The sequence below is a fragment of the Lissotriton helveticus genome, chromosome 12 (genome assembly GCF_964261635.1).
Source record: "Lissotriton helveticus chromosome 12, aLisHel1.1, whole genome shotgun sequence".
Taxonomy (NCBI): Eukaryota; Metazoa; Chordata; class Amphibia; order Caudata; family Salamandridae; genus Lissotriton; species Lissotriton helveticus.
This window is the reverse complement of record NC_136073.1, coordinates 370,226,618-370,746,772: the sequence shown is the minus strand read 5'-3', so window position 1 is coordinate 370,746,772 and position 520,155 is coordinate 370,226,618. Positions and strand designations below refer to the sequence as shown.

General features: G+C 47.5%; 2 protein-coding genes across 3 annotated transcripts; both read right to left on the bottom strand.

Moving 5' to 3' along the window:
- Positions 1-49,563: 49,563 nt before the first annotated feature.
- LOC144799914 (acyl-coenzyme A diphosphatase NUDT19-like) lies at positions 49,564-220,174 on the bottom strand. The gene is made up of 3 exons (XM_078671531.1): positions 219,326-220,174; positions 84,352-84,559; positions 49,564-49,841 (listed from the first exon to the last, which is right to left on the bottom strand). Exons 1-3 carry the CDS (start codon positions 220,058-220,060, stop codon positions 49,624-49,626), a joined length of 1,161 nt encoding a protein of 386 aa, XP_078527657.1. The 5' UTR covers positions 220,061-220,174; the 3' UTR covers positions 49,564-49,623.
- Positions 220,069-464,839, bottom strand: LOC144799915 (acyl-coenzyme A diphosphatase NUDT19-like). Of its 2 annotated transcripts, XM_078671532.1 has the most exons (5): positions 464,630-464,839; positions 447,902-448,271; positions 418,394-418,525; positions 229,285-230,136; positions 220,069-220,177 (listed from the first exon to the last, which is right to left on the bottom strand). In XM_078671532.1, the coding sequence occupies exons 4-5, from the start codon at positions 230,017-230,019 to the stop codon at positions 220,103-220,105; spliced, it is 810 nt and encodes a 269-aa protein (XP_078527658.1). In that variant the 5' UTR covers positions 230,020-230,136; positions 418,394-418,525; positions 447,902-448,271; positions 464,630-464,839; the 3' UTR covers positions 220,069-220,102. The 2 variants fall into 2 exon arrangements, with proteins under 2 accessions (XP_078527658.1, XP_078527659.1); XM_078671533.1 differs by lacking the exons at positions 418,394-418,525; positions 447,902-448,271; positions 464,630-464,839 and adding an exon at positions 238,330-238,396.
- Positions 464,840-520,155: the final 55,316 nt, after the last annotated feature.

The window sequence follows — 520,155 nt, the reverse complement described above, 5'->3', positions numbered from 1 at the left end:
TTTTGATGTCGAATCAATAGATTTTGGGCCCTGCCTGTCACGAGTACTTGACACACCCACGCAAGTGAGGTACCATTTTTCTCTGAAGACTTTGGGGAAAGCTGGGTGGGTGGAATTTTGTGAATCCACGCAGATGCCAGAAGTTTCCACCACGGAAATGTGAGGAACATGTGTTTTTTAAACATTTTTTAGGTTTGCAAGGGAATCTGGGTACCAGAAACTGGTGAGAGCCAGTCAAGTCGCCCCATCCTTGATTCAATCAATCAATCAATCAAGCATTTATATAGCGCACTACTCACCCCGGAGGGTCTCAAGGCGCTTGGGGAAGGGGGGTCCGCTACTGCTCGAACAGCCAGGTCTTGAGCTGCTTTCTGAAGGCGAGGTGGTCTTGGGTCAGGCGGAGGTGGGTCCGGAGGGAGTTCCAGGTCTTGGCGGCCAGGTAGGAGAAGGACCTTCCTCCTGTGGTGGCTCTTCGGATGCGGGGGACGGCGGCGAGGGCGTGGTTGGTCGATCGAAGCTGGCGTGTGGGAGTGTAGAAGTTGAGGCGGCTGTTGAGGTATCTTGGGCCTTGGTTGTGTAGGGCCTTGTGTGCGTGGGTGAGGAGACGGAAGGTGATTCTTTTGTTGACCGGGAGCCAGTGCAGGTCTCTCAGGTGTCCGGAGATGTGGCTGTGTCGGGGGATGTCGAGGATGAGTCTTGCTGAGGCGTTCTAGATCTGCTGGAGTCTCCTCTGGAGTTAGGCGGTGGTTCCGGCGTAGAGGGAGTTGCCGTAGTCCAGTCGGCTGGTGACGAGGGCTTGGGTGACCGTCTTCCTGGTCTCGGTGGGGATCCACCGGAAGATCTTCTGTAGCATGCGCAAGATGTTGAAGCACGCCGAGGAGACGGCGTTGACTTGTCTGGTCATGGAGAGGGAGGAGTCCAGGATGAAGCCCAGGTTGCGTGCGTGGTCTGTGGGTTTGGGTGCGCCGCCCAAGGCGGTGGGCCACCAGGAGTCGTCCCAGGCGGAGGGTGAAGAGCCCAGGATGAGGACTTCCGTCTTGTCTGAGTTCAGTTTCAGGCGGCTGTTCATCATCCACTCGGCTACGTCTGTCATCCCTTCGTGTAGGTTGGCTCTGGCGGTGGCGGGGTCGTTGGTGAGGGAGAGGATCAGCTGGGTGTCGTCGGCGTAAGAGATGATGTTGAGGTTGTGTTGGCGTGCGATGGTCGCGAGGGGGCTCATGTAGACGTTGAAGAGGGTGGGGCTGAGCGAGGAGCCTTGAGGACGCCGCAGATGACTTCGGTGGCTTCTGATCTGAACGGGGGGAGGCGGACTCTCTGTGTCCTTCCGGCGAGGAAGGAGATGATCCATTCAAGTGCCTTCTCTTGGATTCCAACGTTGCTGAGGCGCTGCACTAGGGTGCAGTGGCAGACAGTGTCGAATGCCGCGGAGAGGTCCAGGAGGATGAGGGCCGCAGTTTCCCCGTTGTCGAGCAGGGCTCGGATGTCATCGGTGGCTGCGATGAGGGCGGTCTCGGTGCTGTGGTTGGCCTGGAAGCCGGACTGCGAGAGGTCGAGGGATCCGTTCGTCTCGAGGAAGGCGGCCAGCTGCTTGTTGACGGTCTTCTCGATGACTTTGGCCGGGAACGGGAGGAGCGAGATGGGGCGGTAGTTTTTGAGTTCGGTGGGGTCCGCTGATGGTTTCTTCAGTAGGGCGCTGAGTTTGGCGTGCTTCCAGCTCTCTGGGAAGGTAGCTGTGTCGAAGGAGGTGTTGATGATGTCCCGCAGGTGGGGTGCGATGACAGCGTCGGCCTTGTTGAAGACGTGGTGAGGGCAGGGGTCGGTTGGGGATACGGAGTGGATGGAGTTCATCGTGCGGATGGTGTCTTCGGTGGTGATCGGGGTCCAGGCGCGGAGGGTGGTGGTGTGGGTCGTTGGTGCGGTCATAGGGTGCGTCGGTTATGTGTTGAAGCTGTTGTGTATGTCTGCGATCTTGTTGTGGAAGTAGGAGGCGAGGGAGTTGCAGAGGTCTTGCGATGGGGTGATGTCGTTGTTTCCTGCGTTGGGATTGGAGAGCTCTTTGACGATGTTGAAGAGTTCCTTGCTATTGTGTGCTTTGTTGTCCAGTCGTTCCTTGAATGCGGTTTTCTTGGTGGTCTGGATCAGTTGGTGGTGTTTTCGGGTTGCGAGCTTGAGGGCGGTCATGTTGTCTGGTGTAGGGTCTCTGCGTAAGGCTCGCTCGAGGGCACGGCAGTTCTTCTTGGAGCTCTTGAGTTCGTCGGTGAACCAAGGTGCTTTCTTACTGCCGGGTTTGCTGGGCGGGGTCCTCAGTGGGGCGAGGTCGTCTGCGCAGTTGCTGATCCACTTCGTGAGGTTGTTGGCGGCATGGCTGGGGTTCGCAGAGCTGGCGGGGGGGTCTTGGCTCAGGGCTGCGGCGAGCTGGTCGGCTGTGATCTTGTTCCAGTTTCTGCGTGCGACCTGTTGCTGGTGGTGGTGGATCGTGTTCTTTTCGAAGCTGAAGTGTACGCAGCTGTGGTCCGTCCAGTGGAGTCCGGTGGCGTGGCTGAAGGTGATGTGCTTGCTGGATGAGAAGATGGGGTCGAGTGTGTGTCCGGCGTAGTGGGTGGGGGAGGTCACCAGCTGCTTGAGACCGAGGTTGTCGAGGTTGTCCAGCAGGGTGGTGGTGTTGCGGTCGTTGTTCTCCAGGTGAAAGTTGAGGTCCCCGAGGAGGATGTAGTCAGCGGAGGGGAGGGTGTGCGGGCTTATGAAGTTGGCGATGTCTTCGTTGAATTGTGTGCGTGGTCCCGGAGGTCTGTAGATGAGGGTGCCTCTGAGGGTGGTCTTGGGGTCGGTGTGGCTCTGGAAGTGCAGGTGTTCGGCGGCAGTGAGGGTGTCGTCGGTGTTGGTCGTGATGCGGATGGAGTTCTTGTGGACGATGGCGATGCCTCCTCCATCTGGTTGACGCGGTCCCTCCGGGTGATCTTGTATCCATCCGGGATGGCGATGGCGATGTCGGGCGCTGAGGAGGCGTTCATCCAGGTTTCCGTGAGGAAGGCGATGTCTGGGGATGTAGTGTCGATCAGGTTCCAGAGTTGGACGGCGTGTCTGTGGACGGAGCGAGTGTTGAGCAGGATGCACTGCAGGTGGTTGCTGCTAGAGCTCGGTTTGGCGGGTGCTGGTGCAGTGCAGGTCCGGCTGCAGGCGAATTTGCAGGAGTGGCAGCTGAAGGGTCCGTGAGTGCGTCTCGGGTGGCTCGGTAGCAGCCGGGGATCCTGCCGGCGTTGAGTGCGTTGAGTTCGGGTGCGTCGTAGGTCCGATGGGTGGGGTGTCCTCTGCGGGGGCCAGGGGGTCTGGCGCGGTCCAGGCGCGGACGGGCGCAGACGGGCTTACCTTAGGCGCACCTTCGGCGCTCATTCGGTGCTCCCGCTGCGCGCGTCCACTGCGCGGTCACTGGGCAGGAGGGGGGCGGAGTCGCCGGAGGTCTGTGGCGGGAAGGAGGTCCGCGGGCGGCTCAGCGGTGGCTGGGTCGTCCGGCTGAAAGAGAACAGCACACAGGTAGGGGGAGGGCAGCAAATGGGGGGAAAAAGGATTAACACAGAAGGCAAAACGAAGGCAGCAGATGGGAGAAAGGATTAACACAGAAGGCAAAACGAAGGCAGCAGATGGGGGAAAGGATTAACACAGAAGGTAAAACGAAGGCAGCAGAGCACAGGCAGTCAGCGGGCAGGAGCAGCGGTGTGTGGGGGCGACCTCGCCTGGAGCAGGCTCAGCGGTCGCGGATTCCCCTGGGTGTCTAGTTTTAAAAAATGTATAGGTTTGCTAGGTGGTTTCCCTAGGTGCCGAAAGAGCTAGGGTTCAAAATCTACAGCTAGGCACTTTGCAAAAAAAGGTCAGTTTTCACTGTGAAAATGTGGTGGGTCCACGTTGTGTTTTGGGCCGTTTACTGTCACAGGCACTAGGCCTACCCAGACAAGTAAGGTACCATTTTTCTAGGAAGACTTTGGGGAACGCAGGCTGGGTGGAATTTGTGGATTTAACCAGATTCCAGAACTTTCCACCACAGAAATGTGAGGGAAATGTGTTTTTTTTAAACAATCTTTTAGGTTTGCAAGGGATTCTGGGTACCAGAACCTGGTGAGAGCCAGTCAAGTCACCCAATCCTAGATTTCCCTGGGAGTCTAGTTTTCAAAAATGTATAGGTTTCCTAGATTTCCCTAGGTGCCGGCAGAGCTAGTGATAGAGCGCGCAGGTCACCCGACTATAATTTTACCATAGTTACATTTGGGCCCATAAATTTCAAATACCATTTATTAGACGGGTAACCTACACTCTACTACCAGTAATCCAATTCCTATCTATTTCGGATGCCTTAGACTTACCACTCCTTGTCACCGGTATCTATGACCATTGTGGATCAGGGAGCTAGCTGCAAGATAAGCAGTCAACAGAAATACCATAACATTTAATATTTGCACTCATGTAATAACCACAGTCTCAGGAAGTTTTGAAAACCTTTATCTATTCTTCATCAAAGGAGACAAGCCAAAAGTTCACAGCAAGCAAGCTGTCAATAACCAGAACCATGAAGAGCGTATAACCATGTAAAAGGAATATAACGCCAACCATTTAAAAGTCTGAAGGGAAGGTCAGAAAAAGGAGCATACTTGAAATAAACGTTTTTGGAATCAGACTGAAAATGATGTTTTCTAAAGGACAGAGAAAATAAGGAACATGCTAGAATGTCACCGTTTATTGTTTCCTACAGGATGGGTAAGAAAAGGGAACATGAAACAATAATGACGAAAACCGAGTTCACCATGTAACTATAAGATGGGTAAGATATTTGAACACGCTAATAATTCAGAATGACCACTTTAGTACAATAAAGGGAGGGTAAAGAAAAGGAACATCTATTTATTCAGAGACAGTACTTTAGTATCCAACTATAAGGTAGGGGAAAAATGGAACATGCTAATAAAGGCACTTTCACGACTTCAGTATTTTGTCACAAGGGAAGGAAAAAGAAAGGAACATATGCAATTATAACTTTAGCAAGATTTCAGGAAGGGGTAAAGGAAAAAAGGACGCAAGTGTGTTTTCCTCACAGATTTATATTTACCTAGAACGGCGTGGAGACCAACCCTGGCCACGGGTCAGTTAAAGACAGAAGAAACCCAAAAGCGGTTGCCAGTAGGACAGCAGGTGCAGTATGGAAAACCAGGACAGGGAAACCAGTTTTGGATCAGAACCGGACCACCAAAGTTGAGACCAGCACCCTCAGTTCAGTTGCAACGCCTGCGCTACTCCCTCTCTGCAGCTATCAGTCAGAACCCCGATTGGGTTATCGAATTCCCCAGCAAAGTGCTTCGCCAGCACTTAAGGTTTCCAAAACCCCGATTGGGTCTGTGAGTCTGTCTGACAGAGTGCTCCGCAGCACCTCTGTTTCTCGATCAGCTATTGAGTGCGTTGGGTCAGTGACAGGTCAGCTATTCGGACAAGTCGGACAAATTCTCTAGCTAAACCTAGGCTAGTTATACTGTTTTCGGGTCAGTGTACCACCCCCCAAATGTTGCAAGTGTAAGGATCCCCAATTTTGATTGGGAAAAAGAAAGGACAGGTCATCACACCTCCTAGGATTTGACTTTCTCAAGCCTCTCATTAGAATTTTTAATACCCGCCCACCGAATTTCAGGTTCACATGATGACTTCAGTTTGTGAAACAATGGACAGTCTATTGACAAATACATTGTTGTCTTTTGACTTCTTCTTAGTAGGGTCAAGCGAGAGTTCCCAGGCACATCTTGGCTGGTGCTTCTGTCTGGCTGGCGTTCAATGACACAGAGTTCATCCTCTGGGTGTGGACTGTGATGCGCAGAAAGGATTTTCAAAATGGAGTATTTCCGTCAATCATGCCCAAGGATTATGATACATGAAAGGTAAATAGAAACAGTTTTAGAACACAGAAAAAAATTAATGCACTGTATACCATGAATCTATATACTACTCCCATTACTTTATAATAACTATAGCTTTAGTTATTAATGCAGAACGAACAGTATAGCAAAAGCAATGCAAGTTTCAGGCATGTGAGAACATAAAGCAGCCATCTTAGTTCGACTGCGCAAGTGCAAAGAGTTTCCCACCAGAACTGCGAGTACGTCACGTCACATGGATATGACCGACGCATGCGCAGAAGAAATTCCCGCGTAGCAGCAGCCATCTTAAGTAGCAAGCGTATTAGGATTAGTAAACACATAAGCAAGCGTCACTGGGACACCCAAAATGTCAGAATAAAGAGTAAATAATAAGACAAACAGATTGATTAATAAATTAAAGTTATTCGAGGTTCATGATTACAAGCAAGGCGCTTTACGTGCGAATCCTTGCTCCATCAGTCCCCTCTTTAATGATATTTTATATCATCACAAATTAATGAAACCAGATGCCAACTTCTCACATTTTACCCATTTTACCCAGTTCAATTTAAAACATTCTGTTTAGCTTTTTCTCAGTATCTTTATTAGGATGAGAATTTTTCACCCTTTTATAAATTTGATTATTTAATTCTTCTAATTCAAGCTCATCAACATTTCTTTTCACTCCTCGCTTACTCACAGTATATTTCTTTTTTTGTTTTCGACATTTGCAGCAAATTATTATTATGAACACTACTAAACCTATTCCCCCTATTGGCATCAGTATTTTGCTCACAAGACTTTTACCTAGGTTAGACAACCAACTACCTACAGCGGAGAGACCATCAGTAAGTCTCTTCCAGGCACTGTCAACCTCAAGTGGTTTAAGCTCTTTATCCAAATTTGTAATGTTTCTCACATACCCTTTAATTTCCACACTTTTGTCTGGAATGTAAGTGCAACAATGTTGCGCTTTCAACATTCTGCAGACTCCGTCCTCTTTTGCCAATAATGTATCAAGTAATTTACAACAAGGGGTGGTGATGGACAGAGTCTCTGAATTAAGCAGAGTACTCTCACCCAGTCAAGAGATCAGGGCTAGATCCAACACCGTTTTTTAGCTCATTGCACCATCCCAGTTTCAGAACCTGGCTGTATGCAAATTAGTCTGTCCCTGGCCCAGTGCATCATGGGAACAGGGCAGACCAGACTACAAAAGCCAATTCTTACACTGGGAAGGAAACAAGCTTCCGGGGACCGGTTTCTGGCATTTCAGCCGTCTTCGGCCCGGCTTGCTTGAATCCTGATGGTGCAATGAGCAAGGGACTCATGTCTGAGTATACCCTTCCACGCTTAGGGTGGACAAAAATATTTACAACAAGGGGTGGTGAGGGACAGAGTCTCTGAATTAAGCAGAAACTTTCTCTTCTTTTCTCTACCATGTTTAGAAACATCTTCTCTTTTTCGTGTAATGAACAGGTCAAGTTATCTTTGTGCGTCATCTATATTTATTTTACCTACAGTTAGAAAATATTCACTCATGTATTTTGCTACATCTCTAGTTGTATGTACAGGGTTCAGGTTTCAGCGCACAGGAAGTTCAGATACTATCACATCAAAGTTTGAGTAGTAATATTGTAAAGGTCCGCTTCTATAGAATAAACTAGTTAGAATACTACAGGAAATTCCATAGGTTAAGGGCAAGTGGTGATATGTCACACCTTCAGCTACAGACGTGGGCAGCTTCATGCAGACATAGCAATCATCTATTTCCATAGCTTCTACATAATGTACTAACAGGTTTGCAAATACATTTAAATGGGTTTTATTCTTGATTTTGTTATAATGGCATTCTTCCTCATCTGATGCTTCTAAATCTACCTTGGTTTGCTTAAGGCTAAGTGTCTTTTCTGGTGCATCTATTCTTTGTGGTGTATTTCTAGTGTCTGATTCTACAGTGTCCATTGGTAAGTGATTATTTGGGTAGATGCTCGGGTCTTTACTCATCATAGAAGGAATAGCTAGTGTTAGTCCTATCCAAAGTATCAGTACTATTGCTACACTACATAAAGATACTTGGCAGCATGTTTTTAAACAACCTTGTCTCGGTCTACACATTCACAGAAGAATCAGACATTTTGTTTTTTTTCACAACAGATTTTATTGAATAGTCAAGCAAGGCAATGAATGTGGTACCCCACAGTCAGGAGAAACCACCAAGCATTTGAATACATTACATATAGCAGGATCTGAATCCGCACTAGACACATTTCAAATCGCATTTATTCGGAACTACCCCCCACCCCTTCCCTTCCCCAACTTCCCACCACCCTCAACCAGTCCCACCCCACAGTCCCTCCCTAACCCCGTGCACATGTGAAGAGGTAACAGCATTAAGTGAGTATAGAGTAGTCGGTATGGCGCTAGACACCGGCCCACGCAATGGGGGAAGCCTAGGGTTCTTCCTCGGGTTCAACTGGGGGGTCCAGTGGCAAGTCCCTATACTCGGCCCATCTTTTCCATATCCTAATTTGCTTGCGGGGGCACCCTCGTGCTTCAAAGATCGGGCGCTCCAGACCCATACAAAAGTCCAATCCTGCCTTCCAAACACACAGAGGAGGAGCCCGTTCGTCCTTCCAAGCCCGCGCCAGGTCTCTCTTGGCTAGTACCAGCCCCAACAGCAGTAGATGGCGCTTATAACCATTCCCTCCCACTCCCTCAAGGATATGAAGCAAACCTAATCGATGGGTGCGGGGCAGGTCCCATCTTAGCACTTCAGACAAGCAACACCACACACCTCTCCAAAAGCCAGTAATTCTAGGACACAGCCACACCGTATGAAGCAGTGAGCCCACCTCCATCCCACAACGCAGGCATTCCGGCGATTCAATTAGTCCAGCTTTCCAGAGGCGCTCACGGGTAAAATAAGCCCTGTGGAGGATTTTAAATTGGATGAACCTGAGCCTCATCGCGATAGCAGTCCCTCGTGGGGACTCCAGGGCCTCCCGCCAATCGTCTTCGTCTAGGGGACCAACATCCGCCTCCCAGGCCGTCCGCAGGGGAAGAAGGTCGGAGGCGCAGTGGGTGACCATCGTTTGGTATATTCGGGACACTTTTTTGTCTCCGAGATCCCCCATGAACAACTTCGCTTCAATAGGGCTAAATTCGGGGTAGCGATTCTAAGTCGGCAATGTAAGGTGTGAGCGCATGCCGAAGCTGCAGATAACGGAAAAACTGAGTCCGCGGCAGGTGGAACTCCTTACTAAGGTCCTGGAATGACTTAAGAGCCGCTCCAGACATCACATCGCCCAGCGACGAGATCCCGATTGCGTCCCAGCCACCGAAACCCGACAGGGAGGCCAGCGCAGGCAGTCTGCCATTACGCGACAGCGGAGTTTCGGCAGTCAGCTTACCCCACCAGCCCATGCGTCGCAACGCCTGACGCCAAACGAGGAAAACCGTCTTCGTGACACTGGGCAATCCCCGCCGCAGCCGGGCAGAGTAGAGGAGCATGTGGAGAGTGTTGTCGCCCATCAGTACGCGCTCTAGAGCATATGCCGGGTCGCCCCTATCACCGTACCACCAGTCATTAAGGATGAGCAGGTGAGCTGCTTGATAGTAGGACATGAGGTCCGAGGTGGCGAGTCCTCCACAGTACGTGGATAGGAAGCACGTGCGCAACACCACCCTGGCAGAGCCCCCAGCCCACAGGAACCGCCCCAAGACCGAGTTCACCCGACGAAACCACGAGGCTGGGACCGAATGGGGATAGTTTTGCAATTGGTATAGAAGGCGTGGAAGCGCCACCATCTTGAAGATGGCGGACCGGCCAAAGATGTTAAGAGGCATCCGGGACCATGTTTTAACGTCGGCCTGCACCCGCTCCCAAACCGGCAGCACAGAACGTTCCCACGTGAGGGTCGCTGACTCGGACAGGAACACTCCCAGGTATTGCAGGCCATCGGTCGCCACTCGTAGGTCCAGTGTCCAAGGGTCCGATACTGTACCACCTCCCAGGACCCACAAGGTGGATTTACCTAGGTTCAGGTATAAGCCCGAGACTTTGCCAAAGACCCGCATTATTTCCAATACTCGCGGCCCGGAGCGACGCAGGTCTGTAAGGAAGAAAAGGACGTCATCCGCGTATAGCGCAATCCTATCAGAGAGGCCCTGGGGCCACACAAATCCTCGCATTTGCGCGTCTATACGTACCCAGGCGGCCAACGGTTCCATAGCAAGGGCAAAGAGATATGGGGACAGAGGGCATCCCTGTCGGGTACCCCGGCCAACGCGGAAGGTCTCTGACACTGCCCCGGCAACCCGCACAGCGGCCGTGATATCCGTATATAGCAGCCTAACATAGGATATAAAAACAGGGCCCAGGTTGAGACGGGGCAGGAGGTGCGAACAGGTATGTCCAGCTCACCGAGTCGAACGCCTTATTGATATCAGCAAGCAGCAAAGCAGCCCGCTCGCCCGTGGCCCCCATAGCTTCGATCGCGGCCCACGCACGCCGAACATTGTGGCGTGTAGCCCTACCAGGCATAAAGCCCGATTGATCGGGGTGTACTAGTTCCGCTATATATGGAAGCAACTGATTCGCCAGGGCCTTGGCCAGTATTTTGGCTTCAATGTTGAGTAACGAGATGGGGCGATATGAGTCGTGCTTATCAGGGGGCCTACCCGGTTTCGGAAAAACCACAATCTCAGCATGACGCCAATCAGGCGGCAACCTGCCCTGAGTACGCGCCGCTTCCAGTGCACGCCGAAAGTGGGGCCCCAATTGCGTGTGAAATTTCTTATAAAATTCACAGGGATAGCTGCTCGGCCCAGGGGCCTTACCTGCATTAAGCTGTCCCAGGGCTTCCCCAAGTTCCTCCGCCGTGAGGGGAGCATCCAGGGATTTCCTGGCCTCATCAGATACCATTTTAGGGGGCAGGTTATCAATGAATTTAGCCACTTCCTCTCCCGACAGGCTATCACACGGGGCATATTGCATTCCAAAGTAGGCGGCAAAGCTCGCTGCTAGGCCGACAGGGTCCGTGATAGCCGCTCCATCCTCAGCAAGAAGACCGGGCAGTGTGCCGGGTTTAATGCTATACTGGCACAGTCTATAGAGCATAGAGCTCGACTTGTCACCCCACTGGCAAATCCGGCTCCGCGTGGCCAGCCACGCCTGTTTGGCCTCGTCCAGTAGGACTGACGCGTAGGATTGCTGTGCCTGGAGAAGTAGTCGCACACCAACCTCATCACCTCCCTCCCGACTCTGCCGCTCCAGTGTCTCCACCCGTGCCGCAGCCGCCACGATCGCCTCACGACGCCCACGGCGAGCCGCAGTGGTCCAAGCAATATCCACCCCTCGCACCGTGGGCTTCAAAGCCTCCCACACCACTACCGCGTCAATGTCCTCAACAAGGTTCTCCCGCCAGTAGTGATCAATGGCCTCCCGGAGGTGTTTAACATAACTAGGCTGCTGAAGATGCCACGAGGACATTCTCCATCTAAAGGGCTGGCGTTTCCTAACGAGTTCTATGTTGATCGATACTGGGGAATGATCAGACAGTCCCCTAGGCAAAATCTCCACCGCACGCACCCTGCACATGCACACCCGGGGAACAAACATGTAGTCCAAACGGGAAAAGGAACCATGCACCGCAGACACAAACGTATATTCACGCGCAGTAGGGTGCATATGTCGCCAAGCATCAATCCAGCCCATTCCATCACACACAGCTCGCAGCCTAGTAGAGGGAGGGGAGGGGGGGAAAGGGGGTGTCAGCCCGCCCAGCCCCCGGCGCCCCCTGCGGTCCATACATACATCCATCACTTCATTCCAGTCTCCCCCGACCACCGCCAGGGACTCCGGGATATCCCCCCACACCTGGAAAAGTCTCTCAGCTAGGGCCCATTGCAGGGGGGGGGGCATAGACACTCCCAAGGACCACGGGCTCCGTACCCACCCTGCCTCTGACAAACAAATAACGACCCTGCGGGTCAGCCCACATCTTCTCGTGTATGTACGCCACCCTACGATGGATTAGAACAGCCACTCCTCTGGACCCCCTGGTAAAGCCAGCATGGTACACCTGCTGATAGCCCAATTGCTGCAGGCTGAGCGCCTTCGACCCCATCATATGAGTCTCCTGAAGCAGAAGCACATCTGCAGCGGCTCTTTTCCCCCAGCGCAAGACCGCCCCACGTTTCACCTTGTCCAACATCCCCCTTACATTCCACGTAACAACTCGTAGGGACTCCACAGGGAGTTTGTGTATAGTATCAGCCATAGTCAGATGGAGTCCACCAGGAAGGCCCACTGCGTCCACACCACCCACCACTCAACAACATCCGCATCCTCATAGAAAGCATGTGCATCCCCCCCCCCACCACCCCAAAACCCAGAAACTTCAGGGACAGCAACTGCCGGTCCCCCCTTAACTGCCCATTCCCCCAACCCCCCCCCTACACCTCACAGAACCATGAAGCATCTGTCGCGGCATGGGAAGTCCCAAGCCCAAAACAGGGGGCCCAAGACCTGCCATGCCAATGGATCCCAACACCCTTAAACCCATCATCGCAACCCCCCCGCCAAAAACAAACTCCTACAGAGGTAGGAGAGGGACAGCCCCCAATCGGCTGTTCCCAAGCCTGTTTCCACTACCCCACTCAACTCAACGAACACAGTCTCGAGAAGATACTGAGGCATCAGGAAGGCATCCAGTGCGCCGGGCCACCGCCCCTACTTCACCCTTCCCCGGGAGCCACACCATCCAACCAGGAGCACAGAGTACCTGAAAGTAGCAATGTCACTTCCCAGAAAGGTCCGAGTCTTCGGTTCTGTCGCCTCGCTGCGCACCAGAGGCAGAGGCCGATCGCTTCCGCGATCTAGATCTCCGGTGTCTCTTACTCTTGGTCGGGTTATCTCTGCGTTCCGGTGAGGAACCCCTCGAGGACCCCGGATTCAATCCCGGCTGGGCATGTGGCCGGAGCGCCACCGTTTCATCCGTCCAGCGAAACAAATCCTCCGGAGTATCAAAAAACAATGTCTTGGACTGGAAAATTACTCTCAGACGAGCAGGGTATAGCAGGGAGTATTGGAGACCCAGACCACGGAGCTTCGCCTTAGCATTCATGAAGGACTGTCGCCTCTGCTGCACGAGTTTGGTATAGTCAGGGAACACCATGATCTTGTGGTTTTCATAGAGGATGGCATCCTTGGACCTTGCTTCCCTCAGAATAACATCGCGATCGTGGTAGTTCAATAGCCGAGCGATCACCGCCCTGGGCCGCTCACCCTCCGGCGGCCTCTGGGTCAAGGCGCGATGTGCGCGTTCAATGATGAAGCATGAGGACAGGCTCTCCGGAGGCATCCAGCTCAGCAGCCACTGGGTAAGGAACTGTTCCATGTTCCCCTTCTCACAGCGTTCCGGAAAACCAACAAATCGGAGGTTGTTGCGGCGGGCACGACCTTCTGCATCCTCAGCCCTAAGCGCCAGATTCTTCTGCACCGACTCCACCACCGCCAGTCGTTTCTTCAAGGACCCAACATCGTCCTCCACCACAGAGATTCTGGATTCCGCCTCGGTAATCCACGCCACCGCGTTCCGCAGGTCTTGGCGGATCAGGGTAACGTCTGCGCCCACTGCGCCGATTTTGGCGTCCAGCATATCCCTAGATTGGGTGATGGCGGCCATGAGCGCGGTATTGTCTGGGGGGGGTGGTTGTTGTTGACCCCCACCCGACGGGCCCGGACCTCCAGCTGGTCCCGTGAATTTGTCAATGGTCGGTTGCTTGGTTTGGCTGCCGCCTCCACCCCGGGTCATGATCGCCACCTGCCCACGGGCCACCAACAGTCAACACCGGCGTGGCAAAATGGGGTCTCCCACGTCCTTCGTCTAGCCCAATGGGGACCCCTCCAGCCGAGCACGTCCCACCACCAGAAGCGGGCAGCCGGACACTCCTCTCCGGTCACAGTTCAGGTAAGGCAGAGCAGGCCCGGGAATCACCCCCACGCCACCCGTGGCCCGCAAGTCTGTCGAATGGGCTCGTCCGCCCTCTTTGCACCCGTGGGCCTACCGCCACTGCCAGCAATGTCCGGGGGTCCAGAGGGGGGCACCCACGACGTGCCGCCCGCCGCAGGGTCCGCCAACCGCCGCACTGCTGTGTACTGGACCTCGAGTGTAGAGAGGCAGTGGCGAGGCGTCCTCCAATCTCGGGAGCGGCAACCGCCCACCGCTAACCCCGGGCGGGAGCCGCGAAACTCGAGGCCCCCGGCTCCGCCGGTCACGCTAGGCCCCAGCAGCCAGTGGAGCGAGCCGTGCCCCTCTAATGTTATGGCGCCGTGGCTAGGCACCCGGGGGGACCGTATCCGCCCTCACCTGTCCCGCCGGGTCAATTCAGCACTGGGAAGCCGGCCGCGCCACACGGGTGTCTCCCGGACGGGGAGCGCCAAAATCCAGGTCCCGGCTTCAGCCACGCACTAGGCCGCACACTCCTCCCTGCCTCCCCGCCGTGACCAAGGCGCCAGAGTCTTCGGCGGCCGCACCGGGAGATGTCCGGTGCCCTCTGCTGTAATCGCCTCACTCGGGGTGTGTCTTAGAGGCTCGGGGACAGGATAACTGGACGGATGGATCTCGGGCAAGCGGGAGCTCTAGGAAGCTGCGACCGCCATTGCCGCTCTCGTAGCCACGCCCCGAAGAATCAGACATTTTGACTCAAAAGAAGCTTCGACCCCTCTTTGTAACTGCACAGCTTGTTTACTTGGGGCAACTTTTCAAGTGGGTTTCGCTTCTTCACTGGTCTGGTCAGCAATCAATTCTTCATCACTTTCGTCACCTATCTCCAAATTTTCAAAGTCTTCCAACACAAAGTACGTCCATTCAGGACTCTGATATTTGTTATTCAGTCTTTTTATTCGGGCACTTCGTCTCCTAGCTTGTATCTCAGACGGACCAGCTTGACTTGAGACTTCGTTTACTTGCTCAGGTTCTTCATTAATTGTCTTTAGTCGCAGTCTCAGTCTCCTGACAAATCTAGGTACTGCATCTCCTTTTCTGAGTCTTTTAACTGGTACTGTGTTTTGACTTTCTTCAAACGCTCTTTTATTTTCGTTCAGTTGTAGCACATCTGCTTCAAGATCGTCATTTGTATTTTTCCCTGACTGACTAGGTCCAGATCTTTCATCAGTTTCTTCTGCGAGGTCACTAAACTGGCCTTGTTCAGGTGTATGCTGATTTTGGCTTTGGTTGTTTCGATTTCTTCTTCCTGAACACAATTGTCTAGTCCTATCTGATCCTGTTCAAGCACTTCGAACTTTTGATTTTCTTCCGTTTGAACTTCCTTCCTAATTTCTATCTGTCCCTCCTCTGGCTCAGGAGTTCTTGGTGGAGTGTCAATTACCTGTTCTCTCCCTATCTGGTCCTCCTCAGAATCAGATTTGACTTGGATTTCGATGATCTTAGTATCTTCCTCTTCACCTGTCTCGTCCTACCTATCCCACTGTCTATTTAAATAGATTTGCCTTCTAGGATCTATGGTCAGGTCGATTATTGGGAACCAATCATCTTGACTGGAGCTTGGTTGTTCTTCTTCAGCTACTTCAGGACCGATCTCTTGGGACCCCTCAGCTGCACAACCTTCAGCCTCAGTTTCTTCAGGTTTGGTCACTTTCTTCGTGTGGCTGGCATGGATCCAGCGAGAATTACTTGTCGTGGCTTTCCCCACCTTGGTGCAAGACAATTTTTCCGAGTATGTTTCTTTATTACGACCCAGTCACCTGGATTCAGGTCATGTGCTGGAGTCATTGGTCTGGCGACAGCGTCTTCACCAACCTGGTGAGAGATAGAACGCACTTGGTCAGCCAGTTCTTTGCAGTATTCTAGTACCAAATCATCAGATATGCTTATTAGTTTGTATCCTGGTACCCATGCTTGCCGCATTGCTCTTCCCATTAGTATCTCATGGGGACTCAAGCCCGTGTTCTGGTCTGGAATACTTCTGAGTCCCATCAACACAAGTGGCAAAGCATCAGGCCATTCCAATTGAGTGTATTTACACATTTTTCCCAATCTTGCTTTATTTGTGCCATTCAGTTGTTCTACCACTCCAGAAGCCTCTGGGCGATACGCACAGTGCAGTTTTTGCGTGATTTTGAAAGCTTCACAAATCTGTTTTATTATTTCACTTTGGAAATGCCCTCCTCTATCTGATTCAATTGTGACTGGAAAACCGTACCTAGGTATGAGTTCCCTAAGTAATAGTTTGCCTACCGTGATGCTATCATTTCTACGTGCAGGGTAAGCTTCCACCCATTTTGAAAATAGGCAGACAATGACAAGAATGTACTTCATTCCTCGACAAGGGAGTAACTGAATAAAGTCAAGTTGTAGTCGTATGAAAGGGCCTTCTGCCTTCCCAATCTTCCCTGGCAAAACTACAGTTTTCTTTCCTGGGTTAAATTGCTGACAAACCAAGCACCTTTGGCAGAGTGCCTCTGCTATGTTCCTGAATTTCGAGTGGAACCATGTCTGTCTAAAGATGCGAATCATGGCATCTCTTCCTATATGGGTATCAACCTAGCCATAGGAGCAAGCAGACAGTCTGGCAACACAGGCATACCATCAAGGTCAACAATGACACCATCTTCATCCCTTTTCTGACAACCAAATTTTCTCCAATCCTTCTTTTCTTTTCTTTTGCCTCTGCTGCTCCCTGTAAATCTCTCACTTCCTCCCATGTATTTATTCCTTCTAGCCTTCTAGCATCATAAGTTGGCAGCTGTTTCCGTTTCCCCCAACATTTTTATTAATAGCCATTTTGTATTTTGCACAATGCTGGGCTAACTGGTCAGCATATCGATTACCTGCTATCACTGTGTCATTTCCAGATTTGTGAGCAGCACACTTGACCACAGCCAATTCTTTTGGTAACTGGATTGATTGCAGTAAATCCTGTACATATTTTCCATTTCTGATAGGGGTGCCTGAAGAAGTCAGGAACTTCCTTTGCATCCTTAATTGGCCAAAGTCATGCACAACCCCATAACCATACTGGCTATCAGTGTATATGGTTATTTTCGAGTTTTTTAGGTCTCGGAACTGAGAACAGATTGCGAAGCAATCTGTCGTTCCGAGACTCTATTGTAATCATTCTCGGTTTCAAGGAGTCAAGGGAGACAGACAATTGAGGTGCACGCGCAACCTTGGAACTGGGATCAGGTCGCGCGCGCTTCCTGTCTCCCATGGCTCCTTGGAAGCAGACTCACACGCACACACACACACACACACACATACAGCCCCCCTGCCGCGCATACACACATACAGGCGCCCCCCGCCGCCGCCGCGCATACACACACAGAACCCCCCCTTACACACACAAATCTCCTACCTCGTCTCGGCTTGTCATCGCGCTCCCTTGCCCCCGCTCCTCTGGTGCGCGCGCACCACTGGTTTCTATTCCCGCGTCGGCCGGTTTCGATTCCGTGCTCGTGCTTGTTTTCTCCAGTATTTGCGAGATATCTTGTACCTTAAACATACTCATTTGCAGCTACGAATTTGCGTGCTTCGTGTCTTGTTCTTAACTCGCGCTGCACGAACCCCTGGTAAACTTTGCCAGAGTAATAGATGCAATATTTTAGTACTCCCCCCGTTTCATTTAGGAAATGAGTTGAGCAGCTCCTGTTCGGTCTTTCACTGCAGTAGCTCACAGTCTGCTGCTGCTCCTTTCATTCATTTGCTGTTGCGGCTTCGATATTCTGAATCAGTGTTGCTCCCTGCTGTGGATATGGAGATGCCCCAGAATGCCCAGGTGAGCTCAAGCCCCTTGCAGGGTCTCATCTGCTGGCTTCGCCCTTTTGACTGCGTATCGGTGAGGTGCAGGGACATAAATTTTGTTCGCGAGAAATGCGTTGCGACTCGAAACGTGACATAAACCTATGAGTTTAAAGGGGTAAGGAAAGTTACAACAAAAATTAGGTGCCCGCAGTATTGTGTGCATATCGTTGTATATGACAGTTCCGACCTTGTACGCATCTTTTGGGTCCCCTCACCTATCTTTTTGTATTTATTATTTGTAATGTTAATAAGCACAAGCCAGTTTTTGACTAGTGGGGTGAAACTTAACTTAAATATGTGCTCTGACAAGAATGTTCACCATATTTTCGATTTGTAATCCGGTGGTTTGCTTAGTTGCACTCTGCTCTGATTTGCAAGGGAGGTAAACGGGAGAAGCTGGGTTTCCCGCCAGTCCTGTTAGGAAGTGTTGACGGTGAAGTGGATGAGCACGTGTGCTGCAGAGAGCGCTCCAGGGCCAGCATTTTTTCCACTGTTACACTCGCGCTGTTTGCAGACCGATTTTTGAAAGTTCGTCAGTTGGGCTTTTTGGTAACACCTGGAGCCGTAGAATATTATAATATGAGAAGACCTGACAATAAGAGGGTAAAACATGTTGGAACCATCAGTGATTTTATGCGGTAGGTGGCACAGTGGTCGAAGTGGGTAAAAAAAAGTAAGGAACTGTGGGCGGAGACTCTAAGGGTGGGGATAACCCTAGGATTGGATCAGTGGGCGGAGTCAGAGGTGTGGCCAGAATGTGCAAAACATCCCAATTTTTTGTATTTGGCATTTCACTGACCAGTTACAGCTTATTGTGTTATTTAATTCAACCAATGGATACACTTGATAATTTAAGGTTTAATATGAGTTATTGGCATTTAAATACATTAACAAAGTTGGATCTATTTCCAATCACACAATGTCTCAAATATGCTTAAAAGTGGAATCACGAGCCATTTGTCTGCGAGCTATACAGTTTGTCATATGCACTTCTCCCTTCTTCCGCAAGAGCAGTTCAAACATGAATGGCAAAATATCCTAGTTTACAAATGTTTTCTATATAATTATGGCTCTGCCATATTTGCCACATAATATATCATCCACTGCATAATCTTACAGTTTTACCTAATCATTTTTGTAGCTCAAACAGATAAAAAGTTACAAAAAAAGTGACTTGTGTTGCTGCAAGTGCGTCTTTTTCAGGTATGCGGAAGCACTTAAAGTAATTCCACTTGGGGAAATGTCTCCGATGCAAAAAAAAAAAACCCAAGCCGTGACATTTGGAACAGGTCTCATTCATTTCACTTGTCTCAGTTACTGTAAACGATCGTGCACAGGACAGTCTCATCCACTGGCAAAAGCGCAGAGATACCCCTTCGGGGGTTTATTCAGGCGCTATAAAAGCACATAAATAAATAAATAAACATTGCAAGCTGTGAGCAGGAACGCCTTGCTCGTGTGCGCATCCGGGGAGCTTGGTAGCACGTCACGCAAGAAATCCTTCCAGAAGCAGCAACGGCTTTTCATTTTGAGTTCCCACTAACATCAGGTGTCAGTGGACATCTTTGAAAGGTCTCAGTTTTGCCGTCAACTGATCCCATTGTCACGAGCTTGCCTTTCAACCAGTATCTTTAGTGCTGAAATCGGGAATTGCTGAAAATTGTCTTCTTGGCACGTGGCAAGTTAACAGATATGCTCTACCTTCAAAATGTCACTGTGCACATAAATCAGATTTTTGCGTGGAATTTCGTGAGCAAAAAAAAAAGAAATGCCATTTTCCAGCGAAATCGTGCATGGTTGTGCCACTTGGCTCCAACTTGTGAGTGTGCCACATTATTCAGTTCAGATGATTGTTTTCAGGTATGTGGTTCATGGGAAGCAAAGCAAGCCTGCATCTCGAGAATGCGTTGTCAAGTTGTCCCTTATCATGTAAGAATAGAATGATCCTGATCTGTTTAGTAATTTGCATTAGTCAACTATGTGGGTGTTAAACTGCAGAGATCAAACCACTGGAACATCTGATGGTAGGTGGGGGTAATTTTAGGTTGTCAAATGAGCTTTAGGACTGGAGCAACAGTATCCTGGACACAAAGAACTATGTGGTGACCCCATATTCAAAAGTTTTACCTATGTCTTGGTTCTGGTTGGGCTGCGTGGAGGTTGACTGGTGTGGAAGTTTTTAATGGGCATATAACATTTTACAGATTTTTTTCTTCCAAAAACTACTGGGCGAGAAGAGAGGTATTTGAGGGGTCATGTTTTGCATTCGTTGAGAGATGATGCCTGCAATGCAAGGTCTAAGGTGACTCTTATGACGCTGGAGTGACATTTTGTGAAGGAGCACGCTGTGGTTAAAAATGTGATATGTAAATTAAGCAGTATCTGAATGGGTGTCAGGAAAGAGGATTTCACAGCTTCAGTTCTTAAATTTCAAGTTAATATCAATACATCAAAGTCACATAAATACAACACATATTGCATTACAAATGCTATAGTTTTCAGGTGTGTGGTTCATGGGAAGCGAAGCAAGCCTGCACCTCGAGAATGCGTTGTCAAGTTGTCCCTTATCATGTAAGAATAGAATGATCCTGATCTGTTTAGTAATTTGCATTTTGGGATTTGTAGTCCACTACGTGGGTGTTAAACTGCAGAGATCAAACCACTGGAACATCTGATGGTAGGTGGGGGTAATTTTAGGTTGTCAAATGAGCTTTAGGACTGGAGCAACAGTATCCTGGACACAAAGAACTATGTGGTGACCCCATATTCGATAGTTTTACCTATGTCTTGCATTACAAATGCTATAGGTGTCACATTTGCAAAAGTTATAACTATTGGCATTGTCATACTCCATGCCAATAACTCAAATTTTAATGCTGCGAGACCTATTGCATTGTAAATGCTTGTTCCAAACTTGCAAGCTCTTGTCAAAGCAACCAATTCAGCTACTTGTGCAGACGTGACTCCATGTAAATAGGATGCTTCCACTGGACCTCCCACTGTGCATACTGAATAAGCAGCGCTTAGTCCTCTTTCCTCATGTCTCAGGCACGAGCCATCTACAAATAGTTCATAATCTTCATCAGTTAAGGGTGCTTCCTTTATGTCTGGGCGTGGTTTTGTACTAAACTCAGTCAAATCAACGCAGTCATGTTCCACTTTGTCTCTCACTTCTGCTGAAAATGAATTAGGCAGGAAGGTAGCTGGATTTAGAATATTACATCAGGCAATGGTCACGTTTCCTGCACCTACAAGGATTCTCTCATACATAGTCAGTCGACTAGGTGTGAGATACTGGGTTTTAGTTCTTGTCAGTAAAATCACAACAGAATGTGGAACATATACTGTCACAGGATGTCCCATAACAATGGACTCACTTTGTTCAAGACTCATGCATGTTGCAGCTACAGCGTTCAGGCATCTGGGCAATCCAGCTGCCACTGGGTCCAATGTGGAAGAAAAATATGCCACTGGACGTCGGGTTAAACCATGAATTTGGGTCAGGACTGAAAGTGCACAATAGTCTCGTGTGTCACAGAGCAGTGCAAATTCTTTTGAGTAGTCAGGCATTCCCAATGCAGGAGCAGTACACAGACACTCTCGCAATTTTACAAAAGCAGTCATGCTTTCGTCAGCTCATTCCACAGGATCTTTTGCTCCTTTCTTTGTCATCTTTATCAATGGTCTTGCTAGAACTGCAAATCCCACAATCCACTGCCTACAGTATCCTACAACTCCAAGAAACATTCTGATTTCTTTCTGGGTATTGGGCAATTCCATGTTTTGAATTATTCTGATTCTTTCCGTGGTAACTTTCCTGACACCTCTCTCTATCTGGTGCCCCAGATATTTCACAGATGAGGTGCAAAACTGCAGTTTTTCAGGTGATACTTTATGTCCTCCTTCACCTAAATGGTTCAGCAAGGCAATTGTGTCAGTAACACAGTCTTTTCGACTCTTAGACGACACCAAGAGGTCGTCTATATATTGCACCAGGACTGATTTTCCGGGCAATATCAGAGATTCAGGACATTTTTTCAGAATCTGATTAAAAATCGAAGGACTCTCCGTGTACCCCTGAGGAACACGATTCCAGACATATGCATGACTGTCGAATTCAAATGAGAAAATAAATTTGCTGTCTGGATGTAATGGAATTGAAAAGAATGCATGACATAGGTCAATGACGGTAAACCATCCAGCATTCCATTGTATTTGGTATATAATCACTGCAGGGTTTGGCACGACCGGACAGCAAGGAACGACAATTTTATTAACCTTGCGCAGGTCCTGTACGACCCTGTACTTTCCACTCGGTTTCTTTATGCCAATTATCGGCGAGTTACAAGGACTGCTCAATACCTCTTGCAAAATGCCTGCTTCTAGCAATCGTTTGATTTCGATAGCAACTCCTGCCTTGACTTCTGCACTCATTTTATACTGTTTAGTATTTGGGTAGACTGCATCTTCTTTTATTGCTATTTTAATTGGGTCAACATTTGCCATTAATCCTACATCCTTTCCAGTAAAATCCCATACATCCGGTTTCACTTTCTGTTGGAGTTCTTCAGGTAAGTCTTGTATTGTCAGTCTTTTAATTTCTGAGTTGGGTCTTGCTAACATTAATTTGTAAATTCCATCTTCATCTGGGGTCTGAATTTCGACGCCATTTGGAGTGCAAAAGATAGTGCAGTTCATCTTGCCCAGCAAATCTCGTCCTAGTAGGTTTACAGGACTGGAATCACAAACAACAAATCTATGCATCTCTTTAAAATTCCCAATTTTAATCTCCATAGGTTATGTAACTGGGGTACTAATTAGCTGATTAGAAACGCCCACTACTTGGATCGCTTCTCCCGAGAGGGGTAGGTTTGGAACGTCTGCTGTTCTCACAGTAGAACGGGTAGCACCAGTATCTAACAGAAAGGTGACGTCATTTCCTTCAACCTTTCCTTCAATGTATGGCCCTGACTGGTCCACCGGCAAGGAGGCGCCAAGCACGCACTCCTTGTCCTGAGCCCTCAGGCACCGTCAGTAGGTGTCGTCACAGAGAAATGTGTCATTTAACAGAAATTGTGAAGTTGCTGCATTTCTATCCTCCCTTCGTTCCCAAACTTTGGTGTCTTCTCCCTGTTGTGCTTTGCTCCTATAATTTGGCCTAGGTGCATGAGGCAACTGATTCTGTTCTACCTGCTGCTGGGTATTCCGTGCTGTCTCATTCTGCGTCTGTGGATTTAAATCATTAATTTGCACATTACCATTCTGCACAGCCTTACACTCGTCTCTCCAGTGCCCTATTTTCCCGCACCTGTGACAGGGGAATTTCTTCCTTGCCTCTTCTCGGCTCATTTTTACTCTCGGCTTTCCCCCACCCCAGGGCCCTGACTCTGATTATTAGTCATTTTATTCAGCTGCTGTTCTTGGTGCTCTGCTAATTTTACCTGTGCCCACATGACCTTTTCCTTTAACTCTTTCCGTTTATCTTCCAGCTCATCTTCGCAGTATTTAGCATACTTCAGGACTTCATCAATTGGTTTAGCTTGCCAGCAAATTTTATTGTCCATGATCCAATGTGAAATCTCAGGCCTTAACCCTAACACAAACCGATATATGAAGTGGGTCATGTCCTTCATCTCAATATTATCCAGGCCACTGTATGTCTTGAACACCTGTAACAGTCGTCCATAGTATGAATGCACAGTTTCATCTGTATTCTGAGTAGTTCTGTCTATTCGGGTCCAATCAGTTTCCTTTGCAGGCACCTTTCCTTTCAGATACAACATTACCTGTTGGACTTCCTCATCACATCCCCTGAAGGAGCCCCTGTCTTTGGGTCTCTAGGGAACTCTTCACTAGGCCAATCAACAGCGGTTTTACATTCTGTCCATAAATCTACAGGAACTACAATGTCAAAGAAACCATCTAGATCTTTCAGGAGACACTTCTGAACTTTCACAAATCTCTCGACCTGTCTGTACCATTCTACAGGTTTTTCTCGTAATTTTGGGAAGTCATTCGTAAAGGACACAATATCCTGTCGGGACCATGGAACATGTACATATCCTCCTCCTGGCACTTCTCGCATAGGATATAATTTTTCCACCTTTTCTTTTTCTTTTAAAACATATTCAGATGTCATTTGTTTTGATCTACTATCTTCCTTTTTCTTGGCCCACCGGGCTTTCCATTTTTCTAAATCTCCCCATTTTTGTAACGGGTTTAGCAATTCTCTGATCTGTACCTTTTTTCCTGACACATTCATGTTCTCTAAATCTTTGTCTGAGAATTCTGCTCTATAGGATTTTTGCAACACTTTCGATCGGCTAATGTTTATTCCCATGCTAGCTGCAGTGTCCATTAATTTCTCATGGTACACTCTGGTATTTCGGGTAAGACTTTTACAAATGAATAACAACTCTTCTTCACTAAGGGTGTTTAGTCTGTCCAAACCCACATTCCCAGCCATCAGTTCCTCCAATTCTATTCTCAGTTTGTATATGTCTAATGGTTTTGGCTGAAGATTTGGTTTCTCTAGTTCTCAAGTCCATCTGTCAATTTCTTCAGGAGTCACCACTGTGGTACTTCTCGTACCAGAAGATGACTCAATTTGCACCTCTCTAAATTAAAAGGAGTGTTCTTTCTCTGTGAACTCCCTTCTGGTTCCCTTATTGGTAAATCCATCAAGGAAATCACAGATTCACATTCACTTGCCTGATCATCTACTATTAAGGGCTCTTTTCTTGGCTGTACTACAGATGGGGTTATAATTGGAGTTTTTGGACTAGTTTGCTTATCCCCGTACAAAGGAACAACTGGGCCGATAGTTACCAGAATTGTCAGAGCTTCAGGACTGGTATTTAATTGGGAGATTTTCTGAATTAGTTCTGTTCTTTGTTTAACCAAAGTCTCTCGTTCTCTATCCTGCAGTACCTTATCCATGGAGGTTTCATGGACTATCTGCGGAATCAAAGGAGGGTTATAATTCGGGGCACTTGGATTTGTCGTACTCGGTCCTTCACCATAATTAGGTTTCAGGATTGGAATTATCGTACTTAGGGATCTGGGTTCCTCATTATAAGGTGATGGATTCTTCATTAACAAATCCTCCAGATAATCATCGTCTGAATCACCACTGGTCATGAAATACTTTGTTTTCTCCTTCCTTTTCCCTCCCATGGGCTCTTCTACTGTTATTACAGGGTACAGTCCTTCTACCATCATGTTCTGTCTCCATTCTTTCATTCTTTTCTCTCGGGTCTCTTTCTGTACCTTCGGATAACATTTAGCTAACCCTTTATCAATTCGGGGTCTATCCCGCTCAAAAGCCTCTATTTCCCATTCTTCTAATGCCTCATATTGTGTTAGTCTAGGTATGGGATGTAAATCATTCATTCGGGTTCTCAGATTGAACAGAATTCTGCCATTAAATGTACCTTCTAAGGGAAATGCTAAAATTCCGTCATCTTTAGTATATTCCACCCACTTCTCTAACCATGCACAAGCATGGTAGCCTCTGTCAAACAACATAAATGATGCGGGAGTATTAGGTGGTGGAATAATTACTCCTTCTCTAGTTTTGATGGGCTTGTCTTTCTTGAAATAATTCTTTACTCTGTCTACAAGAGTATTTTTTCTCTTGCTTCCGTACATAATGTTTGGTCTACCTGTTCTCCACTGATCCCTCACAAACCTTGATATCTTGGATCAGGTCGAGTCTCGGGATGAGTTCGATACCACATATACTTTGTCACAAATTACTCTATTTACAAAATCACTCCCAATACAAATGCGTCTTTTATTTTTCTGCAACCAACCAAATGCGCGATTTCAAACAATTTCAACCAATGGGTGCACGGCTTTTCTCGTGAGACGAGTTCCCACGCTCCTGTGCTCACCCCTCCTTTACAATGCTATCTCAGCTACACACCCGCTGTCTCGACCAATACCAGCGCGGCTCTGAGTGACGTCAGTGCAGCTCCGCAACTGACTCCCTCCTTCACAAGGTAAGGAAAAGTTCAATTTCAACCCTTTAAAGTGCAAGTGCTCTGTTTAATTTACAACGCAAAACATTCCCCACTGTACTCGAGTGTCTAGAAAGAAAAGATTTGTTTCACTGCAAGTAAATCCCTTCAGTTTACTTTTCATGTACTGCGGATAGATCCCTTCTGCCTATCCTTCACACAAGCATTAGAGAACCTGCTACTCCTTCGACTCATCCACTCTGGGCTATATACTAAGCCAAACGTTTCACCAGTGAACCCTTTTGCTATCAATCAAGCTCAGACGAACCTGCTACTCCTTCCGTGTGACCCTTACTAGGTGATATCACAATAGAAGTTTTGCCAGCGAAGTCTTTGCTATCATTTATTCATACCTTCGTACAGAAAACCCTAATTAGTGCTTCCAGTTCTGCCCAACCTGCACTAACTTTCCTCAAGTAAGTGACCTCGCTGCGACGTGGCTTCTATTCTACCACTCGCTATTCTGCCCCCGGGGATTCCAGACAAACATATAACAATCACTAACGAGGTTTATTAGTACATAAATCAATATAGCAGCATATCAGAGAAAAAATTTAAAACAGTTTACCTATCTACTTATCTTTAACTAGTCCCTAACCATGCCTCTGCTACCAAAAAATTACTGATAGAGCGTGCAGGTCACCCGACTATAATTTTACCATAGTTATATTTGGGCCCATAAATTTCAATTACCATTTATTAGACGGGTAACCTACACTCTACTACCAGTAATCCAATTCCTATCTATTTCCGATACCTTAGACTTACCACTCCTTGTCACCGGTATCTAAGACCACTGTGGATCACGGAGCTAGCTGCAAGATGAGCAGTCAACAGAAATACCATAACATTTAATATTTGCACTCATGTAATAACCACAGACTCGGGAAGTTTTGAAAACCTTTATCTATTCTTCATCAAAGGAGACAAGACAAAAGTTCACAGCAAGCAAGCTGTCAATAACCAGAATCATGAAGAGCGTATAACCATGTAAAAGGAATATAACGCCAACCATTTAAAAGTCTGAAGGGAAGGTCAGAAAAAGGAGCATACTGGAAATAAACGTTCTTGGAATCAGACTGAAAATTATGTTTTCTAAAGGACGGGGAAAATAAGGAACATGCTAGAATGTCACCATTTATTGTTTCCTACAGGATGGGTAAGAAAAGGGAACATGAAACAATAATGACGAAAACCGAGTTCACCATGTAACTATAAGATGGGTAAGAAATTTGAACACGCTAATAATTCAGAATGACCACTTTAGTACAATAAAGGGAGGGTAAAGAAAAGGAACATCTATTTATTCAGAGACAGTACTTTAGTATCCAACTATAAGGTAGGGGAAAAATGGAACATGCTAATAAAGGCACTTTCACGACTTCAGTATTTTGTCACAAGGGAAGGAAAAAGAAAGGAACACATGCAATTATAACTTTATCAAGATTTCAGTAAGGGGTAAAGGAAAAAAGGACGCAAGTGTGTTTTCCTCACAGATTTATATTTACCTAGAACGGTGTGGAGACCAACCCTGGCCACGGGTCAGTTAAAGACAGAAGAAACCCAAAGGAAAGCAATTGCCAGTAGGCCAGCAGGTGCAGTATGGAAAACCAGGACAGGGAAACCAGATTTGGATCAGAACTGGACCACCAAAGTTGAGACCAGCACCCGCAGTTCAGTTGCAACGCCTGCGCTACTCCCTCTCTGCAGCTATCAGTCAGAACCCCGATTGGGTTATCGAATTCCCCAGCAAAGTGCTTCGCCAGCACTTAAAGTTCCCAAAACCCCGATTGGGTCTGTGAGTCTGTCTGACAGAGTGCTCCGCAGCTCCTCTGTTTCTCGATCAGCTATTGAGTGCGTTGGGTCAGCTATTCGGACAAGTCGGACACATTCTCTAGCTAAACCTAGGCTAGTTATACTGTTTTCGGGTCAGTGTACCACCCCCCAAATATTGCAAGTGTAAGGATCCCCAATTTCGATTGGGCAAAAGAAAGGACAGGTCATCACACCTCCTAGGATTTGACTTTCTCAAGCCCCTCATTAGAATTTTTAATACCCGCCCACCGAATTTCAGGTTCACATGATGACTTCAGTTTGTGAAACAATGGACAGTCTATTGACAAATACATTGTAGTCTTTTGACTTCTTCTTAGTAGGGTCAAGCGTGAGTTCCCAGGCACATCTTGGCTGGTGCTTCTGTCTGGCTGGCGTTCAATGACACAGAGTTCATCCTCTGGTTGTGGACTGTCATGCGCAGAAAGGATTTTCAAAATGGAGTATTTCCGTCAATCATGCCCAAGGATTACGATACATGAAAGGTAAATAGAAATAGTTTTAGAACACAGAAAAAACTGAATGCACTGTATACCATGAATCTATATACTACTCCCATTACTTTATAATAACTATAGCTTTAGTTATTAATGCAGAACGAACAGTATAGCAAAAGCAGCAATGCAAGTTTCAGACAAGTGAGACCATAAAGCAGCCATCTTAGTTCTTCTGCGCAAGTGCAAAGAGTTTCCCACCAGAACTGCGAGTACGTCACGTCACTTGGATATGACCGACGCATGTGCAGAAGAAATTCCCGCGTAGCAGCAGCCATCTTAAGTAGCAAGCGTATTAGGATTAGTAAACACATAAGCAAGCGTCACTGGGACACCTAAAATGTCAGAATAAAGGGTAAATTAATAAGACAAACAGATTGATTAATAAATTAAAGTTATTCGAGGTTCATGATTACAAGCAAGGCGCTTTACATGCGAATCCTTGCTCCATCACTAGGGTTAAAAAACTACAGCTAGGCACTTTGCACAAAAAGGTCAGTTTTCACTCTGAAAATGTGGTGTGTCCACGTTGCGTTTTGGGCCGTTTACTGTCACGGGCACTAGGCCTACCCACACAAGTGAGGTACCATATTTCTAGGAAGACTTTGGGGAACGCAGGTTGGGTGAAATTTGTGGATTCATGCAGATTCCAGAACTTTCCACCACAGAAATGTGAGGGAAATGTTTTTTTTTAAAACAATTTAGTAAGTTTGCAAGGGATTCTGGGTACCAGAAACTGGTGGGAGCCAGTCAAGTCACTCCATCTTGGATTCCCCTGGGTGTCTAGTTTTAAAAAATGTATAGGTTTGCTAGGTGGTTTCCCTAGGTGCCGGCAGAGCTAGGGGTCAAAATCTACAGCTTGGCACTTTGCAAAAAAAGGTTAGTTTTCACTGTGAAAATGTGGTGTGTCCACGTTGCGTTTTGGGCCGTTTACTGTCGCGGGCACTAGGCCTACCCACACAAGTGAGGTACCATTTTTATAGGAAGGCTTTGGGGAACGCAGGCTGGGTGGAATTTGTGGATTCACGCAGATTCCAGAACTTTCCACCACAGAAATGTGAGGAAAATGTGTTTTTTTACAATCTTTTATGTTTGCAAGGGATTCTGGGTACCAGAACCTGGTGGGAGCCAGTCAAGTCACCCCATCCTGGATTCCCCTGGGAGTTTAGTTTTCAAAAATGTATAGGTTTGCTAGGTTTCCTTAGGTGCCAGCAGAGCTAGGGTTCAAAATCTACAGCTAGGCACTTTGCAAAAAAAGGTCAGTTTTCATTGTGAAAATGTGGTGTGTCCACATTGCGTTTTGGGCCGTTTACTGTCACGGGCCCTAGGCCTACCCACACAAGTGAGGTACCATTTTTCAAGGAAGGCTTTGAGGGACGCAGGCTGGGTGGAATTTGTGGATTCACGCAGATTCCAGAACTTTCCACCACAGAAATGTGAGGAAAATGTGTTTATTTTACAATCTTTTAGGTTTGCAAGGGATTCTGGGTACCAGAACCTGGTGAGAGCCAGTCAAGTCACCCCATCCTGGATTCCCCTGTGAGTCTAGTTTTCAAAAATGTATAGGTTTGCTAGGTTTCCCTAGGTGCCGGCAGAGCTAGGGTTAAAAAACTACAGCTAGGCACTTTGCAAAAAAAGGGTCAGTTTTCATTGTAAAAATAAAGTGTGTCCACGTTGCATTTTGAGCCGTTTTCCTGTCGTGGGCACTAGGCCTACCCACACAACTGAGGTATGCTTTTTATAGGGAGACTAAGGGTAACACAGAATTGTAGAGCAACTGTTATTACCTCTTGACTTTCAGTGCATTTCTGCCTTCCAAATGAAAGACACTGTGTAAAAAAAGAAGTCATTTTGAAAAATGACTTATAATTCTCATGCTAGTATGGGTACTACCAATTTCGGAAATGTGCAAATATCTACTGTTTCTAAACTCTATAGTTTGTTCCAATTTAAGAAATACATAGGTGTCTTTCATACCGATTTTTCCATTTATATATTTTCCCAAAGCAATTTCTATATACCCAGTACATAATAAAAAACCATTGCAATACTCTGCTCAGCTATTGGCTCTGGGTTCGTTAAGTTCTTGGTGAACCTATTTGTCTTATATATCCCCTATTTCCAGAAAGGTCCAACAGATGTAACGGTATATTGCTTTCAAATAGTTGTCATAATTAAGAGAAGTTACAGGTGAAAACGTTTACACAAATGGCTGTTTTTTTTAACAAATTTTCAATTTATCCTATATTCAACTGCTAGTTTCTACAAAGAAACCTTGAAGTATCTACACAAATGACTCCTTGTTGAATTCAGAATTGTGTCTACTTTTCTAAAATGTATAGCTTTCCAGGATCCATTATTGCTTTCATACCCATTTGTACCATTAACTGGAAAAAGGTTGAAAGCACATAAAATAGCAAAAATGGGCTTTGTCCCAGAAAAATGCCAAAACTGTGTAAAAAAAATGTTCGTTTTCTGTCAAAAGTCTGCTAGTCCCTAAACGCTGGGAAGATGGTGATTTCAGAACCACAATCCATTTTTTGATACCATTTGCGGGGAAAAACTGATGTTTTCATCTCTAACTCTTTTTTTCCATTTTTCCCCCCAAAAACATTTAGCTGTATTTTGGCTAATTTCTGGGTCCCCTTAATGGGAATCCACAAACCCTGAGTACCTTTAGAATCCCCATGATATTGGAAAGAAAGGACACAAATTTGGCGTGGATACCTTATATGGTCAAAAAGTTACAAGGGCTTAAGCGCGAACTACCCCAAATAGCCAAAAAAAGGCTTAGCACAGGGTGGGAAAAGGCCTAGCAGTGAAGGGGTTAAAGATAAATTGTAACAAAACAATGCCTCTCAGACCATGGATCGATGGTTATTTCATCAGTGGAAATCTCACAAAATTATCTTCACTTTTGTTCAGTTAATGAACCCTGCTTACTTATGTGGTCCTTGTGGAAAATTACTAGCGTTTTCGCTTTTCAAAATGAATATATACAACTCAAAGAGTTATACCAAATCATTACTTATATACCATGTGGATTGACTAATTCAAACAATGAAATGGAACAATAACATACATATTTACTTATTGGACGAAGATAATACATTGGTAAAGACAGAACATAAATGTAAATCACACAAAAAAATAGTTGATGCATTCTACACAGTAAACATACTAGACATTACATACATTTCACCAAGAAGACATACTGTACAATAAATAAGCCCTATGGACTGTGCCAATTATTCCATGTAATGGATCTTCTATGCCCTACTGAGTTTTGATGTCGGGACCTCTCAGCTTTATGTCCTCAATCCTACTCTGGTGTGGGGTCATATACAAAGCGTGTACGGAACATGCAACTTAACACGAGAACTGGTAAATAATCTAAAACTGACAGAGAGGATAACCTCGCAAAGCCAGGCACAAAAAGCTTGTAAGCAGATCCTACTTTCCTACAAGGGATCTACACATATGACCCATTGCTAAATTCTGAATTTTGCCTACTTTTCAGAACTATATAGCTTTTAAGGATAATGCATGGGTTTCACACTGGTTTCCACCAAAAACTGGAAATAGATTGAAAGCATAAAAAATAGGAACAAGCATTTGCAATACAATCGGTCTCGCATTTGTGAAAGTTAGAGCTATTGGTTTCGTAAACAACAACATTTTTACTTATGTTTTTTTGTTTGCAAGCATTTAACACTGCTGTTCCGTAACCTGATCAATGAAAGTCATTTTATAGAAGGAGCATATACGGGTGCTCTAATGACCTTCTTGCACAGATAAGCGCTTTCACTTAGCGATTCTACAGACTAAGAAAAAAGCTTACATCAGCACAACATTTAATCAGAGCAGAAGTAGTTAAATGGTTTTATATTCTGGAGACAGGAAGTTTCCCTTTACCCAGTATAAGGGAACCCCTGAAGTTCCTGGCATGCACCACACTGAAGCTAGTGGGTTCCCACATTCCTTATGAAGTAATGGGCACAATGGACCCCTTTGGTGCTATCGGTCCTTGTTATTGGGAAATTTACTGCAGAAGCACAGTGTTTTAAGAATCTCTTTTGGTGGACGTAACCCTGACCCTCTTGCATTCTTTTCGGTGTCTCTTTCTATGTCCCACTGTATTATGCTATGGCGCCACTGATTGCATGCGCCGCACTGTTGCATGGTGGATACACCCATGATGTGGGGAACTCAACTGAGAAGTACAGGGATGGAAAACGTCGACGTTGGACCTGTGGTACCCAGTAGTGCCCCGTAAGAAGGATGGCCTGTCTACGCTATGGCATAGTATAGAAATCCTGCTAACATCCTAATGTATTCTGGAAGTAGTAATTCTAAACTAAAACACCTGAAAAATTGTTTGTAAACCAAAGGCAGAATACTGAAGCATTGCGTCCTTCCTAACATGGAGTTTTCTGGTAACCTTACAAGCAGAGCAAGTCAAAATTCCCTTGAAAGAATGTTTACCTTGAGAGTAGCGTAGTTTACATTTCAAACACACACAAAATCACAAAACACCGGGACAATGGAAGAGCGGAAAACTGTGTGTGGATACTTAATTTCAATACCCACCACCTGGAAATAAAAACTAACGAGGGACAGAGGGTGAACTGGGAGATATTTCCTTACCTAATTGACGATTCAGTGGGAACAAAGCGTGTACGGAACATGCAATTTAACACGAGAACTGGTAAATAATCTGAAACTGACAGAGAGGATAACCTCGCAAAGCCAGGCTCAAATACAGTAACTAGCCAAGTTTAGAAAAGACTCAGTTACATGAAGACCACAAGGGAATGCATCAATGCAGACCAGCCAAAACAAATATTAGACCACACTGGAGGTTTTGCCTGACCCCAGCTGCAGGACTGGCAGCACCAGTTACAAGCAGCAAAGGCACATGGCCGCTGTTCTTAAGGATAAAGCACTGCAGCAGTTGGGCTGATTATAATAAAAAAATGCAAGTGCAGTGTCTGTGAAGTGGACACCGTGCTGATAGACAAGCTTGACACTTCATAAATATTTGATAAATAGGGACTTAATACCAATCCAAGTATTAGAGAAAGAGTGGCAATCACATGAGAGAGACACAATTAACGCAGTTTCAAACCATTTTTTATATATATTTCAAATGACAAAAGTAATGAAATAGTTTTGACTACGACATATCATACAATATACAAAGTGCAATGTGTCCCCAGTGATTTGTGAAGTAACCAAAGATCAACATGTGTACAATAAGGTGAACTATATATACTATATATATATACGATGGAACGTAAATAAAAAAAAGAGTAAGACCACATGTAAGGGGGCAGTCTGCTGGGAGTGTCCAAAACACCAAAAGGGGGCCTAATTAAGCATGTTGGCCAAACAAAAGCAGGTATGAAGGACACGAACAGGCACAAATGGAAAAGATGTGAGGTGCTTCAAGCCACAGTGTAGATTACAGCGTGCCTCACAAAGCAGTGCATGTGCTGCCAAGGCTCGACCTAAAAATGAGCTACCTCTTAGAAAAATGTCAAACCAGTGGTAAAACAAATTGTTTTTGATTCAGCTCTGCAAGGTCCTAAAATCTGGAAAGATGGTGACTTTAGCACAGCAAACAGTTTGTTGATAAATTTTTTAGGGGAAGAAACAGACACTTATCCAGAGCACCTTTTCTTATTTTTCCCTCTAAAACTCAAAAGTTGGTTACCTTTTGGCTATTTTCTCGGTCCCTTACAGGGTAATCCACAAACCCTGGGCACCTTTAGAATCCCCAAGATGTTGGTAAAAAAGGACGCAAATTACGCATGAATACCTTATGTGGACAAAAAGTTATGGAGGCCTAAGCACAAAATGTCCCAAATAGACAAAAATGGGCTCAGCGCTGGTGGGGAAAAAAGCCCAGCAGTTAAGGGGTTAATTTATGCTGTACAATATCATTGTGTTATTCCAAAGTGAATGTCAATGCATTTTCACTTTTAAAAAAAAGAAGACAAGTGGTATGATCAGCATTTTTAATGTTTAAAGTCTGCTTCACCAGGAAATATTTTTGGATGACCAGGTGTCCATTAGTTCCTTGATTTTTAAAAGGGTCTTCTATCCATTATGTTTAATAGAGTATTTTAAGTGGTAGCATTTCTGTTTTATCTCAATTCAAACAGTAACCTGAGGGCTCAAAGTATTCTCACATTATCTCTAAAACGGTAGGAATAGATTTGTCTGTGCTAGCAGTGACCACTAAAATGTCATCAGTCTACGCTACAGTTGTGACAGTGCAAGATTTAAAACTGATGGCAGTAATATCTGGATGATTCTTTATTTATTTATTTATTTTAAACTTTATATTTGGTTATGCAAAGAACATAAACATTCCCCCCCAATTGCGGCATCATACAAGAACTGTTGCATACAGAACGATAACCTCATTAAGGCACATTAGGGACACAGATATCGCTGAGCGAATCGGACATTGGGACTACAAGAAGAACGAGACATTACAATCATGACAGATCAGCAGTGAACATGAGGTATCAGCCGAGTGCAAATGACAACCCAGATCTACCCGTCCCCATCACCCTCTCCCTCCCCGTCAGTCCCCGACCCCTCAGGTGTGAACAGTTCTGCACTAGTCCCCTCAGAGTCACTCAAGGTCAGACCAGCTGTGCACATTGCTCGCCATGCCAACAGGTCCTCCTGCAGTCTCTCATTCCTGCGCGTACATTGCATATGAGTCTCCTCCGCCAGAGACCACTCCCGATCATCCCTCAACCATGCGGAAATCTCTGGGGCCTTCCGCCCCATCCAGGTGATGACCACCCTACGCCGCGCCAGAACCAACATAAGCTGTAATAGTTTGTAGGGGATTTTCCGTTCCCTGGGCCGGGGAACCAGAGCCAACAGACAGTGGAGCGGGGTCAACTCTATTCCAAGGCCGGTGGCGGCTGCTATACGTCCCACCACCGCCGTCCAGAAACTTTGCACTAAAGCACAATCCCAGGCCAAATGTAGGAACCCTGCCCCCTCAGCTCCGCACCTGGGACAAGTGTCCTCCCTATCCGGTGAAAAGCGCTGCAAGGAGACCGGTGTCATATAAGTGCGGTGCATAAAATTAAAGTGTGTGAGCTTAAAACATGCATTACATGACACTTTACGGGTAAGACCCCCTATACGCTTGCGTTGCCCGGCCTCCAGGGTCTCCCCCAGATATGTTTCCCATGCACTCCACGCAGGCTGAACCGGCGGCTCTGAGTCTTGACGCAGTGCGGAGTAAAGCAAGGAAATCAGCCTACGACCCCTACCACAGGAGAGAATGATGTTCAATGTATGTGAAGTCTGAGGCGTCTCCGGGAATCGGGGCCATAGCTCCCTCGCCGCCTCCTGTATGCCGCGGTAATGCAAATATTGTGTCCCCCCCAACCCAAATGCCTCCACAGCCTCCTCATAGGAGTCAAATGAGTCGCCCGGATAAAGATCAGCCAAGGTATCGTAGCCTCCAGCTCTCCAGTCCCTAAAGGACATGTGCTCCTCCATAACTACAATGGGCGCCAAGATCCAAACCGGCAACTCCCTATGAAAGGGGGCCCGTCGCAGTACTCGTTCCACAAACCTCTGCCAAATTGCAGCCGTGTGACGCACCACATACGGTAGGGTCACATCCGCTCCCCTCCCCCTCATCAACACCATCTGCAACATCCGTTCGGTGGCATTCCTGGCCAAAAGCTGCATTTCCCACCCATCCACACCCGCAAACCACCTCGATGCCGGCAACAGTTGCGCTGCGTAGTAATACAAATCAAACCTGGGAGCCTCCAGGCCACCTTCCTCCCAGCTCCGAACCAGGGTGTGTAGCGCAACCCGGCTACGTCGTTCTGCCCAAAGCAGTGACGTTAGCAAGGTATTGAGGGTGCAAAATATTCACGGCGGGATAGGGCAGAGTGAATTCTGGAGGGCATATAGCGTCCTGGGAAGCATCACCATCTTAGCGACAGCGAACCGTCCCATAAGGGAGAGCGGCAATGTATTCCAAAAGGTCACTGAGCTCTGTAAGGACGTAAGTATCCGACCGATGTTACAAGCCAGTACCTGTGAGTCCGTCGGGGCTACCTGAATTCCCAAATACCTAAAGGCCTCCTGTTCCCAGCGCAGTCCAAGGTCTGGGAGGTCCGCCGCCGGTCCATCCCCATAACCCGCCAGAGGAAATATGAAGGACTTGTTACGATTGATCCGCAAACCCAAGGCCTCCCCAAAGCGGTCGAGGTGGCGCAACAGTACGGGTAACGATTCGTCCGGCGCCCTCAGATAGAAGAGAGCATCATCCGCATACAAGGAGATCACGTTACACGTGTCCCCCACCAGGATGCCCCAGTGTGCCATCTCTGCGCGGACCTTGACCGCCAAAGGCTCTATAGCCAACGCAAAGAGGAGCGGCGAGAGGGGACACCCCGGCCGCGTCCCCCGACCTAGCCGCCATTCCACCGAACGCCCTGCACCCAACCGCACCCTGGCACAGGGAGCTGTATACAACACGCGGACTCAATGACAAAAATTGGGGCCCATGCCCACCACTCGGAGGACCTCCAGGAGGTAGCCCCAATCAACCGTATCGAACGCCTTGGCGATATCGATAGACACTATAACCAACGGCTCCTCCCGATTTCATGCAGAATATGATTCAACCGCCGCAAGTTCATGGCGGTATTGCGTCCCGGAATGAACCCACATTGATCCGAGTGTATCAAACGCGCCATGTGCGGTGCTAACGGGCTGCCAAAGGTTTTGTCAAAATCTTAACATCGGTGTTAATCATGGTAATAGGTCTATACGCCGCCGGGTCACATTTATCACCCCCAGGTTTTAAAATCATGCAGACCTCACCCTGGTCCATGGTAGGCGGTAGAACACCACTCTCAAACGCCTCAACATATACCTGCAACAGGCTAGGGGCAACTGTATCAGCATATGCTTGATAAAATTCCGGGGGGAAACCATCGCTCCCCGGAGCCTTAGCTCTCGGGAGACTGGCGATAGCAGCCCGCACCTCTCCCAACGTCAATGCTGCATCTAAGTCCTCCACTGCGTCCCTAGACAGTGTTTGCAAGGCTAAGTCCTGCAGATACGGCAGGTATGAGTGTTCAGAGACTGCGGGGTCGGCCGCATACACCGTCCGCAAGTGGGACTGGAGTACCCGGAGTATGGCCTCCTCGGAGTGCACCGTGTGACCCTCCACATCCCACAGCGCCACTATCCTCTCTGGGGCAAACTCCCGCCGCAAAACCCAAGCCAGCATCCGACCCGCCTTATCACCCTCCCGATGAAGCGCTGTCTAAATTGGCCCAAAGTGTACTTATCGAGCCGATCTAGGATGTCGTGCACACAGGCTCGAGCCGCCCGTTCCGCCTCCTGCTGTGCCTCATCTGGGTCCAACCATGTTTGCTGGTGCAACAAGTCACCCTCAGCGTCCTGGAGTTCCCGAAGCAGCTGCTTCCTAACTCCATAAGCGAGGCCCACACACTCGCCCCTAATGAACGCCTTCAGGGCATCCCACTTAGTGAAGTAGGCAATGGACCCCTCCTGCCAGTTCACCTCTAGGTAACTGTTGAGTGCATTCTGAACAGAGTCCCTTGCCATCGGATCCTGTAATATATCCCCCGGGCATCCGCCAGGGTCGAGGGCGGGCGGGCGGGCCGCCCCGCCCACGTCACCATGCACGTCACCGGGGAGTGGTCAGAGAGAAAGCGAGCCTGATGTGTAATTGCCAACGAGATGGAAGCATCAACATTGGCGACCAAAATCCTATCCAACCTGCTATGCGTGTTATGAGTGGGGGAGAAACATGTATAGAGCTTCAGGGTCGGATGTCGCTGGCGCCATAAATCCACCACCCCCAGGTTCCCCATCACCTCACTGAGCTGCTTCATCATGTGCGGCTTCGTGCCCGCGCGGGGAGGGTGACGATCCAGTACGGGATCCAGGACGCAGTTAAAATCCCCCATCCAAAACAGAGGGGCCTCCAGGTCTGGGACCAGCACCTCCTAAAGTGATAGGAAGAAGCCAGGGTCATCTACGTTAGGAGCATAGGAAGTCAAAAGCGTGAGGTCTCTCCCATCAAGTTTTGCCCTCAAAAGCAAGTATCTGCCCTGTATATCCGCCTCCATGTACTGAATGGCAAATGGGACTCCGGGCGCTACCCAAATAAGTACCCCCCTAGCATAGGAGGAGAAGGAAGAGTGAAACAATTGGCCTTGCCACTTTCTCCCCAATTTACGAGAACCTTCATCGTCCAAGTGAGTCTCATGGAGGCACGCAATGGAGACTCCGTGTCTACGGAGGAATGAAAGGACTCTATGCCGTTTGGCGCACGTGCCCAGCCCCCTCACGTTCCACGTTAAAAACTTGTACCCCACGACCAATCGCCAGGCCCCTCCAGGGCCCCATCATCACATCCTGTAATCCTCCCAATTCGTGCCCGCACTGTAATACAACTGATGCCAGTACCAAACACCCCCAGCAAACTCCCCCAACGTCCCCCCTTCCCCCCTCCCACGAGCAATATTCCTGCAACAACTAAACATGCTGAAATGCCCTTCCCCCGCTGGTGCCAGGACGTACACAGCAACCCCATCCCTGCAATTGTAGCAACCACCCCAACAATACTGAGGAACAAACCCCCCCCAGGCATCCCCCGGCACATTCAGCCCCCTGAACACATTCCGCGCCCCTCAGACTCTCAAATACGAAGGGCGTGCGACCCGCACCCTCTCCCGCCCCCTAGGTCCCCCCCGCACACACCCAGACCATACCAACACAGCATCCAAAACTCTGAAAAAGGCAAAAAAAACACAGCTCAAAGGTCCAGCTAACATGCAAGGATATGTCCCTCAGGGCGGATCTCCTCCGCAGCGGCCCCAGCAGCAAGGGTCTCCGGCACTGTGTCCACCGTGGGCGGTAGGGCATCCAGCTGCGGCGGCAGCGTGTCCGGCACCAACACCTCATCTCGCGGGCTGTCCGCTCTCGCCGCCGGGAAGTCCTCAGCCCCCGTGGATTCCATGCGGAGGGCCCCATCGTCCCCCACCGTGACTCTTCGTCCCTCAGCATCACCAGAGGTGCCATTGGACCGCCGCCGCCTGGAGCACCACTTCTTCACCGGCCTTGTCCCCCAAACAGCTCTGGTGCGACCCCTTTCCTCAGGGGGGATTGCATCGCCCCTGATTTCAAGCCACTCCCAGACCTCCTCTGGCCGTTCGAAGAAATGGGCCTTGCCTTGGGAGAGGACCTTAAGTTTGGCGGGGTACAATAACATATATTGGAGGCCCATGTCCCGCAACTTTGGCTTAACCACCAAAAAGGATTTGCGCTGTTCCTGGACTTGACGTGTATAGTCCAGATAAACAGAGACCTTAGAGTTTTCGAACGTGAGGTCCGCCGCTTCCCTTGCCGCCCTCAGGATACAGTCTCTGTTGCGATAATTAAAACTTTTAGCGATGATGGCTCGTGGCGGGACACCAGGCCGCGGCGGTGGAATCAGCGCTCTATGGGCATGTTCGATCACAAAGACCTCCGATAGCCCTGTCGGGCACAGCGTGGTGCGGATCTAATGTTCCAAGAAGCGTTCCGCATTTCCCATCTCTGCCCGTTCCGGAATGCCCAGGACTCTGATGTTGCTGCGGCGCGCCCGTCCTTCGGCATCCTCCGCCCTTCGCTCTAGCTCCCCCGTGGTGGCCGAGAGCTGTGTCACCGTCTGTTTAACCTTTTCAGTGCGACCGCGTTTCCCCCTCCGGTGCTGGGCCCTAATAGAAACGGGCGTGGTCATGACGGAACGGTTCCGTCATGAGCACAGCTCAACCGTAGCTCATGACGGAACCGTTCCGTCATGAGCATGTAAGGGGTTAAGAGAAGCCACCTCCTCCTGTAACTGAGCTATGTTCCCCTCCGCCTCAGTAACTTTATCGGTGACCTTGCGGAGGTCTGCTCTCAACAGATTAACGTCTATGGACACTGTCTCAATCTGCCGTTCAAGGGCAGTGTGGGATCCCTGAATGGCCTTCAGCAGTTCCGCCCTGGAGGCTCGGAGAATCCACCGGACACCCGCACCTCGTCCTCCTGGCCGGTCTGGCGGGTGATACGTTGCGACGGGAGGCGTGGGGTTGTGTACTGGGTGATGGTGTTGGGCTGCGAGGAGCGGGCCGTCCTGTCCTTCCGCATCATAACTGCCCCACGGAGCCCTCTCAGGTGTCCCTCCCAACAGCGCCCTTCCAGCAAGTCTCAAATCGGCACGGGCCCTGCGCAGTTCAGGGAGGGGGACTACCGGGTCCTGCAGGGCACTGGACGTGCCACAAACACCAACACGCAGGGGCGGGAGCCACGGGTAGACAGTTCACTCACCACCTCAGCCCTATTTGAGACCAGCAGGGATGCCACAAGCACCACCGGGAGGGGACTCACAGGCCAGAGTCCGTGCCTGCAGTCGCTACCCGCCCGATCTCCAGCAGCCACTCCAGTTCAGGGCGGCTCCACTGCACCGTCGTCCAGAGGAGTGTCAGCAATGGACTCAGGGCCCCGGGGAGAGCCCCTACGCAGCTCCAGCCCCCGGCTCGCGGGGTCCGCCATGCAGGATCTCCTACGGCCCCCGCTGTGCTCCCAGGCACATCACGCTCGCCACCAGATCGCCCTGTGGCGCGCCTCTCAACCCCACAGTGCCTCCCCGCACTTCCAACAACCAGGGGAGGTGGGCGTCCACTGCACTCAGGGGGCAACGGGGAGCCGGTTCAGCAGGCGGCCTTCGACGTCAGCAGGGGACCCCACTCCACTCCGCACCCACCTTTCAATCTCGGCGTTCCCTCGGCGGCGGCTTCAGTCCTCCCTGCAGGTCACTTCTCGTCGGGGGCAGCGGACATCCGGCCTCGCGGGCGGCCCCCGACGGCAGTAGGGGCCCTCGCTCTGCCTCACACTCTCCGGGCCTGTGCGTCGCTCCCCCGGCGGCCGTTCCAGGCCCTACCGCCGTCCGCCGCGCCGCCGCGCCGCCGCGCACTAGGGTCCGCCAGGATCCGGACTCCAAGTCCACAAGCTCTCGGGCCCGGGGACGCTCACACTCGATCCGCCGTGGTCCCGGAAGCAGCAGGGGTCCCCGAAGGCGCTCGGCAGCGGCCCGCTAGTTAGGCCGCGTCCCCGGCCTCCCGTAAACTGGGCACCGGCGTCCGCAGTTCAAGCGCCTCTCGCAGCCTCCATCCGTTAGATCTCCTCATTCTCGGCACCGGAGTGTGCCCCTAGACATCGGGCCTCCAGACCCACTAGCTTCGCCGTCAATCGGGCACAGGATCCGTGCTAAAACAGGATTTTTGGGCTAGGCTGGCCGGGAGATGCAGGAGCTCACGTCCTGTCGGCCATGTTGCGTAGCCACGCCCCCCATCTGGATGATTATTGATGTATTTTAGCAGGGTGTAAATAGCAAAGAGGAAAAGCAACTAAGAGAGTGAACGCCATTGCTGAGCACCTTTACCTAGTTGGAAAGGTTCAGATAGAATGCTGGTTGTTCTTATTCTTGCAAGGGGACAGGTGTATTTTTTAAAATTGATGGCCAAATGAAAAATGGTGAAAAGTTGCATTCAGATAAGACCAAAAGACCTGGTTGAAGGCCTTTTCCATCTACGGCTATTTCAGGTGTGGTTAAGATAATTGCTTGAGTCCTATCTGGCAGAAGGTGCATGTATTGTCGCTTGTCATTTAGACTTTGGCAATTACTTTCTCCAGCCTTCCCGCTAGAATTTTAGTATTTAATTTTGACTTCCCGATTTATCAGCAAGATGGGTCTATAGTTATTCGCCTGAGACAGGTGTTTCAATCTTTAGGAAGGAAGTACAAATATTTTTGTTTTCGCAGCTGCTCCCTTCACTTCCCCACTGTTAGCTGAGTGTTGTAACACCATTTCTAGTGGCTCAATGATAACGTCCCAGAAGATTTCATTACATCCAATAGGGTTGTCCATCTGGCCCTGCGGCTTTGCCCCCTGGAATAGATGAGGGCTCTTTGAGAATTTCTAACCTCTTTATGTGACTGTTGAGGGATTCTTTGTCCACAGCTTAGAGTTTATTGACAATGATTTTGTTTAGAAAAGCGGAGCAACATTCTGCACTGATTTTCATATTATAGTTACATGTAGATGTTTGCAGTAATCTTTGACTACATTGGCAATGTCTTTATGGTGTCAGTTTAAGATGCTGGATGCATCTTTGATGGCAGGGACTAAGGAACTATTCTTTTTCAATTTTAGGTAAAATGCTAGCATTTTACTACTTTGTCACTTTTCGGGCTTGTTCTCATATGTCTGCTCTCTTACGCAGAGTTCTGTTGTAATGTTATTTAATAATCATTTAATAATTTCAAGGTCTTACCTTTTAGAGCACCAAGTAGGGATTCCAATATTTTAATCTCCTTCACAAGGCTGTCTAATTTCTCATTGCTTTATTTTTATGGCCACTAAGTTAATCATTATGCATGTACATTTTTAAACAACTAAAAGAAGGACCGAGAAGTTACTAGAGCACATTTTGTCCTTTAGGAATATCTGAATGGCTTCCCTTGTTTGCCTTGTTTTATATGAGCTTTAGGTTTATATGCCAACATCTCACAAGTGGTCGGCCAGTCAACTTGGACATTGAGATGCAAGCTTGATTGGAGATTAGAATTTGATCTTTGACCCTGAAACATTCAGTAGATGGGCAGAGTCAATGAGGAGATAGTCAGTTATGGAATAGCTCCGGTGGGGTAAGGAAGAGAAAGCAACAGCCATGTGTACCATTTACTGGTCACAAAATACTTGTTAACATTTGTTACCAATATTTTTGCGACCAGTAAAGAATTTTGAGAACCAACCTATGTACTAGGAGGTTGGTTTGTAAAATTCTGAATCAAACCTATTTCATGCCTATTAATGAGGGAGGTCGCAAATTCTGAGTCACTTCGATTGGGAATGGTGGCATCATGGAGTCAGCAGGCCACTGTGTCTGTAATTGCTTTTTAATAAAGCTAATTTGTTTTTAAAATACAACCCATTTTTCTTAAAATAAACAGGATTGCATTTAAAAAGATGTTTTATTAAAACGTTTATTGAAGAGGAGGCAGTGGGCCCCTGGACCACTGCCTCCTCCTAAACAAACTTTTTTGTATCACAAAGGCGGTGAGGTCCTCAGTTGACCCCTTCAATATTGCAAATGGGTTACCATCTCTTTTAAGGTATCAGCAAAAAATCTATCATTTGCAACTAGATTTTCATTGCATAACATTGAAACATTAAATACCTAATTCAGTTTTTGGAAGGGACTCCTACAACATGCTCCTTCCAGATACCAAATCCATATCCATTCGGATTTCCATTTCAGGAGGCCAAAAACTTTTCCAACTCTTAAAATGGGATAAGTAGCGATGGAGCCCCTGGCGGCGCGCATCCGTCAGGACCCCCTCATTCGGGGCTGAGCCTGGGATCTAAGCCAAATCGACAAGATAGCTCTATATGCGGACGACGTTCTGCTCTACCTGGCAGACCCGGACTGTTCTGGCCCTAGATGCCTAGAGGCTCTCTCGGTATTTGAACGGGTCTCGGGGCTCCGGCTTAACCCGACGAAATCAACCTTGGTCCCTTTATACCCATCTCGGGTGTGCTTTGATTGGGAGGCGGTGATTCCCCTCCGGAGGCACTCAGTCAAATACTTGGGCGTATGGGTTACCCTCCTGCCTGAGCTTGAATGGGCTTTGAATGTCGCACCCCTGGTCGTGCGGATGAAGACAGACCTTAAGAACTGGCAGACCCTTCCCCTCAACCCACTGGGCAGGAGTGCGCTTTATAAAATGATGATCCTCCCCCGCTTCCTTTACACCTTACAAAACATCACTATCCACCTCCCAGGTAGCTGGTTCCGGGAATTAGACGGCGCTCTCACACAGTTTCTGTGGGGGGGAGGGTGGGCGCGAATGTCCCTGGCACACTGTCGTATTCCCCCTTTTGATGGAGGTATGGGGGTTACCAACCTTCACCTCTACTACCTGGCCACGAGACTCATCGTGATCCACGATTGGTTTGCGGGCGGTTGTGCCGTCCCAGCTTACCGGTTGGAGCTCAGAACAATAGAGTTTGCGCCGATCCAGGGGTTCCTATATGGTTGCCTGGTGCCACAGACCCTACCCTCAGTCACAAGGTCAGTGCTCATGGGATCGGAAGCTTACTAGACAAACGCCATTGTGCAGTGGGGCTTGGTTGCTGGAAGTCTCGTCTTTGAGAGGGTTCCACCGCTGGGATCTTGTGGGGATCTCGCTGCTGGGGGACGTGTGGGTGGGAGACCACATTAGATCCTTTGCTGACCTACAACAACGTCACGTCCTTCTTCATTCCCAATTCTATAAATACCTACAACTTAGACATGCTCTCCGTGCACACATTCCATCCGCCACCTCTCTCCCAGAATTCAGCCCCCTGGAGACTCAGGTGATGATGGGGAACCTGGGAAAGGGGGGGGGGGGGTCCCGAATATACCAGTCACTAGTGAATAACGGCCCTGCATCCCTGGACCGCATTCGGGAGCGTTGGGAGGGGTGGGCTTGATGCTGGGACTTTTCGACGGACTGGACGGCTCAAGGGCGGACAAGCACTTTCTGGGGACGGCATTAGCAGTGGCCAAAAAAGACATAGCGGCGCTTTGGTCCCAAGCAGAGACGCCAACCGTGCGGAGATGGAGGAAGGGGGTAGATTGGTTCGGTGTACAAGAGGAATCCCTCTTTGAAGCCCGGGGTTGCCCTGAGCTATTCGGTAGGGTGTGGGGCAAGTGGTTTGGTTTACTGCCAGCGTGAGGGCCTGATTCTTGTTGTACAACTGCACTGTATGGGGTTACCACACCCAATCAGGAGGGGTCATCTTTACCTTAATCGAATGTGTATGACAAAATATATTTTAACTGTGATGCTTGGTTTGCTGCCAATGATTTTGATTGTTCTTAAAAATGCCAATAAAATTGATTATCAAACAAATGGGATAAGTAAATAAGAAAAAGCATTTTACTGGTTGCAAATGCTGAATCGGAGTGTTTGCAACCATTAAAGTGCCTTGTACACCTGCTTCCTAACTTTCTCCGGGTAGGGCTATGAAGTTTCCAGGCGTGTTCTAGTCTATGGGATTCACAATGTATTAACACTGCTTATATTACTGTTACCATGGGACTCCCACCATGCCAATAGGCAATATTTAAGCAAGTGAATCTATGAAAGATATCAATACTGTAGAACCACAGTGTACAGCAAGTAACTTGTTTTTTATTCAGTATTGTATCTTTAATAGATTCACACGCTTGAATCAGACTAGTAAGCACTACCAAATAAATAATGGAGGTGGGTAAGGCAAACCATCCCACCATTATACAAAATAATACAGCAAGATTTAAAACCATTAGCATGAATTTAACACAAAGACCTGACAAATACACCTTGACAAAGCCACAATAAAGTTAAAAGACAGAAACATGATAAGCAATAATGCAAATGAACATAATCAAAAGTGGCAAACTTAAGAAAAAAAGCCTGTCCAACTGCCACATCTGCCTTTCTCAGAGAATCCAAGCAGTAGTTCTTCGTGAAGGTGTGGGCTTCAACCCACGTCGCTGTCCTGCAAATGGTCTGGCAACGATACACTTGCAAACAGGGCTGAAGAACTGTTAGTTTTGGCATAGAATGAGCCTTCACCTTGCAGAAAATGGTCGTCCTGCTTTCTCGTGACAGAAGGTGATGGTTGCAGACACCCAGCTACCAATACTTGCCAGTGACACAGATTTCCCTTTTCTTGGTGGAGCAAAAGAAATCAGGACTTGATCAGATTTCTTGAAAGCCTTTGTTCTATTGAGATAGAACTTGAGACAACATCTGAAGTCCAGAGAATGCAGGGATTCCTCTGCTGCCGAAGATGGCTTACTGAAGAATGTTGGCAATATGATGGGTTCATTGAGGTGAAAAGATGTTGGCACCTTTGGGATGAACTAAGGGTTAGTTCGCAAAATTACCCTATCATCCCGAAACTGTAGATATGGCTTGTAAATCCTCAAAGCTTGAATTTCACCTATTCTCCTAGCAGAGGTGAGCGCCAGAAGAAAAGCCACTTACCAGGAAACAAATTTCAAGTCAGCCTTATGAATTGGTTAGAAAAGAGCTCTCATGAGCTGAGATAATACTGTGTTGAGCTGCCATATCACAGGAATGGGTTTCACTGGAGAGTAGACTCGAAATAGGTCCTTCATGAATTCCTTAACCAGTCTGTTGGACTATAATGAAAGTTATCCTGTGTGCCTCCTGATTCTGGATATAGTAGCCAGATAGACCTAAATTGATGAGTGAGTCAGTCCTGATTTTGGTAGCTGCAGCAGATAAGGGGGTATCTGTTCAGGAGTGGAGGCGAGTGGATGCAGAGAATGAGAGCCACACTAGGAGCAAAATCTCCTCCATTTTGAGGAGTAACATATAGTTGTGGATTCAGCACAAGAGTGCCAGAGAATAGATCAGCTATCATCAAAAAGATTTAGTGTCCCAAACTCTATGTCATGAGGAGCAAGGCTGACAAGTTGAGTGATCATGTCTGTGGATGCACAACTTGCCCCTCGTTTATTGACAGAAGATCTGATGGTTGGAATGGAAAATGTGTGCACTTCGATAGGCCAAGAAGCTTAGTGAATCAATACTGCCTTGGCCATGCTAGGTCTATGAGAATGAGACTGCAAGGTTCCTGCTTCATTTTGTGGCTGACTTTTGGAATGAGAAAGAATGGAGGAAAAGCAAATGTGAAAATCCATGTAATCAGAACAATGTGCAGCTCCTCCCTAGCCACCTTGTCAGGAAGACCCACTCCTCTCACACAAAACCTTCTTTGTTCCCATGTCTGGAGGCAATACACAATCCATAATAGCAAAGTCATTCACAGTCATGTGACTCAGGAAACTGGTAAAAAGGCACAGTTGTTTTGGCCACGAAAAGGGACATTTTCTAAAAGTGGCCTTTTCAAAATTGTAATCTGACTTCTCCACTAAATAAAAGTTTAAATTACAATAATTTGAGTGGAAACCACATTTCTTTATCTGGCCCCAAACTGAAACTAGCACGTATTAACCCAGTGTAAGTCTATGAGACACATAGCTGCACAGCAGTAAAAAACATCTTGTTCACTGGAGAAAGCACAACCACTGTGCCACTGGATAGCGGGGCAAAGGGCACAGAGTCCTAATGCCAGCAAAAGTGAGTTCAGAACAACACAGATGCCAATACTGGACTAAACTTACCAACTTTTACCAAAGACCTTTATGAATAAAACATACCGGTCTGTTTTTTGAATTACGTCACTAAAGGATTTATTCACTTTTTCGCAATCATAACACTTTTTACGAAAATTGAGGATTTTTTGTGCATAAAGATACAATTAGATACAAATGACATAAAAATTCTATACACACAATTCTATTATGTACAAATTTACAACAGACCCACTCACAACTGTGGCCATCACATACACACCTCACTTAACCTCACACTTCTTCCACTCGCACACAACACCCCTTAGGGGACAAACAAAAAACGGACCAATGTCAAAAAATCAATAAACAAAGGATGAAGCAGTTTTTTCTTAGTACATTCTATTCCTTGGATTGTATGGCTTTCTCATACAATCTTAATTTCATCACAAACTTTGTAAGTATTTTATATATGGTCACTGCAACTGTACCTGCTTCCTGCCTCTCTTTGCCTACAGTTTTCTCCGGGGCAAATGTATACCCGGTAAAACAGGAGCCAGTCTTTTTTTATATGTGGAAATTTGGGGTCCGGAAACACCAGAAAACGCGTTGCTCCCTAGAGTGGTGGAGTGATGTTAACAGGACAGAGGTAAGACTAATGCTCTTGGTATCTCATTAATAGATCCTAAGAAATTACAATGATTTTGTGTTTCAGGATATATTTTTTTCTGCTACTAATAAAATTTGTCTCTGTTGCCTTTCAAAAATGTTTGTCTGTTAATACAGTCAAACATGATTATTAACAGAGAAAGCAATAAAATGGGAAGTCTAAAATATGCACGCTATGCATGGCTTTCATAGGTAGTCACTATTGTTTACACAAGATTCTAAATCTGGTAACTCACTGACGTAGAAACATTGAAAAACAAAACATGTTAACCACTGCACTCTCAGCCATTCCTTCAGGTGGGTAGTCATGTTCCACACAAAAGTATTTTCCGTGATATGCACGATCATGTCACCTTTGTAATTCCTTCTCCTTGTATTCCCTTCATATCCAGATACCTTCTGTCTTTTAATATACAACTCCATTGGCAAGGAACAATTCCTGAATCACATTTCTTAGATTCCTGCATTATTCAGGGCAATTCTTGTTATTTTAGCCCACAGGATACTATAACACTCTGGGTTATTTGTCTTAAATATGTAAGGATTTTTTCTTTCTCGTTTGGGCATATCTTTCTAATCTGGATCACGTACAGCATGATATCGATGGCAATTAAACCTGTGACACTCTTTTTTTAAATCTTTGGTGGCATGCAATTCTTGGTATTTGGGACTATACTCTGTACTGCGAACAGATGCGAAGCAATTCATCTTTTTAATTACTTTTCATATAAAATATTACTGTTGAAGGAACCACATGTATTGTTTTTGCATTTACAGATATCAAGAATTTAAGCTTGTGGGTGCTGAAACATGCGTAGATACCATCTGGTTGCGAGCCACGTTTTTTCTGGTGTCGTCTTAACCCATACACCATTTGGGTTTCAGAATCACCCTCAACTTTCCATGCTGCACCCACAACACACCACACCTGAAGGATCTCCACTGGCTAACCATTCACAGACTAGCACAATTCAAACTTCTCACCCACACTTTCAAGGCACTATATAACACTTCTCCAGCATACCTCAACATTCGCATCTGCTTTCACAAACCTTCCAGACACCTCTACTTATTTAGACTCCTACTTGCACTAATCCCACATATACAGAAAACCAGGCTGTCGAGCCTTCTCCTACATCGATCCTAAAGCATGGAATGCCTTGCTTCTACATATAAGAGTCTACTAACTTCTTGAATTTGGCAAGTAGATGAAGACCTGGCTTCTTGAGTAGTTCCACTAGGCCTTAGGTGTGCCTAAACTCAACTGCTCAATGCCAGGATACCCTCTCAGGTGATAGTGCGCTCTAGAAATCTGCATAACATTCAAAACATATAATTATAGCTGGGCAAAAAGTGGATTACAGGGATATTTCTCACCTCAGGGTTCTGAGTAACATCATAGACAACAAGAGTTTCGCTCTCGTTTTCTGTTTGATGTCACTCAGAAATCCTAGATAAAAAACATGGTCATAATTCACTGTCACCAATCTATAAATCTTTATGTTAACCGTACAGGTATGAACCTTGCTATGAAACACTGCTCTAGTCTGAACAATAATCTAAACAAAAGATTATCAGAATAAGTTATCTTGCTTTAATCCTTAAATGCAGGTGTGCATTGATCTGACTGATTATAATTGACTACAACATTCTGTACGGTTGTTCAAGTTGACAGTAAGAGGGTGGATATGTTTGTATTTTGGCTCAATGTTCACATAGATATTCATAGTGTGACGGTCCAGATGTTCAGATCTGTGAAGCCTACTCCCGCTTTTCAGTAAAACATCTGGGGACAGAACAAATTCCTTCTTGCCCGTCGGATCTGGTTCTTCTGGATACAGCTCGTCTCCTGTGGAAAAACACAATACAACGCTTTAGCTCACCTTTTTTACTTTTTAATTGTAATCGTGAAAAATGGTCATTTAAATTTCAGGTTGTGTGAGCTAGACAACGTTATTATTTCCCAAATATGCTGCTTGTAAGCAACATAACGGAGGACTCTGAATTATGCAGGAATATACAATTGATTGTGTGCCCATGTAACATTTAAAAATGGGTGGCCGTAACAAATTACAGTTGTAGCATTCAGAATGCCTGATGATGTAATTTCAGACTCCTTTTTATCCACCCTGAAAAATGTCGGAACTGGATCAAACTTAAGAATTTGCTAAACAAGTAGCAGTCCAGGTTTCCTGTGTTTAGTGTAGGTTTTCTAACAGGAGTTTTTATGAGTAGTTTAAATTTAAGTAAAATATAGATCATGGAGGGTTATTGTTTTACCACGGGGCTACTGCTAGGAGGACACTGAGGATCTGGAGCAGGGGGTATCAAGTTGGGGAGGAGGTATTTAGTGTAGGCTCCAGAGGGCTAGTGAGTGGGTTTGGTTGAGGGATATTCATGCTGTTGATTGTGTGTTGCTATTTTGGGGTTGCCAGGTGCTTACGGATGTGGGCTATTTGTAACAAGTATATATTTAGGGTGGCATAAATGGCTTGTGATGAAGATGCTTGACTTCTGAAGATTTTACACCTATGCATTGTTAGATACCATACCGTATTTAAGAATTAAATGTGATCAAATAAAAATATATATTTTGGCAGGAATATTAGCTGATTAGACAAGATGGCAATCAACTGTACGGCTTAAGTCTATTAGAAGCCAAGTTAGCCGGCATTGAGAAAATATACCCACAATCTAAGGACAAGACTTTGTTGGTACAGGATTGTACTCTGCCTCATGTACAGTCGCGTTCCTCTGCCCTGAATGACTGATTGCACGTATCTGCTATGACGATTTGTAATTTATGGCTCTAGCACCACATTAATCTTTTGTGTGTACAGAGGTCTAGACATGTCCTATGACCCGGTAGGGTGTACCAAAGGTGCCCTTGTTGCATTGACAGTGGACTACTGTCCCTGTCATTAATTTGCTACATAGAGCCGTGGGACAGCATACTGTGTTTTGTGAATCTATAGTTGTGACAAGACCTTTGTATCTGTGTCACTGAAGTGAAGGATGTGTGTAAAGTGCTGCTTCCCTGTGCTAACACTAATCCTAGTGCTAACATTCCAAGTGAACTCTGGGCATGTTTATGTGTGTGCCTTGCATGTACCTGCATTGTGCGTATGAGCAATTCAGATTAAAGGGAAGCCCTTGTAATCTATTTAGGATTCCCTAAGCCTGGCCTTGTGCACAAGATGGAGTTGAAGTTGTTTTCTCTGACAGTGGAATTGTATTTCTGGCATTCCTGAAGTTGGAGGGAGGTAGAGTACCAACTTCCCCAGAGAAGAATGTTGGCCGTTACCTTATTTTTTAATATTCTGTGAAGGGCGAGGATGAGATACTTTAATAGGAACATATGTAAAATCCTCTGTATGTATTTCAAACTGGCCTTTCTGTCTCTGTTTACATTACTGAGCAGAGATCATCTAGGAAGGTCTAGGCTACTTTTTAATGAATTTTCATTTTGCATTTGCTGTTTTAACTATGTACGTATATCCCTGATATAGAGCTATATAGAGCTATATTATTACTCAGCACACATACAACACGTGGAAAAATAAGCATCAGAGACGGACAACTGGGAGAAATGCCTGCTAAGAGGGACATGTGCAGACACACCTCTACTGGAACTAGTGATAAAGGAGGCTAGGGTCGAAGTGAAATATCCACAGGGTCCTTCGGTGCCCTCCCTCATCTTGGGTTCAAGGGGTATGGGCGTTAAAGCCATTCTGAAAGATCAGCAAGAATATGTTGAGTGTATAGTGGCAGACAGGACCATGTCAGCTACTGGGAGACCTGTATCCTGGGGAGCAATTAATATTCTATCTGGAGGTACAGGAGAAATTCTCTGTGGGGTAGGGCCAAGACCTACAATATGAAAAACTTGCATGGATACCAGAGACATGTGGACTGAGTTTCCGGAGGCTCCCCTCCGCACCGAGACCCATCAGGTGATTGTTAGTGTGGAAGAGGATGGACCCTTGGTGTCCTGGATGAACAAAGCCCTTACGGCAGACTGACCTGGGAAAGAGATAGCTAGATCCGCACTGAGAGTAGATAGCAGACAGCGACTGGAAGGTGACCTGCGCCTTGATAAAGTGGGTTTTTGGCAAAGCGAGATTCAAACGAATCCATTTCAATTATGTATATTGTACTTAGCTCACCCTGATTAAATTAAGATGATTATATGCTAGTCTCTCGGCAGCTTATCAGTGATGTGGATGGGGGCTACTTTTATTCACATACCCTGGTATTGAGATGCAGTGTAGTTTATTGGAGGGGAGGTGGCGATGCAACTCCAAAGAGCGTCAAGGATTACCCTTGATGTTGCCCTGAGGCAGTGCCTCCTGGGAATCATGAGAAAACCACAACATCTGAAGATGCAGTTCCGATTTCTCACTAGCTTAGCTACTAGCAAAAGGGCGCTTATCCATGGGGTTGGGGTGGCTGGGAACTAGGGGCCAGATGTAGATAGCTTTGGCTTTACGATTCCCAAATAGCAAATTTTGTGATTCGCACACTCCCATATACTAATGTGTCTTTGACTCATTTTGAGATTCTCAGTGAGTTGCAAATAGACCTACCTCGTTAATATTAATGGGGTAGGTCGCAATTTGCAACCCATTGGGAATTGCTAAAATCACTGGGATGGTGGCCTGCTGGGGTCAGCAGACCACCATGTCTGTGATTGGTTTTAAATAAAGCAATGTTTTTTTTAATGCAGGCCTTTTCCTTAAAGGAAAACAGGATGCGTTTCAAAAACAAAAAGTTTTCTTTTCATTTTTTAAGAGTAGGAAAGGGTCCGTAGGATCATTGCCTTCTCCTAAAAAATGTTTTAACAACCATTCACAACGGGTAAGGGCCTTTCCCGTTTGTGAATGGGTTACCACCTACTTGAAGTAGGTTGTAAACTGTGACTGTTTTGCAAACACATTTTTGTCCCAAAACAATCACATTGTGAGTCGCTTTTAGGAAGGAATGCCCTTAACACGCGACCTTCCAAATACCGAATCGCAAACCCATTTAGTGATTCGGTAATAGGTTACCAAATTGCAAAATAGGGCTTTGTACATAGACAAAAAGCTTTTTTTCTGGTCATAAACGGGCCGGAGGATACTCTATTCCTCTTATGCCCTAGTAGGTGGCATTGTGCAGCTCTGCATCTGGGCCATCTAATCCTGAAAAAAGACATTGGGGCGACAATATAACTGTCAGCTCCATGCATCAATGTCAGTTTCTTTCTAATATCTATCCAGATGTGGAGCCATTACTAACCAGATTGCGCTAGTGTGCACATCTCTACTTGGAATCTTTTTAGCATGGACCAATGGAATACATTCCACAGAACAGGGAGAACGGTGGGTCAGTGAGGAATCTGCCATTAGAATATCCACCATAAAGAGGGTTACCAATGGTAATAACTTGCTCTTCTGATTCTCCTCCATCCTGACCCCCCGAAACATGAAGTGTCTATGCTGTACAAACATACCCAGGCCCCCCCTTCACCCCCGACGCTCAGAGCGCGTAGTGACTGGGATAGGGATCTTGACGAGCCCTTGTCGGATGAGCAATGGGGAGACAGCTGCTCACACACGAACGTAGTCACGGGTAACACGCGTCTCAGGCTTGCGCATTATAAATTCTTGCACCGACTCTACCATACCCCCGCTAAACTACTCCGCTTTGGCCTGCGGGATAACGACAGATGCTTGAGGTGTGGTACCGAGGGGGCGGATTTCCTCCACTTGGCCTGGTCGTGCCCGGCTGTAGCAGCATATTGGGTAGAAATATTTAAGGCACTGTCCGATATGGTCGGCGTGGACGTCGCGCCGTGCCCCAAGATCGCTTTGTTAGGTCTTTCACCTCCAACGATCAAGGTGCATCGGAAGTTTTTTGCGCTGGGCTTCCTATTGGCCAAAAGACATGTGGCGTGCCGCTGGGGTAGGGGTCGCGCACCCAAATTTAAGGTATGGCTTTATACGATGTCGACATGGCAAGAACATTTACACACATATGCCGATCTATTACCACCGAAGTCGCGTCCTAAAGACCTCTGGTCCCCCCTGACCACGTATCTCCTTTCACTGCAGGAGACAGACTACCCTCGGACTGGTGGAGATGAGGATGGTGACTAGGCGTGCCCATTCTCTAAGTCCGGACTGTGCCCTGACGCCTCAATTAATGCTGCCTTAGTCCATAGCACTAGCTTTTCTGCAAAGAAGGTGGTATACTGATGTTGGGCAGAAAGTGCCTGTAGCTCACTCATGCAACGTGCTCACAATAAAGAACACTGTCTTCAGGGTCAACCTCAAGGGACAACTGTGTATCAGTTTAAATGGGGTGCGCTTTACAAATATTAGATACAAATTTAGAACACATTAGAGCATCACAAAATGTTGTGGTGGGAACATGTGGGACAGCCCTTTCAAGAAACAAGGAGTTACTGGGCCAACAAAAGGGAAAAAGGATGTCAAATAACCGTGCTTACTGGAGCTAAATATGCATAGAAGCACATCACACAACAAACTTCTCCCAGTGTCTCACACAGATTATTGTCGCTGCCAAAATGGCATTTACAACCTCAGAAGGAAGGTCAAAAGCAGTTTACTCTAGCCTCTCAACCTCACAACATGGAATTGTTAGTTGTGCAGGCTCGGTTGCAGGACCTTGCCCTGCTGCTTCAAAAGAAGAGGCAGCATGATTGGAGGACAGATGCTCATGGGCAGAAGTTCTGGGTGCCATACTTCCCTGGCACAATCTAGAACCACTAGAATGACTTCGGGTGATATTCAAAACGTTGGGCAGAAGAGGTAAATTTTATAATGTGTTCAAGAGTTCAGAGCTCCTGACTAACCAAAACACATCTTCAAGGAAGAACTGCCTTGGGAACTCCAACCCGGAAAAGTTTGGACACTGCTCATTCTTTGTGATGGCAAAAAGGTATAGCTTGTGTTCCCTTCATTCTAGGAAGATGCCCTGTGCCACCTCATTTTGTAGCCACCATACATGATCTGCTTGGCAACGCTGGACGAGCTTTTCCACTCTGGATTTTAAAGATCCTGCCAAGTGTTGTACGACCTATAGAGGATCTTGAACTTGTCCTTCTTAAGAAAAAACTTCATAGTAGGGCGAAGGTCTAAAATAGGATTAAGTCCTCTGTCTTTCTTCAGCATCAGAAAGTTACGGAAGTGGCAGCCATTCACGACCTCGGATGCCAGAACCCTCTCTTTGGCTCCCTTCTCCAAGAGAGTGAACATGTTGTTGAAGAACAGAGAAGTGGTCCTCCGAGAGCCATTGTGACATAGGCAGCATGTCTGGAGGAGTGGACAGGAAGGGGAGTGTTAATATTGAAAAATACGATGTTGATGTACACCATGATAAATGTACTTATAACAACGAACTTGCATCGCTGTTGTCGAATCCACCCGCTGTGACCTCCGTATCAACCCTGAATAAGAACTATGTGGTCATACAGGTCATGCCACCTAGGCCTGAAGCGACTGATTGACAGATCACAGGTGGGGTGATACGTAACCCTTACACAACTGCACAAACAAGAAAACCCAGATAGATCCCACAGATAGACAGCGACACCAACTGGTGCTGAAGGTCTTATACATTTTGGCTGAGTAGCGGTATGGGCCTGGGTCTTTTAAGCTCTTAAGAGTTTGTATTGCAGTATTGATTTCCTCTATGGAGATCAGTTTGTTTATAGCTAGGCAGTCCTCTTCTGATAGCTTAGGTAGGTGGCAGGTCGGTTGATATCAATTAATTGCCTCAGGTGAGGCGGGGGTATTCGAATTGAAGAGGTTGGCATAGAAGGTTTTGAAGGTGTCAATGATACCTTGGGTTGATGATGTAATCACACCGTTGGTATTATTTATTGTGGCTATGAAATTCTTGTTTTTGGTATATTTTAGGTAATTGGCCAAGGGTTTCCCTGTTTTTTTACTGTTACAGAGTTTAACCGCGTTCATTACATCAACCTATTTACGCGGCTCTTGCTAAGAATTTGTATGTGCTCGTACTGGACTGAGCGGAGTTTGTTTAGGACTGCAGATCCTTTGATATGTCTGAGCTGTGAGTTTAAGGTATGTATCTCTGTCTCCAATGCCTTTTTGAGTTTGACTTTGCTTGTTTTTGTAGTCTTAGCTGGCGATCTTCTGATAAGAATGCTTTGCACTGTATGGTGTTTAGCATTGCCCCCAAAAAAGGTATCACTTGGAGAGGATGCAACTGTGATTTGCTTACGTTGAGCGTCAGACCTAAACTTCAAAAGAGATGTAGGCATTTTGTGATAGCCTTTTTTTTAATCTGTTCCGAACGACCCTTGAGCAACCAGTCGTCGAGGTGGGGAAACACTTGTATTGCCAGAGACCTCAGGGTTGCAGAGACTGGTGCTAGGCATTTCGTGAAAATCCTTGGTGCTGATTTCAGTCCGAACGGGAACACCTTGAACTGAAAGTGGACGCCAGCCACTGTGAATCGTAGGTATTTGCGATGTTTGGGATGTATAGGGATATGGAAGTATGCGTCTTCCAAGTCCAGAGAAGCCATAAGGTCCCCTTCGTTGAGACAGCTTAACACTTCGGCAAGCGAGAGTAGAAACCTTTCCCCTTCTGCCACACTGGAACTTTTTCTATCGCATTCTTGTGGAGCATGTTTAAGGCTTCTTTGAAAAGTAAGTGAAGACGAGGAGGACCCTTGGGCGGGGTCGTAGGTGGTTTCTTTGTGAATTCCAAAGGGTGACCCTTGTGTACTAGGTCGAGGACCCACTGACCTGACGTGATCCATTGCCATTGATGCAAGAAGGGTGCGATCTTTACGCCCACAGGGAGGGGGGAAAAATTGACTGGGGTCCTGCTGGACTCATTGTTTTCTATTTGAGTCACGGCCTTGATTGTTCGACCATCTTCATCCGCCACGACGAGAGAAACTACCAGATGAAACTTGTCTGTAAGATGATTGGTAGTAAGGTTGTTTGTATTGCGATTGATACTGCCTGTTCTGCTGATTGTGATAACCTCCCCTAAAGGAAAAACCACGGCCTCTGGTTCCTCAGAAAGAACCTCGTTTGTACTGGAGAGCACCCAACGATTTAGCAGTATCTGTATCAGTCTTGATAGCCAGCAAGCCTTCATCTATATGCTTCCCAAATAATGGATCGCCGTCATAGGCCATATCCAGTATCTTGGTTTGCACCTCTGGCCTAAACGATGTTGCCTTAAGCCATCCCTGGCGTCTAATTACCGCAGCACCTGCAAGTTGCCTGAAATTGGTATTAGCGAGGTCTAGAGCGCAGTTGATAATTTCGGACGCAGCTCATTCACCTTCCAACACAATTTTCCTTGCCTCTTGCCGACGATCTTCAGGGATGAGGTCTATGAACTCTGACAAATCCAACCACATCTGGCGGTCGTACCGTGCCAAGATTGCCAGGGAATTTGCTGCTTTGATGGAAGATGCAGCATTAGTGGAAAATGTATTTCCTATCAGATCCAATCTTCTACCATCCTTATCAGGCAGAGTTGAAATTGGGGTGGCCGGATTCTTCGATCTCTGCTGAGCAGCTTGTGATATGACTGAATCCGGGCGTGGATGACCTATAAGGCAAGATGGAGTATCTGGAAGTGTCCGGTATTTCTTCTCAATCCGTGAAAGCACCGCAGGTATGGAGGCAGGCGCTTTCATTATTTTAAGACCTTCATTCCAAATGTAGTCTATAAATGTAATAGCTCTTGTTATTTTTCTATAACCCTCTGTAAAATCCTGCAAAAAACAGTCAGATTGTTCAATAGCGACTGGCAATTCGAATTTTGTTGCGGCCCGTTGCATGATGTTGTGAAAGCCGCCGATATCCTCAGGAGGAGAATCCGATGGTTGAGGAATAGGAGGCGAGGGCATGGTAATGATGTAGTCATCCCAGGGGTCCCCATCACCATTGTTGTCGGGTAATTCACCTTCCTCCCTTCCTTCCTCGTCCGAGGATGAAATATCTTGGTGCCCCTGTGGTGCTGTTCCAGAGGGCTGCCTTGGGGAAGTTGGAACCTCCGCCGGAGGTAGTGGTGCTGGTATGACAGCCGGTGAAGGAGGCAAAACGGGAATAGTCGGTTCTGAAGGAAACCTTTGCCGATAATCAGCCAACATGGCCTGTAGGTTTTGTATCAAAGAAGGAGGAAGATGAAGGGGGCGTGGCTAAGCACGCAATGGAGACAGACGCACTAGGGTAGAGCTCCGGCCCGAGCTCCCCTTCCCCAGGCCATTACTCCGTCATACTTATCCGCCAACAGCTGAAACTTCAGGCGAGGTGCTACTGGGCTGCCGAACACCACCCTGCTGATTTTGGGGCTGATCGGGAGCTCCCGGCCACACCGCGGTCTTCCGGGGCCTCTCCGCCGCACATCCAGCCGCCTGGCCGGCGGGTACATCTAGGCGAGGCCGGGGCTTGTGTTTGCGAGCTGGGCCCCGAGGCGCGGCCTGGTGGGCGGAGTGGCCGCGACTGCCTTGGGGCGCCGAGCTCAGCTGAGGCGCTCGCCGCTGTGACCCGTGGGAGCCCGGACATTGGCACCAATATCCAGCTGCCGCCCACCCTGGGAGCCCCGTGCACCAGAACACTTGTGCCCCGGAACGAGGTGCATGCCTGGCGCCGCAGGCGGCGGGCGCAATGTCGGCGGGCCAGTCTACTAGAGGCCACGGCTTGTGTCTGCTGGCTAGGCCCAGAGGCGTGGCCTGGTAGGCGTGGTGCACGCTTTTGGCTGCAGGCGCTGAGTCTGCGAGGTGAGACCGCCGCTGCGGCCCGGAACTACGCTGTATTTGGGCTCCGAACTAGGCCGCCCCCCATCCTGAAGGCCCTGCGATCTGCAAGCGCTGTGCCCCTGCATGAGGTGCCGACCCGGGACACCCGCCATTGGTCGCTGCGGGGCGGAGCCGCCAGCTGGCGCGGTTTGCGGTGAGGAGCGGATGAGGCGCTGTCTGCGTGGGGTTTATGCGGCGATGCCGCTGAATGCACGTCCCATGGCTGCCCTGGGGAACTGACTCTGGCCCATTGACGTTGCCTGGGCCGCCGTGGTTGGAATCCATTGCCCGGAGCAGAGTATTTCCTCGACGGGCCCTGGGTGCAGGCGCAGTGGCCCTCCAACCCTGGTTTCCCGTCGGCCGGAGGCAAGAGGCTGAGGAGAGACGCAACAGCCATTTCAGGTGAAACACTTTTCTCCGCGACCCCCCCGCACCTGTGCGCCTCTCCACTTGCGCTACCTGAGCTGCCTGCTGGGGTCCCGCCAGCCGCTGGAGGTTGTTGTTAAGGGCGCAAGCTTCTCACCCACCACGCTGCTCATGTCTGGGGGTATTAGGACACGGACTGGCACAGGAGGCGCGCAATTGAAGGGGAAAATGGACAAGCTCCCGAAACCTGCGGACGCCGACCAGATGGCGGCTAAGCTCGACACCATGCTGGCTGCTATGGAAAGATTGGAGGAATCAGTCCAACTCACCCGCACCTCTCTGGAGACTAAAATAGACAGTGTCGCAATTGATCTCACGCACCTGCGCGCCGATCATAAGAAATTGGCGGAACGCACCACTACTTTGGAGGGAGTTGTGGCAGATCTTGAGCCTCGGGTCACCCAGACTGATAAGCAGGTACGGGATCTCCTTAATAGGGTCAAATTCTTAGAGGACCGCGCTGAGGATGCGGAAGGGCGGGCACGGAGAAATAACGTGAGAATCGTAGGTGTGCCGGAGCGGTGGGATGGGAAGGAGTCTGCGACGCATATGGAGGACTGGCTGAAGGCCCTACTACCAGAGGGCGCGCTATCGCCTCACTTTGTCGTGGAGCGGGCACACCGCGTGCCGACGAGGCAGCTTCCTACAGGGTCTAATCCTAGACCGCTGCTCCTTCGGATTTTGAACTATCGTGACCGCGATTCCATCTTGCGTGAAACCAGGCAGCTTCAAGACGTCTGCATTGACAGAATAATGTTCTTCCCCGATTACACGATCCAGGTTCAGTGCCAGAGGCACTCCTTCTTTGCCGTAAAACAGCGCCTATGCCAGCTGGACCTCAAGTATTCCCTCCTTTTCCCAGCTAGACTGAGAGTGGTAGCGAAGGACAAAACGCACTTCTTTGCCTGCCCAGAGGAAGTTGAGACTTGGCTGGACGGTGGAGTGGCCACGGCGTCCCAGTGGGTGTCGGGGCCCTCAGCAATGCAACGCATTCGTGGACCGCGACGACGACGCAGGAACAGGTCGTCGCCGGCCCGTCGGGACGGGCGGCGGCAGATATCAGTCCACCTGCGGAACTTATTCATCATGAACAGCAGGATGCTCTCCGAATGGTAGCGGAACTTAGCTGCTCCCCAACCACAGATACTGCTCCGGATGCCAGCCCCCGAGACTTGCCTAGCGATGATGAGGCTATTTATGGGCTGCCCGACTCCCAGATGTCCACGGAACAGCCAGATGTCACACCACAGACGGCGGACTTGCTTCATTGATTGGATGGCCACATCATCTGGCCTAGTGCGCCTGATCTGCGGCGTCTTGGTCGCCTTGTATCCCCGAGTTCCTGTCGGGCCTCGGCCCTGACGGCACCCGGAACATGGTCACCTTCTAGACGCTTGGCCATTGACGCAAGGCGCAGTGAGTATTGACTTTTGGTGCTTGACCTTTAGCGGGACATTATGCTGGTGGAGACTTTCTGACGACCCTGTCTGCTGGGGCCCAGCTGATGTCGTCTCAGCTGGATGGGGAATGACAGGGCCTGATTGACCTTCCGGGTGGCGCCTCAGTCTGGGTGAGATATGTGCGGCGAGCCGTGCAGCTATTGGCTGGAACACTTCATATTAGCTGTGCCTGATTCTTGATGCCTGGGGGAAGTGAAACCTCCTTTGCTTACCCAGCTGTTGTGATAACACAGCCGTGCCTATTGCACAGCGACCCCCCTGAACTCAAATGTTAACTATCTCATTAGAGAGTTTGGACGGCGGCATGTTCAGCAGTCGACCTTTTGGCATTTTTCACTTGTTCTGTTTTTTATGGCTTATTGCATTGTTTGGACCGCTAATTTTTTGTTATTTTGTACATTTATTGCAAGCAATTATGGATGTGTCTTTGGTAATCCACTGTGGGGGAGCGCGGGGAGTGCAGGAGCGGTGGCCCATTGTGGGGTGGTGGCAGGGTGCGGGTAGGGGGGTTCCTTAAAGTGATAAAATGTCAGCGATAAAAATATGTACGTGGAATATACGAGGCATGCACACACCATCACGCAGTTACCAGATTTATTCCAACCTCAAACACCATCATGTCCATATCGCACTCCTACAGGAGACGCTTCTGAATGGTGCGGAGGCACAAACATTACGCCGCAGGTGGCGAGGGCAACTCTATGCCACGGGATACTCATCCTACGCCCGAGGGGCGCTGTTATGGGTGAGGCCCAGGACTCCTTTTGCAGTCTCACATTCCCGCATAGACCCGAAGGGTAGATTTGTAATCGTTCATGGTAGGCTGGATGGGCAGCCGGTGGTTTTGGCTTCACTGTATGCCCCTAACACGGACCAGGGAGGTTTCTTTGCGCAGCTCTCTGCAGACTTGGCACCTTGGCATGGGATCCCCTGGGTGTTGGGAGGCGATTATAATTGTATTCTTGACATTGCATTGGACCGTTCTTTTCCGCCCCTGGCTGGCACTCCTGTACAAGGGGCTATGAAAGTCTTCGTAAACTGGGCCTCACAGTGGGATCTGCATGATGCTTGGCGGTGTCGTAACCCGACCACTAAGATGTACTCCTATTAGTCAGGTGCGCACACATTGCATGTACGGTTGGATCGATATATGTTGTCAAGCGAACTGCTCCCCCATATTACTGACACTTATTACATGGGCCGCACTCACTCTGAACACAACCCACACGTACTGGAGCTGGCGTGGGAACGTCCGCACCCGCCTATACCCACTTGGAGGCTGCAACCAGATCTGCTCCTTGACGCTCCTTTTCGAAACTCCCTAAATGCACACACTGCTCACTACTTTGAAGAAAACACTGGCACAGCATCCACCCGCCAAATAGAGTGGGACGCATTCAAAGTGGTGATCAGGGGACATTGTCTGGGCACACAGGCTAATATGCGGAAACAATTGGAGGGGGAACTGACACAGGTTGAAGCAGACCTGCTTCAAAGGGAGCAGGAGGCGATGGAGGGCGGTGACGAGCCACTGCTAGAGACTCGCGCAGCACATGCACGTTTGCTGGACAGGCTATGTCATCTCAATTACGCGGCCCATTCGGCGCGCACACATCATCTAGGTGACAAACCCAGAAAACTGTTGGCCTAGCTGATCAAACGGGAAGACCGGGCGACGCTTGCGGCAGCGATACGCACCGGTCACGGTGAGGTGGTTTATACGCAAAGCAGTATTCACGTGGCTTACGTTGACCACTACAGCACACTATATTGCTCTCGGCTGCAGGTCCCCCTTGCTGATATCACTGAATATCTCTTAGCTATACCAACGCCAGGGTTAGACGACGTACACCGGGATGACTTGGAGGCCCCACTCACGCCTGATGAGCTGCGCACAGGCATTTTTGCCCTATCTAATGTCAAGTCCCCAAGCCCGGACGGGCTACCTGCTGAGTTCTTTAAGGCCTGCTCAGATATATTGATCCCTGAACTGTTAAAAATGTACACGGCGGCTGCCGAGGACTCCTCCCTTCCCCCCACGCTGAATGAAGCCACTCTCATCTCCCTCCCGAAGCCCGGTAGAGACTGCACGCACTTGGGCTCGTATCGACCGCTAGCCCTCCTGAACACTGATTAAAAGATACTCGCTTCCACACTGGCTCAGCGTATGGCCCCCTTGGTACCCACCCTTGTGCATGGCGACCAAAATGGTTTTGTGCCAATACGTAGCACCTCTCATAATATCCGGCGGCTGTTCAGAATGCAAGGTTATGCTACGCTGCAGTGGCCCCGATCAGGGTGTCTAGTGCTAGATCTAGAGAAGGCCTTCGACTCTATGGAGTGGCCTTATCTCATGGCAGTATTGCGGAAATATGATCTTGGAGACGACTACGTGGACATGGTGGGTTTATTGTACCGGAAACCCACAGTGTGAGTGCGCACTGGTAGACTGCTGTCTGACGTCATGCGAGTCAAAAGGGGCACTAGACAGGGATGTCCCCTATCCCTGTTACTTTTCTCGTTGGCAATGGAACCTCTTGCGGCACTATTAAGAACCCAGGGTGCAGAGTGGGGGATCCCATTAGCGGATGGTCTACATGCGGTCTCTTTACATGCAGACGATCTCCTCTTGTATGTCAGAGACCTGACCTGCTTGCCACTGACACTGTCAGACACCTTTCGCACTTTTGAGGCTATGTCGGGCTTCGGGTTAACTGGGCCAAATTTGGAGTGTATTCCTTCAGCCCGGATACGCGGGAGTGTGAGGTCAGCATTAACAATGAACGGCTCACTTGGTATCCCACTACGTTCCGGTATCTCGGTATCTACATCTACAGAACCCTGGCTGATGTACTGGAGGGCAACGTGGTGCGAGCTATCTCCTCCTTACAGGCACAGATGCCTTTTTGGAAGACTCTTCCCCTCAATGTACCTAGCCGTGTTACACTGACAAAAATGATAGTCTTACCGAGGCTGCTGTATTATTATTCTAACATCCCAATGTATGCCCCGGCTCGGATATTTCGGGAGCTGGAAACTTCGATTAGAAACCTTATATGGAATGCTGAGAGACCTCGAGTAGCTCTAAAGAAACTCTATGCGCCTACAGACGCTGGAGGCCTTGCAGTTCCCAATCAGGAACTTTATTATCTAGCGGCGCAGCTGCAATGGGTAACCGGATGGCTGAGTGGGAAGAACCTGTGCGATACTGCCACGGACGTTACTATCTTGACCCACACGCAGGTCCATACCTTGTTCCACCCCTTGACCAAAACCCCCTACCTGACGCAGTTACACCTGGTAGTTGCCCGCAAATGCTATGTACGTAGCTTGAAACTCACCCACGCTGTGAAGCCCTATGCCCCGGTACTCCCACTGTTGGGAACGCCCCGGGACGGCGGGGTGGTAGTGGAGGCCGCGCTGGAGCGATGGATACAGGCTGGGGTGGACATAATGGGAGATTTGTATGTAGACGGTGCCCTGGTTCCCTTTGAGACACTTGCCACGGACACAGGCCTTCCAGCCAGGGCAGTTTCTCTTACATGCATCTCTCATACGCACGTTCGTGCGGGCTTGGGGCGACATCTCTGAGGAGTGGCAGACACATCTCTTGGTGCAGTACTTACATGTCATGGGTAATGGTTCCCATGTGGTCCATTGGCTGGCGCAAGCTCTATTGACACACACGCAGTGTACCTCCCAACCGCTGCGGGATACGTTGGCAGCAGATAGGGGAAAGGAGTGGACAGATAAGGAGTGGACAGTAGTGCTAGCCGGCCCCATTAACATTCCGCGCAACTCCCGCTTCAAACTAATTCAGTTTTACATCTTACATCGTGCGTATTTGTCACCAGATAAAATTAATCAGTACTTTGCAGTCAACACTTCCGCATGTCCGAGATGCTCACTGCTCGGTGCAGATCTCCTCCACATGCTCTGGACCTGTCCCCACATACAAACATACTGGCACACAGTGACGTCTCTGTTAGCGAGGGGTGTGGGCGAGTACCTGCAGCACACGTGGGAGACATATCTACTAGGCCTATACAAAAAAACGAAACATAACAAGGTCCCTTCTAGGTTCTGGGATCTCGGGCTTATCACAGCCAAGAGACTCCTCACTATGCGCTGGAAGTGTAGCAAACCCCCACATGCTAGACACTGGTGTGCCTCTTTTGATAATTGGGCGAGAGCGGAAAGCACTACCCTTCACAGGGAGGAGACGGCGGGGCTGAGACAGTTCCCCATAGCGCAGCTTTGGGATGACACCCTGAGGTTTTTCCGTCAGGCGTGTCTTGATCAGGGAGTTACTTAGACACTTTCCCCTATGGACCCAGTCTAGGCAGCGGGTGGGATGGAGAGCTGCACACCCCGGCGGTTGCTTCATGTCTGGTACCTGCCTGAGGCGTATCGTGACTGCACCGAGTGGTGCCGCTCCCGTCCCGCGCGACAGTGACCCTACCCCCCCTCAGCATAGAGGGCCTGATGCCTATTGCCCATGACGGGTTGACTCCCCCCTCCTATTGAGAGACCTATACCACGTTTGACTCCTGCCTCCCCGACCCCCACACTAGCCTCTCCCTGGTGCCGAAGACACATATCCATGGATCCACACGGATGCACTTCTTGCTTCCTTATTTCTTTGCTTTTTCTTTTCCTTCTCAGTTTTATAGTCCTTCATTTCTTTTCTTCAATCTTTTTCCCCTCTCCCCTGTTGGTCAAGTTTCAGTGTCACGATAGTTCTTTCGCTCGACATGCTTGTTAAGATGTTTTGAATATAGTATTATTAGTCCATTGTTTTTACTTCCACCATCTACTTACGGGACCACCTTGGGCGGCACGCCCCATGCCTGTTGTTGGATTGGGGCTGAAGGAGATACGTATTTGATGGGCAATGCCACTTTATGTCCTGTCCACGGACCCCGGGTTACGTTCATACCTGAACAACGCGGCTGTGCACTCTCTAAAGCCTTTCTACCACACATATCATCTTCATATGTTCAGGTTATGCCTCGGGGATTATTATGATTTCTCGTTGCCTAATGTATTGTCCCTTTTCATTACGGGCCTATTGCTTCGTAGGAATGTGATTTATCCTTGAGTATAACATGCCCTTCGAGAATGTTGATTTCTTTTTTTTCACTTGCCTTATAGGACATGATGCGTGACCAATGTCACAAAATGCACTGTCTTTGTACGATTAAGGGGTGGTTTGTTGCGTTTTATGTTTATTATGATGGCATGTACTGTGAATATGCACTGAAAACTAATAAAAGATATTCAAACAAAAAATTTTTTTTTTAAAAAGGAGGAAGATGACTGGTCTCTCCTTGATGTGAAGCCCTTTTGGGATGCCTGTGATAAGGGGTAGAGAGATCTTTTTAATAGAAATGCTCTTGGTAATATTCTTCGTCGTCCTCATCTTGGTATTTTATTTGTAGTTCTGAGGGATGGTGAGCTATGCCAAAAGGACCCTCCTCATCTTCCTTCTCAGACTCATCATCTTCCACATACGTCTACAAAATATGTGATGGCAATATTGGAGAAATATTGCTGTAGTCATGTCTGTGGTAGGTTTTCAACTGGAAGTGAGTATAGGAAATAGGCATCGTCTGAGACACTGGAGGAATAGCTGATGACCAACCCTTCGTCGATGGACTTTTTGTCATCAAAGGACTCTTTGTCGTTGACGGGCCGTCTTAGTCAACGCTGTCGTCGGCGACGGGGTCGTTGATGGTGTTGTCGTCGACAGAATCTTCGTCGACGTGGTCGCCGATGGGGTCGTCGTCGACGGAGTCGATGCCGGCGGTGTTGTCGTCAACAAACTCTTCGTCGACGGTGGCGTCGCCGTCGACGGGGTCTTCGTCGACGATGTCTTCGATGTCGACGGGCTCTTCGTTGACGAGGGAACGGTCGTTGATGAAGTCATCGTTGATGTTGTCGTCGACGGAGGTTTAGATGAGGAACTTTTAGTAGACGATTCCTTGGTCACAGAAGATCTTTTTGACGCAGATATTTTAGAAGACACAATAGGTGAGGTAATAGCCATGGTAGAGACCCTAGATGAAGAAAGAGGAGAAGCAGAGGTCACAGATAACGTATGAGAAGACACCAGAGAGTCTTGACCTGGGCTTTACTCTTGGTTCTGGTAGTTGTAGGCCTGGAAATCTCAGAGGACGGAGACAAGGCTGATCCAGAAGGAGAAATGGGAGATCTCCTTGACTGGTCAGAAGCTCCATGAGAGGATTTTTGGTGCTTCCTTCCCTCCGACGAAGAGCTGTCACGGGAGCTAGCTCTCTTGCTAGATGTTGAGGCCTTGTCATCCTCCTCAGCTGATGAGGATTTGAGCCATAAAAGTACCCTTGCTTCCCTGTCGCTGATGGTTTTGGCAGGAAAGGTACGACATATTCTACAACCCTTAACAACATGGTTAGGATGTAGACAGTAGATGCAGTCCTTGTGCTGATCATCTACATAGACCCTCTTCTTATCACAGGTCATGCAGGCGGGCTCTATAAAGAGCTTTCTTGTCTGACATCTTGAAGGAAAATATGAAGAAAACTGAGTAGGCACTCAGGGAGACTCCCTTCCACATAACGTGCGGTGAAAATCTGAGGAGAACTGCCTCTGCTGGGAAGGTTGTAGAGGGTGCTGGCAGCTGATTGGTTGGAACTATTTTTTAGTTCTTTTTCATATAATGAGGTATATAGGCTACTAAGTTTTGGGCCTTCTGGGCCTATTTTCTTTTAGCCTACTACTTTTCTTACTAAGGCACTGCTTTTGTATGTATATATATTTTTACCGTGGGACTCCCGCCTCAGCGACGGGGAATGATTCAGGCATGTGAATCTATGAAAGATACCCCAATACTGGATAACTTAACAAACCATCCCTAGCCCACCCTCCACCAAACCCTAGAAATGCACCAGTGTGCATTTGTCCACCCTTCATGTAATAGGGACTTCTTGGGCCACAAGCAGGCCAGTCCCAAACCGAATGGATAGCTACCAAGTTCTTCATAACAATGTAGTAGACAATTGGTTATGAACAAGGAAACGAGAACTTAAGCATGCTATTGGGTGCAGGTCACAGCACCAAACGACTCGGAGTACTGACTGGTAAAGGGACCTGATGTGGTTCTGATGGGTATAGGACTGGTATTGCGATGTGTCTTACTTTTGCAGGGATCAGGTAGTCGGCCCCTCGGACGCAGTAATATGTATATCCCACCTAGGTGTAAGCAGAGGGTATCGGGATAAGTTATGGAAGGACTGGGGAACCAATCATTCTGCTAATTACTTAGATCAGTGAATCTGCATTTAACCGCAACTGCCCGTTGGTGATATTGAATGTGCTTAGTGCCTTGAACGCATTGTATGTAATCCTAGTCCTCCCTTTGTAGAACTGGCATAACATCCTTCAGGGCAAGCCGAGAGACAAGGTATGCCATCTTGATTGAAATGTAATACATGCAGAAGAAGGACATATTGCCTTTTTTTAATAGGATGAGTTAAGGTCTCAAAGTGATAGTTTCTATAAGTTTTTTAAAAAGTGCAAAGAGCTATTGCAGTCGGAGGTCCAGGAGAGGAGGAGAGGACGTGGTGTTACAGCCAGAGCTGCGGACTATGGAGCTGGGAGACCGGGTTTGATTTTCAGCACTGGCACAACATCCTGTGATCTTGGGCAAATCATGTAACCTCCCTGTTCCTCCAAAAACAAACGTCCTTGTGTAAAGTGACTGATGCTGACGTAAAGCACTTTATTAATACATTTGGGTGGTGTTTGCGCTATATAAAACTCATTAAAAAAGAAAAGAGAAAGAGAGATGGAGACCTGAGCACATTAACTGAACACATGAACACTGTATGGAGGGCTCCAAGACTAAGAAAATATTGGTCCAAAAATGAGGTCAGTGGATGTTTACAAGTACTTGGTCCATGCTCTGGGTGAAGGACCAAACACAGGAAAGGCATCGATGCCTTGGACAAATGGGGACAAAGGATTTGAGAGCAATCATGGAGCAAGCAAATGGAAAGCCCACAGATAGAACAATACACGCCTCTTCCAGACAGAGCATGCGCTATCTAGCCGAAAACACTGTATAGAGATTAAATTTGCAGAATTCAATGTATGGAATTATGAAAATGGGTTCTGACCAGTGTTGGAATAAAAATCATGCTTGAGCATTGTTTTACGTAAGTTAGCATTCGCGGCGCCATTTTGTGTAGGACGCCATTTTATATTATGAACTGAGTCGCACTTAACTTTGGGCGACTCTGGGCTGAGAGAGGGTTTCTTACTTCGCATGGCACCAAGGTTCAGCATGGGCACCTCATATTGAGGCTTTTGTCGGCTTTAAGGAATTGGCTGTAGTAAAGTGTAATGCCCACCGGAAAGTCACTGTTGGTGTAGGTAGAGCTTTTGCTGATCAGAAAGTTAAGGAAACAGCCAGGACTATAATAAAAAGAATGTTTGTAGCAGGTCCTGCTAGGTGGGTGCCTGAAGTTACCATGTTTGAGGAAACACTTGAGAATGTGAAAAAAATACAGAGTTAGGCCACAATAGAGGAATTGGCAATGTGGCAAGAAAGTACAGCACAATTGAATGATGAGGGATGTTGGATTGATAAATCAGGGAAGCAAAGATGGATGTTCTTCCTGTAGTCACAATGGCCCATGGGCCAGCCCATATTAGTGCTAAGTGTATTTGCAAGTTGTTAGATCCTGTATGGCATAATGACAACATTTGAACGACAGCTGACATTTAGTGAAGTACAGTATGGTGTGCATGATGCACAATCCTGGGGAGGGCACCCCTACGCCACCTTGTAATTTTGCACTACCCACTTTCCCTTTTACGGTCCTCCAGGTGGACTATATAGATTTAGACTGGTGCAATAATTTGAAGTATGTTTTGGTGGTGGTCTGTGCTTTTAGTAAATGGGTTGAGGCTTATCCCACCAAAGATAATACAGCTGCTATGACTGCAAAGGTACTCCTGAAGGAGTTCTTTCCTCATTTTGGCTTATCCCATTCGATTTGGAGTGATAACGGAAGTCACTTTAATGCCACGGTAATTCAGTTAATTTGTGATTGTTTGGACATAAAACAGAAGTTTTGTGCTGGCAGTCATCCACAGTCAGCAGGTTTGGTTGAGAAGTACAATGGTACTCTCAAGCTTAAATTAGTGAAGATACAGGAGACAGTGGCCAGATGCTTTACAATTGGCTCTTTGGCAACAAGTATACACAAAAGAGGGAGCGATCCTACTTGCCAAGAGACAGGGTACCACAGGTAAAAGGAAGAGAAAACTCTCTTGGAATCAAAGTTAATCTACGTTGAACTAAAAATATTTAAGCACCCAAAATCATCAAATAGGCAATTTCACAATTTGCATATACATTACTCTCTGAACCCCAAACAACTGTAATGCACATAAAGGGCAGGCAACTCAAAAATCCATATTAATTTTTTTTTATTTATTAATGTACATTAATTGCATTTTGAAAACAAAACAAATTTAATTTACAATAAAAACATGATTCATAAAATACATCAATTTGAAACGTCAACAAGCAAAAACATTAGGAGACAAACAAACATTGAGAGACAAAAAAAGGTGCAAAGTGATCAATGCATCAGAATGCGGTTGCTCCAAAAAAGGAATCACTAAATGATAATTTCATCAGTCCACTATGTCATAATTTAATTGGATTTAGAATGGCTCCTTGAATGCAACCCAACACCAAAAGAAGCGTCAACGTTTATAGACTGCATACCCATTGTCACTTGTTAATTAGACATATACTTGTCCAGCCCACTTTATAGAGGTAAAGGGTGAGTTTAGTATGGGATATCCTGGCCCTTGTCTATATTACAGAAAGCCACGAGGAAAGGGGTACCCACATACTGTGAGAACCTGTATATGAAAGAGCGGAACATTACCTTAGTGGGCTGGCACTACCAAGAACTAATGGTTACACGAAAAGCTGGATATTACCCTGCATGCTGCCCAATAATTAACAGTACTGATGCATTTTTGTATGTCAATTGTTCTGGAGTAATACTGTTCAAGAATACAATGCCTCTAGTGAAAAAGTTCTGGAGTAATACTGTTCAAGAATACAATGCCTCTAGTGAAAAAGAAGGATCATAACACATCCTGAATGAACACCAGATATGCCCCTGTAGATTATCAAGGCCCACTATATGCACACCCAGAACTTTATTTTTTGTCCAATGGCACATATTCAAATGTTCATAATGGCACAGATGATGTTGCTTTAGGAATGGTGCTTCACCTGGGCGTACCATGTAAGTACGGTAAGCCTAGTGTAAGATGGGTAAAAAGAACATTAACTGCAGAGTTTTGCAACAGAGTGACAGATTGGGAAGTAAATAATTAAATCAATGGTATCACCTTAGGGTATATTCTTTCTTCCATTATTACCTTTGGTGGTACTGCAATGGCCAGGGGTGAAAGAGCTAGAGAATATTTTGGATGTAAGCTGTATTTATTGTCTAACTCTACAGTAGCAGCTTTGCGCGATATCACCACCCAATTGGAAAGTATGCGGATATATTCTGAACAGACTTGATATGCTGTTGATTTCATTCTAGCTAAGAGTGGTGGTGTGTGCTGTGTAGTAGGAGACCAGTGTGTAGTCTGGATCACTGAAATGGAAAAGAATATTAACCAGCACATTTGGACTTCTTGGAAAATGTTAAAGGAATGGAAAGTGGAAACTGGAGTTGGTCACTTTTTGTTGGGTGGGGCTGGATTCTTGAAAAGTTGATTTATTTCATTGTGATTCTGATTTCTTGTTGTGTTCTAGTCTAGTGTCTCCCTTTATGTTGCTCTTATTGCACCACTCATCTTGCTCCTAAGAGAATATCAATTCATGATACTAATGCAACAATTATGATTCCGAAGGAAGTTGATGACCTCATGCAAATAGAGGAGGGTATTTTTGAGACTTCTTCTCTCCTTACTACTTCCCTTCCCGAAGCTATGGAGTGCACCTAGAAATGTAGTCATGATTCGATTCGATTCGATAAGCTTTATTTGGTTCGTATAAAAACAACCATAAAAGCACATTGAGAAAATACATCATCATACAAATGTATACAGCTGTGTACAAGGTTAATAAACCATTAGAAACAACAATTAAAATATCATGCTCTTTCTTGCATTAATTGATTTGAGTATAAAAGTTGCCGTAAAGAAACAAATATCCGGTTCCTGCATTGTAAAAAGCAACCTCATCGCTGCATCCGCATTAAAAGTACCATATTTTAAAAACAGTGGTTTTAAAAAAGCAGTGCGAAAATTCTTATAAAAATCACATATAAGAAGAAAGTGCAAAGTGCTTTGTTTTGTATGGCCGTCACAAGGGCATGGACCGGCCGGGTGCTGTTTTAGATTTGGGAAAGCTACCAAATGATGCACTAGCCTGAAACTTAATCTAGTGAGAACATACCTATGTGAAATTCTTGTTACCTGGCTTAAATATGTCTGGAATCTTTTAAAAACTGAATAACTATTATAAAACATACATGTTGTTAATTGCCCGCTGTGGCTCATGCGCCTCTTTAGTCTATATGACAAAAACATATTCCTCATTACTGTTTTGGGCAACTCAGCTACAGCGTTAGGGTCATCCAGAATATTTAAATCAAAAACTTCCTTGTAGCTATGTATAATATACTTTAACCACGGTATCATAAGGTAGTTATCCAGTTCAAGGCAATCTTTAATTATTAATCTATTAAAAGCAGTCTCTTTTTTGCCATATGGATTTCCAGATCAGTAAGGGCCTTAAAGCTATCAGGTCCGACAGATAGCCAATCCCAGTTTCCCTATGTATTAACTCTGTAGGTGCTGAAGTTGGTAAACAGAGTAGTTTTTTGATAAACTTGTTTTCCTCCACTTGTAAACTACAATCGGGGTAATATCCCCACACCCCAGCACCATAGAGTGCGATAGAAACGCATCTAGACTGAAAAATCTGCGTCATGTCGCTAATACGTCTGTCTCCTAACTTGGCTGCAATTCTGAAGACTCCATGGACACTTTTTGCCATCTTTGCCCGGACATTTAATATCTCTTGGGACCAGGTTCTGTCTCTGGCAAAGGTGATCCCTAAATAGCAAAACTTGTCCACTTGTTGGACTTTCTGTCCATCTATAAAAAAGGAGTAGGATTTTTTACGGTTACTGCCACATACCATAGTATAGGTTTTACTCTTATTGATATGCAACTTCCTATCGGTTATAAAATCTGCGAACCTATCTATCAGCCGCTGAAGGCCAATCGGGGTCCTGGATAGTAGCACGGCGTTGTCTGCATAAAGCAGAACTGGTACTTCTATGCCGTTTGCCTGTGGGGCATCTGATGTAACTAATTTAAGCATTGCGTCCACCTCATTGATAAAAAGAGTAAAAAGCAGAGGGTCAAGGACGCAGCCCTGTCTGATGCCACATCTGACATTAAATTTGGGCGTACATTCCCCTCTAGTCCTGTACCGTACAGACGTTTGTAATCTTTCATACAGCCGAGCCAAAAAGTAGATTATTGACTCAGGAGCCCCAAGCTCTAGTAAGATTCGCCATAGGATCGAATGGTCCACTAAATCAAACGCGCTGCCTAAATCCGCAAACAAAGTGGTACAAAAAAGGGTGGTGATGGACGGAGCATCTGAACCAATCAAACACTCACACCCAGTCAACAGATCTGGGTTTAATCCATCACCGTTCTTTAGCCCACTCTGCCACCCCAGTTGAGGCATGGCCATATGCAAATCAGTCTGACCCTGTGCCTCATGGGAACAGCCCAGCCCGAACTGCCAAGCCATGCCCTCCCTGGACCGGAAACAAGCTTCCTAGGACCGGATTCTGGCATTTCAGCCGTCTTCAGCCAGGCTTGTTTGAATCCAGTGGCAAAGTGAACAAGGGACTCACGTCTGAGCATACCCTGCCAACTTATGGCAAACAAAGCGGTACAAAAGGGGGTGGTGATGGACAGAGCATCTGAACCAATCAAACACTCACACCCAGTCAACAGATCTGGGTTTAATCCATCACCGTTCTTTAGCCCACTCTGCCACTCCAGTTCAAACATGGCCATATGCAAATCAGTCTGACCCTGTGCCTCATGGGAACAGCCCAGCCCGAACTGCCAAGCCATGCCTTCCCTGGACCGGAAACAAGCTTCCTAGGACCGGTTTCTGGCATTTCAGCCGTCTTCAGCCAGGCTTGCTTGAATCCAGTGGTAAAGTGAGCAAGGGACTCACGTCTGAGCATACCCTGCCAACTTATGGCGAACAAAGCGGTACGAAAGGGGGTGGTGATGGACGGAGCATCTGAAACAATCAAACACTCACACCTGTTCAACAGATCTGGGTTTAATCCATCACCGTTCTTTAGCCCACTCTGCCACCCCAGTTCAGACATGGCCATATGCAAATCAGTCTGACCCTGTGCCTCATGGGAACAGCCCAGCCCGAACTGCCAAGCCATGCCTTCCCTGGACCGGAAACAAGCTTCCTAGGACAGGTTTCTGGCATTTCAGCCGTCTTCAGCCTGGCTTGCTTGAATCCAGTGGCAAAGTGAGCAAGGGATTCACGTCTGAGCATACCCTGCCAACTTATGGCGAACAAAGCGGTACAAAAGGGCGTGGTGATAGACGGAGCATCTGAACCAATCAAACACTCACATCCAGTCAACAGATCTGGGTTTAATCCATCACCGTTCTTTAGCCCACTCTGCCACCCCAGTTCAGACATGGCCATATGCAAATCCGCGAAGCAAAGGTAGAGGGAACCTTGCTTCGCGTAAGTATATTTCCCAACTAATAAATCTAAGTTTATACACTGTTCAAGTGTGCCTCGCCCTTTCCTAAAACCGTATTGAGTATTAGCTAAAATCCTGTTTACCTCTGCCCACTCTTCTAGTCTAACTAACAAAATCCTACTCATAATTTTAATGGAGGAGTCTAGAAGCGAAATTGGGCGGTAATTTTTGGCAACCGATTTATCCCCCTTCTTAAAAATGGGGATAATAATAGATTCTCTCCATGTAGGAGGAACTTCATTATTTACGGCGGCATTAAAGACAATAGTTAATAAGGGGCCCCACAGAGCTGGAACAGCTTTATAAACATCAATTGGGACCCCATCTGGGCCCTGGGCCTTACCTCCACTTCTTCTAGAGTAATATTTAGTGGTTCTACGGGCCAGGTACTAGTGTTGATAGAATTAATGCTTGGACAATGGCTAGCTTTAAAAATACCAGAGAAATGGGTTACCAGGCCTCACTACTTACATGAGACATTAACTCCGGGACCATATAATTTTTTAAAAAGGGGGAATTAACTGTTGCCCAAAACAATTGGCAGTTAGAGGTATCAGCCGCCTGGGTGAGTTTATCCCAGGCCTCCTGTTGCAACTCTCTTTTCCTCTGCTTAAGAGCAAGGTTATAGTCTGCTCTTAGTTTAATTATTAGCATCTGATTCCTAGGTCTACTTATCAGTGCGTGTTTTAACTGGGAAAGGGAAGAGGTGCAAGCATGATCAAACCAACCCTTGTTATGTGTGGATTCCCCATTACCGACCTTTGTAAAAATGGCATCGATTGAATGATTAATTTTGCTAAAATTCTTTAGGACCAATGCAGACTCACAATTAATATTCAAACTGTCATATATCTCAGCAAAACAATCCATAACAATATTCTTTATGACCTTATCCGCATGCACCCCTTTCCATTTTATTCTGGTACCATTGGGTCTGTGCGGTTCAATATTACCCACTTTTCTTATTGTATTTACAGATTTAGTTTCCCAGATTGCAGCTATCAAAATAATACAATTATGGTCGCTGAGTAAAGATTCTTCAATCCTGGGAGCATTACACAGGGGGATAATATTGGAGGATACTAAGATGTGATCGATAATTGAATTCGTGTTCCTACCAGTGAAAGTGGGGATCACATTTCCACAAGTATCTCTTGCACATTGCAAGAGTTCCAAGTCATAATCTGCCATAAATTTGTTTAATGACTCGCCATATAAATTGTGGGGGAAATGAAAATCATCTTCTCCTGCATCCCTTCTTACCCCACAGACCCATGTGGTAGACATAGGGCATATGGGGATGTTAAAGTCTCCAAGCCAAATGAAATAAAAAATAAAATGTTCCTCTATGCTTAACTTATCAATAGCATTCTCCAGATCCTTAATAACTTTACATCGAGTGTTATCAAAGATGTTGTTATAGAAATTAATTAAGAGTACATCCCGGGCATGTTTTGATAAATCCATAGAATTTGCGAACAAGACCCGATGTGCATGTGCCTTTTTACTTCTATTGGTAAGCTCTTTGATATAAGGGTTAAAAGGCCCCCCTTTGCTCTACCTGCCACAGATCCTTGTGCTGGTAGATTATACGAGGCAAACCCCTCATAGCTAACCAATTTGGTACACCAGGTTTCTTGAAAACAGATGATGTCATGGGATCTAATAAAGTCCGTCCAACCCAACTTTTCCCCCTTAGAAGCCAGCCCAGCTATGTTCCAGCTGGCTATAGAAAGTCCTTTAGTAGTACATATAACTTTTGGCTCTATCAATTGGACAGTATTTTCTTCAGGGGGCGCCCCATTATTTTGGCTAAAATGCCTTTAGCCCCCTGGTATTATAACATGCTGTAAATTGACCGAAACCACAACACCCTGTTCCTCACTATTTTCCCCTTCTGTATCACCAGACCTATAATCAGCCGCCGTATTAATTATAAGGCGGTCCGGGGCCTGTCAATCGTTCACATCAAGAATACTAAGTGCTTGGAATCGATTAGACACGGGTACCTCATACAGGGGTTGTAGTGATAAAGCCCTTCTGGTTATATGTTGGTCCGGAGTTGTCCCTCTGGAGGGTGCATGCTTCAGCTGACTATAGAAGAATCCGAGCGGGCGTAGAGAAGCACCCTGTTCAATAGTTGGTAGAGTTGCTGCTCTAATCAGGGAGGTACTAGCATAGTGGGGATTATTAAAATTATTAATAACACAGTCACCCCGTATATTCTTTTCTAGTGGACCTATCCTGTTGACCCTTCTAGTTGTAAGGATCTGGTTAGCATGATTCACTGGAAACCCACAGTGGAGGTTAAGCCAGTGCACCGTTTTATTTTTAAGTGAATCATGGGTTTCCGTTAAGGTCGGATTCAGGACGGGTACATTTGTCAGGACCGCCACATATGGTGAACAGTCAGGGGGTAGATTTATTGTATCGCTGCGTTTCCCCTCCATAGGTATGTTCTCTGGCTGTGTATTAATCTTCTGTGTGTACTCCTTTCTGCCAGTAATTTGTTTACTATCGCCCCCAGAGTCGGTCATCGGCCGCCTAACGGCGCCGGATACCTCTTTCGGTGAGGTTACTACACATATATCTTTGGGGCATTCCTTAAATGTATCTTTCCTTATTTTAAGTAACTCATTATGGAGCATTAATTCCCCGCCTAACCTGGTGACTTCTCCGTTAAGTAGATCTAATTTATCATAGAGTGGTTTAAGATATATGTCAATTTTTGCAGCCAGGACGTTTATAATCTGGTTAACCTGTATATCATTTAAAACACCAGGGTTGATGTTAACTAATCGCTCACCTGTAATGGGGGCAGGAGTAGATTTAGATCCCTTACCAGCACTAATCATCCTCTGTTTAGACTGAGGCTTCCTGCATCCCCTTTTTGCCCTAGAGGCGAGTGCCTCACTAGCAGACAAACTAGGGGTAACTACAGGCTCTAGACACAATGGTGTTGATGCTACCTCACCACTCGCCTTAATGGGTGTAAGACCTGGGCTAGAGGAATGGCTAAGCTCTATAGGGGGTTCAATCAGAGGTACAGGGGCTGTGGTCGACATACTACCTAAATCTAATGATAGCCGGCGTTCAGCGCTATCAATTTCGACATTGATAACACTCACTGCTTTTACGAGATAAGTATCAATCGTTGCACCCGCTAGCTCAACAGTAGTTTTTTTTCGTTTACGCTTTGACATTATTCTAAAATATCGTATTAAACAGTACGAACCAACGAACCGCAAACACAAAGCCTATTCAGTAAATTAAGAGTTTTTAAAACAATTCAACAAAATTCTTCAGGACTATAAAGGGTCCTTTGCCGAAGGGGAGTTACTTGAATATGATGGGCACAACGGCTACTCACTGTCTCTGTCTCTGCAGCTTGCCCCTTACAGCACACCTGTTTTGTGACTAAAACCAAGAGATGGGTCCCAGCCCAGCCTCGAACAATCTCGGACGGGCTCAGATGGGCCCGCCCTTGGCCCGGGCTTCTCCCGGCGCGCGTCCCGCGGGGCGGGAGCAACTGGTTGGTTAAATCCTCTCGGTGAAATGGAGGGAGGGGCAGCAACTCGCGCTCGACTCCGCTGGCTCCTGGGGCGTGTGGTCCTTCTCCTTGGCAGCCCCGCTGTCAGCGCGAGCATTTTTTAAGTCTCCCGGTAAGGTGGAGGGAGGGGCAGCAACTCTCGCTCGGCCCCGCTAGCTCCTGGGGCGTGTGGTCCTTCTCCTTGGCAGCCCCGCTGTCATTCATTGAACCATAAGTCTTATCTTGCTATGACACACAATTGCTTAGGAGGGTCTGTTGGAATAGAAATCATGCTTTTGCATTGTTTTACGTAAGTTAGCATTCGCTGTGCCATTTTGGGTACAGGTGCCATTTTGTATTACGATCAAAACCAATCCTTTGCCACTTCCAAGAAACAGCCTTCTCTAAGTTATGTTTCTTCAGAGCTGAGTTTTGCTACACTAATGAATATACTGTTCTGATTAGCGCATACCTTTCCTTTGATGTAAGCCTTCTCCCACATGTCTAGTGGCGGGCACAGGCAGAGTGACCTTGACACGTAGATAAGGTGTGCCTGGCCTCAGAATAAAAACGTACTCCTTTGTAATTTACTGCCCAGCTGCATCTTTCTGGAAAATGTCATGGTGGGCGTGCTTTCATTGGTTTTGAAATGTACATAATGTATTGTTATGCTTGCTAATGTTAGTTCTTCTACAGCATTCCTAAGAGACTGGGCAGACTGGGCTCCGCTTGAGTGTATCTGAATAAACATCTATTGGTTTGTATTCCCTACTGTCTGACCGACTCTTCATTTGTATGGAAGGCTGAGAGGTGGTAGTCAGTGGCGGTGGGTCCATTGGGGGCGTTGCCCCAGTAGCACGGTCACATTTAGAATGTAATCGTTCTTCTTCTAACGCTAATTGCCGCAATCAGGACTCCATATTGGAATTACCGTCAGAAGTAAAACACGCCACTGACGCTGAAGGGGGCGGGGCTGCAGCAGCATTCTCAGGTTGAGTGACAGCGGCACGCAATAGTGCGCATGTTCGTTTTTGGGCTGATCATTTTTACAATCAGCCCGGAAATGCGCACTAGCCTTCCCCTTAAGAGACTGAGGGTTGCTTCATGCGCAGCCCCCGGTCTCCTAATGGGCAGGGAGTATCCCTGCCCTCAGCCAATCCTAAGGCTGCTGGAGCAGCGTCTGGATTGGCTGAGAGGGGTGACCAGCCAGACACTCACCCAGAAGACGATAGGCGTCAACGCACCGGACCCCTGCCCAGGAGCAGACAGCAGAGGCGGTCAAGACCCGCCCGGTCAGGTAAGTTTACGTTTTTTTTTTTTTAAAACAACCTACATCCCCGCACGAGTATTGCGAGCTACGTTTTAAAATGATCATTAATCCCTTCCCCCGCGCACACTCTCCCCCCCATTCACCCTCCACCGTTTGTTACTGGTGGCCGCCACTAGTGGTATTGTGGTGTCTCATTTTTTTCTGGTGGGAAAGTATGAGGTGAGGTTTGTCAGTACTCAGTAGGTGTCCCCGCTTCAGAAATATGAGTGCATGAAGATGTTATTCTTGTTAACACCCGCTGCCAGTGAAGTGTTTCACAAGCGGGTGTCGTGTGTTCTCGTTCTATGGTGTTTTCTGTGATGTTATTCTTCAGGTGCAGTTCGAAAGTGCTGCTCATTTAAACTAACAAAGCGATACAAAAGTCAACTGATCTGGGTTTAATCCATCACCATTCTTTAGCCCACTCAGCCACCCCATTTCAGACATGGCTATATGCAAATCAGTCTGACCCTGTGCCTCATGGGAACAGTCCAGCCCGAACTGCCAAGCCATGTCTTCCATGGACCGGAAACAAGCATCCTGGGACCGGTTTCGGATTCATAATCCTCATCAGCCAGGCTATCTTGAATCCAGTGGCCAAGTGAGCAAGGGACTCACGTCTGAGCATACCCTGCCACACTTAGGGCGAATAAAGCGATACAAAAGGGTGGGAAAGTATGAGGTGAGTTTTGTCAGTACTCAGTAGGTGTCCCCGCTTCAGAAATATGAGTGCATGAAGATGTTATTCTTGTTGACACCCGCTGCCAGTGAAGTGTTTCACAAGCGGGTGTCGTGTGTTCTCGTTCTATGGTGTTTTCTGTGATGTTATTCTTCACGTGCAGTTCGAAAGTGCTGCTCATTTAAACGAGACACTGCATGTTCTACTCTGGGGTTTGTTTGTGTACCCTGCACCTGCTGGGGTATCAGAAAAAGCAATTGATATGTTTCAAACATCCTTAATATCTGCACCTGCAAACAATCAGCGCACAGCGCAGCACTTCAGGGATAGGTGCGTGTGGATTATACAACTTTCATCTGGCGGTCTTTGATTTCACACTGCAATTAAACAGATCTGTTCAAAGAAACTGACCTTTGGGGAGGAGGTTTTACACCGATGTGATGATGTTTACACAGAGGGCCTTTGAAATGTTGATGGTGGTGGATTTTAAATCGCACCACATAGCGCACCTCTGAGTCAAACGAATATATGTCATGTATGTGCGAAGAGAGATCTGGGAGCAGAGCCCTTAGCCGATCACCCCATCGTGTTTATAATGGTAGGCGGGCGCGCTGTAAACCCATGAAGAGAAATGCATTGGCTGTTAAAACGTGTGAATAGTATACTTGTGTCTGTGAGAGCGAAAGGAGTAGAGGGGAAGACAGCGCGACAGAGATTTCTGTGTGTGCACGCATGCAAGAGTGGCTCTGTATGTGTGTTGGCGTGGGAACGAGAGGTGATAATTCTGTCTGTATACGTGAGTGTATAAGAAGCAGAGAGAGGGGCCGTGTGGAGGGGGGGTTGGGCGAGAGATAGAGCGAACGAATACCTATGTGGTTTGTGTGAAAGAGAGAGAGACAGAAGGGGGGGGGGGACTATATGCGTGACCCTGTGTGTAATGTATAAATGAGGGATATTTATAAAACACATACATTCTATCAACTTTTAGTATAACATTCTACTTTTAAATTACTTCATGCCATCAGAAAATGCCCATCTGCAAACGTCACAGTGCCAGAAAATATACATATCAGTTAATGTGCTGTCAAGCTTGACAGGGTAACCAATCGCACTCCTTGAGGAGGTTCAGTCCCTCCAATCTTTTCAACTTGTGTTCATGGATGCAATACTCTTTGAGTAAACCAAAGTAAACGAATAGTTATCCATATTTATTCATCTGTTCAAAAATGTTCTCGAAGTCATGCTGTTACATCACAGCCATGTGAAGGTTCAACAATATTGGACAGAGTGCCACACCACCTACATCCGCTTAGAAAATATACATATAACATCACCAGCTACTACTTCAGCACATAGGCCTTCGGAAATCGTGTTGTTCAGAGAAGGTACACAATCAAATGCAGTTGTTATGCGCACAACACGTTACGCACATATCCTCAATGTATGCATAGAGATCTATTCAAAAGTTGCTAGTTTAAGGCAGAGTTGCTGTGAATGTCATCGCAGTAGTCACATGCCTGCTAGTAATGGCGCTGAGTGTTTGTGCAGAGCTGAACGAGGCAGATGAGCTAGCGGTGAAATCACCTCCAGTAATTGTAGATGTATTGAAATGCCCTGAATGTGGTAAGCCTTGCAGCATCTAGCAGAGGCACCTGTGTTTATTTAGTGAGCTTACACTCCTGTTGACTCGCATGGTAACGCTAGATCCCTGTAGATATTTTTTAATTTGAGCTGGAGGCGGTTTAAAATTATTTAATCAGTTGCGTTTAGTATGTTTGCGTTGCAGAGCTCTCGAGGTTCCCAGTTCCACGAGTTTTATTCTGGTGTTTGCAGTGCTCTTCACCCCATTATACTGGAACTGCAAATCCCACAATGCAAAGAAACAAATCTGGCCTGGATGTGCTACTTACATGGACTTAGGAAATGCGGGTGCTGTCAGTACTACTTGATCTGTTCGCCCTGCTTTAAACCCAGGACTGCAAGTACCAGAATGCAGTGCAAGGAACTGGACCGGAAGACCCGCTTCCCAACTATGATGGGGCTTGTTGAGTTCAGGTGCCAGGAGCCGGTTGCCTTCTGAACGGACCTGGGTTTGGTGTTGGGGTGAAGGCAGGAAAAGGCCATTTGAATATAGGTTTTGATCTTGCAGGGCTCTGTCTGGTCCGTTTTGTGTGTCTTTCTTTTGTTTGTGCCTGAGGTGCGTTGGCCTACTTCTTCTGCCTACTTTTTGCTTGCGGTGCTCTGGCCTGGTTTGTAGGTTTTTGTGGTGCGCTGCCCCGCTTTTGCTGTGACTTGCAGCGCATTGACTGTCCTTTAATTAGACACACTACACCGCCCTTAACAAACGCAGTTAAGTTCTTGCTGTAAGCAGGCGGGCGGGCCCACCTACGGTTAAGAAGGGTCTCACCCGCTCTTCCTTTTTCAAAATTTTCCCTGAACCCCCCCTTAGGTGGTTCAGGCTCGCGGGCTACGCTCGCTCGCCAAAGTGAAATGCGACAATTTTTTACGCCTCACCACTTTCAAAATGTCACCAGCCGTCACTGGTGGTAGTGAGTGACCAGGGTGACCCTAATCGGGACAATGTTTAATTACGCGGATGACCTCCAGCTAATCTTCAACCTATCCCATTCATCTTCATCTGCCCTGAACGTCCAGACAGTAATGACGTTCATTCATGACTGGATGAACTGCAACCACCTCAAACTCAACACGGACAAGACCGAGCTGGTTCTGACCGGAGGTGGTTGCAGTCCATGGTCCCCCTCTTTTTGGCCCCCTTCCCTTGGTGTTCCCCCACTCCCTGTGCCTAAAGTAAAAACCCTGGGGATTTTTCTCAATTCTCAACTCACTGTCCATTCACAAGTTAGTTTCGTGGTTTCCTCTTGGTTTTTTTTCCCTTAGAATAATTAGGAAAGTTTCCCGTTTTTTTTCTACCTCTGCTTTAAAAGTAATTGTGTTGGCCATGGTATTGTCTCGTATAGACTATGGTAACATAGTCTATAATGGGGCCCCCGCCTACCCGATCCATCGTTTGCAACTGGTGCAGAATCAGGCGGCTCGCCTGATCCATGGCCTGCCCAAATACCATCGGGTCAGTATACATTGTACTTTGAAATTATCTCTAGGTACTTTGCCAGAGTCTCTGACGAATGGTAGGTTCTTGCTCCCTGAAAAACCAACTACAGGGCAGGCTACATGGCTGGATACATTTTCTGTCGACCATTGTACCCTAAACTTTGATAAGCGAGCACCAATGTAGTACTTAGAGAATATTTCCATTATGTGGTGATAAATAAACCGAAACATATAGTTCATGGACTTTAATTGTGAATGTTCACTGGGGCTCTAGTAATGGCACTGCACCTGCATGGAGTTCCCATACTGGCTGAGGATCAAAGTACAGTCTTTTGCTCAAGCATGGATTTTCCTGGGTGCACATCTCGATCAAATGCAGGCATGATAATTACTCTCTGTTTTCTGTTTGGGGTAGTAGGTCTCATCTTCGACCCTCACCTCCCAAATTATCTTTTTAAATACATCTTGGTAGTGCTGGAGACCTTTGGCATTGCCTGCCGGAACTGTTTTTTTCCTTTTCAAGTCTGGTGTGAGCCATAACCTATTGATTTTATCAAAATTATAAGTAGAAGATACTTATAGGGGCTTTCAGACAGTCCTCTTCCACTCGTCTGTTCTTGAAACAATCCTATTTTTACTCGAACCACTGCAGCATTCAGGATGGAGAAGTGGGTCAGCGTACTTCAGTCACTGACTAACTTCCAAATGAGTGACAGGACTCATCTCTTTCACAAGGAGACCATCCTCAAACAAAGTAATTCCCTTCAGGAACTACTCTAGCAATGTGTGCTTTCTGAGATCAAATAAATATTGTTGTTTACAGACCTTTTATTTGTTATAGTGCCAAAGGCGAGGCAGCTCCCGAACAATAAAGTCGTACAATTACAAAAACCATGATAAAGCAAGCATTGTTAAAGCCAGAGCAAGAGTCTAGAACTGGCTACCACTGAACACAATAGCTTTTGTCTTTGCCAATGCTTGGTTGAATATTTGTAGCAGCTAGTACGTTAAGATCAACTTTCATTGGTACTAATGGAAGTTAAATTCAGATGTGCAATCCTCATGTTGAAGGCTCTCTTACTGTAGGCATCAACACTGGACTCCCCAGCGCCACATCCAGATTTTTAAAAGCTTAGGCAACTGAGAAAGGAAAATGTTACTTTTCTGCAGTACTTAATACAGGGGTCAATATGAACAGAAAATCATTGTTCTTATACGTAGAATGTTACTGCACCTGGTAAGATCTGTATGTACCGATCTGAAGTAACTATAACAAAAGGCATCCACCGTTCACATCCTTCCAAGGCACGATCAACAGTAAATTGATGCAGTTCACGCAGTGAAGGTAGACGGGCCATTCTGCTTAATTCATAAATCTGGGGCGATGCAACCCATATCTTCTGAGACTGTAGATTTTCAATTATTTCAGTAGGTGTTGACCACTGGAAAGAATAATACGGATGTTAAAAAAATATAATTTTCCAAATCAATCTTATTTATTTAAGTTACAACGACGTGCTATAATGAAAACAACAACAATATTGCATGCAGTAGTACAGTATTTTTGTCAAATGTGCAAAACTGCCAATATTTTTTAGGTCGAGCCTAGGCAGCGCATGCGCTGTCTCTCTGAGACATTCAGTAATTAGTAAATCTAGTGAAACTCCACCTATTGTGCTTGCATTGGTTCGTTCGCTTGTCTGTTAAATTCCTTGTGTGTTGATAGGTTAGTATGTCTGTTAGTTCCTCCTTGTTTGGGTGGGATGCCTCTACAGCACCTCCTAACTACTGTAAACATGCTATTAGTGTGAATAAGTCTTTGTGTTGGAACTCTTTTGTTTAGTTGCTTGCTTAATAGGTTTGCTCTTGGCAGTCAGGTTTGGCGGGGCAATCTATTGCAGTCTCCCCTGGCTTTTATAAAAAGTCGCCACGGGCCTCACAGGCGTGATCGCGGCAGCTGCAGGCAGGCTGTCTGATCCCATATCCTGCCGCTGCCATGGCCCCTCCAGTCTCGTTTACTTAGTTTATGCCATTGCACTTTCCAAATGAATGCTGCACTTTGTTTTTTGAAATATGCTCCCTCCCCACTTCACGGCCGGCAGCAGCTCTTTCATCGCAGTGGATGGGATCCACAAGAGCGATGTGCGTGTGCAGTACCAGCAGCAGCTCTCCCATGGCCTGGTAAGAGCATATTACCTCTTTGTTGCAGAAGTTACAGAGACTGCCAGCGCGACGTGTAAGGCACGGTATTCAGCTGCTCTGAGAACATGCAAACGGGCTCCCTGGGCTACGCTGCCCCCCCCTTCCACCTGCTTGTTTCAGTTCTGGTGTCAACTGCTTTTTAAATTTTTTTTATTTTTTAGCTGTGCTTTCAGGCTCATGGCGACCACGCAGCTTTGTTTACATGTGGCTACCCTTATTTACTTCAACAAAGTTTTTTTTTCATAAAGTGCCGCACTTTAACTTTAATGGCTTTAGTTAAGTTTTGGGAAGAGCTGATCTTCATGCGAACGCTCACTTCTTGGGCTGTAGCTGCCGCCTCCTCCCTCCCTGCTTTTTTCAGTTACAGTCTAACTTCCTGCATCAGGCCACTGTTCCCCCTCCCTCCCCCATCTATGCACTTCGTGCCGTGTGCTTTGTTTTGTTTTTTACCGGACACGGTGTCTGCTTCATGTGTTCACGTTTTTTTTCTCATTATTTGGGGCAGCCCTCACCCTCTGTTAATCTGTCCTCCGCATCTGCAGTACACATGCTACTACCACAATGCCGGTTGCAGCAGTAGGGTCTTCCAATTAAGTGCAGCTAGGAACGAAAAGGAGCGGCCTCCAGGGGTTATGTAATGGATGTGGCAGACCGAGGCAAAAAATAACGAGGTCAAGCGAACAGCATGAGGAGGCTTGGTAACACATATTTGGCTTTAGCGCTGGAAAAACTTTATTTGCGCTGGAAAAACTATATTTACTCTGGAAAACCATCAATTTGGGTTCAAGGTGTGGCTACAGAAGAGAGTAGAGTTGCAAAGGGCGGAGTCAAAGTAGTCTCAGTCAACATACTTTATTTTTGTTTTCATGTTACAGTAAATGTCTCCCGCAAAGGACATCTCATAACATGCAGATGAGCTTCATTTTATGTAGATCGGTAAGTGGGTTATTATTTTCAATAAATAACCTTTTATTAGTACAGAGAACACTAAGCACTGTGTTATATTTTAGATTATGACTGTGGGAGGGCAGGCCGGATAAACAAACGCGGAGGCTGAATATATTTTCCAAAAGTGCTCTTTTTATTGTCAGTGATGGTAGATGGTACGTCCCTGGGTGCTTCTCCCTCCTCTTCTTGTCCGTTCCTGATGAGCTGTTCTGGGAATCACTGGTGGTCGGAACTGGCTCCTCCGTTTTGTCGGTATCACCCTGGAGGCTCATAAGAGAGGAGAGAGAACAGCCGTCAGTCACTGTTGTGGGGAGGGGAAACTGCTAGAGATAAGGATACCGGTCACCACACCCGGCATGCTGAGTTTTAAGGCAAATAGTTGCAGGAAATTCCTCCTGAATAAAACTAGGGATGGGACAAATAGTCCACAGGAAAAGAAAAAGGCAGATAACTATAAACAAACGAATTGTGATGCCAGTATGACGATAAAGGGTGGGCAATATCATAGGGTTGTGACACAGAGCCTCGTATCGGAAGGTGCCTACAGGAAGAATTAGGATGATGGCAGTTTTGCTGATTAGTGCCCCTTTCCCTGCTATCTTTCCTGCCTCCCTCCGCCCTCGTACCCTCCCCTACTTTCCCCGGAGACACAATGACTCACCGGCTCTGCCGCAACTTTCCTGAGTTGCGGCCGCTCTCCAGCCTCCTCTGTGGGGTGCTGTAGGGACTCTATCTATTCGTGGCCCACCACACTCACGGGCCACGGACCACCGGTCAACACACACACAAGGATGGGGACACTCCACTCAGCTTGCCAGGTACGGACCGGAAGTCACGAGCGACTCCGGTCCCTTTATTTATAGCCTTCTGGCCACGCCTGGCCAGAAGGTGCTACATTGTGTGGATGTGTTTCCGGGCCTCAGCCGAGACCCGTGAAACACTAGAGCGCTACATCCCATTCCAACTTGGTTCCTTGTTTAGTCTTGGGACAGGACTGTCAAAAGTCAACACACAAAATCAGCAAGTTTTACACTGGGTCTAGGGTTGGGTCTTAGATGGTAGCTCTCACCTCCCCTGGTTGTTTGTGACCCAGGCTGTGTTCCTCTCATCGGTTCAGGTGCTCGCTCTCTGTCCGTGGTGTGGATGTTTTCGTTGTCTTGCTCCGACCTCTCCGTTTCCTGTGTCTCACTATCTTGTCGGGTGTCCTGGCTCGCTGGGATGCGCTTGAACCAAGATATATTTCGGGTTACTACTTCGTCATTTCTCTGTGCTGTCACGGCCGTACCCTTTGTCGTCTTGATGACCCACGGGTCAACCTCGTAGGGTGTGCGGAACTTGCCTCCCGGTCTTCTGTTTCGCATCAGCGCCGTGTCCCCTGGGCAGAGCTCTCTGTCTCGAGCCCTCCTCCGGTAACTGGCCCTTTCATTGGTCTGTCGCCGTCGTTCTTGGGTGGCCGCTGGTCGGTATGGCGCCACTTTCCAATTGTCCGCCATGGGCAGTCGATCTCTCCTTGGTCCGGCAAACATCAACGACCACGGGGACCTTTGGGTTGTGCTATGTGGGGTGCTCCGATATTCTCGCAGAAACAGCTGCAGTGCTAGCTCTGGGTCCTTGCCCTCCACCATGGCGATTCGTAGGGTTTTGTTGACTGTCCTCATAAAACGCTCGGCCTCCCCATTCGCCTGTGGCCACTGTGGAGTGATTCTGTGATGTTTTATTCCCAGTTCCTTTACAAATTCCTTGAACTCAGCTCCTTGGAATGGCGGGCCATTGTCCGTTTTGATTCTTCGGGGAATGCCAAACAGCGCGAAAGTTTTACTCAGCAGCGGGTGGATGTTTGCGAAGCTTGTGGATGCAGCCAGCTCCACCACGGGGTACTTGGTGTAACTGTCCACCATCACTACTGTCACTCTCCCATCCGGGAAACTACCAAAATCTAGACTGATCCAACTCCATGGAGATGGTGATGGCTCCTCCGTGATGACCGGGGCTGGCGACTCTGGTGTGCTCGTGAGCTGACACGCTCGGCAGTTTTCTACCACGCTGTCTACCTTTTCGTCCATGTAAGGGAACCATACCTTTTCCCTCATTCTCGCCTTCATTCTTCTGGTCCCTTGGTGTCCCTCATGTGCTAACAGGGTTGCTTGGTCTTGGAGTGTCGCTGGGATAACTATCCGCGACCCTCTCAGGATTAGTCCACTGCTGGCCTTGCTCAGTTCGTTGTGCACTCGCCAAATTTGAGACAGTCGGTTTCGGTCAGTTTCACTCCAGTCGCTTACGTTGCGCAGGAAACTTTCCCAGGATCCTGAGTCTAGGGCCGCTGCCACTCTCACCATCGTGGCGTCATGCTCATATTGATTCACAATATCTTCGGCCACCAGTGCACGGGGACACGCCAGCTGTGATATCATGTCTACAAACTCTTCCGTCTGCGATTCCTGTTCATTTCCATTTTCTTCCTTCTCAGAGGGATGTCGCGACAGAAAATCAGCCGGGTTTTTGGCTCCTGGACGATACACCAAGTCCATTTGGTAGTGCTGTGTTTGAATGGCCCATCTCTCAATCCGTGGCGGCGGGTGTGGAGCGGTCCCTCTGAATAACGATAGGAGCGGTTGATGATCGGTGACCATCCTGAAGGGCTGTCCAGCAATGTAGAGATGAAAATGATTGCAGGCCCACTTAACTGCTAACGCCTCTCTCTCTATCTGAGAGTATCTTGCTTCGGTTGCTGTGAGGGCCTTGCTTGCAAAAGCCAACGGGACCCACACCCCCGGTTCTGATTCTTGGGTGAGGAGTGCGCCCAACCCCACGGGGCTGGCGTCCACCAAAATTTCTGTTGCCCTGGCAACGTCGAAATAGGCCATTGTCGTGCTGTCTAGTAACGCTTTCTTGACTTTCTCGAATGCTTCCGCCTCTACTCTCGACCATCTCCACGCCGTTTCTGTCTTCGTCAGGTTTCTTAGCGGTTCAGCAATTGTGGCTAATTGCGGAATGAACCTGGCGCAGTATTGTGCCATCCCCATGAAACTCCTCACCTCTGACGCCGTCACTGGAGCGGGTGCGTTTTTGATTGCTGACGACTTCCTGGGGTCCACCTTGACACCTTCCGCATCGAAGACATAACCAAAAAACTCAATTGACCTTTTGAAGAACTGGCATTTCTCTTTGTTCAAAGTGATTCCGTACTCTGCTAGCCTTCGGAGTGTCAATTTTAGTCGTTTGTGATGCTCCTCACTCGACTTCGCATGTATCAGGATATCATCACTTATGTTCAATACTCCGCTCAACCCGGACAGGATCTCTCTAATAGTGTTCTGAAAGATCTCAGCTGCTGATGTTATTCCAAAGTTGAGTCTTTTGTAACGTCGCAGTCCCAAGTGTGTAGAGAATGTCGTGATGTACCGACTCTCTTCTGCCAGCCGGAGCTGATGATACCCCGCATTAAGATCTAATTTAGAAAACCATTGGGCTCCATTTAAATCGGTCAAAATGTCATCCACTGTAGGCGTGAGATGTCTTTCTCGTTTTATTGCTCTATTCGGCATCCTCATGTCTATGCAGATCCGGATTTTACCAGGTTGTCGGGGCTTCTGTGCAATTACCATAGGAGATACCCACGGGGTTGGCCCCGTTACTTTTTCAATCACGCCTTGTTCTTCAAGGTTTTTCAGCTCCTGTTCCACTGCCGATCGCAGGTGGAATGGAATCCTCCTATGGCGCAGAGCCACCGGTTGTATTGCTTTGTCTATATGTAGCTTGACAGGCGGTCGTTTGATGGTGCCCAGACCGTTGAATAGCGAGGGGAATCTTTGTAGTAGCTCTTCGGTGTGTAGCGCCTTCACTATGTTTGCAAATGCTATCAATTTGAGGTCCTCGGCGGTATGGCTTCCTATGAGTAGATCCGCTTCTCGATCTATTACGTGAAACGTAGTAGTGATCTCCTGTCCCTCTGCTCTTACTTGCACAGTCATCCTTCCCTTGAGGGGTAAAGGTTTCGTGCTCCCATATGTGAGGATGCGTGCTTTTGATGGCAGTAGTTCCGGTCTTGGTCTCAAAGCGTTGTAGTGCTGACACCCCATCACATTGATCGTTGCCCCAGTGTCTATGACACCTGTTACTGTTGATCCATCGATCTGTATTTCGCACTTGGGTTGTGGCCTCCGTCTTCTCTTCAACTCACTGACAAATGAGACATAATAACACTCATCGTCATCATCACTAGACGAATCATCTGGATATTGTGGATGTCGAGGCTGTGGTCTGTTGCCCGTTGCAGCCGATTTCTCACGGGTATCTTCTAGTGTCAGTTGTCTGACTGCTCTGTTTGGAGTTTTCTTCCCTGCCGATTCCCGACCTCTGAACGTTCCTCTGGCACCCGCTCTGCAGACGCTTGCGAAATGGTTCATTCCGCCACACTTGGCGCATGCTTTACCACGTGCCGGACAGCCATTTTGACTGTGTTCCTCATATCCGCATGCTCCACACGGGGCTTGTCGCTGCGTTCGGGTAGGCCATCTTCCTCTGCCCCTGTTGTTGCTGTTTTTCATCGCGTCCACTCTTTCCGTCTTCACCGTCACTTCATGGCTGGTGGATGGGTTTATGGCTTCCTCCATCGCGGTGGCACGAGCATCCGACAGTTCGTGTGATCTGGCGAGCATCAGAATTTCGTCCAGCGTAATGCGCGACTGTCGCAAAATTAGTGTCCTCAAATGCTTACTTCTACAGCCCTGGATCAGCTGCGCCGTCACTTCCTTCGTTTGATCGTCGTCCGGGCAGGTGCTTATCATCTCTCTGAGTCTTGCATGGAACGCATCCATGGTCTCACCTTCACGCTGTTTGGACTGTCTAAATTTGAATCGCTCGTAATGGGGATTCAACTGGGGGTCGAAATGGTCATTCAGCGCTTGTACCGCTGCGTTGTAATCTGTTGCTGCTCCTGTATTTGGTAGATGCGTGAACAACTTGTGGAGTTCATCTCCTCCAAAATGCAGTAAAAGGGAGCGTTTCACCTCCTCGTCCTTCTCACGCGTTGCCGTGAAATAATTGTTCAAGCGGCGTAGCCACATCGCCCATCTCGGTGCAGCGGTGTTTGGCTCAATGTGGGCACTAAATGGCGGCAAGGGGTTGATTTGTGAGTGTGGGGAATGTTGGACGACCGTCCCCACAGCTTGCTGTGCCACTGTTCCTGCCACTGCTGCCAGTTGCGCAGCCTGTGGTGTCCCCCCTGTCGCTCCCCCTTCTTGCCCTGACATGCTGGTGTCTGACTGGTGACGTACTCCCCTTCAGGTCTGATCGTCTTCTATCTGTCGCCTTGCTCCCTGTGTACTACGTGTCCTTTGTTGGCCTCTGCGCCTGTGATACTGTTGACCAAACGTTATTCAGTGAAACCGGAATGGATGGGCCAATGCTTGATTGGAATTATTATTATTTATAATTATTTGTTTCTTTTATTCGTTTTCAAATGTCATTTAATTTTCACACTTCTTTTTTTTTTTTTTGATTGGATGGGCCAATGCTTGATCCACAGTCTGTTTCCAGCTCAGCCGGGCTCTCCCCAGCGATTCAGAGTCTCCTGTCCTCTCAGCGAGGACACACGCCGCACTCGCGGCCTTCAGGGACGTTTTCGCGCCACACAGGCGCCGGGCCGCTTCAGCCGTCTCTTCTGCGCATGCGCGCCTCCCCCGATGCAGACGCAGACCTTCCTAGGCCCAGTGTGCGCACAGGGTGACTCCACAGCGCATGCGCGAGCCACACGAGGCCGCCGAAAACCTTCCCAGGCCCGACACTCGCTCTCCACAGACAGCGCCGGTCCCTGATGCAGCTCCACACACGCTGCTTACCGGCTCAGTTCAGCGCCGCCTTCACTTCCCCGGCACGGCCGGGCCTCCGCAGATCGTCACGAGGCAGGTAGGCGCGACGCGCTTCCAGACGCGCTGCTCCGCCGCAGGGCTCACGGGCTCACCACACCAGTGCCCGCCCTCGTCGCCAGTGTAGGGACTCTATCTATTCGTGGCCCACCAGACTCACGGGCCACGGACCACCGGTCAACACACACACAAGGATGGGGACACTCCACTCAGCTTGCCAGGTACGGACCGGAAGTCACGAGCGACTCCGGTCCCTTTATTTAAAGCCTTCTGGCCACGCCTGGCCAGAAGGTGCTACATTGTGTGGATGTGTTTCCGGGCCTCAGCCGAGACCCGTGAAACACTAGAGCGCTACAGGGTGCCACCACTCCTCGCTCCACTGTTCTTCCGATTCCTCGTCCCCTCGACAGCCGTCCCCGTCTCGTGGCCTTTCCTCCATGCGAAGGCCGTCTTCGTTTACCGTCTTGTCCTCGTCCTGCTTCCCGCAAGGAGCAGCTCCGTTGTTGGTCCAAGACACCCCTCCCTTGTTCTGCCCCTCTTTCATTAGAAGCTGGTAACTGCTTCCGGGGTTGTCGCCTCCCACTTCCTGGTTCGCAAACTGATCCAGCTGTAGGAAGACACGAGAGGTGGGTGTGTTTTGCTGTTTCCTCCCCGCCGTTAAATATGTAAACTGTGGATAGCGGACTCCTAGGGGAGTAGCGCAACTGTTTCGGAGCTCCAGGTTCCCATGGAAAAGTCCGGTCCATGTGTCCGCCTAATCACATCCCCGTTCCCTTGCTGTCTTGCTACTAGGGTTCTGGTCTTGAGGAAATCTAGACAGATAGTCTAGTTTGGTTCCTTTCCAGTGTTTTGTGTGGAACCTGTAGGGTTGTAATGATAGGAACCATCTAAGAACTCTTTGTTGTTCCCTTTATTCCTGGCTAGCCATTCTAGGGGAGCATGATCTGTGTATAAAGTGAATTAACGCCCCTCAAAATAATATCGCAGGGTGTCTATAGCCCATTTGATAGCTAGGGCTTCTTTTTCTATGGTGGCATAGTTTCTTTCCCTAGGGAATAGTTTTCGGCTGATGTACAAAATGGGTTTCTCCCCCTGGTTGGTGTCTTGGGACAATACTGCTCCTAATCCCTGATCTGAAGCATCTGTTTGAAGTATGAAGGGGCGAGAGTAGTCTGGACTAACTAACGACTCACGAGCCAGAAGACCACACGATAGATGCCGCGCATACATTTGCGAAACACTCTTTCTGCTGTATCAATTGGAATCCAGAAAGTCAGCATTGCCAAGATCTATTAGGCAATTTTTAAAACTAGCTACCTTTTGAACGGATGATCCACAAGTGTACACATTAAGAAACAACATTATAATCTTTAATGCCCTGAAGAAGTCCGGTTTCGGACGAAACGCGTTGGCTATTTGATTTGAAAAACTGAATAAAATGATCAAGTCTTAACCCCTTCAGTGCTGCGCGAATTTCGCTGCAGTGCTGAAGGGTCATAAATTACATTGACTCATGACGGAAATGTTCCGTCATCAGCACCGGAGCACCGACGCTGATGACGGAACCGTTCCGTCATGAGCATGGAAGGGGTTAAATCAAAAGAAGTTGTGTCTGGCCTCGCTCTGGGGAAATTGTTGAAAAAAATTCAATACTTGTGATGAATATTGTATAATGTCTATCATGTTATGATATATGCAAATATAATTACTCCACTGCAAAAAACAAAAAGTACAAAACATTGTCATTTTAACATCAACAGCTCTAATTTTAACAAATGTTAGACCTATTGCATTGCATATGCTTGTTTTAGTTGAATTTTGAACAATACCAAAATTGCACTGGGAATGAAAGTCTGTTCCATTTTCTGTTGCTGATACTCATTCTAGGCTCCTAGGATTCACTCATCTTCACAGAGCACCCTGGGTCAGACATTCTCCAAATTGAAATATTATCCCTTAGAATCTGTGTGGTATGAAATTCCCTTGAAGACCCCCAGCATTCATTCATTGTGGTGGTTGGTAGGAGACTATCAGGCAAAGTGCAACTTGGTGTCAGCATAGTTATTAGGCTGGTAAGAGCTTGAAATAACAATGTACTGACCAAAGGATGTAGTTGACATGATACAGCCGATGCTGCCATATGGAAAACATGCTACACTTGGGCTACAATACATAGCTAGGTGGTCACCTACACACTGGTGGGAGGCAGACTGCAGTTATGTTTAGGTCACTGTGTCCACTGAAACACTGTTTTCTCTTTTACTAATACCTTTGAAGCCATGGGACGAATCTGCACAAAAAAGGGCGACCCAATTAGGGTGGGGCATGCCAAGTTCCATGCACAGGTGGAATGGGGCTTACATTAAGTGGGGGTTAAAAAGTGGTGTTTCCAATTTGAACTTTCCTAGGAATTTTTGCTCTCTGTTACAGAAACAAGTAGGTAAAAGGAAATACACCACAGATGGCATGAAGCAAAACCTTACTCAGGAAACAGCATTTTCTTTGTTTGGTGTAAAACCATTTGTGAGAAATAAGTGTCACATAAATTTGTTGGTAGGGCTTCCAAGATTTAATCTGATAGAGACTTCTTGCAGCAGATTCCTTACCCTAGAATTAGCTCCCGGAGTCACACTGGACTTGGCAATTTTTTCGGAAGCAGTACCCCAGCGCAGTGACATCGTCCACACCAGAAGTGACGTGTGTGGCACCTATATAGGCGTCACCCCAGCGCGCTGGGGTCAGTTCTTTCCTTTCCACACCAGTCAGCACAAGTCCGGAGATAGCTACCCCACGCTCCCTTGTAGTCATTTTTTGAACGACCTTTTTTGACTTTTTATAGAAGTCTTTTTATTGAACTTCTCCTGATGTGGCAGGATGTCAGCTAGGATGGCCGACTTCAAGCCCTGCAGTGCCCGTCATCTGTCAACAGCAAATGTCGGTGACGGACCCACACTTAGTTTGCCTCTGGTGCCTCAAGTGCGAAGGCGATACAAAGACCTGCGAAGACTGTCACGCCATGCACCTCAATGCCTTGAGAAGCGCTATCTCAAGTTCCTTGCCGCTTGGCGTGTGATGCTGCAATAGTCTTGATCCTGGTCAAGAGAAAGGTCCTAGGATTGATTGCGGAGCCCAAGATCCTTATTGCACTCAAAGTCATCCTCGGGTAAGTCTCAATATAAGAAGAAGAGTAAGAAATTGAAGAGGACTTCGACCTCGCCCCGTCTGTTGAAGTCATTTGATGAGATGAGAGAGCATTGTCATTCGAGGTCTGGCTCCACGGTTAAGCATGGGCTGGGTCAGCACCTCCCAGAGTTTCCAAGAGGCGGAGCGACCCCTTCACAGGTCATGTACCTCATATTTGGGTGGCCAATTTCTACTGGCGCGCCTTCGGGCCCAGCGAGTTTGGGAGGGGCCCCACTGGTTCTCCGCTAGCGGTTCTGTCCCTGGCTCCAATCGCCCACCTGGGTCCATGGATGATCCGGACCAGTGATGGTCATACTACCTTGACCTTCTCCGGCGCCGGTCCTAATGCCATCGCTCATGGCGCCGCCTGACCCATCCCATCCTCATTCTCATCCCCTAATCCGAAACGGAGCCAGAGGGGGGTCATCTGACGCTGACTGGAGCCATGCCTTCCAGGCCACAGTCTGAGCCCTATTCCTATGGGCTGGGACTCGGGGAGGAGTGGGACGGGTCACTAAACCATGAAGAATACCAGCCGCTAGACTACTACAAGGACTGGTGTGATGATTTGGCGGATGCCAGCTGACTAGACACCTCTCCAGATACTGGCATGGTCTTTTCTCCTACCATGGCTACAGAGGAGGGAGCACCATTTGCTGTGGTGGTGAGAAGGGCGACGAGGTCCTGGACCTTAGCCTACCCTCAGTGGTAGTCAAGGCAAACGTCTTGACAGAGGTGCTTCAGCCGTGAGTGAAGCCCTTCAGAACTGCATCTGCCCTTTAATGAAACCCTCACAGACATCCTCTTGGCACTTGGTCCAAACCCTGCACCAGGGCTCCTGTGAACAGGATGATTGCCCTGTAAATACTGGTGCATTCCCTACCACTCCACAGGACAGGGAGTCCAAGAGGCCTGACACCATAGGAAAAAATAATTTATTCCACCAGCCTGGCACTGCGGTCTGTGAATATCGCATGCCTTTTGGGTCGTTACTCTCACTCACTGTGGGATTCGGTGCTGCAGATGCTCCCCACAGTCTCCGAGGAGGCCCAGGCCACACTTTTCCAAGCTATTGAAGACGGGAGAGATGCAGCCAAGTTCATGATCTGATGTGAGCTGGACATGACCGACTTGCTGGGTAGCGCAGTTTCTTCATCTGTGGCCTTGCGGTGCCACCCCTGGCTGAGAACAATTGTTTTTTCTGGGGATGTCCAAGTGTCGCTTATGGACATACCCTTCGATATCTCCTGTCTCTTCAGAGGGAAGGTGGACTTAGCGCTGGAGCGCTTTAAGGACAGTGTGTCAGGTAGCCAGAGGTCGAGCCATTCCACCCCCTACCAGTGGCTGCACCCTCCAAACCACTTTAGTTTGCCCGCTTTCCTTTATGGGCACCCAGTGGGATGCAGGGTTTGCCGTCACCTGTCCCACTGAAGGTCAATAACATCAGACTGCTGGGTTCTTCAGATTGTCCAAAGGGGCTACTCCCTACCCTCCATGATCTTTTCGCCATCCATTCCACCCACTTGCAAAAAGCTGAGGGAGCACCATCTCTCCTTGCTCCTCCAGGAAGTGATGGCTGTCTTGGCCAAGGGAGCCAAAGAGAGAGGGTGCAGTCTCAAAGGTGAGTCCGCAGGCCCGAACTCTCAAAAAACTGTTGTAACCACTATCACCGGCCCTGGGTTTGGTACCCACGTACTTTTAAAAAATTTGAGAAGAACCAAAAGAAGACAGGCAGAGCATTCTATGGCCCAGTGGCTCATATGGGGGGACCCAAATAGAACCCCCATTCGTTAAAAAAGCAAATGATGACAGTTGAACATAATGATTTGTGGTGATTTTAATGCAAAATGTATTTCCGAGATATTACAGCCTCATTACTAATACCTTTCTATTGTGTGATCGAAGGGGTGAGGAACTGGGAAGGTAGCTTTCAACGTTTTATTTAGAAGCTATTGTGATGCTCTGTACTGGAAATGGTGAAATTAACCTACCATCTTTTTGTAGCAGGGGGTGTGCGACAATAAATTATATTTTATCTTCTCTAAATTTCTTGATCTGTGTAACTGAGGGTTGTGTATGTAAAACCAGCTTTAGTGATCACAACGTGTTATCAATGCTGGCATGCTTGCCCTCACAAAGGATTAAAGCACAATGGAACATGTTCCCTCCACTTTCAGTTCACCACAACGGGTAAAGTCTTTGTTGGCATATGCACATCACAAATGTGCGACTGGTAGCATTAATCCGTCGTAATGTTAGTGCCTTGAAAATTGCCTTTGTAAACTGGCTGGGGCTTCCTGTATTCAACATGGTTTTGAGGAACTATGTACCTATATCAGGACCTTTCTTCTCGAGCCAGGTAGGAATATTAGGGAGGAGTCCAAATGTTTTTTTAACATTTTCTATTCATCAAAAACAAAATAATCGAGGAGGAGCTACGCTAGCAACCAAGATGGCCGCTTAGGCTCCCGGCTCCACCGACCTCCGTCCCCCGCCGGATAATCCTGCTAGAAATCCTGAATTTACACCCTGCCTCCGGGCGTGTGAACTGCCGTGTTGTACTTTGGAGGGATCCCGGGATTTTTACCGGCTTGGTGGACGGAGCTACGTCGAGTTTTAGTTTGGGGCCTACACCAGCTTGTGAGCCGGGGACTCGAGTACTGGCCCAGCCGGGTTCCAGTTGAATAACATCGGCCGTGGGTGATCGATAGGGTCCGGTCCTTGGATCTGGAGAACTTTCTCTGCCCGATTTTGACGGCGGTTGTTTTTCTGGCCTACAATCGATGGATGGTGGACGTGGCACGACTGTGGCTGTGGGCGGGGGTCCCTGACCCGGAGACCCGGTTCCCCGCTGCCGGTGTTTGCCGGATCGGAGTCTTCGCTTGCGGTACCTGAGCCTGGACTGTGGCCTTGGTAAGCCCTCGGTCTCCCTCTGTTACAGTCCGTCCCAAATTTGCCGGCTCCCCGGAGGAAGACCGGTGCCTCTGGGGGACGCGAACATGGTCGACTCGGAACAATATTTGGTGGGATGGACTGAGTCTGAACCATCGATTCGGACTGTACTGGCAGCTATCCGGGCACTACATTCCCATGTGGAATCCATCGTCCAGAAAATGATTGCGGCCATACCTAGACGTGGGCAGGAAGGACTGGACCCTGATTCGTTTCAATATCCTGTTCGGCCTATACAACCCACGGAGGTCCCTGTAACGGCAGTGTGCCCTGTGCCACGAGCGGTGTCGGAGCTTCATGGCAATGTGATGGCCAACGACAGTGTACTCGATGCTCACTATGGTTTGCCAAGCCCACCATCATTGCTTACTGTGTTTGGATCAATGGGTGCTTCCCTTCCGGATTCACTTGGTGGGAACTATCTACGGGACGAAACAGTGTTTTTCCCCTCTCCGACACCTTTACTACGATTGCAGAGACAACGTCGTCGTGAGCTCTTGTCAATGAGGGTCGTCGTTGATACCGACAGAGTTCCCAGTGACTTTAAAACTTTATCTCGCCTCAGAAGGACCTTTACTGAACTGTTTCTGCATTTTGACTATCCTGTGGAGGCGCCAGCCCGTCCGGAAGGGGCTTGCATGACTGATCGGAAGGGTCAAGGATGAGACTGATTGTTGGGGCTTGGCACCATGGGCTTTCTGAAGAGGGATTCGTTAACATTGTATTTACGGGAGGTCGGGTGGTGTTTATTGTTTCCCCGGTTTCGTTTTAATATTGCTTCTTGATAGAGTTGTATGTTTTATTCTGGGGGATCCGTGGTCCTGGCGGGGGGAGGGGGTATCGGGGGCCCGTACTGAGGTGTCCTCCTCCACATTTACTACCTTAGTATTTAGTTGGATGGGGCGACAGGCACACTGCTAGTTGGAGATAGGCGCAAGCCATATGCAGGGGTGCAGGGAGGGAGGAGGGGTGTTCGTCTTGTTCGTGTTTGTAGTTTTTATGTTTGAAATTCTTTAGAATCCTGATATGGGTGGTCTCATTGCGGCGCGCATTTGTGTTTTGGGGTGGATGGGTTCTAGTGGGGGTATTATTAGCATAAGTTAGTCAGTTGTTGCGTAACTCATTATTGTATTCGGGATGCGGCTGTAGCCTCGTACCATTTTACTGCGACGCTCCTCCCTCCTATTCTGGTCTGCTGCTCAATGTTTATCCTGTTTCCGGGGGAGGTGGGGTTAGTGGTGAGCATTTGTCTGATTATCCTGAATGTAGTACGGCCGTATCCCTGACGTGGCTTATGGGTATGCTTTATTGATGGTTCTTCGTCCACTAGGCCCAGTATGTATATTGCTTATCCTTTCATCTCGCGATGTAAATCACCTGTTAATTGTTTTTCTTTTTCTTTGAAAAATAAAAATATATATATAAAAAAAAATAAAAAAAAATAATCGACATTACAAGGCATCATTAGTCATGACATTCTTTAGGCTCGATACAGCTCTTACATTACAGTTAAGGTCTGATGTATTGGTTGGTAACATTATTATGGTGATGGGAGATCTTCCTGGGGTGTCGACACAAGGGGAGTGCAGATATTACCATGATATACATTACAATCAGACCAAATGTGGGACCACTTTTTAGGTCACCCCCTAGACACATACACAGTCTTCACCCGGAATATACACCAATCCATATCCCTTTTCCAAGCTGACACTGCCGGTACCTGTATAGATCCCCACATTTGGGCAATATTTTGCTTTGCCACCATCAACCCCAAAGTGACCTATGCAATCCTTTTGTTGTTAAGGTCCGTCGGCTCCCACACATTCAGGAGACATCGCCTGGCCTCCATGGGAACAGTAAGTGCAAGGACCTCACTAATGGTGTTGTGCATTTTCTTCCAATAGCTCTGGATATGTGGACATTCCCAGAGGATGTGTAGTAATGTGCCTTCACTACCACATCCCCTCCTCCAGTTGCTATTCTCCGCCCTTCCCATTCTCAGCAGACAGGGTCCGGTCATATAGATATGGTGCAATATTTTAAGTTGGACTAGTAGCAATCTGGCTGACATGGCCTCCACCCAGTCTTCATTATCCAATATAAGTCCGTCCCTCTCGCATTTCTCCTGCAGTTGCTGTAGGGGTTCAGCTGAGTTGTTGACCAACTTTTTATAGGTCAGGGAAATGGCTTTCGTAGGCAAGAAGCCATCTAAAACCCTATCCTGCAGGGGTGAGGATTCAGGAGGGTTTTCTCCCCTGTGGAGGCATGACTATAGTGCGTGTCAAACCTGTAGGTATCTGAAGTGATCTGTTGTGGCCAGATCGTGCTCGAGTCCAAATGTTTTGATTCTCATTTCTCCCTGATGAATAGGCAACTTAGGAAAGCACTATTAACCAATGCTAGGATCCCATACAAAGTTGCTTGGGCTCATTCTCAATATAAGCAGCAACATCGTAGGAGGAAGAAAGAGCTAAATGATTAAGATTGATGACATAAATCTTAGAGATCACAAGGTTATTATCTGATGCTTTTTTTTTTTTTGTAAAACAATTTTTATTGCAGATAATAATGCAAACATTACAGGTATTTCTCATGTAAGAGCATGCGGGATCTCAAAATAATCAAGTCTCTGCAATATAATTTTCCACATCATCGCGATTCGTGGTCTGGGGCTGGGTGGTAGTTGTCACACCAATTGCTTCCCCTTCATCACTACTCAATGGCGTATCTGATGATCAACCGCTGTCTGCTTTTAACTTTACTTTCCCCCCTCCACCAACCCCCCCTTCCAGCATCCGGTCCGTTCAAACTGTTAGGTCGGTGGCAATGGAATGTTGCAACCCCCCTCCCCACCTTCCGTACCCTCCCCCCACCCACGGTGGTCAATGGTGTCTCGTGTCTGGGTTGTCGCATGTTGAAGTGTGTTGGTGACCTGCGGAGTCTGGAGATGTCTAAGGAGTGTGTGTGTCCATGGTGGGAGCTATGGCGGGTATCACCTCCCCGGGTTCCCCAGGGTCCTCAGCTTCATCTTCTCCCTCGCTCTCTACTGTGTTATCCCTAAGTGCCTGGACTAGAGTTTCCCAAGCTAGTGCCGCTTCCTGGGCCTTCTCGTCAGGCCCCCGTCGAGCCAGTTGATATCTGATCGTGCTCTCCGCTGCCGCCCATTTCTGGAACTCAGTCAGCCATTTCCTATGTGTCGGCGCTGCTTTCGCTTTCCATCCCCTAGTGAGTTCCCTCTTCGCAAGGAGTAGGCCCATGTCTATAAATTTGCTTGTCAGTTTATTCTTACGTGTGTGCGGAAACCAGTGTAGGAGTGTAGTCGCACTATCGTAGTGTAGCTCCCTCTCTGTGACCGCGTTCATGGTATCGCCCACATCCCTCCAGAAGTCCTGTAAGTGTGGGCAGTCCCTCAGCATGTGCAGTAAGTCTGCGTCCAACCAAGCGCATCTAGGACACGCTGCATCCTCTGCTCCAAAGTATTGCGCTATTTTGTGCGGAGTGAGATAAGCCCTATGAAGGATGTAGAGCTGTATTAACTGGAACCGAGCGTTCCTGGTGCTCTTCTTGGGCCTCTGAACCAACTGGGCCCACGTCGTATCCGGGATCTCCCTCTGCAGGTCAGTCTCCCATTGGGTTTTTAAGCGCGTAAGGGGTCGTAAGGTGCTCTCGAGTATTCTGGAGTGTAGGCACGTGACTGCCTTGACCGTGCCTGCGGCCATCATCACATACTGACACGGTGGCGACGTCGTGGGTTCACACAGTCCCTCGCCCCAGTGCGCTTGGATCCCTCGTACCACCGCCGCGTGTAGCAAATAGTCACCTCTCGGAAGGTCGAATTGTTCCTGTAAGGATTGATACGGCGCGAGTACCCCGTCAGTGAAGAGGTCTCCCACCATCTGTAAGCCAGCCTCCTCCCAACTCTGAAGGCTCGACCAGTCGCCTCCATGCGGCAGTGCCGTGAGCATACCCAGTGGAATTTCGGGTGCGTACGGGTGACCGGTGCCCGCGCGCTTATGCACGCGGTTCCAGCAGAGCCTCAATGTCCGCTCCTCCTGAGATAAGTCTCTGAGTGCTAGCTTCTGCTGCAGGGTGATGTATGCTAGCACATGGCGAGGGGTGCCAGTGTCCCTTTCCTGCTCCGGACCCCGGTATACCCTTGCCACTTCCTGTGTGAGGAATTGCAGCTGGGCGGCCAAATAATAATACTCGAAATCAGGGACCGCGAGTCCGCCCTCGTTCTTCGGGCGGGTCAGGGTCGCCAAGGCTATCCTCCGCCTGCCAGCCCCCCACAGAAAGGACACTACCTGGGATCTTAGCCGTCGAAATACGGCCCTTGGAATCCACACTGGCAAGGTTCGAAAGAAGTACAGTAACCGCGGCAGGGCGATCATTTTTAGCAACGAGACCCGGCCTGTCATTGACAGCGGGAGGGTGGCCCAGAAAAGCATGTTACCCTGCAGTGCTCGGATGCAACGGTTGATATTGCCTTCTAGCAAATCTGCGGGTTCGTGGTAAATGTACACCCCTAGGTAGGGCAAACAGGCCGGCTCCCAGCGGGGCTCGGGACGGGTCATGGGGCACCTCTCCGCTTTCCGGAGGGGAAAGAGGCAAGTCTTCGCCCAGTTCACCTTCAGGCCCGATACATCTCCGAAACGCGCCAACAGGTCTTCCGCCCCCACCACTGCCTCTTCGGCATTCTCCAGGAACAGTAGGAGGTCGTCCGCATATAATGATATGTAATGACGGGTCCCGTCCACCTCCAGTCCTTGGTAGGAGTCACCTTTCCTAGCTAGTGCTGCCAGCGGCTCTATCGCGAGGGCGAACAGCAAGGGAGAGAGTGCACACCCTTGTCTAGTGCCCCTAAGCACTGCATATTTATCCGATATCAACGCTCCTATTCGCACCCTAGCGCCCGCTGACGCATACAGCACCTCCGTCCACCGCACGTACTCATCCCCAATGCCGAAGCTTCGCAGCACTTTGTACAAGTAGCCCCATTCCAGGCTGTCGAAGGCTTTTTCTATGTCGATCGCCATCACCACCGGGGCCTTGGCGGTCGGAGGAGGATCCGCTACGAGCCTCAGCAACCTACGGATGTTGTGAGACGTATTCCTAGTGGGGATAAAGCCCGACTGATCCTTGTGAACCAAGTCTTGCATGTGGGCCATCAGCCTGGTGGCCAGGACAGTGCTCAAGATTTTATAGTCCGTCGTGAGCATCGACAGTGGTCTGTACGATGCCGGGTCAGAGCTGGTCCTATGCGGCTTGAGCAAGGGGATCATGAGCGCCTCGCGCATCGAACAGGGCAATTCCCCCCTCTCTTTCGCCTCGTTATATATGATTTGGAGCCGTGGGGCTAGGATATCAATGTATTTACCATAGAACTCGACGGGCAGGCCGTCCACTCCCGGCGTTTTCCCGCGCGCCATTTTCTTTATGGCCCCCCTAATTTCCGCTAGGTCAATCGGGCCCCCAAGGGCTTCCGCTTGGTCCGGTTCTAGGCACGGCAAGTGTATCTCAGACAACAAGTTCTCTAATATCTCGGTTCGGTCCGCTGGGCTTCCCCTATACAGTCGCTCGTAGTACGCTTTAAAGCATTGTAAAATGTCTGGCTGGGTGTAACACTTGGTGCCGTACGCATCAATCAGGGACAATATTGGAGCAGCACCCCTATTGGGGTTTGCCAACCAGGCTAGGAGCGTCCCCGTCTTATCTCCCTCAGCGAGCGCTTTGGTTAAGTATGTTTTGTGATCAAAACAGCGAAGGCGCTCCACCTCTACCGCCAGCGCTTCCCGCGCCGAGCATACGCTATCCTGCATGTCGGGGTGGTTGGGCCGTCGTTTCTCCACCTCCCGCAAGGCTTGCTCGGCCTTGTCCACATCTTCTACCAGTGTTCGCCGCACCCCCGCGAACTTCCCTATACAATGCCCCCTTACTACCACCTTGAGCGCGTCCCATTCCACCGCCCTGGAAGAGGCCGTCCCCTCATTTTCGGCAAAGTAGTGGGTGATTCTATCTTCCAACGCTCCGCTGAACGGCGGATCGTCCAAAGTGTCCGGATGAAGCCGCCACGTCGGAATTGGTGAAACCACATTCATCCAGGCAAAGGTAAGAAGTAGGGGGTTGTGGTCCGAGATCGTGCGTGCTAGATATTCAGTACGGGCAACCATTGGTAACACCGACTGGGAGCAGAGGAACGTGTCAATGCGCACGTGGAGGTCGTGTATACCCGAATAAAAGGAGTAATCCCTTGCAGTGGGGTGTTGGGCGCGCCATGCATCCGTCAGGTCCCACAGCCCCTGCCAGTTTGATCTGTGTTTTGCCAGTCTGTGAACTGGGGATGCGTGTAGTGGTGGGTGCGACCTATCGAGGGTGGCATCTGCCACGGAGTTGAGATCCCCCCCCAGTAGCACTGAACCTGTTAAATAGGAGGCTAGCTGTTTGGTCAGTCTATTGAAGTACGATGCTTGCTCTACATTTGGCGCATAGGCGCTGCAAAGTGTCAACTGACGCCCCCGAAGCAAACCCTCAACCGCCACATACCTCCCTTCCGGGTCTACTGTGTGCCTAGTAACTTGAAAGGGAACCCCCGCCCGGATCCAAAGAAGTGTTCCCCTGGCAAACGCCGAGTACGTGGTGTGGAATAAGTGCCCCCTCCATCTCCTCTGCAGTGCGGTGCCCTCCTTCTTAGTTAAGTGGGTCTCTTGGAGGAAGGCAATGTGTATCCCCCTGCGAACCAGGTAGGCGTGTACCTTGTGTCTCTTAGTCATGGAATTTAGTCCCCGCACATTCCAGGACACACACTTCAACGAACCCATGTCAGCCATCACCCCAGTCAGCGCAGGTTAGATCAATAAATTTCCGCTTCCGGACACCAGACATCTTCCCACCACTTCCCATCCCCACCCCCCCGCCCAACTTCCCAACCCCAAGTGCACCTCGAGTCACCCCAACTACTCCAGGTCCCCCCTCCCCCAGAACAGGACCCAACTGCGAAGCTGAGGCACCCATCCAAACTAGTGAGCAAACGTGCTCACGTAAACTTGTAGTCCGCAGTAATCACCACGGAGGCCTTATGGGCCCTGTGGTGCGTGAGCTGGCTACTGAACCTCTCAAGCCTCGGTCCCAGGTCCCTCTGCCCCACAATACTCAATGCGACTTATAAAAGGAAAGTCTCACAGTAGTCTGTTCCAATATCCATGGGGGGCGCCGCCTCCAGGTTCTCTTCACTCAGAGGCCGCGGACAGCTGTCAGGGTTCAACGATTTCCCCCGACGTCTGGGGGGTGATCTTCGGGCCCCTAGCCCCCTCCAGTCCCGAGAAGTCAGTGTCCGATCCCGTGGCCAGGGCCTCAGAGGCCGATTCTCTTGCCGAGTGGACCGACGCCGTTCCCGACACCTCTTTAACCGCCTGTAGCGCAGCTCTCCGTTCTTCCTCAGTTTGCGACGTAGAAGGCTTCTTGGATCCCCGGTTGCGCCCCCGGAGTCTTCTCGACCGCCTGATCGCATGATTCTGGTGCTCCTCCTCGGCCCGAAAGCGAGCCCCATCCGTGCCCGCCTTGTAGGTGTCCCACCAGGCCCAGGCATCCGCCGGAGATTCAAAGAACAACGCCTTATCGTCTACTATCACACGTAGCTTGGCCGGGAACAGCAGGGAGTATTGCAGACCCTCGGTACGTAGCTCCTTTTTGATGGTTAGGAAGGAGGCTCGCTGTTTTTGGGTTTCAAATGTATAGTCTGGGAACAGCGTGACGTTACTATTGTCCACTTGAAATGGGCCCGCTTCCCTGGCCCGCTGAAGGAGCCAGTCTCTGTCTTTATAATGGAGCAATTTGATAACCACCGGTCGCGGCGGGAGACCCTGGCGTGGGGGTCGGGAAGGCACGCGGTGCGCCCTCTCAAGTGTGAAGAAGGGAGATAAGCCCTCCGGGGCAACCACGGTTTTGAACCAGTCAGTCAGGTAGCCCACCATGTCCGTGCCTTCTTTTTTTTCCGGCAGGCCAACCAGGCGTACGTTATTCCGCCGACTGCGGTTTTCAGCGTCCTCCGCCCTCTTCTCCAGGGCCTGTATCCGCTCCATCGCTTCCGTGAGTCGTCCCTCCATCGATTTGTGGGCCGGCACGACATCTTGTAGGGCAACTTCCGTGGCCTTGACCCTGTCTTGTAGCTTCGCATGATCTGCGCGCAGGTGCCCCAGCCCCGTCGCTACTTGACCAATATCGTGTTGTAGGGCCTCCTTCGTGGCAGCAATGGCGTCTAGAATCCGGTCCTGCATCAGCTGGAGCTCCGTGGGGGGTTGCGGGGAGTCGTCTGGCGCTTCCGTGGCTGGGCTCCCGTCCCCTTTGGGTCCTCTAGGCTTACCCATCCTGCACTTCCCAGCAATTCAGGGCCCTCCGGGTGGTCCGGCGTCAACGACGTCTCCCGCAGTAGGCCGCTGCTAGCCCCAATGCAGTCTCGCAACCAGCCGTCGTCGGGCGGAGAGCCGGGTCTTTGGGGGTCGTGCGGCAGAGATCAGAATTGGCGCCAGTGAACCGTTATGGCACATCCGCTTCTCCCGGTAGCCAGGCGCCAGGGGTCTGCACTGGGGTCCACCAGCCGGCCCCGCCTGCCGGTCAGCAGTCCGTGGAGCTCCCCTCAGCGGTACAGCAGCGCCACTGACCCGGAGCCACCCTCCACCCAGGGATCACCACCGGGTGCCAGAGGTGGGGTGGAAAGCGTAGGATCCACAGGGCCCCAGCGGGCGTATTTCTCCCTCCGGTCCCGATTCCCCGCTTCCCTCGGGTCTAGGGCCGATTCAATGCCCCTCCGTCGCGGAGACAGTTGCACCCTGCACGGTCGGTCCGGGTTGGGCCACCGCCCAAGCAAGTCGCAGGCCCCGTCGTCGGGCTATAATGTGTCCCCCTGAGCAGGGTCGTGCTTCCTCCGGGCAGCCTCCACTCACAGTGTCCATGGATGGCCCTCCCAAAGCAGGCCTGTAGTGTCACGGCCGCTTCCGGGGGTATTGCGCCGGTGTAGGGCTCAGAGGCGCCCACAGGGATCACAGGCCTCAAAGCCGGGGCCTCGAGTAAGCCCCCTCGCTGTTGTGGGCGGAGCTCCGCTAGAACCCCACTCCCGGGCGGACCTCGCACCGATCACAGGATCTGCCGCCGCTCCAGGGGGCCGCCGCCGCCGCTCTCCACCAGACCCGCACTCCACTGTGCCCCACGCTGTGGCCTCAGGACCTCCGGAGCGGGCACGTCTCTACTCCGCAGTGGCAGCGATGCAGGGAGCCGCCATCTTGTCCCCAGCCGTCTCGGGAACCTCTCACCCCTCAGCGTCCGGTATATTCGGCGTAGCGGCGCTCCGACCCCACCGGAACAGACCTGTGGGTTGGCTCCGGGATCGACCCGATTTCCACGGGGATCCCGGGTCTAAATCAGGATGAAAGGCGGATTACAGGGCTGAGGGTCGGGAGCCTCGCTAGGCTGCGACCGTGTCCATCGGCTGCTAGCCACGCCCCCTTATTATCTGATGCTTAAGCAATGTTAAGTTAAGGGGTACCCAGGAGAATTTAATTTGTAGTTATACAAATCGATGTGAATGGGTTAAGCACTTTGCAGAAATTTACCGAACCCCGCAGATAACATCATGTCACCATGTTTCATTTTACCTTTGGGGGAACTGCCTAAGTTAACATTCGTTGTTGAGGTGCTGGAAGCCACACATCAGAGCCCTAGCTCTAAAGCCCTGGGTCCAGATGGGTTACCCATCGATTTGGTAAAATGTAACACAGACCTTTGGGCTCTGCTTCTCACTAATGTTTTAAAAAAAATTTTTGCGTAAAGATCTGACGCTCATTGTCAAGGTCGATAATTGTGCTGGTGTTTAAGAAGGGCAAGAGGTCAGAACTTAAATGTTACTGCCCTTTCTCTGTGATTGACACTTCAGTTAAGGTCATTGGAAGAGTACATTTTATTAAAATGCATGAAAGGGCCCGGGACCATAGCATTTTAAATCTCAGCTAATATGGGTTCAGGGAGCGGCTGAGCACAGTGGAGCAGTGCCTGAATCTGCATTTATTTGTGGGGAATACACCATGTTATGTTATGTTATGTTATGTTATTTTTATTTGTACCGCGCACAGCTGCCCCAGCAAAGGGGCGTCCTGGCGCTTTGAGAAGGTAAACACAACACAGCATTAAAAGCGGGCAGAAAGGAGAAGAGACACAACAGATGAGCTAAACAAATAAAAAGGTCTTGATAGCCCGTCTAAACTGAAGGAGCTCATCGATGGCCCGGATTTGTGGAGGAAGAGAATTCCACCAGCTCGCTGCCAGGACTCGAAAGGAGCGGCCACCAATTCTGCTCAACTTAAAACGCGGGACCACTGCTAAGTTCTGGCCTAGCGATCTAAGAGTGCGAGAGGGGACATAGGGGATCAGCAGTTTCTCCAAGATTTGTGGGGAAGTACCCTTGAGGATTTTAAATGCAAGGCAGAGAACCTTGAATCTAATCCTCTGCTGCACAGGGAGCCAGTGGAGAGAGCGCAGGGCATTGGACACCGAGCACCGCCTAGGCAGACCTGTCACCAGTCGGGCCGCAGCGTTTTGAACCCGCTGGAGCCGCAGAAATTCTGACTGGTTAACCCCCGCCAGTAGGGAGCTGGCATAGTCCAGCCTGGACAGCACTGATGCTTGGACCACCAGCTGTCTTGTGGGTGCATCAAAGAATTTGAGGATGGGTCGAAGTCCTCTGATGATGCCATAGCAAGAAGCCGCCACCTTCTTGGTATGACAGATGAAACTCAGAGAAGGATCAAGCCACACCCCCAGGTTTTTTATCTCTGCCGCTGGGAGGGGAGTCACACCCAACTCCGGAGGCCACCATTTGTCACCCCACAAAGCCACCTGTTTACCAACCACCATAATCTCCGTCTTCTTGGTGTTTAACTGGAGACAGTTGGAATTCATCCAGTTAGCCACTTCCCGCAGACCATCACAGAACCTGGGAGCCTCCAGGTCTGAGTCCCCACTCAGTGTGACCGCCAGCTGCGTGTCATCTGCGTAAGAGACCATGGTCAGGCCCCACTGCTTGACGACCGCAGCCAACGGTCTCACATACAGATTGAAGAGGGTGGGACTCAGTGATGACCCCTGTGGGACTCCCTGGTCTAACGGGTAGGATGACGACTTACCGGGCGGGATCGCCACCTGGAATGACCTATCCGTAAGGAAGGATCGAAACCAGTGCAAGGCGGAGCCAGAAACGCCCACCTCCTCAAGACGCCGAGTCAGAATCCCGTGCGAGACCGTGTCGAAGGCGGCACTGAGATCTAATAACAGTAGTGCCGCCGTCCGACCGGAATCCAGCACGGAACGCAGATGCTCGACCATCGAGAGAAGGGCCGTCCCCGTTCTGGGTAGGGTCGAGAATGTTAAGCCTACCAAGATGGTCTGTAAGAGTGGCATTCACATGGGCCTCCGCTATTTTCGTGGCCCAAGGGAGAAGGGAGATAGGGCGGTAGCTTTCAGGTTTAAGGGGGTCAAGGGTCGCCTTCTTCAGAATTGGCGTGACTACTGCCTGCTTCCATCTGACGGGAACCACTCCAGAAGAGAGGGACAGGTTGATCAAGGACAGCACCGGGGTACGGCAAACCGGCACCAGGGTCTTGAGTTGGGCCGGTTTCAGTGGGTCTGCCGGAGATCCAGACTTGATTTTGGCGCTGAGAGAGTCAAACACCTCCAGAGATAAGGGGGGTAAGATAGAAAGACATTCCCCCTCACCTAAGGTGCGACCAACCTGCTCTAGCATCAGGGAACCCGTTGGAAAAGTGCGATAGATGGCTTGCACTTTTTCATTGAAGAAAGAGGCCAAACCCTCACAATGTGAGTCCGAGCATATTTCCACTGCAGTTGCTCTCTTCGCCATCAGGTCCTTTAATACTTTGAAAATAAGTTTAGATGGATTGGCAGAATTCTGAAACTGTTGAGCATAAAAGGAAGCGCGAGTTTGACACACTGCCCTGTGGTAGATCTTGACCTTGGCCAGATAACATATCTTCAGATCTGGGTCGTACGACTTCCTCCATAATCTTTCGGCCTGTCTACAGGCCCTCTTAAGAGATGCCAAGGAAGTGTCATACCAAGGACTCGGCTCCTTCCGATGACACTTGGACCAACACATAGGAATCAGAGAATCGAGGGCACCAGATATCCACTCACAGAAGGAGTCGTATCCACAATCAACCTCGGTGAGCGGACCTAAAGGAACCTCCTCGAGCAGATGGTAAAAATCCTCCAGTCTTAATTTGTTCCAGTGTCGTTTAAGAACAAGTCTGTCCTGAGATAGAAAAGGAGAGTCAGACAAAGAGCATGCCGTTTTCACCAGCATGTGGTCTGTCTAGACCAACTGGGAGGAACCAAGAACTCTGAATCCTTCTAGATTTGTGAAGAATGGGTCAAGAGTATGACCACCTCTATGTGTGGGGAAAGTAATCATCTGCGAGAGCTGTAGAGCCTCAAGATCCGCCAGAAAGCTCCTAATAGAGGGTAAAGAAGGGCAGTCCAAATGGAGATTAAGATCTCCCACAACATTAAAATTTGCGCATCCTAGTGCCTCTGTACTAATGTACTCAGGAAGAGCAGCCCTAAAAACAGAGTGACAGCCCGGAGGCCGGTAAATTAATAAACCAGAGAAGGTAAACTGGTGACTAAACGCTATTTTAAATAGGGCACCCTCACACCCCAAAAGTTCAGCGGCTTTCCACTCGCAGGGATAACACCGTTTGGTGGCCATCGCAATGCCTCCACCTCTAGTCGTCCGATTTAAAGTAAAAATAGCATACTCTGGGGGAAAGGCTAGGTTAAATATCGAGGAGTCAGAGTCCTGGAGCCACGTTTCCATTAGAAAAAGCACATCCGGCGAGCCATCAATGAGAAGGTCGTAAACCTCCTGATGGCGCTTTACCACAGATCTGACATTTAAGCTCCAGATACTCAGGTCCCGTTGTCCTACCCTCTTTATAACAGGCCCCAAGGAGCGTATAAGAGAGGGGGGTTCCAATGACCAAGCACCACACCTACAATGATATGGGCCACAAAGCGGGACTACAGGCGAAAACTCGCAATGTGTACATCGGTCCCGAAGGGCCAGTAGATCGGCCCTACTATAAGTTCTCAAAGGTAAAGTCATGATGGCCAGGTCCAGAGTCCTGCCGCGGGCCGCGCCTCCTTAGCGCGGACGGGCGCAGACGGGCGCAGACGGGCGCAGACGGGCAGGACTCTGGCACGACTCAGGCACGCCCACTGTGCGTAACCGCTGCGCGTTGGAGGGAGCTTTAAATAGGCGTCCCTCCACTCAGCCGGAGCGCTAGACCGCTCGTCAGCAACACCCACCCAGAGTGAACACCACTCCAAAATGGCGCCCAAAGTGAACACCACTCCAAGATGGCGCCCAAAGTGAACACCACTCCAAGATGGCGCCCAAAGTGAACACCACTCCAAGATGGCGCCCAAAGCCAATCCCACCCCAGAAACCGGACCCGCCAAAACAGCGGTGAAGGAGCCGATTAGAGTGCAAGTGAGGGGGTTACAATAAATCCTATTAAAATCAGGGCAGAGTACAACTAAGAAGAACACAAATAGTTATAAGGGTAGCTTTAAAAATGATAGCGCGGTATTTAGGCGCATAGCGCGATGCAAAGCGCGAGTACCTTCTCAGGGCAGTCCACAGGGCAGGTCGCCTTAAATAGGCGTCCCTCCACTCAGCCGGAGCGCTAGACCGCTCGTCAGCAACACCCACCCAGAGTGAACACCACTCCAAAATGGCACCCAAAGTGAACACCACTCCAAGATGGCGCCCAAAGTGAACACCACTCCAAGATGGCGCCCAAAGCCAATCCCACCCCAGAAACCGGACCCGCCAAAACAGCGGTGAAGGAGCCGATTAGAGTGCAAGTGAGGGGGTTACAATAAATCCTATTAAAATCAGGGCAGAGCACACTGAACCTGGCCTTAATGTACCTCTCCACTGCTTTTGACTGTGTGAATCATGACAAACTTTGAAGACTGTTGTTAGCCATGGGTTTGGATGAGTCATTGGTCCATTTTCTGAATATCCTGCATGTACATTTAGAGGTTAGGGTCTCTTTTGGTTTGAAGGGAAAGTTGGCTGAACCTTTTGCCCTTTTTAGAAGGGTGCAGAAAGGTAGTGTTCTGGCCTTTATGCTTTTTATAATGTATATCAATAATCTGAACCCATTTTGAAATACAGCTTGTAAGGACATTCCTCACATTGGTGGCCTGACGATTCCTGCATTATTATATGCTGATGATGCATTTCTAATGGCTCACATGCCCATCAAACTCATATTTCAACCGTTTCTCTAAAAATGTGTAAGGTTATTGGTGTGCTTCTTAACAACTACTCTTTTGACAATTTACCAGTCTCAATGTGCTCCTATAGCAAGCTACGTGTGGGTGTTTGGGGATATTCAAATAGACATCCTCTGCAAGTGGAGGAATTTTTTTTTGCAGGCGCAGGTTGCAACTCCCCCTTCCAGTTCATTATACCTTTGCCACAAGGAGCTAGGGTCTACCTATCTGGAAGATGTTATCAAGTCAGCCCTAGTCTTACTAGGATTATCTATTTGGACCAACCTTGAGGCTCCACTGAACAGGGCTGTCATAGAGGACTATCTTTTGCAAGACAAGGGTTTCTCCATCTCTTGTATTGCCAATGTCGCTGCTAGTCTACGCTTTTTATAAACAAAGAAGGGTAAAATGGCAGTAAAACCCCTTTTTGTGGGGAACGGCGAGCTAAAAGGTAGTGCAATTAAAACTCTAAAAGCACAGTGAAGCTCTATCTTAACATAAAAGAAACAGCTGGAATGGAGCCTTATTTGTAAAGGGCACTGGGTAGGTAGGAAAGGTCATTACTCAATTTTAGGCCAGGAACTGTCTGTGATGTGTTACGTTTTCCTCAGGGATTTGGTGATATTACTGTACTGGGAGACTACCCTTGTGAAGGCACTTCTGAACAATTCCAACTCCATTTAAACAAAAACCTGTTTGTAATAACATTATTTAAGCTATACAGGCTGGGCCTATGTGGGGTAGCTTACCAATATTTTCAATTGCAGATTAATGAGGACGTTTGAAACAAGATCGACTTTTTCTTACAAATAGCTGTTCATTCAAGATAAACAACTATGACTAACTGAATCTTTTTATTGGTCATTTCTTCCTTTATTATGGGTTTTATGTCCTGGGACAAATGAACTGGTTGATTTATGAGAACTGTTGCTTTAAGTTGTAACATTTATCTATTTCTAAACTGATGTTTTATACCACTTGACAGATGAAATGTTGTCTGCCATTGTGTTGTAACTTTGTTTTGTATTCTGAAGATGATATACTGTCGACTTTCAAGTACTGTTGATAGGATGTGTTCTATTTATCCTTATTGGAATACTGAATTTTTTATCTTGAATGTACTGTTGAACCCCATGTTGCCCACAGGCTTTGGCGTGAAACCCCATGCCGTGAGCATCTTACTTTATGTTAGAAAAACAATTCACTGAAAAAACAAAGTTTAAAGTGACATTAATAGTTGGGTATGTTACTAATATCTTAATTCGCATTAAAAAAAACATTAGAAATCCACAAAAATAAAACGTACATTTAAAGGGACTTTATAGTTAGATGAAATGTCAGGTAAAACATACTTTTCTAAACAAATAAAACCACAGAAATTCACCAGTTATAGTTCTCACAAATAACTTTAACTCGTGGCCAAAAGTAACTATAACTTGTGTCCTCGCAATGCACTGCTAATTTCCTCACATATAATAGTACTCATGAAGTTCTTTGACATCATGGATAACATTGCTTCAACTTCAAAAATGAAATCATTGACAACACTGTGCATGGCTGGAGCTTGAGTTATAGTTACTTTAGGGCACCAGTTATAGTTACTTGAGATAAACATAACTGGTGAATTTCGGTGGCTTTGTTGACTTCAACAGTATGTTTTAACTGGCATTTTCACCTAACTATAATAACCCTTTAAACTTTGTTGTTTTCAGTGAAAATATATATCATCCAGTGGGGATCACCACTGGGCACTTATAGTTAAGAATGTGAGGAAATGTCTTTTTTGTGTTGCTAATTACTTTGGTGCCGTTTGACAAATATCCAAGAAGCTTTCCAAAATAGTTATAATTTTTGACTAGTTTGCAAATGGAAAGTTTTGGGGTGATATGTAAAGCTGGGGCTGAGAAAAAAAAGAGGGGTTACAAAATGTGTTTTTCCCATTCATTTTTAGAAACAGCTGCAGCCCAAATAGCTGAAGAGATTTACACCAAATTTGGCAGAAAGCTAGATCTTGGTCCAGAAACAGCGTTTTTGTGTAATTCGGTTCAGTAGTTTTGGAAAAATTAGGGCGAAAAAGAATTGTATATATATCACACCATGGAGGATCCGCTGAGCTGACAGATCACATCCTGAGATCTGATTGGCTGCCACCACATTAACCAGAAAGTGGTGGTAGCCATCTTAGGACTCCGGACTTATTTCTGAGTCTTAAACAAAATGCACAAAAAAAAGACATAGGAGGAAGGGCAGGAAAATTGTGACCCACTAGGCCTGGTGGTGGGTTTCAGAGAGGACTGGGCCCAAATATATATTTTTTAATTTTTGCGGCAAATTTGTGGAAGGTTTTGTGCCTCTCAAAAAAAAAACAATGAGTGTCCCAGGGAAGTGGGTGAGAAGGCCTAGCGTTTATTTTAGGCTGATATGTTATTGAAGGGAGGCGGTCCGAGTCAGGAAAGTCCCCGGAGACACCATCCCAAGGGGCCGAGTAACAAATTAAAGGGAGGGGACACTCAGTACCCCTCCCCAAAACTAGAAAAGGGCTTGGGGACCCCCTCCCCCATCCAGACAACCCTTATGGTGATTTTATTTTAGTGGTGTTAGACTACCTTAGAAAGCTCTCGAAGTGGTAGCTGTGGACATCAGCCTTCAGGCATAGTCCAGAAGGAGTGTAAAGTAGCGTGTTTTACCAGAACATAATCTTATTAGTATAGATTAAGTGAAAAAGAACCACACAGTGCATTTATAAAAATATGTATTTATTATGAAACACTAATTAACACATGAAGATATTTCCTATCCCGAGATATACACAATGCGCGCAATACTTTTCAATGAAAATAGGTCAGTAGCACGAATACACAGTGGTCACCAGGGAGAGACCAAACCATACACTAAAATAGAGGTATGCAAACCACGACTCAAGTCAAGACTGTGCCCAGAAGATGCAAAAGTGCTGAGGACCCAAGGAACCACCTGAGGTAAGTAACCAGGAACCCCACTAAGGCTGTATGCAGAGTGTGAAAACACGATTGTGGACCCAATAGAAGTCAATGGGTAAGTCGCTGTTGCAATTGTAAAGAAGAAGGACCCTTCCCAGTGGACCCTGAAGTAACCCAGTGGAAGACAGAAGGTTGGAGGGCCACCCCACCTGTGGATACCCTAGGAATCAGGATACCTACACCAGGGAAGCCGGGTGCGTAGGTGTGAAGTGGCGTCAGAAACCGCCGTCTAACTCAATGGGAGACTCCAGGAAGAGACCACTGCTGGAGAAGGTGAAAGGGTCCGGTGGAACCCAAAGGTGGTTTCAGGATGAGAAGTACCTGCAAACAAAGGGGACCGAGTCTAAGCCACTCAGGAGTGACCAGGAGGCACAGAAGACGAATGCCCCCGATGTCGAGTGTTGCAGGGGAGATGACCGTGACCTTGGAGCTGCCGCTGTGAGGACCAGGCGACGCTGTAGAAAACCAGGAGCCATTCACAAGCTGTCCCACGTCGGATGTCGAGAGTCGAGGGGTTGGTGTCCCTCGAGAACACCAACATGTCTTAGGAACCTCAAACACCATGGAAAGCGAAGAAGGTGCAATTTCGGGACCAGCAAGGTCCAGGTGACTCACCACAAACAGGGGAGCCAGGGCAGGCCCAGAGCAATCAGGGGAACCTGCAGAAATTAAAGTAGACCCTCAAGAGGACCCACAGGCTGGAGGCACTGGAGTCGCAAGAGGACCTCCAGCAGCTTACCAAAGATGCAGGCCCATGATGCAAGTGTTGCTGTGAGGACGAAGATCTTGGTCTGCTTGAGGTTGGGGCTACTTGGATCCTGAAGATCTTGGATGAAGTGAATCAACCTTGTATAGCCCCTCCAGCTTATCTCTGTCCCCTTTCAGGCAACTGTTCAAACTTTGAGGTACCAACAGAAAGCTAACCCTTCTAAATATTTACCAGATTTCGTGCGAATTTATCAAACAGTGACACATTTAGTAGCAAATGAACACATCTTTGACCTCTCTCTTTAAATGTGCACATGTCCCTGACAGACCTCCATGAAATTGAGAACCCCAAGTGTAAGCTAAGCAAGCAAACTATAACTTGCACACCAATTGGAAAGGTTATGACACCACAAAATTCACACCAATAAGTAAAAACACCTAAAAGCACAGTGTAACTAATAATAAATACTCAAAATAATAAATAATACTATGTTCATAGTCATCACTTCACAGTGCTTTAGGGTAATATGATATTCCATCTCATCTTTAAGATTATTTATGACAACTATGAGGAAGTATATTCCTCTATCAGGGAAAGAACTGACGATGAATGTAAAGAATTCTTACGAGATATACACGTACCTCAGCTAACAGAACCTGATAGGGAAATGCTGGAGGGCAACCTAACACTAGATTAAATAAATAGCGCAACCGTGCACTGCAGTCAGGAAAAGCAGCAGGGTCTAACAGCTCATCTGTAGAGCTGTTCAAATGCACTGAGCAAAATAACAGAACACCTGCTGGCTACGCTCACAGAAGCATGGGAGAAGGGGGCTCTTCCCCATGACCAAAGGACAACACTGATAGTGGTCATCCCTAAGGAAGGGAAACCTCCAGCAGACTGCAGCTCCTATAGACCAATCTCCCTACTCCACTACGTGGTGAAAGTGATAGAGCGTGCAGGTCACTCGGCCAACAATTTTACCATACACGTATCGGGCCCATATATTTCAATTCACCATATTTATTAATCGGGCGACCATACACTCTACAATCAGCAACCCTGATTCCTTCCTATTTATTTCTACTGTACCCGACTTACCAATCCACTGTTACGGGTACCTATGATCACAATGGATCAGGGAGCTAGCTGTAAAAGAAAGGCAGCAACACAAATACCAACTTTATATTCTTCTGTATTTTCATAAAGACCACAGACTACGGGGAAGTTTTAAAGATTTTATCTAGATTTCAGTTTCGGAAAGCATGAGATTTATCACAAGCAAACAATCAATAACCAAGATAATAAAGAGCACGTATCCATAAAGGAAATAAATCAAGCTAATCATTTACGAATCTAAAGGAAGGTAATACGAAAAATAGGTTTCAGAGTTTAGACTCAGTATGCTGTCTGAAGGAGGGGAAAAAGAAGGAACATACTAGAATTTCACAGTGAAATATTTCCCCATGAAGAGAAACCCTAGGTAAGGTAAGCATAAACCATACTAATGAAACAGTGAAATTACTTGAATTTACTAAAGGATGGGTAAAGAAAAGGAACATCTATATATCACGAACTAACCAGAATGTACTTGAAGAAATGGGTAAGACAATGTAATATGATAAAATCCTTTTAGTAGTGCGAAAAGCATGGAAAATCAACATGTGCAAATATGTCTTTTATTAAAGCAAAAGACAGAAAAATAGAAAGGTGCAGTATAGTTTCAGCACTATATTTACCTAGAATGGTGTGAAGACCAACCCTGGCCACAGGTCAGTTAAGAACAGGAGGGACCCCAAGGAAAGACCGTCATCAGTAGGACAGCAGGTGCAGAATGGACACCCCAGGACAGGACAGGAAACCCAGATTAGGATTAGGACAGGACCACCAAGGCACGACCAGCACCCGCAGTTTGGAAGAAACGCCTGCGCTCCACCCTCTCTGCAGCTATCAGCCAGAACCCCGATTGGGTTATCGATTTCCCCAGCAAAGTGCTTCGCCAGCTCTTTAAGGTTTTCAGCAAAACCCGTCGAGTCTATGGAAATTACGGACAGAGTGCTCCGCAGCCCTCTGTATTAGTCACCTATTGAGTGCGTTGGGTCAGTGACAGGTCAGCTATTCGGACAAGTCGGACAATTTCTCTAGCTAAACCTAGGCTAGTTATACTGTTTTCGGGTCAGTGTACCACCCCCCAAATGCTGCAAGTGTCAGAATCCCCAATTTCGATTGGTCCCGGAGTAGGATAGGTCAACACACCAATCACATTTCAATTCTACAAGCTTCCATTTTCATATTCTGGGACCGCCTATTGATTTTGGGGTTCCCATGACATGCTCTACGGAATACAATGAACAGAATACAAATGTAACATTTGCAGAACAGTTCAGCTTCTTTTGCTAGGTGAGGGTGCATTTTCCCAGGCACATCTTGGCTGGGACCTCTGGTTGGCACCGCTTCAATGTCACCGGCAGAAGACTGTCATGCGCAGTAAGGTCACTAAATATGGATTCACGAGTGTCTCTCAGACCCTCAAGAACGCGGTACATGAAAAGTAAACGACAACAAATTAAAACACAGAAATAAATGAATACACTGTATACCATGAATAGCTACTCTATACCCCTTACTTTATAATATCTATAGCGTTAGGGTAAATGCCGAACAAACAACTTTGCAAAAGCAGCTTTGCAAGCACAGAGCATATGAGGAGACAAAGCGGCCATTTTAGCTGTATTGCGCATGAGCAAATTTTTCCCACCAGAACTGCGAGTACGTCACGTCACATGAGTGTGACTAACGCATGCGCAGAAAAAACCCCGCCAAGCAGCGGCCATTTTCAGTGGCAAGCGTATTAATGTTAATAAACACATAGGCAAGCTTCACTGGGACACCCAAAATGTCAGAATAACGGGGAAATTAGTAAACCAAACGTGTTGGGTTAATCTATTATATGTTATTCGAGGTTCATGAATTCAAGCAAGTCGCGTAACGTGCGAATCCTTGCTCCATCAATCCCCTCTTTGATGATATTGACTATCATCACAAAACCAATGGAATCAGATGCCAACTTTTTCACACTTTGTTCATTTCAATTTCTTCCAACATTCGATTCAGTTTCTCTTTCATGTCTTTGTTAGGGTGTGAATTCTTCACCCTTTTGTAAATCTGATTATTCAGTTCCTCTAATTCAAGTTCATCCACACTCCGTTTCACGCCTCTTTTGTTCACAGTATATTTCTTTTGGTGTTTGCGACATTTGCAACAGACAAATATAAGGAATACGATAAAACCTACTACTGCAATTGGCATCAGTACCTTTAACAAAAAACCTTTACCTAAATTAGAAAACCAATGACCTACAGCGGAGAGACCATCAGTAAGTCTCTTCCAGGCACTATCAACCTCCAGTGGTTTGAGTTCCTTTTCCAAATTTGTAATGTTCCTCACATACCTTTTGAGTTGCACACTTTTATCTGGTATGTAAGTGCAACAATGTTGCACTTTCAACATTCGGCAGACTCCGCCCTCTTTTGCTAATAAGGTGTCAAGAGCAAGTCTGTTCTGCAAAACCATAGATCTGATCGCAACCATTTCGGTATTGACCATCAGAAGTCCACTAGCGGTGTCAGTAGACAACCGATCCACTATTGTTGACAATTTGCAAATCCTGTGTGTATTCAGAACCACTCCCACTGCAGGTATCAATGCACTAAATATACTACCCATTATTTCACCTACACTTTCTCTTTTACTACGTACTAAACTGTTAGTGTTTTCATTGCTTCCAGCAATTTCATTCACATGGTATATTTTCGGGAAGACAATTCCAAAATAGCAGCTTCCATACCAGTGATCCGGCAATTTGAAATAAGCCTTGTTTCCACATATGAAATAAATCCCGGGAAACACAGGTTCTGACCCATTTTTGAAACCCCAACCTCCAATTACCTTGTAATTGTGTTCACATTGATTGGAACCAATGAAAATGTTATTATAATAACTAGTCTTTTCTCGGTGAAGACAAAGTGTCCCTTTTCTCTCGAAATCCAGCAACAAAGCAGGACTAACCCCACCATCTGAGGTGCTTCCCATGTTTTCAGCCCACTTAGGAGTTCTCTGCTTTTTATCATTCGCTTTCCTTTGGGAACTTTCTCTTCTTCTCTCTGCCATGTTTAAGAACACTTTCTCTTGTTCATGCAATGAACAGGTCAAGTTATCTCTGTATGCTTCACCTAAATCTATGGTACCTATAGTCAGAAAGTATTCTCCCATATAACATGTAACGTCACTTTTGGTATGTACAGGGTTCAGGTTTCCACGTATAGGAAGTTCAGAAAATATCACGTCTGAGTTAGAGTAATAGTACTGTAACGGTCCTCTTTTCTAAAATAAGCTAGCTAAAATGCTACAGGAAATTCCATATGTTAGTGGCAAGTGATGCTAGGTCACTCCCTCAGCTACAGAAGTAGGTAGCTTCATGCAAACGTAACAGTCTTCTATTTCCATGGTTTCTACATAATGCACTAAAAGGCTAGCGAATACGTTCAAATGAGTCTGGTTCTTGATTCAGTGATAATGTAGTCCTTCCTCATCAGATGCTTCTGAGTCTGATTTAGTTTGTTTAATGCTAAGTGCTTTCTCATGTCCTTCTACACTTTGTGATGTCACTTCTTCTGTATTTTTCGTCATAGTCTCTGTAGTGTCAGTATTAGTACTTTTGCTCATCATATAAGGAATAGTAATTGTTAGTCCTATCCATAATATTAACACTAAGACTACACTACATATACATACTTTACAGCATGTTTTACAGCAATTACGTCTAGGTCTTCCATGCACATTTGAATCAGACATTTTTGCTCAAAGAAGTTTTCAACCCCTCTTTGTAACTTTGCACAGGTAGCTTACACTGGGCAATTTCAGGTTGGTTCTTCTTCTTCAGCAGACTGGTCAGCTGTCTGTTCGTCGTCACTTTCGTCAGTTATATCAAGATCCTCAAATGGGAAACATCACTTACAACAAAACTTTTACAACGCACTACCATTACAACGCGTACATTACAACGCAAACCATTACAACGCATTGCGCTGGGGGGCGCTCTAGGATAGGGAATAGGTAAATTTACTATCCAATAACCTTCCCTAGTGTCCACGGGGACTGGAGTTGGAATAGTAAATTAAACTATTCACTATCCAGCACCCAAAAGCGCTATGCGTTGTAATGGTATGCGATGTAAAAACCGCGTTGTAACAGCATGCGTGGTAAAAGCATGCGTTGTAACGTCATACATCCTCCTCAAATTCCTCCAACACTAAGTAAGTCCATTCAGGATCCTGATACTTTTCATTTTGTCTTTTTATTCGATCACTTCTTCGCTTGGAGTTCTCTCCAATTTGCTCTGGTTTACTGGAATTTTGCTTTCTTTGCTCAAGTTTTTCTTCAACTGTTTTCAATCTTAGTCTCAGTCTTTTAATGTATCTTGGTTCTGTTTTCTTTTTCTTGAATCTTTTAGCTGGCACAGTGGTTTGGCTTTCTTCTAATGCTCTTTTATTCTCGTTTTGTTGTGGCACTTCTGCTTCTGTTTCTTCCCTTCCTGTCTGACTAGTCCCAGGTCTTACTTCAGTTTCTTCTGTCTGGTCGCTAAGCTGACCTTGTTCAGGTGTAGACTGGTTTTGACTTATGGATTTTTCAATTTCTGAGTCCTGAACACATTCGTCTATTTCTATCTGATCCTGTTCAAGCACTTCGAACCTTTGATTTACTTCCGCTTGAACTTTCGCCCTTGTTTCTGTCTGTCCCTTTTCAATTTCAGGAGTTCTTGGAGGTGTGTCGATCACCTGTTCTGTCCCTATATGCTCTTCTTCCTCATCAGATTTGACATGGATTTCGATAATCTGATTTTCTCCTCCTATTCCTGTCTCGTCCTCACTATTCCACTCTCTGTCTGCGTAGGTTTGCCTTCTTGTTCTTATGGGATCATCTGTCAGGTCGATTATGGGTATCCACTCGTCTTGACTGGTGCTTGGTTGTTCGTCATCAGCCACTTCAGGACCAACGTCGGGAGACCCCTCAGCTGGACAACCTTCAGCATCAGTTTTCTCGTCTTCGGTCACCCGCTTGGTGTGGCTTGCATGGATCCACTTTGGCACCCCGGCACACTTCACCGCTGTTGTGGTCACCAGAATCACTTGTCTTGGTTTTCCCCACTTCGGTGCAAGGCAACTCGAACGAGTGTGTTTCTTGAGTACAACCCAATCACCTGGAACCAATTTATGGACTGGAGTTGCTGGACTGGCGACGGCGTCTTCCCCAATCTGGCGAGAGATAGAACGCACTTGGTCACCCAGTTGCTTGCAGTACTCAAGTACCAAATCATCAGAAATGCTTATCAGTTTGTGTCCTGGTACCCATGCTTGTCTCATCACTCTTCCCATTAGTATCTCATGGGGACTCAGGCCTGTATTTCGGTCTGGAATACTTCGGATTCCCATCAGAACAAGAGGTAAAGCCTCTATCCAGTTCATGCCAGTAGATTCGCACATCTTCCCTAATCTCAACTTGATAGTGCCATTTACTTGTTCCACCACTCCAGAAGCCTCTGGACGATATGCACAGTGCAGCTTTTGTGTAATTTTGAAGGCTTTACAGAGCTGATCAATCACTTCATTCTGGAAATGCCCCCCTCTATCTGATTCAATTGTGATTGGAACCCCAAACCTAGGTATTAGTTCTCGCAGTAACAACTTGGCTACAGTGATGGCATCATTTTTCTTGGCGGGGTAAGCTTCCACCCATTTTGAAAATAGGCAGACAATGACAAGCACGTATCTCATTCCTTTACAAAGGGGCAACTGAATGAAGTCAATCTGCAATCTTACAAAAGGACCTCCTGACTTCCCAATTTTACCCATTTCAACTACTGTTCTCTTTCCAGCGTTGAACTGCTGACATGTCAAGCACCTCTGGCAGAGTGACTCTGCTACTTTCCTGAACTTCGAGCTGTACCATGTCTGTTGGAAAACACGAATCATGGCATCCCTACCAATGTGTGTATCTCCATGTATAAGTCTGGCCATAGAAGCAAGCAGGCGGTTAGGCAATACAGGCATACCATCAGGGCCCACAATGACACCATCCTCGCCTCTCTGTTGACAACCAAGCTTTCTCCATTGTCCCTTTTCCTTTGGTGTCGCAGCATGCTGCCAATCTCTCAATTCTTCCTATGTAGGCACATCCTCAAACACCATAAGTTGGCAGCTGTTTCCATATCCCCCCTATCTGATGTTAACAGACATACGATGTCTGGCACAATGTTGGGCTACTTTGTCAGCATATTGATTACCTACTGTCACATGGTCGTTACCCGATTTGTGAGCAGCACATTTGACCACTGCCAATTCTTTTGGTAACTGGATTGCGTCCAGTAACTCCTGTACAACCTTTCCATTTCTGATAGGGGTACCTGAAGAAGTCGGAAACTCTCTTTGTAGCCACAATTGGCCAAAGTCATGCACAACCCCATAACCGTACTGACTGTCAGTATATACGGTTACTCTTTTATTTTTTCCCAATTTTACAGGCTCTTGTCAATGCAACCAATTCGGCTACTTGTGCAGACTTCACTCCAAATAGACAGGATGCTTCTATAGTGCGTGATACCGTGACTACAGCATAAGCAGCACTTAGGCCTACAATTTCGTGTCTCAGACATGAGCCATCCACAAACAATTCGTAATCTTCTACAGGCAGGGGCATTTCCTTGATATCTGGACGTGGTTTAGTACTGAACTCAGTTAGGTCAATGCAGTCATGCTCGACCTCTCCCTTCACTTCTGCAATCAGTGAGTCTGGTAATAGGGTAGCTGGATTCAATATGTTACACCTAGTAATGACTACATTTGCAGCACCTACAAGAATCCTCTCATACTTAGTCAGCCGTCTAGGTGTGAGATACTGGGTCTTAGTTCTGGTCAGTAAGATTACAACTGCATGTGGAACATACACAGTTACAGGATGTCCCATAACGATGGATTCACTCTGTTCTAGACTCATGCAAGTTGCAGCTACTGCTTTCAGACATCCAGGTAATCCAGCAGCCACTGGATCCAAGGTAGCAGAAAAATATGCTACTGGACGTCTAGTCAAACCATGCTCTTGGGTTAGGACTGACAGAGCACAATTGTCTCGGGTGTCACAAAACAGTGCAAATTCTTTAGAATAATCAGGCATTCCCAATGCTGGAGCTGTACACAGACATTCTCGTAATTTTGTAAATGCTATCAAGCTTTCCTCATCCCATTCCACTGGGTCCTTTGCTCCTTTCTTCGTCATTTTTATCAAAGGTTTTGCTAGGACTGCAAATCCCACAATCCATTGCCTGCAATAACCTACGACTCCAAGGAACATTCTAACTTCATTCTGAGTATTTGGTAATTGCATGTTTCGAATTATTCTGATTCTTTCTGAAGTAACTTTTCTGACTCCCTTTTCTATCTGGTGCCCCAGATATTTTACTGAGTTGGTACAGAACTGTAGTTTGTCAGGTGATACTTTATGTCCTCCTTCACCTAGATGGTTCAGTAAGGCAATGGTGTCAGTCACACAGTCTTTCTGACTTTTAGACGCCACCAAGAGGTCGTCTATATATTGCACCAAAACTGAGTTTCCCGGTAGAACTAAAGACTCTAGGCACTTTTTCAGAATCTGATTAAAGATTGAGGGGCTTTCTGTGTACCCCTGGGGGACGCGATTCCAAACGAACACGTGACTGTCGAATGCAAATGAGAAAATAAATTTGCTGTCTGGATGCAATGGGATCGAAAAGAATGCATGACATAGGTCAATCACAGTGAACCACTCAGCATCCCAGGGGATCTGATACAGGATTACTGCTGGGTTCGGAACAATAGGGCAGCAGGGAACAACAATTTTGTTTACCTTTCTCAGGTCCTGTACTACCCTATACTTGCCACTAGGTTTCTTGATTCCAATTATGGGTGAGTTACATGGACTACTCAACACTTCTTGTATGATGTTCGTTTCTAGCAATCTTTTTATTTCAATGGCAACTCCTGCTCTCACTTCTGCACTCATTTTGTATGGCTTGGTATTGGGGTAAACTGCATTTTCTTTCATGGCTATTTTGATTGGGTCAACGTTTGCCATCAAGCCTACATCCTTTCCCGTAAAGTCCCATACTTCTGGTTTCACTGTCTGTTGGAGTTCTTCAGGTAAGTCTTGTATAGTCAGTGGTTTAATTTCTGAGTCAGGTCTGATTAACATTAATTTGTATATGCCATCTTCGTCTGGGGTCTGAATTTCGACGCCCTTTGGTGTGCAAAAGATGGTACAGTTCATTTTACACAACAAATCACGTCCCAATAAGTTTACTGGACTGGTATCACAAACCACAAATCTATGCATTTCTTTGAAGTTCCCTATTGTAATCTCCATGGGTTCAGTAACTGGGGTACTAATCAATTGATTAGACACACCCACTACTTGGATTGCTTCTCCCGAGAGGGGTAGGTTTGGAACGTCTGCTGTTCTCACAGTAGAACGGGTAGCACCAGTGTCCAACAGAAAGGTGACATCATTGCCTTCAACCTTTCCTTCAATGTATGGCCCTGACTGGTCTACCGGCAAGGAGGCGCCAAGTACGCACTCCTCGTCCTCCCCCCTCAGGCCCGTCAGTATTGATCGTCACAGAGAAAAGTATCATTCAATAAAAATTGCGAAGTTGCTACATTTCTATCCTCCTTTCCTCCCCAGATTTCTATGTCTTCACCTTGCGGTGTCTTTCCCTTATAGTTCGGTCTAGGTGCACGAGGCAACTGACTCCCTTTTCCCTGTCGCTGGTTCTATTTTGGTTTTTCATTCTGCGTCTGTGGATTTAAATCAGGGGTTTGAGGGTTATTAATCTGTGCGTATGGACACTCGTCTCTCCAGTGCCCTATTTCTCCGCACTGGTGACAGGGGAACTTCTTTTTGGCTTCTTCTCGACTCATTTTCACTCTGGGCTTCCCTCCACCCCCAGAACCTTGATTTTGGGAATTCTTATTCATTTTACCCAATTGCTTTTCCTGCTGTTCCGCTAGTTTTACTTGTGCCCACATGACCTTTTCCTTCAGAGCCTTTCGCTTATCAGCCATCTCGTCTTCACAGTACTTTGCGTACCGTAAGACCTCATCAATCTTCTTTGACTGCCAACAGATTTTATTGTCTTTGATCCACTGGCAAATTTCAGGTCTTAAACCGTTTACAAACCTGTAAATGAAGTGGGTCATATCCTTCATCTCGATATTATCTATACCGCTGTATGTTTTAAACACCTGTAGCAATCTTTCATAAAAGGAATGCACAGTCTCATCCCTTTCCTATGTAGTTCTATCTATTCTGGTCCAATCAGTTTCCTTTGCAGGCACCTTTCCCTTCAGGTGTAACATTACCTGTTCGTATTTTTTTATTACCTCATCGGAAGGAGCTCCTGTAATAGGGTTCCTCGGGTATTCCTCACTAGGCCAACCAATGGCAATTTTACATTCCATCCACTTATCTACGGGAACCACTATGTCGAAAAACCCATCCAGATCTTTCCACAGGCATTTTTGTACCTTTACAAACCTTTCTACCTGTCTGTACCAATCTACAGGTTTCTCTCGTAATTTTGGAAAGTCATTAGTAAACGACACAATATCCTGTCTGGACCATGGAACGTGCACATATTTTCCACCTGGCACTTCTCGCATAGGATATAACTGTTCTGGCTTGTCAGCTTCTTTTAAAACGAACTCGGAAGACGTCTGCTTGCATCTAACCTCATCCTTTTTCTTTGCCCACCTGGCTTTCTACTTTTCTACGTCTCCCCATTTTTGCAACACGGTCAACAATTCTTTGATCTGCGCCTTTTTCACTGACACATTCATATTTTCCAGATCTTTGTCTGAGAACTCAGCTCTATAGGGTTTTTGTAATGGCTTTGATTTTGAAATATCTATTCCCATACTAGCTGCAGTGTCTGTTAATTTCTCATGGAGCATTCTGGTATTACGGGTAAGACTCTTGCAGATGAACAGCAGCTCTACTTCAGAATAAGTATTTAATCTGTCTAACCCCACATTTCCTGCCCTCAGTTCTTCCATTTCTACTCTCAATTTGTAAATATCTAATGGTTTTGTCTGAGGAGTTTGCCTCTCTAGTTCTCGACTCAATCTCTCAATTTCTTCAGGAGTCACCAATGTGACACTTTTGGTACCTGAAGTCGATTCCATTTGAATCTCTCTCGTATTGAAAGGATTATGTCTTTTCTGCAAGCTCCTTCCTGGGTCCCTAATCGGTAAATCCATTAAAGAAACTTCAGATTCACATTCACTCGTCTGATCATCCACAATTAAGGGCTCTTTTCTTGGCTGCACTACAGTTGGGGTAATGATCGGAGTCTTTGGACTCCCCTGTCTATCCCCATAAAAAGGAACAACTGGTCCAATAGTTACTGGGATTGTCAAGGCTTCGGGGCTTGTATTTAACTGGGAAATTTTCTGAATTATTTCAGTTCTTTGTTTGGCTAGAGCCTCTCGCTCTCTTTCCTGCAGTATTCTTTCCAGGCTTATTTCAGGTACTATTTGAGGAGACAGTGTGGGGGCAGTTGGATGCGTCATACTTGGTCCTTCACCATAATTAGGTTTTGGGAACAGGCTTCCTGTGTTTAAGGATTTCGGTTCTTCCTCATAAGGAGGTCTTGGACAAAAATCTCTTTCACCTGAATATCTTGATTCCCCACTAAATGGTGGTCTTAGACAGGTGTCTCTGGCACCTATGGGTCCTAGGCCCTCATTATAGGAAGGTATTTGACAATGGTCTCTTGCGTTTACAGATCTATTCCCTTCCTGACACGGGGGTCGTTGGGAAGTATCCCCTACACTAGAGGATCTGGGTCCTTCATTATAAGGAGGCGGATTTTTCATGAACATATCATCAATTGAATCGTCATCTGAATCCCCACTGGACACCCAATGCTTGGTCTTTTCTGTCTTTTTCTCTCCCGCAGGACCACCCATTGCCATCATTGGATACAGTCCTTCTACAATCATATTCTGTCTCCACTGTTTCATTTTTTTGTCTCGGGTCTCTTGCTTTAATTTCGGATACCATTTGGTTAACCCTTTATCCATTCGGGGCTTATCTCTTTCAAAAACCTCTATCTCCCATTCCTCTAATGCTTCGTACTGCGTCAATCTAGGTCTGGGATGTAAATCATTCATCCTTTGTGTATTCCGCCCAAATTTCCAACCATACACCCTTTATCGAACATCATGAAAGATGCGGGAGTATTAGGTGGCGGAATGACAACACCTTCTCTCGTTTTAATAGGTTTGTCCTTCTTGAAATAATTCTTTACTTTGTTTACAAGGGTCAATTTTCTCTTATTCCCGTACATAATGCTGGTGTTATGACCCTTCCACTGATCGTTTTCAAACCCTAACTGTCTTGGATCAGGTCTAGTCACTGGCCTATACGTATGCCACATATAACTTCCTACAAGCGACTTTGTTTACAAAATCACTCCCAATCCAAATGCGTCTTTTATTTTCGTGCAACCAATCAAGTGCACGGTTTCAAATACTCTCGACCAATGGGTGCGCGGCCTTTTCGCGAGACAGGTTCTGACGCTTCGGCACTCACCTCTCCTTTACAATTCCAGCTCCGCTACACACCCGCTGTGTCGACCAATACCAGCGCGGCACAGAGTGACGTCAGAGCAGCTTCGCAACTGACTCCCTCCTTCACAGGTAACGGAAACTTGATTTCTTTTTTAAAGTGCAAGTGCTTTAGTTATTTAACAACGTAAACACATTCGCCACTGTACTCGAGTGTCTAGAAAGGAAAGATTATGTTTTACTGCAAGTAAACCTCTTCTGTCTACTTTTCATGCGCTACGGATAGATCTCTTCCGCCTACCCTTCACTCAAGCATTAGGGAACCTGCTACTTTTTTTGACTCATCCACTTCTTTTCGGGATATATTCTAAGTCCAAAGTTTCACCAGCGAACCCCTTTGCTATCACTCAAGCTCCGACGAACCTGCTACTCCTTCCGTGTGATCCTGACTAGGTTATACCACAATAGAAGTTTTGCCAGCAAACTCGTTGCTATCATTTATTCAAGCATACATTCAGAAAACCCTAATTAGTGCTTCCAGTTCTGCCTAACCTGCACCAATTTTCCTAGAGCCAATGACCTCAGAGCGAAGTGGATTCTCCTCACCACTCGCTATTCAATTCCCCGGGGATTCCAGACAACATATAACATTCACTAACGAGTAATATTAGTACATTTATCAATATAACAGCAAGAAAAACTATTTAAAACATTTCATAATTTTAAAGCAAAAACATTTCACGTGATTTTCAATTTAGCAGCAATAAATGTTCACAGTCTAGCAGCAATATTTTCACGATTAGCAGCAAATAATTTTTAGCAGCATCCGACCTACCTACCTATCTTAACTAGTCCTACCTAACTTTAACTAGTCCCTAACCATTACCTCTGCTACCAGAAAATTACTGATAGAGCGCGCAGGTCACCCGGCCAACAATTTTACCATACACGTATCGGGCCCATATATTTCAATTCACCATATTTATTAATCGGGCGACCATACACTCTACTATCAGCAACCCTGATTCCTTCCTATTTATTTCTACTGTACACGACTTACCAATCCACTGTTATGGGTACCTATGATCACAATGGATCAGGGAGCTAGCTGTAAAAGAAAGGCAGCAACACAAATACCAACTTTATATTCTTCTGTATTTTCATAAAGACCACAGACTACGGGGAAGTTTTAAAGATTTTATCTAGATTTCAGTTTCGGAAAGCATGAGATTTATTACAAGCAAACAATCAATAACCAAGATAATAAAGAGCACGTATCCATAAAGGAAATACATCAAGCTAATCATTTACGAATCTAAAGGAAGGTAATACGAAAAATAGGTTTCAGAGTTTAGACTCAGTATGCTGTCTGAAGGAGGGGAAAAAGAAGGAACATACTAGAATTTCACAGTTTAATATTTCCCCATGAAGAGAAACCCTAGGTAAGGTAAGCATAAACCATACTAATGAAACAGTGAAATTACTTGAATTTACTAAAGGATGGGTAAAGAAAAAGAACATCTATATATCACGAACTAACCAGAATGTACTTGAAGAAACGGGTAAGACAATGTAATATGATAAAATCCTTTTAGTAGTGCGAAAAGCATGGGAAATCAACATGTGCAAATATGTCTTTTATTAAAGCAAAAGACAGAAAAATAGAAAGGTGCAGTATAGAGTTTCAGCACTATATTTACCTAGAATGGTGTGAAGACCAACCCTGGCCACAGGTCAGTTAAGAACAGGAGGGACCCCAAGGAAAGACCGTCATCAGTAGGACAGCAGGTGCAGAATGGACACCCCAGGACAGGACAGGAAACCCAGATTAGGATTAGGACAGGACCACCAAGGCACGACGAGCACCCGCAGTTTGGAAGAAACGCCTGCGCTCCACCCTCTCTGCAGCTATCAGCCAGAACCCCGATTGGGTTATCGATTTCTCCAGCAAAGTGCTTTGCCAGCACTTTAAGGTTTTCAACAAAACCCGTCGAGTCTATGGAAATTACGGACAGAGTGCTCCGCAGCCCTCTGTATCAGTCACCTATTGAGTGCGTTGGGTCAGTGACAGGTCAGCTATTCGGACAAGTCGGACAATTTCTCTAGCTAAACCTAGGCTAGTTATACTGTTTTCGGGTCAGTGTACCACCCCCCAAATGTTGCAAGTGTCAGAATCCCCAATTTCGACTGGTCCCCAAGTAGGATAGGTCAACACACCAATCACATTTCAATTCTACAAGCTTCCATTTACATATTCTGGGACCGCCTATTGATTTTGGGGTTTCCCATGACATGCTCTACGGAATACAATGAACAGAATACAAATGTAACATTTGCAGAACAGTTCAGCTTCTTTTGCTAGGTGAGGGTCATTTTCCCAGGCACATCTTGGCTGGGACCTCTGGTTGGCACCGCTTCAATGTCACCGGCAGAAGACTGTCATGCGCAGTAAGGTCACTCAATATGGATTCACGAGTGTCTCTCAGACCCTCAAGAACGCGGTACATGAAAAGTAAGCGAAAACAAATTAAAACACAGAAATAAATGAATACACTGTATACCATGAATAGCTACTCTATACCCCTTACTTTATATTATCTATAGCGTTAGGGTAAATGCGGAACAAACAACTTTGCAAAAGCAGCTTTGCAAGCACAGAGCATATGAGGAGACAAAACGGCCATTTTAGCTGTATTGCGCATGAGCAAATCTTTCCCACCAGAACTGCGAGTACGTCACGTCACGTGAGTGTGACTAACGCATGCGCAGAAAAAACCCCGCCAAGCAGCGGCCATTTTCAGTGGCAAGCGTATTAATGTTAATAAACACATAGGCAAGCTTCACTGGGACACCCAAAATGTCGTAATAACGGGGAAATTAGTAAACCAAACGTGTTGGGTTAATCTATTATATGTTATTCGAGGATCATGAATTCAAGCAAGTCGCGTAACGTGCGAATCCTTGCTCCATCAAAAGTACTAGCAAAGATTTTTTCCATACGCCTGGGTAAGGTGATCACCTCTTTGATACATTCAGACCAATCTGTATTTATGTCTCACAGGGGCACCAGACTGAACCTAAGGAGACTGTTTGGGTTTCTCCATATGACGGGGGGCGACAGAACCAGTGGCTCTGCTGTCATTGGATGCCAGGATGGCCTTTGATAGTGTAGAGGGGAATTATCTCTCTGCAGTACTAGGCCACCTGAAGTTCAGAAGAACAAGTTACTTACCTTCAGTAACGCTTTTTCTGGTGGATACAGTATCTGCCTGTGAATTCCTCACCTTATGAATATCCCCCTGCGCCAGCATTCCGGAAATTTTCGTAGATCTCTGCGCCGACGAGGTCGTCACAGCGTCATGGCTCCGCACGCGACTCCATGACGTCACCGGAGCCATAAGAAGACCATGTCGGCGTGATGACGTCAGTTCCACCCATTTTTTCCATGCCACAGAGGCAAAACGGGCCGACCAACCATAGAGACAACGTATACATAGTATACAGAATTCACACAAATACACTGAGTGTATAAAGAAAGAAGAAAGCTTGCACTTCAAACAAGACAATAATACATAAATAGAGGTAACAAAGTCTTGATAACACATAATACATAAAAAAACTAATACCTCATCTTTTATGGTATAAAAGGGTGGACAACGGGGAGGTGGGTGGGTCTGTGAGGAATCCACAGGCAGATACTGTATCCACCAGAAAAAGCGTTACCGAAGGTAAGTAACTTGTTCTTCTGATGGATACATCTGCCTGTGGATTCCTCACCTTATGAATAGAATCCCACAGCGGTACCTCTCCCAGAGGAGGGTGTCCACCCTTCTATACCAAAAAGTCCTGTAAAACAGAGCGCTCGAAATGGCCGTCCCTCCTCACCTCGGAATCCAAGCAGTAATGCTTTGCAAAAGTGTGAAAGGAGGCCCAAGTTGCGGTATTACAAATGTCCAACACAGGAACACCCCTGAACAAGGCAGAAGTAGACGATTTAGCCCTGGTGGAATGAGCTCTAATGCCTACAGGAGGCTCCTTACCAGCCAGGGAAATAGCATACCTTAATGCACAAGTTGATCTTTCCTGACCAAGTGCGCTTGTGCACTGCCTTGCCCTTCATTCGACCAGCATATCCAACAGAGAGCTGGTCATCTGGGGGAAATCCTTTGTCCTGTCGAAATAGAAACTAATCGCCCTCTTTGGGTATAAATGATGGAGTCTCTCCTCCTCCTTGGATGGGTGAAGGGGAGGATAGAAAGTAGGAATAGTAATGGATTGACCTAGCTGGAAGGGCGTCACCACCTTAGGCAGAAAAGCAGCCGTGGTCCTGAGTACCATCCTTTCAGCATGTATGGTCAGAAAAGGCAGCTTTGAACTCAAAGCCTGGAGCTAACTCACCCTCCTGGCCAAAGTGATAGCTACCAGGAAGACCATTTTAAAAGTTAAAAGCCTTAAAGGACAACTATGCATAGGTTTGAATGTGGAACCCATTAAAAAGTTAACACCAGATTCAAATCCCACTGGGGCATAATAAAAGGAGTGGGAGGAAACATGTTTGTCAGCCCTTTAATGAATCTTAAGACTATAGGAGACTTAAATAAAGATGGCTGATCAGGCAAACACAAAAATGCCGACAATGCCGACAAATACCCCTTTACAGTGGCCACAGCACAATCCTGCTGGGCCAAATGAAGAGAAAAACAAAGAACATCAAAAAGATGCGCTTTTAAGGGATCAATAGATTTCTCTCTGCACCACTTAACAAATTTAGACTACCTGTATGAATAGACAGACTTGGTGAAGTGTCGCCTGGCCGATAATATAACATCCACCACGTCAGGCGGGAGAGAAAAAGAATTCAAGTTGCCCCGTTCAATCTCCAGGCATGAAGGTGCAGGCTCTGGAGGTGGGGGTGTAGAACTTGCCCCTCCATCTGAGAGAGGAGGTCTGCCGTGAGAGGGAGACGGAGCGGAGGGTACGACGGGAGGTGAAGAAGATCTGTGTACCACACCCTTCTTGGCCAATTCGGGGCGATCAATATGACTTGGGCCCGGTCTTGGCGAATCTTCCTCAGAACCCGAAGAATCAAGGGTATGGAAGGAAACGTGTAAAGGAGTTGTGAGCTCCAACTCAACTGAAACGCGTCCCTCAACGCTCCCCGCATCAGAAACTGGAGACTGTAGAATGCCAGGCAGTGCGCGTTCTCTAGAGTTGCCAACAAGTCCACCCAAGGAGTTCCCCACGTCTGAAAGATGTGATGAACTTCCTTTGGATGAAGCCTCCACTCGTGGTCGGTGGAGAACTGCCGACTGAGACTGTCCGCACGCACGTTCAGTACCCCGGCCAGATGATTTGCCATCAAGCAAATCCGATGGTCCTGAGCCCAGGACCAGAGTCGCAACGCCGCTCAACAGAGACGGTACAACCCTACTCCTCCCTGCTTGTTGACATACCACATCGCGGCAGTGTTGTCCGTCAGGACCTGAACCGACTGACCGCAAAGGGAAGGGAGAAAGACCTTGAGTGCCAAACGGATAGCCCCGCAATTTCAGAAGGTTGATGTGAAACAACCTTTCCTCTGGAGACCAAAGTCCCTTGATCTCCAGATCCCCCAGATGCGCACCTCACCCTAGGGTAGAGGCATCCGATATCACTGTGGCCACTGATGGAGGAAGATGAATGGGCTTTCCTTGAGACAGATTGCCCTCGACGCTCCACCAAGAAAAATCCGCTGCAGCCTCTCTGGAGATCCTCACAGACTCCCTGAAATCTCAGTTGTGCTGATACCACTGCCTGCGGAAACACCACTGGAGCGCCCTCATGTGCCAGCGCGCATGGATGACCAGCAGGATGCAGGAAGCGAACAGACCGAGCAGGCGAAGGACCTTCAGAACTGGAACAACCGCTCCATTGTAAAACAAAGTAATCATTTCCTGTATGTCGAGAATCCATTGTGGAGGAGGGAATGCTCGACACACAGTGGTATCCAGTACTGCCCCTATGAACAGGTTGCGCTGTGAGGGCACCAGGTGAGACTTGGGTACATTTTTTTAAAAACCCAATTTGTACAACAGCTGGGCTGTAACCTGCAAATGATGACTCACCATCTCTGGAGACTCTGCCTTCAACAGCCAGTCGTCCAGGTAGGGGAAAACTGGAATCCCGACCTCCTGAGATGGGCAGCCACCACTGCCATCACCTTGGTGAAGACTCGAGGTACAGTAGTAAGACCAAACTGGAGGACCGCAAACTGGTAGTGTTGCGATCCAACAGTGAAACAGAGATACTTCCTGTGTGACTTCAGGATTGGGATTTGAAAATACGCATCCTGCAAGTCCAGTCCTCTTGTTGCAGCGCCTGAAGAACCTGCGCTAGAGTGAGCATCTTGAACCTCTCCTGTTTGAGAAACAGATTCAAGATTCTGAGATCCATGATGGGACGTAACCTGCCATCCTTCTTGGGGATCAGGAAATACCGGGAATAGCACCCCTGACCCCTTTCCTGCTCTTGAACCACCTCTATCGCACCTTTTTGCAACAGGGGAGGAACCTCCTTTTGAAGGAGAAGCAAATGATCCTCCGTGCAAAAACCCTGACAAGGAGGGTAAGGAGGAGGGAATTCCCTGAAGGGAAGGGTTTACCCATTTTCCACAAGATCTATAACCCAAAGGTCTGAAGTGATTAACTTCCAATCTTGTTGAAAATGGGTAAGCCGGCCGCCCACAGGACCCACATGATCCAGGATGGCAGATCTAGGGCTGCTTTGCTGCATTGCTGGGAGGGGTAGGGGAGGTAGAAGAGGAGGAGGAAGAGGGATGTCGTCCAGCTCCACGAAAGCGACCTCTGCCTTTACCTCTGTAGGATTTATACAAAGGGTTTTGCTGCTGTTGTTGTTGTTGCTGAGGGTGACGGGAACAAAAGGAAGATTTCCCAAAACCACGGTATCTTCCATACCCTCTGACTGAGACTGCAAACCCAGGGATTTTGCTGTGGCTTTACTGTCCTTACATTTCTGCAACGCAGTCAGCTTTTTCCCCAAAGAGCTTAGAACCGTCAAAGGGAAGATCCAAAAGAGCAGCTTTCACATCTGGTGAAAAACCAGAACTTCTTAACCATGCATGCCTCCTAGTAGCAACAGATGTACCCATCACCCTTGTCACTGAATCCGCAGTGTCCAGACCCGACTGGATTACTTGGCGAGCAGCCGCCTGAGAATCCACCAAGAACTCACTTAAATTGTTCCGATAACTTTGGGAGAATCTGCTTGGCAGAGTCCATAAGGGCGTGAATATATCTTCCCAAAAGACAAGTTACGTTGGTGGATTTCAAGGCCATACTGGCTGAAGAAAAAATTTTCTGTGCAGATTGCTCAAGCTTTTTTGAGTCTCTATCGGCCGGTGCTTGAGGAAAAGAGCCTACCGACTGCTTTGAGCATGAACCCTGAACCACCAAACTTTGGGGTGATGGGTGAGAAGTAAGAAAATCAGGGTCCCCTGGTGCTGGTCTATACCTTCGAGAGACTGGTCTAGAAACTGCGGGAGCAGAAAGAGGATTACTCCAAACTTCTAATATCAGCTCTGTCAGTGCTTCATTGAAGGGTAAAAGAGGTTCCACCACAGATGAAGGGGAATGAAGAACCTCTGTTAGAAGATTAGGTTTATATTCAGCCATGGGAAGCTGCAGGTCCAACAGTTCAGCTGCCTTCTTAATGACAACATGATAAGGAGCTACATCCTTAGAAGTGGAAGCCGTCTGCGACGCAAAATCCCCTTCTGGAGAGACATCCAAACCACTTGCCTCACACAAGTCTTCATCAAGTCCTCAGACTCCTACATTTCTCCTTCCTCCATGTCACCAGCCTGATATTGCTCCTCTTCAATCAGCCTTTGTGCTTCCCTTCTAGAACGCATCTTCGACGGCGCCATCCGTGGCGTTGACGGCTCCGGCAACGGCGTCGAAGGAGGTTCCGTAACAGCAACCTGCGTCGAACGAACCTGGGAAGAAGGGACACCAGATGGAGCCGGGGACTGCTCATACGGCATCTACACCCTCTGCGCGGGTAACTGCCATGACGGCGCCATCGGCATATATGGCATAAAAGGGGCAGAAGGATAATGCTGAGGCACACCAAAATTAAATGCCAACGAGCCCATGGGACCCGAAGGTGCTCCAGAGGGGCATGTGGCTCTGGTAAAAATACCATACATCGCATTCATGAAATGTGACGGATCCGAACCCGGCGTCGGGAAAGAAGGATACTGCGCCGGTTCAACTTCCTTACGAGGAGTCTCTGAAGTCGGATTCACTGGAGTCACAGGTGGAGCCTCAGGAGCAGCAAGAGCGGTACAAAAGGGGGTGGTGATGGACGGAGCATCTGAACCAATCAAACACTCACACCCAGTGAACAGATCTGGGTTTAATCCATCACCGTTCTTTAGCCCACTCTGCCACCCCAGTTCGGACATGGCCATATGCAAATCAGTCTGACCCTGTGCCTCATGGGAACAGTTCAGCCCGAACTGCCAAGCCATGCCTTCCCTGGACCGGACTCAAGCTTCCTAGGACCGGTTTCTGGCATTACAGCCGTCTTCAGCCAGGCTTGCTTGAATTCAGTGGCAAAGTGAGCAAGGGACTCACGTCTGAGCATACCCTGCCAACTTATGGCGAACAAAGCGGTACAAAAGGAGGTGGTGATGGACGGAGCATCTGAACCAATCAAACACTCACACCCAGTCAACAGATCTGGGTTTAATCCATCACCGTTCTTTAGCCCAGTCTGCCTCCCCAGTTCGGACATGGCCATATGCAAATCAGTCTGATCCTGTGCCTCATGGGAACAGTCCAGCCTGAACTGCCAAGCTATGCCTTCCCTGGACCGGACTCAAGCTTCCTAGGACCGGTTTCTGGCATTACAGCCGTCTTCAGCCAGGCTTGCTTGAATCCAGTGGCAAAGTGAGCAAGGGACTCACGTCTGAGCATACCCTGCCAACTTATGGCGAACAAAGCGGTACAAAAGGGGGTGGTGATGGACGGAGCATCTGAACCAATCAAACACTCACACCCAGTCAACAGATCTGGGTTTAATCCATCACCTTTAGCCCACTCTGCCACCCCAGTTCAGACATAGCCATATGCAAATCAGTCTGACCCTGTGCCTCATGGGAACAGTCCAGCCCGAACTGCCAAGCCATGCCTTCCCTGGACCGGACTCAAGCTTCCTAGGACCGGTTTCTGGCATTACAGCCGTCTTCAGCCAGGCTTGCTTGAATCCAGTGGCAAAGTGAGCAAGGGACTCACGTCTGAGCATACCCTGCCAACTTATGGCGAACAAAGCGGTACAAAAGGGGTTGGTGATGGACGGAGCATCTGAACCAATCAAACACTCACACCCAGTCAACAGATCTGGGTTTAATCCATCACCGTTCTTTAGCCCACTCTGCCACCCCAGTTCAGACATAGCCATATGCAAATCAGTCTGACCCTGTGCCTCATGGGAACAGTCCAGCCCGAACTGCCAAGCCATGCCTTCCCTGGACCGGACTCAAGCTTCCTAGGACCAGTTTCTTGCATTACAGCCGTCTTCAGCCAGGCTTGCTTGAATCCAGTGGCAAAGTGAGCAAGGGACTCACGTCTGACCATACCCTGCCAACTTGTGGCGAACAAAGCGGTACAAAAGGGAGTGGTGATGGACGTAGCATCTGAACCAATCAAACACCCAAACAAATTAAATGCCAAAGGGCCCATGGGACCCGAATATGCTCCAGAGGGGCATGTGGCTCTGGTAAAAATACCATACATCGCATTCATGAAATGTGACGGATCCGAACCCGGCGTCGGGAAAGAAGGATACTGCGCCGGTTCGACTTCCTTACGAGGAGTCTCTGAAGTCGGATCCACTGGAGTCTCAGGTGGAGCCTCAGGAGCAGCAGGAGCAGTAGGAGACTCTACTTCTACAGGATTTGAAGCCTCATGCGAAGCCGGAGCATCAACCGGCGCCGGAGACTGTGTCGGAAAACCCACATAAGGAGATCGGACTGGAGACTCAGAAGGCGAAGGAGAAACAAAGTCCTTGACACGACGTCAAGGAGCCGGAGAAGGTGACTTTGAAGCTTGAGTCTTCGACGAACGACGTCGAGACCCATGCCTCTTCGTCTTCTTGTGCCTTCTCTGGGATCCGTGCGAAGTTGACGACCTCGACTTTGATCTTTTACAACCTCTTTTCTCCATTCTTACCTTGGACATGTAGAGTTTAGCCTCCCTTTCCTTCAGCGCCTTCGGGTTCATCTTCCTACAAGAAGAACAACCTATGATGTCGTGATCACTCGAAAGGCACCGAAGACAGTCATCATGCGGGTCAGTGATCAACGTGTGACCTCCGCATTCCTTACAGGGCTTGCAACCCGACTACCTAGGAACAGACATATTTGAAAACAGAAACAATAAAAGTCTTCAAACAAAGTAGCAGTAGAAAGACTAGAGAGTCCCAGTAAAATCTGTTAGCTTGTAGCACGGAAAAAAGGAACTGACGTCATCACGCCAACGTGGTCTTCTTATGACTCCGGTGACGTTATGCGGAGTCGCGTACAGAGCCATGATGATGTGACGACCTCGTCGGCGCAGAGAGCTACGAAAAATTTCCGGAATGCTGGCGCAGGGGGATATTCCTAAGGTGAGGAATCCAAAGGCAGATGTATCCATCAGAAATAAATTTATCAGCAGGGTAAGGCTGTTCTACCACCGGCCGTTGGCAAGCGTACGAGTCAATGACACAGTGTCCTGGGAATTCACCCTGGAGAAAGGAACGGGCACGGCTGCCCCCTCTCACCGCTACTATTCACTCTAGCATTAGAGCCTCTGGCGGCATGGACCCGTCAGGACCCCCTGATATGGGGCATCCCAGTGGTGGGGAGTGGGAGGAACGTATTCCCTTATACGCAGATTACAAGTTATTATATGAACTCAAACTCCAGCAATCAGTGGACAGAATACTTCAGATTTTCCGCATCCGCCTAGACTATTTTTTATTAATTTTTTTAAAAAAATCTTATTTTATTTGAACATTTACAGTGTTACATTAGCTTCACACAGTGTGCAATATTATGAGCTAAATAAAGCTTACACTCAAAGCAATATACAGAGACCATGAACATCACTGCTTGGAACGTTACTGCACTGGAGCCACTCAACCCCAAGCGTCTAATCACTTGTGCTCTTTATACTTAATATACTCATCCCCAATATACATCAACTCCCACGCAACTCAGTTGCAACGTTAATTCTGGTAGGATACAATTGTCAAACAATTAGGATCAAACAAAATCCCCAGCCATGCTCACCCTGCATCGCTCACAGTCAGCAGTGTCCCTCAGACCGTATTGAAGCAGCCTCTCCGGAGTGTAATATACTCTATTGAGGTACTTAAAGTGGATGAGGTGGTGCCTCCCATTTAATGAAATGTGCTGAGTGACTTCGCAGCTATACCGCCAAGTACTATTGTCTAGAACTACCCCTAAGTCGCTCTGCCATTCCAGCCTGGCCTTGGTGAATTGTCTCCTCCTGAATTCTTGCGACATATCATAAATGGTAGATACCATCTTATTGGGAGATGTAAAGCACAGAAGAAAAGAGAGGCATGTTAGTCCAGAAGGCTCCTGAAAGTCATCACCAAGCAGCGTGCGAAGTGTATGCCTGACCCTATAAAAGTGAAACTGTGTGAGTGGCGTCAAATCATGCCCCTCGTCCTCGATCCCGGCCCACCGTCACCCCTCAATTAGATCTCCTTGATGTCTTGCGCATGAAATCCTCAGGAGCAGGGGGCCTCATATTGTTTAAGATAAGCTACTACTTTACGCAACTTCCTGAAGTCGTTGAGGACCCTAACATTCCAAGTAAAAAATGGGATTCTGCTAATATGGACCTGTGTCAACCCGTGCTGTGTCATTTATACCTTGCTCCAGCAATATACACCCATCCCTCCAGCAGCAACAACCTCAATGCTTGAGCCTTATAAATGTTTTGCATGTACACTGTGAAGTCCAAACCAAAAACATAACCCCCACTTAGCATAGATGTTACATTGCCCTCCCTCCCGCTACTCAACATTACACTAGCTAGTGCTATGACAACAAAAAAACAAAACTGGCATCTCGCCATGCAGTGATTAACACACAGAGGCAGATGGTACCGGCAAATGCTCTTAGTTCTCCTGTGAATCCTAACCGTCCAGCCGCTATATTTTTCATGCAGGGGAGACTATCCCCAAAAAACGTGATGGGTTTAAGTAGTCAATAATTCGCCTTCGGAGGAACTCCTGTACAGCTGATCATTAAACAAGCAAGTAATCTTAATGGCATTATTATCGCTATGTAGCTCCAGTTCTACCATTGCAACTACATCCTGACTACCCCAAGGTGCCAGGAGTATCTAGTACACCATATGAACTCCAGGACCTGGCGCTTGCTTCTGCATATCCGACTTGCTGTATTCTTTGAGGGCCTTCTGGGCCTGCCATTCACCATGACCCTAAGCCTGGCCCGATACAGCATAGTGTACTCCAGGTTATGCTCCCGCAACTTGCGCTTCATGGTGTAAATTGTCGTCTTGCCTCTTGCACCCTCAGGGTGAAATCTGGGAAGAGCAAAAGCGAGTAGCCTTCAAACTTGAATACACGCAGCTCCCTTGCTCGCTTTAGCTCAGCCTCCCTGCCCCTATAATTTAGCTGCCTTACTATCACAGGTCTGGGAGGAGCCCCGGGAGGTGGCTTGGGGCCTAAGGAATGATGAGCGCGTTCCACGATGAACATTGTGGAGAATATGTCTTGCCCAAACTGGGTTACCAGCAGCTGTTCCACAAACGCCTCCATATTGGAAGTTGCTATGGATTCGGGAAGGCCAACTATGCAGATATTGTTGCGCCTTGATCTAGCCTCCAAATCCTCTGCCTTGTCTAGCAGTGCAGTGAGGAGCTTCCCTATTTGCTTCTCGTGGTATCAGCTTTCATTTGAGCATCTTCCACTTCAGACACCGGTCTTTCTGACATGTCCAGGTTCTCCACGTGCCTATCGATCCGTTTAGACATGCGATCCATTCGGTAGGATGAGGAATCAATCTTCCCATCGATTGTAGTGAGGATTTTTTGAATGGCCATCAATATTTGGCATATATCACCCCCTAGCTCTTCGGCTGCATCAACCGGTCCTGATGTAGATGAATTCGTACTCTCATCTCTGTGTCTTGATTTAAGCTGTTCAAACTGCAGTTTAGACTGCGTTATGCGGGCTCTCCCCATTACTTTGTTGCTCCAGGCTCACAGACTGTCAGCGACCATGCCAAGGAACCCAACGATTCAGCATGCAGAGTGGATATGTGCCGTCCTTAGCGGTGGGGTGTGGGACAGAGCATCAAACTAACTCTGCTGTTCAGAGACCATAGGCCTGCATCAGGCAGATCCACCCGAACCACACTACTCAATGCAGTGCCTTCTCTTTATGTGGGTGGTGATAGGAGCATGTGGGAAGGGAGTGGGAAAGGGCCATGCTGTGCCCCTCCAATGGGGCAGTGAGCTAAATAACGGTGATGGATCAAGCCCTGATGTTTGGACTGGGTAAGAGTGGTCTGCTTAATTCAGACACTCTGTTCATCACCACCCCCTTTTCTGAATCGTTTTTGGCCACTATAGGTGTGGCAGGGTATACTCAGACATGAGTCCCTTGCTCACTGCTCCATCAGGATTCAAGCAAGCCGGGCCGACGAGGCTGAAATGCCAGAAACCAGTCCCCGGTAGCTTGTCTCCTTTCTGGTGAAGAATTGGCTTGGTAGTTTGGTCTGCCCTGTTCCCATGATGCACTGGGCCAGGGACAGACTAATTTGCATATAGCCAGGTTCTGAGCTGGGATGGGGCAGTGAGCTAAATAACGGTGATGGATCAAGCCCTGATCTTTGGACTGGGTAAGAGTGGTCTGCTTAATTCAGACACTCTGTTCATCACCACCCCCTTTTCTGAATCGTTTTTGGCCACTATAGGTGTGGCAGGGTATACTCAGACATGAGTCCCTTGCTCACTGCTCCATCAGGATTCAAGCAAGCCGGGCCGACGAGGCTGAAATGCCAGAAACCGGTCCCCGGTAGCTTGTCTCCTTTCTGGTGAAGAATTGGCTTGGTAGTTTGGTCTGCCCTGTTCCCATGATGCACTGGGCCAGGGACAGACTAATTTGCATATAGCCAGGTTCTGAGCTGGGATGGGGCAGTGAGCTAAATAACGGTGATGGATCAAGCCCTGATCTTTGGACTGGGTAAGAGTGGTCTGCTTAATTCAGACACTCTGTTCATCACCACCCCCTTTTCTGAATCGTTTTTGGCCACTATAGGTGTGGCAGGGTATACTCAGACATGAGTCCCTTGCTCACTGCTCCATCAGGATTCAAGCAAGCCGGGCCGACGAGGCTGAAATGCCAGAAACCGGTCCCCGGTAGCTTGTCTCCTTTCTGGTGAAGAATTGGCTTGGTAGTTTGGTCTGCCCTGTTCCCATGATGCACTGGGCCAGGGACAGACTAATTTGCATATAGCCAGGTTCTGAGCTGGGATGGGGCAGTGAGCTAAATAACGGTGATGGATCAAGCCCTGATCTTTGGACTGGGTAAGAGTGGTCTGCTTAATTCAGACACTCTGTTCATCACCACCCCCTTTTCTGAATCGTTTTTGGCCACTATAGGTGTGGCAGGGTATACTCAGACATGAGTCCCTTGCTCACTGCTCCATCAGGACTCAAGCAAGCCGGGCCGACGAGGCTGAAATGCCAGAAACCGGTCCCCGGTAGCTTGTCTCCTTTCTGGTGAAGAATTGGCTTGGTAGTTTGGTCTGCCCTGTTCCCATGATGCACTGGACCAGGGACAGACTAATTTGCATATAGCCAGGTTCTGAGCTGGGATGGGGCAGTGAGCTAAATAACGGTGATGGATCAAGCCCTGATCTTTGGACTGGGTAAGAGTGGTCTGCTTAATTCAGACACTCTGTTCATCACCACCCCCTTTTCTGAATCGTTTTTGGCCACTATAGGTGTGGCAGGGTATACTCAGACATGAGTCCCTTGCTCACTGCTCCATCAGGATTCAAGCAAGCCGGGCCGACGAGGCTGAAATGCCAGAAACCGGTCCCCGGTAGCTTGTCTCCTTTCTGGTGAAGAATTGGCTTGGTAGTTTGGTCTGCCCTGTTCCCATGATGCACTGGGCCAGGGACAGACTAATTTGCATATAGCCAGGTTCTGAGCTGGGATGGGGCAGTGAGCTAAATAACGGTGATGGATCAAGCCCTGATCTTTGGACTGGGTAAGAGTGGTCTGCTTAATTCAGACACTCTGTTCATCACCACCCCCTTTTCTGAATCGTTTTTGGCCACTATAGGTGTGGCAGGGTATACTCAGACATGAGTCCCTTGCTCACTGCTCCATCAGGATTCAAGCAAGCCGGGCCGACGAGGCTGAAATGCCAGAAACCGGTCCCCGGTAGCTTGTCTCCTTTCTGGTGAAGAATTGGCTTGGTAGTTTGGTCTGCCCTGTTCCCATGATGCACTGGGCCAGGGACAGACTAATTTGCATATAGCCAGGTTCTGAGCTGGGATGGGGCAGTGAGCTAAATAACGGTGATGGATCAAGCCCTGATCTTTGGACTGGGTAAGAGTGGTCTGCTTAATTCAGACACTCTGTTCATCACCACCCCCTTTTCTGAATCGTTTTTGGCCACTATAGGTGTGGCAGGGTATACTCAGACATGAGTCCCTTGCTCACTGCTCCATCAGGATTCAAGCAAGCCGGGCCGACGAGGCTGAAATGCCAGAAACCGGTCCCCGGTAGCTTGTCTCCTTTCTGGTGAAGAATTGGCTTGGTAGTTTGGTCTGCCCTGTTCCCATGATGCACTGGGCCAGGGACAGACTAATTTGCATATAGCCAGGTTCTGAGCTGGGATGGGGCAGTGAGCTAAATAACGGTGATGGATCAAGCCCTGATCTTTGGACTGGGTAAGAGTGGTCTGCTTAATTCAGACACTCTGTTCATCACCACCCCCTTTTCTGAATCGTTTTTGGCCACTATAGGTGTGGCAGGGTATACTCAGACATGAGTCCCTTGCTCACTGCTCCATCAGGATTCAAGCAAGCCGGGCCGACGAGGCTGAAATGCCAGAAACCGGTCCCCGGTAGCTTGTCTCCTTTCTGGTGAAGAATTGGCTTGGTAGTTTGGTCTGCCCTGTTCCCATGATGCACTGGGCCAGGGACAGACTAATTTGCATATAGCCAGGTTCTGAGCTGGGATGGGGCAGTGAGCTAAATAACGGTGATGGATCAAGCCCTGATCTTTGGACTGGGTAAGAGTGGTCTGCTTAATTCAGACACTCTGTTCATCACCACCCCCTTTTCTGAATCGTTTTTGGCCACTATAGGTGTGGCAGGGTATACTCAGACATGAGTCCCTTGCTCACTGCTCCATCAGGATTCAAGCAAGCCGGGCCGACGAAGCTGAAATGCCAGAAACCGGTCCCCGGTAGCTTGTCTCCTTTCTGGTGAAGAATTGGCTTGGTAGTTTGGTCTGCCCTGTTCCCATGATGCACTGGGCCAGGGACAGACTAATTTGCATATAGCCAGGTTCTGAGCTGGGATGGGGCAGTGAGCTAAATAACGGTGATGGATCAAGCCCTGATCTTTGGACTGGGTAAGAGTGGTCTGCTTAATTCAGACACTCTGTTCATCACCACCCCCTTTTCTGAATCGTTTTTGGCCACTATAGGTGTGGCAGGGTATACTCAGACATGAGTCCCTTGCTCACTGCTCCATCAGGATTCAAGCAAGCCGGGCCGACGAGGCTGAAATGCCAGAAACCGGTCCCCGGTAGCTTGTCTCCTTTCTGGTGAAGAATTGGCTTGGTAGTTTGGTCTGCCCTGTTCCCATGATGCACTGGGCCAGGGACAGACTAATTTGCATATAGCCAGGTTCTGAGCTGGGATGGGGCAGTGAGCTAAATAACGGTGATGGATCAAGCCCTGATCTTTGGACTGGGTAAAGTGGTCTGCTTAATTCAGACACTCTGTTCATCACCACCCCCTTTTCTGAATCGTTTTTGGCCACTATAGGTGTGGCAGGGTATACTCAGACATGAGTCCCTTGCTCACTGCTCCATCAGGATTCAAGCAAGCCGGGCCGACGAGGCTGAAATGCCAGAAACCGGTCCCCGGTAGCTTGTCTCCTTTCTGGTGAAGAATTGGCTTGGTAGTTTGGTCTGCCCTGTTCCCATGATGCACTGGGCCAGGGACAGACTAATTTGCATATAGCCAGGTTCTGAGCTGGGATGGGGCAGTGAGCTAAATAACGGTGATGGATCAAGCCCTGATCTTTGGACTGGGTAAGAGTGGTCTGCTTAATTCAGACACTCTGTTCATCACCACCCCCTTTTCTGAATCGTTTTTGGCCACTATAGGTGTGGCAGGGTATACTCAGACATGAGTCCCTTGCTCACTGCTCCATCAGGATTCAAGCAAGCCGGGCCGACGAGGCTGAAATGCCAGAAACCGGTCCCCGGTAGCTTGTCTCCTTTCTGGTGAAGAATTGGCTTGGTAGTTTGGTCTGCCCTGTTCCTATGATGCACTGGGCCAGGGACAGACTAATTTGCATATAGCCAGGTTCTGAGCTGGGATGGGGCAGTGAGCTAAATAACGGTGATGGATCAAGCCCTGATCTTTGGACTGGGTAAGAGTGGTCTGCTTAATTCAGACACTCTGTTCATCACCACCCCCTTTTCTGAATCGTTTTTGGCCACTATAGGTGTGGCAGGGTATACTCAGACATGAGTCCCTTGCTCACTGCTCCATCAGGATTCAAGCAAGCCAGGCCGACGAGGCTGAAATGCCAGAAACCGGTCCCGGTAGCTTGTCTCCTTTCTGGTGAAGAATTGGCTTGGTAGTTTGGTCTGCCCTGTTCCCATGATGCACTGGGCCAGGGACAGACTAATTTGCATATAGCCAGGTTCTGAGCTGGGATGGGGCAGTGAGCTAAATAACGGTGATGGATCAAGCCCTGATCTTTGGACTGGGTAAGAGTGGTCTGCTTAATTCAGACACTCTGTTCATCACCACCCCCTTTTCTGAATCGTTTTTGGCCACTATAGGTGTGGCAGGGTATACTCAGACATGAGTCCCTTGCTCACTGCTCCATCAGGATTCAAGCAAGCCGGGCCGACGAGGCTGAAATGCCAGAAACGGTCCCCGGTAGCTTGTCTCCTTTCTGGTGAAGAATTGGCTTGGTAGTTTGGTCTGCCCTGTTCCCATGATGCACTGGGCCAGGGACAGACTAATTTGCATATAGCCAGGTTCTGAGCTGGGATGGGGCAGTGAGCTAAATAACGGTGATGGATCAAGCCCTGATCTTTGGACTGGGTAAGAGTGGTCTGCTTAATTCAGACACTCTGTTCATCACCACCCCCTTTTCTGAATCGTTTTTGGCCACTATAGGTGTGGCAGGGTATACTCAGACATGAGTCCCTTGCTCACTGCTCCATCAGGATTCAAGCAAGCCGGGCCGACGAGGCTGAAATGCCAGAAACCGGTCCCCGGTAGCTTGTCTCCTTTCTGGTGAAGAATTGGCTTGGTAGTTTGGTCTGCCCTGTTCCCATGATGCACTGGGCCAGGGACAGACTAATTTGCATATAGCCAGGTTCTGAGCTGGGATGGGGCAGTGAGCTATATAACGGTGATGGATCAAGCCCTGATCTTTGGACTGGGTAAGAGTGGTCTGCTTAATTCAGACACTCTGTTCATCACCACCCCCTTTTCTGAATCGTTTTTGGCCACTATAGGTGTGGCAGGGTATACTCAGACATGAGTCCCTTGCTCACTGCTCCATCAGGATTCAAGCAAGCCGGGCAGACGAGGCTGAAATGCCAGAAACCGGTCCCCGGTAGCTTGTCTCCTTTCTGGTGAAGAATTGGCTTGGTTGTTTGGTCTGCCCTGTTCCCATGATGCACTGGGCCAGGGACAGACTAATTTGCATATAGCCAGGTTCTGAGCTGGGATGGGGCAGTGAGCTAAATAACGGTGATGGATCAAGCCCTGATCTTTGGACTGGGTAAGAGTGGTCTGCTTAATTCAGACACTCTGTTCATCACCACCCCCTTTTCTGAATCGTTTTTGGCCACTATAGGTGTGGCAGGGTATACTCAGAGATGAGTCCCTTGCTCACTGCTCCATCAGGATTCAAGCAAGCCGGGCCGACGAGGCTGAAATGCCAGAAACCGGTCCCCGGTAGCTTGTCTCCTTTCTGGTGAAGAATTGGCTTGGTAGTTTGGTCTGCCCTGTTCCCATGATGCACTGGGCCAGGGACAGACTAATTTGCATATAGCCAGGTTCTGAGCTGGGATGGGGCAGTGAGCTAAATAACGGTGATGGATCAAGCCCTGATCTTTGGACTGGGTAAGAGTGGTCTGCTTAATTCAGACACTCTGTTCATCACCACCCCCTTTTCTGAATCGTTTTTGGCCACTATAGGTGTGGCAGGGTATACTCAGACATGAGTCCCTTGCTCACTGCTCCATCAGGATTCAAGCAAGCCGGGCCGACGAGGCTGAAATGCCAGAAACCGGTCCCCGGTAGCTTGTCTCCTTTCTGGTGAAGAATTGGCTTGGTAGTTTGGTCTGCCCTGTTCCCATGATGCACTGGGCCAGGGGCAGACTAATTTGCATATAGCCAGGTTCTGAGCTGGGATGGGGCAGTGAGCTAAATAACGGTGATGGATCAAGCCCTGATCTTTGGACTGGGTAAGAGTGGTCTGCTTAATTCAGACACTCTGTTCATCACCACCCCCTTTTCTGAATCGTTTTTGGCCACTATAGGTGTGGCAGGGTATACTCAGACATGAGTCCCTTGCTCACTGCTCCATCAGGATTCAAGCAAGCCGGGCCGACGAGGCTGAAATGCCAGAAACCGGTCCCCGGTAGCTTGTCTCCTTTCTGGTGAAGAATTGGCTTGGTAGTTTGGTCTGCCCTGTTCCCATGATGCACTGGGCCAGGGACAGACTAATTTGCATATAGCCAGGTTCTGAGCTGGGATGGGGCAGTGAGCTAAATAACGGTGATGGATCAAGCCCTGATCTTTGGACTGGGTAAGAGTGGTCTGCTTAATTCAGACACTCTGTTCATCACCACCCCCTTTTCTGAATCGTTTTTGGCCACTATAGGTGTGGCAGGGTATACTCAGACATGAGTCCCTTGCTCACTGCTCCATCAGGATTCAAGCAAGCCGGGCCGACGAGGCTGAAATGCCAGAAACCGGTCCCCGGTAGCTTGTCTCCTTTCTGGTGAAGAATTGGCTTGGTAGTTTGGTCTGCCCTGTTCCCATGATGCACTGGGCCAGGGACAGACTAATTTGCATATAGCCAGGTTCTGAGCTGGGATGGGGCAGTGAGCTAAATAACGGTGATGGATCAAGCCCTGATCTTTGGACTGGGTAAGAGTGGTCTGCTTAATTCAGACACTCTGTTCATCACCACCCCCTTTTCTGAATCGTTTTTGGCCACTATAGGTGTGGCAGGGTATACTCAGACATGAGTCCCTTGCTCACTGCTCCATCAGGATTCAAGCAAGCCGGGCCGACGAGGCTGAAATGCCAGAAACCGGTCCCCGGTAGCTTGTCTCCTTTCTGGTGAAGAATTGGCTTGGTAGTTTGGTCTGCCCTGTTCCCATGATGCACTGGGCCAGGGACAGACTAATTTGCATATAGCCAGGTTCTGAGCTGGGATGGGGCAGTGAGCTAAATAACGGTGATGGATCAAGCCCTGATCTTTGGACTGGGTAAAGTGGTCTGCTTAATTCAGACACTCTGTTCATCACCACCCCCTTTTCTGAATCGTTTTTGGCCACTATAGGTGTGGCAGGGTATACTCAGACATGAGTCCCTTGCTCACTGCTCCATCAGGATTCAAGCAAGCCGGGCCGACGAGGCTGAAATGCCAGAAACCGGTCCCCGGTAGCTTGTCTCCTTTCTGGTGAAGAATTGGCTTGGTAGTTTGGTCTGCCCTGTTCCCATGATGCACTGGGCCAGGGACAGACTAATTTGCATATAGCCAGGTTCTGAGCTGGGATGGGGCAGTGAGCTAAATAACGGTGATGGATCAAGCCCTGATCTTTGGACTGGGTAAGAGTGGTCTGCTTAATTCAGACACTCTGTTCATCACCACCCCCTTTTCTGAATCGTTTTTGGCCACTATAGGTGTGGCAGGGTATACTCAGACATGAGTCCCTTGCTCACTGCTCCATCAGGATTCAAGCAAGCCGGGCCGACGAGGCTGAAATGCCAGAAACCGGTCCCCGGTAGCTTGTCTCCTTTCTGGTGAAGAATTGGCTTGGTAGTTTGGTCTGCCCTGTTCCTATGATGCACTGGGCCAGGGACAGACTAATTTGCATATAGCCAGGTTCTGAGCTGGGATGGGGCAGTGAGCTAAATAACGGTGATGGATCAAGCCCTGATCTTTGGACTGGGTAAGAGTGGTCTGCTTAATTCAGACACTCTGTTCATCACCACCCCCTTTTCTGAATCGTTTTTGGCCACTATAGGTGTGGCAGGGTATACTCAGACATGAGTCCCTTGCTCACTGCTCCATCAGGATTCAAGCAAGCCAGGCCGACGAGGCTGAAATGCCAGAAACCGGTCCCGGTAGCTTGTCTCCTTTCTGGTGAAGAATTGGCTTGGTAGTTTGGTCTGCCCTGTTCCCATGATGCACTGGGCCAGGGACAGACTAATTTGCATATAGCCAGGTTCTGAGCTGGGATGGGGCAGTGAGCTAAATAACGGTGATGGATCAAGCCCTGATCTTTGGACTGGGTAAGAGTGGTCTGCTTAATTCAGACACTCTGTTCATCACCACCCCCTTTTCTGAATCGTTTTTGGCCACTATAGGTGTGGCAGGGTATACTCAGACATGAGTCCCTTGCTCACTGCTCCATCAGGATTCAAGCAAGCCGGGCCGACGAGGCTGAAATGCCAGAAACGGTCCCCGGTAGCTTGTCTCCTTTCTGGTGAAGAATTGGCTTGGTAGTTTGGTCTGCCCTGTTCCCATGATGCACTGGGCCAGGGACAGACTAATTTGCATATAGCCAGGTTCTGAGCTGGGATGGGGCAGTGAGCTAAATAACGGTGATGGATCAAGCCCTGATCTTTGGACTGGGTAAGAGTGGTCTGCTTAATTCAGACACTCTGTTCATCACCACCCCCTTTTCTGAATCGTTTTTGGCCACTATAGGTGTGGCAGGGTATACTCAGACATGAGTCCCTTGCTCACTGCTCCATCAGGATTCAAGCAAGCCGGGCCGACGAGGCTGAAATGCCAGAAACCGGTCCCCGGTAGCTTGTCTCCTTTCTGGTGAAGAATTGGCTTGGTAGTTTGGTCTGCCCTGTTCCCATGATGCACTGGGCCAGGGACAGACTAATTTGCATATAGCCAGGTTCTGAGCTGGGATGGGGCAGTGAGCTATATAACGGTGATGGATCAAGCCCTGATCTTTGGACTGGGTAAGAGTGGTCTGCTTAATTCAGACACTCTGTTCATCACCACCCCCTTTTCTGAATCGTTTTTGGCCACTATAGGTGTGGCAGGGTATACTCAGACATGAGTCCCTTGCTCACTGCTCCATCAGGATTCAAGCAAGCCGGGCCGACGAGGCTGAAATGCCAGAAACCGGTCCCCGGTAGCTTGTCTCCTTTCTGGTGAAGAATTGGCTTGGTTGTTTGGTCTGCCCTGTTCCCATGATGCACTGGGCCAGGGACAGACTAATTTGCATATAGCCAGGTTCTGAGCTGGGATGGGGCAGTGAGCTAAATAACGGTGATGGATCAAGCCCTGATCTTTGGACTGGGTAAGAGTGGTCTGCTTAATTCAGACACTCTGTTCATCACCACCCCCTTTTCTGAATCGTTTTTGGCCACTATAGGTGTGGCAGGGTATACTCAGAGATGAGTCCCTTGCTCACTGCTCCATCAGGATTCAAGCAAGCCGGGCCGACGAGGCTGAAATGCCAGAAACCGGTCCCCGGTAGCTTGTCTCCTTTCTGGTGAAGAATTGGCTTGGTAGTTTGGTCTGCCCTGTTCCTATGATGCACTGGGCCAGGGACAGACTAATTTGCATATAGCCAGGTTCTGAGCTGGGATGGGGCAGTGAGCTAAATAACGGTGATGGATCAAGCCCTGATCTTTGGACTGGGTAAAGTGGTCTGCTTAATTCAGACACTCTGTTCATCACCACCCCCTTTTCTGAATCGTTTTTGGCCACTATAGGTGTGGCAGGGTATACTCAGACATGAGTCCCTTGCTCACTGCTCCATCAGGATTCAAGCAAGCCGGGCCGACGAGGCTGAAATGCCAGAAACCGGTCCCCGGTAGCTTGTCTCCTTTCTGGTGAAGAATTGGCTTGGTAGTTTGGTCTGCCCTGTTCCCATGATGCACTGGGCCAGGGACAGACTAATTTGCATATAGCCAGGTTCTGAGCTGGGATGGGGCAGTGAGCTAAATAACGGTGATGGATCAAGCCCTGATCTTTGGACTGGGTAAGAGTGGTCTGCTTAATTCAGACACTCTGTTCATCACCACCCCCTTTTCTGAATCGTTTTTGGCCACTATAGGTGTGGCAGGGTATACTCAGACATGAGTCCCTTGCTCACTGCTCCATCAGGATTCAAGCAAGCCGGGCCGACGAGGCTGAAATGCCAGAAACCGGTCCCCGGTAGCTTGTCTCCTTTCTGGTGAAGAATTGGCTTGGTAGTTTGGTCTGCCCTGTTCCTATGATGCACTGGGCCAGGGACAGACTAATTTGCATATAGCCAGGTTCTGAGCTGGGATGGGGCAGTGAGCTAAATAACGGTGATGGATCAAGCCCTGATCTTTGGACTGGGTAAGAGTGGTCTGCTTAATTCAGACACTCTGTTCATCACCACCCCCTTTTCTGAATCGTTTTTGGCCACTATAGGTGTGGCAGGGTATACTCAGACATGAGTCCCTTGCTCACTGCTCCATCAGGATTCAAGCAAGCCAGGCCGACGAGGCTGAAATGCCAGAAACCGGTCCCGGTAGCTTGTCTCCTTTCTGGTGAAGAATTGGCTTGGTAGTTTGGTCTGCCCTGTTCCCATGATGCACTGGGCCAGGGACAGACTAATTTGCATATAGCCAGGTTCTGAGCTGGGATGGGGCAGTGAGCTAAATAACGGTGATGGATCAAGCCCTGATCTTTGGACTGGGTAAGAGTGGTCTGCTTAATTCAGACACTCTGTTCATCACCACCCCCTTTTCTGAATCGTTTTTGGCCACTATAGGTGTGGCAGGGTATACTCAGACATGAGTCCCTTGCTCACTGCTCCATCAGGATTCAAGCAAGCCGGGCCGACGAGGCTGAAATGCCAGAAACGGTCCCCGGTAGCTTGTCTCCTTTCTGGTGAAGAATTGGCTTGGTAGTTTGGTCTGCCCTGTTCCCATGATGCACTGGGCCAGGGACAGACTAATTTGCATATAGCCAGGTTCTGAGCTGGGATGGGGCAGTGAGCTAAATAACGGTGATGGATCAAGCCCTGATCTTTGGACTGGGTAAGAGTGGTCTGCTTAATTCAGACACTCTGTTCATCACCACCCCCTTTTCTGAATCGTTTTTGGCCACTATAGGTGTGGCAGGGTATACTCAGACATGAGTCCCTTGCTCACTGCTCCATCAGGATTCAAGCAAGCCGGGCCGACGAGGCTGAAATGCCAGAAACCGGTCCCCGGTAGCTTGTCTCCTTTCTGGTGAAGAATTGGCTTGGTAGTTTGGTCTGCCCTGTTCCCATGATGCACTGGGCCAGGGACAGACTAATTTGCATATAGCCAGGTTCTGAGCTGGGATGGGGCAGTGAGCTATATAACGGTGATGGATCAAGCCCTGATCTTTGGACTGGGTAAGAGTGGTCTGCTTAATTCAGACACTCTGTTCATCACCACCCCCTTTTCTGAATCGTTTTTGGCCACTATAGGTGTGGCAGGGTATACTCAGACATGAGTCCCTTGCTCACTGCTCCATCAGGATTCAAGCAAGCCGGGCCGACGAGGCTGAAATGCCAGAAACCGGTCCCCGGTAGCTTGTCTCCTTTCTGGTGAAGAATTGGCTTGGTTGTTTGGTCTGCCCTGTTCCCATGATGCACTGGGCCAGGGACAGACTAATTTGCATATAGCCAGGTTCTGAGCTGGGATGGGGCAGTGAGCTAAATAACGGTGATGGATCAAGCCCTGATCTTTGGACTGGGTAAGAGTGGTCTGCTTAATTCAGACACTCTGTTCATCACCACCCCCTTTTCTGAATCGTTTTTGGCCACTATAGGTGTGGCAGGGTATACTCAGAGATGAGTCCCTTGCTCACTGCTCCATCAGGATTCAAGCAAGCCGGGCCGACGAGGCTGAAATGCCAGAAACCGGTCCCCGGTAGCTTGTCTCCTTTCTGGTGAAGAATTGGCTTGGTAGTTTGGTCTGCCCTGTTCCCATGATGCACTGGGCCAGGGACAGACTAATTTGCATATAGCCAGGTTCTGAGCTGGGATGGGGCAGTGAGCTAAATAACGGTGATGGATCAAGCCCTGATCTTTGGACTGGGTAAGAGTGGTCTGCTTAATTCAGACACTCTGTTCATCACCACCCCCTTTTCTGAATCGTTTTTGGCCACTATAGGTGTGGCAGGGTATACTCAGACATGAGTCCCTTGCTCACTGCTCCATCAGGATTCAAGCAAGCCGGGCCGACGAGGCTGAAATGCCAGAAACCGGTCCCCGGTAGCTTGTCTCCTTTCTGGTGAAGAATTGGCTTGGTAGTTTGGTCTGCCCTGTTCCCATGATGCACTGGGCCAGGGGCAGACTAAATTGCATATAGCCAGGTTCTGAGCTGGGATGGGGCAGTGAGCTAAATAACGGTGATGGATCAAGCCCTGATCTTTGGACTGGGTAAGAGTGGTCTGCTTAATTCAGACACTCTGTTCATCACCACCCCCTTTTCTGAATCGTTTTTGGCCACTATAGGTGTGGCAGGGTATACTCAGACATGAGTCCCTTGCTCACTGCTCCATCAGGATTCAAGCAAGCCGGGCCGACGAGGCTGAAATGCCAGAAACCGGTCCCCGGTAGCTTGTCTCCTTTCTGGTGAAGAATTGGCTTGGTAGTTTGGTCTGCCCTGTTCCCATGATGCACTGGGCCAGGGACAGACTAATTTGCATACAGCCAGGTTCTGAGCTGGGATGGGGCAGTGAGCTAAATAACGGTGATGGATCAAGCCCTGATCTTTGGACTGGGTAAGAGTGGTCTGCTTAATTCAGACACTCTGTTCATCACCACCCCCTTTTCTGAATTGTTTTTGGCCACTATAGGTGTGGCAGGGTATACTCAGACATGAGTCCCTTGCTCACTGCTCCATCAGGATTCAAGCAAGCCGGGCCGACGAGGCTGAAATGCCAGAAACCGGTCCCCGGTAGCTTGTCTCCTTTCTGGTGAAGAATTGGCTTGGTTGTTTGGTCTGCCCTGTTCCCATGATGCACTGGGCCAGGGACAGACTAATTTGCATATAGCCAGGTTCTGAGCTGGGATGGGGCAGTGAGCTAAATAACGGTGATGGATCAAGCCCTGATCTTTGGACTGGGTAAGAGTGGTCTGCTTAATTCAGACACTCTGTTCATCACCACCCCCTTTTCTGAATCGTTTTTGGCCACTATAGGTGTGGCAGGGTATACTCAGACATGAGTCTCTTGCTCACTGCTCCATCAGGATTTAAGCAAGCCGGGCCGACGAGGCTGAAATGCCAGAAACCGGTCCCCGGTAGCTTGTCTCCTTTCTGGTGAAGAATTGGCTTGGTAGTTTGGTCTGCCCTGTTCCCATGATGCACTGGGCCAGGGACAGACTAATTTGCATATAGCCAGGTTCTGAGCTGGGATGGGGCAGTGAGCTAAATAACGGTGATGGATCAAGCCCTGATCTTTGGACTGGGTAAGAGTGGTCTGCTTAATTCAGACACTCTGTTCATCACCACCCCCTTTTCTGAATCGTTTTTGGCCACTATAGGTGTGGCAGGGTATACTCAGACATGAGTCCCTTGCTCACTGCTCCATCAGGTTTCAAGCAAGCCGGGCCGACGAGGCTGAAATGCCAGAAACCGGTCCCCGGTAGCTTGTCTCCTTTCTGGTGAAGAATTGGCTTGGTAGTTTGGTCTGCCCTGTTCCCATGATGCACTGGGCCAGGGACAGACTAATTTGCATATAGCCAGGTTCTGAGCTGGGATGGGGCAGTGAGCTAAATAACGGTGATGGATCAAGCCCTGATCTTTGGACTGGGTAAGAGTGGTCTGCTTAATTCAGACACTCTGTTCATCACCACCCCCTTTTCTGAATCGTTTTTGGCCACTATAGGTGTGGCAGGGTATACTCAGACATGAGTCCCTTGCTCACTGCTCCATCAGGATTCAAGCAAGCCGGGCCGACGAGGCTGAAATGCCAGAAACCGGTCCCCGGTAGCTTGTCTCCTTTCTGGTGAAGAATTGGCTTGGTAGTTTGGTCTGCCCTGTTCCCATGATGCACTGGGCCAGGGACAGACTAATTTGCATATAGCCAGGTTCTGAGCTGGGATGGGGCAGTGAGCTAAATAACGGTGATGGATCAAGCCCTGATCTTTGGACTGGGTAAGAGTGGTCTGCTTAATTCAGACACTCTGTTCATCACCACCCCCTTTTCTGAATCGTTTTTGGCCACTATAGGTGTGGCTGGGTATACTCAGACATGAGTCCCTTGCTCACTGCTCCATCAGGATTCAAGCAAGCCGGGCCGACGAGGCTGAAATGCCAGAAACCGGTCCCCGGTAGCTTGTCTCCTTTCTGGTGAAGAATTGGCTTGGTAGTTTGGTCTGCCCTGTTCCCATGATGCACTGGGCCAGGGGCAGACTAATTTGCATATAGCCAGGTTCTGAGCTGGGATGGGGCAGTGAGCTAAATAACGGTGATGGATCAAGCCCTGATCTTTGGACTGGGTAAGAGTGGTCTGCTTAATTCAGACACTCTGTTCATCACCACCCCCTTTTCTGAATCGTTTTTGGCCACTATAGGTGTGGGAGGGTATACTCAGACATGAGTCCCTTGCTCACTGCTCCATCAGGATTCAAGCAAGCCGGGCCGACGAGGCTGAAATGCCAGAAACCGGTCCCCGGTAGCTTGTCTCCTTTCTGGTGAAGAATTGGCTTGGTAGTTTGGTCTGCCCTGTTCCCATGATGCACTGGGCCAGGGACAGACTAATTTGCATATAGCCAGGTTCTGAGCTGGGATGGGGCAGTGAGCTAAATAACGGTGATGGATCAAGCCCTGATCTTTGGACTGGGTAAGAGTGGTCTGCTTAATTCAGACACTCTGTTCATCACCACCCCCTTTTCTGAATCGTTTTTGGCCACTATAGGTGTGGCAGGGTATACTCAGACATGAGTCCCTTGCTCACTGCTCCATCAGGATTCAAGCAAGCCGGGCCGACGAGGCTGAAATGCCAGAAACCGGTCCCCGGTAGCTTGTCTCCTTTCTGGTGAAGAATTGGCTTGGTAGTTTGGTCTGCCCTGTTCCCATGATGCACTGGGCCAGGGACAGACTAATTTGCATATAGCCAGGTTCTGAGCTGGGATGGGGCAGTGAGCTATATAACGGTGATGGATCAAGCCCTGATCTTTGGACTGGGTAAGAGTGGTCTGCTTAATTCAGACACTCTGTTCATCACCACCCCCTTTTCTGAATCGTTTTTGGCCACTATAGGTGTGGCAGGGTATACTCAGACATGAGTCCCTTGCTCACTGCTCCATCAGGATTCAAGCAAGCCGGGCCGACGAGGCTGAAATGCCAGAAACCGGTCCCCGGTAGCTTGTCTCCTTTCTGGTGAAGAATTGGCTTGGTTGTTTGGTCTGCCCTGTTCCCATGATGCACTGGGCCAGGGACAGACTAATTTGCATATAGCCAGGTTCTGAGCTGGGATGGGGCAGTGAGCTAAATAACGGTGATGGATCAAGCCCTGATCTTTGGACTGGGTAAGAGTGGTCTGCTTAATTCAGACACTCTGTTCATCACCACCCCCTTTTCTGAATCGTTTTTGGCCACTATAGGTGTGGCTGGGTATACTCAGACATGAGTCCCTTGCTCACTGCTCCATCAGGATTCAAGCAAGCCGGGCCGACGAGGCTGAAATGCCAGAAACCGGTCCCCGGTAGCTTGTCTCCTTTCTGGTGAAGAATTGGCTTGGTAGTTTGGTCTGCCCTGTTCCCATGATGCACTGGGCCAGGGGCAGACTAATTTGCATATAGCCAGGTTCTGAGCTGGGATGGGGCAGTGAGCTAAATAACGGTGATGGATCAAGCCCTGATCTTTGGACTGGGTAAGAGTGGTCTGCTTAATTCAGACACTCTGTTCATCACCACCCCCTTTTCTGAATCGTTTTTGGCCACTATAGGTGTGGCAGGGTATACTCAGACATGAGTCCCTTGCTCACTGCTCCATCAGGATTCAAGCAAGCCGGGCCGACGAGGCTGAAATGCCAGAAACCGGTCCCCGGTAGCTTGTCTCCTTTCTGGTGAAGAATTGGCTTGGTAGTTTGGTCTGCCCTGTTCCCATGATGCACTGGGCCAGGGACAGACTAATTTGCATATAGCCAGGTTCTGAGCTGGGATGGGGCAGTGAGCTAAATAACGGTGATGGATCAAGCCCTGATCTTTGGACTGGGTAAGAGTGGTCTGCTTAATTCAGACACTCTGTTCATCACCACCCCCTTTTCTGAATCGTTTTTGGCCACTATAGGTGTGGCTGGGTATACTCAGACATGAGTCCCTTGCTCACTGCTCCATCAGGATTCAAGCAAGCCGGGCCGACGAGGCTGAAATGCCAGAAACCGGTCCCCGGTAGCTTGTCTCCTTTCTGGTGAAGAATTGGCTTGGTAGTTTGGTCTGCCCTGTTCCCATGATGCACTGGGCCAGGGGCAGACTAATTTGCATATAGCCAGGTTCTGAGCTGGGATGGGGCAGTGAGCTAAATAACGGTGATGGATCAAGCCCTGATCTTTGGACTGGGTAAGAGTGGTCTGCTTAATTCAGACACTCTGTTCATCACCACCCCCTTTTCTGAATCGTTTTTGGCCACTATAGGTGTGGCAGGGTATACTCAGACATGAGTCCCTTGCTCACTGCTCCATCAGGATTCAAGCAAGCCGGGCCGACGAGGCTGAAATGCCAGAAACCGGTCCCCGGTAGCTTGTCTCCTTTCTGGTGAAGAATTGGCTTGGTAGTTTGGTCTGCCCTGTTCCCATGATGCACTGGGCCAGGGACAGACTAATTTGCATATAGCCAGGTTCTGAGCTGGGATGGGGCAGTGAGCTAAATAACGGTGATGGATCAAGCCCTGATCTTTGGACTGGGTAAGAGTGGTCTGCTTAATTCAGACACTCTGTTCATCACCACCCCCTTTTCTGAATCGTTTTTGGCCACTATAGGTGTGGCAGGGTATACTCAGACATGAGTCCCTTGCTCACTGCTCCATCAGGATTCAAGCAAGCCGGGCCGACGAGGCTGAAATGCCAGAAACCGGTCCCCGGTAGCTTGTCTCCTTTCTGGTGAAGAATTGGCTTGGTAGTTTGGTCTGCCCTGTTCCCATGATGCACTGGGCCAGGGACAGACTAATTTGCATATAGCCAGGTTCTGAGCTGGGATGGGGCAGTGAGCTATATAACGGTGATGGATCAAGCCCTGATCTTTGGACTGGGTAAGAGTGGTCTGCTTAATTCAGACACTCTGTTCATCACCACCCCCTTTTCTGAATCGTTTTTGGCCACTATAGGTGTGGCAGGGTATACTCAGACATGAGTCCCTTGCTCACTGCTCCATCAGGATTCAAGCAAGCCGGGCCGACGAGGCTGAAATGCCAGAAACCGGTCCCCGGTAGCTTGTCTCCTTTCTGGTGAAGAATTGGCTTGGTTGTTTGGTCTGCCCTGTTCCCATGATGCACTGGGCCAGGGACAGACTAATTTGCATATAGCCAGGTTCTGAGCTGGGATGGGGCAGTGAGCTAAATAACGGTGATGGATCAAGCCCTGATCTTTGGACTGGGTAAGAGTGGTCTGCTTAATTCAGACACTCTGTTCATCACCACCCCCTTTTCTGAATCGTTTTTGGCCACTATAGGTGTGGCAGGGTATACTCAGAGATGAGTCCCTTGCTCACTGCTCCATCAGGATTCAAGCAAGCCGGGCCGACGAGGCTGAAATGCCAGAAACCGGTCCCGGTAGCTTGTCTCCTTTCTGGTGAAGAATTGGCTTGGTAGTTTGGTCTGCCCTGTTCCTATGATGCACTGGGCCAGGGACAGACTAATTTGCATATAGCCAGGTTCTGAGCTGGGATGGGGCAGTGAGCTAAATAACGGTGATGGATCAAGCCCTGATCTTTGGACTGGGTAAAGTGGTCTGCTTAATTCAGACACTCTGTTCATCACCACCCCCTTTTCTGAATCGTTTTTGGCCACTATAGGTGTGGCAGGGTATACTCAGACATGAGTCCCTTGCTCACTGCTCCATCAGGATTCAAGCAAGCCGGGCCGACGAGGCTGAAATGCCAGAAACCGGTCCCCGGTAGCTTGTCTCCTTTCTGGTGAAGAATTGGCTTGGTAGTTTGGTCTGCCCTGTTCCCATGATGCACTGGGCCAGGGACAGACTAATTTGCATATAGCCAGGTTCTGAGCTGGGATGGGGCAGTGAGCTAAATAACGGTGATGGATCAAGCCCTGATCTTTGGACTGGGTAAGAGTGGTCTGCTTAATTCAGACACTCTGTTCATCACCACCCCCTTTTCTGAATCGTTTTTGGCCACTATAGGTGTGGCAGGGTATACTCAGACATGAGTCCCTTGCTCACTGCTCCATCAGGATTCAAGCAAGCCGGGCCGACGAGGCTGAAATGCCAGAAACCGGTCCCCGGTAGCTTGTCTCCTTTCTGGTGAAGAATTGGCTTGGTAGTTTGGTCTGCCCTGTTCCTATGATGCACTGGGCCAGGGACAGACTAATTTGCATATAGCCAGGTTCTGAGCTGGGATGGGGCAGTGAGCTAAATAACGGTGATGGATCAAGCCCTGATCTTTGGACTGGGTAAGAGTGGTCTGCTTAATTCAGACACTCTGTTCATCACCACCCCCTTTTCTGAATCGTTTTTGGCCACTATAGGTGTGGCAGGGTATACTCAGACATGAGTCCCTTGCTCACTGCTCCATCAGGATTCAAGCAAGCCAGGCCGACGAGGCTGAAATGCCAGAAACCGGTCCCGGTAGCTTGTCTCCTTTCTGGTGAAGAATTGGCTTGGTAGTTTGGTCTGCCCTGTTCCCATGATGCACTGGGCCAGGGACAGACTAATTTGCATATAGCCAGGTTCTGAGCTGGGATGGGGCAGTGAGCTAAATAACGGTGATGGATCAAGCCCTGATCTTTGGACTGGGTAAGAGTGGTCTGCTTAATTCAGACACTCTGTTCATCACCACCCCCTTTTCTGAATCGTTTTTGGCCACTATAGGTGTGGCAGGGTATACTCAGACATGAGTCCCTTGCTCACTGCTCCATCAGGATTCAAGCAAGCCGGGCCGACGAGGCTGAAATGCCAGAAACGGTCCCCGGTAGCTTGTCTCCTTTCTGGTGAAGAATTGGCTTGGTAGTTTGGTCTGCCCTGTTCCCATGATGCACTGGGCCAGGGACAGACTAATTTGCATATAGCCAGGTTCTGAGCTGGGATGGGGCAGTGAGCTAAATAACGGTGATGGATCAAGCCCTGATCTTTGGACTGGGTAAGAGTGGTCTGCTTAATTCAGACACTCTGTTCATCACCACCCCCTTTTCTGAATCGTTTTTGGCCACTATAGGTGTGGCAGGGTATACTCAGACATGAGTCCCTTGCTCACTGCTCCATCAGGATTCAAGCAAGCCGGGCCGACGAGGCTGAAATGCCAGAAACCGGTCCCCGGTAGCTTGTCTCCTTTCTGGTGAAGAATTGGCTTGGTAGTTTGGTCTGCCCTGTTCCCATGATGCACTGGGCCAGGGACAGACTAATTTGCATATAGCCAGGTTCTGAGCTGGGATGGGGCAGTGAGCTATATAACGGTGATGGATCAAGCCCTGATCTTTGGACTGGGTAAGAGTGGTCTGCTTAATTCAGACACTCTGTTCATCACCACCCCCTTTTCTGAATCGTTTTTGGCCACTATAGGTGTGGCAGGGTATACTCAGACATGAGTCCCTTGCTCACTGCTCCATCAGGATTCAAGCAAGCCGGGCCGACGAGGCTGAAATGCCAGAAACCGGTCCCCGGTAGCTTGTCTCCTTTCTGGTGAAGAATTGGCTTGGTTGTTTGGTCTGCCCTGTTCCCATGATGCACTGGGCCAGGGACAGACTAATTTGCATATAGCCAGGTTCTGAGCTGGGATGGGGCAGTGAGCTAAATAACGGTGATGGATCAAGCCCTGATCTTTGGACTGGGTAAGAGTGGTCTGCTTAATTCAGACACTCTGTTCATCACCACCCCCTTTTCTGAATCGTTTTTGGCCACTATAGGTGTGGCAGGGTATACTCAGAGATGAGTCCCTTGCTCACTGCTCCATCAGGATTCAAGCAAGCCGGGCCGACGAGGCTGAAATGCCAGAAACCGGTCCCCGGTAGCTTGTCTCCTTTCTGGTGAAGAATTGGCTTGGTAGTTTGGTCTGCCCTGTTCCCATGATGCACTGGGCCAGGGACAGACTAATTTGCATATAGCCAGGTTCTGAGCTGGGATGGGGCAGTGAGCTAAATAACGGTGATGGATCAAGCCCTGATCTTTGGACTGGGTAAGAGTGGTCTGCTTAATTCAGACACTCTGTTCATCACCACCCCCTTTTCTGAATCGTTTTTGGCCACTATAGGTGTGGCAGGGTATACTCAGACATGAGTCCCTTGCTCACTGCTCCATCAGGATTCAAGCAAGCCGGGCCGACGAGGCTGAAATGCCAGAAACCGGTCCCCGGTAGCTTGTCTCCTTTCTGGTGAAGAATTGGCTTGGTAGTTTGGTCTGCCCTGTTCCCATGATGCACTGGGCCAGGGGCAGACTAATTTGCATATAGCCAGGTTCTGAGCTGGGATGGGGCAGTGAGCTAAATAACGGTGATGGATCAAGCCCTGATCTTTGGACTGGGTAAGAGTGGTCTGCTTAATTCAGACACTCTGTTCATCACCACCCCCTTTTCTGAATCGTTTTTGGCCACTATAGGTGTGGCAGGGTATACTCAGACATGAGTCCCTTGCTCACTGCTCCATCAGGATTCAAGCAAGCCGGGCCGACGAGGCTGAAATGCCAGAAACCGGTCCCCGGTAGCTTGTCTCCTTTCTGGTGAAGAATTGGCTTGGTAGTTTGGTCTGCCCTGTTCCCATGATGCACTGGGCCAGGGACAGACTAATTTGCATACAGCCAGGTTCTGAGCTGGGATGGGGCAGTGAGCTAAATAACGGTGATGGATCAAGCCCTGATCTTTGGACTGGGTAAGAGTGGTCTGCTTAATTCAGACACTCTGTTCATCACCACCCCCTTTTCTGAATTGTTTTTGGCCACTATAGGTGTGGCAGGGTATACTCAGACATGAGTCCCTTGCTCACTGCTCCATCAGGATTCAAGCAAGCCGGGCCGACGAGGCTGAAATGCCAGAAACCGGTCCCCGGTAGCTTGTCTCCTTTCTGGTGAAGAATTGGCTTGGTTGTTTGGTCTGCCCTGTTCCCATGATGCACTGGGCCAGGGACAGACTAATTTGCATATAGCCAGGTTCTGAGCTGGGATGGGGCAGTGAGCTAAATAACGGTGATGGATCAAGCCCTGATCTTTGGACTGGGTAAGAGTGGTCTGCTTAATTCAGACACTCTGTTCATCACCACCCCCTTTTCTGAATCGTTTTTGGCCACTATAGGTGTGGCAGGGTATACTCAGACATGAGTCTCTTGCTCACTGCTCCATCAGGATTTAAGCAAGCCGGGCCGACGAGGCTGAAATGCCAGAAACCGGTCCCCGGTAGCTTGTCTCCTTTCTGGTGAAGAATTGGCTTGGTAGTTTGGTCTGCCCTGTTCCCATGATGCACTGGGCCAGGGACAGACTAATTTGCATATAGCCAGGTTCTGAGCTGGGATGGGGCAGTGAGCTAAATAACGGTGATGGATCAAGCCCTGATCTTTGGACTGGGTAAGAGTGGTCTGCTTAATTCAGACACTCTGTTCATCACCACCCCCTTTTCTGAATCGTTTTTGGCCACTATAGGTGTGGCAGGGTATACTCAGACATGAGTCCCTTGCTCACTGCTCCATCAGGTTTCAAGCAAGCCGGGCCGACGAGGCTGAAATGCCAGAAACCGGTCCCCGGTAGCTTGTCTCCTTTCTGGTGAAGAATTGGCTTGGTAGTTTGGTCTGCCCTGTTCCCATGATGCACTGGGCCAGGGACAGACTAATTTGCATATAGCCAGGTTCTGAGCTGGGATGGGGCAGTGAGCTAAATAACGGTGATGGATCAAGCCCTGATCTTTGGACTGGGTAAGAGTGGTCTGCTTAATTCAGACACTCTGTTCATCACCACCCCCTTTTCTGAATCGTTTTTGGCCACTATAGGTGTGGCAGGGTATACTCAGACATGAGTCCCTTGCTCACTGCTCCATCAGGATTCAAGCAAGCCGGGCCGACGAGGCTGAAATGCCAGAAACCGGTCCCCGGTAGCTTGTCTCCTTTCTGGTGAAGAATTGGCTTGGTAGTTTGGTCTGCCCTGTTCCCATGATGCACTGGGCCAGGGACAGACTAATTTGCATATAGCCAGGTTCTGAGCTGGGATGGGGCAGTGAGCTAAATAACGGTGATGGATCAAGCCCTGATCTTTGGACTGGGTAAGAGTGGTCTGCTTAATTCAGACACTCTGTTCATCACCACCCCCTTTTCTGAATCGTTTTTGGCCACTATAGGTGTGGCTGGGTATACTCAGACATGAGTCCCTTGCTCACTGCTCCATCAGGATTCAAGCAAGCCGGGCCGACGAGGCTGAAATGCCAGAAACCGGTCCCCGGTAGCTTGTCTCCTTTCTGGTGAAGAATTGGCTTGGTAGTTTGGTCTGCCCTGTTCCCATGATGCACTGGGCCAGGGGCAGACTAATTTGCATATAGCCAGGTTCTGAGCTGGGATGGGGCAGTGAGCTAAATAACGGTGATGGATCAAGCCCTGATCTTTGGACTGGGTAAGAGTGGTCTGCTTAATTCAGACACTCTGTTCATCACCACCCCCTTTTCTGAATCGTTTTTGGCCACTATAGGTGTGGGAGGGTATACTCAGACATGAGTCCCTTGCTCACTGCTCCATCAGGATTCAAGCAAGCCGGGCCGACGAGGCTGAAATGCCAGAAACCGGTCCCCGGTAGCTTGTCTCCTTTCTGGTGAAGAATTGGCTTGGTAGTTTGGTCTGCCCTGTTCCCATGATGCACTGGGCCAGGGACAGACTAATTTGCATATAGCCAGGTTCTGAGCTGGGATGGGGCAGTGAGCTAAATAACGGTGATGGATCAAGCCCTGATCTTTGGACTGGGTAAGAGTGGTCTGCTTAATTCAGACACTCTGTTCATCACCACCCCCTTTTCTGAATCGTTTTTGGCCACTATAGGTGTGGCAGGGTATACTCAGACATGAGTCCCTTGCTCACTGCTCCATCAGGATTCAAGCAAGCCGGGCCGACGAGGCTGAAATGCCAGAAACCGGTCCCCGGTAGCTTGTCTCCTTTCTGGTGAAGAATTGGCTTGGTAGTTTGGTCTGCCCTGTTCCCATGATGCACTGGGCCAGGGACAGACTAATTTGCATATAGCCAGGTTCTGAGCTGGGATGGGGCAGTGAGCTATATAACGGTGATGGATCAAGCCCTGATCTTTGGACTGGGTAAGAGTGGTCTGCTTAATTCAGACACTCTGTTCATCACCACCCCCTTTTCTGAATCGTTTTTGGCCACTATAGGTGTGGCAGGGTATACTCAGACATGAGTCCCTTGCTCACTGCTCCATCAGGATTCAAGCAAGCCGGGCCGACGAGGCTGAAATGCCAGAAACCGGTCCCCGGTAGCTTGTCTCCTTTCTGGTGAAGAATTGGCTTGGTTGTTTGGTCTGCCCTGTTCCCATGATGCACTGGGCCAGGGACAGACTAATTTGCATATAGCCAGGTTCTGAGCTGGGATGGGGCAGTGAGCTAAATAACGGTGATGGATCAAGCCCTGATCTTTGGACTGGGTAAGAGTGGTCTGCTTAATTCAGACACTCTGTTCATCACCACCCCCTTTTCTGAATCGTTTTTGGCCACTATAGGTGTGGCTGGGTATACTCAGACATGAGTCCCTTGCTCACTGCTCCATCAGGATTCAAGCAAGCCGGGCCGACGAGGCTGAAATGCCAGAAACCGGTCCCCGGTAGCTTGTCTCCTTTCTGGTGAAGAATTGGCTTGGTAGTTTGGTCTGCCCTGTTCCCATGATGCACTGGGCCAGGGGCAGACTAATTTGCATATAGCCAGGTTCTGAGCTGGGATGGGGCAGTGAGCTAAATAACGGTGATGGATCAAGCCCTGATCTTTGGACTGGGTAAGAGTGGTCTGCTTAATTCAGACACTCTGTTCATCACCACCCCCTTTTCTGAATCGTTTTTGGCCACTATAGGTGTGGCAGGGTATACTCAGACATGAGTCCCTTGCTCACTGCTCCATCAGGATTCAAGCAAGCCGGGCCGACGAGGCTGAAATGCCAGAAACCGGTCCCCGGTAGCTTGTCTCCTTTCTGGTGAAGAATTGGCTTGGTAGTTTGGTCTGCCCTGTTCCCATGATGCACTGGGCCAGGGACAGACTAATTTGCATATAGCCAGGTTCTGAGCTGGGATGGGGCAGTGAGCTAAATAACGGTGATGGATCAAGCCCTGATCTTTGGACTGGGTAAGAGTGGTCTGCTTAATTCAGACACTCTGTTCATCACCACCCCCTTTTCTGAATCGTTTTTGGCCACTATAGGTGTGGCTGGGTATACTCAGACATGAGTCCCTTGCTCACTGCTCCATCAGGATTCAAGCAAGCCGGGCCGACGAGGCTGAAATGCCAGAAACCGGTCCCCGGTAGCTTGTCTCCTTTCTGGTGAAGAATTGGCTTGGTAGTTTGGTCTGCCCTGTTCCCATGATGCACTGGGCCAGGGGCAGACTAATTTGCATATAGCCAGGTTCTGAGCTGGGATGGGGCAGTGAGCTAAATAACGGTGATGGATCAAGCCCTGATCTTTGGACTGGGTAAGAGTGGTCTGCTTAATTCAGACACTCTGTTCATCACCACCCCCTTTTCTGAATCGTTTTTGGCCACTATAGGTGTGGCAGGGTATACTCAGACATGAGTCCCTTGCTCACTGCTCCATCAGGATTCAAGCAAGCCGGGCCGACGAGGCTGAAATGCCAGAAACCGGTCCCCGGTAGCTTGTCTCCTTTCTGGTGAAGAATTGGCTTGGTAGTTTGGTCTGCCCTGTTCCCATGATGCACTGGGCCAGGGACAGACTAATTTGCATATAGCCAGGTTCTGAGCTGGGATGGGGCAGTGAGCTAAATAACGGTGATGGATCAAGCCCTGATCTTTGGACTGGGTAAGAGTGGTCTGCTTAATTCAGACACTCTGTTCATCACCACCCCCTTTTCTGAATCGTTTTTGGCCACTATAGGTGTGGCAGGGTATACTCAGACATGAGTCCCTTGCTCACTGCTCCATCAGGATTCAAGCAAGCCGGGCCGACGAGGCTGAAATGCCAGAAACCGGTCCCCGGTAGCTTGTCTCCTTTCTGGTGAAGAATTGGCTTGGTAGTTTGGTCTGCCCTGTTCCCATGATGCACTGGGCCAGGGACAGACTAATTTGCATATAGCCAGGTTCTGAGCTGGGATGGGGCAGTGAGCTATATAACGGTGATGGATCAAGCCCTGATCTTTGGACTGGGTAAGAGTGGTCTGCTTAATTCAGACACTCTGTTCATCACCACCCCCTTTTCTGAATCGTTTTTGGCCACTATAGGTGTGGCAGGGTATACTCAGACATGAGTCCCTTGCTCACTGCTCCATCAGGATTCAAGCAAGCCGGGCCGACGAGGCTGAAATGCCAGAAACCGGTCCCCGGTAGCTTGTCTCCTTTCTGGTGAAGAATTGGCTTGGTAGTTTGGTCTGCCCTGTTCCCATGATGCACTGGGCCAGGGACAGACTAATTTGCATATAGCCAGGTTCTGAGCTGGGATGGGGCAGTGAGCTAAATAACGGTGATGGATCAAGCCCTGATCTTTGGACTGGGTAAAGTGGTCTGCTTAATTCAGACACTCTGTTCATCACCACCCCCTTTTCTGAATCGTTTTTGGCCACTATAGGTGTGGCAGGGTATACTCAGACATGAGTCCCTTGCTCACTGCTCCATCAGGATTCAAGCAAGCCGGGCCGACGAGGCTGAAATGCCAGAAACCGGTCCCCGGTAGCTTGTCTCCTTTCTGGTGAAGAATTGGCTTGGTAGTTTGGTCTGCCCTGTTCCCATGATGCACTGGGCCAGGGACAGACTAATTTGCATATAGCCAGGTTCTGAGCTGGGATGGGGCAGTGAGCTAAATAACGGTGATGGATCAAGCCCTGATCTTTGGACTGGGTAAGAGTGGTCTGCTTAATTCAGACACTCTGTTCATCACCACCCCCTTTTCTGAATCGTTTTTGGCCACTATAGGTGTGGCAGGGTATACTCAGACATGAGTCCCTTGCTCACTGCTCCATCAGGATTCAAGCAAGCCGGGCCGACGAGGCTGAAATGCCAGAAACCGGTCCCCGGTAGCTTGTCTCCTTTCTGGTGAAGAATTGGCTTGGTAGTTTGGTCTGCCCTGTTCCTATGATGCACTGGGCCAGGGACAGACTAATTTGCATATAGCCAGGTTCTGAGCTGGGATGGGGCAGTGAGCTAAATAACGGTGATGGATCAAGCCCTGATCTTTGGACTGGGTAAGAGTGGTCTGCTTAATTCAGACACTCTGTTCATCACCACCCCCTTTTCTGAATCGTTTTTGGCCACTATAGGTGTGGCAGGGTATACTCAGACATGAGTCCCTTGCTCACTGCTCCATCAGGATTCAAGCAAGCCAGGCCGACGAGGCTGAAATGCCAGAAACCGGTCCCGGTAGCTTGTCTCCTTTCTGGTGAAGAATTGGCTTGGTAGTTTGGTCTGCCCTGTTCCCATGATGCACTGGGCCAGGGACAGACTAATTTGCATATAGCCAGGTTCTGAGCTGGGATGGGGCAGTGAGCTAAATAACGGTGATGGATCAAGCCCTGATCTTTGGACTGGGTAAGAGTGGTCTGCTTAATTCAGACACTCTGTTCATCACCACCCCCTTTTCTGAATCGTTTTTGGCCACTATAGGTGTGGCAGGGTATACTCAGACATGAGTCCCTTGCTCACTGCTCCATCAGGATTCAAGCAAGCCGGGCCGACGAGGCTGAAATGCCAGAAACGGTCCCCGGTAGCTTGTCTCCTTTCTGGTGAAGAATTGGCTTGGTAGTTTGGTCTGCCCTGTTCCCATGATGCACTGGGCCAGGGACAGACTAATTTGCATATAGCCAGGTTCTGAGCTGGGATGGGGCAGTGAGCTAAATAACGGTGATGGATCAAGCCCTGATCTTTGGACTGGGTAAGAGTGGTCTGCTTAATTCAGACACTCTGTTCATCACCACCCCCTTTTCTGAATCGTTTTTGGCCACTATAGGTGTGGCTGGGTATACTCAGACATGAGTCCCTTGCTCACTGCTCCATCAGGATTCAAGCAAGCCGGGCCGACGAGGCTGAAATGCCAGAAACCGGTCCCCGGTAGCTTGTCTCCTTTCTGGTGAAGAATTGGCTTGGTAGTTTGGTCTGCCCTGTTCCCATGATGCACTGGGCCAGGGGCAGACTAATTTGCATATAGCCAGGTTCTGAGCTGGGATGGGGCAGTGAGCTAAATAACGGTGATGGATCAAGCCCTGATCTTTGGACTGGGTAAAGTGGTCTGCTTAATTCAGACACTCTGTTCATCACCACCCCCTTTTCTGAATCGTTTTTGGCCACTATAGGTGTGGCAGGGTATACTCAGACATGAGTCCCTTGCTCACTGCTCCATCAGGATTCAAGCAAGCCGGGCCGACGAGGCTGAAATGCCAGAAACCGGTCCCCGGTAGCTTGTCTCCTTTCTGGTGAAGAATTGGCTTGGTAGTTTGGTCTGCCCTGTTCCCATGATGCACTGGGCCAGGGACAGACTAATTTGCATATAGCCAGGTTCTGAGCTGGGATGGGGCAGTGAGCTAAATAACGGTGATGGATCAAGCCCTGATCTTTGGACTGGGTAAGAGTGGTCTGCTTAATTCAGACACTCTGTTCATCACCACCCCATTTTTCTGAATAGTTTTTGGCCACTATAGGTGTGGCAGGGTATACTCAGACATGAGTCCCTTGCTCACTGCTCCATCAGGATTCAAGCAAGCCGGGCCGACGAGGCTGAAATGCCAGAAACCGGTCCCCGGTAGCTTGTCTCCTTTCTGGTGAAGAATTGGCTTGGTAGTTTGGTCTGCCCTGTTCCTATGATGCACTGGGCCAGGGACAGACTAATTTGCATATAGCCAGGTTCTGAGCTGGGATGGGGCAGTGAGCTAAATAACGGTGATGGATCAAGCCCTGATCTTTGGACTGGGTAAGAGTGGTCTGCTTAATTCAGACACTCTGTTCATCACCACCCCCTTTTCTGAATCGTTTTTGGCCACTATAGGTGTGGCAGGGTATACTCAGACATGAGTCCCTTGCTCACTGCTCCATCAGGATTCAAGCAAGCCAGGCCGACGAGGCTGAAATGCCAGAAACCGGTCCCGGTAGCTTGTCTCCTTTCTGGTGAAGAATTGGCTTGGTAGTTTGGTCTGCCCTGTTCCCATGATGCACTGGGCCAGGGACAGACTAATTTGCATATAGCCAGGTTCTGAGCTGGGATGGGGCAGTGAGCTAAATAACGGTGATGGATCAAGCCCTGATCTTTGGACTGGGTAAGAGTGGTCTGCTTAATTCAGACACTCTGTTCATCACCACCCCCTTTTCTGAATCGTTTTTGGCCACTATAGGTGTGGCAGGGTATACTCAGACATGAGTCCCTTGCTCACTGCTCCATCAGGATTCAAGCAAGCCGGGCCGACGAGGCTGAAATGCCAGAAACGGTCCCCGGTAGCTTGTCTCCTTTCTGGTGAAGAATTGGCTTGGTAGTTTGGTCTGCCCTGTTCCCATGATGCACTGGGCCAGGGACAGACTAATTTGCATATAGCCAGGTTCTGAGCTGGGATGGGGCAGTGAGCTAAATAACGGTGATGGATCAAGCCCTGATCTTTGGACTGGGTAAGAGTGGTCTGCTTAATTCAGACACTCTGTTCATCACCACCCCCTTTTCTGAATCGTTTTTGGCCCCTATAGGTGTGGCAGGGTATACTCAGACATGAGTCCCTTGCTCACTGCTCCATCAGGATTCAAGCAAGCCGGGCCGACGAGGCTGAAATGCCAGAAACCGGTCCCCGGTAGCTTGTCTCCTTTCTGGTGAAGAATTGGCTTGGTAGTTTGGTCTGCCCTGTTCCCATGATGCACTGGGCCAGGGACAGACTAATTTGCATATAGCCAGGTTCTGAGCTGGGATGGGGCAGTGAGCTATATAACGGTGATGGATCAAGCCCTGATCTTTGGACTGGGTAAGAGTGGTCTGCTTAATTCAGACACTCTGTTCATCACCACCCCCTTTTCTGAATCGTTTTTGGCCACTATAGGTGTGGCAGGGTATACTCAGACATGAGTCCCTTGCTCACTGCTCCATCAGGATTCAAGCAAGCCGGGCCGACGAGGCTGAAATGCCAGAAACCGGTCCCCGGTAGCTTGTCTCCTTTCTGGTGAAGAATTGGCTTGGTTGTTTGGTCTGCCCTGTTCCCATGATGCACTGGGCCAGGGACAGACTAATTTGCATATAGCCAGGTTCTGAGCTGGGATGGGGCAGTGAGCTAAATAACGGTGATGGATCAAGCCCTGATCTTTGGACTGGGTAAGAGTGGTCTGCTTAATTCAGACACTCTGTTCATCACCACCCCCTTTTCTGAATCGTTTTTGGCCACTATAGGTGTGGCAGGGTATACTCAGAGATGAGTCCCTTGCTCACTGCTCCATCAGGATTCAAGCAAGCCGGGCCGACGAGGCTGAAATGCCAGAAACCGGTCCCCGGTAGCTTGTCTCCTTTCTGGTGAAGAATTGGCTTGGTAGTTTGGTCTGCCCTGTTCCCATGATGCACTGGGCCAGGGACAGACTAATTTGCATATAGCCAGGTTCTGAGCTGGGATGGGGCAGTGAGCTAAATAACGGTGATGGATCAAGCCCTGATCTTTGGACTGGGTAAGAGTGGTCTGCTTAATTCAGACACTCTGTTCATCACCACCCCCTTCTCTGAATCGTTTTTGGCCACTATAGGTGTGGCAGGGTATACTCAGACATGAGTCCCTTGCTCACTGCTCCATCAGGATTCAAGCAAGCCGGGCCGACGAGGCTGAAATGCCAGAAACCGGTCCCCGGTAGCTTGTCTCCTTTCTGGTGAAGAATTGGCTTGGTAGTTTGGTCTGCCCTGTTCCCATGATGCACTGGGCCAGGGGCAGACTAATTTGCATATAGCCAGGTTCTGAGCTGGGATGGGGCAGTGAGCTAAATAACGGTGATGGATCAAGCCCTGATCTTTGGACTGGGTAAGAGTGGTCTGCTTAATTCAGACACTCTGTTCATCACCACCCCCTTTTCTGAATCGTTTTTGGCCACTATAGGTGTGGCAGGGTATACTCAGACATGAGTCCCTTGCTCACTGCTCCATCAGGATTCAAGCAAGCCGGGCCGACGAGGCTGAAATGCCAGAAACCGGTCCCCGGTAGCTTGTCTCCTTTCTGGTGAAGAATTGGCTTGGTAGTTTGGTCTGCCCTGTTCCCATGATGCACTGGGCCAGGGACAGACTAATTTGCATACAGCCAGGTTCTGAGCTGGGATGGGGCAGTGAGCTAAATAACGGTGATGGATCAAGCCCTGATCTTTGGACTGGGTAAGAGTGGTCTGCTTAATTCAGACACTCTGTTCATCACCACCCCCTTTTCTGAATTGTTTTTGGCCACTATAGGTGTGGCAGGGTATACTCAGACATGAGTCCCTTGCTCACTGCTCCATCAGGATTCAAGCAAGCCGGGCCGACGAGGCTGAAATGCCAGAAACCGGTCCCCGGTAGCTTGTCTCCTTTCTGGTGAAGAATTGGCTTGGTTGTTTGGTCTGCCCTGTTCCCATGATGCACTGGGCCAGGGACAGACTAATTTGCATATAGCCAGGTTCTGAGCTGGGATGGGGCAGTGAGCTAAATAACGGTGATGGATCAAGCCCTGATCTTTGGACTGGGTAAGAGTGGTCTGCTTAATTCAGACACTCTGTTCATCACCACCCCCTTTTCTGAATCGTTTTTGGCCACTATAGGTGTGGCAGGGTATACTCAGACATGAGTCTCTTGCTCACTGCTCCATCAGGATTTAAGCAAGCCGGGCCGACGAGGCTGAAATGCCAGAAACCGGTCCCCGGTAGCTTGTCTCCTTTCTGGTGAAGAATTGGCTTGGTAGTTTGGTCTGCCCTGTTCCCATGATGCACTGGGCCAGGGACAGACTAATTTGCATATAGCCAGGTTCTGAGCTGTGATGGGGCAGTGAGCTAAATAACGGTGATGGATCAAGCCCTGATCTTTGGACTGGGTAAGAGTGGTCTGCTTAATTCAGACACTCTGTTCATCACCACCCCCTTTTCTGAATCGTTTTTGGCCACTATAGGTGTGGCAGGGTATACTCAGACATGAGTCCCTTGCTCACTGCTCCATCAGGTTTCAAGCAAGCCGGGCCGACGAGGCTGAAATGCCAGAAACCGGTCCCCGGTAGCTTGTCTCCTTTCTGGTGAAGAATTGGCTTGGTAGTTTGGTCTGCCCTGTTCCCATGATGCACTGGGCCAGGGACAGACTAATTTGCATATAGCCAGGTTCTGAGCTGGGATGGGGCAGTGAGCTAAATAACGGTGATGGATCAAGCCCTGATCTTTGGACTGGGTAAGAGTGGTCTGCTTAATTCAGACACTCTGTTCATCACCACCCCCTTTTTTGAATCGTTTTTGGCCACTATAGGTGTGGCAGGGTATACTCAGACATGAGTCCCTTGCTCACTGCTCCATCAGGATTCAAGCAAGCCGGGCCGACGAGGCTGAAATGCCAGAAACCGGTCCCCGGTAGCTTGTCTCCTTTCTGGTGAAGAATTGGCTTGGTAGTTTGGTCTGCCCTGTTCCCATGATGCACTGGGCCAGGGACAGACTAATTTGCATATAGCCAGGTTCTGAGCTGGGATGGGGCAGTGAGCTAAATAACGGTGATGGATCAAGCCCTGATCTTTGGACTGGGTAAGAGTGGTCTGCTTAATTCAGACACTCTGTTCATCACCACCCCCTTTTCTGAATCGTTTTTGGCCACTATAGGTGTGGCTGGGTATACTCAGACATGAGTCCCTTGCTCACTGCTCCATCAGGATTCAAGCAAGCCGGGCCGACGAGGCTGAAATGCCAGAAACCGGTCCCCGGTAGCTTGTCTCCTTTCTGGTGAAGAATTGGCTTGGTAGTTTGGTCTGCCCTGTTCCCATGATGCACTGGGCCAGGGGCAGACTAATTTGCATATAGCCAGGTTCTGAGCTGGGATGGGGCAGTGAGCTAAATAACGGTGATGGATCAAGCCCTGATCTTTGGACTGGGTAAGAGTGGTCTGCTTAATTCAGACACTCTGTTCATCACCACCCCCTTTTCTGAATCGTTTTTGGCCACTATAGGTGTGGGAGGGTATACTCAGACATGAGTCCCTTGCTCACTGCTCCATCAGGATTCAAGCAAGCCGGGCCGACGAGGCTGAAATGCCAGAAACCGGTCCCCGGTAGCTTGTCTCCTTTCTGGTGAAGAATTGGCTTGGTAGTTTGGTCTGCCCTGTTCCCATGATGCACTGGGCCAGGGACAGACTAATTTGCATATAGCCAGGTTCTGAGCTGGGATGGGGCAGTGAGCTAAATAACGGTGATGGATCAAGCCCTGATCTTTGGACTGGGTAAGAGTGGTCTGCTTAATTCAGACACTCTGTTCATCACCACCCCCTTTTCTGAATCGTTTTTGGCCACTATAGGTGTGGCAGGGTATACTCAGACATGAGTCCCTTGCTCACTGCTCCATCAGGATTCAAGCAAGCCGGGCCGACGAGGCTGAAATGCCAGAAACCGGTCCCCGGTAGCTTGTCTCCTTTCTGGTGAAGAATTGGCTTGGTAGTTTGGTCTGCCCTGTTCCCATGATGCACTGGGCCAGGGACAGACTAATTTGCATATAGCCAGGTTCTGAGCTGGGATGGGGCAGTGAGCTATATAACGGTGATGGATCAAGCCCTGATCTTTGGACTGGGTAAGAGTGGTCTGCTTAATTCAGACACTCTGTTCATCACCACCCCCTTTTCTGAATCGTTTTTGGCCACTATAGGTGTGGCAGGGTATACTCAGACATGAGTCCCTTGCTCACTGCTCCATCAGGATTCAAGCAAGCCGGGCCGACGAGGCTGAAATGCCAGAAACCGGTCCCCGGTAGCTTGTCTCCTTTCTGGTGAAGAATTGGCTTGGTTGTTTGGTCTGCCCTGTTCCCATGATGCACTGGGCCAGGGACAGACTAATTTGCATATAGCCAGGTTCTGAGCTGGGATGGGGCAGTGAGCTAAATAACGGTGATGGATCAAGCCCTGATCTTTGGACTGGGTAAGAGTGGTCTGCTTAATTCAGACACTCTGTTCATCACCACCCCCTTTTCTGAATCGTTTTTGGCCACTATAGGTGTGGCTGGGTATACTCAGACATGAGTCCCTTGCTCACTGCTCCATCAGGATTCAAGCAAGCCGGGCCGACGAGGCTGAAATGCCAGAAACCGGTCCCCGGTAGCTTGTCTCCTTTCTGGTGAAGAATTGGCTTGGTAGTTTGGTCTGCCCTGTTCCCATGATGCACTGGGCCAGGGGCAGACTAATTTGCATATAGCCAGGTTCTGAGCTGGGATGGGGCAGTGAGCTAAATAACGGTGATGGATCAAGCCCTGATCTTTGGACTGGGTAAGAGTGGTCTGCTTAATTCAGACACTCTGTTCATCACCACCCCCTTTTCTGAATCGTTTTTGGCCACTATAGGTGTGGCAGGGTATACTCAGACATGAGTCCCTTGCTCACTGCTCCATCAGGATTCAAGCAAGCCGGGCCGACGAGGCTGAAATGCCAGAAACCGGTCCCCGGTAGCTTGTCTCCTTTCTGGTGAAGAATTGGCTTGGTAGTTTGGTCTGCCCTGTTCCCATGATGCACTGGGCCAGGGACAGACTAATTTGCATATAGCCAGGTTCTGAGCTGGGATGGGGCAGTGAGCTAAATAACGGTGATGGATCAAGCCCTGATCTTTGGACTGGGTAAGAGTGGTCTGCTTAATTCAGACACTCTGTTCATCACCACCCCCTTTTCTGAATCGTTTTTGGCCACTATAGGTGTGGCTGGGTATACTCAGACATGAGTCCCTTGCTCACTGCTCCATCAGGATTCAAGCAAGCCGGGCCGACGAGGCTGAAATGCCAGAAACCGGTCCCCGGTAGCTTGTCTCCTTTCTGGTGAAGAATTGGCTTGGTAGTTTGGTCTGCCCTGTTCCCATGATGCACTGGGCCAGGGGCAGACTAATTTGCATATAGCCAGGTTCTGAGCTGGGATGGGGCAGTGAGCTAAATAACGGTGATGGATCAAGCCCTGATCTTTGGACTGGGTAAGAGTGGTCTGCTTAATTCAGACACTCTGTTCATCACCACCCCCTTTTCTGAATCGTTTTTGGCCACTATAGGTGTGGCAGGGTATACTCAGACATGAGTCCCTTGCTCACTGCTCCATCAGGATTCAAGCAAGCCGGGCCGACGAGGCTGAAATGCCAGAAACCGGTCCCCGGTAGCTTGTCTCCTTTCTGGTGAAGAATTGGCTTGGTAGTTTGGTCTGCCCTGTTCCCATGATGCACTGGGCCAGGGACAGACTAATTTGCATATAGCCAGGTTCTGAGCTGGGATGGGGCAGTGAGCTAAATAACGGTGATGGATCAAGCCCTGATCTTTGGACTGGGTAAGAGTGGTCTGCTTAATTCAGACACTCTGTTCATCACCACCCCCTTTTCTGAATCGTTTTTGGCCACTATAGGTGTGGCAGGGTATACTCAGACATGAGTCCCTTGCTCACTGCTCCATCAGGATTCAAGCAAGCCGGGCCGACGAGGCTGAAATGCCAGAAACCGGTCCCCGGTAGCTTGTCTCCTTTCTGGTGAAGAATTGGCTTGGTAGTTTGGTCTGCCCTGTTCCCATGATGCACTGGGCCAGGGACAGACTAATTTGCATATAGCCAGGTTCTGAGCTGGGATGGGGCAGTGAGCTATATAACGGTGATGGATCAAGCCCTGATCTTTGGACTGGGTAAGAGTGGTCTGCTTAATTCAGACACTCTGTTCATCACCACCCCCTTTTCTGAATCGTTTTTGGCCACTATAGGTGTGGCAGGGTATACTCAGACATGAGTCCCTTGCTCACTGCTCCATCAGGATTCAAGCAAGCCGGGCCGACGAGGCTGAAATGCCAGAAACCGGTCCCCGGTAGCTTGTCTCCTTTCTGGTGAAGAATTGGCTTGGTAGTTTGGTCTGCCCTGTTCCCATGATGCACTGGGCCAGGGACAGACTAATTTGCATATAGCCAGGTTCTGAGCTGGGATGGGGCAGTGAGCTAAATAACGGTGATGGATCAAGCCCTGATCTTTGGACTGGGTAAGAGAGGTCTGCTTAATTCAGACACTCTGTTCATCACCACCCCCTTTTCTGAATCGTTTTTGGCCACTATAGGTGTGGCAGGGTATACTCAGACATGAGTCCCTTGCTCACTGCTCCATCAGGATTCAAGCAAGCCGGGCCGATGAGGCTGAAATGCCAGAAACCGGTCCCCGGTAGCTTGTCTCCTTTCTGGTGAAGAATTGGCTTGGTAGTTTGGTCTGCCCTGTTCCCATGATGCACTGGGCCAGGGACAGACTAATTTGCATATAGCCAGGTTCTGAGCTGGGATGGGGCAGTGAGCTAAATAACGGTGATGGATCAAGCCCTGATCTTTGGACTGGGTAAGAGTGGTCTGCTTAATTCAGACACTCTGTTCATCACCACCCCCTTTTCTGAATCGTTTTTGGCCACTATAGGTGTGGCTGGGTATACTCAGACATGAGTCCCTTGCTCACTGCTCCATCAGGATTCAAGCAAGCCGGGCCGACGAGGCTGAAATGCCAGAAACCGGTCCCCGGTAGCTTGTCTCCTTTCTGGTGAAGAATTGGCTTGGTAGTTTGGTCTGCCCTGTTCCCATGATGCACTGGGCCAGGGGCAGACTAATTTGCATATAGCCAGGTTCTGAGCTGGGATGGGGCAGTGAGCTAAATAACGGTGATGGATCAAGCCCTGATCTTTGGACTGGGTAAGAGTGGTCTGCTTAATTCAGACACTCTGTTCATCACCACCCCCTTTTCTGAATCGTTTTTGGCCACTATAGGTGTGGCAGGGTATACTCAGACATGAGTCCCTTGCTCACTGCTCCATCAGGATTCAAGCAAGCCGGGCCGACGAGGCTGAAATGCCAGAAACCGGTCCCCGGTAGCTTGTCTCCTTTCTGGTGAAGAATTGGCTTGGTAGTTTGGTCTGCCCTGTTCCCATGATGCACTGGGCCAGGGACAGACTAATTTGCATATAGCCAGGTTCTGAGCTGGGATGGGGCAGTGAGCTAAATAACGGTGATGGATCAAGCCCTGATCTTTGGACTGGGTAAGAGTGGTCTGCTTAATTCAGACACTCTGTTCATCACCACCCCCTTTTCTGAATCGTTTTTGGCCACTATAGGTGTGGCAGGGTATACTCAGACATGAGTCCCTTGCTCACTGCTCCATCAGGATTCAAGCAAGCCGGGCCGACGAGGCTGAAATGCCAGAAACCGGTCCCCGGTAGCTTGTCTCCTTTCTGGTGAAGAATTGGCTTGGTAGTTTGGTCTGCCCTGTTCCCATGATGCACTGGGCCAGGGACAGACTAATTTGCATATAGCCAGGTTCTGAGCTGGGATGGGGCAGTGAGCTATATAACGGTGATGGATCAAGCCCTGATCTTTGGACTGGGTAAGAGTGGTCTGCTTAATTCAGACACTCTGTTCATCACCACCCCCTTTTCTGAATCGTTTTTGGCCACTATAGGTGTGGCAGGGTATACTCAGACATGAGTCCCTTGCTCACTGCTCCATCAGGATTCAAGCAAGCCGGGCCGACGAGGCTGAAATGCCAGAAACCGGTCCCCGGTAGCTTGTCTCCTTTCTGGTGAAGAATTGGCTTGGTAGTTTGGTCTGCCCTGTTCCCATGATGCACTGGGCCAGGGACAGACTAATTTGCATATAGCCAGGTTCTGAGCTGGGATGGGGCAGTGAGCTAAATAACGGTGATGGATCAAGCCCTGATCTTTGGACTGGGTAAGAGAGGTCTGCTTAATTCAGACACTCTGTTCATCACCACCCCCTTTTCTGAATCGTTTTTGGCCACTATAGGTGTGGCAGGGTATACTCAGACATGAGTCCCTTGCTCACTGCTCCATCAGGATTCAAGCAAGCCGGGCCGATGAGGCTGAAATGCCAGAAACCGGTCCCCGGTAGCTTGTCTCCTTTCTGGTGAAGAATTGGCTTGGTAGTTTGGTCTGCCCTGTTCCCATGATGCACTGGGCCAGGGACAGACTAATTTGCATATAGCCAGGTTCTGAGCTGGGATGGGGCAGTGAGCTAAATAACGGTGATGGATCAAGCCCTGATCTTTGGACTGGGTAAGAGTGGTCTGCTTAATTCAGACACTCTGTTCATCACCACCCCCTTTTCTGAATCGTTTTTGGCCACTATAGGTGTGGCAGGGTATACTCAGACATGAGTCCCTTGCTCACTGCTCCATCAGGATTCAAGCAAGCCGGACCGACGAGGCTGAAATGCCAGAAACCGGTCCCCGGTAGCTTGTCTCCTTTCTGGTGAAGAATTGGCTTGGTAGTTTGGTCTGCCCTGTTCCCATGATGCACTGGGCCAGGGGCAGACTAATTTGCATATAGCCAGGTTCTGAGCTGGGATGGGGCAGTGAGCTAAATAACGGTGATGGATCAAGCCCTGATCTTTGGACTGGGTAAGAGTGGTCTGCTTAATTCAGACACTCTGTTCATCACCACCCCCTTTTCTGAATCGTGCCCCTCCAATGGAGCACCACTACTGGATCTGCCGCTATGCAAAAGTAGGTCTTGCCCCTCGGCTCCTGCGGATCGTCCAGGGCCGCAGTCCCCTGATCCCAGAGTTAGTATACAGAGCAATCAGCACCCGTTCACTCCAGACGACCCCGAAGGTTCTCAGGCAGAATTTCAGCACCAGCTTTGGTGTCCCAGCACACAGAGCGCTTCATTGCCACCACGCATCAGGCACCGGAATGGCCCACTGTGCTCCTACTCGCCGCTCCCAGTAGCAGCTTTTGAGTGTGCGGCCCGCCGCACTCCCCCGAGGCCTTAGGAGGTTGTGCGCAGCACTCACCATTGAGCAGTTTGTCGCAGGCAGCCCAGCCGACCAGGCGCCGTACCCTTGCTGTGTCCACCGACGTTACCGGGCACTCTGCCGCGGCGAGGCCCTCTTTAGCACTGTGACCTCAGTGGGCCGCACCGCTACTCACAGCTAGGCCGCCAATAAGTGCACCAACGGTAAGCGCCTCTCACTCTGTGATTTGTGATCATAATCATTTGACCTCTCCCACGAATGTAGCTGATTCCTGAAGGATATTTTGACTGGCTTATGGAGCTTGATTAGGCTGTGGCCATCTTGAAGCTAGGGAAGTCTGCCTCGCATCTTCGGAGACTATTCAGGCTACCAGATTAACTGGGACAAATCCCGCCTATTTCCACTGGCGGGGGGTATCCCCAATCTGACCTCCAGATGTAAAGTTCCCATTGAGACTAAACATTTCAAATACTTGGGAATAGTGGTGACTAGAGACCCACAATAATTCCATAACCTAAATCTAATACCCCAACTGGATAGATTCATAAATGAAACAGTGGCAATCGCTTCCCCTCACAATGATGGGCTGAGCAGCCCTATGCAAAATGATGATACTCCCCCAACTCTTATACATTCTACAAAACACGGCCTATGTAATCCCCCATACCTTCTGTTAGAGGGTGGAGGCCGAGCTATGCTCTTTGATTTGGGGTGGTTGCGCCCTACACATAGCGCTTCGCAAGTTGCAGAAAGGAGCCTTTGAGGGCGGTTTAGCCATTCCAGACATTAAAAGCTACTACTGGGCCTTTCAACTGGTCATAGTCAATGACTGGATGTTTGGAGACCGTACAGACCCAGCTTGGAGGGTAGGCAGATTGGCTATGGGAGTAGAGGGGTGTCTTTCATTACTCTACGATACGAGGCAGCCAAGAGAGCTCGCCACCCAGTATGGAGTATGATTAAGATCCCTACGTCAACGCCATTAAAGACCTCTTAACCAACCAAGCCCTGACTCAAGCCTGCTCTCTACCTACCCACTCAAAAGGGGCCATCCTTGACTGGATCATCTCCAAGGAATCCTCAGTCAAGCTTATCTCCATAGACCCTTGCAACTGGTCCGACCACCACTCCATATCCTTCATCTTACCTGGGAAACACAAGTCAAAGACACCGCAACCGGTGATTCCTAAACGCTGGACCAGAGACACTAAGAACCTCGACCTTACAAAACTGGAGGCTCGCTGCAATTCTGACCTCCTCCCCCCTCGCATTTGACCAGGGTCAGCGACCTCAATGATCATTACTCGTCATCTATAGCAAACATTTTGGACGACCTTGCCCCTCTAAAACTAAAAAGAACTCAAATCAAAGACAGAAATCCCTGGTTCACTGGTCCCCTCAACACAGAGAGGCGATCCCTACGGCAATCCGAAAGAATCTGGAGACAACACCCCTCTGCTACACATCTAAAACTGCTCCGCCAGGGGAGAAACTCCTACAACAAACACATACTCAACTAAAAAAAAGAATTCTTCCAATCGGAATTGGAGAATGCCAAGAATAGATCCTGTAAGCTATTTGACCTGGTCAAACACCAATGAAATAAACTGGCCAAAAGACCGAAAGAATCCCCCAAATCCCTAATGTCATAAGAAGAATTCTCCTCTTGCTTTGCAGATAAAATCACGACATTAGGAATTGAACTAAATGCCGCCACTTACTCTCAACCCTTCCCGGACCTGCCCCCCTCTTCCGCACTACTCCTTATGGTCTCTCCTAAAAACCAAGCCCGCTGGACTGACTTCGAATACTATGACGAAGACTCCATCTCCAAAATCCTCTCCTCCTTAAACCCAAACAACCATTTCAATGACCCGCTACCTTCCAACTGCCTCGCTGCTGCCTCCCAATCCATTTTTCCTTGCTGGACTGCAATAATCAACGCCTCCCTCCGGCAGGGTTCGATTTCGGACCCCTTGAAACCCGGCCAAGTCATCCCTATCTTAAAATAACCTTCACTGGACCCAGCCTCTCCTGACAATTTCAGACCTATCTCCAATATCCCGCTATTAGCCAAAGTATTGGAGAAATGAGTACAACAGCAACTAATCCATCACATCAACAACTTCCACCTACTCGATGACTTCCAATCTGGATTCAGACCGGGACACAGCACTGAAACCACTATGCTCCACATTGTTGACAATGCCCTCCAAGCCCTAGACCAAGGCAAAACCTGCCTTCTAATACTCTTAGATCTATCCTCCGCCTTCGATACGGTTAACCATGACAAACTACTCGAACGCCTTAAACTCAGAAAGGGCCTGGATGGTGTGGTCCTGGAATGGTTCAGGTGCTTCCTCCATAACCATTCTCAGAGATTCCTCAACGGCAACCTGTCAGCTCCCACCCCGGTCACGGTTGGAGTCCCCCAAGGCTCAACCCTGTCCCCCACCCTCTTTAATCTTTACTTAGAGCCACTTACCGAAGTTCTTCGCACCGCCAACATCTCTTACCATATGTACGCGGATGATACCCAAATATACATCAATATCTCTTCACTTTAGGAGATCCTCTCTCTTAATGAGACTCTGAAACTGAGTGTCCAATGGCTAGCCGCCAACCAACTCAAACTCAATGCAAAGAAAACTGAATTTCTCCTAATCTCCCCTTCAAAAGCCGGCCCGGAGATTCAGAAGTTGTTCAAGGCCATCACCGCCTAAACTGCCCGCCAACCATTGTGGACTCAGCCAAATCCCTGGGCATAATCCTTGACTGTAACCTGAACATACGAGACCATATCAACTCGATGGCCAAAGCAGCCAGATTCCACCTGAGTTACCTATGGAAGCTGAAACCTTTCATCGATGCTCCTGACCTAAAAATGGCAGTTCAAGCTCTAGTCGTCTCTAGACTGGAATATGGATGTTCCACCCTTACCGGTCTACCCAAGATCTCTTTAGCACCTCTAAAAAGCCTGCCTCAACGCGGCCGCCAGACTACTCACTGGCACCAGAGAATTCGACCACATCTCTTCACACATGAAAGCGTTGAATTGGCTCCCGCTAGAAGCCAGAATCCAGTTGAAACTGGCATGCATTACACACAAGGCCCTATACACTAACTCGCCTACCTATCTGGAACAGAAACTAGTGGTATCTGGAGGAAGCAGAAATTCCCGGTCCGCCAGAAACCTCTTACTCCAACCTGCCTTTTTTCAGAAAAAAAGAACCTACAATGGGGCGTTCACTGGGGCCGCACCAAGAATTTGGAACTCTTTCCCACCGACATCAGAAAAATCTCTTCTCTCGCACGCTTCAATAAGGAGGCCAAAACCTTCCTCATGTGTAAATTCCTCGTCTAATCCCTGCCCTCACCCACCACATTATGCCTGACGAATCTAAGACTATCGCTTCCGGAAGAAGCTAAGACTATTGCCTCCTCCTCCGATCACTAATTATCCTGCATAGAATATGTGGGCCACTGTTTTTACTGTTCTCTAACTATGATTGTAATCATTCACGTGTATCCACTTTCCCCACATCCAACACCCCTGCCCCCGCCAACCTTTTGTATAAGTTCTGTATTTCTCTGCATTTTATGTTGGTTTGTTGACCTTGTATACCATGTAAAGCGCTCTGATACTCTCACGGGTCAAGTTCGCGCTCTATAAAACACTAAAATAATAATTAACAAATATCTAGGTTGGGAGGAAAGGGTCACACAAAAGACCCCTTTATGGAGCAATGCTTGGCTTCCACAGGTTAAAAAATTAGAACATTTTGGCAAGTGGAAACTACTGGGATGAGAGAAACTCAGGGACGTCTGGAGAGACCAAGCCTACATTAAATTTGAAAGGTTACAGCACGAGTATGAAATGGGAAAGGGTGAGTTGTTAAAGTATATACAACTTGGTCATGCCCTCATGACTCGCATTGTTGAAGGTGAAGCACTAGTAGAAGCTTCCCCTTTAGAAGATTGTCTACTCACAGACCCGTTAACCTCCAAAGGGATATCGCTAAAGTACAAAAAAATTATAAATAATTCCCCAGATGTTTTGGGTCCTCTAAAGGCCTCATGGGAGGGCGAGCTGAGACACCTACACACTGATGAATGGGTGGAGGCACTACAGAGCCCTAGGGAGGTGGCATACATTCCTGGTTCAGACTGATACAAATAAAAATAGTACAATGCCAGTGTCGCATCGAATAGGACACTCAGGGACAAGCCTCTGCCAGAGGGGACATGGCCAAGAAGAGACCTTTTATCACATACTATTGGACTGTGCAATCCTACAAGTATATTGGCAAGGAATTGGAAGGGTTATGGCCAGGATAGTGGGCTAGCTGGTCCCAATTGAGCTCAAATGGTTCCTACTACAAATCACTGGAGAGTAGGCATGGTCTCGATACATGAAAATCTGGCTATCCCTGGTGCCAGTGGTGGCAAAGTGAAATTTTGCAAGATGTTGGAGGGTGGTGGCCCCACTAAAAATAGCGGTTTGGAAGTCTGACCTGGACTGGTGCAGTTTAGCGGAGAAAACGATATACTCAAGCAGGGGCTGCCCGCAAAAATGGGAAAAATTGGGAGTAAATGGCAAACATACAGAGGATTGTAAATGAACAGGGTATTACCTAAATAGTATATTTCACATAGCAATAACTAATACATAGCTAAGGTGTAGGGCGAGCAAAGGTTGATTACACAACAGTTATGCAAACTGCCGCTATCCCGGATCAAGGGAAGGGAGGGTGGCTTGAATGGGGAAGGACAAATTGTTGATTATCCTACAAACTAATTTGTATGTTGATTTGTTAACACAATGTAGGGCCGAAATTTCTGGGCCACGACACCTGTGTGTTGAGCATGTATCAATAAAAAGAGTTAGAAAAAAAAGATTATTTATGACATTTGTGATTTCATCTGTCACATCAAGGGTGAGGTCATGAGCATTGCATTTGGTGTGTGAGTTATGGTTTGCTATCATGTTGTGTGAGTTAAGGACAATGGTCCAAACCAGAACTTGGGAATTTCATTGGCGATCGGTTTCAATTTGCAACATAGCTCCAACTTTAAATGTGTTGTTTGTCAGGGAATCTCTTTAGTTTTTTTAGCGTGCATTTAGGTCTTATAACCAAAGTGAACAGTAACTTCACTTTCCTTTTTTAAGTGAATAAACATACATACATGCATGTACATGTATGCACTGACAAAACACATAGTTAGAAAATGAGGTAGTTCTGACTCACGTTGCCTGCCATGTTTTGCTCTTGGTAGTCAATCTTTTATCCGCGGTCGCTTTGTAATGCATGTTTGTTATGAATTTTCTGCATAGTGCGCAATGTGATTTGAGCATGTGTTTGTGTGAAATGAATTTCAGTAGTTTTGCATCTATGAGCCGGAATATACAATTTCTGAGCAGGCATGAAGGAAAGTTTCTGTTCTATTAACAACACATTAGTGAGGCTTTTGCTTAGATCTTTCTCAATTTTTAGCTCAGCAGTCCATATTAACATAAACACTATAACAAACAATAGGACTACCCCATGGACTGTCTAATATACAGAACGTTTCTTACGTCCTGGTGTCACCGTTGACAGGGTTGGCTTCGGTCCTGGGACGTTTTGGACCTGATTATGGTCACCAGGGTCCGCTGGAACCAGGCTCCTCACCGGAGTCCTCATCCTGGTCAGGTTCACCTGACTCCTGCTGTCATTGAGGCTTCTGAGTTGCGCATACCCTTCATCCTCTCTGGGCAGCACATTCATCCTTCTTCATCAAGGAGCCGCATGCAATTTTAAAAATGCCTTCGAAAGTCAATGGTGTCCAAGGGAGAGAGGTAACTACTGTTGTTTTGGCCTAAGCCTAACTAAAAGCCTTTTAAGCTCCCTGGGGTTCTGCGGGCTAGGGGGTTCAGACATGTTTGGGGGCCAGTAACAATACCTGCATGCCCAAGGTTAAAGTGCATTAGAGATTGCTCTGTGTAGTGAAGAGTCAATGGTGTCCCCAAACTCTTCATCAAAGGGGAGCATGAGCTACCCCTTCTCTCTCAAATCCTCCCTGCATGATCCTGTCATGATGTTCACAAGTTGATCACTTTATTATACTCGCCTTAAGTATATATTTATATCTGTGTGGGCAAATATATGCACTCTAATGTTAGGGTTAACTCTGGGTCTACCTCAGGGAGGACCCTGCTCCTCTGATACTCCGAACCACCCTTGGATAAACTGGGATGAACCTAAGCATGCCTGTCTGCATGCCTCAAATTTTCACCCAAACTCTGGTGAGAACCCAACTAATGCTGTTTGAACAGTACCCTGGTATTCTATTGCACTCACTGTGAGTTCACTCTGTTTGTTCAATATGCTTGTACGGGGTATCAGGTGTGGTGCTCTGGGTGCGGTGGCTCTTTGATCTCCCCCGGAACAAGAGGCCAACAAGACACACTGAGCAGTTGACCCTGTTCTTTCTGTGCCCCCTAAAAGGGTTAGCACTTGCCGGACAAAAGCATGCTTCTCTGCCCAATTAAGTTCAGCTGTTGAGTGCAAGCTCAAATATAACGGCTTGTAAACATAATAGCGGTACACAAGGGGGTGGTGATGGACAGAGCATCTGAACCAATCAAACACTCACACCCAGTCAAAAGATCTGGGTTTAACCCATCACCGTTCTTTAGCCCACTCTGCCACCCCAGTTCAGACATGGCTATATGCAAATCAGTCTGACCCTGTGCCTCATGGGAACAGTCCAGCCCGAACTGCCATGCCATGCCTTCCCTGGACCGGAAACAAGCTTCCGAGGACCGGTTTCTGGCATTACAGCCGTCTTCAGCCCGGCTTGCTTGAATCCAGTGGCAAAGTGAGCAAGGGACTGATGTCTGAGCATACCCTGCCACACTTATGGTGGCCAAAAGCGGTACAAAAGGGGGAGGTGATGGACGGAGCATCTGAACCAATCAAACACTCACACCCAGTCAAAAGATCTGGGTTTGACCCATCACCGTTCTTTAGCCCTCTCTGCCACCCCAGTTCAGACATGGCTATATGCAAATCAGTCTGACCCTGTGCCTCATGGGAACAGTCCAGCCCGAACTGCCAAGCCATGCCTTCCCTGGACCGGAAACAAGCTTCCGAGGACCGGTTTCTGGCATTACAGCCGTCTTCAGCCCGGCTTGCTTGAATCCAGTGGCATATGGAGCAAGGGACTCACGTCTGAGCATACCCTGCCACACTTATGGCGGCCAAAAGCGGTACAAAAGGGGGTGGTGATGGACGGAGCATCTGAACCAATCAAACACTCACACCCAGTCAAAAGATCTGAGTTTGACCCATCACCGTTCTTTAGCCCACTCTGCCACCCCAGTTCAGACATGGCTATATGCAAATCAGTCTGACCCTGTGCCTCATGGGAACAGTCCAGCCCGAACTGCCATGCCATGCCTTCCCTGGACCGGAAACAAGCTTCCGAGGACCGGTTTCTGGCATTACAGCCATCTTCAGCCCGGCTTGCTTGAATCCAGTGGCAAAGTGAGCAAGGGAATGATGTCTGAGCATACCCTGCCACACTTATGGCGGCCAAAAGCGGTACAAAAGGGGGTGGTGATGGACGGAGCATCTGAACCAATCAAACACTCACACCCAGTCAAAAGATCTGGGTTTGACCCATCACCGTTCTTTAGCCCACTCTGCCACCCCAGTTCAGACATGGCTATATGCAAATCAGTCTGACCCTGTGCCTCATGGGAACAGTCCAGCCCGAACTGCCAAGCCATGCCTTCCCTGGACCGGAAACAAGCTTCCGAGGACCGGTTTCTGGCATTACAGCCGTCTTCAGCCCGGCTTGCTTGAATCCAGTGGCATAGGGAGCAAGGGACTCACGTCTGAGCATACCCTGCCACACTTATGGCGGCCAAAAGCGGTACAACAGGGGGTGGTGATGGACGGATCATCTGAACCAATCAAACACTCACACCCAGTCAAAAGATCTGAGTTTGACCCATCACCGTTCTTTAGCCACTCTGCAACCCCAGTTCAGACATGGCTATATGCAAATCAGTCTGACCCTGTGCCTCATGGAAACAGTCCAGCCCGAACTGCCAAGCCATGCCTTCCCTGGACCCGAAAAAAGCTTCCGAGGACCGGTTTCTGGCATTACAGCCGTCTTCAGCCCGGCTTGCTTGAATCCAGTGGCAAAGTGAGCAAGGGACTGACGTCTGAGCATACCCTGCCACACTTATGGCGGCCAAAAGCGGTACAAAAGGGGGTGGTGATGGACGGAGCATCTGAACCAATCAAACACTCACACCGAGTCAAAAGATCTGGGTTTGACCCATCACCGTTCTTTAGCCCTCTCTGCCACCCCAGTTCAGACATGGCTATATGCAAATCAGTCTGACCCTGTGCCTCATGGGAACAGTCCAGCCCGAACTGCCAAGCCATGCCTTCCCTGGACCGGAAACAAGCTTCCGAGGACCGGTTTCTGGCATTACAGCCGTCTTCAGCCCGGCTTGCTTGAATCCAGTGGCATAGGGAGCAAGGGACTCACGTCTGAGCATACCCTGCCACACTTATGGCGGCCAAAAGCGGTACAAAAGGGGGTGGTGATGGACGGAGCATCTAAACCAGTCAAACACTCACACCCAGTCAAAAGATCTGAGTTTGACCCATCACCGTTCTTTAGCCCACTCTGCCACCCCAGTTCAGACATGGCTATATGCAAATCAGTCTGACCCTGTGCCTCATGGGAACAGTCCAGCCCGAACTGCCATGCCATGCCTTCCCTGGACCGGAAACAAGCTTCCGAGGACCGGTTTCTGGCATTACAGCCGTCTTCAGCCCGGCTTGCTTGAATCCAGTGGCAAAGTGAGCAAGGGACTGATGTCTGAGCATACCCTGCCACACTTATGGCGGCCAAAAGCGGTACAAAAGGGGGTGGTGATGGACGGAGCATCTGAACCAATCAAACACTCACACCGAGTCAAAAGATCTGGGTTTGACCCATCACCGTTCTTTAGCCCACTCTGCCACCCCAGTTCAGACATGGCTATATGCAAATCAGTCTGACCCTGTGCCTCATGGGAACAGTCCAGCCCGAACTGCCAAGCCATGCCTTCCCTGGACCGGAAACAAGCTTCCGAGGACCAGTTTCTGGCATTACAGCCGTCTTCAGCCCAGCTTGCTTGAATCAAGTGGCAAAGTGAGCAAGGGTCTCACGTCTGAGCATACCCTGCCACACTTATGGCAGCCAAAAGCGTTACAAAAGGGGGTGGTGATGGACGGAGCATCAGAACCAATCAAACACTCACACCCAGTCAAAAGATCTGGGTTTGACCCATCACCGTTCTTTAGCCCACTCTGCCACCCCAGTTCAGACATGGCTATATGCAAGTGAGCTAAAGAATGGTGATCGATTAAACCCAGATCAGTTGACTGGGGGTGAGTGTTTGATTTGTTCAAACGCTCTGTCCATCATCCCCTTTTGTATCGCTTTGTTCGCCCTAAGTGTGGCAGGGTATGCTCAGACGTGAGTCCCTTGCTCACTTGGCCACTGGATTCAAGATAGCCTGGCTGATGAGGATTATGAATCCGAAACCGGTCCCAGGATACTTGTTTCCGGTCCAGGGAAGACATGGCTTGGCAGTTCGTGCTAGACTGTTCCCATGAGGCACAGGGTCAGACTGATTTGCATATGGCCATGTCTGAAGTGGAGTGGCTGAGTGAGCTAAAGAATGGTGATGGATTAAACCCAGATCAGTTGACTGGGGGTGAGTGTTTGATTTGCTCAAAAGCTCCGTCCATCATCCCCTTTTGTATCGCTTTGTTCGCCCTAAGTGTGGCAGGGTATGCTCAGACGTGAGTCCCTTGCTCACTTGGCCACTGGATTCAAGATAGCCTGGCTGATGAGGATTATGAATCCGAAACCGGTCCCAGGATGCTTGTTTCCGGTCCGGGAAAGACATGGCTTGGCAGTTCGGGCTGGACTGGTCCCATGAGGCACAGGGTCAGACTGATTTGCATATGGCCATGTCTGAACTGGGGTGGCTGAGTGAGCTAAAGAATGGTGATGGATTAAACCCAGATCAGTTGACTGGGGGTGAGTGTTTGATTTGCTCAAACGCTCCGTCCATCATCCCCTTTTGTATCGCTGTGTAAACATAATAGGCCACACGCCATAATATCAATAAACTCAAAATAACATTTCAAAATAAAATTGCACGAAGAAAAGCACGTATTTGGCTGTTGAGCAGTGAAGAAAGAGGAAATGCTTTTTCTTGTGTATTGCCTTGTATGCATTTGGAGGACTGTCATTGGTGGACTCTTGATTTCGAGGACTGTGATTGGTGGCCTGTTGACTGTTGCTTGTTATAGTATGTGTAGGAAGCTGGCTTTGAATATACTATACCAAAGTAAGTTATAGTGTGCAAAGAGTCCAGGGAGTCCCCAGATATATAGCAGAGGCTAAATTAGGTAAGTATTTTTTTTAAAGTTTCCAAAACCTTTATTGAAGCATTGCACATGGAATATACATCTGATACGTCATATTGCATAGCATTACATTGCCATTCAGCATCGGTCAAGGCAAAGTTCTCCATAAACATACAACCAACAAATTCCCTCTTCCCGGTCCTCCCTCTCCCCCCAAATTCAAAAAATGTGGCTGGACAAAGTTCTGTACATTTCGGTGCTTCGTGTGTTCATGGACTTTCCGTCTGCCCCTCCTCCTGAAAGTATGGCCAACTTTTATATCAAAGCGAAAAAGGAATGTGCACGGCCCTCCCCCACTCCAAGGAACTACTAGCAATAAATACACTTAGTTTGCTCTCACGCCACATCTTCCTGTGGTTTCTCAGCATGATCATTTCAGACATTCTCTCCCAGCTCAGGGATTCTTCCGATCAGCTCTTCCTCCCCAGTCCCCTGTGCAGCTTTGTTGCCTGTATTTTGTGCAAGGAGATATGACACCAAGGGTCCCCAGATATCTTTGGGGCGGGATTTGAGGGGGAGCTGTTCTGAATAACTATGTAAGTGCTCCTGCCAAGTAGACAAGTCCCTGATCCATTCTTTAAATTTAGGGGCTCTCCCTCGTCCCCACCTGCATGCCACCCTCCTTTTGGCAATCAGTAGCCCCATTGCAAGGAATTTCTTGTGTATAGTCTGTACCGTGTAAGTCAGTCCCAGGAGGCCAGTAAATGGGGACGCTTCACCTGTACCCCAACATCTTCGACATCCCCTCAAAGACCTCTATCCAATATGCCTCCACCCTGGGGCACTGCCACGCCAAGTGTATAAAGTCTGCTCCTTCCCTGCCGCATCCGTTGCATCGATCGTGCTCCCGTAATCGGAAGCGGTGAAGTTTAGCTGGAGTGTTATACAGGCGATGGAGGAATTTGTAGTGTATTAACAGCAAGCGACTGTTGCCGGTGACCGCCTCTGTTTGCAGGCAGCTCTGCTCCCATTGATCATCGGTCAATGCCACCTCCAAGTCCCTGTCCCATTCCGCTCTGGCATGCAAGGGGGCTCCAACTGGAACGTGTCTAACTTGCTTGTAAAGTAGGGAAATAACGTGTGTGGGTGCATCAACCTGTAATAGCATGTGTAGTGGTATGAATATGTCCAGTTCCGCTGGGAACGTTTGGGTAGCCGCCCTGATGTTTTGTCTAAGTCTAGTATACAAAAATGTGTCCATACTGGTAGGAGTGTGGTCTCCGAAACATTGCTCAGCAGTACGAAATTGGGCTCCTATGTATAGGTTGCCCCAGGTAGTATATTGCGGCGCGCGCAACATTTTGCTGCCCAACCCTTCACACGTGACCTGCAGAAGTGGGCTGCGTAGTAACGGCAGTCTAGGGGAGCACATAAGGGAAGTCTTCATCTGACGAGCTATCCAGTTCCAGGCCGTCACGGTGCAATCCACCGTAGATGGGTCTCTACTCCGTTCTTTAACTTGTGTAAATAAGTATCCCTCAGGGGGGACTGGAGCCATATACCCATCTTCCACCACCAGATGCGCCATGAACGGAGGTGGATGCAGCCAGTACACAGCATTATGGGCCTGTGCACAGTAGTAGTACTGCTCGAAGTTGGGGACCTCGTATCCACCCTGGTGATAAGGCAGCATGAGAGTCGCTAAGTTCAACCGAGCCTGCTTCCCTCCCCAAATGAGCCTAATCAGCTGTGTTTTAAGGATACGGAAAAAGAAACTGCCCGGATAATAAGGTGTATTGATGAATAAATAGAGAAATTTAGGGAGGATTGTCATTTTGATGAGAGATATCCGACCTGCCTTCAAAAGGGGTAGCTTCAAAGAGTGGGTGATGTTGTCAGTGATTCTGTCCATGGCCCTACCATAGTTGACACGCATTAGCACATCCTTGTTCCTGGTAACATGTATGCCCAAATACTAAAAATCCTCTGCCTCCCATTGCAGCGGGAAATCTAACTGTGTTGTTCCATCTTATCGGTCAGTGGGAATAGCAGATTTGGTCCATTTAATTTGGACACCCGAAATGGCTCCAAACTTCGTAATTTCCCGCAGCACTGGGTTGAGATTGTCTTGGGGTTTGTGTACATACAAAGTTATGTCATCCGCGTAGAGGGATATTAATAATTGCCTAGCCAGAGCTCTATGTTTGTGGTGTTGTCTTATCTTCGCCGCTAGGGGCTCGATCGCTAGCGCACAGAGGACAGGGGACAAAGGGCACCCCTGCCTCGTGCCTCTGGAGATGGGGAAGTTATCCGATCAGATCCCATTCTGAAGTACTGAGGCCCCCGGGTTAGAGTATAACAGCTTCATCCAGTTAAGAAAGGAATGTGGCATGCCCATATGACCCAGCGTGCCGATGAGATATTCTCATTCGAGGGAGTCAAAGGCTTTGGTGGTGCCAAGAAAGACTGCCACCACCACACTGTTAGGATCAATGCCTTGTATGACTGACAACAAGGTTCTAAGATTATGGGCGGTGGACCTGTTGGGAACAAAGCCCGCCTGGTCAAGCAGGACAAGTTTCTCCATTAATAAGTTGAGGCAAGTACTTTGGCTAACATTTTTGTGTCGCAATTAAGAAGCGACAGCAGCCGGTAGGAGTCACAAGAGGCGGGGTACTTTCCTGGTTTCAACAGAGCAATAATCTGGGCTTCCCTCATGGTCGCCGGCAATGTCCCTACCTCCAGTGCCTCATAATAAACTGCCTTTTAGATGGGAGCTAGAGTAGTCACAAAGGTCTTATAAAACTCCACGGGCAGCCCATCTGTGCCTGGCGCCCGCCCCGACTTCATAGTCATGATGGCTTCAGTAATTTCGTCTTCCTCTAGGTTATGATCCAGGAACTTCCTCTGGGTGTCTCCCAGCCCTGCCAGGGCAGTATCCTCAAAGTAGGACTGCAAATCTAGGGGTGTTCCCCTCTGAGATGTGTAGAGCGTCTTCTAAAAACTCACAAATGTGTGTAATTGCTCCGGCAGGTTTCTATGTATTCGTCCCTCCTCATCGCGCACTTCCACAATGTAGTTTGTTAATCTAGGGGGGCGTACTGCATTTGCCAAGGCTTTCCCCGGCCGGTCTCCCTCCCCGAATACCCATGCTCTATGAGGTTTCCCTCGGAACTGACACTCCTTATCTGTCGCCTCTTCAAATTCTGACATTGTATCACGAAGCGCAGCCATGGTGGCCCCAGTCTCATCTCCCTCCACAAGGTCTTCCTCTAGGGATTTGAGTTCTCTTTCAAGTCTTTGTAATTGTCTACGGAGGTCTTTCAGGATACCCCCCCTTTGGAGATGCACCAGCCACGTACAGTCACCTGAAAGGCCTCCCACACTGTTGTCAAGCTAGACACTGAATTTACATTACGTTAAAAAAATTCCTTTATCTCTTGTTCCAGTTCAGTCTTAAATACCTGGTCTTGGAGGTGTTGGGGATTAAGACGCCAGTATAGATAAGGGGAGTGTTCCACTGGGGGCTACAACTCAACTCTGACCGGCGAGTGGTCTGAATACGTACGGGCCAAGTGGGATGCCTCCCCTACCCAGTGCGCCATACCCACTGTTACCAGCACATAATCCAGCCTAGCCCAGGACCCGTGCACTGCTGAGTAATGTGTTCCCTCACTCAGTGTAGGATGTTTGTATCGCCAAGTGTCCAGTAGCCGGCTGGTGGTTGTGATATCCTGCAAAGTCTTTTGCGACTTAGCGTAGTCGATATGATCAGGGTGGGATCTGTCGGCCCTAGGGCCTATAACAGTGTTGAAGTCCCTCCCCCCATCTCACATAAGTAGGGTCTATCATCTGAATCTTCCCCCACACCTGTGGATCGTCCGTGTTGGGATCATAATAGTTAGCAAACAGAACGTCATGGGAATGTATCCTGGACCCTAATAAACAATACCGCCCATTTACATCCATCTCCTCTCTTCCTTGTACAAAGGGTGTCCCCCTCTTACCCAGTATGGCCACCCCTCTAGAATAGCTTGAGTAAGAGACAAAACAGCGGTGCATGGCCCAGCGGCCCGCAAACTGGTGCTGGCCACTCGGGCCCAAGTGGGTTTCCTGCAGCAGGGCCACATTAATGTGATGTCTGTCCATATAGCTTAGCACTTGTCTCCTCTTCCGTGGGTCACTTAAGCCACGCACATTCCATGATAATACATTGAGTCCTCTTATGTTCGAAGCCCCTTCAGCCATTGTCCCAGCAAGTATTTACGTCCATCATATGACAAACTTGTCCATTATTCACTCTCGCACCAAGGATTACCCCGTAACTCCCCCCGCCTCCCCCACCCACTCCGGCTAAATTAGGTAAGTATTAACAGCACTCTTTGGGGTAGTGTGGGCAAGCAGTTAGGCTTATCCAGAGGGTGTGTTAAGCATTTATTGTATTCACTCAATCAAGGACTGATACACACACTCAGAGCAATCAGGTAAGTATAAAAAAATGTATACTTATGTTTTATTTTAGAACCAAGTACAACTTGGCACAGGTGAGTAAAATATACTTTCTAATGCAAGACTGTTTAATGCAGTTGTGCTTGAAATTACAATTCTTATAGGTTTGTATCACTTTCAAAATGCAGTTGGAATCATACAGTAAGTACTTTTTAGATTACTTTTGAGTTACTTTTGGATTACTTTGAGTACTGGAGGTGTTATGACTAGATACCACACCTTAGGAACTGTACATACAAGGCAAGTACAACTTTTTATACTTTGCAATAGAATCTGCTTTTCTTCATACAACACAGTTCAACATATTTTAGGTCTAAAATCTCTTTACATGGGTTCCTATGGGGAAAAATTGTTAACGGTTTTGAAGGTAAGTACATAACTTACAAGGGTGAGTTTCGGGGGTTAGGACCAAGGTTCCCCATGGTCTAGATGGGAACTCGACTTGCACCACCAGCGGCACTGGGTCAGCTGGGTGCAGAGTGCAGGGGTTAATGGGGCTAATGGGGCCTTCGGTTAGAGACTGATGACGGGCAGGCCACTCGGTTGTGGGAGCCAAGCTCCTGGGGTTAAGGTCAGCACTGCAGGGGCTAATGACCAGCATAAGAGCTGCGCCACCAGTGCTACTCAGGCGACAGGGTGCCGGGTAGAAAACAGACGTCAGTTGGGCCACCCAAGGCTGTAGGGCGTCAGTTGCAGGGGTGTCTTCTGGCGTCAGGTTTCCTTACCAGCTCTGGTCGGGGGGACCCTTCAGGTTGAGGCTGCAGGCATCGTCAGGTGTCTTGTGGGAGGTTGGGGATCACCAGATCAGGATCACTGGAGAGACCTTTTTAAGTCTGGCCGTGGGCGTCGGGTGCAGAATCATGGAGTCGATGGAATCTGGATTCTGGAGGTGAGCTTTTGAGCAAATCTGGTGCTCATGGGAGACAGTCTGTGAGAAGGTCGCAGGGAAGGTCCCTTGGGTTCTGGAGCTGTTGGCTGCTGGACTCGCCAGGGTTCTTGCTGTAGGCAAGTCGTAGACAGGTAGGTAGGACTGGGACCAAGGCAGTTGGTGTCCTCTTCTCCTTCCTGGGTCAGCACGGCTGTTCGGTTCTTCTTCTTTGTTCCTCAAATCTGAAGCAGCAAGGTTCAGGGTCGACCCCAAATACTAAATATAGGGGCGTTTCAGGGGTCTACAGGTCGGGACCAATGGGTCCCTTCCTTGGGGTGGCTGCACCACCTATTATTCTAACCTCCAGTGGGAGTGGGCACGAGCATCTTCCTAATTGTCTGAGTCCCCTCATCTTCAAGCTGGAGGGGACTGAGATGTGTGCTTCACCTTGCCTCCCCTACCTGAGGGGTGGGGTTGGCAAAGGTCGGCACACCTCTCTTCCTAGCTTGGATTTCCTGCTGATTCTCCCACCCAAGTGCGGGCCATAACCGGTGGGAGACAGTTGCTGCGGTACAGTGTCCAAAGGCGGCAGACCTTTAATGCTTCCCCTTTCGTGGTCCCAGCCCATCCTGGGGGAGGAGGCAGGAAACCTCTGCCCAGAATGGGCTTTGCTTCTGGACCCAAAGAGCGGAGGCTCTTTACCCAGGGGTCCATAAACCTGTCTGGTGGTGGCAAATGGTGGGCAGCCATTCAGGAACCACACTAAGACTGGTCGATTTTCAGAGGGCATCTCTAAGATCCCCTCTGAGTGCATTTTCCACTAAATCCCACACTGGCATCATCAGTATGGGTTTCATGTGCTGAGAAATTCCCAGTTTTTATTAAAGCTATTATGGAGCTGGGGAATTCGTAGTGATCAACTCCCAGACCATATACTCTTCATGGCTTTACTACACATACAATGTCTAAGAATGGTCTTAGACACTGTAGAGGTACAGGGCTCATGCCTCTATACCTTCACCTTAGGGCTACTGCACCCTGGTAGAGGGGTGACTTACCTAGGTCTTAGGCAGTGGATTGCTTGCATGGCTCACAGGGATGTGTGCCATGTCGACTCTTCACTTTTCTCTGCACCAAAACATGCAGCCTGCAGTGGCAGTATGAGTGGTTTAAGGTGCAGGGCCTCTAAGGGTGGCACAGTAGGTGCTGCAGCCCTTAGAGACCTTCCCTGGTCACAGTGTCGTTGGTACCCATGGTACCCTTTACAAGGGGCTTACCTGTGGTCAGGGATGTGCCAATCATGGATACCAAGGTACAGTTTTGGAAAAGAACACAGGCCCTGGGATCCTGATTGGCAGGGACCCAGGGCACATCAAGTCAAAGTGCATCAGAAATCTGGCAAAAAGCGGGAGGTTACAGCAACAGAAACCCACTTTCCTACAGTATCGATGTTAATATGGGCTGCTGAGTAATAAAAAAGATATAAGCATAATCTGAGGCTCTGGTCCTGGCATAGAATCATAACTGTTTGTTATTACTTTTTTTTGTGAATGCCACGTTTTTTTTAATGGTGCTCTCAGTTTCTTACCCCTGCTGTGTACTTCATCCATTAGCTAACTTCACTGCGAGTGATGGCATGCTGCCCTTTCTTAAGAGCATATTCTACAACAAATTTGTTCCCTTCAATGCCAGGGACTACTATGGCAATATGTGCTTTTTTCAGTCCAGACAAAAATGTTTCTTTTAGCCAAAGGGCCCTGCAGCTTACCCACCAATGACCTTTTGTAAAACTTCATGAATTTGTTTTGGGGGAGGAGGGGGTTCAACCCACCATGTCGCCATAATTCATTTTTAGCATTTTTCCTTTCCAGGGTGGGGGTGATCGGGTCATGGTCCCCTTCCCCATACCCAGGAAAGTGAAGATAGTTATGGTAAGTGCATTTTAGTATGGCTTATTGTATGCATTTCAAGGTTTTGTAGTTTTACTCTTTTATGTGTTTTTTCAAACCTACTGGCAATTTTGCGACTCCTGAACGTTTTTTCCCTTTTTATTGAGGCAAATGTTGTTGCAGTCTGTAGGAAAGTAAGATCTGCTTTCATGGTAACCCCAATTTTTGCTGGTGTCAGTATGTGTTTTGGTTAGTCTGACTGGGATGCTTCTAATAAGGCCCAAGTCACTATGATTCCTTCCTAAATTTGGCATGGTAAGTACTTATGTACAACCACAATTGGCTACTGGTGTACCCCTATAAGTCCCTAGTATATGGTACTGAGGTACCCAGGACATAGGTACACTAGGGGGCTGCAGCATGTATTGTGTCACTCTGAGATACAACTCAAACTGTGACTACAGGACTGCAATTGCAGCCTGCGTAATCTGGTACTAGCACCACTTACGACAGATATACTTTTTCTTATATCTGAGGTCACTACACTTAAAACCTATAAGTTACCCTTCAGTTGGGTCTTTCAATCCTGGAAGCATGGTGCTGAGTGATAAGTGTGTGGGTGCCCTTGCATGAGCAGGACACCCCTACAAACCCTGAAATCGATTCTCCAGGCTTTGTAAGTGCGGTCCGCCATTTTGATACATATAGTTCCCATTGGTCCTTACACAATGGCTAACTATATAGTGGCTGTGCCGAACCTAGGCACGTTTGGTATCAAACATGTTGGAATCATACGCCAACACCATTACCAGTGTTGGAGGGATGATTCGGTGAACTGAGGGCTCCTTCTGGAAGCTCTCAGTACTACCAGTAACAGCCTTTCAGGGTCTGCTAGCATGCTAGAGCTGCTGCCGACCACAGACACAATGCTGCCTGTTAGAGTGCAGGCAGGTACCACGTCCAGCACAGGAAGTGTACTAACATGGCAGCCCCTTATAATTTTCTGCCACTAATTCACCTATTTACTGGAGATGCTGATTGTAAAGTCAGTACTGCAATTTGTTGTGTGCATTGACTGCTTCCCTCTTTTTATTGATGAGGTGTACCTTGAGAAAATTATGCACAAAACAAATTTGTGGGCCGAACAGTTTCTATGGGTGTCGAGGCACTCTGACATCTCCTTCTAGGGCACAAATGCGGAGCCGCATTTCACATGGGGAGCTGAAAACATTTTTGTACCATACACTGCTTATAGGTATAGTGCACAAATCAATAGTACAGTCTTGTTGGTTTAGTCATACAATTTAGGCAACACCCAGCTTCCTATCGAGCATGCTCACTCACGGATCGCCTTTCAATTCTGTAGCATATGCTGCATTTCACTAAACGTTCTGCAGTACTGCCACTCGACCATGCAGATTGCAACATGTTCAAAAGTTGGTCTGTCATGAAGCATTTGCCCGACAAGTTTCCAGAGGTTTATATACCAGGGAAGAATATACTGAACAACAAGTCATTGATTCTGTACAAAGGACAGCACATACCAGGCAAAAGAGCTTATTACAGCGTCAAGCTGTACATGTTGAGAAAGAGCTCAAATGGTAATATATACAGCTTGAGAGTATATACTGGAAAGGACGCCAGGATAAATCCTACAATTTGCTTTTCCACGCTAGGAATGATTGAAAATACAGTATGGAAGCCTGTGCAATCACTTTTATCTAAGGGTTATAATCTTTATGCGGACAATTTCAATTCAGGAGTCTAGTCATTCGCTAAGATGTACAATGCTGACACTTGCAGTATAACTCAAAGTTGCTTTAAAGGATTCTTGCAGGAGCTTCTTTGTACGAAGGTCCAAAAAAGCTGTGAACTGCAGGCTGCGCAATCATCACAGACAGCAAATATACATGCTCACTACAATTACAATGAGAGCACTTCTCCAGTCTTGTGTAGCTGGGCCTATCGCCCACAACAGGTACAGATGGAAAATTTCACCACATGAATTCAATGTGATCTTCGCATGGTCCTTGGTTTGAACTGTTCTTATCTCAGTTATTAGGCACAGCCACAGCAGAGGATTTTTAATCAGAAAAAGGAATGGGAATGCCAGGTAATAGGAACTTTCAGGATTCCCACAGAATCCGAAACTTTTCCTCACAGAAAGGGCAGAGAATTGGATGATTTTCTAAAAAGATTTCAGTGCATTCCGAGTATGAAAGTGTAATGGGATCCACAAAAATCACTCCATCTTGGTCTCCCGTAGGTGTCCAGCTTTCAGAGATGCCTGGGTTTGGCAGGTTTCACTGGATGGCAGCCAAGCAGAGGCCCAAACATCACAGCTGCCATCATCACCAAAACGGGTCAATTTTCAAAGTAAAAACAAAAGGAGCGCATTCACTTCCAACTCATAAATCATTCACATAACCTTGGTCTGACACAAAGAGTAAGTTAGGAACCTAGTATAAGAAGGAGTATTCCTTTATTAGAACGAAATCCCTCATCCACAAGAGGCGGCATGATTCATTTATGGAGACAACAGGGAGGCGTGTCATTGGTTGGACCACTGACACATAAAAACAGGGTCAGCTGACAGCTGCTGTGTCTTATTACTCTTTTTAATCCTGACCCAGACATACAAGAATAAAGTTGTACACCTGACTTGGATTCATTTTTACTCACACTGTTCAGGCTTTTTTCACATACTGCACACAAAGTTAGCCTCATCTCCCTGTTGTCACAATAGGAATTTCTAAAATATACTAAATCATCTGAAGAGCTCTTCCCGATTAGAGGGTGAGGGAGAATCCCAATTAATAAGCATGCCACCTCTGGTGGGTGAGGGATTTCGCCCTAATAAAGGAATACTCCTTGATAATCTAGGTTCCGAACTTACTCTTTGTGTCGAACCCAGGTATTTCTTGGCTGAATCAATTTTTAAGGTGCTATCCTGTTTTCTTCACCAGACCCAGGCGAAATTGCAAATATGCTAGCTTCAGTTGTGTAATGTCAGGAATTTCACATTATGCTTGCTACGCAAAATTCCCAAATTTAGGCCTTTATACTGTATTGGGTAGTTATGCTGCCATTTACTGCAAAATCATAGCGTAGATTCACTGGAACAAAGTGAACAACCAGAAAGCGAGCAGTTGTTGTTAGAGGGAGTTGTGTGGGCTACTCAGTGTCTTTGGGCTGACCTGACTGGGCGCTGCTTTTGCTGCTTGTGAACGTCGCTGGATTTGGAACTCTTGTCCCCTGGTCGCGGCTCCAGCTACTCGGTTGCTGCTGCTGGACCCCGGACCCGCCCTCACCGCCCACACCGCTGCGGGACTGCGAGGCGCTTTCCACACCTGCAGCCTCTTCCCGCAGCAGCCACGTCCCCCGCCTGGCTTCTGCATAAACTTTCGCAGCACCCGCTGCGCGGGTGCTACTCAGTGTCTTTGTGCTGACCTGACTGGGCGCTGCTTTTGCTGCTTGTGAACGTCGCTGGATTTGGAACTCTTGTCCCCTGGTCGCGGCTCCCGCTACTCGGTTGCTGCTGCTGGACCCCGGACCCGCCCTCACCGCCCACACCGCTGCGGGACTGCGAGGCGCTTTCCACACCTGCAGCCTCTTCCCGCAGCGGCCACGCCCCCCCGCCTGGCTTCTGCATAAACTTGCGCAGCACCCGCTGCGCGGGTGCTACTCAGTGTCTTTGGGCTGACCTGACTGGGCGCTGCTTTTGCTGCTTGTGTACGTCGCTGGATTTGGAACTCTTGTCCCCTGGTCGCGACTCCCGCTACTCGGTTGCTGCTGCTGGACCCCGGACCCGCCCTCACCGCCCACACCGCTGCGGGACTGCGAGGCGCTTTCCACACCTGCAGCCTCTTCCCGCAGCGGCCACGCCCCCCCGCCTGGGAGGATATATTCAGTCTATCCGTCTCGCGCAGCGGGACGCGCGCGGGACTGAGCCCGGGGCGAAGACCGGGCAAAGAGCGGGCCGTTTGGGGCCGGTTGGGGCCGTTTGAGGCCGTTTGAGGCCGTTCGAGTACGGAAGAGTCCGGCCCGGGCATATTTTCAATGCCCGACCCTGCTCTGCTCTAAGTAGGTAGACTACCCTGATCGAATAGAACCTTATAGTTGAACACGTTATGGCATAAGAAACAACATACAGTCTGTGTGGGCCTTTTAGTTTTCTCAATATTCTTTCCACTAGTGTGTGAGACATAATTTAGTTTAGTTGGTCCCACGCAGATATCAACATGCCTTTAAGATCAGGCAAAGAGCGTACAGTCCAAATTCAAACCACCAATGGAGTTGTTTCGGGCCCCCTGGATGCTTTTATTACCCGAGCTACAGGGATTCTGGAAAAGGAAATCGCGATGGTGGAAAAAAGACTTTCTCTCGACCTTGTCAGTGGGAAGCGATCTTCGTTGGGTGGTTTGGCAACTAATACCAGCCCAGGAAAACATGCAGCATTTAATTGCATACAAACCGTCACCACTGAGGCAATAGTTCATATAAACGGCGCGGGGGAGGGCCTTTCTGCACTTTCCCTGGTCAACGTAGATCACAATTTAGATAACACCCAATCAAGTGTGGGGGCTGAAACCCAGGATAGCGGGGAAATCAACCTTAGCTTACAGTCTAGTCACTCATCTCCTAATGCCCTTCATGTCAATAACACTGTATCGAATTTCCCAGTAGAGGTAGACACCTCAGGCTTAGATATAACATCTCGAAAGAGAAAGCAAGACTTGACCCACCGGGGGGGGGTAGAGATTGCAAGATGCCCAAACTAAAAGATACATCTAGCAATGATGCTCCTGTCCTCGAGCACCCCCCAGATATACAAATACCCCCAATCTTTCCTAATGTATTATGCCCTTCCCTTACTTCATTGGGATCCTCTAATACTTGCCCAATGTGTTTTAACAGTGATGAAGTTTTATTGGTAAAAATGGAAGCCATGATCAAAACCCTCCTACTCCCTGTCTTGGAGCGGACAAGGCTTATGACCTCTAAAATAGACACCCTAGAGTCTGTAGTGAGCACAAATCTAGACTTGCTACAAAAGCTAATTAGTCCAGGCTTAGTGGGAGGTATTACTACACAGTTAGCACCTAAGACAACATGTATTAACAACGTATCCATCGGTAAACCCACTAAACCAATACCAACAAGGACAGCCAATAAAAATCCGACAGGGGGGGGAGGCCAATAGTTACCCCTACTAAGGTAACTGATGGTATTCTATCACAGGCTCTTAAGATGAAGGCCACTGATAAATCTAATTCTGTCAGACCTCACATAGCCCGGCCGACTGATCGGGCTAAACCTAACCCCAGCACCCCTCGACTGCGACCATTAGGGCATACATCTAACCATCGAAGCCCTAAAACTTCAATGGCGGGAAATCACACTAGGTACACCATTCCCCGTGCAGACCTTCCCCCGGAGGCAACGCAATATACAATAGTACTAACAGGTGTTGCCCCTCTAAAAGCAGGTAGCAAGGAGTCATATGGGGACTTACGTAACAAGGTGACTTTCTGGCTGAATAAAAACCGCCCCCTGCCACCATCATCGCCAACTGAAATTCTCTTTGTAAGGAGAGTTGATTGGGTTGGCCATGGCACCGAAGATTTGGAGGGTGACTGCATACTAATTTCATTTAAGGATCCCTGGGTGGTTGACACCATTCGAAGAGAAGCTAGGTTTGCTAGACAGGGAGACGTTCAAACTCTGGGGCTAGCATATTTCTATCCCCAAAGACAGGGTTTTCTTCCAACTGGCCCTAACTTTGGGAGACCCTTTGCTAGGAGACATCCCGCAGTCATGACACCACATCCCCAGCAATTCCCATTTCTCTTCAATCACTTTGGCCCCCTTTCTGATCTTGAGGCCATAGATTGACATCATACACCATCTAGGAAGACCAATTCTGTTGAGAATTGTGGGTATGTGGTAATGACATCATGTCAGGAGGTCCATTACCTACATATGAAGTAGATGAGTGTTTGGGAGTACCAGCAACCGAAGAAGCCACTGCTTTAGTGTTTAAGGTTTTAAAAGACGCATGGACGGTGGGGAAGACTTCAGATAACCACAAGAGTATAAAGAGTAGGCTGGGTACTGGGGGTGAACTGGCGTCCACTGTAGTTTTAGCCCCTATGATCCCCACTGTAGCCTGCCCCTCTGAAATACTTAACGTAGCGTCCTGGAATGTTGCCGGGGTTAAGGGCCGTATGCACTCCGAAGACTGGTTGGAGTTCGTGGACACATTTGATATTATCCTATTACAGGAAACTTGGGCACCTGATCCAACCTATAGGTTGGGCTATGTTAACTTTTTTAAACCAGCAATTAGAGGTGGTAAGGGGCGAGCCTCAGGGGGCCTGCTGAACTGGGTGAAGCAGTCACTGGGATATTACCCTACAGAGATACCAGTAGAAAACCCGGACCTCTTGATAATTAAACTGAGCAAGGCTGGCCAACTGGATCTGGTTGTATTCAACATATATGTTCGAGGCTTACCAGGTGGTCGCTGCCCCGCTATGCTAGATGTATTGGACCATAACCTTGCTGGCTTGGGCAGTGAAAATTTTATCATCTTAGCAGGTGATTTAAATTGTACTTTTGAGCCGCTTCATGATATAGGGGACAGCTGGGGATCAGCAGAGGATGCAGCTTGGGACATTCCTGATTTGTTGTCTAATAAAACTGTTAAGGCAAGTGAAGCAGCAGTAAACTGGATGGGTCTTTGTCTAACCCGGGGATTCCGGGCCACCAATGGTCGCACCAAATCAGATCTAGGTGCCAAATACACCTTTGATAATGGCCCAAGGAAAAGCCGGATAGACTATTTTCTGCTAAAGCTGGAACATTGGCCATTGCTGGTGGACATGGAAGTGGTATCCCGCCCTGAAAGTGACCACAATCCCCTGGTACTTAAATTAAAGTTACCGGGAACAAAGAGATTGGAGGGACTTGGTTCCTCACGGACAGGGGATGTGCTTTTGACAAATGATCGGAAAAGGTTAAAATGGTCTAGGTTTGTGGAGGATGAGACCTTACAGGAGAATGTTAACACTGTGGTTTTAAAAATGTGTAATGAAATACTGCCATATGATTCGCCGGGGGGTAGCCCGGAAAACACAAACATGATTATTGACCTCCATGAACTAAATTAAATGTCCCTCGCCAGAAATGGTACAATATAAAGTGTAGGGAGGCCCATAGTCATCTTATTAAGGCAGTTAAATCCCGGAACAGGGATGCAGTTAAAGCAGCTAGGTTGCAATACAGGAAAATACAGTGGGAAGCAAAACGGGAGTGGGAGGATATGTATTGGTCGGACCTTTTGGTTGCCTCCACATCGAATAACCCGAAATTTTTTGGGGATTTAGTAAAGTGGGGGAAGGATCCAGATTCACGCACCCCCTCAAACCCCGTGCCCCCCGAAGCTTGGGTGACTTTCTATTCGGCACAATTTAGTGCTGGTAATACTAATCCCCCACGCACACCGGGTGAGGCGCTTTTGTCATCCATTTGCGTGGAGAAACTTATTTTCTCAGAAATTGAAGTGGAACTAGCACTTGGTTTGACCCAGCGGGGGAAAGCGCCAGGGATGGACCTCATCCCTGCTGATCTGTTTAAAGGTAACCCCGCCATCTGGGTGCCCTATATACCTAAGATTGCTAATGCAATAGCCTAAGGAGCCAGAATTCCCAAGTCATGGAAGGGGGCGGAGATACTCCCAATACACAAAAAAGGAGATAGGTCTAATCCGGGCAATTACCGCCCGATTAGTCTCATTGACTCCATTCAAAAAATCATTGCACGCATGGTTTTGGGCAGGGTTCAAGGTTGGATCGAACTAGAGGACCTACTATCTCCCATGCAGGCGGGCTTCAGATCGGGAACGAGCACCATCGACCAGGTGTTCAGATTTTGTCTGATCTACTGGAAGGTGGTCCTGCTCGGCGGTGGTACCATCTTTGCTGCGTTCATCGATCTGAAGTCCGCCTTCGATCTAGTACCGAGGGACAAACTGTGGGGTGTCTTGAGGGAATTAGGAATACCCTTGGAGCTACTCGATCTAATAGTTAAAATGCATGAAGACAACTATGCTAGGGTGCGGTGGGGTGGCCAGGGACAAGTGACGGAACCTTTTCCCGTAACTCGAGGTGTCCGTCAGGGGTGCGTCCTGGCGCCCACACTCTTCCTTTTATTCATAAATCAGGTAGTCAAATTCTTTGCAGACACCCCCACTGATGCCCCTTTGTTGGCAGGGACAAGGTTGCCTATGCTCATCTTCGCCGATGACACCCTACTCCTCTCAAGAACACGTAGCGGACTACAGCGGGCGTTGGACCGCTTTGAGGAGTTCTGTGTCATTAATGACCTTAAGGTAAACGTGGGCAAAACCAAGTTTATGGTCCTTACAAGGAACCATCCTGTCCGGAGCTCTGTAACCATGAGTGGAGCCAACCTGGAACAAGTCGAGACTATGACATACTTGGGGGTTACTCTTGACCGTCGTCTGGGATGGAAAGATCAAGTCGGTGCTCAACAGCTTAAGCTTGCCCGACTTACTGGTTGTTTATTAAATGAGCAAAAGAGATCAATTACAAAACCGGTTACCCCAGCACTTAAGATTTACGACACCAAGATTAATTCAGCAATCTTATACGGTGCTGACCTTTGGGGTTACATGGATCTCTCTAGTCTATTTAAAACCCAGTGTAAGTTTCTACGGAACTTGATAGGACTACCCCAATCGACCCCTTCAATTCCCCTCTGTTTAGATCTGGGCTGTCTTCCCATTAATGAGATGGCCAGATTTAGATTGGTGGCTTTCTGGAGACGCATATGGACCTCCCCCGATCTCACCCTTTTTGCAAAGGAAGTGGCTGAAGTCAGGTCAATCGGGGGCTCTGGGAGAATCCCTTGGCTTCTAATGGTAAAAAACATTCTAGTAGATATGGGGCTCGAACAGTTGTGGATATCTCCTAGCACTAGCGCTTTTCCCTCCAAACCGGAATTCAAGGCATTGTATTGGGCTTCGCTCCGCCAAATACGTGTTTCAGTCTCCAGCTCCACTAGTCTCACGGGAAGGTTTCTGACCTTCAAGTTGGATCCCTCCCGTGAGTCATATTGGGATGTTATTACTAAACCGCTGGATAAGAAACTCTACCATCAGTTTCGGGTAGGAGCTTTGCCACTAAACACCTTCACAAATAAGTGGACTAATGGTGCTACTGAATTTTGTAGATGGTGTCCATGTCACAAGGAAACCGAGGGCCATTTTTTGTTTGCCTGCCCTAACTACAAAGCAAACTAAATGGCTAAAACCCCTGTTTCAGCGCCTCCCTTTTAGAAAGTCTGTAGAGGCTATTTGGGTTTTAAGAACCAACACCTCTGAGGTGATTGTGGTGAGCCTAGCCAAGTTCCTAGGGTGGGCTTGGATTATCAGGTCAAAAAAGTAGATACATTTTCTGTTAGAGCCTCCGCTGCCCCCACTTTAAGATCAACTGTTTTCCTCCCTCTTCAACATAGAATAACAATGTATTATGTATCCTGTACTAGGAATGGTTTTGTTTAATTGTATTTCTTAAATCCTTTGCATTTTATAAATTTCTGATGCTGTGGACAGGTCTGTCTTTGTATTCCATGTAGTTTAATAATATTAAAAAAAATAAAATAAATTTAAATGTGGTCTTGTTTTGTTTTGTTTTGCTTAGTCCTTTTTACTCCGTCTAGTTATTGTATTAAGTTGATGTTGGGGTATTTTTAAATTATAATTATTTCAAATGTATACTGTTAAGACTATCTGAAAATTTTGGAATTTTTAAAATTATGTTACAATGTGTCTTTTATGATTTTTTAAATCGAAATAAAGACTATAAAACCTGAGTTGTGTGTTCATGCTATTTAGCGTGAAATGCATCATTGTGTCAAAATTGATGCAATGATTCTTTTTACACTAAAATATAGAGCTAATGTATTTTCATTTTGTGTAATTGGGCACACTTTTTTTTTGGACCTTTAGTCTCCAACTTGCATTTTAAGACCTTTCCTTTTGCAGACGATAGGCCCAGCCTAAAATGTGGGGTAGCATTTTTATCAATGTAAGTGTGGGAACAGAGAATAGAGGAACACTTGTTATTATTAAATAAATATCTCTCTATTTTTGCTTTCAAATGTAAGCCAGTCTGCAAGAAAAAAAATACATTTAGCAAAATGCCCTTTGTTTAACATGATAGTATTTGCAACCCCAAATTCAGAGTTGTCCAGATAACCACTATTCCAAAACTCAGTATCTTGAGCACATTTCAGAAATCCTTAGGTTTTTTTCATACCAATTTTTCCTTCATTAGATTTCTACATATGTGTTGATGCATGGTCGGTATACAATGAAAACTCATTAAAGGTGTAGCCCAGTTAATGGCTCAGTGTAGTGCTTTTGGTCAGCCAACAAAAAACAATATACGCCTGCGACCAGAAACAGGTGACGGATGTAATGGTACATTACTTTTGTAAATCGCCCATCAAAGCAAAAAATTACAGATGAAAACATTTTCACCAATTTCAATTTTTTCCTACTGATTTTCATTAATTGTCGATTTAAGTAATTCATTTCTATGGGAAAACCAATAGCATTTAAACAAATGACCACTAACTGAATTCAGAATTGTGTCTACTTTTCAGAAATTTAGCTTTCTGGGTTTAATAATGAGTTTCACGCCTGTTTTCACCCATAGCCGCAAGTAGATCAAAACCACAGAAAATCAATTACCACTTAGAAAAATGCAAAAACTGTGGTAACATTTGTTTTTAATAGGCGGCTTAGTCCTGAATACCGGAAGAGAGTGATCTTAGCACTGAAAACCTTTTGTTATTGTTTTGAGAAAAGAAAAAAAGGAAATCACAGCTCTTTTTCCCCCCATATTTCTAAAAAAGCTACATTTTGCTCACTTACTTCAGTTTCTTGTCTTTTCTTTTTCCAAGCCATCTGACACAGTGTGTGCACAATGTTAACAGTATACTGACTAACTTTGGACCTTTTTAAATGTTAAAAAGTGGCACCCAACGGAATGGGGAGGTGGGAGGGTGGTGAGGAATCTCCAGATAGAGTATTCACCAAAAAGGGCATTACTGAAGGTAAGTAACTTGTCCTTTCAATGGCTACATCCAACTGCTGATTCAAGGCAACAGCGGTACAAAAAGGGGGTGGTGATGGACGGAGCATCTGAACCAATCAAACACTCACACCCAGCCTAAAGATCTGGGTTTAATCCATCACCCTTCTTTAGCCCACTCTGCCACCCCAGTTGAGACATGGCCATATGCAAATCAGTCTGACCCTGTGCCTCATGGGAACAGCCCAGCCCTAACTGCCAAGCCATGCCTTCCCTGGACCGGAAACAAGCTTCCAGCAGTTCGGGCTGGACTGTTCCCATGAGCACAGGGTCAGACTGATTTGCATATAGCCATGTCTGAACTGGGGTGGCAGAGTGGGCTAAAGAACGGTGATGGATCAAACCCAGATCTTTTGACTGGGTGGGAGTGTTTGATTGGTTCTGATGCTCCGTCCATCACCACCCCCTTTTGTACCGCTTTTGGCCACCATAAGTGTGGCAGGGTATGCTCAGACGTGAGTCCCTTGCTCACTTTGCCACTGGATTCAAGCAAGCCGGGCTGAAGACGGCTGGAATGCCAGAAACCGGTCCTCGGAAGCTTGTTTCCGGTCCAGGGAAGGCATGGCTTGGCAGTTCGGGCTGGACTGTTCCCATGAGGCACAGGGTCAGACTGATTTGCATATAGCCATGTCTGAACTGGGGTGGCAGAGTGGGCTAAAGAACGGTGATGGATCAAACCCAGATCTTTTGACTGGGTGTGAGTGTTTGATTGGTTCTGATGCTCCGTCCATCACCACCCCCTTTTGTACCGCTTTTGGCCGCCATAAGTGTGGCAGGGTATGCTCAGACGTGAGTCCCTTGCTCACTTTGCCACTGGATTCAAGCAAGCCGGGCTGAAGACGGCTGGAATGCCAGAAACCGGTCCTCGGAAGCTTGTTTCCGGTCCAGGGAAGGCATGGCTTGGCAGTTCGGGCTAGACTGTTCCCATGAGGCAAAGGGTCAGACTGATTTTCATATAGCCATGTCTGAACTGGGGTGGCAGAGTGGGCTAAAGGACGGTGATGGATCAAACCCAGATCTTTTGACTGGGTGTGAGTGTTTGATTGGTTCTGATGCTCCGTCCATCACCACCCCCTTTTGTACCGCTTTTAGCCGCCATAAGTGTGGCAGGGTATGCTCAGACGTGAGTCCCTTGCTCACTTTGTCACTGGATTCAAGCAAGCCGGGCTGAAGACGGCTGGAATGCCAGAAACCGGTCCTCGGAAGCTTGTTTCCGGTCCAGGGAAGGCATGGCTTGGCAGTTCGGGCTGGACTGTTCCCATGAGGCACAGGGTCAGACTGATTTGCATATAGCCATGTCTGAACTGGGGTGGCAGAGTGGGCTAAAGAACAGTGATGGATCTAACCCATATCTTTTGACTGGGTGTGAGTGTTTGATTGGTTCTGATGCTCCGTCCATCACCACCCCCTTTTGTACCGCTTTTGGCCGCCATAAGTGTGGCAGGGTATGCTCAGACGTGAGTCCCTTGCTCACTTTGGCACTGGATTCAAGCAAGCCGGGCTGAAGACGGCTGGAATGCCAGAAACCGGTCCTCGGAAGCTTGTTTCCGGTCCAGGGAAGGCATGGCTTGGCAGTTCGGGCTGGACTGTTCCCATGAGGCACAGGGTCAGACTGATTTGCATATAGCCATGTCTGAACTGGGGTGGCAGAGTGGGCTAAAGAACGGTGATGGATCAAACCCAGATCTTTTGACTGGGTGTGAGTGTTTGATTGGTTCTGATGCTCCGTCCATCACCACCCCCTTTTGTACCGCTTTTGGCCGCCATAAGTGTGGCAGGGTATGCTCAGACGTGAGTCCCTTGCTCACTTTGCCACTGGATTCAAGCAAGCCGGGCTGAAGACGGCTGGAATGCCAGAAACCAGTCCTCGGAAGCTTGTTTCCGGTCCAGGGTAGGCATGGCTTGGCAGTTCGGGCTGGACTGTTCCCATGAGGCACAGGGTCAGACTGATTTGCATATAGCCATGTCTGAACTGGGGTGGCAGAGTGAGCTAAAGAACGGTGATGGATCAAACCCATATCTTTTGACTGGGTGTGAGTGTTTGATTGGTTCTGATGCTCCGTCCATCACCACCCCCTTTTGTACTGATTCAAGGCAACAGAGCAAGTGAGAAAAGTGATTAAAAAACGTTATTAGGGCGACACTGGGCTTAAAAATAGCATTGTACTGTGGGAATGATCAAACCCGCTTGTGTGTCACAGAGGTCAACATGTTTAAGACTATGACCCAAACGGTGTTGGGGCTTTCTTCAGGACATAGGAGTGCTGCTGCTCAATGTGCTCAACACAGAAAACCATCCAGTGATCTCATGTACCATCAGAGGGTGAAGGATCACTGGCAGTACCTGTGGAAGACATGCAGATAGCGCAGAAACATGTCGACCTCTGTGACACACAAACGGGTTTAATCATTTCTGTAGCGCCATGCTGTTTTTAATCCTAGCCCAAGGTCGCCCTAATAAAGTTTTTTGTGAATCCCGTAGTTGGTTTTATTCACTTCTTTAATTTGATCTGCTGCCTTTACCACTCCTAGCTCCACAATTGGGTATTCAGTATATACTTCTCTTAGCACAAAAACATCCCAGAGCGCCTACCTCTCAGTGAGGGGATTGTAGCCCGTATCGTGACTAGGCATTGAAAAGGCAGTCCTTTCACAAAGTTACTTTCACATATGTCTGGTTATTTGTGGATAGTGTGACTAACCGTTGGGTACTTTGAAGAACTATCCTATCATTAAAGACTATGTCTTAGGTACGCTGGAGGACTGGAACCTAACATAGCCCTGGAAAATGTGCTATTTCCTGACCATAATGTAGGGAGTGACTGTAACGAGAAAGCCTGACCGTCTTAATGAGGATTTAGGGAACAAATAATATAGCTGTCTACAAGAAAATGATGTTTGTTCTTCTAGGGTTGATAGTTAAGCTGATAGCTAATGATTTCTCCGTTGCCCTGAAATCAGCCTCTTGGTGCTCAGCCAACCAGGAGTTAGCCCTAAGTCCCATATGGTCAGTCCAGCCCCACCTACGTTTGAATCCTGCTTATATGGAATGAGGGAAATTGCCAATACCGCAAGCGGCAGCTGTCATTGTGCTAATGTGGAGGCTCTGCTGTTAAAAAGTACAGCTATCTCCCTGGCTCCTCAGCCTATTACTGCTGGGTGCCTCCGCATCACACTGTGAGCCAGACTGTGTTCAGCTATTATTCACTAAAAGAAATATTACCCTCATTTGGGCCATGAAAAATCTTCCTGAGTGGCTGGTGACAAGCTGGGATATAAAAATCGGCAAAAATGCTTGTCAAAAGATGACAAACAATAGTTGCACTACGTGACTATGATAACAGTTCTTGTTTGTTATATATATATAAATATGTGTTACTAGAAAATAGGGAGGTGACAGTGGCCTATACAGAATGCTAGCACATACACAGTATTCGGGAAGTAAGTTAATCAAACAAACAGTAAAGTGTGCTCAATGGAACAAATAACGCCACGTCACCCCAATAGTGTACGGTATATAGAAGAAAACTTCCCGATATACCAAAAATATGAATTGAATGTACAGAGCACCATGAATTAATTAGTAAACAGTCCTTCAATTTGACAGGTCCAAATTCGTACAGCGAGATCCAAAACAATGAAGTTGATACAAGAGATAGATGGTTCCAGTTGTTATAATAAATTCTTCACTTTCTTGCACAAACTGGTATGCGAAACAGCCACAAACTGATATGGAAAACAGACGACACGTGTTTCATCGTATTCTATGACTTTTTCTAGGCTTTGATAAATCGTCACTGCCGGAATACAAGTAGCATATCCAACTTATGTAAGTAGTTAAAATCTTGATCCTCTGAGCCCTGAGGACCAAAGGAGACAGAGGACCTGTAGAAATTCACTCCTCATGCAGACTAGCACAGTACGTGTCTACGATGCTCAATGCAGTAAAATGTATCCAAGGGCAGGACTTGAACAAAAACGTCAGTAACGTAGCTGTCTGCCCATAATACAACCTAGCCCTGATAAGCCTAGGTCTTGGACTTTGGCAGATGCCAAGTCTGGGTGTACACGTTTACTATTTAATTGGTGGTGCTCTGGCCATTCAATTCATATATATATGCTGAATAGTATTCACACATATGAAAAAGTAACATTCCACCATAAGTATGGCAGCAGGGCCGGACTGGCTACAGGGCAGTTGTGTGTGCTGCCGTGCTGGGGGCTAATTTCGTTGATGGGGACCTGCGTGTGCAAAACTAAATTAGTTTTGCTTTTTTTATTTCAAATCGCACGCAGGTCCCCATCAACGAAATAAGCCCCCACCACAGAGAAATTAGCCCCTAGCTCGGCAGCACACACAACTGCCCGGTAGCCAGTCCGGCCCTGTATGGCAGACATAGGAACTGAAAGAGTACATGTCCCGGATTTTTAGACTAAAAACGGAGATGCAAGCGTTTATGTGTGTCACAATGCAGGATCAGTATTGAGCCTTTTCAGAAATCAATGTAATTAAGAGATTTGACATTCTATGTAAAGGCTACATTAAATGTATAACCCTTAGTGCCTTGTTGTCTGTGTTTCTATATTGGTGAATGTTGTCCTTTAAGTCATTCTGGGCCCCTCCGCTGTTGTGAAACTGTAGTCATACATCTACGTTTGTGAAACTTCACGGTTTTTCATTTTCAAAATCTAGTCACCCTAAAAGTGAGAAGAAGGAAGATAATATGAGAGGGAAAGGGACGGGAGAGTAAACAGAAAGGTAAAAGGTAGAAAAGAGAGAAGAGAGGGATAGACTCAGAAAGGGAAGAGTCAGAAAGGACAACAGGTCACACTAGGAAAAGAAAGACTAAAGGAGCGAGAAGAGGATAGTAGAGACAGAGGGGACAACGAAAACCTAGATGGAGTGGGAGTACGAATAGTGGGAGAAAAGGACAATATACAATACACATTAATTTATGGGAGTAGGAACGTTACAGACCCAATGTGCTTTACTGTGCACCATTTGAAGAAAATTTTACAAAAAATGTTACTTACCAGTAATCTTCATTACTTACAACGTGAGGCAGTCCTGCCTCTACCCAGCCAATCACAACGCCAGTATTTCAAAAGCTTAAATAGGACCCTCCCACCTACCGCCATGCCTGTTATCATCAAGACTCCGACACAAACACAGCGGGAGGGCGGGAGGGATAGAGGACTGGGACGGGGAGGACCCTAATCGGGGTAATGAAGATTACCGGTAAGTAACAAGACATTACCCCCTCATGGGTCCTCCCCCTCCCAGTCCTTACAATGTGAGGAACTCACAAGCAGAGAACCAACAAAAAATGCAGGACACCAGGGATCCATGTAAAACACAAATCTGTAAAGATCAACGAACAGCAACGTTCAAGACGCCAACAGAAAAACAGCCAGCAGAGGCATGTAAAACATCAAGCCCATAAGGCAGCATAAATACGTGACGGGGCAGCCAGGTGGCCGCCCAACAAATCTCTGGATAGAAACCCTTGCAGCCCCAGCCCAGGAAGCAGAAACAGAACGAGTCGAACGACCCAGCACCAGAGATGGAGGAGGCAGATCCAAAGGACTGAAAAGGCAGGCAGACCGAGAAACGCACACACCGACCAACCGTAGAATCGGAAACCAAATCCCCCAAGCCACAGGAGACAAACAGGGCAGGAAAAAATCGAAAACTCCAGGGAATGATAAGGGAAAAACCGGAGAGTCCAGCGAACAACCAAGGAAGGTGCAACAAGGGACCCCCCAGCAGGCAAACCAGGAAGAATCACCTCCAGCTGCCAAAGGAAAAGGGAAGAAACCACATGCAGAAAGGCTGGAACAAGCCACAAAACAACCCGATCTGGCAGGAACTTCCAATAGGGAAAAGAAACGAGCAAAGCACCCAACTGACAAGCAGAGGTGACGGCCAGCAAAAAAGCCACCGTAGAAGACAACCAGAACAAGTCCGCTACCAGCAAGGGCTCAAAGGGGGCAACATCAGACGCCCCCAAAACAGCAGGCAAAACCCAAGAAGGCATGAGCACAGGAGAGACCGGCCGGCGAAGCCAAAAGCTCAGAAGAAACCGACTCACCAAAGGGGCGAAAAACCACCAAGGAGGCCCCAGGACCCCGACAAGCATGAACCGCCGCCCACTGAGAAGACAAAGCGGAAGGGGGTAAGGCCCTGTAAAAAAAACATTCCTGAGAAAATCCAGCACAGAAGTAAGATCCCCCAGCACAGGAACTACCCAATGGGAAGAACCCCAATGACGACCACAGCACCCAAGGTCTGAAGGCCGACGCAACACCGGGATGCCACCAGCTACCACAGAGGAACAGCCCAAACACGCCAATGACAGCCGCACAAGAGCCAGGCCATCAGAAGCTAGCGACAAAGACAAGCTTCGAACCCAAAAGCGGAGCCAGAGTCAATGGAGTCCAGCCAAACACGACCCCTGCCAGCAGCAGCAGGAGCAGAAACCAAAGACAGTGAGGCCAACGATACAGACACCTACACACCTCCCTCTACATCCCCTGACTATTCGGGAGGAAAAAATAGGAGGGAAGGCACACAGAAAACCCGAAGGCCAAGGAAATGTGCAGGGTCCGCACCAAATCGAACCAAACAAAGAAAATGCGCCACCGAAGCAAGCACCCATTGGCACAACACAGAGAACACAGAGGACAGGAGGAAAAGGCCGAATCTGCGACTACAAACGAAAACCCAGACGTTCCTGAACAGAAACTCAAAGCCAACCGAGGAGACACTGCCCAGAGTGAGCCGTGGGAGCCTGTGCCACCAGAGGCAGAAGCCATACCAAGGAGAAATAGCGTTTTGGGAACAAAACATGGAATGCATCTGGAACAGAGACATGCAACTGGTCCCCCAAGAAGGCGTAAGCAACAATGAACCACAGGAAGGCCAGCACGAATCAAAAAACTCATCGGCCACCAAGGACCCCAACGTTGCCCCCAACCCCAAGGACAAGCGTCCAAGGACAACAAGAGGAGAGAAGGGAGCTGTAACACACCCCAAACACCAGGTTGGGAGAGCAAAGCCACCAGTCCAAAGTAGGGACCAGAACAGGGGAGAGAGGAACCAGAGCCACATAACCTGCATGGAAAAGGACCCAAGGAGTCAATCAGAAGAAACACCAAGGACAGGAGGAGCAGGCAAGCCCAAGGACCTACAGCCGTGGAGGTAGCCACCGCCTCCTGGATCCGCAACTAACCCCGAAGGGCCGAAGGGCGACCCAGCAGGACTCGCAAAAAGTCAACAGGGAAGAGAACTGAGCCAGAGGGAGAAAACAGTACCCTGCAAAGTGACGAACAGGCCCCGAGAAACCGAAGGCCCAGAACAGATGAAAAATGGCCAGAACCAACACGAACCCCAGAAACTGGAACAAGGCCATCAACGCCACCATCGCAAGAATAGCCACAAGGAGGGTGGAAGCAGAAACCGGACAAAAGCCACATAGGAAAAAAAAATTAGAGCACCTGGCCATCCCAGGTGGTCACCCATCCAGGTATTGACCAGGCCTGACCCTGCACAACTTATAAGAACAGGTGCAAGCAGGGTGGAATTGCCAATCAGCAAAAAACCTGCACAGCAGGAGCCAGCACCATGGAAAAACCTGGGGAGCAAGAGAGAGGCCGAAAGGCAACACACGAAACAAAGAAAGGAACCCATCCATAGCAAACCACAGGAACCGCGGACCAGCCGGACAGATGAAACGTGAAAAACAGTCAACTCCCAAATCCAGGGAAGCCAAAATAAAAAACGCCCACCAGGAAGAGGGGAACGACCGAACGCAAGGGGAACAACCGCCCTGCGACACCAAACGGTATAAAGCCCCGGGACACAAACGGGCACCAGGAACAAAGTAGAAGAGGAACCCTTGCCCCGCTCCGCCACCCGAACCAGCACAACAGTGCCCAGAGACAAAAACAGTCCGACGCCCAAAGAAGAAGGAAAAACGTAACACGGGCCAAAAGACAATGAAGCAACTGTGAAAACAGCCCAAAAAGGGTGACGGCCCGGAAAGGAAACCGGCAACCAAGAGCAAAGACCGACAGGACCCACCAGTCGGAAAGCAGACCGGACCAACAAGCCAGGAACAACGGATCCGAACCCCCAAAACCACAACAGCAACAGAGACAGAGAACCCATTATCAGATGAGCACCAGGTGTGGGACACAGACCCAAAGAAGAAGAGACGCAACTGCAACCAACAGGTCACGGAGATTCCCCCCAGGGCACAACAATACCCAAAGCCCCAGATGACCAACACCCAGGGGCAGGCGCAGGCGTAACAGAGGCCGGGAACCAAATGGAACACAGCCCCCCCCCCACCAACGAAAGGGCCGAGAGGAAGACAGAGCACCACCACATAGACTGTCAGTAGAGGGAGCCAAAAAGCCAAGGAGCCACAGAAACAGACAGTGGACCAAGGCGCCAGTGCCGCGTCAGCCAAGGAGAAGACTCAACCCACCAAGCCAAGACAGGTAGGCGGGCCCATAAACAGCCAAACAACTCCACACAACCCATGAGCAGGACCAGTGACGCACAGGCCGAACAAGAGAAAAAGAAGCATATGGAAATGCAGGAAAGTGAGAGACAAAGTCTGCCAGGCGAAACCGCCATCCCAAAAAAACGGGTAAAAACCCTGCGTATCTGCCGTAAGCCATGCATCAGTCAGGATATCCAACAGGACAACATGGAAGGGAAGGTCAACCACCACAGAGGAAACAAACTGTGCGGAAAAACCCCACAACAGCCAGGGATCTAGGGACACAACCCAGTGTCACCCAAATAAAGACCTATCCTCAGGACAACGTACCGAGAATTTGAACCAAACAGGAACTCACCACACAACAAAGGCAGTGGCCAGCAACCTCCAAGTAACACTGCCCCCAATCACCAAATCACGTAACGTGAGACTGGTGACATGAAAGAAACAATATAAGGGCAGCCCTGTAGTCTCCACCCACAGTCCCAGGTCAAAAGACCATGGCTGTGGGGGCCAGACGCTGCACTAGAACCACAGAGCCGGAACGACCCGGGGCCAGGACACCACGAAAACTCCCCGTCCCAGCCCAGCACATGAACGGGGAGAGTCCCTGACCCCAGAACAAGAGCGCGGCCAACCGGGGGACCGGAGCGGCTGCGCAGAGAGAAAAACACACAGGAAACAATGCAGAAGTGAAAAACTGCAAATGAAATACTCCAGTGAAATTCACACAGTAAATAATGCAGAAGCATAACACTGCAAATAAAACACTCACAACCCCGTTGTGAAGAAAATCAGAAACAGGAACCGGGAGCACCAGCGTTCCGACCGCCGTCGGAGCAGAAAAACAACAGGCATGGCGGTAGGTGGGAGGGGCTTATGTAAGCTTTTGAAATACTGGTGTTGTGATTGGCGGGGTGGAGGCAGGACTGCCTCACGTTGTAAGGACTGGGATGGAGCGGACCCAGGAGGGGGTAATGGAGAATCTAGATAGGGTGCGTAATGTGATTTTTTCTGGGCATCTGATTGCCTGAACGCTTTGCTTCAAACTCTGTGCAGGTTCTGCCAAACTGTACTGAAAAGCTGCCCACTCTATTTAAGGATGCTACAATTTAAAGAAGGGGCTTGACGCAGTTTCTTAAAGGCATTTACCAATATGTAGGAAAAACATTTACCATAAAGGAAGTAACTTCTTTCTGGTCTTCAAGTGTGTGCGGCAGGTCTTGCAGACAGCACATGAAAAAGGCGGTGTCATATCTTCTCCTCATTACACTTCTTCCAGTAACTGGGGTTAGATAGTTGGACCACTCATGCAAAGCCCAGATGTTTGGTAGGCAATGCAGCTCTTGACACATCTGTATAAAATGGGAAGGATTTTCTTGAATCCTCAGTCTCCAAGCACTGAGTTGATAGTCATCGAAATGCACCGTCTTTGTCAGTTCCTGACTGGGAGTTCTCTCACTGCCTTTAGGAAGAACAAGCAAAATACCAGATTCTTCGAAGGTTTCTCGAATTGCACAGATGCGGAAGGCTACCTCTCCTGGAATCGGCGACCCAAACATCATTCTGTCTGTGGCAAATATCGGAGGTCTTGACCTGGGATCTTGTTTCACCAAACCCAGTCCAAAGTTTGGGCTTTTCTTATAATTACTAAACACTTCAATCCATTCACTGGAAAAATCGGAAGAGTCTATGCATCCACCTGGAAAAACGTAAGCGCTGGGCATGTAACTGCTTGTCTTGCTTCTCTTAAGTAGAAGCACTTCATAGTCATAGGCACTTTTCAAAGGCCAGCTGGGTCCTTTCTCCTCTAAGAAGGGTAAAGGAGCCCTTTTGAAAACTGTATTTCCATTTCTAGCAGCTACAATCAGAGTAGCAGCTTCTCTCCAGTGCTTTAATGCTTGGTTCATTGTGGGTAGAGCAGTATTCAGTAAGCCAACAGATCTCAGCTGTTATATAAGATTGTATTTGTCTTCCCTTTCTGTTCCTGATTCATAGGTTAGTTTGCTTGCAATACAGACTGCGTTCTGCAGGGGTATATAAAACAAAGAAAAAAGATTACATATTTTATCGTAAATGGTCATTTAACATGTCAGATTCCGTGTTGTAAAAGATATGTTCAGAGATTTCTCACTACTGAGAGTGGTAGTAATAGTGAAAATAAGTTTATTAAGACGTATGCCCATTAAACATAAACATCCACAACGTTAAAAGCATACAGCAATTACATAAACCATCATCCGAACATTACATAATTAAAGACTAACTTTTGATCTATAATAAGTATTAGAAAACATGTAATGCTTACGGCAACTTCAAAGAATTGCATATTCGCCAAAAATGTAATTGCATTCCACCTTGACCAAATCTGTTATTTTTAAAAAACGATAGTAAAAAATGTTCTATGAGCGAATAAATAATGAGGACAATCAATAAGGGCATGGGAGATTACAAGATTTAATTTTTCAAACACATTTACACATTCCATTAGTATCTCTAGTCCTATTGTAGCTTTCTAGTGCAGAGAAAATTGGGTTACAACTAAGCAGCATTTTAAGTAGTTTACGTGCAATTTGGAGTTGGGGTTTGTTAAATTGGGGAAAAAACCCTGCCTGACCGAGTGTGTTGATTGTAAACATTATGGAGAGTTTCTTAGACAGATATTCCATGCCTAGCTTTTGGCAAGTGTTGGGAAATGGTACCAATGTTCTTATTATACCAAAAGTACTATGCATGATTTAATTTAATTCATTCTTTTGAGACGACCCATAGCCCATTTCCTTTCACTTACGAGAATCTCTTTGTTGTAGTAGAAGAAACAACAGTAGTCCAGGGTAGATTATGTAAGATGTTTATTTAAGTAGATGTCATGAAGAGGCCCACCAGGAGCAACCTTCCTACAGTTCAGCACATTCTCCAACTCACTCATCTAACCACCACCAACATTCCACACCCCAGTCACACTGGCTGAGCAGCAGGTATAACACATCTCCCTTCTTTACAAAGAATAACATTAGAAACTCTTGCATGCATGTTTACTTAATAGCAAACAAGATGCAATAAAGGTGCATGGAAATAACACATAGAAAACATTGCACACATGATGCATAACTGAATAAGCACATTTTATAACATATTATTTGCAAAGAACCTCTACCAAAGCAAATAAAAACAAGCATTGGCATAGCCAATAGGTCTCGCCTTTGCGCCTTATAAGTGTTTAGCCATGCAACAGTTGATGTTGTTGAACCAAGGATATTGTGCTGCATAAATAAATACTTATAAGGTCCCAAAGGCTAGACCTATTGGCTATGCCAATGCTTGTTTGAGATTGTTTCTTGAAAAGGCTGCATGTGCATTGCTCCCGGTGTAGTCAGGAAGAATTTTACAGTACAACAATTTAAGTAAGCAAAAGCAAAGAAAAAAATGTAACCAAGTGTAGAATTTTTTTTCTTTCTGCAGTGCACAGCATTTCCTGCTTCACCCTGCTGTGCATGGTCAGTTAAGCTGCCCCTCAAACCAAAGAGTCTGAGGATGGACAAAGGGTGATTCCCAAAGAAATTACTTCTGCCTCCCCCCTCACCCCATCCCTCCCGTGGCCTTGTATTGGAAAAATGCAAAGAGACTGCAAGGCACGGTTCTTTATTTTTATTTGTGCAGCTCATGGCAGTGATTTACACAGACTAACTATGCAAATATAACACAGCCAACCGTAAATCTTATGTCCTAAATGCACAAGTATTTGTTTGTCTTATAATCCCTCAATTCAAAAAAATGCACCTGTATCACTTTTGAACTAGTCCTTTTTGTGATGTGGGTTTGCTGGTCATGTACATAAGTTCCAAGAATTTTGGGGTGTTTCTGAAAGTATACAGATAATAGTTTTCCATTCAGGGTGTTTCTTACACCAGTGTCTAAAGATACGAGTACGTGCCCTGCCAATGTGCTGTGATGCACGAGGGTCGCATTGGTTTTGAGGCAATGTTTTAAATTTGAGTTTGTGAGAGGCATATTGTCGTTGTTAACATCCTTTAGGATCTGATAGAAACATTGTTTGTTATCTAAACCTAGTTCCCTAACTGAACGTGGCCTGCGCTGCCATAGAAGAAAGCCTACAACATAGTTCTAACAATGACAAGGGAAGCTGCTATCCACTGCAGGCGACTTCGAAAAGGGCTTGGAGTGATGTGCAACGCATTCAAGGCAGTTCTTGTTAAATGCTAAAATTATTCCTAAAAAATTGATTGTCGTGGGTGTTCATAGCAAAGCTGCTAGATTCCATTTTATGAACAACCCTCCCCTTCCCTGTGGCTTCTTGTATGACCTGCGTGGTCTTCAGCGGCGCCATGTTTTACTAGACAATCCTTCTCATGGCGGAGCTCAGAGCTTAACCCCTTTCTCCTTCACAGCCTCCATGCAGATAAGCTCAGAAACGAACACTCCTTACCTATAGTACAGCTACTAAAATCACATGGCAGAACTATACAAAAAGAAATGACAGTCAATAAATTACCATGCTGCTTTGTTAATGCTTGTCAGAAAATGCCTGGATCTCTAGTGTACAGAACTGTATTCTTGGTAGACGTGGAGTCACCTGAACAAGGGAATCTGTTGGCGACCCCCCATGGTAAAATGACTGGACACTTTTGCTTTACAAACTTGGAGTGCAAGAGTTGAACAGAAGCTGCCATAGTCCTATTTATTTTTTGCAGTTTTATTCATTTTCATGGGACCTGGGAGATTAGGTGATTTGCCCAGAATCACAGGATCTTGAACCCAGACACAAACCTGATTCCTTGATTCCAAGGCCTTCATGCCTCGTCCTCTCCCCCTCCCTCCCTCCCTATGTCACGGACCATGCACATGAGCATATCCGATGCAAGCCACGCGCATGATAGGGTGCGTGATGTTACTTCTAATGCCCATGTGACACCTGTTTAGGTCACACGTATACAGTTGAAGCTTGCACTGCTGGTGCCCAGAGGGTACCCATTCCCTGTGCCCCAGTGACGTTCGAGAAGAGCTTTCATTCTACAAAACACGAAACGAATTGTACTGTTGGCGCTTGACATATCAAATCATATCAGTGGTCAAAACTACTGTGCAAACACAACTCAAAGAGCAAAATGCCTCCAGACATCACTTTGTGTATCACCTTATATTCTGTGCTCCTCACTATGCCCTGTGCACAAGCACACTGTATATTTGTGCCTCTGGGCGAGCATGCTTCCCCGGCTGTTTGTTATGTGTCTGTTGTGCAGTCAGAAACTCAGCCAGGCTGCCATTGGCAAGACGCAAGCAATATGTCCCCCTGTCCCCATGTCTGGTAAATAATCCCCATAATTGTGGTGCAGTTGCTGTGGTAAGGGCTAGAGGGGGGGTGCCGTTCGGTGTCAACTGTGGCTTTAATGAGGAGCTGTGCACATGAGGCGTCAGTGTTCTGTCTAAAGCGCTCTGTTTGTGAAAGGCTCTTTACATTAGAACTGAAAGCAGTGCTGTGGACAAAGAAAAGCGACAGCAAGAAAAGCAGGCAAATGCAAAACAGCTGTTTTCAAGCACTCGTTTTTGTGCTGGCATCCGCCTTGCAGGAGCGAGCAGCGGCGGCGCGAGACCCATGTAGCGTGCGGGCCGCTTCTTGCTCCCTCAAGGTGGATGCCAGCACATGCATGAGTGTGCTTGAAAAGGAGCAGACCGATTTCAAAAGGTTTATCCTAGAGCAGCACATGCACGCTTCCTGGGCGAGACCTAAAAAATAAAGGTACCTGGAAATAACAGGTGGAAAACATTTCACACTTGATGAATAACTGAAAAAGCAGCATGTCATTACATATTAATTTTAAAAGACCCAGCATGTTACCACAGCAAATAAAGAAATAAAAATAAACATATAATAAGAATACACTCACCTTCTCCCTTCCTAAGCAAAAACATTTCCACACCACAAACCCTCTACCAATTCCCTAATGCCACAAACATGCAAGCTGGCCAGGCCAGCATAAAAGACAGCACACAGGGAACAAACCACCGGTGGCGCAGGAGTGAACCACCCATAGAAACTCCAATCACACACTCCGCTGTTGTGAAACTGTAGTCATACATCTACGTTTGTGAAACTTCACGGTTTTTCATTTTCAAAATCTAGTCACCCTAAAAGTGAGAAGAAGGAAGATAATATGAGAGGGAAAGGGACGGGAGAGTAAACAGAAAGGTAAAAGGTAGAAAAGAGAGAAGAGAGGGATAGACTCAGAAAGGGAAGAGTCAGAAAGGACAACAGGTCACACTAGGAAAAGAAAGACTAAAGGAGCGAGAAGAGGATAGTAGAGACAGAGGGGACAACGAAAACCTAGATGGAGTGGGAGTACGAATAGTGGGAGAAAAGGACAATATACAATACACATTAATTTATGGGAGTAGGAACGTTACAGACCCAATGTGCTTTACTGTGCACCATTTGAAGAAAATTTTACAAAAAATGTTACTTACCAGTAATCTTCATTACTTACAACGTGAGGCAGTCCTGCCTCTACCCAGCCAATCACAACGCCAGTATTTCAAAAGCTTAAATAGGACCCTCCCACCTACCGCCATGCCTGTTATCATCAAGACTCCGACACAAACACAGCGGGAGGGCGGGAGGGATAGAGGACTGGGACGGGGAGGACCCTAATCGGGGTAATGAAGATTACCGGTAAGTAACAAGACATTACCCCCTCATGGGTCCTCCCCCTCCCAGTCCTTACAATGTGAGGAACTCACAAGCAGAGAACCAACAAAAAATGCAGGACACCAGGGATCCATGTAAAACACAAATCTGTAAAGATCAACGAACAGCAACGTTCAAGACGCCAACAGAAAAACAGCCAGCAGAGGCATGTAAAACATCAAGCCCATAAGGCAGCATAAATACGTGACGGGGCAGCCAGGTGGCCGCCCAACAAATCTCTGGATAGAAACCCTTGCAGCCCCAGCCCAGGAAGCAGAAACAGAACGAGTCGAACGACCCAGCACCAGAGATGGAGGAGGCAGATCCAAAGGACTGAAAAGGCAGGCAGACCGAGAAACGCACACACCGACCAACCGTAGAATCGGAAACCAAATCCCCCAAGCCACAGGAGACAAACAGGGCAGGAAAAAATCGAAAACTCCAGGGAATGATAAGGGAAAAACCGGAGAGTCCAGCGAACAACCAAGGAAGGTGCAACAAGGGACCCCCCAGCAGGCAAACCAGGAAGAATCACCTCCAGCTGCCAAAGGAAAAGGGAAGAAACCACATGCAGAAAGGCTGGAACAAGCCACAAAACAACCCGATCTGGCAGGAACTTCCAATAGGGAAAAGAAACGAGCAAAGCACCCAACTGACAAGCAGAGGTGACGGCCAGCAAAAAAGCCACCGTAGAAGACAACCAGAACAAGTCCGCTACCAGCAAGGGCTCAAAGGGGGCAACATCAGACGCCCCCAAAACAGCAGGCAAAACCCAAGAAGGCATGAGCACAGGAGAGACCGGCCGGCGAAGCCAAAAGCTCAGAAGAAACCGACTCACCAAAGGGGCGAAAAACCACCAAGGAGGCCCCAGGACCCCGACAAGCATGAACCGCCGCCCACTGAGAAGACAAAGCGGAAGGGGGTAAGGCCCTGTAAAAAAAACATTCCTGAGAAAATCCAGCACAGAAGTAAGATCCCCCAGCACAGGAACTACCCAATGGGAAGAACCCCAATGACGACCACAGCACCCAAGGTCTGAAGGCCGACGCAACACCGGGATGCCACCAGCTACCACAGAGGAACAGCCCAAACACGCCAATGACAGCCGCACAAGAGCCAGGCCATCAGAAGCTAGCGACAAAGACAAGCTTCGAACCCAAAAGCGGAGCCAGAGTCAATGGAGTCCAGCCAAACACGACCCCTGCCAGCAGCAGCAGGAGCAGAAACCAAAGACAGTGAGGCCAACGATACAGACACCTACACACCTCCCTCTACATCCCCTGACTATTCGGGAGGAAAAAATAGGAGGGAAGGCACACAGAAAACCCGAAGGCCAAGGAAATGTGCAGGGTCCGCACCAAATCGAACCAAACAAAGAAAATGCGCCACCGAAGCAAGCACCCATTGGCACAACACAGAGAACACAGAGGACAGGAGGAAAAGGCCGAATCTGCGACTACAAACGAAAACCCAGACGTTCCTGAACAGAAACTCAAAGCCAACCGAGGAGACACTGCCCAGAGTGAGCCGTGGGAGCCTGTGCCACCAGAGGCAGAAGCCATACCAAGGAGAAATAGCGTTTTGGGAACAAAACATGGAATGCATCTGGAACAGAGACATGCAACTGGTCCCCCAAGAAGGCGTAAGCAACAATGAACCACAGGAAGGCCAGCACGAATCAAAAAACTCATCGGCCACCAAGGACCCCAACGTTGCCCCCAACCCCAAGGACAAGCGTCCAAGGACAACAAGAGGAGAGAAGGGAGCTGTAACACACCCCAAACACCAGGTTGGGAGAGCAAAGCCACCAGTCCAAAGTAGGGACCAGAACAGGGGAGAGAGGAACCAGAGCCACATAACCTGCATGGAAAAGGACCCAAGGAGTCAATCAGAAGAAACACCAAGGACAGGAGGAGCAGGCAAGCCCAAGGACCTACAGCCGTGGAGGTAGCCACCGCCTCCTGGATCCGCAACTAACCCCGAAGGGCCGAAGGGCGACCCAGCAGGACTCGCAAAAAGTCAACAGGGAAGAGAACTGAGCCAGAGGGAGAAAACAGTACCCTGCAAAGTGACGAACAGGCCCCGAGAAACCGAAGGCCCAGAACAGATGAAAAATGGCCAGAACCAACACGAACCCCAGAAACTGGAACAAGGCCATCAACGCCACCATCGCAAGAATAGCCACAAGGAGGGTGGAAGCAGAAACCGGACAAAAGCCACATAGGAAAAAAAAATTAGAGCACCTGGCCATCCCAGGTGGTCACCCATCCAGGTATTGACCAGGCCTGACCCTGCACAACTTATAAGAACAGGTGCAAGCAGGGTGGAATTGCCAATCAGCAAAAAACCTGCACAGCAGGAGCCAGCACCATGGAAAAACCTGGGGAGCAAGAGAGAGGCCGAAAGGCAACACACGAAACAAAGAAAGGAACCCATCCATAGCAAACCACAGGAACCGCGGACCAGCCGGACAGATGAAACGTGAAAAACAGTCAACTCCCAAATCCAGGGAAGCCAAAATAAAAAACGCCCACCAGGAAGAGGGGAACGACCGAACGCAAGGGGAACAACCGCCCTGCGACACCAAACGGTATAAAGCCCCGGGACACAAACGGGCACCAGGAACAAAGTAGAAGAGGAACCCTTGCCCCGCTCCGCCACCCGAACCAGCACAACAGTGCCCAGAGACAAAAACAGTCCGACGCCCAAAGAAGAAGGAAAAACGTAACACGGGCCAAAAGACAATGAAGCAACTGTGAAAACAGCCCAAAAAGGGTGACGGCCCGGAAAGGAAACCGGCAACCAAGAGCAAAGACCGACAGGACCCACCAGTCGGAAAGCAGACCGGACCAACAAGCCAGGAACAACGGATCCGAACCCCCAAAACCACAACAGCAACAGAGACAGAGAACCCATTATCAGATGAGCACCAGGTGTGGGACACAGACCCAAAGAAGAAGAGACGCAACTGCAACCAACAGGTCACGGAGATTCCCCCCAGGGCACAACAATACCCAAAGCCCCAGATGACCAACACCCAGGGGCAGGCGCAGGCGTAACAGAGGCCGGGAACCAAATGGAACACAGCCCCCCCCCCACCAACGAAAGGGCCGAGAGGAAGACAGAGCACCACCACATAGACTGTCAGTAGAGGGAGCCAAAAAGCCAAGGAGCCACAGAAACAGACAGTGGACCAAGGCGCCAGTGCCGCGTCAGCCAAGGAGAAGACTCAACCCACCAAGCCAAGACAGGTAGGCGGGCCCATAAACAGCCAAACAACTCCACACAACCCATGAGCAGGACCAGTGACGCACAGGCCGAACAAGAGAAAAAGAAGCATATGGAAATGCAGGAAAGTGAGAGACAAAGTCTGCCAGGCGAAACCGCCATCCCAAAAAAACGGGTAAAAACCCTGCGTATCTGCCGTAAGCCATGCATCAGTCAGGATATCCAACAGGACAACATGGAAGGGAAGGTCAACCACCACAGAGGAAACAAACTGTGCGGAAAAACCCCACAACAGCCAGGGATCTAGGGACACAACCCAGTGTCACCCAAATAAAGACCTATCCTCAGGACAACGTACCGAGAATTTGAACCAAACAGGAACTCACCACACAACAAAGGCAGTGGCCAGCAACCTCCAAGTAACACTGCCCCCAATCACCAAATCACGTAACGTGAGACTGGTGACATGAAAGAAACAATATAAGGGCAGCCCTGTAGTCTCCACCCACAGTCCCAGGTCAAAAGACCATGGCTGTGGGGGCCAGACGCTGCACTAGAACCACAGAGCCGGAACGACCCGGGGCCAGGACACCACGAAAACTCCCCGTCCCAGCCCAGCACATGAACGGGGAGAGTCCCTGACCCCAGAACAAGAGCGCGGCCAACCGGGGGACCGGAGCGGCTGCGCAGAGAGAAAAACACACAGGAAACAATGCAGAAGTGAAAAACTGCAAATGAAATACTCCAGTGAAATTCACACAGTAAATAATGCAGAAGCATAACACTGCAAATAAAACACTCACAACCCCGTTGTGAAGAAAATCAGAAACAGGAACCGGGAGCACCAGCGTTCCGACCGCCGTCGGAGCAGAAAAACAACAGGCATGGCGGTAGGTGGGAGGGGCTTATGTAAGCTTTTGAAATACTGGTGTTGTGATTGGCGGGGTGGAGGCAGGACTGCCTCACGTTGTAAGGACTGGGATGGAGCGGACCCAGGAGGGGGTAATGGAGAATCTAGATAGGGTGCGTAATGTGATTTTTTCTGGGCATCTGATTGCCTGAACGCTTTGCTTCAAACTCTGTGCAGGTTCTGCCAAACTGTACTGAAAAGCTGCCCACTCTATTTAAGGATGCTACAATTTAAAGAAGGGGCTTGACGCAGTTTCTTAAAGGCATTTACCAATATGTAGGAAAAACATTTACCATAAAGGAAGTAACTTCTTTCTGGTCTTCAAGTGTGTGCGGCAGGTCTTGCAGACAGCACATGAAAAAGGCGGTGTCATATCTTCTCCTCATTACACTTCTTCCAGTAACTGGGGTTAGATAGTTGGACCACTCATGCAAAGCCCAGATGTTTGGTAGGCAATGCAGCTCTTGACACATCTGTATAAAATGGGAAGGATTTTCTTGAATCCTCAGTCTCCAAGCACTGAGTTGATAGTCATCGAAATGCACCGTCTTTGTCAGTTCCTGACTGGGAGTTCTCTCACTGCCTTTAGGAAGAACAAGCAAAATACCAGATTCTTCGAAGGTTTCTCGAATTGCACAGATGCGGAAGGCTACCTCTCCTGGAATCGGCGACCCAAACATCATTCTGTCTGTGGCAAATATCGGAGGTCTTGACCTGGGATCTTGTTTCACCAAACCCAGTCCAAAGTTTGGGCTTTTCTTATAATTACTAAACACTTCAATCCATTCACTGGAAAAATCGGAAGAGTCTATGCATCCACCTGGAAAAACGTAAGCGCTGGGCATGTAACTGCTTGTCTTGCTTCTCTTAAGTAGAAGCACTTCATAGTCATAGGCACTTTTCAAAGGCCAGCTGGGTCCTTTCTCCTCTAAGAAGGGTAAAGGAGCCCTTTTGAAAACTGTATTTCCATTTCTAGCAGCTACAATCAGAGTAGCAGCTTCTCTCCAGTGCTTTAATGCTTGGTTCATTGTGGGTAGAGCAGTATTCAGTAAGCCAACAGATCTCAGCTGTTATATAAGATTGTATTTGTCTTCCCTTTCTGTTCCTGATTCATAGGTTAGTTTGCTTGCAATACAGACTGCGTTCTGCAGGGGTATATAAAACAAAGAAAAAAGATTACATATTTTATCGTAAATGGTCATTTAACATGTCAGATTCCGTGTTGTAAAAGATATGTTCAGAGATTTCTCACTACTGAGAGTGGTAGTAATAGTGAAAATAAGTTTATTAAGACGTATGCCCATTAAACATAAACATCCACAACGTTAAAAGCATACAGCAATTACATAAACCATCATCCGAACATTACATAATTAAAGACTAACTTTTGATCTATAATAAGTATTAGAAAACATGTAATGCTTACGGCAACTTCAAAGAATTGCATATTCGCCAAAAATGTAATTGCATTCCACCTTGACCAAATCTGTTATTTTTAAAAAACGATAGTAAAAAATGTTCTATGAGCGAATAAATAATGAGGACAATCAATAAGGGCATGGGAGATTACAAGATTTAATTTTTCAAACACATTTACACATTCCATTAGTATCTCTAGTCCTATTGTAGCTTTCTAGTGCAGAGAAAATTGGGTTACAACTAAGCAGCATTTTAAGTAGTTTACGTGCAATTTGGAGTTGGGGTTTGTTAAATTGGGGAAAAAACCCTGCCTGACCGAGTGTGTTGATTGTAAACATTATGGAGAGTTTCTTAGACAGATATTCCATGCCTAGCTTTTGGCAAGTGTTGGGAAATGGTACCAATGTTCTTATTATACCAAAAGTACTATGCATGATTTAATTTAATTCATTCTTTTGAGACGACCCATAGCCCATTTCCTTTCACTTACGAGAATCTCTTTGTTGTAGTAGAAGAAACAACAGTAGTCCAGGGTAGATTATGTAAGATGTTTATTTAAGTAGATGTCATGAAGAGGCCCACCAGGAGCAACCTTCCTACAGTTCAGCACATTCTCCAACTCACTCATCTAACCACCACCAACATTCCACACCCCAGTCACACTGGCTGAGCAGCAGGTATAACACATCTCCCTTCTTTACAAAGAATAACATTAGAAACTCTTGCATGCATGTTTACTTAATAGCAAACAAGATGCAATAAAGGTGCATGGAAATAACACATAGAAAACATTGCACACATGATGCATAACTGAATAAGCACATTTTATAACATATTATTTGCAAAGAACCTCTACCAAAGCAAATAAAAACAAGCATTGGCATAGCCAATAGGTCTCGCCTTTGCGCCTTATAAGTGTTTAGCCATGCAACAGTTGATGTTGTTGAACCAAGGATATTGTGCTGCATAAATAAATACTTATAAGGTCCCAAAGGCTAGACCTATTGGCTATGCCAATGCTTGTTTGAGATTGTTTCTTGAAAAGGCTGCATGTGCATTGCTCCCGGTGTAGTCAGGAAGAATTTTACAGTACAACAATTTAAGTAAGCAAAAGCAAAGAAAAAAATGTAACCAAGTGTAGAATTTTTTTTCTTTCTGCAGTGCACAGCATTTCCTGCTTCACCCTGCTGTGCATGGTCAGTTAAGCTGCCCCTCAAACCAAAGAGTCTGAGGATGGACAAAGGGTGATTCCCAAAGAAATTACTTCTGCCTCCCCCCTCACCCCATCCCTCCCGTGGCCTTGTATTGGAAAAATGCAAAGAGACTGCAAGGCACGGTTCTTTATTTTTATTTGTGCAGCTCATGGCAGTGATTTACACAGACTAACTATGCAAATATAACACAGCCAACCGTAAATCTTATGTCCTAAATGCACAAGTATTTGTTTGTCTTATAATCCCTCAATTCAAAAAAATGCACCTGTATCACTTTTGAACTAGTCCTTTTTGTGATGTGGGTTTGCTGGTCATGTACATAAGTTCCAAGAATTTTGGGGTGTTTCTGAAAGTATACAGATAATAGTTTTCCATTCAGGGTGTTTCTTACACCAGTGTCTAAAGATACGAGTACGTGCCCTGCCAATGTGCTGTGATGCACGAGGGTCGCATTGGTTTTGAGGCAATGTTTTAAATTTGAGTTTGTGAGAGGCATATTGTCGTTGTTAACATCCTTTAGGATCTGATAGAAACATTGTTTGTTATCTAAACCTAGTTCCCTAACTGAACGTGGCCTGCGCTGCCATAGAAGAAAGCCTACAACATAGTTCTAACAATGACAAGGGAAGCTGCTATCCACTGCAGGCGACTTCGAAAAGGGCTTGGAGTGATGTGCAACGCATTCAAGGCAGTTCTTGTTAAATGCTAAAATTATTCCTAAAAAATTGATTGTCGTGGGTGTTCATAGCAAAGCTGCTAGATTCCATTTTATGAACAACCCTCCCCTTCCCTGTGGCTTCTTGTATGACCTGCGTGGTCTTCAGCGGCGCCATGTTTTACTAGACAATCCTTCTCATGGCGGAGCTCAGAGCTTAACCCCTTTCTCCTTCACAGCCTCCATGCAGATAAGCTCAGAAACGAACACTCCTTACCTATAGTACAGCTACTAAAATCACATGGCAGAACTATACAAAAAGAAATGACAGTCAATAAATTACCATGCTGCTTTGTTAATGCTTGTCAGAAAATGCCTGGATCTCTAGTGTACAGAACTGTATTCTTGGTAGACGTGGAGTCACCTGAACAAGGGAATCTGTTGGCGACCCCCCATGGTAAAATGACTGGACACTTTTGCTTTACAAACTTGGAGTGCAAGAGTTGAACAGAAGCTGCCATAGTCCTATTTATTTTTTGCAGTTTTATTCATTTTCATGGGACCTGGGAGATTAGGTGATTTGCCCAGAATCACAGGATCTTGAACCCAGACACAAACCTGATTCCTTGATTCCAAGGCCTTCATGCCTCGTCCTCTCCCCCTCCCTCCCTCCCTATGTCACGGACCATGCACATGAGCATATCCGATGCAAGCCACGCGCATGATAGGGTGCGTGATGTTACTTCTAATGCCCATGTGACACCTGTTTAGGTCACACGTATACAGTTGAAGCTTGCACTGCTGGTGCCCAGAGGGTACCCATTCCCTGTGCCCCAGTGACGTTCGAGAAGAGCTTTCATTCTACAAAACACGAAACGAATTGTACTGTTGGCGCTTGACATATCAAATCATATCAGTGGTCAAAACTACTGTGCAAACACAACTCAAAGAGCAAAATGCCTCCAGACATCACTTTGTGTATCACCTTATATTCTGTGCTCCTCACTATGCCCTGTGCACAAGCACACTGTATATTTGTGCCTCTGGGCGAGCATGCTTCCCCGGCTGTTTGTTATGTGTCTGTTGTGCAGTCAGAAACTCAGCCAGGCTGCCATTGGCAAGACGCAAGCAATATGTCCCCCTGTCCCCATGTCTGGTAAATAATCCCCATAATTGTGGTGCAGTTGCTGTGGTAAGGGCTAGAGGGGGGGTGCCGTTCGGTGTCAACTGTGGCTTTAATGAGGAGCTGTGCACATGAGGCGTCAGTGTTCTGTCTAAAGCGCTCTGTTTGTGAAAGGCTCTTTACATTAGAACTGAAAGCAGTGCTGTGGACAAAGAAAAGCGACAGCAAGAAAAGCAGGCAAATGCAAAACAGCTGTTTTCAAGCACTCGTTTTTGTGCTGGCATCCGCCTTGCAGGAGCGAGCAGCGGCGGCGCGAGACCCATGTAGCGTGCGGGCCGCTTCTTGCTCCCTCAAGGTGGATGCCAGCACATGCATGAGTGTGCTTGAAAAGGAGCAGACCGATTTCAAAAGGTTTATCCTAGAGCAGCACATGCACGCTTCCTGGGCGAGACCTAAAAAATAAAGGTACCTGGAAATAACAGGTGGAAAACATTTCACACTTGATGAATAACTGAAAAAGCAGCATGTCATTACATATTAATTTTAAAAGACCCAGCATGTTACCACAGCAAATAAAGAAATAAAAATAAACATATAATAAGAATACACTCACCTTCTCCCTTCCTGAGCAAAAACATTTCCACACCACAAACCCTCTACCAATTCCCTAATGCCACAAACATGCAAGCTGGCCAGGCCAGCATAAAAGACAGCACACAGGGAACAAACCACCGGTGGCGCAGGAGTGAACCACCCATAGAAACTCCAATCACACGTCATTTTGGCTTAAACACAGCCTCTCACCTTAACCCAAAGAAAGGGTGGAACAACACTTCAATCACACGTCATATGGCTTAAACCCTGCCCCTCACCCATACCCCGTAGGAAGGGTGGAACAACAAACTTCAACCACCAGTCATTTGGCTTAAACCCTGCCCTTCACCCTTACCCCCTAGGAAGGGTGGAAAAAAAACTTCACACTACAAACACATGTCATTTGGCTCAAATCCTGCCCTTCGCCTTTACCCCATAGGAAGGGTGGAACAATAACCTCAATCACTGGTCATTTGGCTTACACACTGCCCTTCACTCTAGCCCAAAGTAAGGGTGGAACAACACTCCAATCACACATCACTTGGATTAAACCCTGCCTCTCACCCTCACCCCGTAGAAAGGGGTGGAACACCAAACTTCAACCACTAGTCACTTGGCTTAAACCCTGGCCTTCACCCTTACCCAGTAGGAAGGGTGGAACAAAGATTCACACTACAAACACAAGTCATTTGGCTCAAACCTTGCCCTTCACCGTTACCCCGTAGGAAGGGTTGAACAACTTCAATCACCAGTCATTTGGCTTAAACCTTGCCCTTCACCCTTAACCAGTAGGAAGAGTGGAACAAAAAAACTTCAATCACCATTCATAACCAGACCACACTGCACCTCAGGACCATAATCCTAACAACTTGGACAAATATTTGCATGTCTTACCCCAGCAACAACACAGTGACAGAAATACTGTATGGGGTTCCCAAAACACCCTTAATAAAAAAAGCAACCATGCATAATATATATATATATAAATGGATATACATATATATATAACACTAGTCCCAAATATCGCTTGAAGGAGATTTTCAGCTATCTCCAGGGCAGGGCATTGAACAGGCTGGACTTGAAGGAAAGGCAGACATTAATTCAGAGCAACAAGCGAACCAGACAGCAAGGCAGTGGTTGGACCCCAAGCTGAATGACACAGTGAGGAAAGAGGTGGTCTCCATTTTGGCGCTCCTCCACTCGAACTGGCAACGAAAAGCCACACAGCTCAAAGCTACGACGAAAAATGATCTTCATTCCAACCAAAGCAGCATCAAAAACAGCAAATCTGGGGTCTCTCCTTTTTTTAGAAAAATGCACATTGCTGTGGGCAGGTGGCGTGATGCCAGTACCTAGCACCGGAACCCAAAGGAAGATCTCATAATGACTGACTGACTGACTGATATACTTGTAAAGCGCTCGATTGCCGAGGCGTTTTGGCGCTGGGGTGTATTCGAACTGATGCACATGCTAGCCAATCTTAGACAATTAAGGGAAAAACCAAGTCTTGACCTGTTTCCTGAAGATAGCCCTATAAGGCTGTAGTCTGATGTGGGTTGGGAGTGAGTTCCACAGCCTAGCTGCTGGATGGGAGTAGCTCTTACCACCCCATCTGTTTTTTTTAAATCTTTTTGACCGGAAATAGCCCTGTGTTGGCAGACCTCAGACTCTGTTGTGGCACGTACCAGGAAAATAGAGTTTGAACATCCAAGGCACCTCCTCCATAAAGCGCCTTGTGCACCAGGCAGAGGGCCTTGAATTGTACCCGCTGAGGGACTGGGAGGCAATGCAGCTGTCGGATACTAGCAGAAGTGGGGTGATGGTTAGGGAGGGCAAGCAGCACATGCGCTGCTGCATTTTATAGAGACTGAAATTTGGCTGTCAGGCCTTTGTCAATTCCTAAGTATAATGCGTTCCCATAGTCAATTCTGGAAAGGACAAGGGCTCCAATTACCGTTTTCCTAAGAATTAATGGGATAAATGGCAAGATTGTGTGCAGGACTTTTGAGGCAAAATAGCAGGAGGAGGTTAGTTGATTGATTTGTTTTCCGAACTTTAACTCATCATCAAACATAAATCCAAGGTTCCTGGCCTTAGTCACCGTAACTGGGCAGTTACCAGCCTCTGCCGGCTACCATAGTTGGTTCCACACTGACAGGCCCTTCCCAAACTCCATGACCTCGGTCTTTTTGGTGTTAAGTTTGAGAGAGTTTGAGTTCATCCATGCCATGACTGCATTAAGACAGTTATGAAAGCAGTCGGGAGTGATGTTCACCCTCTGCATAACCGATACCACTATCTGTGTATCGTCTGCATATGAAACTAAGGTAAAGCCATGATCTTTATTTAGTCTAGCCAGGGGGGTGACATAGATATTAAACAGTCTGAGTGACAAAGCTGACTTCTGTGGGACTCCACATGGCAGGCACAAGTCCACCGACGTAAGACCATCCCAGTGGATCAACTGTTCCCTGGATGCGAGGAAGGATGCTAGCAGAGTTAGAGCTGCTTCTCTGAATCCCACTGCCTTCAGCCGATGCAGCAACACCGCATGGTTAACGGTATCAAATGCTGCTGATAGCAGGATGAGGATGGCTCTTCTTTCCCATCCATGAGTTTTCGGATTTATTCTGTGGCCATTATGAGGGCGGACTCAGTAGAATGTTGTAATCTGAACCCTTATTGGGTGATGTCCAACAGGAGATTACCATCTAAATGGTCGGCGAGTTCCAGTTTAATGGCTTTTTCAAAAATGTTAGTCAGTTGGGGAGAGGGGTTGGCCTAACGGCTAAGGCGCTCGGCCTCGGACCTGGGGAACTTGGTTTGAGACTCGGTAACGACGCCAAAACCCCCCTGTGATTCTGGGCAAATCACTTAATCTCCCCGTGCCTAAAATGAAAGTGTGTCCTCATGTAACGTAACTGGTGCTATGTAAAGCGCTCTGATAACTGATTCGGTTCGGTTCTAGTTCGCACTATATAAAACTCTGCAAAAAAAATAAAAGTAGTGGGAGGCATGATATTGGGCGGTAATGCTTGACCTCCAAGGGGTCCAGTGTAGGTTTCTTCAGGATAGGCCTGATACAGGCATTTTTCCAAACTTGTGAATAGACTCCTGAACTAATGACCTCATTTAGAAGGGGAACCATATAAGCACTAATCTCCCCGGAAACCATGTGTAGTATAGAGGGGGGACAGGGGTCCATAGACGAGCCAGACTTTGTCCATGGTAGCAGAACCTTTACTTTCTCTGCCGCTAAAACAGAGAATGTTGACAGACTGCTGTGAGTGGGATTGTCTACTAAGCAGTCCTCTATAGTTTCAGTTGCAGTAGATACTGTCTTCTGCAGTTCATTATACACTATCTGGACTTTGTTTTGAAAGAAGGAAGCCATCTTATACACAACATTTTTATCAGGTTTAAAATGGGAATCCTGCATACGCTTTGATAAAGCTGTAACCGTTTTAAAAAGCTCCTTCGATGAATTTTTGGCTGCCTGTATTTTAGTTGTAAAGTAGGACGTTTTGCAAGTATTATAGCTACTTTATATTCCTCCAGAGCTAGATTATATTCCCTTCTAAGTTTGTCACTATAGTCTGTCCTCCACAATCACTCAAGACGTCTGCATTTGGCTTTTATGGGCCTAAGCTCATCTACATATCAAGGTGGAGTCGCTTGCTGTCTGTGGGGCTGCTTGGTTACTTCTGGGGCAAGCCGATTTATTGAAGACCTAATCCAGTCGTCGAATGTAATTGCTGCCGAATTTGAATCCAGCATGATGTTAGGGGGGTTTTCCGCCAGGACTGCTACCAATTCACTTTATTTGGATAGCTTTCCACTGGCGGAATTTGACCATGGGTGGTCTATTACAATGATTTTTGCTGATTGTGGGCTTACTATATTAAAGTGTATTTCATTATGATCGGTCCACGGCAGAGGCGTCACTTTTATCAATTCCATATCTTGATTATTAGTGAATATACCATCAAGCCTGTGACCTGCTATATGTGTGGGCTCTGCTACTATCTGATTCAGTCCAAATCCTGAAAGATTGTCCATCAGTGTAGCAGTTTCGGGATTGTTGTTTGCTTCTAGATGGAAATTAAAGTCACCCAAAATTGTAAAGGTCCTGGTATCTAGACATGACTCAAGAAAAGTCTGAAGTGTATGAATGAAGGAGGTCTGCACACCTGGGGGCCTATAAATAAGGCGACCCGGGAAGGACATAGTGTTATTGTACTTGATACTAAAGGTCACTGCCTCTGCTTCCACTGATGGTGCAGGTTCAATCCTTACTGTGTACTGGGCCCTGTATATTATAGCTAATTCCCACCTTATCCACTCAGGCAACCTGGCATCCTGCGGGTAACACCACATTCCAATCCGGTTTAGAAGCATTATTTGCCCAGGTCTCTGTTGAGAAAACGAGGTCAGGATTAGTAAGTTGTAGCATGCATTCAAGTTCGTATCTATGTTTTCTCATCAATCGCAAGTTTAATAACAAAACATGTGAATTATTAACAGTGGGACTCAAGCCTGTATACATCAACAAAGTTGTCAACCTTATACCCTGTGATTTATGTGCTACATTATGTGTAAAGGTGACCTCCAACAAATGTTGTCTATTCCATTGTAATGATTCCATTCAGACAACCACATGCTGCCTGAGCCTTCTCTTGTTTTCTCTTGTTATGTGAGTTTATGGATACAGGCTTGTGTCCCACTGTTATTAATTCACATGTTTTGTATATTCTATATAATTGTATATTAAACTGCCTTTTTTCCGCCTGGATCAAAGGCTCAAATATAGTACCGATTGGGGCTATATTTATTTGATTTCCAATCACTGTTTAATCAGGGACCACTATCTTTATTATCTAGACTAGCTGTCAATCACTTCAGACGTGTATTCAGAGATAGGCTCAAGGGAGCAAATGGCTAAAGTAAGAAAATGACAACTTTCTAAAAGTGCCATTTTTAGAATAAAATTTAAAATCTAACACATCAACATAAGTTGGTACTTAAAATTGTGATTCCACAGACACCAAACCTGGGGGTCCCTTCTCTTCCCGATATGACATTACACTTATAAGATGTAACAAGCATTTACAATGCAATGGTCTCTGCATTATTAAAGGTAGAGCTATTGGCATTGGTCATGATATTTTTTTTCATTTTTTAAAAAAAACATAAATAAATGATATTGTCATTTACAATGGCAATAGGTTAGCATTAGAGAGTAGTAGAGAGTATTCACGGACACAGAGCCACACACACAGAGAGCACCACACACACACACAGAGCCCCCCACACACACACACAGAGAGCCCCACACACAGCGAGCCCCCACACACACACAGCGAGCACCATACACACACACATAGCGAGTCCCATACACACACACTGCCCCTCTGAAAGAAAACTGCGCCACAGGATTGGTGCCCTCTAGGCTCTAGAACACTACATGTGCCCTCTGACTCCTCAAACACAAGGACTGCGCAAAACTGAGCCATCTAGCTCTAACAGTACGGTGTCCCCAGGGAGCCACTCAGGCTCTAAACAAATGTGCGCAGGCTAGAGCCACACGGGCTCTGTAAATAAAAGTTGTCCCCAAACATTGGAGCCCCACATGGGCCCTGGGACAAAGACTGTGCAAAAATGTGCCACGGGTTGGAGCCCTCTGGCTCTAGAAATAAACACATGGCCCCTTAACTAATTTGGGCCCAGTATAGGGAGCGCGCTGGCGCTTTAAGTAAATATGGCCGAGCTAGAGCCACACAGGCTCTTTCAACAATCATGCCCCCTGTCGTTGGGGCGGCTCTCTCGCCAGCGGGGCTGCCCAAGTGCCGATAATGCGATCAAATGGGGCCCCCAAACTCGGGGACCTCCGGACCCCCACAGGCCCTCTAAACCATTGTTTAAATGTTGGAGCGGCCCACTGCACCAACGGGGCCGCCCTGACCGGGGCCTTTCTGCACAACTAGAGCTCCTCTTCGTGCGAGCGCCCGCTGCAGGACGGGCCCGCTCAGGGACTGAGACCGCCATCCTCCCTGCCCAGCCCTCACTTACCGGGCTTCTCTCTGGTGGGGGGGAGGCTCCTCCGGGCTCCAGAACGCTCCTCCGGGCTCCAGAGCGGGGCCGGCACCCTGCTTCTCCCCACTCTGCTGGGGAGTTTTCTTCGACCATCCGGCTGCACGCGGCAGCTTTCCCAGGTGGCGGCCGGTACCGCAGTTATGCGCAGGGCTCCCATCGGCACACGGAGCCCTGCTTGGGAAGACGCTTCTCCCGGGGCTCCCATCAACTCACGGGAGCCCCGCGCCGGCACTCGAGGAGGCGGGGTAGGCTCCCATCCTCCTTTCTCGCACCACTTCCTGCCTTCCACGCTTCCTGTCCTGCTGCGGCCCCACCCCCATCACAGGCCGGCTTGCCTGACTTCCGGGCGGCCACGGCGGGACAAACTCGGGCATAATGAGGGGTGGGCCCCCTCGGTAGGTAATAAAAATGTAGAAGCGAGGTGGGCACTCGCTAAAGCACACAAACACGCGGTGGGCACCCGTACTAATTGGCAGCGAGGCTGTTCCGGGCAACAATCCCAAAAAATGGCAGCCGCAAACGTCCAAAATTTTCGGAATCGGGGGCGTGTTTTTTGCGTTCTGAGTGACGGATGACGTCACAGGGCGAAAGAACGCAAAAAACACGCCCCCGAATCCAAAAAAGACGGGGCTTCAACCGAGTGACGCCCCTCTCCTCCAATGGCTGGCCTCCGTTTAGGAAGCCAGCCAATGGAGAAGAGGGGCGGGTTGAAGCTCCCCTAACTAAAAAACATAAAATCTTCAGACTCCGCCCACTGCTACACAGTGCACCGGTCCACGACCTAAAAAGGTACTATGGGAGAGACAGGCCTTGCAATAGTAAAATAGAATTTAAGAGTTTTTCATCACTAGGACATGTAAAACTTTAAAGTTGTCAGTGTCGCAGTGACTCACTTTCTAGGGGCCGATCCAGCTAACCCATGGTGCTTGCATAATTCCCTGTGGGTAGCCCCTTGTTCTTGTGGTGCTAGTCGCACCGAAAAGTCAGTTGTGCCAAACAGTATTTCTTATATTCTGCGCGCTGGTGGTTGACATGTCCTGCTCAGATGCTTTGAATATCTTTATTGTGCTCTTCACATAATGTTCATGCTTAGCATATACTGCTATCACAGTACCATGCAAAATGCCATAAGTTTAAACAGCATTTGTTTTCCTTTTACTGCAAAATAAATGTGGGACTTCATTTCTCAGACGCCCTGGAGGACAGCCATCTTGGGTGTGGATTCAGCTCATAATAGGGGCCCGCTCTATGGGAGCTGCACACTATTCTTTGGCCTTGCTTGTAACAGGAGCTCTGATCCTCCGGTCCCCTCCGGAGGCACAACCTGGCCTTTAAGAGTCTTCATGCATTATGCCGACTGTCCAGGAAGTCTTACCCTTTGATCTTCCGCTGGCTCCAGCAGAATTTTAGAGGTACGCCGACATTTCTCCAAGCCCTCCGCTCGCACACCAAGCAGGCCATGCTCTGACCAGTAAGCCCTTTCTGATATAAAAGGTGATTCACGCCTATGTTGGCAGAGCGGAGCGTGATACCATTCTCACGTGATGCTCCGCTTTCAGGACGGGCAGTTCTTTGGACTCTCTGGCTTGAGGCTTGTTTTGTTGCATGTCTCTTGTTCCTTCTCACGGGATCATGATAAGAGGTTACAGTTCTCCGGTTCCTTATCATGGGAGCATGATAAGAAGACTGTAAAAGGCAAATACTTTGTTTCTAGAAAGAACAAATAGGAAATACTCCACATAGGTAATGCTTATAACTGCCGTGTGTACGTTCAGAGTGATGAGAGTGAAGATAAATATAAAGAGTGCCTTACAGTGCTGATAAACTGTGATTGGTGTGAATGCATTACAGTGCTGTTAACCGTATTACTGGTATCAAGTGGGAGTCCCAAGATACAAGCTCCTTGCGTCTTCTATGATTATTACCAAGACACAGCAGAGCAACAAGTCTGAACCAAAGACTTTATGAGAGTTAGACATATGAATAACACATATCTTTGTGTAATGTGCTATTTTGTTTGACTTGCCATTTTTCTTTTAGATCTCCTTCCCCACTGTTACCTTCCCACACCCTTCCCCCCGTCTGGACACCTCAGCGCTATTATAGCACACTGAGTTTGAGGTGCCTGGAAGAGGGCCTAGGGAGGATCGTACAGACCCAGAGGAAGTGTCCACTGTGACAAAAGTACGTGTCCTACCACTCACATACACTGCACCCTGCATTTAGGCTGCACAGGGCCTACCTTAAGGGTGACGTATATGTATTAAACGGAAGGTTTGGTGACTGGCAAGAGGTTTAACTTTCCAGGTCGACATGGCAGTTTAAAACTGCATTCAAAGGCTCTGCAATGGCAGGCCTAAGATATGTTTAAAGGGCTACTGAAGGGGTGGCACAATCAGTGCTAAAGGCCCAGTAGTAGCATCTAATTTACAGGCTCTGAGCACATGTATCCACTTTACTAGTGGCATATAAGTACATTATTTATTTATTTATTCATTCAGTGTTTTGTATAGCGTGAACATGACCCAAATTGGGTATCAGAGTGCTTCACAATTCTACTGTATTATAATTCTTCTGACAGTTTGTTTGATGAGTCCTTTAAACAAACTATCAATAATCTATATTCACTTTTACGTGGAATCATTTGTACTTTAAAAAATAATACATGTCAAAAAGATTACTAGCCATCAACTTACAGTATATTTGTACGTGTCCTAAATATTATGATATGTGGCATTTAGATATACCTGTCCTAAAGGATATCCCAATACATATTTAGTACAGAGGACTATACATTGCAAACAGAGTGGTTATAAATATAGAGCTAAATTCTGATCTAGGATGAGCGATAGTTTTACTCCTATAAGTTGTAGGGTTGTTTTCTTGCATTTATGTCGTTTTCTGTAGAGAACAGAATATAGGAAATCGAAAGATTGTCTGTTAGACTCTAATTAGAGCAAAGATGCGTTCGGTCTGCTGTTGGTTAAGGGAGGAATTTGCTCATTAGAAAGGCCTTAAGTTCCTTTTTGAATACTGAAGTGCAATTAAATATGAAATACATTAAATATGCCAATTAAGGATAAGCCAAGGTTACCATATTTTAAGCTGAAAGAACATGCACTTTTGCACTGGTTAGCAGTGGTAAAGTGCCCAGAGTCCTAAAGTCAACAAAAACTAATACAGCAAAAAATTGGAGAGGAAAGCAAACGGTTTGTAGGTGACCCTAAAGAAATGGCCATTCCAGCACCCCCTTATCAACAAATAAAACTTAACTCTTCTATGTCACCCTGCATCAAATGATAACATTTACTAGAAACATCTTAGCGGCCCAACATAAATACTGGTGTTTTTAGTGTTCTCACACTTCTTCTTGTTGCCAAACTGTGCTGAGGGTCAGCATGAATCCCAAAACCCTCTCCACCCAGTGTTTTCTTGCTCCTAAACACAACGTTGATATTGTCTAAGTCAAAGTCAAAAAGTTTCTTTATTCGGTTAAAATTTAAAACCATCAAAGCACAGATCACATTACACACTACCTATGATACATTATAAATATGACAGGCATTAATACATATGCCAATTTTAAAGAGACCATTTGCCGTCCATCAATACGCCCTCCCACCAAGAAACGCCCTTGGCTTTCAAATAAATACATAAAAAAGTTTGTCACACATCGGGAGGAGGCACTTGCACACCTGCCGCTGGACACGATGCGAGTCCTGGGCGACTGAGCCCAGTGTGGCCCTACGAAGTTTTTCTGGAAGGGCTCTGAGGTGCGGCGACGGGAGCGGTGGCAGAGGAGACCTGTGCCCAGTGGAGTGTCGCTATAGGTGTGTCTAGGCGAGCGTGTGGCGACCAGCTTTGATCTACAACGGAGAGGTTGCAAGATGGGGAAAACCGACAGACAGCTTCCTTTTGCGCAGAAAAACGCCAAGTCGCAGGAAAAAGCAGTGGGGGACGATGGTAGATCTCCCTCCCCTGAGGAGTCAGAACAGGACATCAAAAGCATACTGAAGTCTATGGAGAGGGGACTACAGGAAGGCATATCGGCGCTGGGGGTCAAAATGGACGCGCTCACATACAGGCTGGGCAGGATGGGCGAGCGACTTGATAAACATGCGGAGCGTCTGGATATGTCAGAAAGGAGAATTACAGAAGTCATGGAGGGGCAAACAACCATTGATGCTGGCCATAAACAGCTGGGCAAGGTAATGCAACTACTCCAGGACAAGACGGAAGACTTAGAGGCGCGCTCTCGGCACTGCAACGTGCGTATTGTCGGCCTTCCGGAGACGACCCACACTGGTAAAATGGAGCCCTTAATCAAACGCTTGCTGACAACGCTGCTGGGTGCAGAGGTCTTCTCCAACATGTTCATCATAGAGCGGGCGCACCGCTCTTTGGCCCCGAGACCGAAGCCGGGGGCTCCGCCGCGTCCGATAATCGCAAAATTCCTCAACTATAGGGACAGGGACGCTGCTCTAGGCGCCGCCAGGGAGAAGCAGACATTGACTTACGAAGGCTCTACCATCTCTTTATATCCGGACTTTACAGCAAAGGTGCAGGAGGCGAGGAAACACTTTGTGCCACTGAGGAAGCAGCTGCGTGAGCAAGGGCTGGACTATGCAATGCTGTACCCGGCGAAGCTAAAGGTCAACAGGAATGGTCAGTCACACATCTTTACTGATCCGAGAGCTCTACAGAAAGTGTTGAAAGAATGGTCGAAATAGCGGAGGAAATCCCCAGATCATGAGGTTGGCGATGAGGCCTCAGGCGGAGGCATGGATGACCAGGACTGATGGTGAGCAGCCCAGGGATATGGACTTGGATGTGGCGGACTTGATGCGAATGGGCCCGCTGTCCCTGGCTGCGGATTATGGTATGCTCTGGGTGCGGCTACTGGCTAAGGCAGGTTTGGTAACTGTTAGCTGAGGAAGACGGGACGAATGACATGATTGTCTTTTTGAGATTACCTTTTGTTTGTGAGCAACCTCCACCCGCAAGTGGCGACACTGAGTGTGGGGACAGTTGCTGGGAGGGAAGGGGGGGTTAGCTAGGGGGTTGGAACCTTCGCGACCTGGTTTGGGGGGGTCTGCTGTGGGTGGGTTAGGGGGGCTGGGTAGGGGGAGGAGTTCAATGGTTCATGTTTATCGATGCCACCAACTGTCCGTTTATTATTGTACCTTGCTTCATGAATTCTTTGGTCCAGCTATGGTTAGAGGAAGCTATGTACTTTTTTTTTTTTTGAAAACTTTATTTATACTTTTTTCCAGTAAAATAGTACATTAAGGCATTTCCACAGGCAAAAAAAAGACGTGTTATCAGTGAATCACTATAGCATCCTCACATCATCAGCTTCATTCAGTAAAATAATTATCAAAGTACTATATCGGAAAGGCACGAGTCATTTAACAGACAGCAAACAGCATACAGACAGCAAACAGCATAGTCCCATCACATCCGAGAACCACATTGGAGACACAGCCCCACTATAACTTGGCAGCTAAGCAGTGGAGATTTGCACAAAAAGGTGAGGGCAGTCCCATAACAATCTTGCAAGTCCCTCTTGTAGGACTTTGGTATAACATGTAACATCTATGCTCACGCAAAACAACAGGTGATGGACAGAATGCAGAACAATGTCATACATTCACCCCAGTACAGAGATCTGGGCCTAAATCCATCGTTTTTTTGCTCACCATGCCTTTCCAGTTTGAACCCAGCTATATGCAAATCAGTCTTGACCCTGTGCCCAATGGGAACAGTCCAGCCCGAACTGCCAAGCCAGGTCCTCCCTGGACTGGAAACAAGCATCCAAGGACCGGTTTCGGGCTATAAGCCCTCTTCAGCCTGGATAGCTTGATTCCAGTGGCATGGAGAGCACGGGACTCACGTCTGAGCATACCCGTCCCACTCGGGGTGACAAATGCAAAACAACAGGTGATGGACAGAATGCAGAACAATGTCATACATTCACCCCAGTACAGAGATCTGGGCCTAAATCCATCGTTTTTTGCTCACCATGCCTTTCCAGTTTGAACCCAGCTATATGCAAATGAGTCTTGACCCTGTGCCCAATGGGAACAGTCCAGCCCGAACTGCCAAGCCAGGTCCTCCCTGGACTGGAAACAAGCATCCAAGGACCGGTTTCGGGCTATCAGCCCTCTTCAGCCTGGATAGCTTGATTCCAGTGGCATGGAGAGCACAGGACTCACGTCTGAGCATACCCTTCCCACTCGGGGTGACAAATGCAAAACAACAGGTGATGGACAGAATGCAGAACAATGTCATACATTCACCCCAGTACAGAGATCTGGGCCTAAATCCATCGTTTTTTTGCTCACCATGCCTTTCCAGTTTGAACCCAGCTATATGCAAATCAGTCTTGACCCTGTGCCCAATGGGAACAGTCCAGCCCGAACTGCCAAGCCAGGTCCTCCCTGGACTGGAAACAAGCATCCAAGGACCGGTTTCGGGCTATCAGCCCTCTTCAGCCTGGATAGCTTGATTCCAGTGGCATGGAGAGCACAGGACTCACGTCTGAGCATACCCGTCCCACTCGGGGTGACAAATGCAAAACAACAGGTGATGGACAGAATGCAGAACAATGTCATACATTCACCCCAGTACAGAGATATGGGCCTAAATCCATCGTTTTTTTGCTCACCATGCCTTTCCAGTTTGAACCCAGCTATATGCAAATCAGTCTTGACCCTGTGCCCAATGGGAACAGTCCAGCCCGAACTGCCAAGCCAGGTCCTCCCTGGACTGGAAACAAGCATCCAAGGACCGGTTTCGGGCTATCAGCCCTCTTCAGCCTGGATAGCTTGATTCCAGTGGCATGGAGAGCAAGGGACTCACGTCTGAGCATACCCGTCCCACTCGGGGTGACAAATGCAAAACAACAGGTGATGGACAGAATGCAGAACAATGTCATACATTCACCCCAGTACAGAGATCTGGGCCTAAATCCATCGTTTTTTTGCTCACCATGCCTTTCCAGTTTGAACCCAGCTATATGCAAATCAGTCTTGACCCTGTGCCCAATGGGAACAGTCCAGCCCGAACTGCCAAGCCAGGTCCTCCCTGGACTGGAAACAAGCATCCAAGGACCGGTTTCGGGCTATCAGCCCTCTTCAGCCTGGATAGCTTGATTCCAGTGGCATGGAGAGCACGGGACTCACGTCTGAGCATACCCGTCCCACTCGGGGTGACAAATGGAAAAACAACAGGTGATGGACAGAATGCAGAACAATGTCATACATTCACCCCAGTGCAGAGATCTGGGCCTAAATCCATCGTTTTTTTGCTCACCATGCCTTTCCAGTTTGAACCCAGCTATATGCAAATCAGTCTTGACCCTGTGCCCAATGGGAACAGTCCAGCCCGAACTGCCAAGCCAGGTCCTCCCTGGACTGGAAACAAGCATCCAAGGACCGGTTTCGGGCTATCAGCCCTCTTCAGCCTGGATAGCTTGATTCCAGTGACATGGAGAGCACGGGACTCACGTCTGAGCATACCCGTCCCACTCAGGGTGACAAATGCAAAACAACAGGTGATGGACAGAATGCAGAACAATGTCATACATTCACCCCAGTACAGAGATCTGGGCCTAAATCCATCGTTTTTTTGCTCACCATGCCTTTCCAGTTTGAACCCAGCTATATGCAAATCAGTCTTGACCCTGTGCCCAATGGGAACAGTCCAGCCCGAAGTGCCAAGCCAGGTCCTCCCTGGACGGGAAAGAAGCATCCAAGGACCGGTTTCGGGCTATCAGCCCTCTTCAGCCTGGATAGCTTGATTCCAGTGGCATGGAGAGCACGGGACTCACGTCTGAGCATACCCGTCCCACTCGGGGTGACAAATGCAAAACAACAGGTGATGGACAGAATGCAGAACAATGTCATACATTCACCCCAGTACAGAGTTCTGGGCCTAAATCCATCGTTTTTTTGCTCACCATGCCTTTCCAGTTTGAACCCAGCTATATGCAAATCAGTCTTGACCCTGTGCCCAATGGGAACAGTCCAGCCCGAACTGCCAAGCCAGGTCCTCCCTGGACTGGAAACAAGCATCCAAGGACCGGTTTCGGGCTATCAGCCCTCTTCAGCCTGGATAGCTTGATTCCAGTGGCATGGAGAGCACGGGACTCACGTCTGAGCATACCCGTCCCACTCGGGGTGACAAATGCAAAACAACAGGTGATGGACAGAATGCAAAACAATGTCATACATTCACCCCAGTACAGAGATCAAGGCCTAAATCCATCGTTTTTTTGCTCACCATGCCTTTCCAGTTTGAACCCAGCTATATGTAAATCAGTCTTGACCCTGTGCCCAATGGGAACAGTCCAGCCCGAACTGCCAAGCCAGGTCCTCCCTGGACTGGAAACAAGCATCCAAGGACCGGTTTCGGGCTATCAGCCCTCTTCAGCCTGGATAGCTTGATTCCAGTGGCATGGAGAGCACGGGACTCACGTCTGAGCATACCCGTCCCACTCGGGGTGACAAATGCAAAACAACAGGTGATGGACAGAATGCAGAACAATGTCATACATTCACCCCAGTACAGAGATCTGGGCCTAAATCCATCGTTTTTTTGCTCACCATGCCTTTCCAGTTTGAACCCAGCTATATGCAAATCAGTCTTGACCCTGTGCCCAATGGGAACAGTCCAGCCCAAACTGCCAAGCCAGGTCCTCCCTGCACTGGAAACAAGCATCCAAGGACCGGTTTCGGGCTATCAGCCCTCTTCAGCCTGGATAGCTTGATTCCAGTGGCACGGAGAGCACGGGACTCACGTCTGAGCATACCCGTCCCACTCAGGGTGACAAATGCAAAACAACAGGTGATGGACAGAATGCAGAACAATGTCATACATTCACCCCAGTACAGAGATCTGGGCCTAAATCCATCGTTTTTTTGCTCACCATGCCTTTCCAGTTTGAACCCAGCTAAATGCAAATCAGTCTTGACCCTGTGCCCAATGGGAACAGTCCAGCCCGAACTGCCAAGCCAGGTCCTCCCTGGACTGGAAACAAGCATCCAAGGACCGGTTTCGGGCTATCAGCCCTCTTCAGCCTGGATAGCTTGATTCCAGTGGCATGGAGAGCACGGGACTCACGTCTGAGCATACCCGTCCCACTCGGGGTGACAAATGCAAAACAACAGGTGATGGACAGAATGCAGAACAATGTCATACATTCACCCCAGTACAGAGTTCTGGGCCTAAATCCATCGTTTTTTGCTCACCATGCCTTTCCAGTTTGAACCCAGCTATATGCAAATCAGTCTTGACCCTGTGCCCAATAGGAACAGTCCAGCCCGAACTGCCAAGCCAGGTCCTCCCTGGACTGGAAACAAGCATCCAAGGACCGGTTTCGGGCTATCAGCCCTCTTCAGCCTGGATAGCTTGATTCCAGTGGCATGGAGAGCACGGGACTCACGTCTGAGCATACCCGTCCCACTCAGGGTGACAAATGCAAAACAACAGGTGATGGACAGAATGCAGAACAATGTCATACATTCACCCCAGTACAGAGATCTGGGCCTAAATCCATCGTTTTTTTGCTCACCATGCCTTTCCAGTTTGAACCCAGCTATATGCAAATGAGTCTTGACCCTGTGCCCAATGGGAACAGTCCAGCCCGAACTGCCAAGCCAGGTCCTCCCTGGACTGGAAACAAGCATCCAAGGACCGGTTTCGGGCTATCATCCCTCTTCAGCCTGGATAGCTTGATTCCAGTGGCATGGAGAGCACGGGACTCACGTCTGAGCATACCCGTCCCACTCAGGGTGACAAATGCAAAACAACAGGTGATGGACAGAATGCAGAACAATGTCATACATTCACCCCAGTACAGAGATCTGGGCCTAAATCCATCGTTTTTTTGCTCACCATGCCTTTCCAGTTTGAACCCAGCTAAATGCAAATCAGTCTTGACCCTGTGCCCAATGGGAACAGTCCAGCCCGAACTGCCAAGCCAGGTCCTCCCTGGACTGGAAACAAGCATCCAAGGACAGGTTTCGGGCTATCAGCCCTCTTCAGCCTGGATAGCTTGATTCCAGTGGCATGGAGAGCACGGGACTCACGTCTGAGCATACCCGTCCCACTCGGGGTGACAAATGCAAAACAACAGGTGATGGACAGAATGCAGAACAATGTCATACATTCACCCCAGTACAGAGTTCTGGGCCTAAATCCATCGTTTTTTGCTCACCATGCCTTTCCAGTTTGAACCCAGCTATATGCAAATCAGTCTTGACCCTGTGCCCAATAGGAACAGTCCAGCCCGAACTGCCAAGCCAGGTCCTCCCTGGACTGGAAACAAGCATCCAAGGACCGGTTTCGGGCTATCAGCCCTCTTCAGCCTGGATAGCTTGATTCCAGTGGCATGGAGAGCACGGGACTCACGTCTGAGCATACCCGTCCCACTCGGGGTGACAAATGCAAAACAACAGGTCATGGACAGAATGCAGAACAATGTCATACATTCACCCCAGTACAGAGATCTGGGCCTAAATCCATCGTTTTTTTGCTCACCATGCCTTTCCAGTTTGAACCCAGCTATATGCAAATCAGTCTTGACCCTGAGCCCAATGGGAACAGTCCAGCCCGAAGTGCCAAGCCAGGTCCTCCCTGGACTGGAAACAAGCATCCAAGGACCGGTTTCGGGCTATCAGCCCTCTTCAGCCTGGATAGCTTGATTCCAGTGGCATGGAGAGCACGGGACTCACGTCTGAGCATACCCGTCCCACTCTGGGTGACAAATGCAAAACAACAGGTGATGGACAGAATGCAGAACAATGTCATACATTCACCCCAGTACAGAGATCTGGGCCTAAATCCATCGTTTTTTTGCTCACCATGCCTTTCCAGTTTGAACCCAGCTATATGCAAATCAGTCTTGACCCTGTGCCCAATGGGAACAGTCCAGCCCGAAGTGCCAAGCCAGGTCCTCCCTGGACTGGAAAGAAGCATCCAAGGACCGGTTTCGGGCTATCAGCCCTCTTCAGCCTGGATAGCTTGATTCCAGTGGCATGGAGAGCACGGGACTCACGTCTGAGCATACCCGTCCCACTCGGGGTGACAAATGCAAAACAACAGGTGATGGACAGAATGCAGAACAATGTCATACATTCACCCCAGTACAGAGATCTGGGCCTAAATCCATCGTTTTTTTGCTCACCATGCCTTTCCAGTTTGAACCCAGCTATATGCAAATGAGTCTTGACCCTGTGCCCAATGGGAACAGTCCAGCCCGAACTGCCAAGCCAGGTCCTCCCTGGACTGGAAACAAGCATCCAAGGACCGGTTTCGGGCTATCATCCCTCTTCAGCCTGGATAGCTTGATTTCAGTGGCATGGAGAGCACGGGACTCACGTCTGAGCATACCCGTCCCACTCAGGGGGACAAATGCAAAACAACAGGTGATGGACAGAATGCAGAACAATGTCATACATTCACCCCAGTACAGAGATCTGGGCCTAAATCCATCGTTTTTTTGCTCACCATGCCTTTCCAGTTTGAACCCAGCTAAATGCAAATCAGTCTTGACCCTGTGCCCAATGGGAACAGTCCAGCCCGAACTGCCAAGCCAGGTCCTCCCTGGACTGGAAACAAGCATCCAAGGACCGGTTTCGGGCTATCAGCCCTCTTCAGCCTGGATAGCTTGATTCCAGTGGCATGGAGAGCACGGGACTCACGCCTGAGCATACCCGTCCCACTCGGGGTGACAAATGCAAAACAACAGGTGATGGACAGAATGCAGAACAATGTCATACATTCACCCCAGTACAGAGTTCTGGGCCTAAATCCATCGTTTTTTGCTCACCATGCCTTTCCAGTTTGAACCCAGCTATATGCAAATCAGTCTTGACCCTGTGCCCAATAGGAACAGTCCAGCCCGAACTGCCAAGCCAGGTCCTCCCTGGACTGGAAACAAGCATCCAAGGACCGGTTTCGGGCTATCAGCCCTCTTCAGCCTGGATAGCTTGATTCCAGTGGCATGGAGAGCACGGGACTCACGTCTGAGCATACCCGTCCCACTCGGGGTGACAAATGCAAAACAACAGGTCATGGACAGAATGCAGAACAATGTCATACATTCACCCCAGTACAGAGATCTGGGCCTAAATCCATCGTTTTTTTGCTCACCATGCCTTTCCAGTTTGAACCCAGCTATATGCAAATCAGTCTTGACCCTGTGCCCAATGGGAACAGTCCAGCCCGAAGTGCCAAGCCAGGTCTTCCCTGGACTGGAAACAAGCATCCAAGGACCGGTTTCGGGCTATCAGCCCTCTTCAGCCTGGATAGCTTGATTCCAGTGGCATGGAGAGCACGGGACTCACGTCTGAGCATACCCGTCCCACTCTGGGTGACAAATGCAAAACAACAGGTGATGGACAGAATGCAGAACAATGTCATACATTCACCCCAGTACAGAGATCTGGGCCTAAATCCATCGTTTTTTTGCTCACCATGCCTTTCCAGTTTGAACCCAGCTATATGCAAATCAGTCTTGACCCTGTGCCCAATGGGAACAGTCCAGCCCGAAGTGCCAAGCCAGGTCCTCCCTGGACTGGAAAGAAGCATCCAAGGACCGGTTTCGGGCTATCAGCCCTCTTCAGCCTGGATAGCTTGATTCCAGTGGCATGGAGAGCACGGGACTCACGTCTGAGCATACCCGTCCCACTCTGGGTGACAAATGCAAAACAACAGGTGATGGACAGAATGCAGAACAATGTCATACATTCACCCCAGTACAGAGATCTGGGCCTAAATCCATCGTTTTTTTGCTCACCATGCCTTTCCAGTTTGAACCCAGCTATATGCAAATCAGTCTTGACCCTGTGCCCAATGGGAACTGAGGTTCCGTGACAATTCGAATTCCGTGTTTTCGACGTTGTCATAAACCTATAATTTCGGTACCAGTAAACCGTAAATGATCCATATAGTATACCCTGGTGTTTTCGCTATGCTACGAGCAAGAACACTCGTGTTACAAGCACATTTCCACTGCATCATGGCATCCATTTTGGAATACAGCATCCATCTTGTATTCTTGCCCTCATGTGGTAAATAAATAATTAATTACCGGTACTATTTTTCATATAATCAATAAAACAGGTAGCTCAATAAATAAGAGTCAGGATTCGAGGTATCTTGAGTCAACAGGCTTTAATCAGGCATAAAGGACAGGAACAGGACAGCCTGTACGGGAAGGGAATGAAGGCAGCTGCCGGGGACAGGATCTGGGAATTGGCTAGCAAACTTTAATATCGGTGTACAATATATATACTTAAACAAATACATTACATTCAATACAGTAGGCGTAGCAGTAGGCGTGACTCGTAGCAGTCGCGAAAGATAAGGGCAAAATGATGTAACAAGAAGGCGTGTACAGGGCGTATACATAGACATGTGATGTAAACGTAACAGAATATGTCATAAACGGGGCGGAAACATGGAGGGGGCTACCTGAGCAGCTGGGACCTCTAACCTAGTGGTGCGCGCAAATGGGCAATGACGTGTTACCAGGGAGAACTGGGGGCTATGACTTCTGCGCTAGAAGAGGAGACTAAAGTCTGGAGTGTCAGAGCGACATGTACCCAAGGCATATCTGGTATCTGATGTTTGGAGTACATATTGATAGAATCCAAAAGTTATCAGGGCAAAGACTAATGGACACTAAGACTGGTGCATGCATAATTCTACATGTATTGCGTGTGCGAGGAATATTCTATGAATATTAATACAGTATTTCTCTTACATGGAGACATAAAGGCTAGACCATGACGGAAACTATTGATGTGATTCAGTAGCTTAGGAATGCAGAGAAGGAGGGCTGAACTGATAACTAGAAACATAACATACTCTTGGCAGACTGGGAGGCAGAGCCAGGCCGGGCCGGGCACTGCGAGGCATGAAGTAAGCGAAAGGTCAGGGATGCAGGTGGGGGCTGTATCGCTCCTCGGAGAGGGTTCAGGAGACAGGAGCTGAATCTGAGTCTGGGCCCTTTTGAGGCCTAGAAACGGGGACAATTCAATGAATTAACGTGCACACTGTGAAAATGTGGCAACGTAGGTTTACATAGGCCTAATATTCGTTGTTTTCATGATGACTGGAAACTGGCATACTAGAGATGGACACAACTGTAATTGCGTCGTTAATCGATCAGAGGGGAATACATACATATCGATCATGCACATATACATAGGATGGGGAACACGTAGGCACATATAACATGGCAAAATTTACTTTTCCACATACCCTCCTTGTGCCCTATGTTTCCATCAGGAAACATCAATATTCATGATACCATCTATCATTTCATATAGCATCATTTGCTCGTCTCGAATTGTCTTGGAACGGGATTTAGGACTAGGAATACAAGAGGTAGCACACATGCCGCAAATCGCAGGGCCACATTGTATACAGAGGCAGCAACTGAATATGATCATTACTGCAATACCTAGGAATTACAATACTTTCCATCCCCAGGCAGATATAATACTCCAGAGCCAACCGGACCATGTCCAGGTGCCTGGATTCTGGTGTAACTGATGGGCAATTTTATGAAGTCTGGTTATAGCTGAATAAACAGACGGCGCGTTATTAGGAATGAAAATGCAGCAACTAGATCCGATGACTCTACATGCTCCTCCTCTATCGGCCAGTATGACGTCAAGAACGAGACGATTTTGGAGCACGACAAATCTCATAGCAGATTGCTCTTCAGTTAAATTACCTAGAGCAGAAGTAGTCTCATTCACTACTGCTTCAAGGGTTCTGGTTAGTCTACGTATTAACTTACTGTTCTGGACAGGTCCTATAAAGAAGAAGAAACCTTTATTGAAGTCTTGATACTGTTCTAGAGTAGTTTCAGTTTGATCGACAATTGGGGACTCGATCTCCCTTCTATGTCTGACGTGTACTAGATGTGTATTTCTGTGATAATCAGATGGGGCTAGGAAGACTGGTGGCAGTAGGAAGGCAATGTAACATGTTCCATCCCAATCGAGGGGCAGACGAACATATGCGGTCTGACCACAAACAAAATAAGAATGACGTGAGGCTTTGAAAATAGATTTCCCACTGTCACTATACTCGACAATAGTAGTACAATCACTATGTCCTACATGTGCGGAACCATTCTTTCTGACACATAATTCGCCTTTGACTGGTAGTACTGAAATAGCAGGCAAATCTGGAGTAGTATCAGACTGAACATTCAGGACCATGAAATTCGAAGAATAATTACCCAAATCATATACTTCATTTTCTAGATCTAACCCTGTTCTATGGGAAAGACCTTGCTTGTCGGGGAAACATGTTCGATTCAGAAGGGACATATCATTGGAGGATGACGTTAACGTGGACCATGCTCCACACGAACCATTATGTGAAAACGGATAAGGAAAGAGTGGCAGAACTCCCTTCGGTGTCTGGAAAGGGGGTAGTCGACCACACACCCAACAATTAGTGGCATTGCTGGTCTGGTGTGAATAGTGCAACATTCTAATGAATGTGTTATTTCGCATAGCAAGACGATAGGATAGCTCGTGAGGAGGCAGATCACTAAATGTGTGCTCTACGGTAGCATTAGAAAACATGTTTACATGTGAAATTGGAAAACATAAATGTAAAGCATAACTTGTGCAGGTAACCATTAGACTTAAAAATAATAAGAAACTTAGAACAATGATACATTTTATAGAGTTTTGACTAACTCTCTCACTATGGGGGTCTATCTCATACATGTCAGGAACCTGTCTAACCGTTTCACCCGAGAGGGACTTAGACAATTAAACTGGCTGACTTATTTTACTAGACCGGAGTTTCTGTTTATACTCCTGTTGCGGAGTTTTCTCTAACAGGGGAACTTTGAGTTCAGAGTCTGTTTTTAGGCAGTCTTTAGGAATAGTCTCTTCTCGCAATCCATGGAACTTCTTTATGTGGGTCAGGTGGACCCACCCTTTCCTGCCCTCGAGCTTTACTGCAGTCCTTGTTGTAAGCAAAACGAGGCGGGGCTCCTTCCAGCGGGGCTCCAGTGGACTTGAACGATCAAAATTCCGCACCAACACCAGATCGCCTGGAATGACTTCATGCGGTTTCACCTCGGTGTTGTCTGGAAATGCGGCGGCAACCTGTGAACGACAAGAGTGTAGGGCAGACATCAAGGAAGCTAGGTAATCTGTCAGCATATTACTGGAAACATCTGTAATACTGCGGGGTCTAGGTGTACCCCACATGTTTGGGGGGCGGCCGAATACGACCTCATACGGGGACAGACCTGATCTGGAATGTGCAACCATCCTCATATAAAATAAAGCAACTGGCAGGGCAACTAGCCAGTCTACACCTTTTTCTCTAGATACTTTTGCAATGCGTATTTTCAGAGTCTGATTATGTCTCTCTACGAGACCGGCTGCTTCAGGATGGCGCACACAATGGAACTTCCACTGGTACCCTAACAGAAGGGAAACATGTTTCATAAGCTCAGATGAGAATGGCTGGCCGTTATCTGAATACACGACCCTAGGGAGTCCATAGCGGGGAAAGAATTCACGAACCAACTGCCTGGCAGTGGTCGCGGCTGTGTAATCTGGAACTGGATATGCTTCTGTCCACCTGGACAAGGCGCATACAACTACGAGGACATACTTGAAACCTCGACATCGCTCCATCTGAATATAATCCATCTGGAGGACTTCAAAAGGGTGGTCAGGGGGTTGGAATCCACCTTGTTCCACCGGGACACTTTTACCTGGATTGAACTGACAACATATCATACAAGTACGGACTTTCTGCTTAGCTGCAGCTCGTAAGTGCTTGTTGAACCAAAGGTTCTGAATACTGTCTAACATAGCTTTTTCTCCTAGATGTGCTGGACTATGTGCGGTATTAATAATGACTTGAACCATTGAGTCGGGGAGAAATCATGTGGCTTTTCCCTTCGTCAACCATCCTTGATCTGTCTGGACCCCTCCTTGTTCGGACCATTTCTTTATTTCTTCGGGAGTAGCATGTAACTGTATGTCTATGACATCTTGTGTAGGGTCCTTAACTGTCATACAAGTAGTCGGATCTGAAATGAGTGTCTGTGTCGTGTTAACTGGAATGTCTGGGGTCTGAGCTGTAAGCTTGGCTGTTCGATCTGCTAGATCGTTACCTTGGGAAATGATGTCAGTAACCTTCGTATGTGCCTTGCACTTCATGATAGCGATAGCTGTCGGTAAATGTATTGCGTTTAACAGAGCTTGAATGAGGAGACCATGCTGAATCTTGGTTCCATGAGAAGTCATGAAACCTCTCTCCTGCCAGAGCACTCCAAAGTCGTGTACGACTCCAAATGCGTAACGTGAATCTGTATATATGTTTACTTTCAAGTTCTTAGCACGTATGCAGGCTTGGGTCAGAGCAACTAGCTCTGCTGCTTGAGCAGACAGGGTGTCAATACGATGTGTTTCTATAACTTCAGTTTCAGTAGTCACTGCATACGCGGCTACTAGTTCTCCTGTACTAGTTCTCATACATGAACCATCCACATAAAGTGTCAGGTCGGGATTAGGTAATGCAATGTCTGTCAGGTCTTGTCTTGGCTTTGTCATAGTGTTAACAACTTCCACACAGTCATGTGTGGCTGGATTTGAAGTAACTGACGGTAACAGTGTAGCAGGATTTAGAATGTTGCAGCGTCTGATTTCTATGTGTGGCTGGAACAGTGTCAATTCATAACCTGTTAAACGTGCAATTGTCAAGTGCTGAGTCTGTGTTCGGTTTAAAAGAACTTCCACGGAATGTGGAACTTGTACTGTCAGGGAGTGTCCTAACACTATGGAATCACTTTGTCTGATAGATAGAGCTGTGGCTGCAACTGACTTGAGGCACGCAGACAGAGCCTGGGCTACTGGATCTAATGTGCTCGAAAAATAAGCACAGGGCTTGTATTGTCCTGCTTGATCTTGTGTGAGAACAGATAATGCAGTACCATCACGTTCTGTGACAAAAAGTGTAAAAGGCTTACTGTAGTTCGGTGTTGCTAGAACAGGTGCTTGGCATAAGGCTTTCTTTAACTCATTGAAAACAAGTGTATGCTCCTGGGTCCAAGGGAGGACAGTCGATACGGCTGCCTCATGTGTCGTTAACTGTATCAGTGGCTTGGCTAGAAATGCATACTGAGGAATCCATTGTCTGCAATAAGAAGTAAGGCCAATAAAAGCTCGTACCTCCTTCTGTGTCTTGGGCTGTGGAAGACTCGCTATTAACTGGATACGGTCTGGTGTCAACTGCCTACCCCACTTGGACAGTAAGTGTCCTAAGTAGACCACTTGCTGGACACAGAATTGTAATTTGGAAGGGGACACCTTGTGCCCCTGCTCGGCCAGAAAATACAGAACTGTAAGTGACGCTCGCTCGCAGTCACGTTCACAACGGGCTGTTATCAATAGATCATCGACATACTGGAGCAGGGCAGTGTCAGTTGGCATGTGAATATTGTCTAGTTGTCTCTTAAGTGCTTGACTATAAATACTAGGACTTTCTGTAAAACCTTGAGGAGCTCGTGTGAATTTATAGCTCCTTCCATTTAAACAAAAACCGAAAAGGTACTGGCTGTCTGGATGAATGGGGACACTGAAGAATGCGTTCTTGAGATCAATAACAGTGAAAAATGTAGCTTCAGAATCAATGGCTGTCAATAGGGAAGAAATATCTGGGACTACTGGGTACTGGGGTATGATACATTTATTAAGCTCTCGAAGGTCAATCACTAATCGATATACTGGAGGTGCATTTGGATCAGTACGTTTCAGGACTGGAATGATAGGAGAATTACATACATTGGAGTCAGTTTCTACAACCACTCCTTGAGCAATAAGTTCGTCAATAATTTTGGATAAGGCTGCTACAGCCTCAGGTGGCAATCTGTACTGTCTGATTCGTGGCAAAACTATACCTTGTTTGAGAGTCACACGATGGGGTGTGATGTGCATACAACCTACATCAGTTGGACCTTGCGCCCATAAATGCTGTGGTACATTCAATAATCTTGGATCAAAATCACGTAATACATAGTGACCTTTAAAGTCACGTAAAAACAATTGGACTCCTTCTGGGGAACAGCAAATTACTGCACCTAATTCCTTTAACGTTTTAATGCCTAACAAATTTTCTGGACATGATTTCGTAAGTAACAAATCAGTAGTTCGGGACAATGGACCAACTTCTAGGGAAACTGGTTTCGAAATTTCATTAACAATCGGCTTTCCTGAAAATCCAAGGGAAACATTTTTAGAGCCTGAGAGCGGAGCCCCTGGAACCTCGTCATGACTGATAGTAGTCCTACTTGCCCCTGTATCAATCAGAAACTTTCTGTCTTTCCCTAATACTTGACTGTGTACATAGGGACCCTCTTGATCTACAGGTATCTCGATGAGAGGCAAGCCTACCTCCCTCTCTAGGCTGTTTCATGAATACTGCTGATACTCTGGATACTCTGACTGGGCATACTGGTACATTTGCTGTGTAACATGCTGTGTTGCAGCGATAGGCTGCGGTGCTGGAACTGTCTGTTGTGCATTCTGTGCTGGCTGAGAAGTCTGTGAAACTTGTTCTTGTCTAGGCGGACGTGGTCTTTCTTTAGTTTTACCAGTAGCTATGTTGTGTTTCAGAACTGCACACTCGTTTATAAAATGACCTGGCTGTTTACAGTAATTGCATGTCCCTTTAACGGGAGCTGCAGGATGACTGGCTTGATTCGGACCCCTCTTCTGACTGTCTTGTGGAACAGATTGTGCAACTAATACTTTCATTTTCGTGTCTTTCATACGTCTCCTTTCGTGTTCTTGCTCTTCCCTGATTCTATTCTGGTGATACTGGAGCATCTGTAACATTTGTGACGGAGTATTAGCTTGCCAACTACTTTCGACTTTTAATACTCGATTTTTAACTTGTGGACTTGAATTCTCGACTAGTTTGGTAACAAAAAGATGAGGGTACGATTCACTACTTGTCTTCAGACCACTGTTAATAATAAAACATTTTTCAAATCTAGAATAAAAATCACTAGTGTCTTCATCCTGTTTCTGTTTGCAAGCTGAGATTGCATCCCAATCTTCCTTTTTCGTGGCTAGTAACCTTGGCAAAACCTGTATCAATAACTCGGGCAATTCTTTAACTTTACCCCCAAGACCGGTACCTGGTACTCGTGAATTATCTTCAGCTTCTAGAGCTGTCCAATCTATCTTTTTCTCTCCCACCTCCCATTCTTTTTCCTTGAGTTTTTCATATACCCCTGCGGGCAACAGGACCTTTAACATTTTAATGATATCAGGATACGTGTATTCTCCCATACGGAGCATGTCTTTTAATTCTCGATGGAACCCTGCTGGATCTTTGTCGTGACAGGGAATTAACTTTTTCATCTCTAAGAGTTCCATCTTTGTGATAGGGGTGTAAACAAATACTCGTTCCAGATCACCACCCGTTGTCCTAACTGGGTGTACTTCTCGTAACGGATGCTGTCTATCTATGTAGAATGATTTACTTTCTGGAGGTAAGACATGAACAAAATGCGGATTCAGAAACGTTCGATATTTGTGGCGCTGTTCTAGAATGATACTAATTAAATCAGTACCTAGACCTCTCCATCTATACTGGAGTAACTCGTTCAGAACATCATGTAACGGACCTGGATCAGAATGCTGTCCCTCATACAGTGTAATGAGGTGCTGGATCATATACATACCCACCAGTCGCTGCTCGGCTGGGGGCAGTTTCAGAAACATTTGTGCCACTATTTCGTCTGGAAAAGTGGTAGAATCAGTAGTCCATCGGACCGCTGATCGGGCTAGTTCTTGTTCATGCATGGTACTAAGTTCACTATAACCGATTCGTGATTTCAGAATGTGATCGGTCGCTTGAAATACTTGCTCAAGAGAACCTTGTTCTGGTGCTGGAGGAGGGAAAACTTTCTTGTGTTCTAGGCGTGAATGTCGGTCGGGAAGTCTAGTTTTACCTACATACGCTATTCTGGAGGTATTCTCGTCGTCTACCTCTTCATTATCAGAGGCGTCTTCTTTCTCGGTTACTTGTGTCGTTTCTCGTTTCTCGTGTAACTTTATTATTTCCCTACGGATCTTCTTGTACATACTTTCTATACAGTTCTGTGTCTTGTGTCTTCCCTCGGCTATATGGTCACTCCACCTGGTCAGGACTTTCATTTCTTCCGGATCTTTATCCGGATAATCTTGTTCTCTTATTAAACAATTAATTAGAAACTTTAAAAGCATGAGCTGAATCTCGACTTTTCTTTGAGCCATGGCGTCGCCAATACTTCCTGGATCTACCCCTGTACGGATGAAACGATATATTCTGTCTAGATAACCTTTCATATTCGGTAGGGTGTCCAAATATTCGGTCACCCGTCTTACACGCAATGAATACAGGACCATATCATCATCGCCTGGGACTGGATCATAACGGCATTCGGTAAGAGCTCGCTTGATATCTGCAACGGACTGGAGTTTGGGTGAACGCTGTAACGCTCGTGCATGTAGCTCGAGTAATGTCACACGTCTGTGTTGAGGCGGGGTTCCAGGAGGACTTCCCCCCGCTGCTCCTGGACTAGAATCGTCGACGGGTATTGTACGTGCTAGGAGAGTGACTGATGTAGCGGGTACATGGACTGTAGGCTGGACCGGGGGTATCGTAACAGGTGCTGCAACGGGTGCCCCGGTGGCTGGAGAAACAGGAATTACATTATTTACAGGAGCTGGCGGAACAGGATTTGCATATTCCGGGACTGTGTCGTCCAAATAGGACGAGAGAAAAATATCAGCTGCGGTCGGTTTGTGACGTAGCTTAATCGGAACTAATGGTGGCGGAAAATTACATGGTGCTTCCAGGGTTGCTTTCGGCAAGCCCTCGGCAAGAAGAGGATACATACCCTTAATAAGGGCATTTCTCTGTCTATCGGACTGTTCGGCTTTAACTCGTTCACCTACTTCGATTAATTCCCTTTCTTGGGCTCTTTCTGAGGATTCCCTACTTAATTCTGTTTTTCTGATTTCTTTTTCGGTTCTTTTATGAGATTCTTTGCGCCATAACTCGATGGCATCTTTCTGGGACTGTCTGGCTTTCTTTTTCCATAATACTTCTTCTACTCGCATGATGCACTCGGCATCCCACGTACCTGATACGGGCCATCTATATTTCTCGTCTAATTCCTTGGTGTACTCCACCCATAAGTCTAGATATAATATGGCACTTAAGCCATGCTTATGATACATAAAATGACCTGGACTGTCCCTAGGCGGGACAGGAACTGCTTCCTCGAGCAGACCTTTTCTGGTTTTTAACTGACGTAACTTCGAGAATAGAGGCATAGTTTAGGCTGGAGTCTGGACACAATACAATACACGATAAACACAATAATAACTGGAAAAACAAATCACTCATACCACGACATTGAAAACACATGAAATAACATTTAACATAACAGTTCGGACAGAACACATGAATTTCTCGGGAACAGAACTTTACTTAGAATGACTAGATGTACTGCTAAAACAGCACGAAACTTACCGGTCCCATAAAGAGACACGTCAGGACCCGCATCCACCTAGGTGAACACTTCGTGTTGGATCTGCGTACCCAAACCCACGGACCAGAGACAAATTAAATTGACCCTGTCTAGATACTACCCCAGCAACGGTACTCACCGGGCAGCAAGAACGGAAGGCCTCGGACTGGACTGGACTGCTACGACGACGGACTACGAACTTCGGACTTCAGTTACAGGTGGGCCTCCGGATACCTCGGACCTTGGACTCTCGGCTTGGGCTCTGGTCGGGACTCGCCGCGTTCCTCACCGCCTCGTCTGGACGCTGGACCGCAACCTCCGTCTCCTCCGTGGGCCTGAGGGATACTTGAAGCAGAAATATCTGCACGTGCACGGTATGGTTCCGTCACGGCTGCAGAGGATTAGGGGGCCTGCGTGGCTTCTCCGGCGCGTGGGGAAAGGGCAAGTCCCTATTCGGGCGCCATTATGTGGTAAATAAATAATTAATTACCAGTACTATTTTTCATATAATCAATAAAACAGGTAGCTCAATAAATAAGAGTCAGGATTCGAGGTATCTTGAGTCAACAGGCTTTAATCAGGCATAAAGGACAGGAACAGGACAGCCTTACGGGAAGGGAATGAAGGCAGCTGCCGGGGACAGGATCTGGGAATTGGCTAGCAAACTTTAATATCGGTGCACAATATATATACTTAAACAAATACATTGCATTCAATACAGTAGGCGTAGCAGTAGGCGTGACTCGTAGCAGTCGCGAAAGATAAGGGCAAAATGATGTAACAAGAAGGCGTGTACAGGGCGTATACATAGACATGTGATGTAAACGTAACAGAATATGTCATAAACGGGGCGGAAACATGGAGGGGGCTACCTGAGCAGCTGGGACCTCTAACCTAGTGGTGCGCGCAAATGGGCAATGACGTGTTACCAGGGAGAACTGGGGGCTATGACTTCTGCGCTAGAAGAGGAGACTAAAGTCTGGAGTGTCAGAGCGACATGTACCCAAGGCATATCTGGTATCTGATGTTTGGAGTACATATTGATAGAATCCAAAAGTTATCAGGGCAAAGACTAATGGACACTAAGACTGGTGCATGCATAATTCTACATGTATTGCGTGTGCGAGGAATATTCTATGAATATTAATACAGTATTTCTCTTACATGGAGACATAAAGGCTAGACCATGACGGAAACTATTGATGTGATTCAGTAGCTTAGGAATGCAGAGAAGGAGGGCTGAACTGATAACTAGAAACATAACATACTCTTGGCAGACTGGGAGGCAGAGCCAGGCCGGGCCGGGCACTGCGAGGCATGAAGTAAGCGAAAGGTCAGGGATGCAGGTGGGGGCTGTATCGCTCCTCGGAGAGGGTTCAGGAGACAGGAGCTGAATCTGAGTCTGGGCCCTTTTGAGGCCTAGAAACGGGGACAATTCAATGAATTAACGTGCACACTGTGAAAATGTGGCAACGTAGGTTTACATAGGCCTAATATTCGTTGTTTTCATGATGACTGGAAACTGGCATACTAGAGATGGACACAACTGTAATTGCGTCGTTAATCGATCAGAGGGGAATACATACATATCGATCATGCACATATACATAGGATGGGGAACACGTAGGCACATATAACATGGCAAAATTTACTTTTCCACACTCACATAGTCAATGAGCGAACAGTGACCTCCGATCAATTCATTGCGCTAAAAGACACGTAGGCTTTAGCCGGCGATTCACCTTGTGAATGACACGTGCACCCTAGTTCAGAAACGCTGTGGCCGCATGACTCGGCAAAAGCTGCCCCCTCTGCCTGAGGCCAGTCCTGCTATACTGGTTCTCGTGCTCGTTGGACTGATCATGATTAGGCGGCCGAAAACGGCAGCCGTGCCCATTTACGACCCACAAACATCTCTTATCCTATTTTTCTATCTTCTACACCTGGCTCTGCTCCTTTCCTTCTGGGCCTTTATTAGGGGGAGGTAACGAAATTTACGATGAGGCGGTCCGGCTCCTGAATGAGAAGATGACATGAGATTTTGATCGAACAGTGGGAACTCCTCATTTGTAATGTTTGACATCAGAAATTCGTGGACGGTTCCTGTTTAGCGCCAAATATTTATTGTTTAGGATACAAAGTTTAAGAAATGTACGAGTATGTGAAGAATGTTGCCTACAGCTAGAAATTGTGTATTTAAGGAACAACCCACCTCGTACAAATCGAACAGGCTCCTAGAATCTGCCCGTGTGTAGTTTCTGTGACTTCTGTATCCCTGCAGTAATAAACCTTTGGTCTTTGACGCCACCATTCGAGAAGCCCGTGTTTCTGTTTGATTTGTGCACCAAGACAGGTAGAACTCAGGGGTCTTCGGGTGTTATCCCTGACACCTCTGGACCGTAATTTAGTCCAGAACTCCAATTGGCGCCCATCGTGGGGCGACGTCATTTGGTATCGGTCCAAAAGCCAGAAGATTTCGAGAAGCTTCGTGTGAAGATTCCAGAGGGAGGCGCCCCACTTCATCGATCCCGGTATATCGCAAAAGTGGCCCGACGTTCTCTTCCACGAGGGTTCCCGTTCAGACGGCTACAAAGGTCCGCTGCCTTGACCGTCGCCCTGTCTTGGACCCGAGGTGCAGACCTTAGTACGGCGAGACGTGACGGGTTTCTCCTTGGTGACGTCTACAGTACCTCAGTTAAGTATTAAGTGGTTGCTGGTTGTTTTTTGTTACTTTGTAAGGATTTATCAATTGGTTACTCCTGTTCGGATGATCCTTTCAGTTCTCTGATTGGACTTGGTTTGGTAGATTATTATTGGTTGTTCTCGTTACGATAATCTTTGGTTTGGTTTGGGTGTCGACACATTGGTTCGTTTGATAGGCCTAAGTTCTCGATTGTGCATTTTTTTCTGTGTTTGTTCTGTGTACCGGTTTTCAAAATGGTAAATCGAAAAAACTGTATGTTTTCATGTTTTGGTTGCTACAGGGATTCCCGGTTGGAGGACCCATGTCCGGTCCCTCCAATGGGAACCCCTACTTATGAGCTCTACTGCAAGCATGGTGTGGGGCCTATATCTTATAATGAGGTGTGGGTCCGCTACACGAAAAAGGATGGTGTCCTTAGTTGGCCACTACATGGTAGTTTTGAACCTGAGATCCTTAATAATTTGGAAATAAAACTGTTTGAGAAGAAAGCCCGGCCGGCAATGTTTGATTCTTTCCGTTGTTGGCGAAAAGAATCCAAACAAAGAGAGCTTAAGAAATTGAAGAAAGAGAAAAAAGAGCAAGAGTTGACCTTAATACAGTTTGCTAAGCAGCTACAACTCAATGAAACTGAGAAAGCAATAGAGGCATCTGATAGAGAGCGTAATTTGGCGATTGATAAGTGCTACCCTGCCCTGCCATCATGTGCTGCTAAGCCAGTAGAGGACCCTGAAAAGGATCCCCTGTTGTCCTACTTGTTGAGGTCACCTCCACCGTATGCACAGGGTGCTACGGCCCCACCATTACCGCATGTTTTATTACCGGCTGCTGGACAGCCTGGGATACCTGCTCCTGCCCCCTTGAACCTAGCTCCTGCACTCCCTGTGGTTAACAACGTTTTTCCGGCAACCCCTCTTCCAGGATTGCCTGCTCCTCTGCCTATGCCTGCTCCGCTCATACCTGTTATTTCGCAAGTTGCTTTGCCTGCTACCCCTACTCTTACTGTTTCATCTGTTCCAACTACTTCTCTACTCAAACATTCTGCAAGCTTTATCTCTCCGCATTCTGTTCGTCGGAAAATACCCGAATCTGTCTCTAATATTCTATCTCCTTTTTACAAAACTCTAATTAAGACTCCTGCATCTGAATCTACTCGGAGACGTAGTCAGCTTCCGAGTGTTGAAGAACGAGGAATATTAGATTCCACAGCCCTTAGGTGGATTTCGAAAGTTGGAAGGTACGATGTACGAGATGTATTAGATACATTTATGCAATGGAACGATCCGACACAACGTTATGTGTTTGATGTAATGTGTTCCCTTTTGCGTGAGGATTTGGAGGAGGACGACTCTGAATCAGTTCCGGATGAATTAATCCATGTTCAACAAAAATTTGCTGCAGGTATGATAGTAGGCCAGGATGTAAAAGAAGCGATGGAACTGATTTTAGGCTATAGGTTTGATCCGTCTCTCCGCTCACCAAGGGACCTAGAGAGACGTAGCTGAAAGCAAGGTCGTCAATATCCGATGAGGGAGGTTCCGCCAATATGGCGTGAAGCCATTCAAGCTGATGCGGTCAATGGTATTGCAGCCGCTCCAGCGCAGTTCCAGAGAGTGTGGATACACATTCCGTGGAAACGAGCTGAAGTATTAGCAGTAAAACAGACTTTGCCAGACCCGCGTAAAAACCCAGCTGGATATTATAAAGAGCTGACTCAGACGGTTAAAGCTTGTGTCATGAACTTAGCAGACATCGACATGCTATTTGGCAATGTAGTGCCGCAACCTATTTGGGCTAAAATTCGTAACGAAAATCATCCAGTTGCTCTAGGTGATGATTGGCCAGCCATAGTAGCGGCAGATGGTCAACAAATTGGTGGTTCCAAGCCTGAACCTGTAATTGCTAATTTACCTGGTAGGATAATCGATTTAATGAAAACTTTGATGCCAGCATTGCGCGTTAATTGGGACAAACTGTCCGCATGCAAGCAGAAGAAAGACGAAAGTGTCTCCGACTTCTTCACTAGATTCGAAGAAACTTTCGTAGATCACAGTGGTCAGGATATGAGCACCGAGGGAGGCCAGAGATTGTTTGTCGATAAATTTGTGCATAACTTGTTACCAGAGCTTAGCAATAAATTAAAAGATTCTGAAAGTGCGTGGGCTGTCTCTACGACTGCGCAAATACTTGCAACTGCCCAGTACTATGAAAATAGGGATAAAGAAGAGAAAGAAAAATCAGAAAAGAAAACAAAAGATTTAAAAACTAAAGTCCTTTTACAACAGGCATATCCACCTCGCACGAATCAGACAAACTCACAGCAAGGGCCACATCAGAGAACCGATTACGGTTCCCAAAGACCGCAGTACCAATGGAATCAGTGTGCTTACTGCAAAAAGGAAGGTCATTACAAGAATGAGTGTCCAGTCCTAGCACAAAATAATGGCGTTCCAGCTCAGAGAGGTCATGGTGGTTTTACGCAAACCCCTAGAGGCCGAGGACGAGGTACTATGCCTCCGCAGACTAATGATCGCCCTTCTAATTATTTCGATCAGCGGAATGGACAATCTGCACAGCCTGGTAGATCTCAACAGTACCATGAAGAAGACTACTGTGAGGTTAGCGAGGAGCTTCAACAAAATGGGTACTAGGACAGCCATGGACAGAGAGAGGGAGTAGTATCAGTTCCAGTAGATCAGAGTGGGCCTTATGTCGCAGTAGCTACATCAGGTGTGGTCGAACCGTTTCTGTTGGATACTGGTGCAGCAAAAAGTTCTATCATGCATGCGAAACTCCCTGGCGCACCTTTGTCTGGCTTAACAAACGTTTCAGTAGGTTTTTCAGGTGCCCCTGTTCACAATTCTGTTTCTGGTCCTTTGTCTATTTCTGTTGGGCCTCGTCAATTAAAAGCACCCTTGATTTTGTCGACCGGGTGCAATGAAAATCTGCTTGGTTTAGATCTGTTAAAACGCCTGTATGCGACACTGTACTGTTCTCCTTCAGGAGTACAGCTCACGTTGGGTAAGAGAGTCATCTCCCCAATATACTTGTCAAAGGACGCACTCCCACTGGAGCTGCGTTCTCTCCCTGATACTCTTTGGGCGACTGGTCCTAATGATGTAGGTCTTTTGGAAATTCCCCCTTATGTAGTAAGTTTGAAAGCAAATGTTAAATTCCCACGAATCCCACAATATAGGATCTCTTGCGAAGGCGAGCGTGCGCTCTTATTGATAGTACAGGATCTGATCCAGAAAGACGTAATAGAAGAAACTAGAGGGAATGTCTGTAACAGTCCCGTCTTGCCGATTCTAAAACGCACTGATCCTTCAAAACCTCCAGTCTACAGATTTGTAATCGACCTCAGAGAGGTTAACAAAATTGTGATTCCACAGTTTCCTGTGGTTCCAGACATTACTGCATTGTTGACGCTGATTCCTGCTACGGCCACATGGTTTACAGTGATTGACTTGAAAAATGCCTTTTTCAGCATTCCGATAGCCGAGGAAAGCAGAGATATTTTCGGTTTCTCTCTAGGAGGTCGAAGTTTCAGGTTTAAACGCGCTCCACAAGGCTATTGTGAAAGCCCATTCATTTACAGTCAGGCATTAAAGAGCCAGTTAGATTCCTTTTTACTTCCTCCTGGTTCTGCCCTGATCCAATATGTAGATGACCTTCTAGTGGCTGCTGATGACAAGGAAACTTGCAAAACAGCTACAATTTCCCTACTGCATCATTTGTCGAATTTTAATCACAAGGTGTCACCTTCCAAACTACAATATTGTTGCCAAGAAGTGACCTATCTAGGTCATCTCTTGTCAAAGGAGGGAAGAAGGTTGACCCCGGAGAGGATAAAAACAATTACTCAGATGAATGTTCCTAGCACACAGAGAGAAGTGCGTGCGTTTTTAGGTATCACTTCATACTGCAGGCAATGGATCCCAAATTTTTCTCTCTTGGCAAAACCATTGGTGGCTCTGACCGGAAAAGGTGTTCCGAGTCCGGTGCCATGGTCTGACGAATGTCAGCAGAGTTTCTCTGAGTTACGAAAAGCACTGTGTTCAGCTCCTGTGTTGGGTACACCTGACTACAGCAAACCATTTACACTCTATGTCCATGAACGTGAAGGTTGTGCATTAAGTGTTTTGACGCAACGATTTGGGGATAAACAACGTCCTTGTGCGTATTTCTCATCAACATTAGACCCGGTAGCCAGAGCGTTGCCAAGTTGCCTAAGAGCTACAGCAGCAGCTGCAGTGTCCATTCGACAATCTGCTGGTCTGGTCATGAACAATATGCTAATAGTCATGGTTCCACATGCCGTGGATACACTCATGAACCGAACAAAAACTCAGCACCTTACCAGTGCTAGATTATCAGGCTATGAGCTGACACTACTAGCGAATCACATTCAGATTAAAAGATGCAATGTACTGAATCCAGCAACACTGTTGCCGACTAGCCAGGAGTCGAGTGATTCTGAACCCCATGACTGTTGTTTTAGAACCGAGGAGGAGACAAAAGGACGGATTGATCTTAAGGACACTCCGTTACCAGATCCAGATGGCACGTTATATGTTGACGGGTCTTGTTTTAAATTGGAGAATGGTGATGTGACAGCTGCCTACGCAGTAACGACCTTGAGTACGATTGTGGAGACTGCAAGAGTGAGTCAGAATTCTGCCCAAGCTGCAGAATTACTTGCATTGACTAGAGCGTGTGTTTTAGCAAAGGGAAAGAGAGTGAATGTGTTCACAGACAGTCAGTATGCGTTCGGCGTAGCGCATAGTTTTGGTCGACTGTGGAAGGAAAGAGGTTTTATTACGTCCCACGGGACTAAGATCCAGCATGGTCAGCTAGTCAACGACTTGTTGGAATCTCTAACCTTACCGACTGAAGTTGCGATTGTGAAATGCAGCGCTCATCGAGCGGTTACGGATGATGTTGGTCGTGGAAATGCTTTTGCTGATGAGATAGATAAACAGACAGCTAGGAATACGATGAGTGGGATGTATGTTGCATCATCTGCGAGATGGGTTGCTGAATCGGGAATGTGTGAAGACACAATGGAAAGTGTGAAAGCAATTCAGGAAGAAGCGACTGAAGAGGAAAAGATTGCATGGAAAGACAAAACGGGTAAATTGGACTCGAGTGGATGTTGGATTGACTTGTCGGAGCATCAGCGTTGGATGTTGCCTGATGCGTATGTGCTTGCGGTGGTAACGATGGCGCATGGAGCAGCGCACATCAGTTCTAAAGGGATTTGTAAAATATTGGCCCCAGTCTGGAAGAATGATGGAATCAGTAAGTGTGCAGAAAGAGAGGTTAGGAACTGCATGGTATGCCTGATGCATAATCCTGGAAAGGGAACTCCCACACCCGCTGGACATTTCGCTCCTCCCTCCTGCCCCTTCGAAGTGATTCAGTTGGATTTCATCCACATGGACCGATGTAATAACCTTAAATATGTCCTGGTGGTAGTCTGTGCTTTTTCGAGATGGATCGAAGCATATCCATTAAAAGATAACACTGCCTTGTCCACTGCTAAAATCCTCCTAAAAGAATACTTCCCCAGGTATGTAATGCCACGGATCGTATGGTCAGACAATGGGAGTGAGTTCGTAGGGAAAGTTATGCAGAGTGTGTGTGCAGGCTTAGGGATTAGGCAGAAGTTCCATAGTGCGAACCACCCCCAGTCAGCAGGTTTAGTTGAAGGGTACAATGGTACACTTAAACTGAAACTTGCTAAAATCCAAGCTTCCACGGGTTTGTCCTGGCCAGATGCACTACCGCTGGCCTTGTTATCCACTAGAGCGACTGTGCACTCTCGAGTAGGGCTTAGCCCATATGAGATTGTGTTCGGTCGCCCCGCAAATGTCTGGGGGGTACTGAGACCACGAGAATTTAAGCAGCTAGAGTACCCAATGTTAATTGATTACCTTTTTGACTTGACTGCTAAATTGAGCCTCATTCACCAACAGGTTTTCGATGCATTGCCAAAGCCTCCGGAAAGTCCAGGTCATCAGCTGAAACCCGGAGATTTCATCGTCATCCGAAACTTCGGACGGACCAGGAATCTCCAACCGAAGTTTGTGGGCCCTTTTCAAGTGCTCTTTGGCGACAAGGACTGCTGTACGCGTGGTTGGCCGGAAAAATTGGGTCCATGCTACTCACACTAAGCGTGTACCCCTTCCACTCCCCTATGACAACTGGGTTAGACAAGGAATTGGTGCCTCTGATACAGAACCTGTTCCTAGATATGTTCCTTTCAGCGATGCAGAACTGACGACTGATTCTCCAAACTCTGACTCCCCCCCTGAAGCTGTTTCTGTGATCACTGACCAAAACACTACATCAAACAACCATTTGTCATCTACGAATACGAACATTGTTGCGCCTGCCGAAAACGAACTATTCCCGGATCAAACAACGTCAGGAAAACTGAGATACAACCTTCGTTCTCATTCTAAGGACAAATAAAGCAGACAACTGCCTATTTTTCATATTTTATCACATTATTTTTCCAGCCAGGAAGTTTGCTGAATATTTTGTATTTCCCTGTTTTATTTTTTTGTTTCTATTACCTTGCCGTCTGGATCACCGTAGGGTCGTGGCTTTGTGCCTAGTTGAATCTGCGGGGGCTGGACACAAGGTTGGTCTTTCTGTTAGTCCTGGGAACTCCCAGGGCTGATAGAGGCATTTTCAACTACGTACAAATCATCAGTGGTCACGAGCGGTTGTAGAAGATGGAGCTTCCTGGGCTGCACCGAGAGAATGTAATGTATGCTCGCAGAAATAGATTATACAAAATTTTACATAGCAAATGCTTTCTGATGCAATGTGCAATTACATTTTTGATTGTTTTAATAACGTTGATGGGTGGAATTGCCGTTGGTATTCATTTAATCTTTGCACCAATCACGACTTCAGTACCTCCCCATGCTCCTGTTTCTCCTACTGATGCTTCTTTTCATTCCTTTCATCCGTTTCCCGAACATGAACAAGCTCGACGCTCAGAATTCATAAATAACACTTTTGTACAACTCTTGCACCAACACCAACTGGTAGTTAACACAACAGACTGCTGGGTGTGCGGTTTGATACCACACACTATGGACAAAGGCATTCCCTACCTGGTCTTGCCTTTTAGCTATAATGGATCATGTCGGGCCTTTCAGACTGTATTCGCCTATGCCCTCGAGACCTATCCCCCGCGTCCTCCACGTTCCACCAAGTATAACTCCGCTAATAAAGCTTTGTTAAGGGGAATAACTGACATGATTAAATATGTCAATAACACCCCATTTATACCTAAAGATGAGCTACGAGTCTATTTGAGTTGGAATACTACGGAGTATAGCATTAGTTTGGGTGAAAACAAGCATAAAAGCTCCACTCCAGTTTGGGTCGTACCTCACCGAGGTCAAGTCTGTTTGCAAGGTAATGGGAGGAACCCAAGAGCTCGGCTAGGGAAGAGTGACTGTGTTGAAACTTACGTGTATCCATCAAACTCTTCCCCTGCCTTAACCGCTAAGGGTACCTACTTCATCTGTAAAGACAGGGCATATACATGGCTGCCTGCGGACTTTTCAGGTTCATGTTATATTGCTCGACTGTTGCCTCCGACATATACAGCTGCCCCAAATTATCACAGAACCAGAATGGTAAGAGGTGTTTTCAGCAAGGAAGACACAGCTGGTCAGGAAGCCGGAGACTTCTTCAAAGGCTTCCTTCCGTTCTGGGGGCCTATGGCCAATAGTAGAAATTTACGTCAGCTAACACGGGTAGTTGAATCTACTATTACAGAAACTGCTGGTGCCCTTAGTAACTTAACAGCTGAGCTCCAGGCGGATCGTCTCATGACATTACAGAATCGTATGGTTCTTGATGTAATACTCGCAGATCGAGGTGGGGTATGCAGAATGATCCAATCGAGCTGCTGTGTTTATATCCCCAATAATGCTCCGACAGTATACGAAGCGATCTCTAAGCTACACAAAATTTCCGACTCTATTCACGTAGACAAGGGAAATTGGTCGCTAATGGAATGGCTTTGGACTCTATTATCTGCGTGGGGATGGAAGGTTCTGGTGGTCATTGGTATTGCCTTAGTGTTCCTATTCTCGTGCTGTCTCGTTATCCAGTGTGGCCCTGCCTTGTGTAGTCTTGGTGCTACAACCTGTTTAAGGAGACCACCTGTGTTGGGAGACAAGGTGTGAGAAAGAATAATGCTACAGCAACATATTACTGATCTGATGAACATCGAGACAGACTCTGACATAGAGTGAGTAATTGCCTATGTAAGGGCAAAAGGAGGGTCTGAGGTTCCGTGACAATTCGAATTCCGTGTTTTCGACGTTGTCATAAACCAATAATTTCGGTACCAGTAAACCGTAAATGATCCATATAGTATACCCTGGTGTTTTCGCTATGCTACGAGCAAGAACACTCGTGTTACAAGCACATTTCCACTGCATCATGGCATCCATTTTGGAATACAGCATCCATCTTGTATTCTTGCCCTCACATAGTCAATGAGCGAACAGTGACCTCCGATCAATTCATTGCGCTAAAAGACACGTAGGCTTTAGCCGGCGATTCACCTTGTGAATGACACGTGCACCCTAGTTCAGAAACGCTGTGGCCGCATGACTCGGCAAAAGCTGCCCCCTCTGCCTGAGGCCAGTCCTGCTATACTGGTTCTCGTGCTCGTTGGACTGATCATGATTAGGCGGCCGAAAACGGCAGCCGTGCCCATTTACGACCCACAAACATCTCTTATCCTATTTTTCTATCTTCTACACTGGCTCTGCTCCTTTCCTTCTGGGCCTTTATTAGGGGGAGGTAACGAAATTTACGATGAGGCGGTCCGGCTCCTGAATGAGAAGATGACATGAGATTTTGATCGAACAGTGGGAACTCCTCATTTGTAATGTTTGACATCAGAAATTCGTGGACGGTTCCTGTTTAGCGCCAAATATTTATTGTTTAGGATACAAAGTTTAAGAAATGTACGAGTATGTGAAGAATGTTGCCTACAGCTAGAAATTGTGTATTTAAGGAACAACCCACCTCGTACAAATCGAACAGGCTCCTAGAATCTGCCCGTGTGTAGTTTCTGTGACTTCTGTATCCCTGCAGTAATAAACCTTTGGTCTTTGACGCCACCATTCGAGAAGCCCGTGTTTCTGTTTGATTTGTGCACCAAGACAGGTAGAACTCAGGGGTCTTCGGGTGTTATCCCTGACACCTCTGGACCGTAATTTAGTCCAGAACTCCAGAACAGTCCAGCCCGAACTGCCAAGCCAGGTCCTCCCTGGACTGTAAACAAGCATCCAAGGACCGGTTTCGGGCTATCAGCCCTCTTCAGCCTGGATAGCTTGATTCCAGTGGCATGGAGAGCACGGGACTCACGTCTGAGCATACCCGTCCCACTCGGGGTGACAAATGCAAAACAACAGGTGATGGACAGAATGCAGAACAATGTCATACATTCACCCCAGTACAGAGATCTGGGCCTAAATCCATCGTTTTTTTGCTCACCATGCCTTTCCAGTTTGAACCCAGCTATATGCAAATCAATCTTGACCCTGTGCCCAATGGGAACAGTCCAGCCCGAACTGCCAAGCCAGGTCCTCCCTGGACTGGAAACAAGCATCCAAGGACCGGTTTCGGGCTATCAGCCCTCTTCAGCCTGGATAGCTTGATTCCAGTGGCATGGAGAGCACGGGACTCACGTCTGAGCATACCCGTCCCACTCGGGGTGACAAATGCAAAACAACAGGTGATGGACAGAATGCAGAACAATGTCATACATTCACCCCAGTACAGAGATCTGGGCCTAAATCCATTGTTTTTTTGCTCACCATGCCTTTCCAGTTTGAACCCAGCTATATGCAAATGAGTCTTGACCCTGTGCCCAATGGGAACAGTCCAGCCCGAACTGCCAAGCCAGGTCCTCCCTGGACTGGAAACAAGCATCCAAGGACCGGTTTCGGGCTATAAGCCCTCTTCAGCCTGGATAGCTTGATTCCAGTGGCATGGAGAGCACGGGACTCACGTCTGAGCACACCCGTCCCACTCGGGGTGACAAATGCAAAACAACAGGTGATGGACAGAATGCAGAACAATGTCATACATTCACCCCAGTACAGAGATCTGGGCCTAAATCCATCGTTTTTTTGCTCACCATGCCTTTCCAGTTTGAACCCAGCTATATGCAAATCAGTCTTGACCCTGTGCCCAATGGGAACAGTCCAGCCCGAACTGCCAAGCCAGGTCCTCCCTGGACTGGAAACAAGCATCCAAGGACCGGTTTCGGGCTATCAGCCCTCTTCAGCCTGGATAGCTTGATTCCAGTGGCATGGAGAGCACGGGACTCACGTCTGAGCATACCCGTCCCACTCGGGGTGACAAATGCAAAACAACAAGTCATGGACAGAATGCAGAACAATGTCATACATTCACCCCAGTACAGAGATCTGGGCCTAAATCCATCGTTTTTTTGCTCACCATGCCTTTCCAGTTTGAACCCAGCTATATGCAAATCAGTCTTGACCCTGTGCCCAATGGGAACAATCCAGCCCGAACTGCCAAGCCAGGTCCTCCCTGGACTGGAAACAAGCATCCAAGGACCGGTTTCGGGCTATCAGCCCTCTTCAGCCTGGATAGCTTGATTCCAGTGGCATGGAGAGCACGGGACTCACGTCTGAGCATACCCGTCCCACTCGGGGTGACAAATGCAAAACAACAGGTGATGGACAGAATGCAGAACAATGTCATACATTCACCCCAGTACAGAGATCTGGGCCTAAATCCATCGTTTTTTTGCTCACCATGCCTTTCCAGTTTGAACCCAGCTATATGCAAATGAGTCTTGACCCTGTGCCCAATGGGAACAGTCCAGCCCGAACTGCCAAGCCAGGTCCTCCCAGGACTGGAAACAAGCATCCAAGGACCGGTTTCGGGCTATAAGCCCTCTTCAGCCTGGATAGCTTGATTCCAGTGGCATGGAGAGCACGGGACTCACGTCTGAGCATACCCGTCCCACTCGGGGTGACAAATGCAAAACAACAGGTGATGGACAGAATGCAGAACAATGTCATACATTCACCCCAGTACAGAGATCTGGGCCTAAATCCATCGTTTTTTTGCTCACCATGCCTTTCCAGTTTGAACCCAGCTATATGCAAATCAGTCTTGACCCTGTGCCCAATGGGAACAGTCCAGCCCGAACTGCCAAGCCAGGTCCTCCCTGGACTGGAAACAAGCATCCAAGGACCGGTTTCGGGCTATCAGCCCTCTTCAGCCTGGATAGCTTGATTCCAGTGGCATGGAGAGCACGGGACTCACGTCTGAGCATACCCGTCCCACTCGGGGTGACAAATGCAAAACAACAGGTGATGGACAGAATGCAGAACAATGTCATACATTCACCCCAGTACAGAGATCTGGGCCTAAATCCATCGTTTTTTTGCTCACCATGCCTTTCCAGTTTGAACCCAGCTATATGCAAATCAGTCTTGACCCTGTGCCCAATGGGAACAGTCCAGCCCGAACTGCCAAGCCAGGTCCTCCCTGGACTGGAAACAAGCATCCAAGGACCGGTTTCGGGCTATCAGCCCTCTTCAGCCTGGATAGCTTGATTCCAGTGGCATGGAGAGCACGGGACTCACGTCTGAGCATACCCGTCCCACTCGGGGTGACAAATGCAAAACAACAGGTGATGGACAGAATGCAGAACAATGTCATACATTCACCCCAGTACAGAGATCTGGGCCTAAATCCATCGTTTTTTTGCTCACCATGCCTTTCCAGTTTGAACCCAGCTATATGCAAATCAGTCTTGACCCTGTGCCCAATGAGAACAGTCCAGCCCGAACTGCCAAGCCAGGTCCTCCCTGGACTGGAAACAAGCATCCAAGGACCGGTTTCGGGCTATCAGCCCTCTTCAGCCTGGATAGCTTGATTCCAGTGGCATGGAGAGCACGGGACTCACGTCTGAGCATACCCGTCCCACTCGGGGTGACAAATGCAAAACAACAGGTGATGGACAGAATGCAGAACAATGTCATACATTCACCCCAGTACAGAGATCTGGGCCTAAATCCATCGTTTTTTTGCTCACCATGCCTTTCCAGTTTGAACCCAGCTATATGCAAATCAGTCTTGACCCTGTGCCCAATGGGAACAGTCCAGCCCGAACTGCCAAGCCAGGTCCTCCCTGGACTGGAAACAAGCATCCAAGGACCGGTTTCGGGCTATCAGCCCTCTTCAGCCTGGATAGCTTGATTCCAGTGGCATGGAGAGCACGGGACTCACGTCTGAGCATACCCGTTCCACTCGGGGTGACAAATGCAAAACAACAGGTGATGGACAGAATGCAGAACAATGTCATACATTCACCCCAGTACAGAGATCTGGGCCTAAATCCATCGTTTTTTTGCTCACCATGCCTTTCCAGTTTGAACCCAGCTATATGCAAATCAGTCTTGACCCTGTGCCCAATGGGAACAGTCCAGCCCGAACTGCCAAGCCAGGTCCTCCCTGGACTGGAAACAAGCATCCAAGGACCGGTTTCGGGCTATCAGCCCTCTTCAGCCTGGATAGCTTGATTCCAGTGGCATGGAGAGCACGGGACTCACGTCTGAGCATACCCGTCCCACTCGGGGTGACAAATGCAAAACAACAGGTGATGGACAGAATGCAGAACAATGTCATACATTCACCCCAGTACAGAGATCTGGGCCTAAATCCATGCTCACTACATCCATGGGCAACAGTGACATTAAGTTGCAGTCTCGATCAATGGGGATATATTCTCCTCGCACGCAGCAATTGCAGCATCACTTGATATATCCCTGGTACTCAAAAGGTATACTTGGAGGGGACCCCATATATCCCTAGGCCTACATTTCATTGGTAGTGTTTCCGCATATACCGCATGTTGCTCTTGGCAATGTGTGAGATCTGCCAGCCAGTCTTTGAATTTCGGTGCTCTGCCTCGCCTCCAGCGACATGCTACTCTACGCTTAGCAAGCAACAATGAAATGTCAAGCAGTTTCCGATGTTGTTTGGGTATCTGCATAGTGTAGCCCAGAAGCATGATTAGTGGGTCTCTATCAAAGGTGTACCCCATTATAGCCTGGAGGGCCGCATGTACTTCCGTCCAGTATTCCCACACTCCAGGGCACTCCCATGCTAAGTGCAGAAACCCTGCTCCTTCCGCCTTGCATCTCAGGCATCTATCATCCACTGACAAACGGAACCGGAGCATCAGCACCGGCGTATAATAAAGCCGTTGTAGGAACTTGTAGTGTGTTACCTTAAGCCGGCAGCTTGCCGATATGTGAGCCGTTATAGCGCAGCAATAGTTCCACTGCGCGTCTGTAATTTCACTTCCAATATCCGCACTCCATCGCGTGCGTGCCGGGCTTTCAGCCACCTGGCTGTGTTCCCTTATGCTCCTGTATATGTTTGACACCAAGTGTCCGCCAGTATCAGAACTCAACATCCCGTGTAGTGGGACAGCAATTTCCGGCTCCATCGGGTAGTTTGGCAGTATCCCCTTCAACCCCTGGGATAAGCGAATATAATAGTATACCTCGAGGGGGTGGGCTGGAGCTCCTGAAACAGTTGCTCCTTATTACGGAGTCGTCCGCCCAGGAATAGATCCCCCCAACTAGCAATCCCGAGCAGCCTGCACATAGCTTGAAATCCTGACTCCTGTAGTATAGTAGAGGCATCATAGGATGGTATGCAAGTGTCATCTGCGGGGAGTATAAGAGCTGTATTTGCAATTTACGTGCTATCCGTCGCCAGGCATCTATCGTGCACGACACCGTGGTGGGTCTGGTTTCTAGAGCCGTGACAGGACCCCGTGTTAGGCCGGCCAGTGGGAGCGGGTGTGCCACCCAGTCCTCTGCTGCTAGTTGCGGCATATATGGTGTTGGTACCATCCAATGATAAGCGTAATGAACCTGCGCACTCATATAGTACACCTCAAAATCTGGCACATCAAATCCGCCCTTATCATAAGGCAGCGTCACAGTACACCATTTAAGACGTGGTCGCTTACCACCCCAGAACAGCCCCAGTAATTCCGACTGCAGCGTTGCAAAAAAAAAGCACCCGGGTAATAGGGTACATTAAGGAATAGATAAAGGAAGCTTGGCAATATGACCATCTTAATAAGCGACACTCTACCCGCCAGGGAAAGCGGCAAGGAGATCCAGCACGTTACATTATCCGCCAATTTGGTAATCGCTGTCGCATAGTTTAGTCTTAACGTCTCATCCCTATCAATAGATACCTGTATTCCCAGGTATCGGAGGTCCGAGCTACACCATTCAAGTGGGTAATCCAGCTAAAATTCCTTTACAGCAGCGGTGAGGGGAAAAAATTGTGACTTGCCCCAATGTATCTGTATGCCTGACATCCTTCCAAACACTAAGAATTCTCTCAGCAATGGGTTAAGATTCATTTGGGGATCAGTAACATATAGCGTCAAGTCATCTGCATACAATGACACCCCTATTTGCCGCTGAAAGCATTTGAAAGCACTCGCCTTATGCAATTGTCGTATCCGACAAGCCAATGGCTCTATCACGATGGCAAAAGGTAGGGGAGAAAGAGGACACCCCTGCCGGGTACCTCTTGTGATCGATAGCTGTGTAGATAGCCGGCCATTAATCAGGACTCTAGCGGTAGGTTGCTTATACAGTAATTGGATCCACGAGATAAACAATCTGGGGAATCCCATTCTATGCAGTATGGTGAACAAAAATTGCCATTCGACCGAATCGAATGCCTTTGTGGCATCCAAAAACACAGCGGCTACCGGAAATTCTGGTGCTATAGTTTGAATCAATTAAAACAGGGTGCACAGATTATGACTTGTGGACCGTCCCGGAACGAACCCCGCCTAGTCTGGGAGTACTATCTTGGTCATGAGAAGAGAGAGACGTGTGGCCAGTACCTTGGCCAAGATTTTAGCGTCACAGTTGATGAGGGACAATGGGCGGTAAGAGTCGCAGTCTGTGGGATCTTTCCCCGGCTTTAAGAGAGAAGTGATAACCACTTCCCGCATTGAGCAGGGCAATATAACGATCTCTAAGGATTCTTCATAGACCTCCTTGAGTACTGGGGCCATTATGTCGATGTACTGCTTGTAAAATTCAGCAGGTAGCCCATTACTACCAGACGCCTTGCCGTTTTTCAATGACATAATTGCCTCCCTAATCTCATCCAGCTCCAGGGGGTCCGCAAGAAACTTCCTGTGCACATCGCTTAACCAGCATAGCGCAATGTCGTCCAAGAACGCCTCGGCACCCTCAGCCACTTGCCCCTGTGTCGTGTACAATGTTTTGTAATGTGTCTGTAAGGTGCAAAGAATCCCATCCGTGTCCTGGTAGTGCCCACCATCTCTTGCAGTGATCTCTAGTATAGTGTTTCCGAAACGGGGATGTCGAATGAGTTCCGCCAGTGCCCGTCCTGGTCTTTCACCCTCGCAGTACTTGCGGGCCACCCAGTGTTTCCCTCTAAATTTCATCTCTCTGGCCGCCTCTTCTTCAAATTCTGACAATTTTTTCCTAAAGTCCCTATGTAGTCTCCCATCACTACTAAGCATGGGCGTAAAATCCGCTCCGCTCGCGGATTTTTCGGATTTTCGGCAAATCCGCAATCCGCGAACGCTCGCGAATTTGTCGAAAATCCGTGAATCCGCTCGCGGCGGATTTTTTGCTTGGTTGCGGCGCGCGGCGTGGTGCACGGCGTTCACTTTCCGTCATATTAGCGTTTGCCGAGTTGTTTTTCTTTGCGAGTGACGCGCCATTTTAGATCTTGCTGCGTGTTCCCGCGGGAGTTTGTCGCCCGCGAATACGTACTCGCGGCTTGCCACCTTGCACAGCACACCTCGCGAGAGTTCGCAATTGCGAACACGTAGTTGCGGCGGAAAGGAACAATCTCGCACTTGCGAAATAGAGATTTTGCAATTTCGCACAAGAAAATCACCAGCAAACAGGATAAACCTTCAGAAAATTATGATTTTTATCAGAATCACTCCTCAGGTTGACATTTGCATGGCCTTTTTTTTTTGCAAGGAGTCCATTTTGGGGGGGGGGGAGGAAGGAAGTGCCCCACAGTCTCCAACTTCCTGTTCCTGTCCAGCAGGCTCCTCCCAGTGCTTTGTCCATCTCCTGGTCACTTTCATTTGGATCTGGAGCTGGAAGGATTACTTTTTGTGGGTGCTGCTGGATATTTGGATTTGAGGCCTTTTTGACTGTCTTTGGATCACTTTTGGATTAGAAATCAACTTTCACAAGTAAGTTTGTTTGGGGCATTACAGTTGCTGCAAGTAAAATTTTGGAACTTTTTCAGAACATTAAATAAATTATATTGTGGGTAGCCACAGTATCCAGTAGGACCAGGGTTGGTTAGGGGTGCATGATACAACTGTTTTGTTGAATTTAAACACCATTTAGGCCATGGATGGGCTGGGATTGTGCTGATTTTTGTCTTTTTTTTGGGACTGCTGGTGGGGCCCTTTGCCCAGGGGTGGTGAGTGTTGCATGGGCCTAGTCTTTCTGTGGGGTGTCTTCTTAAATGTAAACATAATTGAGGCCATGGATGGGCTGGGATTGTGCTTATTTTATTGTTTTTTGTCTTTTTTGGGGGGCTGCTGGTGTGGCCTTTTGCCCAGGGGTGGTGGTGCATGGACTGAGTGTGCCTGTGGTGTGGTCTCACTCTCTTTAATGTAAACATCATGGATGGCATTGGATTGTGGTGATTTCTGGCTGTTTTTCTGTTTTTTGGGGGTGTACTGTTGATGTGGACTGGTCATGTGGGTGGTGGTGGTGGCCATCTTGAGTGCTGGCTGGTACAGGCAACATGTGCCTGGGGTGTAAGGGGCCATTTTGAGGAGAGGCAGTGTCTGAGGCCTGCACTTATTTTGCCTACTTTTCATCCATTATGCCCAGGGGTAGTGAGTGTTGCATGGGCCTAGTGTTTCTGAGGGGTGTCTTCTTGAATTTAAACACCATTGAGGCCATGGATGGGCTGGGATTGTGCTGATTTTATTGTTTTTTGTCTTTTTTTTGGGCCTGCTGGTGGGGCCCTTTGCCCAGGGGTGGTGAGTGTTGCATGGGCCTAGTCTTTCTGTGGGGTGTCTTCTTGAATTTAAACATAATTGAGGCCATGGATGGGCTGGGATTGGGCTTATTTTATTGTTTTTTGTCGTTTTTGGGGGGCTGCTGGTGTGGCCTTTTGCCCAGGGGTGGTGGGTGGTGCATGGACTGAGTGTGCCTGTGGTGTGGTCTCACTCTCTTTAATGTAAACATCATGGATGGCGTTGGATTGTGGTGATTTCTGGCTGTTTTTCTGTTTTTTGGGGGTGTACTGTTATGTGGACTGGCCATGTGGGTGGTGGTGGTGGTGGCCATCTTGAGTGCTGGCTGGTACAGGCAACATGTGCCTGGGGTGTAAGGGGCCATTTTGAGGAGAGGCAGTGTCTGAGGCCTGCACTTATTTTGCCTACTTTTCATCCATTATGCCCAGGGGTAGTGAGTGTTGCATGGGCCTAGTGTTTCTGAGGGGTGTCTTCTTGAATTTAAACACCATTGAGGCCATGGATGGGCTGGGATTGTGCTGATTTTATTGTTTTTTGTCTTTTTTTTGGGCCTGCTGGTGGGGCCCTTTGCCCAGGGGTGGTGAGTGTTGCATGGGCCTAGTCTTTCTGTGGGGTGTCTTCTTGAATTTAAACATAATTGAGGCCATGGATGGGCTGGGATTGGGCTTATTTTATTGTTTTTTGTCGTTTTTGGGGGGCTGCTGGTGTGGCCCTTTGCCCAGGGGTGGTGGGTGGTGCATGGACTGAGTGTGCCTGTGGTGTGGTCTCACTCTCTTTAATGTAAACATCATGGATGGCGTTGGATTGTGGTGATTTCTGGCTGTTTTTCTGTTTTTTGGGGGTGTACTGTTGATGTGGACTGGCCATGTGGGTGGTGGTGGTGGTGGCCATCTTGAGTGCTGGCTGGTACAGGCAACATGTGCCTGGGGTGTAAGGGGCCATTTTGAGGAGAGGCAGTGTCTGAGGCCTGCACTTATTTTGCCTACTTTTCATCCATTATGCCCAGGGGTAGTGAGTGTTGCATGGGCCTAGTGTTTCTGAGGGGTGTCTTCTTGAATTTAAACACCATTGAGGCCATGGATGGGCTGGGATTGTGCTGATTTTATTGTTTTTTGTCTTTTTTTTGGGCCTGCTGGTGGGGCCCTTTGCCCAGGGGTGGTGAGTGTTGCATGGGCCTAGTCTTTCTGTGGGGTGTCTTCTTGAATTTAAACATAATTGAGGCCATGGATGGGCTGGGATTGGGCTTATTTTATTGTTTTTTGTCGTTTTTGGGGGGCTGCTGGTGTGGCCTTTTGCCCAGGGGTGGTGGGTGGTGCATGGACTGAGTGTGCCTGTGGTGTGGTCTCACTCTCTTTAATGTAAACATCATGGATGGCGTTGGATTGTGGTGATTTCTGGCTGTTTTTCAGTTTTTTGGGGGTGTACTGTTGATGTGGACTGGCCATGTGGGTGGTGGTGGTGGCCATCTTGAGTGCTGGCTGGTACAGGCAACATGTGCCTGGGGTGTAAGGGGCCATTTTGAGGAGAGGCAGTGTCTGAGGCCTGCACTTATTTTGCCTACTTTTCATCCATTATGCCCAGGGGTAGTGAGTGTTGCATGGGCCTAGTGTTTCTGAGGGGTGTCTTCTTGAATTTAAACACCATTGAGGCCATGGATGGGCTGGGATTGTGCTGATTTTATTGTTTTTTGTCTTTTTTTTGGGCCTGCTGGTGGGGCCCTTTGCCCAGGGGTGGTGAGTGTTGCATGGGCCTAGTCTTTCTGTGGGGTGTCTTCTTGAATTTAAACATAATTGAGGCCATGGATGGGCTGGGATTGGGCTTATTTTATTGTTTTTTGTCGTTTTTGGGGGGCTGCTGGTGTGGCCTTTTGCCCAGGGGTGGTGGGTGGTGCATGGACTGAGTGTGCCTGTGGTGTGGTCTCACTCTCTTTAATGTAAACATCATGGATGGCGTTGGATTGTGGTGATTTCTGGCTGTTTTTCAGTTTTTTGGGGGTGTACTGTTGATGTGGACTGGCCATGTGGGTGGTGGTGGTGGCCATCTTGAGTGCTGGCTGGTACAGGCAACATGTGCCTGGGGTGTAAGGGGCCATTTTGAGGAGAGGCAGTGTCTGAGGCCTGCACTTATTTTGCCTACTTTTCATCCATTATGCCCAGGGGTAGTGAGTGTTGCATGGGCCTAGTGTTTCTGAGGGGTGTCTTCTTGAATTTAAACACCATTGAGGCCATGGATGGGCTGGGATTGTGCTGATTTTATTGTTTTTTGTCTTTTTTTTGGGCCTGCTGGTGGGGCCCTTTGCCTAGGGGTGGTGAGTGTTGCATGGGCCTAGTCTTTCTGTGGGGTGTCTTCTTGAATTTAAACATAATTGAGGCCATGGATGGGCTGGGATTGGGCTTATTTTATTGTTTTTTGTCGTTTTTGGGGGGCTGCTGGTGTGGCATTGTAAGTATGAGATTTAGCTTTTCCGCTGTTTGGGGGTGTTGTGTCGGGGGTTTTTTTGCGGGTGGGTTGGCGGGTCTTGCCTGGGGCATTCCTGGGAAGGTCTAATACCGGATACAAGTGTTTTGGACAAAATCCATAAGGAACAGCCTTTTTTTTGCCATTTCTTCAGACATCTTGCTCAATGTAGCGTTTTGGGGGGCTTCCTGCTGTTCGTGGGTGGGTTGCGGCCGGGGTCTCTGTCGAAGCACTGCTGCGACAGTCTAATCTTGATTGCATTTGCTTTTCAGGAAATCCGTGGTGGAAAACAGGAGTTATGATGATTGATGATGACCTAGCTGCACAGCGCGTTACTTTGGACCGAAGGCCGAGAGATATTGTAAGTATGAGATTTAGCTTTTTCGCTGTTTGGGGGTGTTGCCGCGTGTTTTTTTGCGGGTGGGTTGGCGGGTCTTGGCTGGGGCATTCCTGGGAAGGTCTAATACCGGCTAGAAGTTTGTTGGACAAAATCCATAAGGAAACACCAGTTTTGGCACTTTTTGTAAGTTAGGGTTCGTTAGGGTTAGCCCTAGCAGCAGGATTGCATGTGTTTAGGGGGGTTCTATTGCAACGCGGTTCTGTTGTTGTAGAGCACTGTTGGAGCGATGCTGGCTATGGATACTTTTGCTTGCAGGCAAGTGGTTTGAATACAATCCACGGTCTGTATTTGGGTCTACTGTTACTTTCAAAGTACGTTTTGTAACCATTTTTCTGCTAGGCATCGTTTTTGGAGATATGATTGGGTTCTTCTACATTTTTGCGACTGGCTTTAGTAAGGGTCTTGGTGGGAGCATTGCTGGGAAGGTCAAATTTTGTTCTAAAACACAGTAGTACACCCACCTTGAGGGGAAAGATCCGCTATAATATTTTGGCCATACTTATTGATCCTTAAAAAGGTGACTCAGACAGAGCACGCAATTTCAAAAATATTGTACTGTCTATTAGGGAAATCAAAGTGTCACTTTTTGAACCACACAGCGTACATACCTTTTATTTATTTATCAGTGGTATTGTAATAGCACTTCCTGTTTTCCGTTCAATAATTACAGGCCGGGTTTCAGTCAACATCCGCCAGGCAGGCAGTGGACAGGGTGTCTCTTCTGTCAGTGGTCACCACCACATTGATGGACGAAGCGTCAGCTGGAATGGAGGAGTGCCGCCAATAAGAGGAATTGTTTGCTGCATGCAACTTACTTACCAATTTCAACAGGACAACTCCAACAACATACGCAATACAGATACAGTATCCATTGTTGTCTTTTATTCTATGAGTGTGACTGCATGTGCTTACCTTTAGTTTGTAACCAAAGATTGTCTGTAAACTCTGTATCTTCAATTATTGTTTGTCCATGCTCTGCTTTTTTTTTCTTCTCTCAACAAAACCTACCCAAAAAGAAACCCCCATTCCCATCCATTTTACAAACCCTAACCCTCTTCCCCCGGGCTGTGTTGTTTTGCTTGATGTCTGACTAAAATGACATCAATAATTCCACACACTTGCTGGGGAGGATAAGGTGATAGCAGCAACAGGCTGGTGAAGGAATACGAGGATATCTTCTAGACTTACTCAGCCTCAGTACTATATCTTCTAGTAGTAGTAGCCAATGTCAAATAAATTCAACGCAAGTACTAGTTATACTTGCAATACTTTACCATTTGTTAGGCTACATTATGGCACTGTTCTAGTGTACTGTCACCTGCTATTTTCTCGATCGTACCGTAACCGTTGTAATGCTACAGTAAGGAGTACAAACAAGGTTTCGTTTTCTTTTTTTCCATAGGCATGCAACTGCCACTGTGTCACACCACTAGTACCACCGCAATGAGGAAATGTCACCCGCCCAGGAATGACAACGTTAATCCCCATTTCACCTGGAGCCAGCCCTGGGCCTAGCCCTAATTTCTAACACAAATTACAGGTAAGATAAGCGTTTGGTGGGAGGTAGTATAATGGAGTATTATTTCGGAGTAGACAAGAGATTGACGGTTGTACTACTAAAGTCCTACGACTGTTCAGGAAAACAAAGTTACTGTTACACCCCCGCCCCCCACCCACCAGACTGAAAAGCAGTAAAAAACAGGTATGGTCAGATAAAGTTGAAAAATATATTTATTTATCCCTAACAAAATAATCTCCCTCACCCACCCTAACCCCAACGATTGTCTCTGAAACGTCCCAAAACGATCCCAACTCCCAAATCCCACCCCCCAAAAGTCTATAAAAAAAGGGCAAGGGACACTCCACTACTGGAGGGTGCTGGTGCTGGTGCATGATGCGGCATGGGCATCATACTCCTTGCGGAGGGTGGCAAGCTCGGAGCGGAGGCCCTTAACCAAGGTCTTATACCTCAGGACCTCCTGCTCCAGGTTGGACATGCGGACTCGTAGGCGGCGTTGGCGTTCCTTGCAGCTCCTGTGGGGGGCAGCTGGTATTTCGGTTGCTTGGCGGTGGCGGTCGGCTTTCTTAGCCCGGCTCGGTCCCGCTGGCTTAGTCACGGAGGAGGATGCAGTGGTCACAGTCGAAGATGTTGCCCCGCTCGACTGCGTGTCCTCCTCCTCCTCCAGGGCCACCAGCCGCCGATACTCGGCGACTGTGGCCTCCAGCCTCCGTTGCCGGGCCAATCTAGCCTGCTCCCTCCTTGTTGTTGATTTGGAAGGAGCAACTATATGAAGAAAGAAAGACATAGTCTGTAACCAATGCTCCTTATTAATAACACAAAGTGATTGAGCCGAAAGTTGGGTCACAGAGTACAAGTAGCAAATTGAAAGCACAGTACATAACTATTGAGGACAGTATCTATGTAACCTCCCACTTCTGCATCCTTGCTCTAACAGTAGTGGTAGTTTAATGAACTAATTCTACGACCACTATGGACTTCCATTACAGTCGACTATGACAGTACACCAGTCTTATTCTTCTTCTTCTCTCTTGTTTAGGGAAATGGGTACGTTATCTTATGCAAGCCGGCAGAATGACATGGACACAGCACAGTGAAGTTGCACCCGAGAAAAAAAGTTGCACACCATGATGATGGAGACAGACTTGCGTTACTGTACCGGTCCAGTACATGCAGGTGGTGAAGCTATTACTTTTCTATTACGGGTGGCACTGAGAATACTCTGTTACAAGGGCTACTGCTTAATTAATTTACCTTTCACCCTACAGTGCAAATGAGTACTAGAAAAGGAAACTGAAGAAGCTAACTAATTTGATTATCTATCACTTCACATGGGACGTATTTAATGACAGATGAGATGACTTTAGGTGCTTTGCTTAATATTGAGTGAACAGTGATACACCCACACATGAATGACGTACTACAAGTAAACTAAAGTTATTAAGAGAGGTACGGAGTGTCCACCGTAATAACCAGATATATGCTGTGAATGCAAACGCAATACAAAGTACTGCTACTATTCATGGTAGTATTGGACACATTTACAATTTCTTTTCCTTGCCTTCCCTGCACTGGGACGGACGTGCGGGTGCGGTGGTACATGCTCTTCAAGGTAACACTTACTTCACCTGGCGACCATCTACTCTCTCTAGATACACATGTGCTATGTAAGAGTCAGAGAATACCATGCTCCAGGCATCCATTCAGTCAAAGTATACGCACACATACAGTTTCTGTTTCACCCACCCAGGCTGCTGTCCTTCCACCCATCCTTGCTTCATCATTGACCCAGCCATGCACCATACCATATTCTTTCCTTCCCAGCCACCTCTGGGTCCAAGCAAACACATATCGTTCTTCTTTGCCAGCCATCATACAAGTTCGCGTCCCACTTACTTACACCCTTCTTTCGCTTTTCGTTCATCCCATCCATCACGTTCGTCTAAGAACTTATTGGGATTCTTCTCACCAAAAACTTCACAGCTAAGTCGAAGTACATTTCGAGGAGGCTACTACCTGGTTGATTTGTAATTGTAATACACCCGTGCAGAAAGCACACTATGCAGTCTTCAATCTCAATAAGTAAGGAATATATAGCTTACCTGTTTCCGCCACCACCGTTTGATCCCCCACAGGAACGGCCACAAGCTCTTCTAACGCCGCCACCTCCCCAGAGGCCTCCGAGTCCAATTCCAACACAGCCACCTCCGCGCTGGCCCCGTCACCAGATGTTACACCTACAAAGTACATTTAAGAATGTTAGAATACACCACTCACTACTATATAATATTTGGTCTAGGAGAAATGTTAAAAAAACAGAATACAATGTAATAATTTGTGACTGTCTACTCCATAGTAAAAATGTCCCATTTTCCAGGGAAGGCTGTTGTCTTGCTGCACTTTTATGCACAACTGATGAATGCTTGCTTTTGATTTTTAACACGCACCACTTTTTCTCCTAACAGACAGAAGCTTGACTCCTGAGTCCTAAGAACACGACCAGGATCAAGTTCAAACTAGGTGAGAGTTCGGCTCGACCACAAGAAATGTGTCCAATTAATCGTCAGCACTAACCACTTTTCCGTTTACAGTTAAATAGTTTTATGACAAAGTAGATTTTAATAAATGTGTTTACTTTTAATAAAGCTTTTACACTTAAATAGACTCTGTGGTTTTTGTTCCTCTAGACTAGAGTGGATGAGCTAAAGGTTTTGGAATTTTTGCAAGCATGAGTGCCTCTGACACTTCTTGACTGTGCTGTGACTCCGTACTACTCTCTTGTCCTGCGTACGATAATCTAGAGATCATTGGGGATCTATAATCGGTGACTTCGGGAGCTGAATGACTCTGCCACACTATCTAGTCAGTAAGGAGACAGTGCATAGAGGTATTGCTGAATATAATGGGAGTCCAATGGAATTGCCAAATGTCCAATCTTAGTTAGCTACACAGACAGACTAATAAGAATAGTCTAGTAATACCACAGGGAGTCATATTCGAGGCAGGATAAGAATTTATATCCAGTCTACAAGAAGATCAAAGACGATTTAGAAAAAATCGAATGAGGAACGCTAGGAAAAAATAGGTACTGTTTATTAAAATGTAAACTTACTGGGGCCAGCAAAGGAGCCCTCGCCTGCCCGATCCTGGCCTGCATCCTCAGCACCCTCCTCCTGTGTCCTCTTGCCCTTGGGGGGAGCTGATGTACAACATGAAAGAAAGAAAAACCAGAAAACATGGATGAGATTTTTCAACCAAATCAAACATTTCAAAAGAACAATAACAACATATTTTGGAAAAATAGCAAATAGATAGACAACTATTCCACGGGATCTATCTCATGTGGTATACTACGTTATTCGTATTGCCTGATTTGCGGAACGTTGACTTAGAAAGTTCCTATGTAACTCAATAAACAGACTACTAAAGAGGTTTGCCTAGGCCTGGCACTGCAGGCAGCAGTGCGCAACACGTGACAGACAAAGTCCATCCTGCTTGCAGATCAGTGAATACTCAAACTATCAATCCACCCGCCACCACCGCCACTATTTCTTCTGATAGCCATGTGACTGTCTAAAGGAAGGACTGGACTTCAGTCTGTTGGGGCTGATTTATAAGTCCCTTGCGGAAGTTGCGGCTGATTTTCCTCCATTGTTGCGTGCCTTTTCTGACGCAGCGGCAGAAAAAAAGACTCGCCATGGTGTTGGTGCGGCGTATATATAAAAAAAAAAAACACATATGGGCATATGGGCGATGCATCACGTTGTAAAGCCCTGCGCCATCAGGGGGCGTTCCGGCGCAAGGGAGGGCGTACCTGCGCAGGAACGAATCCTAAAAGTGGCTGAGGGAAATCTACAAGATGTCAATCAGTCATTTTTAGGACAATGATGCATGACTCAAACCCTGCGCGCTTGAAGCCGACGTACGGCTTGATGCAGCATTGGGGAGATAGGGTACCCCAGAGCATTGCTGGAGCTGCGCCATCGTTGGCACGCAACTCCAGCAATGCGCTGCCTTTACGGCACAGATGCGTAAGGCTTCTGTGACGTTTTGGGCCAATGGGTGGTGGTGGCATGGCACACAATTACTGCCGCATCCCTGCTACTTTGCAGGGATGCGCCGGTAATTGAAAATATGACCCTTACTGTCTAGCATTACGCAGTTCTTTTCTTTACAGTACACTCATACATAATTTCTCAGGCCAATGAAATGCTTCTGAACACAACATACAAAACAAAGAAGCATAGTAGCAAGCAAGGCTACTGAGAAGGAGAGCAGTGCACCTGAAAATGAAATGCATAGAAGATTTTGAAATATAATTTACCTCAATGTAATCGGCAGCATTATTGCTCTTGGTAAAGAACAAAGATTTGCAAATAACAGAGCAGGATAAAACAGAGTAGTAAATGTACTACTACTACTACTCACCAAGCCCGGGGACCTCTACGCCGAGCGCGTCCAGCAAGTCCCGCTCCCGGTCCATGACATCGGTCCAGCGGTGGGTGGCCTGGTTATATGTGCGCCGGACCCCAGAGATCTTGTACATGGCCCGGCACACCTTCTCCCACCGCTGGCGGCGCTCCCGGATGCCATAGCCGGTCGCGATCTTGCCGCCTCCCAGGATCGTCTTGGGGAGGCGGCGCTGGACATGGAAGATCAGTGCCGCCACTTCCTCCGCGCTGAAGATCTCCCTCGGGACCACTTGCTCCCCCCTTAAACGCCCGCACGGGAGCCGGGCACGGGGTGCGGGACCCTTCCCCTTCTCAGGGTGCTTCCCGGCTCCCTTTACCATGGTCTGGGCAGAAATAAACTTAAATGATAAAGAAGAAATAGAATAGTGAAGAAGAAAAGAAAAGAGTTTAAAAAAGTAGTTTAAAAGTAAATAAAAGCTGCAGAAAACACAAAAATATAGAGCTAGAAAAATAGAGGGTTAGATAATAAGTAAAATTAGATCAAAAAAACTTCAAACAAGCAAAGGATGGCAGAGATTGAGAGAGGATACAGAAAGCATGCCCAGAACCATAGCAATGAATGAGAAACAAGATGGCCGCGCCCGTTCACGACCGCGTGGGTAAGTTCGCGCGAGATTTTCCTTGCGAGTACGCGCGAAATTGTACTAGCGAGCAGCACACTTTGCGAGATTACACATAGCGGGCGGAAAAGGAATTACGTCACGCCAACAAGATGGCCGCGCCCGTGTACGACCGATAGGGTAACTTGGCAAACGAATAGCTAGAAGCGCCTCGCGAACACGCGCAAGATCACGCGAACATACACGTCGCAACAAAAACAATTTTGTATTCGCACGTATTCGCGGCTTCCGAAATCGATCTCGCACGGATTCGCGCCCCAAATAACGCGCGAAATTGCAAAAAAAACGATTTTAGCTAAAATGAAAGCAATGAGCAGGTGCAAAAGTTCAAACTTAACATTAGTAACATTCAAGGTAGTGCTTCCTGATGGGCCCCTCCAGAGTTTGCAACAATTCTATGACCCTACTATGACCCAAACAGCAGGCTCATAGAATAGCACCATAAAGGTCCTGTAAAAAAAAAAATTCACTGCAACAAAAAGCAAATTACAGATAAGGAAGGAAGCAGGTGCCAGCCAGACTGGAACTTTCAAAATTACTGACACATTAATGAAACACAAATTAATTGATGGCAGTTGAAGAAGGGCAGGTGTGCTAGCTTTTTTCAACCACCATAATCTACAGTGATAAATAAACCTAATAGGTGCCAGTGAGGATGTACTAGAGGGTGGCATGGGTGTCCCAGAGGGTGGCAGTGGTGAAACAGAGGGTGCTGTGAACCTGTGATGATAAACCAGACGTAGAAACAACATAGTCGCGGCCGTTGCAAGCCGAAAAGTAAGTTCGCAATTGCGAACTTGTCCCAAAATCGGCGCGAACACGCGCCAACACAAAAAACGGAAAAATCCGCAAATCCGCTAGAGTTCGCGGATCTTCGCGGATTGCGAATCCGTAAATACGCAAGTTCGCGGATTGCCAATCCGCAAAATCCGCCCATATCTAATCACTACTCCTGACCATCTGCGCTTCCAGTGCTTTCAAATCTCTCTCCAGTTTGTGTATGGAACCCCTAATGTCCCTAAGAACCCCAAAGCTTTTGGAGATGCAGAAGCCCCTCACCGTGACTTTAAACGCCTCCCATATCATCTCCACACTTTTCACTGACCCTTTGTTACAAGGGAAAAAGGCAGTGATTTCTTCGCCTAATTCTGTTCTGAAGACGTCGTCCAGTAGGGCCGTGGATTGCAATCTCCACGGGGGCCTGGCGCCATCATGGCCTGGAAGCGGCAGCTACACCAGTACAGGGCAATGGTCGGAGTAGGTCCTAGCCAGGTGAAAAGCCTTGCCCATATCCGTGCTCAGACCTCTGGAGAGGAGACAGTAGTCGAGCCGGGCCCAAGTGTTGGTGTATGATGTGAAATGCGTTCCCTCCTTCCTGCCAGGGTCCAGAAAACGCCAGCTATCAATCAAGCCTCCCTCCTCGATAATACCACACAGGACCTCCCTGGACTTCCTATTATATTGCGCACATCCATCCGCTCTGTCTAATGCAGGTGTCAAAGCCACATTGAAATCCCCGCCCCAAATTATGTGCATGGATCCAATATTGACAACTTTCCACCACAATATTGTAAAGAACTCTGGCGTATCAATATTTGGTGCATAACAGTTAACAATGGTAATCGTGTCCGTACCGAGCCTGCCCCATATTATAACATATCTCCCTTCTGCATCACTTATATCCCCAAACTTCGTAAAATGGAGGGACTTCTTGATCAAAATGACAGCACCCCTGGAATAGGATGAGTATGAAGAAAACACCCTAACTGCCGCCCATCTGCTAGCAAAGGAGTGAGTTAGACGAGATTCAAGGTGAGTCTCCTGCAACAGCGCTATGTGCACCTGTTGGCGTTCCAAATAAGCCAATACATTCCTGCCTTTTCTAGCATCATTAAGACCTCGGATGTTCCAAGAGATTAAGGTTAAGTAAGGTACTCCATTATCGTCAGCCATTACTAATCGGCACTTCTGTATGCATGTCTGATAAGGATTCACCCTGTGCCATGCCTGTATGATCCCGTGCCTGCCTGTAAATCTGGACCTGTGCCTCGCCTTGTGCCCTATAGTATCTACCCCTACCCCCCCCCCACACCCAATAGCTGACTTACCCCAACCTTGTTAGGCAAGCCCTCCCCGCCATCCCCAACCTCATCCCCGCACACAGTATGTATCTGTGAATCGTTTGATCCATGCGAACTTCCCATCTTCACTCCCACCCCCACCCACTGAAGCATCCCCAACTTGCCAGAAGAAACTACCCACCCCCCTCCCTCCTTCCCTCCAATTAGGTCAAACAGTCCCCAAAGAACAAGGTCCATGTAGGGGGTACACCCTTGCAGGAAAACACGTAAAGAGCGCACAACCACTTCTCCCTCCTCCAGCCGTGGCACCTGTACCGCCCTCGAGTTCGACTGGGGAGAGATAGTGGCCCCTGGAATACGTTACCACTGGATCAGGCCTGCTATTTCCAGCTCTGGTACTGGATCATGTCCTCAGTTCTCAGTCCATTTCGAAGTCCAGTAGCATAGTGTTCCAGCAATGCACAAACCATTACAGCCATATGTCAGTTCAATCTTCCTCTTCAGCATGTGACGGATCTTCTCTGTTCGCAGCATCCCGACCTTGACCTCCTCTCTGAGCCTTCTTGACAGATTTTAGATAGTCCTCGACTTTTTGGGGATTCGTAAAGAAGCGCTGTTTCCCTTGGTGTGTCACACGCAACTTCGCCGGGTACAGCAATGCATAGTCTATCTGTGCAGCACGTAATTTCTTTTTAACGTCAAGGAACTTGTGCCTCTCCCCCTGCACAATCGGGGTGAAATCTGGATACATTGAAAAATGTATGCCATTGTACGTCAACTGTTGCTTGGTGCGGGCTGCCCTCAAGGCTACATCACGATCACGATAATTCAATAGCCGTGCTATAATGGGCCGCGGCGGAGTACCCGGTTTGGGTACGGGTCCCAGCGTTCTGTGCGCCCGTTCTACAATGAACCGAGCTGAGAATGCGTCTTCTCCGACGGAAGCCCGAAGTAGTTTTTCCATATAAAGCTCCATTCTGCCCATGTCTGTGGACTCCGGAATACCCGTGACGCGGAGGTTATTGCGTCTGCTGCGGGCCTCCAAATCTTCGTTCTTTGCCGCTATGACCCGCAGTATATTGTCCATCTGGGCTAATTGTGTCGTGTGGGAGGCAGTCGTGTCATCAATACCTGATATGCATTGTTCAGCTGCCGTTATCCGCCCTTCATGCTGGTCCACCTTGTGTACCAGGGCATCCATACTTGAGGACAACCTGTCAACTTTGTCCACCACCGTGGCAAAGCCCTGACGCATCTCCTGCAGGATCTGTTGAATATCCGATCCCGCAGGGGTCGATTCGCTGTTCGCCGCGTTTGCTCCGTTCACGGCCGAGTCCGCCGTCGGTGCCTTCGACCCTTTTTTAGCAGCGTTGAATGTAAGTCTAGGTTGGCGACTGCCTGGTTTACCCATGGTGCCTCTTGCGAGCTAGGACTGCAGTGTCCGCCAAATCAATGCACAGCTCCTGCGCAAGTGGCTGCCAGTAGCGTCGTCAATGCCTGCTGTGTAGGCTTGTCCCTCTGCGTTTAATGACTGGTGCTGTAATGTCCACTATCTCTCAGCCGGAGCCCCCTGCAAGTCCGCTGTAGGAGGCAGAACAGTGCGCGTTTCAAACCCAACTCGCCTAGCAGGGGGCAGGGAGGTATTTTCACCAACCGCGTCTCTACCTGCTGCTATTACTGCCTGTCAGCCTCAGCACTGCACACCAGACCAACCATATCGGAGAAAGAAGCGCAGGTCGTTGTAGCCGGCCGCCCAGCACACAGGACGTCTTCGAGTATAGCCGCTATTCCCAGAATCTCTGCGTGGTAGCACCAGTGGGATACCGGGCCTATCACAATAGCGCGCTGCGACTGCACAGGTCGTATCTGCTCCTCTTGTGCTGCCCCAGCGCACCGTGGGCTGTCGGACCTGCACACCCGCGACACAGTGCCAAATGAACAAAGCGTGCTCAGGGTCTCCGGCGTAGAACAAAGTGCTACCGAGCACTCACACCGCCTCCAGGCTCGACAGCTCCTCCCGGACCTCCACAGCCCCCGATGATCAAGGGGAGACGAGGCGCCGTCCAGCTAATCCGAGACCGGTAAGGAAGGTAGCAGCCCCCAATCGTTACCTCTCTCCTTCTTATCGGTTTGCGTTATGCTGTGCTCCGTGGTGACCGAGGGGGGTGTGTCGATCGCCGGCGGTCTTCAAAATCGGGCGTTTCAGTGTCAGCGAGTTGGGCCAGCAGTGTTGGGCCTATCGCCTTGTGGCGATCCCCGGGCTTTCCCAGCGCCCATAGACGCAGTCACTCAGCGCCGTATCTCCAGCGTCGATCCCGGAGAGATCTGTACCAGCCGTTATCTCAGGCTCTGAGGGCTGTAGCTGCTCCAAATTCGAAACGAGTCTGAGTGGTCACATAAGCTGCCTAACTGTAGCTTTAGGTCCCGATTGCTTTCCAGTTGGTGAGGATTTTGTCAGGATAACTGCTCCAGGGTACAAGAGCCTCACCGTAAGGCGGCCATTCTGTTTGCGCGCCCTCTAGCGCCCGAAGCAGCTATTCACTTGAAGGGTGATTGGTGACACAGGGCTAGGCGATAGGAGGAGATAACTTAGAGCTCTCCCTTGGAATGTTCGAGGGCTGAATGATTTTAGGAAACTGCGCAAAGTCTTGAACTATTTAATAAGGCACAATATCGATTTGGCGCTATTGCAAGAGACGCACCTTCCCGACAACAGTCCAAGGCTACTAGCTAGAGGACTTAAGGGACAGAGCAACACAGCTGGCTTTACATCCCATGCGCGTGGGGTACTTACATGGGTTAACCCTAAATCAGACTATATGCTTAAAATGCTAAGTGCGGATCCCGGGGGCAGGTTCGTTATGTCACAACTGGGTGGCGGGGGATGAACATGCTGGTGGTCAATGTGTACGGACCTAACTACGACTGCCCGGATTTCTATAGGCGGCTGGCGGAAGGTGCGCGGGCGTATCCTGGCCTCAGCGCATTGTGGGGTGGGGATTTTAATATGACGAGATGCCCGGAGATTGACAGGTCGGGCAGACCCGACAGGCGGCAGGCGCAGGCAGCGCGAGAACTTGACAGGATACTTATAGGAGAAGACCTGGCAGATGTATGGCGTAGTTTATTTCCTGATATAGGGGGCTACACGCACTATTCTGCTAACCATAATATCCATACACGTATCGATTATTGGCTCACCTCTTCGAGCACTCTACCGCTGGTGCGCGGGTGCCGGGTTCTCTCTCGCACTCTGTCGGACCACTCCCCTCTCCTGTTGGCTCTTACCACACCGCAGAAAACGATCCCCCCATTCACATGGAGATTACTGCCATATTCATTGTTAGATGCACAATTCAGGGAGGAACTACATGAGGCGATAGAGGCGTTCTTCGCAGTCAATATAGGCTCAGTTGACAGTTTCACCACGGTCTGGGAAGCGTTTAATGTCTACATACGAGAGGTGGCCGTGAGAGAGCATTCGGGCGTGCTCCGTTCGATTCGCCAGCGCTTGGCACTCCTGGATCAGAAGCTGGCCGATAGTGAGAGGAGGCAGCTGGGTAGCGACACAGACAGCGTTTGGGAGGAAATCAAGGGGCTACTAGTGGAGTTTCAGGAGGAAGCTGATGCGGAATTGAAGCACTTGGGTAAATACGCCACAGCTAGAGTGTATGGAGAGCGTGACAGACCGAGTAGTGTTCTGGCCAATATGGTAAAACAACAGAGGCGCAGTGTGGTGGTGACAGCTATTTGGTCCAAGGAGGGGGACTTACTCACGGAGGAAGATGAGATTGTAAATAGATTTAGGGAGCACTACTCTGAGCTTTACGCTGCGCTTGGTACAGGTCGAGAGGAACATACTAGATTACTTGGAACACATAAAACTCCAATTTCTGTCAGATGTTCATAGGGAATTTTTAATGCATCCCATAGAACAGGACGAGATACGAGAGGCTTTAGGCTGCATGAAGGCTGGAAGCGCTCCTGGGGCGGATGGGCTCACAGTGGGCTTTTATAAGACATATTTAGATCTGTTGCTCCCTCACCTCTCTGCTATATTCGCTACTATGAACGATACAGGTACTATGCCTGGATCGATGAGAGAGGCTATACTAGTGACAATCCCAAATCTGGACAAGCCCCCGGAGGAGTGTAGCTCCTATAGGCCGCTATCGCTCTTGAATGTTGACACTAAAATGTATGCAAAAATCTTAGCGACTAGGCTGGCCCTGCTAACTCCAGAACTGGTGGCGCCCGAACAGGCTGGTTTTGTAACGGGCAGGAATATCACATACAATCTGAGAACCGTGTTCGGGGCCCTGCAACATACCAAACAAGAGAGTAGGGCGATCGCTGTGTTTGTAGACATGGAAAAGGCTTTCGACTCAGTAAAGTGGCCTTTTCTGAGGGCGGTACTCGCGCGACTTGGGCTGGGTCATGGGTTCCTACAGAGAATAGCGGCGCTTTATACCGACCCGACTGTGCCAGCTTGGCTGGGGAACCAGGTCTCAGAACCGATCTTTATCCAAAGGGGTACCCGCCAGGGTTGCCCATTGTCCCCTGCGCTTTACACGCTAGTCGCGGAACCGCTGGCATGTGCGATGCGAGAGTATCACAGCCACCGGGGACTTAATTTCCCCAATTATCGACTGGTACTCACGACCTACGCTGATGACACCTTATTATATGTTACGGAAACGGAACAGAATTTGGTTGCACTCCTGTGGGAGGTAGTGCGCTTTGGGGCCCTCTCAGGACTAACAGTAAACTGGAGCAAATCGATTGCATTCCCTCTCACTGCGGCCACGGAGAGGTTCGAAATGGAATGCCCTCTGAAGTGGACCACAGACTCGGTACGATACTTAGGTATCCAGATTCACACTGACCCGGAGGTGGTCACGCGGGACAATTATGGCACTGTTATTGCCAGATTGGAAGATAATGTGGATGTGTGGGTGGGCCTTCCTCTTTCGTTGATGGGCAGGATATCTATAATGAAAATGATAGTACTGCCTAGACTGCTGTACCTATTCCTTAATATCCCCATGGTCTTACCGAAGTGTTTCTTCCGTCGTCTACAATCGTTAATGATCAAATTGGCGTGGGCCGGTAAGCAGGCTAGGGTGCAGTGGAGCTTACTGGTGCTACCATACCATCTGGGGGGTCTGGGGGCCCCCAATTTTGAACTGTATTTCCGTGCAGCGCAGGCCGCCCATGTGTATAATTGGATACATGACAGGGAGAAAGCACCGTTTATACAACTGGAAAGGCTTATGCGTCCCCCAAACCATTGCCAGCTATTATTTTTGAACCAGCGGATAGACGCACTGGTATTTTGGACTCCCTAAATGGGCGGTCTGGTTGCAGCCGTGTTCGGACTTGGGGGTTCTCAGGGCACTGAACGCTTTAGGTATTCACACAGTTGGGACATGTTTGAGGGGGGAACACATAAGACATTCACTGAGATCCTCCCGCCAGACACTACACCCTCTGCCCTTCAGCGTTTCCAATACTATTGGGTTAGGGAGGCGTGGCGAGAGCAATTAGGCGACGATCTGCAAGAGCCAGTAGAACTCATGGCGTTAACCCACGTGATCAAGTCCACTACACCTAAAAAGATGGTAACCGCCTTGTATAGGCTGCAGATGTCTGAGAGAGCCTCCGGTTACAACAAAGCTCGAACTGAGTGGCAGAGGGACCTGGAGTCAGCTATAGATGATGATATGTGGAGGTACTGCTGTACCAGTACGGGGCGCATCACTCTTAATGGCAGACATAGGTTAATACATTTTAAGTTCCTCAATAGAGTATACCATACCCAGGAGCGATTGTGCAGGTTCGGCTTGCGGCCTGATGCGAATTGCGATAGATGCGGGGTTGGCAATGCGGGATTTTTACATCTAGCGTGGGAGTGCCCAGGGGTGCGTCGCTTCTGGGACACAGTGTTTCACACTATTAGCAGAATAATGGAGGCAGAGATAACCCCGTGCCCTTCTCTGGCGTAGCTGGAATACTCGAGGAAGCTCCCGAAGGCAGACAGGCGATTAGTGGATATGGGAATATTGATGGCAAAAAGACGGTTGGCATCCTCTTGGATGAGGGGCCCACTTACTAAAATGGAACATTGGGACAGAGACTTGGCCTACTGCTGTACGCAATCCGAGACTTATCGCGAACTGCTGCCTCTTAAGAGTAGGCCCAAAAACTTCTGGGGGTTATATGCTGAATATAAGGCGCGTACTAGCGCGTCTGCGATTGAGGAGGAAGAAGGAGTTGAGCACTAACCTGGCGGGGTTTGAGACGCAGGGGCCTGTAGCTAGGCAGACTGCACAACAAGTGAGATGGAGGTGGCTTTGGTCCTTCCGCCTGGTCCCTACACTGGCGACCTATTGTTGCTGCATAGTTACTCAAGCGCCTAGAGTACGACGTAAGGGCAATACCACGATTTTAGGATTACATGGTAATTGGTTGGGCATCTAGGGTTGGTTGTTAAGTTATTGTTGTATAATGTAGAAAATGTGACAGAATCTTCTGCTTTATGTTCTAAAGCCACACGGTATTGAGTAATTTTGGGCCACTACTCCTATGCCGCCCGACCTCCGGGATGTGGGCTGAAAGGCTGTGTTCCATTATCTTTGCTTTCCGTAGCACTGGCCCATCCACGTGCATAAAGTCGCGTGGCTTTCATTACTTGTATGTTAAGCTTTTGGTCACAATTGTAAAATAAAATATAAAAAAAAAAAAGTTTGTCACACACCAAAATCCATCAGTTAAAAAACTCATTTTACATGAAATACTTTAAAAAGGAGAAGAGAGACAGCATTATGATTGAAGTTTGTATCTTAGCCTAATTGCCCCAGTGATATAACTAGCTACCCCAAAGCACACAACCGTGGAACCGAGCATTTGCAAATAGGCCAGCGCTGGCCTAACTTGCTCAAAACGACCCCCTCTTAACAAAGGTAAAATAAATTTCCTGAGCAGTGGTACATAAAAATCACAGAAAAAGACCATATGGAGGGTATTCTGCTCTGAGAAATTATCACAAGGGCAAGGGCCCAAAGACCCCTCTTTTGAAAAGCCTTTTGGGAACGACAATAGCCAGGGGAGCATATTATACTTTAACCTTATTAACACAAACAAGTGATAGGGTTTGTTTATGTAAGTCAGGTATGTCTGTATCTCTCTGCCTGAACTCAACACAACAAAACTCCTCACTGAGGGTTTGGCTAGTTCTACTTCCTCCCTTACTGACATTGCTCTATTCAGGAACTGGAACTTCAAGTTTCTAATGGCCTGCTTGCCAAGGGCTCTAGGGTTTAAAAATAAATCGGAACAGCCCAGTGAATCCATTTGTGTCTTGATATAACAAATCCGCGGGATGTCAAGTCCTTTGTCTAGAGACACACAGTCCTGAATGATCAACTGATTCAGATTAGGTGACGACTGTGCCCAGATTCTTAACCAACATAATAGTGGGGCAACCGCAATCTGGTCTGAAATAAAGCCAGCACCTAGGTCCTCATGAAGGTTAAAAATTGGAGTAGAGGCTGGAAGCGATAACAACTTGCGAAAAAAATGATTTTCTGTAAGAATGCACCCCTGTCGCACCCCCCGCTTTACTGGCCATGCCTCAGTTAGGCTGCCGTTCTCATTGTAACGAACAGCCGCCATGTTATTTTCGTGAATGGCTGTCAAGAAAGAGATCAAAGCCGGTTCTATCCCAATACTATATAGGGAAGCCCAGAGTTTTTGCCTGTTTACAAGATCGAAAGCAGTGGATAAATCCATTAAAGCTAAGTGGATGTCCCCATGCTTAGCGACCGTGTACTTCCCTATTACTACGTGTAGATTAAGGCATTGTCCCGTTGTGCCCTTTCCCTGCCTAAACCCATACTGCAGGTCCGATATGATGCGGTTTTTGTCTAACCAATCTGTTAGACGGGCGAGTACGGCCTTCCCCATTATCTTAGCTGCAAAGTCCAAGAGTGAGATCGGTCTATAACAGGCCGGATCCTCTCTTGAGCCCTTTTTAAAAATTGGAATTATAACAGCTTTAGCCCAGGACTTGGGAAAGCCGACCTTGGTCGCAGCATTAAAAACAAGAGTCAGAATCCTAGCCCATACAAGGGGATCTCCCCTATAAAGATCTTCCGGTAAGCCGTCTGGGCCTGGTGCTTTACCCTTTAATGTCGACATAATCGCCTCAGTCACGTCCTCCTCTGTGAATAGCACAGTTGAAGCATGGATGTTATCCCCTTGTGGAATAGGGAACTCCTGGCTCACGTCAGTATATATGCCACTAAAATGTTCAATCAACTTTTCTGGAGAGATAAGATAGTCTTTAACAGAATTGGTTGAGTCGTCAAACGTTGGACTATTAACCACTCTCCAGAATCTGGTGCTGCTAGACAAGACGCTTGCTTGGCTAAGTTCGTCCTAGGCCATTTCTTTTAACTGTGTCTTTCTTGTTTTAATTGCAGATTTATACGCCCTTCTAGCATGCTTGACCGTATTAACATCCCTTGTGGGCTCTTTCAGGGCCCCCAGGAGTGCAGTGTGCGCACTGGCACACGGTAGGTCAACCCAATTTTTCTATTTCTTGGGCCTTAATTTGCAACGTAGCGTCAAGTTGGCCGCTACCTGTTTCATTATGCGGTCAAAGGCAACTAAAATTGTTAATGGATCAGAATCCGAATTTGAGCATATACTGAAATCCTCTGATTGCACTCTATATAAATTATCAAGGAAATTTTCCGGGGTGATTACCTCCCATCTTAATCTCCGATCTTGATCTTTAGTGGCAATGTTGGGATTAGAAATAAATGCCAGTGGTTTCACAATTTCAAAGGCCTGGATGTTAAAGGACAAAGTAAGGGGGTTATGATAACTCAAACAACTATGCGTAACACAAAATATGCCCATTTATTCAATCTATGGGCATGAGACTAAAATATAATCAATAATACTTCCATGTCCTTGCCCAATATAAGTCGGGATTAAAGGCGAAGTTTCTGCTTGTTCCGGGCAGAATAGATTATAAACAGATAAAAAACTCTCTAGATATGCCCCACACTTCGTGTGTTCAAAGTGGGTTATGCCCTGCGGGCCGTACTCATCTTCAATACCTTGTATACAATTGGATGGACAAACATGAATGTTAAAATCACCAAGGATTAGTAGTTGGTAAGGCGCGTCATTATTGGCCTCATAATCATCCGAAAAGGTAGCCAGAGATCTCAAATGCTCCAAATCATCTGTTCTTGTGTAAGAATTATAAAAGTTCACCACCAGTAAACCTGGTAAATTGTCGCCTGTGAGTTTGACAGCTAAAATGTTTGATGTATTTGTCGCTATCAGCTTAGTCCTATAAAGTAGTTTAAGGCTGATCAATATCAGAAGTCCCCCTCTGGGTCTACCCATTGCTGATGGTACAGCGTTTTTCCTAAAAGAACAGTCCCGTCCAGATAGTATGAATCATTTGAGTCCCAGGTTTCCTGCAAAGCGATAATATGGTGCATTAAGAGTAAAGTCTCCCAATTTGTGTCCCCCCTTTTTGAGCGCAAGCCGGCTATATTCCATGAGAGAATTTTTACTTCAGATCTGGTTGCAGTCCGCCCCAATTGATTGCCTTCAATGTCTGGTGAAGTCACATAATCGAGATGTGCAATATGTGGTGAAGCCACCAGTACTGGGTCAGGCGTTATGAACGGGGGTTCCTTTTCAGCCAGTGTCCTCTTTGTGAAAGGCTCCTCTGTGTGTGCATCACTTACTTGCAGTCAACCCTGGTCATCTAAGTTGGACAAGGCCTCAAATCTATTTGAGACTGCAATAAACAGGATAAACTCCCCATGTAGTCTCAGAGGGGGCCTGTAAAAGTACCCCAGCGGGAAAGCAACAATAGAAGTGGCGGGGGAAAAATGGTCTTGAGCTTCAAGAATCGTTTGTGCAGCTATGGGACTTTGTAAATTAATAATGACACAGTCCCCCCCTATCTTTTTTTGCGATCTACCAAGCCATGCAACTCTACGCACCATCAAAATATTGTTTGATTTTGATTTGATTTGATTTGGATTTGTAGAGCGCGTAGCTACCCAAGGGCGTCCCAGCGCTATAGTATCAGCCTGAAGTGCTCCTGGGGGCAATTATTGGGGGAAGAGCCAGGTCTTCAGTAGCCTGCGGAATGACAGCAGGTTGGTTTCTTTACGGATGCTAAGGGGGAGGCTATTCCAGAGCTTAGGGGCGTTGTATGCGAAGTGGCGCCCACCCGTGCGCGCTCTTCGTATTCTGGGGATGCTGGCCAGGAAAAGGGAGTCTGACCTGAGCTGTCTGGTGGATTTATGGGGTTTGATGAGTGGTTTTAGTATGGGAGGGCCTTTACCCTGTAAGATTTTATGAGAGATGCATAGGGTTTTAAAGGCGATGCGCTCCTGAATGGGGAGCCAGTGAAGAGCTTTGAGGGAGGGTTTAGCCGAGCATCTGGATTTCGTCCCCGTGAGGAGTCTTGCTGCGGCATTCTGAGCGTGCTGAAGTTTTTTGATGACAGCTACTGGGGCGCCCAGGTACAGGGCGTTTCCATAATCCAGTCTAGAGATAATAAGGCCCTGGATTGTTAGCTAATGAAGGCCTAAAGCCTTTGTGTCTGGCCAAACAGTCCAAGGTTTTATTTTTTAACTGAGTCCAGGATTCCGGTTGGTCCAATCTCAGGAGGGAACACCAGCCAAGACTATAACAAGGGGACTTGCCGCAGGTGGGAGGTCTATGATGTCTTGCGCAGGTTTTAACAATGAATTATTTACTAGGTTGCTAATCGAATTTAGGCCACCCCCATGGCACACTGGGGGAACATTCAAAGACCCAGGGAGATTGCTTAGCGTTTGAACACCTGTACAAGTCAGTAGGGTCCGCCGCTCAGACCCCTGGTGGGTGATACTAGGTAACAGAATCTGCCCGCCAGTGTCTAAGCTCCCAACCTGGGCTAATGGAATTGGAATACATTTTGTTCCATTTGTGCTGTCAGCGACCATATGGATCATAGGCTTGTCCATAGTCCCACCTACTTCTTTACTCCCTGGATGTGTAATTAGGACACTGCCTTCCCCTTGGGCTTTCGATATGTTTGTAGTATTCTTTACTTCTAAGGTTTTTACCAAACGGGCAACTTTATCTTCAATTGCCCCTAACCTAGTCCAAAATGGTGCAAGAATAGTCAGTATTAGCGTTTCCATGCGTTCCCAATAGGCCTGGTTATCCCCTATGTCACATTGCTCAATCATATTAGAGTTTACAGGTTGGACCATCCCAGATTTAAGTATTCGTGGTGATTTTCCTTTCTGGTGCTTGCTTTTCCCTTTATCTTTATTTAGGTCTCGTGTATCTAGGCCACCCCTTGTTTGTTTTGCCAACGGCTCCCCCAATCCACCTACTACACCAATGCTATCCCTTATAGGTCTCTTTGGCATAGTTACTCGGTTATCTCGAACTCCCCCTTTATCAATGGGAGAGTGGGTTTTGGCATGGGGTGTGATTTGAGCCAGGGGAGAGTCTGAATTTTGCGAGGTAATAGGGAGCACCGTAAGCCCGTGTGTAACATCGTGTGCGGACACACCTGGAGAGATAATACCTTCCGCCACGCGAAAATCCTGCCCATTTCCCAATTCCAGAGCCGAGCTGTGGAGAAGTGTGGCTCAGTGGTTAGAGGCGGCAGACCCGGAAGCTGAGATCAGCCGTGGACCAGGGTTCGATTTCCCGCCTCGGCGGGTCTCGGGCTCAAAAATTCCACGGACTCGACAATTCTCGCTCCGGTGCCTACTCGACTTACGGGGTCACACTCTGCGACTCTGGGCAATAGCTTGCTTAATCTCCACTATGGCCCTTCGCGGCGGGATGCCTGGCTTTCACCTTGTGAATACCCTGCCGGGGTATCTCTCACAGGAGAATACCAGGACGGGTTCCCTAAGCAAGCGCCTTGAGACCCCTGGGTGAAACGTGCGCTATATAAATCGAAATACATTTACATTTACATTTACATATCCACCGTGCCCCCCTGTGAGTGTTCAGATGGGTCTGTGTTTGAGTGGCTAGCAAATTTTGCGGCTACCACGGGTGACTTGGCCAAACTTATGGCCCCCATAGATGATCTTTTTTGTTCCGCATAAGCTCCTAAAAAAGTCTTTTTTCCGTGAGCTGTATCTCACGCTGGAGCACCGATTCAGCCCTGGTCAGAAAGGCGTACAATGTGCCTGCCACCCCCCCTACTTTCTGGCCCCCAAGATTTTGTTTAGTGGCCATAACCCCCTCCTATTGTAGTACTTATAATACATTTTCACTACCCCACTAGATATAGAAAGCTTAACCACTTACAGTTGACCAGCAATGAACCCCCCCACTTGCGGAAAGATGATAATAATGACCCCTTAGACCAGAGTCACATATAATAGTTCCGCTTACTTTAAGTCCAGGCGCAGATGTTAGGGGGTAGCCCAGCCCAGCCTCCTCCTGGCTACGACAGGTGCGGACGGGCCCGCCCTTGGCCCGGGCATACTCGCGCGCGTCCCGCGGGAGGCGCCGAGTTCTTTTAAGCACCTCCGGACTCTCTAGTGTGACGCGTGAAAGGGCGCCACACAGGAATGCCGGGAACTGGAGTGCCCTAATTGCACCAGACTGCGCCCAGCTGCGGCGTGATTGACAGGGAGCCGCTCCGGTAACTGATAAGTGTGCTCGAGGCAGGTAGGTCCATGATAGCGGTAGCAGGAGAATTCACCCGGCAAAGTGGAAAACAGTCCCGCGCCGCGGGAGGCGCCGAGTTCTTTTAAGCGCCTCCGGGTGCTCTAGTGTGACGCGATGAAAGGGCGCCACACAGGGATGCCGGGAACTGGGGTGCCCTAATTGCACCAGACTGCCCCCAGCTGCGGCGTGATTGACATGGAGCCGCTCCGGTAACTGATAAGTGTGCTCGAGGCAGGTAGGTCCGTGATAGCGGTAGCAGGAGAATTCACCCGGAAAAGTGGAAAACAGTCCCGCGCCACAGGAGGCGCCGAGTTATTTTAAGCACCTCACGGCGATCTAGTGTGACGCGATTAAAGGGCGCTACACAGGGATGCCGGGAACTGGAGTGTCCTAATTGCACCAGACTGTCCCCAGCTGCGGCGTGATTGACAGGGAGCCGCTCCGTTAACTGATAAGTGTGCTCGAGGCAGGTAGGTCCGTGATAGCGGTAGCAGGAGAATTCACCCGGCAAAGTGGAAAACAGTCCCGTTGATATTGGAAAAACAACACAGTTCTTGTTCCAAATCCTACCAGTTATTAAACTCCTCCCTTTCATCTGCTACGGTTCCTACTTAATGGAAACAGGCAAAAGTCATTCCATTGTTAAAAAAGGCCCAGGCCAATCCATCGGACCCTGCCAACTATAGACCTATCTCCCTCCTCCCGGACTTCTCAAAGCTCCTGGAGAAACATATGAACCAGCAGCTATCTTCCTTTATCGAAATGAACTGCCTACTTCACCCGAGCCAGTCAGGCTTTCGACCAAACCATAGAACAGCAACTGCCTTTTTGGAGGTGGTTGATTCCATTGAGCTGAGCCTGGAGACAGGTGAGAGAGCGCTGATGGTCTTGTTGGACATTTCGGCTGCTTTTGATACGGTCTCTCACTAGATGCTCCTGTTGCTGCTTCACTCGATTGGCATCAGGAGTCAGGCCTGGAAATGGCTGGTATCCTTTCTTGAGGGGAGGGGCTGGAGGTCTGGTGCTATCCATACTCTGCCGCCTCGCGTCAGCTGAAGATTGGGGTTCCGCAGGGTTTGGCCTTGAGTCCAACCCTATTTAACATCTACCTCACACCCATAGCCGCGTTGGCGGAATTGCTGGGGGCAAAATTGTGTCTTATGCTGATGGCATGCAGCTGTTGTTTACATGGAAGAACAAAGAGCCCTGCCCTGGTTTGTCAATCAGTGCCTGCCTTTCTGCGGGTTTCAGGTGGCTGGCTGCAAATCAGCTGAAATGTAACGCAGGGAGGACAGAGTTACTCTTCTTCGGCAAGGGCGCTGAAACACCGCTGCAGGTCTATTGGCCAGCAAACGCACCGGCCCCCATGGCTATCAACAACTCGGTAGTGAAAAATCTGGGATTCATAGTGGACAACCAGTTGCAATTTCACGCCCCAGTCAATACTGTGGTAGGCACCTGCTTTTCTCTGTTACGTCTCTTGCGGAAATTTCATTTTTTTCTGTAGAGAGCTGCAAAACAATAGGTGATTCAAGCCCTGACTATATCCCGGCTGGATTATGGGAAAGGTCTCTATCTGGGCATGCCTAGTTATTTGCTGGACAGGCTTCAGCTTGTCCAGAATGCAGCTGCCCGTACCATCTTTGAGCTTCCCTGGAATGCGCATGAGTCCCACCTTCTGAGGAGCCTTTGTTGACTCCCAGTAAGGAAAAGAGCAATCTTTAAGACCTTGCTCGTTACCCAGAAAGACCTGTATGGAACTCTACCAGATTACCTCAAACGTAAGATCGCATTTTATACCCCATGAAGAACTGTTAGTTCCTCTGACCTGCTGTTAGCTAACACCCCGAGTTAGAAAGTCGAGGGCAGGGGGCAAGGCTCTCTCTAACCTTGAAAGATTTTGAGTCGGGTGCTGGCCACCAGACTCCTTCCCCTTATGACAAGGTTGATTCATCCGGATCAGTCCGGCTTTATCCCTACACGTAACACGACTGGTAGCATACGTAGGTTGATACGCATACTGAGCTGGGACTATGGTGAGGAAGATCCAGCAATAGTCCTCTCGTGGACATTGCAAAGTAATTCGACAGCTTGGAATGGCCTTATCCTATTTATTTTCAGTCATGAGAGCCTTCGGACTTGGGGAGGGCTATATCCGGTGGACCGAAATTTTATATGCCTCGGCGAGCGCTAGGGTAAGAGTGGGTAGGGTAATTTTCTCCTCATATTCGGTAAGGCGGGCACCAGACAGGGCGGCCCACTCTCCCCATTGCTATTTGCCCTTGCTATTGAACCATTGGCGACGCGAGCCAGAACGGGGAGGGAATTTCAAGGCCTGAGGAGTTGTGGCCGCATACACTATATTTTGCTGTACGCGGATGACCTCTTGCTCTTTTTGAAGGACGATGGAGGGGCACTGGAGGGAGCGCGAGACCTGCTCCACCGGTTCGGGGATATCTCAGGCCTGCGAGTCAATTGGGCAAAGACTTGTGTGTTTCCGGTCATCAAAGCGAGTGCCCAACCTGTGCATATATCTGATGTAACGTGGGAGCCCAAGTGCCTTCCCTATTTGGGGACACACGTATATCATACCCAGGAGGACCTACTAGAGGGTAATATCAGCAGGGCAATAAGGGGTCTTAAGGGCAGTATGCAATTCTGGGGAACCTTGCCACTGTCGGTGGCGGGTCGGGTGGCTTTGCTGAAAATGGTGGCACTTCCTCGGCTGCTATACTTTTTCCGTACTTTACCTATACGGATACCCGTTGCACTATTTCAGCAACTCCGCTCAGCGGTGGGTGGCTTTATTTGGGGAATGGGATGGCACCGAGTAGCACTGGATACACTGACGCGACCAAGAGCTGAGGGGGGCCTTGCAGTCCCTGACTTCAAGTTGTACTATCTGGCCGCGCAGTTCCAGGGTCTTACTCAAGCCGTGGCACAGGAATTTCGGAGTCCAGAACGGGAAGTCGAACTGGAAGTTCCAAGGCACGCGCTATCATATGTGATACTGCAGCAAAAGTTGCGAGCAGCAGAACTAACGATTGAGGAAGGCGCTTTAAGACACTGTTGGAAGCGGTACCACAATAGAATTGGCGTACAGCGACCTTATGCCCTGGAGATACCACTGGGGATGTGCACGGCCCTGCCACATGGAGGGGACTGGTTTGGGGATGGAGTATTATTACCTTATATTGCGCTGCAGGAGAGTTTTGGGATCCCACGGGGTCACTTTTTAATACATGCAGCCTTAGTTACTGCCATCCAAAAACACTGGGGCATGGGACTCTCGGAGCCACCAGTAAGCGAAGCGTGTCAATATGTGGTGATGGCAGCGGGCACTTATAAGGCGGTTACCTGTTTATATAGGCGCATGATCGGGGAGGGGCTGACACCGCTACAGAAGCTGCAAGAACAGTGGGCGACGGATATAGACAAAGAGATACACGACTCTGCTTGGTCGCACATCCTTAAGAGGGCATGGAAGGGCACTAGAAAAGCTAGGTTCCAATTGGTCCAATTTTTTATTTTGCACAGAGCGTATCTTACACCGGCAAAAATCAATCAATATTTTCAGGTGGACACCGCACAGTGCCCCCGATGCACGTTGCGGGACGCGGACCTGGTGCATATGTTGTGGGATTGCCCGCAATTGGGCACGTATTGGGAGGAAGTGGTTGAGCTGCTCTGCAAGGTAACTGGTTTGACGGATTTCTCTGGATAAGGGGACCTGCTTGTTGCATTGGTTTCCGCATACTAGCAAAACGAAACTGACGAGTAAATTTCTGGACTTGGGACTGTTGCTTGCTACGAGAGATATTACGTCCCATTGGAAGGCTGAAGCGGACCCAGCTACTGTAGATGGAGGGCTACATTGCTCCTATGGGCGAGCAGCGAGGGCGCAGTTCGTCTGCAGCAGGTGCATAGGTCCCACAATGACAAAGCACTGGAGGGGGTGCGAGCGTGGGAGGCCCTTGTTACTGAACTAAAGGGGGCGGATATAGAGTCTGAGTCAGAGGGGAGTGCCTTGACCGGGGATGAGGAATAAGAGATTAATGGCCCCCTAAGAGATGGGAAGCGTGGCGAGGTGTCCCTGTACCTCCTTAATGGTCATTATACCTGTTTAAGAGGTACATTGGAAGACAGGTATGGTCCCCTTTGTTGACTGCATCTGACACTTTATTACACATAATCTTAGAGTTGACGCGCCGGCGGGTGGGTATTGGGTAGGGGAGTTGGGGGCCGCATTGAGAGTGGATCTGGTGCATGGGGCATTTTGACGGGGATGTATTGAATTGGGATGATATCCTATAACAGCCATGATTACTGCCTCGGGTGGGTGACTCCGGGACAGTGGAGATGGTTCCTTAATTGGGCCTGCTGGGCAGTGGGGATGGTTGCCTTGTTTCTCATGGTCTATATCGAGAACTTGATGTGTGTATACATGCTCGGCCATTCTCATGTGGTTTGTTTGTGTTTGAAAACAATAAACAGATTTTACCAACAAAAAAAAAGGCTCTCTCTAACCTTGGACCTGCAATCTGGAACAAAATGCCCTTCCATTTAAGGAACACTGAATCAACTGCTCTGTTCCGAAAGAAATTGAAAACCTGGCTCTACTCATGCCTACTCTTTCAGCTTTTAGCACCAGGACACTCCTTGGAGTAACAGTGCGCTCCATACCTACCCCCACATAGACATAGACATACCATCATCCGTCTTGATCGCATTTCTGAACTAATTCACCACCTTTTCCTCCTTTGAAAAGTTAGACCATGGTTGGCTTCCAACTGGTGCCCTAATCTTCATTCAATCCCCCAAAGAATTGTTCTTGTTTTTTACACACTTTCTTTAATCAAAATGCCTCTTTTTGTCTTTCTGATGTTGTGGCTCTTTCTCTACTCTCCATTCAGCAATAATTACATTTCAAACCTTTCCTCCACTTTATTCAACCTGGACATAGTTTAGTGTTCACAGCTCGTCCTTTGAAAAGTTGAAGCGGCGTCTTTCCAGTAGTGGAATGAGGGGAAATGAGATACGCTGTAACTCTGTCCTTAAATTATATTTTCCAATCTAAATATTTGGCCTTGCTTACTGTATACTTTCTTTCAATGCTTTGTTCATCCTCTCAATTGCGCCATTGTTTTATGTGTGAAACTCAACTCTTTTTATGAAGAATTCCACAATCCTTAAAATTACTCTCCATTTCCCTTGAGCAAAACTGAGGACAACTGTCTGATAGAAAGGAGTTGGGGTAACTTTCTCTCTTAAATATTTCTCTCAGAAATTTAGATACACTGGCAGTAGAAATATTACTCGCACACACAAATTCCACCCACCTAGAATATGAATCCATAAATACTTTGAGGTAAGGCGAGCGATGTTCCCCATGTGAGGGAGCTCATCCCACAGACATTTCGGAAGGTCCCTACATACCATGGGAATTTGTTTGGTTCTCAACAGTTTATCACTCGCACTACATTGCACACACAGACCTCAAGAAATCTACTTGTCCACTCGCTATGGCGAGTCAGATTTTATCAGGGGGAGCTATTTTTAGGGCCTATTAGCCTGTTTAGTAAGCTGATAAAGAATAGGTGTTCTGTTCTCTCAGAAAGTGAATGAGCAATAAAGATGCCTTTAAATCTTGTTTTTATCTTGTCAGATTTGCTCTGCCTTCAGAGACAAAGGTCCAATGTTATCTTATGTTTTACAATTTGCAGTCAGAGAAAAAAAATTAAACACAGCCTCCAGGACAAAATAAGTAGCAAAGTTAGAGCATTTTGTAAAGTGAACTGTCTGACAATCCTACTGTACAAAGAGTGTGAAAGTAAAGGCTGTTAGATGTCAGGTTTCTTTCTAACACACAACATTTAAATAGCTTAAATGAACTGTACAAACGTTTCAAAATGTATTTTAGTAGTTATGAAAGCACTTTTTTTGTAATTCTCTGTGATGAGAAAACGTTTTTAAAAGGATGAAAAACAAATCAGAACACTTTACTAGGTAATCTATAAATGATTTGTTTGGTTGTGACAATCCCCATATCTCCCTTATGTGCAAATTCAAATAACTTACCTCGTGTACCAAAAGATGGTAACCAACCTAGTTCATCTAGTTAAAATACCATTGACCACAGATAGTTCCTCTCTGATGACAAACCAAGTTTTTTCCAACTGCTTACACTTGCCCGACAACACCAAACCTATGAATCTAGAAAGAACAGTTTTTTTTATCAACCTCAGTTTTCCAATTATCTTCATCTATGGTACCACATACACTCACTTCTTCATCCAAAAAATCATCTTGAGTATCCTGCACTTCATCTACATGTACTAAGCATCACACACACTCTGCAGAATTGCTCTCGGCCCCAGGAATGTATTCAACTGTGAAGTTGTAATCCCATCTTTTTATCCTAGAAGAGATAACATCTAGACCTTTCTTTTCAAAAAACTTCTTTAAAAGGTTTATGATCAGACCTTACCTTACAGGTCGTACCCCACACCAGATTCCTGAACTTTCCATGAGCCCAATAGATTGCAAGCACTTCCTTTTCAGTAACTGAATGATTTAACTCAGCACCTTTCAGACTCCAAGAGGCACGTGCAATCAGTTGTTCAACTCCTCCTCTTTTCTGTACCACAACTGCCCCAACAAATTTCACACTGGCATCTAATTTTAAGTACGTCTCATCTCCAGGAACAAAAGTTGGCAAATAAGCAGCAATTTTTAGGAAATGTTTTACTTCATAAAATTCCCTCTGACAATCATCATTCCACTCAAACACAACATTTTTTCCTACTAACTTCCTCAAATGTACAGTCTTGTTCGCATAATTCCAAATGAACTTATTGTAATATTCAATCATTCCCCGAGCCACAAGTCCATTTGCTGAGCCACAAGACCACCCGCGCTATAACTCGGACTTCTTGCAAATCCAATAAACTATATTAATGAGAAATACTCTCCTTGAATTTACATATTGATGTGGAGAGCCTATGCTAGAGAAAGAAAATGCCCACATACGAGAGGGAAAATCTTTAATAGCCGAGGCCACTTCAGCAGGTTCACACTCCCTTGTACAGTCCTGAAGAGGGTGGAAATTGACTGGCCGAAATACGTCAACTACATATTGGGAGGAATCCATGGTGATAGTTGAAAAGGACAATTGAAGCATGGACTGCAGGCCTAATATCATTGGATATTCAGTATGTGAATATTAGGCAAAGGGTATAAGGAACTGAAAGCGGACTACCTCGTGACGGACCCTGCTGATATATGTATGAGGACAGTGTGGCAGTGGTTGTAGGAATATTGCAATTTGATTCGAAATAAGCATTCAAGTATTTATTATTTGATTTGAAATAAGTATTCACAAATAAATCATTGATGCTTATAGCTATACAGAAGGAGGTGTCTGGATGAAAAGCATATTTTATAAATGTATTGGCAAATGGTGGAAATATCCAATAATAATGCATGTATTATTGTTGACTAAAAGGTTTGAATTTATGCTACTAGAGAAACTTGTTGTCTTTTGGCAGGCCTATTAGTAGCATTTAATTTACAGGCCCTGGCTACCTTACTAGGGACTTACAAATAAATTAAAATGTGCCAATTGGGTGTAAATCAATTTCACCATGTTTAAAGGAGACAGCGTAAGCACTTTTGGTTTGCAGTGGTATAGTGTGCAGAGTCCCAAAGACCTACAAAAACGAATTCAGGAAATAGGAGGAGTGAAAAAGGTTTTGGGGAAGGCCACCCTAAGGCTGACAGGTCTAACAACCATAAACACTGATTGCCACACAACATGCCAGATAACATCCCATAGATTACACTCTACACATAGCCACTATCTCATACAGAACAACATTCTTCATGGGCTCAAAACATCTTGCGTCATCATTCCAAATCTTCCTGTTCTTAGTATGCCAACCTATACCAACACAGCTCCCAATCCTCCCAACCCCATTCCACTCTTTAAAAATTTCCAACGTCTAACTGCATATTTAAGCTACCTAGTACTACACCACACTAAATGTCAACACTCCTCCACAGCCAATAGATGCTTGTCATTGCATCAACCTGAACACATCAAACCTCATTTTACTTACACATTACTTTCCACCTGCATGCACCTAGCTCCACATCATAATAGACTCGTACCACACAAGACCCCAGGTTCATCCCATAAAGACCCTGACTAATATGTGGACCCTCTGTTCAGTACAGCAAGCCTCTGATCCCACTACTAACAAGAAACAGGGAAATAATGTCCCACATGCATCAGACCTATTGCTGGGAGGCAGGCAATAGATAGGGAGTCTCAGGACAGAGAGCCTGATAACCGTAGCACAGAATTATAGATAGACCTCTGAGGAAATGCTTGATTGGAAAAGTGTTATCCTGTTCAGGGTGACAGTGAACACATGAGAGCCTCACCAAGAGGAACATCAGTATGTAATACTCCAACCACAATAAAAATATAAGTTAAAACTCAACAGAGCATGCCAGTCATACACAGATCACTCTCCCATTTAAGGAGAAATGTTACATTAACAAATTTATAAAAAAGTACTAATACCCTAAAAGGGTGTCCAGGTGCTAGGAGATTACTATTGGAAAAAACACAGAGGATCAGATAAGGATGTGAGAAAACAGACAGGTTTTGAGAGCTTAACATAAATTTAGAGGAATAGCCAACAGGCAAAGGCAAGCAGAGAAAGTTTAACATAATTTGATGGCTTGAAAAGAGAATGGCTTTCAATTTAGATTGCGTGCAAAGGGCGTGAGACTGAGAAAATGTTCTATGAGCTAGACAGATGATTTTGAAGATGACCTATTCTTGAACAGGAATCCAATGCAGGGAAGCCAGATTCAATTAAATATAGGTCTAACATGGTAGGCTGGAGATGAGACAAGCAGCTTGGGCTTAATGTATGAACATGCACTATAGATAACTCGCAGAGGCAACACATCACGTGTTGTAAAAGTGTTTGCCTTGCCAGTAGCAAAAACCACATCTCTATGGACCCCCAAATGAGAAATTCATACGCTCCCAACTCAAAAACTGACATCAGTGTTTGAAACAAAAATATATATAAATACAAGTCCTCACTATCAAAGAGTACCTGTGTGCTATTAAAAATGCTGGCACTCTCCCATTCAGGGTAATGAACCAGCCCTGATTTATTTTCTCCCTTTTAAATGGATGGAGTGCGGGTACTCAGTGCTTTACAATAGTTGCCATTTAAAGAACCAGCTATTGATTAGCTAGAGGCAGTCAATTCCCTCCTCCCAACTGAGACTCTCTCAACTAGTTTGTGGAAGATATCTGCAATTTTTATAGCATGGGCTGCCTGACTTTTCAAAGGTGGCAAGGGAGCAATTTTCCACTATGGCCTTTCCTTTAACAGCAGAATGTGCCCTGTCTACTTGAAATCAGAGTAATTTTAATTGAACCTTTTGGACTAACAGGCCTACTAACGGTCTATTTTTATTTTTTAATAGTTTTTTATAATGAGAGCAGGACCCTTGCGGGTTTTAGAGCGCGTTACAGAATGACAGGGTGCCGAGTTACAAAAGCCGTAGTAACATATTAATTACAAGTTCACTAACAGTCGAATAGCATGGTTAGATCATTAATAGCTTTTTTTTGTGCATATGTATCAAGGACCCCCTGAGTAACTAATTCTAATAATTCCTAGGTCAGGGAAAAAGCATATATGAAAGGTAACAACCTAGGCAATTAATACTGGCTTGTAATGGATATTAGTAGAGAGGAAAAGAGCTAATCATAATTACAATCTCATGTTTATTAGCATAATCAAGAAAAGTACATATTTCATAAAAATGAATAATTAAAACCGTTCACATAAGTAATGAACAAGCAACATTACATATACATAAAAAAATTAGTTTAAGAAGTGGCAAAATAAACAGTATCGACGCGCGTTTCGGCAACCAGCGCCTTCCTCAGGAGTAGCCACGTACTACATGAACAAATGAAAATTGGAAGCTCAGTCAAATACAGGAGCCAGCAATCTTTGGGTTACATGCGAATAACTTATTTTCGCGCTAACAGGGTAGATATGTCCTTCGAAACTTGATTAAAAACGATCTGAAATATGATAATAACGTGATTCGCCTCCTGGTTAATTCAATGATAAACAAGGCGCTGCACATTAAAGGTCTGATAGAAAAGTCCTCCTGATGTGAGGGAAATTTTTCAGATATGTGCTGCTATTGCCATAAACAGTTTACGCTGACCAGGGGCGGCATCCAGCTTGATTCTTGGGTCATCTCTTTTTTTCCACCCAAGAATCAAGCTGGATGCCGCCCCTGGTCAGCGTAAACTGCTTATGACAATAGCAGCACATATCTGAAAAATTTCCCTCACATCAGGAGGACTTTTCTATCAGACCTTTAATGTGCAGCGCCTTGTTTATCATTGAATTAACCAGGAGGCGAATCACGTTATTATCACATTTCAGATCATTTTTAATCAAGTTTCGAAGGACATATCTACCCTGTTAGCGCGAAAATAAGTTATCCGGATTTAACCCAAAGATTGCTGGCTCCTGTATTTGACTGAGCTTCCAATTTTCATTTGTTCGTTTAGTACGTGGCTACTCCAGAGGAAGGTGCTGGTCGCTGAAACGCGCGTCGATACTGTTTATTTTGCCACTTCTTAAACTAATTTTTTATGTATATGTAATGTTACTTGTTCATTACTTATATGAACGGTTTTAATTATTCATTTTTATGAAATATGTACTTTTCTTGATTATGCTAATAAACATGAGATTGTAATTATGATTAGCTCTTTTCCTCTCTACTAATATCCATTACAAGCCAGTATTAACTGCCTAGGTTGTTACCTTTCATATATAGATCATTAATAGCAACATAATGTCATAGTTCATCCACTACAAATACCATGCATAGTTGAGAAGCAAAGGGGTAACTTTGGTATTGCAAGGAAGAGCGCATTAGGTAGCCAGAGATAGTCATGTAAGCGACTGAGGAGAATAGAATCATGTGATCTAGGGAAGAAATTTGTTCATGAGGAATTCTTTGATTTCTATCTTAAATTAAATGTTCGAGGGCTCTGTTCTGATTTCTAGAGGTAAAGTGATTCAGATTCTTGGGCCAATCCCAGAGAAGGCAAGGTTGTAGGTTTTCTTCTTGTGGAATCTCTTAGGTGTCAGAAGAAAGTGTTTGTGTTTCCTGTTGCTCTGGAACCTCCGGAAAGTTTGAGCTTCTGGACGAGATGGTTAGGGGTAATATGGTGGAAGGCTTTATGCATCACGCAGACAATTTTTAGTGGATTCTAGCTTCATATGGGAGGCATTTGAGGGATTTGAGATTGTGGTGATGTGGTTGTATCTTTTTGAACCAGTGATGATTCTAGCGGTAGAGTTGAGCGAGGCCCTTAGAAAAGCAAGTTTGGATCTGGGTAGTATGGAAAGGGTTGTACTACCATAATCTAACCTGGGAATTACTAAGGCTTGTACAGCACGTATGAAATGGCTTGGGGGTTGGAGGAAAAGTTTTAGTTTCCCTAAAATACTCATTTGATGATTTGCTGCTTTGGTGGAGGCACTGATGTGTTTCTGCATGTTGAGATTTTTGTCAAGAGTAGTGCCCAGTGATTTTGCAAAGTCAATGATTTGTGGACTGCAGTTGAGGGCTGTAAGTTGTTTCAACCATTCTTCGATTACCAGTGCCTGGTTGGGTGGGGTGAAAAGCAGGAGCTCAGTTTTTGTAGCATTTAGTTCGAGGTGATTAGTTGCTAGCCAATTTTGAGTTTCCATTAGTGTTGTGTTCAGCAAAATGATGTCTTCTGGGGAGGAGACTTTGAGGTATAGCTTGGTACTATCAGCATACATGTTGTAGTGGATGTTGGATGAGCTCAGAATTTCTGTTAGGGGCTCCATGAATGGGTTAAAGAGGTTGGGCAAAAGAGATTATCCCTGTAGGACCCCCAGTGTGATCGGCATGGACTGAGATAGAGAGAGATTAAGCTTGACTCTTTGAGATCTGTTTAGGAAGTAGGAGGAGAACCATTTAAGGACTGGACCTGAAATGCCCATACGGTGTTCCAAACGTTCTAACAGATTTGCATCCTTCACCGGACTGAATGCCGTTGATAGGGCAAGGAGGACTAATAGACAGACTTAGTTCTGGTCCAGCATTTTTAGTGCATCATCTACAATGTGTGTCATAGCAGATTTGGTGCTGTGCCCAGCACGGAAGCCTGATTGGAATTGGTCTAAAAGACAGAAATGATCAATGTGGTTAGAGTTGAATGTAAACACATTTTTCCAGGAGTTTTGTCAGCGTAGGGATATTAGAAATAGGTCAGAGTTTGTTAAGGTAGGTTTGGTACGCTTTTGTTTTTTTCTGAATGGGGGTAACTTGTCCTGATTTCAGACAGTCAGGGATGGAGCCTTGAAGGAGGGAGGCATTGACAATCTTGGTCCAGATTGGGAGTAATGCGGGTACGATTTCCGTAAAGAATTTCGAGGGAAGAGGGTCACTGAAATGGTTTGATAGTTTCAGTCTAATTAAGACTTTATGAATGGTGTCTTCATCAAATGTTCGAAAGGAGTTCCTTGATTGTTTGTGCGGAACAGACTGGGAGAGCAGACTGGTAAAAAAGTCCCGGGAGGAGATGGGCAGGATGGAGGGGGGTAGGATGTTGCTCCAATGCCAGCTGCAGGTCATTTCTCATGGTTTCTGCAAAAAGAAGGAGGCAAATTCCTCTCAGTTTGGAAGCGAGTTGGTTCCCACCAGTGTCAGATTGGGTGTGCAGTTCGATTGTGCTTTTAGTAGATCAAATCGTTTTTTGGGTCAGTTACTGGCTTGATCGAGTTGGTTTCTGAAGAAGTCTGTTTTTGAAATTCTGATGCTTTTGTAGTAACTGTTTCTTAATGATCTCAGGTGCTTGAGATGCTCACGGGATGGGTCAGCTCTCCAATAGTGTTCGGATAATCTCAACTTACATCTTTCTGTGTTGGGACTACCATTGTACCATGGTTTGGAGATTTTAGTGGGCATTCTTTTTTGTTGGAGTGGAACGAGTGTAGTGATTGTAAGAACAAGGATATCTGATAGCTCTTCAGGGGTCAAGATGTTTTGACTGAAGAAAGTCAGAGCATTCCCGTCAATGTTATGCATGTTCCTTTTCCAGATTTTGGGCTTGGGTCGTTGTGATGTGTTGTTTATAAAAACTTCTGTGATGAGGAAAGTGATGCGGTGCTGGTCGGTCCAATCACAGGGTAGGATAGATTCCATCTGAATTGAGTTGGGCTTTGCAGAGAAAAGATCTAAAGTTGATCCTTTGTTGTGAGTGGGCTTGTCGCAGAATTGAGTCAGGTTCAAGTCTGCAAGAAACGTTTTGAGGCTGTTGACTGCTGAATCATTCAGGTCATTCCAATGAAGATTAAAGTCTCAGCGGAAGACTTGAGGGAAGTGCTGATCAGAGTTTGTTCAAAAGGCTTCCATGATATGTTCAATAAAATTTAAGGTTTGTCACCTGGAGGATGGTATCAATCAATCAAATACACTTTATTCGGTTTTTACACATTTACATTACAGGGTGGGAAATCAAGTGCAACTTGCATAGGGATCTTTGGCTGCATGAGCTATCAAGGCAAAGGTATTCGCAGGAGGGTAATATGGGAGTTTGCTTGTGTATGACTGATAGGGTTAGGCTGTGCCTCCACCTGGTCTATGGGGTCTATCCAGTCTTTTAATGATTAGGGGGGGTCTAGAATGTCCATGACCGGTGCAGAGGAGTAATTTAGCCAGGTTTCCGTTAGAATTAGGAGGTCATGGTCATGGGCAAGGATCAAGTCGGCAATATCTCCAGCATATTTTGAGGAAGATCTGCAGTTGTTTAGTATGCCTTTTAGTTGTGTTTTGTGGAGTACTGGGTTAGAGTGTGAGAGGTTGATTCGTCTGAGGTTATGTTAGTTGAAAGCTGTATGGTTGAGTCTAGGAGCTCTTAGAGGGTTGGTCATCAGGACATGGATCGTTTCCTGACTATCTGCGTGCTGAGGGTGAGGGGAATTGTATGAAAGGAAACCCAAGCCTTGGAATGTGGTGTCCAACCTGGGAAACAACTTAGCTCATAAACACATCTATATGGGTACATGGCACGGAAATAGGGGGTGCTATAGGAAAACTGCTCCTGTACTTGTGTGGTCAAACCCTCAAATTTGCACTGCAAACGAGTAGAACTACCGAGGATCCAAAAAATTAGCAGATCAACCATCACTTTCGAAAAAGAAGATAACACTGAAATAGGCCATTCCACAATAAAAGTAAATTAAACAATGACAATTGAATCTTCTAACAGAAACGATCCTAGATTGACTCGAAGAAATGACAACACACTACTACAATCTGCAAGTGCCTGCACAATGAGCAGAGATGCAACGCCTTTCACACAACGTGTCGCCGAGCTTCACAACTACTGAGGCGCTGAGCTGTACAAGATGTTAATGATCGCTGCCCAGTATCAACTTCAATGCTCTGGAGATTCAAGGGGTTTTACCCCTGTTGCAGCATATCTGTCAAATGGTATATGGCAAAGTCAAAGAAAAAAGACGGACGAAGAAGTCGACACATTAAAAATTAAAAGGGAGGAAGGACGCACCAGCATGACGAGCCCTTCACTCAGAGCTCGAACAAAAGTGGCGGCCATCTTTGAACTACATTATAACAGTCTGCCTCAATTCAAAATTGTATTCTTCAGTTCTGCCCCATGCATTCTGTCCCCTTAAGCGTATTTTATGGTTGTAGATATATTCCAGGATGATGGCAAGAAGTATCAAATAATTTAACACTTCTGTTTTACAATCCCCAAAAGTCCCTCTTTGAAAAATATGTGTCCGCTTTGCATGACACAAACAGCCTTTTTATGTGCCCTTACACCCTCGCTGTATTTTCTGATATGACGGTAAAACTAATTAAGTTGCAATAGCGTACTTAAAGTTTCTTCGCATATTCCTCGAAATGCTTCCTGTTCCATCACACTTCTGTAATCGTGCACATAACATTGTAATGAGGCTATTACAACCAAAAGATTCACGTGAGGCTGCAGTGGAGTATAATAAACTTCTTTATTATGGTTCAGCAGGAGAGCGCCGGGAGTCTGGTGCTCTCCGATACCTTCGCTCTCTCCGCACTCAAAATGGCCGCCGCGGCGCACTGCGTCATCACGCAGCGTGCGGCAACTAGAGCGCGACTCTACATATCTCCCTCCGTTTGCATTTATATGGAAAACATAATCTCTCTTAACTAAGGATATTATCTCCCCTCTCCTAGTTCAAAGTCTCGGAATCGGGCAGGCTTCACCACAGCTCTGCCTGCTCGTGTGCGCCTTACCGGAGTGGTGGATGTATTCCTGGGCTTGTTCTCTGCCGGGTTCGCCACCTTGTCCCCACTTGCACAAGGACTTTCTCTCCTCGGAGTCTCACCCCCCTCTTCCGGTTGTTCTCCTGTCATAGGGTTGTCTCCGTTTTAGAACTCCAAGCTACTCGCTCCTGCCCCAGGATTCACTTCTCTTCCGTGTGGTGTCTCCTCACCTTCAGGTGGGGCTTGGTCTTGTGATGTCCTCCCGGTTTCTTCATTGGTCCAGTGTAGAATCTTATTACATTTGGACATGCGGTCTTGGGACCAGACATTTCCATCGCTGAGCAAGGCTGCTCTGTCGTATACCTCCTTTACCTGCAGCGGTTGGCTGCATTTACTGTCCCCTTTCTTCCATAGCATGGCCAGTTTAACTCTGACCCATTCCCCTCTCTCAAGGGCCGCTTCCTTCACACTCCTTCTCCGGTTGTAATGTTCGGTGTATATCCTCTGGGCCTTCTCCAAGTTATGCTGCACCACCGCCGGGGACCATTTACTAGTGACTGTCTTTTCCTTCCATGCTAGGTTATCCTTGGTGAAGGCGTCACGCCCTCTCAAGATCTGGAAGGGGCTATACCCTGTGCTCGTAGGTGTAATGCGGGAGGCCCACAACATACTCTGGATCTCCTTTTCCAAGTCCTTGCCCATTGTGATGGCCGCTTGTACGGATCCCATTATGACCCTATTCAACCGCTCCACTTGACCATTGCCAGCCGGGTGGTATATGGAGGTGTGTTTGGCCTTGATCCCATTCCTCTCCATGTACTTGTACCACTTTTCCGAGGTGAATTGTGGCCCATTGTCGCTCAAGATGGATCTGGGGATGCCTTCCCTGAGGAATGTGGCCGTAAGGAACCGGAGAACTGTTTCTGTGTCCATCTCCTGCTGTATGTGCACCTCTGGCCACTTTGAATACCTATCAATGAGGACACACATATATTTTGGCGTGCCCTGGGTGTCTAATATAGGCCCAAGAATGTCTATAGACACTTCCTCCCAGGGGTTCATTGGGCTGGCAAACTTTCCTAAAGCTGGTCTTAGGGGTGTTAGAGTCTTGTCTGCTCTTTGGCACTGGTCACACTCCCTTACATGTCTCTCCACTTGCATTTCCATTCCAGGCCACCAGTACATTTGTTTCGTTCTCATCTTCGTCTTCACAATTCCCAGGTGCCCCTCGTGTAGTACTGCTAGTAGGTGAGGTATCAACGTCGTCGGGGGGACTACTTTGTCTCCTCTGTACAAGATTATCACCTTATTTCCTATGGATAGCTCTTCCCGCACCTCGTAGAATTTCCTGAGTGCCGATCGTAGATGTTTCTTTTCCAGCCATCCCTGTAGTAGACATTCTTTGACCTCTCCTATGTCCCGGTCTTCTCCATACGCTTTTGTCCATTCCTGGCCAATTATCACTTTCTCTGGATCCTCCGTTAAAGCTACTAGGACCTCACTCTCGTCCGCACTGATGAGGGCTTCCTCCATCGCTGAGGCTCTACTAAGGTAGTCGGCTACCTTGTTTCTTGCCCCAGGGATGTATTCCACGTCGTACCTGTAGTCTAACAGTTTCAACGTCATCTTGGCGATGCGGGGAGTAGCGCTGGCATGACCACTCGTTGTGAGAACTCTGACCAGGGGTTTGTGATCCGTCTTGAGCTTTAACCTCGTGCCCCATAGGAATTGGCGGAACTTCCCCATGGCCCACACTACCGCCAGCATCTTCTTCTCTATTACACTGAATTTCTGTTCAGTAGGCGTCAGGGACCTAGATGCGAAGCTGAGCGTCTCCATTCCTTCATCTTTCCTTTCCTGCATAAGGACTGCTCCCAGTCCTTTTTCGCTGGCATCGGTCGTCAACACCGACCGCCCCTGGGGGTCGTATCCTTGAAGGGGTACCGCCTTGCTGATGTCGTCCTTTATGGTATCAAATTCCTTTTGCATCTCTTCTGTCCATGTGAACGCTGTTTTGTCCCTTATGAGCTGCCTCAGGTGGTGCGTCTTGGTGGCAAAGTATTGCACACATTTGCTGTAGTATTCAGCCATCCCCAAGAAGGATCTCATCTCTTCTTTGTTGTTTGGTGCAGGAGCGTCACAAATTGCCTTCACATTGGCCCGTTTGGGCGTGATGCCTTGCTCTCCGATCTCATGCCCCAGATAGGTGACGGATGTCATTCCGAACCGGCACTTCTCCCATTCAGCTGTGAGGCCATTGTCTTCCAGGACTCCGAGCACCATGTCTAGCTTCTTGTCGTGATCTTTTAGATCTTTGCCCATCACCAGTATGTCGTCTTGGAAATACTGAACTCCTTCTATGATCTTAAACAATCTATGCATCAGTTTTTGGAATACTGCTGTCGCTGCCGCTAGCCCAAAAGGAATGCGGCAGAACTGATAGCACCCGAAAGGTGTTATAAACGATGTCAGCTTCCGGCTCGCGGGGTGCAGAGCTATCTGATGATAGGCTGAAGTGAGATCAATAGTGGAGAACCACTTGACTCCCTTTGTCTTTGCAAGCATCTCTTCTATTCGTGGCAGCGGGGATTTTTCCACTGTGATGCATTTATTCAACTCGCGCAGATCCACACACAGACGGACTTTGCCATTAGGTTTCATGGCCACCACAAGGGGCGCCAGCCACTCTGAGCAATTTATTGGTTCAATGATTCCATTCTCTTCCAGTCTGTGCAACTCTTGTTGTACCGCTTCCCTGACCGCTATGGGTATGTTCCTTACTTTGTGGGATACCGGCGTGATGTTCTCCTTGAGGTCTATCCGATGCGTACATTTTTCCAGTTTGCCAACCTTCCCACCGAACACCTTGGGAAATTCACTCTTCATCCTTTCAAAGTCCGGCAGGCGCTCTGGGCCTGTCACCTTGATCCATCCACCGAAGGACTGACGGGCCCTTCTCCGCCACATACAACTTGCACTCAGCGCTCCGGCCTTTGAATTCAAAGTTTAAGACTCTGTACTCAACCATCGGAATGGGTTCTCCTGTGTACGTGACTGGTCTTATGTCCGGAGGTTCCAGTTGTGGTCCCAGACTATGTTTGAAATTCTCACTCCATACTGTCCTGTGGACGATGGTGTACGGGGAGCCCGAGTCCGCTACCATTTTAATCGGTACTCCTCCAATCACCATGTCAAATTGTGGTTTCCGGGACCGTCTGCAATCAATACACAGTACCTGACCTTCCACACACAGTTTATTGTCTTCTTCTTCCTGTTCTCTATCCTCTTCCTCCTCCGGAACCTGCGCCACATACTTCACCGTGGGCCTTCTCATCTTGCGGCCGCATACTTTTTCATAATGTCCTACTATGCCGCAGAACATGCATTTCGCTCGGAACGCCGGACAACATTTGTCATGGGCCACATGGGATTGGCTTCCACACCGATAGCACGTGTTCGTACTTTCTCTGTCTTCTCTGCTGTGTTGGCTTTCCTGTCCATCTGTTTGGCACTTTCCCCTCAGCGGCTGTGGCTTTGTTCCTTTCTGTTGGTTCCGCATCACCAACTCTATTAACCATGGGCCTCGGGGTGGGTTCTCTTTTTGCTGCATCCGCGCACCTTTTGGACAGTTCTGCTTTTTTCACCATGGCTATCACTTCCTTAAGCGTGGCGTCTCTATTCACCCATAGTTTTTCCTGGACCATCTTATTTGTGGTGTGCATGACTATCTGGTCCTTTATAAACTCATCGTGCAAGACTCCAAATTTGCACGTGATTGCCAGTTTCCTCAGCGAGGCTACATAGTCGTCTATTGATTCGCCCATCTCCTGTTTTCTCTGCTGGAAATTATATCTATCTATGGACGTGCACACTGCTGACAGATAGTGGTTATTTAGGTCTTCTATTGCATGCCTGAATACATCGTCGTCTGCGGCTTGTCTGGGGGTGGGCACAAGATTCTGGAAGACCCTGATCCCTTCTGGGCCTAAGTTGTGCAGCAGTATTCTCCTCTTCCTAGTACTGGGGAAGGCTTCCCCGTTTTCGTCATCCAGGGCTTCTATGTAATTCATGAAGTACTCTCTCCAGTCCTCCCACTTCATTAGAGGCTCTCCTGGTTTGGGCAAGAACGGAATCGGCGTCGTGAGCGAGGATGCGTGCACGCTCATTTTGGCGTGTCTTTCTGGTTCGGTCTCCTGTCCTCTCGGGCTGCCGGGCGCACTTGCACTCTCTCCGTGCGTCTGGTTCGGTTGGGGCCCCGCTGCGCCCCCTTCTCCCCATCTCTCTGACTCCACCAGGGCCTCAATTGTGTCTGGGCGCTAGCTCATGCAGTGAACCCCCAGGTATGGTGTCCTCCTCTCTGTCTCCTCCTGTCCTTATACTGGTGGGGGTCTCTGTGGGATCAGTCTCTGGCTCCCCGCTTTTGTCGCTCGCTGCCCCTTGTATCTGTTACTTTTCTGTACTCCCCAGTTGCCTGCACGTCTTGGTTCTGTCTCCCTGCCACACTCTCCTGCTGATGTGGAGTAAAATAAACTTCTTCATTATGGTTCAGCAGGGGAGCGCCGGGCGTCCGGTGCTCTCCGATACCTTCGCTCTCTCCGGAATCAAAATGGCCCCCGCGGCGCGCTGCGTCATCACACAGCGCGCAGCAACTAGAGCGCAACTCTACAAACATGACATGTAAGACAGAGATGAGGTCGAGACGATGTGGCTTCTGACCCAGTTGGCATAATAAGAACTAGTCAACGTTGCACAAAACCAGTGACCTTTGAAATCTGTGGACTGCCTTAGCCTAAAACTCTTAATCGAAACAAGCATCGCAAAGCCACATGGTCTAGATTTAATATGGGAAAATGTGTGCACGCCTATGCATATATTAACAAATTGTTTTTATTTTGTTGCAGATTTATATAGCGCAAACTCGTCCCGAGGGTATGGGAGCGCTTTAAATGAGCACCGGTTGCGTTACACAAGGACACATATATTTTTTTTGGTAGGTATTAAGGCAGTATGCGTTGTTACGTTAATTATGTTAATATGTATATATTAAAGTAACGTTTTAGTTAGGTAAAATGTACAGTAACAGCATAACTTTTGAACAAAAAACCCACAGAAATTCACCAGTTATAGTTGTTCCAAATAACTATAACTCACACCGGATATATGACGGTACCACGCGTACTTTTACAACGCGTACCGTCACAACGCTACTTTTACCACGCAAGTCGTTACAACGACTTGCGTGGAGGGGCGCTGGATAGTAAATTTTTTAATTTACTATTCCAACTCCAGTCCCCGTGGACTCTAGGGAAAGGAGTTGGATAGTAAATTAATCTATTTACTATCCTGGAGCGCCCCCCAGCGCAAGTCGTGGTAACGACTTGCGTGGTAAAAGTAGCGTGGTAACGGTACCGCGTTGTAAAAAATGCGTGGTTACCGTTGTATACCCTCACACCCTAAGGCAATTATAATTCACACCCCTGCCATGCACAGTTTTCTCATCAATAATTTCATTGCAAATATTGCAGTGATATTATCAATGATGTCATAGAAGATGTCATGAACGATGTAATATGTGATGTAACTAGCAGTGCATGACAATGGTGCGAGTTATAGTTCCCTTAGGGCACATGCAACCCCCTCCCAAAGCCTTAATTTGCCCCAGAAGCTCCAATTCCCTGAGGCCACATTTCAAATTAAAGGGGAGAGGAGCATCGTGGACAGCCTACCCACGTTCTTTTTGGCCCCAGGGACCCCATCCCTTGGGCCAAATTGTAGGGGGAGGGGGGCATGCAGCCTTCCTCCCCGAGCCTTATCAGGCCCCGGGACCCCTTCCCCCAAGCCTGTGTGTTTTTATAAAGGGGAGAAGTGCCCTGTGGCCCTCACCCCCTCCCCAAGTCTTTTCGGGCCCGGGAACCCCATCCCTGGGGCCAAATAAAATAAAACAGGAAGGGGTCCCCCTTCCATAGCTATTTTAGTCCCAGGGACCCAAACCCTCAGGGCCTGCAGTAATTTTAGGTGGATGCTCCAGTGCCCACCCAGGGCACCCACCAACCACCATGTTGGAGGCCGTAGGGGGAGCCCCACAGATCCTACAACACCAGTCGGATTCCTGCATGGTGCGGGAGCTGGCATTGTTCCCACTAGGAGGGGGTAGATTGCTTTTGCAGGCTCCCTTTGGGCAGGAGAAAGATGTGTTCTGATTCCCTGACTGCAGGAGTGTAGGCAGGATAATAGAATGCAAGACTGCTCCCAGCCAGTGTGAACATGTTTAAATCTCCCATCGGCGGGGGGCAGACTTCCATGTTTTCTACCATCTGGTGAGAGATTTAAAAATGCTCATGCTCGATGGGTTCAAACAGATATTTCCTTGCCCACGCTTGTGTGGGCAGGGAAACTACTGTGTCCAGGAATGGGATCGTCATTACACAGTAAGCAAGCCAGCCCCGGGGGATGGGGGTCTACGGAGCCTATAAAGGCTCAGGGAGGAGGACAGTGCAGGCCCCCTCCCTTTAAACTTTATTTTGGCCCCAGGGGATGGGATCCCCAGAGCCAACAAGGGCACAGAGAGTGGGGCTGCGCAGCCCTCTCTCCTTTTTTAAAGCAATCTGCCCCCAGGGATGGAAAGCCCTGGGGTTTTCACAGGCTCAGGGGGGCATGGCCCCACTCCCTTTAAAAAAAAAATTAAATCATCCCCACGGAATGGGGTCAAGTGTCGGGGTTTTACTTGGCCTCCTGTCCTTTTCATAATTTTGACATCGTGGGAAGGGGTTCCCAGGGCATAACACAGCTCAGGGAGCCCCCCCCTTAATTAATATACCCAGCTCCAGGAGATGGGGTCCCCGGGGCCTAAAATGGGCTCGGGTAGTGGGGCCCTACTGACGTTCCCCTCTTTATTTATATATAATAAAGAAAATGGAGGCAGCCTTTAGTTTTATGTTCGTCTTTGCAGCGATCTAGCAGGGGAAAAAAACTCCCTGGACCAATCAGAATGATCTATTTGTTAAAACTGGGTATGAGGAACTCTTGCTAGTGTCCCTTGAACCCAAAGGTCCAGATGTACAAATATTTTTGAACTTTATTTCTCAGAACCTACAGAACAGATTTACAAACAACACAATCTGAGAACCAAAATCTAGCTTCCTGCTAAATTTGGTGTAAGTCCATTCAGCTGTTTTCGCGGTATTGCTGCCTAAAGAAGTCTATAGAAAATGCATTGGGATTTTGCGTTTTGGGTACCCACTTTTTTCTTGGCCTCCGCTTGACACATCACCCTGAAACTTTCAATGCCCCACCTAGGCAAAAAGAGTGCTTTTTTGGAAACGTTGGTGAAGATTCGTCAAATGGTGCCAAAGTAATAAGAATAACAAACAAGCAATGGCATAGCCAATAGGTCTCGCCTTTGGGACTTATGTGTTTAGCCAGAACGTTTGGCTATGTTAGAGAGCATTGTGGCTGCTATGCATTATGTTGAAAAGTTATATTAAAATGTGTGATGCATTTGTGTTACCTTTATACGAATGAAGACGACATATACAACTGAAAAACCAGATAAAAAAAAAAATTTAACATAAAAAATGTCTTCTACTTTTTTTGTACTTGCACTGCTGGCAACTTCTTCCTGAGTGGTACTGTGTGGAGTGTATGTTGCAATCAGTAGAGTGTAATTATGTGGCGTGTAATTATGTGGCACTGAGTGGTCTTATTTGGAGTGTATGGTGCATTGAGTGCAGTGCAATTATGCAGCATATAATTATGTGGCACTGAGTGGTATTGTGTGGAGTGTATGATGCATTCAGTAGAGTGTAATTATGGGGTGTGTAATTATGTGGCACTGAGTGATACTTGGTGTATGTTGCATTGAGTGCAGCGTAATTATGTAGCATATAAGTATGTGGCACTGTGTGGTATTATTTGGAGTGTATTTATGTTGCATTGAATAGAGTGTAAGTATGAGACTTGAAATTATATGGCACTGAGTGGTATTATGTGGAGTGTATTTATGTTGCATTGAGTAGAGTGTAATTATGTGGAGTGTAATTATGTGGCACTGAGTGGTATTATGGGGCGTGTATGTTGTATTCAGTAGAGTAATTATGTGGCGTGTAATTATGTGACACTGAGTGGTATTATTTGGAGCGTATGTTGCATTGAGTGCATTGTACTTATGTAGCAAAAATTAGGCGGCACTGAGTGGTATTGTGTGGAGTGTATGTTGCATTCAGTAGAGTGTAATTATGTGGCACTGAGTGGTATTTAGAGTGTATGTTGCATTGAGTGCAATATAATTATGTAGCATATAAGTATGTGGTACTGTGTGGTATTATGTGGAGTGTATTTATGTTGCATTGAGTAGAGTGTAAGTATGAGGCGTGTAATTATATGGCACTGTGTGGTAATATGTGGAGTGTATTTATGTTGCATTGAGTAGAGTGTAATTATGTGGAGTGTAATTATGTGGCAGTGAGTGGTATTATGGGGAGTGTATGCTGTATTTAGTAGAGTGTACTTAAGTGGCATTGAGTGGTATTTGGAGTGTTTGTTGCATTGAGTGCAGTGTAATTATGTAGCCAGTAATTATGTGGCACTGAGTGGTATTGTTTGGAGTGTATGTTGCATTCAGTAGAGTGTAATTATGTGGCGTGTAATTATGTGGCACTGAGTGGTAGTAGGAGTGTATGTTGCATTGAGTGCAATGTAATTATGTAGCATATAATTATGTGGCACTGTGTGGTATTATGTGGAGTGTGTTTATGTTGCATTGAGTAGAGTGTAAGTATGTGGCGTGTAATGTGGCGAGAACTAAGAGCGATTGGGGTTGAAAATAACAGATAGAGAGAATAAGGGAGTTAGAGAGAGAAGGTGGAGCAGAGATAACCAAGAATGGAACAGAGGGAGATGGGGGGAGAAATACGATGGAAAGACAGTGTGATAGAGATATAACTATCAAGAGAAATTCTGGAAAGACAGAAAAGACAGAAAAAAAGCCAGGCAGACAATAGCTAGAACCAGACAACATGCCTTTCCTAGACCATAGGTAACATTAATTAAAAAAAGCATTTGCAATGCAATAGGTCTCGCATTTACCCTACTTTGAGCTATTGGCATTGTAAATGACAATGCCTTTTATTTATGTTTTTAAAACCAAAACATATGTAAAAGGCATGGTCATTTAAAATGCCAATAGGTCAAACTCGCGTAAATGCGAGACCTATTACATTGCAAATGCTTGTTCCTTCTTCCATTACTGGTGCGCACTCCTCAGACCTAAGTACCTATGCATGAGTCCAGTCCCAAAGTGGCTGCGAAGGAGCTACCCTTGCGTCCGGCTCGTGTCAGGCTGTCGTCACCTTAAGGCGATGATGCGTTCTCCAGTGCTTACTTGTCTGTGTCTATGGGATCTTATTCTGTACTTCTGAGATTGTAGTTCCTGGGACTCTGAGAATTTGGAGAGACAGCCAGAAAAAGAGAGCTACAGCCTGCTTTGCTGCTGAGTAACGCTCACCCGAGTGAACCATCTTTCATTGACTGGATCTTAATTGCATTTATATAGGGCCTTGTAGTCTGCGGGTTCTTCCGAACGCTTACCACAGAGAACGAATGAGGGAAACGGGGAGGGGGAGAGGACTTGTGGGTGAGCACGAACTTCACCCGGCGGGTTTCAAATCACTAGTTGGAAAATAATGAAAGAGTCTGGAGGACTTTGAAAGTCAAACAATGCTGAAAGGGGGGAGGAAAAATTGAGAAGGGGGGAGAAGAGAGAGAAAGCGCGAGACGAGGATGCAGGAAGTGGAAAGGAGAACGCGGGAGGAGATGAGATCAGGGACGGGGCGTGAGAATGAAAACGGGGGGGCAGTAGTGGTCGAGGGAAGGAGAAGGAGGGTGGGGGAAGAGGGTGTTGAGGGTAGAGGGTCACACAGAGGAGTAAACGTCAAGGGGCAGGAAAGCGCTATAGAAACGCTACTTACAATACACTGCAAGGTGGTGACAGAGACATCCGAACAGAAGAGAGCCTGGAGAGAGCGAGAGACAGCAGGAGGCCTCCCAGAGGCCGGGGTGGGGTTGGGGGGGGGAGTGCAGAGATGCAGGAGGGTATGAAGGAGATTTGTGGGCAGAGAGGTGGTGGGAGAAGGACGCCCTGGTACAGAAACGGGGAGGGGGGCAGCGATGAAATGGTAGGAAATGCGGGATGCGAGAGATGCAGGGAGAGGTGAGAACAGGAGGGAGAGAGGTACAGGATACGGACAGAGGTGCAGGAGAGGGCGAGGGGTGCAGGAGGAGATGAGGACATTAGGAGGACAGAGATGCAGAAGAAGGACAGAGATGCAGGAGGAGGAGAGAGATGCAGGAGGAGGAGAGAGATGCAGGAGGAGAAGAGAGATGCAGGAGAAGGACAGAGGTGCAGGAGAAGGACAGAGGTGCAGGAGAAGGACAGAGATGCAGGAGAAGGACAGTGTTTATAGCTACCATGAGGAAAAACAAAAAACAAAATAAGGCGAGCAAAAGGTCACGGGGCCTTTGGGGCGGGCCCGCGTTCAGGCTGCAAAACTAATGTTTTATCACCATCTTTCATAATTTTAATGTTATTAAATAAAAAGGTTAGTTGGGGTAGAAATGAACAATGTGCACATGCTAATATTACTAACATTTGCCTGGAAAAAATGCCAAACTGAAAATAGAAAAATCCAGGTAAATCTGTGAGGCCTGGTGTAGCCTCCACTTTCAAAGACTTAGCCCGAGGCAGTGTTTATAGCTACCACGAGGGGAAAACCCCCCCAAAAAAACACGAGCACCATCTGGTTCCAATTAACGCCAATGCGATAATTGGAAATAGATGGCATTAATGCACACTCCTGAGGACCCTAGGCCATGGAACAAACAAGGCGGGACAATCACCGCCTTGGACCAATTGCGTGCTATGATTTAAAAAAGACACATGCACAGGCCAATTGCGAGCTAATAAAAAAAAAGTACACGCACGCATGTGTGTTTAAAGATCAAAAGCCCTTACTAAATGCCTCGCAGAGCATCGCATGCACTGGCTCAGGCGAGACCTAAAAAGGGGTGTCACAGACATGGCACACACTTTAGGTGGCAAGTCACAGTGACAGTAACACTGTGTGCACAGGCCCTGCAATGGCAGAGGCCTGGGATAGGTTTGAAAGGCTACTTTGGTGGGTGGCACAATCAGCGCTGCAAGCCCACCAGTAGCATTTAATTTACCAGCCATGGGTATATGAGATACCACTTTACAAGTGACTGACAGGTAAATTAAATAGGCCAAACAGGTGTAGACCAATCTTACCATCTTTAACATAGAGAGCACACGCACTTTACACTGAACAGCAGTGCTAAAGTGCCCAGAGTCCTAAAACCACTAACACCATGTCAGAAAAAAGGCTAGGAGAAAGGCAAAAAGTTTAGGGATGACCCTGAAAAAAGGGCCAAGTCCAACAGTCACTCTATGGCCCGGCCTCTTAATGTGCCCCAGGTGCGGGAACATGCAGCGGGTGCGCCAAAGGCAAGCCCGTCTGTTCCCAGCTAGGACCAGCGGCCAGGACCCCTGCTCACATAAAGAGAAGTAGGGTCAGGTACTCCTGTAAAGGAACTAAGGGCGCTCAACTTAACAGAAGGTAGGGCATGTATACATAAAGTCAACACCAACAACAAAGCATTTAGCTGTGAAGAATGGAAAACTATACTGACATGCCTAGTTCCAAATGCTGCCAAAGGAATACCAAAAAGGGTAATGCTAACAGCCAACTCTGGCAGTTGTATTTACTCAACTGCAGATCTTTACCCTGCCCAAACAGTTTAGATGTATATATCTTTTTAGAGAAGGAAAAACCAGAAATCATGTTCTTCCCTGGGACCTGGTAACAGGGAGACTATGCCTGACATAGATATGACCCTTCCCCTGGGTTCTGCAATTGCCAGGTGGGACCGTGAAAGAGAAAAAAAGAGGGCAGAGGAGGGAGTAGCCTTCCTCCATGGAGAGGAGATGAAGCTAAATCTGATCCCATACTACTTCCTGGGTGTGAAGGGTTGTTACTCTCCATGAACTATCGGCTACCTTCACCTTCTCTGGGATACTTATATAACGACCTCCAGGCCCAGCCACTCAATTTAACAAGCACTCTGAGGTTGTGGCAGAGCATAGTCTGCCGAAAGCAAACCTCTCAGTGTAAGGAAGGAGTTTTCCGGAAACCACGGTAGATGACATTAGATCACTCCTCAACAATATAAAAACCGGATCCCCCCTTGACCTTCTCCCTCCCCGAGTAATGAACTCTCTAAGCACAGTTCTCTGCCCTCTTATTCAACAGGTCTTGAATCTCTCCTTCAAAGAAGGCAAACTCCCGCAGCAATGGAAAGAGGCAGTAGTGAATCCCATCCGAAAAAACTCCAGCCACCCATGGACAGAGCTCCCCAACCTCCGCCCTATCTCTCTTCTGCCCCTCCTTAGTAAACTGGCAGAGAAACATGTTAACACCCACATGTCCAGTTTCATAGAGGCGACAGGGGGCCTGGACCATTCACAATCTGGGTTCAGGCCCAACCACAGCACCGAATCAGCACTCCTCTCTGTGACCGACAACATCAAGATGGCACAGGACAGAGGAGGCTCAATGATTCTGGTGCTGTTGGACCTGTCAGCTGCCTTTGATACTGTGTCCCACAAAATTCTCATGAGCCGTCTAAAGGGAGTGGGCATTGGAGGACAGGCCTTTTCTTGGTTGGAGAGTTTTCTGTCCGGACGCTCGCAATCCGTCAGCTTGGGACCCTATCGTTCCTCTTCAAGGGTGCTCACGAAAGGGGTGCCACAGGGCTCATGCCTAAGCCCCACATTGTTTAATGTGTACGTGGCCCCCCTTGCAGAGATCGTGAGGAAATACGGATTCACTCCGGTGTCCTATGCTGATGACACCCAGCTCCTCTACCCTTTCCATTCTCTCAGTGCCAATGTAAAGGATAATTTTGCCGAAGGAATGAGGGCCATTTCCAATTGGATGGCGTCTAACCGGCTTCAATGTAACGTCGGAAAGACGGAAGTAATGCTTTTTGGAAAATCCTCCATACTGTGGTCCCCTGATTGGTGGCCTCTGGACCTAGGTCCTGTACCCTCTCCCAAATCCATAGTAAAAAACCTGGGAGTTAAGTTAGATCAAAATCTAACTCTGAAAGAGCATGCGAATGCAATCGCAGGGGCATGCTTCCATACCATCGGACTGCTGAGGCGAGTATTCCCCTACCTCTCAGACAACTACAGAAAGACCCTTGTACAAACTATGGTAATAAGTCGCCTCGATTACTGTAACGGACTCCTGATACAAGCAAACGAGGATGCCATAAACCGTCTACAGGTGGTACAGAACACGGCGGCCAGACTGATTTTGAATGCCCCTCCACGAACCCCTTCCAAGCCTTTACTGAGAGAACTCCACTGGCTGCCAATACGGCAACGAGTCAAATTCAAAACCTGTTGCACTGTTCACAAATGCTTGTCCGGAAACGGCCCCAAATATCTGAGTCAAATACTGCATCCTTACAAACCTGAAAGATCCTTACGCTCTAGTAACCAACTGCTGGTGAAAACACCTCTTGTAAAAAAGGCCAGACAAGGTGGACGCGCCTTCTCCTTAGTGGGGCCCACCCACTGGAACAACTTGCCCATTAGCTTAAGGCAAACCCTGAACCACTTCACCTTCAGGAAAAAATTAAAAACCTTACTATTCCAAGAGGAATAATTGGATCGTTCTGCTTACCAGACCACAGCTCTGCTATTACACCTCCTCTCTATATACATTCTACGAGCATAGCGCGGAGATACTCCGTATGGAGTCTATTCCTGCGCTATATAAGAAATTAAAATAAATAAAATAAAGGAGACCTTAATCTCTATTTAGAAAACAAAACCTGCACAACGATCCTTACCCACAATCTAGGTCACCTACTTGACCCCATTTTTTCAAACATTCCTGACTTAGTCACAGGGGACCCAACCGACATTTTACGGTCAGATCCTAAAATAATACCTTTTCAATTGACCAGAAAAAAAACAGCTGCAGCACCCATTACTTCCAGAATACAGCTCACAATCTGACAACATTTGTAAGAGTAGTTTCCAAACCTCCTAACTCTAAATTGACAGGAGACATATCTAGCAGATTCAACTGCTTCAAGCCATGTATAAAAAATGTCATAAATCTCCTGGTACATTTACAATAACAAAAAAGCCTCATGCCCCGGAGGGAATGCGCCATGGTTCTCAAAGAAGCTCCAGAAACAAAACAAACAAAAACAAGAGTGCGCGCCCCGGGAACAGCCACTCAATTTAAAAAGCACTCGGAGGTCATGGCAGAGCATAGTCTGTCGAAAGAAAACCTCAGTGTAAGGAGACCTTAATCTCTATTTAGAAAACAAAAACGGCACAACGATCCTTACCCAGCCGCGGCCCGTGGAGGGTGTTTCGTTGGGGCAGAGAGGCGGGGAGGGGCAGGGTGGTGGTGCTAAAAACCGGAGTATGGATAATTGCAGGTAAGTAAACAATTTAATTAATAAAACGAATTTCGTAGCGCGCCCTGCATCGTGTAGAGAGCCACCCGGCCTCTCACACACATTGTATCCACACACACACACGCACGCCTTCACCCTCGGGACGGGCACGCCCCGAGGTATATATTAAAAAGCGCGGAAGACCGCTCGGGGTCTTTCCGGCATACCACTGACCTGTGTGTGTGTGTCATTCCATAGTGTGTACTACGCCACGTACGAGGCCCGGACCTCGCGCACTACACTGGCGACAAGGCCGGTTCTGCCCCTGCGCGTGCCTGGCCTGTCTGCTGGAGCTCCCCGCTCCGTCGCCTGGCGCCCCTGTGACCGCGGAGCTCGTCCGCCGGCCTGCTGCCTCGTCTCAAACCGGCTCCCCGCCCACGCGCCTCCGAGGTCGGAGCGTGTTCAGCTGGCGGGAGCCGTCCGATGAGTCGTTCACCCCCCCCCCGCCGCGTCCTTGCCGGCGCCCCCGCGCTGTGCGTGCTGGTGCCTGGGGGCCTGCCCCGCTGCGCGCACAGCGTTAGCGCGCTCCTTGTTGTGTGCTGCCCCAGTGGGGGTGGGGCGAAGAGGGGAGACGCTGCACGTCAGCCCCGAGGCCCCGTGTGCCGGCGCCTCCAACGCTCACGCCTGCCCTCCGCTCCGTGGCCTCTTCTTGTGACCTGCCCCTGGGACTGCCTTGGAAGGGGATTCCATCAGAAGAAAAAATAAAATTCAACAAGCATTGGCAAATTCATCGTTCCAACGCGGATTGTTTCCTCTGCTGTCTGCTGTTTCCCCCGACCCCCGCACCGCTGTCTCGGCCTGCTCAGGCCCTGTAGGGGGGGTGTGTGCTGCTGCACTGTGACGCACACAGACTGTTCATTTGTCACGGACCGAGTCCGCTTCGGCCTCCCGGAGGGCCACGTGGTGGTGACCTAGGTAGCCACGTGCTCACCGTCCTGCCCCTGTTCCACGCTGCGCGGCCTGCGCAGGTAGGGAGCGATCCAAGAAAGGGGCCACCGCCACCATGACCGCCGCCGCCACAGGAGGTGCATCCACGTGGACGGCCGCTCATGCCGCTACGCCACGCCCGCCTCCGCGGCGCAGTGCTGCCACCCACGTCGTCAGCTATGCCCACACTGGAGTGTCCCCGCTTCCGCCCTTTAGCGAGACCACTGACCCAGCGACTGCGGCGCCGCGATGGAAGGCGTGGCTGGGGCGTTTGAACCTCTACTTTAAGGGGACCCGAGAAACCGACAGCACCGTGAAGAGGTCACTCTTACTCCTGTACGGCGGCCCTGAGATTTACGACCTGTTCGAATCTCTCCCAAACACGGGGGAGGACGATGACTATGACGCGGCTGTGACCGCGCTGCATGCCCACTTTGACCCCCAGGTCAACACCGACTATGAGAAGTTCAAGTTCAAACGGGCGTGGCAAACCGAGAATGAATCCGTGGACATGTATTATGCGAGGCTGCGCCGGCTGGCCAGCAGCTGCCCGTTTGCTGAACCGCGTGAGGAGATCAGAGACCAGATCATCGTTGGGTGCAAGTCGAAACTGCTTCGGAAGCTAATCCTCAGACAACCGGGCATCACGTTGGATGCCATCCTTGTCCTCGCCCGCTCCCATGAGCTGTCTGACTCCAGAGCTGACGAGATGGAAATGGCGCTCCGGTCCCCCATTGCCCCGCAAGCGGCACCAAAAATGGCGCCCATCAAGGAAGAGACTGTCGACGCCATACAAAGGAGACCGGCGGGCGGAAGACCTCGACAGTGGCAATCCCGGGACGCACAGTGTGCCTACTGCGGAGGAGACCATGCGGCGACCGCCGTGTGCAACGCGAAAGGAAAGACGTGCTCAAAGTGCGGCAGACTCAACCACTTTGCTGCGGTGTGCCAGGGAGGACGTTACAGGCCCAATGCTCAGAGGTCGCGAGGCGGACATGGGCCTCGGTCGATGACGTCCAGAGTGAGGCAACTGTCGCTCGAGCAGGAGCACCCGCCCCTGGACACGCAGGCCCAAGACCGGAGGCCATACTATGAAGATGAAGAAGACGATGAGGTCTACGTAATTTCCTACGTCAGCCGAGTAGCCACCCGGAAGAGGCCGCTGCCCATGTGCACGATATCAGTGGAAGGCTCAGAAGTCAGAGCACTCATTGACACAGGCGCCTCCGTGAACGTCATGGACTCGGACCAGTATGAACAAATGTCGCCAAAACCTGCACTGACCCCGACAAATGCTCGAATATACACGTATGGGGGCACCGAACCCATGCCGTTGCGTGGCGTCATCAGCACCACCGTTCGAAATGGGGAGTACGTGACTGAAACCCGATTCCACGTCACTGAAGGGAAGAAAGGGACGCTACTCAGCTGCAACACAGCGGAAGACCTGGGGTTGGTCTTCTTCGCCAACCAAGTTCACCAATCACACGCTGACTCAATGCTTGAAGAGTTCCCGGCGCTCTTCAGTGGCCTTGGAAAGCTCAAAGGCAAGAAAATCAAACTACACATAGACACCTCCATCCGTCCCGTCGCTTTGCGTCACAGAAGAGTGCCTTTCAACCTCCGCGCTCAGGTCGAAGAAGAGCTGAAGAAGCTCGAAGACCTCGACGTCATCGAGAAGGTGTCGGGACCGACTCCGTGGGTGTCTCCACTGGTGGTTGCCCCGAAGCCCAAGCAGCCTGGCGCCATCAGGCTGTGTGTCGACATGCGGCTGCCGAACACCGCCGTGAAAAGGGAGCGCCACATCACGCCCACTATGGACGACATCGTCGCCGACCTCAACGGAGCGAAGTGGTTCTCCAAACTTGATCTCAACGCGGGGTACCACCAGCTGGAACTTGATCAGGGCAGCCGGTACATCACGACTTTCTCCACCCATGTCGGGCTCCGGAGATACAAGAGGTTAAGTTTCGGGGTGTCATCGGCGGCCGAAGTGTTTCAGAATGCAATAAAGGAGGTTCTGTCAGGGCTGAGTGGGGTCATCAACTTGAGCGACGACATTCTGATCTACTCGAACACGCTGGAGGAACACCATACACATCTGAGGGCCACCCTACAGAGGCTACAGGAGCATGGACTAACCCTCCACAGAAAGAAATGCTCGTTCTACCAAGAAGCGGTGGACTTCTTCGGCTACCGATACACGCGCGAAGGGCTCCGAGTTGACCCGAAGAAGGCGGAAGCTATCCAGAATGCCAGCACGCCTAGAAACCCTACCGAGGTGAGAAGCTTCCTCGGAATGACCACGTACTGTGGCCGATTCATACCCAACCTGGCTGACCTGGCCGAGCCTCTCCGCACACTCACGAGACAGGACCATGAATGGGAATGGACCGGCGCAGCCAACCAAGCTTTCCAGGAGATCAAGGCGAGCCTCCTGGACAAAGCCACGATGGCTTACTTCCAGCCACGCAGGAAGACCGAATTGGTCGTGGACGCCAGCCCCGTAGGCCTCGGCGCTGTTCTACTCCAGGAATATGGCCAGAATGACTGGAAACCTGTCGCATATGCGAGCAAGGCACTCACGGACACTGAAACGCGATATGCTCAAATCGAGCGAGAGGCGCTAGCTATCAAGTGGGCCTGCCAACATTTCCACTTGTACCTCTGCGGCCAACCCTTCACCATTGTGACCGACCACAAGCCGCTACTGCCCCTGTTCACCGGATCCTCCAGGCTTGCCCCACCGCGGATTGAACGATGGGCTGTCCAGCTACAAGGCTATAATTTCACCCTTGTCTTCCGGCCCGGCGCCCATAATCCAGCGGACTATCTGTCCAGGCATCCGGATGTCACCAGAAAAGCAGTCCCACTGGCGGACAGTCCATTGGTGGAGGAATTTGTCCACATGGTGTCCGTAGCCGCTTGCCCGGAGACCCTCACCCTGCAGGAGATCGGAAGAGCCACCGCCGAAGATGAGACTCTGATCCGCGTCAAAAAACGCCCTGGACACTGGGAGCTGGACCAGATTTCTGGAAGGAGCTCAAGGACTTCGTCCAGAGGTTAGCCATGCCCGACAACAGCTATGGCAGATCCGCCATGAATTGAGTGTCGGCGATGAAGGCGTCATACTGAGAGGGCATCTCATCGTGGTGCCAGCCAGCCTACAACAACAGACCCTCGTCATCGCCCACACAGGCCACCAAGGAACGGCCAAGACGAAGGCCAGACTACGCGACAAAGTATGGTTCCCGGCCATGGATCGCATGGTGGATGAGATGGTGCGCTCCTGTCACGCCTGCACCATCACGGGCTCGGATCCAGCCCCTGCCCCAGTCATCACGGAGGAAGCGGCGACAACACCCTGGGCCAAGCTGAGCATAGACTTCGGGAGCTTCCCGGATGGTCGACACACGCTGGTCGTCGTGGATTCCTTCTCAAAATTCCCCATCGTGGAACTGCTCTCCTCCACAGCGTTTGGACCTGTCAAGAAAGCGCTGGATCACGTCTTTGCCACTATGGGCCTCCCGGAGGAGGTGAAGTCGGACAACGGACCCCCTTTTCAAGGACGAGAGTTCCAGACATACCTGGAAGGCCTAGGGATAAAGCACCGCAAAATCACACCGTTGTGGCCGCAAGCAAACGGCGAAGTGGAGAGGCTCATGCGGACTCTCAACAGGGCGCTCCGCATCGCCGTCAACGATGGCAAAGACCCGGAAGCTGCGTTGGACCAATTCCTGAACGCCTACCGACAGACCCCGCATAGCACCACCCATTGCGCACCGGTGCATATTCTGTTCAGAAGAGCACCCAGAGGCAACATCCCTGCGTCCTCTACGTGGACCCCGGAAGAGAGAGATGGTGATGCTATCCAAGCACGGAGAACTGTCACTAACCAGAAAGCAAGCGAAAGGAGACATGCCAGACACCCGGGGTTGCAAGAAGGAGACACTGTGGTGGTACAAGATCGGCACCCCGGGTGGAAATTTAGAACCCCGTTCGAACCCGAACGGTGGATCGTGGAGAGAATTCATGGAACAATGGTGACGGCCCGCCTCGGCCAACAGACTGTCACACGGAATATCTCTTGTTTCAAACGAGTAGGAGTGCCGGCTGGCACCCCCCAGGAGGCCGACGAAACCATCGATGTCGGCCCAGATGGTCCGAGTGATGGAAGAATGGGGACCCAAGACTCCGTGCTCTTCCCGAAAGGTGACCAGCCAGGAAGCGATGGACATCACCCCGGTGTGCCCCGAATCGAAACAACTGGGTGCCCCTCCTCCTCACGAGGTGAGACGACCGCCCCGGCCGGGGCTGTTGAGTCCCCTGTCCGGTCCAACCACAGATACCACCTGAGGCCTAATCCTGGGCCAAGCCAAAGACTCCGAGACTTTATGTGCACTTCCCCATAGCCCTTGTGTTTGGACAGTGTTCTTGTGAACTAAATTGAAGGAGGGATGTAGAGAGCCACCCGGCCTCTCACACACATTGTATCCACACACACACACGCACGCCTTCACCCTCGGGACGGGCACGCCCCGAGGTATATATTAAAAAGCGCGGAAGACCGCTCGGGGTCTTTCCGGCATACCACTGACCTGTGTGTGTGTGTCATTCCATAGTGTGTACTACGCCACGTGCGAGGCCCGGACCTCGCGCACTACACATCGCAAAATGTGATGCAGGGTGCGCTACGGAATTCGTTTTATTTATTAAATTGTTTACTTACCTTCAATTATCCATACTCCGGTTTTTAGGCAACTTCATCAGGGTTGGGGTCAGAGAGTTTTCTGCACCTTGTTTCTCCATTTATTGTACCAGGTAGCTGCCGTTCATGTGTATACCAGCTCGGGTGTGAGCGGAGGCCACACACCTTCACAAACCGACTGACCCAAGGCAGCATACCGGGACCTGTAACGAATCTACAGATACTTGTTTTTTTTGTTTCTTCTACGAGGGCGCTGGTATACACCAGCCCGCCAGCATTGAAGATGCACTATATACGTCTCTACATAGAAAACCCACAGAGAGGAACACGCTACTCGCCTACAGCAGCCATCACCCACGAGCTCTTAGAGATGGCCTACCCTTTGCCAGTTTCTTAGACTTTGCCGTAATTGCTAAAAAAAGGAGGACTACATGAGAGAAGCCAATACATTGAAGAACAAACTGCTAGCCAGAGGCTATCCAAACAGGCTTATAAAAAAATCTCTTCAACACGCCTGGTTCTGCCCAAGAGAAACGCTGTTAGCTCCCAAAGAAAAATCAGCTAACAACTAACTGATTTGTGTCACCACCTTTGGGGTACATACTCAAGAAGTCCACAAGTTAGTCACAAAAAACTGGCACATCGTCAAAAGTATAGATCCCAGCATTGAGACCCCTATGTTCGCCTTCAAACGGGATGAAAACATTAAAGACCACCTTGTTCGGTTTTCACTCGAAAACTACCACATCTAGCACATCTACCAGATCACAACAATCAGCCTGGGGCCTACCAGAGATAAAGGGTCATTTTAAATGTGGGAATTGTGTAGCATGCGCTTTTACCATGAACACCAAGACATTTGAATACGCTAATGGTAAACACACCCTTGAATTTTTTACCAACTGCAACACAAGAAATGTCGTATACTGCGTCACAGGCCCCTGCGGGTTACTCTACATCGGCCAGACCCAACAACCTTTCAAAGCACGGATAGGACAACACCGGAGCCGTATCCGACATTCAGTATCCGATGCTCCATTAGTCAATCACTTCACCAGTAAAAATCACAAAGCGGATGACATACGGTGGCAAGTAATTGACAAAGCATCCACCCCAGAGAAAGGAGGTGATCTCACACATATACCACAACGGCTCGAATGTCGATGGATAGAACGTACTGACTCCATCACCCAAGGGCTCAACTCAGCTGGAGAATGGCGGGGTTTTGTGACAACATTAAGCAGCTAAACTCTACACAATGTCCCAGTCAGTTTACACCAGACAATAAGACCTACTGCCCATGCTAACCATAGACATGGAATGTACAGCGACCACAGTACACAATACCCAAATATACTCTATAAAACACTAGCTGTATTTACAACACAGTAAATTAGACCCCTAAGAAGTTTGACAATCCACCAATACATACAGGGTCTTTGAACAGAGGGTTATTTTTCCGTATCTGTCGCCTACTCGTATGTACAAGGCTACATACATGCACACATGTAAGGCACAAAAGGAGGAGTATCGATCATGTTGCTACAAGCAGTAACTGACCTGTAGGTAATGCACGCTGAATTACAAATGTCTTATCTAAACCGCAGAATGGTCACATTCCTAGGGAATCTACAAATTGTCCGGCGATCATTTAATTAACCTGCAAGAACTGCATGCTGAATTACTGATGTATAATTTAAATTATAAAATGTTCGCATCATGGAGGAAAAATGTTCAACTTGATTTACAAAGAGCAATACATCAGTAATACCAGATGTAAATTATGTATGTACAAATTGCAGCATGGATGACTGTTATTTTTACCGAATTTGTGCACGTGTCAAGAACAATTGACATCAAGGCTATTACCCATCTGCTACCATTTACCTCTTAGAAGTGCACACTTCAATATGTGACACCGCATCAAATATGCGTAGAATACCTAAATACAACACTCTACCAGTGTGCACTTAGTCTGTTATTCATCTCCATCACTGGATCGGTGTGCAGAACTCTGCAGCCTTGGCTGCTCTGACATTCGACTATCCGCGGGCGGGAAACATCCCCTTAAATACATCTTAGAGGCCAGTCGGCACTTGTCATTGTACCGAGCAGAGAGACTAATACTCGTCTGCTCCGCATCAACCCGGGAGAGGACTTTTTTCAGTCCATCATCCGCAAGGTAAGAAACGCAGATTATGCGAAGGGATACATCCCTACTTTAGCCCTTCACAGAGTGTAGTTTACTATCTGTTTATCCCCATTCCAGATATTATTGAACACAATTAACGCTACAGAAGCATAGAGGAGGATTCACTGCTCCAAATTTCTACGAACAACACAAGGTGTTCGGTCTTACTCCCGGATATTTGGCGCTCACACGCACCCGCCTGGGAAAGTGAGCCCACCAATGCTTTTTGTATTTCACTTCCTGACCCATGGCATTTAGGTTTTACAGCCCATTTCTGTGTCATAGAGCGCCCTCTAAAACAGACCTAATCAAGACGTGCCATCCATCATAAGTACTGTTGACCTTTACCCTCACACAGGTTAAGTTCTAATTCCAGAACATACTTGAATGTGGCCTTATGCTTTATATGGTTATTGGTCTAATTCGTTTTTTCTCATCACACAGTGCCCGGCTGGGTCACCCTGTGAGTATATCTTTCCTTCACTTAAACACACGCGACACTTCTGACACCAGATAGTGCTTAACATCCTTCAGGTAATTCATTTCATGGCCCCCCGTATCACTCCAGCAATACTGTCATTCATTAGCCCAATACTCACACTATCCTCCTATTCCTCTAGGTGTCCCTACCATTGTAGGTCCTGAAGAGACCTTCATCGCACACAGGTTCGAAACGCCGTCGACTATTACAAAAGCGAACCAACACACAGCACTTTTTATTGTATAAAGTTTTGTTTACATAATATGTATTGGATACTGGTTGCTTTTATGTTTTTAAGGAAACCACGCACATATGTCACAAGATATGTCACTTTTGCTATAGGTTCCTTATACTTTCACTGGGACACCTCTCACCAATGTTTTTGTTGAATGTTAGAGATATCAAAACTGTATGTTGTATGTTATTTCAATACATTTTACAAACAAAATTGTTTACCACTTTCTATGTGTGTTTGGCTGCTCTGTCTCAGATATCAATCAATAACTCTTACTATTGCCATTGCGCAGTCTTCTTCTTATTATTATTATAAGCTACTAGTCCGCAGGAGCCGTTGTTTTTTGGTTAAAAGCATAGAAGATGTAGCGGATGCCACAGCTACCAACGGGAAGCAATGAAGCCGATCCTCCGCAGTCCAGCGACCCCATGGTGAGTGATGGCCTGGAAGGCCATGCTTAGGCATAGCGGAAGACCCTGACCAGGGGGATCGGTCCAGCGCGACTATAATTTGCAGAATGGCAATCCCACCAGAGGAAAGAGCCGCTCAATACCTGCCCATCCTCTGCCGCACACCAGTCATAAAAAGAGGCCAAACACACTCCATCATCTGGGCAGCGTTAGTGACTTTATAATCAAGGCCCAACTGCTCTGAGGCACAGCACCACCTGCACCGAGCATGAGTTCCCGGAAGCCCTCCAATAAAACGGGCGAACGGTGCTGACACACGCTACAGTCGACCACTAGAAAGTGACACGGCCGACTCCTCCCAGCCTGCAACCTCACCACCGACGGTACTCTCGCCATTATGGGAGCACACACAACAGGCAGCCAGGCCCGAGAAGGCTACACTGGCATGGACATCAGTCTGCATGTAGACAGATAACAGCAAAGCCACAGTGATCTCCTAGGAACGACCAAGCCGATCCCCCGCAGGCCAGCACTACGCGGTGAGTGACACCCTTGCAAGCCGAGCATGTACACAATGTTACTGTTAATGTTATGGGGAATTTATATAGCGCACAGCTACTCCGAGGAGTGTCCCGGCGCTGGAGAGAACAAAAGGGCCCCATGTGACAAGAGAAATGAAAGAGGGCTGCTTTAAAAATCTGCATTTATTGATCGAGTGTCTAAAACTAAAAAGCTCCTGTTCCTGTCTAAGAGCAAGGGGAAGGGAATTCCATATCCTGCCGACTATCACCTGAAAGGAACTGCCACCTTTTCTGGTCTGAGAGAATTTAGGTACCACCAGCAGATGCTGTGTTGATGATCTTAGCGTCCTAGCCGGCATATAGGGTATGATCCTCTTCCGAATGTACTGGGCCCCACTATTATGGAGGGCCTTAAAGGCCAGTACAAGAGACTTAAAGTGAATCCCGTTTTTCACTGAAAGCCAGTTGAGAGTTCTAAGATGGCTCGTCATGTGAGTCCTAGGCCCTACCATCATAGTAGCTCAGGCAGCCGCGTGTTGGGCCAATTGCAGGCGGCTTAGTAGGTATTTTGGGATTCCTAAATAGAGAGCATTTGCGTAGTCCAGCCTAGATAAAATAAGGGCTTGGACCACAATTTGTCTGTGAGACTGATGAAGCAGAGGGAGAACATTTCTCATCATCTTCAAGAGTCCGAAGCACGTGCCTGCCACGGATTGCACCTGCGATTTCATAGACAGATCTGAGTCCAGCTTAAAACCCAGGGGCCTCATTTATCAGGCCGTGCGTCACTTTTACGCCGCCGCACCAGCAGCGTAAAAAATGTACCCTGTTGCACCATATTTACAAAGTGACGCATCTAGGTAGATGCGTCACTTTGTAAACCCCTGCGCTACATTATACCTACGCCAGGTATAATGTATGCAGGGGGGGGGCGTTCTGACGCAAGACAGGGTCATAGAAGTGACGCAGTGAAATCTATAAGATTTCACTGCGCCATTTCTAGGATACAAATGCGTCAATTTCTTACGCCTGCCTCACAGCAGGCGTAAGACTGACGCAGGCCCTTTCACATGGGGCTTTCCCCATGTGAAAGGACACATTGCTGGAGTTGCGTCACTTTTGTGATACACTACAGCAATGCGTCATTTTTGAGCCATACGGTTACGTCAGAAATACAGACGTATCTGTAACTCCTTGCGCCATGATGCATCATACTGTAAATATGACGCATCAATGGTCTCACAAGGAGGGCGCAGTGAAAAGTGACGCATCGCTGTTTTCACGCAGCGATGCGTCACTTTTCATAAATGAGGCCCCAGGTTTTTAACCATGGTAACTGGACATACAGGTGGTGGCTGGGTCTGAGGCCACCACTTTCGCCATTTATCTTCAGGTGTGCGTCCAAAGAACATTATTTCAGTTTTAGCTGAATTACAAGATAATTGGTTATGGCGGAACAAGTCAAATACCTTGGTCAGGCACAGATGAATCGAGTGTTCATTTAACTGCTCATCCTTCTCAGTCGTGAACAACAACTGAGAATCGTCGGCATAGGTTATAACTGTTGCTCCATATTCCTCCGCCAGGGATGCCAAAGGGGCCACATAGATATTAAAAAGAGTTGGACTCAATACTGATCCCTGAGGCACCCCTACATTTATTTAAGGAATATCCGCCGAAAAGGGAGGAGACCACACCGTTTGCCACCGATCCTCCACAAAGGAAGAGAACCATCTAAAAACCGTTCCCCCAATACCGCACTTTCTCAATCTCTGTAAGGGCCGGTCATGGGGTGCGGTATCGAAAGCCGCAGAGAGATCAAGCAGTATCAAGACTGCCTTACCGCCTCTGTCTAAGGTGGCTCTGAGAGTTTCTGTTATCTCCAATAAGGCCGTTTCCGTGCTATAGATAGCTCTAAAACCCGATTGGCTGGGATGAAGCGCCTTAGAAGATTCAAAAAAATTGGTAAGGACCGTGTTCACATATTTTTCAAGAGCTTTAGCAAAGAACGGGAGCAGTGTTATGGTCCTGTAGTTACTTACTACTGTGGGATCTGCTGAAGGTTTTTTAAAAGAGGGGGATTTTACCCTGTTTCCAACTCTCAGGAACCTTAGGAACCAGCGCATATGGTACCAGCCCAACGTCAACCATCAGGTTCCCCCACGTCCATTACTCATGAAACGTCTTCACTTCCGTGACTGAGATGCAGTGCTCCGTGCAGCCCCAACAACGTGTTCCAATAAGAATAGAAGACAAACACGTAATGCTGCTCCAAGACCACTCACGGGCCGTGCAACGCCAACGATCTACATTCCTGGAAGTCAAACAACACCTCCACCAACATAGACTCCAATTTTTATTGCCGTTTCCAGCATGTCTCAAAATAATCCACAATGGGACCCCCACGTTCTTCTCCAACCCTGCTGAGCCCTGCGATTGTCTAGAACAACATAACCATCGCCCCCGGCGGAGCACATGAACTCGCTACAAGAACGTAGAAGCAAACATCGCTCCGGCAAGAAAAACTAACTTCACTGCGACTCCCTACACCGCAGCTCCTTAATGGGATCCCCGACCTGGAACAAATCATTGCAGAATGCAGAAAGGCTCTACAAGCAGCAGCGGGCATTGGGCCCCCCTCAGTGGACACAGATGGCGAGAAAGGCCCACACATATTCACCTTGGAGGAGGAAGACCGTGACACCAGCACTTTGCAAGTAGGTTCAATGACTCCCTCCATTGTGACACTACAAACTGCAGACACACTTATTTGAATTTTAACTAAGTAAAAATGTTTTCACGCACTGCATACCGTGCCAAGAGTTGACCGCTATCTAGCTTAACTGACAGCAACTCCAGTGGTAACACAAGCACATATAGGACCCCACCTACCACACAAATCCTACGTAGGTCTTCGCAACACCATCCCGCCCACACAAAACACTAGAGAATTAGTAACATACGCAGTCTGGGCAAGCCCCCTGTTGCAGTAGGTCCTTTGTATGGGGATCTATTTCCCCTCAACCGATTCACATTCCTATGCCCCCCCTCTACACAGACACACCGCACGCTCCCAAAGATGGTCGAGAGCTATGGGTTGACACAACTAGGGAGCATATGGGAAAGGATCAGTCTTACTCACACCCCTATCCCCACTAATGGCGCACCCATGTTGCAAAATGCACCACGCCAATGACCTCAACATCCTTACCGTAAACGTATGGGGTATGCACACAGCCCGCAAAAGATACGCAGTCTACTCATACATAAAACGACAACAAGCGCAGATAGCAGTACTACAAGAAACACACATGACGACAGGGGAGCTAGATAAACTAAGCAAATTCCTCTGCTCACCCGTCATTGTCCCTACCATTCAAAATGCAGACTCTGGGCTGGACGGTTTCTTATCATGAGGCACACAAGCTCACCCTGGCATGGCAACCTCTTCCACCCCCAGTCCCTACCTGTTGGCTGCCGCCCAAATGCTTCTAAGACCCAGTATTCCAGCATGAACAGGGCAAAGCAATTGCCGATTACTTCGCTGACAACACGAACACAGCAACCAAGAGATTGCTCGAATGGAATACATTTAAAGTAGTCATAAGGGGAGCATGTATAAGGGAAATATCAGGTATATGTGCAACTCCAGACAGACATATACAAGATACAAAGTGCAAGCTAGCGACACTCACTCAAGTGGCAGATAAAGGCAAGGTACCGCTGACAGACATTACAAACACCAAAACCACGTATGCTACTGCTCTCACTGACCTGCGAAGATACAATTTCTGGGCGCATGCAGCCCGAGTACACAGAGAATGGTCCGCTGCCAAGCAGACAGCACTCAAACCTACTTCAACTACTACAAAGAAGTCCCCACATAAGTAGACCCTATATTAATCCCACAATTTCTTACCACCCTCCCCCTACTGCATATCTCCTCATCAGACAAAGCTTCCCTCAATGTCACTATCACGGCCAGAGATGTGAAACAAGCAATACGAGACCTAGCAAGAAACAAGCCCCAGGCCTAGATGGCCTACCGATGGAGTACTACCATACCTTTTTCACAGATCTGGCACCAAGGCTCGCAGACATGTTCAAAGTTGTGGTGAGTGCAGGGAACTCCCTAAATCACTATGCAAATCCTTAATAGTCTCTTTCCCAAAACCAGACCATGACCCACAACTCCTAGAGTCCTACTAGCCAATCGCACTGTGTTGGACTGAAAATGTGTTAAGCTGACTCCTTCTAGCATTGTGCGAGTTAAGTTAGCATTTGTGGTACCATTTTGTATCTACCCACCATTTTGTAACATGGTCGAAATACAGCTACTTCTCATACTGTCTGCCTCAGCAGACAGCAGGCTTGATTGTTTCTTTTTATTATTCAATGCTGAATTTTGCTGTACTAATGAATAGCTTGTTCTGTTTTTGCATGCCTTTCCTTGTATGTAGCCCTGCTCCCACTCTCAGAGAGACGGGCATGGGCTGAGTAACCTTGAGGCTAAGATAGTGTGTACCCGGTCTCAGGATGGTATCTCATCCTTCTGTACCTCCTTTGTTCATCAGTGACCAGGCTGGAAAATTCCAGTCTGGGCATGTTTTAGGGCGTTGGAAATGTATATCTGACTTCATCTTGTGGATGGGGGGGGTCAGTCCCTTGACAGCTATCTAAGGAGGCTGGTCAGACCGGTCTCCGCTCGAGCGCATACTAATAAATAACTTTGGTTTGTATTCTCTACTCTCTGACGACTCTTCATTTGTATGGAAGGCTGAGAGATGGTAGTGAGTGACCCAGGTGGCCCTAATCGGGTCACTTACTTCAACTGCTCACGGCAGATTACAAAATCTGCGGTAAGATATTAGCTGATCGCTATGCCTCGGTTCTTCCGGCATTAATACATCCAGGTCACTCTGGATTTGTCCCAGGTAGGAACACGTCCCAAAACTTTCGCCGGCTGTTCCACGTTCAGCATCAGGTACAGGGTAATTTCCCTTGCTCCGCGTGCCTGGTCCTGGACCTGGAAAAAAGCCTTTGACACCCTCTGCTGGCCGTATCTCTACGCAGTGCTCCGATGCATGAAAGTGGGCCCAACAATACAGGCATACATGCGACTCATATACACAAACCCAACTTCCAGAGTCCGAACTGGACGTCACATTTCCCCCTACTTTTGGATATTCAGAGGAACTCAACAGGGCTGCCCCCTTTCCCCTCTCTTTTTTGCCCTAGTCATGGAGCCATTGGCAATTCACCTTCGTAGGGAGGGCAAAGACTGGGGTATCCCATTATCAGGTAACACCCACAGCGTATTTCTTTACGTCAATGGCCTATTACTGTACGTATGAGACGTTACAATGGACCTCACGCCCATTCTCACCACCCTCACAGAGTTCGCAGCAGTTGCAGGCCTTAAGGTTAACTGGGCGAAATCTTCTATTTGTCCACTTAATGGCGACTTCCCCCACAACCGATGCGAATAGGAAACGTCAGTCTTGCCTGGAACGTGCACACCCCCAATACCTAGTCGTCCGACTATATCACACCCCGCAGGACATAGACGAAGGGAATGACCGTAAAGCACTGGCAGGCATCCGAACACCCATGGGGTTGTGGCGCATTCTCCCACTATCCTTCATAAGGAAGATTGTACTGGCCAAAATGGTCATAGTTCCACGCCTGAAATATTATTTTGCGAACCACCCAATCATCCCCTCGCTCATTTTTTAAGGAACTAAACACGCAACTATGCACACTCATAAGGGAAGGGGCGCCGACGGGTCTCCCTAACCAAAATGCAGCTACCAATAGACCATGGCGGACTAGGAGCCCCCTTGTTTGAAGCATATTCCCTAGCAGCCCAGCTCCAGTGGCTGTCACGCTGGACAGCAGGGCGCACATTGGAGGGAACCATGGTAGGCTCAGGGCCACTGCCCATAGAGGTAAATCTGTGCCTGCTCCTGCCAGGCCCCCACCCTGCAGTGACCCACTCCCTACAAGTAAAAATAGCACGGTTCTGTATGTCCTATAGTCATCGACTGTCCCGTGGAACCCCTTCATATACCCCTTTACTACCCCTTGTGGGCCTACCCAAAGGTCAAGCACACTATACCTCGTGTGCTCTCAAACTCTGGACTGATCATTCACTCACAGAAGTAGGTTCCCTCTTTACAGATGGCCAGCTAATCTCCTTCACTGATTTAGCAGAAGAATATGAACTTCCCCTGGTGCAGTTCCTCTTACACAGACAAGTGATCTCCAACTGTCACCACATCTGGCACATAGTGCACAACGAACCAGCGACACACCTGGTCATTCATGCTATTGGACTTGGCCCTTCTGGCAGGTTCACCCCTGAACTTTTTGCCTTGTAAGGTTACCTCATTATAATGATTTCGGTCTTTGCGCACTTTGTCACTGTGGCGCAGTGTAAAGTGCGTGCGCTCTCTGAGTGCGTGTGTGAGATTGGCCTGCCCTCCCATAGGAATGCATGGGGAATGTATGTGTCCATGTTAGTTCCTGATGTGTGGGGAGTGCAGGCTCGAGTTTGGTGTGTGCGGACTCGTGTGATTAAATGCTGCGCGATGATGTGTGTGGCGTTATTGTGTCTAGTGTAGAAGTGCCACTTCTAGAAGTTGGTGTGCCTGTGCAGTGAATGTGCGGACTTGTGATTGGCTGGAGCTGGCTGGTGAGCCTGGCTCCAGGAGTCAGGATGGGTCTGCCCCGGTGGTGAATGGGAGATCTGCATGCGTGATGTGAGGGAGGAGTGCACCTGGGACCTGAATAGGGCTGGGCTTTCCCCCACACAATGCTGGCTCCACCGTCTGTGGTGTGTCTGATGTCCCTGACCCATCCTGTGAATAGGCAGAGGGGCTGAGCAAAACAAAGTGCGCAGGAACCAGTTGTATCTGGTTCGCCCCTTGCCTGCACCTTTGGAGACAAAGGATTCTCTGTATAAAAGAGGGGCTGTGACCCCATGAAAAATGTTCTTGTTTTCCTGACTAGAATCTACCAGTGGCGTGCTGCTGCTGGGGCCCAGGGGAAGGCTTGCCTCCCTGGGCCCTACCCAGCCCCTGGATTGCTGATGGACTTCTTTTGGACCCTTCTGCCTTGCCTGGGGTGACTGGAGGACTTTTTTTTTGTTAGGAGCTGCCTGCTCCCCTTTCCCTACCCCAGGATTCCTTCTTTACCTAGGAGGACTTTGTTGCTGGGGCCCTAGTTGCTTAAGGGGTCATTCCTTAGGGCCCTGGTGCTGTCTGTGCCCCCAGCGCCTTGAGAGCGCTTTATTTTCCATTACTGGGCAGAGCTCTGTCGTTTTCCCTCTAAGGCAAGCGCTCCTGCCCTTTGTGTGCCCCGAGTGCGCAGGTGCCCACCCTGCGTCTTAATTTTTACTTTATTCTTAATTACGGATGCCCACCCCGTTTATGTGCTCCTTAGCGAGTGCACACTTCGCTTCTACATTTTAATTGCTTATCGAGGGTGCCTACCCCTCTTATTGCCCCCTCAAATCACTGCCGCGGCCCTCGGACACAGAAGTCGTGCCTGACTCGGGCGGGACTTCCGGCTCTGAAGGGAAGCCCTGCCCGCAGCCGCGCTCTGATTGGGGGAGCGAGGGAAAGAGGAAGTCCCGCGAAGGAAAAGCTGCCCGGAGCCTGGAGGGCTCTTCACGAAGTCCCGGCCAATGAGGAAAGAGGACCGGGTGGGGCAGGGCGCCTTTGCGACGGCGGGGCTCCCAGAAGCGAGGGGGAGAGCCCCGCAGGCATCACCGAGGGTTCAAGAGAAGCGGAGGGGCTCGAGGCACATTGCCGGTGCCAGCCCCGCCGCCCGATAAAGAGAGCCTCCCCCGGCGCTGAGAGCCGGTAAGTTGAGACGGCTGGGGGGGGCGGGGGGGTGGGGGGGAGTGAGGCCACATGTGCTCCCCAGGTGCCAGAGTGGTGTCCGTCATCAGAGCGGCCCCAGGTGGCAGTGGGCCGCTCCGCCAATGGCCCCTTGGTAGTTTCAAGGGCCCCGTGGGGGGGGTCCCGGGGGCCTGTGTCCCCCAGAGCCATGCGTGGCTCCAACGATGGCCCAATGATTCCAAAAGCCTCAGTGGGGGGCCAGAGGGGCCCATGTTCTAGCCCCTGAGGGCCCCCATTGTCCCAGAGCCTAGAGGGCTCCCCATGTTTTGCGCAGTTTTATTTCTAGAGCCAGAGGGCTCCCAGCTGTGGCGCAATTTGTTCAGAGGGCCAGTGAGGGCCCATGCCGCAGTTTTGAGTTCACAGCTGCCCAGCAAGTAGTGGGCAGCTGCACCGTTTAGGTTTTTTCTCCCTAGGGACTTGTACTTTGGAATCAGGAGTGAGTCGCACTCCATCCCTACATTGGCCTTCCCCAGCTGCGCAGCACTTAGTGCCAGCTGCAGCGTTTAGGCTCCTTGCTATTGTCCCCAGCTGCCCAGCAAGTAGTGGGCAGATCCTACGTTTAGGTTTTTGGCGCAGTGGCGCAACCTGGACTTTGTTGTGAGTTATGTGCTTCTTAGGGTGCTAGGAAATGTACTGTGTGTTGTATGTTTTGCGCACCCTGTGTTCTGGTACCTCTGAATGTGTTTTTATGCATCATGTACAAAGTTGCTTTTCTTCACCGCTGAATGTGTTCTTATGCATCATGTGTTTTCCCTACACCGCTGAATGTGTTTGTATGCGTTATGTGTCTCCACTGACACCTCTGAATATGTTTTTATATGTCATGTGTTTCCCCTACACCGCTGAATGTGTTTTTATGCGTCATGTGTCTTCACTGACACCTCTGAATGTGTTTTTATAGGTCATGTGTTTTCCCTACACCGCTGAATGTGTCTGTATGCGTCATGTGTCTTCTGACACCGCTGAATGTGTTTTTATGCATCATGTGTTTTCCCTACACCTCTGAATGTGTTTTTATGCATCATGTGCAAAGCTTCTAGCCTGTACCTCTGAATGGTTTTCATGCCTCATGTGTAAGCTTCTAGCCCATACCTCTGAATGTGTTTCTATGCATCATGTGTGAAGCTTCTGCTTGTTCTATGTTCTATGTTCTAGTTCTATCAAGTGCTTATTCCTGACAGTGGTCCGTGTGGCCCTGTCCTGTGTACATATAATCCCTTGTAAATCTCGCCCGTGCCAGTTGGCACAATGTACATCCTGTGATTATGATTCTGATGTGTTTTGATAATACAAAGGATATTTTTATATAACCTTGTGTGGAGTTCCTTTTGTGGGGGGCCTTGGATGTTGTTGCTGGTGGGTGCGTGCGCAAATGCTTTACACATCGCCTCTGAGATAAGCCTGACTGCTCGTGCCAAGCTACCAAGAGGGTGAGAAGGGGTTATCTTGGCGGGTGACTTCCTTGCCCTGACTTAGAATGGTGGTTTCTGCCTGACTTTGGCGCAAGCCTTAGCCAACCAGAAATCCCATTTCTAACATTGGTTGTCAGCGGAGGGAAATGGACTTGTGTTTGCGCAGTACCACAGCGACAACTGGCCTCACTACAAAACTCTGCATTTTAGATAGTCACATGGTAAGGGATTATTGTTTTTTAAGTTTGTTCTAAAATTTTTATTTCTTTTGAAATGTGTTTCCTGTGCACTGTGAGTTAGGTGTCCCTAGCTCAGGAGGGTAGATCATCCCCTAAGTGCAGTGTGTTTTCAGGATTCACCAGAAGGGTGGAATCCAGTGGTGGCAGCGAAAATGTGTCCAGTGCATGTGTTCCCGTCCCGATCCCGGAGTGATGGTACCTGTGTCACATGTGGTCAGGTTGAGAAATCAGGGGTGGTAGAAACTGCCTTACCAGTCTGGGGGGGTTGTGTGTGGATGAATGTTGTGTTGCACTGGACGAGTGGTGTGAGTACTCTGGGATAAGGAGCTTGCTGAATAAATGGATGTGTGTTGGATTTCAGGGGTGGGCCTGAAGCTCAAGGGAGTTTCCCCTGCCCCTGTGCCATTGTGTTATTTGTTGGGGAGTGACCCTAAGGAAAGTTCTGGTCTCCCAGCCCGGTGGTGGAAGTGGCTCAGAGGAGCATAAGTCCGGGGTCCGTAGTCTGGGTGGTTTTTTGGGAACACCAGGTGAGGGAGCCTAGCATGTCCGTATGGAGCGTCCTTTGAGGGGGATCTCCCAGTGTCTGAAGGACGTAGGGTGTCTGTAAACAGAGCTCCATTAGTCCTAGTGTCTGGCAGTACCGCTCCAGTTGGGAGGGTGCAGAAGTCCAGATGGAGGGGTGCGAGGGGGATAGGCTCCCCAGTGGAGGAACCAGTGGGTCAGGGGCCAGCCAGAAGGGCTGTGTCGCCGGGGAGTGACCATGGTAATGCCACTTCTGTCCTGAGTGACAGGCAGACTTGTTACACGACACATTAGTGATGTGTCACCCTCAAGGAAGTCCTGGTGCGCCAGGCATCTGACCAAAGGGTACGTCCCTCGGTTGGGGAGCCAATAGCTGGTTTTTCCGGATCTGGACGTAAGGGCAACTGTAAGTAGTGTCCTGAAGTTACAAGAATAAACTTCTGCCTGAAGAGAAGGAACCGGGTAAGCTGTATGGAGGAGTACTGTCCCTGACCTGGGGATTGGCCTGCAGTGGTTGCCTTGCTGCTGAAGGAGGAGAGAAAGTCTTAGATTTTTGTGTTCAACTTGTAGAAGTCCTGGTGCGCCATGCATCTAACCAAAGGGTAGCGTCCCTAGGTTGGGGAGCCAGGTTCAGGTGTTTGCCTGTCCTGGACAGCAGGGCGACTGTAGCCAGTGTCCTGGCCGGTTTGTCTTCTAGGGGTACCCCTGTGAACACAGGTGGGGCTCATCTTAAGTGAAGAGACCCTGTGTTTCCCAGAAGGGGTGGTACAGGCCTAGCAGGGATCTTTAGGGTTCTTGGCTGAGTGTTGTGGTACTACCCTGAGAGCAGATGGGGCCTACCTTAAGTGGAGGGACCCTGTTCTACAGTGGGAGGGTGCAGAACTCTGGAAGGGGGTCAGAGGGAGTCTGACCCCTGTGCATCCGGTGAATTTGGATCCCAGGTGGTAGACCAGTTGAGGGAGAGAGGACCTGAACTGGTGGGAGAGTTGTGTTCTGGAGGGTGCTTCTCCTGGGAGAGTGCGCAACCCCAGAAGTAGAGGTAGGGTGGGGCATTCTTGCCCGTGACCTCTGGTCAGCCTGAGGGTGCGGACCCTAGGTTGAAGGATCAGTGGTAGTTTGGAACTACACTGAGAAAGGGAGTGGAGAATGGCTATTGTATGCCAGGGGTTACCACCCCCCACTCTGTGGATTGGCAAGGACCAGTGGTATCTGGGTGGCCTAGGGCCTGGTCCTGGCCATGGACAACTAAGGAGTACCAGTGGGGTAGCCTAGTTGGGCCTGAATTTCTTTTTTAAGTGTGCTTGTTTATGGATCAATGTGGCGTAGAACCGGAGGGTGTCCCTGCAGTGCGGGCCCGCGTCCGTGTTCTATCGCCCAAAGCAGTGAAGTCCATCACAGTGGTGATTGGTCTGCCCTGCGTTTTGGCTGGAAGGGGGTTGTGTTGGACTTGGCTCTTCTGGCAGGTTCACCCCTGAACTTTTTGCCTTGTAAGGTTACCTCATTATAATGATTTTTGGTCTTTGCGCACTTTGTCACTGTGGCGCAGTGTAAAGTGCGTGCGCTCTCTGAGTGCGTGTGTGAGATTGGCCTGCCCTCCCATAGGAATGCATGGGGAATGTATGTGTCCATGTTAGTTCCTGATGTGTGGGAAGTGCAGGCTCGAGTTTGGTATGTGCGGACTCGTGTGATTAAATGCTGCGCGATGATGTGTGCGGCGTTATTGTGTCTAGTGTAGAAGTGCCACTTCTAGAAGTTGGTGTGCCTGTGCAGTGAATGTGCTGGCTTGGGATTGGCTGGAGCTGGCTGGTGAGCCTGGCTACAGGAGTCAGGATGGGTCTGCCCCGGTGGTGAATGGGAGATCTGCATGAGTGATGTGAGGGAGGAGTGCACCTGGGACCTGAATAGGGCTGGGCTTTCCCCCACACAATGCTGGCTCCACCCCCTGTGGTGTGTCTGATGTTCCTGACCCATCCTATGAATAGGCAGAGGGGCTGAGCAAAACAAAGTGCTCAAGAACCAGTTGTATCTGGTTCGCCCCTTGCCTGCACCTTTGGAGACAAAGGATTCTCTGTATAAAAGAGGGTCTGTGACCCCATGAAAAATGTTTTTGTTTTCCTGACTAGAATCTACCAGTGGCGTGCTGCTGCTGGGGCCCAGGGGAAGGCTTGCCTCCCTGGGCCCTACCCAGCCCCTGGATTGCTGATGGACTTCTTTTGGACCCTTCTGCCTTGCCTGGGGGGACTGGAGGACCTTTTCTTTGTTAGGAGCTGCCTGCTCCCCTTTCCCTACCCCAGGATTCCTTCTTTACCTAGGAGGACCTTGTTGCTGGGGCCCTAGTTGCTCAAGGGGTCATTCCTTAGGGCCCTGGTGCTGTCTGTGCCCCCAGCGCCTTGAGAGCGCTTTATTTTCCATTACTGGGCAGAGCGCTGTTGTTTTCCCTCTAAGGGAAGCGCTCCTGCCCTTTGTGTGCCCCGAGTGCGCAGGTGCCCACTCTGCGTCTTCATTTTTACTTTATTCTTAATTACGGGTGCCCACCCCGTTTATGTGCTCCTTAGCGAGTGCCCACCTCGCTTCTCCATTTTAATTGCTTATCGAGGGTGCCCACCCCTCATTATTGCCCCCTCAAATCACCGCCGCGGCCCTCGCGCCGCACACAGAAAGTCAGGCACCGTCGTGCCTGACTCGGGGCGGGACTTCCGGCTCTGAAGGGAAGTCCCGCCCGCAGCCGCGCTCTGATTGGGGGAGCGCGGGAAAGAGGAAGTCCCGCGAAGGAAAATCTGCCCGGAGCCTCGAGGGCTCTTCACGAAGTCCCGGCCCATGAGGAAAGAGGACCGGGTGGGGCAGGGCGACTTTGCGACGGCGGGGCTCCCAGAAGCGAGGGAGAGCCCCGCAGGCGTCACCGAGGGTTCCAGAAAAGCGGAGGGTCTCGAACCACATTGCCGGTGCCTGCCCCTCCTCCTGATGAAGGGAGCCTCCCCCCGCGCTGAGAGCCGGTAAGTTGAGATGGCGGGGGGGGGGTGAGGCCACATGTGCTCCCCAGGCGCCAAAGCGGCCCCAGATGGCAGCAGGCCGCTCCACCAATGGCCCTTTGGTAGTTTCAAGGGCCCCTTGGGGGGATCCCGGGGGCCCGTGTCCCCCAGAGCCATGCGTTGCTCCAACGATGGCCCCAATGATTCCAAAAGCCCCAGTGGGGGGCCAGCAGGGCCTGTGTTCTAGCCCCTGAGGGCCTCCGTTGCCCCAGAACCTAGAGGGCTCCCCATGTTTTGCGCAGTTTTATTTCTAGAGCCAGAGGGCTCCCAGCTGTGGCGCAATTTGTTCAGAGGGCCAGTGAGGGCCCATGCCGCAGTTTTGAGTTCACAGCTGCCCAGCAAGTAGTGGGCAGCTGCACCGTTTAGGTTTTTTTCTCCCTAGGGACTTGTACTTTGGACTCAGGAGTGAGTCGCACTCCTTCATCCCTACATTGGCCTTCTCCAGCTGCGCAGCACTTAGTGCCAGCTGCAGCGTTTAGGCCCCTTGCTATTGTCCCCAGCAAGTAGTGGGCAGCTGCTACGTTTAGGTTTTTGGCGCAGTGGCGCAACCTGGACTTTGTTGTGAATTATGTGCTTCCTAGGGTGCTAGGAAATGTACCGTGTGTTGTATGTTTTGCACACCCTGTGTTCTGGTACCTCTGAATGTGTTTTTATGCATCATGTACAAAGTTGCTTTTCTACCCCGCTGAATGTGTTCTTATGCATCATGTGTTTTCCCTACACCGCTGAATGTGTTTTTATGCGTCATGTGTCATCACTGACACCTCTGAATGTGTTTTTATACGTCATGTGTTTTCCCTACACCGCTGAATGTGTTTTTATGCGTCATGTGTCTTCACTGACACCTCTGAATGTGTTTTTATACGTTATGTTTTCCCTACACCGCTGAATGTGTTTTTATGTGTCGTGTCTTCACTGACACCGCTGAATGTGTTTTTATGCATCATGTGTTTTCCTTGCACCTCTGAATGTGTTTTAATCCATGCATCATGTGCAAAGCTTCTAGCCTATACCTCTGAATGGGCGTTTCATGCCTCATGTGTAAGCTTCTAGCCTATACCTCTGAATGTGTTTCTATGCATCATGTGTGAAGCTTCTGCTTGTTCTATGTTCTATGTTCTAGTTCTACCAAGTGCTTATTTCTGACAGTGGTCCGTGTGGCCCTGTCCCGTGTACACATAATCCCTTGTAAATCTTGCCCGTGCCAGTTGGCACAATGTACATCCTGTGATTATGTTTCTGGTGTGTTTTGATAATACAAAGGCTATTTTTATATAACCTTGTGTGGAGTTCCTTTTGTGGGGGGCCTTGGATGTTGTTGCTGGTGGGTGCGTGCGCAAATACTTTACACATTACCTCTGAGATAAGCCTTACTGCTCGTGCCAGGCTACCAATGGGTGAGCAGGGGTTATCTTGGCGGGTGAATTCCTTGCCCTGACTTAGAATGGTGGTTTCTGCCTGACTTTGGCGCAAGCCTTAGCCAACCAGAAATCCCATTTCTAACACATGCCATGTTACAAATGGGACCTGGGCGTCATATAATTACATGGCCATATAAAGCCATAGTTACAGAAAAAGGGCAAACCCGGAATCATGGGACCTGGGTACTATACGATATCAAATAATGTGGTCCCAGTGTGTTACTGGCTTTTACATGAAGGGAACAAGAAAAAATCGGTGTTCATTTGAAACAAGCATTAATCATTGGTCAATATAGGAAATGAAACATAAATGTTGGACCAATGTTATTTAATCACATTGGGAATGCATTTTCATGAAACATTTTTAAGAAAAAACCTGGTAAGGTTGCACATTGAAAGATGTGGTGTCCAGGAGGTGGAAAGGGAGGGGTGAAAAAAGGTTGTTAGGTAGTAAGTGAAGAAAAGGAAAGTCTTTGTGATAATGACAAACTTATCACATACAATTTTGGTATATTTTAATCATATATCCAAAAGTCAGAGTCCACAAAATATATACATGTTTGCCATATAACAAAGAAAATCACAGTTTATTTATCACTGTCAATTTGGTATTGGCCGATGTTGTAAAGTCTACGTTTCGACCCCTATCTTTGTAGGTAACTATAACCTTTTTTTGTTGAAAATATGTTTTTATTGCAAAAACATAGAGCATGCACAATTCACAATGGCAGCCAGATCTCATATGTGAGTGGAATAACAACATGCCAGTGTTAGAACAATACACAGCCCAATACAGCCCACATCCCGGAGGCTGGGCGGCGCAGGAGCAAAGCATGCAATGAGGATAAGAAAGGCGCATTTGTGCACTAAGGATACCAAACTTATCAATACATTCGCTGATTTTCACTTTCTGAGGTCCTACTGCAGATAACATGTCAACAATACCCAAACCCCCCCCCCCCAGAAACAAACACAAAGGCATCAGTAGTACAGATTCTAAGGAAGCAAGTCACGAGTGTGAGGACCAGCTAAGGCATGGACCTTATGAAACAAACTGGACCTATGGGGATCTCTGCTGTGCACAATCAAACATTAGAAGGAAACCCGGCATGGGTACAATGGGCTCCTACACCTGATCGAGACCCCTCATCTCTGATCCCTCCCCAGCTCAATCGGACTCCGGATCTGTGGGAGTAAACAGTTCAGCGCTGGTGGCATCTGACTCATCCTCCGTTAGTCCCTCCATGCACAGCACCCTCCAGGAAAGCAGATCATCCTGCAGTTTCTCATCTCTGCGAGTGCGCTGCATGTGCGTCTCCTCAACTAGAGCCCATTCTTTCGCATCTCTCAACCAAAGGGAAAGGTCGGGTGCCCTTTGGCCCATCCACGTGATGGCCACTCGTCTCGTCGCTAGGACTAATAAAAGTTGCAAGAACTTGTAAGACAGCTTTTTCTTCCTGGGCTTGGGTATCAGCGCCAGGAGACAATGGAGCGGGTCTAAAAGGAGCTTGATATGCATGGCCCGGGCCATGTGGGGCACCACTTTCCTCCAAAAGTCCTGAACAGGGAAAGCCCGCTCTCTGCGCTCCACACCTTGGGCAAGTGTGAGGTCTATCCGCCGAGATACGATGCAAGGAGACAGGGGTCATATAGGTCCGGTGGATAAAGTTAAAGTGTATAAGTTTGAAACGCGCATTACAGGAGACCTTGTGAGTTAAGAGCCCTATGCGCTTCCGCTGGTCCGGTTCCAGCGACACCCCTAGGCCGTCTCCCAAGCCGCCCACGCCGGCGCCGTCGGGGGGGTTGAATCACGGCGCATGGCCGAGTAGAGAAGGGAGATCAATCGTTTGCCTCGCCCACAGGACAAGATGATGTCAAGAGTATGCGTAACCGGAGGGGCCTCTGGGAACTGAGGCCATGTAATCTTGGCCACATCTTGGAAGCTCCGATAATGGAGGTATTGCCCCCTCCCCAGCTCAAAGGACTCCCTGGCTCGTTCAAGGGATAGGTAAGAGTCGTTTGGGTAGAGATCCGCTAATGTCTCACATCCTCCAGAGCGCCACTCCCGGTAGGACATAGCTTCTTCCAACCGGAGTACCGGGGCCAAAATCCAGACCGGAAGTTCCCTATGAAACGGCGCACGCCTCAACACCTTTTCAACAAACCGCTGCCAGATTTCGGCTGTGTGGCGCACCACATACGGTAAAGTGTCCTCAGCGCCGCGGCCCTGCATGAGGGCTTCTCTCAGAACCCTTTCATTAGCCGTACCGGCCAGCAGTGCTAGTTCCCAGTTCTTTTCCTCCGCAAACCACCTCGCCGCTGGGAGGAGTTGCGCCGCAAAGTAATATAGGTCGAATCTCGGGGCCTCAAGGCCTCCTTCCTCCCAGGAGCGCACCACTGTGCATAAAGCTACCCTGCTGCGCCCACCCGCCCAGAGCAGGGAAGTGAGGATCGAGTCTAAAGTGCGAAACACTCGGGGAGGCAGTGGACATAGGGTGTTTTGCAAGACATATAGGATTCTAGGGAGCATCACCATTTTGGCAACTGCCAACCGTCCCATGAGAGAGAGGGGAAGCGTGTTCCAAAAGGTGACAGATTTGCGGAGGGCTATAAGCACCCTGTCAACGTTGTGAGTCAGCAGGGCTACATCGGACGCGGCCACCTGGATGCCAAGATAGCGGAACGCCTCCCGTTCACAACGGAGGCCCTGGTAAGGTCTATCCACGCTTGGGTCCGGGACGCAGCCCGTCAGCGGGAAAACTAGGGATTTGTTAAGATTAATACGCAACCCAGAGGCCGCACCAAAGCGGTCCAGGACCCGCATCAAGGCAGGAAGGGCCTCAGAGGGGGAGGTAAGATAAAAGAGTGCATCATCCGCGTATAGGGATATCACATTAGTAGTGTCACCCACGGCTATCCTCTAGCGCTGCAGTGCAGCGCGGGCGTAGATGGCAAGGGGCTCAATCGCAAGTGCGAAGAGGAGGGGGGATAGAGGACAGCCCTGTCGGGTACCCTCCCTAACAACCACTCCTCCGAACGGGCCGATCTGAAGGACTGGACTTTTTCTAAGGTCCAGCGGTGCCAGGGAACAACACCTGAAACCTTCGTGGGATACCTGTTCAGCGCACAAATGACAGAGACACGGGACACTTCCTTCGGCGTCAAAGATCTGCGTTTATTACTGCAGGGAGGCAAAAGTCACAAGAAGTACAACAGAGTGTAGGTTCTGAGAGTCTGCTTCAAATTGCAAATGTGCATCGCTCCTTTGATACACATTTTCGTCATTGCACAACATACGAACAAAAGGTTACAACTCAGTTCTCACAATAAACTTCAAAAGGACTTCTTGAAACCCGGAACATAATTACAGTAACATTGCCGGTTCCCAACTGTAAAAGCACATCTTCTCACCGTTAGGCACATTCCACTCTAGTTGTAAACGGACGAAAGAAAGAGACAAGAACAGCTGCAAGGAAGACAGACAACAGTAGAGAAAAGAGTGTGAGGGTAATATCGGAAGCATGATCACAGTATCAAAGGATTCGATCCTAGCACATGCACGGCTGAAACAATAGAGCGGCACGGCAAGATTACCCTCAAGCGGAGCCATCTGCCTTTGCAATGTCATTCCCCTGGTCATAAAAGACGCATGAAAGGAATATGCGTCTTCCGTAAGGCTTGGGAACTAAGGGTCATGACGCGGACAGTTGCCTGCTAACTAACTACGTGAGGGCAAGAAACAAAATGGATGCCGTATCTAAAATGGAACCCGAGGGTTCAGATGAAGAAACGCGTAAATAAGGCGAACCCTTCCAAGTAGTGTAGCGAAAACGCGTACACTTACTAAACTCGTCATTTACGGTTCATAGATACCAAACTTGCACATATTCGATCACGCCCAAAACATCATAACGATTCTCACGGAACCTCAGACGCTCCTTTTTCCCTCATGTAGGCAAGCACTAGTCGAAATCAGAATCGATTTCAATATTCATTAGATCATTCAGGTGTTGCTGGAACATTATCCTATCCATCAATGCCCCTTTGGTAACAGATGGCCTTCTTATACACGTAGTAGCACAAAGGCCACATAAGGCAGGACCACACTGCACACAAAGACAACACGTGAACAGAAACGTCACAACAATCCCTATAATCATCAGAATCTTCCAACCCCAGGTCGACATCAGGCCCCAAAACCATCCTAGAAGCGTTCAATCTCCCTCGTCCACGTGTATGGACTCCGAGATTTTATGCAACTTTGAGATGGCTTGATAGACAGTTGGAGCATTATCAGGTATAAAAATGCAACAACTCGAATGGATGACCTTACGCACACCACCTCTATCCGCTAGTACAACGTCTAGAACCATACGGTTCTGTAGCGTCATAAGTCTATCCGCTTGAAGCTCTGCTGTCAGGTTACCAAGGGCGCTTGCAGTGATATTAGCAGTCGATTCAACCACACGAGTCAGCTGTCTCAAGTTCCTACTATTAACCATAGGACCCCAAAACGGTAGAAAACCCTTAAAGAAGTCTCCTGCCTCTTGACCAGCAGTATCCTCTCTACTAATAACGCCTCTCACAACTCTAGTCTTGTGATAGTCTGAGGCAACGGTAAAAGTCGGAGGTAAAAGATTCGCGATATAACATGTGCCCGAGAAGTCATGGGGCAACCATGTATATGCGCGGTCATAACACACAAAGTAGGTACCCTTGGCAGTCAGAAAGACAGGGGAAGAGAGCATCGATAAGACATACGTCTCAGTACAAGCACTCTTCCCAAACTGAGCTCTCGGATTTTGACCAAGACCTTGCAGACAGAAGTGACCAAGGTGAGGTACGATCCAAATCGGGGACGAGCTCTTAAGCTGTCTATCACCCACTGATATACTATACTCAACCTCACTCAGATCCTTATATGCTCGCACCTCCTCCTCTGGGATAAGCGATGCATCAAAAATGTCTCTATCTAAATCAGCAATAGCTATCGCCAAAGACTTGTGGTACGGGCCAGGACCAAGGTTTACTGAGCGTGGTTCTCGATGGGGGTAGGAATCTAAGGCACTGCGAAACATACTTTGGAATGCTCGAGCTGACCCCTGGGGACTATAAGGAAGAACTAAATACGGAATACCCTTATCCATGGTATGTGGCATTACCCCACACACCCAACAATTAGTGGTATTCACCACCAACTGATGCTGATGTAGGAGTTGAACAAAGGAATTATTCATAAATTCCGCACGTCTAACCTGTTCATGTAGGGGCAGGAGATGGAAAGAATGTGGAGACATAGTGGGAACAAAATTTAGATCATGAGGAGGAGAGGTAGGTGAAATGGTATCCAATAGTAACTGACTCCCAAAGTACACTCCACCCACCAATAGCATAGAAACAGTTAGAAATAATATAGAAACCTGAAACAAAAAACATTTTGTGCGAAACACCTTATGCAATTTAGATCTTTGCGCCGACATTTCCTCTCTTTTCGACAGCATAGTAAATTCCATCCTCTAAAAACCGTCCGTGGCGTTCTTGACGCACTTCGTTCTGAGTAGCGATTATCAATTCCCAGGAGTTCCCAGAAATCGACAAAAGAAATCGACCTAGTGTCAATAACCTGCTAAAAAGAAGGAAGTACCCGCACGGCCCTACGGCCAACCCAGATGGTAGGTTTTAAATGAATTGAGCATTCAATTTAATATAAGTCTCTTAGCTGCACGAAAAGGAAAGGGTACACAATATAAAATGTCCACAATATTCAAGGCAAATGTAAGGGGGTAATGTAAAATCAAAAATAATAAAAGAAATTTATTTGTCCTTATTGCGTGGTCGAAGAAAATATCGACATCTCCCGGGTCGAGTCTGTTCTTCAAACAACGGTTCAGATGGCAAAGCAGTGTTCGATTGCTCAAGTAATAATCCAGGACTTGAACTCTCCACTGGTGATGACGTAGGTAAAGTTTCGGTTGATTCAACAGGGATGTCTGATTGCACTACATCGGTCTCTATAAGTTGAGCATCACTGAATGGTATAAAACCCGGGACCGTACTGGTCTCTGTCGAGGCGATTCCTTTCTTGATCCATGCATCTGCTGGCAAAGGAAACGGAACTTTCTTGGTGTGGGTGGCATGCACCCAATGCTTTCTGCCTTCCAGTCGAACCGCCGTCCTTGTTGCCAGTAACACCTGGTGGGGTCCCACGAACCTTGGCTCGAGATTGCGTTTTCGTCCAAAGTTTCGGGTAAGCACCCAGTCACCTGGTTGGAGCCGATGACCAGGTCCCTCAGTTTGTGCCGGTAAAGCTTCAAAGACCTGTTGATGAATCAAACTCAATTTAGCAGTCAGATCATAAAGATAGTCAATCAACATTGGATATTCAATTCTGTTAAACTCCTTAGGCCTCGGAACTCCCCAAATATTCGCAGGACGGCCGAACACAATCTCATATGGGCTAAGCCCTATTCGAGAGTGCGCGGTTGCCCTGGTCGATAAGAGAGCTAAAGGCAAAGCATCCGGCCACGATAAACCAGTCGTTGCCTGGATTTTGGCAAGTTTCAGTTTCAGGGTGCCATTATATCCTTCCACCAAACCTGCCGACTGAGGATGATTAGCGCTATGAAATTTTTGGACTATGCCTAGGCCACGACACACACTCTTCATCACACTTCCCACAAAATCACTTCCGTTATCTGACCATACAATCCGTGGCATTCCATACCTAGGGAAATATTCCTTGAGCAGGATTTTTGCTGTTGACAGGGCAGTATTATCCTTAAGAGGGTAGGCCTCAATCCATCTGGAGAACGCACAAACCACAACTAGAACATATTTCAGATTATTGCATCTCTCCATATGGATGAAATCCAATTGGATAACTTCAAAGGGACATGTGGGGGGGGCAAAGTGACCAGGTGGAGTGGGGGTGCCCTTACCAGGATTATACATCAAACATACCATACAGTTCTTAACCACTCTCTCCGCACACTTAGTAATCCCATCATTCTTCCATACAGGAGACAACAACTTGCATATGCCTTTCGCGCTAATATGTGCCGTGCCGTGGGCCATTGTAACAACAGCAAGCACATATGCATCCGGTAACATCCATCTCTGTTTTTCTGACAAGTCAACCCAACATCCATTCCCGTCTAACTTCCCCGTGCTTTCTTTCCACTTAGTCTTTTCCATCTCAGTGGCCTCGTTCTGTATTTCCTTCACACTTTCAATTGTGTCTTCACACATGCTAGTCTCCGCTGGCCATCCCACTGAACTCGTAACATACATTCGATTTGTCAAATCTCTGGCTGTCTCTTTAGCAGTCTCATCCGCAAACGCATTACCACGGCCCACATCATCTGTCACTTTCCGATGCGCACTACATTTAATTATGGCCACCTGCTTAGGCAATGTAAGTGCATCCAAAAGGTCATTCACAAGCTGTCCATGCTGAATCTTCGTGCCATGCGACGTGAAAAATCCTCTTTCTCTCCACAATCGACCAAAACTATGCGCTACACCAAATGCATACTGACTATCGGTAAACACATTCACCCGCTTGCCTCTAGACAACACACACGCTCTTGTCAACGCAATCAATTCGGCCGCTTGAGCCGAATTCTGACTCAATCTCGCAGATTCCACAACCGTACTCAACGTCACTACAGCATACGCAGTCGTTACATCACCATTCGACAACTTAAAGCATGAACCATCAACATACAAAGTACCATCGGGGTCTACCAATGGAGTGTTTTTCAGGTCAATACGACCCTTCGTCTCTTCTTCAGTTCTTAAATAGCAATCATGTGGTACTGTATCACCTGATTCCATGCCGATCGGCAACAATGTTGCAGGGTTCAACACATTGCAACGTTTTATCCGTATATGACTCGCCAAAAGGGTTAACTCATACCCAGACAACCTTGCACTCGTCAAGTGTTGAGTTTTTGTTCGATTCAAGAGAGTGTCAACTGCATGCGGAACCATCACCGTAAGCACATTATCCATGACCAGACCTGCGGACTGTCGAATGGACACCGCAGCTGCCGCTGTTGCTCTTAAACAACTTGGCAATGCTCTAGCTACTGGGTCTAAGGTCGAGGAAAAATATGCAAATGGACGCTGTTTGTCACCAAATTGTTGCGTCAAGACACTCAACGCACAACCATCCCTCTCGTGAACGTATAGTGTAAATGGCTTACTGTAATCAGGAGTGCCTAGCACAGGAGCCGAACACAACGCATCACGTAATTCAGAAAAACTTTTCTGACACTCTTCAGTCCATGGTAAAGGAGTCGGAACATCCTTACACGTGAGGGCTAATAATGGTTTCGCTAACAATGAAAAATTTGGAATCCATTGTCTGCAGTATGACGTAATACCTAGAAAGGCACGTACATCTCTCTGAGTTTTTGGCACAGTCATTCGAGCAATCGCTGCAATTCGTTCTGGGGTCAACCTTCTCCCCTCTTTTGACAATAAGTGACCCAAATAGGTTACTTCTTGACAACAATATTGCAGCTTAGAAGGTGACACCTTGTGATGTAGGTCACATAGATGTTGCAACAATGATACTGTAGCAGATCTGCAAATATCCTCGGTATCGGCTGCCACCAACAAGTCGTCAACGTATTGAATCAAAGCCGCACCCGTCGGTAACACAAATGCATCAAGTTGACTTTTAAGGGCTTGGCTGTAGATCGATGGACTCTCACAGTAGCCTTGAGGTGCGCGTTTAAACCTAAAACTTCGACCTCCTAATGAAAATCTGAATAGATCTCTGCTTTCCTCAGCGATCGGAATACTAAAGAAAGCATTCTTTAGGTCGATTACCGTGAACCAGGAGGCAGAAGCTGGAATCAGGGTCAACAAGGCTGTGATGTCAGGCACCACAGGAAACTGTGGGATCACTATTTTATTTACCTCTCTTAAATCAATTACAAAACGATACACAGGAGGTTTAGTTGTATCGGTTCGTTTCAAAATGGGTAACACAGGACTATTACACACATTTCCCCGAGTTTCTTCGATGACATCTTTTTCGATCAGGTCATAAATGATCGCTAATAGCGCTCGCTCACCATCAAGAGAGATACGATACTGAGGTATACGTGGTAATCGAACATTCGTTTTCCACTGAACCACATAGGGTGGAATGTTTAACAGGCCCACATCATTGGGACCTGTTGCCCATAAAGACGCAGGAAGAGAACTCAATTCCGGTGGGAACTTATCCATTGATAGGTACATAGGAGAGATAATTCTCTGACCTAACGTAAGCTCTACTCCCGCAGGAGAGCAATACAGAGACGCATATAACCGTTTCAACAAATCCAGACCCAAAAGATTCTCACCACACCCTGTGGATAGAATCAATGGAGCCTCCAGCTCACGAGGACCAATCGCAAGGGACAAAGGGCTAGAGACAGGATTGCTAACAGGGGCGCCAGAGAATCCAATGGAAACATTTGTTAAGCCAGACAAAGGTGCGCCAGGGAGTTTTGAATGCATGATAGAACTTTTTGCTGCACCAGTGTCCAATAGAAAAGGCTCAACTACGCCAGATGTGGCAACCGCAACGTAAGGCCCTCTCTGATCAACCGGAACTGACACTACTCCCTCTCTTTGTCGATGGCTGTCCTAGTAACGGTCGTCTGCAACAATCTCATGCTCAACATAATAATCGTCCACATGGTACTGTGCAGATTTATCGGACCTCGCATTTCGCTGGTCGAAACAATTATTCGCGTCCGATGAAACAGTAGAGTGCTCATGATTTTGAACGAAACCTCGACCTCTACCTCGAGAGGCCTGTTGAGGACCACCACGACCTCCCCGAACCGAAACATTATTATAACGATCACGTAAAGCGGGACAATCAAATTTTATATGGCCCTCTCTCCTACAATATGCACACTGATTATACCCAAGCGTAGATCTAAAGTCAGAGGAGTCAGAGCGCGACTGCATCCTAGTGGACTGGGCTCGTGGTCGATACTGCTGTTGTAAATCATTTTGATTTGAACGTGGAGGATATGCCTGCTGCAACAAAACCTTTGTTTTGAGCTCCTTCGTTTTCTTGTCTGAACGATCACTTTCTTCCTTTTCCCTATTCTCATAATATTGAGCCATCGCTAATATCTGTGCAGTGGTTGAAACTGCCCATGCACTTTCCGAATTTTTCAATTTATTGCATAGCTCTGGCAACAAATTTAACACAAACTTATCAACAAACAACCGTTGGCCTCCTTCGGTGCTCATGTCCTGACCACTATGATCGACAAATGCCTCCTCGAATCTAGTAAAGAAATCGGAGACACTCTCGTCTTTCTTTTGCTTGCAAGCCGATAATTTATCCCAATTCACCCTCATCGCTGGCATGAGTGTTTTCATAAGTGTAATGATTTTCTGGGGTAGATCCAAAATTAACTGCTCGGGCTTAGCCCCACCAATTTGTCGTCCATCAGCCGCTACTAGTGTAGCCCAGTCACCACCTAACTCAACTAAATGATTCTCTTGGCGAATTTTTGCCCAAATTGGTTGTGGTACGACATTTCCAAACAGCATGTCGATGTCAGCAAGGTTCATAATAGAAGCATCCACCAGTTGGGATAACTCCTTATAATAACCTGCCGGATTCTTGCGTGGATCAGGCAAGGATTGTTTCACCTGCAAAACTTCTGATCGCTTCCATGGGAGGTGTATCCAAACTCTTTGGAAGTATGGAAGAATCACAGGATTAGCATTAGCATCACCTGGCATCCATACTGGCGGAACCTCTCTCATAGGATACTGACCAGAGTTCGTTTTCGTATTGTCGGTGTCATCATCAAATGACACCCGAGAAGGCACTGTGGATCTAAAGGCTAACAATCGCTCTAATGCTCGTCGTACATTTCCACCCACAATCATACCGTTCGAAAACTGACTCTGGAGTTCCGTCATCTCAGGCGGTACATTATCCAAGTCATCATTATACCATTCTTCTCTCAAGAAGTTACACATTTCTTCAAACACGAATCTCTGAGTGGGCTCATTAAACTGAGAGAATGTATCAAAAACCATGCGCGGAGGGTAGTTAGCAGGGTGTCTTATCCATCTACGCGCCATAGTTACCAACGTGGCACTCTCCCTTCCACCAGGGATTTGACTTCGTCTCTGAGGAGTTTCAGAGACATCGGATCGAAATAACGATCCAGAAAGTGGGGAGTAAAGGGTAGCAACAGTATTAGGGATACGATTACGAACAGAAGGAGAAAGAAGAACTGGAGCAACAACATTAGAAGTGAGCGTAGGGACAGCAGAGGTAGCCAGGACAGTTGAGGTAACAGGAACAATGGACTGAGGAGGTACAGGCAAAGGAGCAGTAGAAGGGACAATTACAGGACCAACAACAGGCTGACCAGCAGCCGCTGGAACGACAGGAGGAACTACAGGAGGAACTACAGGGGCTGTAGCACCCTGTGCATAAGGAGGTGGTGATTTCAATAAATAGGCTAACAAGGGATCCTCCTTCACATCTTCTTCCTTTTTAACATGATTAGATGGTAACACCGGATAACATTTATCTACCTGCATGTGATGCAGTCTAGTAGAAACTTCTATCTCTTTTTCCGCTTTATCTCGCTGATATTGTTCTGCACCTTGCATCATCGTAATGATACCTTCTTTTTTATTTTTCTTAAGCTGTTTGATTTCTTTCTGCTTGGCCTCTTTGCGCCATAACCGAAAAGAATCAAACATAGCAGGCCTAGCTTTCTTTTTAAACAATTTAGCTTCAAGATTATCTAAAATCGTAATTTCAAAACTTCCATGCGGTGGCCAACTAAGGTCACCATCGTTTTTCGTATAACGAACCCAATATTCATTAAATATAATAGGGCCTACACCATGTCGACTATAGAGCTCATAAATTGGAGTTCCAACTGGAGGTATCGGACACAAGTCCTCCAACCGGGAATCAGTGTTATAACATTTAAAGAAACCAAAGAAACCACTACGGCTAGGCATCTTGCTCACTAACCAAGTATCAAACTTCAAGGGTTATCGAAGCGCTAAATCTTCGTGAAAGACAAAACCCTCGGTTTTTGGCAATTGCAACTGTCAAATAACAACTAAGAACCAACAACTAAGCACCACAAATGCAATGGAGCCATGCAAAACAACTAAGCTTCAACAACAACCAAGGATACTGGGAGCGACCCACAAATACTTAACTGAGAGTACAATGGCGTCACCAGGAAGGCCCGTTTATCGTCTCGCCGTACAAAGGACTACGCCAGGCGCCAAAACAGGTCGACAGTCAGGGCATCGGTCCGTCGCAGCCGTCAGGAGGCGGGAATCTTCGCAGGAAAAATCTTCGGACCACTTATTTCGACAACAGGATCGATGAAGCGGGGTGCACCTTCCCTCGGAGATTTCACACGAAGTTCCTCACAATCGTCAGACTTTGGACCGTACTGCTGATGTCGCCCAACGTTGGGCGCCAACTGAAGGACTGGACTTTTTCTAAGGTCCAGCGGTGCCAGGGAACAACACCTGAAACCTTCGTGGGATACCTGTTCAGCGCACAAATGACAGAGACACGGGACACTTCCTTCGGCGTCAAAGATCTGCGTTTATTACTGCAGGGAGGCAAAAGTCACAAGAAGTACAACAGAGTGTAGGTTCTGAGAGTCTGCTTCAAATTGCAAATGTGGATCGCTCCTTTTATACACATTTTCGTCATTGCACAACATACGAACAAAAGGTTACAACTCAGTTCCCACAATAAACTTCAAAAGGACTTCTTGAAACCCGGAACATAATTACAGTAACATTGCCGGTTCCCAACTGTAAAAGCACATCTTCTCACCGTTAGGCACATTCCACTCTAGTTGTAAACGGACGAAAGAAAGAGACAAGAACAGCTGCAAGGAAGACAGACAACAGTAGAGAAAAGAGTGTGAGGGTAATATCGGAAGCATGATCACAGGATTAAAGGATTCGATCCTAGCACATGCACGGCTGAAACAATAGACCGGCACGGCAAGATTACCCTCAAGCGGAGCCATCTGCCTTTGCAATGTCATTCCCCTGGTCATAAAAGACGCATGAAAGGAATATGCGTCTTCCGTAAGGCTTGGGAACTAAGGGTCATGACGCGGACAGTTGCCTGCTAACTAACTACGTGAGGGCAAGAAACAAAATGGATGGCGTATCTAAAATGGAACCCGAGGGTTCAGATGAAGAAACGCGTAAATAAGGCGAACCCTTCCAAGTAGTGTAGCGAAAACGCGTACACTTACTAAACTCGTCATTTACGGTTCATAGATACCAAACTTGCCCATATTCGATCACGCCCAAAACATCATAACGATTCTCACGGAACCTCAGATCCCAGCCGCACCCTGGCCCGGGGCGCTCCGTAGAGCACCCGGATCCAGGCGAGAAATTCAGGTCCGAATCCCGTCCTCTGGAGCACCTGCATCAGGTATTCCCAGTGCACCGTGTCAAAGGCTTTAGCTAGGTCGATCGATACTAATACATGAGGGCCCTCCCGACCCCTTACCTCATGTAGTATATGGTTCAGACGGCGCAAGTTCATCTCTGTGTTACGACCCGGGATAAATCCGCACTGGTCGGGATGTATCAGCCGAGTCATAAGTGGGGCGAGGCGAGTGGCTAACAACTTGGTGAGGATTTTTGCGTCCGTATTAATCAAGGAGATAGGGCGGTACGCCGCGGGGTCAGCACTGTCTCCGCCCGGCTTTAAAATCATGCACACTTCTCCCTGATTCATAGTGGGCGGAAGGGCGCCCTTTCGCAAAGCCTCATTATAGACTTGCAACAGGAGGGGGGCCAGGACGTGGCCGAAGGAGTGATAAAACTCCGCTGGATAACCGTCCCCACCCGGGGCCTTGGCACGAGGGAGGGCGGCCATTGCCGCAGTTATCTCACTCAGTGTCAATTTCGCGTCTAGTTCTTTTGCCGTCTCTTCCGGCAAGGCTTTGAGGTCCAGTTCCTCAAGATACGAATGATAGGTATCTTCCATAACCGACGGGTCCGCCTCATATACCAACTGCAGGTGAGTTCGGAGGACTTCGAGGATCTCGGATTCAGAGTGGACCATAACACCATACGGGTCGCGCAAGGCAACTATCCTTTCAGGTGCGAACTCACGGCGAAGTATCCAGGCCAGAAGGCGGCCAGATTTATCGCCCTCACGGTGGAGACGTTGCCGGTATTGGCCTAGAGTAAATTTGTCAAGCCGGGAGAGGATGTCGTGGACCGAGACTAAAGCGTTCTCTTCAGCCTGTAGATCCAGGGCGTCCGGGTCGGGGCTGGACTGGGCGCCGAAGCGCCGCTTCCGCATCTTGCAACTCAGATAGCAGTTGTTTCCTGACCCCATAGGTGAGGCCCATACACGCTCCACGCACCACAGCTTTCAATGCGTCCCACTTAGCAGAATAGGGCAGCTCATCCCCTCCCCAATTGAGGGCCACATAGTCCAACAATGAGGTCTCTACATGATCCTTACCCACTGGATCCTGAAGGAGGTCAGCGGGCATTCTCCATGTGCGGGGGCGCGTAACCCGATCAGGCCACTGCGCCACACACGTCACAGGAGCATGGTCCGACAAATACCGGGCCTGATGGGTAACTGTCAAGGTAAGAGATGGGGTGAGGTTAGCCGCCAGCACGCGCTCCAGTCTGCTATGGGTACCATGTGTCGGGGTATAGCATGTATAGAGCTACTGCGCAGGATGACAAGCTCTCCACACGTCCAGCGCTCCAAGATTGTGCATGACTTCCCGCAACCGCGCCGTCATACGGGGCTTAGTGCCCGACCGGGGCGGACAGCGGTCCAACTCAGGGTGCAATATGCAATTAAAGTCCCCAAACCAAAGGAGGGGTGAGTCCAAACTAGGGGCCACCAGATCCTGGATCCGAGACAAAAAAAAGCCAGGTCATCGGTGTTCGGGGCATAGGAGTTAAGCAACAGGAGTTCCTTGTCATCCAATCTAAGTCTCACCAATAGGTATCTACCCTCTACATCCGCATCAACATACTGAACAGCGCAAGGGATCCCCGGTGCCACCCAGATGAGGACCCCTCTAGCATATGTAGAGAAGGAGGAGTGGAAAATCTGGCCCCTCCATTTCTTGGACAGGCGCTGCGCACCGTCGTCGTCTAAGTGGGTCTCCTGCAGACAAGCTACCGAAACCCCATGCCGCTTCAGAAAGGTGAGCACTCTGTGTCTCTTGGTGCAAGTACCCAATCCACGCACATTCCACGTTAAAAATTTAAATCCCATGGCCAGTTATCATGCCCGTTCGGGGCACAGCAGAAACACAACATGACCAGCTCCCACCCGGTCCCCACAACAGCTATATTGAAAGGAGGAGCACCACGAGGGAACCCTCCACAACTCTGATGCAATATACACACGATGCCAGCAACAACTTCTGCGTAAAACCCAACCCACCCCCCAGCAACCCCAACATCCGAAACATTTGCAAAAACAGATTCCCACCCCCCACCCACGAGCGAAAGGACAGCAACAACGAAAAACGCCTCCCCGCCCTTCCCCTGCCAGTGCCAGGACGTACACAGCCACCCCATACAATCCACTCAACACACACTCACACTCACCAAACCAACCCCACCCACCCTCCCTCCCAGCTCCCCGAAGGACCCAGGGACCCTAAGAAAGTGCCTGGGCATGCCTACCCGCCCCTATGTGCAGTTCAGGCAAGACGTTATTCAAGGCATAAATCGGCCCCGCCCTCCCTCTCCGCCCCATATGCCAGAAGGGCGCAGGTCTGCCACCACAGTCCACGTATCCAAAACCCTCAGTAATAGCAAGGCATGATGAGGGCTTACCAGGGTGTCAATATAATGTCTCACTAGTGGTGGAGATCCACACAAAGAAGAACATGTACCTCAAGTCCATAAGTTATTCCAGTCTTGGCTCAGGGAGGGCCGTCTCCGGGACCAACGGGGTCGTAGAGTCCGTAGCCAGCGGTGTTACCTGTAGGGTATCTGGAACCAAGACCTCTCCAGGAGGCGAACTCTCGGGGGATCCCGGCTCCCCTCTCAGCGGCGACACCTCCATTCGAATAGCTCCATCTGCTCCCACCGTAGGGCGGTTCCCAGGAGAACCACGGGATCCAGATCGGCGCCGGCCCCGTCCTCGGCGGCGCCTCTGCGGTCTAGTCCCCCAAGTCTCCCGGGGGCCACCTCGCTCCCCCGGGGGCAGGTCATCTCCTCTGATCTCAAGCCACTTCCACACCTCCGCAGGCGTTTCGAAGAAGTGCGCCCGGCCCTGGGAGAGCACCTTGAGTTTAGCTGGATACAACAGCATATACTGGAGTTTCATATCACGGAGTTTTTGTTTGACTCCCAGATAGGATTTCCTTTGTTCCTGTACTAGCTGGGTGTAGTCTGGGTAAATTGATACGTGGCTGTTCTCAATCATGAGAGATTCCGCCTCTCTCGCAGCTCTCAAAATACAGTCACGATCTTTGTAGTTCAGGATCTTCGCGATGAGGGCTCTGGGAGCCTCGCCTCGGCGCGGAGGTGGCACAAGGGCTCTATGCACTCGTTCCACGACAAAGACGCCGGACAGTCCGGTCGGGCACAAATGGGTGCGGATCCAGTTTTCTAGGAAGCGTTCAGGGTTACCCGCCTCCAATCTCTCCGGCACTCCCAGGACCCTTATGTTACTCTGATGGGCCCTCCCCTCCGCGTCCTCAGCACGCCTCTCCAATGCTCGAGTAGTCGATGTAAGTTGCGCAACTGTCTTCTGCAATGAGGCCACCTCACCCTGTAGTTGTGTAATATTGCCTTCTGCAGTTGAAACTTTGTCCGCGACTTTGTGGAGGTCGGCCCGGAGTAGATTCACATCAATAGAAACAGTCTCTATTTGTGCTCCAGGGCAGAGTGGATAGCTTTCAAAAGTTCTGCTCTGGATGGTTCCGCAGGGCTCTCGCCGCCGTCCTCGGGGCCTGTTTGGCGCGTGATCCTCTGCGACTGCATGCGCGGGGTAGTGTATTGGACAATAGTGTTGGGTTGGGATCCCTTCGAGGACCGATCCTTGCATTGCGCCATACCACCAGATGTCCGTCGTACTGTACTAGCCCTTCGGATCACCGGCCTAGGAAGATGAGTTCGAGGACGTCCAGATCACGGCCAGACAGTCAAGAGGCCGCCGTCTGACTCAATCCGAACAGGTCACGGGCTATGTCCCACGCAAGTCAGGCAACCCCACAAAAGTGCCAAAACGGTAGTAGCGGGCTCCCAACCCCCGGGTCGCGTCAGGGACTCAGCCGTGATCAGGGCCTCACGCCCGCCGAAGGAACAATCAAGGGCCGGCCGGACAGGCCATCCAAGCATCACCTCGGGATCCCTCCACCTCCAGCCGTCAACAGCACGGGCTCCGGGCCCCAGGGGCACCCTCCGAGGCAGGCACCAACCTGCAGGACAAGCCGTAGTTAGGAGCTCCCCCCTTCCATGCGGCCACAGCGCCAGCCAGGAGCCGCCAGGGCAATCGATTCAAAATGGCGGGCGAGCGTGAAACGCACCGCCACTCTACAGGCGCCTCACCCCACGTCCCGAGCCAGGGACCGGAGCGCCAGCAATGGGCAGCGGAAGTGTGTCTCGCCGGCTCCCGCGTGGAGGGGGGAGGCGAAGCCTCAGTCCGCGTTGGTGCCGATCCGGGCCCCCAGGAGAGGCCGACCACCAAAGAAATAAGGGAAGCAGGGGCTAGTGCAGAACACTCACGGAGTCCACGATGCCCCGAAGGGCCCCCCAGAGTCACAGGCCGCCGTCCGTCGGCACTCGGCTGGAGTAGCTCGCGGCCGGGGCCGGCACAGCAGGAGCTCCGCACTGGTCGGGCGGCGTCTCTCTTCCTCCGACAGACAGGTAGGACCTCTGGGAAGCCGCGCCCGCCAATCGCCGCCTCCAGAGCACCCCAGTGGTGCAGTTTGGGTTGCCAATGTCCGCCGGGGGCCCCCCCCCTGCCAGGGGTTGCCGCACTTCCTCGTCCGGCGGGCCGCTCAGGGGATGGCCTCGCGTACCAGGCCCAGACCGCGGTGTCAGGTAGTTAGAGGCGGAGCCGAGCACGCCGACGGAGCAACCAACTCCGCTCGCAGCTGCCCTCTGAGTCTCTTCGTCAGCCCAGGGGCCCCAGGCGAATCGGGGAATGCTCCGACCCCAAATGTAGAAACTTTAGCAGCCCAGGCAGGATATTTAAGCAGGATTCTGTGGGTCCTCGGGACGGAGCTGGTGGAGCTCACGTCCTGTCGGCCATGTTGCCTGGCCACGCCCCAGGTAACTATAACCTTACTACCGGGGTCTTCATCAGGACTGGTGTGAAGTGAGGGGGGCTGGGAAAACCGTATGGATAGCAGCTGAGGGGGAAGGTCATTCTCATAGGTCAGTTATTCTTGTATAAGAATAGATATCAGTCCAGTGGTGGGGACCAGAATTTTTTCATGTTTTTATTTTTTTTTACAGCGAACAGCTACTCCTAAGAGTGTCCTGGCGCTAAAGACAAGACAGCACCTACATATGAAACTTATGGAGATTGTGGAAAAAGCCAAGTTTTCAGCTTCTTTTTAAAGATAGGAATGTCCTGTGTTAGACACAGATCCCAAGTGAGTCTGTTCCAGTTAGGCAGCCCTAAATAAAAGAATCATCTGCCGCCTGTTCTGAGCTGGCAGATAAGCAGGACTTTAGCCAGATGTTCAGAAGAGGAGCGCAAGGTGCGGGCAGGATGTAATCATGGTTCCTCTCTTTCAGATAGCTGTCACCTGCGCTGTACAGGGCTTTATGCATTGAAACCATGGTCTTAAATCATATCCTCTTTAGCATTGAAATCATATCCTCTTTCGCACTGGGAGCCAGTGAAGAGCCTCTAAGTCACCGGTTATGTGTGATCTAGGGGGAGGATTGGGTAACAGCTGAGCAGACAAATTCTGAACCACCTGAAGTCTGCACAGAATATACTCTAGGAGGCCAAGATAAAGGGCATTACCATAGTCCAGCCTCGAGGCTATTAGTGATTGGATGACCGTTTTCCTAGCAGATTCTGACAGAAGGGGCAGCCATTTTTTCAGCATCCGAAGCTTTCCAAAGCAGGAGCTTGTTAGAGCCTGAATCTGTGGTTGAAAGGAAAGGGCACTGTCAAATTTAATGCCTTGGTTCCTTACAAGAATCTGTTGGGGGCCCCTTAAGCAGGACCTCCTTCAGCCAAAAATATCTCCAAAGGTTAGGGGAATATGCACCAAAGATCATGATCTTATCCGTGTTGCATTTGATTTGGTTCCTAGCCAACCATTGAAACACCTTGGAGAGGCAGTTTGTGATATCCTCTCCATCTATCTCCTTTCCTTTTCCACAGAAGAGAAGCTGGGTGTCATCTACATAAGAGATTACTTTAGTGTCCAGTGACTCTACCAGTGCCGCCAGTGGTGTAAGGTAGACATTAAACAGGGTAGGGCTCAATGCTGAGCCCTGAGGAACACGAACCATCAATGTGTGAGCTTTGGATGAAAAAGAAGGCAGCCAGAATTCTTGGCTTCTGTTTTCTAAAAAATGGGAAAGCCACTTCAGTGCAGTGTTCCTAATCCCTATTGCCTGAAGACGTCTGATCAGCCTTTGATGAGGAACTGTATCAAAGGCCGCAGATAAATCTTGCATTATCAGGATGGTCTTGCCTCCCATGTCCAGGGTGCCTCTAACATATTCAGCTACTTCCAAGAGCGCTGTTTCCATACTGAAGTGAGGCCTGAAGCCTGATTGACTAGAATTTAATAGCTTGTCCTCCTCAAGGAATTGCGACAGTTGTCCATTAACCAATGTTTACAATATTTTGGAAAAAGCAGGAAGGAGGGACATTGGTTTGTAGCTTGCCAGTTGCTTCGGATCAGCTGTGGATTTTTTTTAGCAGTGGTGGCACTTTTGCCCTATTTCAGTGTGCTGGTCTGCCTGAATGGTAGTGATCTTGTCATTTAAGAATTATTCCAACTCCACACGCAGTCTCTAGAAATGACATCAGGTTTAAAAAAAGATTTCACAGTGTAAAAGATCTCCATAGATTTGTTACCAGCTTCATCGATCTTCCTTCCAAAGAAGGTCTTTTTGGCAAGATGCACCTTTGTATGATAGTTCTTTAATGCTAACTTATAGGTTGATGTATCTTCTAGATTGAAGTTACGCCTCCATTTCCTTTCGAGGCGTTTACATCGTTCTTTGCTCATTCTAAGGTCCTCATTTAACCAGGGAGCTGTTGGGTTAGTCCTGGAAGAATGGCATGCCGAGATAGGGGCTAACTCATTAATAGTCTCTTGAATCCAGCTATCCAGGCATGCAGCATTCTCTCCCAAGAGCACTAGACAGGACAGGGGTGTTAGCTACCAGTGTTTGAGTTAGGTCACTTTGCTTGCCTTTGTGAAAGGCCCGGGATAAAGGCCTGGGTATATTTCCTGAGGGAGGGCCCCTTGGATGCTCACAGCCAAGTGAATGGGAAAAGGTGATGATCAGACCATACAAGGGGCCGACTAAGATACCTCAAGGCTTACATAGAGAATATCTGGTGTAATGTATGGCCTGCTTGATGGGTTAAGCCAAAGGCCTGTTGCTTAAATGCAAAGGAGCACATAGTGTGTAAGAGTACGGAGAGCACTGGATCAGAAGGGTTGTCCAAATAGACGTTAAAGTCCCCAAGGACTATAAAATGAGCATACCTAAGGGACCACAAAGCCAGGGCACTGCCTAATGCTATCAAGCATGGGCCAGCATGACCCGGGGGTCTATAGATAAGGGCCCCCCAGTGACTGTTGAGGGGTTAAGGTCAGGCAGAAGCCCATTGCTTCCACATCCACGAGACCCTCAAGAGGGAAGGCTACACATTCATACTCTATTTTGCAGACTAAGGCTAACCCACCCTCCCTGCCTGTTTCACGGTCTTTCCTAAGGAGTTTAAAACTAGGAGGGATTGCTGTGGCTAAAGCTGGGTTGGCTGAATCTGAGAGCCAAAGTTTGGTGAGGAACACATTGCCCAGCTTCCCATAATTTAAAAGATCAAATACCTGTATTTCAACTCAGTTTAGGGGCTAGGTTGTGCAGAGCTGCACTATCATAAAAGATAAAGGACCTACCCTCTGAAGAAAATCCAACATGGTGGTTGGCGCTGGATGCTTTATGGATGCTGACGGGCACAAACAGACTTGCCCTTGGCGCACCTTCAGCGCGTCCGCGATTCAGCAGTATTTATTAGCATTTGGGCTGGTCGACTAGAGTGCAAACAAACCAAAATTGTCATCTTTAGAACGTCCCAACCTGAAAGAGAATCTTGGTCAACGAGAAAGTTAGCAACTCCCCTTCCGATTTACTAACAGTATGAAACATTCCCTAGTGTTAAAAACGTATGCAATGTAAATGTTATAGTTAGCATTCGCTACCCCATTTTGTTTGTAGGCGCCACTTTAGGCTGTTCGAAACTAATCTCGTCTATTTCAGAGAAATGGCCTTCTCTAAGTTTTGTTTCTGAAATGTAAGGTTTTGTTGCGGTAATAAATAGACTGTTCATATTAGCGCATACCTTTCTCACTAGATAGAGGCCCTCTCCCACTTGGCTGGTGGCGGGCACAAGGTGAAACGACCTTGGATTGTACTAGGTGGTGTACGTTACAATACCCAAAACCTTTTATTATTTCACTGTCCAGCTGCATCTGCCTAGAAAATTCCACTGTGGGCGTGTCTTACCCAGCCATGAAATGTACAGAATATATCTCTATGTTCGCTGTTTTTTAGTTTCCTTTGTAGCACTCTCATGGACTGTACAGACGGGGCTCCACTCTGAGTGTATATGAATAAACAGTTATTAGTTCATATTCTCCACTGTCTGACCGACTATTCATTTGGTACGGAAGGCTGAGAGGTGGTCAACAGTGACCCGGGTGGCTCGAGCTGGTCACTTCCTTCAGTTGGTGCCAGACAGAGGGGAGGACGAGGACATCATCAAGTTGGACTAACGGCTCAGGGATCCCTGCGCAAAGAGCTTTTTTTCTCGCAGCTGCTGCCGTACTCCCGACTGGAGTCCTGAACGGCAAGCCCCTTGATCTGACTGTTTGATCTGAAGAGTTCGTAGTGGAGAACTTGTCTATTTGTGCGCCTGACATCAGGGGAGTCTGTTTTGGTTTTATGTGGATATGGTACCATTGCGATTTGAGTTTGTTTCAGTCTAAGGACAGTTTTGGTGAAAAGTGTTTGCAAATACTTTGCTCGGTAAAAGAACGATTTAATTTGTCTTTTTCAATGCCTGGGTTTAGTAAAATTTGGAGTTTGTGTTTTCTTTGTTGCTCTCCAGGTGATCGGTTGGAAGAATCTCAGCCTACGCCTCCTGAAGTCAGCCCTAACTTTGATGTGCATGTGAAACATGGCCTTGGCCCTATTATGTTTAGTACATAATGGCACAAATATACGAGGAACAATGCCGAGTTGCAGTAGCCTTTGACAGGCATTTTTGATGAACAGAAGATTGGATTTCTCCAGGAGCAGTTGTTTTAGGGACGTAGTAGACTGTCTATGTTTGATTGTCTTCGGACCTGGCAGAAGGAGGCCAGATAAAGGCGATTAAAGATGGAGAGAGATGAGGGCACTAGGTGGCGCACACGCAACATGGCCGCACTATCGCGAGGCTCCTGCAGCCCGGCGCCAAGATCCATCATTTATCCGTCCCATAGGCATCTCCAAACGGCCGAGATCACGGCCATCTAAAGCCCACAGTCAGCTGAGCCTTCGGTGAAATTTCTGACTCGCTGGCCTCTCCCTTACTGCTGATATATGATCCTGCTTCTCTCACCGCGCTGGCAGACAGGGAGTCGTCGAGCGTCCGATCGGAGAGAATAGGCACACGAGACCGCGGCTTCCCACGAGGCGACTGGGCCATCTGAGGCAGAGCGGGAGTGGGACACCCTACGAGTGAGGGGACAGGTCCGCGTCTAGCGGCCGGACTATGAGGCAGTAGCTGCTCGGCTTCCAACGCCGCATGACGGTACTGATGTGAAGATCGCGGCGCTGGCTCAGCAAAACAAGAAAGCAGTGAGTGGCGCGACACGCTAAACAAACGCTCGCAGGACCTTCTCCATCCTATCTTTACGGACACGGTAGCAAGTAACGTCCGTCATCCCGCCACGGCTCACAGCGCTTGGTGAGTCTTTGATACTGGGACTGTAATTAAACCAACAGGGCAGTTCACACTTGTATGCTCCCCCCCTGCAATACTTCCAGCGCCGTGCATCAGCAATACAAAGAGGGGTCGAGTCAGCAACGGCAGCATCCCCTGGACTGCTGATGACGCCGACAATACCATTCAACTACAGTTAAGTGTGCGTGCACTGACTGCAAGTAAGGTGACTTCAGGGCGCTGGAGTATGTTTTTTAGTAGACTACTATACACTGTACTAAGGTCACAGCATTGATGCATCAGGCCTCCTGCTACATGTAATTTGAGAGAGGAAAGTAAACTCACAGCACCATACTTGCTCACTCCCCCCCCACTTAATTTCTTTGACGCGCGCAAAGGTCGATACTACCGCTTCACCGCAGAGGTCTAAGGCAACGATATTAGCTGTGACGCACAATGGGGAAGCCTGACACACGGCAGCCACGGCCCACTTTTGATGCCAAAATAAACACTTGCACGCCGCAAGACGAGCTAGACAAGGTTGGGGGGGAATCACCCAAGACATTTCTCCACACAGTTTGAAGACATGAAAACTATTCTCCAAGAGGTTAGGCAAGGCTTTGTCTCCACAGCCGATAAAGTAGATAGCATGTCAACACGCATGGATGCCATTGTTCATAAACTTGAGGGCCATCAGGACCGTATAAAAGAAGCGGAACGCTGCATTCGGAAACTGAGGACACCACCTCGCAGGTCACAACACAAGTCGCACAAATGGACAAACTGTTAAAACTTATAGCTGCCAAAAACGAGGATGTGGAAGCGAGAAGTCATTGCAATAACATCCGCGTCCTGGGTATTCTGGAGGAGTACATCAAAAAATTACTGTTATCATCCATAGGCGCAGAATCCCTCTCATCCCAGTTCATTGTTGAGCGTGCATGCCGCACATTGGGGCCCCGCCCACCACAAAGAAGAACAACTTGACCTATCATTGCAAGACTCCTAAATTATAGGGATCGGGACATAGCACTCCAAGTGGCAAGAAGCAAATAACAATTGATCTTTGATGGCATTACGTTCCTTATCCTGATTTCATGGCGACGGTGCAAGAAGATTGACGAAGATTTATAGCTGCAAAAAATAAACTTCGACAGGCCCAAATGGACTATGCATTACTATACCCAGCGCGCCTTAGGATCACATATCAAGGCAAAAAGCGTTTCTTCACTAAACCGCAGCAGGTGGACAAATTTCTAAAACAGCTGAAAAGTACCAACCGTAATCCTGATTCGCCTACTGCATCACAGCGCTCCGCCTCTCCGACTGCGGAATCTGACTCACACTGAACGATGCCCAACCACTCCTATGGCACCACAGAAGAGAGGCGAGTCAAGAAAACGTCTGGAGACCCGCACTTGTCACATGCATTCTCCGGAGCCCCAATTCAAACTGCATGACATTACTGGATGCCATTATGGGACTTCACTTCAATGAAGTGCCGAGCACCCTCTTCCCTCTCTGGGGTCATTCATGCCACCTACCATGATCCCTGATAGCGAGAGGCACTTGTGCTGGCACCTAGGGGTTCCCCCCAGTGGGCAATCCCCCACTGTGTTCTGCTGCATAATCTGTGCAGCATGTTTTATATTGTTGTTTGGTTTCAGGGAGGTAGGGAGGGACTGTACTACTGGCAAGTTGGGGATGCTTCAGTGGGAGGTGGTGGAACAGGAAAGGGTTTTCTTTTTCTCCAGATATAGCACGTTCGCAACAGAGCAGGACAAAATGGTCATCCACTCCATATTCACATTCTTACTTAATGAGCAACTATTGAGCCACATATCACGTAGTCTAGGGCCTTATGGCTGACACGGCTTCCTGTGGGAAACTGAACATTGGAGTTTGTTTTCTATCTCACATTCTAGCTATGGTCTCCAGGTTTGAAGTGATTTACATCAGTGACAGAATTCCTTTTAATCAAGTATGCACAAACTTTGAAAAATTGTTTAAATGAAATGTTAAGCTATACAATGAGTACATATCTTTATGCCTTTTGTGCACAACAGCTAGTTTTTGAGTACCTACTACATCGCAACAATTAACATCATTGTTAAGCTACCCTCTTATGAGGTAGCACTTCCTGCTTTTTCATCACAGTGTGAATGTTCAAGATCTTATTTTTGATATAGGTTTTAATTTATTTGATATTAGAGTAAAACTAAGGGAGCATGTTTTATGATTACATCACTAATGTTCCCTTGTTTTACCTACAAATAGAGCGGGGCCTCAACCACCGAGCAGTTGCTGGGTGAGGTGAGGTATACTCCCACAGAAAGCTGGTTGAGTAGTTTTTCAATTGATAAATTCAGCTTACCTACAGATAGAGCCACTTATAGGGCTAGTACTGTCGATCATTAAACTTTTTTGGATCGACTTCAGACTTCTCTTCTATTTTGTTCAGAAGGTTGTGTTCTTCACTGATTAGTCTAAATTTCCTTTAATTTTTTGTTGTAGGAAGAATAAGAGTCCATACTTACCTACCATCCAACGTATATGCGATCCAGTGCTGGTAGGGTGGTCTTGTACCACTCATTCCTAATATATTTTTGTATATAAAATGTTTTTCATGCAGTAGCACTTTTCATCTAATAGGTCCTGAAGAAAGCCGGGTAAATTACCATAGCGGCTGAAACATGTCGACCAAACACACTGCCATGAGATAGTTAATTTGTTCCACACTATCAGGCTATTTTATTCATGACATTTGGACGATCCTTAATAAACATATTTTTCGTCCTTATAATCATTTTTAACTTCACTTTCACTCAAGCACTGCACTCCATCAGCATCAATATTTTTTGCAAAGTTTCCTGGCTGGGTAGATCAAGAGTAAGAGGTCCGGTATTCAAGTGTGCCAGCCTTTGGGCAACACTGGGTGTACAGACTCTACTCTTTTGTTTTCCAGATGATGAGACTCCGCCGAACTGGTGGGTTGATGGAACTCATACTCATGCCAAGTGCTAGGCAAATTGTCTGACTGTGTTGAACACTCCTTCTGATCTTTTAGAATTCTAGTTTGATTTAACTGACTGCTTTTCTCCCTTGTGTTATATATGTACTTGAATTTGGGGTATGGAGCTTAGTTGGTCGTTAAACACTATCCCTTAGATCCTTGTTTTCACCCATAGTTTTTCCAAACTGAACATCGTTACATGGAATGTTCGGGGGTTGCGGGATCCATGAAAAAAGTGCCAGATATTAGCCTACTTGGACAGACACCAAATCAACATAGCGATGTTACAGGAGACACACTGTAACTCAAGGAATACTAATACTTTTGCGCAGAAATGGGCCGATCACAGAATTTTTTCTTCCTATTCATCATATGCGAGGGGCACGGCCATTATTATTAAAAAGCGCACACCCTTTGTCTTGGCGGGTGTTTTCATCGACCCTGATGGGAGGTACTGTTTAGCGTGGGGGAGGCTGGGTATGGACTCTGTAACTCTGGCATGCTGTTATGGCCCAAACGTAGATACCCCAGACTTTTTTTACCACCCTCTGGGGCAAGATCATGGAGATATGCTCCACCCATATAGTATGGTGGGAGATTTTAACACTGTACACAACCCTATCCTTGATCGGTCCAACCCAGCCCCACACCACTACACAAGATCCTGCGCGATCCTACAAGGCATAATTGAAGCGAGTTCTCTCATCGATGCATGGCGACACACGCTCCCAAACACGTGCGAAGGCACCCATTTCACTACAAAGGCCGCATCGTGGGCACGCCTGGATTACTTGCTCCTTTCACGAAGTCTTGGACCTTCCATAACGAGCATCACGCATCTGGCGCGCACATACTCAGATCACTGCGCTGCGGTTTGTGCTTACAACCCTCCGCACTTCTAGACATGGTTTTCCCTGCTGAACTGGGAGACGAAATACATTACTTTTTTAATAGAAACATAGGGACTGTGGAGGAAGTGGAAACTCTTTGGGAAGCCTTTAAGGTCACCATATGGGGCATCTGCATATCAAAGAGTGCAGGGGTGCTTAGGGATATACAAACCATTTCGAGGAGGCTGGAGCTGGAGCTGAAAACATTAGAGACACAACTATCCACTGGCCCCAATGGAGAGACTCTGCAGAACTTTTGCGACACACTCTAAGACTACACAGACACTGCCAATAGTGAAGTTAAGTTCAGGGGCAAATACTGGGTAGCTAGGAGATATGGGGAGGGGGCGCCCTCGGGAAAGAGCTTGCCGAAACTATATGCAAACCCTGTTTCTCCAATTACGTCCTGGAAGTACAAGGACCGGACGGTGCACTCCATCGAGACACAGTAGACATTCTTAATATATTTACTGGGCATTACTCCTCGATTTACACTTCCACTAGAACTGACTCTTCCTCTGGGAGTACCTTAGCGGTGTAGCATGGGGATGGCTGGGCGTCACGCAGTGAAAATTTGTATGCGCCCCTTTCGAATTGGATGAGGTACGTGAGGCTATAATGCACACACAGTCAGGGAAGGCAGCGAGTATGGATGGCATACCTATTGAGTTCTATAAGACATATATAGACCAACTAGCTCCCATCCTCCGAGAAGTCTACAAAGAATCACTGGAATCTGGGACACTCCCCCCTTCCACGAGGGAAGCACTGATAACATCTTTACTCAAACCAGGAAAGGCACCAACCGTGATTCATACCGGCCCCTTGCTCTGATTAATTGTGACACTAAAATACTGGCTAAACTTATAGCTAATAGGCTCCGTCTCCTCATGGAAAAGTTGGTCCTTCTTGACCAATCAGGCTTTATACCTGCTAGAGTCACTACCCATACTTTGAGGACTCTCTTCACAGTTCTTCATAATGTAGCACAGGAGCTTCTCTTGGCTGCGGTCTTCCTTGATGCCACTAAGGCATTCGACTCAGTCGAATGGGATTATATTTATGAGGTAATGAGACAAATGGGCTTCCCCCCGCTATTTCTGTCATGGATAAAACTCCTCTACCATCAACCCATGGCCAGAGTTCTTATTAATGGCCACATCTCCCCTGCCTTCGCAATTACAAGGGGCACAAGACAGGGCTGCCCATTGTCGCCCTTGCTCTTTGCCCTAGCGGTAGAACCATTAGCTGCAAAACTCCAGCAGCATCATCAACACAGGGCACTCCAGTGTAATTTACATCAGATTCTCGTGTCTCTTTACACAGATGATATCACTTTATACATCAGACATTCGCAGGAGAATCTGAATCCCATTTTGCGAGAATTTATAGTATTTGGTCAGCTATCCGGCGTACAGATCACCACATCAACCCTCAAATTCCCCCTAGACTTACCGCTAGTGTGGTGTGACACTGATTTGAGATACTTAGGTATTCGCATTTCACAAGATAGAGAAGAGCTAATGCCTCTTAACTATGGAACAGCAATCGAGCGCATCCGGGAATGCGTCACCCGCTGAAATGCATTACCATTGTCTTTGGCGGGGCGCGCGTCCCTTATAAAAAGGGTTATTCTCCCACAATTACTCTATTTATTTTAAAACCTTCCTTATAATCCCGGGGGTTACTTTCAAATGCAACGAACTGAAATTATCCAATTGGTGGCGGGGTGGAAACAATAGCACTTACAATGGAACATCCTCATTAGACCTTATGAGCCGGGAGGCTTCGACATTCCCGACTTTGAATTATACTACCTAAGTGCACAAGCTCACTACGCTTACTATTGGGTACATCCTTCCCCATACATGCCGCAAGTAGGGGCAGAACACTGGTTGACCGACCCCATACCCAATGAAGGTGCCCTCCACATTGTTGCAAATCCACGGGACAAAGACCCCACCACACTTACGAGCACAATAACAGCTTGGACTCGCATAAATGCTATCATGCACAGCTCAATGCTATATTCCCTTTCCATCCCTCTCATGTACCATCCTAATATGCCACTTTTACAAGAGACAGCTTTTAGACGACTTGCTCAACGCATTCATGTCAGTACATGGGGCAATCTGTACCAGGACGGCACATTTTGTACCTCTGACCTCTTCTTCCGAGGGCATCAGCCAACCCCCCTAGATATTTTTCTTTATGCGCGTCTTCAGCAGTGTATACGCTCAAACATTCCGCAGTTCCCGCAGGAACCCCCTTGCCTTCCTCCCCTACATATGATGCTGAGCGCAACTTCCCCGAAGTGTTTGGTTTCCATGTTATATTACACAATTCACAATCAGCGGACAAGGTCCCCATGCCCTGCACCCGCGCACTGGGATTCAGAATTTGGTTATGCAATGTCAGACGACCAATGGTCATACTGTTGCCTACAGACAGAACAAATCTCGGTTAGCAGCAGGCTGCGAATCACACACTTCAAGTTCATTCATCGCCTATATTACACCCCTGCCAAGATGTGTAGGTTTAAACTCAGGAATTCAGACCAATGTGACAGATGTGGGAGCCCGGGTGCGGATTTCCTGCATTTTGCCTGGAACTGCCCTGGTGTGCATGACTACAGGGACCAAGTCCTGGATCCCATAGAACAGATGACTTCGTTAACTATCGACAAAACCCCTCTCTTTGCCTTACTGGTGAGGTTCTGTGGTTTTCGACTTTGCTTCGTATTCAGCCGCCATTTTGTGTCCGGCGCCATTTTGTGTTGCCTTCACTCAGGCAGCACGGCGAACTTAGTGTTTTTGCTTTTCCAGCTGCTATGCGTCCCTTCTGTTAAAAAGTAACCCTTTGTCCTTGTTTACGAAACCGATGTCAGGGTCTGGCTGAGTTTGTTAATCCATGTCTAGACTGATTGATCCTTGTCTTAGTTGACTGTTTGGGTCCCACCATTCTTCCCTTACTTTATCTTATTGTAATAGGAGAATACAAGGAGAGAATAGCGAAGGCCTTCGCTATTCGCTATTCTCTCCTTGTATTCTCCTATTACACAACTGTCCTTTGAGGCACACAGATACGTCCTGCCACCTGCAAATTGGATTACAGGCACTAGCATTGATTAACTTGAGGGGTGGAGAGAACACGGGGTCTGAAAGAAGGGCGTATTGAAGATACTTGATAGCTTGTTTTCAAACTTTTTCTATTTGTCAGTTTTGTATGTTTTGGGAGTAGACTTTGTAAATATGTGTGCTATAAAAGATTGTGTGCCACGGAATTAAGTGGCAGTCTCCTAAGAACATACCCTGTACTTCTTGGATAACTGTGCTTAGCTGCAGCTAATAAACCCGATTTTCTACGCCTAACAGGGTGTCTCGTGTCTCTGTCTGGCAAGGCAGGTAAACCCGGAGATATTAGGCGTGCCCTGCGCCGCTCGGCCCATAAGGCCCGGTTCTCCAACTGGCGCCCAACGTGTGGGCGGCTTCAGTGGTAGCGGTTCAGCCCGAGGGTCGTGAGGAGCCTCGCAAGACAATTCTGGAGGATTCGCGAACCACGTCAAGCGACCCCTGTATGTCGAAGTGGACCGAAAGTCTTTTGCAGCGCGGCTACTCCTTTCCGACGGCTGCTGACGACTGCTGCCCTGACTGCTGCCCTGCCTTGGTCCTCTGGTGATGATTGGTATCGCGAGACGTTAGACGGACATCTGTTGGCGTGAGAAAACATTTATTCAAGTATTCGTGGGTAGCGCCCACCCTTTTGTCTTGTTTTTGTTATTTGACTTTTGCACTAGTCGAAGCCAAGGGGTAGGTACGTTTGTGCTGTGCTCATTGCTTAAACCCCTTGAAGTTTGTGAACAGTCCAGTTCGTTACGAAATGCCTGGGCTTAGTAAGTTTAGGAAGTTTTGCTGTTTTGACTGTAATAAGGATTCCCGGCTAGAGGACTCTTGTTAAATGTTAAATGTTAAATGTTAAATGTTGTATACTTGTAAAGCGCACAGCTGCCCCAGCAAAGGGGCGTCCCGGCGCTGTATACCGCTGGGGAACCCGTCCTGGCTTTCCCTGTGGGATGGTCCCTACTGGGAATCCCCAAGGTGGAGCCAGGCATCCCCTGCGTTGATGGGGCCGTTGTGGAGATTAGGCAAGCTAATGCCCAGAGTTGCCGAGTGGGACCCCAGGTTAGAGTAGGCACCGAGGCGAGAATTGTCGAGTTCGCTGACCCTGGTCCACGACCCTGCCGCGTCGGGAATTGAACCCTGGTCCCGGGCCGACTTCTGCTCCCGGGTCTGCCGCCTCTAACCAGTGAGCCACACCACTCCACATTCACCACTCCACCACTCTTGTCCAATTCCTCCGGTTGGAACTCCCACTTATGAGCTCTATTCGAAACATGGTCTTGGCCCCATTATTTTTAATGAAACATGGATCCGATATACGAAGAAAGATGGTGTTTTGCAGTGGCCACAAAATGGTAGCTTTGAGCCTGATATATTAGATAACCTAGAAGTAATTTTGTTTAAGAGAAAAGCCCGGCCGGCAATGTTTAACTCTTTCCGCCTATGGCGTAAGGAAGCCAAACAGAAAGAAATTAAACAGGCAAAAAGAGATAAAAGAGCACAAGATATGACGATTTTACAGGCTGTTCAACAGCTTAAGAATAATGAGACTGATCAGATGATTGAAGTCTCAGAAAGACAACATCGTATGGCAATAGATAGATGTTACCCTGTGTTGTCTACTCCCCCACAGAATAAAGATCTTGACGAAGATCCCTTAATGTCTCATTTGTTGAGATTACCTCTGCCTTATGTACCAGGTGCTAATGCACCCCCATTACAACCTGTTGTTCAGCAACCTGTTGTTCAACCAGTTGTTCCGGTTCTTCCACAATTGCCTCTTTCAGTATTTCCACCTCCTTTGCCACCGACTTCTGTACATCAGTCTCCTTTGCCATCAGTTCCTCTTACAACTGTTAGCTCTTCTCCTGCTGTGCTTAATACATTGTCTCCTGTTCTACTGTCAGATTCTCCTACAGCTCATAAACGATTAGTCGATACTGTTTCCGGTCTTTTCTCACCTTTCATTGGGTCTCTTAACTTGACTCCTGTTTTGTCTCGAAGGCAATCCCGTAGTCAAATTGGACTCTCTTGCTCACAATTGGATCATGAGTGATCCACAGTATAGTGTGCGCGATATCCTGGACACTTTTCTTCAGTGGAATGCGCCCACGCAGAGATATGTTTTTAATGTTATGTGTAATACTCTTGTTAAAGGATGGGGAGATATGGATTTGGATTTACCTCCTCAGGGTTTGTTTGACATACAGGCTAAATTTGATAAAGGACTTATTGTGGGTCCCGACGTTGATGATGCTGTCCAGACACTTGTCACTTTTAAGTCTTCCTTTTTCTCTCAAGCTTCTCTTGAACCTGATCCTGCGGTCCGGTGTAAGGTGAAACACTATCCTAAGCGAGAAATTCCTCCGGTATGGAGAGATGCGGTTCCACAGGCAGGAGCTGTTCCACCTATCCCAGCTCATTTCCAGCGTATATGGGTACATGTCCCTTGGAAACGATCGGAAGTTTTGGCGCTTAAACAGTCTTTACCGGACCCTCGTAAGAATCCTGCTGGGTATTATAAAGAGCTGTCCCAGCCTGTTGATGCATGTATTATGAATTTGGCAGATATTGATTTGCTGATGGGAAATGTAGTCCCTCAATTATTGTGGGCTCGGATTCGTAGGGAAGACCACGACCAAGCTTTAGGTGGTAACTGGGCTGCTATAACTGCTGCGGATGCAGCACAAGTAGGTGGTGCTAAACCTGATGATTTGATCACAGAATTACCTGGTAGAATAATAACTCTAATGAAAACGATGATGCCTGACCTACGTGTTAATTGGGATAAGTTAGCTGCGTGTAAACAGAAGAAAGATGAGTGTCTCCGATTTCTTTACCCGTTTCGAGGAGACGTTCATTGACCATAGTGGTCAAGATATGAGTGCTGAGGGTGGAAGCGATTATTTGTGGATACATTTGTATTTAATTTACTTCCAGAATTATCACATAAATTGAAAGATTCCGAGAGTTCGTGGGCCGTTTCTTCGTCTGCCCAGATATTAGCTACTGGTCAGTACTACAAAAATAGGGATAAGGAAGAAAAGGAGAAAATGGAGAAAAAGACTAAAGAGTTAAAAACTAAGGGTCTTTTGCAACAAGCTTATCCCCCTCGTTCTGCTCAGCGTCAATTTCAACAGCCTTCACAGTTTCAAAGATTGTTACAGAAACCTACACCTTTTGTTCCGCGACCTTTGTTGGGTCCTAATCAATGTGCCTACTGTAAAGAGGAAGGTAATTTTAAGAGTAGTTGTCCAGTTTTATTGCAGCGTAATGGTGGACTGCCAGGGCCACGAGGCCGTGGTGGTTTCAGTCAGCACCTAGGGGTAGAGGGCGAGGGGCGTTGTCTCAGGAACAGCGTTCTTTTCCCGCTCAGAATTCTATGAATTATTTTGATCAGCAGAATTCCCAGTCTGCACAATATTACAATGACGATTATTGTACTGAAAGCGAAAATCAGGATTTTCAGACTAGCTAGGACAGCCATGGACAAAGCAAGGGAGTGGTATCAGTTCCAGTGGATCAGAACGGGCCTTATGTTGACGATGTTGCATTGGGTGTTTCAGAGCCATTTCTTTTGGATACTGGTGCAATGAGAAGTTCTATTTGAGAAGTAACAACCTAGGCAATTAGACACAGTAAATCTCCACAAGATCAAAAGATATATAGCAATGACTACAGCTGCTTAAAAAACACGTTTTTATTAATTAGTTAACACAAGTAAAAAAAGGGGGGGTCATTATATGACAATAAAATAATAGTAAACAAGTTCCATAGGGTACAGTTGACAATCACAAATTAACAATTTATAAACATTAAAAATTCCATAAGATGGGTGGCATGAAAATTCACTCTACGCGCGTTTCGGCGGCCAGCGCCTTCTTCCTGGAGCAGCCACACAATATCTAAAGGTGAAGATATATACAAAACATACAATTATATCGATTCTTACTCATAAAACATGTAACTAACTGTTATGCACTTTGTTTAACCAAAAAAAGAAGAAACAATTTAGGTAGCAGCTGTAGATTAAACGAAGCAACATTATGAATTGCAGTTATCTTGTTATTTCTCTCGTCATTTCCTTATGAAAATTAGATTTATTTATTTCAATGGGAGGGGAAAATCAAATATTCTTTGCGAGTGATCTTGAGAATAGGTGCCAATAATGGGCATGTATCTGATAATTTATTTAAAATTTTTTTTTGCAATTCCAATTGTTGGCAAGGCCTGATATACGATATATATTGCAATTCCCACAAAAGATCAAGGGACCTGATTAAAGAGGTAACATTTGACTTAGTGTTGGCCAAGAGTCTTTTTAGATAAAGTTGTGATATTTCAATCTGGCATAACAAAAGAACCTTTCGTTATCTAGTATTGATCTGATACTTACTAAATGATAATATTAGCAGAAGGTTAGCAGAAGGTAGTTCTTTAAAAATAGATATTCAAATTCTTTCTTTTGGTATCCTTTCGATGTCGGTTATAATATAACTAAGAATAGAAATAGGGACAATAACATAAGTATTTATTAGTGTTCAAGGATAGTTACCCTTTTCTTTAGTCGATAGTAACAATCGTCACTATTATTACCTGATTGTATAGATGTTTTAGGATCTAAGCCCGCCAGCCGGAACCCTTTAACGTGGATAGGTGCTTGATAAAGATCGTTCCTTGATGATCTAAATTAAGGATCTTTGTTATGGCGGGAAAAGGAGAGGTAAAAAGATGTTTAATTCTTTATTTGTTTAATGTTCTCTTGAATCAAAGGATCGAATACAATTGTGATACGTAGGACAGATTGGGTTCTGCACTGTCTATGGTAGCTGTATTATTCTTACCTATTGCATTATATTCGTTTCTCTTAAGATGTTGGGTTGGTTAGACTTGTTTTTTCTTGGTCTATCTTTTCCTTTTTGATATAGTCATGAGCCCTTAAGAGAAAACACATCAAAAATTCATTCAAAGAACCGCTATCTATTAATTGTTTTATGTAAGTTCGGTCTTTTTTATGTGACCTCTGGTCTTACTTAAAACGGTAGGCGCTTCTCTTTTCTGTTTTCCGCAATGTAAAAAGTTTTCTTGATCTTCTATGGTGATGAGTTCAAGAGATTAAAAGATCTCCCTGCCTGCAATAAGAGGGAGGGTATGATTAGAAGGAAGATAGTGTAGATTACTATTCCTACTTCCTGATAGTAATTTTTTGGGGTTTCTGTCTAGGAGTCTTACCTAGTAACGATCAGCAGGGCTCCCTATGTCCGGTGGCGGGCGGTACGTCTCGTCGGATGATGAGCGCGGAAAAAACTGGTGATCGGGTGCTCACTAGTAGGCGTTTATATCCGTGTTCACGTAATCACGTGATTATCAGAGATTACTTGCACCTGTTTTCTACTCGTTCCTTTCTTCTCTTCTTCTCTTTGGCGCGAAATTTGCGGAGTTTCAAAGCATGGTCAGGTGGAGTTTTGTAAACTCACATATGATTGGATGTTTGTTCGGTGCGCCCACGCTATTGGTTACTACGATGTACACAGAAAGCGGGATTGGTGGAAATTACGCACAATACGAATGTGTTTTCTCCTTTCTAAATGTAAACATGGAATACTAGCAGATATCAAAGGAGTTACATCTGATTTGATAGATGTTTATCTAACATATTAACTACTGGGATCGGAATAATAGATGAGAAGTTCTATCATTCACTCCAAACTCCCTGGGGCACCTTCGTCTGGCTTAACAAATGTTTCTGTAGGATTCTCTGGCGCCCCAGTTCGCAACCCAGTTTCTTGTCCTTTGCCTATCTCCATTGTTCCTTATGATTTGGAAGCTCCGCTCATTTTAACGACTGGTTGCGGTGAGAATTTGTTGGGTTTGGATTTATTGAAACGTCTACATGCAACATTGTATTGTTCCCCCTCTGGTGTACACCTTACTTTGGGTGATAAATTGGTTTCTCCTATGTATTTGTCTAAGGATCAACTGCCACTTGAATTGAGTTCACATCCTGCTACGCTTTGGGCCACGGGTCCGAATGATGTTGGTTTGCTCAAAATCCACCTTACGTGATTACTGTCAAGCCTGATGTTAAATTGACACGCATTCCTCAGTATAAGATTTCTAACGATGGCGAAAGAGCTCTGTTGGCTATTGTTTATGATTTAGTCCAGAAGGGTGTGGTTGAAGAATCAAGAGGAAATGTTTGCAATAGTCCTGTTCTGCCTGTTCTTAAACGTACTGATCCTTCTAAGCCTCCTGTATACCGTTTTGTGACTGATCTTCGTGAGGTCAACAAAATTGTTGTCCCTCAGTTTCCCGTTGTCCCGGATATTACTGCTTTGCTCACAATGATCCCTGCTTCGGCTGTTTGGTTCTCAGTCATTGATCTTAAGAATGCTTTCTTTAGCATTCCTATTGCTGAGGAGAGTAGGGATCTCTTTGGTTTCTCTCTTGGAGGGCGAAGTTTTCAATTTAAACGTGCACCTCAAGGTTATTGTGAGAGTCCCTCCATTTATAGTCAGGCTTTGAAATCCCAGCTTGATGCTTTTTCTTTGCCTCCAGGTGCTACTCTTTTTAAAAAAAAAAAAAATATTGAAAAGAAACAGACATACAGAAAAACAAACCAAACCTCACAAGGCAGAAACATAATAATACATTGTCGTGGGTCCGTGCGGGCAGAGCTCAAGGGCTAGATGAATACAATGCAATCGGATAGGACGGGGACAGGGGCGGACAAGGAAACAAGCGGAATTATTGACCATAGATGACAAGTGAATGCCAATCAGGGGGACGAAGACACATCAATGGTTACATCCTGCGGGGGAGTACATATATTACCACGATAAGAGTTCCATTGGGACCATATTCTAACCCATTTCCTGGGCCGTCCCCGGTAAAGGTACACAGTCTTCTCCCGGAACATGCACCAGTCCATGTTTTCTTTCCACTTGGATAAGGTAGGTGGTCTATGTGAACCCCAGAGCTGTGCAACGTCCCTCTTCGCGACCATATTTCCGAGGGTCGCCCATATGGTCTGTGCTGAGCTGTAGTCATTAGGCTCCCAAACATTCAGCAAACAACGCCTGGCCTCGGGCAGCAGGGACACACCCGTGACAGCTTCCATGACATCATGTACTCGGGACCAGAACCGAACCATCTCCGGTCATTCCCACAATATGTGGAGAAAGGAACCAGACATCCCACAGCCACGCTTACATAAACCATCCAAGGAAAAACCCATTCGAACCAGACAAGGCCCAGTTACATACACTCGGTGAAGTATCTTAAGTTGGACGAACCTCAAACGAGCAGGAATGGAGACTTCCTTGGGCGAGGACAGAGCAGATTGCCAGTCCTCATCGTCCAATTCAAGTCCGTCTGCACACCACGCAGCCCGGAGGCGGACCAGCAAGTCAGCTCTGTTATTGATGAGTTTCTTATAAATCAATGAGATCGTGCTGTCGGGCACATGACCATCCAAAATGCGGTCCTCCAGAGGGGAAGACTCAGGAATATCAGCACCCGCAGCAAACACAGACAACAGAGCATGACGGATCTGGGCGTACCTAAAGAATTCATTGTCACCAAGCTCATACTCCACTCGTAGCACATCAAAGGACTTAACAGTACCCTTCGACCACAGATCGCCCACTTTGCTGATGCCAATCATATCCCATTTATCAAAGCCTTTCGTTTTCCACAGATGGCCCAAGCATTCCGGAATCATACAAAGGGGTGGCCCGAGTAAACCTGCCACACCAACCCAAGGCCGCATTCGCATCACGCCACACTCTCACTGCAATCTTAGTGGGACCGGTCAGTGTTCCGCGGAGACCACCAGAGTACAACGCTCTGCTAAAGGTCCCCCCTGGAAAAATGAATCTATCCATGGGAAACGCCGGGGCAGGGCCCGGTGCGTAGGTCGCATGATTAATCGCACTTAACTGAGAGGCCCAGTAACAACGTCTGATGTCCGGGAGGGCTATACCGCCGTCATACCACGGAAGCGTGAGTTTAGTAAGAGCAATGCGGGCACGCCCATCCCAGACCAATTGTCTCTGTAGGCTCTCCACTTCACAAAAATAGCCCGAGGCAATCGGGTCAAAGAAATTCTGAAGTGCGTACAAAAATCGAGGCAGAGACATCATTTTGAAAAGCGCCGCTCTACCGAGGGGCGACAATAGCAACCTACGCCAGCGAGCCACATCAAGCGTGAGCCGCTGAAGGGGGGGGGTAATAAATTAAGTTCATAACGCCTGGAGGGGTCCAAGGAAACATAAATCCCCAAGTACTTGAAACCGGTCTCCGTCACGTGAATCGGAAATCTACGCGGCAGTGGAGGGAGATCTCCGGCCAAAACGTAGATGCAGGATTTAGCCCAATTGATAACAAGACCGGAGTTCTTTCCGAAAGAAGTAAGAACATCGAAAAGTACATTAAGGGACTTCTTAGGGGAAGTGAGATATAAGAGGATGTCGTCCGCGTATAGCGAGACTCGATCCTCAAAATCAGGAGACCACCGGATGCCTCGCATAGACGGTTTCCAGAGGAGCCACTCCGCCAAAGGTTCGAGAGCGAGAGCAAAAAGCAAAGGGGACAGTGGACAGCCCTGCCGGGTACCCCGTCCAAGCGTAAAAACGCAAGACACTCTTCGATTAACAACCACCTGGGCCAGGGGACTCTCATAAAGAAGTTTCACCCAGGCTATGTAGCCCAGCCCAAACCCGAATTTCAAGAGGGCCGCCCAAAGGTAGGGCCACTCGATAGTGTCGAAGGCCATGGTAGCGTCAAGAGAAGCCAAAATGGCCGGTTCAGTAAGCGTCTCAGCTCTCGCGAGAACCCCGTGGAGTCTGCGCAGATTCAAAGCAGTGTTGCGGTGCGGGATAAAACCGGATTGATCTGGATGGATCAAGTCCCCGATCACAGTTACTAAGCGATTAGCCAATAGTTTAGCCAAAATTTTGGGTTCGGCATTGAGTAAAGAAATGGGTCTGTACGAAGTACAATGATCCCGGGGCTTACCCTCCTTGGGAATGACGACGATAGTAGCGAGCCGTTGGTCCAAGGGGAGGGAGCCAGACTCAAGGGCCTCAAGAAACATGTCCCGTAAATAAGGCGCCAGTTTGTCGGGTCGCAGCTTGTACAATTCAATGGGCAAGCCATTGGGGCCCATCGCCTTACCCGAACGGAGGGAACGAATAGCCACCGCAATTTCATCTACAGAAAGCGGAGCATCCATGAGGACTCAGTCAGAGTCAGAGAGGCGAGGCAAAGCAATGTCCCGCAACAGCAATCGGGAGTCTTCCTCATCCCTATCACAAACGGAGGTGTACACTGTCTTGAAGTGATCCACAAAACACTGAACGATCCCCGCTGGGTCAGTGACACACTCACCACCAGGCCGCTCAATCACGGGGACCACACGATTCACTCTCTCTTTCTTGTCCAACCACGCGAGCAATTTACCCGCTTTATCACCCACATCATACAGTTGTCCCTGCTGCTCCCTATGCATCACTTTCACAGCATCCGTTACAAGAGCCTTGTAGTCAGCTTGTTTCACAGCAAGGGAGTGCAACTTGGCACTGGAGACGCCCATCCGAAGATCGTCCTCCAAAGCGGCCACCTCAGATTCCAAGCGCACAACCTCCACATTTGCAGCCTTCTTAGCAGCGACAATCAAGGATAAAGACTGACCACGTATGACAGTTTTAAATGCTTCCCATAACGAAACAGCAGAAGAAACAGACTTCACATTGTTGTCAAAATAATGCTCAATAGCTTTTACAAGGTCAGAGCGGGTCTTGGGGTTACGAAAGTACCACGGGTTAATAGGAGCAACTCTACCCTCATCGCCCGCCCCTACCTCATACCGGAGCCACAAGGGGGAGTGATCGGAAATACCCCTAGGGAGCTGACGAATTTCTCTGATGGAGGAGGATTGGACCGCTGGCATTAAGAAATAGTCTAATCTAGAAAGGCTGCCATGTGCCCCAGAGTGGAAAGTGTACTGCAACTGTGTAGGGTGTAGTAGCCTCCAGGCGTCTACAAGCCCAAAGGTCTCCAAAAAATCACTCAACCACCTTTGCGCCCTGGGTAGATCCCTCGGAGGATGACGGTCAGAGGTGTCAGAAACCACCAAATTCAAGTCCCCACCCAGAATCAGGAGCCCCTCGGGAAAGTCCAAAAGGGCTCTACACAGATCGGCATAGGTTAAAGCCTGCAGACCCGGGGGGACATAGACTGAAAGTATGGACAGTGTCTTCCCCTCCCACCTGCCAGTGAGCACCGCATAGCGCCCCCTGTCGTCAAGTCTCACCACGTCAATTGCAAAAGGCAGAGAGGACCGAATGAGAATACCAGCCCCCCTGGACCCAGAAGTAAACCCCGCGTGGGCCACCAACCAATAACCGCGCCTATTCATTGCCTGACAAGCGTTGCCAATTAAATGCGTCTCCTGTAGGAGAACAATATCGGGGGAATGACGCCTAAGGAATTGCAAAACAATACTTCGCTTAATTCTGTCCCCATAACCATTGACATTCCAGGATAACAGTCTCAACTCGCCACCCCCATCCCCGATAAGTAGAAAGAGCAGGACCCACAGAGAACCACACGATCAGTACAAGTGAAAAAAACAATACGATGCCTCGTGAGTACACAAAAAAAACCACACACACCCCCACCACCCCCCAACTTCAACGCGTTACTCCCCCCACCCTACACCCCTGCGTAAGACTAAGAAGCCACCCCAACTTGCAGTGTGCCTGTCGCCCCATTACTAAACTAAGCTACGCAAAGAACCCAGGAGGAGGAAGAGTCCCCATTCACCCCCCGCCACCCCCAGGCTGATCTAGGCCTAACAAAAGACCCAAGTCCAGACTCAGCTGAAACAGCAGAAAAGTTCAGACGCCGGGATCCACAAGTGAAGTCCTCATTCCGCCACACCTGCGTCGGCGCCTCCGGGGTGCCCAGTATGTTCCTTTCTTGTAGGCAGAGAGTCGAGCCAGTCACTGACATTTTCAGGGCGATCAAAAAAGAATACACGTTCCCGATATTCAATCCGGAGCCTGGTAGGGAACAACAAGGAGTACTTGAGACCCATGTCACGCAATCGCTTCTTAACTCCCTGAAATCCAAGTCTTTGTTTTTGGACAAGCGGTGAAAAGTCAGGATAAAAAGAAACGGAGGCATTTTCAAAGTTCACTGGGCCCTTGTCCCGTGAGGCCTGTAGGACAGCGTCCCGGTCCCGAAAGTGAAACAACCTGGCAATAATGGGCCTCGGGGGGGCACCCGGCTTAGCCTTCCCGCCGGGGACACGATGAGCACGCTCAACCGCAAAGAACTTGCTGAGTCCAGCGGGAGAAAGATAGTTGGCAATCAAGTCCTCCACCAAGAGGCCAACCCCCATAATCTCGGGATTCTCCAGGACACCAATAAGGCGCACATTGTTACGACGGGCCCTGTTTTCGTAGTCCTCGAGACGACGAGCCAGTAGGTCATGCGAGGAACGCAGATTGCCGATCTCAGTGTGGGCCTCTGTGACATCCGCAGTAAGACTAGAAGTCTTCAAGCCCAATGACTCGACCCTTTCATTGGTCTTCGACAGGTCCGCTCTAATCAGCGTAACGTCAACGGCCACAGTGTCGATCTTGGAGGCTAAGGCCTCGTACTGCTGTCTCATAGAGGCCTGCACGTTGGCTATGGCTCCCATGACGTCCTGCATGGATGGATCCGAAGACGCTGAAAAAAGGGTCTTAGGGTTATCCGAAGCACGGCCCGCAGCGCCGGCCGACCCCTTGACCTGCAAGTGATCCATGATGTTAGTCTGATTTTGGCCACCACGGAGAGGTGCCTTAGTTTTGCGCTTCTCAAGAGGCTGTCCGGTGGCCATTGCGATCTGGTGAAAATGGCCGGGCGCGGAGTGTCCAGACAGTCAATAAGACTAGTTCCGATGATTGTAGACACAAAAGGGCCGGGTTGTAGGTAGTTAGCCGGGCCAGTACCAAATAGCAAGGAGACAACAGGCCAGCCGAAGGTGGTGCAAGGCTGCACCCCTGCCAATCAGAGCCGGGAGCAGAAACCGAAACCGAAAGTCAGGAGGGGTCGACCAGAGGGGACCCCTGCAGCCGTTGTTGATCAACTACTCCACGGCCCGCACAGCAACCGAGCCCCCGGTCCGCCTCGGGGTGGGCCTAAAAAAGTAGAGACGATGCAAAAGTGGACCCCAGCGTCCAAATTTGATTTTTCAAAGTGTACGAAGATCAGCAAGGATGTGCGAACAAAAGCCCGTCCTCGAAATCAGGATGTTGTCAGGATATTCGTGAAGGGCGGCGCGGGTCCGGGGAGCTCTGTGCTCACGCGATCATCTTGGATGACCGCGAAGCTCCTCTCCCCCATGTGCTACTCTTATTCAGTATGTGGATGATCTGTTAGTGGCTGCCAATTCAGAGGATGTTTGTAAAGATGCGACTGTTTCACTTTTGCGTCATTTGTCTGATTTACATTATAAGGTGTCACCTTCTAAATTACAATATTGCCGCCAAGAAGTTACCTATTTAGTTCATCTCTTGTCGAAGGAGGGAAGGCGATTGACCCCAGAAAGTATTCAAGCAATTGCACGAATGTCTGTACCATCCAGACAAAGGGAGGTGCATGCCTTTTTGGGCATTACCTCTTATTGTAGACAGTGGATTCCGAATTTTTCTTTGTTGGCTAAACCCTTGTTGGCACTTACTCTGAAAGATACACCCCAACCTCTTCCTTGGACTGATGAATGTCAGAAGAGTTTTTCTGATTTACGTACTGCTTTGTGTTCTGTTCCTGTGTTGGGTACTCCAGATTATAGTAAGCCTTTCACACACTATGTAAATGAAAGAGAAGGTTGTGCATTGTCAGTTTTAATGCAACTATTTGGAGACAAACAAAGGCCATGTGCCTATTTTTCGGCTACATTGGATCCAGTAGCCAAGGCATTGCCTAGTTGTCTCAGAGCAACAGCAGCAGCAGCGATCTCCATTCGTCAATCTGATGGATTGGTATTGGATCACACTCTTATTGTTATGGTACCACATGCAGTGGATACTCTCTTGAACAGATCGAAAACGCAACATCTCACGAGTGCTCGCTTGTCTGGGTATGAGTTGACGCTTTTGGCTAGTCACATACATATCAAGCGATGTAATGTTTTAAATCCAGCAACATTGTTACCCATTCCAGGAGAGAAAGATACACAAGAACAGCATGATTGTTTTCTTCGTACAGAGGAGGAAACTAAAGGCAGAATAGATTTAAAAGATACACCACTCATGGACCCGGAAGGGATCCTATGGGTGGATGGGTCTTGTTTCAAGCTTCCTAATGGCGAGACGACTGCAGCTTATGCTGTTACCACTTTGTATACAGTAGTAGAAACGGCACGCATTACACAGAATTCAGCACAAGTAGCTGAGTTGATTGCACTGACGAGAGCGTGTGTGTTGGCAAAGGGAAAGAGAGTGACTGTTTACACCGATAGTCAATATGCCTTTGGCGTGGCTCATAGCTTCGGTCGTTTGTGGAAGGAAAGAGGATACTTTACTTTCCATGGGACTAAAATACAGCATGGTCAGTTGGTAACCGACCTTCTAAAAATAACTTACCTTGCCTATTCAGATAGCGATTGTGAAGTGCAGTGCACATAAAAGGATCACTGATGATGTGGGTCATGGGAATGCCTTTGCAGATGAGGTAGCAAAAGAAACAGCGAAAGATGTCAAGAGTCGTATGTATGTTGCAGGTCCTGCAAGATGGGTCAGAGAAGTAGGTATGTGTGAGGACACAGTAGAAAGTGTGAAAATGATCCAAGAAGAAGCAACTGAGAAGGAATTGAGTAAGTGGAGAGAGAGTACGGGAATGTTGGATGCGACAGGGTGTTGGACGGAATTGTCAGAACACCAACGTTGGTTGTTACCAGATGCCTATGTACTGCCTGTAGTTACTATGGCGCATGGTCCAGCTCATATCAGTGCGAAAGGAATATGCAAGCTTCTAGCTCCAGTATGGCAGAATGAAGGTATCCCTAAATGTGCGGAAAATGTGGTAAAGCATTGTATTGTTTGTTTGATGCATAATCCAGGAAAGGGAACCCCAACTCTGGCAGGTCATTTTGTTCCCCCTAAGTATCCTTTTGAGGTATTACAAATTGATTACATTCACATGGAACGTTCCAATAACCTCAAGTATGTTCTGGTGGTGGTCTGTGCCTTTTCCAGATGGATAGAGGCCTACCCCCTAAAGGATAATACTGCTTTGTCCACTGCCAAAGTCCTCTTGAAGGAATTCTTCCCGAGGTTTGGTTTGCCGCGCATTGTCTGGAGTGACAATGGAAGTTAATTCGTAGGCCAAATTATGCAGAAAGTGTGTGCGAGTCTTGGTATTAGGCAGAAATTCCATGCGGCAAACCACCCTCAGTCAGCGGGTTTGGTAGAGTGCTATAATGGCACTCTCAAGCTCAAATTAGCAAAGATTCATGCCAGCACGGGTCTTGCTTGGCCCGATGCTTTACCTCTGGCACTTCTTTCTACGAGAACAACTGTACATTCTCATTTAGGACTTAGTCCTTATGAGGTCGTTTTTGGGCGCCCAGCCAATGTCTGGGGAGTCCCTCGACCTAAAAAGTATTCCGATATTCCATACCCATTGTTGGTTGATTACTTGCATGACCTCACCACTAAATTACGTGTTATTCATCAACAGGTTCAAAGCGCTTTGCCGGAGGCTTCCTCAGATCCAGGTCATTCCATTCAACCCGGAGATTTTGTTTGTCTGAAGAATTTTCAGAGGAAGAAGAATTTGGAACCTCGTTGGGGGCCACCGCGACAGGTGCTCCTCGTGACACGTACAGCAGTGAAGGTCGTCGGGAAGAAAAATTGGGTCCACGGTGTGCACTGTAAGAGGGTACCTTTGCCTTTACCTTACGACCAGTGGGTCCGAGAAGGCGTAGGTGACAGTAAGAGTGAAAAAGTACCTTTCAGTAGTGCACGCCTGGACTGGACGAGTTCTGAGAAAGAAGATGACGACGTGTTGCAAGAAGCTGTACCAACACATTTGCGATTTAATACAACAAACCCAGAGACTTTGTTTCGAGATCAATCGATACCTGGCAAGACACGGTACAACCTAAGACCTAGGTTGACTAAAGACAATTGAACTTTTTCTTTTTTTCTGGTTACTCTTTTTGAAAGACATTTCCTTTTCACCAACCAACAAGTTGCAGGGTCACGGTATGAGTCTTAAGCTGTGACCTGAGTAGTGACATAGGTCTGCAGGACTTGCAGTGTCATAGGACGGCTAATAACCACAACTAAGTGATCCAGGAAGATTGCCGGGAGCAACGCTTTAGAGAATGGACAATAAAGTGGAAGGGAATGATAAAAAGGTTCAAATGAAAAACAAGTATAAGCAATTATTGTTTAGTCGATGTGGCGTAGCATTGTGTATTTTAGTATGTTTATGTATTTTATTAGCTTGTGTGGGTAGGGTTGTCCACACTATGCAGCAAACACCTGCTCCAACTTCTGTTTCTTTGCCTTTTTCTACTACTACCTCCCCGCATAAGTTCTATACACTCCCAGATCATGAGCAAATTAGGAGAACAGAATACTTCAACAATTCATTCATCCAGTTGTTACATCAGCATCAACTGGTAGTCAACACTACTGATTGTTGGGTTTGTGGGCTTATGCCCCATAACGCTGAGAAAGGGATGCCATATTTAGTCCTTCCGTTTTCTTATGAAGGTTCCGCTTGGGATTATTTGGCTATGTTTTCTAATGCATACCAGAATCAACTTCGATATCCTCCTGGTGGTTCATAGACTGGTGGAGCAGATTTTAGTCATAGTTCTTTGATAAAGGGAATAGTGACTATGGCTAAAATTGCCGAAATTGGTAAGATTCCCGTTGATGAGAAACAAGCATATGATGGTTGGAACGTGACTCGTTACGTTACCAGCCTCACTGATAAGGCTAGACAAAGAAGATCTTTGCCAATTTGGATCATACCTCATGGAGGTAACTTATGTCTGCAGATATATGGTCAGAATAATAAGAATAAACAGGAAAAGAGTGTTTGTTCCCATACATACATCTATTCACCCTTGATTTCTTCACCGCTGGTACCATCTCAAGGTACATATTTTGTCTGTCATGATAGAGCCTATACATGGCTTACCACCTATTTTTCAGGAACATGTTATGTGGCTTTCCTTCTTCCCCCGACATACACTGCTCCTTCAGGTCATCACAGAAAAAGATATGGGAAAGAGGTTATTGATTCTAAAGACACAGCTGGACAAGAGGGAGGAGACTTTATCAAAGGGTGTCTTCCTTTTTGGGGTCCAATGGCCAATAGCAGAAACATTAGACAGCTAGTTCGTGTTGTTGAGGCTACGATAAATATGACTTGTGGAGCCTTGAGTAATCTGACAGCCGAACTTCAGGCGGATCGTCTTATGACTTTGCAAAACCGAATGGTTTTAGACATTGTCCTTGCAGATAGAGGAGGCGTCTGTAAATTGATTGGGTCTGGTTGCTGCATTTACATTCCTGATAAAGCCCCTACAGTATACCAAGCCATTTCTAAGTTGCACGTAATTTCCGAGTCTATTCATCAGGACACAGGAGATTGGTCTGTGATGGGATGGTTTTGGGGACTACTGTCAACATGGGGATGGAAAGTGTTAACTTTCCTTGGAATGATTTTAGCCATCATTTTCTCTTGCTGTCTTTGTTTGCAGTGTGGCCCCGCCATTTGTGGTCTTTGTGTCACCTTGTGTGTCCCAAAGCCTGTGTCACAGAAAACAGAGAACATTAAAATGATGTTGCAGCAACAGCTCAGTGACCTCATGACCATTGACATTGACTCAGACTAACTTGAGTCCTTTGTGTTTTGCCTGAGTAATGGCAAAAGGAGGGTCTGAGGTACTGTGGTCTTCGACTTCGCTTCGTATTCAGCCGCCATTTTGTGTCTGGCGCCATTTTGTGTTGCCTTCACTCAGGCAGCACGGCGAACGTAGTGTTTTTGCTTTTCCAGCTGCTATGCGTCCCTTCTGTTAAAAAGTAACCCTTTGTCCTTGTTTACGAGACCGATGTCAGGGTCTGGCCGAGTTTGTTAATCCATGTCTAGACTGATTGATCCTTGTCTTAGTTGACTGTTTGGGTCCCACCATTCTTCCCTTACTTTATCTTATTTGACTGGCCTTCGCTATTCTCTCCTTGTATTCTCCTATTACACAACTGTCCTTTGAGGCACGCAGATACGTCCTGCCACCTGCAAATTGGATTACAGGCACTAGCATTGATTAACTTGAGGGGAGGAGAGAACACGGGGTCTGAAAGAAGGGCGTATTCAAGATACTTGATAGCTTGTTTTCAAACTTTTCCTATTTGTCAGTTTTGTATGTTTTGGGAGTAGACTTTGTAAATATGTGTGCTTTAAAAGATTGTGCGCCACGGAATTAAGTGGCAGTCTCCTAAGAACATACCCTGTACTTCTTGGATAACTGTGCTTAGCTGCAGCTAATAAACGCCTAACAGAGTGTCTCGTGTCTCTGTCTGACAAGGCAGGTGAAGCTGGAGATATTAGGCGTGCCCTGCGCCGCTCGGCCCATAAGGCCCGGTTCTCCACTGGGTTACACCGAACATATTCCCAAATCACAAATTAAATATGTCTCCCAAGCCCTATTAATGGTGAAGAGACAAGTGGCTTGCTGCTGGGGCAGAGGAAGGGCGCCTAAGTTCAAGGACTGGGTGTCTGAGCTGCTGTATTGTCAGGAACAACTTACTCACTATGCTGAACTGTTGCCGTGCGCATCATGACCTAGCGACATATGGAGCCCCCTCACGAGTTATCTGCTAACACACCCTGGAGCGAACACAGTAGTTCATGCTTCGTCACACAAATCCTGAACTTTGTCCCAAGCCAGGCATAAATGTTATCGATGGATCCCGCAGTGATCACTCTGTCTAAAAGCTTCTATCTTTGCTAAATACCTAAAAGGTTAACATCCACTCAGCTGTTATCTAGCCCACAGATATGCCCGGCCAAGGATGCTTCAATTCGTAGGTGCACCATGTCTTTACAACTACTGCTTCGTAATTGCCATGTCTGCTATATTCAGTAATCTGCAGAGTCCGGGGATATGAACATTGTCTCCTATTAGCCTTCGAACTAAGCTAAAAAAAATGCTTAATTGTATGTCATTTCAACTGGAACTATCAATGTACGAATATACATGAGGTCCTTGTTCTTTATACGTGCTTACATATGATGTATTGTCTTATGAAAAACTGAAAAAGAAGTTAAAAAAAAGATGGGGAGAGATGCATGGAAGGGTAGGATGCAAACATTTACGCAGAAGGTTGTAGCGTATGACAAAGAGAAACAGGAGACAGGAGTAGAATGTGAAGATAGGAGGTTTCATCTGCACGTTGATAAGTCTTATGTGGCCAAGGAGGATGATGATACTTTTGGCGAGTCTTTGTTAGATACCCAAGCCCCACCTTATGCTCCGCAAAGGATATATCCTGTGGGTCCCCCCCAGTTGCAACCGACCTGTCTCTACAGCTGTTATATCTACCACTCCGGTTACTGTGCCACCTACTCTTTCTTCTTCGTCATCTTTGACGACGATGACATCTGTAACACCCACTGTTTCGGTTTCCGTGTCTTCTATTTCTTCTTCTCCAGTACAATCTCTGACCACAGACCTGCCTGCTACTCCTGTTTCAGTTATTCATCCTCCATTGTCTTTGGGTACTCACCCACCAGTGTGTTGTTTTGAAGACAGGGATTCGACGAGATTTAGGGAATGAACAGGTACGTTAGTGTGATCTGAAGTGCGGGAGGATGCAAAGAGGGAAATAGCGAGTCAGGCAATGAAATGGACACGTAATGCAATCTATAGTCTTGAGGATATCTGGCAGGTTGTACGTGATTTCGAACCTTTTATACAGCAACTTGCCCTTAAGCACATCTGCCACGTTGATTGATCTTTGGCAGACGCATATTGAAATAGAAGCTCCTCAAATATTATTTGATATTAGAGCTTGTGTTTATGTTACTGACCTGATGCCGGAACAAGTGTTTGGTAATATCTTCACTATACTTTCTTTTAAAAGCAGGTTATATGAAAAGAGTTCGACTCAAATAACTCAGTTCACTAAGCGTGAAGTCCACCCAATTTATCACCTGGAAGTACTTGCATTGACGGATCAGCACAAAATGGTCACTAGGCTGGCCATGGCTGCCCTCTTTCAGTGGCGATGGGTTTATACTCCATGGAAAAGGATTGAGGTTTTAACCCCTAAGACTACTTTGCCTGATCCTACTGCCTATTATAAAGAACTCACAGAGGTTGCTTCTGCTACAGTAATGACTATTGCTGACATTGAAATGTTGTTTGGTCTCCTTGTTCCTTTTGATATTTGGCGGCAGGTACATACTCAGGATCATGTCACTGAGTTGTTCAAAACATGGGATGTGATTAGAGGATGGGATTGAGATATGACGCCAGGAGATAAACCACGTGCTGAGATACTTGCCTTGCCGCATTATTACTTAACTGCATACTCTTATGCCACCTAAGAAGGTAGGTTGTGATAGATTGACTGCCTGTTGAAAGAAGAAAGACAAGAGTATATCCGATTTCTTTACTAGGTTTTAAGATACATTTTTGGATTACAGTGGCAGGCTATGTCCACGGAAGTTTGTTTGTTGACAGGTTTGTCACTAACCTCCTCCTGAAATATTGTCCCGTTTGCAGGCGTCTGAGAGTACTTGGTCTACATCTTCTCCCTCTTTCATTTTTAATATGGCCCAATATTATGAACATCAAGATGAGGAGGAAAAAGAGGAAAATTATAAAAAGCATAAGGATTTAAATACGAAGGTGTTGTTGCAGCAGGCATATTGGGGTATTACCAGACGACAGGGAGGTCCTTCACGACAACTCCCACGTACTAGACAGCCTTCAGCGACACCTTTGGGGCAGAATCAGTGCGCCTATTGTAAGGAAGAAGGACACTGGCGTACTTTTTCAGAAGGTTTCGTCCCCTAGAGGACGAGGTTCTGGCGGTAGGGGCCGTGGGACTGATAGATCCCAGAATAGTGTGGCTCCTGTGGCCCGTTCTGACAACACTTTTTTTGACAAGCCAAGGGATGACAGTACTATTATGATGATTACGATTTTGATGATGTGACAGGTAGGTCCTATAGCCTGCACTGTTATGGGTATGATAACAACCATGTTTTATAATCAATGAGATTCTATCAAATTGTTTTTTATTTAAATTTTTATTTTAGATGTAAATACAGTGAGTGTTGCTGATCCTTGTGGATGACAAGAAAAAGCACTATGTGTTTTTAAAATACCACTCACACACTATGATTCCCATAGTGTCATGCTTCATCATGGGGGTCTTCCCGTCCCTCTACGGGGTGGGGCGTGCTACTACGTACGGACTACGCAGGAGCACTTGTTGTTATGAAGATAGGCTATGTGCGGTGCGAAAACAAAGTGAGTGGTAGGGGGTGAAAGGATCAGGTGAAGGATAAAAAGGTGAAATATTAAAAATTCCCTGGCTAGTAGAAAAAAAACAATTTATTCACTTGTCGAGCTGGAAATGTGAGAAAACGGGTAGTGGTAGGGTTATTTGCTATGCCCTACTTGTTCGACATGTTTCGTTAACCCCTTCCATGCTCATGACGAGCTCAGCTCGTCATGCAGTACAGTGCTCCTGTGCTCATGACGAGCTGAGCTCGTCATGACCACACCCGTTTTTATTGCTGTCCAGCACAGCAGGGGAATCGCTCTAGCAGCGATAAGGTTAAGCAGTCCCCTCTGCTTTACTCATCAGGACCTATGTTAGTCCCTACTACACTCGGTAAACTAATTATTGTGTCATATGCCTACTTTCCTAAAATAGACTTGCAAAAATAAGCTAGTCTATTTATTCATGGGCTCGAGTAGGCCCTTTAGAAACAAGCATTTACAATGCAACGGTTTCGCCTTTTGAAAAGTTTGAGCTATTGGCATTGTAAATGACAAAATTTGTATTTATGTGTTGGTTTTGAAAACAGATAAATAAATGGCATTGTCATTTACAATGCCAATAGTTTAATCTCTGGCAAATGCCACACACACACACACAGACCCACACACACACACACAGACCCACACACACAGACCCACACACAGAGAGAGCCACACACAGAGCCACACACACACACCCAGAGCCACACACACACAGAGCCACACACACCCACCCAGAGCCACACACACCCACCCAGAGCCACACACACCCACCCAGAGCCACACACACCCACCCAGAGCCACACCCACCCACCCAAAGCCACACACACACACTCAGGAGAGCAAGCACAGCCAGGGGGCAGGAAGGCAAGCACAGTCAGGGGGCAGGGAAGCAAGCACAGTCAGGGGGCAGGGAAGCAAGCACAGCCAGGGGGCAGGGAAGCAAGCACAGCCAGGGGGCAGGGACGCAAGCACAGCCAGGGGGCAGGGAAGCATGCACAGCCAGGGGGCAGGGAAGCATGCACAGCCAGGGGGCAGGGAAGCAAGCACAGCCAGGGGGCAGGGAAGCATGCACAGCCAGGGGGCAGGGAAGCATGCACAGCCAGGGGGCAGGGAAGCATGCACAGCCAGGGGGCAGGGAAGCAAGCACAGCCAGGGGGCAGGGAAGCAAGCACAGCCAGGGGGCAGGGAAGCAAGCACAGCCAGGGGGCAGGGAAGCAAGCACAGCCATGATTCCAGTGCTTGGCTATTCTGAACAAACCATTGGTATCCGGCCTGCCACTCAAACGAAAACAACTCCCAGAATACCTTCTCTGAGCATTGGTACCCAGGAACCTGAACTAGCCTAACTGACAGGGTGGGTGTGTCTCAACGCTGTGGGGTTAGGGTTAGGTAAGACGTGTGGAGTAGGCCCTTTTTAAAGCACCCACCCCTCAGACAATATCCATAAATGTGTGAGATAATCAGTGCTAAATTCAGCAAATACTGTTCCTATGAGTCAGCACTCAGAATGTACCCTCGCAAATAGTGTTTGAACCCACAAATGTTAAACTTCGGTGTGAGATATGGTTTGTGAATGAAGCCATAGAACTCCCACGCCCTACAAGTGACTAGTCTCCAACAAACCGAATCCTAGAAATAGCAGAGAGGCACAACTCATAGGCACAGCAATAACACTGTTTAAAACATGGGTGGGAAACGGAAGGGCAGGAAATGTGGCACAAAAGTGCAGACCTATCATTTCACTTTTAGTCCTGAGCCATTATTAGCAGGTGAGGTGTGTCTGCAGGAAGGAAACAACTTGCCAGCTCTGTAATACAGATAAACCCTAAACAGAAAGCAAAGAGAACAGCACCATTGGGGAGGGTGCAAAGCCAAAACACACACAACAAAGAGAACGTCAAGACACAGCAACAACCAGTACAAGAAACACCAACATGTAAAGCAAAACCAACACAACTGTAAAAGCAGTAATATTAAAAACACGCTGGAAACAAGACAAACAACAGACACGAAAAAGGCAATATAAAGAGTACACGCCAACTGCATATAAAATAAGATAGAATAAAAGGCAAAATAATTTCAACAAAAAGAACAAGACCTGCAAAAAAGAGACAACACATAAAATATGACACGCAAACAAAGTAAAGCGCCAACCACCTGTAAAATGAGGCTGCTCTTACAATGAGTGCACACCTGAAGTGATGGGAGGTCGATGGAGTACAAGTACTCTGATTGATTGATTGAAGGTCCAAAACACAGTCCTCAGGACTATTCAGATCTTCCGGCTGTAGTCCTTTTTGCAGAGACCCAGTATTAGTTCAGTTCCGGAGTGGGGGGCCAGGCTACAGAGATCCCAAACAGCAAGGAGTCTGGTTTCAGGATTTACCCGAGGAAAGTGTCAATTAACAGGGCTTTTATAGGCTTTCTTCATAGGCAACGTGGTTTGGGCCTGCAGAATGCTAAACAGTCCCAAACCGGACAAAGCTCAGTGACAACTCTTGTATGGTCACTCAGGATGCTGATAATGGCTCTGGGGTAAAGCCGGATAGGGCCAATAACAACCCTCTAGTGAGCAGTCACCATCGCGTTACAACTGCATGCCTTCGAGCAGGGATGCGCACTGTATTTGAATACAATCTTACAACACGCTCTAGGTGGGAAGGTCCTTGCCCAGATTACACAAAGGGCACTTTGAGTGAGCAGCCAATCAGCGTCGAGGCAGACTGGGCAGGAACTTCAGCTAGCACCTGGGTGGTTTCGGTGGGCAGACACCACCAGTTTAAAATGAACAGGGTTTGGAGATAGGGTGGGGATGAAAGGCGGGACAGCTGCAGCACACATTTCGTACCTGCGGCTGGTTTACTGCCCAAGACCGTAACGCTGTAACCAAAGCCCGTTTTAGCCCTGTATAGAACTTTTCGTGGTTTTATTGCCAACACAGAGCTTCTTTCATGCAAACGTCTAGTGGGGTGCTTGTGCATCGTTTCAGTCTTCTTTTAGTAACTAACTCCTGCGGCAATAATATGAAGCAACGTCACAGGGAGGTCCAACCACGTGTCCACAGCTTGCATTACACCCGTGTAGGGAGCTGCAGAGAGGACTTGAGTCTCCTCGTGAGTTGCTGTGCCTGAAACGAGAGAATGTGCGAGGCCTTCACAGGACTGTGCAGAACTGTGCGAGGCCTCCTAGTACAGCCCAAATATGGCCTGGTACCTGCCTAAAGTCCCCCTCCTCTTTACCCTCAACCCTTGGGGTGGGCACCCTCCCGGCTCCCAGGCCCCCCGTCCTTTTACCCCCAAGGCAAACAATTCAAGCGCCACACTGCTTTGGATTAGGGCTCGTAAAAGCTCAAAGCGCACACCACCTCCTCCAGCGGTGCGGGCCCAGCTATTCGTGCACACCACCTCACAAGCCTAGCTCATCATTCACAGGCTCACCTCACACTCCTCACCGCCTGCATGGAGGCGAGGCCTAGGTCTTTGTGTACCGTTAACCTCAAACTTATCAATAGTCCGAGGCCTAGCTCCTCGTGCACGAATCCCATCACTCTCCTCCTGTCCTCTGCAGTGCACACCTAGCTTTCCGTGCACACACTGACGTCACGCTAGCTACCTCCTCTAGCAGTGCAAGCTGAAGATGGAAAGATGGGAAGGTGCCATCATGATTAAAACTTTAACCTGGTGACTTTCTAACATCCTCAACAGATGCGCTTTGCCAAGTGTCTCGGGGGGGGGGCGGGGAAGGGGGCAATGACTCCCCGTGAATCGGCCAATCGTCTGCCTGATTTCCTCTGACCCGAGAGGCAGTGAAGAGGGAAATATTGCAGCTCTTAGCGCTTTTGGTGCCAGCTGCTACCAAGTGTTATCGTCAGCAGCTGCCCGAGCTGGGTATCGAAGGACAGAGGCCCCTTGTGCACTGCGGGAGTTCTAACAGCTGGCACAGGAGCAGCTGCCCGCTGCATGCAGTGGAGTGTGGTAAGGCGGGCAGCACACACCAGGCCACACTGACTTGTAAACAAGCCTTGTGCCAAGGGCGGACAACATCTCTTTCAAAACTTGCAAGCCCCCTGCACGCCGACTGAGGCTTGAAACGGGCACCAGTGCTACTCAGGAGTGGGTCAGTCTAAACCACCCACCTCTGGCCAGGCATCAGGCTGTCAGTTCGGTCTCCTCTAGCAGGACTGGGCCGAGCTGCCATCCTTTCAGGGTCGACACCGCAGCGTGATCGGTGCTTGCAAAGTCAGAAAGGTGTATTCTTTGGGCCGGTTTAAAGCCAGACATACAACTTATGAAGGAGTAAGTTTACAAAGAAATTTCCCCTCTTCCCCCCTCAAGTATGGGTGTAGGACTCAAAAGAATCGAGTCATTGTTAATACTGAAAGTAGATCGCATGAAATAAATACGTACAAATAATACATTTTGTATGCAGAGGTGCACTCTGTGTAAAAGGTACAGAAAGTTTTATTTTGAATATTTTGTCCATCCATCATTAAACTAATGTATAAACTCGTTCTGTTAAAAATATATACTGCTGTCGTTTCTGAAGTGGCCAAGGTGTAACAGACACTACTCACTTCTTAAGAAGCAGAGGAGCAACACGCCTCCATGAACAGAAGGGGCAGGAAAGGCACGGACAGCCGGAGGGGGGGGGGCGGGAACGGCACACGGTCAGCGGGAGGGGGGGGACGGGAACGGGCACTCACCTGGACTTCTTCCGGCGGCGGTCGGCCGCGGAATGGGAAGAAAACAAACTCTCCGGGTGTCCAGGGTCACACAGGGCGTGCTGCAGATCTCTCCGGGTGCCCAGGGTCACACAGGGTGTGCTGCAGATGCGGATCTCTCCGGGTGCCCAGGGTCGCACAGGGCGTGCTGCTGATGCAGTTCTCTCCGGGTGCCCAGGGTCACACAGGGCGTGCTGCAGATGTGGCTGTCTCCGGGTGCCCAGGGTCACACAGGGAACTAGTGACTCAAGCGCTCACACGCGTGTGCACCCGAAACACAAACATACCCCGTCTCCGTTTCCAAGCCTCTCTACACCCCCCTCACCCCCCCTACACTGCTCAGCTTATCTTCCTCTCCTCTGTGCCTCCGTCTCTCACTGCCTCTCTCCCTGTCTTCTTTCGGCCCCCGCTCTCTTTTCGTTCACCTTTCTCCCTCATTTTCGACATCTCAAACTTTCCCACTTCTCCTCTCCCTTTCGCCCCCTCTCTCTAGGACGTGAAATGGGCAGTCTGACCTCAGTAAAGCGCGTGCCATCCTCAGCGGTCATCTCTCCGGGTGTCCAGGGTCACACAGGGCGTGCTGCAGATCTCTCCGGGTGCCCAGGGTCACAAAGGGTGTGCTGCAGATGCGGATCTCTCCGGGTGCCCAGGGTCGCACAGGGCGTGCTGCAGATGTGGATCCCTGAGTGCCGGCGCCGCCTGCGCTCCCTGCAGTCCGTCTCGTCTCTGGCTGCCGCAGCGGCTCTCTCCCCCTCTCCGTCCCTCCCTCCCTCCTTGTGCTCCAATAATCCATAATTAGAAACATGGTCACACCATTCAACTAACAAGGGTGCGAGGGTATTGGGATGATTTCACTCGCACGGACACACACGGACAGCGGGAGGGGGGCGGGAACGGGAAGACGGACAGCGGGAGGGGGCCGGTGCAGGGAACACACGGAAAGCACTCATCTGGACTTCCTCCGGCGGCGGAATGACGAAAAGCAACCTCGACAAAAACAATAATAAACCCCGCCCACGGCCGCGATGACGATGCAAAAAGGGTGGAGAGGGAAAAAATTGCAGGAACGCCCACGAATCTGGTCCGGCCATGACGGACAGATCTCTGTTCCAATGGCTAGCCTCCATTTATGGAGCTAGCCAATGGAATCAGAGGCGGGACTAAGCCCCACACTGTAGGGACATAAGATTTCTCCTGGGCGGAGCTAGGAGCTTCGGCCCAGGCGAAACCTAAAAATGACCCAATCTGGTCTCTGAAAGAAAAGAAAAAATGGGAGAAAAACAAGAAATAAAGGTTCAAAATACTTTGATGAACTTTTTTAATAACACATCATCATCACATGGATCTATATTCGACCTGTAGAAGGAAGCGATATATTTTTCTCATAGTCTTTTTTCTTTTTAAGGATTCATAGTTATGTGATCCATATATTTAAAATGGTGTAATTCGTCATTTGTTTAGGTCATTTCGCCGTTGGTTTTGTTGCATTAAAAGATTCACACACACACAATTCACTCATACTTTTGTGACCAAGACCGGATGTTATTTGACTTTTATGGTGCGAGTACTGTAGGTTACCCACAACGACACCTTTGGGTCAGAATCAGTGCGCCTATTGTAAGGAAGAAGGACACTGGCGTACTTTTTCAGAAGGTTTCGTCCCCTAGAGGACGAGGTTCTGGCGGTAGGGGCCGTGGGACTGATAGATCCCAGAATAGTGTGGCTCCTGTGGCCCGTTCTGACAACAATTATTTTGACAAGCCAAGGGATGACAGTACTATTATGATGATTACGATTTTGATGATGTGACAGGTAGGTCCTATAGCCTGCACTGTTATGGGTATGATAACAACCATGTTTTACAATCAATGAGATTCTATCAAATTGTTTTTTATTTTTATTTTTATTTTAGATGTAAATACAGTGAGTGTTGCTGATCCTTGTGGATGACAAGAAAAAGCACTATGTGTTTTTAAAATACCACTCACACACTATGATTCCCATAGTGTCATGCTTCATCATGGGGGTCTTCCTGTCCCTCTACGGGGTGGGGCGTGCTACTACGTACGGACTAAGCAGGAGCACTTGTTGTTTGTGCGGTGCGAAAACAAAGTGAGTGGTAGGGGGTGAAAGGATCAGGTGAAGGATTTAAACCGCTCTGACATTTACCGGCTGCTTAGCCTCGTTGCTCTTCAGCCCTTACCTGTCTTCCCCTCGGCTGGCAGCTGTCATTTCCTGGTTCCAGTCCCTTTCTTTGTCGGTCGGATCTTCGTCTCTCAACTCCACAGCTCCCGAGAGGTTCCTTTCGGCTGTTGAGACTTCAGTATCGTGATTCCTAGAAATGAAGCAAAGAAGGTCATGTAAAAAAAAAAAAATCAATTCCTAGAAAAAAGGTAACCTGAATCTTCTATGAACGATCGGTGAGTTGAACAATTCAGTTTAAAATAAAGGATGTGAACTTGGCGCCATCTTGTGGCTAAAACAAGACGTCTTTTGGAACAATACAGTTTTGGTACATTTCAAGAAAGTTGTTTGTGGTGCTTTTCAACCGTAATGACTTTAAAACTGGATACATTAAACTATTGTCATTAGAGCTTTGTATCTCACAGAAGAAAGCTCAGAAATTGTAGCTCATTATATTCTTTATTTATTTAATGTGTGTTACAGAGACAAGCAAGGGAGCCTTTTACAAAAGCACAGGTACTTGTGAAAGACAAACAAAAGAACTTCGAACTAAGAGAAGCTATTAATATAGGTTGCTCATTATTTATGTTATTGTGTTTTAGGGTAAGAATTGCTAATAAGAAGAAAGTGAAATTCCAGTGTAACACACAAAGATTATTCCCTCTTATGAATATTCTACGTTTAATTAGGTATGGTTATTTGTTAAAAGGTCACAAATATATGCCTGTAGTGCAAATCCAGAATATAGATATACAGTAACAGGTATAATTAATCTTGATCTGTGCTTCTCATTATCTCTTTTCACAATTAGCACGCCAAGAACCTCAGTCTTTATCAGAAGCTTAAGTATTCCCTGTAGGAGAGTAGGATCTGCTTCTTATAGTTACCCCTACTTTTTGCTGATGTTTCACTGTTTTCAACTTAGTCTGGCTGGGATCTTGATATCCAGGACCCCAGCCTAGCTGCTTTATCCTCCAAATTGATTGCATGTACTTTAGGTACACCACAGATTGGATTCTGGGGTAACCTTATAAGTCCCTAGTATATAGAATACTATATACCCAGGGCATAGGTACCCCAGAGGCCTCTCAGGTGCTGCAGCATGTATTATGCCACCCCTGGGAGACCATTCAAAATGACACAACAGGTCTGCTACAGCAGCCTGTGTAAGGTGGTGTATGCACCCCTTACTTAGATATAGGTTCTCTCTCTGAAGAAGCCACACATTTAACCGAGATTATTCGGAATTTACATTTAGAAGTGCAACATTTAAAATAATAAAATCATTCCCTGAGAGTGAAACTAGATAAAAACAAAATCTGATTCCACTCAATGGAGAGAAACGAAGCCCTCCAAATCTCGTCCAATATTAGCTCCATCCAAATTTGGTCCAACCACCTTTACCCCTCACTCAACGTCTTCCCAACGTCCTGATCAAAATCTACAAGTAACAGTTGTCACTCCTAACCCAGTTCCACTAGCCAATCCTGAGCATTTTACAGGAGACAGTTCTCGTTTTGCCTCATTTATGAGTCAATGTCAACTGCACTTTCTTTGTAATCCCCCAGCCCTCGCAAGGGACTGTGCAACCCGAACCCCTGGACACCGTGAACATTTGCGGCAGCATATACTTTTTGGTGATCCCAGAGGCTGTGCTTTGTGCTACTTGTAGTCACACCCCAAGCAGTGTTTCCACCGAAGATTACCGGCTTACATTCCACGAGTGTTCCGTGGACTGGAATTGTGTGATTCCGCTCAACCGTCCCTTCACGATCCCTGGTCCGCTGACCTGTGGGTCCTTGTGAAGGTAACTTTGACTTTCCTGGCTGCTCCAGACGTGCCCTGACTCTCCATAGCTTGGGGAGTCCCCAGGACTTTGCTGGTCCTCCCCGAAGCATCTTTTCTCTCACAGTGTGGGTGGCTTGTTGGTCTCCAATCCGGACACGGACCCCCAGCACTCGACATCCTTCGTGGGACAGCTTGCCTGCGGACTTTGGTCATTGTCGACGTCTCCTGGTCCCCGTGGCAGTGGAGTCAAGCTTCACCTCTTCGCACCTGAAGCACCCGACATCGGTGGGCATTCGTCTACCAAGCCCCTGTTCACTGGCAAGTGACCCAGAGTCTGTCCCCTCTGCTTTCGGTTTCTTCACAGTTCCGATCCAGGCTTGGATCACTCCGGACACTTTTCCTCTTCACGGCAGCAGCACTTTGCAGCATCACGCCATTGAAAACTATGAAGATTCTCGACACCATTTGAAACCTATGCACTCGGTTTCCCTGGGATAGGTAACAGAAGTACTCTGGTGCTCACGTGGGTGCCGGCCTTAGAAATTTCTAAGTCTAAAAGGGTTCCCTCAAAGTTCTCTCCTAAGTGTCCTTAAACTTTAAAATTCCAACCACGACTTTCCCATGGGATTGTACGGAGCTCGCGGCTGTGTTCTCACACTGCACGCGTCGCCGGTGGGTCCCCTGTGTCACTAATTTTGGTGGGTCCTTGAGGTCCCAGCAATTCTGCATGCTCTAGGCACTGTTCCTAGTCAAGACATGGTTGTTATACCACTTTCTTAGTATATGGTTCCTTCTCCCCCTGGAGCCCGCTGTGTATTGTGCTATTTACTGTCGTTCTATTACTGTATTATTGTGTGCCTTGTTGTCTAAACTCATAAAGAGGTTAGTAGAGAGTATGCAGTAATAAATACATATATTTGATATATACCTTGTGTGGTTCTCCTTTCATTTGGTCATTCAAGAGCTTATCTGGTAAACCAAGCTGCTTTACATTCCTTCGAAACTTAGCCTGAAGGCTGCTCTCCATAGCTACCACTAGGATAGCTTTCAATAAAGGTTGTCTTTAACCTAATCATCAATAAGGGTCGATTCGACTGGTACAAGGTGCCCACTATAACTAGTGGACAGTATATACCAGGCCAACTTCTCACATTGGTGTGCAGCGGTTGGGATTCAAGCTTGCTTGGGACTAACTGAAAACCACTAAAGGTACCCTAGATACATATAAATTAAGTCTAGAATAAAGTAAGTTCTACTGAACTTAGAGTTGGGTAAGCCAAGGGTCTAGCACATCCTTTCAACAACTCAAGAGAGTTTAGTAGTTCCCACTAGGTTAGGTAGGTGTCTACACCACATAACACTAGTATGTCTTCAAGGACAGAAGCCAGTGGCTCCATGCTGATTAAGTATGACACTTTTCCATTTAAGGAACTGAGAAATATGTGTGCATCTAGTGAAGACATGGAAAAACCCTAGGACTCAATGTCTCATAGAGGCTTTTCTTTTAGATGACCTCAGAAAGACCCCAGGGTCTGATGAGGCAGGCAAGTTGGTTGGGGCAGCAGAGGAGAAAAGGCTAGGAAGTGAAAACATCCAAGACCTAGACTCTGAAGCTGACCAGGAGGATCAAGATGATTTTAACATGGACAATCCAGTTCTTCCCATATATGGGGAGAAGGCCCAAGTGGCCCTCGCTTTACTCCACCTGGAAGGGTTAAGAGTTTACCAAGAATATCAAGATCTCCTTCTCAGGAATCTACTCATTCTGGTACTTCTGTAGGGACCTCTGGTTCTCATAGGACTTCTACTTCTCACAAGAGAGAGTCCTCCTATGATAAAAAGTGCAAACTGCTTGAGTTTGAAAAAGCTAAGCTTAGGATCAAGAGAGAGCAGTTGGCCTTAGACAGGGAATCCCTGGAGCTCCAGGGAGCTTCACAAAGGTTGGGGCTAGAGCCCCATGGTGGCAGCAACAGTGTCCCTAGAGGTAGAGAACATACTCATGACCATAGGAACCTGAACAAGATTGTCCCTCCCTACCAGAGTGGGGATGACATCCACAAATGGATAACTGCACTGGAGAGGGCCTGTAAAGTACAGAGGGTCCCTCAGGAGCAGTGGGCAGCAATCTTGTGGCTCTCCTTTGCAGACAAAGGTAGAGACAAGCTCCTTACTGTTAGAGAAGAGGATCTGATAATTATAAAGTCTTGAAGAGTGCTCTAATTGATGAGTTTGGCTTAACCACTAAACAGTACAGGTTAAAGTTCAGAGATACCCAAAAGGCACAGACTCAAGACTGGGTTGACTTTGTGGATTGTGCTACTAAGGCTCTGGAAGGCTGGTTACTTAGCAGTAAAGTGTGTGGTTTTAAAGAATTATACAATTTAATTATGAGGCAGCAGATCCTTAATAGTTGTCAAAATCAGTTGTTGCACTCTGATCTGACCTCTCCCCAAGAATTGGGCCAGAAGGCAGACAAGTTGGTCAGAACCAGGGTGAGGCAGAAGGTTCAGAACCAAGGTGGTGACTCCAAGAAGCAAGATTATAAAAACTCTGATAAGGGTGGGGAAAAGGGTAAAGACCAGAAGTCTTCTCAAGGGCCTCAAAAATCTGCATCTGATCGGAAGTCACAATCAAACAAGGGAAAAGGCAAGAAGAAACTATGGTGTAAAATCTGTTAACAGAAAACCCATTGGACAAGTGACTGTAACAAGTACAAGGACTCAACTCCAACTACCACAGCCCCTAAGGCAACTGTTCCCCCTAGTTCAGCTCCAAGTGGTAGTACTCAGAATAAAGGTGTAGTAGGGTTAACCCTAGGATCTGAGATGGTCAGCGTTCCTACTCAGGTTGTACTGGTCTGTGAGGGAGGCATGGATGCATGGATATGGCCTCCTTATTTGTAAGTCCCAGTAACTTGGGCAAATACAGACAGCAGCCTTTGATGAATCGAAAAGAGGCCTTGGCATTCAGGGTCACAGGAGCAAGTGTCACAATGGTGACAAAAGATCTTGTGGCTCCTAAGCAAATCATACTTGGTGAGATGTACCAAGTGACCAATGCTAGCAATGTCAGGACAGACCATTCCTTGGCAGTTGTTAGTTTCACCTGGGGAGGGGTAACTGGCCCTAAGAAGGTTGTAGTAAGTGCAGACCTCCCTGTTGAATGATTGATGGGCATTGATTTGGAAACTTCAGCTTGGGCTGAAGTGGAACTCAGGACTCATGCAGAAATGTTGGGAATCCCTGCAGAGGTGTTTGCTATAACTAGGTCACAGGCAAAGATGTCTAACACTAAACAGGCCCTGGATCCTGGAAGAATGGGCCAGGTGCCTTTCAAGAGAAGGAGCAGTAGGGTAAGGCAGTGTCTTCCCCCCTGACTCAGAATACAGATCAGTTTCTTCAGGGAGATGATCTAAGTCCTGAAGAAGGAACTGTCCCAGAGGAGCTTGAACCTGATCAGGCTGAGTTATTGGGGTCAGGGGGGCCTTCCATGGCAGATCTGAGCCAGGAGCAGCAAAGCTGCCCCTCTCTTGAACTCAGACAACAGGCTGTTGCTGAGGCTGCTGTGAGTGCTAGTGGGTCCTATAGGATCTACTGGTATGATGGACTCCTTTACTCAGAGAGTAGAGACCCCAAGCGTGGTGCCACCAGGAGATTGGTTATACCTCTGAAGTTTAGGGGCTTCCTATTGACACTAGCACATGACATCCCTTTAGCAGGTCACCTAGGTCAAAACAAGACTCGGGACAGGATTGTCCCTCAATTTGATTGGCCTCACATGTCTGAAGACACAAAGGAGTTTTGTCCCTCCTGTGTCACCTGTCAAGCCAGAGGTAAGGCAGGTGGTACAACAAAGGCCCCCCTGATACCACTACCTGTGGTGGAGTTCCCTTTGAGAGGGTTGGATTTGATATAGGTGGTCCCGTGGATCCTCAAACTGCATCTGGGCACAGATTTATACTGGTGGTGGTGGACCATGCCACTAGGTATCCAGAAGCATTTCCCCTTAGGACCACCACAGCTCCTTGGTTGCAGTTGCCAAGGCTTGTTGGTCTCCAACCTGGACACCGACCCCCCAGCACTCGACATCCTTCGTGGGACAGTTCGCCTGGTCATCGTCGACGTCTCCTGGTCCCCGTGTCAGAGGAGTCAAGCTTCACCTCTTCGCACCTGACGCACCCGACATTGGTGGGCATTCGTCTACCGAGCCCCTGGTCACTGGCAAGTGACCCAGACACAGCTCCAATCCAGGCTTGGATCACACCGGACACTTTTCCTCTTCACGGCAGCAGCACTTTGCAGCATCACACCATTGAAAACGACAAAGATTCCCAACACCATTTGACACCTATGCACCCAGTTTCCCTGGGTTAGGTAACACGAGTACTCCGGTGCTCACGTGGGTGCCAGCCTTAAAACCTTCTAAGTCTAAAAGGGTTTGCTCAAAGTCCTCTCCTAAGTGTCCTTAAACTTTAAAATTCCAAAAGGGACTTTTCCATAGGATTGTACGGAGCTCGCGGCTGTGTTCTCACAATGCACACATCCCCCGTGGGTCCCCAGTGTCACTAACTTGGGAGGTTCCTTGGGGTCCTAGTGATTCAACATCTTTGTTAAAATACCCCTCACACACCAAAAGGGCCCTTGGTGTCATGCTTCATCATCGGGGTCTTCCCGTCCCACTGCGGGGCGGGGCAGTGCTGCGACAAGCGGATACGCCGGAGCACCTTTTAGATGGAGGTGCTATGTGTTGGGAGTGAGTGTCAGTGGGGTCAGGGGTGATATCTGGTGTAAGTTAAAAAATATACCTGGCCTAGTGGAAAAAAAGAATTTTATTAAACACTGGCTGGTATTATTAAAAGAAAAAGTGAAGCGGAGAGATAGAGCAGGTTAATGGGCTCTCTCTCCTAAGTGGGTCAACATGTTTCGAGGCACCGGGCCTCTTCGTCAGGACCTAGGGGAGATCCCCCTGTCACTCACTAATGTATTCTCCACAAAGGTAGAAAAAAAGTGTATGTACAAAAAAGTGAAAAAAACTATGTGAGTAACTACCAATTAATAATTACAACACATCTATACTACCACACTAATAATGTAGTATGCCTGCAAAATAAGAGTAAAAGATTAAAAATGCGCCGATCCCAAAGTGCGCTTAGCTCTAAATTACCTGTAAAGGAAAAAAAGAGAGAAACACACACAACAATATTCTCAAATATGGGATCCAGTGTACACATTGAGGATTATTGAAGGGTTCCTTCAGCACTCACACAGTCAGTCACACACCGAGTAGGTAAACTACATAGATTCTAAATAACCAGGGGTTGTAGATAAGGAAATGCATACTTATCAAGAGAGGGATCAATGCCTCATGAGCCAGCATAAGACTGAAGGGTATGATGGGGTATCAACTGCAAAGAAGGAAAAAATGGATATACTGTGATCCTGCCTTAGAAGTGGTATAAGGTAACTCAACTAGGTTGAGTAGGAATAGAAATGCAGGTATGGTCCTCCTCGAGACGGCTATGCCGTACTTACTGTGCCCCTAGCACGATTGTGCTTCCTCCTTCGTCCGCGGCTTCCGTGGATATGAAGGGGGTAGTGGGCGGTGTGTTTATATACTCAATGGTAATTGGATAATTGATCTATTAACCTTGGCGGGAAGATCGCCAGGTATGTGTGGCCAGCAAGGGAAATACGGGGGCGGCCATGTTAGGATGGTTAGGTATAGCCACAAGATAATGGTTCCTTGGCTGTGGTGCTCATAGAACACCGATCATGGGTACTTTCCTGGAGTTCAGATCTGGTTAAGGGTGAGCAAGTAGCCAGACCGGGAGGAAAAACACCGCAGCGGCGCCCGGCGCTGTGCGGACTGTCTCTGCGCATGCGCCGGAGTTAGTGCAATACCGCGCATGCGCCGGAGTTAGTGCAATACCGCGCATGCGCGCGGGGCAGTCACTACAACCGGTGCGCATGCGCAGCGTGCTTCCCTAATAGAACAAATGATTTCCCCAGCGTTAGCTCCAATTGGACCAGGGATGAAAGAAAGAATACGTGCTTTGATGAACACATATACTAATAGTTCTGATAAGTGGGTTTTAGCAGAAAAAGTGCGATGTATACGCAGCCTCAAGGGGTTTGATTTAGGAGGACGTTTCTAGGAAATGGAGGAGGGGATGGTGTCCAATAATTATGACATGGTCCCATATAAGTACACCATTCAACAACCTGGTTGGCTAGAAGGGGTTTAGAATATATAAGGGGAGCATGTAATAAGACAGTGTTGCAGGGGCCTTTCTTTCAAACCAGGAAAAGTTTTTTTATATACATACAGGACAGAACGGAATCCATTACTTTGCAGATAGTGGTGTCTGCACTGTCATAAGGCACAGCACGCCTTACGTGTGTAGTTGGGACCACGGGATATCATCGTTCAGGCCAGTGCGATGTGACCCCAAACGGAACACCCAACGTTGTTCTTTTGATAGAAGCTCTCTATCATTGGGGAAGATCTCAATAACAGTCCAATTTAGATCATGGACACTGTGTCCCATGGTTGAGAAATGGGTAGACATTTTTGTAGATGACCTGTTGCAACGTACATTGCTGCGGTGTTCTCCCATGCGAATTTTCACGGGTCTGCTGGTCATTCCTACATACTCCTTGTTACACGGACATGTGATCAAATACACTACATTGCGACTGTTGCAATTCGTGAATGCACGTTGCTCCCATGTAGAGTGGTTAGAAAAGGTGATACTCCTACTCTTCTTCGTGTACTGGCAGGATACACAAGACCCACAGGGGTGGTGTCCACTAATCCCTGCCACTCTAGGGGGTTCAATTGCACCTGTTGATCTCGGTCTTGTGTGTACCAGAAGATCTTTTAAGTTCATTCCCCTCCTATGTGCAAACATCGGTTTAGGAAAGTCCAACTGGCCACACGATAAAACCCTCCAATGTTTGTTCACGATTTTCGTGATCTGGTTGGAGTTGGTGTTATAGGTGGTAACGCAAATCGGGCGTGGATCTGGTTCTTTTGCTTCAGTGTCGTCCAAGAGTGCTTCCCTGTTATTATTGCGTGCACGTTTCAGACCTTTCCGGACAATGTGTGCCGGGTATTGTCTGTTCAGGAGTTTGCTCTCCAGGTCTGCAGCTTGAGTCTTAAAATCGTCTATGCTGCTACAGTTGCGCCGTAAGCGGAGAAATTGTCCGTACGGAAGGTTCTCACGTAGGTGGCGCGGATGAAAGCTACTGTACAGAAGTAGACTGTTCTTAGCTGTCGGCTTGAAATGAGTGCTAGTTTCAAGTTTGCCTCCTTTGGGAAAGATGTTCAAGTCTAGAAACACTAGATTTTCGTTGGAAGCAGTGTGGGTAAATCTCAAGAACTGATCTTGCTGATTGAGCCAGTTCATGAAACATGTAACCGAGTCTAGGTCTCCCTTCCAGATGACAAAAATGTCGTCTATGTATCTCTTCCAAGTGAGTACATGGTGCCTATAGGGATTGCTCTGGTCCAGGATCTTGGCAGATTCCAGATGATGGACGTAGAGGCCTGCCAGGCTGGGGGCACAGGTGCTCCCCATACTGGTACCGTGTCTTTGGAGGTAGTAGGTATCCTCATATTGAAAAAAGTTTTTTGTGAGGGTGAGAGAGATGCATTCGAGGACCACTTGTCTGGGGGTGTGGTAATCCCATGGAGTGGAGAATAATACTTCCTCTATTATTTCGAGGGTTTCTCTATGTGGAAGACTTGTATATAGACTCTCCACGTCAAGTCCCACAAGGAGATCGTGTTCAGGGTCAAAAGGGACATCCTTGATCAATTGAAGGACTGCTTTGGTATCCCTCAAGTAGGTATCGGTTCTCTGCACGATAGGTCGGAGGAAAGCGTCTGCGAACTTGGATAGTGGTTCCAAAATGGAGTCTATACCCGACACTATCGGACGTCCCGGTGGATAGGGGGCGTCTTTATGTATTTTGGGTATGGCGTAAAAATACGGTATTTTCGGTTTGTCTTGGGTCAGGAACTCACTTTCCTTTCTGGTCAGCCAATCGTGTGCTCTTGCCTCCTCTATCATTATCTGGATCGAGATCCTCACTTCCTCTGTGGGATCTTCTCTTAATAGCTGGTAATTGCGTGCATCATTCAGTAATTTTTTGCATTCCCTATCGTAGTTAATGTATGTCTGTACAACCGTTGCCCCGCCTTTGTCGGCTGGTTTTATCACAATTGTCTGGTTATTGGCAAGTTCCTGCAGTGCAGCCTGTTCTTGGCGGGAGGTGTTCCTAAAGGGGATCTTGTAACTGTTCGGTAAGTTCTCAAGATCTTCCATTACTGCTTTTTCAAAAGCCAGAAGTTCTACAGGTATGGTGGAGTCTAGTGGGGTAAAAGTTGACTTTTTCTTCAACCCTGTGTCGGACTCCTCAATACCTATGTTAGTAGTATCCTGAAAGAAAGCCCGAAGTTTGAGTTTCCTCATGAATTCTTTCATCTCGTGGCAGACTTTGAATTTATCCATTTTATTCGTGGGTACATAGCCTAAACCTTTTGACAGAACCTTCACTTGGTCTTCTGTGAGGTCTTGGTCCGACAGGTTAACTACTAGGTTCCCCGGCTGGTGGAGGCTGTTTGGCTCCGAGTTGCTACACCCGGGGCGGTCTCTGGAGGTTGGTTCCAGTGGACCTGATTGCCTTTTCGGTTTCTTCCCCTTCTGGGGCCTCGGCGCTGGCCTAAAAAAGGCTGCTGCCCATAGTAGTTGTACTGGGGAGCTTGTGGGTCCCAAGGTTGGAAAGGGTGATTCATGAAGGGTGGAGCCGGTGGGTATTGCATATATCCCGGGGGTACCTGGTATGGTATCCACCCTCTTCCGCCCCTTGGAAATTGCCCTCTGAAGGAGGGTTTTCCTCTGTTTGCACCCTGATTACTATTTCTACTAGAGTTGGAACTATTCGAGCTGGTGTCAGAGAACTTGGTGTCCTGATCACTGTCTTGACCTCTTGATACATAGTCTTTCTTAATGTATGGGTAGATCCGCTCATGTGTGAACTCCTCTGTGTCTTTTTTATGTTTTTTACTTTTACTTTTTTTCAGAGTGAGTTCGAAATCGGTCATTTCTTGGTTCAGTTCCTCGAGTCGTTTTTTCAGGGCAGTAGGGGATAGATAGCTTTTGATCTTAACTTCTAGTTTAGAAATTTCAATTTTCAGTTCTTGGGTCAGCTTGGTTGCTGTCTTCACAATGAGAACCAGCCAATCTCTGGTGCATCTCCAGCTGATCAAGGACCAGTCTCGTTTGAATTCGAGGTCATGGGTAAAGATGAAAGGTTCGTTTTTAACTATTAATCCTGCGGGGGCTGTCTTGGATTTCAGATACTCCGACATAAATAGACCGTGGAGGGCCGTCTTGATCTGTGTTCTTCTAAGTACAGCCAGTTCGTCCCAATCACTATCGTTCGTGCATGGTTCGGTATTGCTTAGCCCTTCAAAAGGGCGGAGCGTGGCTAGAATTCTGTCAACTTCCTCATCGTCAAAAGTGAGGCCTCCTGCATCCTCCATGATGAATGGCTACTTAGAATGAGTGTGTGGTGACTATGTGTGAGTGTTTTAGCGGTGATGTGCGCACATCACCGCTAAAACACTCACACATAGTCACCACACACTCATTCTAAGTAGCCATTCATCATGGAGGATGCAGGAGGCCTCACGGTCTATTTATGTCGGAGTATCTGAAATCCAAGACAGCCCCCGCAGGATTAATAGTTAAAAACGAACCTTTCATCTTTACCCATGACCTCGAATTCAAACGAGACTGGTCCTTGATCAGCTGGAGATGCACCAGAGATTGGCTGGTTCTCATTGTGAAGACAGCAACCAAGCTGACCCAAGAACTGAAAATTGAAATTTCTAAACTAGAAGTTAAGATCAAAAGCTATCTATCCCCTACTGCCCTGAAAAAACGACTCGAGGAACTGAACCAAGAAATGACCGATTTCGAACTCACTCTGAAAAAAAGTAAAAGTAAAAAACATAAAAAAGACACAGAGGAGTTCACACATGAGCGGATCTACCCATACATTAAGAAAGACTATGTATCAAGAGGTCAAGACAGTGATCAGGACACCAAGTTCTCTGACACCAGCTCGAATAGTTCCAACTCTAGTAGAAATAGTAATCAGGGTGCAAACAGAGGAAAACCCTCCTTCAGAGGGCAATTTCCAAGGGGCGGAAGAGGGTGGATACCATACCAGGTACCCCCGGGATATATGCAATACCCACCGGCTCCACCCTTCATGAATCACCCTTTCCAACCTTGGGACCCACAAGCTCCCCAGTACAACTACTATGGGCAGCAGCCTTTTTTAGGCCAGCGCCGAGGCCCCAGAAGGGGAAGAAACTGAAAAGGCAATCAGGTCCACTGGAACCAACCTCCAGAGACCGCCCCGGGTGTAGCAACTCGGAGCCAAACAGCCTCCACCAGCCGGGGAACCTAGTAGTTAACCTGTCGGACCAAGACCTCACAGAAGACCAAGTGAAGGTTCTGTCAAAAGGTTTAGGCTATGTACCCACGAATAAAATGGATAAATTCAAAGTCTGCCACGAGATGAAAGAATTCATGAGGAAACTCAAACTTCGGGCTTTCTTTCAGGATACTACTAACATAGGTATTGAGGAGTCCGACACAGGGTTGAAGAAAAAGTCAACTTTTACCCCACTAGACTCCACCATACCTGTAGAACTTCTGGCTTTTGAAAAAGCAGTAATGGAAGATCTTGAGAACTTACCGAACAGTGACAAGATCCCCTTTAGGAACACCTCCCGCCAAGAACAGGCTGCACTGCAGGAACTTGCCAATAACCAGACAATTGTGATAAAACCAGCCGACAAAGGCGGGGCAACGGTTGTACAGACATACATTAACTACGATAGGGAATGCAAAAAATTACTGAATGATGCACGCAATTACCAGCTATTAAGAGAAGATCCCACAGAGGAAGTGAGGATCTCGATCCAGATAATGATAGAGGAGGCAAGAGCACACGATTGGCTGACCAGAAAGGAAAGTGAGTTCCTGACCCAAGACAAACCGAAAATACCGTATTTTTACACCATACCCAAAATACATAAAGACGCCCCCTATCCACCGGGACGTCCGATAGTGTCGGGTATAGACTCCATTTTGGAACCACTATCCAAGTTCGCAGACGCTTTCCTCCGACCTATCGTGCAGAGAACCGATACCTACTTGAGGGATACCAAAGCAGTCCTTCAATTGATCAAGGATGTCCCTTTTGACCCTGAACACGATCTCCTTGTGGGACTTGACGTGGAGAGTCTATATACAAGTCTTCCACATAGAGAAACCCTCGAAATAATAGAGGAAGTATTATTCTCCACTCCATGGGATTACCACACCCCCAGACAAGTGGTCCTCGAATGCATCTCTCTCACCCTCACAAAAAACTTTTTTCAATATGAGGATACCTACTACCGAAATTAATCAAAAGGAGGGATAAGGGATCAGAGTCTCCGTTTTCGTTCCCCAATGGTTAATTAACAATTATCAAAAATAGAATAACGGACACTAGTTACACCTTATGGCCTTTGGCATAAGGGATAAAGATCAAAGTAGCCTCAAAAAACTCTGTGTTTTGATTGGAAAGGGTGCGGTATATGTGTTTCGTCCGCCCCACACTAGAGTTGTGGCAGTTATCATTGGCTACTCTGAAGTAGTGGGTTTGCCAGCCTCGCCCGAGGCGCCTCTGGTCTAGGGTGCAGTGTCCAGAGATTTTTACGTGAAAAAAGGTGTAAAGAAAACTGTGCAAAAAAGGAACAAATATTTAAAAATAAGGGAGTAAACAGCCCCAAAGTTCTTTAATGGGGGGTGTTCCTCACCACAGGTTAAAATTAAGTGGTACGATCTTAGACCGAGTTACTAGGTCTGATAGTGTAATTAAAAGAAGTACGTCGACATGTTTCAGCTCCTGGGGCCTGGAAGGGTCTGCGGAGCTTTCGTCAGGACTCACAAAAACATAACATAAAGGTATTGTACTCACACAATTTGTGCAGTCATTTTGGTACAAACACTCTTGTTCAGATTGTGTATTTGTTAGGGAATTTCCCTTCGTAATCTGCAATGGGATAAACAGAAGTACAGGTTGTGCATACACATATACGCCTTACACCTAATGATAGTGAATTTCATTATCAGCGTTTTGTGACATTTTCAGCAAAACTACTAGACTTTAAAAAAATGGCAAATAATGGAGAGTAGAGATGCTAGGTTCTCTTATGTTAAAAACGAAATACTGGTTGATATCTTTGTTGTGTATACTTAATCTAAAGTGCGCGTTAGAACTGTACTCATATTACAAACAATTCTACGATCTTACAGTCTGGTAGGGTATAGAATGTAAACAAGGCACCCGGTGTATAGCAAAGCGTGGGGTCAGGCTGTATACATGGCGCTATTTTATCGCATAAGGCATGTGCAATGTTTTCATACCTGAAAGACAGTACGTATTCTGCCTCATCGGGGTCTCATTATTTTGAAGCCGCTTGAAGCTCAGAGCTGTCGTAGAGAGCGTTCCGTTAGTATTTGGAGGGAATTATTTGTCTTACCGGTATCTCTAGGTGATCGCCGCCATTACCCGCGTGTGTGGATGTTTCCGCCTTGTGCTGACTCTGCCCCGGGGTGTGGTTAGGATCGAGAGCACTGTGATTTAAAGGCGCCAGGCGCGTCAGATAGGCGTGCTGGTTTCATTGGAGTTTTTTTATTCATTGAGGTGATAGCTTTATTGATCCAAAGGAACAAATTTGTTATCGGGCGGTTTTATCATGAAATACAGACTGTAGCTTATCAATGATCATTGTCAGGTGGCAAAACGGTGCCAAGGGATGGCGTCGTTCAGCCCGTATTCACAAGTTTTAAGGCGATCCACCCACCTTTGCTCTTTTTCAAACAAACGGCGCTCACAGTTTGTGTTTTTATCGGTGAGCATCTCCAGCACTGTCCATTGAAGCTCTTCACATGAATGGCCCATTTCAATGAAATGGGCACACAGTTTTGTAGTGTTTTTCTTAAGGCGGATATTACTTTTATGCTCTCCAATCCTCAATTTGATCTTGCGACATGTCATGCCAATGTATCTCTTGTTGCATTTGCAAGTAATCATGTATATGACATGTGACGAATTGCAGTTCGTATGCTGGCGTTGTGTCCATACCAATTTTTCAGTTAGCTGCAGTGTTTTAGACATGGTGGTGGTTCTGCAGACTACACATGAGCCACAAGGATAGTGGCCTGTCACTGGATTCATACTCACGTCCCTCGTGATGGTTAGTGGTTGTTTTTTCTGGGGACGGGTATGGACCAAAACATCTTTGATGTTCTTTGTTCTGCGGTTGGCAAACCTGGGCTTAGGCCAGTTGAAAACTCCAGTGTTCAGAATATGCCAGTTTTTCTTTATCAATTTGTTCACTTCATATGTTGAAGGGCAGAAAGTGGTGACACAGGTCGTCAGATCTTGTGTTTGTGTTTTGGGGTAGCTTTGTAAAAGGCACTCTCTAGGTTGATTGTTTGCTCTCTTTTTGCAGTATTTTATTGTTTTTTCTTTGTAGTTTCTTTTGGATAGTTTCAGGCTGAGCTCTTGTGCTTGGATCAAATAATCTTCTTTCTTGCTACAATTTCGTTTTAACCTGAGAAATTGGCTGAAAGGCAGATTGTCTTTTAGAGGTTTGGGGTGGTAGCTCTGGTAAGAAAGCAAACTATTTTTGGCCGTAGGCTTAGTATAGGTTTTTGTTTGTAAAGTTTTTTCTTCCACAAAGATTGTCAGATCCAAGAAATCCAAACTGTTATTACTGGAAGTGTAAGTGAACTTGAGCCAAGGGTCAAGATGGTTGAGCCAATGGATGAATTGTTCCAAATCAGCTGATGTGTCCCAAATTAGGATCACATCATCTATATATCTCCTCCAATAGAGAATATTTGGAGAGAACTCATTGGCTGCATTGTAGATGAACTTATTCTCAAAATTACTCACATACAGCCCGGCTACCGATGGGGCAAAGGCACTGCCCATCGATGTTCCATGGGTCTGGAGATAAAGATCTTCCTCATAAGCAAAGAAATTTTCTTTTAGGGCTAGTTTGCAACACTCAAGAATAAAGTGCCTCGGTGTGGTATATTGCCATTCTTCTGAGTAGAGTATATCTTCTAATACTTGTAGTGTGTCATCTTGTGGCAGGCTGGTAAATAAAGATTCCACATCCAGACCTACTAGGGTCATAGTGTCTGGGTCAAAGGTTTTTTCTTGGATCTGTACTAGCAAATCTCGAGTGTCTTTTAGATATGATGGTGTTCTCTGTACAATAGGTTTCAGGAACTCGTCCGCAAACTTTGAGAGCGGCTCAAGCACTGATCCGATTCCGGACACTATAGGCCTCCCTGGAGGAGGTGACCTGTTTTTGTGGATTTTTGGGAGTGAGTAAAAATAGGGGATTTTTGGGTCTGAGGTGATGAGGTAGTCAGCTTCCTTTTTGGTCACCCAATTTTTAATCTCTGCTTCATGAACCATGCTGGATATTACATTTTGTAATCTCATTGTTGGATCGCTGGTTAATTTCCTGTAGAATCTTGTATCTGCCAAGAGGGCCAGGCATTGGTCATTGTAGCCCTCTTTGCTTAGGATTACAATGCCTCCCCCTTTATCAGCGGGTTTAACCACTATGTTTTCATTCTGCTTTAATGAGTCCAGGGCTTCTCGTTCTTTCTTGGTTAGATTTTGGAATGTTTTCTTATTCTTGTCCAGCATGTCCACGCCCTTCATTAGGGATTGTTCAAATGTATGAAATTCCGGCGGGACACTGGCATGAGGAGGATTGAAGGTTGATTTCTTGCGTAAGGATGTGTCGCCTTCTATTTGGTTATTAGGGATGTTATGGAAGAAGGCTTTCAATTTGAGGGTTCTGCAAAACTCAGCTAGCTCGCTTTTTAGTTTGAAGGTATCCAATCGAGGTGTTGGTACAAAGCTTAAGCCTTTATTTAGGACGGTCATTTGGTCTTGGGTCAGTTGTAGGTTGGACAGGTTTACTACGAGGGTCTGGTCTTGCTGGTTGATGGTTGTGTTGCAGCCATGCTCCTGGTCTGGACGTTTCTCTGTTGGTCCTGCCATCTTATTGTCTTTTTTCGGCCTCTTGTTTGGTTTTGGCCTCTGACTAAAAAAGGCTCCTGTTGGTGTGGGTTGGAATTGGATGTCATTTGTTGTTCGTCCATTTGTGGCATCTGTTGTATGCCTCGGTTGAAGGGATCCATCCATCCTCCATATTGCGGCACAAAGGGAGGGTAGAACGGCATATTGTAACCTGGATAGAAGGGTCTTTGCCATCTGTTTCCCCTTCTTGGACGTTGGTTCCTGTAATTATTGCGTCCTCTTTTTGTGGTGTACTCATCCATACTCGTGGCAGAGTTATTAGAAGAATTGGACCCTGTGGACTCATTATCCGATCCAGTGTCCCGTGTTGTATATTCATCTGATATGTATGGGTGCATTTTCTCTCGACTGAATCTCTTCAATTCCTTACTGAGTTTTTGCAATTTACTCTGCATTATAAATTCACGAGTCTCATCCATTTCCTTGTTTAATTCTTCCAATCTCTTTTTTACGATCGCTGGATTTATGCCTTTCTTTAATTCATTTTCGCATTCTTCGATTTCCTTCAGTAGGGCATCTGATAATCTTTTTGCCGTCTTTACAATTAGGACAAGGTAGTCCAAAGTACATTTCCAGGAGATGGATGACCAGTCCATCCTGAAAGCCAGATCATGCAGGAAAATTCTGGGTGCATTGTTAACCCAAAGGCCTTTGGGTGCTGTTTTCACTCTTAAATATTCCGTCATGATTATTCCATGGATGGAAGTTCGGATCTGTTCTCTCTTTTTGTCTGTTAAGTTGTCCCAATCATTAGTTTGTGCAAGGGTTTCTATAAATTCAGTATTTTGTAACAATGATTGTCCTGCCAGTATTTCGTCTATTTCTTTCGCATCAAAACTCAATCCAGGGATGCCTTCCATTACTGCTTACTATATTTAGAGAAATATGCAAGAGTAATTGTAATCCCGCAGCTGTGCGCTGCTTGTACAGAAATTAATCAAAAGGAGGGATAAGGGATCAGAGTCTCCGTTTTCGTTCCCCAATGGTTAATTAACAATTATCAAAAATAGAATAACGGACACTAGTTACACCTTATGGCCTTTGGCATAAGGGATAAAGATCAAAGTAGCCTCAAAAAACTCTGTGTTTTGATTGGAAAGGGTGCGGTATATGTGTTTCGTCCGCCCCACACTAGAGTTGTGGCAGTTATCATTGGCTACTCTGAAGTAGTGGGTTTGCCAGCCTCGCCCGAGGCGCCTCTGGTCTAGGGTGCAGTGTCCAGAGATTTTTACGTGAAAAAAGGTGTAAAGAAAACTGTGCAAAAAAGGAACAAATATTTAAAAATAAGGGAGTAAACAGCCCCAAAGTTCTTTAATGGGGGGTGTTCCTCACCACAGGTTAAAATTAAGTGGTACGATCTTAGACCGAGTTACTAGGTCTGATAGTGTAATTAAAAGAAGTACGTCGACATGTTTCAGCTCCTGGGGCCTGGAAGGGTCTGCGGAGCTTTCGTCAGGACTCACAAAAACATAACATAAAGGTATTGTACTCACACAATTTGTGCAGTCATTTTGGTACAAACACTCTTGTTCAGATTGTGTATTTGTTAGGGAATTTCCCTTCGTAATCTGCAATGGGATAAACAGAAGTACAGGTTGTGCATACACATATACGCCTTACACCTAATGATAGTGAATTTCATTATCAGCGTTTTGTGACATTTTCAGCAAAACTACTAGACTTTAAAAAAATGGCAAATAATGGAGAGTAGAGATGCTAGGTTCTCTTATGTTAAAAACGAAATACTGGTTGATATCTTTGTTGTGTATACTTAATCTAAAGTGCGCGTTAGAACTGTACTCATATTACAAACAATTCTACGATCTTACAGTCTGGTAGGGTATAGAATGTAAACAAGGCACCCGGTGTATAGCAAAGCGTGGGGTCAGGCTGTATACATGGCGCTATTTTATCGCATAAGGCATGTGCAATGTTTTCATACCTGAAAGACAGTACGTATTCTGCCTCATCGGGGTCTCATTATTTTGAAGCCGCTTGAAGCTCAGAGCTGTCGTAGAGAGCGTTCCGTTAGTATTTGGAGGGAATTATTTGTCTTACCGGTATCTCTAGGTGATCGCCGCCATTACCCGCGTGTGTGGATGTTTCCGCCTTGTGCTGACTCTGCCAAATTGGCAGAAAGGCAGATTGTCTTTTAGAGGTTTGGGGTGGTAGCTCTGGTAAGAAAGCAAACTATATTTGACAATGATCATTGATAAGCTACAGTCTGTATTTCATGATAAAACCGCCCGATAACAAATTTGTTCCTTTGGATCAATAAAGCTATCACCTCAATGAATAAAAAAACTCCAATGAAACCAGCACGCCTATCTGACGCGCCTGGCGCCTTTAAATCACAGTGCTCTCGATCCTAACCACACCCCGGGGCAGAGTCAGCACAAGGCGGAAACATCCACACACGCGGGTAATGGCGGCGATCACCTAGAGATACCGGTAAGACAAATAATTCCCTCCAAATACTAACGGAACGCTCTCTACGACAGCTCTGAGCTTCAAGCGGCTTCAAAATAATGAGACCCCGATGAGGCAGAATACGTACTGTCTTTCAGGTATGAAAACATTGCACATGCCTTATGCGATAAAATAGCGCCATGTATACAGCCTGACCCCACGCTTTGCTATACACCGGGTGCCTTGTTTACATTCTATACCCTACCAGACTGTAAGATCGTAGAATTGTTTGTAATATGAGTACAGTTCTAACGCGCACTTTAGATTAAGTATACACAACAAAGATATCAACCAGTATTTCGTTTTTAACATAAGAGAACCTAGCATCTCTACTCTCCATTATTTGCCATTTTTTTAAAGTCTAGTAGTTTTGCTGAAAATGTCACAAAACGCTGATAATGAAATTCACTATCATTAGGTGTAAGGCGTATATGTGTATGCACAACCTGTACTTCTGTTTATCCCATTGCAGATTACGAAGGGAAATTCCCTAACAAATACACAATCTGAACAAGAGTGTTTGTACCAAAATGACTGCACAAATTGTGTGAGTACAATACCTTTATGTTATGTTTTTGTGAGTCCTGACGAAAGCTCCGCAGACCCTTCCAGGCCCCAGGAGCTGAAACATGTCGACGTACTTCTTTTAATTACACTATCAGACCTAGTAACTCGGTCTAAGATCGTACCACTTAATTTTAACCTGTGGTGAGGAACACCCCCCATTAAAGAACTTTGGGGCTGTTTACTCCCTTATTTTTAAATATTTGTTCCTTTTTTGCACAGTTTTCTTTACACCTTTTTTCACGTAAAAATCTCTGGACACTGCACCCTAGACCAGAGGCGCCTCGGGCGAGGCTGGCAAACCCACTACTTCAGAGTAGCCAATGATAACTGCCACAACTCTAGTGTGGGGCGGACGAAACACATATACCGCACCCTTTCCAATCAAAACACAGAGTTTTTTGAGGCTACTTTGATCTTTATCCCTTATGCCAAAGGCCATAAGGTGTAACTAGATACCTACTACCTCCAAAGACACGGTACCAGTATGGGGAGCACCTGTGCCCCCAGCCTGGCAGGCCTCTACGTCCATCATCTGGAATCTGCCAAGATCCTGGACCAGAGCAATCCCTATAGGCACCATGTACTCACTTGGAAGAGATACATAGACGACATTTTTGTCATCTGGAAGGGAGACCTAGACTCGGTTACATGTTTCATGAACTGGCTCAATCAGCAAGATCAGTTCTTGAGATTTACCCACACTGCTTCCAACGAAAATCTAGTGTTTCTAGACTTGAACATCTTTCCCAAAGGAGGCAAACTTGAAACTAGCACTCATTTCAAGCCGACAGCTAAGAACAGTCTACTTCTGTACAGTAGCTTTCATCCACGCCACCTACGTGAGAACCTTCCGTACGGACAATTTCTCCGCTTACGGCGCAACTGTAGCAGCATAGACGATTTTAAGACTCAAGCTGCAGACCTGGAGAGCAAACTCCTGAACAGACAATACCCGGCACACATTGTCCGGAAAGGTCTGAAACGTGCACGCAATAATAACAGGGAAGCACTCTTGGACGACACTGAAGCAAAAGAACCAGATCCACGCCCGATTTGCGTTACCACCTATAACACCAACTCCAACCAGATCACGAAAATCGTGAACAAACATTGGAGGGTTTTATCGTGTGGCCAGTTGGACTTTCCTAAACCGATGTTTGCACATAGGAGGGGAATGAACTTAAAAGATCTTCTGGTACACACAAGACCGAGATCAACAGGTGCAATTGAACCCCCTAGAGTGGCAGGGATTAGTGGACACCACCCCTGTGGGTCTTGTGTATCCTGCCAGTACACGAAGAAGAGTAGGAGTATCACCTTTTCTAACCACTCTACATGGGAGCAACGTGCATTCACGAATTGCAACAGTCGCAATGTAGTGTATTTGATCACATGTCCGTGTAACAAGGAGTATGTAGGAATGACCAGCAGACCCGTGAAAATTCGCATGGGAGAACACCGCAGCAATGTACGTTGCAACAGGTCATCTACAAAAATGTCTGCCCATTTCTCAACCATGGGACACAGTGTCCATGATCTAAATTGGACTGTTATTGAGATCTTCCCCAATGATAGAGAGCTTCTATCAAAAGAACAACGTTGGGTGTTCCGTTTGGGGTCACATCGCACTGGCCTGAACGATGATATCCCGTGGTCCCAACTACACACGTAAGGCGTGCTGTGCCTTATGACAGTGCAGACACCACTATCTGCAAAGTAATGGATTCCGTTCTGTCCTGTATGTATATAAAAAAACTTTTCCTGGTTTGAAAGAAAGGCCCCTGCAACACTGTCTTATTACATGCTCCCCTTATATATTCTAAACCCCTTCTAGCCAACCAGGTTGTTGAATGGTGTACTTATATGGGACCATGTCATAATTATTGGACACCATCCCCTCCTCCATTTCCTAGAAACGTCCTCCTAAATCAAACCCCTTGAGGCTGCGTATACATCGCACTTTTTCTGCTAAAACCCACTTATCAGAACTATTAGTATATGTGTTCATCAAAGCACGTATTCTTTCTTTCATCCCTGGTCCAATTGGAGCTAACGCTGGGGAAATCATTTGTTCTATTAGGGAAGCACGCTGCGCATGCGCACCGGTTGTAGTGACTGCCCCGCGCGCATGCGCGGTATTGCACTAACTCCGGCGCATGCGCGGTATTGCACTAACTCCGGCGCATGCGCAGAGACAGTCCGCACAGCGCCGGGCGCCGCTGCGGTGTTTTTCCTCCCGGTCTGGCTACTTGCTCACCCTTAACCAGATCTGAACTCCAGGAAAGTACCCATGATCGATGTTCTATGAGCACCACAGCCAAGGAACCATTATCTTGTGGCTATACCTAACCATCCTAACATGGCCGCCCCCGTATTTCCCTTGCTGGCCACACATACCTGGCGATCTTCCCGCCAAGGTTAATAGATCAATTATCCAATTACCATTGAGTATATAAACACACCGCCCACTACCCCCTTCATATCCACGGAAGCCGCGGACGAAGGAGGAAGCACAATCGTGCTAGGGGCACAGTAAGTACGGCATAGCCGTCTCGAGGAGGACCATACCTGCATTTCTATTCCTACTCAACCTAGTTGAGTTACCTTATACCACTTCTAAGGCAGGATCACAGTATATCCATTTTTTCCTTCTTTGCAGTTGATACCCCATCATACCCTTCAGTCTTATGCTGGCTCATGAGGCATTGATCCCTCTCTTGATAAGTATGCATTTCCTTATCTACAACCCCTGGTTATTTAGAATCTATGTAGTTTACCTACTCGGTGTGTGACTGACTGTGTGAGTGCTGAAGGAACCCTTCAATAATCCTCAATGTGTACACTGGATCCCATATTTGAGAATATTGTTGTGTGTGTTTCTCTCTTTTTTTCCTTTACAGGTAATTTAGAGCTAAGCGCACTTTGGGATCGGCGCATTTTTAATCTTTTACTCTTATTTTGCAGGCATACTACATTATTAGTGTGGTAGTATAGATGTGTTGTAATTATTAATTGGTAGTTACTCACATAGTTTTTTTCACTTTTTTGTACATACACTTTTTTTCTACCTTTGTGGAGAATACATTAGTGAGTGACAGGGGGATCTCCCCTAGGTCCTGACGAAGAGGCCCGGTGCCTCGAAACATGTTGACCCACTTAGGAGAGAGAGCCCATTAACCTGCTCTATCTCTCCGCTTCACTTTTTCTTTTAATAATACCAGCCAGTGTTTAATAAAATTCTTTTTTTCCACTAGGCCAGGTATATTTTTTAACTTACACCAGATATCACCCCTGACCCCACTGACACTCACTCCCAACACATAGCACCTCCATCTAAAAGGTGCTCCGGCGTATCCGCTTGTCGCAGCACTGCCCCGCCCCGCAGTGGGACGGGAAGACCCCGATGATGAAGCATGACACCAAGGGCCCTTTTGGTGTGTGAGGGGTATTTTAACAAAGATGTTGTATTCCAATGACATCTGGATACACATCCACCCATTTTGAGGTGGCCCTTTATGATTAACCTTAAACCCTGACAAGAGGAGGACGTGCCCACCTCGGTGCCCACCGGCATCACCTCTTCACTCCCCCCCTTGATTTCCTTAGTCCTAGTGATTCTACATGCTCTAGGCACTGTTCCTAGTCAAGTCGTGGTTGTTATACCATTTTCTTAGTATATGGTTCGGTCTCCCCCTGGAGCCCGCTGTGTATTGCGCTATTTACTGTTGTTCTATTACTGTATTATTGTGTGCCTTGTTCTCTAAACTCATAAAGAGGTTAGTAGAGAGTATTTAGTAATAAATACATATATTTTATATATAACTTGTGTGGTTCTCCTTTCATTTGGTCATTCAAGAGGTTATAATCTGGTGAACCAAGCTGCTTTACAATCCTTCGAGAATTAGCCTCAAGGCTGATCTCCATAGCTACCACTAAGATAGCTTTCAATAAAGGTTGTCTTTAACCTAATCATCAATAAGGGTCGATTGGACTAGTACAAGGTGCCCACTATAACTAGTGGACAGCATATACCAGGCCAACTTCTCACATTCCCCATTTGGCACTTCAAGTCCCAAGATCATTCCCAACACCCCAAGAGGAGCCTTCAAGGTTATCGAAGACGTTGTACCTGAGCCAGTGTTGTTTTTCTCTCTCTCTTTTTCCAATTCCCCTTTCCCCCTGGGCACTTCCAGAAAAGGCTGTGGGTTATTGTAAATTATTGTCTTTCTGTCAGTTTCCAGGGGATTTGGGAACTATACGTTGTCAAGAAAGAGCAATCGGGAACACAGGTGAGTAGCTTGTCGTGACAGAAGGCTAAGCTGCACATACTCTTTCCTTGCTCTCTTTCACGACCATTCAACATGTATCTCTCTTAAGATGCCACGCATTTAACCGAGATTATTCAGAATTTACATCTAGAAATGCAACATTTAAAACAAAAAAACCATTCCCTGAGAGAGAAACTAGATAAAAATCTGATTCTAATCAATAGAGAGAAACAAACCCCTTCAAATCTTGTCCGTATTAGCTCCATCCAAATTTGGTCCAACCACCTTTGCCCCTCACTCAACGTCTTCCCAATGTCCTGATCAAAATCTACAAGTAACAGTTGTCACTCCTAACCCAGTTCCACTAGCCAATCCTGAGCATTTTACAGGAGACAGTTCTCGTTTTGCCTCATTTATGAGTGAATGTCAGCTACACTTTCTTTGTACACCCCAAGTCTTTAATACGGATACAGCAAAAACAGCTTTTGTGATTTCATACTTCGGTGGTGTAGCAGCAGACTGGTCCATATCCCTCATTGAAACTAATGACCCAATTTTACATTATTTCAATGATTTTAAAGAGGCTATGTCATGATTGTTTGCGCATCACATTTTTATACAGTCATGTGACAATGAACTTCTAAATTTGCATCAAGGATCCAAAGATCTCCTTACTTATATAACCACCTTCAATCATCTCTTATCTGAGACACACTGGCCTGAAGAAAAATGTACTTCCTTAGGGACAATTTAAAAGATTCATTAGCCCATATTGTATATCTTCCCACTGATTACTCTGACTTCATCGACTTAATAGTAAAACTTGATCATAGATTAGGAGAGCGCAAAAGTGAAAAAACCTTGTGGAGAGACCAGAGTGATCATGATAAAATCTGAAAAGACAGAAAGAGATGACAAACAGAACAGTACTGAACCTATGAAGATAGGTGGGGTAAAAGGTCCCTTATCTTTTGAAGAGAAAGAACAATGTTGTAAGGAAAATCTCTGTTTGTATTGTGGTAAAGCAGGGCACTTTGCGAGAGAGTTCCCGGTCAAACCAAAAAAGAAAAAGATAATAGCCAACATAACCACAGGTCAATCGGAGTCGGAAAACGGAGGTTCTTGAAGGGCGACGAGGTCGTCCTTGCGAGAAAAAGAGCTACAGATCTCAAACTATGTCCCGAACATTATTAATCACATACCACGACATATGACTAATAGAGTAACTATTATCATTGTCTTTCAATTTTTTTAGATTCAGGTGCCACAGGCAATTTTTTTTATTTAAGTTTAACCCAGAAGTTAGGAATTTAGCGAATAACCAAAAAAGAACCGGAACCTGTAAGAGCTGTGGATGGCTCAGCTCTCTCTGCAGGACTCATTCATTTTCATTCTGCACCTTCAACCTTGGTGTGTGAAAAAGGTCACACTGAGCAGAATGTTTTCGATCTCATTGATACTCCAACATTTGGAGTAATACTTGGTATACTTTGCTTGGAAATACATAACGCAAAGATTGATTGGCTTAAAAGGACTGTAAGTTTGGATTCTGCATTTTGTAAAACACATTGTTATCAGGAAGCACAAGATCCCATTTTTCCTTTACAATGCGCAAGCACACTGGGGGCGGGCATGTCCCCATTACCAAAAGAATACCTAGATTTTGCAGATGTCTTTGACCCAGTGAAAGCTACGCAGTTACCACCCCGTATGGTGCATGATTGTAGGATTGACCTAATTCCCGGAGTTGCATTAACATGTAGTGGAATCTATGCATTCACAGAACCTGAGACAATGTACTTAAAAAAATACCTGGATGAATTATTAGAGATTGGCTTATTTAGATCTTCAACTTCCCCAGTCTCTTTTCCTCTTTTCTTTGTAACAAACAAATCTGGCGATCTCCGGGCTTGCATAGATTACCGCGCGGTCAATAAAGCTACAATAAACAAAAAATTTCTATCCGTTACCATTAATCCCAGTCCTGTTAGATCAAGTTAAAGGGTCGACTATGTACACCAAATTGGACCTTAGAGGAGCATATAATTTAATACGTGTCAAGGAAGGCAATGAATGGAAGACCGCTTTCTGCACCAAGTTTGGTCTTTTTGAATATACTGTCATACCGTTCGGATTATGTAATGCTCCAGTGGCATTCCAGTATTTCATAAATGAGGTTCTTCATGATTTCTTACACATCTGCGTAATAGTTTACATAAATGATATCTTAATCTTTTCCAAAACAGAGGAAGAACACATCCATCATGTGCAATCCATTCTACAGATCCTCAGAACATTCACTATACGCCAAAATAGAAAAATGTGTCTTCCATGCAAGATCAGTAGAGTTTCTTGGATATTTCCTATCCCCTGAAGGCATCAAGATGGATCCAAAAGAGATAGAAGCAATTCTTAATTGCCCATCCCCGACGTCTGTAAAAGAAGATCAGAGAATCCTTGGATTTGCTAACTTTTACAGGCGATTCATTGCAAATTTTTCTGGGATTGTTTCACCCATCATGCAATTATTAAAAAAGGGTCAGTTTTTCAAATGGACAGAAAATGCTGAAAAAGCTTTTTAGGAATTTAAAACTGCTTTTACAACAGCCCCAATCCTCTCTCACCTAGACCCTGACCAACCATTTTTTGTGGAAGCCAATGCCTCCCAAACAGCACTAGGAGGTGTTCTGTTGTAAAAATGCCTAACACAGGACATCTACATCCATTAGCATATTATTCACGCAAACTGCTTCCATCAGAACAAAAATTATACCATTGCAGAACGCGAACACCTAGCTATGAAAGCTGTGTTTACTGAATGGAGACGTCACCACCTTGGAGCGAAACAAACCATAACAATAATATTTAGATCATAAGAATCTACAGTTTTTTACTTCAGTAAAGGCTCTCACTCCTCGTCAAATGAGATGGGTACACTTTTTTAGTGAATTTGACTCTCTTATAACTTCCGGGACAGAAACAGATACTATGCAACACCTTGTCTCGAGTAAATGAAGGAGAAAATAAAGATAGATGTATTTCTCACAAAGCATTATATATACTCCCTAACAGGATCATAGCTCTAACACAAACCAATACCTTTCTGACAAATGTTAAAAAGGCATCTCAAACTATGGACAGTACAAAATGGTTACAAAAACCACAGCATTCAGAACCACAGAATTCAGATAAGGATGGCTATATTTTTCATAATAACAAATTATTCATACCACTGAATTCACAAAGATGACACATTCTAGCCTGTCACCACAATTCAACTATGGCTGGACATCCAGGTACACAAAAAAACCTAGAATTAAGTTTGAGACATTTTTTGTGGGACAACATCCAAAAAGATGTACTAAAATATGTTAAGACATGTCCTACTTGTGCTTGCAAACAATCATAACTCATAGCCCCGGCAGGGCTATTACACCCCTTACAAGTCCCAGCAGCACCTTGGCATACTATTACCGTCGATTTTATTACTGCCTTACCAAAATAACATAACTTTACTACCATAGTAGTAATTGTAGACTTGCTCTCCAAAATGAGTCATTTCATTCCTTTAAAGAAATTGCCCACAGCAATGGAATTCACTGACATTTTTATCCAGCATATATTAAAATTACATGGTCTTCGGAGAAAAATTATTTCCGATCGAGACCCCAATGCATCTCAAAATTCTGGAAAACTTTATGTTCACAACTAGGAATAGAAGTGGCGCTATCCTCTGCTTTTCATCCACAATCAGATGGCCAAACTGAAAAAGTCAATCAATATGTAGAACAAAGTCTACGCTGTTTAAGCTCCACCCTAACTTCCCGATGGGATCAGGCACTTACCTCTAGCTGAATTTGAATACAACAACAGAACTCATGCAGCCTTGGGATGCTCACCATTTTACTTTCTTACCGGTTTCCATCCAAGTTCAATTCCAATATTACCCCCATTAGATGTTAACCTCATGCCTTCTGTTTCAGAAAGATTCAATCAGTTACAAAAGATTCAAGAAAAGGAACAGAATAGTCTAGCAAAACACAAAATTACTGCAAAAATACAAGTTGATAAACATAGATCTCCCGAACCCACGTATAAAATTGGTATTTGGTTTGGGTATCCACCCAAAATATCCATTTAGATGGTCCTAAGAAATTACAACCACGATACATTGGACCATTTCCCATTAAACACATCCTGAATTCCGTTCCAATTCAATTGCAATTACGAGATGAGTACACAATACATCCTGTCTTCCATGTCCCTAATAAAACCATACCATTCACTAACTCGTAAAGACAATCCCCCCTACAGTCATAGTGAAAGATCATCATGAGTATAAAATATAACGTATCCTAGATGTAAAAAGAATACGAGGCAAATTATATTATTTACTTGATTGGAAAGGTTACGATGCCTCGCAAAGATCCCGGGAACCTGCTTCTAAGTTGAATGCCCCACTGCAAGTTCGCTGTTTTCATGCACTCCATCCTGACAAACCCCGTCCAGTAAGGCGACCTTTGTGGGGGGGCGGGATTGTTATGGGTATAGTTACAACCAATCATGCCCACCTTTCCCAGTATTAGTGTCATGGCATTGACAGTTATGAGCATCATAGAACTTTGAATGTAATAACAGAAAACATTGTACCAAGATAATGACAGCTCATTTTCTTTGTTGTACTAAATACTGTGCAAAAGATTGAAAAAACAGAGAGACATGTGCATATATCAGAGAAAACATAATCTTAGTGTGCAAAAACTAGTTGGTAATCTTCTTGCACATTTTGTTAGCTCTAAAACGTGTGAGGACAGGAGTATGATGATGAACCTGCTTGCTAGCAGACTTTTGCACGTGTTAACAGCTAAACATGAGGACACGGGTATGTTAATTCTATGGCAGGACCGGAGGCTTCTGATTATGCTTTCTCATTTCTTTACTGCGCAAACAGCAGCCAATGACAGTAAAACTACAATGGTAAAAAACAACATTTCCCATGAGGCTTTGAACCGCGCCTCCAATACTATAGCCAATCACAGTAGTAACAAACATATAAAGTATAGAGACACTAATCTGGCCTCCTCTTTCTTTGCTGCTCCGCAGCCCAGATAAGTGCTCTTTTACTTTATATGCTTGTACTGTTTCAGGGCAGGCCTCATGTTACAGATATCGCCCCTGGTGTGTTTGTTTTATTATATATGCTTATTTTGTGTATAATTGCACTGTTTTTACCGTCTTTTCGAGGATTATTGCGCTGTTGCGATTGTAAGAGTCGATACGCCGTTGACGGCGTTCTCTTCCCTCCTCACTTAGGAGCGGGGCTTCCCTGGCCCGCTCCGTGTCCCTTTTAGTTGTTCTTTGAGCGTGTGTTGCGCACGTAGGTCCCCGTTGTGACCCAGATTGCTGCTTGCGGCTGCGGCCGCTTTGCGCGAACAGTCTCGTTAAAATAAACCAAGTCTTGAACTCTCAACGGAGAGAAAAAACAGTTCCTGTAGGAATTCTCAACGGAGAATAATCCATAACCACGAAGGAATCATCTTCTGCCAGGAAGGTACAGTAGCTCAATCCAAAGAAGGCATTCAACTCTTGTTGGAATCATTTCCTGTAACAGAAAAAGAAGTTTGAGAAAAGGAGCCCACCACTACATTTCTCACTGGGTGGGTACAAAGTTGTTAAACAACATAACTTCAAACAACTCTACAGTTGCATAACTGTCCCAACGGGTGGGATAATCCTCGCCTCCGTGTCCTTAATAGAATCTAAAATTCTTGTCGCGATAGCTAGAAAATGTTGTATTCTATGGCAGGACCGGAGGCTTCTGATTATGCTGGTTCAAAGCTCATCAATCACAGCATCAGAAACATGAGGAATAGGTTTATAATAAAAAACTTTAAACATTGAATCAGAAGACCAATCAGCCGCTTTGAGGATGTCCTCTAAGCGGGAACCTAACACATTTCGCAATATCTTTCACAAAATTGTCACCAAACAATTGCCCTTCCGCCAAAGGACCCGGTTCTGAAGAAGCCAGCTCCACTAACTGTGGGTCAATCCGGAGCAAGACTGACTTCCGTCTTTCAGAAGCTAAGGCGCAGTTAGCGTTCCCCAGCATGCAGATGGCACGTTGCGCCCAGCCCGCTAGGACCTCAGGATGAATGGCGTCCCCAGTCTCTTGAGCTTGGAGGGCCAGTTCCAGAATCTTGGCCAACGGGCCCGAAAGGTCAAGGACCTTATCTTGGCACGCTCTGAGCGCGCGATGAATCCCTTTCTTGGGGTCTTTTTTATATTTCTTGAGGAATGTAGTCATGGAAGTGTCAATGTCGGGAGTGACAGATACTTTGTGGGCCAAATCGGGACGGGGGCATTCGGACTTCAGGCGTGCTCTCACCTCTTTGTCAAAACCTTTGCGGAGGTGAGTTTCCAGGTATTCCGCCACAGCAGGGGGGGGACCCAATCCGAAGATCTAGGATGTACAATGTCTGATGGGTCAAAAGAGAAGGGCGAAGGGGTGACAGGAGGAGAAGTATGCTTACGTTTCTTGGTGCGCTTACGAGGAGCAGCATGCGAGGAATCCGTATCAGTATCAGTGTTAGTAGTGGTATCATCCGGGGGGGGGTGGGGGTGGGGACGGGTTGGTAAGGTCTTGTCACCAGCAGAAGACTCTTTGGTTTTATATAGCTTATCATAAGACTGAGCGTGGGGCTAGGCCGGGTCAGTAGGCACCTTCTTTGGGGGGGGGGGGCGGGAATGGTCCTGGCCAGGAAGAGGGAGAGGCTTACCAGGGACTAACAGCTCCAGTTTCTTGGCTAAGGGAAGCAGGGCCGAGGAAAGGGCTTTATCAAGTTTAGCGTCAAGATTTTTGTCAAAAATATCCTCCATGGACTCTTCGTCGTAGTACTCATCATTGCCCTGGTCACCACTCGCAGTACCCTCCTCATCGCAGTATTCCATATCTGCCATACTCAGAGGGAATTGCCTAATTCCACTCTAAGTCCCCAGAGGGAATCACAATTGCCAGTATTTAGTTATGCAACACATTTATCGCACATTACAGCAACGTAGCTTTGCTTACATGTATTTGTAGTACAATGACATTCCCAGATGATGGTAATCACCACCACATATTCAATACTTGAGTCCTACGCACCAGATTCAGGGTAGCAAGTTTAAAGTTATAAGAATGGCTTTGTTACCTTGTTCTTAGTGGCTTATTACGTATCCTTTCTTTATTTCTTACTGTCAATAGTGTGGTCCATCATTCCGGTAGGAATGGCATTGGCACCTTATCTTTACGTTACATAGAATCTTAATTTTTGCTTATGTATTTCTGTACTGAACCTGTATTAACATAATCAAGAGTTTTTTGGACATTGCCTATTACGAATGATTCTAGAAGCATTGTTCCATATTTTCCGACCATCACCTGGAAGACAATGAGACCTGTACCTAGGTAGATTAAATTCTTTATTGTCATTTGTTTGTGTACTGTGCTTTTCTATAAAAATCCAAATATTTGCAACACAAAAAAGCAAATGTTAAAATCCCAGAATACTAGTTCTATAAAGTCAGTAATTACTTAGGGAGCCACGACATGGGGCCCCTTGGCAGCTGTCGGGTCCGAAGAGTAGAACTCCGAAAGTCGGGACGTGAGCCGCATATTTCAGGGTTGCGTAGGCAGAGGAATCGGGCTGAAGGACCGGGCAGAAGAGGCGGTGCCAAGGAGGGGGGGGTACGGGGGGATTGGTAAGCAATTAAATACCTGTGTGGGCAGCAGGCCTGGAGACGCTCGATCCGGTCTGTGTCTGGCCAAGGTCGAGCGGGAACCTGCAGCGAAAAGTAACATAGTAGAAAGACTTGCAGGGCCTCCGGTGAAGAACAGAGTTCACGATGTATCCGTGATTCCGAGCGATATGTCTGACCAGTGACCTTGGTCAGTGTCAGAACAAGTCTACAAAGTGGTGAGTGGTGGAAGGTAACTTAATGAAAGGCGAGACCTATTGCATTTTTAAAGCACACAGTCAACAGTTTACTTGATGTTATTCATATGTGGGAATAATTGGCTGCACTCATGTGTCTGTTTTTATGTTTACTAAGTAAGGGTGCCTATGTCGCACAGTTTTGAGTATAATTTGTCTGTATATAAGGTTTGACGATATTTGCGCCTGTTTGTCCTTGTTTGAATCGGTTTCTACAACAATGGGCTGCCTAGCCAGGTGCGTTTGCACCATGGTGGTACAGACCTGTGGCTTTGCAGTTGTATGGATGTGGGCTTTTTAATCACAACTCTTGTGCAAGATACAATATTTTTGACTACCACTTATCTGCCCCATCCTGGGTACTAGAGGGGACTAGAATGCCTCTATAAGTGATATATGCACACTAGGTACTGTAAGTCTTGGTGACAGTTATCCTACCAATTTGATAGGCTGTGACTGATTTCATAGTATGTGCGACAACAATGGCAATTATCTGTATTATCTCTGGGACTGCACAGACATTAAGTGACAACATACTGCCTTATACTCATCAGGTGTTACACCGTCGACTGAAGGTGGTACACGTTTCATATGGACATAGAACTCCTAATTCCATAAAGGTCTATGGTCGTGTTTAGGTAAGAAACAGTGCATCTTAATGATTCTTGCATGGCACAATTAGTTGGCCAAACATACTGGTTGGCATTGGAGACCAATGTTTTCATTGGTTAGTGGGTCGATCTCTTTATAATATTGCTTCTGTTTCTTCTATTTTTTGCACTTTGGATGTATATAGTGATATAAAGTTAATGGTAGATTCCTCCTCCATCTCTTTCCCTCCTATTCTTGTTTTTGGCACTCCTGGAATTCACATTTTCCCCACTAGAGAAGCGTGACCACCGTTTGTTTTTGTTGGTTTCCCATTATCCGGCTTAGGGCACCTTGTAAATAAGGATTTCTGCACCTTTATCACATTTGGGTGTAGGTTTTATTTTGGTTCTCCTCTTCTACATTTTTTAAACCGAGTTTGTCTTCACATGCAAACATTTTTTGGTTTCTTCTTGGTGCTAGCTGCTGGTACTTTCTGACTTTGGTGATTTTCTGGTCTCCAGTACGATGGATGTACTGTCTCCAGTACACGTAGTGCGTACCGTTACTTTTATAATTGTACATACGGATTTTGTAGTGTGATCAATACATTTTGACTGGATATTTATTGTCACTTGCAGCCTTGAGAAAGTCCTTTAGGACGAAACACGTGTCAGCTGCCTGTTTCGTATGCTATGAAAACCATAATTTTGAAATAAAGGATACATTAAGAAAAATCAAGATTGCTATATGGACTTCTTATCTACTTGAGTGACTAACAGTCAGTTACACTATATTGGACTTTGTTTTGTGCCTCAGCATTTGTGTTACTTACTAAACAAAACTGGCAGCACCATAAGTCACAACACCAACCAGAACAAGGCAAGATCACCTGGGTGGGCGTGTCTACAGAGGCAGGGTCTTTATATACCTTTAGAAAGCAAGCTCACCTGTGATTCACCAGGCTCTGACACAGGCTGGGCGTGTCTACAGAGGCAGGTCCTTTAATCTACCTGTAGAAAGCAAGATCACCTGTGCTTCACCAGGCTCTGACACAGGCTGGGCGTGTCCACAGAGGCAGGGCCTTTAATCTACCTGTAGAAAGCAAGATCACCTGTGCTTCACCAGGCTCTGACACAGGCTGGGCGTGTCCACAGAGGCAGGGCCTTTAATCTACCTATAGAAAGGAAGATCTCATGTGCTTCACCAAGCTCTGACACAGGCTGAGGGTGTGTACAGAGGCAGGGCCTTAAATCTACCTATAGATAGCAAGATCGCCTCTGCTTCACCAGGCTCTGACACAGGCTGGGTGTGTCCACAGAGGCAGGGCCTTTAATCTACCTATAGAAAGCCAGATCGCCTGTGCTTCACCAGGCTCTGACACAGGCTGGGCATGCCCTTCATTTGGTGCATGCTTAGTTATGCAATACTAAAGGTTCGAATTGGGTTTGGGTGGTTGACGGAGGCCGGGGGATGAAAGCTAGTCGTTGTCTTCAAAAACTCATCTTACTTCCTCACCCCAACTGAGAGATCACCTTTATTACAAAAAAACATGTCTCAGATGTGTGTATTTCACCTTTGCCTCTCACGGTGAACATTCTGCTCTTTTGAGGGGCTCTATGCATGTATTGGGGCTCTGTGGTGACGCAGACAACTGATATAACGAACTCCCTCATTTTTTCAAAACAGTACAAGCTGCGAATGAACACCGACAAATGCATCACCATTTATTGGTGCAGGGAGGTGTGCATGTGTACTGGGGATGGGTGTGAGATGGACGCGGGGGTGGAACGCACATGTCTGAACACAGGGAAAAATTCTCTCTGCTCCCAGACGTCGATGTGATTAGAGTGCACTTAGGGGCTTATTTACAAGCCCCTTGCGCCACTTTTGTGTCACTTTTAACATGGGAAAAGTGACGCAAAAGTGGCACAAGGGGCTTGTAAATCTGCCCCTTAGAGTCCAAGGAGTCTGTTACTGGAAGAAGCACAAGCAGGCAAAGAGAAGGGTTGAGTGGAAAGAGGGAGATGTGGGATGCTGATTTGACCTATGGGAGGAAGGGGCGAAGAGGGGGGTTGACTAGAGAGGAGGGTGAGCCATGAGTGAAGAGGGCAGGAGTAGAATGTGGGGATAGTGGAGTTCAGAGGTGCCTGTGGAAATGTGGGTGCTCTGTGAGGAGGGTGGGTTGTAAGTGAGGATGGTAGGGGATAGAAATGTGAGAATAGTGTGGTGTGGTAGCGGGGGTCTGTGAGGGGGGTGGTCTGCCAGTAGGCAGCAGTGGTAGGCCTTGAGGACGGGTGGTGATTAGGGTGGGTGAGAGAGGGTAGAGTGTGTAGGCGGTGAGTTGTCTGGAGGATGAGCTGTCAGAAGTGTGTGGTGAGCTGTGAGTGAGGAGGGAATGGTGGCCTGTGAAGGGAGTGGTAGCTGTGTGTGGGCAGGGTTAGCTATGGGTGAGGAGTGGGAGGGTGGGAGGTGCGGAGGGGGCTTGTTGGAGAGGTTGCCAGTGAGGTGGTCTGTGGTGCTCACAGGGATGCCGGCAGTCAGGAGTCATACAGGGAGGTGTTCGGGCTTCCCTGGGAGGGGTGAGCTGTCAGTGACAGCGGAGAGCAGAGCAGTGACGGAGGAGAGACAGAGCTGTCACCGAGGAGGGGCTGAGTGGAAGGGACTCGGCTCTCACAGGATGCGCGGGCTCCCTTGGCTGTGGAAGAGCCTGTGACTCCTCAACTCGGGGCTTCGCAGCGCCTTCTATGTTTTTTTTATGACTCGACTGCAACCTTCCTGCTGAACGAGGTGGTGCAAACCTGAGGGCATATTTTCTAGCCCCCTGCACCAGTAGTGCGTCACTTTTTGAGACACACCAGTGTGGTGCCCATATTTACAAGGACACATAAAGCCACCCTGCGTGGCTTTTTATGTCCTTGTAAATATTGCCCCTTTATATGCAACACTTTGCATGAAAGGAGTGTGCCACGGGTGTTGCTGTGGGTGTTCTCATGCAACAGCCATGGTTTCCACCACATTTCCAGATTTACAAGAAATTGTAAACCTGGGAATGCATTTATAAGGCTATGCCTCCCCAGGGGAGGCGTAGGGATGCACAACTAGGAGAATTGTTTTCATTTCCACTCGTTTTTTTCTCTCTTTCAATGCATTCTGCATTTCTGCAGCACACATAGGAAGAGGGAAACACCTCTTGTGATTGTTCTTGAGCAGGAAGGTGTCCCTTCCTGGATAAAATCAATCAGTCCCGCAAGCGCAGGCACCCTTGCACCATGGTAAAGGTCAGGAATGCACTATATAGATATTGTGCAGTCCTGCCCTTTTTCTCTTCCCGTAGGACAGCAGAGCAGGAAGGCGTGTGGCGCTTCCCTGCGGCAAAAACACTCATTAATGAGGTCCATGCAAATTAGAAGATAACAAAGTATCAGTCCTAATTGCACCTCCTTACAACTCGCTTGTGTAGGTGTATGATTTGGACGCACTCCTATGTTTAAGAAACGGTGTAAATAAGCGAATTCTGATGAATACATGTGTGTTGCGTGGTAACACCCACAGCAAAATCCATGAAACATTCCTTTCATGCAAAGTGCGGTGACAAAAGGGACCACGGGCCTCATATAGTAATCCTGCTGCACTGCCCTACGTCCAAAGAAAAGAAAGGGAATGTGCCATATCTATTTGATACAGGGCATTCCTGTCTCTTGCCCCAGCCCCAGTTCACGATGGGCTGCTTTGCATCCCACGCTGGCACATTTGCACCATGGTGCAAGTGTGCCTGTGTTGGTGCATAGCATCCAATTATGCACAAATGCAGGGAAGAGGTCAGGAAAACCTTAGATTGTGAATATGACGTATCACTTTTGCAGTAACGCAGCACGTCACTGCATAGCTTTTTTTAAATTAACGTCTATGGTAGTCAGATACTTGTAGATCTGGTTGCCATGTTGTACATTTAATGATAGGAGGCAGTTGGCCTAATGTGGCGTGGACTGGTGTTAAACATTAGACATGGCAGGTAGGGACATGATAGAGCTGGTTTGGCCTGTGCAATGTGTGATTGGCCTGTGTCATTTACTTTATGTGGAGATAGATGGAACAAACCCTGAACCTAAAGTATGAAGATGCACACAGCACACTGGGGCACAGGTGCATATCTGGCTGTAATCAACCCCATGACCCATGACAAACATTTGAGCTTGTTGTGACTTACCTAATGATCCTTGTTGGTTCTCATGTGCTGCATTGTCCTGTTTGGAGACTACACTCACCAACTCCTCTGGTACGACTGCTGCCACCCGCTCCCCCAGGGCATCCAACAACTGGTCTGCTATGCTTTTTCCTCCATTCTGCAATGGTACCTTGTGGCTTGACCCTAATTTGGCTTTTGTTCTACACTTATAATTGCTCCAGCGTTATTTGCAGTCGGTAACTGTCCTCTTTGCTTGGCCGACACAGTACATTTTCTGCACGATGAACTGCCCTATTGCCCTTTTTAAGTCTCGCCTAGCGACTCAGCACATGCGCTGCTCCCCTTGGCGAGATCTATTGTCGTCAGTTTTTCGGCAGAAGGGGGACAGGACATGTGCAAGCGCCCAGAAGACAGAACATGTGCCCTTGAGGGACATCGTTTGGAAGCGAGATAGGAGCGGTTTACTGTCCCAGAAGGTGAGTGTTGGTTAGGAATAAGTCTGTAGTACTAACGACCTTTTGTACTGCTCGCCATTATCGTGGTTCGATATAGGTAGTAATCACTGTCACAGTCATCAATCAATCAATCATGGGCATTTATATAGCGCACTACTTACCCGGAGGGTCTCAAGGCGCTTGGGGGGGGGGAGGGGGTGCTGCTACTGCTCGAACAGCCAGGTCTTGAGCTTCTTCCTGAAGGAGAGGTGGTCTTGGGTCAGGCGCAGGTCGGGAGGGAGGGAGTTCCAGGTCTTGGCGGCCAGGTGAGAGAAGGACCTTCCTCCTGTTGTCGATCTTCGGATGCGGGGGACGGCGGCGAGGGCGTGACTGGCTGATCGGAGGTGGCGTTTGGGAGCGTAGAAGTTGATGCGGTTGTTGAGGTAGCTCGGGCCTTGGTCGTGTAGGGCTTTGTGTGCGTGGGTGAGGAGACGGAAGGTGATTCTCTTGTTGACGGGGAGCCAGTGCAGGTCTCAGATGTCCGGAGATGTGGCTGCGTCGGGGGATGTCGAGGATGAGTCTGGCTGAGGCGTTCTGGATCCGCTGGAGTCTCTTCTGGAGCTTGGCGGTGGTTCCGGCGTAGAGGGCGTTGCCGTAGTCCAGTCGGCTGGTGACGAGGGCCTGGGTGACCGTCTTCCTGGTCTCGGTGGGGATCCACCGGAAGATCTTTCGTAGCATGCGCAGGATGTTGAAGCATGACGAGGAGACGGCGTTGACTTGTCTGGTCATGGAGAGGGAGGAGTCCAGGATGAAGCCCAGGTTGCGTGCGTGGTCTGTCGGTGTGGGTGCGGTGCCCAGGGCGGGGGGCCACCAGGAGTCGTCCCAGGCGGAGGGCGAGGAGCCCAGGATGAGGACTTCCGTCTTGTCTGAGTTCAGTTTCAGGCGGCTGGTCGTCATCCATTCGGCTACATCTTTCATCCCTTTGTGAAGGTTGGCTCTGGAAGCGGCGGGGTCGTTGGTCAGTGAGAGGATCAGCTGGGTGTCATCGGCGTAGGAGATGATGTTCAGGTTGTGTTGGCGTGCGATGGCCGCGAGGGGGCTCATGTAGACGTTGAAGAGGGTGGGGCTCAGCGAGGATCCTTGAGGGACGCCGCAGATGACTTCGGTGGCCTCTGACTTGTACGGTGGTAGGCGGACTCTCTGTGTTCTTCCGTCGAGGAAGGAGACGATCCATTCCAGTGCCTTCTCCTGAATTCCGACGTTGCTGAGGCGCTGCACTAGGGTGCGGTGGCAGACAGTGTCGAATGCCGCGGAGAGGTCTAGGAGGATGAGGGCCGCTGTTTCTCCGTTGTCCATCAGGGCTCGGATGTCATCGGTGGCAACGATCAGGGCGGTCTCGGTGCTGTGGTTGGCTCGGAAGCCAGACTGTGAGGGGTCGAGGGATCCATTCGTCTCGAGGAAGGCGGCCAGCTGTTTGTTGACGGTCTTCTCGATGACTTTGGCTGGAAACGGGAGGAGCGAGATGGGGCGGTAGTTCTTGAGTTCGGTGGGGTCCGCTGTTGGTTTCTTAAGTAGAGCGCTGAGTTCGGCGTGCTTCCAGCTCTCCGGGAAGGTGGCGGTGTCGAAGGAGGTGTTGATGATGTCCCGCAGGTGGGGTGCGATGACAGCGTCGGCCTTGTTGAAGACGTGGTGAGGGCAGGGGTCGTTCGGAGATCCGGAGTGGATGGAGTTCATCATGCGGGCGGTGTCATCGGTGCTGATCGGAGTCCAGGCGCGGAGGGTGGTGGTGGGTGGCGTTGCTGCGGTCGTTGTGTGCGATGGTTGACTACTGAAGCTGTTGTGTATGTCCGCGATCTTGTTGTGTACATTGGACCGACATCTTGGCCCTAGTCACAGGTTGTTTTCAGTCTTTCCGTATCAGAACACCGGATGTATGTTAAAAGACAGATTGCTCTGCTCTTTTCCCAAGTCATAGGCTATTCTATATAGTTATTTAAAGTAATGTGTCCAATAGCTTACATTGTTTTGAGCTCTCGCCCTTATTTGCGCACGTTGAATGGTCAATTGGCTCGTTCTTGATTGGTTGAGGCCATTGAATTAATCTCCGAGACTTTGATTGCTTTGGGCCACAATTTCTCGTGCCCTTCTGCCTATCAGTATTGCATTGCTTAGAAATTAGAGGCTTTTTTAACATCGTATAATTCTATAAGTTCGTTTTTATTCGGTTTAAGCTATAACAGCGGCCCTTCTACATGCTTGATGAGAATTCATGTGGACCAGATTTAGGCCGTTATTACAACATTTTTAGAGCTGAGAATTCTAGAACATATCATTTGTACTCTTATTTTTGTCTTATTTTGCATAGGCCTCTAATCGTCTTAGGAAAGAGCATCGTACCAGGAACTTCGCCGATGCCTATACATATACTATATCTAGAAAATAGAGTTTTTAGATTTGAGGTTAGTAATACTGTTACTCTTTTCTTGATATTTGGAATTTATGCAGAGATGAGCTCCAATCTAGTTTAATTGTAACATCTTCTAATCGATATTGTTATGACATCTGTTTCATACCCCGGCTAAACATTGTGAGAGAATGTTTATAGCGAACACCACAGGCCCACATAATCTTGATTTGCTCCTCTCTTGTTTTTTCTCTCGTTGAATAGGTCTTTGACTGTTTCCTTTAATCACACTACATTAGCGGGTCTATTTCCGCGATGGCAAATATACCAGACCGCTTGACCAAATAAGAGAGGTCAGTATCATGGTGTTTGCAGTCTTATACAATGAAATTACTCTGACCTAGTATAGTTCCAAGTAGCCATTATAATTATTTCAAATATTTAAAAAACATTTTTTCTTTTTTCTTTTCTTTTTGACATACCAGTTAGCATATCATCCCCAACATATGAGGAACGGTCTCGATGTCCCTCTAACATTATCAAGGTCTACACTTCAGTGAAAGGTAATATGACACTCTTGCTTGGGTGGGGGCTAGCCTGGAGTAGGCTCCATGTAATATAGCCATATTTCGTATTTCTCCTTATTTTTAGGTAATCAGGCGTAATTCATGCCACGATGTCAATTACCATAGAGTGAAGCCTATAGCCCAAATTCAGGTAAGAACAGGCCGTAGTCCCTCTCTCAGTGGATTCAGACTGGCCTCTCTGTATCCAGTTTGTAGACATTAACATGGTTCTTGAAAAACACATAGGTTAGATATATTGGATATACTCGCCATAGGTTTCTGTTACTTTACACGAAGATTAAGTCTTTTGTGTAGCTCATCTAGGGTAACATGGCACCAGTTAACATGTCGTAATGTGGATCTAGAGCCTAGTAAATATAGGTAGATGAATCTACTTTTCTACAGGGATATTCTTATATATGTGACAACTGCTTTTTTATGTAGATACACTTTTGAATCAGAAGATAAAGCTGACGTTGTCACATAGAAAATAGAAGTAGTTAACATTGGGTGAGTATTCCCTATTAATATACAGGGCGAACTTTTTAAGTCAACTTGAGATTTCCTTTAACAGGTTAATTCACCTTCTTTTATCTCTTGAAAGGTAAAGTTCAAATTTGCTCTTGTAATTATGTCAACTCTAATTGGTTCTTCTATAGCACTTTATATTTGTGGACACTCTCATGGTTGTAGATAAAGTTCAAATGATCAAAAGAATCTTTAAGTATCAAAAATATTTTTCAATTTCAGGTGCTAGTTTGTTCATATACATGTCTAGCCGTATAGTTGCAAACTCACTTGGACCTTATGTGATTGGATTTTTCGACCATTAATTTCGAAATGTTTATTAAACACAGTTCTCCCCCCTTTCTCTTTAGTAACCACTGTTAAAGAATACCCTGACAAAGGCTCTGCCGAAACACGTTGCTAGACGACTATCTTGACCAATGTTCAGAGATTGGATTTTATGATATCATCTTGTTTCCAACTCTTGTATCTACATATCAAATCGAATGGAGTGCCTAATAATTTACAAATTATATTTGAAGTACGGTTGTAGATTAAAGTAGGGTCTCCCGTTGTGTATTATTCGGTGGTTAGATTTTTTAGGTATAATCATGTTCTGATCCAATATTGTGTATATACTGTTTTTCTTATGTAAATAATTGTTTTGTATGTCAAATGTTTTGAAAATGAATTTAATAAGATATAAAAAATAATAAATCAAAAATATATTTTTCATATATTCTTCTGTGTATTTGGATTGAATAATAGGTCGCCAGGTCATGAGTTTCAGCCAAAAATATACAGCACTGAACCTGGTGCAGCTTGTTTTCCAATAATACTGTTTTCCTTGACAGGGTTGTATCCATGAGTCAGGGGCCCCGTTGTCTTTTCCAAAGGACAGAACATGTGCACGCATACGACTGAAGGCGTTAGCATAAAAGACAGCAGGCGTGCGAGGACAGGAGATGTCCTTAGGACTTCAGATTACACCTGGACGAAACTCTGCAACATATATCCTGGAACTTCGAAATTCCATTTCGACTAGAAGATGGAAGAATCTCCCTTGAGGTCAAGGAGTGACTACCCAAAGCATTTGCCGGTCTGCATTTCCGAAGCTCCTGCCGGACTCCGAAGTATTTGCGACTCTGGTTATGGACTTGCAGGCTTCTCAGAGGCCGACACGAGATCCCAGCAATGCTGAGACCCGCAGCCCTCACCAGTGACCTAGAACCGGATCTCCTGGACACTGTGAACATTTGCTAGTGCATCAACTTCCAGAGCCTTCTTAAAGTTGTGCATTGGGCTACTTATAGTCTAAGCCCCGAGCACCATCTGCACCCAAGATTGTGGGCCTACACTTCACGAGTGTTCCTTGAGCCCGCTTCTAGCATTACTGCTTGAGGCCCCTTTGTGATCCCTGGTCCGTCGACTAGTGGGTCCCCACAAAGGTAACTCTTCTGTTTCCTGTGCTTCCCTGGTTGCTCCAGACGTGCCCTGACTTCCTACCAAGAGGTGAGTCCATCAGACCTTGCTGGTCTGCACCGGAGCCAATCACTGCTTTCTACATGGTGTTGCCAAGGCTTGTTGGGTCCAATCCAGGCACCAACACTGTATCACTCAATATCCTTTGTGGGACAGCTCGAATCTAGCTCCTGGTTGTCGTCGACATCTCCAGGACCTCGTGGCTGAAGAGTCAAGCTGCACCTTCTTCACCTGAAATCACCTGACATCGGTCAGCATCCGTCCATCATCCTCCTGGTCACTGGCTAGTGACCCAGACTCTGTCCCCTCTGCTTTCAGGCTCCTCACATCTCCGTTCCAGGCTTGGATCTCTTCGAACACTTTCCCCTTGGACGTCAGCAGCACTTTGCAGCAGATCGCCATTGAAAACAACGACGAAACCAGACACGAAAAGACACCCATGCACCCGGCTTCCCTGGGCGAGGTAACTCGAGTACTCCAGTGCTCCCATGGGTGTTGGCTCTAGAACCCCTTAAGTCTCAAGGGGTTTTCTCCAAGTCCTCCTTGAAGTGTCCCTTTTCTTTAAATTTCAAACCGCACCTTTCCCCGTTGAAGTCTACGGCGATCCGCGACTGTGTTTAGACACTGCTCGCGTCCCCTGTGTCACTACCTTGGGTGGTTCCTTGTGGCCCCAGCACTTCTACAGGCTCTAGGCCTTATGTCTAGTTAAGTTGTGGTTCTTAGACCACTTTCTTAATATATGGTTTAGTACGCCCCTAGGGCTCAACACATATTGTGCTAATTTACTGTGTGCTAATAAGTTTACTGTATGTAATTTTGCCTCTAGTCTCATAAAGAGACTAGTGGGATGTGTTTAGAATAAATACATATAGTTTATATATATACCTGGTGTGTTTCTCCTTTCAATTGGTCATTCATGAGATTATAGACTGGTAAAACAAGCTGCTTTACATTCCTCCAAAGACTTAGCCTGAAGGCTGCTCTCCACAGCTACCACTAGGATAGCTTTCAATAAAGATTGTCTTTAACCTACCATCAATAAGGGTCGTTTGTACTGGTGCAAGGTGCCCACTAGAATAGTGGACAGCATATGCCAGGCCAACTTCTCACATTGGTGTACAGGGTGTGGGATTCCAGCTTGCCATTGTTTTACCAGATAATCTCAAGTGATTGACTAACTGAAAACCACTAAAGGTACCAGAGGTACATATAATACAAGCTTAAATACAGTAAGTTCTACTGAACTTAGAGTTATGTGTCAAGAGTTTAGCACACTCTTTCTACAACTGAAGAGAGTTTAGTAGGCCACACTAGAGTAGTTAGGTGAATACACCACACCACACTAGTAATGTCTTCAGGGCCAGAACCAGTGGGTCCCTGCCAGATGTCAGTATGTGACAGGCATCCACGTATGACACATTCCCATCCTTATAATTGAGTGCCTTGTGTACTATGAGGAAACTGAAGACAGGCAAAAGTGCCAACACCCAACGCCTCAAGGAGGTATTACTGCTAGATGATCATAGAAAGGCTTCAGAGCCTGCAGGGGTAGGCAGTGGGGTTGGATGAGCAGAAGAGGAAGGGCCCAGTGGTATAAACCACCAGGACTCTTATGCTGACCAGGGAGGTGACAATGACCTTGACCTGGACAATGCAGCTCCTCTTGGAAATGAGGATGGCCAGGAAGGCCCTATCTTTGTTCCCCCTGGAAGGGTTGGAGGTACACCTAGAAGGCCCAGATCTCCTTTTGTGGAGTCTGACAATTCTGGTGTATCTATAGGACCTCTGTCTCTTCTCATAGGAGGGAATCCTCCCAGGTGAAGAGAGAAAAGCAGATCAAGTTTGAGGAAGCCCAGCTGAGAATTAGAAGACAGCAGGTAGCCTTAGAAAGGGAGTCCCTAGAGCTTGAAAGAGGTAGAAAAAAGATGGGTCTAGAGTCCCATGGTGGCAGCAACTTCCCTAGTGGTAGAGAAAGATCTCATGACCATAGGAAGTTAAACAAGAGTGTCCCTCCCTACCAGAGTGGGGATGACATCAACAAATGGATAACTGCACTGGAAAGGGCCTGCAAAGTTCAGAAGGTCCCCCAGGAGCAGTGAGCAGCTATTTTGGGGCTCTCCTTTGCAGACAAAGGTAGAGATGAGGTCCTCACTGTTAGAGAAGAGGATACTGATGATTATACAGTCCTGAAGAGTGCTCTGATTGAAGGGTTTGGCCTAACCACTGAACAATACAGGATAAAGTTCAGAGATACCGAAACGGCTCAGACTCAGGACTGGGTTGACTTTGTTGATTGTGCTACTAAGGCTCTGGAATGATGGTTACTTGGCAGTAAGGTGTATGATTATACAGGATTGTACAACTTAATTATGAGGGAGCAGATCCTTAATAACTGTCAAAAGCAGCTGTTGCATCAGCACCTGGTAGACTCTGATCTAACCTCTCCCCAAGAATTGCAAAATAAGGCAGACAAATGGGCCAGAACCAGGGTGAAGCAGAAGGTACAGAACCAAGTTGGTGACCAGAAGAAGCAGGATTCTAATAAGGGTGGGGAAAAGGGTAAAGACCAGAAGTCTTCTCAAGGTCACTCGCGACACCGATTGGGTTGATTGCCCAAACAGAACTGATATTGGGACAATTGAAACCTACATGGTCCACGATTTAACTCGGGCGCTATGAGACGTTCTTGAACAAGGACCGGTGGACAGCGAGTCACCAGACAGTCAATGAAATATTGATGGATTTGAGACAAAGGCACTGTTAGAAATGGGGTAGCATTTCTACGGGGGGTAGCATGGTGCGGAGCGGGCAGGCCAAACTCCTGAGGACATGTGTGAAGCATCCACGCAGTACTCACAGACGACACATCAGGAACACCACAAAAAGAGACACAACACCAGTTCAGATAGAAAAGAATAACTTTTGTATTGTCCCAAATATGCAAAAGCCAACACAGTAATCACAATGCTGCGCCAACTGGCGCCAGGGCAATATTTACAAGGGGGATTATTTACAGGGTAACTGAAAAAGATAAGTCCATAAGTTTCCAGGCTGTAGGGAAAAAACATAAAGCAACATCACATGGCATAGAACTTCGGTAGACATAAATCCTGGGTCCTTAGACAGAAATGATATTGGGGCCCAGGAGCATCAGGCCTAACCTAGAGCAGCCTACTAGGCCTTACAAAAGCAGAAGTAGCCTTAACCGTGGGCATCACCCTTAGCAGTAGGCATTCAGCATAAAATAAAACATTAGGTATACCAACACAGCATGACTTGCATTAGCATCAGGCATAGACCTAAATCATGAGGGCAGTGACACAATGCGCATAGGTCTCCTCCTTAGCAGAAACCTCAGGTAATGCTTCTTCAGATAGACATATGCAATGATATTCCTTTAGCAAACCATCTACATTTCATTCTGTGGGCCTACATCAGCAGGGCCAATAAAAACCGTATTGCATAGGACACTTCAGCACCTGTACCCCTACTTATATGGCACCTCGAGGACAGGGACCCGGCTGGCAGAAAGCATTCCCCTAACCCGGGGTCACTGTGATCCCAACACAATCAGCATTTACCGTTCATGCCCAGTTCAGGGGCCTTAGTTCCTTTTAGGCCTTCCTCAGCTTAACAGGGGCCAACGGGGCCCGACAACAGTACCAGCAGGGGCAGGGCGGCCTCAGGAATCCTTGAAGGCGTCCCCTGCAGCCCCTCTGCAACAAAACACTGGTCCCGGGGTCGGGTACCGACAGTGTGCCCCGACTCCAGCCCCCACCCCCCCCCATCAGGTAAAAGCAGAGCCCTCACTCACCGGGCTACTTCTGCTCTCCTCCTCGGTCTCCTCTGGACGTGCGGGGCTCTCCTCTTCCACGGATGAGCCACGCCAGCAGCAGCGCCTCACTTGCGGCTCCTCCAGGCGTCTCACCCTGCCCTCCTGAAGCTTGGGCCCACACACAGGCTAGCGGCGGTCGCTGGGGAGGGGGCGTACAGCGTTGCCTCCTCCGGTCTTCACCCGGGCCCCCTCCTGGGACCCGGGGCTTCCGTCGGCTGCATGAGGCTCCAGACAGTTCCTGGGCCTCAGGGCAAATCCGGGCCCGGTAGTCGGGAGGTGCGGCGCCATCTGCCAATCCCAGCGTGGCTGGCTTGGGGCGCGGCCGCGAAGGCCAATAGCGGTGCGGCAAGGAAGGGGGGCGCGGCCGATGACGCGGCCGGCGCCCCTGTCAGGTGACAAAGGGAGTACTGGCTTCCGAGTCCGGCTCGGGCCTCCCCAATGCCGCGGCAGCCCTCTCCCAGCTCCGGGGGCTGCGGCGGCGACACCGGCAGCGGCGGACACTTCCTTCAGCGGCACTAGGGCCGTGGCAGTGAGTTTTGGTGGCAATCTGCGGTGCAGGCTCCCGCTGGGGTGCAGACGCGACACTCTCTTTCTACTCGCTCCCGGGCTGCGGCGGTGATTCTGGGCAGTTCCAGAGGCGGCACTAACGCGGGGTAGGCACCCGCTTCATTTTAGAGCGGCAGCAGGGCGCAATCACACGGGGTAGGCACCCGCTATTCTCCTGGCATGCCCTGCGCTTAGAGGCTGGATAGCGCCTACAGCTCACGGCGCTTTGCAGGTAGGGCCCAAGATGGCCTTGGGGCATCCGGCGGTAGCAGCCTTCAGTGGTTCAGCGCTAGGAAATTACAGCGCTCAGCAGACACAGCGCTTCTTCTAGGCATAGCGCTGCCAGGTACACAGCACTTCTTCTAGGCACAGCGCTTGCATGGCGCAAGGTCCCAGTAGCCTGGGGGACCTAGGCTGGCGCTCCTTCCTCAGGGGCCAGGGAACAGAGCAGCAGGCACTACTGGGCCAGGTCAGCAGTTAGTGGGAACTCATCAAAACATGGCGGTAGGCCTTCGCCATCCTCCACTGTAGCGTGGCCCTTCTCTTATACAGCAGCCTGAACACCTGCAGTGGGGCTTCCACTAGTCCTGGGGACAGCAGAGGGGTTCTAGTTAGGTGCAGGGTCCAGCACACAGGCCCAAGTGGCGGTATCCCCTGGCAGCAGGTCCCCTCACGTTCTTGTCCCTGCTCTGACTAAACATATGGTGGCACATCCCCCTTATTTACATGCCCCTCACCCCACCTACCAGTCAGTGCCAGAAGCTTCTATAATTCTCAGGGGAACTAGTTCTAACTGGCTCGGGGGGAGGAGTAGAGCACCCTGGGTGGCAGGTTTTCCCTCCAAATGCTGGGATGGCTGGGTACCAGACAACTAGACCGCTAACCTACCGCACTCAGGTGGCACAACGCATAGCCATGGCATCCATTTTAAATGTGGCATTTCAGTAAGGTGCATTTCTACAATGGGGGTATTACCAGTGCACACACCATTGCATTACATTATCACATTAAACAGGGCATCTCATACCACACATGGCCTAAACAGTTTTCCTACCATGGGGGAGACATCCTAAAATAGGGGGGTGAAAAGCGAACATTTTTGGGAAAAGGGCCAAGTCCAACAGGCACCATCCAAAGTACTGAATTATAATTGGTGAGAATAGTTCTATGAAAGAAAAGCATTGAATGAATCGCTCGTCAAAGGACATATCGACCCGCTTTGGTCTACCTTACTGAGAAGGATGGAGCAATGCCCATTATCGCTGTTAGTGAGTGAAGACATTATTCATTCATGTTCAGCTAAATTTGAGAGACACTGCCCCCAAGTGATCTTCCAACTTTATTGCACCCTGACAGTACAAATTGGTTTGATGCACCAATAATCAACCCCAAGCTGATATACTGTTTTGCCCCAACCAGGGCACCATGTCCAGTTACCACCAAGGCAGACGCACTGCAATGCCAACTGAAGGCAGAGTAAAAAATAATTTCTGACCTAGAACTGTTCACGACGACACATACATAGAGACGCCCAGTATTGTGTGAAACTAGAATCAGCATACGCCTGCACTACATACAGCAAGGCTTCTATGGAACACCTGACAATTGTGCCACTATATGCCAGGACTCACGTCACGCGGTCTCTTCCTTTTGCACTACATCTTGCTCCTGCTGTTCTGCCAATCATAGTAACACCACAACTACTAACCCTAACACTTGTGCAATCTTGATAAATCCGACTATTCCAAACCCTCAAAACTATAAGAATGGATTGGGCAGCAGGCATTAGTGATTCCAATGCCAATTGAATTATTCCGTGCCTGTTGGGTCGTCTCTAAAATAGACAGACCGCGCCAACTTGTGGCAGACAGTCACAAGTGCCAGTTAAGTCACAAGTTAATACCCCTCAGCCAATGCAGGGCGCCCCCTTTCTGGACTTTTCAGACCGATCGGGCCCCCACAGTTCTAAGAATAGCTCTGGATAGGCACTGGTTATTTTCAATGTACACTGATTTAACAACAACCGTCGTGCTACATCTTCACATCACATCCAAATCGCACAAACAGCGCCACCACGTGGTAACAGTCATAATCGCTGGTGACCTGCCAGGCACTAGTAACCCTCGGATCAAACCTAAGTGCTGTGAAATTACAGTTGAGGCGTCTGCATCCAAAAGCAGTAGCGCTCGAAGAGTAACCTTACGCTTATCATTCAGTACACTCAAGATTTCTTAACTTGTGTGGGGGGGTGGGTGGCTCAGCCTTCCAATTTGCAAAGTTTACTGAATAGAGTTGCTTTAATTGAGTGAGAGCAACACGAAGAAATTATGGCATTGAAGTTATGAAGCTTTACTAAAACCACTATTTAACAGTACCACCGAGCAATGATATGATGCATCCATGCACCGATTCCATACATTTTATATTATTGGGCAGTGCAACCTCACTAAGGCACTTCCAGTGCTGTGGAGCAGTACAAGCCCCACCCCCGGGACCACGCATGCGGGAGGTGCCCGGTCCTGGCAGACAACTGCATTCTCCCTTGTAACACCGCGCGGCATGCCCTGGCATTCCAAGGATCCCTCTCCCTGAGCCGTCGTGCCTGCTGGGAGATATATTAAAGGTGCTCTTGTAAGAGCACTTTTTTCAATAATTCACCATTGCAGCACCTGTGCAGAAAAAACGAAGAACACTGAAAGTGTTCTGAGAAGATGACCAGTAGCCCATTTGTGTGGGCTGCAGCGTGTCACATGATCACAAGCAGCACACAATGCTCCCTATTCTAGCAGCTGCCCGGGAGTATAAGGTATGTCTGCTATAGAGCTGGTGGGAAGGCCAGGCAAATCCAATTCGATACGCTGCCCAGGAGCACAAGTTGCATGAGCTGGAGATGTGGGTTGGATAGGGGCGGGCCCAGGTTCACACTGTTACTCAATCGATATCCATTCCAGAGGCTGCTGTAGACTACCAGGCAAGAGCCACTCACTCAGTGGCGACTGGTGGACTCCAAACACCGTGGCGGGAACGGGAAGTGGAGACCTGTCGAAAATGTGTGAGGGCTGCTGCGAGCCATGCTGCAAATACCGCCGCACAACTGCTCCAGCCCCTGGTGACCCACCCAGGGCGCATTTATTTATTTATTCTATTTATTTATGCATTTCTATATAGCGTGGACTTTGCCCGAAGGTGTCGGAGCTCTTCACAATAGGAACAGTAACGCCCCTGTGAATTCCCTGACATGGCACATCTCAATGGGAAACCAAGCACAAGACAATTAGGTAATTCAAGTCCATGCTTTTATGAGTTTGAAAGAGAAATGGACAACACATTCAGTGAAGGGGGAGAGAGAAACGGGCTAGGCCAAACCACACCTGGAAACACAGCACTCAAAATGTACAAACTCAGAGATGCTGCTCATCTGCCCGGGACCGAGGAATAAAGTTTAGGTCCTCATATAAATGTATTGAGCACGAGCATCTTTACTGAGGAGGAAGGCTACGTTCACCTAGTGCCTTTGGAGTTTGCATGGGCAGAGGGGGCTCTGCGGGGGTTCCGACGTCCGGACAGCTAACTTGCGTGGACTGTGATCAGGGTGTGGGACGGGTAAGAACAAGGCAGGCTGCCTGCTCGCCACCCGTGCCCCGCCTGATACCACCATTCCCGCACGTGCCAGCACTGCTCATTCGCCACGGGCGGGACACAGCCGAGAAACATACCGCGCTACCAGTGCGGAGTTTCGTTGCAGCAGGTTATTACCGCACAATGAAACTGCTGGTAAAAGCACTCACTAACCCGGTCCCGGCTCCCTGTACCTTCCCATGCACTCAGGATCACAGTTCCTGTGCTTGCGTTATGCCGCTAGCTCTACCCATGGGACGCTGCGGTCGAATGTGAGGGAGGCAGGGATAAAACTTGCGACCGTATCGATACCCGCCTTACACTGTTTTGTGTCCCTGACTCAGCACGACCAGAACCAGTGGACGTGTGATCTCACCCCCCCCCCCACCCCCGCCACAAGGCAAAGCTCCAGCTCAGGGTACCAAGGGGCAAAGGAAGCACAGACGAGCAAAGGAATGCCGAGGAGCAAAGGAGGCCACTACGCGCTTGCCAGTTACTGTGTACTGCGCATGGAGTCCCATGAGGAACGAGGGACCCTGCCCCCAGCTCTTGAAAGAGAGCGACCGTCAGCCTCCCACCCAGCAAACCTTGGGAGGGAGGGGTGGGGGTGGGGGGTGAGCAGACCAACAACTCAGAAGTGTGTGAAAAAGGCCGCTTTATTGAAACAGGTGCACATTAACAAATTAAAACCTCGGCAAAAGCCTCACAAAACTATACCTCACTAAATAAAACATTTCCTTACCCCCCAATCACCGCCCCCACCCCTAACAAGCAATTGGCCCCGCCCCCCACCCATACATTACAACATCACAAGAATATAAACAATGCAAATCCCAGCATAATCATTACAAGTTATCAACTCCTACCAACCATTACACAACCCCCCCCCCCCCCGGTTTGCCCCTCCACAAATCAAGGTCCCCTCGCCTATGCACCCACCCAACAACTTATCCTGCCCAACTACCCCTGATGCTGCCACAACTAAGCAAATTACAACCAAAATCCTGCCAAACCTGGCAAAAACACCAGTAACCCCCGCACTGCACCTGTTCCAAGTGTTAACGCGGGATTACTGGTTACTAGTTACCTTACCAGATCCCAAACCAAGTCGACTGGATCGTTGGTACCTGTCATTGAGTAAAAGGCAATCTAGCATTTAGTCAATCAATTAAGAACTTACAACACTCTAAATGACCACTGACCAGGATTAAGTTTCAAAGATTTAATATAAAGTCAAAGATAACTGAAGATACAAACTTCTTAAGATGAGATTCAAAAGATAAACTGGTATCACTATGAACATGAATTCTTTGAATAGTCTAAGTCTACAAAACAGAATAATGAGTACAAGTTCGAATATCATGAGCGTTGCCAAAATGGATACAAGTTGCAACCTCAAAGTCATTACAGAAAAGAAAATTCAGGTTAGTCTGTCCCTACACTACACTAAGTGACATCCCTACTTAACAAGATCTTTACCCCTCTAGGTGTCAGCCGTGGTGACTTCCTAAGAAGATCACGCACTTCTCTTTGTCTCTTCCCTGATAATGGGTCTCTCCTGATCAGTCTATCTGCCTACCCCTCCGCTTCCTTAGGCTCCCAAAATCATCTGCTCTACTCTCCTCCCGGGTCACTTTCCCTAATACCAAATCACATTTCCGATAGGAACGCCCCTTGGGACGCCCCTCACGTGGTACATCTTTGCGCGGTAAACTCCATGATGGTACTCTTCAAGACCCTCGTTAAAGTTGACCTTGGCTCCCAGGCTTCTTCTCCAGTGCGCCGATACCCCCTGAAATTTCTGAAGACTCCTACAGGCCTGCGCCAAGCGCCACTGAACAAAGCTCCATTCATTTCGACTGATTAGGACCCCTCGCACCTGCATACATACAGGCCGTCCCACAGTGGGCCTCAAATTCCAAACTCCACCATATCTATAGGTCATAAAGCATTATGGAAAGCTCTGTACTTGGCACCTCTCGACTTCTCCTCTAACGAGCACATTACAGATCAAAAAGAACATCCCTATCAGTTCGGGCCCTACTTGATTTACATGAAACGGGTCCCTGCACTCTGAAAACATTTAACTTGATTTAAACAGCATTCTTAACTAACATACGTTCCTTAAAGCACACATCTATAAAGCATATATTTCCAATTAAATTCGATATATCATTTTTGGAAGAACCACGTTAACCCCACCTCACATTATTTTAGCAGCACGTTTAGATTTTCTGTGAATTGCCATGAGGCCTACACAATATACTGGTTTTGTAGAGTTCCACTTAACTCTTACATGATTCCTTTAACATGAGAACGTGAGGTTTTCATATTCATTCCAACACTTCTACATTAATCTCACACAGTTATGATTATTGTTACTCTACTTAAACATTCTATACATTTCACTACTGAATATAAGACACTCTGTGTATTACACTTCTAGATATAAAACACTCGTGTGCAAAGCATGTTTAAACTAACTACGTGCTTGTAAATATGGTGCACTTATACATTTTTTCAGATTTTGTGCTCTCTCAGTCCCCCCTTTGATGACCTTCAGGGGTCATCACCAACAAAACACCATCACAAAATTGTAGGACTCTTCAAAGTGAAGTCGTGGCAGTACCACTTCTTTTCATTGTCTCCAATGCCTTCAGACTCTTATATTGTGTATCTTGCATCGCTGTCAACCTTTTCTCCTGTTCTCTCATAGATCTCTGCAATCTGTTGTGTCTATACCACTGATACAAACGCACCAATCCCCACAAAGTGATTACACAAATCACAATTATGATGATGGGTTTCAGTATGTACCAAACGATACCCTTTCCTAGGTTGGCAAACCAACCTCCAACTTTACCCATTCCATGACCTACTTTTTCCCACACGTTTATCTTTGTCAGATCCTCAATTTCGTGGTGTATGGCAGTGATGTTTCGTATATACTTCTCTAGAGGTTTTGAATTATGTGGAATGTAAGTGCAACATTCCTGGACCTTCAAAGCCTTACAGACTCCGCCCTCTTTGGCTAACAGAACATCTAAAGCAAGTCGGTTCTGAAGAACCATTGCCCTTATCGATTGCATCTCACCCTCCACCAGCATTAATGATCTAGCAGTACTGGCAGATAACCTATCTACGACTGTAGCCAATCTCCTAATTTTGATGTCATTCAGTATCACTCCTAGGATAGGGAATGCAGCACCGAATACATCCCCAATTACTTCTGCTGCACCTAGCCCTCTTTTCCCTCTAGTTGGTATTCCTTTCTTTGTCGTTTCTAAATTCTCAACATGATATATTTTAGGGAAGACAATAGCCAGATAGCATGATCCGTACCAATTATCTGGTAGCTTCACATAGGCATTTCTTCCACATACAAAATATACATTTGGAATTGCTTGCATCTCTTTCAGAAAGTCTTTGGAGTAGTACTCCAATTGAAAGGCATGTTCGCAACTGACTTGACCTACATACAGATTCTCATAATAGGAGTAACTCCTGTGAATACACAGTTTCCCCCATTTCTCCTTGTCTAAAGCAATTGGGCCAAAGCTACCCTTTCTTTGGTGTATCCTTTCTTCTTTGGTCCAATCCGTTTCCCATTGCCCTGAAGCCTTTAGAATCTTCTGCCTCCTGTATCTAGTATCCACCTGCCCTATAAACTTTTTCTCGATTTCTGACACTTGACAAGTCAGATTATTTCTTCGGGCATGTGAAGTATCTAACGTTTTCCATGGAATGAACCATTTGTGTAATCTGTCTTCGCTTTTGTAATAGTCCCACTTATTTAAATGCTTGTAATTTGGGACCTCTGGCAATGTCGAGTCGAAATTCGAGAAATAGTACTCAAATCCATCTCGTCCATAGAATATGCTCAACAACAAACTGCATGTGATTCCATATGTCAATGGAAGATGATGGTATCTGATACCCTCATCCACAGAAGCTGGTAGCTGCATACAAACGTAGCAATTCTTCGCCTCCATGACATCAATGTATTCGTAAAGCAATTTTGCATAAGCATTTGACCTGAAATTTCCCTGTGACTCGTCTGTGTGTAACCTTTTTATTTCTGCATCTAACAACGCTTTGTCTTTATCATTGATGTTTCCCTTATAATTAACAGTAGTGGTTCTCGGTGTTGACACTCCCTTGACTTCCTTGACTGCAGTTGCATCCCTCTCGTGTCCCACTATGTATGAGACAGCAACCACTAAAACTATAAGTGAAATCACCACCCCTAAAAGTGTGCCAACTATACATTTTGCCCTGCGGTTCGGGTTGCCAGCCTCCATGATCTCAAACAGTGTAGTTATGGATGTTCTTCCAGCATCAACTTCTTCTTCTCTCCAAACAAAGACTTTCTTTAAAACAATGTTTCTCTTTTGAACACTTAGAAGCTGACAATTTGCTCCGCAAAACAGTTTAAAGTCCTGTAGAAAACAGACAACCCTAGCCCTTCTCCATCCGCTAAAAGGAAACCCCTACCATTTTTTTTTCTTCCACTCGGCGCTAGGTTATCTTGCAGCAATATTTTTCAAAGTCCTTTTCAAAAAGTCTTTTATCAAGCAGAATCTATGTATGTTGCAAGGAGTGACACTACGTCTTCATAAATGTCCATACGAAGAAACATTCCCTCAAGTATTGGGCATTCCTTGCAGCAACATGGGAATTCAACTGTCTCTAGGATTATTCTCCTTATTTCACTCTGGACCAGGGGACGAACAAAATGAAGAGTTAATGTCTTTTCAATCTCTACTCCTGGTACTATCAGTTCTACATCCACAGTTACAAAGGGGTCCGTTCTGACCAGAATCACCTTCTTCACTTTCCCAGTTCTGCGCCCCTTTGAAGACATTTACAACAAGGTATTAATCCAAGACAATGAGTGTTCCAAGAACTTCCACTACTCGCTCAAGCATTTCCAGTCGAAGAAGAGTTCCCTCTAACACTGGATATCGTGAACAGCAAACCGGAAAATCAACTGTTTCTAAAATCAATTTTCTTATTCCGCTTAGGGGAGGAGGATAGACGATGTTGAGTGTCAGCAACCTTTCGGTCTCCGTCCCCGGTAGCAGGAACAGTATTTGTACTGTAATGATCGGATCAGTTCTGATCAGGTTCACTTCCCTGACCCTCCCGGTTCGGTGTCCCACAGACATCTGCAACGAGGTAGGTCCAATCGGGAGTAGAGTACCTTCTACTAGGCACTCGCACCCTCCTTGACCTTCTAGGACCCTCCTCGGCTTGATCCCGGGTATCTTCTTCTGGATCCGAGTCTTCGGATATAGGAGCAAGTGTTTCTTCCTGGGCTGACCTTAAACTTAGCCTCCTTCTTCTTTCCGGCCAAGTGGCAGCTCCAAGCCTTATTTTCCTATTTCTCGTCCTCACACTCGGTTCTTGATCGCTCTGGTACTGATCTGTGTCTGAATCGTATTCACTGCTGCTCTCTCCTTCAGTTGCGTCTTCAGTCTCACTGCCGTCCTGTCTTCGCTCTTCGTCTGGATCCGATGCGTTCCCAACTTCTTCCGACACCCCCTCAGCTGCTTCGATCCCTTCTTGTGACTCTTCTTCCACTTCTGGACTTTCGTCTGGGATAGGAGCTGTTTCTTCTAGAGGTGCTGGAACTCTTCGAGTATGGGATGCATGGATCCAATTTGGCAGCCCCCCGCACTTCACCGCGGTGTTCGTGATCAGGATTACCTGAAAGGGCCCACGCCAGCGCACATCTAGGCAGTTCTTCCGGACGTGCTTCTTGACCAACACCCAATCTCCTGGGTTCAGGTCATGACACAGATTCCTTGATGCTGGAACTTCAGCCGCCTGCACCTGAAGGGACACAGAATGGATGGCGTCAGACAGTCCCTTACAATAATCCAAGATCAGATCATCTGTAATATTCAATAGGGCAGCAGTTGGAACTGTGGGAAGTCTCATGGCCCTCCCCATCAGAATCTCGTGTGGAGAGAGACCTGTCCTCCTGTCAGGTGTGCTGCGCATGCTCATGAGCACTAAAGGAAGAGCATCTGGCCAACTCAAAGATGTGGATGCCACTACTTTAGCCAATCTATTCTTCAGAGTGCCGTTCACTTGTTCCACAATTCCTGAGGCTTCTGGTCGATAACTACAATGCAGTTTTTGATCAATCTTTAATGTGGAGCACAACATCTTCACTATTTCGCTGTTAAAATGTTTTCCTCTGTCCGATTCCAGAGAGGCAGGCACCCCGAAGCGCGGTATCAACTCCCTGAGTAACAATTTAGCCACTGTGAGAGTATCGCACCTACGTGTAGGGTACGCTTCAACCCATCTGGAAAATATACATACAACCACCAGCACATACCTAAGGCGGTTAACTCTTGGCATTTCAATAAAGTCTAATTGCATTCTATTGAAAGGCCCCCCTGACCTCCCAATGTGACTCAGTGTGACTGGCGTCCTTTTGCCTATGTTCAGTTGTTGGCAGGTAACACATCGCTTGCATACTGATTCTGCCGCTATCCTAAATTTTGGGCAATACCAAGTCTGCCTAAACACTCTCATCATAGCGTCTCTTCCTAGGTGTACAGGACCATGTATTTGCCTTGCCATGGGATTCGCTAGTTCCTCAGGTAACACAGCCCTCCCATCTGCTGAAATCCAAAAATCCATTTCACTTCGCACGCAACCTGCTATTTCCCATGCCTTTTTCTCTGTTTCAGGTGCGTTCTCCTGCATCATTCTTAAATCCTCCCAAGTGTCTACAGTCTCTAACATCATGCTTAATTCTGTCTTTTCTTCAGCACCATCTATTTCCACTTTTGAAAAAGAATAATCTTGTTCCGCACAATAGCGTGCGACCTCATCAGCGTACCTGTTGCCTTGTGACACAAAATCTGTATTCTTAGTATGGGCTACACACTTTACAATTGCAATGGCAACTGGACCTTGTAGTGCTTCTAACAACAATCGCACAAATTCTCCATTTCGAATGGGCGAACCAGAGGAGGTCATGTAACCTCTCTGAGACCACAACTGCCCGAAATCGTGAACCACACCGAAACCATATTGGCTGTCAGTGTATATGGTGACTCTCTTTCCGTTTCCTGCTCTGCAGGCACGAGTTAGGGCAATGATTTCTGCTACCTGTGCGGAATGTACTCCTTCCAGGCAAGCGGCTTCCACAACTCCAGTAATGGTACAAACAGCATAAGCTGCTCTCAACCGACCAGTATCGTCTCTTAAACATGAGCCATCAACAAAATAAATCTCATCCGGGTCAGACAATGGCTCATCCACAATATCTGGTCTGGGTTTCGTGCATAGTTCAGTCACATCAAGGCAATCGTGGTCTTCACATCCATCGCCTTCTATTACAGTGGGTAATGGCATCAAAGTAGCAGGATTCAAGACAGAGCATCTCCTGAGTGTCACGTTCTCCGCGGCAAGAATAACTTGCTCGTAACGCGTGAGCCTACTATTGGTCAGATGCTGCGTCTTCGTCCTGGTCATTAACAATTCAACTGAATGCGGTACATACACCACTACTGGATGTCCCATCACAATACTCTCGCTCCTTTCAATGCTGACACCCGTTGCAGCAACGGATTTGAGACATCCGGGCAACGCTGCGGCTACTGGATCTAATGTAGCCGAAAAATATGCAACTGGTCTACGGGCATTTCCGTGGGTCTGTGCCAAGACTGACAAAGCACATGCCTCTCTCTCGCAGCAATAGAGTGAAAATTATTTCTCGTAATCGGGCATTCCCAGAGCCGGAGCACGACATAAATCGTCTCTCAGCTGCAAGAACGCCACCAGACATTCTTCGTCCCATGGTACCGGATCACTCACCTCCTTGTGCGTCAGTTTCTGTAAGGGTTTTGCTTTCAGTGAAAAGTTGACTATCCACTGTCGGCAGTAACCTACCATCCCTAGAAACATTCTAACTTCTCTCTGTGTCGTAGGCGCATTCATCTTCATTATCGCCTCAATCCTCTCTGGGGACACCTTGCGTTTTCCTTTTTCTAACCGGTGCCCCAAATATTGTACTTCAGTCAGACAATACTGCAACTTGCTCGGAGATACCTTATGTCCATTTTCAGCTAAATGGTTCAATAAGGCAATTGAATCTGCTTTACAAGCTTCCTCAGTTTCTGACGCAACAAGTAGGTCATCTATGTACTGGACCAGAACCGAATTCTGCGGCAGTACTAGATTTTCGAGATTCTTCTTCAACAATTGGTTGAAGATAGATGGGCTGTCTGTGAATCCTTGTGGGATTCGACACCATGTTAAAACGCGATCTTCCATTTTAAAAGCGAAAAGATATCTGCTCTCTTCATCCAATGGGATTGAAAAGAAAGCCTGACAAAGATCTATCACTGTGAACCATTCTGCTTGACATGGTATTTGAAACAGTATCACTGATGGATTCGGTACCACAGGACAACATGAAACGACTATGTTGTTAATTTTTTGTAAATCCTGCACTATCCTGAATTTCCCACTAGGTTTCTGCAAACCCATAATCGGGGAGTTACAAGGACTACCCACAATTTCTTTCAGTATTCCCTGCTGTATCATTGACTCAATCACAGGTTTTATTCCTGCAATCGTTTCCTGGGACAATTTGTATTGAGGCGTTCTTGGAAACTCGGCATTTGGTTTTACCAGTATTTTTACCGGTTCTACCCCTTTAATCAATCCTATTTCTTCTCCTGTGAAATCCCATACCTCTGACGCCACTGCATCTCTTAAGTCTTGGGGAAGATCTTCTACTGTCAGAGTAGGATATAATTCTACACAGGATTTTGAATTTGCTACCTTGAAAGTAGCATCATCGTCTGTAGTCTGTACCTCCACTCCTTGCGGGGTGCAGTATATTGTGCAGTTCAATTTGCACAACAAATCCCTTCCTAACAGACATACAGGACTCGAATCACAAACCACAAACTGATGTTCGTTCATATGGTTTCCTATCTTCACAGACACTGGTTCTGTCAATGGACTAGTCAGCCTTTTGTTTGCGACTCCTACCACCTGAATCGTTTCCCCTGACATCGGCAAGTCTGGAACCACTGCTGACCTCAGAGTTGATCGAGTAGCTCCAGTATCCACTAAGAACGTTGTGGGACACCCTGCCACTTCTGCCTCAACAAACGGTCCTCTCTGATCCACCTCTAGGACTGCCCCGAGAGTACAGTCCTCTTCACTACCCACACGTTGGCCAGTCAATGGATCAATATAATAACACTTTTCTTCCTCGATAAAGAGAGGCATTTGTTTAAAGACCTTTCCCCCTGTCGCTATTTTCGGTGGCTGTGGGAACTGTGCCCGTGGAGCCGAAGTCCCCCCTTTGGTCACCTTGCTTCCTGGAACTGTCACCTTTGGAGCTGGAACTTCTTGAACCTGCTCTTCGACTTCTAGCTCTCCATTTTCAGGGTTAAAGGGACACTCGCGTCGCCAATGTCCCACCTGGTGACACAAATGGCACTTTGTCGTTTTCTTTAAAGTGGCAAAGTCTACCCTAGGTCTCTGCCCTTCTTCATTGTCTTTGTTCTGACCGTTGGGCTTTCGTCCCACCCCCTGCTTCTGCTGTCCACCTTTTCCTGCTGACTGCATTTGCACCACCATCAATTTCTCCTTTAGATTCTTGGCTTTAGAATCTATCTCGTCACTGCAGTATCTCGCATATCGCAAGATCTCATCTAGTGGTTTGTTCTGCCAACAGATTAAATGTTGCTGTATCATCAAACAAATATCAGGTCTCAACCCCAAGACAAACTTTGACACAAACTGCCCTATATCTTTGGGATCCATTACATCGAGTCCACTGTATTGTTTGAAAGTTTTCAATAATCTCTCATAAAACTCGTGAACTGTCTCCTTGGGTTCCTGCCTCGTTCGGTCTATTTTTACCCAATCTATATCTTGTGGAGGCACTTTATCTTTCAGCCAAGCTATTACCCTTTCATACTTTTGCATGACAATCTCGGACGGTCCATTAGTCCGAGCATCCCTCACTGGTTCAGTATTCGGCCATTCAACACTAGTTTTGCATGGTGTCCATAAGTCAGATGGGACCACGATGTCAAACAACGTGTTCAAATCGATCCACAATACCTTCGAGATCTTTACAAACCTTTCTACCTGCTTATACCACTCTACTGGATTGTCCCTCAACTTCGGAAATGAGTTGGTAAATGCAGCTAAATCCCCTCTACTCCAGGGCACATGTACATAATTTCCGTTCGATATTTCTCGCAAAGGGAATGCCTCCATCTGCATTATCCTTCCCTCTGGGGTCATCATACTTGTACTCCGTCTAACAGTGCCCTTTTTTGACCACCTCTCTTCCCATTTGTCCAGTTCTCTCCACACCCTTATCCCTGATACCAGCTCTCTTATGTGTGTTTTTAATCCAGTAGTTCTCTTCTCATCTAGGTCTTGGTCTGCGTACTGCAATCTGTGGTTACTCTGCAATGCCCTTGTCCTAGATAAATCCACGGCATACCTGTCTGCGAAATTGGTCAGTTTCTCATGAAACGCTCTAGCTTTCCTAGTAATATCCTTTGCCATGAACAATAACTCATCCTGTTCATACAATTCTATCCTTTCCAAAGGCAATGTTCCATCAATTATCTCATCAACATCTGATTTTAAACTAGTGACATCAAGTCTCTTTGCCTTAATTTCAGTTTTCAACACACTAAATTTAGTTACTCCATCCGCATCTCTCCCATCCCAGCTCCGAGATCTACGTTTAGGCACTGGTGAGTTATAGGGAGTCCTCCCCTGTTCCCATCTCTCTAGGTCCCATGCCTTTCCATCTTCTCGGGGTGGATGGTGAAACACTCCTTCACGCCTCATAGCCCCACGTTCCCCATCCTGGCTAGTTTCACGGGATGCATGGTAAGATATTCCGTTACTCCCTCTCTCCTCACTACTTCCCTGTGATTCCTGATTATTCGAGGCATGGCGGGACCTATCACTGTTCTCTTTTCTCCAATGTTGGACGTCTTCTCCTAGTACATGATGAAGGCACTTAAACCTATTCTGAAAAGCATGTACCATTTGGTCTCCACCTTTCTCCCAGAGACGGGACATCTCCTCACACTCTACACTCCTACCATTTTGCTCCTGTTGTTCCCTCTCATCCGTAGGACGTGTAACTCCTCTATTCTCCTGACTTTGGCCTTCCCGCCCCTGACTGCTTTCGCTGGCCCCACAATGAGATACAGTCCCGTTACCTCTGCTTTCCCATTCTGGTTCTGTTCTTGACCTGTTACTCGGGGTTACTGCGGACCCATCCCATTCCCTCAAATCAGCTCTTAATTCTGTATAGGACTTTGGCCGCGGTCCCCTTAGGTCCATCGGTCCTCTCTGACCTCCCTGTCCTGCGTTGGGACCTACAGTTGTATCTAATGGTGTGTTCCACGTTACCGAACCTGGCAATTGCTTCCATGCATTTGTCACGTTATTCCTCCTTTCCATCTCGATCCTTTCTCTATCCAATTGCCTCTGTTCTTCCTCTCTATCTCTCTCAGGGTTATAGATCGATACTATAGGTCCTATGGTAACAGGCACTTGAAGAGCGTCTGGCAATCCAAAGGACTCAACCCTTTCGGTGGCTGGCGTTTTCTGCACCACAAACCTTCCCACTACACTCTGTACTGTACTAGGTTGAGGTGTCTCCCCACCTTTGATAGGTGTCCATTCCGATATAGGGAGTGGTGTATACCCCTCTATGGCATTCCCATCTTCCCTTGCGAGCCCTCTATCTCCAATTTCCTCAACTCTCGGAGGTGGTCTGTCTATCAATAATCTATTTATCACATTGTCCTCCGACTCGCTCTCCTCATCCTCTTCCATGAGGTTCCTCCCACCTACCACCTCTCTTATTGGATACAACTTCTCTACTTCAATAGCCTGTACCCTCCATCTCTTTGCCTCCTCGTCCCATTTGGAATCTCGCACTGCTCTTACCGATCGCGTCAATCTTTGTTGACGCCTGTCCAAATTTCTATCGTGTGCCGCCCTGATCCATGCATTAAGGGCCTCAAACTGTGTTGGTCTAGGTGAGGGTTTCAATGAGGACATGGTTGCTTTTAGCCGATGTAACACCTCTAGCTTAAACGTTCCGTACTTTGGGAACTGCATTTCCTCATTTCCTTCCGTAAGCTTATTCCAAGCCCCAATCCATAATATCGCATGCAGCCCCACATTCGCTGCCATATAATGAGCTGGTGTACCCTCCGGCGGTGCCTCTTCCCCGTAATAATGTTCACTTCTTTTTCTTTTAAAAATCCCTTTCAAACACTTAAAGCACTTCATGATTTCTCTTTTCTCCGCGTTTGTTTACTTCCTGATGACAATCTACCAATCACCGCGCTGTTCTCGCTAACTGGCCTATCCGATCGCGACTTCTCACTGACGTCGCGCCAGCCGCCCAATCGCGTCGCGGCTCTTGCCGACGTCACACCAACCGTCCTATCGCGTCGCGGCTCTTCACTCGCCACCCTATCTCAGCGCGGCTCTTTTCTGACGTCACTCGTCCCCCTTTGCAGCAGTTCCCCTCCTTTTTCAGCTCGTCTCCTCGGTCACGCATGCATCTCATTCATACTCTGAAAAATGATTACTTCCGTCCAAGCGATCACCTTTCTTGACTGTACGCCCACAGTCTTTTCTGTAGTTGTCACCTTAACTTGACGAAATGTCTTTCCGTTTACTTCCAGACAATCGCCTTCTCTGATAGGTTACTCACACACAGTAACTTCCGACCAGCGTCCGTTACTCATACGCTCACTCTTACACTCCCCCTATCTCGGTTCCACGGCGGTCAATGGTACCTCGTGACCTCCGTACTATGGTCGACAACTACTCTGGATGTTCGATACACCCAAAACCACTTAAGCTCTGGCCTGAACTTAAGATTTGCCGGTTCACCCGTTTACCAGGTAACCGGTTCACCAGGTTGCGCGCGCTCACAACCTTCTCTCATTCACACTACAGGCATTCAACTCCGCAAGACATCACAATACAAATACAACACAAAACACCGCAATCTGTTCACGCATGACCCTTGTTATACTCACTCTCCTCTGATACTGCTGCTTTTCTCGCACCGTCTGCACCTTCGGCGCACGATTCTTCCGCTGCTCGTCTCTCGATGTCTAGGGGCCTTGGGGTAAGCTAACCTATCTAGATTACCTTCCTCAAGAAGATAACCATCCTCTGCTACCAACTGTTAACGCGGGATTACTGGTTACTAGTTACCTTACCAGATCCCAAACCAAGTCGACTGGATCGTTGGTACCTGTCATTGAGTAAAAGGCAATCTAGCATTTAGTCAATCAATTAAGAACTTACAACACTCTAAATGACCACTGACCAGGATTAAGTTTCAAAGATTTAATATAAAGTCAAAGATAACTGAAGATACAAACTTCTTAAGATGAGATTCAAAAGATAAACTGGTATCACTATGAACATGAATTCTTTGAATAGTCTAAGTCTACAAAACAGAATAATGAGTACAAGTTCGAATATCATGAGCGTTGCCAAAATGGATACAAGTTGCAACCTCAAAGTCATTACAGAAAAGAAAATTCAGGTTAGTCTGTCCCTACACTACACTAAGTGACATCCCTACTTTACAAGATCTTTACCCCTCTAGGTGTCAGCCGTGGTGACTTCCTAAGAAGATCACGCACTTCTCTTTGTCTCTTCCCTGATAATGGGTCTCTCCTGATCAGTCTATCTGCCTACCCATCCGCTTCCTTAGGCTCCCAAAATCATCTGCTCTACTCTCCTCCCGGGTCACTTTCCCTAATACCAAATCACATTTCCGATAGGAACGCCCCTTGGGACGCCCCTCACGTGGTACATCTTTGCGCGGTAAACTCCATGATGGTACTCTTCAAGACCCTCGTTAAAGTTGACCTTGGCTCCCAGGCTTCTTCTCCAGTGCGCCGATACCCCCTGAAATTCCTGAAGACTCCTACAGGCCTGCGCCAAGCGCCACTGAACAAAGCTCCATTCATTTCGACTGATTAGGACCCCTCGCACCTGCATACATACAGGCCGTCCCACAGTGGGCCTCAAATTCCAAACTCCACCATATCTATAGGTCATAAAGCATTATGGAAAGCTCTGTACTTGGCACCTCTCGACTTCTCCTCTAACGAGCACATTACAGATCAAAAAGAACATCCCTATCAGTTCGGGCCCTACTTGATTTACATGAAACGGGTCCCTGCACTCTGAAAACATTTAACTTGATTTAAACAGCATTCTTAACTAACATACGTTCCTTAAAGCACACATCTATAAAGCATATATTTCCAATTAAATTCGATATATCATTTTTGGAAGAACCACGTTAACCCCACCTCACATTATTTTAGCAGCACGTTTAGATTTTCTGTGAATTGCCATGAGGCCTACACAATATACTGGTTTTGTAGAGTTCCACTTAACTCTTACATGATTCCTTTAACATGAGAACGTGAGGTTTTCATATTCATTCCAACACTTCTACATTAATCTCACACAGTTATGATTATTGTTACTCTACTTAAACATTCTATACATTTCACTACTGAATATAAGACACTCTGTGTATTACACTTCTAGATATAAAACACTCGTGTGCAAAGCATGTTTAAACTAACTACGTGCTTGTAAATATGGTGCACTTATACATTTTTTCAGATTTTGTGCTCTCTCAAAGCGATAATATTACAAAAATTACAACCCCATGTCCACCCGTTCCAACAAAAACCACCGAAATGAAAAAATAGAAAGTAAAAACCAAATTTAAAGAAAAATAAACAGAAAGAATAAGAAAAAATTGAGGGAGAGAGGGAGGGGAAAAAAATTCTAACAGCTCAAAAGCCCCTGGCCACCAGGTCACCGAACCTAAAATGGTGGCCAGGGGGAGGAGAACAAGCAACTTAAACTTGGGCTGGGTTTGGGCTATACCAAAAAACAGCCCAAACCCAAAAAACGCGATGAGGCTGAAAGCCCCCCTCCCCCCATCCACCCCTCCCAAAATGCCCGGGGGGGGGACCTCCCTGCGGTCGGCTGCCCCCCCCCCCCCAATCCCCCCTTGGGTGGGAGGGGTGGGGGGGGTGAGCAGACCACCAACTCAGAAGTGTGTGAAAAAAGGCAGCTTTATTGAAACAGGTGCACATTAACAAATTAAAACCTCGGCAAAAGCCTCACAAAACTATACCTCACTAAATAAAACATTTCCTTACCCCCCCAATCACCGCCCCCACCCCTAACAAGCCATTGGCCCCGCCCCCCACCCATACATTACAACATCACAAGAATATAAACAATGCAAATCCCACAATAATCATTACAACTTATCAACTCCTACCAACCATTACACAAAACCCCCCCGGTTTGCCCCTCCACAAATCAAGGTCCCCTCGCCTATGCAACCACCCAACAACTTATCCTGCCCAACTACCCCTGATGCTGCCACAACTAAGCAAATTACAACCAAAATCCTGCCAAACCTGGCAAAAACACCAGTAACCCCCGCCACCCAGAAAGCAGAGGGGGAGGAACTACCCCCCCTTTCTGCCCCCCAACTGAGCTAAGAAAACTTTTGCTAATAAAAACTGAGAAACCTAGGTAGCAAATTCTTGAACCTTCAAACATCTAGATAAAACCTCTCTCAATTCCAAAAGATAAAGATCCATACCAATTCTGGAGAGATGAACCCCATCATTCCGAAAAAACTCAACTGAATCAAAACGAATGTCCCTGTGGGTAATCCTGTCAAAACCTAAACCCCTACAAAACCTGAAAACTTCAAGGTTGATCTTCTTACGAGCCCTGTCAATCACCTTAGGCTTGATGGCCCCTCTCCAAACTCTACGAGGTACCAGCTCGGTCCACAACACATGGCAACCTGCCCATTGTTGCTTTAAAGGGGAAAGATCTCTCTTCATTGCCCTCAATAAAACCACACCCTTGATCGAACACAAATCATTTTCACCCAAATGGATGACCAAAACATCTGGGCACTGGCCCCCTACCAACAAAGCATTACGAGCTGGAATCAAGTCCTTCCAAAGCATCCCTCCTTTTCCTTTCCACACAACCTGAAAGAAAAGTTCATTAAAACCCAACAATGCCCCAAAATAACTATTACATGCTTGAACATGCGGCCACTTGACAAATGAATGCCCCACAATCCATATGGTCATTGCCGCCGAGCGGGGGCCAGCCACAGAACCTGAAAAAGAAAAACAGTATCAGATTTAAGACAAAGAGGATGACACAGGCGCCTCCCCCCAACACTTCTCACATAGTGCTGAAAACAATTGGAAGACCAACGCCCTAAGCGCATTATATCTTGTCTAGACCAACCCCTATGAGAGGCCTCAGTCGCTGCCCCGATCCGGAAGGAATGAGTCCCATATTTTGACCCATCTAGGCCGAGACTCCGAAGGGCTCTGCGAAGAACCATGCGCAACTGATAATTCGTCACAGGAGACGCATCAGCATGTTGAAAAACCATGGCCTCCACATTCCCCCCAGATACACCCCACCATTGATGAGCCCATCTTAAAGGGCACGTCTCCACCGGGGAAGGCGCCTTCAACCACACTCCTCTACCCCTGCTCTTCTGGTCCGTCTTTGATCTAAAAAGCCAAATGTGAACACGTGAATCTGACAAACGCACATCCTCCCACCTAATTCCTTTACAGAACTTCGACCCTAATAACTCAGAGACTCTAAAAGCCCCAAAAAACATCCAAACCATGAGCATGGAAAAAAGACACGCCTCAAACTGATCCCTACAAACTAAAGGTAACGCTTTCAATACCCTAGCTAACATTTGCCAAGAAATGGGGTTCCTAACGGAGTGCTCCACTCCCCGCTCCCTGGCCCAACCTTCCACCATTCTCCTCCCCACCTCCCCAGCAGACGGAGAATAACCCCAAAGGAGTTTCCCCATGAACGCAATGCCCGCTAACTTTCCTGCTATGGTGACTCTAGTCAAGCCCTTATCCATAAGATCCAGAATGAATTGCACAACATCCTCAGACCGTCGCCAACCAGGCTCCCGCCTACATGCACCAAATGCCAAAAATTCTCTCCAAGCCAGCTCATAAGAGGCACGCGTAGAAGCAGACAAAGATCCTAGCACCAATTGTAAGACCCTACTTCGCCTACATACCACAAGTGATCCGGCATTGGGGTCGGTGTCCTGTCTGCCTCCGAAGCTAGCCCACGGAATCTCTCCCACTGCGAACGAGACAAAGCATCCCCAATGTCATTGTCCACACCAGGAATGTGCAAGGCCCTAAAAGTGATGTCAAACCTCAGGCAACCCAACACAAAGACTCGTAGCAGCTTCAAAATCTGTTCGTCCCTGGCAGATTGTCTATTGAGAATATCCATAACCGCCATGTTGTCAATCCGAAACAGGACTTTCTTATGGGCCAACTCCTGACCCCACAGTGTCAAGGCTACTAGCACTGGAAAAAGTTCCAAAAAGGCAATGCTCCTCCGGCCCTCTCTCCAATGGTCAGGCCACTTTTCCGCACACCATCTACCCTGCCAGTACAAGCCAAAGCCATCACTGCCTGCTGCATCCGAGAAAATCTGAACATCCCAACCCCAGTCCTCCTCCCTAGCTAAAGGGACTCCATTAAAAGAGTGCAGAAAAACTGACCACATACGCAGATCCTCTTTGACACCTGCTGACAGACGGACACGATGATGAGGCAAATGATGTCCAGACAAAGCTCTACCCAAACGCCTACAGAATGTCCTCCCCGCCCTGACCACTCTGCAAGCAAAGTTAAGATGTCCCAACAAAACCTGAACCTCCTTGACAGTTACTTTTGGTTTAGCTAACATTGTCTCCAATAGCTCCAACATCTTTTGTTTCTAATCAACCGGCAGGCGAGCTTGCATTTGCATGGAATCCAGTTCAATCCCCAAGAAAGACATGGTCGCGCAAGGACCCATTGTCTTCTCAGGTGCCAAGGGCACTCCCAATCCTTTCATGATCTCTTGGAAAGAGTCCAGGGCTACTTGACACTCTTCAGAGCCCGAGGGACTAACAAAAAAGAAAACGTCTAAGTAATGCGTCACTAAAACATAGCCAGTTCGGTGTGTGAAAAACCATTGCAGAAAAGTACTAAAGGCTTCAAAAAGAGCACAGGACATTGAACAACCCATTGGCAATGCTTTGTCCATGTACCATTTTCCTTTGAAATGGATCCCCAGAAGATTCCAACCTTCTGGATGGACTGGAAGCAATCTAAATGCAGATTTAATGTCGCATTTAGCCATCTCTGCGGTTGCGCCCGCGGTCACCACCAGTGACATAGCAACGTCAACCGAGGAATATGACACAGACGCCGCCTCCTCATCAATAAAGTCATTGACAGACGACCCTTCTGGCCAGGATAGGTGTTGAATAAGTCTGTACTGCCCTGCTTCTTTTTTGGGAACAACTCCAATCGGAGAAATAATCAAATTGTCCATAGGCCAATCTTCAAACGGCCCAGCCATCCTCCCTTCCCTCACTTCCTTATCTAGTTTTTCCTGCACCACTAGCTCATGTTCATCAGCAGATTTTAGATTTTTAGACCAGCGCTGCAGCCGCGGCCCAGTGTAGCCAAGACGAAAACCATCAAGTAACATCTTTTTCACTCTCCCATCCCCATAATCCTGCAAACCAGCCGCCAGCTGCTCTATCCTAACCGGAGTATGAGCCTTTGGGCCCAGCTCCTTGAGATGCCTTACCCCCTCTACCACCCTGAGATTGCTGGGGGGGGCCTGATGCGCTATTCGATTGCTGCAGCCACTGCTGGTTACCTGAAGTCCTTGCCCCCCAACATCTAACCAAGGGGTGCTTTTTGCCACATTGCCAAGTCAAATCAAGTCAAGTCAAAACTTATATAGCGCACTACATACCCAGAGGGTCTCAAGGCGCTTGAGGAAGGGGGGGGGGTTACTTATCGAATATCCAGGTTTTAAGCTGTTTTCTGAAGGCTGGGTGGTTTTGGGTAAGGCAGAGGTGGATGGGAAGGGAATTCCAGGTTTTGGCCGCCAAGTAGGAGAAGGATCTTCCCCCCATGGTGGCTTTGTGGATGCGCGGAACAGCGGCGAGGGCATGGTTGGAGGAACGCAGTTGGCGGTGGGAGTGTAGAGGGAGAGGCGTGTGTTGAGACAGTCAGGTCCAAGTTCGTAAAGGGTTTTGTGTGCGTGGGTGAGGAGACGGAACGTTATCCTTTTGTTGATGGGGAGCCAGTGGAGGTCTTTCAGGTGACCGGAAATGTGGTCTGTTCGGGGGATGTCTAGAATGAGTCTGGCTGAGGCGTTTTGAATGTGTTGGAGTTTTTTCTGCAGTTTTGCGGTGGTGCCGGCGTAAAGGGTGTTTCCATAGTCCAGACGGCTTGTAACCAGTGCGTGGGTGACCGTTTTTCTTGTTTCGGTGGGGATCGAGCGAAATGTTTTTTTGAGCATGCGTAGGATGTTGAAGCATGAAGATGAGACGGCGTTGACTTGTCTGGTCATCGAGAGAGAGGAGTCCAGGATGATGCCCAGGTTCCGTGCGTGGTCCGTTGGTATGGGGGCTTTTCCTAGGGCCGTTGGCCACCAAGAGTCGTCCCAGGCGGAAGGAGATGCCCCTAAGATGAGGACTTCCGTTTTGTCCGAGTTCAGTTTCAGACGGCTGTGCTTCATCCATTCGGCTACTTCTTTCATCCCATCATGTAGGTTGGTTTTGGCGGTGATTGGGTCTTTGGTGAGTGAGAGGATCAGCTGAGTGTCATCAGCGTAGTAGATGATGTTGAGTTTGTGTTGACGTGCGATGGTTGCGAGTGGGCTCATGTATACGTTGAAGAGGGTAGGGCTGAGAGAAGATCCTTGTGGAACGCCGCAGATGACTTCGGTGGCCTCTGACTTAAAAGGGGGGAGGCGGACTCTCTGAGTTCTTCCAGAGAGGAACGAGATGATCCAGTCCAATGCTTTTCCTTGAATTCCGATGTTGCTGAGGCGTTGTATAAGGGTGCTATGACAGACTGTGTCGAAGGCTGCGGAGAGGTCGAGGAGGATGAGGGCGACTGTGTCTCCATTGTCCAGTAGTGTTCGAATGTCGTCTGTTGCTGCGATGAGGGCGGTCTTGGTGCTGTGTTTGGCTCGGAAGCCAGACTGTGAGGAGTCGAGTGATTTGTTGGTTTCGAGGAAGGTGGCGAGCTGATTGTTGACGGCTTTCTCAATGACTTTGGCAGGGAATGGGAGGAGCGAGATGGGGCGGTAGTTTTTGAGTTCGGTGGGGTCAGCTGTGGGTTTCTTCAGAAGGGCGCTGAGTTCAGCGTGTTTCCATCTTTCTGGGAATGTGCTGGAGTTGAGGGAGCAGTTGATGACGTCTCGGAGATGGGGTGCGATAATGGAGTCTGCTTTGTTGAAGATGCGAACACTCATGCCTAAATCCACAGTATTCTCTGGTGCATGCACCCCTATTGAAGTCCCAACATGCTCCAGTGCCAGCCTGTGTGGGCGTCGTAGAGTCCACCCCTCCCCGGGTGGGCTTCCCCTGAAAGGGCCAGTAGGCTAAAGGCAAACCACTGGCTGTAAAAATCGTTTTCCCCCCAGCTGACGCTCCCATCGTAAGCTGCCAAAGATCAGTGTCCAACTCACCCCACTTTGCTTCAGGGTCCCAGGCCATACGAGCCCGAAACTCCTCATCATATTGGGCCCAAGCAAACCCACTACCTGTTATCTGCACCTTTCTGATGACATCCATATATTTAAAAATAGAAACACATCGCTCTGGGAACTTTTCACAATAGACGCTGGCATATATAAAAAATGCCGCCGTCCAATTCTCAATCGTTAATGGCACCTTCGGCCGCTTAGCCAGTTCGTACTCTTCCTCCTTTGAACCCTCCTTTGAACGCACTTCCCTATGTAATAGTTTCAGGGTTTCAACATACTCACCTTTCCAAATCCTTTCTTTTGTGGACAACATCAAGTGTGCCCCCAGTGGCTTTGTTACCCCCAATGTAAGGAAGCTTTTTAATCTTTAATTCTTTACTGTGCAAGGGGTCAGTGACAACTTCAACTACTTCGTTGTTCTTACCACTCTCCACTTTAGTGTCCGACCCAATCTCCCTCTCACTTGTGCCCACCCCTTCATCCTTAACATAACGACCTTTATATAGTTTACCATCGGTACCTGCTGCTCCCCCCCCTGTCCCCACAGACACCATTTTTGGTTTGGCCCGTGGTACAAAAGTCTCACCTGGCTCTAGCAAGGGGGGCTGGCCTGGAACCGACCGCCAAGCCATATGTTCCGCAGTATCCACCATCTGAGGAGCCCTCACCGAGGGGCCGCGCTCTCTTCTTGGTGCTGACTCCTCAGTCTTCTTGGGCCGAACTACTGTTGGTACCTGTAACAAACTACGAGAAACGTGAGAAGATCCCCCCCCCCGACTTCAATGTCCTGTAACTCCCCTTCCTCAGGGCTGTCTTCGTCATAATCCAAAACCAAAGGCTCCTCCATCTGTGAAGGGCCAGACAACACCATCCTACTATGGGTCTTACCGGACGATTCAATACCAGCATGGGCCTTACCAGCCCCTTTCAGAACACCCGGCGGGGGAGCCGACTGTACTCGCCGGTACTCCCCAAAACGTTGCCGCTGAATCTTCTGTCTGACGTGGTTGAAAGGTCGTTGGGGCCAGCGAGGTTGTGCTTGACATTCGTCTGCTGGCCGCGCTAGGCTCCACCCTCCCTTCTCCTCGGCGTCAAAGGGCCGCACTTCGCCCTACCGAGTTTGCTGCTTCATGCCAGTCCCTAACCTGTGGAGAAAAAGGCCGGACTGATGTGCCAGGTCCCTCAACACTAAAAACCCCAAACCCTGCATGTCCACCTGAAACGCCTGCACCTGAGCACGAACGGTTAACCTGTCCCGCCTGACCACACCCTGGCCCACTCACACCCCGCTCACCAGCAAAAGGAGGGGGGGAATCTCCCGCCTCCTCCCCACTACTCCAATCCAACACAGCTTGCACCACCCGAGACGCTGGACCAAGCGCTGGCGCTCCCTGCACCTTTCCAACCATAAACTCCGGTCCCTGCACCACCTTTGCACCAACTGCCGCACAATCCCTTACACCAGAAAACTCCTTAGTGCTTAACAAGCTCTTCTGAGGGGTGAAACCCACCCCCCTCCCCCAACCCAGCATCACGCACCCCCTCTGCCCAGGAAGGAAAAATATCCAGCCCCCCCGAAGAGAGAGCAACCCCCCCCTGTGTCCTGCCCCCCCTAAGACTAGCATCAACCTCTGTGAGCCAACCAAGCCTGCTGGGACAACTTCCCCAGGTGCGCAGGAATGCGAAGGAGGGGGTACAAGCTCCAACATCCGTGCCCTGCCCTCATCAAGGGGGACCCCCCACCCACCCTCCTGAGCCCATTCCGCCTCCCCCACTGAACCACTATGGACCGAAAATATCTCCCCCCTACTGGAACAAGCAGGAGAAAAAAGAAGAGGGCTAAAAGGAACCGCCCCCCCCTTTCCCCCAGGCCCACCAACTGCCCGCATCTGTGAAGCCCCAGAAAACAAATTGCCTGCCTCTGCCAGTGGAATGGGCCTAACAGGAGTAGCAATTCCAGCAGCCCACAGATCCCCTCATCATGTATGACTGAGGGCGGTACGACAAAATCCTCCTGCACCTCCTCCCCTAACGACATTGCCTCCTCACGCCCACGCTCAGGCGAAACACTCACCCCCACAACAGACTCAAAATCCCTCACAACTGCTCCGACCTCAATTCGGGCAGCTGCGGAAGCAGAGCGCCGCTTGCTCCCTCGCCCCACCCCCCGCGCTTTCCCCGCTGCGCGGGGACAGACACTGCCCTCACTGGAACCATCGGAGCAGAAAGCAGCTCCGCCGGTTCCTCAACCACATTTTCGCCCGCATACAACCGGCCCTGCACCGCGGTACGCCCGGCCAACAGGCCCGGCTGCCGCACCTTAGTTTGCCGCAATTTAGCCCCTGGGGCCGCCTTCTTGAATCGCGGGCGGCCCCTTTCACTTATCGCTTCAACTCTGGCACGTTTAGGCGAAATACACGCCGCAACCACCGCCGCTATGCCAGCCGACGCCTGACGAGAAGGCCGCGACGGCCCAGCCACATCGCCCATCACGAGATCCAATCTCCCCGCTTCGCTGAGAAGCCTAATAGCTTCAAGCACCCGATAATCTTCGGAGGACATAGCGCTAGTATTAAAAGCACCACTAACCGAAAACTACCTACAAGAAAAGACAAAATTCTCCACAGAAAAAATTCTAACAGCTCAAAACCCCCTGGTTACCAGGTCACCGAACCTAAAATGGTGGCCAGGGGGAGGAGACCAAGCAACTTAAACTTGGGCTGGGTTTGGGCTATACCAAAAAACAGCCCAAACCAAAAAAACGCGTTGAGGCAGAAAGCCCTCCTCCCTCCATCCACCCCTCCCAAAACGCCCGGGGGGGGACCTCCCTGCGGTCGGCTGCCCCCCCCAATCCCTCCTTCAGAACGACCTAAGGTGCGGCGTGCGCTGCCGTAGCGAAGTATGGTGGGGGGGGGCAAGGATTTCGGTTAACACGATGCTCGCCAACACAGCGAGCACCCCCCGCCCAAAACGGGGGGGGGGGGCAAAAGGCCCAACAGCACCACAAGCGGAGCTTCAGGAGTCCGCCGCAAAGCCTGCTTCCCATCTGGTGCCCATTGAACCCAGAATCCATGTTAACTGCAGCAACCACGGCTGCCAGGTGAGCGAAAGGCACCCCCCACGGGACCCTGTAATGCCCCCCCCAGCCGGAAAGAGGCCTGGGCCGCCCCCCACCACCACTAGGACACCAGGGGCAGCACACGGGGAAAACCATCTCAACCCGCACTACTCCTGAGCCCCATTTGCACCGGCACAGCCAAGCCCCGCACGGCTCCCCGAGGAGCATTAGCGTGCCCCCTCCCCGGTCAGCACAGCGCTGGCCCTGGTCAGGGAAGGGCGCTACAGACGTGTCAATCCCCCCCTCCCACTGGCGGGCTGACCAAGCCAGGGCCGATCGAGCATCAAACCAACGGGTGGTGGATATAGGGTGGTGATCACACTCACCGAAAGTAGTCGGCTCCCAGGCAGTCCGAGCGGAGACAAGGGGCTGACCAAAGGTGACATGTTGGGGCGCTACGTAGTTGGCTCCAGGGCAATCTGAAGCGGCGACAAGGGGCTGACCAGACGGCGTGTCGGGCGCGCAAAAAGAGGGCGTCAAGATGGTGGAGGAGGCCTATATACCCCTCGTAGGGGAGCGTATGAACCAGGAGACAGCAGTGCCGTGAGGGGAACGGCTTACCTTGTCCACACTTCTTTGGGGCTCACACCACTCCGCCGTGAGGGAAACGGCTAGAAGAACAGCCGCGCAGGAAACATCGCCGCCGAGGGCTGGGAACTACAAATCCCAGGTGCCCCGGCGGCTCTGACGCCAGCAGAGCGCCCGGAGGCGCGATTAAAGCGTGGAACGCCTCTCGACCCGCGAGTCGCGCACGGGAGCGCCCGGGCGAAGCCCGGGCCAAGGGCGGGCCCGTTTAAGCCCGTTCAAGACCTGAGAGGCCGGGCCGGACCACCCCCCTTCTATCCACTACCAAGTGTATCCGCGTGAGTACTTTGTTAAAATATACATGAACATTTAACCTGGATACTTGTTATGCCTCCCAAAGAGACAAAGGGGAGAGCTGGTGCTGCTGCATTTACTGGAGCAATGGACCAATTTATAACTAAGATGAACAATGTTGTAGATGAGGGGATTACCATAATGGAGCGATGCGTCTCACATGAACTGGCTATCGCTAGAAGATCTTCCATGGGACTAATTGCGAACGCTCATACTCCCGATAACTTGAATACCAATAGTGGCCTAAGCGCTTCCCCATCTTAGAACTCCCGAAATCACAGCTTCCCGTTTGTAATTTGTCACAGACTACTCTTAGTAGTCAGTCCACAGCCTCAGAATCACTGTTGCTATCCCCCCAAATGTTTCCAACCAAGACCAGTGTAGCAAAGGTGCACAATACTAGGCAGCAGTGTGGGAAAGACCCGGGGGCTATTCCAAAAAACCCAGAACAGACAGCAAATAATAATGGCGGGAGGAAAAACAGAGGGCGTAAAGCCAGGAAAGCTAATCCACCTGCTGTGGAACAACCAGTTGTAAACCCTTCTCATGGTTTGGCAGACTCTTCCTTGCCTAGCAGGATGACCCAGGTTATAGATGGGTCACCAAGTCAAGGAGCACAACAGGGGGGACCGGAGGTTGAGTCTAAAGCTATCTATGACACTATCAAACTCCTATTAGCCCCTTTGGAAGAAAGGTTGAGCAAGATTGAGGTCCATTTAAAGAGGATTGAACGTGATGTTAAGGGCCTCGCTGAACCAACTCTAACAGTAATTTCACCCTCGGCTCCCAAATCGTCTAAAGCCCGCAAGGGAAAGGCTCCCGCTCCTGCTAGCAACAAAGAGCTAGTAAGTGTAAATACAGCCCAGCCCGTTTTACCTGTTTCTGTAGTAATTCCTACTAATAAAGAATTAGCATGTCCCATTGTAAATAATTCATGTCAACACAAGAAGACCTCAGAGCAAGATATGTCTGGCGGGGGGGCACTGAATACACATCCCAACACTGGTAAAAGAGCCTTAAACCTACCCCCGGAGGTTCGCCCATTTGTGGTAGTCCTAGCAGGGGCTCCAGAACTGGGCAGAAATGAGAGAGAAAGCCCTACTAAACTATGGAATAGAGTCATACAATGGCTAAACACGAATAGACCTTTGCCCCCGCATTTAGTTGGTAAAATACTTATGATTCGAAGGACACCATGGGTGGGACACCTGCCTAAAAACAGAAGGGGTGATTGTATCTTGATTAACTTTGACAACCCTAGAATTGTCAATCATATCTGTAACTGGAGATATCCTAGCACAGGTACGACTGTACGTCCCCTCTCACTGACCTACTTTTATCCCCCCGGACATTTTGCCCCTCAACTCGATGGATGGTCAATGGTTCCCCGTCATGGAAGGGGCCCAGCCCAGGGTGAATGGCCTATGACCCCTTTTGACACTGATAGCTTCTTCCATTATAATCGTTATGACTGCCTGGAGGCAGTTGATTGACTTAGCGAAGTAGCAAGAGAATCAAGCATTCCCTCTTCCCCTTGGGGTGGTTGTTCTTTGGACCCACCTGTATTGCAACAATCAGGGGGTTTAAAGCCTACTGATATAATTTTGGACTTCAGGGATATTACCAATACTGATACTAACCAGGCCATAATAGAAACCGCAAGTGTCCTGGTCCCCGGTAAGGTTCAGGTTGGCAACCTTAAAATTGTTTCGTGGAATGTGGTGGGTCTGCGAAACAAGCTTCTGCTAGCAGATTGGAATAGCTTTATCGATGGGTATGACATTTGTATGTTCCAGGAGACATGGAGTCTAGAACCCCTGTATAAGCAGGGATTTTCTTGTTTCCATGTACCTGCTACTTCGGTTGGACGTGGCCGTCCCTCTGGGGGGCTTATGGTATGGGTAAGGGTTGACATTAACCTCAAGATCACTCATCACACCTCCACTGGTTTGGATATTATGAGACTACACATTGAGGGTATAAAAGGTGCCCCCGCTTGGGAATTTTTTAATGTATATGCTAGGGGCACACAGGGGGGGGGCAAAATCAACTACCATTGATATCTTAACTGACTTATTGAGGCAGTGTGCTCCTGACTCCTTAGTACTGGTGGCTGGGGACTTCAACTGCTCGTTCGAACCTTTGGCAGTGGATGATATTCTTGGAATGTATGAGGATGATGCACAATGGGGCGTCCCGTCTCTTACCCTTAAGCCCGTGAGGAGATGGTCTCCTGTAGTCATTCAGTTGAATGCTCTAATGATTGAAACAGGCTTAAGAGCTGCCAACGGCCGTACCATCTCCGATGCTCAGGGAGTAAATACCTATAATAGAGTATCATGTGAGAGTAGGATTGACTACATAATGATAGACAGGAGGGCCTGGAAGTCAGTGGTGGATATGGTCATCATACCATCGGTGGAGAGTGATCACAACCCCCTGTCCCTTATATTGTTAGATCCATGGCATAAAAGGGAGCGTATATCATCAAATAGGGGAGGGCTAATAACCAAGCAAATATTACCATCAAATTGTAATAGGTTTCTTAAGTGGCCTAGATTCTGCCTGGATGAACCCAGATTGATCGCACTAGATGGTATTCTCGATGAGCAGACACTAAGTCTATCCGCAGCATGTAATGATGTGGCTGGGCCAGTGGAGGCAGAAGCCATCTACACTGCCACCATGGATCAGATTGGCAAGTTGTTTACGGTCCCAGCTAAAAAGAGTCTGGCAGCTACCAAACCAGTCCAGAATTGGTTTGATAATAACTGTAGAAGGAGGAAAAATAATCTAATCATTGCCGTTAAATCTTCTAATCCAGTATCCGTCAGGTTGGCCAGGATGCACTATAGACAGGCTATAATAGCCGCCAAAAAGGCTTGGGAAGAATCCCATTGGGAAAACCTCAGAGTTGCAAGCCAAACTAAGAATGATTACTTATTTTGGTCATTAGTTAGAAAATCGGCTGGCTGCGACCCGAACCAAATTCCAAATCATATTACTGATAGAGAATGGTTTGAACATTTTTCTAAACTCTATGGTGGGAACGAACGGCCAGGAGCCCCAGGGCATTTGAGCGGTGCTCTGGATGATGGTTCCCGGCAGCTCGTACCTATTAGAGTTGATAAAAAAGAGGTCCTTATGGCAATAGCTAAAATAGTACCTGCCAAAGCCCCTGGACAGGACGGTGTGCCAGGTGACCTCTTTAAAGCTAATCCTGACGGTTGGGCAATTTACTTTACCACTCTGATAAATGCATTGCTAGCAGGTTCTCCTGTCCCTAACTCATGGAAGGCGGCTGAGGTGATTCCTATCTTCAAGAGGGGCCCTAGGGAGGATCCTGCCAACTATCGCCCAATTAGTCTTATAGACGTTGGGCAGAAATTGGTTGGCAGGGTTCTCCTGGAGAGGATCCTCCTGTGGGTAGAGGAGAATAATATCATCTCTCCTTTTCAGGCAGGCTTTAGGACATGCACGGGTACTATTGACCAAGTATTTAGGTTGTTACTCCTTCACTGGAAGGTGGTTACCATCGGCAAAGGCGGTCTTTATTTGGTATTTATTGACTTAAAGACCGCCTTTGACCTGGTTCCCAGAGACCGCCTGTGGTCAATCCTGGAGGAGATGGGGATTCCTCCACCAATCCTGAATCTTTTGGCCCGCATGCATGATGGGCGCTATGCTTGTATTAGATGGGGATCTCAAGGCCAAAAAACTGATAGAATACCCGTGAATTGAGGGGTACGCCAGGGCTGCGTGTTAGCCCCAACACTTTTTTCGTTATTTGTTAATGGGGTGGTCTCTTTTTTGCTTGAAGTAAATGCAGATGCTCCGGTTTTGGCGGGCGATAAAGTGCCCACCCTGCTTTTTGCAGACGACACATTGTTGGTCTCAAAAACCCCTGTGGGCCTGCAAAAGCTGTTGAACCGCTTCTGCTTGTTTTGTAAGCTCAGGGGCCTTGTTATAAATACATTGAAAACCAAGCTCCTTTACTTTAACCCAAGTAAGTCTTCCAGATCCACCATCACTCTCGATGGAGAACCACTGGAGCGTGTAAAAGAATTTGACTACCTGGGAATTAGGATTACACAAAACCTGTAGTGGCAGCCTCACATGGATAAAATGGTTTTAAATCATAGAAGGGTGGTTGGTGCCCTAGGGCTTGAACATCGTATGTCTACCGCTAAGCCCATTGCCCCTGCCATGGACATCTACGCTGCTAAAGCTGTGGGCAGCGCCCTCTATGGTGCAGAGCTGTGGGGTTTTGATTGCATCAACAGCCTGATTACATCTGAAAACAAATTTCTTAGGGAGTTGGTATCCCTCCCAAGGGGCACCCCCATTAAAGCACTTTTGAGTGATCTGGGTCGTCATTCCAATCAGGACCTAGCCAGGCTTCGGCCTCTTTTATATTGGGCTAGGTTATGGCGGACCCCGGAGCTCTCAAAGTACTTAGACGGTCTGAAAGAGGTCATGAGCCTTAACGGCGCCCATAAAATTAATTGGATCCGTAACTTAAAGAAGCTCCTGCGCGATACTGGCTTGCCAATTGATTGGGAGCTTGGAGTTCCTTCATCCAAGGCTGAAATCAAGCGGGTCTATTGGAATTGGGTTGATGAGCAAGATCTAAGAAACCCAGCTCAAGGAAGGCTGACTCAAGAGTTTAAACAGCACAAACCAAAACCCCGCTTGGAGCCTTACTTGGATTTCATTAAGAAACCAAGAGACAGATCCCTGTTTATTCAGTTCAGGTTGGGAAATCTCCCCCTCCATGAGTACACCTGCAAGTGGAAGCCCCCATACCAAACCTCACCTGACTGTCCAATCTGTAAAGGTGTCACTGAAAGTATCGCTCACTTCTTCTTTGCATGTCCGGCCTATGTAAAACCCAGACACAAATGGCTAAAACCCGCGTGCTTATTGCTCGGGACCAAGGACCATTCATCCGCACTTAGGATACTCAAGACTGATACTAGTACAAGCCTAGGGTGCGGGGTTGCCAAATTCCTGAGCTGGGCATGGCTGATTAGATTAAAGGCTATGAGATGACCCTATTTTTAGCTGATTTTCTTTAAATTCACAAAGCTGCTAATGTTTAATATGCCTTTTAAACTATTTATTGTAATACGAAAGTTTTTATTGTATACCCAATATGCAAAATGTAACTCTTATGAATTGTGGTTTTTATATTTTGTAAGTGCTTTTATGATATCTTGTATATCGAAATAAAGCTTTGATTGATTGATTGATTGAATATATACCCCTCCCCCATTCCTAGCACCCAGGAAGTGATGCTCGCTAGTGCGCTGCAACAAGGTTGGGGACGGGACTCCTCCCTGAGTCCCTGTCCCTAAGTGGGTGTGGGGTGCCCCGATGATACTAGAGGGCTGCCCTCTTTAGTGGCTCCCTGCGGGGGCCTCGGTCAGCCTCATTTACCGCCTGCTTTACTCAGGCGGTAATTGGTGGTGGGAGATACTGCGGCCAGGGGCGGGAAGCAGGAGGAGGGGATGAAGGCCTGAACCACAGCAGGTCCCTAGGAGGATGGTGGGGACAATTTAATGCTCTCCGTGTCTTAGAAGGAGGTCTGAGGGAGCCCCGCCAAACCATTCTTGATTTCACCAGCCTGCATTCCTGGGTAGTGAAGTCGGACATGGTGGTCCTACAGGAGGTAAGGCCAGGTGCAAGCACACCTCAAAACTTGTGATGGGGCGAAACTCTAGTCTAACCAGGACCTAGGGTGACCAACCGTCCGTAAATTTCACGGACAGTCCGTAATTTGGACCTCACGTCCGTTGTCCGTGAGGATCCCTTTTACGGACGCCTTTTGTCCGTAATTTTGTCCATCACAGGGAGCAGCGAAGCCTTGGCCCCTTGATGCTGGCGCCTCGCGCTCCTCCTCAGGCACAAGAGCAGTCCCTCCCACCCATTGTCATTCTGTATGCTGGTTAATTGCCACATACAGAATGTCAATGGGGCAGTCTGGGTGTGACCGCAGGTGGTGGCCTCCTCCTGCCTCCGTGTACAGCAGAGTATTCTGTTAGTTAAAAGGTAAAACGCTAATGCTGCAACGTTAGCAATGTTGGAAAACATTTTTTATAAAGAAGACTGTAAAATAAGTAAAAAAGTATGGGTTATCGTTCTTTCACTGTCTCATCATTTTTTAACTGAAGTATTTATTATTATATTCAACAAAGCCATGGTTGCTGCTTTTTTTATTTTAAGCAACTAACAACCATTGACAAAGCCAATAGTCCTGGCTTGTTGTTGGTGTACTGATACTTGCTGTATTATATATCTGGATGCAATGACATAAACATAATACCAGTCAGGCGGAACACTATGCTAAGCGCTGATTTTTAGCCGAGGTGTTTTAAGCCACGCCCTTAATTACATTGAACACCCCCTTTGAAGAGACCCCCCAGTTTTTTCCACCACTTAAAGCCCTGGAAACACCATGTCACAGTCACCTCACATCCTGGCACTGTGCATCATGCATGACTCATGACTTCTACGTTTTCAGACTGCCTATTTGCAGGGGCATAGTGAACTTTCCCCCACCCCACCCCTTGCTTTAGGAACCACAGCAAGGTAAAGTTCTTGATGGGCCTCTTCTGTCTGCAACTCTGCAGACAAAGGCTCAGCTCATAATGTGAAAAGGTGGGGGAGTAAATAAGTGAAGGAATGTGTGAATAGCTGGATGGATTAGTGAAAGGATGAATGGATAGATAATAATTGAAAGGATGGATGAGTGAATGAGTGGAAGTATGGATGAGAGAAAAGGTAAATAGATGGATGTATGGATGGAAGGGTAGATGGATGGGTAAAAGGGTGGATGGGTGTGTGAAAGGATGGATGGATGAGTGAAACCTTAGATGATAGGCGAGTGATTGGATGGATGGATGAGTGAAAGGATGGATGGATTGAATTGATAAGTGAAAGGGTGAATGGATGGATTAATGAGTGAAAGGATGTAGATGGACAAAAGAATGGATAGATGAGTGAAGAAGTGAAAGGGTGGATGGATGAGAGAATGGATGGATGAGTAAAAGGATGGATGAGTAATAGGATCAATGGATGGAATTAATGAATGGATGAGTAGATGGATACGTGGGTGGATGGATGGATGAATAAGTGCAAGGGGGATGGAGAGGGAAAGGGAGGATGAATGACTGAAAGGGTGAATGGGTGGAAGGATAAGTGACTGGGTGGATGGATGAGTAAGCGAATGGATGGCTGGATGGGTGAAAGGGTAAATGACTGGATGGATGAGTGAATAGATGGATGGGTGGAAGAGTGGATGGATGACTACGGATGGATGGGGTGAAAGGGTAGGTAGATGAATGATGGATGAGTGAAAGGGTGGATGGAGGGATGGATGAGTGGAATGATGGATGGAAGGATATATGGTGTATAGGTTTGCAAATGGTTGAATATGTTTGGATGTAAATGGGCACATAGGTGAAGGACAGAATGAATGATGAAAGACTGAATGATAGATAAAAGAATTATTACACCTTGTAGCACCCATTATCTTAAGTAACATTTCCTATACATTGACTTTCACGTTAATATGAGTCATTGTCTCTATATAATGTGTGTGATGTAACGCACTCCGACACCCTGCCCTACATAATTGGGATGAGTACCACTATAAGAGAAATTAAATACACATGAGAGACGGTCTAAGAGAAGATGAGGGGCACCATTGAAGGGTGGTAGCAAGGCAGGACTGGCCAGACCGGGCATCAGGTGTTTTCCTGGGAGGCTGGAAAGGGGGGGGAGCGGTTTTGTTACTGGGGGCTGGCACTGCAAAGTTCCTTGTATATCCAGTAGTTTTCAATCAACACTAAAAGCGGCCTCACTTATATTCAGGTGTGGTTCACCATTGTCTGTTGACTAATGTACCTGCTGGAACTAGATGCAAATTTTTAATCGTCTAAGGTAGCAAGCTGCGGACATACTGAAAAACCGTGAAGTGCACGATTGTGTCAACCTAATATAAACTTATTTTTACTTGTACTTAGATGGTTGTCTATTTACTTACTTATATGCTATTGCGCGACCACCTCTGACGTGTCTGTAAAACTTACTTTTTGTCCCGAACTTTTGTCCAGAATTTTGACCTTCTGTCCTGAATTTTTGTCCTGAATTTTGTCCCTTTGTCCTGAATTTTTACACTCACCGTCCTGAATTTGCACCTATGCCAGTTGGTCACCCTACCAGGACCCCCGCTCCACCCGACCTGCAAGGGGTCCCAGAGATGCATTCAATAGGAACTTAACTTTACCAAAAGCTGCAGAACTGCAGGATTCTTAAAGAAGGGACCTACTGTCAGGGTTCATGTGACGTGTCCCTACGTCATACAGTCACGCCCACCATCCCTCGGACAGCACCCCTTTCTTTCTAGCTCGGTTTATTATTTATAAATACCACCACAGCAGCGGTTCCATCCCCGTCATTCCCCTTGTCCTGACTCCTCTGCATTTTTCGCTTTTTGGCGTAGTTTGTAGTGCTCTGAACCCCAAGAAACCTCTCAAAGTGGCCGACTGGTCCCCGTTCAGACACCCTTAGAACACAATAAGAGGGGACCCCAAGTTCGCTCCGGAGCCCCATAGTTTCCATTGTGCTGAAGAGGATCCATGAACCCTTGTGTTCAGGGGAGGCTGGTGTCAGCATTTGTAATCAGCTGGGACCACTCAGGGGTGTTGTCTACTGACCTCCCCTCCTATAGGAGCACAGAGGGGGGCCTCAACCCCCCTCCCCTCCCCCCACGTGATTGATATCATTGATTGATGTGGGTGTTTGTAAACTTTATGTGACTGGAATGACCACAGATTGAACACTGATTGTAACCCCCTCTGCTGCCCCTATCACTAGGCCGGGGCTTTTCTAAGACGACCACAGCCTAGTTTTCCTTGTTTGAAGGGAGTGTGCAGAAATGAGGATGGATGCGACCCGCCGGAAATGACATCATCCTCCATTGCTCTTCCGCTCTCAGCTTTCTTTGTTCCCAGGTGCTGTCTCAGTGGAAAACAGAAGGTGTCCTGCTAGAGCAGAACCGTGGAGGAACATAACATAACATGACATATCATAACACATCTTAACATTACATAACAGAACATAAAATTACATGACATAACACATCTTAACATTACACAACATAACATAATATTACATGACAGAACATAACATAACATAATGTAACACAACATAACCTTAAATAACAAAACACACGTATAGCATAACATATAACACAACACAACAAGACATAACATAAAAAACATGGCATAGTATAATATAACATACCATAACATAAAATAACACAACAAGACATAACGTAACTCATTTTTACATAACATTATATAATGTAACATAAGATAACACATCTTAACATAACATAACATAACATGACATAACAAGACATAATGACATAACATAACATAACATAACATGGCATGCGCATATGCAAAGCGCATGCTCACCCAGAAGGTATCTTGGTGCTAAATAACAGATGTTTATTATTACTCAACGGCTCTCATTTTATCGACCGCAGAATGATGAAAGGCTGAGTGGAGTGTGTATCTGACAGGTGTCATGTATGTCTTGTTATAACCGTGCTGAGAAGGGAGACGTGGAGTAACTAGAAGCCCTTCGTGGGCTGAAGACGCAGCGTGCTCTACATTGGCAGGTGGCGTGTTCTGAGATACTGTGCTTGGCCTGCTCCTGAGTGCCCTGCTGCCTGAGCTGCTCTGGGGCTGCATTACAGAAAAAGCTCATTTTCCTTGTTTGCAACAGGCGCACTGTTGTATTTCTACAGGAATAACAACATATCAAGGCAGGAGTTTGAGTAGAAGATTTATTAAGAATAAATCTGTAATTATATAAACCCACAAGAACAGGCTAAGGAAGAGCAATGCTGTCGTGTCCAAGTCACGGAATCGAATGACCCGACAGCAGAGCTCAAACATAGAACATGGAATGCGGTATGTGTCATTATAGAATACAGTACACGTCATAGAATTGGAAATAAAAGGTACAGATACAACATCTCCTTTCCATAAAAGGAAAAGAAAACAAAAGTAAGTAAAACAAATATCATTAGGTTCAACAAGTTTCAATACAAATAATAATCTTTAAATTTGGAAGGCATAACAATGTTTCTCTTAACAGAAGTCAGATTCAAATCAGAATCAGATAAAGAACTTTGACTTGCATCAACCTCCTTAGTTGCAGAATTAGCATCAGCATTAACAACTGTTTCTGCTACCTTATCTACAGAATTTGCATCAGTTTCTACATCTAACAGATTACTCTCACCCACTCCCTCACCAAAGCAAGAATGAGAATTAGTTTCACTAACACGTGAAGAACTTTGAGTATTATCAAAAACTTCGTGATCTCTAGATGTTAACCCTTGATCAAAATCAAAAGGAAAAAATGGTTGCACAAAATCCAAAAAATCTTTGTAACATAAAAAGGAGGAATTTCTTGAAATATTCTTCTTTTTAAGTTTTTTTAAGATAATGTCTTTTTGATAAGGTTCAAGCTTGATAACAGCACTCTTATTCCACCAACCCTTATTCTTAATCATAACAGATGAATTAGATGATCTAACAACCTGTTGGGGTAAAGAAAACTTAGATTCACCTTTGACAACTTTTTTTGGTTTTTTAATGATTACCCAATCACCAGTTTTAAATTCAAAATTTGTCGGAGAAATATTATTAGCAAATTTATATCTTTTCTCAAAATTCTGCCTGACACACTCATCAACTGAATCAGCTTTTGAAAGATGCAACTTATTTAAAGAAGATGATTTTTTATCAAAAAGAGGTTTGATGATATCATTTGCATCCCTGCCCTTCAACAAGAAAAAAGGGGTAAAACCAGAGATAGAATGCGGAGTATTAAGATAACTCCAAACCTTGTCTTTTACATGTTTCCTGACCTCCATTCCTGATGACAAAGCTGTTTGTATGCCTTCTTTGAAAAATTTGTTTGCTCTTTCAACTAGTCCATTTGCAGCTGGAAAATACAAAGGACTTTTAATATGCTTTATGTCATATTTATTAAGGAAATCCACCATTTTTTTAGATACAAAATGTGTGCCATTATCGGATACTAATTTCTTTGGGAAACCTTCTACATTAAAAATCTTCTCTAGAAATTCAATTACAATATCCGTAGAGGGAAATTTAACAAAATCATATGAGATCCATTTAGAATAATAGTCAGTTAAGACAATTAAATATCTCATATCTTCCGGCAAAATATTATAAGGTCCCGAAAAATCAATTGCTAATTTTTCCCATGCTTGTTCAGGCAATAAATTAGTAGATGTAACATTTTTTTTACTCTTCCAATGCTTGTCGGACAGAAGACATTCAGGACACCGGTTAACAAAATCATCAACTAAATTATCCATACTAGGCCACCAATAAAATTTTCTCAAAATTTTCTTGGTGCCAGACATTCCTGGATGCCCAGAATGAGCTCTCTCTACAAGACCCTTTCTCAAATCACAGGGCGGAATAAAAAGTCCACATCTGGTGATGAACTGATTTTCCAAACTTAATTCAGAGGATATTTGCTGATAAGGTACAAGATCTTTACTAAGACTTCTAACAGGTGGCCATCCCTTTCTAATGTATTCTTTGATTTTTTTCAAAATTTGATCTTTCTCATAACCATCCAACCAATCATTTTCAGAAAAACATCCCAAAGAATTGTCACACGCATCTATTGCTGAAACTACAACACACTCATCATCAAGAACGTCAGAGGATCCAATCTGATTGTCAAGAGGAATTCTTGACAAACAGTCTGCCCTAAAATTTGCTCCTCCTGAGATGTGTTTAACATCAAAATTATACTCTTGTAGCCTAGAGATAATCCTAACTAGTCTTGAAGTTGCATGGCCTGTACCATTCCCATTCATCAAATAAATGAGGGGTTTATGATCTGTAACAAGATCAAAACGAGTTCCCCATAAATAACACCTGAACTTTTCGACCGCCCATGAGCAAGCCAAAGCCTCACGCTCTATGGTACTATAATTGGTCTCAGCTGTAGTTAAGGTTCTCGAAATAAAGGCAATGGTATTTTCTTTTCCATCCACAAACTGTGTAAGAACTCCACCAAGACCTACGCAACTAGCATCTACGGTAACAACACACTTAACACCACAAGAAAATGGTTTCAAAGCTGGTGCATTCTTAATCATATCCTTGACTTTGTTAAATGCTTCATCATGGACAAAAGACCATTCAAACTTTTCATTCTTCCTCGTTAAACACCTGAGAGGTTCCACCACAAATGCATAACCATGCACAAAACGTGCATAGTATTCGCTTAATCCTAAAAAAGATCTAAGAGAGTCTTTATCAATTGGAGCAGGTGCAAGCATGATGGAATCAATCAGGTTCTTTTTTGGTTTAATGCCCTCTTTAGTTATAGAGTGCCCTAAATATTCTAATTCCTGAACTAAGAAACTACATTTCTCTTTTGACACAGTCATTCCCCTTTTACTCAATATGTTTAAGACCTTGTCAAGAGTTTTATTATGGTCTTCGACTCCATTTCCAAAAATGAGTATGTCATCCTGAAATGCTTGCACCCCTTTGATGTCTCCAAATAACGAATCCATTAGCTTCTGGAATACACTTGCTGCAGAAGCTAATCCAAAAGGGAGTCTCGTATATTTGAAGGCACCAAAGGGAGTAACAAAAGTAGTAAGATCTTGTGATCTCTTTGACAAAACAACCTGATGGTAGGCTGATTTTAAGTCTATTAATGAAAAATGAGTAGAATCTCCTATTGCCATAAGCATCTCTTGAATCAATGGCAATGGGTGACAATCCACCAAAATGTTTTTGTTCAGAGAGCGCAAATCTGCACACATGCGCAACTTACCATTTTTTCGTTTGGCCAATACAACTGCAGAAACCCACTCAGAGGAATCTGTAGGTATAATTACTCCATCTTTACATAGACCATCCAAATGCTCTTTTAACTCTGCTCGCACACTCAATGGTACATTTCTGACCTTGTGTATAATAGGTACAGCATTGTCCTTTAACTTAATGTCATGCTCAACACCCTTCACACAACCGATTCTATCTTCAAATACTTCTTTGTATTTACTAAGAATAGAATCTAGGTTATTATAAAATACTTTCTCTCTGCAGATATCTATAGAAGCTATAGGAATGTCACCAAGAATAATAGGAGTGTCACTGCCAGGTTTCAACATAATGCCCATCTTACCTAAATCACGCCAACCAATAATATCTTTGCCTTTTTCAACCACATAAACTTTTGTTGTAATTTCTCTACCTAACAGTTCAACTAAACCAGTGAAGTATCCCAGTATTCTGAGGAATTGTCCACCAATTGCTTTAGGATTAACATCAGCAACAGAAAGTTTACTAGGAAAAGGATAATTGGCATAAGTCATTTCATCTAAAATGGTTATTGGTGACCCTGAGTCTGCCATTACTTCTAATTTAACACCATGAATAAAGGCTTCGCCTAAAGGTGCTTTGAAGGTAATCTCAGAGTCTTCTAAATTAACATTAATAACAAGGTTACCAATATCTTCTTCCATGTCATCTAAGGCATTTACACTAGTATGTGAAACATTTCTATTTTTAAAAATAGTTTTGCATGCACTTTCAAGATGTCCAATTTTCCTACATTTCGCACATTTCTTTCCATGTGCCGGACAAATAGGATTATTAGCGATGTGAGTTTTGGAACCACAACGATAACAAACTATATTCTTTTTTGTAGAAATGGATCCTTTTTCTTTTTTAAAGTCTTGTAACTTACTCTTATTTGTTATAGAGCATACAGGTTCCGCATTGCTTGTTCCAGATATAACTTTAGCAGAAACTGAAGACCTTTCAATACCAATAGCGATGTCAATGACCTCATTTAAAGTGGGATTCCTGCATGCTAGAAGACGTTCTTGAACTTTGTTTGAATAACAGTGAAAGACTAATTGATCTCTTAAATAAGTATCGAGCATGTCACCAAATTCACACTTAGAAGCTAAAATACGCAAACTAGAAAGATAGTCTTCAATGCTCTCATCTTGTAATTGTTTTCTCTTATTAAATCCATGCCTTTCTACCATTATATTTGGTTGTTCTTTAAATCTTTTTTCCAATCTTTTTACAGCCTCAGTGTACTCATCCCAAGGAATGAACTGTCCAGGTGGTGGTTCACTTTCAGGCATATTATCAAAGATTTCTCTTCCAGCATCACCTAAGAGTCCATATAAAACAGCTTGTTTCCTCTCCTTTGTATAATCTTTACCATCTATTGCAATAAGATAGCTTTCAAAAGATTTATGCCACTGTTCCCATTTAACTGGTGGTTTACCAGCATTCTGTAGGAAAGGATTTATTTGATAAGGTTGAATTTGGTAAGCCATAGTCAATATTTCACCTTATAGCTGTTCTATTATCTTTTTTCAAAAAAAAAAAATGTTTTTTTTTTTTTTTTTTTTTAAAGAGTTAAGTTCAGATATCGAAAACAAAAATGATCCGATTTATAAATAATTAATATTACCATTGACGATCTTCTTTTAATATGTGAAAAGAACTTGCTCGTTTTTTAACCGGTGATGTTTTCCTTTGTTTACGAGTGAATCAAAATGGCCGCTGCGTGGTGTCACGTTGCTTGACCTTGCGTGATGACAGAGTGTAACTGAGCTGTTTTAATCTCGCGCACAGAGTTTTCTCGCTCTTCCCCTCTCGCGCTCAGTTCCTGATGACGCTCTGCTCTCAGCTCGCCCCTCTTCACACGCGCTCGTTTCCCAACGATTTTCAAATGGAATTAAGGTAACTTTTAAACGAATTTAGCCTAGCGACGTAAACAAATTGGTAAATTGATCTTACCATATGAAAATAGTCGCTGTAATTAAAGTCTTCTTTTCTTGAAAAATTGAGTCTTTTCTCGGTGGGTAATTCAAATTAAACTCGAACTGCCCAAAAATTTATTTTCAATAGAAATATCTCTAAGATCCCAATCCATCGTCGCCATATTTATGTTGTATTTCTACAGGAATAACAACATATCAAGGCAGGAGTTTGAGTAGAAGATTTATTAAGAATAAATCTGTAATTATATAAACCCACAAGAACAGGCTAAGGAAGAGCAATGCTGTCGTGTCCAAGTCACGGAATCGAATGACCCGACAGCAGAGCTCAAACATAGAACATGGAATGCGGTATGTGTCATTATAGAATACAGTACACGTCATAGAATTGGAAATAAAAGGTACAGATACAACACGCACCTATTAACCGCTTCATTGCAGCGCACATTTCCCCGCTGTGTGGGCAAATTCCACGCGTGCGAATATCGCATGGCCCCCGGCCGTCCGACGCATGGAAGAGGTTAAAAGGTGCGCCCTGCGGAAACAATGAACATGCTCCCTAAAATGATGAAGGTGCTGCGCATTCAGGTGAAAAACAGAGCTGCTGCTTAAAAGCCACTCCATGTTTTCATAGTGCAGGCAGCAAAGGGGATTAGAGATCAGTGACTGCTCCCGCCTGCAAGGGGATTTCTGGGGGGTCCATGGGACCCCCTTTCCCACATCCAGAGGGCTGCAATCAGGAGGGTACACTCACAGTGCGCCCCCTGAGAGCGTCTTTGCCTCTGCGTCTGTAATAAGTCTCTGAAGATAGCACAAGCATCTGTGGCCCCGTCTGTTATACCAAGGTGCCCCAGGGGTGCGCAAAGCAGGCATAAATGCCCACTGCGCCCCCGGGGCACTTTCTGTAATACGACCCCTGGTATCTCTGTGATTGCAGTAGCCGGAGTGGTGTTCTGCAAACAGGCTAGAATACATGGTGCGGATTGCAGCAGCAGAATTGTGAAATGCAGCACTGGTCAAGAGATGTTAAACTCTGGCCTTTACCTAGATAATGCACCATTGTTTCTACAAAGGGGGCATGTCCAAGCCATATAGCCAGCCCTTGCTAAGATGAAGGGTTCTCCATTGAATGTTAACATAGGTTCCCAATCCAAGATGGAGCAGAGTTCTTTCTTGTAATGTCAGATCCTTTTAATACCATACATAAGGGGCATTCCACAGTGTTGGATGATTCGCAAGACATCTGTTCCATTATTTTTCATAGACTCTACACAAAGACAAGGGGGAGAAGGATAATGCCTTACTTCAGCCTCCTCACACTAAATATACTCACACAGAAAAGAAGTAAGGATTCATTAGATCGCAACTTTTACTGGTATCAATGTACAATAAAGTGTAGCAAAAGCACAATTACTTTGTAAAAACTGCCCTCACCCACAACGCATTCTGGCATGCTTCATCATAGGGCTGCTGCGATGCCTCAGCGCAGACCAACGCTCGAGGCAGAGCTATAGGGTGGGAGAGACAATACAAACAAGTAAAAAAGGAAGAGAAAATAGGATCCAACTAGAAAGTGCAGATTGTGAACCTTAAAACTAACTAAGGGATATCCTGATAACTATTTTATTCCTAGATTCCCTTGTCAGGGATAAAAAGGTAATTCATACCCTATGATGGTGGTGAAAATAGTTTTTATTGAACCCTACACCCCTCCATTCTGCATGAAGGTTGACATGTTTCTGCCGGATTCCGTATCTCTACCGGCTTTCATGAGGACTGTCGGATCCCTATGCTAAATTTCGTTCCTGTCCCTAGTATATCACTGTTCTAAAGATTACTCCACCTGTAATATGTGGAGCGGTCTAGTACACATACTCTTATTTGAGATCAAGTTTATTGTTTCATTCTCTGAAACTGGCACCAGAGAAGAGGGTGACCCCGTGTAGTCACAAAGTCGTCAAGGGTGGTGTGCCGCCTCAAATTCGGTCCCTCCAGGTATCTTCCCTTCTTAATATGTCTGTCCATGATTCGAGCTTCTAGATGTTTTAGCATCCTGGGTTTCTTTACTTGGATCGTGTTTGCGCGAGTGCCTCAAGAGCCCAACAATTGTATTGGAGTGCTTGTTCTCTTTTTTTCTCTCCTCCTTTCACAAAGAACACATCATTCAATGGTATCGATCACAATACTCTTCTTCCAATACCAAAACAACAGCCCAGCTATTTTCACTTTCTGTACCTGGTTATCTCCTGGCTCTGAATCGTGAGCGCTTGAACTCGTGAGCACGGTTGCAGAAGCGGGCTGGGCTGGGCCCCTGGATGTGCAGAAATCACCCTGGGAGTTCGCCCTTGCACCAAAGGACAGCCTCTGCAGGTTCATGCAGGCATCGCAGTTAGCCCCATTTTTCACAGACACATCCCTTTCGTCCATTTGCACCAACACACGTGATTGTGAATGAAGCGTGCACCCTTTGGTCGCTTCGAAAACAGGGCCACCGTGTCGGATAATGGATGGCTGCGTTTGATGGGAGGGCTGGTGGTAACGCTGGTATATGGACTCGGGCTCTAAACATTGGGGAAGAAATCCCAACCATGCCTTGATGCACACACTTATGACCATGGGGTTAGCCGACATGCTGCACGACATCTTTCATAAGAAAAAAACGTGTCAGCAGTGGCGGCCAGTACAGGTAAGTGCAGTGGAGTGATGTTGCGGAGTGGGGGGGGGGGGGGGGGGGGGGAGTCGACAGATGACGGAATAATATTTATTTATTGATTTAATTTTCCCTATTCTCTTATCTGCCGACTTCCCCCCTCCCGCCCCGCCGCACTTACCTGCACCGGCTGTCGCTGCGTGTCCGTAGTTTCAAAGAAAAAGGACTAGAGGGTATTTTTCGCAGAGATCTCTTCTTCCTTGTACTTGAGGTGGATGACAGTGTGAGTACAGCGCACCAACCATGAATCCACAGAACAGAGCAGCACAACTCGACTTATTCATTTGCACACGGACAGATGAGCTTGCAGAGGCAGTGAGACATTCTCATTTTGCAGAGGTGTTTCTTTTGCTTACCAATCATTATTTTCATTTTCTATATATACATATGAAAACAGAATATTGAAATGATCTGTGTATTTTAAACTGTAAAAATATATACAATGCTACAACTTCTGCCAATGGTAGTAGCCTACCTGCTGGGGGGGTCAGAATTACATTTATACCTGCCTTTCTTCCTGCCCTGCAGATTCCATTTTGGCTCTTAGGATGCTTATGGTAACTGACTGCATCAAGTCCACCAATCTGCTCTCCCATGGGGTACGCAGTGGTGCTGGAACAATTCAAATTCTCCATTTGAGCACCCTTCTATTCAGAATTTTCTCTGACAGTGAATTTCGATGGCTTTTTTTCTCACATTATGACACTAATCACAAAGACGATTTCTCAAAATAGCTGTGAAAATCACTATTGAAAGAGAGGCCATGATTTAGATCTCGGCGTCCAGGTTGCTTCGTCAAGATATCCAACCCGCCAGATTATAAATCCCATAGGATATAATGGTATAATGGTATATATATTTTGGTGGACAGGAGATCCATCACTGTTGGGGCGGGTAACCCGGCCTCTGAGATCCAAATCAGGGTCAGTATCTTCAGCTTGGTAGGGGACAGGAGAGCTGTTTCACCTCAGGGAATCCTTCGCCTCTGCCTCCAGGCTACTAGCTGAGAATACACGCAGTTCTCATAATCAGAAGTTAACCTTGCAGGCTCCAGCTGCCTGCCTCATGTGTGCAATTAATGTGATGCATCCCATATGAAGGCAGAACCCTTGAGTGCCAATGGTTGGTAGTCATAGCTCAGGCAATCAATCAATCAATCTATCAATCAGTCAATCAATCAGGGTCTTGTACAGCGTGACTACACAACCGCGAGGGTCTCATTTACAAAGGGAATTCATATAACGTAGTGTGAAGTCTGTTTTCTGTTGAGATACTCTTTGGTCATGCCTAATCCCCACTCTTCTTGTAATACCTGTTGTAGTATTTTTACATATACCCTGTTCTAGAACGGTTTATAATAAATCCAAAGAAAATTGGATTGCACCAGTGCTTAATTTGCAAAAAAATAGAAGTGCCAGGGCCCATGTCAGGAGGCCCTTGCAGCTTGCACCACCCACTGCTCCCACTAGTATTGCCAATGACAGTACCATCAGGACTAACCGATACACTCTTACAAGTGTGACAGTTCAGAGAGTTTAATTATACATTAAAATGATTAACACATGACACCCATAATATTCTTATAGCTTTTGATGCCAGGTATTAGTGATTTTGATGTATATTTAATTATTAACAACTGTTGTTCTCCTAAAAAAAATACGAAGCAGCGCCACCATGTGGCAGGCTGTCTTAAGAGCCGGTGTTGAAACTAAAGTTCCGGTGCCGAGCACCGGAAACCACAGGCTCAAATTAAGCATTGCTAGTGCCTAGTTCCTGTGCTTTCTTAGGAGAAAAACTACAAAACTACATCAGCCTTCTCCAACGTCACCTGCCGCTCCCCAGTGTAAACCTGCACTAAACAATACATTGGTTTACTCCACCATCACCGGCCACTTCCCAGTGTAACCCTGCACTAAAAAATGCATTAGTTTACCCACTGCTATCCAATTTAATTCCTCACTAAACAATACATTAGTTTACTCCAGTATCACCAGATGCTCCCCAATGTAACCCCTCACTAAACAAAATTACTTTACTACGGGCCACTATTCAATGCAATCCTTCACTAAACAGTGCATAAAATGAATTCCACATCACCACCCGCCATCTGTTCTAACCCCTCAGTAAATAACACATTAGTATAAGAAATTGGGTCAAGCTGCTTTGTATCACCCACAAAGTGATACATGGAACAGTACCGCTCTTCATCAGAAATAAAATCACAAAATATATTAAACAAAGGAACCTCCGCTCTAGAGTGGCACCTCACCTCAAAACGTACAAGAAAAATATCTGTTCAAGCAACCAAACTATGGAACTCTTTACCCCCACATACGATCCGCAGACAACCACCTTATCTTCAGAAAAATACTCAAGAATTGGCTCTTCCCCACTTAAGAACCATATGCAAACAGAAATATACAGCATATTGCTCTGTATATAAGCATTTATTTGGACTATAGATATGTACCTATATATGTGTATTGTTTTGTAAAAATGAGAATAATAATTATATTTTTTACAAATATAGATATTCATTTGTTCTGCTTAACAAGTGTACATATTACTGATAGTTACACTATTCTATGTTTTGAACATGTATATAAATGACTGCATAATAAGTAAATCTTTTATCATAACTATTTATCTATATTTGCTTCACTATTGAATTACAAAAAATACAAAAAATAAAAGTTTACAGTACTATAACAATTGAAAGATGGAGTTTATTTAATGCATCTTTAATCTACATATACTACCTCCCTTTATGCATTTATATACCTTCCATGTACATATGGAACTATATGTTTATTAATTTTCTTCTAATTCAAATCATATTCAATGCACTACCCTATTTCTCACCCTAAACCGCTCTCAATATATCCTCAAGCTCCACTCTCTCATTCATCGGAAACCACATACCACTACTATGATCCCCAAAATAACCCTTTGTAGACTCTTCTCTCCTCTACCCTCTCCTTGCATTATCTCATACCTCTTTTACTATTCAAATCTCTCAAACAAGCCTTTCTAAACCCTTACCTTTGACTCCTCCCCTCCACCTCCCCTTTACTCATCTCAAGCCCCCTCCTACTGCTATGAACTCCCCCCAAAAAAAGATTGTAGAACCTTCCCTCTTCTATCTCTCCTACCTTTTTCAATCCTCTTTTATCCCTCCTCTTTTCATTCTCAATCCAAATAACTGACTAACATATCTACCACTCAAATTACTTTCATATTTCACTATACTAATTCACCACTAAACCTTTATGGGTTCCGGAGAAGCGTGCCACTCGCCAAAAAGGGCTTTAATGCCTTGACAGGGGTAGTAAGCGCTATACAAATGCAACTACAGTTAGTTGAGAGGGGTGAGAGCCCCACTCAAGTAATAAACACAGTCACTGTAAGGGTGACAAATGTCACTAAATAAACCTGATGGAGCAGGGTTTTCGCGAAATAAAACCTGCTCAGATTGAACGTCGCACTGTGCAAAAATGATTATTATAAAGTTAACTGTGTGTTTCTAACCGTGTTTGAATTGGACAGGCGGACAGAAACCGATACATTCAGTGAGAATGAAATATGAACATGCTGCGGAATGGAGAGATACAGAAGCCTGAAAATGACATATTGAGTTTGGACAATAGTGTGTTTGTAAATCGGAACTTTCCGGAGTGGTGTGACCGAGACACCCATTGTTTTAGCCAATTAGAATCTTTAGTTAGGTGGGATGGATAGAGTAGGGGTTGGACTAGTGTGAATTTGATGTATAATTATACCTAGGGAAGTAGGAGGAGTTGGCCGCGTATTTCTGCGAGAGGAGAGAGTTGTGACGCTGTTTCCTATTTTATGGGCTGGCTGATGATCTGCTGTTCCTGACTCTTAAACTTTGCATTTCAAACTCTTCTTTGAAATGCCCTGCTTACTTACTTACTTTCATGGCCAGAGGGTAGCATTTCTTTTTTTAAATTTTTTTTAAATTTTATTTATTTATTTATTTATTTTATTTGAAAAGGCTTTTATTGGCATCAGCACGAATAACAGAAACATACAAAAATATATATATAGGTGGAGTGTACATTAGCGGTTTTTTATATCTACAGTCCATTTGTGGATGTGCGCTCTTTTAGTTTGTTTTCCCCCAGTTACGAGGAGGGAAAGAAAAGAAGAGAAAGGAGAGAAAGGGAGAAGAAGGGGGGGGGGGCAGTTGTCCTTTACTGGGTCTTCCTCAGGTGCTCGTCGAGTGGGCCCCACATGTGTACTTTGGCGTTGTGTTCTTTCGAGAAGTTGCCTGCGATGTTGTCTGCTCCTCTCAGGAAGGTGACCCAATTAATCCATGTTTTAAAGTTTGCTTTGGCTGTGTTGCCATAACGAAAGCGAACTTACATAAAGGGGAACCAAGCATCATCAAGTACCTGCAAGTCCTCAACTCAGCAGGTCACCAAACTGCAAAGATCTACAAGCTCCTGAGCCCCTCCACACTGGCGCAGAACAAGAAAGTAACCAACACATGGGAAACGCTCCTGGGCAGGCAACTGAATGAAAGAGAACGGGCAAAAAATGAGGGTAGCATTTCTAATTCTAAAAATCTTGAATGTTAGGTATCTATATTTGTTCTCTGATTTTGCATAATTATTTTTGAAAATGATTTCTCTTCTTTTGTCTCGCTACCTATCCACTCTCTTGTTGCGCTGTTGATAAGATATAATCTGAATGTTCTTTTGTGCGAATAGCTCTGATTTGAGCTGTATTGTACTTGATGAGCATCACATTATTTAGATAAAGGTTATTAACAGTAAAGGTGTTTTTATTATGGTATGGTATTAATTCATGCAATAATTTATGGACCAATCCCTGCCTTCTTAAAAAAAGGTCCATCAATTGAGGTGATGAACAAATTGGTAAGTGTCTAAACTCATACAGTGCGGAGAGAATTGATAAATTGAGTCCAGGTTATAAATATTTTTCTCTGAGTTCCCGAAACACTGCTTCAAACCTGTACTTAACCCTCTAGTAGCTTGGCACAAAAGCAGTCGGGCTTAAATTAGAGACAATGCGTAAAATATTTATGCAGCAACCAATCAGTAATAAAGTGAAAACACAACACAAGGGAAATCACAAAACAATTTAGAAAAATAGAGAAAATCGCAATGAATAAAACGTCATCAAAATAATTAAAAAAAACAGCAGAACCATAGGGGTCGATTATGATGTCGGTGAATCCGCATCCTCCGGGCCAGTGGAAGCCACCGCCGGCCCGGAGGATGTGGATTCACCGCCGCGGTCCTTGAAAACACCCACCGCCAGATTATGATGGCGGTGGGATCAGCGGCGGACGGCAGGTCCGTCCGCCGCTGATCCGCGGGGTGTGGACCACAATATGGTGGCGGTTTCTGCAAGACACCGCCAGCCATATTATAATGTGTGCGGAGACATGCTTTTTCGCGGCGGATATTCCGCCGTGGAAAATCATGTGGACGTTTGCTTTTGGGGGCCCCCCAAAAGCAGGGCCCCCAGGGTGTTGGGGGGTGCACATGGGGGGTACCTATGGTACCCCCCTGCATGTGCATGCACAAAGCGGCAGGCACCGTGCGGTGCCTGGCGCTTTGTGCATGCACATGCAAAGCATGCATTTTTAACTTTGTAGCGGGTGCTGCTTTAAGCAGCAACCGCCGCAATGTTAAATATACAGGATGTGACCGCCAGGGTGGCGGTCACATCCTAATTCCTATGGAGGGACCGCTGCTGCCCCTGCGGATGGTCCCTCCACCTCGGGGGTGGCGGACGGACGCAGGTCCGTCCGCCATCCTAATCAACACCATAGTTATGAGTTTTTAAAACTCTTAGGTAAAAATAGTGCTGAGAAACACTCAGCACCATCTGCGGTTATCTGGTTGTGCTAGATCGGGTCAAAGTCAAAGGTTCGGCTGTCCATGATGGAGCAGCGGGTCAGATGCAGCGACCAGGTTCATCCCAGTGGAAGGTTTACCTTCTGAATTCAGCATCGGTGTGAAGATCAAAGTTTGCTAGTGGATCCAGGCAGCAGGTTCGCCCCGAACAGGGGCTTGGTGACAGGGATGAGCAGCTGCACCAGGTCCGGGAGTCTCTGCTTCATCACTGGGTAGGACGCTTCATCAAAGAGAACAGATCTATAAAACCCCATTACTAGTAGTAAGCCTCAGAGTCGGGTCAATACAGATTATCATGCTGCTGAGCAGCCTTGCATTGATAGTCTCCTCTCCTTGCACACCTGGCTACACCTATGGTCCATACCTCATAGAGGCCGGCTACCAGCCCGACTCACCCTTCTAGACTTTGTTTCGCACCAAAACATTGATGTTGTGTTTTATCAGGAAGCCAGGTCCCGCTTTCCTCTATCAATCAATTAATCAGGGAATTGTATGCACATTACTCACCCGTGAGGGTCTCAAGGGGCTGGGGGGTCCGCAGATCTGTTTAGGCGAAGAGCCAGGTCTTGAGGGTCTTCCTGAAGGTGTTCAGGGAGGGGGTACATCTGATGTCTGCTGGTAGCTCGATCCAGGTCTTGGTATAAACTGGTTCAATCACATGGTCCCTCACATCAGCTACGTTCCTATTTGGCTAGCTTGCTCACTACCCCCTATTTGTGTACGTAGCAGACAAGGAGGCACATTTTTTTGTATTTTACTCTCCAGCCTCTGGAGCAAGATCTCTTCCGAGCTGAGCTCGGCCCCAGCCGTGTTCCATGTCTACAAACTGCACAAGACCTGGCTGTCGGATTCCAGCTAACAGCCTGTATTTCTTACAGCAGTCCCTGGAAAGTCCTCTCTCTAGCGCCAAGATGCCCAGATGTAGCAGCTGTTAGCACTTTACAAAGCTTTCATTTCATCGTTCAATAACATGCCACTGTTTACCCTGATTGTACGGCTATGTGGAACCAGGAGGTTCATGTGCAGTCCAGTCAAGATAGGACCCCTCTTGTGTAATTGGTGTGGCCTTCGCCTTAAGGGGGGAAAAGAGATTAGCTCCTCGTCATTGCCTATCAAAGCCCCATGTATGCAGAGGCAGAGGTCGCTGCAGGGCTTCCTCCTCAATACTAGGTCCCTGATTAAGAACAATATTGCCTTTAAAGACTTTGTTCTCCAACACGCACCTGACTGGGTTTTCCTTACAGAAACCTGGGCTAATGACTCTTCTGACCCTGAGCTGGTAGAGGCTATTCCGTCAGGCTATTGCCTTACTAGACTGGACAGGGAGGGTCGACGCGAGGGTGGCCTAGGTATCCTGTTTAAAGATACTTTTTCCTGTCGATCAGAACCGCTGACCTCAGCTCTGGACCCCTATCAGGCACTATACTTCTCTATAAATCCCCCCCCCCACTGAAAATTTCTCTGGGATTTCGTGCTACAGGCAACCTGGCCCAAGGGCTTTGTTTAGCTATGAGCTCGGCAACCTTTTAGAACCTTACCTTGAGCGTATGAATTTCACGCTGCTCTGGGATTTTAATTTTCACTTAGAAAATAACAGGAATCATGACACCCATACTTTGCTTGAATGTATGAGTGGTTGTGGCCTTCCACAATTAGTGAATTCCCCTACTCATATTGCGGGCCACACCCTTGACGGGATTTTTTCGAATGACGACCGAATCCTGGTGGGCGCGCCTCTTCCACTTTCATGGTCAGACCATTTTGCAGTTCCGTTTGAACTGAGAACCACTATTTTGGGTACCCTTCATAGCGCGGTGTTGAAAACGGCCGAAAAAAGAAACCTCACTTTGATTACAAATAAGAAGCGGTCGCCACAGCTCTTGCTGATTTTCAGCAATCGGACCTGCATAATGTAGATACGGCTGCGGGAAACCTTTCCAAAACAATTACTGCTATGATGGACTCTCTTGACCACCAAAAATTGTGTTATTCAGCCAGGAAAACGCCCTCCGCTCCTTGGTTCTCTGATCGTCTTCAAAATATGAGACAAGAGTGCAGAAGGAAGGAAAGATTTTGGCGGAAGGACCTGGCTCCCTCTGGCAGGGAGTCACATAAGCAATGTCTGATGGCATGTAAAGCAGTCATAATTGTGGAAAAAGAAAGATATTACTCTAAGATCACTGGGGATATCACTACTCCCAAGGAGCTCTTTAACATCTTTAATTCTCTTGCGGCTCCTATAGTCTCTGACGTAGTAGAGCCGTCACAGAAGCTCTGTGATCGCTTATCTTCTTTCTTCTGCTCCAAAATCTCTGATATTTATGATCAATTGGAGACCCTTAATGCAAGTCAGACATTTGACTCCTCCGTCGAAACTTGTCTGAACAAATCGCTCAGTAAAATGACTTTGACTAGTTTTTGCGCTTTTCCAATGTTATCACATGAAACTGTAGACCTCTTGCTTGAAGGCATTAAATCTGGGTCGCCCTTGGACCCTTGTCCCCATAAAGTCGTGAAAACTGCCAAGGAGTCTTTGACCCCGCATCTCACGACTGTCCTGAACTTAGCCATATCATTGGGCCAATATCCCCTGATCTGGAAGGCTGCGGTGGTTAGGCCCATCCTTAAAAAGCCTTCCTTAGAACCTTTAAATTTAAAAAACCTCCGTCCTACCTCCCTCCTGCCACTCCCTGCTAAAATCCTTGAATCCCATCTGAACTCACACCTGAGTACCTATCTGAGGGACCACCAGCTTCTGGATGGTTCCCAACATAGGTTCAGACGGGCAAATAGCACGGAGACCGCTCTCACCATGGTGTTGGATAATATTCGAGTTCAGGTGGATGCAGGGCATACCACTCTCCTTGTTTTACTTGATCTCACCGCCGCATACGACACCCTGTCTCCTTTGATACTGATGGAGCGTCTCAAGGAGATAGGGGTTGGCGGCCGGGCCCTGGACCTTTTCGCTTCATTTCTTCGTCAGCGGTCTCAATCTGTTAGAATGGGCAACTTTTACTCTGATTCATCCTCACTTGTCTGCGGTGTGCCCCAGGGCTCCTCCATGAGCCCCACCCTCTTTAATATCTACGTGGCCCCGCTGGCAAGGGTGGTGCAATCTTTCGGATTGGAGGTGTTGTTTTATGGGGACGA

Coding starts and splice junctions, on each gene's coding strand:
- LOC144799914 (XM_078671531.1), bottom strand. CDS start 220,060: ATGAACCAAGCATTAAAGCACTGGAGAGAAGCTGCTACTCTGATTGTA. Junction 84,560..219,325: donor AAGAAGTTACTTCCTTTATG/GTAAATGTTTTT, acceptor TATTCTTTCCAG/TGGTCAACACCTACTGAAAT. Junction 49,842..84,351: donor GTACATACAGATCTTACCAG/GTGCAGTAACAT, acceptor GTTTTTCCACAG/GAGACGAGCTGTATCCAGAA.
- LOC144799915 (XM_078671532.1), bottom strand. CDS start 230,019: ATGAACCAAGCATTAAAGCACTGGAGAGAAGCTGCTACTCTGATTGTA. Junction 220,178..229,284: donor AAGAAGTTACTTCCTTTATG/GTAAATGTTTTT, acceptor ATACCCCTGCAG/AACGCAGTCTGTATTGCAAG.